Source organism: Arvicola amphibius, chromosome 1, assembly GCF_903992535.2.
Source record: "Arvicola amphibius chromosome 1, mArvAmp1.2, whole genome shotgun sequence".
In the NCBI taxonomy this organism is placed as follows: Eukaryota; Metazoa; Chordata; class Mammalia; order Rodentia; family Cricetidae; genus Arvicola; species Arvicola amphibius.
The window spans coordinates 194472112-195040534 of record NC_052047.1 but is presented as its reverse complement, the minus strand read 5'-3'; the positions used below and the strand labels follow the sequence as shown (position 1 = coordinate 195040534).

The following is a 568423-nucleotide window of genomic DNA, read 5'->3' as shown; positions in this document are numbered from 1 at the left end:
GTTCTTGTGTGTGTGCATGAGAGAGGTAGATGTATGTGTGTGTACAGATGTGTGCAGTATATGTGTGCACTTGTTTATGTATGTACACACATGCATGTAAGTGTGCACACAGAGGCCAGAGAGTCACTCTGTGTCTTCCTCTATTAATCATCCTATCTCTTACTTTTCGTAATGTGTTTATGTGTGTGTACATGTGGATGTGTGCACACGAGTACAGCCCGAGGAGGCCAGAAGAGGAACTCCTGAAGCTGGAGTTACCGGTGGCTGTGTAATACTGGGAATGGAGTTCATGTCCTCTGCGAGAGTAAGTGCTCTCAACTGCTGCACTCTCTTCTAGCCCAGTTCTGTGCTCTTTTGTATGCACATGCAACCACACACACATACATAAACACTATACACACAATCACATACACACACAATCATACACACACAGTTGTAGCTCCTAGGTTGTAAGCCTCCTAAGTACAGTGGACCGTGTTTGGTTCTGCCCAGCACCCCCTCAGTCCCTCCTCATGGACGGACATACAATAGGTCTCATGTACTTCTGTGTAGCAAAGAGAACAAGGGTGGGAGCAGGAGAGCTGGCTCACTCATGAGGATCTGGGTCTGATGTATGTGTTTATATGAACAAAATAGCACAGAACCGGGGCTAGAGAGATGGCTCAGCTGTCCAGAGTGCTTACCGTTCTGGCAGAGAACCTGGGTTCATTCTGAGCGCCTCTGTCAGGCGGCTCACACTGGCAGCGACTCTAGATTTAGGGAGCTGGCACCCTGTTCTTGGGCTCCTGCACATAAACTCACGCAAACACACACACATAATCTTTTCAAAAAAATCTTTAAAACAAGAAAGCAAAAGTCAGCTATAAGTATTATATGTGCATGCACACATAAACATATACGACATACATATATACACATATAACATACACATGTACATATAAACACGTGCACAATATACATATAAGCATAATGCAATATACACATACATATATGCACACGCACATATACACATATACAATATACACAACATATACAAACACACATATTTGCATACATATACACACATATATAATATACACATGCATGTGCACAACATATGCACACATACCCATATACATGTATACATTCAATATACATGCATACACATACAGATACACATACAGATACACCTACAACTACACATAATACACATATGCATATTTGATATACACATGTGTATACATATGATCGCATATACATACATGAAATATAGACATACATGCATGGTGTGCATATACATAAAATACACACAATATATACACCTATACAAATGCATATATAATATACACATGCATGTGCATATACACACTGCATATACACACATGTGCACACATGCATATACATGCATGCACAGTGCATATACATATACATACATGTAATGTACACACATATATAACATGTATGCTATATGCACACACATGCAACGTGCACACATGAATGCATTGTGTACATACACAAATATACATGTATACATAGATATAATATGCATATGTATATGCACACATACATATGTGCGTATACTTATAAACATACATACAATATACACATATACATATACACACATGCACATGTATAATGTGCACGTGTATATTCACACATGTGCATATACTTATATACATGCAATATACAAATATACATATATAAAACATCTTTAAGCACTGAGAGGCACTGACCTAATCGTGGAGTTGAGGGAACTCTTCACAGGTGAAATGACTCAGCTGAGAAGAGCAGAACTGGGTGAGTTCCCATCAGAGGAAGACAAGAAGGACCGTTCCAGGCAGCAGACACAGAACGTGCAAAGGACCTGTGGCCTGAGAGAGCGCTGTGTGGGGCAGAGTGCATTTTCCAAAGATGGCTGCTTTGCTTGTGAGCCATGCTTTTCTTATGGAAGTAACATTCTACTCATCCATCAAAAGGTAAGGGCACGCTTTCTTCCTTTCAAGGTGAGCAGGTCTGGACCATAGCAGGACATCATGCTAAGCACGAGTCCCTTCGATCTCGTTTTCTTGCAGTCCAGCTTCCATGCTGGGTGGCAGCCTTACTGCCACATGGAAATCCTCCAGCTAATGGCAGGCCTGACAAAGAGAGCTGCTTCGGGTGGTTCCAGCCTTTCTGCCACTACAGCAGATGCCAAGAGAACGGGCCAGGTCCAAGCTGCAGATCTGCAAACAGAATAATGCCATGTCATATTAAGCCATTAAGTGTTGGCAGGATTTGCTCCGCGGCTGCAGATAACTGCACATGGGACATGAGAGGAAGCCGGGTGGGAAATGACACAGACACTTGGAGAATGACCCCGTTGAGCTGAGGAAGGAGAGAGTCCAGGGCTGACCCGGACTGGTGCAAACCCAGCAATTGCCAGAAGGGGTCCTGCCCAGGGCACAGGGCACACCACGGTGCTCAGCGGCCCTCCCAGGACCACACGGCCTCAGACTTCATTCTGGGAGCAATGAGCCTGGCGAGGAATCAACAGAAGAGATGTCACTGTGGGTTCAGAGGCTCCCAGGCCCCTTCTGACTGCTGCTTCCCACAGGTTTCAGGTTCATTCCCAAGGCAGAGCACTGGCCAGAAAAGTCCGGCTTCTGCAATGTTTTTTCCTACCAAGGTCAAGGACAAATCCTGGCCACACACGGCTTAGCCCTGCAACCACCACACTGGCCCAGAAGAGCAACAGGCAAAGGCAGCTCCAGGCTTGGCCCACCTCCTTTCCTCCCTGCTTTCTTTCTACTTTATTATTTTCAATTGACCAAATAATTTTCTGTATATAAACCTATGCAATACAATGAGGTATTTTCAGCAGGGCCGACTGGAACCTACTTGGCATATTTCTGCTGAGCCCACCCCCAGCAGCCACCGTGTGGTCTTTTCATACATGTATTTATTGTGAAATGATCAAATGAATCTAGTCAACACGCCAAGCACATCCGGTATTTGTCATTTCCTCATGATGAGACTCTTTATAATCCTAGTAGTTATTTTGAAATACATTATACAGAGGCAAGTGAGACAGTCGGCTTAGTGGGTACACGCTTGCTGCCAGCCTGAACCTCTGAGCTCAGTTCCTGGGATTCCCGGAGGAAGGAGAGAACTGATTCCTACGAGTTATCCTCTGACGTTCACATGTACACCATAGCACGCACTCACACATCCCCCAACAAAATAAATAAAATGTAAAACTATAAAGAAGCATGCGACACATCGCCTTGAATTCCAGCCACCTAGCTGCATAGCACGCCCAGAAGCTCGGCGCCAAGACGGCCACGCCCCCTGAGCCCTGTCCCCCACCCACTCTGAGCTCCTCCCCCATTCTTCTCCCGGACTTCGTCCGCTTCAGCTTCCATATATAGCTGAGACGTTCAGCGTTATCTTTCTAGCGCCTTTCACTTCTCACCGTGTTCTCTTGCGCGTGGTGCTGGCGACAGCACCCGAGGCCTTAAGCATGCAAGATGAGGTCTCTGCTGTTGAGACACACCCCCCCCCAGCTCCCACATAACTAGCTGTATCCAGTTTTTTTCAAGTAACAGAATTTTTTCGTTTTTCTTCTCAAGGCTGAACAGTGTTCTATTACGTATATAAGCCACTTTTCGGGAATATCACTTTTCGTAGAAGAATCAGTCTGATTCTGCATCTTGGCTGTTGTGAATCATGCTTGCCGTTGTTACATTACCATGCTCAGACACCCGACTAACATCAGCTTGAGAGTGGTGTTTAGCTAACAGGCGTTGAGGGCGTGGCCCAGTGTGTTGGTGGGGGGTGGGGATGGGTAATGGTGGCAGGATGGCCTGCAGCTGGTCCCATTTGCAGTCGGGAAGCTGGGAGCTGGTGTTCCGGGCAAGTGCACTTTGGACCCTGGCCCATGGGACTGTGGTGCCTACATTTAGGTTGGGCCTTTCTACCTCAGTCATTTCTTTCTGGAAACGCCCTCACTGACACGCTCAGAGGTGTGTTTCCGTGGTGATTTCAGGTCCAGTCAAGTTGACGATGAAGAGGAATCATCCCAGTGTTCTCCATCATGGTTGTTTATTGCCAACAGAGCTGGAGATCCCTCTTTAACACACTGGCTCCAATCGCCTTCCCCTTCTAGGCTCAAAAGGGGGGTTGGCGGATCCCACATTGAATTTTTTAAGGGACTTTCATACTATCTTCCAAAATGGCTGTGTCTTTACCTTTCCAAGGTCTTAATGTGGTGGCTTGCTTTTGACCCAATGTCCAGGATATTTTGGGTGTAAATTTGTAATCGTTTTATCTTCTCCCCGACCCCATCCTGCCCCCATTCTCTGTCTCTAAGAGAACAGATTTTACTCCTGGTGCCCTCCTACACCATGAGGTTACCCAGGCAAGAGAGTGATGGACAAACAGTGGTACGAGCTGTGGTGTGGAGACCGTGTACTCCCATCAACTCCTAGATCTCCGAATAATCCTGCTCGGTTCACCTGCCTGAGTGATCACAGCTTTCCAGGAACACTGGGCTGCTCCTCACCCTCAGAAGCCTGGGATCCCACTGCCCCAACGATAGTCATGAAAGAATTGTGTGAGTACATGAAAATACCATTCTGCTTATTTCTATTTATTGTTTTAAGAAAGTACTTACTGTACAGCACGGGCCAGCCTTCCACATGCGTCTGTATGCTCCTGGCCTCCCTGTTTTCTCCCGTGGCTGCCCAGTTCCATGAAGCTGTAAAACACCACTCTCACACCACTTAAGAATTAGGGATAATAAAAAGGGTTTTTTATTTGAGGGGGAAAATTTACAGATCACCGTCCCAAACAACAGTCCTCTCGTCGCAAACAGGAAACAGAGAGTCTAGCCTCTGGAAAGAGAGCCAGAAGCAAGAGAAAGATCGCCATGTTCCCCTTGCTTTTTAAAGTATAAGAGACCACGCCCCACTGGGCTGGTATCTTAAAGGCTATTGGCTGAAGGAGCGGAATGAGCTCTTGCAGCAGTTCCACATTCTTGACTTGCTACCTAGTTTTCCAGCCCTGTTCGCCCCAGAGCCAAGCCAGAGACGTGGGGCTGGCAGCACGAGACTCTGCCCAGCTCTTGGCCCTTTTGAGATTCCTTTTGCTTCCTCTTTTGCTCTTGTCTTCCCTCTGCTCCGTGCCATCCACTGCTTGTCTTACCCTGGATTGTGTAGCCTGTGACTGGGAAGGGCTGGCCGAGGAGCTGGACCTCGGGTAGCCTCTAAACTCTGACCAGGAGGTTCCTTGAGCTCACGATTCCCTTATACCTTCCCGCACTTCTGCAAAGGACCCAGAAAGTCAAGCAACACAGACCACCTGTGCTTACAACTCCAGTTAGACCCAGGCTGCGGCCCATGAGAGCCTGGGGCACAGGATGGGAGTGAACCTCTGCCATCTCCTTCAAGCTCCATTTCTAGGTGATTTTGATCTTAGCCTTAGCTGTGAATTACCCACCAACCCCGCCATGCTGGACATCTATGTTCATGAATGGAGCTGACGCTTTGTGTGTAGTGAAAGCTCAACTGAGAACCTAGTGAACACGGTTAAAAGTAGTCGTTAAATGCTGTTGGGACAGATGCTGCCCATCAGCAAGCTCCTCCCTTGATGATTGATTGACAAGGGTGCTATGAGTCAGGGATCATGGCCCTTCCAGAAGTTCTCAGACTCTTAAGAATGATGCCTGTAGTGATGACTGGCTGGCGTCAGCGGGGGACCCTGTTGTCATACTTCTCGTGAGTGACCATCCTAACCTTCTGGTAACTGATCTAGTAAATTAGTAACGTGTCATAGAGTGGCTTACTGGAGACAGACATCTGGCCATAGTATTTCTAGCAGAAGTGGTAAAGAACTCAGACAGGCATTTGCCCGCGTGTGGCTCTGCAGTCAGAAGGGGCAGTTGCTGGGGTGGGATTCCTGAGTGTGGAGAAGGGCTGTTGGTGAGTCGAAGCTGTCTACGGCTCATTCACGCCCTCCCTGCCCACCCACAGTAAACTGGAGTGCGGGTTCACCAAGGCTTTGGGGATACCGCAGCTGGGAAATGTTGGGCCGAGGGGCTCGAGGTCAGGAATGAATAAGCTTTGATTTTCAGATGTGGTTCTGTCGCTCTAGAGACAGAGTAAGAGGAGACTACGCAATCACAATTTGGCTTGAATCCTGCCCCCCCCCCCAAGGGCAAACAGAATAAGAAATAAAGAAAAGATAGGACCTACTATCCAGTTCTCCAAATTTGGTTCACAGAGCCTGCCTGAGGATCGCCTGGGATAGCCCGAATTAACTGGTTAATCTTTTTTTGGAGTGTACCCTCTCTAAAAAAGGAAGATTGAAGTAGGCTCTCATACAGTAGCTTAAGCCAGAATCCTGAAATTCAGAATCCTCTTGTTTCAGCTTCCTGAGCGCTAAGATTATGTGTGGAATGCCATATTGATATGTGTATGTGTGTGTGTGTGTGTGTGTTGCTTTTTTAGTCCACTTTTAAAGTATAGTCGTGCTTTAGCATAATGGAATCCTATTTCTCCATTTAGAGAAGGAAAGGAGGAAGAAAAAGGGAGAAGATGACAGGGAGGGGGGAACCTCCCAGTTTTGTCTCCTTTCTTTTGTGAAGCCTGTGGACAAATCCTTTCTAGCTTCCATATTCCTTTCCCTGAATGGCAGCCATAAACAGCATCACTTAGCATTGTTACCGAAGAGTGCTAGGAGCTGAGCAAGGGTTTCTTGCGTGCTCAGCAGGTGCTCCACCCCAGAGCCCACTCCCCCAGCTCTAGTAAGTCTCTCCACCATTGAAAGGGGGTTAACATCCCCTGCCCACCTCCACCTTAAGGATGAGAAAACAATGTGAAATCACAACGGTCATTTTCCAGATGAAGGATCGCGGATTCAAAACTCCCAGCTAGTTTTTATTCCTGACACTGTGTGGGCGCCATGTTGCTGTTGTTTTGATTTTCATTCCCATGGGAGGCAGGTGCTTCTTTCTGTAACACAATGGGCCATTGAGCCCTAAGCGTAAATAAGACGACACAGATATGGCAAAAAAGCAGACGGTGGTCACGAAACTGCTTGGCACATCTGAGTTCTGTATGATTCACATCTTCAGCAACTAGGGAGGAATAAGGGAGGCAGCCCAATAGGCTCGCCAAAGCGTATTATGTCAACCCACAGCCAGGAAGCTGGGCAGGCTACAGTATTTTTGGCCACAAAGTCCACTATCTCATAACTGCTTGCCTGAGGTGCTTTTTATTTTTCCTGTCTGTTCGGGGGATGAAGAAAACATCAGGCTGTAGAACAAGATGATCTGATGCATTTCATAACAAATCTTCCCTAATATTTTAATCCCTCAGGTCCCCGACAAGGGCACTCAGAGACATGAAGACTTAGTGGATATAGAAGAGGCCTTCATTCTCCTCCTTTGGTGATCCATCTGAGGTTTGGTCTGCAAGAGGAGGCTGTCTCCTTCCAAAGATGCATTCCTTGATGTTTCCAACAGATAAATGAATTCAGTGGGCCTGTCTGCAGCCATTCATATCTAGGTACCTGGCGTATCTTCAGTGCTGTGTCTCTGGTATAATCTTGCCGGTGTCTGTTCTCCAAGCCTAGGGCAGGTAGCCACAGATGCCAGACTTATGCAGCACCCCTTCCCAGGCCCCCAGAAAGAGTGGAAAGGAGGAGCATAAAGAGAACAGGAAGAAGGAAGGAGGAGAATGAATCGGTGGTCTGGACTGACAGGGACCTCACATTCCTCCTGCTTGACTGCCATTCATTCATTCCATTCATTTGTTCCACTCCCACCGGGCTCCTTCTTGAAGGGTCCCACTCCCGTGTGCAGAATGTGGGGGCAGGCTGAGCCAGCCCCTAACCACAGGCTTGGAAAGGAAAACCCTGTTGTCATTTGACCCAGCTCTCTGGGAGCCGTTCTACCGGAAGTAGAAGTCAGGAGGCACCTTTCAGGGCATTAACCCTTTCCCTCACAAATACAATGTGTGTGACCTTCAAGTCACTAAGAGGTAAAACTCTTTGTCATTGCCTGCACTGGATATGATCAGTGGCTAACAGGCATGTTTCACCACACCCTCTGAACGGTGCGAGCTAGAACCATCTGTCCTGTGGAAGAGAAAGAAGAGTGTGAGCAACAAGAATCGCCTTCGATCACACAGCCAGTAGGTGGTAGACCTGGGTCGGTGTCTGTCTCATTCATTCATTCATTCACTTATTCATTCGTTTGGTTGGTTGGTTGTTATTTTGAGACAGGGTTTCACTGTGTGGCCCTGGCTGTTCTGGAGCTTCTCTGGAAACCAGGTGTCTCTGAGCTCACAAAGATTCACTTGCTGGGATTAAAGGGGTGTGTCACCACCGCCTGGCCTGTCTTCTTTCTCCGTGTTTTTGGTCCTGATTTGGCTCGTGAACTCATACAGTCTCACTTCTATTTAAAACAACAACAACAACAACAACAAAAAGCTTCCACAGAGTGCTGAGGAGACAGCCCAGCCAGTCACTGCTTGCTTTGCAGGCACAAGAACCTGGTTTGGTCACTATGTAGGAAAAAAAGGTGTGTGTGGGGGGGGGGCAGAGGGCTTGGGGATTGGCGCAGTGGGTGACAGTGCTACTTGCTACCAAAGATTTGAGTTCGAATTCCCAGAACCCTTGTCAAAAAAAAATAAGTCATGGGCCGGGCGGTGGTGGCGCACGCCTTTAATCTCAGCACTCGGGAGGCAGAGGCAGGCGGATCTCTGTGAGTTCGAGACCAGCCTGGTCTACAAGAGCTAGTTCCAGGACAGGCTCTAAAGCTGCAGAGAAACCCTGTCTCGAAAAACAAACAAGAAAAAAAAAAAAAAAGTCACGTGTTTTGTTTTGTTTGTTTTGAAATGCTAGGTGCAGCCGTGTTTGCCTCTCACCCTCCTCTACCACTCTCCGTCGTATTCTCTGGGGTCTCCATATTTCTGAAGGGGCATTTCCCTCCCTGTCTCGCCTCTGCTCAGCTCTCAGGTGACCGTGCAAAGGACCCTGCGCTGTGCTGTAAGCCTATGTTTCTCCGTTTACATTCCTCATAAGACTGTGTCCTCGCACACCTAGTTAGGCACCTGACTTAGACTCAACGAACATCTCTGCGTGAACTGATGGATGAGCGGCTTGATGGCGTATATAGAGACTCGGCAAACGCCGGTGAGTGGATTGGTGGATGAGCAAATAGTAGGGATGGATGAATGAATGAATGGCCATAGACTGAATTCATCGGGTGGGAACCAAAGCAACAAAAATGAGAATGTGACTAAAACGTGTAGATTTTTTAGAAAAGGAGAATGACTTAGCACATTGTGGGCTCCCGTTAGAATGTGAATGAAGACCGATGGCAAACACAACTTACGGTGTAAATATTCATGAGACCTCTGATGTCCCTAGGGGAGCAGTCAGGTTACCCACAAATTAATGGTGGCTCATGCACTATTATGAGACAACAGTCACAACAATACTACTTTGAATGGTTTGCTTGTTTTGATACATGGTCTTATGTAGCCAAGACCAGCCGTGAACTTGGTATACCGCCAGGGAAGATCTTAGACTTCTGGTCCTGCCTCCACCTCTCAATTCGTGCATTCTGCTGACGGAAGGAACTGTGCCCCAGCCCCCGCCTTGGTTTTATATAATTCTTTCCTCAAAGGGGTTAAAACACCCCGCGAAGACAAGCTCATCACTTTCCATTTAGAAGAACCTGCACAAGCAGCTGATTGTTCCACGTATCTGAAAGGAAAGAGGGCGGAGGGTAACATAAAGAGCATCTGTGCACCAAGGTCGGAAGCGCTCTCTCCCTATTGCCCCACCGTGGTCTGGACAAAGAGAGAAAGGTTTTGAAACATGGCAGGTCTTCAAGAGCAACACGGGGCATCTCAGAAAACAAAGCAAGCAGTGACATCATAACACGACCAGGCAGGCAGCCTAAGTACTGCGAAAGGGCACAGAAAGAGGACCACAGTGCCAGAAGGAAGCTCCTTGTGGCGGCTGGTCTTGGTCTAGGATGTGGGTGATTTGTATCAAAGGGGAGCCTCGTGACATGCTGACAGGCAAGTCTTCAAGAGCAACAAGAGGCAGACAGAGAGTGTTCCAAACAGGGCTGGGGCTGCAGCTTCCTTGGCAGAGTGCTTGCCTGGTGTGTACAAAGCCACGTTTGATCCCCAGCACCACCCAAACCTGGCACGGTTGGTGCTCGCCTGTAAAATCCCAGAGAGGCAGAAGCAGGATCAGAAGTTTAAGGTCATCCTTGGCTATGTTTTGAGTTTTCCATCAGGGTAGACTGCAAGAGACCCTGTCTCAGAAATGAGAAAAAAGTTCCAAACCCTTTCTGGGCACATGTATGAACATACACATACACACACACCCCACCTTCCTGTAGTCTTCAATCCCAGCTCCGTGTCCTTCACACTTCATAGTATGGTGTCTGATGTGAGACTAAACCTATTTTGAGACCAGAGTGAAGGTCAGCCCAACTCCCTTGCAAACCAGAGCATTTTTGCCTCATTAACACCTCATTAAGACACCTTAAGGTCCTTGCTATTCATGTGACCATATTGTGGGGAACAGGTCTCCTCTCCCTCAAGGAAGCATTGCTGATATTTAAGACCCACAGCGCAAGGATGTTTGATGGCTGTGTGTCTATTCAGAAAGACGCTTTTGTCTGAGGCCCAAAGTGGAAACCTTTCCTAGGTAGAACCTGAAGGGAGTTGGGCAGGTGGTGTGTGGAGGATGAAGGGGTTTGGGGAGTTTGATTAAGGAGAGACTAGGAGCCACTTTTGGGTCAACAGCTAGGTCTGGATGTCTGAATCCCTAGCAGCATCTGGAAAACGAAGAGAGGAAGAGGTGATAGGAAGCAAGAAGACCAGAGGAAGGCCAACTGCTTCCGACAGGCATGCATAACACGTAAGCGGCCTCACCTGAGTAAAGGCCGCCGTTGCCACTGAGTTGAGATGCTGAGCTTCCAAGAACCGCAGTACTTGGAGAATTAGGGCGGTGGAAAGATTCCTATCCACAGAAAAATACACTCTGGACACCAATGTCCACATTTTGGCAGTCACCTCAAACTTATCCCCCATTTTGGCTGTTGGAAGATTAGGAAAGGGATACTGATGGCTCCAAGCTAAGAGAATGCAGCGTTCAGTCGCCATTAATTTAACCCAGTTTTATTTTTAACTAATGAGTATGTATGTGTGCACCTGTGTATGTGTGTGCGCACCTCATGTGTGTGTGTGTGTGTGAGAGAGAGAGAAGGCTAGAGATTGACACCGGACATCTCCTATCTCTCTCTTGACATTATTTCCATGAGACGGGGTCTCTCACTGAACCTAGAGTTCACCAGTTGCCTCGCCTAACCTGGCTGGCAAGTGAACTCCCAGGATCCTCCTGGGCAGCGAGAGGGACAGAACAAAGATGGCTTCCAGATCTAAAAAAACAAAACAAAACAATATGATGTATATCTGTAATATATCTGTAAAGGGCAGGAATGGAAGAAAGAACCGAAGTGGGCTTTAGGGTGTGAGGTTAGGAGATGAAAAAGCTCCTGGGAGGCCAGAGCAAACCCTGCTCTGACCCTGTCACTCAGCTCAGCCTCCCCATGAAGAGAGCTGGGCAGAGCAGACTCAGCAACACAGCACAGTGACCTATGCCAGGTGCCAGCTCCCAGCCCAGGACTTTCCTTGCTTCTCAAATTGCAGCGTTTAATGAGGTAAAACATCAGATTACAGCGATTCTTTTTATTTTTTTTTTTAATGAGAATTCAAGGAAGTTTCTGGAGCAGCACAGAAGTATGAAAGTATTTAACCTCTGCTCGGTAGCCTGACCTCTCTTAGCATCTTCCCTTCTCCGATTGCCCACAGACTGCACTTTCTCAAGCGAGTTCACCATTTGGCGTTTGGATCTGGTTATAGCGAGACTGTGCGAATCGCCAGGACAGTACACAAATCAGTCTGGAGCTTGATTTAAGGACCAGAGCAGGCCAGGCAGATGTCTGTGGGAAGGAAGAAGAAATGTCACTGCTCTGAGAGCAGGAGGGCAGGTGCCAGGGAGCGGGCCCCTCGCACAATGACCACCTGCTTGATGGAGACCCTCTTTCTTCTTGTGCTGGTGCTCCAGGATGCCCTTCAAAAATGCTACTATATACCAGATCCTTTCCTTTTGTTCGTTTTTTTAGACAGGGTCTCATACATCTAGCGTGGCCTCCAGCGTTTTGCTTAGTGGAAGGTGACCTGTACTTTTGCTCTCTTGCCTTTCCCTGCAGCGCTGTGGAGATTCCAGGCCCATGCCAACATGCTCGATGCTGCTGCAATGCTGGGTACGGAAGTCAGAGTTCTGAGCATGTTAAACAATCACTCCGCCAACTGAGCTGGATCCAGGGCCTGAGAGGAGTAGGAAGCAAGAAGAACTCTGAGTTCCCAGGGTTGATCTAGATCTCAGTGGCTGTTTCTGAAACCAAGGAGATGTTGGGAACAACCGCAGGCCAGGGGGGGGGGGGGATGACAGTCTCAGAGTAACTTCCAGCATTACTCAGTTCTGGTCCTTTCGGATTTACAACATCCACATGTCCCTTGAACCCAATGTATCCCCAAGGCCTTCGAGCTGCATGGAGGAACTTATACCCCACCTAGTTCCTTCTCCAACTGGGAGGCAGGACTTGCCACCACATTAATAGTCCATTGTTGGGAAAAGGGTCGCTTGTTCTTCCCAGCCGCTCAACTAGCTTAGGCCCAAAATAATCACACAGAAACTATATTATTTAAAAAAACACTGCTTGGTCCATTAGCTCTAGCTTCTTATGGGCTAACTCTTACATATTAATTTAAACCATTTCTATTAATCTGTATATCACCATGAGGTCATGGCCTACCAGCAAAGTTTCAGCATGTCTATCTCCAGCGGTGGCTCCATGGCATCTCCCTGACTCCACCCTTCTTTCTCCCAGCATACAGCTTAGCTTTTCCCACCTAGTTCTGTTCTGCCCTTGCCATAGGCTCAAAGCAATTTTTTATTCATTAAAGAATAAAAGCAGCACATAGACAGAAGGACCTCCCACACTGGTCCATGTAGCCAGGTCTTAGAGTGCAGTGACCACTCTCTGGCTAGCTATAACTGGAATATTTTGCCATTGTCATTCAGCGTAAGAGCAAGATTCCCAACTACCCTAGAATCTCCATGAAGTAGAGTCTTGGGACTGAGTACTGAGTGGAGAAAGACAAATCTACCCAGTGGATCAAGGAGTCAGCAGAACCCAGATTTCCCAACGATGGTTGCCAGTGTCTTCTAGCCAGTGTGTCCTCTGAGGCTCTATTAGCTCTGTGCAGGGCCCCTCCCCTTCTCCTGACTTTGCAGTTCACTGGGACCTAACTCCTGACATCGTCCTGGAAGGAACTGGCTGCCAGCAGCTACCTACTGCCTCAGTTTCTCAATTTCTTACTTGGAAGAACCCACTGTGCTGTTGATTAGTCTTGAAGGTTTGTGCCTGTTTTTCCTAACCCTGTGGTACTTTAGAACACAGCTTTTCAGGAGGCCAAGTCTGACATCTGGTTTTGCTGCTTGTCTCGTGCCTTGAGGCAAGTGTGTTGTTGACCCCTCTTAGCCTCAGGTCCCCTCAGCTTTGCCTCAGTTTCCTCAGTTGTGTAAGAGATCTGTCTATGCCTCCTGCCTAGAGATCCTTGTAAGAAGCCGGCAGGCACATACTAGTGGTCTGCCCTCCAGGCTGCCCTGAGGTACTGTGTGCACTGTGGACAATGTAGTCTCAGACTGGCCCGTGCTCTCTCCGTGACTGCTTCAGGGCCCCACAGAGAAACAGTGAGTTGACCACATTCCATACCCTCCAGGGAATTAGCATTCACTCGGGAAGACAGACTATTAAATCATTAGAGAAAATGATACACATAGTTTCCTGCAATTAAGCTGTGGAGTGGGAGGCTTCTAACCTACATGCTGCAGCCTGAGAGGGTCACAGGAGAGAAGGTAAAGAGAGGGTGGCACTGGGTTCTGGGAGAAGATGAAGGGACAATTGGTTGATGAGTTGACATTAAAAATGATACTCAGCCAGTGGTCCAAGGAGAATCTCTTAGAGGAGGCCCTCACCTCCTCAAGTAGGTGTGGGTACATAGAGGTCAGAGGACGAGCCTCAGAATCTAGTCTCTTCTATCCTGTGGGTCCCAGGGATCAAACTCAGATCCTCAGGCTTGATGGCAAACACCTTTAATCACCGAGAAATCTAGAGCAGAACTTTTAAAAGATCCTAGACAGTTATGATGGTGCATGCCTTTAATCCCCAGCACTCAGGAGGCAGAGTAGGTGGACAGCTTGCTGTGAGTTGGAGGCCAGCATGATCTACATATAGTTCTAGACCCGCTGGGGCTACTTCGTGAGATCCTATCTTAAACAACATCCCAAGTGGTGGAGAGAAGAGAAGATGTGACTCTCTGTGGCGATACCTAAGGCACAGTGATGACTTTGGTCAGTTCTCTGAGCTCATGGTCCTGGGTTAGATGTCATAAGAAACACGGACAGACCAAGCTGCCATACTGCTTGGTATCTAGTCCCGCCATGACTGCTTGGTGTGGCTTCCCTTTCTTAGGCAGATCCTCTGTGGCGTTAAATCCACTCAGGTCACTTAGCAGCACATTCTTATGGTTTCCAGATGTTTCCACAGCGATTAGGACAGACCAGTATAGACCACAGTGGTTCTTCTAGCCTCTGTGCCATTCTCCCGAGCCCTATAACAGCCTGATGAGTCAGGCATGGGGAGTTTCTCACTGTCAATCCCATAAAGCCGACAGAAAACTAAGCTCAAAGCTGGGCATGGTGGCAAGCACCTGTGGCTTAGCTTTAATAATGTGTGTCTATTAATTCTCTTATGAATTTCTTACAGTGTATTTGACCCTATTTACCCCACACCCCATCCTTAACTCCTTTAGAATCCACTCCTCACCTCTTCCCTCCCCTACCACCACCACTTTGTACCATGGTCTTCCTAGTCCACCTCTTCTAGTTCCTACACCGCTCCTCCTTCTTCTCCTTTTCCTTCTTCCACAACCTACCAAGTCCATATCCTCATGGGTGTGGGGTGTCAGCTGGAGTGTGGTTGACCTATCAGGGGCTATTCCCTTAAGGAAAACTGACTCTTCCTCCCCCGCCCCAAACCATCATCTGTCAATAGTTCCTCAACCAGTGGTGGTACCTCATGATACCCTCCCCCATCCATGCTGGACGGCTCTCCAGCTTGACCATGTGCAGGTCTCACGCTGGCACCCACAGGCGCTATGAGTTCATGTGTGCACTGGTCTGGTCATGTCCAGAGCCACTACTGAAGAGAAAATTAAAGTCTTTCTCTCTCTCTCTCTCTCTCTCTCTCTCTCTCTCTCTCTCTCTCTCTCATACACACACTCACACACATTTTCCATGACCTAGGGCTCCAGCCCCCTCTTCCTTAATGGTCTCTGAGCCTTGTGGGGGCAGGTTTGATAGAAATGTAGCGTCTGTGGCTGGTCACTCTACATGTTGATCAGGTATATGCTTCTGTAAGGGATAAACACTTGTAACTCAGGAACTCAGGCTGCAGAGGTGGAAGGATCGTGGGTTTGAGACTAGCCTAGGGTACCCAAGGAAGTTTTCAGCCTCAGTGGGTTGGGAGTGGGTCAGTAGGAGTGTTGGCTGAGATACAGAGGAGAGGCGGGACCCACCCTAGGTCACTCAGGAGTCCGAACTTTTATTTCTTACTGTAGATCACTGCCAATTGGTACGCCATCATCACCCCCTGCAGTGAACCCCTTGTGGGCGGGTCTACTTCTGGAAGGCTTCCTTCTTTGGATTGTATTATCTACATTTTAGGCAGTGGTATGCTAACATTTGCTTAAAATAAATGGCTCTCGGGGGACTGTAGTGTTTACCAATTTCTGTAGTGTCAACACCCCATCAAGGCTGATTTTAACTGGTAAGTGTGACAAAAAGCCTAAATAATAAATGAACCTGATAAACCAGTACGAACCGGTTGGTTCACACCACTGTTTTCAGAGTGTCTGTCCTAAGAGTAAAACTCAGAGACAAGTTGTGAATTCGGTTGTGGTCTTATTCCTGCCTCCATCCAAGCTCACCAATTTATATTCAATGGAAGATGGGGTTTACAGGGTGTGGTGTCTCCTGGGCCTACTCTCAGGGGTCCAGTGACACTGGTCTGAGGAGCATGGTGCTGCAGGAAGGGAGGGCAAAACGATGTCAGCAGCCGGGGCTGAAAGAATATGGATGGAGGAGAGAGAGAGAGAGAGAGAGAGAGAGAGAGAGAGAGAGAGAGAGAGAGAGAGAGAGACAGAGAGACAGAGAGAGAGACAGAGAGACAGAGAGAAACAGAGAGAGACACAGAGAGAGAGACTAAGAGTAAGACAGAAAGGAAGAAAGGGAGGGAGAGAGGGAGGAAGGAGGAGAAAAGAAAGAAAAGAAGAGGGAGGGGGGAGGGAGGGAAGAAGGAAGAAGAAAGAAGAGGATAAAGAGAAGCAAAGGAGGCAGGAAGGAAGGAAGGGAGGGAAGGGGATTGTAAGATAGTACTAAGCGGGGTTGTGGTTGGCCACATGCCTTTCATTGCAGTGCTGGGAGGCAAAGGCAGACAGATCTCTGTGTTTGAGGTCAACCTGGTGCACATAACAAATTCCAGTTTATTTAGCCAAGTCTACACACAAGACTTTGTCCCATGCCAGCCCCCCATCCAAATAAATAAATAAAAGTTAAAAATGGGTACTGGTGGAGAGAGACTGACCTGAGGCCGCATATAGAAGGAACTCTATTTTCATATCCAGGAGGTGCTTAGGGAGAGAGAAAAACAGTCGTCGGTGTTGCTGGCCTGAATCCAGTTTTGGGTTTTTTGTTTGTTTGTTTGTTTGTTTTTAGACAGGGTCTTTCTACAAAGCCCTGGCTGTCCTACAACTCACTACATAGACCAGGTTAGACAGGGTCTTTCTACATAGCCCTGGCTGTCCTAGAACTCATTACATAGACCAGGCTGGCCTCGAACTCACAGAGCTCTGCCTGCCTCTGCCTCCCGGAGGCTGGGATTAAAGGCGTGCACTACTGGGCCCAGCTAAGAATATCACTTTTAATCTCACCACAGTTCTTCAGGGCAGCACACTGGTGTCTCGGCATTTTCAAGTAAACTGTTCAAACTTGCATGGCTATTAAGTGAAGGAGCCAGGATCCGAGCTCTCTCTGCTCTTCTACACAACCTTGGAAAGGGCAGGAAAGGTTTCCAAGAGACAAATAGTGATCTGGTCTTCTCACCTAGGGACCTCCATTTCCCTTGTTTTCTATGGGAGTCCTAGGGGTCCAACTGGGAGCCTAAGTCTGTGGATACCAGCATACAATGTGCATTCTCCAAGCCACCCTGTGTATATTGAAACTTAATCATAAGATATTAGCTGTGGGGCTGGAGAGATGGTTAAGAGCATTGCCTGCTCTTCCAAAGGTCCTGAGTTCAATTCCCAGCAACCACAAGGTAGCTCACAACCATCTGTAATGGGGTTTGGTGCCCTCTTCTGGCCTGCAGGCAGACACACAAACAGAATATTATATACATAATAAATAAATAAATATTTTTAAAAAGATATTAGCTGTGAAACGCTGAGATCATGGACTAGTGAGAGTCATAAATGCCCGCTCCTCCCATTGAACACTGAGTGGGCACGGCCACGCCCACCTTTTCCCATGGTGAGGTTTACATAGCGCCACTGCCAAGCAACCCTGGTAGGGGGGCATTTGCTGCCCTCTTTTAGCCAACAAGAGGCCTGAAGTTTGTTGGGGTGAAATAATCAGCTATTCAGGTTCAGTGCCAAGGACTTGGGGGAGGCAGGTGAAAAGGGAAGGGAGACTTTAAGCACTGCGTGGACACATGGGGCTTAAGGGTTCTTCAGGGGACCCAGTGAAGAACTATCATCCCAGGATCAGCATGTCACCCCAAAGGACTGAGATATTCAGCCACCAGTCACTGGTGCTCTTTGAGGAACCGCTCTCTGGAGAGTCAAATCCAGGACACTCTGGGGCCTGACTCAAGGACTGGGCAAGCTCCTTTGGTTCCAGGGGGAGTATTTATGGTCTTGAAGTAGAGATAGCATCTCAGTGCTGGACGGAGGGGAGTGTCCGCAGTTACAAAGAATTTCGGGTGAACTTGAAGGTGAACCAAGGCAATATATATATGAGCATGCTTGTCCAGGTCACGCTATATGCCCAAGGTCCTGGTAAGGCTAGGAGGAGCTTAAGTGGGATTCAAACACGTGTCTATTTCATGCCAATACCACTTCCTTCCGGGTGAGGAAGAGCAGGGTTCAGGGGTCAGGGGTCAGCACCAAGCCCTGTGCCTTGCCAAGATTGGATTTGGTGGTCAACATTCAACCCAGGTTGTTCCTGGAGGAAAGCATCCCCAACCCCCATGGCTGTGGTAACTTCATGCTTGCAGGTGTAATTTAGCTGCCCAAGGCACCTCCGTTCTAGCCACATTCGTTGCTTTTTTAAAACCCAGTCTCTTTATTTTGAAGCCTAAAACCAGAAGCTAGAACAATAAGCCAGCAGAAGCAGCAAGTCCACAAAAGCCACACACGGGACGGAAATGAACTCAGAAGACAGACCTTCCCCCAGGCCACCCAAACCTCTTTTGAAGTGTGCAGAATAACAAAATACCCAAAACAAAACAAAACAAAAAACACATGCACAAAAACCAACAGAAGCCAGGGACTGTGTTTCTCGGGGCTCCTTAGCCGGTGATGTCGCCGGTCGGTTTAAATGGCACTGTTTGCTTAAGGGCTGAGCAGGTGCTCTTCTGTGTCTTTCACAGGGAACAAAGCACAGCCCTGGCCTAGGCCACGGGGACAGCCATTAGCGGGAGAAGGAGGGAAGGAGTGTGGGCCAACCTTTCAATGTGGAAAGGGTCTTGTTTTGTTCTTTCCTTTTCTCAACGTAATTTCTTCTTGGCAGAGCTGCTGGGTTGAAATATGACTAGTCTCCAAATCCAAATTTGGGAGGGGGTGGGAGAGAGAGAAGGGGGGAGTGGGGGCAGAGAGAGAGAGAGAGAGAGAGAGAGAGAGAGAGAGAGAGAGAATTGGAATCTAAAGAAAGCAATGAACCAATGTGGCAAGGCCCTTTGGCCCCTTTGACCTCCTTGCCCTGATGACCCCTCTGTCATTGTCCTTCTCTACCCTCTCCTGTGGTTGCAAGTTGGTCCTTTGAGCTCCTAGCTGGGGAAGCCCTCCTGAAGGAGATCTCAGAATGGGCAACACTCCCTTTGTCTTGTCTGAATGAGCAGGTGACAGGCCCACAGAGCTCACCCAGGGGACTCTACAGAGCTCTTAACCCTGAGAAGACAAACACATGGAGGCAAAGAGCTGACCCTTGCACCAGCTTCTAGGCAGGGCATTTCCTAGCCGAGAACTAACATACATCTCTACCAATAGGAGCCTCAGTTTCCTCACTGTGACCTAGGTGTGACACTATCTACCTCTTGGGTTGTGAGTGGTTCCAAAAGTCAGAATGTAGAAGCAGTCAGACTTTAATGCAGAAATTAATTGAATGTAGAAAAGTCAGAATTGGAAAGCTTTTCATCTCAGGACACTTTCTGTTTATAAAAATTATGGAGCATACCAAAGACCCCAGAAAATCCTACAAAGTATATTCCATTGGCTACCAGCTATCATATAGATCCTATGAAAAATTCTATTTTATATTTAGGGTACAGGTAGAGGCTTGCCTGGCATGAATAACTTCACGGGTTCAATTCACAGAGAGAGGGAGGGAGGGAGGGATAAAAGGAGGGAGATAGGGAGGGAGAAAGGGAGAGAGGATTGGGGAAAAAAGAGACAGAGACAGAGAGAATGCTCTGTAATATGAGGTACTAAGAGAATGTTTAACCCAGTAGAATACATACTCCCATCCACTCCCACCCCATCCCTGGACTTTGGGAAACCCTGCACTAATGCACAAAGAGCCTTCACATGATAGACATCAGCTCGCAGTACCAAAAGCCAGTGTTTAGTGTCCAGAGAGCTGCCTTTCTTGCTTTTTTTTTTTAAAGAGTTATTTTAAAATTTTTATTTTTGTGTATCATCTTTTGTATGTGTGTGCAGATGTGTGCAGATGTGCATAGATGCTCTCAGTGGTCAGAAGAAGATATCGGAGCTTCTGAAACCGAAGTGAGAGGCAGTTGTGAGCCACTTAGTGTGGGTGCTGGGAACGGAACCGGATTGGTAATTCTGGCTGTGCCGCGAAACTGATGTGTGGGCACTGTGGTCTTAAAACTGATAGACAAATGCCAGGAAGAGAGTGCCTGAGACCAGGATGCCACCAGGGAGGGCAAGCAGAGGTGTGAGTAGCCAGGACTGGCTGCTCCCTTCCAGGTTCCTGTAGCTGCTTTGCACTGGAGTTCAGATGATGGAGAGCACAGGAGGCCATGCGCAGGAGGGAAGAGAGGTGGCCATCGGGTGTGGAGGCCTTCTGGGCCACTCCAGCTGCCTAGATCCAGGAACAGACATGTTCTCCCCAATTCTCTATGTAGGGAAAGAACAAGGTAAACTCCAGAGTGGCCGCATGAGTTGAGTGAGCTTCTCCTTGATGAGAACGCAAAACTGGACAATGGAAAGGACGCTATCAGCCAATGTGGTTTAAAATGTGCCTCGCCGAATTCAACAGGTCACGTTGGTCGGCTTTGGGAAACTTTACAGAGTGGAGCCACCAGTACTGTGTCCAATAAGGCAGGAGGGGAGGACTTTGAGATTTCTTACTTTTTGCTGGGAGGTTTCCCCCTTTGTCCCCTGCACAGCCTAGCTGACGGCAGTCTGGAGAAGAGAGGAGCTGGCTTCTCTCTTCAGCGTCCCTCATCCACAGGCAAAGGCTGGCTCTGAGAAGAGCTGTTTGTGGTGAGCTGAGGCCAGGGGCCTGCCTTCAGGCCTCTTCAGTTACCACTCACACCTCTGCTTGCTTCTTTCTCAAACTCAGGTTGACATCTGTCAAGTGATTTGGTGGCCACCTAGTCAGAGCCCACCTAGTCTCTCCTCCTCAGCAGCAAAGAGAGGGCTGTCCCTGAAGTCATCACTGGGGATTAAGCTGCAGGTGGAGGCAGGAGTTGTGAGCATCAGCATTACTAGTGGGGTCAACAGCACCCTTCCAAAAACCAAGGGTGAGAGTGAGAATACCTATCGTGACAGGAAATGCTTAAGCCAGCCCCACGTTATGTCTTCACTGAGCTCAGAGGTCAGTAACATCATCTGTAGCATTTATTTATTGTAGGCTTTGCTGCCCCAGGATCTCCACTGGGCAAGTCCACTACTGTAGCAGAGAAGCAGTTACAGACAGTAAGTCATTTTTAAATTAAAATATTTTCACTTGGGTAGTGATGCAGCTCAGTCCGCAGAGTTCTTGCCTGGCATGCAGAGAACCCTGGATCTGGGTCCCGTGTACCACATAACCCACGCGAGGTGGTACACACAGGAGGCAGAGGCAGGAGAATCAGAAATTAACGTGGCTTCAGGTGTTAATGTTTCCAATCGAACTTGGAGCTGTAGTTAAAAATAATAAATAAACAAACAAATAAGTAAATAAAAGAAAAACAGGTGTCAGAAAAATGTGGCCCAGGAGCCATCATATGCCATTGTGCCCCACCCCCACAGCAAGCAAACGCTACTCAGGCAACAATTCTGTTAAAGCAGTTTCAACTCTGATCAATAATGAAGCCAACTGGCTCCGACTGGGTAAGCCACTTGAGCGAGCTTACATAGCGGATAGTGACCAAAACAGTGGAGAGCCTGTATGGACTGAATTCTAAAATAAAGGTCGCAGGCCACAAGGTTCACCAGGACACTTGGTGGTTCTAAGACACCCGTCAGAGCGGGTCTTCAGCACTCAGGATGAGACTTGAGGGCCCCATCTCCTTTCCTGGGATACCCCAGAAAAGCCGATGCCTTCAGCGGCAGCCACCTAGGCTTCATATCTTACCGAGAGGGAGGTGGTCAAACCGAGTGACAGCTCCCACGCTGCCAGGATGACGGGGCAGAAGTAGGGTTTGCCCATCAGCTTCCTGGCGCCCAGTTAAACTTTTGACTTTCCAAATTAGAGAAGTTGAAAGTTCTTCTGGGTACTTTTTTTTTCCAAGGGAAACATGTTTTGCTGTTAATTATTTACCAGAAATGGCTCTCCTCTCTCATGCCCCAACCAGGTTATGTTCCCTTCAATTTCCCACCTCCCGGTCGGTTAACGCTGTGTGGAGAACTGTCAGGGGTTTCTTCCTCTCAGACCAAGGAGGGTGGGTGTGACTAGGGACAGGACTGGTGACCAAGGCCGTGCTTTACAGAGTTGCTTTCTCCCAGCTGCCGCGAATCTGATCTATAATTTAGCCACCCAGTTCCTCCCGTTCAGTTCCTCTGTTATCTGAGGTATTTTATGGGCTCTCTCACCACAGAAGCTACTCGGGTGGGGGTGGGGGTGGGATGGGGGTGGGGAAGACACCAATCCCATTGTCACAGAGGTTAAACATTAAGTTGAGCTGGCTTCCTCCCCGCCCCCACCCTGTCGCCTTTAAATCCCCTTTGGGGCGCACCTCCCAGCCAAAGCGGGAGGTGCTAATGGCCTGATTTACACCTGTGTAAAGCCAACAGCCACTTTCTAGGGCTCAAGGCTAGGGAGTTGAGGCTACCACAGAGACCTCCAGCAAGCCCCTGGACAGAGGCATCCAACACAACTCTAAACTAAACCCGCTAGCAGTTCCGGGCAGCAGAGAAGGAGTTAAGGCCCCTCCCCACCAACTCCCTGGACACAGGGGCTTATAGCCTTGGATCATGTATAATTGATAACATCAGCCTCATCTACACCCGTTTCCCCCATGCCGATAATGAGGGGACATCCCACCGGAGGCCAGAGCTCAGCATCCTAGGCTGGGTCATTCACTGAGCATCCCTTTCAGAACATGAGGAGACAGTGTCCACCGCAGGAACCAGTAGTAAAAGACAGGTAGCCATGACTGTTCTGGGCAGTGACACCCAAGCGGGTTCCCAGTAGACTACTGGGGGTCAGGCTTCTTTTTCAGAGTCTCTTGCCGTGCTGTGTGACCTTGACATAGTCACTCTACCTTCCTCCGCCCCGTGCCCAGCCTCACTGTCCTCTTCCCTGTGTTCGTGGGAGAGGGCTGTGACAGACTCATCTGTTTGGGGCGTTAGGAAGATTGTGAGCTACTACAGGAAGTACAAGGTCTTTCAGCAAAACTTGTAATTAAAGCGGTGCGGCTCAGTCCTCAGTTCTTGCCTGGCGTGCAGAGAACCCTGGGTCTGGATCCCGTGTACCATGTAAACCACACGAGGTGGTACACACAGGAGGCGGAGGCAGGAGAATCAGAAATTAACGTGGCTTCAGGGGTTAAAAGCGTTCACTGCTTTTGCAGAGGACCTGGGTCCCATTCCCAGAACCCACACGGCAGCTCACAACCACCCACAAATCCCACTTCAGGGGATCTGAAGCCCTCTTCTGACCTCTGTGGGCACCAGGCTCTCATGGGGTGTACATACATACATTCGGGCAAACACTCATACATATATGTAATGAAGCTTCAGACACAAAGGCCATCTTTGGCTTCATATCGCATTTGAGGCCAGCCCGAGCTATGATAACTCTTCCTAAAAATTAATTGATACACTATCTTACATATTTATGAGTACAATGTGATATTTTCATCCATATATGCAATGCTTTCCACAATGTCATCCAAATATTTCTAAGGGAATGCCCTAAACAGAAATAAGGATGGTAAGATCTCAGGGAGAAGAGAAATAAAATTGCAAATTCAATACACACACACACACACACACACACACACACACACACACACACACACACAAACAGGGAGTCTAGAAGCCCCTACTAGTGGTGTGGCTTGGGCTAACCCTTGGATTAAGTTCTGGATTTCTTATGCCCCTGTCCTGGGTGCTGCAGGCAAGTTTTCTGCAGCACCGGCAGAGCGGGAGAACTTTGGAACTCATAATCTCTTTATGTGAAGACTAATTCAGTTGTCAGCACCACAGGGCTAAGAGGTGCCCGGAGAGCTTTGGGTGTGTCTGAAGGTGTTTCCAGAGCAGCCTAGCGTGAGTCAGAGGATTAGGAACAACTATGGTCTCTTCCAATCTACTGAGGGCCAGAGGTCAGCGGCATGGAGGAAGGGCATAGCTGCTCCCTTCGGGGCTGTGGTGTTCTGTTTCTCCTGTGACTGAGATGGGATCTGTTGGCTCTCAGGCTTTCAAGTTTAGACCAGAAGTTAGTTACATACTTGTTCTCCAATTCTCAGGTCTTGAATGCAGACTTGATGATGTTATGATAGCCTTCCTGGCTCTCCAGTTTGCAGATGGACAGATGGGGAGATTTCTGGGCCCCTGATATCATATGGTGCAACTTCAGTCTGCTCCTTCCTCTGCCCGGCTTCTTTCCTCCCTCTCCTCCTTCCTTTGCCCTGAGCAGACCATTACATTCTACAAATGCAAGAGGCTGGTAAGGACACCCTGGTAACATAGACTTCCCTTCTTCCCTAACAAAAGTGATGATGGTGATATTCACTGTAAAGCAATTTCTCCAGGTTGGAGAACCATATCTCTTGTGATACCATCCACTCATTCCTGAGGCCAGCACAGGTACAGGGCCTGGGAATTGATTCATATCCGCATCAGATCAGAGTTTGGGTCATAGGTCAGCAACGCCTCTCCACATGGCAGGGCAGACAAAACCAAGAGCAGACCTGTGGCCCTACCAGAAAGGTCTGCTCTTCCTGGGACTATCTAGTGGCTACTACCTCTGCTGAGGGCCTAGTGCCTTGTATCTTCTCAGTGGATGGTAACTGAATGAATGAATGCCTATTTGCTGTTACTAGCTCAGTTCCTCCAGAATTATCTGTTACCCACCGTTGCCCTGTTAAACAGCCTTTTTTTTTTCTACTACAGAAGAATATTGTGGGTTTTTATTTGCCATTGTAAAGGTTTTTTAAAGAACACTATTTTGATACTCCTTCTTTCTGAGCAAGTAAAGGACTGCTTTGACTCACAGGATATGACATAAACGAAGCCTCTTGACTCCACCTCCTCGCTCTCTGGTGCTTCCTTTTGGGCCCCGCCCTCTGGGACCCAGGACCTTCAGGTGAGACTGAAACTGTGATCCCATCGCCACAGCCCCAACCTGGATGACTACAGAGCCATGTACAGCTCTAAGGAGGTCAGACGTACAGCAGGAGCTGAGATCTGCTCAGGGTGTTTCTCCAAAGGCAATGAAACAGAGCTGAGTGGTCTTCCCTTCTTGGGATGGAGTGGATCAATTAGCTGCTTCGTTTGGAAGCAGATGGATCCAGATGTGAGAGCCACCATTGTCCCTCATGTGCAAAATTCTTACCTTCTCTAAGCCCACAACAGTGATAGCATCCTACAGACTTGGTTGAAAAGCAAGGGGATGTATAGTTGTTGGTTTTCCTTTGTTGTTTTTGTTTGTTTTAGTTTTTCAAGACAGGGTTTCTCTGTGTAATAACTCTGGTTGTCCTGGAATTCGCTTCTAGACCAGGCTGGCCTTAAACTCACAAAGATCTGCCCGCCTCTGCCTCTTGAGTGCTGGGATTAAAGGTGTGTGCCACTACTGCTTGGCTTTTTTTCTGAAACATTTTTATTCTTTTTTCTTTGGGGGCCCACCACCCAGCTCCCAAATAAATCACACAGGGGCAGAGGCCTATTCTTACTTATAAATGCCCGGCCTCAACTTGGCTTGTTTCTAGCTAGCTTTTCTTAACTTAAATTATCCCTTCTACTTTTTGCATGTGGACTTTTCTCTTTCTCTATTCTATATACCTTCTTCACTCCATGGCTTACTGCTTACCTGGGTGGTTGGCCCCTAATATTCTTGCTCTTGATCCTCCTCCCAGATTTCTCCTCCTACTTATTCTCTCTGCCTGACAGTCCCACCTATCCTTTCTCCTGCCTTGCTATTGGCCATTTAGGTCTTTATTAGACCGATCAGGTGCTTTAGACAGACAAAATAACACAGCTTCACGGAGTTAAACAAATGCGACATAAAAAAATGTAACATACGTTTGTATCATTAAACAAATGTTTCACAGCATAAACAAATGTGGTTCATCTTTAACTAATATTCTACAACAGACACGGCACAGATAGCAAGGACTGGAGCATGAGTCCTCCACCCCTGTGGGTGACAATTCAGCACTTGCGCAAAGCCCCCAGTGCAGAGTTCTTTCAGAGGTTTGGAGAGTCATGCTTGGAATACCTTGGTTCTCCCCCCCCACCCCAGCAGAAAGTTTGTATTTTTTTTTCTTAGCAGAGACTCAGAATAGGATAGTAGTTGAGGTCACAGGAATCAGAGATATCTAGGTGCCAGTTAAAATCCCAGCCTCCAATCCCCACCTGATAATCTTTTTCCTGAAGTCAAATAAGCAGGTTTAGGTCTCCTCATGCAGATGAGAAGCTTAAATCTCAGCACTAACAAAGCAGAGTTCAGTTCCCAACAGGAGTCTGTAGTAGGTGGCCTTCCATGTGTCCCTACGGTCCTCCAGGACCACTGGCTGGACCCTTCACACCCACCACCACGACTGGAGAATACTGCGAGTATTGTCCGGAAGTGACAGATGTTCTCTCTATTCACTGGGCAGAAGCCAGTCACATGGTTACACCTGACTTCAAGGGTGTCTGGATGCTCGGAGGATGGAGATGAGGCATGGCAGTCTGCAGTGTATTATCAGAAGACAAAGCACATCTTAGACCCATTCCAAGAGGCTTCTGGGAGAGTTCAATAATACAGTACATTCAGGGCCGGGTGATGCTGGTCTAATCCCAGTACACGGGAGGCAGAGGCAGGCAAATCTCTGTGAGTTCGAGGCCAGCCTGGTTTACAAAGCTAGTTCCAGGACAGCCAAGGCTACACTGAGAAACCCTATCTCAAAAACCAGAACAAAAACAAAACAAAACAAGACAGTACATTCAGCCTGTAGATCCTTCCCCAGGATCTGGGCTCTCAAACAGCTGCTCTGGTCATTGCAGCCATGTGTGTCACGATGATTCTCTACCTACTGTAGAGGCCAACAGAGTATGCCAGCACAGTGTGAGGGACAGTTTCTTGAGCTAGGATTCCCCCTTCCTCCGCCATAAAACAAAACAAAACAACAACAACAACAAAACCCCTCAGACATTGAGTGGGGTTCCACAGGGGATGGAAACAAACAGGTGAACCAGATAAGGTGATACATGCCGATAACCCAGGCCCCGAAGAGGCAGAGGATTGCTGAGTTTGAGGCCTGCCTGGTCTAAGAAGTAGTTCCAGGCCAACCAGGGATATGTAGTGAGATTCTGTCTCAGAAACCAAACGAAAGACTGGGGATGTAGCTCAGTGGGCAGTGTGTGCTCGCCTAGGCCTGCACCAAAACCCTGGGCCCAGTCCCCAGCTCTGGCCTAGATGGGGCCAGAGAGGCAGAAGTCAAGGATGTTCTCAATCATCTACGACAAGCCTGGGATACATGAGTCTCTCTGAGAGAGAGAGAGAGAGAGAGAGAGAGAGAGAGAGAGAGAGAGAGAGAGAGAGAGAGAGGTCTTCATTCACACCTAGCTGGATAGCTGGATTTCCCCACCGGGAGTGGACTAGGTTCCAATGCTTCCACTGCAGGTAAAACATGATTAGCAGGCAGAAGCAGCTTTTGCTTTGAAGACCAGGAAAGCCATTTGGAGTACATGACACCTGGCTTCACTGTGATGCTTCCAAAAGGTGAGGCCGGAGGCGGGGGTGTTGGGGGGGGGGGGGGGGAAGGGGAAGGGGAAAGGGAAGGGACAGCCTGAGAGGGCAGGGCAGGGGCAGATGGGAAGGACAAATGGCTCACCCGGAGCACTGAACAAACTGGGAAGCCCAACAGGAACCAGCGAGCAAGTGTGTGTGTGATGAGCAAGGTTGGCTTCGTTCTGTGTGTACTGGGAGCCAGCACTGGCTTAGGGGCGGCGTGACTGTGGATACTGACAAACTTCCTGATGGCTGTCACTTCATCCTCATCGCAGCCTGCAGAGCTGGGGGAGACAGTGTCGGATGGCAGAAGTAAGCGGGGAACTGCTCACAGACGGCTGCCTGTCTCTGTGCAACAGACTAGATAATTCCCTCTGCCAAATCTGCGAGAAGAGTTCGAAGCCCTTTAGGGCCTCTTCAGAGTCAACTAGCTCTTCTTCAGCGTGCGCTAGCATCTCCTCACCGCCAGGGGTGAGCAACACAGGTGTAGCTTTTCTTTTCTTCTTTTTCTTTAAGATGGAGCCTCACTCTGTAACTCGGGCTACTTTGGAGCTCCTATGTAACACAGGTTGGCTTCCAACTTGTGGTAATCCTCCTGCCTCGGGAATACAGGTGAAGGCAACTCTGTTTATAGGTGGGTTGTCCTCAGGGCTGCTTATGACCTTTATGATAATTTGCAGACATGTGTGCACCCCCAAGCGCACACATACAGGAGTATAGTGTGGGCTCCTGAGTCAACCGAAATAGACACGTTAATTGAGATTATGTGTAGTTGTAGCCCAATAGCTCATGTTGGTCCCAACAGCATCCAGGAGAACGTGAATTCTGCCACCTGAAGCACTGAGCTGCTACCTTCCTCGGGAAATCAAAAGGCAAATTGCCTTGCTTTTATTAATCATCTCTTTCCTTACAAGATCCCACCTTTTGTTTTTCTGCACTTTACAAGGGAGAGGTATGTTTTTATGCCTTGTGTGGAGTTGGCAGGAAAGGGAACCCTTTGATTTTTTAAGTAAGGAGGCAAGTCCTGTGTATGCAGAGGAGGCTGTAGTAGGCTGGGGACAGTACCTTTAGGTTCAAGTCTTCCCTGAGCGCTTGGATTGGAAGGATTGGACTGAAACTTTAAACATTTTGAGCAATACCTAGAATATGTATAATTTATAAGCCACACACCGTTTGCTGTCAAATCAGCGATTGATCTGACTCGGGTCTTGTTAATTATCTTCCACATACATTACTCCTTAACAGATCTTCAGTATACTGCGTATCAATATTAATAAGATTATAAAATACTATTGATAATTAGGAACAGAAAGGGCCCCAGCCTTTGATTCTGGCTGTTACAAATGCCCCCACTCTCCCCAGATTAGAAAGCAGCCACTTTCATTTAGTAATATCAGATCAGAATGTCTGTGTCCTAAAGTGGGTTATTACGAGACAGCTAAGACTCTCACCATGCGCAAGGGGCTGCTTGAACATGGCAGCACTCCTGATGGGGAGAGACCAGCCTCTCTTGTCCACAGGAGGCCTAATGGGGTGGGTGAGGCTCAAGGGGGAGCCGAGCTCACTTTGATCAGCCAAATTCTTCATTTTCTTTGTCCAGACTAATCAGTGTGGTTTGGTTTTGCGGGATATTCACCAGCCTGGCATTTTATCTTGATTCCTTCCATTGGATGAAAGGGGCCCCGTTGGGAAGCCAGAGAAAGGGGGCTGGGGAGCTTCAAGGCAGATCTCGGGCCCATCCCATCTTGATGGCACTTTATTTTCTATTTTCCCTCTTTGCAAGAGCCTCCTCTTTTATGTTTTTGTTGGGTTCACAAACTCATTAACATCAAACAGGCAGATCTGCCACTAACTAGGAGAACGCAAGCGATTTCACATGTAAATAGACCGCGCGGAAGCCGGGTGCTAGGGCCAGGCTGCTTCCCTGAGGGCTCACCTGGCCGAGGGAGCAGAAGGGAGGCTCTGGGACCTCCTGTGACCAGACGTCCCCCCATGAGAGCAGAAATAAGTGACTGGGCTGGATGCAAGTGCATGGGAGGTACTTGTGGGTGAGGAGACCACAGGATGCCCCATTTGTGCGGAGTCTTCCTACTATTAACCCAAACTGTTTAACAAGCTCAGCTCTTGTAGTGAACAGTCCAGGAATAGCCTGACTGCCAAGGGAGGAAGTCACAACTGAGGCATTCCCACCTCCCTGTTCCCTCTTCTCTCATCAGATAGCTAGATGGCTGCCATGGTGCCCGTCAGTGGGAAAAGCAGATGCAGCATCTCCTTCAGAAGGTTCTGAGCTGGCCATCATGCCTCTTTGGTCCTGAGTTTATTACCCACCTGTGGGCCTAGGTGGTAGCTGAGCTGGACAGTTCAGGCCACTAGGCACCCCCACTCAGGCAAGGGGTGAAGCCAGCTCCCTTATGTCCACTCCATCAGGCTCAGCTCTCTGGTGCCACGGTGAGGGGTAGGGACATCTCTCCCGAGTGCTGGGAGCCTGGTCTCCCATGAGAGTCAGGGCCAGCTTTCTTGCTGCAGTTGACCCAGTGAGGGTCAGAACCAGCTTTACCATGGCCAGTGAAGGGCAGGGCCAGCTCAGCATGGCCCTCGGCCCCCTGAGGTGACACAGGTCACAGACAAAAGAACACAAACTCTAGCTGCAGCAGGACCCAGACCTGGTCCTCAGCAGCAGCTTGTGCCAGGACAATATCCTGGCTCTGTGTGGAAGCACAGATCAGGAAGACATGACCCTCAGACACCAACAAGGCTGCAGGTTGCGGCCCTGCCCCTGGGGTTCCATATAACCTCTGGTGGCAACACAGACCCACAGATCCAGACTTGGTTCTTGGCAGTAGCGGGGCTGGAATGTCACCATCGCCCCAGGTAGCGGTGCAGGCTACTCATCAGCGCATTGCCAGAGGCATGGCCCTCAGACACCAACATGGCGCCAGATTCTGGTCATCCACGTAGTCTTCGATGGCAAAAGGAACCTTGGATATCAACATAGAGCCCTACTGTAGTAGGGTCACGGACCCAGACATGGCCTTCAGCTGCACTTCTGGCCGGGACATCACCATGGCAGCACAGGACACTCAGATCTGCATGGCTCTGGCTGCAGCATGCCCCTGGGTGGCACAGTGGGCCATGGATTTTAACACATACCTGGGCTACAGCAGCACCATAGACCCAGACACGGTCCTCGGTAGCAACCTGGTCTGGGCATCAGGTCCCAGCTGTCTGCATAGGCCACCCAGACTGACATGGCCCCAGTTGTAGCACGGCCCTCAGACAACAACACAGATGCTGGTGGCAGCCCAGACCCCATGAATCCTCTTGGGTAACAGGGCCCTTGAGTGTCAGCACAGACCCTGACTGTATGAGGGCCACAGGCCTGGGGCTTGTATTAAAGATGCATAGGTCATCATTAAAAATGGCTCCTCCCTCCATATATAAAAACATAAGGTATTTGGTACTTGATTATCACAGCCACATTCTCTGCTACAGCTGGACACATTGCTTGATTGGCAATCACAGAGAGCTAGCGTGTATTTCTGAATGTTCTGTATATAAGTGAATTTGTCCGCTGGTTAAGTTTTGCTGGTTTTGTCTGAAACAGTGTCTTCTTATGCTGTCCAGTTTGGCCTGGGACCCAAGATGCGTATCTCTCAGCCCCATGCCCGCTAAGGCTCCGAGGGAGGACCACCACCGCTGGTTTCAGAGAGGGTGCAAGTTGATCTTTTAAAAAGCAAACCCAGCGTGGGGATGAGAAGGAACTGGAACACAGCAACTGAAGGATGTGGTGAGGATGGCAATGTTGCTGAGACTGCTGTCGTTCCATTTGTTACCACTGGGACTCCTCAGTTGTCAGGGAGGAGGGAACCGTGTCAAGATACAGATGAACATTCTCAGGTTAACTTAGCAGACTAGGGATGGAAGCCAGGTCCCTGCAAGGCAGGTGACCATTCTACCACAGAGCTGAGCCGGACTTCTTTTTACTCACCATGCTGCCAGCTAGAATTAGCAGGCAGGGCTAACAAAAGTGCTTCCTATACCCATGAAGTCCTGGGTTGCATACACACTGTGTGAACTGAGTGTGGTGTGCACACCTGTTGTCCACACCGTGTGAACGGAATGTGGTGCACACACCTGTGGGCCACACTGTATGAACTGAATGTGTTGTGCACACCTGTGATCCCACACTGTAAACTGAGTGTGGTGTGCACACCTGTAATCCACACTGTGAACTGAGTGTGGTGTGCACACCTGTGATCCCACACTGTAAACTGAGTGTGGAGTGCACACCTCTGATTTCACACTGTGAACTGAGTGTGGTTGTGCACACCTGCAGTCCTTACATCTTGAAAGGTTAGAGCAGGAGGGTCAGAAGTTCTAGGTCACCCTTGCCTAAGTTCTAGGTCACCCTTGCCTACATAAATGAGTACAAGCTTAGCCTGGGCTATACGACAACCTGTCTCAAATGAAGAAGCAAAAGAACAGAAAACCAGAGTAAAGCTGCAGCTGCTTTCCTGGGCCAGAGATTTTTCCTACCAGTCACCCATTTATCTGTTGCAAAGGGACGAACAGTGGCATTGCAGAGAAGGGAGCTGGCAAGCGCCACTGGCATCAAATAATCAGAGTTGACATTCCCAGTAATGACATAAATTGACATCATGCACCACTCAATCTATGCTCTGGAAAGGGCACGGCGATATTCTTTCCCGAAACATGTAACCTGAACCTAATCTTGAGGGAACATCGGACAAATTCAAGTGGAAGCTTATCCTGTGAATTGCAAACTGGCCAGTACTCCCTCTTCAAATCATCTCAAAGGAAACTAGAGATGTTGTCTAGGCCAAACTCCAGATGCCCCGTCTCTGCCTTCAGAGTTCCGGGATCACAAACGTGTGCCAGTGTACCTGCTGGCTTAGCTGTGTGTTCTCTAGGTTAACTATGTTCTGTCTCTATGTTAATTAATTAACTGATTAATTTAATTTTGAGACCAGGTCGCATGTACCCCAGGCTGGCCTTGAATTCTCTACAGAGCCCAGGATAACCTTGAACTCCTGATCCTGCTGCCTCTACCTCCCAAATGCCAGGATTGCAGGCATGAGCTGCCACACCCTGTTCGCGTGGTGTTGGGCTCGAACCTGGAGTCTTGGGCATGCTAGCCAGCATTAGCCCTACGTCTTCAGTCCAGTGTTTCCAGTCTTGGCTACTTGGTGATTATAAAAAATGCTAGTGTTTAGGTTGGGGCTTGTTGTGGGATATAAGAGGATTATTTTACAACTTTTCTATAAATGCAAATCTATTCCAAATGGAAAGTTTATGAACACCTAAGTGGGCTAGTAATAGGTGGTCCTTTGGGGTGTAATAAAGGGGGAAGCATGGAGTGTGGCTAGCTATATTCCCAGAGTAGCAGCCTGGACTTGCGCTCCTCTGGTTAATGTTGTATAGGAGTGCCAGGACGAGTGAGTGCTGGCCATAGACACCTCGGAAGTCCAAAGCCCTCACTAAAGCCAGGGCAGATATTTGTGCTTGGAAGCCAGGGCAGACACTGGAGCTTGTGGAAGGAAGGAGAGACTGAAGGGTGTCAGTGACAAGCTGATGAATGAGCCATTTCTTGAAGAAGAGAGTGCTGGGGCTGCTGGAGTTACTGGCGGGGAGTGATAGTTACTTTAGTGGGTTGGAATCCTTTACTTACTGGAAGAGACCCGGTTAAGGAAACCTGAACCCACAGAGCTTGTAAAGGGTGGAATGTTTGTGCAGCGCCCTGCCTAGGCTTCAACGCTGAGCCTACCTTCATTCTTCTTCTTAGGCAGGGTGCACACAGGTTTGTTGTTATTTTATTAAGTTTATTTGTGTGGGGGTTGCACATGTTATAGCACTCCTGTGGAGGTCAGAGGGCAACCTGTGGGAATCAGTTCTCTCTTTCCACCCTGTGGGTTCTGGGGATTGAGTTAGGATCGTTAGTGCGTGTTCATTTATCTGCTGAACCAAGAATGTGTAGGACTTTGCTCAATTGTTTCAGAAATGGGAGGCTGAGCTCAGAACCTGGCCCATTGAATCTTTTCTCCAAGGACTATGTGTCCCAGTGGCCCACCTTACCTAAGCAGGAATTGCTCAAGTAAGCAGCAGTGCGTGCCTTGGAGAGAAAAGAGCCAAACCTTGGTCTGACTGCTCCCTATGATGGAAATTTAGCTTATCCTAACCTATCCAATTGTTCCTTTTACAGTGAACAGAGAACCCACATAGGGAAAGGATTTGTAATGGGGCGTGTTTTGGTGGCTAGGGGGACAATGAGTATTTGGAATCTTAGAGAATCCCAGCTCTTTGTGAGACCAGACCTTAGAGTGGGCCCCTGAAGTACAGTCAAGCATTCATGTCTTAAAGGGGTTTTCTACCCACTTTGCTGTTCTGTAGAAGCAGATTCTCCCTGTTCTCGGGCTCCTGCGGCCAATTTTTGACTTTGCCAGGTCTTGTAGCCTCCAAATTGTTAAAGATAATGGATGCCTCTGGTCCCCTTCAGCCTTTCTTAAACTGTTCTTCTCTCACATATGGGTTGGTGTGTTTCACTGAAATAGCAGAGAGCTCAGCTCTAGCTGATTTAAACAACCATAGGTATCCATTGGCTTATGCTTCAGTCAAAAGGTCAGTGGTTGATAATCTTGGACTCTACAGTTTCCCTTCCTTGGTCTCCAGGTGGGGCTGGCTCTGTCTACATTCTGGGTTTCCAAATGGGTAAAAAGCTAGGAAGATGCTAGCAACATCAAAGCTTTTTTATGTCAGATTGGGGTGGGGGTAGGGGAAGAAAGGGTCTTTTACCTTTGCTCTCCTTGAGACATCCTAAACCAACTTATTCATTCAATTATAAACTCGCAGGCTACTGAAGTCCCCAACCTACACCAACTGCTGTGTTCGGAGCAACGTCCCAGGCAGATTGTCATAGGACTGCACTCTCAGTCAATTGATATGATAGGAAAAGATGGTCATGACGCTACACAGCTCTTTCTCGTTCCCTTTGACTTCTTATCAGTCCGTCAACTCATTTTCCAAATACCTAACCTGTGATGGAGCCTTCCACGGTGAGTGTCTGAGTTCCTCGCTTCTCCTCTGTCGAATTACTCACCATGCTTTATTAGAATTTGTCAAATGGTAGCTCTCTTCCTCCTTAGTCTAAGGTCCATGAGTACAAAGTGCACAAGTTGACTGTTCAGCATGTTCTGTATCAGAAAGACTACCGTAACCGGGATTCAGTAAACAGCCTGGCTGTGTTGACCAATAGCCTACTAAAATGTCTGTGATTTCTTTACCAGTACTGGTAACAGCCCCCACTTGTTCATACTGGATGAACAAATGGAGCTCCAGAGAAGCTGAAATGTTGTGAGGACAAGCTGATGTTTGAACCACCGGTCTCACTCCAGGAAGTGTGTTCTTCTACTCTTGCCCTGTCCATAAAGAAAGACAGGCTACACCATCCCTGGGAGAGGCTGGTTGTAGTGATGGGAACCAGAGGTTCATGTGCATGGAGAAGGGCTTCTTTCTGTCCAGGGTAGCTCTGTCCTGACTGACATTGTTCCCATCTTATAGCAGAAGATGACGGTCTATGGGATGTCCAAGGACAAAGGGTTTGGAGGTGGTACCAGCATTTTAGCAATGATAGCACCATGAAGCTAGCCTTCTCTTCTCTTCTCTTCTCTTCTCTTCTCTTCTCTTCTCTTCTCTTCTCTTCTCTTCTCTCCTCTCCTCTCCTCTCCTCTCCTCTCCTCTCCTCTCCTCTCCTCTCCTCTCCTCTCCTCCCCTCCCTCCCTTACTTCCTTTCTTTTTTTCTTTTTTCTCTTCTTCTTCCTCCTCATCTTCCTCCTTCTTCCTTTTTGTTTTCCAAGACAGGTTTTCTCTGAGTAGCCCTCGTTGTCCTGGACCTCTCTCTGAATTCCAGACTACATTCACAGAGACCTGTCTGCCTCTGCCTCCCAAGCATCAGAATTAAAGGAGCCATTATTGACCGGCAAAGCCAGGCTTTTCTACAGAAAGGGGTGGTTCATTCATTCTTCATGACAACCCAAGAGATAGCACTTTTTCCTTTTGAAGAAGGTGGGGATTAGAAAGACTACTTTATCTCAGAAAGAGTTTTTAAACATCAAAATACTGACCTGAATCCAGATGGCCTCAACTTAGAGTCCATGGTCTGGTCAAAAAGCCGTAATTCAGCCAGGTGTGGCCTTGCACACCTGCGATCCCAGTACTCAGGAGGGTGAGACAGGAGGATTTGGAGTTGAAGTTCAGCTTGAGTTATAAAACATTTAAAAAACAAAAGTGGAAAAAAAAGAGAAAGAGAAAGGGGATGGCAGCAGCTGCCACCACCACTCACCCAGGCCTGGTGATGCATAGCCATTGGCTTAGGCTGTCAGAAGGAGCGTTTAAGGTCAGTCTGAGCAACCCAGTGAGACTTCATCTCAAGATGGAGCTAGGGATGCAGCACAGGTTCTGACTGAGTGTGGGAGAGGCCCTGAGCTCACTCCCTAGATCTTTACCAGGAAATGGGGGTGGAGGATGGCAGTATGAGTGTGTGTGCAGTGTGAGTGTGTGTGGTGTGTGTGTCTGTGGTGTGTGTTTATGTGGTCTGTGTGTGGTGTGAGTATGTGTGTGGTATGTGGTGTGTAGTGTGTGTGGTATGTGTGTATGTGGTGTGTAGTGTGTGTGATATGTGTGTGGTGTGTGGTGAGTGCCTGTGTGAGTATGTATCCATGGTGTGTGTGAGTGTGTGTATGTGAGTGAGTGTGTGCATGGTGTGAGTGTGTGTGTGCATTGTGTGAGTGTGTGTGTGTGTGTGTGGTGTATGAGTGAGTGTGTGTTAGAACAGATTGGCCATAGTCCATGGGATAAGAGCAAGAAACTAGTGAGAATCATCATCCTGTCTCTTTTTCTATCCCTCTCTGACGTTTTATCACTTGGTAACAAGTGAAAAACCACTCTGGCCTCTGGCTGGGCGGTGGTGACACACACCTTTAATTTCAGCGCTTGGGAGGCAGAGGCAGGGAAATCTCTGTAAGTTCGAGGTCAGCCTGGTCTGCAAGAGCTAGTTCTAGGGCATCTAGGACTTTTACACAGAGAAACCTTATCTCAAAAAAACAAAAAATAAAAAATTAAAAAAATAAAAGAAAGAAAGAAAGAAAGAAAGTGTAGTGTGAAGCTGCCGGGCTGCGTCCCGCCACCCGCCGCTGGCTAGCTTTACCCAAAATAATTACACGGAAACTGTATTCTTTTAAAACACTGCCTGGCCCATAGTTTCAGCCTCTTATTAGTTAATTCTCACATCTTCCTTTAACCCATATTTAGTAATCTGGGTAGCACCACGAGTTGTGGCTTACCAGGAGAGATCTTAACCTGCGTCCATCTCGGAGAGGAGCAGCATGGAGACTCACTATGGCGAATGCCTGAAGCGTCTCTCCAACTCTACTTCCTTGTTCCCACAATTCTGTTCTGTCTACTCCACCTACCTAATTTTCTGTTCTTAAAGGGCCAAGGCAGTTTTCTTTATTAATTAACCAATGAAAGAAACATAGACAGATAACTCTCCTCCATCAAGAAAGAAAGAAAGAAAGAAAGAGAAAAAAGGAAAAGGAAAACCACTTTGGTTTGTGTGGGTTTTATCATAAAATAAATTATTACCTTTTGAACTGGCTGATTTAAAATATTGCTCCCATCTCAGCAATCTCTATTTATGAAGCACTTGCTATAGCTTATGCAGGAGACAACATCGCTCCTGAGGGTAGCATTAAGGTCAACCCAAAGAGCTCGGTGTGGTGAGCAGAGAACGAGGTCTTGGGAGATCCCGAAGAAGTGCATCTTTCCTCAGACACAGAGGAAGCCAGGAGCTCAGATCTGCCCATCATTCCTGGTCCTGTCATCTCACTCCGGTTCATCCCTCCCTCTGATGGCCTCGTACAGGGCCTAACTCATGGGAAAACCATCTCCCTGTGTCAGTCCTGATGGCCTTGAAGCAAACATCTGTCAGAGAAGCAGAAGACACTGATACTACGGGTCACAGACACTCTTCTATGCTAGACAGTGACCTTTCAGGAAGGTGAGCTTAACCCTAAAAGGATGGTGGGAGGCAGGAGAGAGCACAGGAGATGGCAGCAAGAGGGAAAAGGAGCAGATGGTCTGCCCCATAAAGTGTCTGCACACCATTGCCCTGTGCTGGGCAAGAAGAAAACAGAGAAAAGAACATGTCACCACGAGCAGATACCGTGTTCTCCCATTCAAAGCGGCACATCTTGAGGAGATGCAAGTGGCATTTGGGGTGAAAGCAGCTATTAAAGGGCCTCCTATAAGCCGTGAGACCGCTGGAGGCTTGAAGTAAGTACCAGCTGGATACTCAGAGAAGAGGGCTTGGACGAGCAGAGGGACAGAGAAAGTAAAGGAATGGGAAGAACAGAAATGAGGAGCATTTGTTGGTCCTTCACAAAGGGGAGAGAGTTTGGGAAACTGAGTTACCTCCATTTTTTAAAAAAAATTACTAGTATTTTGTTTTTGTTTTTTGAGACAGGGTCTCTCTATGTAGCCTAGGCTGTCCTGGAACTATGTAGGATAGGCTGGCTTTGAACTCATAAAGATCTATCTGTATCTGAGATTAAAGGCATGGACCACCATGCCTGGTCCTATTCGTATTATTTTTTAAATTGCGCGTGTGTGTGCACACGCGCGCACCACGTGTGTGTGTGTGTGTGTGTGTAGGGCAGTCTGTGCATGTGAGCACAGGTGCCCTTTGCCGTGACAGGTGCTTGTAGAAACCCAGCATGGGTGTTTGGAACCAAGCTTGGGTCCTTTGCAGGATCAGTTCTCCTAACTGCTGAGCCACCTCACCAGTCCCTGCTTCCATTGTTGAAACTCTTTGTATAATAAAAGAAAATGAAGCAATCTGGGAAAGGTGGAATGTTATGGAATATTAGTTAAAATGTGTTATGTTTTAATGCTGTGGAATATTTGTTTAATGATGTAATGATGTGCTGCATTCTTTTGTGTTGCATTTGTTTAACTCTGTGAAGCTGTGTTACTTTGCCTGTCAAAACACCTGATTAGTCTAATAAAGAGCTCAAAGACCAATAGCAAGGCAGGAGAGGAATAGGTGGGGCTTCCAGGTAGGGTGAATCAATAGGGAGAGAAATCTAGGTTCAAGAGAAGAATGAGGAGAAGGAGTAATAAAAGGAAGAGAGAGGACGCCAGGAGCTAGCTACACAGTCACACAGCCACACAGCCAGCCATGGTATAAGAAGGAAGGAAAGAAATACAGAATAGAGAAAGGGAAAAGCCCAGAGGCAAAAGGTAAAAGGAATAATTTAAGTTAAAAATGTTGGCTAGAAACAAGCCAAGCTAAGGTTAGGCATTCCCAAGTAAAAATAAGTCTCTGTGTATTTACTTGGGAGTTGGCTGGCAGACTCCCAAAGAGTAACAGCTACAGTGAAATAGTTGTTGGTCAAGTGTGGTCTATGACCACTACATAGATACACAGACGTCCCGGTACTGACTCCGCCCCCTCTCATGCCCCACTAAATCAACGTCAAGTGGTTACTAAAAATTCTTGACTTTTAAAAATCTTTACATTTCACAAACACTTAACCCTTCCCACAACCCCAGCCAAACAAGGGGGCCATTCTTTAGACATCTAGAGAATACATGCATGATACACACTGTTGCAGCCATGGCCACACGGGGAAAGTATAGAGAATGAATGTTCTCCGCCACCATGCAAAAGGCCTCTGAAACTGTCTCCAGAGATGACAGTGAAGGTTTGGCCTCACGGCTTTCTTGCTCTGCACCAACCCATTCCAGGCTTGTCAGATCTCGGCCCTGGGTGAAGGTAAGGACTTAGCAGTGGGCTCCTCAGGATGGGAGACTGTAGCACAATTAATAAAAATCCAGAGACAGATATGAGTGTTCAACCTGAAGCAAAGCAGCCAGCCACTGGTTCTTCTCTCTACCTCAGTCTGAAATGGCAACCCTGCCTCCAGAAATCCTCAGAATGAGACTATCTGAGAGCTGTCTCCTCCTGTCTTATTTCCGTGTCTAGTGCTGGAATTAAAGGCGTGCACCACTACTGCCCAGTTTCTATGGCAAACCAGTGTGGCTACTGGTATTAAAGGTGTGTGTCACCACTGCCTGGTCTGTAAGGCTGATCAGTGGGGCTGTTTTACTCTCTGACCTTCAGGCAAGCTTTCTCTTTTTTTTTTTTTTTTTTTTTGGTTTTTCAAGACAGGGTTTCTCTGTAGCTTTGAAGCCTATCCTGGAACTAGCTCTTGTAGACCAGGCTGGTCTCGAACTCACAGAGATCCGCCTGCCTCTGCCAGGCAACCTTTCTTTATTAAAATACAAATGAAGCATCACTACAGGAGACAGTGCCTCCACAGTGCTGAGATCCAGGAACCACCATCCTCACAGCATCCCTCAGGGACCACCATCCTCATGGCATCCCTCAGGGACCACCATCCTCACGGCCTCCCTGGAACAGCGCCTTGAGTCGTACCAGAGTAGAGCTGCTTGCCCAGGGCCGTGGTCCATGTAGACAGCTTTTAGTTCCCAAAGCTTGGAGAAACAGCCATCCCCAGGAGGCAGGTCCCAGAAAAACACTACCAGGGGCTGAGGATGGAGCTCAGCTGCTAAAGAGCTGCCTAGTATGCAGAAACTCTGGGTGTAAATTCCTAAATGGCATGAACCAGGCGCGATGGCATGGACGGAATCCCAGTACTTGGCTAGCAGGGACAGTGGGGTTTAGAGATCAAGGTCTCCCTCGCCTATGCATCGAGGCCAGCCTGGGCTATAGGAAGTCGTGTTTCATAGCATCTTCCAGACACGACTGAGGGGCATATGGGGCATACGAACAGTGTTTATCAACTCTACTGGGAGGCAGGCCCACGTCCAGAAGTAGCAGGCCAATACAAAACAAACTCCATGTTTTCTTTTGTTTGGTTTGTGGAGGCGGGGGTGTTGTTTCATTTTGGTATTTCTTGTCTTACTGGGTTTTTGTTTGTTTTTATTTTCGTTTTCTGAGGGCTTTTTTTGAGAGAGAGAGAGAGAGAGAGAGAGAGAGAGAGAGAGAGGAAAACATGAGGTTGGTAGGGAGGTGGGGAGGCTCTGGGGGAGTTGGGGAGGGGAAAGAATATGATCAAAACATATTTTATGAAAAAAATTTAATTAAAAATAAAATTAAAAACAATAAAAAGGGAAATCCTTTTTCAAAAAGGAAGAAAGTTCAAGGTCATTCTTGGCTGCATCACAAGCTCACGGCCAGCCAAGCAAACACACATAGCCTCCCAGGCACTGTCTCTGTCAGAGCCCCCAAACAGCAAAGCTCCACTCATGAAAACATCGAGTGTCAGAAACACAAACTGGCTGGAGTTCTCCACTAGCAGAGCCAACCTCCGGGCTGTGATATCATGACGGTAATGACAATTCTGATGCCGTCCACTGCCATAAGTAGAAACAGAACACCTTCATAGGAGAAGGCTTGTCTGCTCAGAACCGTCGCCACCAAAACAGTGTGTGCTTTGGAAGGAATTCCTAGAACCCCTTTGGTTTAAGCAAATCCAATAAGCGAAAAGCTGACTTTGTACAAAAAGGCTAATTCAGGGGAATTATCCACTTTGCAAAATAGTGCCTCACTTTGCAAACCATTCCCCTGCGGTACCCTTCCACAAGACATCCTTGTTAGCATGTTTATAACATGAGCTCCTTCTATAAGAATAGCGATGGCCTCATTGCTGTTAAGGGCACTCATGGTTTTGTGATGAGAGAAGCCTAAGGCCTCCACTGTGGTCAGTTTGGCTCCTTGGACAGGTTCTGGCCACTCCAGGTGTTTCTAGACATGTGCTTCCAAGGCCCAGGGAGATGGCTGTGAGGCAGGGCTACCATCGTGGATTTCACAAGAGGAAAGTAAACCCTAGCTCTAGGAGACTGAGTGACTCACCCAAAGTCACTGGCAAGTCAGAGGGCAGACCCAGGCCCGCCCTGCTCTAACAGCTGGGCCCAATGAACGGCAGGTTTTTAAAGGCCTGGAGGTTCCTCCCTTTCATTTTGTTTCTTTCTTCTTGAATGTGACTTAGTGACTTGCCCCTAACACAGAGAAAATGGAAATACAGTTACTTCCTCACAGGAGAGACCCACAAATAACACCTTAACTAAGATTAGTGTCGAGGTTCTTATCACAAGCGATGAAAACCGGTTTAGGGTTCGGGAGGTGGTGTGATTACAAAGGGCTTGCTTTGCAAGCCCCAGGACGGGTGTTCGAGCCCCAATACCGACCTGAAAACAAAGGTTGGCATGGTGACGTGTGCTTGTAATCACAGCATTTGGGAGGCAGAGACAGGCAGATCCCTGGGTCAGCTACCTTAACCTACTCAGGGAGTTCCAGGCAAGTGAGAGATTCTGCCTCAAAACACAAGATGAATGTCACCTGAGGGATGACACCTGTCTGGTTTGCTGTCTCTTGCTGCGATAAACACCTCATCTAAGAGCAACTTGGGAAAGGAAAGGATTTACCTGACTTACAGGTTACAGCCCAACCTGAGGGAATCTAAAGCAGGAACCTGGAAGTGGGAACCGGAGAAAGGACTGTAGAGGAACGCTGCTTACTGGCTAATCCGTCGTGGCTTGCTCTGTTTGCTTTCTCATATGACACAGGCCCACCTGCCTAGGACTGGTACCACTCACAGTGGGCTGGGCCCTCCCACACCTATCGTTAATTAAGAAGATGCCCCACAGATATGCCCACAGGTCAGTCTAGTAGAAGCAATTCCTCAGCTGAGATTTTCTCTTCCCTGGGTGAAGTTTGTATCACCATGACAAAAACTAGTCAGAGCAGAACCTGAGGATGTTCTCCAAATTCCACGCGTAATCATACTCTAATATGACATAATACTCATAGTATGACTGATTGATACCAAGTGTTAACAAAGTGCAGTATCCTAGCAGCTCCTATACCTTAGTGGAATTCTGGGAAATACCAGCCACCACAATTGACAGTCACTCTACAGAACATCTGGCAGCTACCCTACAGAAGCTATTCAGGTCATGAAGGACCAAAGCCACAGACTAGGGATACTGAGGATATGACATCTAAATGTCAATGGCATCCTGGAGGGGGACCTTGGAATAGCAGAGGGATATTCGTGGGGGGGAGGGGGCAGTGAAATTTTATTATAAAAAAAAAACTTGGAAGTAAAATATGGATCACACACCAAAATTAACCAGATCCAAAGTCGGTAAACTTCAATGAAAAACTTCAATGAACTTTTATAGTTAGAGGAGCAATATCTTCATTTTGACTGTGGCTGTAGGTGATGGACAGATGAGAACTCTTCCTACCGTCTTCATGGTGAACTCCTCTGTAAATGCTTCAGAAATATTTCCAGAAAAAAATGCTTGCTTCTGAAGCCAACACAGGTACCTCTACTCTTGTTATTTCGGGAAGTTGGGGGAGCATCATGGGTGGGGAAACATTTGGCCAGTCTGGGTAGCTTCTTTCGTGGAAGGAGCCTTCCTCGTTTCCCAGATCCCACAGAATACACCTCTCATCTCCTTTGCTGAGATTGTTAGTCCAGCTTCCCTCTAGACTGTAAGGATGCTGCCGATGGGGGTGTGTCAAGGGGGACTCAATAGACAGCTGCACTGCATATCCAGGGAGGAAGATGACCCCGGCTGTCGGGAGCTGGACATAGAGCCTGGCTAGCTCCTCAAAACTGTTCACAGAACTTTGGAAAGCTCATGATCAAAGAATATAACGTTAATCAATAATCACCCACAAATCAAACTGATACCTGGAACATACTGTGGCCAGAAGGAGAGGAGAGAACCTAGAGAGCCTGTTGTGTGGGAAGTGGCTGCTTTCCCACTGACACTGATGATCTTCAGGTGTGGCCACCAGCAGCACTTCCCCAAGTACGGAGACGCTGCCTGGCCCATCCGTGGTCACCATGCGTTGCTCCTGCATTGAAAAGTGGCCAGCTTCTTGATTTGCTTTGATCTCTCCAATGTGGCAGATGGCGATGCTCTGCCAGTTCTGCATCCAGCATTTCAGAGTTCTAGCAGCTTCTGCAATCCCTCTTAAACCCAGTTTTCACAGAAATGATCCTGCTACTCTGAGATCCGGGATGGTCATGTTGTGAGAAAGACTAAGAGCCACAAGGAGACGTCACGTAGAGAAAAGATGGAGCTTTGCGTGTGTGCCTCCCAGGCCCAGCTTAGCTACCGAGTGTCTCTGCTGTTATCAAAATGACAGGGCCAACCACAGCAGAAGCATCGTTCTGTTGATTGTGAAAGATGCACACCAGAAGTAGGGGTAGGGCTTTTGGCTGATTTGTTACACTAATGGCTAGCTGAAACAATCATTGTATATTTTTTTCTGTTACTCAACTTTTATGTATATGCTTATGAATTTCAGTTCTTTAACCTTAAATCAAAATAAGAATGAAGATGTGTCTCTTTTCTGGAAAGTAGTTATATAACATTTCAGGTGTGTATAAAATAAAAACTTGGAAATCATTCAGAATAAATGGCCTAGAACTCTACAGTGAATTCTCACCTTTTGCTTCCCTGACCTCAGTTTATGGCTCACTGACTACGTGGGCATGGGCTACTGCAGGGCCTGTGTTTCTGCTACTGTCTGTGCCTGGAATGTTCTTTTTATTTTTAAAATATTTTTTCATTCATGTACATGTATGTGTGTCTCTGTGTGCATGCCATGCGAATACAGGTGCCTGCAGAGGCCAGAAGAGGGCATTGGCTCTGTGGAGCTGTAGTTACAGGCAGCGGTGAGCCGCCTGACATGGGTGTTGAGAATTGCACTCTGGTCCTCTGGAAGAGAAGCAAGTGCACTTCCCCACTGGCTCAGCTCTCCAGTTTCTGGAATGTTCTTGTAGATATTTCTACGTTGTTCTCATCTTTATCAGCTCTACTTTGAATACTGTCTTGTCAATACACCTTTCCTGGCCCAACTTTAAATTGCTAACCTCTCCTTCCTTGGCCCTCTGTGTCTGTCTTGGTAAATTTTCCTTCTTCTCCCTTATTAATGCACATTATATGTGCATTAATCTTACTTCATTTTATTTGGGTCCATTTTCTATCTATAGAAACTCACCTCAAGGGAAGCAGAGTTGTATTTTAAAAACTTACTGCTATAGATGTAGGACTTAGAATTGGTGCCATAGATTGTCACCCTCTGACTCTGCTGGATGAAGGAATGAGGGTTCAGGCTGCTGGGGGGTGAGCGGTCCCCTCTCCAGGCAACGTGTGACATAGAGTGTACCAGCTCTGTTAGACTAGAGATCTCTGACTTCTAGACAGGAGGTCAGAACAGTACCTTAGACCACATGAGGGGCATGCTCTCTGTCACAGCCACTCAGCTCTGCCAGTGTAGCATAGCGGCAGCCGTTGGCAACCTGTGCACAGGCTTGGCTGTGCACATAAAGCCATCATTAGGCTTTGAAGTTCAAATCTCATATCACAAGTTCGCTTCTCCTTCCCATATTTTCCACCACTTACAAATAGAAAACTTAGGGGCTGGAGAGATGACTCAGTGATTAAGAGCGCTTCTTGCTATTACAGAGGACCCTGGTTTAATTCCCAGTACCCACAACTGTCCCTAACTTCAGCACAAGAGAATGTGTTGCCCTCTTCTGACCTCTGTAGGCATTGTACACACAACACACACATAGAGGTAAAACACTCTGTAAAATTAAATGAATCATTTTAAAAACAAAACGAACAAGCGAACAAAAGCCACCCATGGCTGGAGAGATGGCTCAGTGGTTAAGAGCACTTGCTGCTTTTTTTCAAGGACTCAGGTTTGACTTGTGGGCTGTAGTTGGTAGAACACTACTCTTGACAACCTCCAAGTGACTCAAAGTGTGGGAGAGGAATTCAGTTTCCAGGCAAATAGCCAGAGACTATTCATTTTTCAAAGAAGTACTATTCATAATATGACTTCATGAGTATTCATGGTTGTTTCTGCATTCTAGACACTCCAACTGCATCTAGACACAGCCAACGAGTCTCATTGTGACTGGACGAGATGGTGTCAGTCAGCAGCTAACGGAAAGGAAACATTGTAGTTCAAAATGCTAAGTGCAGTAACCAATCATTGCTTCCTTCCTGTAAGAAAGGCAATGGGTGTGGGGCGGCATGGCATCACAGCTGGCACAGGAGTCAGCCTGAACAGATGTGTCATGGCATTGCGGCTAGCACAGGAGTCAGTCTGACCAGGTGTGTCATGGCATCACAGCTGGCACAGGAGTCAGTCTGACCAGGTGTGGCAGGAGCAGCATCATGGCATTGCAGCTGGCGTAGGAGTCAGTCTGAACAGATGTGTCATGGCATCACAGCTGGCACAGGAGTCAGTCTGACCAGGTGTGGCAGGAGCAGCATCATGGCATTGCAGCTGGCGTAGGAGTCAGTCTGAACAGATGTGTCATGGCATCACAGCTGGCACAGGAGTCAGTCTGACCAGGTGTGTCATGGCATTGCAGCTGTCACAGGAGTCAGTCTGATCAGGTGTGTCATGGCATCGCAGCTGGCACAGGAGTCAGTCTGACCAGGTGTGGCAGGAGCAGCATCATGGCATTGCAGCTGGCGTAGGAGTCAGTCTGACCAGGTGTGGTATGGCATTGCAGCTGGCACAGGAATCAATCTGACCAGGTGTGGCAGGAGCAGCAGTGTGGTATCACAGCCGGCACAGGAGTCAGTCTGACCAGGTGTGTCATGGCATCTCAGCTGGCACAGGAGTCAGTCTGACCAGGTGTGTCATGGCATCGCAGCTGGCACAGGAGTCAGTCTGACCAGGTGTGGCATGGAATCACAGCTGGCACAGGAGTCAGTCTGACCAGGTGTGGCAGGAGCAGTGGCTTCGCAGCAGGCACAGAGTCAGAATGACTAAGAGCTAACACAAAATGACAGACAGACAGACATGCTCTGGACTGGACCAGTTTAGACCTAGCACCTTACTGACCACAGAGCAGGTAAGTCTCACTAGGAATGAAAATGCGGGGCAGTGCTAACACGACTAGGCACGACACTTGTGACCCTTGGCTCACACATGCAGCTCCTAGACACGCTGTGCATGCCTGTGAGCTCATACTCCCAGCTTTCTGCTTTGTTCCATTTTGTGGTGTTCATGGCCAACGTGACTGCAGTTAAATAAGAACTCATCATTTAGAGTTCTAGAACTACTCAAAACTTATTTTTAGAAAGTTAGAGTTGGGCTGGAACAATGGCTCAGCAGCTAAGAGCACTGGCCGTGCTTGCAGAGGACCTGGGTTTGGTTCCAGCACCCATAGAGCACCTCACAGCATCTGTAATACCAGTTCCAGGCAGTGTGACACCCTCTTCTGGCCTCCACAGTCACCCGACACGCACAAACACACGTGTAGGCAAAACACCCTTCTACATGGAAGAAAATTATGATAAAACACACACAAAAAAGTTAGAGTAACACAAAAACCTCCTGTCTGTATTTACCCCCATTTTTGTCTTTATATCTGACTTCTTGTTAATGGTATTAAAAAATATTTACTTATTTTTTAAAACTTAAAAGGACTCAATTCTCATTCTTTTATTGTGCTTATGTGTGACTGTCTGTGTGTATGTGCAAGTGAGTGCAGGGCCTGCAGAGGCCAGAAGAGGGCGTCAGACCCCAAGGTGGTGTTAGCAGGTAATTGAGAGATGCCTGACCTGAGTGCTGGGAACTCAACGCGGTCCTCTATAAGAGTACTAAGTGTTATTAACTACTGAGCATCCCTCTAGCCCTTTCATATTTACATATGTGTGTGTGTGTCTGTGTGTGTGTCTGTGTGAGTTGTGTGTACTGCATGCATGCAGGAGCCTGTAGAGGCCAGAGAATACCACTGGATTCCTGGGAACTGGCATTACAAACAGTTAGGACTCCACATGTGGGTGCTGACTATGACCCTGGTCCTCTGCCATAGCAACAGACACTTAGCCAGCTCTCCCATGCCCAGGTAGTGAAGCTTTTTAATTTCTCCCCCCACCTGGACCACATCCTTGGGGATGAAAGAAAAAAGAACCCCAAATTCACATGCGCAGAAGATCCCCTTTTCTCGCCACTTTGTTTCTCGTTCTCTATCCGCAGAAAAGGCACTGGAGCTGTAGAAATATGGTGTGGAAACCCAGCAGTTGTCAGAGGACATGCCATGCTCTAACCGCCAGGAAGAGCCATTGTCAAACTTTTCTCACATATTTAAAAACAAAGCGTACCCCCTTGTCAGGACAACCTCTGAAATGTGGGTTCTCCTCCTGTTCCCGCATCTCAGACACATCTTTCCAGGCTAATAAACACACACCTACATCGAAGCTCTTAATAACACTGTTCATATTCATCTGTAGACAAAGCCTTATCTTAACACAGTTTTCTAGCTGATGTGTGTTGACTTTTATTTTTATCTCCGAGTTACAAGTTATAATTTTATCAAAATGAACAGTCCTTAACTAGACATATTACATCGCTTTTTGATTACTTTTCTTTAGCTAAGTTGCCATTGGTAGAATTCTCAGGGTACTCACATACTTAAGAACTTTTCATTCATGATTCCAAGACCAACGTTTTTTCATACCATAACAAAGCCAGACCAAGACTCTATGAGTTCCTATTACTCTGGAGCACCCCAGTTCTGAGTTCAAGCAGCCACAGTCCTTGTGGGTCTGAAAGAGAAAGAAAAAAAAACACATCTTGTCATTTTCCCTTGCATTTCTCTCTCTCTCTCTCTCTCTCTCTCTCTCTCTCTCTCTCTCTCTCTCTCTCTCTCTCTCTCTCTCTCTCTCTCTTCCTTTTTGGTCCTGGGGATTGAAGTCAGGGTTCAGCCTATGCTAATCGCATCTTCTATCATGGAGCTAGGCCTCCAGTCCATGTGGTTTTCATTTTTCTTTTCTACAGCTGATGTACTTGAATTAGAATCTGCACGAAGTCCATACATTTGCCTGTGATTGCTCTATCTCTTTAGTTTCCCTTCTTCTCTTTGGCCCCTTCCCTTTCTCTTGTGATGAGGTGGAACTCACATCACTGCCATCTTCAGAGTCCTTGCTTGCTTGGGATAGGGTCTTGCTTTGTCTCCTAGGTTTGCCTGGAACTCAGGCCTCCTGCTCCCACTGGGAAACTTCTCTACTGACTACATTCTCATCTCTGAGCTTTTGGGTCAGGATTTCACTATGTAGCTCAGGCTGGTTATGAACTCTTTATGTAGCCTAGGTTAGACCAGACATTGTGATTCTCTGGCCTCAGACTCATGAGTGATGGGAGGACAGGCGTGCTTCATCACAGCCAAATGCAATAACCATTTAAAGGGTCTGGTTGGGCGAGCAGCTTATTTCTGACTCTGTGTAGACACTGCTGTTCTCTAGTCTGAAAACTGTTAGCATTCTAGAAAGTGCCTTGTAGGCACTCCGCCCTCTTGCTCTCTCCTACCACCCTGGCCACCCTTAGTCTTTTTTTGTCTTTAAGAACTTTCCTATTCTCTTTATATATACATGTACAAACAGACACACACACAGACACACACACACACAGACACACACATACACTTCTCTTCCTCCTTTTCCTTTTATTGACTTCCCTTTGTTGAGCGAATTGAGTCATCCTCCCCAGTGGGTTCCCACATCTGAATTTTGCTGAATATCTATCCTCAGTTCCTTGTACTTTTGGCTAATTAGTGATCAGGCTTGGCCACACGATCAGGTTCAGGTTTGATTCTTTTTTGTTTCAGGATCTTTCATATTTGGTCCTGTGTGTTTGATGACTTTACATGAGGGGACATTTATCTTTATGAGACCAATCAGTGACTCAGATATTATAAGCCTGGTCCATTTAGTATGAAGTCCCCCATTAGCTTTGTATATGTGTGTGTTCATTCAGGTGAGTGTACACATCTGTGCACTTATGTGCAGAAGCCAGAGGTTGATGTCGGGTATTTCGATCACTGTGATGAAACACCATGCCAAAGCAACCTGGGGAGGAAAGAGTTCATTTGGCTCACTCTTCCACATTTTTATTCATCATCAAAGGAAGTCAGAGAAGGAACCCAGAAGCAGGAGCTGATGCCATGGAGGAGAGCTGCTTACTGGCTTGCTCCCATAACTTGCTTTATAGTATCCAGGACTATCTGCACAAGGGTGGTCCCACCCACAATGGGCCGGGCCACCTTCCACCAATCACTAATTAAGAAAATGCTCTACGGGTTTGTCTACAGTCTGACCTTATGGAGGAATTTTCTCAGCTGAGGTTCCTTTCTCTCAGATGAGCATAGCCTCATCAAGTTGACATAAAATTAGCCAGCACAGGCACCTTCTTCTGCTGTGCTCGCCTCTTTTTTCTACTGCATGTTAACATTTATAATGTATTTTGTGTGCGTGTATGTGGGCACACAAATGCCATAGCATGTGTGTGAAAGTCAGAGGTTAACTTTGGGAAGGGTCCTTTCCTTCTAAGAAGTAGGTTCTGGGGACTAAAGTTGGGTCTCTGAGTCTACATGACCTTTCAACTCAACTTCCAAGTGATACCTGCCCTTGCAGGGCTCCTTTAGGAAGAGACTGCAGAAAGGGATTTGTGGTTTGGAGATGTCAGGGAATGATTGGCACTTCTAGTGCGGGCACTCAGTAGGAGCTGCTGGACACCTTTCCCCTTTGCTATTCTGTGACAGGTTCCTAACGTTATTTTATCCCAAGAATCATCTGCTTAGGTGCTGCACTCCTCCTGTCGTCCACGCTTATGCCTCTGTTTTTATACGATCAATTTTGTATCCTAAAAATTATTTATTTTTATTTTATGTGTATAGATAATTACCTGCATGTGTCATGTGTATCACATATGTGCCTGGTGCCTTTGGAGGCTAGAAAAGGGCATCAGAGACCCTGGTTCTGGAGTTACAAAAGTCCACGGGTGCTGGGAACTGAACTTGTTCTGGAACAAGTACTCAACCACTTAGCCATCTCCCTAGGCCCTGGTTTTGCATCCCTCAATAAAACTAGTGCAGGATCGCCTCCAGGATGTCTTCATTCCCTCGAGAGCAGATGAATTGATCCAGATGCTCTTCACCTGGCCCCCAAGGTCAGACTCTGAGTGTACTATGCTTGCTTCACTACAAACTCCATGAAGACGGGGCACCAGACCTACCTACCTTTCTCCACAGCGCTTTGCACAGATCTCTGTAGGGACTCAGCAGATGTGGATGTAAAGTCCTCTGACTTCTTCTGTTTTAGGAAATCCTCACTAACCTTGTAAGTTCTCTTGCACCATTTAAAAAGCAAACTGGATTTGTCTTGGCAGTAGGTTTCGAGGACCTTGGGCAGAAGAAATAAGTATTGTGCTGTTTTTCTTCCTTTTAAGGTACAAGAAGAGTCTCATTGATACTCACTTGTTTATTTTTACACTTCTATTGGATAGCATAAAGTTCTAGCAGCTCAGACAAGATATTAAAAATAACAGGGAAAGAATCTCCATGTTGTTCTAGTCTAACCATTCCGGGGTGGGGGGGTCTGTGACAGAGTCCTTTCCCACTGGGGACACAGAAGCACTGTTAACTTATTACTTCTGACTCCCTGCTGGCTAGAACTTAATACTCAACTTTGTGTAGCTGCAAGGGAGTCTAGGAAATGAAAAGCTGAGCTTCTGTGGAAGACGATGGAGAGGATGACATCAAGGAACAGATCTCAGAGTCTCTTAAGTACTGAAACAATTCTGTCAGGATCCTTTCTGAGTCTCTTCTTCCTCAATAGATTAATTTAAAAACATTTAAATTCTAAAAACATATGCTTTCATCGAAAAAATTTAGTTTCACATAAAGAACAGTATAAAAAATCTGCAGCACCATCACCTGTAGGAGAACACAAATAAATTAATACCACACTAACTCATAATTGAGTATAATAAGGGATTCTTTATTTAGGGAGACTCACAGATAACAGTCCTCTGCACAAACGGGGAACAGGAACCAAATCCAGCATTCTGGTGAGAGAAGAGGGAGAGAGAAAGCACACAGGCGCATAACATACACATTGTTGGTACCCAAGGCCACGCCCAACCTGGTTCAGCCTCTCAAAGGCCCTTGGCTTGTAGGAGATTTTCCAACAATCACCCACACTCCTTCCCAGAGATAAGGGCAAGTAGCCATTTGGTATATTCCCCTCCAGACCTTTGAATATGTTCACATGAGTGTGTGTGAGAGCACACACATATACAAAGACACATTCATATACTCTCTTGTAGATGATAGTTTACATGTTTGTATTTTCAAATAAAGCTATAATAATATACAATAGAAAAAATTTATTTTTTATTAGAAATTATATCTTTTTATTTACAATCTATCATAGATATTTAATATCAATATATAGTAGTATTTCGTGATATGTATAAATCTTTATTTAAACATTCTTTGTTGGTAGACTATTTAGAAAACTGCCATGGTATAAAATTTGACCTCTGTAGAGTTAATGATCTCTCAGCTTTCATTATACCCAGAACAGCAAGTCCAACCATTGACATATTATGTGACCAAATCACCATCTCTGCTTCTAGAAGGACTAGCTGAAATGTCTCAACTGTCTCAAAGAAGGATCTGGTTAATAATCAAATTTCTCACATTTGCTTAGTGCATTCCTTAAAACATCAGTACTGTTTACTTTTTCCTGTATTCCTGGAAGAGAACAGGGCAAGGTTCATCATCCCCAAACACCAGATGAATGGGGAAGACGACAGAAACCTGCTGGCTGTTGTTGAGAGATGATGTCAGGAAGACCCACATGCCTGGCCTCCTATTCCACATGCATGTGGTTCCTGCTCACCCTGAGCTGCTCTCCTAAGTAGCCACACTTGGTTATAAATCCTGAGGACAGGAACACAGACATTCTCATGAGCCACTCAGCTGTTGTCTCCTGGCCTTCAATCAGATTGTCTGAGTAGAGAGTACTCAGGTTAGTGACGGTCTATCTGAAGACAAATAGACCGGGGATAAAAGTCAATTAACCTAACTGCTTAGCAACTGAGTTAAAGGCCCAGGTGGGCTTACCTGAATTTACCTTATATGCTAGTGGCAGAGCCAGAACCATGGCCATGACTCTTGGTCTCTACTGTAGGCCTTTTCTCCCTCCCTCCCTCCCTCCCTCCCTCCCTCCCTCCCTCCCTCCCTCCCTCCCTCCCTCCCTCCTTCCTTTCTTCCTCCCTTTCTTTTCTTTTGAGATAGGATAGAATCTACCTATATAGTTCAGGTTATCCTTCAACTCAAAACCTTACTGCCTCAGCCCTCTGACTGCTGAGATTACAGGCATATGGCACCACAGCCAACCTACTCTTAGCTTCTTTTTTTCTGCAGCTCACAAATGCACTGATAGAGGGCATTAAGTATTAGCAGCAACAACCCCAGGAGGCACGACACCCTGGAGGCAATGCCTTGGGTAACGCAGGCGTGTGAAATGAAGCAGTACCAGAGGAAAATCATGTGTGAAGCAATCCCCATGCCTTACAATGTGAATGGGCTCTTAACAATGGGCTCCTCAACACCTAGCTGCACCTGCTGCTTCCCCTACCTCTCCTCTGAGAGGTAGATCCTGGCAGGGCTTTTGGTGCCCTTTTCCCATTGGGCTCTCTCCTAGAGAAGGTCCAGTTATCATGCTCATAGAGTCCCCAATAACCACCCTACGTACCAGGCTGCCTGAGGGCTATTATTACAGAAACCGCAGTTTCCAACCCATTGTCAAAACCTGAAAGTTGATCTGTTCTGGGAAGGAGAGAAAAGGCCTATGAAACACAGCCATGCTGGGGAGCATCAGAGATATGTTGGAGCAAATGTGGAGATTAGACACTCATTGAACTTTAGAAAAATAAGGAAAGATGCAGTTTCTTCTGCTCAGGCTACAAGCAGTGTTTCCAAATGGGCTCCTAAAAGCACCCAGAAATAAATGGCCTAGGTAGTGTGTAAGTGGGTTCTGGAACAGCTTGAGATAATGAATAGAGGAGCTGATGTTCTCATGCATTACTCAGACTTTGATCTCCTAATTATGACTCTTTACAGAGGACTATTTGTCAGGCACAGTGCAAAATCTACCATATGTCCTATACCATTGAGTTATAGCAATTGAAGTGTCAACTTATCATTACTCCATCCATCCATCATCCATCATCATCCATCACCCATCCATCAATCATCTATTAATCCATCCATTACCCATCGATTGATCATCCATCATCCATCCATCATCCATCAATCATCTATCTTTCATTCAACCATCCCCCATCTGTTCATTCATCTATCTAGCCCATCTCTCCATCCATCTACATATCAATCCATCCATACATACATGCACACATACATACATACATACATACATACATACATATATCTGAACATCCATCAATCTATTCAACTGTCTTAGGGTTTCTATTGCTGTGAAGAAACACCATGATCATGTTAACTCTTATAAAGGAAATCATTTAACTGGGGCTAGCTTACAGTTTAGAGGTTCAGTTCGTGTTTGTCATGGCTGGATGCAGGCAGACATGGTACTGGAGAGGTAGCTGAGAGTTTTACATCTGGATCAGTAGACAGTAGGAAAAGAGTTAGACACTGGGCTTGACTTGAGCATTTGAGACCTCAAAGCCCACCCCCAGTGATATATTTCCTGCAACAAATCCATGCCTATTCCAACAAGGCCACACCTCCTAATTGCACCAGCACCTATGAATCTATGAGGGCCATTTGTATTCAGGCCACCACACATCCATCCATCCATCCATCCATCCATCCATCCATTCATCCATCCATCCACCTGCACACCCACCTATTATCCATCCATGCATGCATTCATCTGTTCATCTACTCAACCATCTGGTCAAAGACACAGATATTCCCCTTCACAGCATTGGAGGAGGCACACACATAAACAAGTCTCCACTCAATGAGATAACACAGTGTAAACTGATTTTTCCCAAGAATCTGTCAAAGGCCCCCAGTCCCAACCTCACCTCCCACCTTGTGAGTCAGAAATTAAAACTCATTCATTAATCTCTCCTAAAAGTCCCAAACAGTTCTGTTTCAAGTGGTGATAAATATTTCATGCCCAATTGTGTGGTGTTCCTAGCTGTGTTTATTAAATAGTTTCTTATAATTTCAGTTATTCATTTTAATAGGTCAGGCCTTGGCTGTGATTTAAACGGACCGCTGAGGAAACAGCCGTGGTTAAACATTGTAACAATATGGATTATTAATTTAATTGGCCAGCTATTACTTGTTTGGACTCTGAGCTAACACATTTAGTTCGGTCTCTAGTGGCCCATAAACCGCAAAGGTCGTGACTTTAACATTCAGAAGAATGGGGAAAAGGCGTTCAGCCTGAGATTGGGAGGGAAATGTAAGAGCAGCGGGGAAGGCAGCGTGGGGAGGCAGCGGGCTTGCTGCAGGCAGGGCAGGGCAAAGGGGACTCATTTGTCAGTGGCTCATTAAAGCCTCTTCGGCAGCCGCTGCCCAGGTTGGCAACCGCCAGGAGCCAGCATCTCCCTGGGATTTCTGAAAGAGCCAAATCCTCTGCTATGATGATGAGCTATCCTACCCCAGTAAGGCTTGCCCTTTCCTGGCTGCCTGAACACTTGGCAGGCCTGTGCCTTGTAAAAAGCAAGTGATTGGGGCAGGGAGCTCTCAGCGTAGCCCTGCCCACAGCTTCCCAAACATTTACCAAGCAAGGAGTCCTTCCTGACCCTCTGACCTTCCCAGATACCACCTAATGCCTATTGGGTCCCCAAGATGCAGGGATACACATGACAACTCAGTCCAATGCTCCATGACCTGTGAATAGCCAAAGCTCTGCCTAGAGGGTGTATGACTGTCCACATGAGCCTGACCTCTCTCTGCTTGAGATTCCTGCTTTAGCTAAACTGATTCAATAGAGACAAACTTCAAATCCTCCTGAAGGGTCTGGGGAGAAGACTTGTGGGTTACAGTGCTTGCTACTTGCTACAAAGACCTGAGTTTGAATTTCCAGTGCCCACATAAGAGCTCGGCACAATGCCCAACGGTAATCCTAGTGCGGGGACCAGGGATGAGGAATCCACAGGGTCTTCTCGGTGGACCAGTAGACAAAACACAGGCAGCCCCAGGCTTCGTCTCAATGTTGACCTCTGGCCCCCTCATGCATGCGGACTTCCCATACATAGTTGTACACGTGCCTACTGCCCACCATCTGCCCCCCCAAATCAACAACAATGACAACAAAACACCCCGAGGTGGCCCAAACATGCCGCCCAGCCCTTTCCTCACTCACTGTGGGCATCTGAGAGTTGGGGAGACTGGAGGGGAGGTTTTGTGGAAAGCAGGGTAGAGGTTGCACCAGTGTAGTTCAAATAAATGTCAGGAAAAGGAAGTCCACGGTCTCTCCAGGTGGCTCCAGGGGCTGAGGGTATTGGGTGGCCATGCCTTTGGGATTCCCCAGGCCAATGTCATCTGCTGACTTTTGCCTCTGCTCTTGGTCTTAGTCACCTCAAACAGCTGTTCTCACTGAGGACCTCAGCGAAGGCCTAAGAGTCCTGTGGAGTCTGAGGCTGAAGGAGGAAACTAGGCCCTCGCTTTTTCATTTGCTTGCCTCCACCCGAATGTCAGTGTTTCCTTCTCATGGGAGTGTAGGAAACAAACCACAGCGGCGTCAGCTGTCCTGGGGGCTTTGTCACCAGGAGAGTCTGTTTTATATGAAGATCCTGAAATACCACGTGTTGCCCCCGGACTTACTCAGTTCTTGCTTGCCCTGGATCGCAGCATTCCTTCCTCTCTACGAGACACTTTCCAGCCTGAACTTCCCAACTCTGGAGAAACTGAGGAGTTCAGCTGCCAAATGGCAGTGCTCGGAGCAATGGAGGAAAATGCTAGAAAATGCTTGAGGATTCACGTGCTCCTCGTACAGCAAGCTGTGATTTTTAGAAATGCATTTCAATAATTCACCTTTATGACTAAGACCTCTCAACCCCAGGAACCACTAAATTAAAACTAATCCATTGAGTGGACAGCATGTTGTGTGTGTAGCACTTCCTAAAACTGACTAAGAATATCCTTCATATACATATATATATATACATACATACATATAATATATGAATATATAACTTTACTATGGGAAATCTGGGGTAGACTGGAGCTCAGTGGGAAGGAAGAGTGCTTGCCTGGCATGCAGGAAGCCCTGGATTCCTTTCTCAGCAGCACATAAACTCAGCATGGTTGCATACATCTGTAATCCCAGTATTTAAGAAGTGGAAGAATGAGGATTGGGAGTTCAAGTCATCCTCAGCTATGCAGTGAATTCAAGGCCAACCTGAAATGCATAAAATTCTGTCTCAAAAATTATTGTAAAATGAAATTTGAAATTGTAAGCTGGGCATGGTAGTACAAGCCTGATACTGATGCTGTGGGATAATGCTCTTCTGTGGGATGGTGACACTGTAAAGATTTGCCACTCCTATAAAACTCTGATTGGCCAGTAGCGAGGCAGGAAGTCTAGAAGGGACAACAAGACTGAGAGAATTCTGGGAAGAGAAGAGGTGGAGACGCCATGTAGCTGTCAAAGGAGAAAGATGCGAGAACATGTGCGGTAAGCTACAGCCTAGTGACTAAATGAATAGAAATGGCTTAATTTAACTTGTAAAAGCTAGTTAATAATAAGCTTTAGCTAATAGGCCAAACAGTTTACAATTAATATAAGCTTCTTTGGAACTGAATGGCTACAGGACTGGCCAGGACAGAAACTTCCTTCTACACTGCTATCCTAGCACTTGGGAGGTAATGGCAGGAAGTCTGGGGCCCCAAACCCAGGAATGGTGCCACATGCTGAAAGGCTGGGAACTTCAGAATCAATTAAATAAATTAAGATGATTCCAGAAAGGCACAATCCCTCTCCTCTCAGGTGTCACACCACGTCACACTGAGTGAAAACTAACCAGCAGGGGCTGGAGAAAAGGCTCAGTGACTTGTTTTCCATGGGTCTCAGGTTTGGATCCCAGCTCCCTGGTGGTGGCTCACAACTGTCTGTAAGTGTAGTCTCAGAGGATCCAGCGCCTTCTTCCAGCCCCTGAGGGTGCTGCAGCTATGTGGGACATGTGTACACACCCAGACAAAAGCACTCATATACATAAAATCTAAAACAACAACCCTAACAATTACACCAACCAACCAACCAACCAACCAACCAACCAAGACACTAAAGATATATGTATCAATTTGTTATGTAAATAAGTTTATAAATCATTATGTCACAATAATAAAACATTTGACAATGGCATTCTAATCATTGGCTTCCCTTTTGCCCTCTGCACTTGGTTTTATACATTTAAGAATATTAATCTGAGGAGTCCCTAGTCATCCCAAAGGGAGTGATTAGATTATATAGAGCAATCCAGCTTCATTCAGCTTATTTCAATGTTACCAAGCTCTTGCCTGTTTCTGAGAACTTTTCAGCTTGCAGCGTGTGGGCATTCTCTTACCAAGTCCTTCCCATCACAGTTCAATGGTCAGTCCCATGCTGATGAAGAAAGAAGGGAACCCAGAGGTGGGATAAATTAGCTTTTTGTATTTAGAAGCATCAGGCCAGCCATTCTGTAGCAGAAAGCTATGGTCACATTTTCCAAATCATGACAAAAGATGGAGGGATGGACCTGAAGCAATGGTTTCTGGATGGGTAGGATTGTGTTCATTTCCCAGCTCCCTTCCTGCCTCAAGGCTTCATGACTTTTGTAGTTCTTACTAAGCAGAGAGTAAAGCAGAGATGCCTTACTCTCAGCCCCAGAAGTGGCTGACGTGTGAGTCAAGTAGACTCGGTCATCACAACAAATGTGTGACAGGTGTTGTCTGCCATATGTTGTCTGTGGAATCAAACAAAGAATGAAGGACCAGTTAGTGGTGATTAACATTGTCTCTTCGCCCTGGCTAAGGGACCTTCAGGAAGCTAATAAAGCATTTTCAGGCATGCTTGTGAGGAAGGGATCTGCATTTGAACTGGAAGAGACAGTAAAGAAAAAGGCTCTCATCAGTGTGGTGGACATCACTGTACCGACAGCCTAGGGAGGGCAGGAAGAAGGGTAAGTCTATTCTCGGTCCTCACTGTTGAGTCAGGGAGGCAACTTACTGGGTAAAGTGCTTTCTGCGCAAAGAAGAGGTTCAGAGTTTGGGTCCCCAGTGCTACAGTGCAGCACACACGTTAATTACAGTGGAAGTTTAAGGGTCAGACAGCCTGGCAGGTGCAATGGCAAACAAGAGACTTTGTTTCAAGGTAGAGGATGAGGATGGATTCCCAAGGACCCCAGGTTGTCCTGACTTCTGTGCACACCCTGTAGAACATGAGTACCTGCACTCTCAACACACACACACACACACACACACACACATGCATAAGCACATGCACACACACATTTTTTAAAGAAAGGAAATAAAAAGAAAATCATTGCTATTGGTCTTGGGGCCCTGGGTTCAGACCAGGCCACACTCCATCTTCTCCCTGACCTCAGACCCTTGGATTTGGGTGTTCCCAACTCTCCAACTTGCAAACAATAGGTCATGAGACTTCCACAACTGTGAACCAATCCCCAATAGTCAATATCTATCTACATACATGTTGTATGTGATATATTTGGACTGTAGAGACAACCTACAAAATTGTATAGCCTGGCAACATCATTATCTTAGCTTATTCAGGAACTCTGGTGTTTACATAATCCTGAAGTTATCTAATATTGTGTTTCTCAGAACATAGCATTGTTGCTGTGACACATGACTCCACATACACATGACTGTCTGTACACACACACGACTGTCCACAACACCTGTACATGCACACACATACACACATGACTGTTCACATACATGACTGTTCACACACAGATGTATACAAACAGATGTACATACACAGATATACACAGACATGATTGTACACACATGCAATTGCACACACAGCAGTACGTATGCACAGGACTGTACACACACATAAATGTATACACACAACTCTACATACACACAACTATAGACACACACAGGCACAGGTCTATAAATACACATACAACTAACTGTCCACACACACATGACTATATACACACATGACTATACGCACACAAATGTATATACAAAAATAGCTGTCCACATACACAGACTGTCCACACACATACACATACAAGACTGTCCATATACTCACACATGTGACTGTCCATACACACATGTGACTGTCCATACACACATGGATGTACGCATACATTATTATATATACATGGCTGTATTCTCACAAGAATGTATACCCACATAATTGTACACACATATAATTGCACACACACAACTATATATACACACATGGCTGTCCATATATGCAACTCTCCACACTTATACACATAGACTGCACACATACACACACACCACTCCCATACACATACATATGTGACTGTCTACAAACACACACAAACACATACACAAACACACACATGACTGTCCACATACATATATATGTGACTGTCCACACACACATTATTGTATATACACAACTGTATATACACATGACTATCTACCATACAACTGTCCACACTCACACACAACTGGTACACACACCACACATGACTACACACACATTGATGTACACACACGATTATACACACATGGTTGTACACATACACATGAATGTACACACACAACTGTATACACATATACACATTACTATATATACACACAACTGACGATATACACATATAACTGGCCACACACATGATTGTACATACACATACAACTGCATACACACAAATATACATGCACCACTGTCCACACACACATACACAACTGTCCATACTCATACATAATTATACACACATATGATTGTATACACACGTAATTGTTCATATACACACAGAACTGTGCACACACAGAACTGTACACACACAAAACTATATACACACATACTGTGTATATATATATATATATATATATATATATATAGGCATGGCTGTACAACCATGAACATGACTATATACATACAACTGTCCACACACAATTATATACACACATACAGTTCTACACACACACACACACACACAACTTTCCATGTACATGCATGATTATACCCATGACTGTACACACACATAAACGTTTGTACACACACAGAACTGTACACATACACACATACACATGGCTGTACAACCATGCATATAACTATATACACACAGTTGTTCACACATGATTGCACACCCACAAACAGCTGTACATACACATACACAACTGTCCAAACACATGCATGATTGTACACACACACAAGTGTACACACGCCCTATTGGCTCTATTTCTCTTGAGAACCTTGACTAATACAAACAATTTACATTATTAACTAAGAAAAAGTCCATAAGCAGCTTTCACACTAAGACTTCAGAGACTCTGTCTCCCTTAACATGTATACGTAGATGAAGTATGATTTTAACAAGCACTACAGATACCGTGGGAGGAAAAAGTCACTGATATGGTGTGCACTTGTCCCATATGGGTCCTGGGGACTGAACTTGGGTCAGCAGGGTTAGCAGCAAGTACCTTTGCCCACTGAGCCATCTGGTCCAAGGAACACGGCATTTTGCAACACGGTGCTGTCTGCTAGCCCTGTGCTCTGCCCTCTGCATGCTGCCCACACACCCAGACCCATCTAAAAGGAAAAAGAGAGCTCCGACGTCAGGGCAGAGCCCCTGCACCAGTGTCTTGCCGCTCAGGTAGATGGACGGCGAGACAGGGAGGAGCTTCCAGCACAGCTGGGACTGACGCTGGAGGGGCGAGCGCGTGGAATGGAAGCTGGCTTATCTGCATCTTATATGAAAAGTTCCTTGCACTTGCTTGTGCGTGGAGACAGGTTCCAAAACACATTCTAGAAAGATGTGGGAAGTGCTCACAGCTGCCTCCGAGACAGCCAGGCGGGCCTGTCGTCTTCCCCTGCCTGCGATCCGCATCAGCACGAGGGCGACTGTGTCTCTGGGACAGCCAGTGCATTAGCTGCTTCGTGTGGCTGTGACCAAATCCTTTCCTCCTAAGGCAGTTTATTTGGGCCCACACAGTCCACCAAGGTGACCAGGCCAGCTGTGACAGTGGCAGTGGGAGCTGGCAACAAAGCTTGGAAGCAGAAAGCCCAGGGCAGAAGCAGAACTGGCAACACACTTTGGTCCCCCTCCCATAGCCCTACAACTGACGGCTGAGTCCCATGTCCAAAGGATCCCGCAACCACCCCAGACAGCATCAGCAGCCAAACACGTGCGCCAGTGGTGACGATGCACACTGAGGCTCCCACCAGGCTTCACGGGTGCTCCTCTGAGGTCCTTCACCCTTCCGGAAAGAGGTGGAGACATGTGTGAAAGATAAGCCATTCCCAAGAGCACAGCCTTACACGCGTCCCTTCAACCTTCTGGGATGGTGTGTGTGTGTGTGTGTGTGTGTGTGTGTGTGTGTGTGTATGTGTGCACGTGCACAGACACACAGCTTGCCTGGTGGTGGTGGTGAGAACGAGAGAGCAACAAATGACAAAGTTTCTTGTACACCCAGAGACGAAGGTACGAAAGCAAATAAGGTGGGAGACCCTGTGTGGACCCGAGAACCAGGGCCATTCTGCTACCTGTTGACACTCTGTCAACAAGAGCTCTTTCTCTCTGTAGGCTGCCATTTTTTGTGTGTGTGTGTATGTGGTGATTACCTGACCTCTCGGTGCAAAGAGCAATCTCCACTTGGATGGCCTGGGACTGTTGGCATGGCTTTGCCCATTCCACCAGGAACGGGCTGCAGAAAGACATGGGGTTTGGACATATCCAGGTGTTTATTTGGTTTTTCTTAGTTCTTGTTTTTTAATTGGTTTCAGATGTGAGTACCCAATAGAGGCCCTGAATAAATAAAACAGATCATAAAATATGGCCAAGCAAAATGGGCAGGAGTAATCCCAGGGTGCATGGAAATGTACTTCCAGAAAGGCTCATAAATAATGAGGTGGAAACAGTAGTCTATTTTCTCTTTAATGGAAAGCCAATTAGGAACTCTCGCTGGACTGGCGGGAAGGAGCCAGGTTCCTTTGTTCTGTAATGAGCAGGTGGGGGAAGGGAGGCCACTGAGCTTGCCAGAACGGGGCAGCAAAAAACGCACTGGTCACTGGGCCCCCATGAGGATGACAGGCAAGACAGGACTTCCCATCTCATGTCCACCCTCTGACTCCTCCCAGATGAGGCAGGGCTGTCTTCAAGGCCAAGCTGTGTGGGAACAAAGCCCTAGCAGAACTCCGAGGAAGTCCACGGCAGGAAAATTCTCTGTGAGCACACAACCTGGCTTCTGCCCCAGCCTTAGGTGGTCGTGAGGGAGCCCCCAGATGATGTCACCACTCAGCGGCCATCATGGAGCGGAAGACAGTCCATCTGTACCCGATGAGCCTTCTCCTGCCCATGGCTTCCTGTTTACTCCCCCTGTCTGCTGATTTCTTCTTACCTCAGTGATTGTTTTCTCCAAACAGGTCAGAGCCCTCATGGCACTTCCTTACAGAACCTTCTAGACCATGGCAGAGCAGCCCTGGTACCTCCCACACTACAAAGGAAGGGTTTTTCTGCAGACTCTTTCAGCAGCTGGTGACAGTCCCGGAAACCAGTTCTCTTCAATCTCAGTGACTTCTGTGGCCAGCGCCTACCTGGCGACTGTAGAGAAGGGTTATGGTGGCCTCTCCTGGCACCAGATATACCTGTAGCTTAGTAAGTGTGCAGGCTGTGGGGGCAGGGAGGCCTGGTGAGATGCTTGACCCCTGTTCTTAATAGTCATATGATTATGCTCTTAATAGCTGTGTGACCATGGTCAGTGTTTCTCTTATTTTCATCTCTGTCTCTGACTCTCTCTCTCTGCACACATGCCAATAGCATGCGTGTGAAGGGCAGAGGGCAACCATGCTGGCTTCTCTTCTTCTAACATGTCGGTTCATTGATCTCAGGTCTTCAGGCTTCCCAGCTGCTGAGCCATCTCTTCAGCCCCTTAAGTGTAACTGCTCTTCAGTTGCCGGTATCTACAGTTGTCAAGTTGGTTGGATAAACTTGGTTCCTACTTGACTGGAATCAATAAACGTCAAAGGGCTAGTTACTGTGACGGGAAGACATTGAGGCTGGTGTCACCGAATGGTGACACTGATCCAGACCTCTGGACAAGCCCGTGGGTTCCCACAAAGTCCACCAAAGACTTAAGGATGACATTGCTGGATGTCAGCTTTGGACACGGTGGGAACAGTGCTCTTTGGAGACACAGCACAGCGTGATGCTGGTGTGATTCTACCAGGCTTGGTGTGATTCTGGTGTGAGTCTACCAGTCTCAGCGTGATTCTGGTGAGATTCTACCAGGGAACTAGCTATCTGATTCAGCTGCGTCAACTCTGGGCTGGTATTACTCAGGGCGGAGAAGGAGGAGGCCTGGATTTGGACACACCTGTTGTGTGGCTTTCTGGGGGAGCTGAGAGTCCTCTGTGATTACCAGGAGAAACATAGACACCAGGGGAAATAAGGTTTTCGCATATATCCTTTTCAATTAGACTTGGTTGTGCTTTCGCAGAGACAGAAATCCACAGAGCATGCCAGCTCTGCTGTGGGAGTCTGAGAGGGCATGGAAAGGGTACAGCTGCAGAACCACCTGTACCCATTGCTCTTGAGGAGTTCCGGACAAATTCTAAGGAGAGCTGGTCTCCATCACTGACATGGATCCAGTGCTGCCATTGTCCTGGGAGACCCCCAAGAATTCTTTGCAAAGCAGAGTGATCTAGAGGAAGAGGAGGTCTCAGGAGAATTGCCTGGGGGTCTTTGCCACCTCTGGAACATGACCATGTGTTCCAAGACACTTTTCAGGTCACTTGTTCAGCAGGGCAAGGGGAAATGAGCGAGCAGTTTGTGAGACACGCCCCTCCTCCATGCACTTTGTCCCAGTTTCTCCGTTAGCTCAGGGGTAGAGCCTGGGATTCAGTGAGGTCACGTTGCAGTCAGTGCCTGTTGTGGCACCCTGCATCCTGTGCCTTTGGATGGGTGCAAGCCCCAGAAACCCATCGGTAAAGACCCAAGACAAACAAGCCGGCCAGCTGAGATCATGTGGGGCTTGGAGTCAGATCTGTGGGTCACGTGAATGAGTTTAGCCTGTCGCTCCACCCAAAATCTATTCTTAGGGTTAGGGCTGCATCTCAATTAATAGAGTACCTGCCTGGCAAGCACTGAGCCTTGGGTTGGATCCCTAGCACTGTATAAAATCTAAAGAACCCTAAGCTCGAGATCCTTGGCTACATAGTGAGTTCAAGGCCAGATGGGCCACTTTGGCAAGAGAGAGGTCCTGACTTGGTCTGGTTTGCTTGACCAGCTCATGCCCATGATGGTCGTGGTGTTTTGGGGGAGGGATCATTCCCAGAAGGATTCTGTGCTGGCAGAGCTCTAAGTAGGGTTTATGCCCATTGGTCAGATCAGCTGGGGAGCTAGAGGGCACGAATGAATTCACACAAACGACCTAAAGGCCCGTGTGGTGCTGGTCACTACGACACACCACCCTCCACCTCCAGGGCTTCTCTTCCAGGCCTGGGGCTTCCTCTTTAATGACCCCGTGATGCTGGCATCGCTTGGGAAGGGCTGGTGCCCTGCCTGAGAGGAGATCTGTGACCTGGGTAGAGAAGGGGAAGTGAAAAAGGCGTAGAGATGGTTTCAGAGCAAGCCAGCGCCATGGAGAAGTGCGGCAGGTCTGTGGCTTTCTCAGCGTGGGAAAATGACAGCTCACCAGGAAGACTTGTGGGGGAAGAGGTCAGAGATCAAATATAAAGGAGAATTAGAGCTGTAGGAACTGACAGAGCCATCTTCAGAGGCAGTCAGCTGGGGCAAAGTTCAGTGCAGACTGCTCACAAGGCAAGGCCCTGGGCTGGAGCCCAGCTATCCGTTCATTTTAATATTACTTTTTTCTCTTCATGAGAGAGAATCTCATCATTTTTTAAAAATATTTTTATCGTTTATTTAACTTTATTTTATGTGCATTGGTGTGAATGTTTCAGATCCCCTGCAACTGGATCTTCAGACAGTTGTGAGCTGCCATGTGGGTGCTGGGAATTGAACCCGGGTCCTCTGGAAGAGCAGTCAGTGCTCTTAACCACTGAGCCATATCTCCAGCCCTGAGAATCTTATCTTGTAGCCCTGATTGGCCTGGAACTCACTGTAGATGAGGCTGGCCTCGAACTCACAGAGATATGCCTGTCTTCGACTCCAACGTGCTGGGATTGAAGGCGTGTGCCATTCACCTGGAAGTCAGGGTTGTATTGCTGCATTTTAAAAAAGGATTCGTCTTGTGATTCAAATGTATTTGAGATTTAAAAAAAAGTGTTTAATCAATGGAAGGATCAAGCTGGGGATTGCATATTTAAAGGAACATAGAGGAGATGATATATAATTAAAGACCCATGTTTGGGAAGTTTGAATTTAGCTTAGAGCTTCCTGGCAGCTAAAGCAAAAAGGGAAACATGGAACAATGATAGGTTATATAATTTTCATAGTCTCATGAGAGAACGTGAATCTGCAAGTCAGAAAGCAGAAATGTTTTCCAAATTGTTTAGCTGAACCTCACATAGCTGATGGAAAGATTCCCTTCTATAACTTCCCTGAGCGTAAGGAGCATGATTTCTGTGGTTGTCATCACGTGGGTGCTGTAGAGTACTGTCAGACATTTGTGCACTGCGTGAAGATACAGCACTGTGATTGGTTTAATAAAGAGCTGACTGTCCAATACCTAGGCAAGTAGTGTAGGCGGGACTTCCGGTGAGAGAAAGAAAGGAGGAGGAGGAGGAGGAGGAGGAGGAGGAGAAGGAGGAGGAGGAGGAATCAATTGAGAGGGTAGAAGCCAGGAGATATGGAGAGGAAATGGGAGGTGCAAGATGAAAAGAGAGGTAACGCTGCATGATAGAGGGTAGATTAATATAAATGGGTTAATTTAAGTTATAAGAGATAGTTGAGACAAGCCTAAGCTAATGGCCGAGCTTTCATAAGGAATATGAGTCTCCATGCCATTATTTGGGAGCTGACTGGTAGGACAGAGAAAGACTCGTTACAGTAGAGCGTACAGAGGTTCCTGTCAAGAGCTGCTCAGACTGGGAGAGGTCCCTGGAGGTTATCAGGGTCACTGGGCCCCTTTTCATCTGTGCTGTGACACCTCTGTGTACAGTATGAGGCCTGATACCTCTGAGCCCCTCTCTGCGTCTCTCTCTCAGACTCTTTCTGAGTGTCTTCAGGCGGGTTGGTCATCATGTGGCACAACCGGGATGGGGATGGCATAGACGCGGTACAGGCCATGCTCCCTCGGCCAGCAGAATTAGCAGCGTTCTTTCTCCATGGTTCCTGCCCTTTTGGAGAGGCCCTTGGAGATACAGGTTAACCAGGGTCCTTGGCTCACTCTGGTAACACCCCATCACTTTTCCTCCGCCCCTCTACCCTGGAGCCCCAGTGGCTTCCTACATTGTCCATTGTTAGACTGTCCCCATTTGCTTTCTTAACATTTTGATTTCCTACAACACCAATTCCTACATCTGAACCCCTCAGTTTTCAGTCCCTTGGTAGCTTCTATCTCTTGGGTACATGCTACGGGATGCACCCCTAAGGGCTATGCACCCACGACCCTCACAACCCCAGGAAGGGCCCTCCCAATTCCCAGTCAGAACATGCATTCAGAATACTGAATCTGGCCCTGCAGCCTAGGACCTGAATGAAAGAGCAAACTAGGAAGGACCCTCCTAGTCCAGGTAAACAGCACTCAAAGGTTTGCCGTTTGTCTCATGTGTGGTGGAATCAGAGAATAATAAAGATACTGTCTAGTTGAAGAGAGTCTGTTTATATCCATGGCATGCAATGTTAATGCCTACCATGGCCTCTTATCATGGGGGTGCTGAGAGAAGAAGGGTGTGTGTGCCTAGACCCTCGAGGAGCCCCCTGGCACAGCTCTGCTGAAATCTCGGGGACTTCCGATTTGCCCACAGCCTCTCCTGAGGGTGTTTCATTAGAATCCCTGAATAAACAATTGGAGTTTTGCTGGGTATAGCTTCTGTCTGTTGAAAGGGGAGGGGCGGGGAGAGGAAGCTTGTCCGGCACCTGGGAGGGGCAGTCTGTGCTCAGGGGCCCAGAAGGACTAGTCTAGAAGACTCTCAGGTGGGTGGATTTATTTGACTTTCTGGTATTTCTTTGGAAAGTCACAATAACAGACGTGGGTTTTGAAGGACATGAAAGTGGGTGGGCTCCACAGCCTTGTAAGCGGAGCTGTGCACGCGGCAGTACCCTAGGAAGAGGCCTGCCTGGCTAGTGCCTTCCTCTCTTCAAGTTAAAAGTTTTAGGCACAGGGGCCAGAAAGATGGCCCAGAGAATAAAAGCCCTTACAGTGCCAATCTGATGATCCAAGTTCAAGCCCTGAATCCCATGGTGGAAGGACAGTCAAACATGTGTATACACACACACACACACACACACACACACACACACACACACACACGCACACACACACACAAATCATTTAAAAAACAAAAAGAGCCCATAGGGGGATGGAGGGACAAGTGGGTGGGTAAGATGGCTTGCTATTCTTCCAGAGGATCAGAGTTCAGTTCCCAGCATCCAATTCAGGTGGCAAAATTGTTCATATCTCTAACTCAGGGATCCCAGACTTCTGCCCTCCTCAGGTACCTACACCTTCCTCCATTTGTGTACCCATCCTCAAACTCACACATAATTAAAAACAATAAGCATAAACCTTAAGAAAAAACCCATGACATAATACATAAACAATTAGGTACCAAACCTAACTGTGGAGCCACTGAGCAGAAGGGGCCTTCCCTGCCCGAATGACATCTTCATTAGCTTTACAGAAAATCTGCCTCTGGGTTAGGAAGATGGCTCACACCGTGATGTGTGTGGTGTGTGAGCATGGGAACTCGAGTTCTATCCCGGAGTCCATGCATGGAAAGCTGGGCGGCTGTCTTGAAATCCCAATGCCAAGGAGGACGAGACAGCCCAGCCTACCTAATAAGCTCCAGATCAGCAAGAGAAAAAAACAAGTGAACAGTATCCTGCTTGAGGATTGATACCTGAAGTTAATTTCTGGATCCATGTAGACAGGAATGACTATGAAACTGTGCACGCACACACACACGTACACACATCTAGACAGGAATGACTATGAACCTGTGCGCGCGTGCGCGCACACACACACACACACACACATCTAGACAGGAATGAATATGAACCTGTGCACGCACACACACACACGTACACACGTCTAGACAGGAATGACTATGAACCTGTGTGCGCACGCACACACACACACACACACACACACACACACACACACACACAGTCTGGGGTGAGGAACAGGGTCTAACAGGGATCCATAGTGCTCCTCTGGGAATCCTGGGGCCCAGTGGATGAGGTGTTCAGTAGACCCCATCTTTGTGCCCTGGTCCCAGAATTTTGCCCTTACCCACACAATTCTTCTTTGCTTTGTATTAAGAATTGAGCTTGAGGCCTTTTTCCCCCCAAAGGGGCCTATGACTCACATAGTTTGAAAACCACTAGTTAGACAAACCACACCACCCCAGGCTTTTTGTTGTAGGGATTCAGTCTTATTTCAGAGGGCCCCAGGTGACCTGCTGACCTGGGGTGTCTCCAAAGCTAGGTAATAATAGGCCATGCTCTAATCTGAAGAGACTCCACTGTATTTGCAGAGAGCTTTGAAATGTTCTGGGAAAAAGCTGATCAGATGTGCAAGGTATTATATTCAGGCAGAGACAACCCTCCCAACTCTTTATAAAATGGATTAAGCCAGTTTCTAAGGGCTGCACTGTGTGTGATCTTAATCCTGCTCTCATTCCTGACTGGCCACCTTCCTCTTTGTTTCCTGAACCTTCCTGGCTAGGGCCAGGATGCCTTCTCAGGCAGCCTTCTCCCTGCCAGCACTTAGGGAGAGCTGAGGGCACCCCTGCCCTTGCCCCCACCTCACCCAGGGTACATTTCATCCTCACAGGCTCAGATCTGACGGCGGGGACCTGAACAAACTGTGGATGTTCCACCATGCGCTTAGGAACTCTCGCCCACTGGAGAAGCACGTGGAAAAGCTGTGGATCACAGCCCCAGAAGAGTGGTCAAGGAGAGTTCACAGACAACCACGCTCCTGCCAAAGTTCATTTAAAGAGACAGAAACAAGCTTGGCTCTCTACAAAAAGGTCATGCCTGCCATGTCTGTTCAGGCTGCCCCATCCATGGACAACAGGCAGACAGAGCTCCATTCCCTGGTGGCAAAAGAGAGGTAGGAATGATTTACAACCTGTGCTGACCAGTGCTCTACAGGGTAGGGGGTGGCCATGGCCATTGACTCCAGTAGTTCTCAGTACTGCCCCTGCCTCAGGACTCAGGAACATTGTGTGTGAAAACAAGGTGGAAGGTTCACCAGTAGGTACAGGCTCTGAGCCAGCACCAGCTCACCAGCTGCTGGGGAGGAGCTTCAGATGTGCTTATCCACTGTGTGTGTGCATTCCTGTGTGTGCATTCCTGTGTATGTGTGCATTCCTCTGTATGTGTTCCTCTGTGTGTGTGCATTCCTGTGTGTGCATTCCTGTGTATGTGTTCCTCTGTGTGTGTGCATTCCTGTGTATGTATTCCCCTGTGTGTGTGCATTCCTGTGTATGTGTGCATTCCTCTGTATGTGTTCCTCTGTGTGTGTGCATTCCTGTGTATGTATTCCTCTATGTGTGTGTGTGCATTTCTCTGTGTATATGTACATTTCTGTGTATGTGTTCCTCTGTGTGTGTGCATTTCTCTGTGCTGCATTCCTCTGTGTGTGTGCATTCCACTGTGTGTGCATTCTTCTGTGTGAGCATTCCTCTGTGTGTGCATTCCTGTGCATATGTGTGTATTCCTCTGTGTGTGTGCATTCCTGTGTGTGTGCATTCTTATGTGTGTGTGTCAATTCCACCATGTGTGCATTCCTGTGTATGTAGTCCTCTGTGTTTGTGTATTCCTCTTTCTGTGTGCATCATTCCTCAGTGTGTGCATTCCTGTGTGTGAACATTACTATATATGTGGGGGGGGGGTGTATATGTATGTGGGGGGGTGCTTAGTTGTGGAGGTAGACGTCTGAACATCTTCAACCACTGTGTATTTTATTTTTTGAGACACTCTTTCACAGAATCTGGAGCTCACTGACTTGGCTGACAGACTGACCTGAGTTTCTGGAAGCCTCCTTGCTCCGCTCGTCCAGTACTGGGCTTACAGGCACGTGTTGCTGAACCAAGCTCCTGGGATGAAAACCACATTTTTGTGTTTCCATTGTATCCACTGAACCATCTCCCCAGCCTCAAGATGTGTTGTGTCTATTTATTCTTCCTTAATTCTATTTACCTTATCAATGTGCCCACAGATTTACTCAAAACTTTATAACCTTTGGGACAGTCCATTATGCCGAGACTTGGGACTTTGAAGATTGGCTGATCCCAGCGTCAGGTGGGGACCAGAGATGATCATGAAGTCACCTCCACTTCTCGTCCACCATCACAGCTTTGTGCTTCTCTCTTTAAACGGGGGGTGGCGGGTGACAACACCCAGAGACCATGGGCTGTCAGCTATTAAAGACAGATGAGCCCGACCTTCCAGGAGCTAGTGACACACTGTTAACCTTCAAGACTCATCTCAGTGGTGTCTTCCCCGGAAGCCTTTCTGAACTCCAGAAACTGGCATTCGCTTTCTCTCCAGGGTGTTCTCTGGGCTGGGTGTGCGTCTTCATTTAGGAACTTATCACAGGGCGTCACAGCCTTCTTTCTCCTCTGATTTCCCTTGCCAGCTGTGGTCATGAAGCCTTAACAAACTTTCATGGAATTGAATAACTGAGATGTTTATTGAGTGAGGAAGTAGCCCGTGTAATATTATCCACAAAAATGTATCATATTATTGAACTACAATGATCTCCGGTCTCTGGTACCATAGATGACTATATCCATTTCTCATTTATTTCTCAGGAGATCCCCATGTATTGAAAGTCTCCTTCGGACTCTCCCTTCTCTTCATGGTCTGACCAAGGTCATTTGTGCAAATTCTTGTCTTTTTACATTTGTTTCTCCAGAACCCATGTCCTTTCCTGCATTTCCTGCTTGCTGATTTACCTTAGACCCCCAGAGACCCATGAAATGCTAGTGACCCAGATGGAAGCAGCTGTGGTCTGGGTCTGTTTTTGGAGGTTCCTTGGTCCATGAATAAATTTGCCTATGTCACCCCAGCTGTCAGCTCTGCATGGAAAGATGCAAGTGGAAGCCTTGAAGGGGCCACACAATACCTGTCTCCTTCCCTGCAGACAGGGAGTCCATGTTTGCACACACACACACACACACACACACACACACCGAAGCCTGTGGTTGGTGAGAGAGACAGAGAGAGACAGGGAGAGGGAGAGACAGAGCGAGAACCGCTGCTGTGATTCTTACCGAAGAGTAAGTCACTTCAAAAGAGCTTGCTGTGCCCCTCTGTAGTCACCCAAATGGCCGGCAAGATATGTTTCTTCCTCCGCAAACCCCACCTGAGATGAAAGCGCCCGATCACTGTCACGCAGAGCTGCTGCTCTTATCTAGGCCATCTGGCCAAATGGAAGCATCTGTTCCTTCTGCATATCCTTGCCTCGCTCATCCCTGGATACATCGAGGGATTTACTTCTCAGGTTGTACAGGCAAGTGTATGAATTTTGCCATCACTGTGACCAAATGAATACCCAACGTAAGTCGCATAAGGGAGGAAAGGTTTGCCCTGGCTTCTGGTCAGTTCTGTTGTTTCTGGACACGTGGTAAAGCAGGGTGCCATGGAGCATCATGGCAGACAGGGATGATGGAGCAGGAAGCAGATAGAGACACACTCCACCAGGAATTTACTTCTTCCAGCTCTGCCCCTTCCCCTAACGTTTTCACTCCTTCTCAAAATAGTGCCGCCAGCTGTGGTCCGTGAGCCTGTGGGGAACGCTTCATAGCTAAGTCCAAACAGACATGAAGCATGTTTGTTGTGGATGAGGAGGTCAGTTGTCATGGCAGCCATGCCTTCAGCATCTCCTGTGACTGACAGCCTGAGGTGGGGCTCTGTATCTGTGGTTGCCCCCATCACACTTGCTCAATCTTTAATGCTCCAGCTGCAAGGGTTCTTGATGAAAGCAGGGGACTGGAGATCAATGGGGATGCTTGTGTGGGGCTAATTAATTAATTACACCTGGCTACACAAAGAACTGGTTCGGTAGGTCCTCCCAGCTCTGGGCCACAGGTAGCTGACGTGGAGAGGGTGGGAGAGCTGGGCGAAGACATGGAGAAGAGCCCGAAGGGAGGGAAAACAGGCCATCTGTGTCGGGGAAGCTGGGCACGGAATGCTTCAGTTATCTCCCATTGTGTTTGAGAAAAGAAAAGGACCCATCCATAGTCACCTGGTAGACTCTTGCTGTCTGTGATTTTTCCACCTGGACCGAGCTCAGCTTCAGGTTCTTCCATGCTCCCTGGCATCTGCTACTTCAGGATGGCGGCTTTATTCCCATGTGTGGTGCCTCAGAGCACCCAGTGCAGTGCCCACCGAAGCCTGTGATTGGTCAGAGATACAGTCAGGAGACCGAGGTGCATTACCCAAGGTGTGTGTCCCTAGCCTGGTCAATAGAGTGTGTTATGAGGATTGAAAGATTCACGCGAGATTTAGCACAAAATTGGGCCGCACGCTTGCAGATCTCCAGATGATGGCTGGGACCTGATCACTGTAGTCATCCCCTCCCAGCCGCCGCCTCCTCCTCCTCCTCCTCCTCCTCCTCCTTCTTCTTCTCCTCCTTTTCCTCCTTCTTCTTCACAGAGTTTCTCTAGTAACCCTGGCTGTCCTGGAGCTCACTATGTAGACCAAACTGGCCTTGAACTCTCAGAAATCCACTTGCTTCTGCTTCCTTAATGCTGGAATCAAAGGTATGCACCACCACATTCAACTCTGCTCTCTCTCTCTCTCTCTCTCTCTCTCTCACACACACACACACACACACACACAGAGAGAGAGAAAGAGAGAGAGAGAGAGAGAGAGAGAGAGAGAGAGCCTAGAATGCAGCCTCTAGGGTCTGCTCAGACGACAAGGACTGTGGCCACAAGCATCAGTGAGAGAAAGACAGAGACAGAGAGACAGAGAGAGATACAGAGACAGAGAGACCGAGAGAGATAGAAAGGGAGAAGCCCTTTTGGGTTCTTTCTGAGTGGGAAATGGAATATGATTCCCATTCTTGCTTGCTCTTCTGGCTTTGGATGCTGGACTTTGGAGAGGGAGGAGGGAAGGGACACAGAGAAGAGTGGGGGAAGGATGGCTGGAAAGGGAGCACTGGAGGATGCATCTTCAGAGAACCCAAGGCCAAGTGCAGCAGGCACAGGGCAGTGGGAGGACGTCAGTACTCTGCAGCCTCAGGGCAAGCGGAGGCAGCTCCAGGTCGGGAGAAGGACCCACACAGCCATCAGGAACCTATTGAGCAGGACAGCCACTCAGCTCTGGCACGAAGCATACCGGAGGAAAGTGGATCTGCAGGGAAATAAACCTGGTCCTTGAACCTCTACCTGTCCTGGGAGTGGCAGGAGATGGGAGTGGCAGGAGACACCCCCGCCACACACACACACACACACACACACACACACACACACACACACACACACACACACACGGAGTACGTAAAGAGCTGTATCTACACTTAGAGAAATGACCCAAACAAAAGGCTTAGTGCAGTACACATTTATCATCTTAGAGTCCTGCTCGTCAGAGTCTAGAGCAAAGCATTGTTGGGGGCTGAATGCCTCATAGAAACCATTGGGCCCACTCGCTCTCCAGTTTCTCCAGCTGATTGCCGTCCTTGATGGTCAGTCCCTCCCTTCCATGACTGTCTCCTACCAATGACCCAGACCCTCCCATCCCCAGACCCTCCCATTCTCAGACCCTCCTGTCCCCAGACCTTCCTGTGTCCTTTTCAAGATCACCCTAGTGATTCGTATTGAGTTCACCCAAAAAACTCAGAATAGTCTCTCCCCTCCCCCAGACAGGGTTTTTCCGTGTAGCCTTGGCTGTCCTGGAACTCGCTCTGTAGACCAGGCTGGGCCTATAACTCAGAGATCTACCTGCCTCTGCCTCCTGAGTGCTGGGATTGAAGTTGTGCGGCACCATCGCCCAGAAGGAAAATCTTTTTTTCAAGATTTTAACTTAATCCTACCTTCTGAGTCCCTTTCACCATCTGAGGTCAACAGTGGCCATTAAGTTTGTCTGCCAAATCAAGAAGAGAGTGAGGTGACTGTCCCTGCTTTGAAAAACTCACACAGACTATCAGGAAACTCTGAGCCACAGGGCCTCAACAGAAACTGGAGAAGTCTTGGGCGGGGTTCTAAAGATCAGAGGCAATACAAGGTGGGGACTCACATAAAATGTCATTATCATCATCCTCACGTTCTGTGCCTAGAGGCTTATCTAACAGATTTTTCCTGATTGGTAGGGAGGACAGCAGGCCACCCCAGAGAAATCAGTGTGGCCAGGAGACCTTGCCTATCGAGTATTTGTCTCTGGGGCTTTGGGGAGGGCCAAACAAGACTTCAAAGCTTTGGTCACTTTTGATAAAAGCTAACCTGGATGGACCTTTACATAGAAGATGGGGATGAGTTTTTGCTTTTTCAAGTGAGGCAGGTCACACACTAAAACTGCAGGGACCAAATGCTACCAAGGGTCCCCTTAGGTTTCCCAGAACTGTGCTGGCCGATATGATGACCACTGGTCACCATGGCTAGTTTAATTAATTATTTAATTAAGACAAGATTTTCCATTGCCCAGGCTGGCCTCCAACTCACTATATGTAGCCAAGGATAGCCTTGAGATTCCTGGTCATTCTGGCTCCACCTCCCAAATGTGCTGATACTCCCAACTATACAACGTCATGGAATCCAAGCCCTGGGCATCCTGGATGCCAGGCAAATACTTTACCCATGGCTAAATAGTAAACACTTGGTTTCCTGGTGACGCCAACCAGAGTATAAGCATTCAAATTTCACACCACATTTCACAGTGTGAACCAGTTCAGGCACCAGCATGGAATGTTCTGGTGGACAGTACAGCTACCTTAACTGCCTGTGCTCTGCTCTCTGGCTGTCTAGCTAATGCACCCATGGCCAGGAGCAACCCATTTGGGTAAGATGTCACTTGCCAGGGCCATCCTAGGAGAGGGGAGCTTTGACAGAACTTGGATGTTTAGTTACAGGATTCATGCCTCAGTGTCTCAGACAAGACCTCAGAGGGAATAGAAGGTGCCTTCTTGTTGGAGGGTAGCCCGCAAGGCAAGTTCCCACCTTATCTGACACTGCCTGGAGCTCTTGTCTTCTCTGAATAGCTTATCATCAGGTCTGCTCAGTCCTCTGGGGAGCAGCCCCACCCTTGATGAGCCCAGGACTGGCTGGGTAGGACTACCTCTGTTTTCTACCTCCTACCCAGCGCTTTGGAGACCAAAAGTTCATATTCTAAGCAACTTATAGAAGAGGGAAACCATCCCTCCCTTGTCGGGTCACTGGGGAGAGGGACACTGAAGCTCACATTCACTTGGAAAGCATCTTGCTAGGCACTGATGACATCAGGCAGGATCTCCTGATGGAGTTGGTTTCCAGCCACAGATACTGTTCTCCCTAGCAGCTGATGTCAACCTGAACCAACCAATGGGGAAAGCCCTCTGAGCTTCATTGGCCAGTGCCAACTTACTTAGGACCTTCTTGCGAAGAGCTTGGGACAAAGACCTCAGACAAGGTCAGTTCATGCTTCAGAATCTTGACCGTGTGGGTTTTCCCAGTTGGACCTGGTGAGGTGCATGGGTGGGGGTTTCAGGTCCATTCCTCTGCAAGCTATGCCCGCTATGGCCTTGGGGGACCCCAGGGAGCATGGGAAGAATAGAGCATCCACTGAACCCACCTTCCTGGGCACTCATCAGATTTGCCCACTTCCCTCCCACAGGGATGAAAGTGAACTTGTCCTAGTTCTGAATGGACATATTTTAGAGCTGACTCAGAGCCTTCTAGAGCAAGTTCTAATGGGACCAAGTGAAATTGCAGCAGGAAGAGGAACCAAAGTGCGCTGACTTCCCAAGATGCGACTTCAGAACACAAGTTGAGCAGAAAAACTAACTTGGGTGGTTCTTCCTGCCTCAGAAAAGAGCAAAATAAAAGCCACACGGTCACTGCAATGTCATTAAAGATGGCGGCCTGTTTGTACCTCAGATGGTGCTGTGGTAAAGCCCATGTTTCTCAGTTCTGAAGTAAGAGACGAAAGAGTTTCGGGAAATGGGGGCGGGGAGATTTACACACCATCACTGTTGCCTCCTCTCCTTTGTATGGCCTCACAGCTGCTGAGGACAAGAACCATGTCTCAAGCTCAACCACGGCGGGGCAGTTCATTAAGATGGAGACCTTGCAGCTCATTGCTTTGGAAGAGGGAAGATGGAGAGACAAGGAGGAAATGGGAGGTGGGAGAGAAGAGGGGGGCTTACTTACAGAGGCAAAAAGTAGCATGAACTGTTAAATCAGGAAGTGGCTATAGGTCCTCTCTCTCTCTCTCTCTCTCTCTCTCTCTCTCTCTCTCTCTCTCTCTCTCTCTTTCTCTCTTTGGGGTAGGGAGTTGAGACAGGGTTTCTCTCTGTAGCCCTGGCCATTGTGGAACTCACTATGTAGACCAGGTTGGCTTCAAGCTCACAGAGATCCCCTGCCTCTGCCTCCTGAGTGCTAGGATTAAAGGTGTGTGCCACCGTCACCTGGCTGGTCTTGGTCTTTTGAATTTCTTTATTTATAGATGCTGTTTGACTTAGGATGGCGTCCGATGGGATGAAGCCATCAGAAGTTGACAATATCTTAGTAGCACTCACAGTGAGCACACCTAACTGTGCAAATACCCCTACTTGGCAGCAGAGCACACTGGTAAGGATGTCGAAGCTTCTTGGCATTGTGACAGGTTGGTCTCACCTACAGATGTGCCCAGCTTCATGCATAGCTATCAGGGGCTCCTACAGATGTGCTCGGCTTCATACATAGCTCTCAGGGGCTGATGCAGTCTGTAGGCCTCAGGCTGGACCACCTGCTTAGACGGTCATCCGCATAGCCTCATGGTCATACCCCATGGTGGTGGATAGTGTGGCTGTTTGGTAACAGTGGCCTGTTGTCATTACCCATGCCTCTATGCCTAGATTTCCTTCTATACATTGCCACCCTAGAAAAGGCAAAACTCAGAATTCCAAGTGTATTGTGTTCATGGCATGGTAAAGTTGAAAATGGACAAAGTTGGGCAATCATCAATCCTTGTTTCTACAGAAGCAAAATGAACTCCCTTCTTTCCAGTTGTGTCTTAGGCAACAGCACACAATCTGATGTGACTCCCAATTCTGCCTTTCCTTCTTAGGTCAAGGCTTATAGGACCAATTTCACTTGTGGATGGTTACAGTGTACGCATTCCTTATCCAAAACAGGCATTGCTAATTGATCTGCTAATCAATTGTGGCGCTTTCTCCTGCTGAGCCTAGATTGGCCTTGAAGTTATCGACAACGGCAGTGCGCCAGGCAGCCATGATCAGTTCATCACGAGCCGGTTCTCACCATGAAGTTTCTTTGTTCTTCCTGGTTTTGACTGCTGTTCCTTGGCACCAGGGCCACATGCTTCTACAGTCTGTACCTTCGAAGAGATGTCTCTCCCTGTGCAGCTTCAGGTAGCGGTCCATGGCGAGAGGCACTGCCAAGAGGACTCGGAGGTGGATGAAGAGATGGTATAGCCGTGACTATAGCTCAGTGCTTGGGCAGAGCCTGGGCTCTTGAGAATGCTTGCTGTGGTGCCTCAGTCCGCAAGGAAGAAGTCTTCGGTAACCCCTGGAATTGCTGAGTGATTTGTAGTATTCAGAGAAGGTCCTGTACAGCCTAGATCCTTCTAGATCCTCTAGAAGGTGCCGGCTGGAACCCTGTTCCCTCCCCTTCCATCCACGGCTCTTCCTACCTGGGCACCTAGAATAGCTTTCATTTCAAGATCCACCCTCTTCACCCCTGTTTACCAGTGGAACTTGGAGAGCAGGAAACATCCTTGGCTGCAAGGTAGACATCCCCACCTTATGAACTGAAGGGAGGGCTTCCAGGTCTTAGCTCTTCTGTTTGCCTATGACTGCAACAGTCCATCGCCACAGCGTGCACACACCGGACATCACAGGGTTCGGAGCTGGGGAAGCCTTTGTCAAAGCATGTGCTCCCTCCCTCCCTCCGCCCCTCCCTTCCTCCCTCTTTCCTTCTTTCCTTCCTTCCTTCCCTCCCTCCCTCTCCCCCTCCCTCCCTCCTTCCCTCTCCCCCTCTCTCTTTCTTTCTGATACAAACAGCTGAAGCCCAGAGAGGTGACTGAGGCCGGTTTGTGCTGGAGCTGGGTTCATAAGCCAGGCCTAATGACCTGGACTATTTCCTTGGAACCCCAGGGTCTCCTGGGGGAGGTAAGTAAGCCCATGACTTTGGTGGTGGTGCAGGAGTGGGGTGGGAGTTGGGGGTGGGAGTGGGGTGGTAAACATCTGGCAGCAAAGAAGTCAAGGTGAAGGGAGTGATGAGGGAGTGACGCGTGCAGGTCTCTCAACAGTAGGAGAATACGGACGTCATATCGTCAGTTCTGACCCTGTGCTGGAAACCCCTATCACTTCTCCACGTGGAAACCCCTGCCCTCAACAATTGTTTTTATATCCAGCCGCTGGTGGGGGGAAACGTCGCAGAATTAAAGTTACCAGTGTCTCTTTCTTTTTGTAAGTGTCCTCTGGTTTCCATGGTGCTGAGGTGTATGCTGCAGCCACTCTGAGTCCTGGTGGCAGGCTACTGATGCAGAGACTCACAGAAAGGATACAAGGGACAACGGGATGACCAGGGAGGGAGGAGAGGCCAGTGCAGCAGCTCTAGACACTGGCCGGGCTGCTGACATGCCTGGGGACCCACTCACACTGTGCTGTGGCTGGTGGCTGAGCCTGTCTGGAAAGTCATTTCCTGTTCCCCTTCCCCAGAGTCTGCTGTCCTGAGAGGCAGGTGACTTTTACTGTCCTGTGCTCAGCTGACCTGTCAGAGCCCAATGTTCTTCAACAGGTGGGAAGAGGGCAGGGGGTCTCTCCATAGGGAGGGAGGGAGGACACAATCTCACTAAGCACAGATTAGCTGCTAAGGCCCCTGGGAGCTGGCCATTCTGGCACTGCGGAAGTTAGATGAGGACTGACCAGCAAACAAAAGCTCCTCTCTTTATCCTGAGCTGACCGGAATCAGCCATTGTCACCTGTGTTCAGCAGAGACCAAAACACAGGAGTGATCTTTTCCATGGAGCTTTTGATGTCCCCTGACCAAAGGCCACTGGCCAGGGAAGCCTTGGGAGGATCTGGCGTGCACTGGTTATCCTAAACTGGAACTATTGACAAAAATTAGGAATACTTAGAGATTAATCAAGGGCTGCGTATATGGGGCCCATTGTCAGGGAGGTTTTTGTTTGGCTTCCGGGATTGTCACTAGAGATGACTATCTGGCCTCCTGCGGGTCCTATTTCCTAGGTTGTTTATTGTAGATAAGAGATTGCTGTAGGTTGTGAGTCAGAGTCTGTTTGGAGGTGAGATGGCAGGGAAGAGGCTTGCCTCAGACCCCCACTAGTGAGGGCTCAGTAGGAGCTGCATACACCTGACTGCCTCCAGCACACAGCACCTCTGTTAACAACAAGTGGCCCAGTGTGTTCCCAGAGCTAAGGCCCGCTCCATTCTGTGTCCCCTGCCCCAGCATTACTGTGTCCTCTCTCATCCTTCTCCAGGTGTCCCCGCCCCCCCCCCCCGTACCCACAGTTAGGCAGCAACAATGGAGAGTCTTGGGGTCCCCACCGCCCTTCCTTCCCTTGTTATTACGGAAGCAACTGGGCTCCAAGGTGGGCCTCAACTTAATTTCTGACACACTACATAGAAATGAGTCATGGAGGAAAACTCTAGATTCAGGGTCATTCCCGATGGCAATTTTTCCTGTGTTCTGAGTACATCCCTAATGATTTGCCCAGGTTGTATGGTGTATAGCTCCCACTCCTGCTCTGCACCTCCACGCTGTGCTCCCCACAAACCTCTCTCCCAGGGACATGACTATCTGATGACCCGCGGAGATTAATCAGAGCTGTGTGTGTGCAGTGAGTTTGGGGCTAGCTCTGCAGTGGGGAACACAACTAAAGACAGTAGCTCCCCCTTTCCCAGGGGCTGTCAATAGCCAATAGTTCGGAGATAAAGATAGGCCTCCCTTTCCTTGACTTGGTCTTGTGTGGGCCGAGTCCAGGTAGCCAGAGTTCTGAAGCGATGCTGAGAACCCTTGTGTTCAGTGTAGAAACTAGCACGACATTGCTGACCTCAAGCTTGTAACCTGACCTCTACCTCTCAGATGCTGAGGTGGCAGGCAGGAGTCACCTTGATTGTTTATTTGTCTAATACAGGGTTTTTCATGAAGCCCATGCCAAGCACAAACCTGACATTCTCCTACCTTAGCCTCCTAAGTACTTGGCTCACACATATGTGTCCAGGCGCGGCACACTGCAGTTCTTTGCAGTGCTTGGCCCGCAGGTGTGTGTCCAGGTGCGGCACACTGCAGTTCTTTGCAGTGCTTGGCCGGCAGGTGTGTGTCCAGGTGCGGCGCACTGCAGTTCTTTGCAGTGCTTGGCCCGCAGGTGTGTGTCCAGCATGGCACCCTGCAGTTCTTTGGCATTTACAACAGTCCCATAACTCGATTTTGCTTTGAACAGGAAATGGGTCCTGGCAGTTGTTTCTCTATGCAGAAGGCTCTACCCTCAGGTCCTCAAGACTCCCTAACAGCCATCAGAAGGACTACAGGTCCTGTTTCAGGGCCTTTCTGGGTGTCAGCTCCCCCTGTGCAGCCTGCCTTGGGAGTAGACTAGGAAGGCATGGAGGGGTCTGGCTTTGTAGCTTTGCCCTGGACTTCTTTGGGGTCTGTCTTTACTCTGGGTCAGGGCTGAGGGTAGCTGAAGCATGCTGGGCAGAGCGGCACTGCCAGGACCTTAGGGATGTGGTCAGCAAGTACTTTAGCATCTCTGAGGCAAGAACTCAGACCCTTACAACTAACTGAGGCTAGGATCCTGGCCTCAGTTTCCCTGAGAACAGGGGTCAGACTCAGACTTCTGGCCCTGACCTGGATGGACACCCTTTCCCACCCGCCCCATTCCTCTACCAGGTGATCCCTTTCTTTCTTCCCTACCATCCCGTCTCAGGTGGCTGTAATTTGTCAGGATGCGGAGGCAATTCGAAAGCAGATGGTTGATATCTACCCCTGCTGTTGTAAAGATCGCCAAGGCAGGAGAATGGTGAGTTCAAAGCCAGTCTGGGCGCCACAGTGAGCCCCTGCTTTTATGAAGAGAGCGAAGTAGGGAGACAGCTCAGTCAGTAAAGAGCTTGCTGTATATGCAGGAGAACCCCAGTTTATATTCCTGGTACTGGGGAGACAGACAGGCAAATCCCTGGGACTCAATGGCAGCAAGCCTTGCCGAATTGGCAATTTCGGGTCAGTGAGAGATCTTGTCTTAAAATTCAAGGCGGAGGGCTGGAGAGATAGCTCAGCCATCAGGAGTGCTCGTTGCTTTTGTAGAGGAAGCCAGGTTCAGATTGCAGCACCCACACGGTGGTTCACAAACACCAGTTCTAAAGGATCTTCTGACCTCTGTGGGCACCAGGCATACATGCGGTGCACAGATATACATGCAGGCAAAATAGTCAATCACACAGAAATAACACAGATACAACTAAAAATCAAAGTGGCGAACCGTTCAAGAAGACAGCCAATGCTGACCTCTGGCCCATGCGCTCACGTGCACACTGTGATGAACACACACCTATGTACAACACACACACACACACACACACACACACACAAGTGTAAAATGCAAATATATGTAGAGTCCCCAATTCCCCAAGTTAGGCTTCAATGTTGTCTGTGATGACTGGGAATTTTCTACTTGTTCCCAAGGACAGAGCTGAGACAACACTGCTTGCCCTGTGTCCCCAGTACTCGGCAGCCGTGTCCCCCCCCCTTGCCCCACTGCCCCCCCGCCCCCCCAGCAATGCTGACTGCAGCTTTCCGAGCAGACCAGCAAACCAAGGTTCAGAGAGAAACCTTACTTAAGTACTCAACGTCAGGTGGCTGAGATCAGAAGCCCAGAGTCCCAAGGCGGGGGCGCTCTCTTAGGGGACTGTGCTTCTGGCCCAGCCAGCCTATCTAGGAATCAGGTCGCCGAGGGCCACTCAGGACTGCTTGAGGGAGACAGGAGGAGGCCATCACCTGTCCGTAGACTTTCCCTCCTGTAGCAACTTTTCTGTACGGTTTACTCAACTGGAGATGCCAACAGCTGAGAACATCTTGGATTCAAGGAATTTACCTGAGCATAGTGGCACCCACACAGCGGTCTAACACCACAGGTCCCCTACCCGCTTTGACGTCCCATCTGCCCAGAGTCAACTGCATTTCCTGTGTGAGTGAGTGTGTGTGTGCATGCGTGTGCGTGCGCACACGTGTGTGTGTGTGTGTGACTGTGGGTGCACCTGCCAGCCAGCTCAGGGACCTACTTGTCTCTGCTCCCCTCCCCAGCACAGCTTCCTATCCTGTGTGAGTGAGTGTGTGTGTGTGTGTGTGCATGTGTGTGTGCACGTGTGTGTACGTGTGACTGTGGGTGCACTTGCCAGCTAGCTCAGGGACCTACTTGGCTCCGCCTCCCCAGTGCTGGGATTACTGTGCCACCACATGGTTTTTTGCTCTGCTCTGGTTCACATGGGCTCTGGGGACTGAAGTCTGTCCTGATGCTTGCACAGCAGACTTCGCACTGAGAAGCCAGCTCCCTCCCCGGCCTCCACAGTTCATTTTGCAGATGAGGCCTGACTCCCGTTTTCAGTTACTAGATGGAGAGACAGGTTCAAGTCTTACGACCTACCCAGGGCCTGATTCCAACCCTGAGCCTTGTGCTTATGTCACCAACTGAGAGGGGATGCGGTGTCACAACAGGGAGCCGGGAGTATGGAGGGGGGGGGGGCTGCCCAAATTCTGTTGTATCACAGAGGGGAGGGAAGGACCTGAGGCACGAGACCGAGAGGGAGTCAGGAGGTTGCCTTTCTATTCTTGGTTCTGCAATGAGTTCGCTGTGTGCCCTTGGGCAGATCAGTTCCTCTCTTTTACCCTCAGTTTCTTCCTTTTCTACAACCAAATGCAGAATCTTCAAGGCTTTCCCTTTCAGTTCTAAGGAGCCCACAGCTCTATCCAGGATGCGGGCTGCATGTGAAGAAATCCGACTCTTGGTTTCATTTCGTAACTTGGTCCCCTCAGCACTTCCCAGCTGGGGCTGGGAACGGGCCCGACATTCATTGACAAACGAAGGTGAGTTTCAGGGAGGTGGCTGGCGGCATGGGCTGTCACAAACCTCTGACAGAAGAAGGACAGTGGTGGGGAAACCCCAGTTTTCCTACCCGAGGCTCTCATTGGTACACGGCCTTGATGTTGCCTTCACACCGAGGCCTCCAGCCTCTGCCGGCTCCCATGTCATCCGCTGCTGGTTTCAATCAATGGCAGCGGCATAAGCAACAAATAAGAAACCCATTTACTGGCAATTCCAGTCATTTGTGGCATTTAATTAGCATAATTGACCCAAATGGGAACTTTTCTTTCCACCTGAATTTAAAAACACATCCCCACTGACCCCCAGTACATCTGAGAAACTTTCTTTTTTTCAAAAATGAGGTTTTAACGAAAGCCCAATATCAAAACACCATATAATACTTTTATCTCATCGAAGACATTTGATGCTTATTAAAATATTACTGCTTTAAGGCTTATTTTGATTTTTTCTTTTGCCCAAGAGTGTGTGTGCAGAGTCTCGATACTTAGATAATAACAAAGAAACCTTAAACATGAAAAAGCACACGAAAGGTAATATGTTCCCCATTAGTCCCAGTATCATTTCCCCAGGATTACTGCTTTCCAAATATAGCATTAGCTTAAAATAAAAGCCCGTTTACAGTAACGGGACACTCGGTACTACGCTGGAGCATGTGGGCTCTCCAAGGGCCTTGTACAACGGCTTCATTAAGTGGGAACTGCAGGGGAGAAAGGCTGGCTTAAAAAAAAATCCCAGCATGCCTCCTCAAAGGCCCCCCAGATAGGCCACCTACCCTGACCCAAGGCCCGTGTCTAACAAGCTCTTAATTCCGCTTTCAGAACTGCTTTTTCACGCGTTGTTTCTTCCAGAGATGAAAACATTTTCGAAGCTGACAAGCCATCAATCCGGTGCCACCCGGGAAGAGAAGCCTTGGTCCCGAGCTCTGCATTCTGGCCTCACAGGCGGGAGAATATGGGACTGTCATCCATACCCAATGGGTTGCCCTAGGTTTGGGGGGGTCTCTTTTTATCCTGAGAGCCGGCATGCTTAGGAGAAGCTATGAGGGCAGAGAGCCCCAAGGGCCGTGCCTTCCAGCTTGTCTGAGTGGACATGGACCAGCAACTGTGTAGATTGTTGGGTATGGCTGAAGCCCGTTATACAGCTGGATGAGCTAATTTATCGAGGGACAGAGTCATCATATACGCAGAAGGGCCCTCTTAAGTGGCACCGAGGACCATTCTAATTTTCTTTCGTGGGCTGGCCCATGTCAAGCCCCAACTGGAAACCGCCAGTTGGCTGAGGACGCCTGAAGAGGACTCACATTGTCTGTTTGCTGTTTTGATCTAACCATGCAGGCCCCTTCTGATGTGGGAAGCCAGCCACCTAAAGGCCCAGTTTGGAGAGGTTCCATAGAGTGAGGGAGCAAGTGTGTAGCCTGAAGAAAGAGATGTGCTCCCTCTGGTTTCAAATCCCCAACCGGATGCCAGCCACACCTCAGTTGTCAGCAGGGAGAGGGACAACCCAGAGGGCGCAGAGGCGAACGGCAGGGTAACAAGAGCACACACTGGGTGGGGGTCACTTCACTAGTCCCGCCTGAGTCCCAGGGGGCAGTTCCTTGCTTGGAGCAGGGATGGTGTCACTATGTTTATTTGAGGAAGCAACTCACCCGGCTGTTCCCAGCTTTGAGCTTTACTGGCTGTGCTCTGTTACCGTCCATCACTCTTATCCTTGAAGCCATGATGGCTAATGTCTTGTTCCTGGCTCTGTGGTGGGCACCAAGCAGGCACATCCCTCCCAAGGTGAGAGAAAAAGGTAACCACTCCCATGTACGGAATAGTCCCTGCTGTCCAGGTCCTGGCCAGTGCCATGTGGATTTATGCTCTCACGGGTCCTCATGGGACCACCGAGTCACAGCAATCCATGTGTGAGGGCCTTGCAGAGGCTTCAGCGGGTGGTTAGCCTGCCAGAGCCCCCGCCCTGCGTGCTGGACCTCAGCATTGTCCAGAAGTCACAGTTCTGTGGTGTCCACAGCATCCAAGTCTCTCGTAAGGTAGATGGAGCTGGCCCTTGGCCACAGTTACTACTTCTCGGTGAGGAGAAGATTGACATTCAGGGACCACTCATGGCACAGGTTTGGGCTGAGCCCTCTGCCCTAGAGGACCCACCGTGCCACCCTGGACGAGATTCCTGTCCTTCCAGGGCTCACACAGTTTAAATGATTTGGAGTGGGATAAAAGGAATTTGCTCCCACAGAAGGAAAAATGAGAGGCAGGGAGAGAAAGCTACACCCGAGGTTCAGACACAGGGCTGCATGCAGCCCTGAGTTCCAAAGTCTCTACCCCCCAGCTTTCTTTCCATTCCCCAAAGCTCTACCAGTTGTCAAGTGCACAGATTAATTTTTTTTGTCAACTTGACAGAGTTAAAAAAAAAAAAAAAGGAAATGTCAGTTGAGAAAATGCCTCCATCAGATTGGCCTGTAGGCAAATGCGAGCAGCATTTTCTTGATTTAGGTGGGATGGCTCAGTCCTCTGAGTGATGCACCCTGGGTTGTAGGAGAAAGCTGAGCAAGCCATGACAAGGAAGCCAGCAGGCAGGATTCTTCTATAATCTCTGTTCCAGTTCCTGCCTTGAGTTCCTGCCTTGGCTTCCCTAACTGATGTGCTCTAAGCCAAATCAACACTCCTCTGCACATGGCCGCTTTGGGCCACGATGCTTATCGCTGCAGTAAAAAGCAAAGGAGGAAAGTGAGACCCAGAGGAATGTGGGAGCTGGAAGTGGAGTGGCTTTGGAGGAGCAGACAGGGCTGGGAAAGAGTGGGCAGAGCCTGCAGGGGCTGAGTAGTCAGCCCGCAGATGACATGGGTGAGAACTCAGGTAGGAAGAAGACAGCATCTCCAAGGTGTTTCCCCAAGACGAGAGGCTGTGGAGGACCCAGAGGGGAAGAGGATCGTGGGGTGGTAGGAAAGCTGGGCTTGATGGCTGGTGTCTGTTAGGAGCAGGGAGAGAGAGGTGGCTTCCTGCCGTACGCGTGTCACTGCTGGCGTCATGCTTGCTTAAAGGACAGCGACACGCTACCTCCGCTACTCGTGTTACACCCAGACACTCTTGCTCTCAGACTCGCTGCTGCTGATCCTGTAGAACTGGCATCTGTTCCTTGGGACCCATCACCTGCCAAGGTATCACTGACACTGAGAGGGGAGGACTGGCCTGTCTGTGTCAAACCAGAAGCAACAGAATGGCGAAGATCCTGGCCTCTGTCATTTGAAGCAGCACCTCCCCCACCCAAGCCCTGAAGTCTCTACAACTCTCACTAAAGTCACGCTAATTCCAACTGTGCACGAGGAAGAAGAGTGCAGGACTCTAACCACGCTGAGCAGAGGCAGGGAGACCAAGACAGTAAGAGCCAGAAGCTGTAACTTTACAATGGGAGTGCTGGTCTTGAAATATTTCTAAAGCCCCAGAACCAACATGGCTCAGTGTGGTCCTCCATTCTTCTAACAGGCAACAAGTTGGGCCTGCCCTTGCTGCTCCTCTGTGTCCCGGTGAGCAGAAAGGTCATGGGCCCCCTGGAAGCTGTGGCTAGGGTGGGTGGGGTAGCTGTGCTGAGTACAGATGGGGTAACCATGGTGAGGGTACGTGGGTAACTGTAGTTAAGGTGGGTAACTGTGGTTAGGATGGGTGGGTAACTATGGTTAAGGTGGGTAACTGTGGTTATGGTGGGTGGGTAACTGGTTAAGATGGGTAACTGTGGTTATGGTGGGTGGGTAACTGGTTAAGATGGGTAACTGTGGTTACGGTGGGTGGGTAACTGGTTAAGATGGGTAACTGTGGTTACGGTGGGTGGGTAACTGGTTAAGGTGGGTAACTGTGGTTACGGTGGGTGGGTAACTGGTTAAGGTGGGTAACTGTGGTTACGGTGGGTGGGTAACTATGGTTAAGGTGAGTAACTGTGGGAGGGTGGGTAACCACAGTGAGGGCAGGTGGGTAACCGTGGCAAGGGTGGGTATGCACAAGGCTGAAGGAGCCTAGACAGAAGAGACCCTGTCTAAATTCCTCCGGGACCCTTTCTAGCACAGCTAGCCTTAAAACCAGGGGTCCTGGGCAGCTACCCGGTGGCAGGAGCAGCCTTCCCAGCAGAGGCTCTTCCTAGATTTACAGATTGTGCCCCCCCCCCCACCTGTGTGTGCTCTGGTCTATCAGTGTGAAGGCCTTGGGGTTTTTTAAATGTGCCCTACATCAAATACACCCCCTCTCCACCAGGGAGGAATCCCCAGCCTCTGTGCGGTGGACTCATGAGACATTTGATTGTCTAGAATACATCAAACAGCCCAGGTCTCCCTTGTAAAAGTTTTACAAGAAAATCGTTGAAGATCAGCCGAACCTGCCTTTTTCTCTCCTCCTTAGATTCTGACGCTGAGCTGATATAGCCTCACCACACTTTGGTGCTGGCCTGTGTGAGCGCTGGGCTGTTGAGGCAGCAGCAGCAGGAGCCTCAGCCCCCGGATCGTTAGTTAGACTTGCAGGCCACGGCTGTGGGATCTAGTGAGTTGGACATATTTTATTTAACCAGCTTAGTAAAAGGTAATATTCAGCAGCTGTGATCTATAGCAGAATTACAATTTTCAGGTCAAGGAGGGATTTTGATATTAGGAGGTTGGGCAGAATTGCTATGAAATCTCATGAGCTGTCTTTAAAAATAAATGAGAAAATAGGTTATCCAAGAGTCATTGTAAGGGGAAAATCAATAGTCGGTGTCTATTCACTTGGGCTATCAAAATCCTTGAAATTTGAACAAAAGTTTCACGTTTAGTGTACTGGAGGTTTTGAAATATCAGCTGCGGAGCTCCATGGCTACACATCTGTGGTGCTGCCCATCCAAATGAGGCGAGCCCTTGTGAAGCCGCTCGGCTCCCTCTTAAGATGGGGAACGAGCCTGGTGATCGAAGGGACCTGCAGAGACTCCTGCAGGGCACACTGTCACCCTCCACCACAGGCTGCCACCAGCACTTGCAGGGGGAGCACTGAGGTCAGAGCCGCGGTGCAGAGTGCCAGGTAGAAGGGCGGAGTCTGCACATCTCACCCCACGCTAATAATCCACTACGCACACCTTGGGATGGAAACCACCTCCTTGCGGTGGGCTTTTACCTGCTTGGGCTGTCCGAAATGACAGAAGGTGTCTACCGCCCAAATACACCCCCTCTGCACCAGGGCCAGGTTCTGGTGTTAAGGTGGGTAACCTCTTAACCACGCAGAGTTGATCTCTCCCCATACTATGTGCCATGCTCAATTAGGGAGCAAACATGGAGGACTAAACCAGGCTGCAAGAAGGAAAGAGGCTCTGAAAGATGATCAGGGAGACCTCCTTAGACGGGGGAGGGAGGGCTCTCAGACGGTCACTCATCCTGGACAGACAGCACAGGTAAGACTTAGCCAGGGAGAAGACCGATGGGCTAGGAAGCTCCAGGATAGAGGCTCCAAGTTGGGAAAGAGCCTGAAATGTGGGAGAAAGAAAGGAGGTGGGATGGGGCTGGTGTCTGGCCTTGCAGGGCTGGCCGGGGCAGGCCAGAACGTGGAAAGAATTGTGACTAGAAACCTTAGACCAGATGAGATTTTGAACCATAACCTTCTAAGATTCGATTTCCAAACGATCACTCTAGCTGCTGGGAATGGAAACAAGCCACTAATGCTAAGTGGGGACACCAAAGACTGTGGCCCTGGGGAGAAATGGTGGCAGGGAATGGGGTGTGTGGAGGTGACTTCCTTAGTGCCCTGGGAGAGCCTGCAGTCTTCCGTTAACTGGCAATAAAGAAGGACACTGGGCATAGCTTTCGCTTTGGTGAGCCTGTTCGGATCTCTGCTCTACAGATTCTGTGCCTTCATCTGTGGAGGTGGGTTTTTCAGAGATGACTCTGCTATCCAGGGGTTCATGGAGCCGAGCATCGTGTGTAGACGGGCTCCTGTATCATATACATCCCAGTTTCCAAATTCCTGTGCATATTATTCTTACGCATTCGCTCAAGAATATGACTCAACAACATTGTATCTTAGCAGTAATCATTTTATAGCCTCTATTTTCTTAATTCATATATTTTAAAGAGTTGTTTTAAATGCCCTTGAATTTTTTTGTTGCTTTTTTCTCTTTAAAAAATTTAAATTTCTGGTTTTCATTTGCATATATAATGTGTTTTTGTAGTATCCACCCCCAGAACACTCTCTACTTTCTCCAGCCCCTTCCTACTTTGATGTCATGTGTGTGCATGAGTGTTTTTGTGTCCCAACGAGTTTAATTAGGGCTTCTTGCATGAGCATTGGCCGGGGTTATTTACTGGGGCCCTGGCAGCTCCCCAGTGGGAAGTTAGAAATTTCTTTTTCAATACATTTGGCAACGGGTATACTCAAACAAGTCACCCAACCCAGACTGCACTTTGCCCTGCCCCTGAGCTGAACTCCAAGACAGGAAATTCCCAGGTTGCTGTTGGGAGACCTGGGAAGGCAGAGATGATGTTATATGGCTTGTGTTGTGTTCCTGATCCCGGATTCACGCTGCCATTTAGTATAAAAAGAAGTTTTCAAGAATTCTTAGAAAGATTTACTTTATGTGTGTGTATGAGTGTATAAGTGTGTGTGTGTGTGTGTGTGTGTGAGAGAGAGAGAGAGAGAGAGAGAGAGAGAGAGAGCGGGAGGGAGGGAGAGAGAGAGAAGAAAGGAAAGAGGGAGAGGGGGAGAGGGAGAGGGAGAGGGAGAGAGAGAGAACGTGGGGGGGGGCAGATGCTCACAGGGGGAGCTGGAGTTACAGAGGGTTGTAAGCTTCCAGTACGCTGGGTACTGAATTCCAGGCCTCTGCGGGAACAGTATATTCTCTTAGCCATTGAGTCATCTCTAACCCCTAGAAAAGCTATTTTGTAATTGATACATTTTGGTGCTGGGAAGTGAAGCCAGAGCCTTGAGCTTGGCCCATGTTCTGTCACAGAGGTATGTGCTCAGCCCCTGGTCCTGTAAGACAGAGTCCCCTTGCAAAGATCATGATAGTGTCCTGCTTGTCTCTGTCTCCTCAGGTGCATGCCTGACCCAGTGTTTCCAACAGTTTCCTCCTATAAAGTTCTTTCCCCCATGACATAGGGTCTCTCAAGCTCCCTCTGCCTCAACCTCCTTGGTGTGGGATCGTAGGATCACATGGAGTTCTTGAAGTATTTTAAACCCTTGGTCATGAAGAATCTGTGTAGGAAATACCAAAACCCGAACAGCTGTAAACACGAACAGATCCGCAAACAGTTTTTCTCTACCGTGCTACAGACCTCCACCCTCACATTTACTCGTGATGCACGTGACAGGGTTGGTAGGTAGGTCCCAATGGGGCATCTAATGGGATCTTCATAGCTAGCTTCCCTTTGAGTGCAGTTCTCTCAGAGTTTCAGTGGGGAGATGAGTTGATTACCCAAGGTCATCACCACAAGAAGCAGAACTCAGAGCCAGGCCTGGCATTTCTCTGGGAGACCAAGGAAGGAAGAGCCCAGGGATGCCAAAAGCCTGCCTGTACAACATGGGGAGACCCTGCCTCCTAATCTTAGAACAGGGCTGGCTGTGATTGTGAGAGTCCCGCTGGTAAAACGCTTGCCTTGCAAACATGAGGACTTTGGTTTGATTTCCCACAACCTATTCAGAAAAAAAAAAAAAATACTACCATGGTGGCATGTACCTATAATTCTAGTTCTGGGGAGGGAGAGGCAGGCAGATCCCTGGGACTCACTGGCCATCCAGGGTGGCATGCTTGGTGAGCTCCAGGCCAATGAGAGACCCTGGCTCAATAAGGTGGATGGCGCCTGAGGAATGGCAGCTGAGGTTGACCTCTGCCCTCCACATGCACCAGTACACAGGAGCATGCCGGGAAGACATCAAGACACCAAACAAACGGAAACAAGACATCACCTCAAAGATGAACCTCCCGAGTGCCACTGTTTTCAAACAGTGACAGTGTACGATATTCACACTGCAGGATGCCGAGTGAAGACTTCGCCTACCTATCCGTCGCAAAGGGTGCAAAGACACAAAGCTGCAGGCTTTGGCACTGTGCATTTTATTTTACTCACCCAATGAGACAAGTTAGCTCAGGAAACAACCATCAGATGTATCACTTGTAGTAATGACAGAACCACATTTCAAAGAAATCTAATAAAAATAAACACTGAAATAAATTACTTTGTGGCATACAGCAAATAAACAGACTTTTCTAAATAACCACTCTGTAAATATTAGAGATAAAACACGAAGGTTTGGGGAAAAGAGGCGCCGTGGAGCTGGGAGTCTACGGGACTCGGAACTAATTCCTGAATGAGATGTAGAAACAGTGGTGAATTAATAAGCACAGGCCAACCTACCTCCCCTCCTCCACCTGCTTCGTTTCTCTGTGATTTCTCCCCGTCCCCAAGATAGGCTCTGAGCACTGCTCCCGACACCCCCAGCATAAGTGATGCAGATAATGTAATCGTGGCATCATTAGGAACCATGAAATTGCAATTCCTTGGGGAAGGAGCACTATCGCTCAGTAACACAAGAAGAGCGATTAATTAGCGGATCTCAGTTTAACAGACTATGTACTACATGGGTTCTAATCCCACTCTGGAGTGGCTCTCAGGCCTAATGAATTATGTTAGGAAAGTTGAGCTGCAGCCAAAGACATCAATCCAACTGTAACACAGGGAATCATCCAAACCCACCCAATGCTAGCCTGAGAGGACCATCATCCGGCACAGTTGGGAAAAGCCCAACAGCTGTTAACTAATCCCACCTAGCCCGCAGATGATGGTGCTGGGTGGCCACTCCATAAGCGTCATTTTAAAGTGGTGGCACTTTTTCAGAGGGACTTGATGCTACTTTGAGTCTGTCAAACCTTTGGACAACTGCATCCTCAATACAAAGCAGATGGCAAGGCTGCCCTGGACCCTGCACGGTGGTGCCATAGAAAACAGGTCTCTGTTGGGTATCTTTTCCTGGAAAGCAGCTATAGAGTCAGGGCTTTTGCCATTCCCAGGAGGACAACATCAGTTGCTTTGAACCTGGCAGGTACTCTCTGCCCTTGGTGCTGGGACTTTGGATAGACCCCAGCATCCTAGGCCTGGCCTGAAAATCCAGTGACTAGGTGGGCAGTCAAGGCTGGGTCTGTGCACAGTGTTAGGGCCTCAGCTTCTGGACCAGATGAAATCTTACTACATAACTTGTTTGGATTCCAAATGCATGGCTGGTACTTGAAGCCTCTGTGTGGTGTCTGGGTGGGGTTCCCAGTTTCAGGACGTGACAGCCAAGGCCTGGGGCAAAAGCATGCTCAGTCAGTGGTGGCTAGACCCTCATGAGGGCCTGAGCCTTCTCTGGGTGCCACTGAAGATCTCCTCTGAGGAAGGGTGACTTGTGTTAAGGCCTGCTGGGCCACATAGTGTGAGCCTGTCTCAAAATGCAAAACAACCCCAGAACCACGAAACAAAAGCAGTCAAACACTGAAAGCAAAAACCAACCAAAATAACAACCAAATGAAACTTGGGCCCCAAGGCTAAAGGCTGGCACTCCACACTGGCTTTTAAATCTCGTTCAAACCCCGTACTTGATTCTTTTTTATCTGTATACCTGTCTGGTTTCAAATTCATGGTCATCCTGGGTGCGGGGACTTGGAGATGAATAAACACCTCTACACTCACTCAGCTTCTCGCCTAGATCTTATCCATCCTCACAGGCCTAAAGGGCCCAGGACTTTTGAGGGGCGAGCTCAATGCCATGTCAGGTTTTCTGATAGGGCCATGGCTGCACAAGACAGAAATTCACTCATTTGGTTGGTATGGTGACAAAATTTGAGAGACCCAGGGCAAAATGAAAATGCGGGATCCCTTCTTAATTAAAGCAGGCAGGAGCAGGAGAGAGAACTCAGGGGTTCAGAGAACATGTTGCTTTTTCAGGGGACCAGAGTTCAGTTCCCCGTACTCATGTCTGGGGACTCACAACTACCTGTAAGTTCAGCTCCAGGGGGAGGCAACACTTACTTAAGTATCTGCACACACACACACACACACACACACACACTCACAACTAAAAATAAAAATAAATCTTTAAAACACAGACATTTCCAGCTTGTCACAATGCCTTTAATCTGATAATGTTCTAAATCCAAATTTATTATTACATAATGCTGGATTTAGCTGGGAATGGGATACTTAACATGTACATGGAGCTATCCAAATTTCACACTGCTTCTCATAGCTCATCTTAGCAGGGTCCGGGGTTGGCCTGAAGAGATTGATGGACTCAAGAGGAACAGAAGAGAAGACCCTTGGGCTGGGAGCTGGCTGCTGTGGTATTCCCTCAGACCCTTCTAAGCACTAACCTGGGACACACACAGCATTTCCAGCCACTGGACCAGCAAGCTACACTACCCTCCCAGGTCAGGTAGCCAAGCCTAGGACTTTGTATCTGAACCCACAGTATGCGGACGACCCTCAGGTGCTCTAGAGACATGTCAGGTACCTGGTTGGGGTGAGCAACAGACTCATCCACATGGAGTTCTCTCAGTGAATGAGCAATGACATCACAGCATGGGTGGCAACTGCTACCACCAAGCTCCACTCCAACATGTTGGGTTATATGTGCTTGATGACACTACCCTCTCTGTATCTATCTCTATGTTGGGGGCAGGTTGGAAGAAGTTTGGGGGCCTAGAAAGCTGTGGCTGAGTGGAGACAGGCTCCTGGGGGTGGAGGAATGAGTCACTGAGAGACGGACCAACATCTGGTAGGATGTCCCAAGTCCTCAGGTCCCATCACTTCTCCTAGAAAACACACCTACAAAGAATTGTTAAGACTTTCTGTACAGCCACAGAGCTTTACTCCACAAGTATGACCCTGTGTGACACTAACTGTATCCAAGACCCTTCAGAAGTGTAGTATGCCACAGGCCCTAGTCTTCTAGAAGGTTCTACACATAAGAGGATGCCCTCTTGCTCAAACCACAGCCCTTATTTGGGAACATCCCCTTTGCATTGCTGTGGATAGCCAGAGATCTTCCTTCCTAGAGAAATCTAGCCCCATTTCCCATTTGCTGGCTGAAGAAATCAGGGAAGGTAGAGCATGGCTTCCAGAGTCCACCGCCAGGCCAGTGCATGGCAGGGTCAGAAACCTAAGATCTGGTCTCAGACTGATCCAGACATTGGGATGGAAAAAGACCAGTCTCATCAGTCTTCCTCCCCCGTTGACCTTGGCTATGAATGTTCATTAGCCACAACCACCAGCTCTCAGGACCATGCCAGAGAAGCAGCACCCCTTGGCATTAGCAGCAGAGAAGTTTCCAGAAGCCTGTCCTGTCTTCACAGTGGTGCCCCTAATGACATGAATGGTTTCTCGCAAGTATTTGGTGGAGAGGGTGGCTGAGAAGACGCCACGTGGGACAAAGGCTAGAGATCCCTTCCTCAGGAGGAGACCTTAGGTGCACCACTGAGATGCCAGTTGGGGCATCTCCCTGCTAGCTCCCTGGGAGCAAGGACCTGACACGCAAGGAAAAAGGAATCTTGTCAACAAGGACTAGTCAATGTCCCTGCACCCAGTGGGGACTTCAGCACCAGTGGTGCGAAGGTGAACTCCACCCAGATCACTAGCTCTGTGGATTCTGAGTCAAGGGTCAGGAAAGTCTTAGGCTGTGGCTCCTGGGGTCAGGGAATGAGAGTGGCAGTAGAGGGTCACAAAGACAAAATCTCCAGCATGTGCCACTACAAGTGACACCTGTGTGTGGGGGGGCACTGAAGGCCTAGAGCCTACCCTGGGCTCTGCTGCCAACTTACTAGGTCTTCAGTAACCATGTTCTCCCACTAAGACCCATTTCTTCACCTGAAAACAAGAGCGGGGTGGCCAGCTTGACCCTGCAGCATGCACAGCTCCAAAGGTTGCGAACTGGAGCTCACCTGAACATTCAAGGTGTTGCCAAGGTGGCCAGCGCTGAGCTTGGAGGATGCAGATCCATAGCCGTTCACTGTTTTAACCCCTTCCCCCACTGCCTACCACATACACTGTGCCCGGTTCTGTGGGTCTCCTTTTTCTTCACCTAGGAGCTCAGAGAGGGCCGACACAGGCTGGAACGCGTGGGAGCATTTGCTGGGGTGCCTGGGCTCCTCCTGCCCCTGAATTAGACACCCCAACACCAGTTTCTTCACTAGGAGAAGGGGCAGGTATGGAGTTGATACAAATTCTGTTTCACTCTCCCCTTTCTGCGTGGCTGCATGGGGAGAGGGGGGAGGACACAGCCCCCTTTGGAAGCCTCTTGCTCCATCTCCCCCCTGCTCACTGTTCTTCACTCAGCACCTCTTAGAGCCCAGAAACATTCCCGCCGTGCACCTCTTAGCCACTTGGCAACTTTTTTCTCTTTTATGATATTTTGGGCTTCTGTTGCCCGCCAAGTCAAATCAAAAAAAAAAAAAAAAAAATCCACCCTCCAAATCAGTCCTCATCTAACTAACACTCCCTATTCCCGTCTCCCGCTCAAGGGCAGGTCCTGGCTGTTGAAACAGTGGTGGTAGGGACCTACCCACCTGCAGGACTCCTACCTGCTTTTTCATAGATCTTTGCAAATGCGGTTACGGAAACTGCAAGGAAGAACAGCCGACGTTGCATCTTGAATGTTCTTTGCCATGCATGGGGTCTGGATATTGGGTGCACTGACAAGGGCAGCAATGGCAGAGGTCTCTCCATGACAGTTTGGAATCCTGAGAATGATCTCTCCGCCATCAGCAGGCAAACTGGGATGCTGGGAGTGCAGTTTTCAGACCCTGCCTGGCACATCAAGGCTCTGTGACTTTTCCCTTTCAGTGTGGGTCTTTGGGGCCTGGCACATAGTAGGCGCTCATGGATTAATATTCATGGACCAGATGAATAAATCTGGGTACGCTTCTCTTTTAAACCGGGAGAGGTTGGATTATAACGGGCTCATTGGCACCACAGGCTTCTCCTCACTCCAATGCCTCCTTCTCTTCACAAATGCTGCCTCAGGAGGGTGGGTCTGGTCAACAAGACATGCAAACTGAGCATGGCCAAGTCTCCCAGGGACAAGACTCCTGGGCAGCCTAGGAATCCACTAAGGCACAAGCAACCCATTTGCGATGCTTGTCCCTATGTCGAATCGCACAGTGCAGAGGTCTGGGACTTCTCTGACGCTGAGCTGGGATGAAATGGGCTGGAAATGCTGATGGACGGAAACAAAGGCAGACCCCAGGGCCAGTCGTCCTAACTCCGGAGCTCACCTTACACCTTTCTTCATAAGGACCGCCAGGGGATCCTCACCCCTCATTCCTCCTTATCCTCAGACTTCATGTCTGCCTGGCAACCTTGTTGAGGGTGCAGGTTTGTGTGGGTCTCTAGGGCAAGACAGTGCTAGCGACTTTACTACTCAGAGGGACCAAGACAGGAGAAACTTCAGGGTGTTGACTTATATACCTGACCCCATGAACGTCCAAAATGGGGCCTCAGAAGACAGGCAGACATCTCAACCAGAGCAATAGGTGCCAGTGCAACTGAGGCCACCTGGGGAGGTTGGATCTGCATTTCCCCAGCATCCTGAGTCAGAAGCCAAAAGGGAGCCGCGGTGGGATTTCAGAACGTTCCTGTACAAGTGCCTAGCTGACGTCACAGTAGTGTCTCTGTCCAGGGAGAAAGTCTTGGGACTTCCTGGATGGAGGAGAGCTATCACTGGGGCAGGAAAAGGCAGAGGGTCACGAGGGAGACTCACTAAGGTATGCCAGGCACTTACTCCAATGCAGGGCCTTCTTCAGTCGGCCAAGGAAACCGCTGTGGCTTGGGCCCTTGGCAGAACCTGGTGTAGAGAGGCTGGAGCCTGAGGTTGTGCTGGTTCTCAGCTCTGTGGGGGCTCGTCATAAAAAGCCCTGTATCTTTCTAACAAGGGCATTTTGTGGCAAAACAAGTTGAAAACAAAAACTTTAGGGCACTGAAGCTGTGCTGAGCCGTGGAGAAGCGCCTGGGCTCCCCGCGCCCCACCTTCCTGGCACTGCTTCCTCCAGAACACACCTGGGGGAGGCCCCGGGAGGAGCCAGGCTGCAGCGTGGGCCCCGGTGTGGGCCTGCCCGCAGGAAAGGCCCAGGCAGTCCTTGGCGGATGAGCGGGCTGCAGATCAATACTAGTGGAGAGGCAGCTTCGCTCCTTCCCAGCCTCCCCAGCTATTATTCATGCCAAAGGGCCTTGTTTGGATGAAGGAAAGGCGGGGTGGGAGTTGGCAGAATTACAGGCCTGTGCTCTGCCTGTAGCCGGCTCCCCCTCACCTGGATGCCCCCCTTGTTTATGTAACATAAGGAGGTGATTCAGAGGATGGCATGGGTGACTTGGGTGGGGGTCCCTGTTATCCCTTCACTGGCTCCTCTTGAGAAAGGGCACCATGGGCTCAGGATGCCCCCTGCCAGGATCTCTCTTGCTCCCAGCTCACTCTCTGGTCCTTTGCTCCCAGGTCCCTCCCGTTGCCTCTGGTAATGGGGCCCTGACTGGAGTCACAGGCTCCACAGTGGGAAGTTTGCCCCTGGCTGCCTCGGCTCCAGTCACACATCTGTTTCTGTCTGGGTTGGCCGCCCCCCCCCCCCCCCCCCGGCCACCTTTAAACATTGTCCATCTTCGTGTGGTTCCTGCTGGTTCCAAGACCGTCATGGAGCCGTTTGCCTCGTCACCTCCTTGGTGGCAATCACTACATGGACTGCCTGGCAGATGCCGCTAGGCCGGGCCGGATGCATCACAGGCGAGGGAGAGAAACAAGAGTATTTATTTAAGCTCAGGGTCAGGTTTGAAGTCAGCAGGTCACAGTATCATGTGAGAGCAGGACAGAAACTATCTTGTCTCAATAGGGTTTGGCTTACCACACACTCTTCCTTCCCACTGGAAAAATGGTTTGAGCTTGTCTTCTGCTGGGGTGTGGAGGTCACTCGACAGGATGGTGAGTTGTCATGTGACTAACATGGACTCTCATCACCAGAGCCTGGTGGCCCTCCAGACCCAGGTGTGGACACTGTTTCTACATGCACGGTGATCAAGAAGACCTGAATGAGGCCTGATGCCTCCTGGCTGGCTCATGACTACTGCAGGACCATCTGGGGTTTGCCCGTTACTAGGGACAGGATGGAGAAAAGGTACTATTGTCCCTGGTCTTTACCAGAGTACCCGGCCCTGAGGCTGTGGTTTCCATAGTTTCATAAGCTAAACGGAGTGATGATCAGATACAACAAGGGGACATGGCAGGAGGAGTCCCACCGACTTCTGATTTCAGATGACCATGATTGGGCTCTGTCCTCTCTGGTCCCTTGAGGTTGCAGTCATGGAAAGGCCGATCAATTCACCAATGGCATGTCAAAGAAAGGAAAAGGGAGGAGGCTGAGTCCCTGTACGGGGCTGCTCCTGTCACCCATTAGGGAAGCAGGGGTGGTAATGAGCTTCAGTTGGTGACACAGAGTCCCGAGACACTGCAGCACACCTTCCTGTGCCAGCCAGCCAGGCGCACACAGCTTTCCTTAAGCCTGCTTGCCCTTACTGCAGACCAGTCTCCCAAGTACACACTCAGCCGAAGGGGAAGGTAAGTGGCCCTTGGGCTGGGGACTCAGTGTGGGCCACAGTCACCCACAGTCCCTGGCTGTGGGCCTTCTCCTCCAGACACCTTTGGCCACTTCTACTCCCGAGCATGGAGTGCCTGGAGAGGCTGCAGTTCACACTCAAGTGATGAGGAAATCGTCACTGCGCTTAATTCCCAGCTACGTAGACAAACGACGATAAATATTTATGACGAGAAATTTCATTATTTAAAAATTCCCTTCTAAATTTCCAGCGAGCCCACTGAAGAATGCCTGCCAAACAGGTTGCAAATTAAGAACAATTATTTTTCTCTTCTGCATTTAAATATAACTTATAGCTGAAGTCATTTAAAGGGGCTAACATCAACCTTAATTAAATATTAAAGTGTGCCTGTACCTGCTGCTATTGCTGCCCCTTCGAATAAGATATAACCTATTTTTGACAAGTTTTCATCTTTCTCTGTGGAAGACACTACATGAAACCAAATCAGCGGCAAAGAGGAGTGTAATGAATAATCTATTTCATATTCCAGCAGTACCCAGGGCTCGGAGTGGAAAAGATTCAGTCAGATGATGGCAAGAGGCTGCTGGGTACCGCATGACACAGCTAATGTTTAAATAATAATAATAGAAAAAAAGCGATAAACAAATCATTAGCCCTTAACAGTTGTTTAATGCAATTTGTTAATGAACGTAATGGCGGGGACTGATAATGAAAGACAATAAAACCGTCTAAACAGGCGCCAAGTCGCTGGCCATGCGCAATTATTTCCTTGTCAAGTTTTTATGATTTAATGAGCCCCTCTGGGACTGACGGCTGTCAGTCAGTCGTGACTTTTTGACACCATTACAACTTCAAATACAGCAGCAGGCAGGCTGTTTTCCTCGGATTTGAAATACTGAAATGATCTGACAGTTTTAAAGAAAAGATGTGCAAAGAGAGAGAGAGAGACAGAGAGAGAGAGAGACAGAGAGAGAGAGAAAGGCAGTGCTTGCTTCTTCCTTTCTTTCCCTCCTCCCTTCTTCCACGAGTTGATAATCTCTGGATGCTGTTTGGTAATGAAAACCCAATCACTGAGGTCATTATCTGATGAGGTTTTTGGAGCAGGCAGGCTTTTTCTCCTCTTTATTTCTTTACTTAATGATAACCCTCAATGGGCTTGCCCCGCATGGGACGGCCAGAGCCGCACAATTTTGTTCGCCATTAATTTCAGCCTTTGAAGCTCAGGGCTCAGAAGCAGTAGCAAAGCAAACCCCCCACCAAGCTGGTTCCAAAATAAGACAATCCAGCCTGCCTGAAACAGAATAGCAAATAGCCTTGCAGCCCAGGCCTGGCCACTGACGTCAGGCCCAGTGCATCTGCAGGCATCTGCCTTCGACACGGAACATTTAAAACTCTTTACAACTTAAGAGACTTTAATTAAATTGCTTTTGATTCTGGAGCGAGGTTGCATCCGCTTTATTTATACTGTCCCAGAAACTGTTTAGTCTGCATGAATTTTATATGGTGAGGGCTTCCTCCTCCTCTTCCTCTGTGCTGTCAGCCATCCTCCCCACCTCCCCCACACTCAGAAACAAAGGCTCCCAACTTCAGAAATAGTCAACAACCAAAGTCTACAGAATATGAACCTAGAACCTTCCACACAGGCACCTGTTCCAGGTTCGCACACTCTTCCTGCCCTGGAGGGGTAGGGAGCGAGGGGAGTATAGCCCCAGCCTCAGTTCTTCCCATGGCGCCAGGAGGACAGAGCTGGTGAGGATGTGGTGGAGCTGCTGGGTCCAAGGTTCTATGTTCACAGCTTTCCACTCCCAAATCACTGGCAGCAGCCACGCCAGCGAGAGGTGAGCAGCAAATGCCTCCTTCTCGGGTCTTCTGCTTCTGCACAAACAAGGCAGGCTTCAGTGAAATGCTTCGGGGCCAGCAAGTACCCGTGCTGGGCTCCACCCTGCTTGTTAGGTGGCCTTGGGAAGAAGGGGACTGGAAGGTGGGGGCAGGTGGGAGAGACAGCTTAGAACTCGGAATACCCTTATTCCTCCAGGATCCCCGTTTCTGGAGGCCACCAGAGCCGTCACTCTTACTTCACCAGCATCAGCGGAGGCTGGTGGGTTGTCTCCGTGCTTTTAATGGTTGGTTTCTTTCTTACATTTAGGCTGCCCAGAATTCAGTAATCAGAATCAAAGGTTCTTGATTCTGAGCTGGTCCCTTTAGCTGGCAGAAGAGTCAGCACAGCTTCCGGCCCTTCTCCTCGGCTGTACCACTTTGGTTGCCCAAAATCCCACCCTTCCTACACAGACACTACACCTTTATTTACACAATAATAAATGATTTATCTGAGCACATACAGGCCCCAGCCTGTTTACACAAGCACAATTTCTCTGGTGGATTTTGTATTTCCTGTCTACTCTATAATGGTTCTCTTTGGAGTATGTGTGTGTGTGTGTGTGCTTGCAAGTGTGTGTGTGTGTGTGTGTGTGTGTGTATGTGTGTGTGTGTGTGCGTGTGTGTGGTGGGAGATCAAGTATAGTATATAATCTTGCTCCATGAAGGTGGTTAGCATCTTTTATGAAGAGAAAAGGCTTGCTTTTCAAAAATTCAAAGCTTCCAATTATATTAAAAACAATAGTACAGACATGTAAATGCCTATGAAGTCTTAAGAAAAACACATTTTGCTCATGACTGGAGGGAAAATGACCTCAGCTTGGGCAACTTTTAGGCCTGATCACAAATGGATTCATCTTGGACACAATTCCTGTTACCTCAGGCAGAAAGAGAGGGAAGAAAGTCACAAAGTGAGACAGAGGTCTGAATGTAGAGAGAACCCAGGCGGGCTTTGCTGATGGTCGCTGGGAAAACCTGAGCAGTTCTCTGTGCTGCGGGAGGAGGTGAGGGGACACTTCCCACCAAGCTTTCCCTAGTGGACTGAGTCCTACAGGACTCTCCCATTTCATCACCACAGACTGAATGCCCACCAGCAGAGGAGCCCTGCTCACGCTCTCTGAAATCTTCACGCTGGAAAGGAGGTGGACAGAACCTTTTCAGACCGTCTGCATGAACGAGGGAGAACAGCTGCTGACTGAGCTCATATTAAAGCAGAGAAGATACAGAAATGCCTACACAGGCAGGGAAGAGGAGGTCACAATTAAATACTGTGCCACTTCTCACATTGCCGGCAAAGTCTGGGGACTACGGCATTTGGGGAAGGTGAATACATATTTCTTCCTTGTGAATACACACACACACACACACACACACACACACACACACACACACACGTATACACACACAGATACTAAAAAGCCACAGAGAATACTAAGTCAATTTCCTGTGCAAGTGACAGTGAATCTTTTCCTTTGCAATAAAGTTGTCTGGGCAAGATGGCTGTGTTCACTATGCCGGGAAGGACGGGGCTGACCTCTGGAACTGCTCACGGGCACTGGCCTCTGATTTTTCTGGCATGTTATCCATGGACATCTCAGAAACCTTTCTGGTAAAGAGAGGTACGTGACACAGAGAGGCTCCTGTGACTGAGTCATCACGTCCTCTCTCCAGCCGTGACCCCAGGCATGTCCACAAGGCAAGGAAGAATGTTACCAAAGCTATTTTGGACAGCAGATGAAGTTACCTAAAGGCAAATAAGTATTTACCTTTACCTATTAAAAACCCCGACAAATCTGGGCAAAGACCAACCTCAGAAAGGAAATCAGCCCACATGCAGATGGGGACAGAAACATCTTTACACTCTGCGTTCCAGCTCAACAGTGGCAAGGGAGGGACAGTGGGTCACCCGGGGCCTGTCAGCACAACAGAATGATTCATGTGACCATTTTGTCTTAATTACTCCGAACAAGACAAGATCACTGTTTATCAAGGGAGAGCAGACGTATCAGTGCCCTTTGACAAAGAAAGTGATGGCCGTCAGGATGGTGATGACCACGATGATCCCCAAGATGACGAGCAGGATGCGGTTCTGGATGATTCTGTGGCAAAGAGAGAAGAAAAATGCACACAGATAAATGAACAGCATTTTGACAAACACTGCCCAAGCCAAGCTGGCTAAAGGAACTACAGCCTGGCAGGTAGACACACACACACACACACACACACACACACACGCACGCACACACACAGAGAGAGCTTCCAGGTCTGTGAACAACTTCCACATAGAATGCTTGCCCAAAGCTAAGGGGAACCACGGGCTTTCCAAGATTTGGGCACCACGTAGCCTCTTTAAGGGATCAAGGGCCCTATGCGAGTACCTCTTTCTAATTAAGCATGTCAGACAAGCCTCACTTTTTTTTTCTTCAGTGTTTCCCGTGAAAGGAAAAGACTCCAAAGAAATATATGTCAGTGAGGTACTTACCTGAACAAAAATACCTCAGGAAAAGTGAGAGAGACTTAGCGGGGAGAGGAGAGGATTAAGAAGCAAGTGTCAAACTTGCAGCTTAGGTTGTGAAGCCGTCACCTGTCAGTGTGGCTCATGGCTTCGTCAGGCTAGGAGGAAATGTTACATATGCTCCCTGGCGCCAAAGGATGGGAATAAGAGGAACAGAAAGTCCTCCAGGTGCCTGGCAAGTGGCTGTGGGTGGGCCCTCTGGGGGAAGCTGGTCCCTTGGTCCAGCCCAGCCTTGCCGATGCTGACCTCAGAAAGACAAGCAAAGGAGACACGCGCTCTGGATGCCTGCAGCGCGCTTCCGCTGAAGTGATTTCATAATTTGTTACCTCATTCGGAGAAAAGAGGTCGCACACCACAATGCTTTGTTGAGCCGTTCAAAGGGAACCTGGGTCACACAGCCTCGCCCACGCTCGCTGCTCTCACAGAGTGCACCGAAATAGAAACTCAGAGAGGCTGGCCGTCTAGCTGGCTGCCCACCCGGCTTCCAGCCTGCAGCAATTCCGCCCCACCTGCTCAGAGGCCCATGCCGAGTCCTGTCCTCATATGCACACGGGACCCCTGGACAGGGTCTTCCCTGGGGAGGGGCATGTGGGGATGAATCGGGCCTCCACTGAGCAGGGAGCAGTTCTGTGCATCTTGCAGGAGAACCTTCGCAGGGTCCCTGCCGGTGGGATGGAGGATGACACCAGGTTGCGGTTTGGGTGGCATACTCCTCACCCACCCTTCCCTCTTCACAGACGGGTGGGCACCATCCCATTAGAGTGACTCCCCTGTGTTCCCTAACAGGATAGCTCCCTGTCTTCCTGACAGGTTACAAAATGATGGCCATTTGCTGACACGTCTTCCGCAAAGCTGCTTTAGTGTACACGTCCACTGTTCTCGCGGGAGATGAATGGTGTGCTCTGTCCTCATTCATCACACGAGGCTCGGTGAAGATCCATCTTGTTTATTTCTTCTTGTCCCACCAGAAAGCCTGTGCCCCACATTAATTCTTCTGTGATGACAGCTAATTCAGACTCAACAGGCCCTATTTACCCAGGAGGCAGGACAGAGTCTCTGTCCCACCCCATAAACAAATAAGAACGGGACGGCACACTTACTAAAGTGCAGCTAATTAGGAACACTGACTGGTACTACTTAGGCTTCATTTAAAACTCAAGTTGGTTTTTACTCCTTTTCCCTGGAAGGGAGGAGGCAAGTCCTCAGAATGGTCCCAACAGCTCTGTTTGCTGAAGCCATTGTTCAAATCTCTAGTTACCACAGTCACCCAGTCAGATTTACAAAGGAAATCAGCAGAACTGAATCTTGGCAGTAACACACATTCAAAGCATGAAAATTGAACAGATTCTGTTGTGGGTAACCTGTGGTAATGTGTCTCTTGTACAGCGTGGGCTGGGTGGCAGTATGTCTCTTATGCAGCGTGGGTGACAACTGTCTGTCTTCTCTGTGGGATGAGAGCCCCAAGCATCCAAGATGGACACAGAGGAAGCGTACCTATGGGATTACTAGTTTCATCTGGAACATGTTAACAAAATATGCACACAGGTATCTCCAAGTCTTAGCTGTTCTTAGCTGGGCTTTCCCTGTGTCCAGCGTGTCCCTGACACCAGCTCTCCGCTGCTCTGGTGTGTCTGCCTTGTACACCAGTGCCCACAGGTATCCCTGTCACCAGCTCTCCGCTGCTCCGGTGCATCTGCCTGTAAAGAGCGTGTGGAATTCACCTCTAGAGCTTGTGGCCAGAGCTTGGGAGCAGGACAGAGAACTAACTCTCTCAGGAATGTAATGACAGATTGTGGCCCTTGGGGACTGTAATCATCCCCTTCTAAGGAGGATGTAGGAGATATCTGGGCAAATTCAGCTGACAGGAAAATATCAGGGTAGGAAAGGATGAAGGTGAAGGTTGAAACAGGCCCCTAAAGATGGAGCTATCACAGGGCCCTCTCAGACAGCTGGAGGAAGAGAAAATGATGCACCTGAGTGGACAGGACTGAGCCGGCAGGGAGATGGGGAGAGGCTGGCAGTGGCAGACTCCAGCTACGAAGAACCCTGGAGAAGAGTCCCTGGCCATTGCTGCTGGGCAATCCCTATGGCTCTGGCCAGCGGAGTCGGGTGCAGGGTTGTGGAGCTGGGAGGAGTCAGGAAAGTCAGTGAGGTCAAGGAGGGCTGCTAGCTAGCAAGCCAGGAAAGAAGTTTGGGGGCAGCCCCAATAACTTGCTCTTTACTCTGGGAAAGGGGCCCTGATGTTCCAGCAGGCCTGGAGCAAGCAGTCTTAATCTCCCTTTTGAAAATGCAAAGTGTGTTTACCCAGTAAATAATTTAAGAAAGAGTATACACTTGAAAGACGCCTACTGAAGCAGCCAGGCTAAATCGCCTCTGGGCAGAAACCCGGATTTGCATGCTGCATTCACCGGGTGAGCATACTGTGGCTTTAAAAGAATGCAGAGGCAAATTAAAAGGAATGTGGGCCCGAAACATCAAAAATTCTCCAAGTTTACATTATGAATCACAGTGCTGTTGATATAAGATGAATTAACCATTTACTTTGAGGTTAAACTCACACAGTATTATTGAAAATGCTGATCCCTGTGTGGAATCCAGGGAGCAGTTAATCTTCCATTGCCAGTCTCCTCCCCTTCTGGAAACGGCTCTGGTGTGTGGCATGCAGAATCATAGAAGGCTGGTCCAAGTGAAGGAGGCAGGCAGCCACCTGATCGGAGTGAGGGGGCTCGGAGACTGCACTGCAGCGGCGCTCCCTATGGCTCTTCCTCAGATGCTTGCATCTTCCTCTGCATCCAGCCCCTGCCACCCTGACCTGGTCCTCCATGCTGTGTATTAGCATGGGATTTGCTTTACCACTGGAATTCATGAAAAAAAAAAAAAAAAAAAGGCAGCAAGCTGTTGCTCCCACGAGTTAGACGCTGACTCTCAGCATTCCATCCTCTAGCTGGACGGACTCCTGTCTCACTGTTTCAATGGACAGCCCGAGTATTCCAGAGACGGCAGTGACAGGACACAGGACCTGCACCAGGGCTATCATCCAGAGGATCACTGCTCGTGGCCTCTCCTGGGTTCTAAGGTGATGAGGTCTGGGGATTGCCTGTTACTTCAGCATAACTACTGCCTTCTCAGTCAAGGGAAGGAGCCGCCCAAACACATCCCGGAAGTCAGGGTTGGACGACAGCTCATAATTCCTCCCTTGAAGATTAATTTTGGTCTCTTTATCTTGAAAAGTTGTTTTTTTAAAAAAATAAAGTTTAAATAGAGTTTAAAGTTACATTTCTCTCTCTCTCTCTCTTTCTCTCTCTCTCTCTCTCTCTCTCTGTGTGTGTGTGTGTGTGTGTGTGAGTGTGTGTGTGCGCGCGCGCGCGCGCGCTACGGTGTTCATGTGGAGGTCAGAGGACAACTTAGAGGAGTGGATTCTTTCCTTCCATCATGCAGCTCGAGACAGAACTCAGCTCCGCAGGTCTGGCAGTGCCATCACCGCTCAGTCTTCTTGCCAGTTTAGAGCCCGGCTCTTTCCGCGTCCAATTGACCAGAAGCTTCTCACTGAAAACCAGGGGCTTCTTCAGCTGGGCTGAGGCTGCTGAGGGCTCCCGAGCAATGGTGTCCTTGTGTGCTCTCCTCTGCATCCCGAGAGTCACAGGTAAGGACTGCCGGCCACACCTCATGCCATCCTTGGCTCCACAGGAGCCAGCCCAGCAGAGGGAATCTCCGCCATTGCTGTGAAGGCTGGTCACCCGGACAGCTTGGGACGCTCATGCCAGGCCTCGATCTGTGGCAGCCATTTTATTTTCATGAGGAAGTCAGCTGAAGAAACACGCTGGCCCATGAAAGGGAGACAACCAGGACCCCACCCTGAAGGTAAGATAAACTTCTATAGCAAGCCACCCTTCCTTTGAACTTTGATTAATATGAAAAAATAAATTAACTTCATTTGGGTCTTCTATTATTTGTAACCAAAAGGCACATTAGGTTGAGTCACTGCTCCTCACCGAGGCTTTGATCCATGGCACCTTCTAATAAGGGCTTCTGGCCCGTGCGGTCTCCAGCTTGGATTTCCCTGCACTTTGCTTCCCACATCGCTAGCCACACAGGCATCTGCTTTTCTGTCTCTGTGAAGTTTTCTCTGGTAAAAAGTGGCCCTTCGGCAGCCTGAATCTCTTTCATCTTCTGTATTCCTCTGACACAGAGCTTGGAAGAGATGTTTAAGGTGTGTGTGGGGGGGAGAGAGCTTGAGAAGGGTGTGGCAATACAGGCGCACAAAGTTCTAGCTACTTGTGAAACTGAGGGGGGGGGTCATGTGAGCCTAGGAGACTGAGGATTGAGGCCACCCGGGAGACGTACTGTGACCCCTAAGGGTTTCTTGCACACAAGCACAGAGTAAGGATCAGCTGCTGGCCACTGTCAAGTAAGGATGCCCACAGTGCCTCACCTGCTGGGGTGCATGGGGCTTGGCATACCCAGTACCAGCCCTTGGACCTGCCTTGGGTGGGCTTCATCTTGGCTCCACAGGTGGAATATGACCTAGGCAAACCTTACCAACTATAACTCTCCATTTCTTGCACAAACATGTATTCGAAAACTGGTCTGACACCCAAACCACACTGCTGTGATTTGTATTATTAAAAATAATAATTTAATAATATTAAACAATATTAATAAATTAAATAATAATATTATTAAAAATAACACAAACCTGTCACTTGTATTATTTTTACTAAAGTGCTAATTGGCCAGTAGCTAGGCAGGAAGTATAGGCAGGGCTACGGTGACCAGGCAGGAAGTAGAGGCGTGGCAACGAGAATTATGGGAAGAGGAAAGTTTCAGTTTGCGGTCATTACCTAGAGAGGAGCCAGACACAGAGCAAGTGATATGTGACTGACTCGCCGAAAAAGGTACCAAACCACATGGCTAACACAGACTAGAATTATGGGTTAATATAAGTTATAAAAATTAATAAAAAGCCTGAGCTATTAGGCCAATTAGTTTGTAATTTATGTAGGCCTTTGTATGATTCTTTGGAGCTAAATGGTTGTGTGGCAGGGTGGGACAGAAACCTCAGTCAACACCACACAGTCCGCTGGGGATCCCCTAGAGAACCAAGAGAGAAGCACAGTCCCCCTTTACTGGGTCTGATTGCAGGGCCAATGGTAGCCTGGGGCTACTGAAGACGATTCCAATCATGGTTGTAGAGAGAAGCATGTCTCCTGCCAGTGGACAAAGAAAAAGAGATGAAATGCTAAAGACATCATGCCAATCCCTGGATCTGTCTGAGAGCCTGACCTGAAGGGTCATATTTAAACATCTCAGTTATAACCAGCAATTCCCTTTTGATGTGGGCAACATCAGTTGGGAATTGCGGCTTTCAGTCATAACCATACGGACTTTACTGAATGGTATTCCCCCAACCCCCAAAGCCATCCCACCTGGAAGCTCACAACGTCACCTCATTTGGAAGAAGGATCTTCATTAAGATTCTTGAAAAAGAAATAATCTGGTTTTAAGGTGGTCATGTGTCCTTGAATCAATAGAGGCAGACACGAGCAATAAAGCCATGGAGGTGCAGACAGAAACTGGAGCTATGCTACCACAATCAAGGAATGCCTGTACCACCAGAAGCTAGGAGAGCCACGGAAGACTGTATTCTTTGAAGAGAGCATAGCCCAGGAAACTTCTTGGCTTCTGACTTGAAGGCTCTGAAACTATTCAAGAAACCATTTCTGGTGCTTGAAGTCACTTAGTTTAAGGCCCATTGCTTTGGCAGCCCTGGACATTATAAAGCCGCCACATGGACACATGACCTTGATTTTGACATCATGATGTTCTCCATGGCACCATTCCTTCCCTGCACCCTACAGTGGATTTATCTCAGGTCCTTCCCTAAAGGACAGGCAGTGCTGAGAGAATTCTCTGAAAGCTTTACGTGCAGCCTGAGCACTCAAGAACTCAAGACTAAGCATTCTTCCTCTCTGAATGAAAATTTCTACTCATAAGCAGAGTGAGCAGTTTCCCAAAGCCACAGAGAGGTGGAGCTGGGGGTACGCGATCTGGAACCCACTTCACCCGGCCCAGTACTAGTTTAGGATGCCTGATACAGCTCGGGTGGGCCAGCCATTCAAGCCATCAACAGCAGTTAATAGTTCTCATGTGCTGACATCAATTTTGACATAGTCTATGATCTAAGAGCCCAGAGGAGGGACAGGTTTTGATAGCTGGAGACATAAATAAGTTCCGCAGCAAGGAATCCAAGAGACAGGAGCTAGGACCAGAGTCCTGGCCCAACTGGGCTCAGACTCCATTCCCAAATTCTATGAAGCTTATTGGGGACCTGCAGACTTGTTCTGCAGAGGGCCAGACAGTAACCATAATAATTTGATAGAGCAGTCCCAAGATAACATTCCTCAGACTTGCTAGAAATCTTTATGTTGTGGCTCTGAAAGTCATACACCCAGAGTCCGGGTGCTATCAGTGCTGGCCCCTGAGTCTCTGGGGAGACTGTTCTGAGTACACTCTTCTCTTCTGGTGGTTTGTTATCAATCTTTGAGGGTCTTTGGTTAATAGCTACACCCTCTGCTCCCCACACTGCTCCTTGTGTGGTGTTCTTTGTGTGTGCACAATTTCTATTTTTTATAACACAGCTACATTGGATTAGGGGAACAACTCTATTCTTGCATGGCCTCAGCAGATGTCACAAGGAAGAGTCAAGGAAGGTCACCGTCTAGGGTACTAGAAGTTCAAAGTTCCACATATGAACTTAGATGCTCTCAGCCATGCGAATGATACAGTCTCTGTCACAACTACTCAACTTTGCTCTTGCAGAGAGTAGTCATGACATAAATGAAAACGGACTGCATTACAATAGAATTTTAGGAATATACGAGTTTGAATTCCATATGATCTTCCAGTAACAAAAATTATTCATTTTGAACTTTTTCAATCACATAAGAATGTAAAACCATATCAGTCTGTGGGACAGAGAATGGGCAGTGTGCTGTGCCCCATTGCTTTACTTCGCCCACCCCAAGCCGCAAAGCACAAGCTACTGAGACTTGCCCCCTCTCACTAGAGAACAGAGCCATTCCTGGATGTCACAGAAGCCACACTGAAAGCTGTGGCAAGTGTGACCAAGTACCTGTGAAGAAGACAGGGAACCCAGAGTTCCTACCGCATGTGAGCTTTGGGCACTACAATGAGCAATCAGTGACACAGGGCTAACAACAAAGGTAGTAATTAGAACCATGCCAGGGCTAGGGCAATCTATCATGTGCCCATAATCCTGGCTTTGCCTGGAGTGACCTGAAGCAAGTTACTCCATGACACTTGACTTTGTTTCTTCCCAAACAATGCTAATCAACTCCTCAGCCATCGGGGACGAAGGTTTTTAAAGCACTGAGGGGTAAAGCCTTTTAATGCGTGTGCAGTTGGCAAACAGTTCTGTAAAAGGCAGTACCATTTTAGGGCAAATGAGAGGTTCCAGTTGCCAGAGACTGGAAAGCTGCCTGGGAAACTTCCAGGGGCTGGTGGGGAAGCAGGGACAGGTGAGGAGTGTGTGCCTGCTCTGCTCACCAGGCTGCTGTTCCCACAGGTTGCTGTCTAGTGGGGCCTCATGTTGACAGTCTCCCCAGCAGGGCTGAGCCTTGTCGCCAAGGTGGGAGCATCAACATCAAAAGGGAAAGGAGGATGTCCCATTGGCTGGCTCGGGGATCCCTCCCCAGCCCGGGAAGGCAGCCAACGAGTACCTGTCAGACACACTGATAAGTCCGAGGGGTTTTGATCAGTGATGTGTAGCTACATCAAGCCCTGCATTGCCAAATGTGTACATCAGACCGCAGCCTGGGTGCCACGGCCACTGCCATTCTTAAATATGGACTTGGTGACAGCAGGAGGCTGGGAGAGCAGCTTTGCTGGCTACCAGTTCCACACAGGATCAAGGCAGCTTGCTCCCATCAAAGGATTTGGAAGGGACTCGAAGAGAATTAAATAATGACGCTCCAGAAAGGCAAGGTGTGTGCAGCCCCTTCCAGGCTTGCAGATTGTTGGAGTTGGCAAAGGTCTTTGGGTCTAGGCCTAGATTCTTCACGTTGAGGAGAGAACAGTGGAGCCCTGAGAGGTTGGTGGATGTGTCCAAGGTAAACTCCTCAGAGGCCAGGGACCAGTCTTGTGTAATGAGGACACTCCTCCTCCCCAGACAACCCTACATGTTAGTCACTTATAGAGGAGTTAACCTGGGCTTTCAGCTCCAGAGGGCTGGAGTCCACGGAGGCAGAGCAGACGCAGAGGTGTGGCGGCTGGAACCGCAGCTAGAAGCTCGCATTGTGAACCACAAGCAAGCAGCAGAGACAGTGGGCAGGGATGGTGAAAGGCTCCTGAAACCTCAAAGTTCCAGTGATGTCCTTCCTCCAGCAGGGCTACACATCCTAGATCTCCCCAAACAGTGCCCCCAACTGAGAACCAAGGGTTCGATTGCCAGAGCCTATGGGGATGTTCTCATTCAAACCCCACAGGCATGTCTACAGATAATGGCAAACTGAATCTTTTTTTTTTTTAAATATTTATTTATTACTTATTATGTATACAATATTCTGTCTGTGTATATGCCTGCAGGCCAGAAGAGGGCACCAGACCCCATTACAGATGGTTGTGAGCCACCATGTGGTTGCTGGGAATTGAACTCAGGACCTTTGGAAGAACAGGTGATGCTCTTAACCTCTGAGCCATCTCTCCAGCCCGGCAAACTGAATCTTGTCCACAGTCCCCACCTCCACATAATAGGAAGAACGCCATCGGGTACCTGGTCTCACAGTCCAGGCTGAGGCTGCGAGAGAAAAGCAGAAGAACACGGACGGTATCTTTTTCATGAAACACAGACTGCTCAGTTTAGAAGACATCCTGCCTCTGAGACAGATTCTCCATGCAGACCAGGCTGGTCTTGAACTCAGAGAGCTTTGCCTGCCTCTGTCCCTCAAGTGCTGGAATTAAAGGTATGTGCCATCACACAAGGAGCTCTTGTGCTCTTTCCCAATCTGCTCTCTCCTTAGTTCTTTAAAGGATGAGGCCTGAGGTCTGTCTTCCCAATTTCTACTAAAGTATTCTTACATGACATGCTTGCAGCAAGAAGTGTTCCAGATTTTGGAATATTTATACAGCCCTTACCAGTTGAATATCTTTAATGTGAAAATCTGAAATGTTGTGGAATCTGAACCTTTCTGAGTATTGACATTTAAGTTTCTGATAGATGATTTTGGATCATGAACTCTTAGCCTATAATACACACAGTATGGCCATTAACCAAAGTCAACCAGTTCTTTCCTCAATGTCTAACGTAAATACATAGTATATTAAGATGCTATCCTGGTTTTATGCCATAGTGTGCTCTTTTTTTTATTTTTTTTCACTCAGTAGCACACCGGTGTGTCCTCTGAGCCTCACAAGGAAGGTCACTCATCTATTCCAGTTCTGAACACGAACACCCGAGAGATGAACATGGAGGAATGGCAGCTGTCTTCTGAGGCAGCTCTCTAATGTCTTCTCACAAGGGTGAATGTTTAAAATTACTTCTGCCTAGCTTTTATAGGTGAGCATCTGCAGCACAGAAAGGCTTCGGGTCTGCTGGAGATGCAACTCAGCCTGAGTGCTGGAACTGGAGGAAGAAGAAGCCAGTTGGGGAACAGGCTGTCCTCACTGTGCCATGGGAAAGGATGGCAGGTCTGGGGAAATCTTCAGGGACTGTCCTCAAAGAGGCCTCTTCTGATTTGGGATGCATTCATGACATCGTTCATTTTCCCAGTGACTCGCCTTTTATTAGCCACCTCCCACTGGATGACTCAGGACCACCAAGGGAGAAGGTGACACCCACTCTTGGGGTGACCCTGGCCCTCCACACCGGCAGGTTTGGTGCTTCTCAACCTTCCAGATCCTGCTGAGTACCCTGCAAGGGAGTGCCTGAGGGGTGTCCCACCCACACTTGGTCCCTGAGAAGCAACCTTCCTTCCCTCCTGGGTAGCAACCCTCAGCTCCTGTTATGACCGCCCCCAGGCTCAGACTCCAGAGAGGTCAGGACCACATCTGTTTTGGAGAGTGGGCATTGCTCTTACCTTGGGAGCCACATTACCTAATCTACAAAATCTCACATTTTAAATATTGGTAACTAAGTCAACACTTTCTTGAACTGAGTGGCCAAACAGAGCACCCCTGCAGGGCAGACAGACGGTGTGGGCCTTCTGTGAGACTCCTAATGACGACTGAGAACAAACTGAGAAAAGGTGGGGAGGCTGTGTAGCAGCCCCGGCTTCCCCTCTAGGAGCCCGGAGGCCCAGCCCTCCTGACCCTGGGGCAACCTGTGTATGAGCATCAGTAACCCGGTCAAGGACTGAAAGTAGCCAAACTTAGCCCATAAGCAGTTTTTAACTGCATGCCAGAAGCTGGGGAGAGGTCTCTAGTATTCACAAACTGACTTGTGGAGCCTTTGCAGGCCCTCACAAGGTCAGGAGAGGCACAGGCCGATGTCAGGCCTAGATGGTACATCAGCAGCCCCTTTGACCTTCACATAGTCTTGGCTTGGAGAAAGCCAGCTGGTGATTTCCAACAGCAGGCTGTTCACCTATGAAATGTGTTAAAAGGGTCTCTACTGACGCTGCGTGGCAAAGAAAGTTTGCAAGACTGCCTCTACCTGTGCCCCTGTTTCTCCATCTCTAAGGTAACAAAGAGACCCAGGCTTCTCTGAGGACCGGCACCTAGGATTGAGACTTGACAAACCTGAAGAGGACGAGCTGACAGGAGCTGCTTCTGCACACTCTGAGGCCCCATGTCTGCTGTATTAAAGTAGGAGCACCAGGGATCAATTCTAAGGAAAACATCCTGCTAGGTGCAAAAGCCAACCCTTTTGGTGTTCTTTGGGGACTCTTCCCTCCAGCACCCTAGTTTTCATCTTCACAATGGAGGGGGAACTCTGCACCCCACTGGCTAGCAGATGACAAGCTGGGCTCTAACAAATGCTGGCAGACCTGTCCAAGGTCCAGCTGACAGAAAAGACTAGCCGAGAAGCCTGAGGACCGGGGTGTGGGGTGTGGGGCGGGGGCAAGGGACCATCTAGAGTCTCCTTAGGAGCAGTCAAGACAGCTCTGGGTATTCATACCAGGTACACACACGTGCTCTCGTTTGACTGGGTCAACAGAGGAGCCAAGAGCAGAAGAAGCTACCAGTGGGACTCACTGTATCTCCTCTAAGGACACTCGCGGACACCATTTATTACCCAACTCAGCATGTGTCCTATGGAGAAAGATCTGGGTTTTATCTGACAGATACTGATTCAAGGAGCTGAATCCATCTCTCTTTGAGTTAGCTGCCTGGGGATAGATTTGTGGTCCATTACTTACACATGAACAGTGTAGGTACTGGCCTCAGTCCTGGCTTCATTTTCTATATCCATGCTTTCATTATGTTATAAACACACACACACACATACACACACACACACACACACACACACACAAATATATAGCTATTTACCTAAACACACACATACACACACACACACACACACACACACACACACACACACACACACACACACACACATATATATTTGGCAAATAGCTATATATTCTTTTAGGGCCCAGATACTATAAAGATAACAAATGGGATACCCATCATTGTAGGCTGTCTGCCTTAATGCAGCAGGTCTCAGTTTCTCTCATATACTCAACAGTTCTGCACCATGGGTTACATGGAAAGCCAGCATTCTCGCTCAGCAAGACAGTAAGGGCTGCCTACCTTTTTCTTGAAAATCCTTTGGAGTTCAGCATGGGGCAAGTTCTAGAATGTACTCAAAACCTGAGACTACTGGGTAGGGGTGCGAGGTCCTGGGTTCATGTCACAGCCAACAGTAGTCGATGTGGAGTCCCCTTTCTTTGGGGTTGTTGACAGCAGTGTGGACCCTGTTAGTGAAAGCTGAAGGCATCCCTAGCCCATGCTGGCTGCAAAGACACTACCTGAAATGCTGGCACATTGTGGCCCTTCCTTGAACAATCTGAAGTGTATGTCTCTCTGTATAGACACTTCTGCGGATGCTTTAAAACCCGGGAAACAATCAAGCTGAGGCCATCTCTGAGATGCCTCTAAAAGAACCCACTCGGAGACAGATAAAAATAATGAGAGGCTTTCTGTCAGGAAAGATTTAGAAAATATCATGGGCATTATTAAAATTTAATTTTTTCCTCGGCTTTTCGGCTCCCCTTCCCAGTGATAATGAGCAGGATGGCACACCTCCGCCTTGCGAGCTCTTGTTTGGTGCAATAAACTCAGCCTTGCAGTCTGAAGGCATTTCAGACAACAGTTTTGACTGCTACCGGCTTGGTTTGCACCCTGTGCTGTGCTTTGAGTCTGCCCATAAAAACTGGTTCAGGAGATAATTTTCCACAAGGCCGGGGAACTAATAAAAATCAATTTTGCCCATCTGGTTCAGAGAAATCTTGGGTCTAGCTGAGGCAGAACCGCAAAGTGGGAAGGAAAATACAAAAAGATCAATGTATTCACTGACGGTTTAGCTCATTGAGAATGAGCAAATTAGCTGGCGAGAGAAGCCTGGCTGCAGGAACTTTCCCCTCAGTCCCAAAGAGACATCTTTAAGGGTCTGTTGGTGGTGGGCGGTACTCAGAGTAACCATTTTTCCAAGGAGTCACCCATGCCCGCCAAGGGACCTATGTCCTGGCAGCAAGGATGACTTTGTAAGAAGCGGGACTGTTTTACTTGAAGTGGTCCCAGGTCACAAGAACAGCGGTGAGCCAAGGTTCTGCTACTGCGCCTGACACCTGCGGGTCTGAGCGCGCCTGTGCCCTGTATTTGGGGATGCCTTTCTTCTGCCCTGAGCACTTCACACGAGCTCATCAGTTGTTATAATGGCGCTGATGAAAGCATGCGGTTTGGGGAGCTAGCAAGTCCAACACCACTCAGCCAGTCAGTGCCAGAGTTGCTGGACATCTAAAACCAGATCTGACTGCACAGGCCACATCCTGCTCTCAACTGCATTTATGAATAAAGTCCGGAATAACGCTGTCTGTCCTTGCCCCCACCTCAAGGCTTCCAAGGATGTCTGGATGAGAACACGCACGTAAGAACAGAGAAAGGCAACTGTTGTTCCATTTGGTGATAATGATGATGTGCTGTCAGTGCCTTGAGAACCGCGGCAAAGGCCACTCAGGTGCTGATGACTGTCAAAAAACAGTGTGCAAGACCACTACACAAACCGAGCAAGTTCATTCTTGATGATTCCGAGAGCACACAAGGTTTATACCCCAATCACAGAGCAAAGAGTCAAGGTTCCACTTGTTGGAGTGTATTCTAAGACCCCAATTTTAGCACAAGAAAACACATGCATAAATGTGAAACATTAGTTGGAAAGACATACTTGAGATGCGCGATGATTATGTCTAGGTGATAGGAGCATAGAGATTCTACAGTTCATTGCAGTTTGCAATTGCAAAAAAAAAAAAAGTATTTGCCTTGCATGCAAGAAGGCAGGCCCCAGGACTGCCAGTAAACGAACATAGTAAATACATAAAAAAAAAAAAATAAAATAAAAACACTACAAAGTAGATTCTTGCTGTAGCTGTTTGAAATCTAGGAAAATAAAACCTCATTTGAAATACATTTTATGTCTTAAAAAAATAAGAATGACAATATCAGGTCTTCTCAGCAGAGTTTGGCAGGGTCTCTGCTCAGGGCTTTCACCCCACATTCCTTGACTGCAAACAGCAGAGGTCAAGAAGCAAGAGAGAACAGAGAGGACCTGGCAGAAGAACAGCAGTTCTGTGGCCATTGTGGAGGGCATGGATGGTCTGGTCACCGGCACGGAGGCCTCAGAAGCAAAGTCTTGCCTCCTGTTGGAGAACAGCCAACAGTTTAGCAGACGACCGTCACCCTGCTTGCGAGCACACGGCTGGGTGCCGATTTCCAGTATGCAACCAAGGGAGAGATTTTTCAGTTTCTGATTATCTTTGCAGTATCTGGCATTTTGCGAGCTTCATTTTCAGGACTTCTGCACGACACTGGTTCCCCGAGACAAACAAGGGAGATTAAGTGTGGAGTGTTGGAATCATGTCGAATACCCCCAGCACAGAAACATTATAATATGCCCTAGAGATTATTCTAGGGCCAAGGAGGAACACGGCCCAATCTATAGCGCCTGAGAATGGGGAGCAGTCAGCAGCAAGAGCAGGGATTTACTTCATTTGTGAGGCTGTACACAGCCTCAGATGCTAACATACGCTGATAGGAAATGCCAACATTTCAACTCAAATCAAGACTGCAGCCCGTAACATGGACACTTTGCCTTTCAGCCGAAGATCATAAACAGCACAAACCCGGGTCTCTTCTCCTAATTGGGGAGCTTTTCTAATTTGCTTATGATAGCTGCCTCATGTTGAACTAATCTTCCTCCGGTTACCTCCTAACGCTGTCGGAAATAATCTGCTTACCCCTGCTCTGTCTGCAGCACTTTGTGTCAAACTGAACTCCCTTCCTTAACACAGCCACAGCAGAATGGCAGCCACAGCTCAGCCAGGACCCCTGCATCACTGAGATATTGTGACGTACACTCTAGACGGAAACCAGTCAAGGGAAGGATGCCACATAGGCTCTGGCTAGGTTCAAATGCTGGGGTGTGTGCTAGAGAGCATGAATTCTCAACTGCAGGCCTTGTATAGTAACCACTTTGGATGGATAAACCCAGGTTAGCACTATAAGCACTACTGTTAACACCGGATTCATTCCAGAGACACCTCTGTCTAGATAGAGGCCCCTCTTCCAATTTTAGAGACTCGGAAACATTCCCAAGTTAGCCAGGAGGCTTAATTGGTACCCATGGGCAACACCATCTCAGTAGTAGTCACTGATGTATTCTGATTCAGTTTTAATGTGTTAGATTTTTTGCAGTTTTAGAAAAACAAATGTTACAGTTTCAGAAAGAGCCAGGAATTCCAATTCTCATAAAATATGCCATGAGAGTTATGACTCTCTCTCTCTCTCTCTCTCTCTCTCTCTCTCTCTCTCTCTCTGTGTGTGTGTGTGTGTGTGTGTGTGTGTGTGCGCAATACCAACAAACAGAACTAATAATGAGTTGCGAAGTTAGAGGTACCCTGTACCCAGATGAGAGCCAGGCTTTAGTCCAGAAGGACTGCAGCGTGTGACTGTGACCTTGCGGATAATACTTCTGTTCCTTGGCCCCCTCATTCCTTATGCGTGAAGATGTTGTGGTTTGCATGGTTCAAAACATGCTAGGGTTCACTGTACTGAGAAGAGCCTTCTTGCTAACAGAGGGGGTTCTTACTCCATTTTGTGGATGTGTTTATTCTAAAGAAGCAGCCACTGCACTGACTTCCCCCTTCTCTGCACCACGTTCCATTGGAAGGCTGCTTCCTCACTTTCAGAGGTTACTGAAGGGGAAGAAAGTTATATTGTTTAATCCTACTTTATAAGAGTTTGCTCTTTTATTGGAGAACAGGCTCAGAAGAGTGATCAGTAAGGTTTACGTACCCGAAGCGTATATGGAGGACTTAGGGGGGAAGGAAAAAAGAGACTGCCTTCAAATGCCTCGTGGAAATATAGAAAACAAGCAGCAAGATCGTCCTTTGCCAAACACTGTCATAAATTTTTTATTTGGCAGCTAACATTCTCACTAGTTTTCTTGGCAGCAATTGGGACCTTTAGCAAGAAAGGTGCAGAAGAAAAATACCTTGTTTAGAGATGTTTTCAGCACTTTCTGGGATTTTCAGAACTTCTGCCTGCAGCACATTTCTACAGCTAGAGTCTCCAGTCACCTGATGAGTGGGTGGTGGGGCTTAAACCTTTTTCTTTTCTTCATATATATGGAGAAATGAATGAGCAGTACTAACCCCTCTGGCTTTCCAGCAAGCACATCTTTCTTGTTTTTCATGGAAGGTATTTTTGATATCCAAGCTCTTAGTCTTCTCTGTCTAGACAAAAATCTGAAAATAATATCAGAATGGACCTTTTGTTGGGCCTGATACTATCTCTTATGTTCTCTTATGTATTCCCAGATGGTAGAGGTAAATGAAAGGGAAGCAAGCTGATGACGGAGTCTTTTTTTCCTTAAGGAATTCTACTCAAATCAGGTCCTGTCTGTTGCTGTTGGGTGAGTCTCATGGACTGGAAGCTGAAGGGTGCAGATGGGCATAGGACAACAGCAGGCAAACTCTGGAAGGTGGAGGAATGTGCCAAGGGCTGTGCAGCAGGCCATTACTCATGGGGCACTTGAGGAAGTTCTTGAGCTGATGAGTAGGGAGGTTGCCTTGGAAGTCTGGAAAACAAGGACCCCAGATCCATAAGAAGCCAAGGATGAGGTCTTTCATATCCTAAACACTTTCTACAGATCCTGTCTACACAGTGGCAAGAGTCTCTCTAGCAAGGAGACTTTCAGTCATAACTGAAGACGCAGGTTGGCAAACACTCCCCTAATAACAAACAGGAACTGGCCACTTGTGAAGATCATTCCTGCAGGTCTCTGGAGAAAGACAGGAGGTGAAAACCAAGCTGGAAATGTAAGAGCGCATATTCAGAAGCTCTTGGCAGGACTTTGGGTGAGGACGCCCATCTTGTGCTCCAGCTTGTGCGCTAGCACGATCATTGTCTGGCACGGAGACTCCATGGGCGGATCTGATGAGGAAAAACCCATAGCCAGCAGCAGCATCACTGCAAGTGGCAAATTCTGTGAACAGGGGAGCCCACAGCCCTGCTAGCCTGAGGCTGCAGTGTTAGTTGCTGTGAGTGACGGACCAACCAAAACCGAGGGAGATGCTGGGGATAAGAGCCTGTGCAAGGGCAGGGAAGGCTCTCCACACAGCCAGTGACGAAGATAGAGGATGCATGTGGGGGAGCAGAGAGAGGTGGTGAGAAGCCACAGTCACAGCAGGCTGGGGGACTGGCTCTACATTACATGTGTTCCGCAGCCCACATGAAGGTCATTTACCAGACAAGAGGTGCTGAGCATGACTCCTGCCTAATCACTGCCTAACCACTAACTATGTACACAAAGGAGGTGACCCCTAGGAATACAGGCTCAAAACTAAAGAAGGGAAACAATGGCTGGAGAGATGCCTCAGTGGCCACGCTTGCTGTTCTCGCACAAAACCAGGATTCAGTTCCCAGGACCCACATCATAACCAACGACTGTTTGCTAGTCCAGCTCCAGGGGATCCAGCACCCTCTCTGGCCTTCTTGGGAACGTGCACACATGTGTCTGGGTAAGTCACTTAACAGTATGAGTCCAGAGAAACATGAAGAGCGGTGGTGGAAGCTCCAATGCTGGAGACAACAGAGACAAAAGCACATGTCTACAACTTGGCACAAGTGAAGAGGAAAAGGGAGGTACCTGGGGCTCACTGGCAGCTGGCCTGGCCAAACTGATGAGCTCCAGGTTCCATGAAAGACCCCGTCTTAAACAAACAGACAAACAAACAAGTCGGAGCAATAGAGGCATCCAGTGACAACTTTTGGCCTCCACACACACACACACACACACACACACACACACACATACACACACTGTGTAAATACAGACTGTGATGTCTGGAGCAAAGTCTGCAAATTCCAACAAAAACAACAGTTAAGGAAACGATAGATCAATTAAAATGGTAACACACACGTTTAAGAAGGAGAGAGTGGGAAAGGAGAAACAAAAGAAATAAGAAAGCCATGAGGCATATAGAGAACAAATAGCAAAATGGCAGCCTTAAATCTAACAACAACAACAAAAATACCACACTAAATCTTACTGGATGAAATGCGCCAATCAAACAGTGGGGGACTGGGGTATGGCTCAGAGTTGGGTGTTTGCCCAGGGTAGAGGAGCTATCTGCAGCACTATAAAAATAACAGCAGCAAATCATAACTCAACAGTGTTTGATGGGAAAAGTATATCTGACAAGTGGCCTGTGACTGCCAGGGGTCCCGGCTCCAGGGGAGCTGATACCCTTTTCTGTCTTCATGGGCACTCATGTGCACACACACCACTGTCATACATACACATTTAGAAGACGAAAATGAATCTTCGAAAAAAGCACACGAGGTAAGAAAGAACCCTGGAAACAGGAAACGTGTGTGTGTGTGTGTGTGTGTGTGTGTGTGTGTGTGTGTGTATGTCAGGGCATGTCAGGAAGACATGACAACTATGAAAATATACATACCTAACATAACTAACAAACAAGTCTCAACATTTATAAAGCAAAAACTGCCAGTTGAAAAGAGAAATAAAGTTCAACAATTACAATCTTATTCTCAATAACTGGCTTAACAAGGCAGAAACCTAGCAACAGCGCGACAGACTGCTCAATCCTCTCAGTTAACTTGAATCAAGTCATATTTGTAGAAGTCACACTGAAAGCAGAGCACAGGGGCACATGCTCAGTACAGATTACTTCCGGGACAGAAAAGACATCTCAATAAATAAACGAAAAATCAGAAATATATATATATATATATATATATATATATATATATATATATATATTTCTAATCACAACAGGACTAAATTAGAAAGCAATATTATAGAAAAATTAGAAAAATCCCCAAATATTAGAAATCCAAGTAATCCATTTCTAAAGAATCCATTATTATAAAAATTCACAATGCAAGTTAGGAAAATCCTTTGAAATGAATGAAATCATAATTACAAATATTTGTGGGCTGTAATAAGAGCAGAGCTTAGAGGGAAACTTACTGGCTAATTAGCAAGTTTCTAATCAGTAATTTAAACTGTCACTTTAAATTAGAAAAAGAGAAGACTAAGCCAAACAGAAGTACGGAAAAATAAAACGAGTAAACATTGAAGCAGAAATCAATTAAATGGAAAGCAGAAGGCAACAGAGGGAAAGGTATAATGATGCTTAACATGGGGTTTTTGAAAATATGAAGAAAATCTATGAAGTGTTGGCTAGAGCAGGTGGCTGACTTTGGGGCGAGAGGGACAGATGCACTGACCTAAACACTGAAATTACTGGGTGACATTCTGAACAACTGCATGAAGAAATCAGGAAATTTCAGTGAAAAAGATGAACTTCTAAAATATACACATTACCAAAACTTATTCAAGTAACAAAAAATTTGAACAGACTTATAAAATAAGCAAATAAATCAGATTAGTAATTGAACCTCTTCCCACAGTGAAAAGGCTAGGATCGTGTGGCATGAACACAGAATCCCATTGTCCTGTATCTAAAGACTGAAACCCACAGGGTCAGCTAAACTGGTGCTGGTGCACACCTTTAATCCCAGCACTCCAAAGGCAGAGGCAAGCAGGTCTCTGAGTTCAAGGCCAGCCTGGTCTAACTAATGAACCGCTTATTATAGGACTGGGGACATAGCTTAGAGGTACAGCAGTTCCCTTGTATGTGGACGCTCCCCTGGTTTGATTTCCCCAGTACTGAAAACAAACAACCTCACATCACACTCAGTGGTGAAAGCCTGACATGTGGGAGAATTGTCTATATTCTGTCAATTATGTTTTAAATAAACGCTGATTGGCCAGTAGCTAGGCAGGAAGTATAGGCGGGACAGCCAGACAGGAAGTAGAGGCAGGTCAATGAGAACAGGAGAATTCTGGGAAAGAAGAAGCCCATTCTTCCACAGTCCTGTCCAGACACTGAAGAAGGAAGATGTGACCTGTCCCGCTGTAAAAGGTACCAAGCCATGTGGCTAACATATACTAGAATAATGGGCTAATATAAGTTATAAGAGCTAATAAGAAGCCTGGGCTAATGGGCCAATCAGTTTATCATTAATATAGACCTCTATGTGATTCTTTGGAACTAATGACTGTGGGAACCGGGCAGGACAGAAACTCAGACAACACTGACAGGCTTAGGTCAGGAATTAGTAAAGATGCCTGTTCTTGCTGCTTCTAGCAACGCTGTACTTGAGGTTCTAGCCGCTGCGACGTGGCATGAAAAGAAAAGGCACTGCATCTGCAAAGTAGGAAACAGAACTGCATCATTCTGGGGGACAGAATCCTGTGTAGATAAAGTCCTACAGTTCCTAGGGCTAATCAGTGACTTTAACTAAGTCAAAGGATACAGTAACATACAGAAATCAATTGTATTTTTGTATATTAGCAAGAACTATCCTGTAAATTAATATAAAGACAATTCACAGTAGCAACAAAAAGAATCAGAACTTAGGAAGGACTTCGATGAAATAAGCGTAAGGCCCAAATGCTTAATCTATGATATATTTCTTAGAAAAGTTAAAGATTCAAACAAGTAAAAAGCAATTCTATGTCAATGGCTTTGAGGGATTCAATATTGCAAGGATGGCAACTAAATGCAACCGTCATCAAAATTGCAGGAGCTGTTTTAGAGGTGGGAAGTGAAAAGTGAGTCCATAAATTAATAAGTAAATGCAAAAACTATTAGCAAGACCAAGGTTTGAAAAGTTACGATGCTAGAAGACTTACGAGGCTGTATTGGTGCCAGGGCAGAAACAAAGCTACGTAGAGCGGGATATTTATAGTCGGGTCTCCACAGCCCCCTTCCTTCCTGACCTCTATCCTTCCTGCTCTGTCTTTTCTGCTGTTGAGGGATGAAGCCTCCTGCATACTAAGCAGATGTTCTACCACCAGTAATTTGTAAGAGTTGGATGGAGGAGAGGATCCATGAGTCTCCTTCCTTAGGAGCTAGAGGCAGTGAAGTTAGGAGGGGAGTCACATCCCCTAGTGGTATGGCCACCTTAAGTGGCCTGTGATAAAGAAAACAACCCAGATCCATTCTCCTGCAAGTTAGCACTAATTAAATGTGTACAAACACGTATGTGCACATGCACAACACTCCCAAAATAAGACAGGAACAAGGGGAGTGGGAGAGGCATAAGAAGATAGTGGGGCAGGGGGTGAATATGAGCAAAGTGTTTTGTATATTAGCATGAAGTTGTGAGATAATAACAACAAGGAGCTCAACATTACTTTGAGATGTACAAATGTGGTATTTGTCCATTGTTCTAGAGGGAGGCAGAGAGTGGTATTTAAAACCGGAGGATATTGACTCACAATAACCAAGCAGCACCCGGGTCCACAGACACAATCACAGGCCTCAGGATGAGTCAAGTGGGTGACTCTAAGACCTAGGATGTTGAGACCTCACCATGCAACAGGCGCGATTTCATGCGGAAACGCCAGCTGAGTTGTCTACTGACCCCAAGGGCTGCTGCTGCACCATGAACTATAGGCACAACTGCTTTGCAAGTTATGAGCAAAACAGATGGGAAGAGCAGTGAGTTTCTTGACGTCAGTAATTACTAAGGCACGCTTAGACTCGCTGTTAAGTTAATGATAGTAGAAGGGACTGGGTGACAAGAGAAAGAATTCCGATTAGGTTACAATAGGAGTCCAGAGTAGACCTAGCAAAGCATGAGTCTTGTCTGAAGCCTCCCAATAGGCAGAGCTAGGGCTGAACCTACTTTTGTAATCTTGGGCAAACTGCAACCTCTGTCAGCCTCAGACAATGATGTTACCAGGTGAGGGTGGAGTGAGATGAAGCCTTAAGCAGCCGTGGGCACTGCAGCAGGAAATGCCACGTTGGGCTAGGAGCATACCTTGCAAGGCTCTGAAGCAGGGGTCTCTGCTTCTACAGCTGCCTTTGTAGGGAAGGGTCCTCTGGGAAAGGATCCCCCTCCTATCCCGGGGTCCCCTGCTCGTCTCTTCCTTTCCCCTTGCTAGCACCTTGCTGAGTCACAGTGCAGGCCTTTGTGGGGAAACACGACTGGCTGTGCTTACGTTCAGGGGCACAGAGGGCTTTTTCTGTCTAAGTTTACAGGAGAGAACAATGAAAAGAGTGACGGCTAAAGCCAACGGGGCCGAGGGAGCTGCCTACATGTCGGGCTTTGCCATGACGTGTAAACACATGGCTGCAGAGTGTAACGTGAGCAGTGCTAAGATCTCTCCAGGGTGGAATCTAGGCTTTCAGCTTTGCAGAAATACTTACCATGCACCTTTAAACAAGTCAGCGGGAGGGTGTGTTAACTGAAAACCAAGATAACCTCTCTTCGGCATGTTTGCCCCAAACACTCTCAAACTTTTTGTGACAAGGAGGGCAAGCGCTGAAGAAACGCCTGACAACGTGTGTGTGTGAGTGTGTGTGTGTATGAGTGTGTGTGAGTGTGTGTGAGAGTGTGTGTGAGTGTGTGTGAGTGTGTGTGTGAGTGTGTGTGAGTGTGTGTGTGTATGAGTGTGTGTGTGCGAGTGTGTGTGTGAGTGTGCGTGAGTGTGTGTGAGTGTGTGTGCACGTGCGCGCTTCTGCAGCCTCACTGGAGCTGGGCGCTCCGGCGATGAAGGGGAGGCCTGCCATGTGGAGACAAGAATGAAGCCTTTTGTGAGCAGTTTAAGCACACTAGCAACTCTCTTTAAAAGTGTGAAAAAGCTATTTTTGGAGAACATTTGGTTGGCTGCCACATGGATGGACACGGCCCAACGACATTAAAAAAAAAAATCACAACTTTGAATGAAGGCTACTTCGCTGACTCCAAATGAGTTTGTCGACACATTCAAATATATCCATGCGATGATAGGAAAAGCAAGAAATACAAGTGGTTGGGAGTGGTTCCTCAGCAAGGCCAGCCGCACAGGCTGAAATCTGAGCCGCTCCACCATCTAGGCAATTCCCCCCCATGTGCCCCCTCTTGCTGAAGCTGGGCTTGTGTATAAGGCATTTATTCTCATTCGTAGAACAGGAATGATTTCATGGCTTCAGAGAGAACTAGGCTAAGAAACCCACTGGCAGATTGCTACAAATGTGGTCTCTGACACGTGTGCGTGGGGGATCAGCTATTAATCATGCTAAGACTGGGGTATTAGAAAGCACAAGGCAGACGAGCCTTAAGTTCAAGGTCTGAACTGATAAGAATGAGGAGAAAAACATTTATTTTTGCCTCGTGTGCCTGCGTCTCTGCCATTGTATTTCAATGCGTTTCTTTAAGATATCACTGATCCTTTTCCCGGCTTCGCCCATCTTATTTCAAGGCTGGTCGGCCTTTTGTTTGGACCTTTCACTGTGACACGAAGGACTCTCGGGGGAAGGGCAGCCCCTAGGCAGTGCTGCTGGCTCACTGGACTGGGACAGGAATGTGCTTGTTCGGCATTTGTGGCATTTGTTCCAGGGCACCCAGACTTGGGGGACCCCGGGGAACAGGGGAGCGAGGGCTGTGTGCTGGGACTACATACACTCTACCTAGACCCTGCAGGCCTTCGTCAGCGCCGCCTCCAGGGTTTAGGCGGCCGCAGTAATTATGCCAAGGCCATGCATTCCTCTGACAAAGTAATCTATCAAATTATTTCTCACAATTTCAATTCGTCCCCTGAATTCCCTTTCCTTCCAGAGCCAGCTGGATATTGTATTACCAGAGCTGCTGAAAAGGTGGAAGACTAGCCACGAAGCCAAAGGCCACGGCGGCCATGCAAAACATCAACTTTTATTGTTTGCTTAGTGCTGAAATCTCATTAGGGTCCATAACTCATCTGCGCACTATGGACGCTTACATCTGCTGATCACAAGAACCTAGAAGGAATGCACACCTTCGGACAATGTGTTTTCAGAGGAGATACTGAGTGTGAGTGCTTGTGTGCGTGCGTGTGTGCGTGCGTGCGTGTGTGCTGCGTGCGTGTGTGGGTGCGTGTGTGTGTGCGTGCATGTGTGTGTGTGCGTGCGTGTGTGTGTGTGCAAGCGCACATATTCTCATATGTTTTTAGCCCTCGAACAGCTGTGGTTTAACTATCCCTTACACAAGCCAATTTCCAACCTGAGTTTAAATACCCCAAAGTTGTTTTCATTAGGCAGTTTTCAGACAAAGGCCCCACTTCTCTTCGAGTCCAGCTTAATCAATGTCGGAAAATTCCACTCATTGCGTGTTGGCCTTAATGCAGCTCGGCTGTGCTAATTACCTCAGAATTATCTCAGAGATTACACGCCTTTCATTCAACCTATATGTGTTTTGTCTTCCCTTGATTATGGCTTTGGAGTCTACTTGAGAGAGGAAATGCAGCCATGACTGCTTCTCCGTCCTGGGGATATCTAGACTTGAGTGTGGTTTGTTGTCTTTGCTGCTCTCTGCTTCTCTCTCTGTCTCTCTGTGTATTTCATGATCGTTCCTACTATGTGTGCATTTTATCGTCATTCTCATTGTGCTCTATCCATTGGACCCTTGACAGCATCTTAATTTACAGGATTTTTAGCCATTTTGTGACAGATGCATCTGGAGGGAGACAAGCAGGGATTCACAGAAGCAGAGGAGCCTTAGGGAGCGTCTTGCAGTTCCCGTTGCGAGCAGGAGTCCTCCATACAGAGGCCCCCCAACACGTGGCGCCTCAGGAACGCACCCATTTCTGGAATGAGCCATGGCAGCAGCTGAAAGGCCCTTTGCGGACACTTGCTAGCAGTTCAGGGCAGACATGAAGAGAACTGGATCTGATGGGGGGTCCAGAGGGAATTTAAGTAGACCGGATGTAATCCCCCTACTGGCATCTGGCTGGGGCAGAGGCTCTAAGAGCCCTGCCATAATCGTGGCTGATGGCAGTGACACCTGCTGATGAGAGTGTTGTCAACTCTAAGCTGCTCTTCATTGGGACTCTGCTACCTCACTGCGACGGAACAGCAGACTCAGACTTTTCTACTCAGAAGCCTCAGATAGGGTAAAGAGCTGTCTGCCTCTCAAGGAGAAAGGGCAGGCAAAAGGGCATGCAGTGCCCATGCAGGAAAAGGAGGCCACAGGCCCTTCCTTCACACGGGCCACCTCAGCTGGACAGCAACTGTCCAGCCTGTCCTCCACATTCACGTGGCCTCAATGCTGAATTTACAACGTAGTTCTGAAGATCTCAGCATGCAAGTGATGAAAGACCCACAGGGTCAGGAAAGCCTTAGGGCTGGGTGGAAAGGGGAATGGGTTGCTTCTAGTCGGGAATACAGTGACAGGCAGAACCAGACGGGACCCCACCCTGGTGGAACGTTCAACTTCAGAGAAAGCTGGCTGTACACACAGCGCAGAGCTTCTCATTCTCTCAGAGTCCAGAAGAGAGATTGGAAGATCAGGCCTCATCCTTTAAGGCTACACTCGATACAGCATGTTCAGGGCTTCCCGCGTGCTGGTGTTGACCTAAGACCTGACATGGGCCCAGAGTCATTAAGGAGGAAGATGGCCAGTAAGGACTAGGTAGGTGGCCCAGCACATGCCAAGACCCTCTGTCTGGAGTGGCATTGGTGGAAAGGAAAGAAAATAGACTTAGAAAAATAATGGGGCAGTCAGAGTAGGGGAAGGGGGCAGAGGAAGTAGAGATCAGGTGGAGCCTTGTGGGCCACCATAGTGATTTCGTCTTCTACTTATCAGCCATGAGGCTTTGAGTAAATCATCCACTTTACTGATATTTGCCTTCCCAATCTATAAAATGGGAACCACAATGCATGTCTGATAAGGAGGTCGGTACAGGGACTAAGGAGACAGCCCGCATGGAGCTACCACCCTGCTACCTGGGAGGTGAGCGACACTGGGAGATGACCAGGTTTCATGCCTCCATGGGATCTATGCTGTCCCCAGGAGAAGGTCACAGGAGGGAGGGGGAAAAGCAAAGGAGAGGAATGGGCTGACATTTAAATTTGCTTTCAACCCCTCACAAGTTTGATTCTGATATAACACACACCATTTAAGGAAGCTCCTTACAAAATTGCTAAGCTCCTTTCCCAAGAGCACTTCAGTGCCCAAACTCCCAATTATCAACATTCCAGAATCCAGGTAAGTGTAGAATTAAACAGCTAACATGGACAACTCAGACCTGAGCGGTGATAAGTAGCTTGGAATGGAAAGCTAGTCTACAAGGCCTCTAGAGATCAGGATGACAGCAGCAACAACGGAAGACTGTGGGGGTGCAGCCCTGCAGAGCGGTAGGCTCCTGCACACCAGCCATGGTGTAGGGGTGCAGCCCTGCAGAGCAGTAGGCTCCTGCACACCAGCCATGGTGTAGGAGTGCAGTCCTGCAGAGCGGTAGGCTCCTGCACACCAGCCATGGTGTAGGGGTGCAGCCCTGCAGAGCGGTAGGCTCCTGCACACCAGCCATGGTGTAGGGGTGTAGTCCCGCAGAGCGGTAGGCTCCTGCACACCAACCATGGTGTAGGGGTGCAGCCCTGCAGAGAATAGGGTCCCACACACCAGCCATGGTGTAGGAGGGGAGTGTGGCCTTACTCTCCAATCTCATCTGCTAAAGGAAAGCAATCATCTGTCTGCTTCAGAACAACCCAGTCCAGATAGTCATAGTCTCCCCCCTCCCCCCCACGCACAAACACACACGCCTGCACATGGGAAAACACCTTATAAAATACTGAAAACCACCTGCTGGCTGGAATGGCCGATTCAGTTGTTAAAGCCAATGTTTAATGCACTGGTCATTTTTGTGAACTGTATGTGAGCACAGGCCAATGGACTAAAGGGACATTCTCAGGCTCCTGGTGATTCTGAAATAGCGGGAAACAGGTCTGGCTCCCATGCGCCGGCCTCGTGAGTGTGAGTGTGTTCAGGTTGTGAGGGGACGGGAGGCCTCTGCTTTGGAGACTGCTGCCATTTTCCCCCCTTAAGTCGCTGATTAATCCTGCTGAGTTTATCTGTGTGTCAAATCTGCTGTCCACAGAAAGATCATCCTGGTGGCCACTGTTTCACAAGCTCAAGTGCCACTTCCTTTGACTTCTCAGCACCTGGTAAACAAAGCTATTTTCCACCGCTTCTGCCCTTGTTTACCCCACTAAACAGATCCCGGCTCTCACTAGGTTGCATAATGGACAAGGAGCTGGCCCCGCTGCGGACATCTCTGGGAGAGCAACCAGGCTGCCGGTACTGGTGCTGCTGTTTCTCTCATCTGGTTGTGACAAACACAAGCGAGGGGCCCGTGGCCACGAAAATGAACGTCTTTGCAAACTGGGTTGTGCTCCATGCTCGACTGGGAGATTATTTTTTACTTATTTTTCTTTTGAGATGATTATTAATGGATTCTTTTAGGGAAATGTGCCACTCACTTCCTGAACCGCTCTTGCAAGGTTCTTCCTTCTGCCAAAGCCTGCTCATCTTGATAGGTCACAAATGGCCGGAGCATGGAGATGAGCTTTAGCAGACAAGTTAGGAATTCCTTCATTCAACAAAACAACAAACAAAAAAAACCCCAAAGCCGAAACAAAACTCCGACAGGAAGGTGCTCCCGTCTCCCTGCAGCAGCCCACTGGACACAAATATTGGATGGCAGCACTGACTATGTTATTATTTACTTAAAAATTTAATTACATGTACTTTATGACTGTGTGTGTATACATTTTCTGGCATGCATGGAGAGGTCAGAAGATAACTTCCGGGAGCTGGGTCTTTATTTCTACCACGTGAGTCCTAGGGACAAAACTTGTCTTGGCGGTAGGCACCTTCACCCACTCTGCATCATTCACTGGAGTCTGGCTATCTGTGGATAGCAGCTCACGTGTACACATTTGGGTCCAGCTCACTATAGCAATGTCTGCATCACTGGTGAGTCGGGTTATCTGTAGACATTTGGGTCCAGCTCGCTATGGCAATGCCACTCACAGGAAGACATGGAAGGCAGACAGCAGCTGTGAGTCATTCTCTCTGCTCACACCACTTTGGTTCAGGGACACGCAGCAGAACAGACCATCCAGTGTTGAGGCACGAGAGCCTGCCCTCCCTCACACCAGCCCTGCTCCTGAACTCCCCGAGGCTGCAGCAGATGTTAAAGCCTAAAGTTGAAACCTTTAAGCTGCGATGAAGGAGTTCACAGGGTTCGTAATCCCAGTACCCCACCCCGATCCTCCAGCGATCCTGCTGAAAGCCTTCAAATGGTCCTCAGCACTAACACGGCGCAGCGCGTGTTGAACACACTGATCTGCCCGTGATTACCCTCGGCTGCTGTAAAACAATCTCACTCCTCCAGCGAGTGCGGGCTGCAGCAACAATGCGGTTATTGACTTGTTGCTCCGGCTCTATTTAGTTATTACCCTCGGGGCCACAATCAATAGACTTTGCACCAAGTCCGCCTAATAAATCCCAGGCTCTCACTGGAGGTTTGCCAAGGAATGGCAAGGAAAATCTATGGCAGGGAAACGCTTAGAGAGCAGAGACAGGGAGAGCCGCACTGACAGCTGTATAAATTAATTAACAAGGCACTGTTTATTCTCCTGGAAGATCACATGGCACATTTGCCACCAGTGAAGAAGGCACGGAGAGACTCACCAAGTTATCCGGTGGTATTTAAAACCCATGCATTGGCATGCATGCACAGGACCCGCTCTGTGATGCTGCTTCTACCTTTATCAGGTTTTAATTACTCACTGTTCAAGTTCCCTTCCTCTGCACTAGTTCTGACCAGCCTATTGTTCCCAGTTTATCTGGACTAATGTGGTTTGCCTTGATAACTCCCTAAGCTTAGGGCCGAAACAGTCAACAAGGTGAAAATAAAATGTTGATTATTAACACTGCTAGGCTCCGAGAGTCTCTCCCCTCCCAGACTCCGAGAGTCCCCGTCATCGCCCCCACCATCATAGGTTGAATCCTGCTTGCAATGCAGCGATGGAGAGAAGCGGTTTGCAGAATGAGGTCCTAAGGGATGGCAGTGAGCTGAGATCACTGCAGAGTATGCGAGGAAGCTCTTTATTGAAGCAAACGGTAAACAGATCTGGTGGCAAGGGGCCCAGGACCCACTGTCTTATGACACAGCCAGCATTGCTCCCAGTTGTGGAAAGCTCATTTCCTTGTTTTGGTCTAGCCTGGGATATGTCAGTCTTTCTGTATGAGAATGCACTCCTGTGAATACAGACGGGCACCACCATCCCCGTAAATACATCCACTTCTACTTGATGGGCTCTCAGGGTCAGGGGGCTGGGGAGAGGTTCCTACACACACAACACATGAAACTCATTTGCTTGTGGGACTTCTAATTGTGTTGTTCCAATAATTTATTACCTCTTGTAAATGGTTTCCAGGCAATGAGAGTTAATTGACTCAAGACACTTTCATGCATTGTAATGACCTCCTAATATTCTGCACTAGTCCCAGGTACTTCCTACGAATCAGGCCAAATTTGTCCCCTCAAAAACAGTAGATCTTAGCATGATTACCCCAAGCTTCTTTCTGAATGTGCTCACTGCAAGTGTTTGCCCTCAGATGGACTTGCGCTTGCAGGCACAGCGTGGCCCTCTGCTTGGCAGTCCTGTTAACCACAGGAGCTGGCCTTTACTGTGTTGTTCTCATTCTGGGGACTGGAACTACTTGGCAGATGCCACCAGGCCCTGTCTTAGTCTTCTGCAACAGAGTCAATTCTCTCTTCTAGCCACTTCTGCCCAAAGGCCAGGAGATGGAAGGGAGGTCAGGACAGACAACTTAGAGCTAAATGGTTATCAGTTTATCTACTGACCACATTTGGGAGTTTAGAATCACATGCCGTGAGCTCCCAACACGTGGAAATCATTAACGCTGGAAGAGGTGGAGTGCTTACTGCCCTGACTTCATTGTTACACATTGTACACATGTAATGAATGATCATACCACACCCCATCGAGATGCCCAAATGTTATGCCTCGGCTGAGAAAGAGAAAAAGCCTTTCCCTCCACAGATTACATCTGGGAGCCTCTGTGAACGCAAGGCCCAGCCAGTACTGCTCTTGCATTCCTTAGGGGCATGGTGTACGAGGTTTTGATAGACAATGACCACAACAACCCATAGTTCTCTTTCTTCTATCAAAACAATGGCTTGACAGTAGGTATTTGTATGAACCATCACCTCACACCATATCCAAGCACTAACTCTAATGTATCAAAGGCAGGCAAGAGTGATCCACAAGTCTGAACCTCAGGAGAAAACAAAGGAATAGATCTTTGTGACACTGGCTTAGAAGTGGGTCCTCCACAGGATGCCCCAGAGCAGCCGGTCCTCCCACAGAGCAGTGAGTCCTCCACAGGATGCCCCAGAGCAGCAGGTCCTCCACAGGATACCCCAGAGCAGCGGGTCCTCCACAGGATACCCCAGAGCAGAAGCATCCAGAGGAAATAAGTTGGTCTTCACCAATAGAAAACCCTTCATGCTTCACAGTGTAACTACCACTATGAATAAAAGAGAGACGCTGCATGGGAGAGTATGTGCCAACTACACATACTCATCTGGTACATCTAGATAATAACACAGCTTAGTTATATTCTCCAGGGTCACAGAGATGAGAGGTGGCAGTGCCAATTTCAACTGTAGTCCACCTGAACCTACAGTCCGGACAGGTGGGTACTTTCTTATATGTGCCACCTTGTGGGATGAGGAACCTTCTGCCTCCCGGTCTTGGATTCCTGGAAAAGCTAGACATGTTCAGAGAGAAAGAGCCCGGAAACTTCCCTGTAGCCACATTCCATCTTTCTGATTAGTTTTAATCATTTTAAACTGGGAGTGGTCAGCGTCCCCACTCCCCTGCTGACACTCTGAGGCCTACCAAAGACAATCTGTGGCTGGATGGGGGCTTGACAAGGGCAGAAATCCAGCACTGATGGTAGTTAACCATGGCATCACATCTCTCTTAACAGCGCTCCAGGTTAGTTCTTCCTGCACAGAAAGCTGCTAGCTTTTAGCCAGATTTTTGTTTATATGTCAAACCAAACACTAGCTGAGGCTGAAATTTTTCTTTAAAAGTATTACCTTTTATTTTTGTGCTCACGAGTGTGTTTCTGTGTGGGCATGTGCACGTGCATGTAGGATCTGAAGAAGCCAGAAGACTTACTGGATCCTTAGGACTGGAGTAATCGAGAGTTGTGGGGACTACGTGGGAGCTGGGAACTGAACTAGAGTCCTCTGCAGGAGCAGAAAGTGCTCTTAACCGCTGAGCCATCTCTCCATCTACCCCTTTGGGTAGATATTCTGATGTGGTTAATATGCAGGCTTCTGTCACTAATTTGCAGTGTGATTTTAGGCCAGCCCTTGCCCTCTCCATGTGCCAGCACCTTATTGAAATTCAGTACTGTTTCTAGAATAGAAGTGCCAGCTGCATAACATGGGCAGGCTGGGTTAGAAGAGGAGTTGCCAGCTGGCAGGCCAGGGCCGGATATTGCCTATAGATAGACATTGCTTTGGCCCGCTCAGTTTAAAATCATAATACAAAATTGGCAGCTTTGGTAATCAGGGAGATTTGTCACACAATACAGGCTTTCTGTAAAACCTGGAAGCCCTGACCTTATCTGGCCCATGCTACCCAGGGTGGCAATGGGGCTTCTGAGAGACCGCTTCAAGAAGCCCCAGTGCCTACCTCTTTGCCTTCTTACTTTGGGCCTCTTTCACTCACTCCGGTTCCTCCCTGGGTCCCATCTGAGAATGCGGCATGCACAGGTCACCGCTTGCTCCCTCTGCAGAAGAGCACAGCCTGGACTCACCCGCAGCAACATGCATCTGCATCACACAGGAATCAGGAGCGCAACACTGTTCTGCCGGCTCTCTCTACCATCAGCCCGCTCCAGGATCACACACCACATGTCATTTTCTGCTTTGTCATCTCCTCAGTGCCTTTTACTGGAAAATTCAAACTAATCTGGAAAAGATGCTTTCGGACCACCAGGACAAGCAGAAGCAGAAACACGGGTGTAGAGGGCAGTGGGGTGAACCCGTGCACGGCCATTAGACACCAATCCTCCTGGGCTCTGCAGTTGCTCCAGGCATCGCGTCCTATGTGGAAGTTGAGGATCGGGCCACTGCCATTCTTCCGCTTTGGCCTGGTGCTCTCCTCAGATCCTGCTACTGTCTTCTCCAAGCCAGGGAAGCAGAGCTTTGTGGAGCCCTGATTACATCTCTAGTGGACAGACCTGCTTCCCCAGCTGGAAGCCATTTCTCTGTTTCCTAACAATGGGTTGTCACACTGGGCAAGCAATTTGTTTTAATTATGTAAATCACTTCATTCTCTTTGCAAATATCTATGAGGAAGCGTCAAGACATTACAGGTCAAAATAGAATACAGAATATGTCTGAGTTGTAGCAGTGCCTCTCAGAGAGGTCTGGCTTGTCCTTGCAGGGTTGGGATGAAGGAAGACACGGGGCCACAGAAATCCTTTGAGGGGAAAGGCTACAAGAAGGAAGTCACTTGGAGCCGTGGCGCTGTGACACAAATGTCCCCATCGTGGTACAGAGCCGAGAACGGTGCTAGCACACCACCAGACGCTACCGTGCCCTCACGGTACTTAATCTCTGCAGATGCCCTACGCTCAGGAAAGGAGACACCAAAGCCACACCACCTCTGTGAGTCACCTCGTCTGTGACAGGACAGGCTGCGAGTGGGGTTTGTGTTTAAGATCATGTGGTTAGAGACCCCAAGTTTTAAAATCACCACTGTCTTCACTGCCACCGCTGGGCAATCTTCCCTCCATTGCACTGTATGAGCCACACTGAGATTAAGGATAGGACAAACAGAGTTCAGCACTAGATTGGTTTCTCTACTGTGCTCCCCCATATTTCTGCGGGGTGGGGGGATGCTTGAGATATGACACAAGGCTTCGCACATGCTAGGCTATTTGCCGACTGCTGTGATGTTTGAGGTAGGTTCTTAGTAGGTAGCCCAGGCTGACCTTGAACTCACAATCCTCTTGGCTCGTTCGTGCTGGGATTACGAGTGTGTTTCACCATGGCCAGGCCTGTTTATGCTTCTAATCTCTCAGACTTTACTTCATTTTAAGATGAACAGGTCATTAATTTCTTTTATGTATTATGCTTGCAATTACCTGCTACCCCTGGGGGAAGAAGGGACCCTCGGGGAGCAAAATGGCTAGATGATGAAGGTGAGGATTAAAAAAAAGGTACTAATAGGCTCAGAGCCCAGCACTGAGGAAGTGCTAGCTACCTACAGCTGCTCGTGTTATTACTTTACCCGAGGCTGAAAAGCCAAGTTTGAGCCAGGACCAGAAGCTGATGGACGCCACTTCTCTTCTAGGAAGATTTCATGGCTAAGAAATCAGTGGCTTTTAGATTCCACTTTGGAATATTTAAAATATATGGGGCAAGACTAAAGACCACACAATTAGGTAAAATACTGTTAGAGCTTCCTCATTAAATGCAACTGTGAGGATCCTGTCTTCTATTCCTTCCATTCTCTACAGGAAGTGCGTCCTTGGCTTCCGCTTTGTCCAGTTCACACGCTGCTTCACCAACCACGAGGCTCCCACCTCGTCCAGTTCACACGCCGCTACACCACCCACGAGGCTCCCACCTCGTCCAGTTCACACGCCGCTACACCACCCACGAGGCCCCCACCTCGTCCAGCTCACATGCCGCTTCACCAACCACGAGGCCCCCACCTCGTCCAGCTCACACGCCGCTTCACCAACCACGAGGCTCCCACATTGTCCAGCTCACACACCGCTACACCACCCATGAGGCCCCCTACAGCACTGACATAATCAGTGCATGTGCACACCACATGTGTGAAGCCTGGCATGTCTGTGTGTCTCCTGGTGTGTGCATATATCCCGATGTGTGTATGTGAGGCCCTCCTTCAGGAGCAGCTAGCAGGCAAGCATCAGATACCAAGTTCTTCCAAGTTCTTTGGGCCGCAGCTCTGTACAAAATGATATTTGAGCCTATTTGTGGCATTTAGGGAAGTTTGTAAACAGGCATTTAAAGTTAGCTTGTCATAACTGACTGCCACCTGTGAGGTCCTTCATTATTCATGAGCCGCCCCCACACCCAGGCTTCATCTTTACGGCAGTTTAAAATCTCTGCTCTTGTTTTCTCCACAAAAGCTTTTCTTCATTGCCTAAGTTTTCCTTCATGCCAGACCTCGGTAAGATGTCTTAGCGATTTTCTGCACATCACAGCGGCCCTCCTCCAGGTCTTCCCCTCTGTCTCCTGCTTCTCCAGTGCGGGCCTAGTGCTCTCTGTCCTCCCACATGCTCCCTCCTACAGCAGGGCTCTCAGTCAAACTCCACCAGGGTTTCTTCAACCTCAGCCAAAGCAACCCCGTCTCTCCTACTGTGTTGAGGTCAGAAACCACAGTGCATCCTTCACACCACTGCGAACCACAGTGCATCCTTCACACCACTGCGTCGTCGTCAACATCATGAAGAGTTAACCACACAGCAAATGCTCAATATACATTGTTTCAATAAGTTAAAACTAAACAATTATAACACTTAAAAAGACATGTAATAGAATAAACGGGTTAAAACAGAGCTGGCAATTAGAGAGAGTTAGCTGTTGAAGAGGTGTTTTGGCAAGTCCAGCCTCAGCCAGTGAGTAACAACACCCTGACACATGCATGCACACACGTGTTCATATGTGCAGACATATGTGTTCATACGTGCACACACATGTACCAGCTGAGGTAAGGGGTGGTTTTCTCCTCACTCTCGGGTCGGTGGCAGTGAGCCCAGCGAGGACACTGGGGCAGCCGCTGCTGCAGGACAAGGCAAGTGCAGCTCTTCTGGAACACAGCTTGGCATCAGCAGGAAAATTTAAAATGACCCAGCAAATGTCAACCAAAGAAGTAAGGATTCTGTTAGTACACGTGTGCACAGGAATATGTAAACACACGCGTGTACAGCACACTGTCACTAGCTACAATCTCAAAATAATGCAAATATTAATCATAAGGTGAATTATGTACAAAAACACTGAGTATTACATAGCCAACCAAAAATGATGTGAAGATGAGTCAGCAGATGTGGCACGATAATTACAGTATTTAATAACATAAAAATCAAGTTAATTCAATTATACATATATAAGTCCACAGAGCGATGTTTTTACATGCATTCAGTTCAAGGACTAGTGTTCTAATTTCTTATACACTAGTCTGTATAATACAAAAATCTGAGATAACATTTTAAACACTGAGTTCAGCTTAAGCAAAACATGAGTAGGAAGGCAAAGCACTTTTGTGAAAACAAAAGCCACTGACGATAACTCTCAGACGTGAGCCTTGCACTATGCACGATCTTGCACGGGCTGTGCTGTAAGTCACCTCCATTCCCAGACAGTCAGGAACTGCCCGCAGCTGGCTGCAGCAACACATCAAGCTCCGCAGACCCTGATTGGGATTAAGTAGCTGGCTCCCGAGAGTACACATGCAAAAGGCATCCAAGAATTCCTGGCCCAGCTAAGAATCCCAGAGGGCTCCCTTTGGGCGGGTGGGAAGCGGGCTCCCCAGGGTGTGGGCTGGCGCACCTGTGGAATCCTGGGACATGTCATTGCCCATACAGTCATGTCCCTCCACTCCCTTTCCCTCCCTCTGAGACCTTCCATGTGGGGTGTCAGAGAAGACAGTTGTGGCACCTAGCAAATGGATCAACTTACAGAGATTAGCAAGGCACTAGCAACTGACTGGTGCCCAGGTCATCACCTGGTCTTGGGGTCACATGGCAGAGGCTGGAGGTCATAGTGCTTTCATGCCCTGGGTATATAGGAACAAAACAATAACTGGGAACTATATACCTAAAGTAGATTCTAAACAAAGGGACTGAAAACATGAAAATAATGATAATAATATTAAAAAAAGTCCAAGACTCCTGAACACAGGGTTGTAAAACCTTACAATGGGAAGAAGCAGGTCTCAGTACTGGTGTGGCTGTGCTCCCAGCACACACAGCGGAGGAAGGAAAGCTGGGCACAGCACCTCAGCATGGTGGAGCGCAAAGTTACGCCTGGCACAAGGCTTGTGACAAAGGCCAGGGGGCATATCCTCAGTTTACCAAGAGGCCGCACGCTCAGCCGTTCACTCTCTGCCCACCAAAGTGGCAATGCTAATAGGGGCCAAATGGAGGGGGCTGTTTGGGTGGTGAGTTTCCAGAGCCTAAATTACGTGTAGGGGTTTGTGTGTGTAGGTGTGTAGGTCTGTGCATGTGCGTGTGTGTGTCCACGGCGGGGGGATGTCAGAGGATCCCTGGAGTGAGGATTACAGACAGCTGTAACATGGACGCAGATGCTAGGAATCAAACTCAGTTTCTCTGGAAGAAAAGTGCTCTTAACTCTGAGCCATCTCTCCAGCTCATTGTTAACATTACTAATTATCATCACCATCATCACCATCATCACCATCACCACCATCACCATCATCACCATCATCACCATCAGCAGCATCACCATCAGCATCATCACCATTATCAGAACCATCATCATTATCATCGTCATCATCACCATTATCACGGACTAACCTTGCCACAGATCTTTCAGTGGGGCTGAGCTGGATCATTGGGATTAAAATGCTTTGATTCCTCATACATGGGGGAGACATTCATGGCCCTGACACCTAGGTGAACTGCTGTCTGGAACCCAGCATTTACTTCAATTCAAGAGGCAGCAAGGACAGAATACGAGCTTCAATTTTAAGTAAAAAACAAAACAAAACAAAACAAAAAACCCACCCCAAACCATTCATTTTCAGGCAACGGTGACAGAGTCCCCTTCATGCAACTCTCTTCTGGGTAGATATTAATGAGAACTTGGAATGCTGAGGCTAATGACTACGTGTCCCTTGCATAATTACAATGACCTGCAGTCCTTTCTAAATGCCAAATTAGCTGATTAAAATGAATCCTGTTGAAGTTATAATATCCTAATTCAAATCGCCTGCCCATTGGAACTTGGAGAAACTAACTACATTTAAAGTGAGATTTGGCAAACTCAAAGAGCACTCAGTGCCCAGTGCAGGGAAAGTAATTTCAGATTTGCTGCAAGTCTTAACTATAGCTCTAGTACAACTGAAGGGACCTCACATTATCTTCCTGTTTCTGGATGTTCCTTGTTTTCCATTCAAGAAAAAAACCACATAAACAAACAAGTGCCCTGCCTAATGTCACCCCTTTCCCCTCAGGAGTCACTCTCCTTGAATCCTGTGGCTGTGACCCCTGAAGCAGCAGCAGCTGCAGGACCAGGGCTGCAACTGCTCACCTGGAACGCTCTTACCCACCAGCACAGAAACCTCCCAATCCATTTGATTTAACAGACTTAGGAAGAAAGGGCCCAGTGGGTGACACCTGCCACCAAGTCCTGGGACACACATGATGGAAGGAGAGAACCAACGCTTGCAAGTTGTCCCCTGACTCCAAATGCATGTCTTAGCAACTCCCCCCATAAATAATGAAATGGAATAAACTGGGAATCTAGGAAATAACATTATAACATGCCTAGTGCAACAGTCACTGAAGAACCCCATTGGCCTTCTCTGGAGAAAATGGAAAGGGACAGTATAATTCCGCTATGCTGTGAGAGTCTGTCATGAGTTTACTGCACTTACAGGGGAGATGCTCAGAAAACAAAGACAATCCTTGCAGCAACAAACCAGTCCGTGTGTGTGTGTGTGTGTGTGTGTGTGTTTATACATATAGTTATCCTTTATTCCATCTGTCGGTCGATCCACCATCCATCCATCCATCCACCCACCCATCCATCCATCCATCCATCCATCCATCCATCCATCCATCCGCCTATCATATGTCTATTTACCTATCTAATATCTGTCCCTATCCAGGTGAAGGAAAAAGTACTCACTGGTCAGAAATACTACAGAGTTGGAAACTCAGTTCTGTGGAATTGAATTTATTTGTCTAGCTCGTAGGATTAAAAATGCGTTTCAACTAGAGGCAGCGCACTGCAGTGACAGTAAGAATGTCAGGCTGTGTAAATATTGTTTTAAGAGAAAATGAGGCATTATTAGTGAGAGTGAGACATAACTGTTATGCTTAAGAAAGAAAGCCTTTATTTGTTCCCCACACAATAATAACTCAATCAACCAAACAGCCACCCCCCCCACCCCAGGCACCATTATAATGGGAGTTTTGTGTAAAGCTCCTTGTCTGCACAAAAGCCTGGTGACAGAGCCTTGAAGGGGAATCCCAGAGCTGTTAGGCTGAAGTTAAAACACATCTGACCAGTAGGTCTGTGTTTTGAAGACAGCTCTGGGTAAGAGGGCCCAGCTGATCACCCCGGAGATAAGCCTCACACAATCTCCGCCGATCACTTTGGCAAACATGGTCATCACACTGCAATTTCCTAGCTTTTCACCTCACAGAAAAGCAAAGATCTCATAATCACTGGTAAAATCCAGCAGATTTGTCAATTCTGACAACTATGGCATGCAGGTCCAAGGAAATGGTCGACTTTATTTTTTTTGAACATAAAATTTAAAAGTAAAACCCCAATGTTCACATGCACAATTGGCTCATTTATCACTAAAACAGAACAGGGTTGATGTCCTAATTTTTGTATTTATACATAAAATAGAAGCTTAATATCATGTCTGGTTTGTTTCCAACTTTTGGTTTTTCTTAAAATAAAACTTCACCTCTACCTTGCTCTAACACACACACACACACACACACACACACACGCACACACACACACAGAGGCAAATTATCGCACCACAAACATCACCCTGTGTGTTGAGTCTCAACACTGGCTTTTAAAAGTTTGGAATAGAACAGGATAGACTGAACTCATTCAAAAGTTTATTTTTTTATCTACTTAAGGCTGTGATTGCTTTCTTTTTCTTTTCCTCCCTCCCCCTCCCTCCCTTCCTTTCTTCTTTCCTTCCTTTTTTCTCAAGATAGGGCCCAGCATAGCACAGACTGACTTCAAACTTGCCACGTACTGATCTTGCTCTGTAGACAAAGTGCGGGGTGACAGACAAGCACCACCCCAGGCAGATTCTATTTCTTCATATGGATCCTAGTATTTTCTAGTTTATGTCTTTTCTATACCCCCTCTTTGTCTATGGCTTCTTTGTGTGACCTGGGATGAGGTGGCTCAAGCTTGGTTATGTTGTTTTCTGCGTCCAGGGCATCCTGGCCTGCCATATTTCAGAGGCCCAGTTTTGTGTGTTGTTGGATTCTGGCACCCGCTCAGTCCCTCAGCACCCTGAGACTTCTGCAGCTGGTTAGATGGTGTGCGCAGTCAGTCTTGATGTGGAAATGCTGGCAGTGAAGGGACGGTGAAGACATGAGGAGACTGCCACTTTTGTCATGGGGGCCTGGGGGTCTTGGGCTGGGCAGGGACAGGATGGAGCATGGGGGTGTGGTGTGGGCTTGATTCTGCTTCCTGAACCAATCAAAGACAATTCCTCCACACTTCAAGCAGATGATATGGTTGACTGGGAGGATACCCTGAATGCATGCTTATCACAAGACTGAGACTGACCAAAAATGGAGCCCTTGGGACGTATTTTGCAGCTGAACCGCCTGTCGTGTGTTTCTAACAAAACCAGTTTCTATTCAGTGCCACCAAGCACTGGCCCAGCATTGTTTGTGAGCAGACTTCACTCACTAGGGGAATGAGCAATGGATTTGACAAAGTTTATTAGCAGTTCAAAATAGCTGGGACTAATAAGTGAAACCTAAAACCCACGTTGCCATCTGAAGATCTCTGGGGTCCATTTTTACATGACCTTCATCAAAGCAGGAACGCAAGTTCGAGTGGCTTCCTCGGGCCCTCAGGGTCCTGGGCTTTCTCCAGGCCCTCTTCTCCACATCAGTCAGACTCTTCCTGCCACTTTACCTGAAGTTGACCCCCAACCAAGGACGCAGTTCTACCTCTGAGATGCTAGCCCCGAAGCTTCGTGCTGGAGCCAGCCAGGACCAGGAACAGGGAGGTCCCAGGCAGGAGCCGCCTCTTGGAAGCTACTGTCTACACGCCAGGTGGCAGCCATGATGCTGCTCCAGGCTCTGGTGTTACGGAGAAAAATGACATGGGTGAGTGGCAGAACTGTCCAGAGCATGGAACTAGTAGGGAGCAGCACTTTGTTCTGCCCTACAGCCACTCTCTGGAGAGCTCTTCTGCTATCAGTCTTTAGAGAAGCAGACTCAACAAGGCCACACAGGAGTGGCTGGCCAGGGTGTGGGCCACACCTCTGCAGGTGCTTCACACCACCACAAGCTCAGCTTCAAGGCTGAGGCGCCCTGCCCTCCCGCCAGGCTAGTCTAGCACCCCTGGCCCTGGAATTGCCTTGAGGTATGTCTTTAAAATGCAGATTGCTGGGTTCCGCCCCACAGGTTCTGACCCAGTCTGGGACAGGGGCCAGGAGCCTGCCTTTTCAACCTGCACGCAGGGCAGGTGAAACCTCTGTGGGTCACTGAACTTGAACTTGAGATGTACAGTAGGAAGGAGTGAGGGCAGTTGCCGGGGCTGAGCTGCTGGAGGAACAGTGGCTCCTAAGGGACATATACTCAGGGGAAGTGACAAGCAGGATGTCTGGGGCAATCTATGGTAAGACTGGACTACTTGGCTCATGTCCCACCTCATCTGCTAGACTCGCACTCCGCTAGTTCCCAGGGAAGTACTTATCTCCAGATTCGTTCAGCTATAATATAGTGATCCAGGTATATTCTGCCCTGAACCAGGCATTTTTTTCCTTTTGCTTTACAGGTAGATATCACAGACACATGGTTTGCAAATAACTTAGGGGTGTGAATAAGTGACCATTCTTGTATACGCAGAGGCTCAGGGCCACATTGTTTTTCTAGTGAAAACTGTAAACAGGGAAGGTTAAACCCAGGCTGGTGGTGTTGCTCAGTGGCAGGGCACATGCCTGAGCACGTGGAGCCCTAGGCGTCCATTCTTGGTGCCAGAACATGGCGACTGGCTAAACTGTGCAGACATTCCAAACAATGGTTGACATGTATTTAATGATATGGAAATTCTCACATTACAGGAACAAGTAAATAGTAATTTTATTTATATAGGTTTACAAAAGCAAAAGAACAAAAGACGAGAATAAAACTCAGCTAAATGTAGTGGGTTTGGGTGTCAACCAGGTCACAAGATTTTTCTTCTTTTCTACTCTTTTGTATGTGACTAATTTTCAGCAAGAAACACAGATTTCATGTTAAAAAAATCTCCCCCCCGGGGGGGGAGGGGCAGGGCAGAAAATCAGAGTAAAAGTGGACACCACAGGGAGACAATGCTTTCCCTTGCTCCATGAGCAGACTGGAAACTGGGCATGTGATGCTGGACTTTCTCCTCCCTCTGCACCTTGACCTCCCTGGGGAGCATTCAGCATGGAGCAATCCTGCAAGAGGGAAAGCATGCCTGATCATGGTCTCCCTGCTCGATGGTTTCAGTGGAGGCTGTGCTCCTATCGGTCATCCTTGTACCCACAGTACCGAGTAGGATACCTACATTGGGATGTCTCTTAGGAAACATCTGTGGGGCTAGAGATGTGGCTCAGGCAATAAAGGACTTGCTGAGCAAGCATGAGGACCAGAGTTCAGATTCCCAGGACCCACAGAAAAAGCCAGACATGGAGGCATGGTAACCCCAGTACAGTATAGACAGAGACAGGGGAGCTTGGGCCCTATAAGCCAGCTAGCTAGTCTTGAAGAATTTGTGAGATCAGGGTTAGAGCATGATACTGTCTCTAAAAACAAGGTAGAGATGCCCACACTGACTTCTGGCCTCCACATGTCCATTCATACATGCAAGAACACAAACACAAACCACATACATCACACACTCCAAACATGCCACACACACACACCATACACCACATATATACTACATACACACACAAACCACACATCACACACCCCATATATACCACACACGCACAAACCACACACATCACACACCCTATTCATACCACACACACATACACAAACCACAGACAACACACACACACATACATGCACGTACACACCATTTGCTTAACTGAGAATTAATGTCTAGGTTCCACCTTCTCAACTTAGATAATGGTGTGGAGCAGGCTGAATTCCGGCTATATAGAAGATTTCAGAATTTCCTTGTATACCCGTGTTGAGCAGATCTGGGGTGTTCTATAAAAGCTTGCTTTTCTGATGGGGATCCCATCAAAAGGAAGTGTGCCTGTACAGAGTAGAGCTAGGCTCCTGGATGCTTCTTGAGTTCAGGCATGCCCCTCTTCGTCAGTGCCAGCCTGCCTAACTGTAAATGCTGTATGGAACTGAATGGCTGATTTTGTTTGCTGAGAGAAGCAACCAAGTTCCCCTGGATCTTTATCTGCAGAAGCCGTCATGCGGTGACACACTGCTCCACCCCACCTCTTTTGGAGAAAGATTGATAAGCATAATGATGATGTTTTAATGAGCTTAATTGCACATTCCTTATGTTCTTGCCGAGTTGCCAGCCAGCTCCTTCAACATCCAGCAGTTTTACCTAGAAGAACTCCCCCTTCTGTGGGCCAGGGAGTGTAATTATTGTGGTAACCCCGTAGCTCAGCTATTTCTCCCTCCCCTCCCCTCCTTCTCTCTCTTTTTCTAGCTGTTTTTCCCTTTCTGGGAATTACTCTAAATGGGTATCTTTGAAAGCAGGGTGGCAGGCTGCTTTTGGTACAGTACTTAACCAAGAACCCTTTCATCAAAGAGGCCCTTGTGAGCATGCTCTGGATGCCAGCCAATCAGATCATCCGGCTGTCTGTCTCTGAAGAAACTCAGGCCCTGGTATGCAAGGCAAACCAGTCTGCAGACAGGCTGACTGCGCTCCCAGCCCAACCTGTCTTAGCTGACTGAAAAAAGGCTGAGGGGAAAATTACCTGTTTGGCTCCAGACAGAATTAGCATTTTTTTTTAATATACACACACAAGGATGTTTATTTTTTTTTTTTGTTTAAAAGCGTTTGTCTATCTAATATAGTCATTAATGTTATCTGGTCAGTACTTGAAACATTTTGAAATATGTGCAAATGCAATAAGGCTACAGGGCCTGGAGGCAAAATAAGATGAATTTTCTAATTAAACATCAGAAAACGGTTTGGGAGTAACGGATGGCAGTTCTGTAATTCGTTTATGGGCGCTGCTTGGTGCAGGGGCATTTGGTCCATGTGCAGGCCTGGTGGGCTAGAAGGATCAGTACTGAGTACTTGTGGGCCTCCTTAGCCTCCCGAGTCAAGTCCACAAGGTGGACATCGTGGGCCTGCCTTGGCGGGCAGTGGGTTCTCCTCAAGACAAGTAGGGTCACCTTCTAGCACATTCTGGTTAACTTCTTGGAGTCCCAGGCCCCAGATTTTATGAACACATAGCTTTTTGGCATTTCAAGTAAAAGGTCATGTTGAGAAATGTATTGCATAGTTTCTATGTGAGAAAACCGCAATGGACTTCCTTTCCCTAAAGCCAATCTAAACTGCCGCCTCCCTCTGGTGCAGTCCCGCGTTTGTGAATACTGCACACACAGGTGTCTTCCGGAGGCCCGGAGCCACGCCAACTGTCAGGGACTAGACCAAGCCGTAGCTGTGGGAGAAGGGAGGGGTCTGGACACTTGAGTCACTTTCCTGCTGCTCTTGGTGTCTTCTAGATGACTTTGGATACGTGGTGAATAGGCACAGCCTGACAGCACACAGCATGCAGCAGACGGAATTGTTCGTGCCACGTATTTTATTTTCAATATACCTTTTGTAACTCTCAAAACTAACTCCTTTCTTCCTTCCTTCCTTCCTCCCCTCCCCCCCCCCCCCCCGAGACAGTTTCTCTGTGTAGCCCTGGCTGTCCTGGAACTAGCTCTGTAGACCACGTTGGCTTCAAACTCACAGAGATCCGCCTGCCTCTTCCCTACCCACCCCCACTCCCCAGTGCTGGGATTAACGATTAACAGTGTACACCACCATCACTAGGCGCCTTAAAATTTCTAAGATGAACTTTTACTTTTGTAGATAAATAATCTGCTGTTACAGAAGAGTCTTCAGGAGCCAGGCACGATGGCTCATGCCCACAAGCCCAGCACTCAGGAAGCAGAGACAGGAAGACTGTCACAAATTCAAGGCCAGCCTGGTCTACATAGCAAGTTCCAGGCCACTCAGGGCTATGACATACCGAGACCTTATCCAAAGGAGAGAAAAACGGCGTCTTTGTGGAGGACTGAACAGGCACATTCCAGAATTACACAGACAATTGAGGGACAATAGGCAGGCGACAGTCAGTAATGGCAGAAAGGGGCCGGATGGAAAGAGGAGAATTTTAATGAGCAGGGGGCCCTGAGAGTCACAGCTGGCGTGGGCTAAATTCCTGGAGTGTTAAATCAAGTAATAACAAAAATATGACTATGCTTTCCATAGGAGATTTCATGACTTCCTGAGAGGCCAACAGTCCCTCCCCACTTGTTTGTTCCTCCCTAGGAATGTCTGTGGCTCTTGCCTCAACATTTTCCCAGCTTGTCCTTGTTTATGCAGAAGCCCAGAGCCCTAAACAGAATGTCACCCCAGCTGTGGTGGTCCTACTGACATGTTCCTGTGGAATCAGGGGCCACGCCCAGTTGCAGGAAGGTGTGTGTGTGTGTGTGCGTGTGTGTGTGTCTGTCTGTCTGTCTGTGTGCACATGCGTACATGCACGCACCCGGACCAGGCTTTTCCTGCCTCCTAGATCCTACCTATGCCTTTAGAGTTCTTATGGTTTTAGACTTGACCCTGGAGAAGATGCTTGGAAATTCTCTGATGGTTTGCTTTGCTCTGACCTAGAATGTTTCTTCCTACAAAGTTAGGGATATGGTCTGAAATCAAGGCTTTTCCATCTGTGGAGAAAAAGAAATATAAAATTCTTTTCATATAAACATAGTCACAGAGAACAATCTCATTGTGCTCCTGGCTACCTCTACTCTGGATGGCAGAACATAAATCTGAGTGTGTGGGGGTCTGTTTGCCTTCACAAGGTCTCTTTTCCCAGACTTGGAGAAAATAGCTAATTTTCATCACCAAATTGATTTGTGAATAGCCACTGGGAAAATGATGGGAAAATTCTTATCAAATACTGCAGAGCATGCTATCGGACCCTCGATTAGATTGCAGATAGTGCAGGTTTTGTCTCAAGAGTAAAAGTTTATCCTAGTGGGAAACTGCTTGCTGTTTTATTACTGTCGTTGTTCTGAGATGAGTCTCTGCTGCCCGGGCTGGTCTTGAACTCACCCCTGCCTTCACCTCCTAAGCAGCTGGTCCACAGGCATGTGGCCCACGGCTCCTGGCTGGCATGCTCACATCCCAGCGTTTGCTTACAGTCTCCCCATCTGTGAGCAGCAGCTTTGAGGGGGAAAATCTCATAAGACAGAATGAGACAAAACTAACCCTAAACTCTGTCCCTTCAGAGCTGAGGGCAGTGACATGGTGACAGCTCTTCTTGCTGGCTGGGAATTGTGGGTTCTGTTACCATAATATTCAAAACAGACAGGTTTCTTGGCTATTTCTTTAAGATATTAAAACTTAGCAAATGATTTTTTCCCAAAGAGTGTTAAGTCTTACAGTTGCTAAATTTCTGCACACAGACTCTATGACTGCATGTCACAGGGAGAGCGTCCACCTGCATCAGTTTATGTAAGCTACACATGAGGTCATGTCTTACTTGATTTGTAAAATACGTTTTCAGAATGTATAAATGATAGATCTTTCTATCATTATAAAAAAAGATAATTAGAAAAGAAAGTTCAGGCAAATGAGTTTAAGGCTCTAAAGGACTAAGCTGAACACCCAAAGGGAGGAAGTTGAGTTGTACTAGCCCTACTGAAATGGCTCTGAAGAGGGAAGAGGGACATGGAGGTGGACAGTCTGCCTCAGCACCTCAGCATCTCCATTGCCCAGCACGAAGGCCAGAAAGTGACAGAACCACGTGGAGACATGCAGCCGGCGAGAGCTGTGGCTTCTCCCTTCACAGCTCCGGCTGCTGAGATGGAGACTGCCTGAGACCGTCGGGTCGGCTCAGCTCCCACGCCATCAATAGTTCACCAGCATAGTGGAGCTCGGGTAGGGACTGGAGCATGAGAGGCCAAAACGGCCAGAGACAAAGAGGGGAGGTCTGGCTGGAGCTTGGCTGGCTCAGTGCTGATGAGTGGGGCTCCCCAGAGCCCAGCAGGAAGGAACTAGGACTGACACCCTCAGGCCTGCTGGTTCCCGGGGCTCCTCTCCATCTCTGTTTATAGTTCCTGGTCACCAATGTGTAGCTGTGGTGACACTCTGACTCTGCTGTTCTTAAGAAGAGACACTCGCCTTCTCTGAATTCCGAGTTTTAAAAACTCCATTGTTTTAAACAGAGATAGACCCGAACATTTGTAACTTCTTCTGGGCACCTGACTGGATAAGACCAGGTAAGTGTGAGCCATTGGAGAACGCTTCCACCACGGTGGGAGACTTCCTGAGCAAAGAGGCTGCCATGTGCTGGGATGTACGCCCCTCCAAGTGATTATGTTAGCATGAACAGGTGGAGATCCATGCTATTCCTTTCTGGGAACATGATATGAAACCTATGCTTGCTAGTGTTTTGTGTTTTGCTGTGGGACAATGGTCTGCACCCTGTCACTTATATTTTAAATAAATGCTGATTGACCAGTAGCCAGGCAGGAAGTAGAGGCTGGGCAATGAGAATTCTGGGAAGAAGGAAGCGCATTTGGCAGTTGAGACCCAGACACAAAACAAGCAAGATGTGACTGCCTTGCCGAAAAAGGTACCAAGCCATGTGGCTAACATAGACAAGAATTATGGGCTAACATAAGTTATAAGAATTAGTTAATTAGAAGCCTGAGCTAATGGGCCAATCAGTTTATAACTAATGTAGACCTCTGTGTGATTCGCTGGGACTTAATGGCTGATGGCTATAGGATCTGGCAGGACAGACACCTCTGGCAACAGCTTTTTGGAAGTTCTACAGTGCATAGTCTCTAGTATCTACAAGGAGCCTAAGACTCCTGCTCCATCTCTTTGCTTCTGCACAGAGATGGACAGTGTCCACGTTTTTGCTGGTCCTATGCAAAAATACAATTACAACTCTAAAGAAACTACCTGTTTTACAAGAATCAGACATTTTACAGGTCTCACAGAGTGCTTGCTGGGTAGCTTGGTTTGGCACATGGTTGTCCCTTCTTATCTAGTGAGGGCCACATGTCAATAGATAAGACAGCGGCTCCAATTGCCTCTCAAGTGATTTAGAAGAAAATGTTCTATGGATCTGAGGAATGGTGCAGCTTCTGTGCGTCTACGAGGACACTCACAGCAGCTCAGGCGTGAGCAGCCTGTGTCGCCGCCTCCCTACCACACATCAGCATTTTCCTCCCCCTTTAAAGTGCTTTTTAATATTCTCTCAAGGTGCACACCTTACTGCCGCATAAAAAATTGCCTAATGCTATTAAAATGGCAATGCTGTGCCTAACAATTGCAATCATACTATTAAGTGTAATTAACGGAATGAGTAAGATGCTGTTTCCCTAGTTCAGCCTCAGTGAATTCTGGGCAGAGCATCCACAAGTATCCCATGCATTCCATTGGGAGGTCCCTGGCCTGCAGTTCTTAGAGCCACAACCTGTGGACAAAAGGCTATCTGAGAAACCATTCTGTACCACGGATCGGACTGGCTCTGGGTGGAACAGCTGGGGTTCCAGGGAGGCAGCGGTGGAGAGAACGAGGTGGCTGATGGTCTTCTGCTTTTAAACAAGATGAGTTCTAAGAGTCCAAACCTCTCGGCAGGCCACAGGCCCACAGGCTTGTCTTCATCAAGTGTGGGCTACATGGCTAGGTCTTCTTTTCCCTTCCCAGGCTACCTTTGGGGAACACTGTGAGTGACTCCAACCAGAGACCACTCTTTTGAGATGTGGAGTATGATGCTTTCAGGGTCCCACAGAGTAAACAGAAATTCCCCTGCACAGGGCCCAGCTTAAAACTGGTACTTGGTAGGACTAGTTCTTCATCTGCTTGGGACTGGGCCCTCTCTCATTGGAAAACAACAACAACAACAACAACAACCACAACTACCACCACCACCACAACAACGTATTTTTCAATTAGCCTTCCTGGTGGGCTAAGCAGAAATGCAGACTAATGGGCTGTTTGGCTTATCTAGTCTTTCTGAAAAGCTTGGGCTAAATACTTGGACTAGATAGGCCATGTACAGTCTGGTTCAATGAAAGTCCTCTACTTCCTGCCGTGTGACATCTGGCTAGCCTTGTCCCTGCATGTTTCTATGTCCTGTCTACTTCTGCAGGCATTTGGCTTCTGATCTAGAAACAAAGGTACCCTCTGCAGGGTCTTTTCATAGCTAATTATTAGGCATTGGCATTCCTTTCGGCTAATAGCAGGGAATTATGAGCACTTACTGTTTGCTTTGCAATAGGAGATGTGGAATCTCAGAGATGACCAAGGCCACCCTATACCCTTTAGAGGCTTATTTACTGACTATACTAGGGCACATTTGTGCCCTCTGAAGAGACACAGTCCACACTCTGAGAAAAATCCCTCCTCAGCTCCTGAACAGAAGGTCCCCATGACACTAATACTTCCTCAGATGACAAGCATTTCCCAGCAAACTCCAGCTACAGCACCAGCATTAATGCACAGGGCCACAGAGCCCCCGATGCCCGCATTTACACCATTTCCCAGACCAGAGAGGAAAGCCAAGGAAAACATGGGAGGTCGTAGTAAAGAAGAGAATAGAGTGGAACATGCGTTTAAAAACCTGCCCTTAGCGAAAAGGAAAGCCAACCTGGAAATGTTCATTCTCTTCTTGGAGGTGTATATACGCAAACCCACATGACACACCACATGACACGCGTGTCTATGGAAACCTCTGCTGTCTCAAAGACAGCAAGGATCTAAAGCTCATTGTTGCCACAGAATGGGCAGTGCTCATTCTTCATCCCATTGCACAATATCTAATTACAAGGATGTTGATAAAATTATGCATTCCTAAGCACAAATTAAGGCCATTCTACAGGAGCCTTCATGTGTACACTTGGTCAGATTTCATTAAAAGCCAAACAACTGCAAATGATTTCGCCAAGTTGGGGGTAGCCAGATGCAGTATTTCCTACACCGGAATTCTCTCAAACCTTGGGTTAGGACTGATGAAGCATCCTTGGTGAAAGGAGTGTCCCCTTACTTTATCCCTGGCCAGGCTGTAGAGGGGAACTCTTGACCCGTTTCTCCATCGGGCTGCTGCTCAAGACCTATGTATAAAGTCTGTCTTTTTCCTTCCAAGACGCCATAAGCAGTTTGACGGTGAAGGCTGAGCTGCCTTTGGAAAAGAGGAGGTGTCACCAATGCGGTTGATCCCTCCTCTCTGTCTCCAGGTAACCACCAGCTGGAAATGAAGTGTTTCTGGTCCTGTTTTAAACTCTGTTTTACTAAACATTTATTAATCTAGAAACATGCATCGAACCCTACATGCAGAATGTTGAGTGATCTGGAATCAGTGGGAAGTTTTAGGATGGACCTATTTGTTTTGACTGGTCTATAGTATTCTAGTAGATGAGTGTTACAGTGGATGAATGTTTCGGTTACTCTAAATTTCTGTTATTGCGGCATTGCTAAGAACATCCTGATGTCCAGCCTTCTGTCAGTTCCGCCAAGGATCTTCCTGAGGCCTGAAGTGAGTATATGAGCATCAGGACCCAGGTCCTTCACTTCCTAGTGGATTATTAGTGGATTATTGGCTCTGATGTATCTTTGTTTGTTTGTTTATTTATTTATTTATTATGTATACAATATTCTGTCTGTGTGTATGCCTGCAGGCCAGAAGAGGGCACCAGACCCCATTACAGATGGTTGTAAGCCACCATGTGGTTGCTGGGAATTGAACTCAGGACCTTTGGAAGAGCAGGCAATGCTCTTAACCTCTGAGCCATCTCTCCAGCCCCTCTGATGTATCTTTGGGGAGCACTCTGGGAGCCAGGCTTTGTGTGGTGCTCCACCACTGCCTTCCTACTCAACTATGTCCTCAGCCCGAGGTACAGAAACACCCATAGAGCGAAATCAAGACCTATGCTGGGAGCTGTTTAGAAATACAGGGTCCACCTCCTACATGAGTCACTCTCCAACGACTCCTCATCAGCCCACCAAGGGGCAAGCTGAGCTCAGTGGGGGTGGGAGGGCTGCGTTCAGAAGCACAGGTGGTCCTTGCCTTGGGATGTGACAATGGGAAGAAAGTGACTGGGCCACCAAAGTGGGACCTGGTCTTCTCTCAGCCGTCAGCTGAGTCAGCACTGTATCCAGAAGGAAACTCAGAGTGCGTCATGTCCCCAGGCGAGGAGGCTCCCTAGGCAGGCTTGTGGCCATATTTTCAGTTTAGGACGGGCTCAGCTGAGAAGCACTTATGCTGTGGAATGTGGTGTGCGAGTTTTGACAGGCTCTGTCTGCACCGTCCTCAACTTCTCTTTTCAAAGAATGAAGCTTTTCTGAGTCATGTGACTAAAGGGCCAAGTGAGGATCTGTGGATATGGCTATACCTTGTGTCCCTGTGACAAATCTGCAGACAGGTCTGTGGATCTGTATGTCTGTATGTCTTACTGCCTGTAAGCCTTCTTTGCTTGCTTCTTCCCCACCTTAGAACGGGAACAGAAGTGACACGCTGTTCTCTTAGGCCGTCAATTAGCATTATTTAATAAGAAACGAGGCCAGACTTACCCCTTCAGAAAACGAGTCTACTTGGGCTGTTTTATGCGACAGTGAAGACTGGTCACACGGTGGCTGCTTCCATAAGTTGAATGAGTTAACTCTATCTCCAAGGCTAGTGATATGTTTAAAGCACATAAGATAAAAGCATTTCCTAAAATATATTCTTCTGGCAAAGATGGACTGATGTGAATAATAGTTCAGTTTTTCCAGTCCTCCCCAAGGACATTTACTTCAACAAGGTACCTTGAAGTGGAGGGAAAGGAACAGCCGGGTCCTCTGTGGGCAAAGGATCTGCATGTGCACAGCCACCCAGGGCACTGCTTTCAGGACAAGAAACAAAGGGCTTGCTCAACAATGAGAACTCCCCTGCATCTCTGCTGTGGACCATGAGTCTGAAGAAGCCCAGGATGGCTCAGGGAACACATTAGTTAACCAGGGCTACTGTAGGTGAGTCACCAACCATACAAATGGAACATAATTAATTTGAACAGCTTTTATTGCTCTCCACTGAGAAACTAACCACCTGAGACAAAAGGGTTCAGCCTCTCTGGCAGTCAGTCCTGTCCATGCAATGTTCTACACAACCCTGAAGGGAATTGCAGGGTGACTAAGCAGACAGGGTGCATGAGGATGTTCCATGGGTAGGACCTGTGTGGCGCGTGTCAGCTGTCTACAGTGGAAGAGTGTCTTGGAAGGGACCCTAGCGCAGGTCCCACCACAGTCAGCTGGGTGCCTTCGGTAAGTGACTTCTCCCCAGGCCTTAGTTTCTCAACATAGGAAATAAGGAGTAGAGGCCTACATTCTCCTGAAATCCCCTCCCAATGTCTTGGCCTATTGCCTCCTCTACATATGAAGGGGTTGTCCTTGAACCTATGGTCTGGGTACTGGACAGCCACTCTGCCGGCACTGGATCATGGAAGTGTGTCTGTTCCTCTCGGAACTTTTGAAAGACAGTCCGGTAAAACTGTTAGTTATCAAAGGGCAACACACAGGGAACCCGTATATAACTGTCAAGGCCACAGGGCCTGACCTCAGCTACTTTGTGGAAACCCAAGTTTCCATGTTTTCTTCTCCAGGGACTTTCTTTCAGCTAGCCCAAGACTCTAAGGAGGAACAAAGAAAAACTGAGCCCAGTCTGAGGCTGTGATGACCAATATTTATTTTGATCCCTTACTAACAGTCTTACACTTTATTCTAGGTGTCCCAAGAGGAAAGGAGAAGCAAGCATCTATAGCGAGGAGCAGCTTTTGTGGTAAATGGCACAACGTAGCCCTTAGGTGCTTCACACACAACACAGAGGACCAATCTGAGAGCACTTCTGAGCATTCTTCCTTTTAGGAATCTTTTGGAGGCAAGGTAGGGTGACCAGGCAGGATGCGGAGGGATTTTTTTGTATTACGGGGTCAAGTGCAAACTGTCTTAATTCAAGTCTAGACTCTGTCCCTTGGTGGCTGAGGGGCCAAGCGGGACAAATGACTATGAAACTCTCTGAGTCTTACTGATGGTGTGTGTGTGTGTGTGTCCACGTGCGTGCGTGCTCATGCACACATGTGAAACGAGATAAGCAATGCAAACATACTTGGCCCAGGACTCAGCCTTGCTAAGAACGGGACTATTATGATTAATGTATTTTTATCATACAACCTTCTATTTTAGGCCTATGAGAAAGTGATGCCCTTGATTCTTTAGAAGGAAAGTCAAGCAGATCAGAAGTCAGATCCATCATTTATGATAGCAGTAATAGCTGACTTTTCTTCTTCCCCGGGACATGTTTCCATTATAACATGAGATGCCAAGTCACTTTTGCTCAATAACTTTGGCCGGGAGGTGCTCTGATGACCCCGTGAGGGTTGGGCTTATCAGTTGACGCTTGTTAGCGTGAAAAACTCCTTTCCTGTCACAGCTTCTGCCACTTCCCTTGTCCTGTCTTTCTTATGGAACAAGGGGCCTTGCAAGATGCTTGCGCCCTGTCTGGCAAACATACGTGCTCTGAAAGAAAGAGTTCTGCCCGTGTGCACAGCAGGGGCTTCCAGACATGGAGGCTTTATCAGCTAGGAAGCCATTCTTCTGCAGGTGCCAGTGTCCAGAAAGCAGAGCCTGGCCATTTCCAAACCATGGCTCTGAGCCATTCCAGGATAAAGCTAGGAGGCCTTGACTGTATTTGCTAGTTGCTGGAGACAGACAGAGACCAATTTCAAAGCACAGGAAGCACAGAAAGATGTCCAGGACAGGGTGAGTGGAAGCCCCGAGTTCCATTCACTATAGTCATCTGAGATGTGTGCCACATTAAATGGATTTTAAATAGAAGTTAAATCCTGGTCTCCAGCTTGGCTACAGGTGTCTAGGAACACGGGACGTTCACTTTGAGACTGTTTGTGTGTGCATGTGTGCCTGCGAGCAACTGTTGGCATGCATGTGCAGCTACAGTGAGTGCTGACCGGCAGCCACAGGCTGGCAGGTAGGAAATGGCACACAGTGGCGTTGTAAAGGCATAAGGTCTTACAAACAGTCAGCATAACAACAGGTAAAAGTGAGCCCATTCCGACTCTTGTCACTCGCTGAGTGGTCTTCCACGAGTCGTCTCTAATGTGAATGCAGCCTCTCCCACCATCTATGCCCCAGGGTTGGTCCCTCACGTGTCCTGGTCCCAGCGAGAGGCTCTGGCACTATGCTCATTTGGTCTTATATTTTTGTAGACCTTGTGAAAATAAAACCCGTCAGCGCAAGGCACTGTCAGGATGATCTTCCCTTCCCTTTTGTTTCCCGGGGTGGCTCTGCTCTGTGTCGTGAGGACTGTGGTCTTTCTGGGACCAGCTAAGGGGAAACTGAGTCAGACTAGTGAGCACTGGGTAGAGTGGGACACAGCTACACCTGGCTTTGGATAAAACACCGCTCACCATCTGGGGCTGGAAATGTCACCTCTGGTATTGTGGGCTCCAGAGGTGCAGAGACGGATGGAGACCTGGCGCTGGAGGTATGTGTGTGGTACAGTCCCAACCTCTGTGCTTACTGAGGGAAAGGAAGTCCAAGAGGCTTCCCTTGATATCAGAACCACAGCAGTTCCCTCTTTAGAGTTTCAGTTATGACAGTCTGAAAATATTAGATGGATGATTCCAGAAATAAACAATTTGCAACCTTTAAATACTACAATAATGTAATGCAATTTTAGAACTGCCTGATTTTTTTTAAATCATGCTGCTAATATCCTACTGTGTCTGGTTTATAAACTAAGCTTTGTCATAGGATTACAGAAAAAAGTACAGAGTACATGGGGTTGGTCTTACTGGGATCTTGGGACATTTTTCATGATCGACCCGGAGAGAGTCTTCTTCTATTACTTGGGAGTACTTATGTGAAAGAAGCCTTTAGAAACTTTATGTGACTGTGTGTGTGTGTGTGTTTGTGACTGTGTGTATCTATATAGGAATGTATATGTTGTGAGTGTGCATGCCAGAGAAAAAAGTGAAGTATTACCCTTTTCTGTTCATGAACAATATTGCACAAGAATTATATTATAAATATGTCTACGACAGTTGTGGTTTTCTTGAATCTGTAGTGTTTGCAACATTTATTTCTTCACAGAACTTTATTTCTTGACCTAAACTAACACTGATCTCTATAACTGACTTCTATAACTGACTGGCTCCCTACTTGTGGCTGGTTTATGGGTAGAATCCTGTGGGGATGGGGTTAGTGCACAGGCGTGTGACCATACTGAAGCTACAGTCACACAGATGAGAGTGGCCGAGGCACAGGGCAGGCACAAGATAGGAGGAGCAGGAGGCCCAACAAGGAGGGTGGTTTCTCGAGAAGGACAAAGTGAATGCAGGTGTCCTAGTCTCCCTGCCTTTCCAGAGGGCTGATACTGTGGCTCCACCATTCCTGCCTTAGACTTGGGAGGGATCTCTTCCTTCCCTCCCTTTCTCCTTCCTTTCTCCACCCTTAGCCCAGACTGGCCTGGAACTTACTATGTAGCCCAGGCTAGCTTTGAACTCATGGCAAGCCTGTTTCTTCAGCCTTCAGCAGTGCAGGGATGCAGGTGTGAACAACCGCAGCCAACAATGAACTGTTGGGATTGTCAGAAGGGAACACAATGCATACATACGTCATGCATTTCATACTGACAGAGGGAATCTGGATGACTCTGTCCCCAAACACAAATGTTTCTATAGGAAACAGACATGTAACCATTTTAAAATTGTTACTCAGATTTATCTGACTTATTTGGCTGTAGTGAGAGGGTGAAGGCTAGGAAGACAATGCTGAGGCTAAACGAATGGCCTGGATGGAAGCCTGACTTCAGTTCTTCTAATGGGCAAGGGCCATTAGTCTCTCCAGTGTGAGGCTGGATCGCACACTCCGCCATTTTGTATTTGGACTGGGGAAAAGAACATTGTCTCACCCAAGAGCACCAGCCTTCTGCCCCCTCTCCTCACATAGAGTGGCCTCAGCCTTGGTTCTGGGTTTCCTCAGGATGTGCACAGTTAGCCTTTTGAATGTCTACAGGTTGGACCAGGGGCTTCATGCGGTGTGTGAAATATTAATTCTTAAGCTTTTGGTGGGAAAGGGGTTGTCTTTATGTAAAATCTGAAGGTTTTACTTCTGACATACTTTATTCGGAAACACCTCGGTTAAGAAATCCTTATAAAAAGGAAAATTAAGAGGCAGCAGAAACTTATCTGATTATTCCACAGGGGCAGGAAGTTCAGAAAACTTGAGTTTTTGTGTAGAGTTAAATCTAAACCTTGGGGACCCTATCTCCTCCCAAGTAAGAGGGTGGACATGAAGAGTCCCCTTCACCCACACATGTCTAGCAGGGCGCTGCTGAGCACACAAAGCAGCCAAGGGAGTGGGAATGCTGTTAATGATTAATGGTCCCGACTTCAGGAGAAGCCACCTGCAGGAGGCTCGGCTCCTGCCCTCCCCAAGCCCACAGCCAGCCAGGGAGTGAAAGGCAACAGACCTGAGGGAAATAATGAAATCAAGAGGAAGATTACTTCATGACTCATTGCTGGAGAGCAGTAAACATTTTAGGCGAGCCAGCTTCATCTTATGTAAGGGTTAGTGAATGAAGACGATTTGTGAAGCCTCTGCACACTGTTTCAGGCTGGATGGAATCGGGTAGCGAGGTACAGTTAAGCTCTGTGCCCTGACAGCAAGTCGCTTTCCAGGCAAGCTCAGGGCTTGTCATACTCTAGACCTGGAAAGCATAAACGGTATTATCTTTGTACATACACAGAAAAATCTATTCATTTACCAGCTGGTTAACTCACTCAGGAAGAGATGCACACAGATAGATCCCAGCTACATCAATAGTGTTAGCAAATCTCTTTCTGCTTATCAAATCAGGACATATCAGGCTCAGGAAAGGTGCTCCACTTATCAAGACACAAACAGCTGTTTACTGAAACAGCAGCTTGATTTATTACCTGAGGCTGCATTTCCTGCTCATTTATAACAGTGCCTTGTAACTCCCCTTTAAGTACAAGCAACCAGCATCTCTAAAACAAAAATTCCTCCAATGATACTCTTCGGACCACCTAAGGACACGATCCAATGACACTCTCTAGACCACCTCAGGGACATAATCCAAATGGCACTCTCTAGACCACCTAAGGGGCATGATCCAAATGGCACTCTCTAGACCACCCAAGGGACATGATCCAAATGGCACTCTCTAGACCATCTAAGGGACATGATCCAATGACACTCTCTAGACCACCTAAGGGACATGATCCAATGACACTCTCTAAGGACACAATCCAATGACACTCTCTAGACCACCTAAGGACACGATCCAATGATACTCTCTAGACCACCTAAGGACACGATCCAATAACACTCTCTAGACTACCAAAGAACACAGTCCAAGGTGCTCTCTAGACCACTTAAGGGACATGATCTTCCCAGGCAAATGCTCGCAGCACAGAAATGCTCCCTAGAAATTTTTCTCCAATTTACTTAGGAAGAAAAATGAAAAGCATGTGTGTGTGTGAATGTATGTGTGTGTGTGTTTTATATATATATATATATATATATATATATATATATATATATATATATATATATATATAGAGAGAGAGAGAGAGAGAGAGAGAGTGCTGCAAGAAACACCAGGTTAAACCTAGTTGTCATTTACTGCAAACCATTTAGTTGCCTCTACTCCTGGACCATCTCAAGCAGTTTATGGAATATGTTTCCAATTCACTCTACTGGAGCAGGGAAAACACTGTGGGGCTTGATGTTCCATGTGAATCCAGCCACCTCAGAGCCTTCTAGTGACTGCGATAGCCTGACCTGGCTGCTGGGGTTGCATATCAGGCTGTTTACTCAACACATGCCACATCTAAAATAAGGATGGCTTTGGCTCAAAAAGCAAGCCATTCATAAATGCACATTTATAAGGGCAAAGGTCAAGGCAACTGTGCAAACCAGTTGTCAACATATTTAGAGGAAATTGTGTAATCAACTTAACATATCAGTTAGCCTTTACCTGCGAGGTCAAGCTCAGAGTTCCTGTATGTCACCACACCAGCCAATTAATCACTCTGCAGGAAATACCATGCTTTTCTTTAGATTAAACTCTGCAAAGTGGAGTGCAGACAGCATCTGGAAAGGGTTTCCTATCTGTCTTTGTTTCCTGTGACTGGCCTGATGCTTCACTATTTAGTTTTTTAAAACTTGCCTGATACAGAATTGAAAATAGGTTCAAAATGACATATTCCGATACATGCTGCTAATGGGCATGTTACCACACAATGGGAAATGTAGCTATGCAATGGCTGGGTGCAGCTCACTACTGTAGATTCCAACAAGACAGACAAGTGTTGCTGCCATTAGATGACAGATCTTTCCAGAGAAAGAAGAAGAAGCAGAGATAAGCTACTAAATTCAAAACCATTTCTTCTCAAGCTGCCAAAAAGTTCAGTTACATGATTTTTGAAGAGATTCCCATTTTAGGTACAGTTTTTTTAAGTCTCTTTCCCATACATTAATTTTTTTGCCTGAAAATGTCTTCGTTTTGCTTTCGTTTTTCAGCAGCGTTATTGGGGTACAATTCACGTACCATGTCATCTATGCAGCCTCGAGGTTGAAAACTCAAAAGGCTTAGGTGTGTTTACTACACGACTGGCATCAGGGCCTATTTCAGAACATTGCCTTCACTCCAGGATGAACCCCAGAGCTGGGAGCTCCTCAGAGGCATGGTACATGTTTACCATGTGTGAGGCTTGGGTTTGGTTCCCAGCTACACCACAGCCGAAGGAGGCCCACATCCACCTCCTCTCCCGAAGCCACTGAGCTGCTTTGTCGCTGCGCTCTGCCTGTTCTGGGTATGTCTGCAAATGCACACGCAATGTGTGGACTTTGGTGTCTGTCTGATTTCACTGGCCACATTTCCAGGGTTCACTCATTCTGGATCAGCTGTCCACACTGTTACAGCTGTGTACTTTGCCACATCTGTCCTTTCAACAGTTGGTGGACGTTTTATGTACCATGCGTACAGATGCTATGATTATTCAAGCACAAGTTTTTGTGGGGACAAAAGTTTTCCTTTGTCTTAGGTTCAGATAACTAGGCATAAGAATGCTGGGTCCGTGTTTTATATTTTAAGCAAATGCTCATTTCCCAAAACAGTTATCCCAATCTTGCATTCTTTTCTATCTTTATGTGTGAGTACTGTGTGTGTACAGGGGTCAGAGGACAACTTCAGGACTCAGTCTTCACCTTCCATCTTGTTTGAGTCAGGATCTGCACTGTTGTTCACTGTGCACACCCAGGCTACCTGGCTCAAAAGCTCTGGAAAATTCTCATTCCATGTGTCACAGGGGTTGTGAGATCACAGATGTGAGCTATAACATCTGACTTTACACATGCACCCAGAATTTGAACTCAGGTCCTTACAATTGTTCAGGAAGCACCTTCCCCACTAAGCCATCTCCGCAGCCCTCCTTCTTTATTCTTCCTAGTTACTAAGAGCCTCTAATTCTCTAGGTCCTTAACAGCACTTGATGCCTGGCTTTCCCATTTTTGCCACCTCAATATACAAGGCATCATAATGTGATTCAAATATTTTTTCAGGCAGTGTGCACAGGAGGGGTACTGCTTTCCTATGCCCAGGACTGTGATCACGTGGTGGTCACGTGCAGCAGGAAGGATGGTAGTGAAGGAGACACACGGCCCAGCAGAGAAGCCACTGACTACTGGATTCTTATCTCAAATCCAGAGTCCTCTTGACTTCTAGATATTTAAAACATGGAACCCAAAACATTCAATTTCATACATTTGCTGCTTTTTAGCATTTTCTTTATATGAATGACTTTTAGGAGAACAAACTCATTCTTAATTGGAATGATTATTTTTTTAAACAAGGATTAATTTTCCTTCTGAAAAGTCATTCGGAACGACTGTGCTGGACTGTGCTGCATAGCGTCTACGCACATGTCTCCACTCTCTGGGGCACTGGCCCCAGCAACAAGAAAGATAATCCTCCTCTGTGGACATTCCCACAGTTAAGTCCACACACATCTGGATGGCAGTTCAATAGTCCACTGTTAGTCAAACAATTTGTAATCACTTGTTCTGTGTGTCAACTAACAAGCCGGGGTGTGTGGCTTCTCCGTACTCCGTAGTATGCAGCACACACAATTTAGAAATAAAATAAAAATCTACAGTAGAGACAATGGCACATTCTTCCCTGAATAACTGAGTGAAAAGCCTGTCTCTATTGAGATACAAGACGCTGCTTGTTATTTTGACGGTCAATGAAAAGAGGCTCGGAAAACTATTTCATCTGCTAAGTCCTGTAGCATAAAGAGAACCTTCTCTGAGGCATTGAAGAATCTGGGGCCATATGTTTCTTTAAACTGAGCTTGAAGCAGAGATGGCACAGCCAAAAGTCTGAACCACAGAAGACAAAATTCCAAAGTCCCGTGCCTGCCGTGCTGAGAAGGAGCCCATAGCCCGCCCTCCCTCTTTTCTCTTACTGCTTTTAACTTGAAGGGTGGAGGGATAGACAGGCAGAGCTAAAATCTCCTCTGCCCCGTGGCTGTTTAACAATTTTGGAAACAAAGAGTTTGATAAGGCCAGAGGAAGTGAAGTTGAGCTTGTCCTGAGAAAAGGGGCTGGGACAGGATCTCGATACGTGCGACTGCTGAGTCCCAAGACAAGCATGACAAGGTGATGGGCAGTGTGCTGATGAGCAGTCACCACGGGACAGGAGGTGTCAGGAAATATAACCAGGGCCCAGCTGCATGGCATTTCACCCGGCTTGTCCAACTGGTGGCTCGGCAGCTGCTGACCCTGAGGGCCACGTGCATCACAGGGCGCCTGGAACCCACTCCAGTCCACTGCTGAATTCTGGAAAATTCTGGGCCCAGATAATGTAGCACGTCTCTGGGAGGGATTCCCCAGGTTGTTCTTGCTGGCTGCTGCCACAGCACAAAACTGACTCTGGCCTTGCTGGAAAGCGAAGGCAGGACAGCTCCCAGTCCAAGGTAAACAGAGCTCTGTCTTACTGCAAATGCAACAGCCTTGTAAGAAAACAACCATTAAGATTCAGGTGGCTGTGAGAGGAGGAAGCCAAGGCTTTCTCGTCAGGGGGACAGGACCAGGTTCACCCACATCTCCAGGTCTTACTTTCTCACCACACCTTACAAGACGTCACAGTAACCGTGGAAGCAAGCAGTCCCATTTCCCCCCTTTGCTTTCCCTTTCTTTGAGGGTTGTGAGGAAGGGTTTCATGCAGGCTCAGTTAGCTTCCCTCCATTGTGTAGAAAGGACAGCTCCTGACTCTTCTGCCTCTGTCTCCTGAGGATTAGGGCTAGGTACCACCTGCCCTGATAGTTTTGCAATTCCTCAGGCACTCCACTCTGTGCCAAGCGCTGTGCTAAGACTTGGGGATAAAAAGGAAAGAGGAAGGGCAATCCCTGTCCTCAGGGCTCACAGTCTTATTAGAGGACAGCCAAGTCTGCACGGAATGATCTAGAGCATAAGTTGATGAGTAGGACAGAGATGAGAGTGAAGAGTACAGAGGAAGAATTGCTATTTTCCCCAGATCATCACAAAAGCAGTGGGCTCTACCCCAGGGCAAGACTCGGTGTTCAGACCAAAAGCAGAGCAGCACCCTCGACACAGTCTCCCCAGGAAAACTATGATCCTGGTTGACAGGAACCCAGGAGAGGAATCCAAACTCCCATTTCCCCTCTGCTGAATCGGTCTCTAGTGTTGACAAGGGTAATAACTAGACAAAACATGACTTGTGGACCTGTGTGGATTTGCTAGCCATGTACTGCCAGGCTAGGAGCTGCCTACAGGGGCCAGATCCCCACGTGAGCTCCAGTCTCTCCCGCATAACCACTGGAAGGTACCAAGTCTATGGCTCAGGCAGAAAAACCCACCACAACAGGAGAAGTAGAAGGCATTATAAGAAAGCCATGCAGCTGCAGCAGGAGCAGGAGCAGCAGGAGCAGGAACAGCAGCAGCAGCAGGCCATTCACTTAGAAATATATTTTTGATCTCCAGAAGTATGTCCTGAAAAGAAAGGTGGCCTCAGCCAGCTATGACTTGCCGAGATCACTGTGGGCCTCAGTGAACCTGACAGCCATCTTCTCACGGATGGAATGCTCTTGTTTTATTTTTGGGGAACCACTGCATTTCATACACAGAGGCTTTGCCTTGCGATCAGAGGGCTGCATCACGACCTTCTGTGCCATCCTGCCACCCCCTGGAAAAGCAGGCTCCTTCCCCACAGTGTACCTAAAATACTACAGACCCCTAACAAAGGCTTCCCAGGGAACAGACAACAGGAAAAAGCCTTTAAAAATTCTGCCTGGATATCCCGCTAGGACGTCTGTCAACCTGACTGTCTTCTGAAAGACACCGTGGCTCATGGGGATCTCCAAGTACCCAGAGAGGGTCTCGCCCGCTCAATCACTGCAGACTCGTAGGGTTTGGGAACAAAAAGAGACCATGATGTCATCTGGAACCACAGCCCACTTGATGCCCACATAAGCATCTTTGCAGGCACTCGGTATTTATGAAAATGTCTACCAGTATCATCCTGCTGCCTGCTGTCTAGCTGGGGCAGTTCTGTCAGTGATGAGGTGCCTTACTGTGGGCCTAGTATGTGACAGGTGATTTACAGCCACTAGCCCGGAGTCAAGCTTTGGGGGGCACAAAAGAGGGTATCATTCTCCTCCTCCTACAAGAGCACTCTTCGTGACGCCAAGGAGAACTTACGAGGCGCTGCTCACATCTCTTGGGATGCTCCAAGTAGATACAGATCTCTTCAGCTTTGCAACGCAGATCAGATTTTGGTTTCTTATCAGACCCATACCCTTTTTCCCAGGTTTTGGTTTTTGCCTTAGCTCTACTACTTGTCCCAACCAACACACCTTGTTCGTTGTGCTGAACCTTCATCTATCCACTCGACCACCAATGCATCAACCACCCAACAGGCTCTGAAATCTAGTATACAGGCACAGGACTGCTCGGGGGGCAGGCTTAGAGCAGAGACCAAGACTTTGGTAAGGTGTCTGTTTGTCCGACTTACAGCCCAGTTACAGGAACCCAAAGTGATCAAATCACCACTCAGCCAGAGAAGGAGACAAACACTGAGAAAGGTAGAGAAAGTTTTCCTTCGGAGAGGCACTGAGGTGAAAACTGAAGGAAAAGAAAAAAGTCAGAAAACGAAGATGAGGAGGGAACAGCATGCCAGGAAAAGCCACGCCACAGCTTTTGAGGCTTCAATTACGTATACTTTAAGCATGACTGTCACAAATAAAAGCATTTGTAAATTACGTGTCTCCCACTTGTAGCACCTCAAAGCTACTTCCTGATCCCATGTCTCTGTGATCCACCAAAGGGCCGCTTTTCGCCGGAATTTTAATTAAGGAAGGTCTGGTAGCCCTTGGAGTGCCATAGGGAACTCAGTGGCCAGACCAACAGAATATTAATTTTACTAAGTCAAGGAGGGGAAGAACGGGATATTTAAAGGGAAAGCCAATCCACAGATTCCATGAACAGGCTTTGTGTATTCTGACCAATTACACCTCCTCTCAATTTAACAGCTTTGTTTATGAAACCCATATTGAAAATGAAATGTTTATGACGGTTTTGGGGAGGTGAGGTCCAGGGCTGGCAGGGCACCGATTAATAACTTGTGGACGGCTGGTGGGAGGCACCTCTCTGAACCCCGCTGTAAACAACGCATCAGTAGAGGCTCAGCTATTTGCAGGCTTGGGCTTGCCAATCTGTAATTAGTTGCAGATTTTCAATTTTGTCTCCGCGAGAAAAATAGTTTTATTTGCATTGTTTACTTGGCATTTAATTTAAGAAGAATGCAGCGGATTGTTTTTAAAGACATGGCTTTGGAGGGTTAGGAGACAATAAGCAGGGACAGTTCCAGGAGGCCACACATCTGTATCTCTGTGCAGCTGGGGCAAGTGCACAGATCACGGCCCGGATTCCATCGACTTTATCATCCAATCTCAAAATGCCTCCCGTGCAATTTGTCACAGAGAAGAGTTCTGGCAACTGAGTATAAAACTCTTGAGGTTTGTAATGAGTATAATCGGGTGGTCCATATAGTTGAAACTGGTGAATCACTGTTGTAACTTAAATTCAATAAAAGGCAAAAGAAATCAGGATTTGGAAAGTTAGCCCTTGTTCCTGTAACTTAGAGTAGCTCCTCCCATCTAGGACTCGGGCTCCTTAGGAGCCATAGTTTTTCCTTTGGAGAAGAAAAATTGAAATCTTACAACTGAGTATTTATTGAAGGCCTACACAGCAGTTAGTGCTAGAGACACGAAGGTGAGGAAGATCTAACAGGTGGTGGGCAGAAATCTATAAAGACCCTCTTCTAGCGCAACACTGACTTAGACACTGGGTTGTAGGGAACTCATTCTGACTGGCAGCCAGGAGGGAGCCGCAAAGGCAGAGCAGATTCTTGCAGGAAAAGCATTGCTGGAAAGGAGACAGGCTGCATAAATGGATGCAGGAGCAAGTGATCATCGTGTGTCTGTCAGAGACCTGTGAGCAGTCGACGGTGCTTAGACCAGAGTGCCTGAGGAGGGCTGTGAGGCCAAGGAGAGCATGAGCCACTGGAGAGAGCCCGGCAGGGCAGTGACGTAGTTAGTGGACGGGTCTTTGCTTGAGAAAGGCCAGCTAGAGAAGGCATGGTGTCTGAAAAAGGGCAGCAGCAGGCAGAATGTAAATCTGAACTGACTGGAGCTATTTCAGAGCTGGACTCCACAGACCTTAAGGAAAAATTAGACAACAGAAGAGGAAGGAGCCTGGTGATGACATTACCTGAGCCGGAGAACAGAAGAAGAGGAAGAGCTGACTGCAGGATAAACACATGCAAACACACACACCATGTGCGCACCGCCCCTAAAGCAACAACAACAACAAGAACAACAACAAAAACTCCACTGCATTAAGCAAAAGAAGCAAAGGTCACACACTGTTATGACTTCAGCTTATGCATTATCCAGAATAGGGAAATCCACAGAGACAACAGCTGGTAGGGATGGAGGGAGGCCACGGTGGGGCAGGGTCTCCTTCTAGAGAGAGGAATGTCTGGGGCTAAAGAGAAGCAATGGTTGTCTAACACTGCAAATGCACTAAATAGCTCATTTTAAATTGCTAATTAATTTTTTTATTTAACTTTTTTCATATATAACATTTTGATCATTCTTTTCCCTTCTTCAACTCCTCCCAGGTCCTCCCCACCTTCTTATTTCTCTCTCTCTCTCTCTCTCTCTCTCTCTCTCTCTCTCAGAAAGAAAAGCAACCCATAAAGCAAACAAATAAACAAACAGTCGAAACAAACAAAAACCCCAAGAAACCAGTAAGACAAAGATAAAAAGATCAATTGCATGTAGTTTTACTTAATTTATGAAGTTTAAAAAGATAAAAGCAAAATCAAATTACAACAAAATAAAACTGAAAGAAAAACCCACCATGACAACCTGTAGCACTTTGCAGTCCAAGGTTGCACAGACTTAGAAGCTTCCCTTATATCCAGAGGGGACGTATACACCAACACAAAGACCAGCGAGAAGGTAGGCTAGTGCCCGATGTGGTGCCCACTCAGTGAGCTTAGAGAAGGCAGGCTAGTGCCCGATGCGGTGCCCACTCAGTGAGCTTAGAGAAGGCAGGCTAGTGCCCGATGTGGTGCCCACTCAGTGAGCTTAGAGAAGGCAGGCTAGTGCCCGATGCGGTGCCCACTCAGTGAGCTTAATGTCTGTGGTCCACAGTGAGCATGGCTTTCTCCCTGTTACGACCCACACTTTCGTTGGGAGACAGCGTTGGGAAAGGTAAACTGGCAATAGCCTTGTCTCTCGTGGCGCACCCTCTACTTGGTGACCTTCACCTTTGCTGTGTCACACTCTGGCTGACCTGGTACTGTGAGTAGACCATCTGTCATGTGGAGAGACCTTCACCTTTGCTGTGTCACACTCTGGCTGACCTGGTAATGCGAGTAGACCATCTGTCATGTGTAGAGACACTGGGGTGGGAAAAGCACAGGAGCACACAGAGCGGGTGCAGGGTCAGGAAACAGCAAGCAAAACTTTCTGGCATTCATATTGGTCAGCAGCAGCCCAGGGAGAATAAAGGGCTCCCTGGTGCTCAGTGCATCATTGGGAAGATTAATTAACATGTGTAAAGGCCACACACAACGTGAAAGGCCCAGTAATGGATCTCCAAACGCCGGAGTCCCTGTTTTCTAGAAGGGTCATGAAACAAGGAGTGGAAAATATTCCCTAGAAGACAGAGCTGGATGACCCCGGCCATGAAGAACACAGCAAAGAAAGGGCTGGGCTTGTCTGGGGTTCTCTTCATTCTCAAGCTGAATCTGATCTGACAGATGTGGTGAGTGATTAGAGCCTTGTCCATTCATAGTCTGAATGCTTGCACTGCACAGAGAATGGGGCAGGAATAATGAGAGGCACAGCCCCTGTGGGACTATTCAGGAGTGCTCAAATTTGCATGGTCACATGAACCCCAAGGAAGTGGATTATGCTGGCCTGGCCAGGAAGTGGAGACCGCCAAAGCGTTCTCATTTGCATAAATCACAGGGGCTAGAAAGCACAGGGGCTTAAGCTCCCCCAAAGGAGCCCAGCTGCAGAGGCCTGTCTGTGCGTCCTGCCTGTCCCAGAGTCCTGCACAGCTCCGTGGCTTCATGTGTCACTCACGTGGTACATCACTCTGTCGGAAGTTCTGTCAATATCTACCCTTACATCTACTGAAAGGTGAAATTTTTCTTTTTGCAAACAAGTGAGGTTGTTGCACAGTCTCTTAGTGAAGGGGTTTCTTTAACCTCTCTGGGAAAAAGGTGATTTGCGATGGGTAATGCCTTTCATTATGACTGCTGCTGTCAACACATTCCTAATTGTGCAACAAGGTACTTAAGGAAGAATTGTTTGTGGCTTTAAAGGTAGTTAATGCCCCTCAAAAAGGATTACTTTTATTTTAAGCTTCAAATGGAGGCTACCAATTAATTAGTCCATTTACATAAAAATGTCTTGGATCGCTTACCTGCAAAGATAAAGGGTGAAATCTATCCTCTAATTGGGGAAAAAAAAAGCCACGTGGAGTAAACACATAGGAGTCCTGGGCCAAAAGCAAGGGGGAAGTTATTAATTAAAAACAAATGTCAGAAACTTATTTTATTCTATGTGACATGGGTGATATCAATATGTTAATTGAATAACCCTTCCTTCTGTGTTTTCCCTCTATGCTGTGTCACACAATGTCCCCACTGATGACACACCCCTGCAGTCTAAGCAGCAGGCAGGCCGAGGCAGAAGGACCTCACGTCTGAGGCTAGCCTGGGCTATAAATCAGGTTCTAGACCAGATGGGCTTACATAGTGAGGCTCACACCAACAAAAAGCCACTCAGAGCTTCAGGATGGCTCAAGGTGAGATGGAAATCTCCCTCAGGCCTCCAATCCCAAGACACACAGCTCGCTGCAGCTACCTCCTATCGTCACGGGCCCCAGGTCACCATTCTTGGCTATAGATACAACTTTCATTCCCTTCAGTATTGTGTGGGTTCTAAATGAATTTCAACATGGACACAGTCATGACAGACTTCGAGAGACCTCAAGTACAATAAGGAAGGCAGAGATTTACCACTGAAAAACTAAGCTTCTTATTCACTTTAAAAGATACAACTGAATGGAAAGTATATATTACCCAGACTAATTATATGCAATTTCTTAGTATTAGTCCTAAATTATTCAGACTATCCCAAGGGTGAAAAATTAAAGATTCTTCTTCCCAGCAGAATTTTCACTGTAAAGCACACCTCACTGCAAGCCCACTTTTCTAAGAGCCTGTCTTGTCTTTAATGACTTAAGTTTGCTTCTACAGGTTGGGGTGGAGATGCAGGGGAGGCTGTGGTTTCCTCACTGGGTTCACTGACAGGTGATCAAGTAAAATGCAGAGGAGAGGAATGGAAAGAGGGAGAGAAGAGGAGATAAAAATGAGATGGAAAAGGAAAGAAAAACAGATGAGGAGCCCCTGTCGAGGGGCTCTGTGTGTCAGTCACCTGGCAGCAGGTGTCGCTCAGGGATGCTGGTCCCTCAGCATCCGTCACTCTGTATGGAGAGGCGGAGTAGGGCACAGCTCCTTTCAGAACAGGCTTAGGCACAGGGCGCCTATCAACAGACAGGAGGCCATATGACAACTCTCATAGCAGTTATGAGAACCTCCGAGAACCGGGACATCTATGCGTGGATCTCTCTTTCCTAAAGAGCCCACTCTACCTTTGAAACCACCCAGAGCGCTCCCATTTTCCTCCATGAGCCCCTTGTCATCCGATCCTCCGGTTGAGGAGTGGGCCCTCCGGAGACCCAGCTACAGAGACATCAGAGCGCTTACAAAGGTGATGCTGCTGGGTGAGAGGAAGGATCTGAGGTTGGGATGCTCAGTCCTTGGCCTCGGAACTCTGTGGGGCGGGTGGTGGTGTGACGTTCTTATCTGCAGAGGCAGACACACGGACTCATCTGTTTCTGTATGAATGCTCCAGTGCCACAGTGTGTGTGTAGGTCAGAGAACAACCTGAGTTTGACTTCTTCCACCTATGAGTCCTGGGGGCACAACTCAGATGGTCAGGCTTGGCAACAAGCCCCCCCCCCAGCACTCCGCTAAGCTGACCCCTGTGCTCTCTCTGCTGCTCTTGTGTCAGTGCCAATGGGTCACAGCACAGGAGGGGCTCCTTCTAAGCTGCTGTGTCCGGAGAAGGTGCCGAGGTAGCCCTCAGTCCATTTTTCTGCGTACTTTGAATGTGGTGTGATGCTGGGAAGGGAAGCCCTCCTCAACTTCCACATGGAGATGGAACTTCTTACCCTCAGAGTTTCAGATTTTTCAACGGCGAATGGGGACATATGGCAATTTCTGTCTTTTGGGGACTACTGACAATTACTGGTGGGCTAATTACTGCAATTACTGACACGGGAAAAAGTAGAAGTGTTTAAGGCTATGAGAACTGGTTTCTTTTCTTATTTTTCTCCCCTGAGGTTTCAACTATTGAGGTCTGTTTGCACTTCTTCATCTCTGCTGATACTAATGCAATATTTACAGTGTGTCAGAAACGCTAATCCATGAGACATGCAGGCCCTGTGTCATGACCTTTCTAAGTGACACCTTCTTGTTAATTATTACCTTTTGGTGAGTGTATGGTGGCATTTCTGTCCTGCACATGACTTCTCTGAGTTCGGGGTAAAAGGTGGCTCGGACCTTTCTCATCAAGGTTGTGTGAACTCTTTTTGAACCATTAAGAAGGAACAAAAACTCCAAACCAAGAAATCCCACAAGGGGCCCCACGATTGTTAAGGCTGAGAATTCAGACCTGCATGGGAGCAACATGGCCACCTAAGGGGACATAAGTGGAGCCTCTGTTTCCTTGCTTCCTGAGGGGGACAGTAAAGACATCTCTCACTTAGGGCCACTGTGAAGACTTTAAAAACATCAACAACATCAAGTGCCAGCTGCCATGATCAAGAGGCTGCCCCTATGGAGCTCTCATTCGGAGTCAGGATACTGATTCAAGGTGAAGTCACTGTTAGACACTGCTGGGAAGCACTGGGGTACCCGAGTCCCAACTCACCCCTCAATGTGACTCTCTTTTCTCCTGCTCCAGAAAGATTGTGCTGGAAATTATCACTGAGCTGAGTCCTTTGTGCTGCCTGGTTGTCAGGCTTTGTTTGCAAAGACAAAGGTCACCACAGACCAGTGCCCGTCCACGCTCTGACCTATGGCTCGAGTGGCAATCGGGGCACCTCTCTTCCTTCTTCCCATGAGCTAGAAAAGCTGCCTGGGTGGCTCACACAGGGCGCTAGGAAGCAAAGACAGTTCTAGAAATTTCGTGCTCAGTTACTAGCTGTTGACTACAAACCGCAGTCTGACACACCCACAGAACCTACTGACAGCTTCACTGGTTGGGTGACAGCCTCAAGTGTTCCTTCTCTTTTAGCTCATGTTCCTGCTTCTATTTAATAAAAGGAAAATAAGAAGAAACACACACAGGGAAGCTTGGCTTTCCATGAAGGAACAGCCTTCCAGGCTGTGAGAAGCTGGGGGCTGGACAGATGGCTTGACAGACGGCTGAAGGTGCTTAAGAGTGGATCTGGGTTCTCTTCCTGGCACCCACCTCGGGAGGCCTGTAACTGCCCATGAGTCCGCTCCAGGAGGGCTCTGACACCCGGGCCTCTGCGGGCACCTGCACTCACATGCACACCTTCGGTCTCTCCCTACACATAATATGAAAAATGAGACAAATGTTGAAGTATGTGAGAAGTCCTGAGGTAAAACTCCCTTCTGTGGAATGTGAGGCAGCTGGTGACTTTACCGTTTCCCCTGCAGTCTTCTGTGTCCAGGGTGTTCTGCATACACTCAGCCTCACCTGCCTCCAGAAGCAGGGCATGCTGGGAGTACAGAAAGAACCTTACTGGGGTTGTAGGAAGGAGCTGGGGAAGGCAAGGCTCAGATCCAGTTCCTTACATTAGCTGGCCCTCAGCCAGTCACGAGTCATGTGAGCTAAGGGGACTTTTCACAAGCCTGGCTTTTAATGACAGATTTTGGATTCCTTCATAGGACAGGTTTTGCTAATCTCAAGTCTTCAGAGAAGAAAGAAGGGGATGCCACAACCCGAGTGAGGGTAAAGAACACACAGCCAAGACACAGCCAATCAGTTTCCCTCTATTCATAGTCTTACTGTGAACACTGAATACATTGTTTTCTTCCAGCGGTCACTGTTATTAGGTCTGCAGTTGCTGTAGCTTTCCTGCCCTGGAAATGGGTCACATTGGTTGCTATGTGCTATTATTTCATACAATGCGAACATAGATCGATACCCACAGGAACCCAGTGAGGTTCAGCTGAAGGCACTGAGTGCACGCTCTTTGGGAATCTTTAGTGGTAAAGAACAGCATACAATTAATCTCTTGTTGGAATTTCTTTGTGAGGCATTTCAATTTCCTACGAATGATCAGGTCCCCTCTCCAATCCTTCCCCTTATAGACAGCAATCTTGTTCTGCTCAGCTAAGGTCTACAGATGCCACACAGCAGGGGTTGGGTGGAAGAGCCCCCTGGATTCACTGATATTGCTCTTCAGACCTCTGAGATGAGCGTCCGAATCCTGCTTCCGTTTATAATTTCCAGCTGCTAAGCACCTGGAGTCTTAGTCCTACCTGCATGCGGGCGAGTAGAATCTTTAGCCTAGCGGTTCTCAGCCTTCCTAATGCTGTGACCTTTTAATATGTTTCTTTGTGTTATGGTGACTTCCCAACCATAATTATTTTCATTGCTACCTCATAACTGTAATTTTTCTACTGTATGTATCATAATGTAAAATATTCAGGATATCTGGTATGTGATCCCCAAAGGGGTAAAGACGTAACGGTTGACAACTGCTGTTTTAAAGGTGACAAGTGGTGACCAGAAAGGGCCCCACTGATCAAAGCAGGCATTGAGGATCAAAAGGAGTAATGGACCCCACCACCTAAGAAATGGAGAAAACATAAGGATTTATAAAGATAGGCAAAACCAAGTAGCCTCACTGGCTATTTTAGAGATTGCTGGTTTAATTCAGTGATTCCGTGTCCTAAAAATCGTTAGATGAGCAGAAAGGCACTGCGCAGGGTACTCAAGAAGCTGATCACATGGTCTTCAATAAAGGAGAATAATAGCCAAAAAATGAGGAAGAAGCAGAACCCAAGCCTGCCCATCTGGCACTATACTGTACTACTATAGTGAAGTGTACTACTGGACTATACTATACAGCTTTAACTGTCCAGACATCACCAACAATGGTGGCCTGATAAAGGATAGCACCAGAGACCAGTTCAGGGGGCATAATCGAACCCAGTGATTAATCTTGAAATCAGTACAAGTGGTGCAGCCAGAGATCAGGTGCCTCCTAGAATGATGAAACCTGTATTTTATTACGCCTTTAGTGTGCACTACTTGTTTACACACAATACAGAGGAAAGAGAAATGTGTTAACAAGCACCATGGAGAAGCTGTAGGCCAAACCTACATTGTAGACATTTTATAAAGCACCCGTCTGATTCATTCACCAAGTAAACGCAAGGGAAGAGGAAGACAACCTGCACACAGTAACACGGACTTGGGTGTGCCAACCAAATGTGAAGGGGATGCTCTGTCTGGATCTTGATTTAAACTGCCCGACTGCGGACAGTTTTGAAGCAGAATTTGAATCTAATATTGAAGCTGCTAGGTGTGAACAGGGCACACTTGAGCTCCTGAGCAGTTTGGCTGCGTGTGCACTGAAACACCTACAGGCAATGCCTGAGAAACAAACAAAAACAAGAATGAAATGCAAGGAGGGAAGGAGAGAATGAAGAGGGTGGGAGGAGGGACAGGTGCGGCAAGAGCAGCCAGGTGGTGCACACATGTAACCCCGGCACTCAGAGATGACAAGCAGGGCTGTGAGGCGAAAGCCGGTCTTAGCCTGCCATAAAAACCGAAGTGAAGCTCAATCCATGTTGGTAATACTAGCAGCTAATGGAGATGGGTATTGGAAAGACGGGCATTTGCCTCTTCACACACGAATTTCTGAAGTAAAGATTTAAAGGAAGTGAGACAGAGTCTAAGGCAAGGCAGACACACTGGGCGAGAACAGAAACTGCAGCCCTGATCTACTGGGCCGAAGAGTTCAGGGGCACATGCGACCAGGCTTGCACTGGAGGGAATGCAAGCACAGATCACACAGCGGGACTCAATCCTGCCACCTTCTCTAGCACAGGACAGCTAGGAACCTGGGGACCAACAGGAGGAAGCAATCCTCAAGAAGGGATGGAGGCTTCCAGAATCTAACTGGGACAGGCAAGCCTTAAGATCTAACTATGGGCTACTGTTCTCTTTAACCTCGTCCTCAGGCCAGCACAACCGTCCTGTCCCCAGATCTATGATTTACAGTTGGCAGTTTGCTGTGGACGGGATCTTCAGACGGGCGAGGGCCAGTGGATTTCAAAGCCACACATCTTTTCTTCAGCCCTGTCTTCTTGCACTATGATGCAATCCTGAATGAAACTGTAAGCAACTTGGTCTTTGAAGGAGTTGGGTCAAAAGCAGAATCACCATACTTGACACAAAAAATTTGACTTACTGGGACCTTTAATATCCACATGCCAGATTTTTTCAATTAAGTGACCACAGCTAGCAAACAGCTATTACCGTGGGTACTGTGTGTGGCACTAAGATATGCAGCGTCCGCAACAGTGAACCACAAAATGCTTGGATGAGCAGGGGAAAGAGAGATTCTCATGGAAGCTCCTAAAGTATTAGTCAGATTGACCATCCTTCACGGTCTTGCTAGGAACGGCCCACAGGCTTCTGCAGCTGCACTCAGAGGCTGTCCTGATACAAGCTTGGGCTGCCATACCCGTGTAATGGCCACACTGCCCCAGACTCCTGAGAAGCAGGGACGCTAGTTACTGCTGCGCTCTCGGTGGTCACAGGAGCTTCCTCTCACTCCTTCATTAACTGAGAACTAAACTGAAACTCTAGCTAATTGTGCTCTTTAATTTTCTCTGAGGTTATCCCACACATTCAGACTGTATTTACTTTTTGCATAATTAGCCACTGATTCCTAATCAACAGCAACCATGTTTTGGGAAACATGGGTCAAATCATGCAGCAGGGTGGGCCATGTGAACTGGAGAGTGTCCCAGGGCTCCAGAAAGTCAATCTGCCACACGCACACACAGTGTGTGCCTTCCTGGTTAGTAAGCAGAAAACCAGCACAAGTCTTTTGTCCAGGCACCCTGGCAAACTACAGCCAATCTTACTGAAGAATGACGTGCTGGGTGTGATGTCAAGTTGCCAAGCTCAGGATTCGGTTGTGGTTCCACCTGCACCCCCACCCCATCCAAAGCATTCAGCTCATTGTGAAGCTGTAGACACAAGGAAGACTGTAGTTTTCAGTTAAGGGAAGATCCCATTTGTCTCCCACACTGTTTTTTTTTTTTCTTTTTGTGATGCTGTAATCGAACAGGATATTTTCCCCATCTACCTGTAAATGGTTCTTGTAGACCAGCTTTCCCCATGCCTCCTGGTCTTGTGTGCCCTGGCGTCTGGTAACCAACCCCTTCTCTTACCTTCTGCAAGACAAAGCTTTCTGTTTGTATAAATATTGTATGTTGTATTGGCTGACCATATATATGTGTACCACGTGTGGGCCTGGTGGCCATGGAGGCTAGGAGATGTTTGGATTTACTGGAACTGGGGACACACATGGTTGTGAGCCGCCATGTTGTGGTAGAAAGAAACCTGGGTCCCCTGCAGAAGCAATGGGTGCTTCTAACTGTTGAGCCATCTCTTTGGCCACGTGTGCATTTTAAATCACTTTATTTTTCTATATGGAACTGTTTGAATTCCGTATTTACTTCCCAATATCCAGTCTACAAATACTTTCTCCCATTCAGCAGGTTGTCTCTTCGCACTCTTGATTATCGACTTTGCTGTGGGAAAGCTTTTTTCTTTTACTTAATCCCATTTATCTACTTTTGCTTGTGTTTTCTGTGATTTGGGGGTCACATCTATCAAATCCTCGCATACTCCACAACATTAAGCCACTCTCTTATTTTCTTCTAATGGCTCACGGTTTTCTTTTGTATTAAGCATTCTCCATTGATTTTTGGGTATGGTGAAAAATAGGGTCTAGTTTCATTCTCTTGCATATGAATACCCAGTTTCCCCAGAATTACTTGCTGAAGAGACTCCCCTTTCCTAAGTGAATGGTCTTAGAACCCTGACTGAAATTAACACCGGTATTCTTCGAAAGCTCCTCTGGTGTTTCTGACCAGCAACCAAAGCTGTGTGAAATAGCCACCATGTGAAACTGTGTGTTTCAGAAGGACTCCACAAAAATCAAAGGAAACCTGGGACTGCTCTATGTTTCCTCTTGCTGTCAGTCTCAAGAGACATGGCACCTTGAAGCATTCCTATTCAAATTTATCTGAACAAGCATATATTAACATGGATGGAAACAGTGTTTGCACCTCCATGGGAACTAGTAATGAAGGCTGATAACCTTGGCCACACTTACAAGCAGGAAGCCCACACTGTTAACTGTGAAGGATAAAGATTAAGCCTTTCCTCAGGAAGGATAAAGAAGACCTCTAGTTAGCCAGGCTCTTAACTAGAAACAAAGATATATAACCTCATAGTCAGAAGAGATCTTACATGCCACCTAACACACACACACACACACACACACACACACACACACACACACACACACACACATAAACCACACACACCACACACAAACCACACACCACACACACACACATACACACACACACACAGGAACCCATCCCTGAGTGTCTTCTCAGATGGTTGTTCAGCCACAGGGATCTCATTCCTTCACAGAACAACACAGTCCACTGTCGGGCAGACCAAGTGTTCTTTACCCTGGCTCAGAAGTAGCCTCCTTTGGACTACTGTTCACAGCTCGGCTGTTGTCTGACATAGCAGAAAGTCTACTTTCCTCTTGACTAGCATTCTTCAGCACTCCATTAAGGTGGAATATGGTACACCACTGTAAACACAGGACTCTAAGAGGAGCCAAGCGACCCAGATTTGAGTCACAGCTCTGCCACAGACCCCCAGGCTTGACTTTCATCATGAGTTTAGAAGCTGCATTAAAAACAGACAGTAGAAAACTGGCATACTTGTGAGCCCCGAATTAAAAGTGCAAGTCAGATGCTTTGTAATCTCCAAGCACTGTGCAAAACAAGCTTCTGTGTTTGTAGTACTTTAAGGTACAATATTTTTATGTTTGAACAGTTTTTGGTTAGTTGATTCCTATGTTATCCTTGTCTTCCGAGCTAGGTACATTCAGTTGTTAACCAAGAATGATAACGATGCCCATGAGAGCTCCACAGCGCCCTCTATCTGCCACTTGCTCCACCGAGTCAGTGAATCCCAAGCACGCACACTTGCCAGACGGCACATGCTGATACTACCTGCTAATTTGTGAACAGACTAAAAAAAAAAAAAAAAAAAAAGAACAATGGCCTCAGAACTAGACGCGGGTCTAGACTGTGTCATTCACTGTGTAAGTGGCCTTGGGAAAATTTGCTTACCTCAGTTTCCCCACACATACAAGGAGAGAAGCAAGATATTTTATGTGGTACTATTAACACAAAATAAAACGTGTCAAGCCCCCAGCAGAAAATTTTGTTCATTTGATTGCAGGATATTTCAGCCAGGACAGTTTTTAAAAATCAGTGAAAACTTCTTTGAAAAGTCTACATATCATCTAAAGCAAGTGGAATTTGAGGGCCTTTGACTGCATAGGGACAGAGTTCCAACTTGCTGTCAGTTCTCTGTGGGACTCACATCCGGTCAGGAAGCCCTTCCCTGTGAAGGGTGCATTTGTTTCTAACTTAGTTCTGCTAACTGCATTCAGGGAACAGAATTTGTAAAAACTCATAGAAACAGATATTTCTCCAAAGAAGAAATACGAACAGCAGTAAACCCAAGAAAAGATGTTCTCCATCATTGGCCATTAGGGGAATGACACTGGGAACCACAGGCCTCCCTGTGACCACCGAAGAACTCTAACAAAAAAGGTAGACAGTAACACGTGATGGAAGAAGAAAGGAAACCAGACCCTGACATAGAGCTGGAGGGTGTGAGCCGTCCTTCTCCTCACCACAAGGCTGGACAGGGAGTTACGGCACTGCTTATGATTCTACTCTTGGGTACACAGGAAGGGGAGAAGGAAAGGTATATCCACAGGAAAGCTTCTCGTCAACATTAGTCATACTGCTCAAAAGGCAGAAACAACCCAAACATCCATCACTTGATAGACAAGCAGATGAAGAAAATTTGTATGTGTATGTATATATGCATACATATGTATAGCAGAAGGTTATTTGTCAACCAAAAGATACCAGTATTAGCACATGCCTGTAGTGATGAGCTGCGGGCCGCTTCCCACTACCTGGCTCCTGGCCGCCAGGCTCCTGCACGGCTAGCTTTACACCCGAAATAATTACATGGAAACTGTATTCTTTTAAATACTGCCTGGCCCATTATTTTCAGCCTCTTACTCACATCTTGACTAACCCATATCGAATAATCTGTGTAACACCATGAATGGTGTCTTACCCGGAAAGATTCAGCATGTCTGGCCTGGTGGCTGGCTCCATCACATCTGGCATCTCTCTGAGGAAAGGCATGGCGGTCTGACTAACTTAGGAGAGGCGTGGCATCTGACTGAGCTATCTACCTCACTTCCTTCTTCCTGTTCTGTCTACTCCACCCACCTAAGGGCTGGCCAAGGCAGTTTCTTTATTAAAACAGAAGACCCTCCCACATCACATGCCTCAACATGGATGGGCCTTGAACAAATCATGCTAAGTGAAAGAAGTTAGACACAAAGACCACAGGACATATGGCTCCATTTGTGTGAAATGTCTAAAACTGTCACCTCTGCAGGGTCAGCACGAAGATTAGCAGCTGTCAGGAAATGGGTGTGTCGACTAGTGGGCGCCAGAGTTCTCCTGGGAGGTAACTGTGGTGAGGCCGCGTGACTGAGTGGGCATGCCAAGCGCCAGCGAGCCACACATTTTCAATGGATGAACACATGGTATGCAAACCATATCTCAATAAAGGCTATTAAAAACTCAGTGGAGGCACACAATCATTAAACCGGAAGGCTCAAGGATCAATTAAATTTGAATCAGAGTGAAAAGAACATGTATGTTTCCATAAGGGCATTTTATGAGGATAATTGCTTTATATGTTCAATTGCTTTAAATCCATTTTTGCATTTGGATTTTTTTTTCAGGAACAGCTGAATTTTAAGGAAGTAAATAATAAACAAGGCTATTGTGGCTCAAGGAACGACTTTCTTTTATTTTACTGCCTAGGACTGACTCAATGGTGTAAAATGCTATTAGGAAAAAGAATGGTGAAGTTTGAATGAGAAAATGTATTTCATCGTGAAAGATAAAAGTCTTTCTTCTCTCTAGTGAATACAGGTAATTTCAGAAGCAGCGACTCCTAATTATTCAGTGTTGAAAAGCTAAAAAAAAGGTTCACATTGAAAACAGTGACCTCCAGTTTGCTCTGTGAATGAAGACAGACACAAATTCTCATTTTCCTGGAATCCTGGTTGATAAGTGAGTAGTGGAAGTGCATGCATTTCTTCATTACAGTGCAGGCGACTGCTCATTTAAATAACAATCACTGGCATAAAAGCCACAGAAGCATTATCTAGCAATTCTACTGTGTTGAAACGCATTATGAGGGCGAACAATGGCAAGTACAGTAAATAAATGACTGCCCCTCATTTCCAGCATTATTCCCGCTTACTTAGCTTTGTGAGGGGGGTCTGTTCATTAGGACTGGTGCACTCAGCGCTGTGGCCAACACTATTTGCCTGGTAACTCTTGAACTGGAAGGGGTCTTTTCTAGCTCATGGAAGGAGAGGGAAAAGTCATCCAATCCAGTACTTATGCATCAGGTATTTTCAACAGAAAATAGTTGAAGAAACCAATGTCTATTCACTGTGTCCCTGTAAACACTAAAGCCTCCATTAAGGACAACACACACACACACACACACACACACACACACACACACACACTAGACTGAATTAAAACTGGAATTTGCACCAGTGGTTTAACTTGGAACCAGATGCTTAATAACCTGCTAATAGTTCTGCCTTTGAGGTTTCTTGTGCTCCAAGTAGATTCCTTTCTTTATTTTTTCTTTTAATACCTGAACTGTCTAGCGACCCACCGGAAGCTCCTAGCAAACTCGGCTCTGAGTGTATCTTCTACCTCCCAAATGTAGGGCAAATAAAAGAAACTATCTGAAATCATTTGTTCTTGAATCTCCATTTGGTCCTGAGTGATTTGGTATACAGTGCACGACAAAGGAAGGGGAGGAGGAGAGCCCTGAGTGGGAGATGCCACTCATGAACCACACAGAGGCCTTGGAAAGTCTGAAGCCAAGTCTTTCCACCCATGTGCTCCAGACATGCGCATAAAGTCATAGACAAGACTTTATCATAAATCATTTAACAAGACTTTAACATAAATCAACAAGCAACATCCTAATCCATTCATGATTCAGAGTTTACAATTGTTTATCAGTGAGTTACTTTCTCCCCCAACCTCTTGGAGCCTCTAGACTTTCTAAACAGCAAAGCTCAGGGCAAGAAGAGGTGCAGGGGCATCGTTCTGAAGCTGTGTTTGGGTAGCAAGCCCAGACCTGTCATTCCACTGTGTTTACACAGTGTGCCAACCCATAGCCCCTGCTTTGCTTTTCTGGGCTCCAGTTTGTAGCCATGAGCACTGTGATGCATTAGTGCTCCCATGTCCAGCTCCTTCCCGTCCGGCCAGGCATCAGACTAACACAAGCGCGACACAGCTAAGAGCACCTTGTGTGTGTCTGTTGTTGCGCCGCACCAAGACTTACGGTATTATCTAGGACTGTTTCTCACTAAAGATGACATGAATTTTCTTTACCATATCTTTACCACGCCATGTCTGGAGGTCAGTGAAGGTGACTGAAGGTGCAGGGAGCACTGCAACAAGATGGCTGCCAAGGAGGAATGGGCAAGAGTGCCCCATGTCTTCAAATGGCTCCTGCTCTTTCCTGATCCCAAATGGAATCTCTCTTGATGCTGTGGACTCTTAGATAAATGGTGCATCCATTTCTCCCCTTGGGTAGCACCTTAGGGACCTATAACTTCTTCAATTTGGATCCCTAGGTGCTCTGCTCCCAGCTGGCGGGTTCCTGTACCGATTCCCACCCTTACTGTCGAGACTACCTCTTCACAAGTTTGCAGTATGCTTGACAAAGCAGCGTGCCTTTCCATGCTCAGCATCCTTACAAAGTAGTTAGCGGTTCAGAAATCTCTTCCCTGGGGTTAGCAGTCTGCCTCCAACAAGTCTGTAACACACTGGCCTTAGATATGTGCAACAGGTGACATCAAAATGCCCTGGAATGAGGCAGGGTAACCTGCCAAAACCTTCAGAAGCTCACTGCACCCTTGAAGTGGGTCATCCTCAGGAGCTGTTGCTTTTCATGTAGCCAGCAGGTGTGTGTCATCAAATAAATATCATAAACTGTCTTCTAGCCTGGAACAAATATCTGGTAAGGAAAAAAAAAAAAGCACACAGGCTTGCTGCCTACCGCGCCTGGTGGAGGGATGCCTCCTGGGATGCCCTTCCTTAACCACGTGAACAGCAGTATTTTGATGAACACAAGGTTTGCCATCCCTATTATTTCGGTCTTCTCTCCCATTTGTCTCTTCTCCTCATCCTCCCAGCTAAGATGTTTCCAAAAGAAAGCAGTCTCAGCTCCATAGCTCCCTACTAAGTGTTTAACCAAGAGGACCCTTCAAGTATGGTACCCCATAATTCCCCTCAAATTCTGTGAGGTTAAAAGACAATAATAGCGATAAGCAGGCTAACTGGTTTCCGTGGAACCTCCTGTCTCATCACCCTGGTTTACTGTTTAAATTATTGATGCCTCCTCCTTTATGTTGGAAGCATTCGGAGATGGTAAAATGTAACAGCTTACAGTTTGCATAGTTGTGTAATATCAGGCAGGAAGCTAGGAAATAACACATCCCAGTTCTCTTTGGATATACCTAAGCTTACCTCATTATTTTGTGGCCAAATACCAGATATCATCAAGCCCAAAATATTTTTAAAAAGCAGTTAACCCTGACTTCAAAGTTATGAGAAGAACTTACAATGGAGAACACATTTGCATCCTAATGTACTTGTCTTGTTTTCAAATTCATGTACATAACTTCCAACAACCCCTGAACCCCAGATGATTCCCAAGCATGGGCACTAAGTGCATCACGGGAGAAGGAAGTGAAGCTCACAGCAACCTCGGGAAAGGCGTGTGAATTACTATGATGCATGAAGGTTGTCTACCATGTCCATATGGTTCTCTGTGTTATTTTTCTGGTCGAATGCTGTTCCCCAAACTCTCAGATCACAATCAGTAGTGAGCTGTCACTGACTCAACCGCTTCCTTCCTGTCAACTAAACAATGGTCACCTCTTCCTGGATAGTATTATCAATAAGTTCATAGGTTTGAGGACTTCTTAAAGTTGCTCTCTTAGAAAATACTGGGCTACAAAAGCTACATAGCTCAGAAAGGGAATGAGAACAGGCTGACACTTGCGTAGGTACCAGACCTTGTAGATGGTGGGCTTTTTATTAAGTACTGAGAATTTGTAGACACTGGGCTTGCAGCACAAAAGGGAAAATAATTCCTTCTCCTAAGGACCCATATTTTAAACACAAGGTGTCAGTAAGCAGATAACCATCCACTGGCTTCGTATCCCTTGTTTGTCCAAAGAGCTTAGAACTAGAAGTGTTTCAGACTGTGGAATTAGGAGTTACCTTGGGAACAGGATTTACTGACATGTGTAATACATTTGTTTTATATGTTACATATATGTTCTATACACATAGTGTATCATACACTGTATACCCGTGGTAAGATGGCAATTTTACATAGAATGTTAATTTAGTGAATAAGCAGTTTCATGATATGGATGACTGGAAGTTTCCAAGTTTAAAGCATACTGGGTTTTAGTTTTGCTGGTCTGGGGTGCTCAAGCTATAACGTAATTTCAGACAGTGAGATGTGCAGGGGGAAGGTGTTGAGAAGGGAGAAGGGCACTGAGCATAAATGCATGCAGCACAGAGAACAGCAAACTGCTCAAAGCAGAGACAAACTGTCTATTGAGCTCCCAGAGGCCCTGTGTCCTTTTGAGCAATTCCTATAAAACTTAGTTAAGGTCAGGATTAAGTCTTCACGCGGCTGGGCTTCCTCAGATGGCAGTCTCTCATAGACTAGAGTTCTCAATGGAGGGATGCATTTCTGGGGCACAGCAACTAACAGGAAGAATGGAAGGAAGAAGAGACTCAAAGGTCTGGGAAGGACCTCTCAGTGATGTCACCACCTTGTGCCATGAGAAAGTGCATCTAGACCCAGCACTGACTTGCCCACGGGACACTTGCAGCAATCTTCCCCTTACTGAAGGTCAGGCCTGGTGAATGTGTTCCTGACAGTTTAAAAACCAAGGCACAGACAGAAACTATAACTGGTAATCTAAAGGAAACACACGCCTGGGGCACAGTCTGGCTTCTAAACACTTGTGCTTTGACTACATGTAGATGCGCACACGTTTCTGGAGGCTGACTGCATGGGAACGCAGCTGAGCCCCCAAGGCTGATGCACAGCAGGACGTGAAGCTGACTCTGACACTCAGTGCTTTGTCACTTGGAGCCAAGTTACGAACTCTTCTAATCCTTGTCCATAAAGCAAAACAGTAACACATCCCTTATGAGTCTGTTCTGAGTGTTAAAGGAAACCAAAGGAGACCATGATTACATAGCAATTAGTGCTTAAGTGCTCTTTAAAAAAAGGCAATTATGAGGAAAATAATCAATGATAATGATGATTCAGAAATGATTTACTTGGTTCTTCAGTTAGAAAACCGAGGAGGAGAGCCTTGGTACCAGAGAGCTAAGTGCAGAGGAACGAGCAATCTTTTCACAGTAAAGTCTGTGTGCAGCATGGTGGGGAGGCACAGGAATCAGGTAGGACGGAGGAACTCCTCCCTGAACCACTCCAGCAGTCTCAGTACACACAGAAGCAGACAGGGGCTCCCTGACCTGTGACAGCAATTGCAGATCTACGAGGAATCCAGAGCAGGGTATCATTGGCATGTGTGGCGTATGGGGGCTCTGCTTGGAGGCTTTCCCACACTTGGAACAGCTTTTGCTCCTCCTAGTTTAAAGCTGTGCAGCATCTGCCACCCTGAATTTAAAAACAACAACAGCAGAGCACACCTTGACAGTCCGCATCCATTACATCTGCATACAGCACAATGAGGTGTCATGCCTTCAAAACCCCCAGACTTGCACCCGTCTCCACTGGCATCAGAGGCAGACAAGTTCACGGGTTTTGAAGGAGTGGTGGAGAGAGAGGTGGAAGTGGAAAATTGGGGTGGGCATGGATGTCCTGATGCATGATTTTCTTAATCAGACCCATGCTGCATGTCAACACATGCATGTCACTGCAGGTTCTCTAGGGAGGAAAAGCCCCTCTGTACCCTATCCTATTCATTCTGTCATTTTTTCCCTTTCCTACTCTTAGGAGTATACCTTTGGCTGGATCTATGGAGAGGAAGAGAGAGGGAGAAAGAAGGAGAGAGAGAGAGAGAGAGAGAGAGAGAGAGGGTCTATATCATTTAGCCACATAGAGTCTTAAGTATAATGTGGTTGAGTGGAGGAGCCCTTCAAGTGAGATGTAGATTTTTCCTATCCACAACCATGAGGTTTTACTGAATACACATGCAAGGTATCGACCTTTGTTCTGCTTTTGCTGTAGGAATTCCTACTGCCAGTAGACTTGAAGTTACCTGCCCACTTGGGCTTGACTCTTAATACTATTTATGCCTATATAAAGCGCACTTCGGGCCTCTTTTCCAGCTGCAGGATTCGGTTGCTGTTCCCCGTTCCAGCAGAGGATTGTGATCTGTGAGTCTACCCCTAAATAAAAAACCCTCTATTATTCTCAATTCTGAGCTAGTGTGGAATTTCTTTTAAGCATCCTTCTTCATGCTTTGGTCTAATAAATAGAAATTCCAGAAGTAAAACTTTGGGTTGATATCTGGCCAGTCCAGTACAAAGTGACTCTTACAACATTTTTTGTAGGAACAGGAGAAGAATGAAGACAGCCAAAGAGAAAGATCACACCTAAATAAGACAGAGCTGTGCACAGGGCATGAAAGAAAAGCAACCTGGGAATGAGGAGCCCTTGGTTTCATAGGAAACCCAGGTACCCTTCTAAGTACTGGAAGAGTTTCAAGGCCAGAAGATCTGGGCTCTCTTCCTGGGCCGCAGCAGGGAGCCATCACACAATGTTTCCCAGTTCTCGACCCTAGAGAAGACAAATGAGACAGGTTTGGCTGGAGGGAAGGAGATGATGAGGATGAAGTTGCATGAAGAATAAAACCACACAGAGGTGAGTAACTGTGGGAAGACCCAAATGGTGCTGTGTGTGTCTCTCCTAAACTGTATCCTTCATCTGGTGAGAGCTTGTTTTACGCTGTTGTCCAGGGAGACAGCGTAAGCGATGGACCACAGAGCGCGAGGTGAGGGACTTGTACACTCGTCACTCTGTTGGCATCGTCTCTCTCCATCTTGTTCCTCACAGCATTCAAAACGGTTTACATGAGCACACACCAGTCATGTGTGAAAGGTCACCGTATTAGCCCCCTCTGCTTCCTCGGCTGGCGTTGCCCTTAACTTTACTGCATGACTAGCCTGTGACCCTGAAGCTCACCAGACCTGGGGACGTGATAGAGGAAGAGTTTTCCGTGAGAATTTGATATGCAAATACCAAGGATGTCTATTAGTAGTGGGAATGCTTTGTGCTCAATGCGTTAAACAAACACATTAACAAACACACTATGATTAAGGTATGAAGTCCAAGCTACATGGATGGGGCCCCTAAACCTTAACAGCAGGAAGTTCTTGGCCTAGTGAGCAAGGCTGCGCTCCGGTCCTAGAAACAGTAAGTAAACTTGTTAAACTGCCAATGTTCCAAATGACTCCCAGAAAGGGCCATTTTGCACAATTTGATGATTTGGGATTTTGTCAAATTACTGTCACCAGATATGCCCTATAATTAGGATAAACTATTTTAAAAGTTTAAAAATGAGGCTATTCATTAACTCATTGATTTTCTACAGATTGGGAACCTGAATTTAAATGATACCCAAAAATATAACTAGGTACACTCACAAAGAGAAGAATGGGCTATGAGTCTTGAAATGGAACACAGAAGTTAAAAATGCCATTACAGCTCAGATTCTCTGAGAACATTAAAACTGCCCATTAAATAAAAATCTAATAATTGGCCCACAGAATTGTGACATTTTGTAACCTGTACAGGAATGTAGGAAACTGTGGGAGAGAAGTTCTTTTGAGGTGGAATTTGATTTGCGGTGTAATATTATTCTAGAAGCCCCGGTCTCATACACACACTCACAAAAGGACAACAATGTGGACTGGCTAATGAAGCCACAGAAGCCTCAGAGAATCAGAGCACAGGCATATGACTCATGACTCCCCAAGGTGAGTTAGATTACTGCCTAATAGAAAAATCAGGCAAATACACAAACTCAGAGTAAACCCCAACCAGAAACTGGTTTCTTACTAGACATTGCTTAGAGACATGAGCAAGTCAGAATGACCTACCATTAACAGGCTTACTCTGCAGTACCACTAAATTAGCATGACATAGAAACGACAGGCAGGACAGAAACCTGAGGTCACCCAGCGCCCTCTATGTGTGGGGGATCATGTCATGTACTTTACAAGCATTAAAGGCATACTCCCTGTTCTCGAAGGACTGGGCATGGTGACAGTACACGAGACAGGCAGTTCTGATGTGGTCAACAGGAGCTGTAAGTCAAGGTACCCCGAGTCCAGCTTGTTAGCCTCATCTAGACACTTGAAGGCTCTGGAGCTGCTGTGGGTGAGTTTTTGATGGGGAAGAAAAAGAGGACAGCAAATGTTTAGCCCAGACAACCAGCAGAGTGAGATAAGAGCCAGAGGCACATCTCAGGAGTAAGATGGAGTTCAGTCTGGGTAGGGCTTACGAGAAGCAGGCAAGTGGTAGGAGAGACCACACAGGGGGCTAGGAGGGCAGCAGGGCCTGCTCACAGCACGTCACCACAGGCACTGCTGGGGGTTCTGTGAATAGGCAGAGAAACTTTCATCTCCACTTCTTTTTTTTTTTTTTAAATTCCCCAAGACAGAGAGTTTTGCTTTATAGCCCAGAATGGCCTGGAAGTCATGACCCTTCCACCTCAGCCTTCCGAGTGGTTGGGTTCATAGATATATACCGGCACACCTGACTCCTGCACAAGCGCATCAGTTAAAAGCACTAGCTGCTTTTCCAAAGGATCTGGCTCAATCTCTAGCACCCACATGGTGGCTAACAACCATCTACAGCTCCAGTTCCAGAGACCACCACCCTCTTCTGTCTTCTGTGTGCACCGTATGCATGTAATGTACAGACACACATACAGGCATAGCACCAATACTCAATATAATATGGATCCAGCTCTCTAGTCCTTTCAGCAAACCCATTGGCAGAAGAGGGGACACGCAAGAAAGGCCAATGACACTAGGGCCTGATGGAAAAGGAAATGAAGACAAGGAGTAACCAGGATTAGAGGAAGCCAGGGGAGAGGAGGTGACTGAGAAGGAGGAAGGAACACTCTGGAGAGATGGTGAAGGCTCCTTTCTCACCTTCCTAGTTTGAGTTCTAGGAAAGTTCCTATAGAGATCGACCACTGGCCACCATGGTGACTACACAAGCCTTGTCCCCATGAACTACCATGGACCCATGTAATAATCATGCAGCTTTGTAGCAGAGTATTGAATGCCAACGGGAAAGCTCACAGCAAACCAGCGGGGAGGCATGTGCAATGTGATCCGTCTTTCTTCAGTTCTCACTTGGAATATTTGGTGACTCTTCTGTTAAAAATATTGCTTAGTACTTCGAAGAAAGCATAGGATGCATTTCTTTGGAAACATCTCTGATAGCAATGAAACGAAGACAGGAGGAAGTTGGCAAGGCACAAAATATTCAAGCAGATGTTTCCATTTGGAGGACAGTCTTCTATGTAAGGATATATAAGACCTCAAGTGATAAAACAACAAAACCCCAGACCCCCCAACAATGAGACTACCCACAGACATCCTAAGTATATGCTGGCATTTGTCATCAAGACAACCTGCGCACATAAACCTGACATTCAACTTCTGACGGAATGCCAGGTACAGACTCTGGGCAAGGCATATCCATGGATGGTGGAAGCCCATTCCCTGCCACCCCCATGGAAACTCTTGAAACTTATTTTATATTTCAACCAATCCACAGTAACACAAATACCCAATATAACTTCCTACAATTATTCCATTTTGCTTGCAAGACTTTGCAAACCCTTTGTAACCCTGGCTAGTCCACTGGAAGGGCTGTAAACCCTGGCTAGCCCACCGGGACAGGGCTGTAACCCTGGCTAGCCCACCGGCAGGGCTGTAACCCTGGCTAGCCCACCGGCAGGGCTGTAACCTTGGCTAGCCCACTGGTAGGACCTTTGCAACGAATGAAGCCTTGAGACTTCATGGCTCACTTCCTGAGTATTATCACAGTAAAACTGACAGAAGACAAGGTAAACTCTTTGTACTGAAGGATGTTTCAACTCTTTTACTTAAATAACCTTCACCAGAGAAAAAGGGTGAAAAAGTTGAAGGCCAGGCATGGTTGTGCACACCTTTAATCCCAGTACTTGGGAGGCAGAGGCAGGCAGATCTCTCTGAGTTCGAGGCCAGCCTTGATTCAGGACAATCAGGGTTACATGGAAAACCCTGAATAGAGGGAAAAAAGTTTGGCTCCATAGTCTGAAGAGAGCAACCAAGAATATGGTCATAATTCTGCTCTAATCTGCCGCAGCTGCGAGTAGTGAACAAGGAAAATGCAGTTCTGTGGACTGGGCACACTTTCGTGGCCAATCTCAAACAAATCCGGAATTAAGATGTATCCCTTGCCATACTAGGACAATTCCAAAATTATCATTCAAAGCAATAGTAAATTATAGACGGGTTGTTTCACAACTTGAAAGTCAATAAAATGTCCAATTGTTTACATGCAAAATATACATAGAAAAGAGGGAAAGTCTAAATAAAAATGTTGATGGTGATTCAACAGGCTGAGTCAGAAAGGCTGATTGTATTGTATTGTATTTTCTTTTTATGGCTTTCTGTATTTTCAAGATAGACAATATGAAGAGGGTCAGAGGTTTTCAATTGTTCTTAAATTTCTCTTTTGTTACAAGTACTTCAACATGCTTGTCACATTCTGAATAAGACTATGACAGAGAGGTGGGACAGCGTCTCCTGGGAAGAGGTCAGCTTGCCCTACACCAGTCCTTACGTTGTCCCTGTGCTGTGAAAACCCAACAGCATCAAGGACAAAGCAAAACCCAACTCACCCCGCCCACTACAACACAACAAGCAAACACACAACCCTCCCAAAACCTAATGTAAATAAAGGGCTCTGAAGTTGAATCATGGAAGGACATGGTAGACTCGACTCCATGGGGAGAGCTTACAGTGCTTTGAGGGGACAGCCTTGTGCTGCTGGACTATTTCTGAGATGACAGAACAGGCCTAGGGTTGATATGTGACACATGGAGAGAAGACAGGACATTCCAGGAGCTGATAAAGTGCCAGAGTGAGAGTAAAAGCCCAAGTCTCCTCAGTGCAGGTAAGACTGGAGCACCTAGTCAGGCTTCAGACAGGACTGGAGCACCTAGTCAGGCTTCAGACAGGACTGGAGCACCTAGTCAGGCTTCAGGCAGAACTGAAACACCTAGTCAGGCTTCAGACAGGACTGGAGCACCTAGTCAGGCTTCAGACAGGACTGGAGCACCTAGTCAGGCTTCAGACAGGACTGGAGCACCTAGTCAGGCTTCAGGCAGAACTGAAACACCTAGTCAGGCTTCAGACAGGACTGGAGCACCTAGTCAGGCTTCAGGCAGAACTGAAGCACCTAGTCAGACTTCAGGCAGGTCTGGAGCACCTAGTCAGACTTCAGGTATGTCTGGATACTTAGTCAGGGTTCAGGCTGCAGTAATACAATAGGTGGCATGCCACAGAGTCTGTGAGAAAAGCCACCCAAATATTTACAAGAATCAAGATGTGTGCAGGTGTGGCTGAGTGTTCCTTAACAAAAAATGCTTGGGGGCTGGAGAGATGGCTCAGTGGTTAAGAGCGCTGCCTGCTCTTCCAAAGGTCCTGAGTTCAATTCCCAGCAACCACATGGTGGCTCACAACCATCTGTAATGGGGTCTGGTGCCCTCTGCTGGCCTGCAGGCATACATGCAGACAGAATATTGTATACATAATAAATAAATGAATTTAAAAAATGCTTGGGACCAGAGGTGTTTTAGAATTTGAGACTTTTGGGTCTTCTAATGTTTGCGTAAACTTACTGGATGAACAATTATAATCTGAAAGTAAAAAATCTGAGACCTTTAGAAGAATATCATATTCATGTTCAAGGTATCTGGATTTCAGGACATTCTAGAGTGTGTGTGGGGGAGCGGGAGATACATGCGTGTAACATGGGAAAGCCAGAGGACAACCTTAGTGTCATCCTTAGGAGCTGTCCACCTTAATTTTTGAGACAGGATCTCTCATGGACGTACAGTTCACCAAATAGGTGAGGTTGACCAATGAGCCTTAGGGATCTGCTTATCTCTGTCTGCCCAATGCTGGACACAAGTGCCTGCCACTGCCCTGACATTGAACTCGGATTCTGAGGATTGAACTCGGGCCCCCATCCTCAGCAGCAAGCGCTTTACTGAGCCGCTTCCCCAGGCGAGACTCTGGGATTTTCGAGATGCTCAACTTTGTCTTTCTCCTTAGTTAGAGACTGGGTTCACGGAGAAACCCAAGGGAGGTGGGATAGTCTGAGAGCTCCGTGCTACTGAAACAGGCCTAACGCAAAGGCACAACAGCTACTTAACCAGCACCCACTGGTTAACAGCCCTGTGCAACCACTGTCTTCTGCTACTGTTAATTTTGTTTTTGAAGTCAAATGAAATAAAGTAGCTGCAGAGTAATTAATGTGTCCAGTTCTTTATCCCACGGCTACGATGACTTGGTTGCCCTCCATGGTGCAGGATTCCTGAGAAGATGCTGGGAGAGCTTTGAAGCTACTCAAAGGCATGCTCTCAGGGGGTGGGGACTCCACATTAAAAACCCTAACCTGAATAGGCCTCTTAGCAGCACATCCGTTCACGATGATGTGAGAGATGAGATTAATTTGTAGTCTTTGCAATGATTGGCTAGGGAAGTGGAGTTCTATTAAAAAGCCTGTTACAGAAACAAATACTCGTCTTTATTTCTGATAGACTACCTAGCAGGAAAAGCAGCAGTTAGGAAACACACACACAGCTCCCCCAAGCACATCACAAACAGAAAGCAAAGAATGCTTTTCCTCAACAATTACAACACACTCATCGGATGGCCAGATTAATGTGGAGCTGCCCTCAATGAAGTCCAGTCTGTTGGTCCTGCTCATTTCCTTCACAACCCTTATGTGGGTGGGACAACTTTAGGGTTCTCTGGAACACAACTTGAGAATCACTATTTTATGTTCCTCTGAGGTTTGTGCACTGACTTCTTCCGTGGGAAATTTGATTGGTTTTTGCAGCATTCTTTGACAAACTAGAACGCGAAGGACTGCAGTCCTAGTTCTCCTGGAACTTCATTCTACATCGCAGCCGAGGATCTACCAAGTAGATAACGTGTAAACTGGGAAAGGGGATGTGATCAGCATGACCCCGCTACGTGGAAGAGAATGCGAGTGTGTGTTCCTCTGGGACAGTTCTATAAACATCATGGTGTCTAGATCCTAATGTCATGGGTACCACATAGGCAGGACTGAGGCAGTGAGTTCTCCCAGAGCAGTCTGACTAGACTCTTTTCAGGATGCATCCATTCATAGAATTATTATATCCATAAGGCATCACTGAATTTCCCATAGAAGACTTTAACCAGCCTCCTTCTTTATGAGTCTATCCTCTTAGACCTAAGAGCCTTGGCCAACATAAGCAGCTCTTAATGACCTCATGATCTCATCTTCATGTCCCGTAGGACTAGAAACTATTTGTATGCACACCACCAATGCCCTTGTGTTCTCTTGGACCAGCACACCTGCATCCACACCACCAATGTCCTTGTGTCCTCCTGGACCAGAAACATCTTTGTCCACACCACCAATGTCCTTGTGTCCTACAGTAAGTTGTGTGACCATTTGTCACACAGACACTAAACAGATACAAGTTAAGCCATACTGCTAGAACCACATCATCATGCAGGTTTAGTTTTAAGGCGATCCAAACTGCCTGCTAGCTAGTGAGACAAAGCTGAGATAATGGGGGAAAATGCTGAGAGTAACCACGGGGTGGTGTCACTGTCATTTTGACTATGTCCATTTATCTGGGCAAAGCAAGACACTAAAAAGAATACTCTCAACTTGTCATCACTTTGGAAGGGAAGACAGAAACAAATCAGAAGTTGTTTTTAAAGAACCAGCAGAAAGGATAGGAATGTAGAATTATTATGAATCTGAGTTTGACTACTGTAAATCACATGCTTAAATTTTTGTTTTGGTGAAAACAAAAAAAAAGGTTGAAAATAGACTATTTAAGTAATATTCTATCACCATGAGCATATCCACATCTCTACATAACTAAGGATTTGATTATTTGATTATTCCTATTGGATGCTTTCCTTGCTTAGAAAAGACTATTTGAAACATTTCTTCCTCCTGTTTTGTACACAAGATTATTTTCATTTTCTGTGAATGCTTACACAGAGGGTCAGATGGTCACTTTAAATATTTAAACTGGTCAATGACAGTCAAGTAGCTAAGGATCTCTCTAGTTTATTGTTAAGGATGGATTGCCTTAGAGGTAACCTCGAGTACATGGAACAGCTTCCTAATGAGTTATTAGTTATGAGCTAAGTAGTAATTCTGAATTTTAAAATGGCTGAAGAACAGATCTTGGTATAACAAACTAAAAGCAGCACAATTATACAACATCATGTGATGCATTAGACAGGCACATGATGCATATATAGAATATGTTAATAAACCTAGCATATTAAAAAAGATCTAGAGCTGGACCTTTAAGATCTCTACACTAATTGGCAGGGTTTTGGACAGAATATCCGGACTAACTTTCATTATCAGTTTCGGCGAGCTATTTTTGAGCTACCTAAATAATAATTACTTCTGTACTCCATAGTGTGTCCATCAAAACCCCAAATCTGAAAAATACCATCAGAGAGGAGGGAGGCAGCAAAGTTTAGACGCCATGGCCTGACTCTCAATTTACTGATGTGATATATAACATTATGTATACATATATGATTTAATTTACCTGTATTTTACTTCTAAGTTGCCCATTCAAAATACAGCATACACCCACAATTATATACACATATAAATACATACCCTGTATATTGATTATATATATTAGATACCACATCCCAAATTTCAGCAATACTTTTAAGACCATACATTCTGGTCACCTTAAAAATACTTCAAAATAGAAAGGCTTAGTGCGTTTCTTTCCTGAGGAGAACATTTCCCAACCATCCAGGGGGTAGTTTGAGCTCACAGCGAAGTCATATACACTGAACAACAGGACTATGGCGGAGAAGTGGAAAGCGTACAGTTTTGTCTGTCATAGGTCACTTCTGGGAGCAACACAGATTTATCCAACAGCTCTCTGCTGTTGGAAGTAAAGGTTGGATTATGAAGAAGACGAAGAAAAACGAGGCTATCTCTTGTGCAATGCCTCTGGTCTTTTCTTTGTACTTGCCTATGAGAGCCATGTTTGTTGGTGGATATCGTGTTATAAAGACTTAGGCTTTAGTTTTCCTCGAAGTAGAAGCTACTCCACTTATAGAAACAACCTGCCCAGGTCATGAGGTCAAACACCAGAAGAGCGGTAAGACAGCACAGCCCAACTTGGACTACTGCAGGGTCCTCACCCAAGTCCCCTGGAAAATGAGACCTTGGCTTCCTTGCTCTTCTAGCTGTGCATGTGACTTCAGTCTTTCCTGTCTTCCCTGAGAGGAACGCCCTCCCGGCATATTCACACTGCGCTGCAATGACACAGACTCGGCTCATAAATGGTGGCTTTCACTTACTGCCCCTTTCTCTCATCCAGTGATATCTGCAACCCACGAGCTGTAGGATTTCCAAAGCTGAGTGATTTGTAATGTAATACTTTTAGGATCTCCAGAGTAATTTCAGCATTAGTTACTAATAAAAGTTGGCTCTCTGCATTTCTTAACCTTGGGAACACGAACCTTTAAGACTGAGAGATCAAATACCAACATCCCCGAAGGACTGCTGTGCACATCTGCATTTCTGGATGTAGGATATTTTTTGTTCCTAATCAAGTATAATCTCACTTCATAAGTTCAGATTTTGGCTCGGTGCTACCTAGATTTCCAGGCAGGAAAAGAAGTGAAGGTTGAGGAGTTTGTGCTTAGAGGTTTGGAAATATGGCAAAGAATATATTAAAATGCACTGATTTGATCTTGAACTTCAGTAAAATGCAGCTAAAACACAACAAAACCAAAGGAAGACTTCCTGCATTCCAGAACTGCACCTGCTTTTGGACGTTGCCAGGTAGTGGTGCTAACAATTCTATTTCCCGGGCAAAACAGAATGAAGAGCGCCCTAAATTTCCCTTTGGGTCTTCCAGCCATTCCAAGTAATCACTAATCCCTGTTTACTTTTACAAGTCGGACATCCACAGGCGGCTCCTTCTGGCTGATCTTGCTATGAATAAATGTCTGTCTGCCAGTCTCTGCTGGTCACCGCATCCAGAGCCAAACCAATTTAACATGGGAAGTGAGTGCAAGCATTCCAGTCACCTTCAAATTATCTTTAAAGCCACTTGTGAAATTGGGCCGGGTAATTACTATACAATTAAGAAAAATGCCATCCTGACTGGCCAAACTCAAGGGCATCAATCTTTACACAATTTGCTTAATTTTGACCTTTCAGAGTCCTGTCAATAAGGTAGAATTCGTTTTTAAGCAACTTAATTTAGAAGCCATTAGTACTCCTGGAAACTCAAAGTCTCAAAAATATATACGATTCTTATGTCCAATAACTGGAAGTACAAGTTAACCTACAAAACCGAGCTTGTGTGGATCCCAGCCAGGATAGGGCATGCATGCTATGGCTCCACCTGGAAGAGGCACAGGCTCCTGGCAAGTGCTTTCCCCAGTATCCAAAGTTTACCTTTTGTCACATTGCTCCACTTTCTAATGTTAAAATGGGAAATCCAATCACAAACTTCCATAACTAGGAATGATCAGGGAAACAGTATACCCCTCCCCACGCTGCCTTCTGAAATCACTGTGGTTGTCCATGAGCTCATTTATTGTTGTTGGTTGGAAGCCAATATGAGTAATGGTTAAGGGGCTGGGTTTTATTTTGAATCAGGCTTGCGTTCAAACCATAGCTCCGCTACTTATTAGTTATGTGACTTGAGTGAGTTTATTATGATTTAAGGACTTCGTTTCCACACCTGTCAAATGGGATGTTGGGATGATTAAGCAAGAGGATCCAATATAAGTTCCTTGACTTAGATTGACTCAAAGGCTCTCACGAATGTAAAAGGCATTACTTCTGACCACACCTTTCTTGCTCTGCACACTCCATGATAGGAGGGGCTATTCCAGGCATCTTCTTAAAGCTTTACAAGAGTTGGCCTTGTTACATAGCAGAAAACATTTTGATTTAGATGTGAGGGGACCTGAATTCAGTATCTAACCTCATTGCCTACTGTCTTTATGATTTTTAGCAGAGTTCTAATGCCGTCTTCATATGCCATTTGATGAAATGGAATTTGTGGAGGTCTGAATAGGAATACCCCACCCCCCAAACTCATGTGTTTGAATGCTTGGCCCATAGGGAGTGGCACTCTTAGGAGGTGTGGCTTTGCTGGAGCAGGCTGGAGGAAGTGTATCACTGTGGGAGTGGGCTTTGAGATCTCCTAAGTTCAAGCTACACCTTGTACCCAGTTTTCCCTTCTGCTGTCTGTGGATCAAGATGCGGGCTCACTCTCAGTTCTTTCTCCAGCACCACGTCTGTCTGTATGCCACCACGTTCGGCCATGGTGGAAATGGACTAAATCTCTGAAACTGCAAGCCAGTCCCAATGAAATGAGTTGCTGAAGTCATGATGTCTCTTCACAGAAACAAAAACCCTAACTAAGAGAGGATTCATGAGTTCCTTCCCACTCTAGTAGGGATCAAAAAAGAAACATCTGACATGTTGTAGGCCATAAAGCTCTGTTAAACGTAGGCAGCTACAATCCTGTTACTTACGACTGTTCAGAGCTACAATCTACTCTGCTGTCTGCTGTGTGAGGATTCATTAAGAACGTCACCTGTCAACTAGGAAGTAGACCCTCACTAGACACTGCATCTGCCCGCACCTTAATGGTGGACTTTTCTGACTCCACAACTGTGCAAATCAGGGTTTGTTTTGTTCTTTTCAGGTACCAAATCTACTGTATGCTGCCAAGGCAAGCCAGACGTCGCAGGTGGTGAGTCTATGTGGTGAGAGTAAGGACACACTCCCTCGTGCTAAGTGATGGTGGCTGCCATCTGCATGAAACTGTCAAGACAGACAGAGAATTTGAGCCAGTGGCTGAGATGGAAGCCTTGTTTTTAACTCTGCAGCTGGCCTGAGTTAGGCTGAATAGCTTGAGTCTTTGGAAAAATTAAGTGGACTAGCCAGAGCGCAAAACAATACTGTGAGACAAAATGCAGCCACCTGTCGAAGGCGCCGAGGAGGTTGGCGATCAGCAGGGCACTGACAGCGGTCCAGGGCTGTGCCCATCTCCAGATGGACTGAAAGTGCACACTTGTCTGTGCCATCTAGCCAAAAGGACTGCGACTCCATTAATAAAGCACCGATCTTTGACTGAAGGCCACTAACAGACGAGCCTTTGGAAAAGGAGACCCCAGACAGTACCCTGCTCGCCCTCCTCCCCCAGAGCACAGGGGTATCAGAGCACATGGTCTAGCATATATGGACAAAGAGCATAAAGTTGTGGGGGGCGGGTGTTAAAACACCAGTTCAAACATGTGCTTAACCGTGTGAGAGCAGAAGGGTGCTAAGCCGTGTGGTAAAGCAAGTGTTAGGGCATATTACATTACAAGTGTTTCTCATTTGGGACCGTCAATTATTTTATGCCTAATCCAGGGTTGCTAAGCAATAGCTCTGTTTTCCCAATTTAGCACAATAAACTGAAAAACTTCACGAAACTGGAGCTAGGCGTTTGTCTTCATGTCTTGAGTCGATCATGGAGAATTTATGTGCATGTTATTGAATAAATGCAGAGGCACTCAGACTTGAGTATGGTTCCTTATGCAGGATGGCAGCAGAGACCAGGGACAAACTGCAGTTAGATGGTGAGAACACCAAGTGTCGCCCTGCAACACTAGGTGACTAATGCAACTTGAGTCTAGAACTGACAGTTGGTTTTGTTTTCCATTTTAAAATGGGCATATATATATATATATATAATAGGCAGATCACTAAACAACAGGGATATTTGGCAGTTCTTATTAATAGTAAGATGTCATCGAGATTAGCTTTGAGGTGTGTCTGACAATATTATTAAATAGTATAGTTTATGAAGCAACACTGCTTTTGGAAGCTTTCATTCCAAAAGAAATGAGACATCTGAGTCTAAAAAATAAACACACAACTTTGGTGAAACTTTGAGAAAGAATGAGAACAGGCAGGAATAAGGGCATTTAGATGCCTTCCTACAACGTGAGGAAGAGTACAAAATAAGTGTACATGAAGAGAGAAAATACCTCAGGTTATCTATTTTATTTTCTGGCTATGAAATAAAGCTACAAAATAAACCAACACACCCATTTGAGTCCATACATTTCTCTTCTGAAGGATACACACAATCAAGTATTGTTTTAAAAATGTAAAGCACAGAGCTGGGGAGATGGCTCAGTCAGTAGAGTGGAAACGTGTGCACTGGAGCTTGGGTCCTCAACAACAGTGTAAAAGCCAGGCATAGTGGTGTGTTCTGTAACACAGTACTGGGGGAGCAGAGCAGGAGGATGCTGGGGTTCACTGCCCAGCCAGTCTAGCAGTATCAGTGAGCACCAGGTGAGCAGTTCTATCTCTAAACAAAGGGGAGAGACTGAAAAAGACCTGCCATCGGCCTTGTATGTGCATATGCACGTGCATACACACTCACAAACATACATACATACAGACATGCACACACATGTGCACACATACTTGAGGCACAAGTACACACACAAGGCACATGTTTGCACACATATGCAAGGCACATTTACGCACACACACATGAACATGCCCATATACCTATACATACATGCATACTCACAAAGGAAAATAAAAACTTCAAAGAATAAATAAAAGGAGAGGATCCACAAGTTTGTATTTAAATTCCATATCCCAGACAGTGCTAGTTAATGAGGCCAGTTCTCCTTAACCAGTGATGTGTATAAACAATATTTAATCATAACTAGAAAAAGTATTTGGCTAGTCCGGATTTAAAAAAAAAAAAACAACCTGATCAGCCATTAAAATGCATACCCTGCCTTCCCCATCACCTGCTTGGAGATCACAAAATGAAATCCACAGAGAAAGAAACAAACAAATCTGTGGCCCTGCCAGGCACTCTACAGCAGAGCTCAGTGGGTCCCTGGACAGTGTCTTCCTTTTGCTTTGCCACTTAATGACTTGTGCCCTCCACACTCCAGATGCACGGACAGGGCAGGCCAGAGACACACAGACACAATAGACGAGAGACACACGGACAGGGCAGACCAGAGACACACGGACAGGGCAGGCCAGAGACACACGGACAGGGCAGGCCAGAGACACACGGACAGGGCAGGCCAGAGACACACGGACAGGGCAGGCCAGAGACACACGGACAGGGCAGGCCAGAGACACATGGACAGGGCAGATTAGAGACACACGGACAGGGCAGACCAGAGACACACGGACAGGGCAGACCAGAGACACACAGACAAAGCTCTGCTTATTGTTTTCATTGCTTAGGAAGACACAGCCCAAGTTAAGAGAAGAGAATCTGATCAGAAAGAAAGCAAGAGGAAGTTGCCAATGAGTTCATATTTAACAACAAGTTCATATTTATATTAACATGAACAACCCAGTCGGTTCCATGAATACACTGTTTCTTCAGTGTTAAGCCATTTCACTTAGAACTGTAAAACCCAAATACAGAATGCAACAAGTTTCTTCTCTGTTAACACTGAGCTGAAATCTGAGAGTGTTTTATAGAGATGTATCCCCAAAAGCATGCCAACTAGGCTCAGGAATAATGTCTCTACTGTAAAATTATAAACGACCTTGGAACAGAACCTGTGGCATCTGTTAGTCAGTCCAGCACACAGAAAGGCTCAAAGCCCAAGTAGCAAAGTATCCGCAGTAGAGGCACAGACGCCGAGATAACTCCTCAATTCCCCATGCTGTGCCCACTGACTCACGCAGTCTCCGCTCCAGGCTCCTCAGTGAGCACACCCTACTGGAGGCACGGGGAGTGGAGGGGCTCTTGCTGGACTCTCCCCAGAGCACGCTGTACAGCTACATACAGTACATGGTACTTCATGGGGAGAAGGGGCTCTTGCTGGACTCTTCCCCAGGGCACACCCTACAGTTACATACAGTACATGACACTTCGAAATTTGTACTTTCAATCAAACTTTCCTGAGGACGGCTGCAAACAACCAACAAACAAATGAACGAATCCAATCAGAGGCAGAGTTTACCTCTTCGTTATCACTGCTAGCTTCACGGGCAGGGTCACATGTGGAGTCTTATCTAGAGACTCAGCTTTCCCACTTCCACAGCCTTGGGCATTTCATGCCCGGCTGTTGGGTGATGGGGACTTGAGGGCAGTGCCTTCCTGGGGGCACACTGTTGATGGAGGAGTGTCTATGTGTTACTTTCATTGGTTAATAAAGAAACTGCCTTGGCCCCTTTAGGAAATTTAATAGAAATTTAACAGAGTAGGAAATTTAACAGAAAATTAGGTAGGCGGAGTAAATAGAAAAGGATGCTGGGAATGAGGCAGACGCTTCAGGCAGTCACGATAGGCAGTCGCCATGCTTCTCTCCAAGACAGTCTCAGGTTAAGACCTTTCCTGGTAAGCGACCACCTCGTGGTGCTACACAGATTACTAAATATGGGTTAAATCAAGATATGAGAATTAGCCAATAAGAAGTTGAAACTAATGGGCCAGGCAATGTTTAAATGAATACAGTTTCCGTGTATTATTCCGTGTATTATTAGTATTTCCGTAATTATTTTGGGTAAAGCTAGCCGGCGGCCGGGAGCTGGGAAGCGGCCTGCAGCTCCATCTAAACACTGTGCTCCTTCAGAGTGCCCCCCCCAGCTTTGTGTTCTTCTTAGAATGATCCAGTTAAAGATTCCACTGTGAGATGGAACTGTACATAATAATCTGGCATCATATTTAAACCTGAGCATGTTTAGAATCTGCCAGAGAATAGCACCAATTTGAATGTCCCAAACTGAGGTTGAAACTTTGCCTTGGGTTTGGCCTTGCCTATGGTTTTATGAACAAAATAACCATACCTATTATGGGAAAAAGCAAAATAAATGTGAGCAACAGCAATAATTTGAAAGAATAGAATCCCCCTCTCCCAAGAAGCAGACCCTTCTGTCCTCTTACCTTCATCATATATTTTTTTTGAGAAAGGGTCTCAAGTATTCCAGGTGGGCCTCCAACTGGCTATGCAGCAGAGGACCCTCCTGCCTCCCCCTCCCAAGTGCTGGTATTACAGGGGTGCAGCTCCATGCCTGGTTTGTGTAGCACTGCGCATGGTAGGCAAGCGCTGTGCCAACAGAGCAACAGCCCCAACCTCCCTTGTCCTGGCAGTGCCATTTAGAGACTCAAGAAAATGAGGTGAATGTTATGTATTTAGATGTTCCTGTTCCCTTCCTCCTATTGGACATTTTTCCTTAGCAGCGCTTTACAGAATCAATCAACACCCACATTAGAAATCCTTAGCTCTTAAAGTGTTTTCTGTAATTAAATGCAAATGCTTCAACGTGGAGTAAAAACTGCAAACACCATGTGAAGAGGGTCAAGGCACGCACAATGTTAAGTATTTTTCTAAATTTAGAATTTTCATTTATGAAAATCATGGAAAGGTAGATCTCCAAACCTTGTACAGAGATAGACATATACATATCTCATATATGTATGTATACACACACATATGTACACACACACACATACACACATTTATGTGGTGGTGGCTCTCAAGTCAGTGAGACTTGGGAAATGAGGCTGACCCATGGAGTAGACGACAGGGCCATGATGCTACACGGCTGAAATCTCCACTGTGTTCCTTGAAGCCACAGGAGGAAAGGCTCCAACATGCCTGGGGTGTTTGCAAACTTCCCATCAGGTGGAGTCCAAGGGACACAAAGTTCTGACAACTCAGCACATTGGACCTTCATATGAAGAACTGGTGCGTGTCACCGCAATTATCCTCAGAAGTATTTCTGTTAGAGAGTGCCTGTGCATTCATTAGTTTTAACCTGCACCCCAGGGTGCTGAGTGTTTGACTGGAGTGACCGAAGGCAACTACATCCTCCTGCAGGTATTTAGAGAATGTTTGAAAGACTAATTGAAGAGAAGAATTCCAGAGGCAGCTGAGACTGTGTGGCAGCTTTCTTTATCTTATTAATTAGTTACTCTTAATTAGCGTGGTTAATAATGATGAATTAATGCATTAGAAATGGGACTGAAATATAAGGACTGGCTTGAAATAGCGTCATTAACGTGCTCACCACATGAGTAGAAAGGTTACCAGCATCTCGGGGGACCTGTTGCGTCTCTATGAAATGCTGTCCTTGACTGGATGGCTTAGTCCATCCAGTCTATTTATCAGGAAGACTTTATCACTAACTTTAGCTGACTTCTGTTGCTAGAATATTCTCACAGCAGTCTCAGTGGAATCTCTTATGTAGGTTGCTGTCATTCTTCCGTCCTTTAGGAAGGGGGACTTTGATGGGCCTAGAAGGCAAGGTGAGCACAGTGGTTTGGAGCCCACTTGCATGGTAAAATTCAGCTAAGATCTGTTTCATTGTAACACTTCTCTCAGGAACAGGTATAATCCCCAACCATCTCCACATCTACTCAGGAAGAATGTAACAGCTGTGGGAACCAAATGTGCTAGTGTTGGCTGTTTGATAAATTAGCTCCCAGAGAGGTTGAGTGGTCTATCCAAAGTTACATTGCCTTTAGGTAATGTACATCTTGGTGTCCAGCCCTAGTGACTGGGTTTCACAGGCAAGCTGCGGTAGACTCTGATACATACATATTATGGAGACTCACTGGGCTATTTCCAGACCCTGTACTGTGTGTTCTGTGGGCCTTGGCATGGTCTATATAATTTTATTTTTACCACAAACTGCTGAATGACACCTTGAATCTGACAGGTGAACATACTGAGTGCACAGAACTCTACTTGGACAGGGCATCACTGGCAAGAGACCGCCATTGAAACTACAACTTTCTCACCCCCATGGACCCAGCTCTTAAGCGCAGCTCCCTGCAGTGCATACTGGGGATGTGAAATTGCGGCTGCTAACTCGTGAGGCCGAGGCCATGACCATAAAGAAAGCGGTGGGCAGCACGCCAGCAGAATGAACCAGTCTTGTAGTTTGAATGTGAAATGCCTCCCAGTGCTGTTTTGGAAAGTTGTGGAAACTTTAGGAGGTGGAGTCTCTTTGGAGGAAGTAGGTCACTGGGAGTGGGCCTTGACACCAAAATGTATAGCCTTACTTCCATCTGTTCATGGCTACGTGAACACAGGTGCCATGTGATCAGCTGCCTCCTACTCTTGCCCACTCCCTGTTGGGATGGGCTGGATCCTCTCTGACCATAAGCCAAAGCAAAGCCTTCCTCCCTTACGCTTCAGGTCGGGGATTTTGTCATGGCAACAAGTAAGGAAAGCAGAACAGGAGTTATGGGGATCGGGAGGCCATGTACCATTTCAGAGATTCCGAGCTGCTGAATCTACTTGGATAATGAGTTAAGTGTGAAGGGCAGCTACTCTCCTATATTGGCACAGAAATGCAAACTTTGTTGTCCTTGTGAAACTAACCATGTATTTACCTATGACACACTAACCCTATTCCTAGACATTTACACAAGAGACGAGAAACTCATGTCTGCACAAAGGTATGCACACAAATCTTCACAGTGGCGTTGTTCACACTAGCTCCAAGCAAAGGCAGTCTGTAGTACCCATCACTTAGCAGTAAGTAAATAAATTTAGCACACACTATTTTGGAATATTGCTCAGTAATTAAAAGGCATGAAATGTTAACACATGTGACAAAACAGGTGGATTTAAAAGTTCTACAGAATGAAAGAAGTCATAGCCAAGACTGCGCGCTGTTTAATTCCATCCGTACGAGACTCTGCCGTTAGAAAGCAGCTGCCTGGGTCAGGATGAGGACAGAACTGAATGCGATGGAGTTGGGGGGGTGCAGCAGAATGAGGGACTATTCTATATCTCCCTGGCTCACGGTAGTTTTACAACTGTACCTAATTTCCAACATTCATTTAACAGAAAACTAAAGTTGGGCAAATTTTATTGTATGTAAATAAGTTGAAAATTATGCAGATGCTATGAATTAAAACAAAACAACAAACTGCAGCTGCTGAGAAAATAAACTATAACAAGGATCCATCTGTTATCTTCCCCAGGGCTAGGTTCAGGAAGACTCAAGTTTGCATCAGAGCAAAATGCTCCGGCACTGCCCCCTGGCTGCCCAACATCCCCTATCACACACCCCTTCCCATCACATCCTTGAGTCCTCGTCTGGACCCCTTCCTTCAAGGGCCTTCTCACTGCCCTTGAGGTGCAGACCAGTTTTGCTTGGCTAGCCCCAGACCCAGTAGGTGGTCATGACCTGCAATGGCAATGCACTCTGCCACCTGGCAAGCACACACCAGATCCTTCAACCAAATCTAGTTACAACTTCCAGCGAGATGGTGCTGACCACTGACATTCTCAGCACAGTGTCGTCCAAGGTATCACCAAACACTTAACACTGGTAAATGCAAGAGGCCTGATGGATGGTCTAGGTCAGGACAGGCCTGTCTTACAACCCAAACTAAAAGAGGGTCTTCTTACACACACGCTGCGGATCTCTGAGACACGCTCAACAGCCCTGTGTTTTCCGAAAAAGCCAACCAATACCAAGCACATGCAGCCGGGCTTTCCTGAGCCCCTATGAATGTCATAATCATTTTATGTCAAAGTCTCCACTAACTACAATATCAAAGTAGTGTTAGCAGTGCAAGCTATAATGTTGACTTAAAAAGAAAAAGCCAGAATGTAAAATTCTGTTTACACTGGAATTAGAAGCACATAAAGAAAAATGTCAACATATGCATCAATGGTTAAAAAAACAGTAAGTGGATAACTGCAGCCATACTAGGTTATAGCAGGATTTTTCTTTCTTTCCTTTTTAAAAATATTCCCTTTTGCATTGACATTGCTATATGTGTAAAAAGTAAAAATGAGAAGAGAAAAGGATGCCAAGGGATCCTAGCCAGGACTCCGTGCTGCATGCTGCTCCCCAATTAGGGGTGTGGACAGCGTTCAGACTTCCTCCTCACAGAGCTGAAAGGTCTGGGCCTGTGGGTTCTGCCAGGTGCATGCAAGTATTCCATCAATGCTTTAAACATGCTGATGGGTGCTGGGGGCTGGTGGGGGCTGGGGGCTGGTGGGGGCTGGGGGCCGATGGGGCCTGGGGGCTGGGTTCTTCCAGGCCATCTGTGGGCCATTTGCAGCTAGGGACAATAAAAGCCAGAGAACTTGGTTAACAGGCAGGTGAGCATGGAGAAAAAACCAATATGACTTTCATTCTGAAAACCTGTCAAAAAGCTGAGGCCTTGACAAGACCAATATTTAACATGCTTTCCCTCACAATAAGCTGGGTTGGAATTTCATGTCTAATTAAAGCAACTCTGGCTTCAAAACAACAGCAGTTGCAGCCTGACTATGCTGCTTCCGTCAAAATGGAGGACTCAGACATCAGCCTGCCCAGGCTCTCTACTGTTTAGACCCTTGGAGTCTTTCCGACTGAAGCCTTGGATCTCCTCCCCATACATTGACCCAGACTTAGCGAGCAGGCTAAGGATTCAGGCTGAGGAAGCATGCCACACCAGCACCAGGCAAGGCCAGCATTGCAGTGGAGCCTAAGGATACAGCTGCTTGGGACCTTAGCTCAGGATGACGTGGTATCACTTACAAGAAACCCATGCTGCCTACATACACGGCCTCTCGTACTGTTTATAATTCTCTGAAGAACAGCGTGACTAGTGATGGACAGACAAGAACATGTGAAAGAGAAATGGATGGGCTATGCAAAACCATGAAAGTATTTAGTGCTTCCACACTGTCCAGAACACTGAGTACATGCTCAGTAAACACTGATGGTGATATGAACTGACATGATTCTACAGTAACACGGGGAAGCCAAACATGAAAGGCAAAGATCTGAGAGTGTACAGTAATCAGCCAATCAGAATTGCTTGCCGTGGCCTCCTTATAAGGATTATCTCCCTATCTTTGTTCAAAGTGTTTGGCTGGCCTGGTGTCCCTTCTAATTGTGACTATTCAAAGCATAGCCCTCCAGTTCAAGAGCCATTGCAAATGCTACCCTTTCTTTATGCTTTTTTTTTAAAACAAGTATTTTAAGTTTTACATTTAATTTTATTGTTATTGTCATCATTACTATTATTTCTGTGTGTTTATGTGCACATGTGCCTGTGACATGGTGGGCTAATGGAGGCCTTGCAAAAGTTGAATCTCTCCTTTCACCATGTAAATTCTATAGAGAAAACTCAGGCCATCAAACTTAGAGACAAGCACCTTCAACAGCACCTTGCCCCCAAATACCATGTTTTCTATAAAACTCACCTGGCTGCTCTAGGCTGGCAGTAAGCCCCCAAGTCTGGAACTCACTCACTGAGAAGCTCTCACCATTCATTCTGAGTGATCTTTCTCTGATCAGGAACCAAGTTCCTGGAGGGCAAGGATCTCTTCTGCCTCCATACCCAGCAAGGCATTCTCAGAAATGTTCTGACTCACCAGGACAGCAGGGGCAATCAGTTCCTGTAGGCAAGTCTTCTTTATTGTTGGAGGAGTCTTGTTCCCAGGAAGGCCTGTGGGGCTGCTATTATGGAACACAGCAGACATGCCTCAGCTTCACCAGGCATCGGCAGACTCCAACCAGGAATGCTGTGGCTGACTTGGCCAGGCAGAAGTAGAACGGTCCCCTAACTCCTGCTTCTCTCTGTCACTGAAAGGTACACTTAAACCTCAAAGAAGACTCATCTGAAGACACTGCCACGTGGGATTTCATTTTCCCCAAGGCTTCTACGTCTTGTGTCAGTAAACCATCAATAATTAAACAGCAACAGTTAAAACAAGACCACCCAGGCATACAGCCCAAGGGGTGGGCTGCAGAGTGGTTTGTATGGCCCCTTTATTGAGGGCAGCTTTAAAGGTCCCTCACAGTCTCCAGTTTAAAGCAGTGCCTGGCCCATTTATCAAAGTATTCCATTAAATTTGAATGAAAAAAGAAAAAGCGAACACACTATTAAAGTCTATATCACTAATGGTCAGAATCTGGGAGGGTTTTCTACTGCATACAAGAAAGGAACTGTGTTCTTTGTATATTTTGGAGATCAGTCCCCTGTCTGATGTGGGGTTAGTGAAGATCTTTTCCCATTCTGTAGGCTGCTGTTTTGTCTTGCTGATCATGTCCTTTGTTTTACAGAAGCTTTTCAGTTTCAGGAGGTCCCATTTTATTAATTATTTCTCTCAGTGTCTGTGCTACTGGGGTTATATTTAGGAAGTGGTCTCCTGTGCCAATGCATTCAAGTGTACTTCCCACTCTCTCTTCTATGAGGTTCAGTGTGGCTGGCTTTATGTTGAGGTCTTTGATACATTTGGACTTGAATTTTGTGCAAGGTGATAGATATGGACCTGTCTTCATTCTTCTACATGTTGATATCCAGTTATGCCGGCACCATTTATTAAATATGCTTTCTTTTTTTCCATTTGATATTTTTTGCTTCTTTGTCAAAAATCAGGTGTTCGTAGGTGTGTGGATTAATATTTGAGTCTTCGATTTGGTTCCAGTGGTCCTCTTGTCTGTTTTTATGACAATACCAGGCTGTTTTCAGTACTGTAGCTCTGTAGTAGAATTTGAAGTCAGGGATTGTGATGCCTCCAGAAGTTCTTTTATTGTATAGGATTGTTTTTGTCTATCCTGGGTTTTTTGCTTTTCCATATGAAGTTGAGTACTGTTCTTTCAAGGTCTGTGAAGAATTTTGCTGGGATTTTGAAGGGCACTGCATTGAATCTGTAGATTGCTATGGGTAAGATTGCCATTTTTACTATGTTAATTCTACCTACCCAAGAGTATGGGAGATCTTTCCACTTTCTGGTGTCTTCTTCAATTTCTTTCTTCAAAGATTTAAAGTTCTTGTCATACAAGTCTTCCACTTGTTTGGAAAGAACTCAAATTGGTTACCAAAAGAACAAATAATTCAATAAAAAATGAAGTACATTTTTTTAGAACTCTCAACAGAGGGATCTAAAATGGCTGAATGACACTTGAGGAAATGCTCAACATCCTTAGTCATCAGAGAAATACAAATCAAAACAACTCTTGAGATTCCATTTTACACCTGCAAGAATGGCCAAGATCAAAAACACTGATGACAACTTATGCTGGAGAGGATGAGGTAAAGAGAACATGCCAGCATTGCTGGTGGAAGTGCAAGTTGGTACAGCCCCTTTGGATGTCACTATGGCGATTTCTCAGAAAATTAGAAAACAACCTTCTTCAAGATCCAGCAATACCACTTTTGAATATATATCCAAAGGATGCTAAACTGTGCCACAAGTACATGTGCTCAACTATGTTCCTAGCAGCATTGTTTGTCATAGCCAGAACCTGGAAACAACCTAAATGTCCCTTGACTGAAGAATCGATAAGGAAAATGTGTTACATTTACACAATGAAGTAGTACACAGCACAAAAAAATAACGACACCTTGAAATTTATAGGCAAATGGATGGAGCTAGAAAACATCATTTTGAGTGAGGTAACCCAGACCTAGAAACACAAGTATCATATGTACTCACTCATAAGTGGTTTTTAAACATAAAGCAAAGAAAACCAGCCTACAAATCACAATCCCAGATAACCTACGTAACAATGAGGACCCTAAGAGAGACATACATGGATCAAATCTACATGGGAAGTAAAAAAAGACAGATATCCTGAGTAAATTGGGAGCATGGGAACCATGGGAGATGGCTGGAGGGGAGGGGAGAGTCAGGTAGAGGAGCAGAGAAAAATGTAGAGCTCAATAAAACCAATAGAAAAAAAGAAATGCAAAAAAAATTAACTGTGTTGAGAAATGTAAGTCAAGGCTCGTATCTCCCAAAGTCTCCATTAGATAACAGAAAGCTCCACATGGTTTGTAAGAGCCAGAAGTTGCTAGGCTTTCACATGGATGCTTCAGCTTAAGATGTATTTAGGATGTTGCCTTTATTTCTTTTTCTTCACGCCTCCTAATTTGTTTCTTTCCTGTGTGCAATAATAAACTAGAATTCGCAATAAAACAATAAACCGGTATTGAGGAGAAGCAGGGAAAATGTGGCGCGAGGCACTGGACCCGGGAAGTATGGTTCTCTAAGTGAAGTGAGGGAGATGACAGTGTTTACACAAGGTGAGCACGTCCCCTCACTGAGAGGATGCCTCACTCATTCCAATGAAGACATGGCGAGAGACAAAGGTAATTAGAACCAAGCCAGATACAAATATATATCCATCACCCATTTGAAGATCCAAGAAGAGGTTCTGCAGAACAACGAAGCAAGAAACTTCAAACAGCATGAACACAACGGAAGAGAGAGAACACAGATATGAACACAATGGAAGAGAGAGAGAAGACAAATATGAACACAGTGGAAGAGAGAGAGAGAGAGAGAGAGAGCGCACATATATGAACACAGTGGAAGAGAGAGAGAGCACAGATATGAACACAATGGGACAGGGAGAACACAGATATTATGAATACAATAGAAGAGAGAGAGAGAGAGAGAGAGAGAGAGAGAGAGAGAGAGAGAGAGAGAGAGAGAGAGAGAGAGAGAGAGAGCAGATATCATGAACACAAAGGGGGGAGCGAATGCACAGATACCATGAACACAATGAAAAAGAGAGAGCACTGATATCATGAACAATGGGGGAGGGGGAGAGTGAGCGCACAGATGTTTCAGTGATGTCAGAGTGAACAGCGCAGCAAGGGTGCACTCAGTGATGTCGGAGTGAAGAGCACTGCAAGGGTGCACTCAGTGATGATGGAGTGAACAGCGCAGCAAGGGTGCACTCAGTGATGTCGGAGTGAAGAGCACTGCAAGGGTGCACTCAGTGATGATGGAGTGAACAGCGCAGCAAGGGTGCACTCAGTGATGTTAGAGTAGATTAGAAGAAAATGCCAATGTGATTGAAGTGAGGGATAAACACTGAAGATAGGAAACACCAGGCCTGTGTGAGAATCACAAATGTTCCTTAAACCACACATTTAGAAGTTGAAGAAATAATGCAAGACAAAATGAAAGAAACTGAAGTTTCCTACGGTCCATGCAAAGTGAGAGAAAGACCTGACATCAGAAGGCCAAGGGAGGGCTGACTTCGGTTCCCTAAGGTGACAAAACTAGAAACAAACTTACAAACTCACGCTTGAGAGCCATAGCCTGGGCTATCCTTCAGCTAAAATACTCAAGGCCAGAATAAAATAGCTCATCATCTACAGAGTCCTAGAAAGGCAGTAGGGCAGTGGTGGCACACGCCTTTAATCCGAGCACTCGGGAGGCAGAGGCAGGGAGATCTCTAGGAGTCTGATGCCAGCCTGGTCTACAGAATGAGTTCCAAGATAGGCTCCAAAGCTACACAGAGAAACCCTGTCTCGAAAAACAAAATAATAAACAAATGTATAGACATGTCTGTTACGTGTGTGCAAATGCTGGCCACTCCTACATATGAATCACTATATCCCAATCACCTATCTTCACTTGAAGTAGACGACAAAGTCCTAGGAGTTAAGCTGTCGAGGGTAAGGGAATCATAAACCAGATGAGCAATTCTCTCTTCACAGATGCCACACTAAGAAGATAATATAACCTATGGATAGAGATACACAGCATCGATGTATTGCTGTGAGCTAGAAACTTTGAGATGGTTTAACATGCGGAAATATTCTAGTGAGGGAATATTATGTAAATCATTGTGAGCAATGATTACAGCTGTTACTGACTTGGGAATACATTTTCAACATAATGAGTGCAGAAATCAGAATATAAAGTTATATGTTGTTTTTAAGTAAAACGCTTGGAAAAACGCTGTAATGAAGGGTGCCAAAGCTTCATCAGCTGTGATCTCGGGCCAGTGTGAGTACAAAGGACTTTAGCCCAGTTTCCTTTTATCTTAAAAAGTGTGTACTACCATGTTCCACTTAAATTAATTTTTTTGACTGATACATAAAGATATTAAAATGGACTCCAGCCACAGAAGTAGATCAGTGCCTTGCTCAGCCATCACCAAGAGAAGCTTCCTCCTGCCACAGATGGGAACAAATACAGAGACCCACAGCCAGACATTCTGCACAGAGCAAGGGACCCTGGAGCACTCAGCCCGACACAGATGTCACCACCAAATGCTCAGGGAACTGTAGAAGAGGAACAGAAAGAATAAAAGATACCTCGCCTACAATCAAGGAAACTTCTCTTTGCCATAGACAGAGAGGACCAAAACCAATCAAAATGCAGAGTTGTGAACTAAGTCTTCTACAATACACGTCAGCACCTCAGCCAGCACCTATGGCCGGGGGGGGGGCATTACTGAAGAGTGGGTGGAAAGACTGTAAGAGTGAGAGGATCATCTCCCGTTAGACTGTCACCAGGAATGTCAGAAGCCAACATGATTGCCTATACATGAGGTGAACAAGGACACCAGTCGATGTGTCAAGAGGCGTCAGCCCACACAAAGAACTATACACAACTAAGGAACACCGAGAGTGGGAGAAGAACATACCAACTGTGTATCAATGCCAAACAGTCAGTCCCGAAAACATGCACGTGTAACGTCACACAGACTGAGCAGGCTGTAGTTATGTATTTATAAATGTACTCACCACTCCCATATATGTATATAATAACAACAATTAAAAAAGAGACAATGAATTTGAAAGTGAACATAGGGGGTTATATGAGAGGGTTTGTGTTTGGAGGGAAGAAAGGGATAGGAAAATTACGTTATTATATTATAATCTCAAAATTAAAAAAAAATTACAAAAAGAGAAATGTACATATTTATAGGGTGCTATATGATGTTTTGGTAGTTTCGTGTTTCTTGATAATTTTTTCTAAGAAGTAACATGTTTGTTTAAAAAAATCCTTATTAGAACTTTAATAATTATGAAAAATTATAACAACAACAAGTAGAAAAAGACACACTATTGAGAACCTATAATATAGCTCTAGATTCATGGCTAGAAGGGATATTTAAAATCAATCGAACAGTTTGTTTCAAGAAAGAGGAATTAGAAAAAATTTTAAAGTATTACGTAACTTATGATTTTATACTTTGTTGGAGAAGTGTGATTTTAAAAGTTCCAAATAAAACCCGTGGGGGCTGGAGAGATGGCTCAGAGGTTAAGAGCATTGCCTGCTCTTCCAAAGGTCCTGAATTCAATTCCCAGCAACCACATGGTGGCTCACAAGCATCTGTAATGGGGTATGGTGCCTTCTTCTGGCCTGCAGGCATACACACATATATAGAATATTGTATACCTAATAAATAAATAAATATTAAAAAAAATAAAAATAAAACCCGTGGCTTGTATCTTTATGTGCTTCTACTACAAAAAGGCAATGGTTCTGATGTCAGCAACTGCCTCCTGCCCAGTCTCCCCAGACTCTCAGGTTGGCTTTCACGTCTGAACCAAGTATGAGGGGCAGAACTCAGCCTGAGCATCTGGGGGGCAGGCCCTTGCTATGCTCTGAGCAGACTCAGCCCAGGCATCTGGAGGGCAGGCCCTTGCTATGCCCTGAGCAGACTCAGCCCAGGCATCTGGAGGGCAGGCCCTTCCTATGCCCTCCATTGTTTCCAGCACTTAGCTTCAGGATTCAGAAAGATCAAGAAATAATGGCGAGCAAAGAGAGGAGCAATGTGAGGAAAGACTATTAGGTACATCCTGGAGGTACATCTACGATGCAGAAGGTCTTTGCATTCACCCGTCATGCCTGCATCTCTACGATGCATGATAGAAACCCAGGCGGAGCCAAAACCTGATGCCCTAGTTTTATTTCTCTTTCCCCATTTCAAAAACAAGAGCCGTATTTAATTCTAATTTTCCTGCAGAAGGGAAGGGGAACTTTCATGTGAGAAAGAATGGCACCCCCAGCCATCTGAGAACGCTTCTTCCCAGGAACACCTGTTTGCTCCAACTGAAGCCTGTCCAAACCGAGTCCCCCGGATCTGGAGCTTCTCTTCAAATGCTCCACTATTCTACAATATTTATTCCCCACCTGTCTAATGGCTATGATAGCTTGTGAATGCTCCAGCCAGGGAAAGCTGGCCCTGGCATGGCAAAGCTAACAGTAGCTAATGCTCACCCAGAATCTCATTTGGCTCCGGAGGCCCTTGAGTTCAAACATACCCTTCCTTTCAGGCTTCTGGGCTTAGCAAAGGCCTCTAAGAGGAAGAAGCAAATACTTTTCATCTTCACAGTAATATGTTATGAAACCAGGTAATGCCTTTCACTCTGTGTTTATTAAGACTGGTTAATCAGCTTCGCACTCCTGCTTAATATTCAGTATTCTAGTCATTAAATAGTTGCCTGGCAGTAAAAGTGAGGCTTGGTAAATCAATTTGTCCAACGATGGAGCTGTTGAGATGCAGAGGGTAAAATGTAGTTAAAAAAACCTTAAATGCATAATTTAACATGTAATTCAAGGTAGGAAAAAAATGCCTACATTAGACTCTGGTTTATAATAGTGAAATAATGTTTTATTTTAAAATTCTAGCCATGAGAAAACTGTGCATTCGAAAGGCTTACATAAAGCCTTATAAAATAAGAGACCTTTTATCTTCCCCAGATCCACGCGCTTGACAATACTTTATCTATGCAATTCCGAGGCACATAAAAAACCCCGGTGAATAAATAAAATATTCTTTTCTCCCTTTTATACAGGAGCTTTAAACATTGCCCATATAAATAGCCTGGCCTTGAACACACAGATTAAAAGACCAAACGGGCTGTCGCTTCAGATCATGTGTACAGGATAGAAACTGAGCGCTTTCTTTATGGGCTGGGCGAGTTTTCAACAGACTTACTTTCTATACGGCCATTCAGCGAGAAATATGGAAAAATTCAGCATTTTAAGTGATATACTTATCAGAGTAATCCACGTACTCTGCTAATGTTCTTTGCTTTTCCTTGTGAATCACATGCATACTCCATATAGTCAATGTGCAATATTATTTCACATACACACCCATTCTTTATAAAATTACCTAGTTTTCTAAATATGTAACTTTAGTGAGGCATGTGAAAATTCCTAATAGTTTTCTAACACATAAAAAGGGGTTTCTTTCCATAATTGCTTACAATTAGAATTACTTAAGTGATTGCAAGCTGTCTGGACTCTTGGAAGGAACTTTAAGTTCCATCACAATTAAAAAGCTTTCTTAGCAAGTTAAGTTTAAGGTGAGGGCCAACCTGAAGTTGGTTCATTAACTTTGTGAGCAGATTAATAGTGTTCTGTGTGCCCTCAGCAAGGTTGCTGTCAAAACAGAGCTGGCTAACACCACCCTGGTGACCAAGGTCTGCGGCTAGGAGCCACTAACCTGAAGCTGCCCTACCAGGGCCTGGTGTGCTCCACGTGGGTGAAGAATTCGGCTGTGGTTAAGTCAGGTAGCTATCTGCTGTCTCCTTCATGGCGTCTCATTTGCCTCCTCAGGGACAAGGGACACTCTTTTCCTCATCTTCCATGACATCTGCCTTCCCCTTGATCTCTCATTCACCGGGTAACCAAGTTACTGTGAACTTAGCCACCCAAGGCCACAGTTGTAAGCGAATATCAGGTAAAACACTGAAGAAGATGCTGACACTATTACAGCTGACACAGCACATGCTAAACCCAAGCTGATTGGCCCACATTTTGCCCTATCTTGGTGGGAGGACATGGATCAGACATAATTTCTACAGGTGATGTCTGTTACAGCTATGGTTGGAACGTGTTTCCCCAAAGTCTATGAGTTGGAAGCCTGTCTTCATGTTGCTGGTGTTTGTAGGTGAGGCTCTTGGGAGTTAGCCAGAATTAGGAATCTAGAAGATGGGGCTGCCATGAGGAGTGAGCGGCAGGGAGGAACAAGAGACTAAAGCTAGCACACATGCTCTGCCATGCCACGTGGAGCCCTCTGCCTGTTTTGGTGAAGCTGGGTCACACACACACAGACTGAACAGGTGCTGATGTCATGTGCTCTTGTAGTCTCAGCTTCAGGAACTGTGAGCCACATACACGCCCATTCTTTATAAAATTACCCAGCCTGCAGTTCTTTGTCTATGAATATAAAGACCATAATGGTATCAGTTTAGTTTTACGAAGATCACCTTAGATGAGACCACACATAGCCCCAGCTAACTACAGTCCTGTTGTATTTTAACTGTCATGACACAGCATTAGGGACGTCTTCCTGACAGTGATCTGATTTACCAAGCAAGGCCTCCTTGCATCTGCAGAAAAACGGTGAACTTTTGGGTCAGAGTCAATACCGGTGCTGCTTTTACGCCAGCACACTTCAGAAGAATGAGGGCAATCGAATTGCAATGGTATCTAGCTAGGATGTGGGCACCATTCACAGCTGCCTCATCCCTCAATACTTTAGGACATGGTGTGGGACTATTTGAAAATATTATGGAAGTTCAGAAGAAAATTACCAGAGATGCATATGGACATGTACACACACACACACACACACACGCACGCACGCACGCACGCACGCACGCACGCACGCACGCACGCACGCGCGCGCACACACGCACGCACGCACGCACATACACATTCAGAAAAGTGCAGTGCTTCAGAAACTTAGGGGAGCCAGCCCAGAAAAGGAACTAGTTTTTAAAGCTTGAGACAGAGTGTGGTTTCTGCAGGGCATGTGGGGCGTTCCTCTAATGCCTTAACTGGCTGGGGATGAAAATGTCAGCAGAATTTCCCTCATCATAAAACCATGAGGGGTCAGAACACAGAGCACCCAACGGCTTTGTTCAACTCTCCTTCTCAAACTCACCTCAAATTTATCATCCTGGCGTTTCCCAAAGATATTCACATGCCAGATCTAAAGTTCTTTACATAACTTTGCCAAAGAAGACTCTCTTTTTTTTTTTTTTTTTGAGTTTTACAAATTCTTTTATAAAGACGATTGGGGTAAAAAAAAAAAAAAAAGATTATTTCTCCTTTCACGTCAGTTGCGATATTGTCAAGGAATGTCAGAGACAATTTAAAATGAAAAATTACAACCTCAAAATTCATAATTAAGGAACATTTTAGTTTCATTTTTGGATATCAAATGTGTTTCTGAACCAGCAGTTTTGTTGATTTTTTTCCCCTAGAAAAGTAACGAATTCTTTCTTAATACCTAGATGACAGAGTCTCCAGTGCTCCACAGTTGTTTCTTATTATGGCTTCCCTGGAAACCATTTCTGGGAAGGCACAATTCCCAGCACTTAACTTTGTTTACAACAGACAAACCTGCTTGTGTGGTATAAATAGGAATCTGTCTTTAAATTCTGCTGAAAAAATAAAAGGCAGCCATGAAACAGAGCATTTCCTGCCCTAACGGTGGCTTTAAAAGATTCTTCGCTACTTTAGGAATGGCGGTGAAGCATAAATAATAATTATCAATTGCCGCACAGTAAGATACTAATTTTATAGAAAGAATTATAGAAAGAGAAAACAAAAACACGCCAGCGACGCCCTGTCAGTGTTAGGCTCCTTTACGCTGAGGTTATGAAGCCCGGCTTTGTGCTCGAGTTTGTGATGTATATCTATAACTTGCTCTTGTCGTGCAGATAAACGTCGCCTTGTCTCCCTAACTGCACTTTGAAAAGCAGCTTCACAGTCGTTTGACTTTTGATCTGGGTGGCAGCAAGGCTTGACCACCTGCGCTGTGCACGAGCTGTTACTGAGCTGGCTTTGTGCGGTCTCATAACACAGAAATCCTTTTAGAACTGATGTGTGAATACGCTAATCTACAACGTGAGTGTTCAAACAAAAAACCATGGTGGTGGTCGGGGAGGGAGGGGTGTTGGCAGCAGAGAAGGGGTGCACGGGAGACACTCTCACCCTGGATTTACTAAGTCGGGCTATTGTCCTCACCTCTAGCATTGAGTCAAACAGGTGTGAAAGGCCTCCCACAACCCACAATGGAGCAGGCAGCCGCGGGGTGGCAGGGCCTGGAACTGTAAAATGCTGTTGTTCAGTGATGGTATATGTTAATAAATAGCTATTTACAAGGGGGGGAGGGCGAAGACTCCATTACTTGTTTATAAGGAAGGCCTTGGGCGTCTTGCTTTGAGTTAACAGCTCAAGGCTGCGTTCAAAGAAGGCATTGATGGTGAAGGCGAAGAGTTCCCGCCACTCAGCCGCAGTAAGTATGGCATGCATGTAGGAAGAAAGGACAGCAGAAGAGAAAGGCAATCCAAGAATTCGGTCAAATTGTGGCTCACAATGGAGAAAAAGTGTAAGCTGCCTCTCTATTGAGATGAGATGATGGGCAGAAATCTCGGTGCACAGGTGCAGAGCGTACCTCTGGACGGACATGCTTACGTGTGGCCCAAGTGCCGGAAGTAAAAGCTTGTATGGTTTCAACTAAAGTGTACCATGGGAACTGGGACAGAGCCTTGCAACTATTCTCCCTCATTCCTCCAAGGGTGACTACCCAAGCCTTGTCATGAAAAGTCCCCCAAAAGGCTGACAGCATGTCCTCGCTCCCCAGTAGGCTACTGGCTACCAGCGGCCCACTTCTGTCCTCTTTCTGAGCAGGGATTTCTCGACCCGTGTGTGGGTCTGTGCTGGTGTCCAGTGGAAACTCACACCTCGCTGTGTGCTGTCTTCCTGGGGGGCTGGTTCTCTCTCAGTCTTACTTCCCCCCTGGCTTGTTTCAGCTGGCTGTCCTATACTGTGGGGAGGGTGCAGTGAAAAGTTCTGACAGAGAGCTGAGACACAGCTGTTAATGACAGGCCTGGAGCTCACGGAATGAAGGGAGTTCATGCTAGTCTATGGGAATGCCACGTTATGACTAAGACCTGGGCCTGGGGAGGAGAGATGGATGCTCCACTGGAACAGGATGAAGGTGAGAGCTGTATGTTGTCAGCTGGTTCTCTTGGATTCCCACATTCCCAGCCATGTGTCTGTACTTAGAACAGGACATCAGATCATGGATATGACGTTTTCTGACCAGAACCAGTCAGGACCAAATCAGCTCCATGCTGTTACCTCTGATGAAAAGGAGGAGGAGGAAGAAACAACCCCCAAATCTCATGCACAGTTCTTTCCATTGAGTCTCACAGAGAAGATAGAGAAGGTGGCAAGACTTAGTCCCTGCAGAGGGACAGGCCCCTCCTAGGAGAGTTGAAAGTAGTCAGGATCAAGGTCCAGTACTAATGGTGGCGTTTGAACCCTAGACTTCAGGTCAAAGCTGTCCTTGGTCTGTTAAGTTATACACGAGGTAGCATTTATCCCTTCCTTTGTGTCTGGCCAGTTTGGTCTCCGTTTCTGTCACTTACACCCAGAACATTCTGTCCAGGATGGACGGCAAAGGAGTGACCAACCAAGCAAATACTCAAACCAGGGAGGAGTCTAACTAGTGCTAGGGGGAAGAAATCATCTGCTGTCGTGGGGATCTGGTGTTTGTCCACAGGCCAGAGCTGCCAACAAGGCCAGTCCACCGGCAGATCTTGGAGATGAAGCTAAGTGGGCCCGATGCTGAGGGCAGCAGTGGCTGCAGCAGTTGGGGTGGGGTTTCTCCCAGGAAAATGCTCATTTTGCTTTGTAGTAGATAAAGCAGCCAATCACATATTAACATATAAAGGAGGAGGGTAAGAGTCACAGAGAACAAGCAGAGGACTTCCCCCTCAGAACAGTCAGAATGAGCGGGAATCAGTAGAGTACCACCAATTTGTAATTATCTAAAAATCCTTTGGGAAGCTCGGAAGTGAAAAGAAGGAAAATTTTAAATGCCAAGTTAAAATGTACACACCTAAAAAACGTCTTAATCAACTCTGATTTTAGCTAACGCTCTCACGTTTGCTTGCTTTCAAAGCACTGAAGAGAAGGGGATACCAAACCCTGCTGAAGCCTTCCAAGCCCGGGGCACCGTTACATGCACTGTCTCGGGGAACTTGCGTCAGCGTCTGTGAGGGAGAAACTGAGGCGAGGAGAAGAGCCTTGCAAAGGTTAACAACAGGAAGCAGCCAGCTGCGCACACAGCTACTCTTACCACGCGCCTCTCTCCGGGCCCACGCAGAATGTCATTCTTAATAATTAAACAAAACTGCAACTGTTTTCTCCAGTGAGGATAAGGCCCCGGGTGATATAGCACTAGACACAAAAATAACATTTTCTTACCATGGTATTTGCCAAACACTGGCAGGAAGAGGGAGAACAGGCATTCCTACAACACACTGTTGGTTTTTATTGGCTCCAATTGATGCTCAAAAATAACAACCCTAAAGGCTCCCCAGGAGCACAGTTGCAAGAGACTCCTTTGGCACACGGGGCTAGAGCATGTCCCCAAAAGCAGGGCCTAGCAGGGCTCACTCTATGCTTTCAGCGCCATTGCCAAACACTGGTAATGGTCGTCTGCCTGTGAGGACACTGGTGCTCTGCAGAGGGGCATGATTAGAAGTGAAATGTGATTTCAAGGAAAGGTGCTGCCGCTCCCCAGACTGAAGGAGCTGCAAAACCAGCACACACGCCAACGTATTCTAGCCAGTGCTGAGGGCCCTGCGTTTGCAGCTGTCTGCTTCCTTCACTCACGGCGAAGTTGCAGGAGACACACTGGAAAGGGCCCCTGTGAATGGACTCACTACTGAACCACGGTACAGCGTGGGACACCGAGCTCGTCACACGGAAACTGTTTTGCTGTGATGCTGGCATCGGCATGGGTAATAGGGAACCCTGGCATATATGCTTGTAACATGTCTCTCAACTTCATGCCAAGGGAGCTCCCAGACTCTACCTTTGCTACATTCTATGGGAATTTGGTATTTCTTGAAAAGAAGCTAGTAATGACAAATGAGGAGTTATTGTTTCCTTCTTGGGAGGTGAAAGGAACACAATTATAATTTCCTTTCATTCTGAATAAAAATCTTGAAAATCTCTAATTTCATTTTTATTGATTCTCATCACTATTTGATATAATAAGAATCACAGTTTTTAAAAAAGAGAGAAAAAATAGAATTCCCAGTGAAAAGGCTCGTGGTCACTAACACACAGACACACAGACATACACACATGGGAAGAGACACTTGAGCCCAAGTGATAGCCACCACACCTGAGCACAACCAATGACAGTAATCACGTTTTGTGAGAGCAATGAGAAATCCATTCCGGGTCTCCAGTTACCACATGAATGGCTATTTGTTTTGTAACTATCTTCACTATTATCTGAATCCCACTTCTTTATTTAAAGTATCTGAATCCCACTTTATTTAAAGTCTGTCTAGAGAGTCAGGAAATGAACAATCTGTTCGAGGTAGCTCTCCATCTATGTCAAGAGAAAAGAAAAATGACTTTCCAGGAATCAGCTATGGCTTCATTCTGATGTCATGTTTTCCTATTATAAATCCGAACAGACCAATCTTCTCCTTTGTTTTCTTTCTTTGGCAAGATGGTGTAGCTACATGAAAGAGAATTTCTGCTTGACTGGATCAGTTGTCTCACTAACAGACATGTCAATATTTTCTGTATAACTTAATTTCTTGTGAAACATTTTTCAGTTTATGATTAAACAAACCACATTTTATTTCCCTGTTTTCTCCCATCATAATATTTTTATAAGCCATTTAAACAATAGTGTGTGTGCCCCTCTCCCCCCCCCCCCCCCCCCCCCCCCCCGCCGCTGTCTGTGCTTCTGGAGTCCTTCTAGAGGAGCTACAGGAGGAGCCGGAGGAGGAGGAGCCGGAGCAGCCTCCTCAGGAGTCAGGGGATCCCTGTGCTACATTTGTGAGCACACATCTCTACATGAAGCACTGCGAAAGCAAAGAAAGGTGTGCTTGTATTATTTCTGGATCCCTGGGCTGTGCACACAGACATTAAATATTTACTGAAGACATGAATAAGCAGTGAAAAATGGAAAGAAAAGATAGGCACATAGAGGGAAGGAAGGAAGCTAATAAAAAATTAAGAGGCATGGGTGCTGGGTGGTTTAGAGGCTGCTGGGTCCTGCAAACTTTGCTGCTTACTGATGTTGGCCAGTCTCATAGATGGCTAAGTAGACCCAGGTACAGACTCTGTGCAGATGAATGCGGGTCCCTGTCTTTGCAATAGACTAGTCACCATTAGGTGACATGATATATATTATGGATTATATCTTATCATTTCTGTTTATTGTACAGATTTGAAAACAAAAATTAAAACAACTAGTAATCTTTCTTTATAAGAATTCTCCAGTTTGTACTTATTCATATGAAAACCAGTGGACTTATCTGTTCCAAGGCAGATGTGCCATCCACACACACTCTTTTTTCCACCCTATGAAGATGAAGTGTGAGCAAAGGTTCAACACTACACTCTTCCTTTAGCCACAGCGCCTGTTGCCACACAATGTGGCTATGCAGTCTCAGTGGGAGCCAGGAGTGGAGAATGTGGCTGCTTCTGCAATCCACCTCCTCAGAGCTTGGAAGCAAATGCCATAGGAACCGGGAATGGAATGGGGCAAAGCATCAGCCAGAGAGCATTGTGCAAAAGTCTGTGGCACACGAAAAAGCACTGGTCCCAATTTAAGAGACTTACTTTTCAGGAATTAAGTCTCAAATAACGAAGTCATTGGCAAAAATGTTTGCGTTTTCCCATACAGAAAATCATCTGCCCAACATGTTGGAGAGTAATGAGAAACAAAACCCTAAACCACCATTCTGTATTTGGTTTCCGAAGTCTGAGTTATAGCCCCGATTGAAAGTGCCTTACTAGCTGTCTTGTAGACACCCACATGACAGCTGTGTCTAGCAAAACAAACTGTCCTACATGGAACACCAAAGAACCCTGTAACAAGGTGATGGGCACAGCAAGGTGATGCCCAGCTGGGGATTCTTATTTCCATCCATCCTCTTACACATCCTGAAAGGAGGGAAGATGGTGGAGGCTGAGCTGGCCTACAAAAGGAAGCCCAAGTAGACTGACCGCATTGGAGTCACCATCCCCAGCAATCATGTAGAGTCCTCTCCAGAGTGTGACTTCCCTCCAGAAAGCCCAAAGGCTGCACAAGTTGTTTGCGTTTTCACCCTCTCTAAATGACTTGCAAATTTATTCAAACACAATATGAAAGGATGCTCTATTTGTTGAGATAACTGTCGGCAGTGTCCTGTACTAAGGGATGAGGTACATCAAGCAGAAATGTGGGCAGAAGCACATTGGCTTAGAAAGCCATAAATCCTTATTTGAATCTGCCAACCTGAAAGCCATGAAGAGCTGGAATAAACTATTTTTCCTAAATGCTACATCTGATTAAGCCATACCATCAAGTGACAGCTGAACTTTAACATTAATATGATATTATTTAAATAACCACATGATTTTTTTTACACTAAAAATGATGAATGATTTCTGGACAGCTCGATCGACAGAATGCGGGGGACTCTTTAATGGGATGTGACAGAATGGAGGCGTATGCAGAATGCTTGCTACAGCTCGTGTGGCAGGCGCTCCCCGGGAAGAGGCCGCTCTCCTTCCTCTGTGCTGTCTTTAGGCACGGAAACATCTCTCTCTGTGAACTTTCAGTTTCTCTTAGGTCATTTACCTACAGCTCTTATGCAGAGAATCCATAGACTTTGGTTCATGGTTGGGATGGCGCCTCCAGGGAAAAGAAGGGTGGAGAAAAACTTGGTTGGCGATGCCCTAGGAACTTGGGGCTACCACTGGAACTTGGGGCTACCACTGATGGAGTCACAGAGAAATTATATCAGCTCCCGACATGTCACAATTATACATTTACTTGATTCTTACAAAACTGATGTTCAGCACACGACACAGCTGTAGGAAAGTACTGTACAGGGTGCATGGTCAGAGGGCGCTGGCGTGTCAGTGCAGCTGTCTCAAGAGAAGAGTTCTTTTTCTAGGGTCACTCTCAACACTCATCACCCATCTCACGCCACACCAACATGACCATGTTGGAGAAGGGGTCAGTTGTTTGTTCCCAGCTGCCCATACTCCCGAAATAATCACACAGAAACTGTATTAATTAAATCACTGCTTGGCCCATTAGGTCTAGCTTCTTATTGGCTAACTCTTATATTAATTTAACCCATTTCTATTAATCTGTATATCACCACATGGCAGTGGCTTACCAGCAAAGATTCAGCATGTCTGACTCTGGCAGCTCGACAGCATCTCTCTGATTTCGCCTTCTTCTTCCCAGCATTTGGTTTAGTTTTCCCTGCCTAGTTCTGGTCCCCTATAGCTCTGCTATAGGCCCAAAGCAGTTCTTTTATTCATTAACCAATAAAAGCAACACATAGACAGAAGGACCTCCCACACCAGAGGACCTTTTCACTTCGTAGAGTACTAGTGGAAAATAATTAAGTTCAGAATAGACTTAGAATATTACCCATCTTTATTTACCTTTTTATATTTTTCTGAATATTTTCCATCAGTCAAAGTTTAGTCACACACAGTACTTTAAAAGATTATTCTGATAACTGTGACAGTCCTATAAATCATCTTGAAGCATGTGTGTGAAGTCACAATGCTTCCCTACGCAGTCTTTTTCTCAGCAACAAAACAAGACGACAAGCAAAGCTGGTACCCAGAGTTCTCCGGATAATGGAAGGCCTGCATTTCCTTAGTCAGAATTGAGAGGAAAGTCAGTGTGCTCCTGCCATGGGCCTTCCTCAGGCTACGAAAAAAAAAACGTTTCTTGTCTAACCCTAATTTTTTCTATAGCTTGAGGTAAGCCCTCCAGCTCAAGCCTTGTCTCTAATCTGAGTTAGCCATGTGTGTAACCTACAAAAGGGTTAAAAACAGTGCCTCGTTATTTCAAAAGGGTGTTGACACAGCCTAGGAGGGAAGAGAAGAACCCAGGAGCTTGTAAAATGCTCCATCCCAGTGGGACAGAAACAGTTAAAAAGAGAGAAACAGAAGACCAGTCCCTACCTGGCTCTTACCTTCGCAACATCCCCGTCAGGATTCTGGAGCTTTTCCCCAAGTTTGCATCTGTTTCCCGGAGCTAAAGGGAAGGCGTGGTGGGAACAAAAGAAAGCAGAATGAAGCATCAGCACTCAGAGGGGTCTAAAGCACCTGCTGAATGACAGCTGAGTTTCCCAGGAGACAACAGTAAGAGGCATTTGTGACGCTCACAGACTCAGTTCCTAGATTGAGAAGACGACCCGAGAAGATTTAAAGTGGATACTTGAACAGGATATAAAAGCAAAGGCCTCACACATAGTTTAAAGTTTAACATTCCTTTGGGAATTACTCATTAATATATGAACATGCAAAGTCCTAAAACTACAAACACACAAAAAAAAGGAAACTGAGGAAGAGTGAGGGTATTTTCACAGTCTTTGTTCTGAAAGACTGATGCATCCCAAACCTCCCTCAGCGGCCTGTTTCTTACCACAGAGGGCGCTCTGAGATGAGCAGAACCGGCTACCTCGTCCGCCATCTCAAGCTCCTGTTTTCTCTTCCTATATGTGGTCCTTGTTCACCCTCATCTTTCTTAGATCCCTGTCCTTACAGCTACGCCGTCACTGTTTGGTGTCCATCCCAATGAATTCAGGAACACGTAATTGATGGCATGATTCATACTCACTCGCTCACGTGCCCGCTGTATCTTTTCTCTGTCATGACTGAGGTTTTCCAACATCTCTTGGCCGATTTGCTCTATGGAAAAGAAAGAAAATGTCAGGAATGGTAGCATAGGGTACATATAGACACTCAACATACCCCCACAAGGTCCAGAGTGATCATGGATACAGAATCAAGATGAAAGCAGTGTCCCTTACGTACCAGATACATTTCAATTAATGTATTTGAAATATGTAAACAGCTTTTGGTAAATTTACCTATCTTGAGGATGACTGGGTACAATTTAAAATCCAAAAAGCAGGCTGTGGACAATATGGCATCAATGAGTCAGCAGTGAAGTGACTTTCAAGGCCACTCAAACAAGTTCCCAGCAAGATGGAGGAGAGCCCAGGTTTTTACGTCATCACTGTACAGTGTTTGATTTTACAAACGGAGAGTGGCATGGAGGAGTCCTGTCCCCCTCTACGGCACTGCTCACCTATGTGAGCCAACATCCATTTATAAAAGTTGTGCTTTTAATGCATGTAGTTCTCAGAGTCCGCAGCCACTGCATCTGGTGGTAGCGAGACTATTCCTTTGCCTCCACTCTCCTGGAGGCAAGAGTGTGTTTGTGTGTTATCAGCTGCTGCAGATTCCCAGTCAAATCAAATTCCTGGACCACTCCACACCACTTAGCAAGCCACACTCTGACTGCGGTGAGGACTTCCCTGACACAATGATCGCGTTCGCCTGTCCCCTGGCAGTCTGTCCTCTGACCAGGCACTAGGTATGGCCTGACCTTGCAAGACACAGCTGCTTTGAATGTTTTTTTTATTTTCAGTCCCATTCACCATCACCAGACTCATAACAAAAGTCTGCAATATGGAGGACCACAAAGCCATTGTTTCAGGAAAACACTATTCAATACTACTTCCTATCAAAATGGACCATATTATAATACCTGAGTTCAAACAAATGGAAAGAGATTATTGATGCTGTGTCTAACACCCCAATTAGTACTTATGGGAAGAATCAAGAACCAAAAGAATGTGGTAGAGAGAAAAAAACCCAACAAGTGTTAAACTACTCTTCTTCCAAGCCCTTGGAGCACAGCCCCGGAGAAGGCAGCCCTGGAAAGCAAACCCAGGAGCCTCAAGTCTGTCAGGTTTGCCAGGAAAACTCCACTCTGAACCTATCTAGAATCCTCTACTTAAGGAATCAATGATACTAGGTCAAGAGTTGAGCTATTTTTGAAATCCTAGCCACACCCACAAACTCCTTATTTCCCAGACAGGACCCAGCAGCACAAGTATTAAGCCCATCTGGCAAGAGAGGAGAAACTTGCAAAAATGTGGCCCTGGTCATCTTTGATGGAAAGAAAATCATTCATTTCTTAGCTACTTATATTTTAATATGTCAAAAAAGAAAATCCCAGGCAGACACATTAAAGATGGTCGGTCTTATGGACAAAAAATAGACAAAGAAAGTGAGAGACTAATTTTGATACAATCATTTGTCAGATAGTATTAGTTATTTAGGGATTATTTAAGTTAAAAGTTACAACATCGTTAGTTTGGTCTTTCTTGAATTATTTAAGTTAAAGACACTCATCGAAAAGACCAGTAAAGCATTCAGAAGGCTGCAGAGCTGGCTCGGGGGTTACATAGTGCTGCCTGCTCTTCCAGATGGTCAGTTCCCAGCACCCACACAGCAGCTTACACCGTCTCTGCCACCCCAGTCCTAGATATCTGAGGACAGTCATGTGCAGGGCATAGACACACATACAGGCAAAATACTCACACACAGAAAATCAAACTAATAAATAGTACTTGAAAAAAAGGGGCTGGAGAGATGGCTCAGCGGTTAAGAGCACTGGCTGCTCTTTCAGAGGCCCTGAGTTCAATTCCCAGCAACCACATGGTGGCTCACAACCATCTGTGATGAGATCTGATGCCTTTTTCTAGCATGTAGGCATACATACAGATAGAGTACTCCTACATATAAAGTAAATAATTTTAAAAAAAAGGAAAAAGAAATTCAAGCTCATAGACTTGAAACAACGGCAAATGTGACATGCCACATCTACATTTTTTTTAGTTCCCTAAATTTTCCTGTGGTCATTGGCAGGAACAGCTACCATGCACCTATGATACAGTTAGAGACGCACGCTTTATAAATAGTGTCTTTGCTGACCATTAAGCATCTTCCTGGGCTTAGGAAACAACGGGAAGCAGAAAATAATACTGATTTTTGCATGTTGCAGCTCTACATGTCAGTGTGACATGATGAATGAATTCCTGGAAGGAAGACTTCCTTCCTGTCCTTCCATTTTCCCCACAGAGGTCCTGGGAATCATCCTGGGGATACAGCACTCAAACACATAAAATGAATTGCTTTTACAATTACACAGAATCAATCATAGTGTCCGTCCTCAGCCCTTTTATTTATAGGGCACACACTTGCAAGGGTCTCTAGGTAACACTGCATCTCCTCTTCAGCCTTTTGCATGGTGTATACAATAGTCATTCAATGCTTTCCTGTCTCTGAGTGAGCAAAACTGAGAAGGAAACAGGTACCCACAAATCTAGCAGGACACTTCCTGCAGGACCTGCCTGGCATCTCCAGTGTAGATAAGATCTAGGCTGAGGAGTGCATATCTTGGACAGCATCATGCCTTTTCATTCATGAAAGAATATTTGACAAATTGCATACACTCATCATGAGGCAAACATGAGTGAATCTTTAAAAGAAATTGGATCGGTACTTCAGCAAGGAATGGTTTAAAATATTCCCTATGAAAAGTCATATGTGACCGAAGCTTACATCGTTACAAATATAGCTGGAAGAAAAAGGTGCCTCAAATCTAATTCAGCACAAAATGTTCCATTTGATAAATATATATTTTTAAATTTTCGCCACCATGCTAAGAGCAGTATACTCTCCAGAGGGTACTCATTATTCCTCAGCACAACTGTACTTAACTCTCTTTTTACAACCCTTGTTAAGGATGTGGTTTTCAAAAAATTATTTTTAAAAGTGAAGGACACCAGTTAAGTCTTTTTTAAATTGCCAAGAGGAGACAGGGTTATTTCCCAACATTTGAAAACCCCATTATCAGTCCAGAAGCAGGGGGAAGGTATCCACAACAACCCAGTAGTTAGTATACATCTGGGGCATGTGTGAAGTGCAGAAGTCACACATCTGGGGCACATGTGAGGTGAAGCAGTACACATCTGGGGCACGTGTGAGGTGCAGAAATACACATCTGGGGTGTGTGTGAATGCAGAAGCACACAGTGGAGTCACCTAAGGGCGATTCTGAACCACGAGCTTCATGGACTGCAGGGCAGCGGCTGCACAGGGGATGGGCATGTGCTATTTACCAACAACCTGAATTTTAGATGTGGTGACTGGAACTTTTGGCCACTGAACCTAACATAAGGGAGAAAGCTGAGGGGAGATGGGTGAACATAGACTTCCCAGATCAGTCACTGTCATTTGGACTGTGTTCTTGAGCAATGGGTCTGGTCTTGCACTCTAGACTTAAATGTTGAACTCAGCACTGAAGAATCTTTAGAGTTCCTGACACAGGGAAGGTAGCATGCCACAAAAGACAGTTTTTGCCATTTCTCTTCACTTGAAACTCAAGACGTGAAGGGTTTCTGCTTCCACTATGATGTAGAAAGTGCACAAAGGCACACTTCCCCAGAAACAAGGAAACAGACAAAATAATGGGTGAAGTCTTGGAGGACGGGCAAGAGCAGGAGGTGCAAGAAGCTCCGGTGAATTCTAGAGAGGTTCATGCACTGCCTACAGGAGGGAGTGTGAGTAGGTTTCCTGTGCAGAGTGAGCACTTAGTCTGAGTACTGCCTGTACAGTCAGGAGGGAAAGCAGGCAGGTCACATGACCACGTTGGCTTCTGGGGTGCAGTGCAGTCTAGCTGAGCACTACACTTCAGTCCAAGCTGTATAATCTGATCATTTCCCCTCCAGATCCACATGCACTCAGGAAGAGGCAATGGTGGAAGGCCTGATTACAGGAGCATTCCCACATATTTTCACACATCCTTACAGTGCTTGTGTTCAACACACTATTGGAGGAAGTCTGTCTCAGTGGGGCACACACACATCTGAAGCTGCAGATTGACCCATGCTCAGATTGAAGACTAAGATTTTTGGTTTGTTAGTTTTTAATTTTGAGGCAGAGGCAGGGTATGCAGCTTAAGGCGGCCTCAGACTAAGACATACCCGTTCTCCTCAGTCAGCTCCCGAGGGCTGTGGTTACAGGTTTGCACTGCTATGTGTGGAGAGAGTTTCCACTCTTCCAGTAACATCAGCATAGGCTGGGAGCACAGTGGCCACAGATAAAGCCAGTCCGCTTATCAGATACAGCTCAGCAGCACCCCAGGCTGACTCCCTGCAGACGCTGACTGCACTATAGTCCTAGCACAGCAAGATGTTGTCAGAGCCAAACAAACCCAGCAGTTTATACCTTAGGACCCACACTGCTTCATGTACAAGACACAAATGGCAGGAAAAAAAAAGACAACAATCAAGAGAAAACATCACAGATATAAGCAGACCAAGTGACCCGAGATGGAGGGATTATCCACAGACATACGGGGGAACCAGTGAAAAGACAGGTTTTCAAGACATAACAGAAAACTCTAAGGAGCAAAATACAATTCCAGAATGCAAAGAAATAGTTTCTGAGATGAGTCAAGTATTGATCAAACAGAAGAGCCTTGAGTAGGAAGGAAGAATCTTGAAGATAGGTTAACAGAAATGATCCAAATCAGTGACAGAAGTTAAGAAAAGCACACAGCATCATGTCAATATTGGTTAGATGGTTAGAAGGGGCCTCTAACTACATCATTAGAGATCTCTCCCAAAGAAGAGATTAGAGAAAAAGGAAGGAATAAGAAATACTTGAAAAACAGCCCAAACTTCCCAACTGGGATAGTAAAGGTCAAGGAAATGGAACTAATCAGACAAAGGTGTATTCTATAAAATCAAAACTAGTCCTGGTCAAGTTTCTCAAAACCAAAGGGAAATAAAGGTAGCTAGAGGAAACACACACACACACACACACACACACACACACACACACACACACACACCCTGGAGGTCACCCAGAAGAATGGAGGTTAAATTTTTGTCATAAAAATTGAAGACACTAGACCATTCCAAAGTGTTGAAAGGAAAAAAGTCACCTTAGCAGTCTTCATCTACCAGAAATGTCCTTTAAAAGAAATGTGAGGTGTGTGTGATTTGTGTACATGTATGTGTGTGCATCTGTGTACGTGTGTGTACGTGGCAAGAGCTTTACTTCAATGTCTTCCTCACTTGTTCTCCATCTTATTTTTGACACAAGGTATCTCATTGATCCTGGTATAGTGATATTTTATTTATGTTTTAATAAATAAAGCTTGTCTGAAGATCAGAAGGTAAAACTAAGCCACTAGAGGTCAGGCAGTAGTGGCTCACACCTTTAATCCCAGGATTTGGGAGACAGAGACAGATGGATTTCTGTGAGTTCAAGACCACTCTGAGCTACACAAGATCAATGCAGAAACAGATCCAGGTCGTGGTGGCTCACACCTTTAATCCCAGTACTAGGGAGTCACATGTCTTTAATCCCAGCACTAAAGGAGAATATGAAACAGGAGGAGACAGAGGTCCAGCTCTCAGTCTGCAGTCGCCCAGTATTGGTAGAAGTGAGACTTTTCTAGTGGCTTGGCTGTTTTGCTTTTCTGATCTTCAGCTTGAACCCCAATATCTGTCTCTGGATTTTTATTATTTGTGCTATGCCCTGGGGCTTGCCAGACTAGCTGGCCAGCAAATCCCCGGATCCTCCTGTCTTCAGCTCCCCAGAAGCAAAATGCCCATCTTACCTGGGTGCTGGGGTCTGAACTCAGTCCTTATGTGTATACAGTAAATGCTTCACTACCTGAGACATCTCCCTAGCTCTTAAACAGATTTTTCTCACCTCACCAGAACCTCTCTTCCTTTTTGGAGACAGGGTCATTGTGTAGACCAGTCTGGCCTTGAATTCATAGAGATCTGCCTGCTTCTGCCTTCTCAAATAAACCAATTTTCTGACAACTAAATGAGTAAGAAAATTATCCCCCAGAAGTAAGTTATGGTAATTGTTAGAGAAAGTTCTTTCGGCTGAACACAAGTGGTACCAGACAGAAACAAGGATGTGCAGAAAGAAAGATGAGCTCCAGAGATGGTCCACTGAGACACAAGAATAAAATGCTTTTCCCTTCTAGTCTTCAAAAACAATGGACTGTTGAAAATAAAAATGATAGCATAAAAGCATGTGCAGAGGCAATACATACAAACCCAAACACATGAGATAGAGAAGCAACGAGAAGCACGCAGGTTCTGAACCTGCAGATCTAAAGGACGTGAAACGAAGCTCTATTTGTGCGGATCTCTCTGTCAGCCACTTTCCAGTCACCATCCCCCAGACGGAACAGTATGGTCACACCCAGAGCATACACACCCACGCTGTACCAAGGGTTATAAGCAACACAGAGATGACCCGAAGGAGAGGCGAGGCATATGCAGGTCACATGTGAGCACTGAACCAAAATGAGCATCCATAGGTTGGGTATCTTTTTTTTTTTTTTTTTTTTTTTTTGGTTTTTCGAGACAGGGTTTCTCTGTAGCTTTGGAGCCTGTCCTGGAACTAGTTCTTGTAGACCAGGCTGGTCTCAAACTCACAGAGATCCGCCTGCCTCTGCCTCCCGAGTGCTGGGATTAAAGGCGTGTGCCACCACCGCCCGGCTCTAGGTTGGGTATCCTTGAGAGGTCCTGGAACAAATGTCCATGGATCCCAGAAGCCAAGGGATGCTGCACTGCCTGCTAGCTCTTCGGTTCTGTGTGAAGTCTAACTCAGGGATGGAAGCTGTGGTCCTTATACTTTCTGGTCTAAGACAGAACTGAACAGGCAGACGGGACAATAGCAATTGACGAAGTTAAATAAAGAATTCAGTTTCTCGGTAGCATTAGCCATGTTTCAAGGGTTCAATAGCTACCGGCGCTATCTGAGCTCTCACTGTCCAAAGGAAAGAAGAATTTCACTTCGGGTTAACTTTAGGGAAAACACTTCTCTGAGTCTTAGTTTCCTTTTAAGTAAACTGAGAGTCAGACTGGTTGATGTGGCTCTGAGGACACAACAGCTCTGAACACAAGGCCTGTTTCTTGGTAGAGTATAAAACCACAATACAAGAGTCAAGTCACTGATGCAGAGCGTAGGATGAGGGATGCAGGATGCAAGTCTAGAGAAACAGCCAACCAACCGGTGTGTATGCTCTAGGCTTATGGGTGCCTGTGTGTGTGTGTGTGTGTGTGTGTGTGTGCATGTGTGTATTTTAAGGGAAGTTTGTTTGAACACTCCCTCCACAGCAGCTGAGTGTATGTTCTATTTTGCTTTAGGATGATCACATCTATCATTGAGCAATTAAAAAAAATCATTAGTGTTACTTTTATCAAAGTCATAGTAGCAGAACTTCCCCTTAGTTACTGGTTTCCTGCAGATAATTAACAGACACTATTCCCAGGGCCCAGAGACATCAGTCAGTGGAGCTGTGCTCCCAATAACTATGCACTGGAATGAGCAGGTACTATGTAAATTGAGGTTGTTAAACAAAAGCAACAATGTTAATTACAGCTCCATTCAGAACTAAGAGTGAATGGGCTCTATTCTGTGAGCCCCGACCAGGACAGCAGGAAGGACGCTCCTTCTTCTTGCAATTCAATAAAGAACATAAAAGGCAGGAGATGAGGGCAGAAAACCTGAATGGGAAGCTGTCAAAACATTCCAAAGGCTCACATGTGGAATTCACCCAACGTGTGTTTGCTTAGCGTGTTCAGTGTCATCCAGCTTCCCAGGGTGAATGAGTTACTCATTCTAAAAACAAAAAGAAAAAAAAAAAACCTAACAGAACAAAAAACCCTAAAGTGCTGCAAAAGAACTGACAATTGACTGCAAAGTAATTAGAAAGCCTTTTGAGGAGTCATGATGGGCTGAGTCAATCACTTCCTGGACTCCAGTGAACCCTGAATACATTTCTGCCACTGCTAATATCCTATTCTAACCATCTGCTTGTCCAGGCTAGCAAACATTATCAAACACCACTTTAAGCATTTTTCAACTGATTGGAAACAACAATGAATTAAAAATAAATTTGTCTGTCTGTCTGTCTGTGTGTATGTGTGAGTTTATGTGCGTGAATAGGAATGCACGTCTGAGAAAAGGATGTAGAGATCAGAGGTCAGCCTCCAGAATTAATTCCCGCCTTTCACTTCCTTTGGGGCAGGGTCTCTTCTTTTTGCCAGTGTGTATGGTAGGCTAGTTGGCCCGTGAGCTTGGGGATTTTCCTCATGCCTCCCATCTCACTGAAGGAATGCAGGGATTACAGATGTACACAGCCATTCCTGGCTTTACGTGGATCCTGGAGATGAGTGATTTCCCCACTGAGCTGTCTCCCCAAGTCCTGAGATTTATTTTTTAATGGTAGACTTCACAGCAAAAGACAGACTTTCAGCTACTTTGGAAATGTGCACTACCAGGCAACGTCGAGTCTCCATGTTAACTGGCGGACACGAGCAAGGGCAGAGTAGTAGAAGCTACCACTTCTTCCCTAGCCTACCTGACTCTTTTTTGCTCCCTGTTTGGCTAGAAGGAATTGGAGATTGCGTATCCTGGCTTCTATGTTATTTCCCATCACGTCAGCAAACTCCTCTAGAGACAATGCCATGTATTACCCTTCTTGGTAGGTGTGGTAGGCAATGTAAGGCAGGCCACAGAAGGCAGGCAATATAAGGCGGGCCACAGAGGGTGGGCCACAGAAGGCGGGCCATGGCAGGTGTTCAGGAAATATTTGTTTGCCATATATTGTTCAGGAAATATTGTATGTTGAATATATCCAAGTTGTCTTCTACACACTTATAACAGAATCACAGATATTTTAGAAAAAAAATGTACATTTTAACGTAACTGCAAAGATGAGCACAGGAGGTGCAGATATGGGTGTGTGTGTGTGTGTGTGTGTGTGTGTATGTGTGTGTGTGTGTGTGTGTGTGTGTGTGTGGTGGGGTGGAGATTGCCCTCACAGAGCTACAGCAACAACACAACTCTCTGAGTGCTGGGTTAGTGAGATTTGCAGTTAAAAATAAGGGAAAACATTAAAAGCCTTCTATTCAAAACACATTACAGCATGTGTAGCAAGGCAGTCTGACACAGACAACAAAAGTATTATCAGTGTCCTAAACAAGGCTTTTGCAATGACTTTGGCAACAGAGGGATGGGTCCAGCCACATCTACCCCATCATTCCTATGATTACAGCATGCTATTGATAAATACTAACTTTCTGTCTCCTGAAAAATACAATGAACAGAACATCCTGGAAAAAAATGATTCCTACTTTAACTTTTTGAGGTGAACGTATTTTTGTTCTTTTAAAAAACAAGGAGTGGAATTCAGGTTCTGGCTATGACAAACAATGCAGCTACAAACATAGCTGAGCACATGTCCTTATGGTATGATTAAGCATCCTTTGGATATATACCCAAAAGTGATACTGCTTGGTCTTGAGGAAGGTTGTTTCCTAACTTTCTGAGTAATCGCCACACTGACATCCAAAGGCGCTGTACCAGCTTGCACACCCACCAGCAATGCAGGAATGTTCCCTTTATTCCATAACCTCTCCGGCATAAGTTGTCATCAGCGTTTTTGATCTTGGCCATTCTTACAGGTGTAAGATGGAACTTCAGGGTTGTTTTAATTTGCATTTCTCTGATGACTAAGGATGCTGAACACTTCCTTAAGTTTAGATTCCTCTGTTGAGAGTTCTCTGTTTAGGTCTGTACTCAATTTTTTTTTTATTGGATTATTTGTTCTTTTGATGACCAATTTCTTGAGTTCTTTGTATATTTTGGAGATCAGCCCTCTGTCTGATGTGGGGTTGGTGACGATCTTTTCCCATTCTGTAGGCTGCCGTTTTGCCTCGTTGACCGTGTCCTTTGCTTTACAGAAGCTTTTCAGTTTCAGGAGGCCCCATTTATTAACTGTTTCTCTCAGTGTCTGTGCTGCTGGGGTTATATTTGGGAAGTGGTCTTGTATAGGCAAAAATAACTACAGTTTAGGTTCTTCAGGCTATTCATCACAGCAGGAGAAGGAGCAGGGGTTGGGGGGATGGTTCAGTAAGAAAAGCACTCGTTCTGCAAACACGAGGATGTGTTGTAGCCTCCCAAGAGTGGTGTAAAAAGCTGAGTGTGTGTGTAAGCATACAGCGATTACCCTAACACAGGGAACTGGAGGAAAAAGGAGAAGCCCAGGGGTTTGCTGACAGCCAGTATAGTTAAAATGACAAGTTCCAGGTTCCTTGAGAAATCCTGTCTCAAAAGCTAAGACAAACTAAAAGGAATTGAGGAAAATGGTTTACACGGACCAACCACATATGTCCACGTGTATTGGTGAATGTCTGTCTGAGTATTTGTTCGGCCATCCATGTGTATCTATGTGTATTCGTAAGTATTTGCCTGAGTATTTGCTTCCAGGCCTTCCAGCTATAGGTCTAGTTGAGAACTGCTGGATTAAGTGACTGTAAAATTGTTTACGTAACAGCTATATTATTTTATGTTGTGACAAGCAACACACAGGAGCTCCAGTTTCTCCTGGGCCTCAGCACAGGTTTGGTTACATTCCCAGCCTGAGAAGGTCTGGTAATTCACTGTGGTCACCCTGAGTGCTCCTGACTGACAGCAGCCAAGCACCTTCTCCTGTGATTATTGGCCATTTGCAGGTCTGTGGACAAATGCACAGTAAGGTATTTGTCTACTAAGAAGCTGTGTTGTCGTTTTAGGCTTGAATGGTGAGAATCACACACACACACACGTATTCATTCTAGAGATTAGAGCCTTATCAAACATGTGAGCTGTGAACACTTGCCTTTTGCTGCCTCTTCAGTTTTGCTTTTTTGATATGCAAAAAATCTTTAAGTTAGACAAAGTCCGATTTGTCTAGATTTCCTTTTGCTGTCTGTATTTTTGGTGTCATATGTAAGAACTCACTGCCACCACCAGGCTTCAAAGATTTCTCATTCTGTGTTCTCCTGAGAGTTTTAAAGTTTATTCTTATGCCTTATGTTTCGATCCATGTTGATGTTGCATGTTTTGACCCAAGTTGACATTATGCTGTGGGAAGTCCTTCCGTATATGTGTTGCTTTTATTGGCTAATGAATAAAGCTGTTTCGGCCAGTGGCTTAGCAGAATAAAGCAAGGCGGGAATTCCAAGCAGACAGAGGAGGAAAGAAGGTAGAGTCAGAGAGATGCCATGAAGCCGCCACCGGAGAAGAAAGACACCTGAGCGCTGGTACTGGTAAACCATAAGCCTTGTGGTAAAATATAATAGAAATGGGTTAACTTAAGATGTATGAACTAGCTGGAAATATGCTTGAACTATTGGCCAAACAATATTGCAATTGATATAGTTTCCATGTGATTATTTTGGGTCTGGGTGGCTGGGAAATTAATGAACAGTTTCCGCCTACAACATTACATGTTTTTACCCATATTGATGCTACATAGTTTGATTCATGTGACGTTACATGTTTTGATCCATGTGACATTACATGTTTTGACTCATGTTGACATTACATAATTTGACCCATGTTGATGTTACATGGTTTGAGCTACAGGGCCACAGGTATATTTTTGACCATACAAAGCATTTACAACTCAACTGGGAGTTACCTTTGTATAACATATTATATGTATATATATATACACACTTAAAAACATGTATCCATATTTATCATGCCAAATAATGAGTTGTTAATATTTTCAAAATATACTCTTTACTTTTTACTTCAACTGGACAAATGTTTATATTGATTTAGAAATTAAAATATCACAGAAAGTAAGCAGATATTCAGACAGAAGGAAGAGGAAGAAGCATGTGTATACTAAACAAATGGGAAAGGGTTATCAAGCCTGAAGAAATACAAGACAATGGATATTACAGATAATCCACCTTATGTATTACTGTTGCTGAATTCCAGCACTAAGAAACAAAGCACTGCCGGGCAGTGGTGGCACACGTCTTTAATCCTGGCACTCAGGAGGCAGAGGCAGGCATGGATCTCTGTAAGTTTGAGGCCAGCCTGGTGTACAAGAGCTAGCTTCAGGATAGGCATCAAAGGTACACAGAGAAACCATGTCTCAAAACAACAACAACGAACTACAAAATGAACAAACAAACAAAAAACAAAAGAAGGAAGGAAGGAAGAAAGAAAAAGCGCTGACCTACAGGATGACAAACACTGAAGAACTACCAGCCAGGACATCATGTCAGACAGGAGGAGAGAAAGCTAAAGTGAGAAGACTGACATTGAAGGTGGCTTAGAAATCAGACAAATTATTAGTACTTGAAAATTATAGGGATGCATCACTTTCTTTAGCATCCCAACAAGGTACTATTTCTTCTGAGCACAAGGTAAACAAACACCATACAAGCTATCTCCCCTTAATACTAAATGTCTGCCAGACATCAGCAATCAATCTCAGTGCCCCGGAACTGACTTCCCCTGAGCACAGACGTCCCAGGAACAGGACCTGTTTATTATCCTGGATCTATGGCACCTGGTATCTCTCCTCAGCTGACAACAGGAACTGGGTAATTGCTAAGTTTGTCAGCTCTTCACTCCTTAGCTTCCAAGGAAGATCCTGCTCTTGGATTTCCTGCATCTAAGGCTTCAAAGGTCTGAGAAGGTGAAGTTTGAGGATCACAGTCAAGGGCCTGCTGCTGCGCAGGAGACTCGCCTGTGAGACCTGCAGTTACGAGACATTACTGTAGGTTGACTGAGTCAGGAATCCACAGCAGTGGGAGAACTTTTCATAAATCACATTAAATTCTGAACTGGGCCTCCATTTCTCATCAGTCTTTCGCTCAGGACTCTAATGCAGACATCTCTCCGAGGTTTTGGTACTGTGATACTCAAGAAATCAAGAAATGGGCTGGGAGACAGCTTGGTCAGAAACGTGCCTGCCGTACAAGCACAAGAAGTCGAGTACAGAACGCATGTAAGAGCGCTGTGTAGCACATGCCTGGTAAGCCAGTGCTGGTGCAGCTGCAGAGGTGGAGACAAGCAGGTCCCTAGAGCTCACTTCCCAGCCGTTCTTTCAATCAGTGATTTCTGGGTTCAGACTCAACAAACAGTGCAGGGCAACTGAGGAAGGCACCCAAATCGACTGCTGAGCTTCAGTGTCCATAACATACTGGCAATATATGCACAGAGACAGACACTCAACCCACACACAGACACCCACACATGAAAAATAAATAAAAAAGAAACTAGGAAGCAAGAAATGATTCCATATTGTTTTATTCAAGTTAATTTTCAGAACGAGATTCACGATTCTTAGGTTATCTCATTCAAGGCTACAACCATCTCCCCATCTTCCTAATTAAAAACAGCTTTAGATGGTGTAGGGAATTATTCAGTTTTTATTATTGAACAATGCAAGCCACATAATCCAACACACATTCTTCTTTGGCGCGAGTTCTCAGAAATCTGGATTAGTTTAGTCCTTAGCTGTCCAATGTTCTTCTCTAGGAGTCCTTCCTGCAACCAGCCCACCATCACTCCTGCTACATAACACACACGGTGCTGCACACAGCCAAATCCACACTAACTCCCTTGTACTTACTACGTCACTTCTGTCCATTGTCCTGGATTATTTGTTTGTTTGTTTATGTCTGTGCTGGATATACCCATTGGATTTGTATTATAGGACACTTATTTTGAAGACTACACATCATGCAAAAATCCATCCAAAAAAAAATCAAAATGGCCAGATGGGGGGAAAAAGGAAAAAAAAATACCCTGGGTCCCATCAGTAGGTTTAGAGTGAGACTCAAGAATTTGCATTTTGGGGGCTGAGAAAAATATCAGAGAAACATCACCCTTCACACTAGCCACAAACAGCATAAAATATCTCAGAGTAACTCTAACCAAACAAGTGGAAGGCTTGAATGACAAGAACTTTAAATCTTTGAAGAAAGAAATTGAAGAAGACACCAGAAAGTGGAAAGATCTCCCATGCTCTTGGGTAGGTAGAATTAACATACTAAAAATGGCAATCTTACCAAAAACATCTACTGATTCAATGTAATGCCCACCAAAATCCCAGCAAAATTCTTCAGACCTCAAAAGAACAGTACTGAACTTCATATGGAAAAGCAAAAAACCCAGGATAGCCAAAACAATACTATACAATAAAAGAATTTCTGGAAGCATCACCATCCTTGACTTCAAACTCTACTACAGAGCTATAGTACTGAAAACTGCCTGGTACTGGCATCAAAACAGACAGGAGGACCAATGGAACCAAATCGAAGACCTGGATATTAATCCACACACCTACAAACACCTGATTTTTGACAAAGAAGCAAAAATTATCAAATGAAAAAAGCATATTTAACAAATGGTGCTGGCATAATTGGATATCAACATGTAGAAGAATGAAAATAGATCCATATCTATCACCATGCACAAACTAAAGTCCAAATGGATCAAAGACTTCAACATAAAGCCAGTCACACTCAATCTCACAGAAGAGAAAGTGAGAAATACACTTGAATGCATTGGCACAGGAGACCACTTCCTAAATATAACCCCAGTAGCAAGACACTGAGAGAAACAATTAATAAATGGGACCTCCTGAAACTGAAAAGCTTCTGTAAAGCAAAGGACACGGTCAACAAGACAAAACGACAGCCTACAGAATGGGAAAAGATCTTCACCAACCCCACATCAGACAGAGGCTGATCTCCAAAATATACAAAGAACTCAAGAAATTGGTCATCAAAAGAACAAATAATCCAATAAAAAATGGAGTACAGACCTAAACAAAGAACTCTCAACAGAGGAATCTAAAATGGCTGAAAGACACTTAAGGAAATGTTCAGCATCCTTAGTCATCAGAGAAATGCAAATCAAAACAACTCTGAAGTTCCATCTTACACCTGTAAGAATGGCCAAGATCAAAAACACTGATGACAACTTATGCTGGAGAGGTTGTGGGGTAAAGGGAACACTTCTGCATTGCTGGTGGGAGTGCAAGCTGGTACAGCCCCTTTGGATATCAGTGTGGCAGTTTCTCAGAAAATTAGGAAACAACCTTCCTCAAAACCCAGCAATACCACTTTTGGGTGTGTATCCAAAGGATGTTCAATTGTGCCACAAGGACATGTGCTCAACTATGTTCATAGCAGCATTGTTTGTCATAGCCAGAACCTGGAAACAACCTAAATGCCCCTCAGCCAAAGAATGGATAAGGAAAATGTGGTACATTTACACAATGGAGTACTACAGAGCAGAAAAAAAATAATGACATCTTGAAATTTTCAGTCAAATGGATGGAGCTAGAAAACGTCATTTTGAGTGAGGTAACCCTGACTCAGAAAGACAATTATCATATATACCCACTCTTAAGTGGTTTTTAAACATAAAGCAAAAAAGAAAAGACAAAACAAAACAAAACAAACAAACAAAAGCCTATAAATCACAATCCCAGAGAATCCAGACAACAATGAGGACCCTAAGAGAGGCATATATAGATCTATATGGGAAGTAGAAAAAGACAAGATCTCCTAAGTAAATTTGGAGCATGGGGAACTTGGGAGAGGGTTGAAGGGGAGAGGAGAGGCAGGGAGGAAAGCAGAGAAAAATGTAGAGTTTAATACAAATCAGTAAAACTACACACACACACACACACACACACACACACACACACATATATATTGTCACTGTTTGGGTTGATAAGCTAAGGCTATGAAGCCTGACATGTGTAGTATATTTGCACAAATAAAGTTTTACACACACACGCACGCGGACTGAATAACACTATATGGCAGAATAGTCTTATATTTTAGGCACTGAAAGTCTGGAAAGTTTTTGAGAGTTAAAATTAACAAAATTCCGGCAAGCGAGAAGGCTCAGTGGGAAAAGGCAGTAATGCTAACCCTGACGCCCACATGGTGGGCGAAGAGAACTACCTCCCACAAGCTGTCCTCTGATCTCCTCTCACGCACAGTGCATGGAGGCCGCCTTAACTAGAAATTATTAACAAATTCAAGACAAAGGAAGTAGTGAAAGGGGACAGTGACTTCATGGTCCATGTCTGTGGAATTTAAAGGTTATGTGATCTCAGCATTATGTCTCAAGTTCAGATGTGTGGATGCCAAGAGACCACTGTCCTCTCGACCCTACTCCAGAACGAGACAGAGAACTCGGATTCCCCACAGTTACGCTGCCCTATGACATTAAAGAAGGCCAAGTGAGACTCTATCTGGTTAGAAGCCAGGAGATACAGGCTACAGGGTTCTGTGGCTGGAGAACGTGAGCATCAGCTGACCTCAGAAGGACCGTCACAGGCAGCACAGCTGGAGGCTCTTGGTAAAACCCTAAAGTTTGCTCTCCTTTTGCTTTTTTAGCAAACACTGGGACGCAGGGAGTTTCTAGAACACAGAGCGAAACAACATCACTATTGTTTCTAAATACAACAGAGAGTTTATTAGACTTCATCAGCAAGGCTCCACAGTGAACTTATGGGCATAGTTCTAGGAAGAATTTTTAATTATATTTGACTGGGCTCCATTAGGAGCCACTAAAATCAAGTCTTTTACTGAACTTCTACACAAAAATCTGAACAAGTTGAGATGGGACTTTCAGGGGGAAGAGAAAAAGCCCCCAGCTTTAAATAAGCCCTTGTGGGTAAAAATGAGTTCACTCATTGAACACACATGCAACAGAAGTTTACTGCTGACGGGCTGCCACAAAACACGGTGAGACGCATTTTGCTCTGGGGTTATTTTTACTTAAGTTCTGATGTCTGTTTATTGTCTGTGTCGCTTCTCTGAACCCACAGGAAGGAGATTACTATTAACCTTCCTACAGCCAAGGCACTCAAAGGAGGAGAAGAGGCCAGTGACTCACGCCAGACGGCTGCAGATGGTTGGGGGCCAGTGGCGAACACTACGCTCTCATCACCCGCCAGGGGCTCGAGCACAGGCAGAATTCTGACCTGGCGACCTAGAACTGCATACTGCAAAAACAAAGAAGAGATCAGGAAGCTCAAGAAAGCCTGGGTAACTTCATGCTATAAACCAAATGGACCGAGTACAAGGTACTGTGGGAAAAAGTCCCTTCTACTTGAAAGAAAGAAAAGCAAGGTGGGTTTTCTAAGCACGCCAGCCCCTTGTGCAGCCTGCCCTCAGGCCCAACTGGCCCATTTCCCTAACTTTCTCCTAGTATCAATGCACAAGCCCCAGGCCCCTTTTCGGGATTTTGTGTGTTTGGCTTTAGTGCACACTGACAGGAAGAACACAAGATTCTGAGGCAGAGTGGGTCACTGCTGGCACCACCTTGGGTAAATCCAGGGGGTGGCAGGTTTTGATTTCACCGTTCCAAGTAAACACCACCCAGGCCTACTCTCTGTGTAAATGTCACATCATGGTGATGATTTCCACTTCGTAAGACACAGGCTGCGGCTTTGTGGACCAAAGCCTTCCTTGGACGAAGCAGTTTTGGTTGAGAGAGTTGTTGAGGCAGGTTTGGCTGCACAGCCCAGGGTAGCCTCAAACTCACGTTCTTCACAAGTGCTAGGGTTACAGGTGCTTATTTTAACTCTTTGTTCCTTCGAAAAGAGAAGACAAACTGCCGTTTAAAGCCCATGTGGTTCCCCCATGTTGGACAGCTCCCCTCACTGTATTCAAGCCCTGGACACAGCTAACTTATGCCTTGAAAGGGTGTGATGTGGCTGTGTTGGCATTCCCAGACCGTGACCAGGTAGACCCGAACTCTTGTCTCCCAGGTGAAGAATATATACAGAGCAAGCTGCTCACCTCTTGGGTAGAATGCAGAGAAGAAGGTGCGGGGTCCTGCCACACTCTTTTAGAGCATGCATCCAAGGCTCCTAGCAAGTCCTCCTTCATAAAAATTCCACTTCCTCCCAATAGTGCCACCCTGGAAATCAACCCATCAGCCTTTGGTCATAGGACTTCAACATCCAAGCTGTGGCATCCTTGAGAGACCGATAGCATATACCCAATTTCAAAAGTTATATTATCATTCTCATTTTTATTGTGGAAATCCTTAGTCTCATTCAAAGGGACTGGGATTAACCCTCAGTAGTGTGGCTGTTCCTTTAAGAGAGATGAGGACTGTATCCTTTCCGACCAGTTTAAGACATCAGGATGCTCTATATCAGGGTATGTAGCTAAAACGTCATCTCTAATTGCCCAATAGTCATTAAAGCATCAAGGAAACCAGTGAGAGGACTGCCTGCCCCATCTGACCTTCTGCAGCCCGGGACACAGCCCAGACCCCAGTTGAGAGTGTGAGCTCAGCTAGCCTCGAGTGTTGGCTCAACCGTACAGCAGGACCTAAAACTGCTCAACTCTAAGAAGAGAAACAGTGACCTCATCACATTAAAGAAAAAGACTGGAAAAGCGACCCATTCAGTCCATCAAAGCATTGCCATAGAAACACGTCAGAATAACATGAACTGTAGGTTAGAAGGTTGAGCCTCAAAGACACATAAGAAATATCATCTATGTATCTAACATAAGTCAAACTTCAGTAAACAATAAGTTATTTTAACATGAGAATTCCTCCTGTAAAGGCAGAGAGTATTTCCGTTTGCAGCCCAATTCATAGAGGCATTACTTGAATTTTCTTCATGTGAAATCTCTTGTAGGAGAGTGGGTCTCAAGGTTTTGCACCCTACCACCATTTCCAGAGGGTCAATGAGCCTACAGCAGTCACTAAACTAATAATATACAAGAAATAACACCATGACCCACTTCAAATTAGGGGTACCAGTTCAAATTTGGGGTTGTCTCACCTTGAGAACTCAGAGAATAACACAGAGAATGAAAACTTCCTTTTCTTTATTTTAAATTTTCCACAAACAGAAGCTGGGGAATCTGGCGCGCAGCTCGGCAGTCTAGAGACTGGCTGTGTGTAGCACTCTTTGAATACGAATTAGCAGTGGGTAATGGCAGCATATTTATGAGGCCTCTTGCCGGGTCCTTTCCTCCTGTGAATGCTGTATAATTCATTGCCTGCGCCCTGACCCCAGTGCGCTCCTGTTCTGACAAATCATACTTGATTAAGACAAATCTTTATTAGTTAGCTAGTCAACTTCCCCATTTATCACTGGCAAATCCCATTCTCCTCTTCAGGAGCAAGAAAAGTGATTGAAACCTTCACAAACAACAGCAAAACCACCCCAAACAGCTACATAAGAATGATATATTTCTCACAGACACTGCAGATAAAACTAAAGTTTCAGAGTCTTCGATAGCAATTCAGGAGGTATACAGTATGCACACAGACACAAACCCCTACACATCTCACCCAAGCCAAGAAACTGTTAATTATGTAATCTATTTCGGGGCTTTTATCACGATTAAGCTTTTTGAAAAGCAAAATGTGATGTTCTTAAAAACTGTGTTGCAAAGCCTCAGGGTCAAAGTGCTGAGACCATAAAAGGAAAAAGGCTTCTTAGCACACAGAAAGTTTATGGTCTCCACCAAAAAAGTAATAACAACAACCACAATGTCTAAACCGTAGAATCGAATGTGGTAGACTGAACTCAAGATTATCGTCGGTTCTTTCACCAGGGTGGGGAATGTGCAATCTCAACTGTCTGCTACACCCGCCAATTCCAGTATGGCTCACTCTGAATAACTGGGTGTTTTTATAACAGCTGATTCTCACTTGGGTGTCTAGTGACCCTAGGACTACTCTCAGACCCTAACAAGGAAGCCATCGCTTACAAAGCCATACACCATGCACCGGGACTGCAGCTCAGCATGGAAAATAGTGTCCTGCCAACAAGTTTCAGAAACTCCCCGTCTCACAAAGGTACACTCAGCAAAGGCCATCACCTTAAACACTGCTCAGTGAGAAGGAATGAAATGCTCACGTCAGACTTTCAGTTCTCAAAAGTTTACTCTTGTGCCTCACTCGTAGGAGAAACTTCATTTTTGGCTTTTTCATGTTGTGGGTGTGCAATCTCAAAATCCCTTAAGAACAATGCAGAGACAACATGCCAATATTTCGTAGCATTTCCATGTGCGCTCCTCTATGTTCTACGTTGTTAATAAACAAATCTATTTATTACCGATGGGGGAAGCCCATCTTTGCTCTCAGATTCATCAGTGAACTGCTGGTTACACGCTATGGCACGGATATAGCATTTCACCTTTCTCATGCTCTTATATGTTACATGGGAAGCGTCACTCAAAACATTTTGCATGTGGGTGCTGTCTTCTGTTTGCCAAAACTTCCCATTTAGGAAATGTGGATACACCTTGAGAAATGAGGTCAGAGCTTGGTAGGAGAGACTTCAAAAGAACACCTAGTGCAGTGGGGAATAGTGTGTTGATGGTTTAGAAGCAGGCAGGCTCTGATTAGATCTACGGGCTCAGAAGAGATCGCCTGTGAACCACCCCTCCCCTGCCCACCCGGTCTTTCATCAGGATCTGAGAGCACTGAACAACTTCTGCAAAAGTGCAAATTGCCATGGTCTTTGTGGAAAACTTTTATTTTAGTTGGAGGGTGGGGGTGGGCTGGAGAGTTATCCTCTTTAGAATGGGCCCACAGAAATATGGGAAACATTTTGAGATTGCCTTTAATTTATCCCATGGATTCACTGCCCATTTATTTTGATTTTTTTTCATTTAGAAAAGTTGGTAAGAATAAACTCTTCTAGACAGGCTATGCTACTTGTGTATTGGCAATTCATTTGTATTTTAATAAATAAAGCTTGCCTGAAGATCAGAAAGATAAAGCAGTCAGCTACTTGTCCATGGAAGCCAAACTTAGGTCATAGGAAAAGTTAGCAATCCAAGCCAACAACATGGAGGCATTGTAGAACACTAAGAAGGACAAAGCAAGGTCCACGCACCCAGCAGCTCACGACCAGATGAGATGAAGTGACATGAAACCCACCATTTAAGCAAAGTGTAAACAAGATGCACGTGCTAAGTGGGAGAATGTGTCAAAGCGTTGAATCAGCTAACATGATGGTCCTCTCCATAGATCCGTTCAGCATCCTTGTCCTCAGAACCCACGTCTTGACTCCCTCTCAAGGCTTCTTGCCACACTGAACTAATCTGACTGACAATGATGTTGACATCTTTTGATAGAACTTAGAATTGGAGTGTGACTTATACTCCTCACCACGCCCATCCCCGAAATGAAGGAACCATTGCTCATTCTTTCTTTTGGGAAGCTGTATCACGCTGACCTGAAAGCATAGCCTATGATGGTTTTTTGGATAATATATAGGAGAGGTCACATTTCTAGCAACATTTGCCAGTACAGATGTTGAAAGGCACTTGGGACATACCGATCAAGTGAGATACAAGCCAAAGTGAATGATAAGGATGGTAAGATGTTCTCCAATTATGGAGGTCAACCCCTAAAAACATCTGTTTGTCCATATGTATCCATTCACTTATACATGTATTTATTTATTATTGGTTTTATGTGTGTGTCTATGAGAGTTTATATGTACTGTGTGTATCCAGGTATCCACAGAGGTCAAAAGTGGGCACTAGGTCCCCTGGAATTGTGGCTATAGACACCTGAGTTGCCATGGAGGTGGTGGGAACTGAACTTTAGTCGTCAGCACTTGGCTGCTGAGCCATCTCTCTCTTATTTGTTAATGGTTAATCTTAACTGCCAACCTGAGGAGAATTAGAATCACATGGACCCGGTCACATCCATGCAGGTCTGTCTAGGTTAGTTTGATGGAGAAAGGTAGGACGACTCCAAACATGGGCAGCATCATTCCCAGGGCTGGGGTCTCAGACTAAGGAAGAGAAAAAGCTGGGCCGCATCATCAGTTCCTTTCTGCTTCTTAACCCTGGGTGCAATGACCAGCTGCCTCAGGCTCCTGCTCTCATCATGTCCCTGCCATGATGGCTCATCGCCTGGAACTACAAGTCAGAGTAGACCTTCCAGCTTAAGTTTACTTTTTATGTCTGGGATACTGGCAACATACTGGCAACAAGGGTGGCAGGGTACGGCTATGTGTCTTTCCTTTCTTCATACAGTCTAGCATATAATACACCACACACTTCTCTCAGATGAATGGATAAATACATGAATGGTGGGAGAAAGAGCAAAAGGAATAGAGGAAAGTGGAGAAAAGTGGAAGAAGAGAAACCGACAGTAAAAACTTCCTTGGCTCCAGAGGTTATGGCAGTCAGGATAATTCCAGAACTGGGAGGGATTTGGATGCTCTTTAGTCCGTGAGAACTGGATTAGATCATCTAAAGAAAAGTGATTTTTATAATTGGCCTATCTTATCTTAACTCCTTATTTTATGTCCCATGTCACACATGACACAGAGACAGGAAGTTCAAGATCGTGTAACTGCCGTGGCTACTGCTTACCAGAGTTCACACACGGCCCTGGGGCATGGCTTCTAACAGACCAATCACTTTGCGATGGTGGATAAAATCCTGAAAGGCCAGTGTCTACCAGAGCCTTGGTCTGGACTCTCCATGCTGGCGATGCTCTCTGAAGCTGGCCAGAGACATCAGCTATGTGGCCATGCATGCCCTATGATGAGGGTCGGGGTTAAACCAGGTGGCAGGCAGGGAGGGAATGCACTTTCTCCTCACAGTTCACTTATTTATGACCTTACTGAATTCTGGGAAAGAATTTAAGCAGTGTATATACTTAGCTATGGTAAACCGATCCCTCATTCATTGAAAATATATTAATTGAATGCTTATTACAAACCAGGCATGGGACTATAAAGGAAACGTGACATCAGGTGATCATTTGTGAGCTAATAGGCAAACAATGATTCTTTGAAAAGTGGAGGTTAAAAAAATTTATTGAATAATTTGAGGTCCTTTTCTTATTATGCATTTTTTAACAGAACAGGTTCATGGGCATGTATGTGAATGTATACATCCCTATAAAGACCAACAAATGTCAAATGATTGCAGTGTTTTGCTGTACCACTAAATGAGAGGAAACAAAACTATTCCTTAGTGTAGTATAATTTTGTCATTGTACCAGTATAATCTGATATTCTATTGCAAACACTTAGTAGAGAAACCTAATTCTGCTGCAAATTTTCAGAATGTGTTAAAATTGATGTCAATGTCTCAGTAATTTCGCAGTTTAAAAAACAGTTAGAATGTAATGACTACACTCCACTTGATTAAAGCATTTACAGCTCTAATCAAAAACTGACAGCAAGATCAAAGATGTTAACTTAAATCTCTCCTCTAATTATGTTTAAAATGCCACACCTCAGGCCTGTCTCTCCTCTTCTTTTTCAAACCAAATTCTGCTTAAGAAAGATCTAACACTTCTTAACAGTTCATTACCCAATAAAACTATTCAAAGCTTAAAAGCAATCTACACAATTAGTCAGGACCTCAGGGAGTCCACCGGTAGTCTTTATTACAGGACTTCATATTAAAACACCTTAATTATATTTGTCAAATGGATTTCATTAAAACCCATCGTCACTTTAATTTTCATATTTTGACAGTGCTGGCATAGGCATTATTACCACCTGCCAGGCTAGGAACTACAACAAAATCGTCAAATTCCTTCAAATCCTAAGCAGTTGCTTTTATACCTGACTGATGGTTTTCCTCATGTGGGGGAAGCTGTTGCAATTAGGAGAATTAAAATTTCCCTATGTAAATTCCACCCAGAATACACACACACGTATATGCACACACACACACACACTATATTCATATATATGTATGTATTTATGTTTCTCGCAGGTGCAGGGAAAACAAACCACGCCGTGCCGGGTTGCCAGTGTGCTCTTCACAGAGGATGATGCGCACACTTTGCCGTGCATCTGAATAGCAAAGCCGAAACATCAAACAGAATGTACTATGATTCAATCACATCACAACCATCAGGACTTGAAAGCCAGGACATTTTTTTTACCTCCTATTCATTATGCTGCCATATTTCATAAGATATACGGTGTTCTTGGCCATTCACTTGAGATTTCGATTGTATTTTCATTTGCCACCGCGACATACACCATTGAAATAGCAAATGGAAAAAAGAGTGCATGCATCCTTTCTCTAGCTGTGCAGTGTTTCATGTCAACAGAGATGCAATGTTTACAAGCATTTCCTAATTCAGCTGGTTATGCAACTTTGGAAAAATGGAGGCATGCACGATAAAACGCAAAACATTCCTGTGTTTTTCTCTGAATTTTCTAAGTGTTTGGCAGCATATGAAACACTGGAAAATAATTTTATAATCATCTGCTTTTCAAAATTTTTATGTTCTTTAAGCATTGAACAAAGAATAAGCACAGCAAAAAAAAAATTAAAAGAAAACACAGAACCGACTTGCAAGCTCTAACAAAGGAGATGGCTTCTGGCTTATGTCAACACATGGGGCTCTGTCCAGTGGTCTCCCAAATAATCCTCACCTTGCATTATGAGTACTTTAAGTCACAGTTAACAAATTCAGAAGACATTAAAAAATCATAAATTATCACTGACTTACATGTCTCAAAATTTAATATAAATGAATTAAAAATCATGCTCTAAGAATTAGGTGTACAGAAAATGCATTTAAACACAGCTCCAATGTTACTGTTGCCTGGAAGCCTTCTTTCATGATGAACTCTGATGGCAATTCTTCCCCTTTGGTCACTGATCGATTCATTATCTGGGCCACTGTTGTAGCACATATCCTCAGGCATGGTGTTTCCTCCTTCCCTCTGCACCCAGAGCCTAGCAGAGTGCCCAGTTCTCATGCGCAATGCCTGTCTGTAAAAGAATCACTGCCTGTGTTCCCTAACCTCGCCATAGTATGGGATGTCTCATTAGTCTTCTTCCATATAATGTTTCGTAAATAGTAGGCAATGGAAGTACATGAATGTACACACACACACACACACACACACACACACACACACACGCACGCACGCATTTATATGGTATGTTTGAGTGTACACATATATCTGAAGACACACGAAATTCTATGGATAAAAAATAAAGACCATGAATGAAAGAATGTAAAAATCAGCAACTCCTTAAACTTTTAAAATAAAATGTTACTACAATCTATTTTTGCATGTGTTTTTGTATGTGGATATATGTGTTTGTATGTAAGCACACCCGTGGAGGCCAGAGATCAATGCTACATGATTTTTCAATTGCTCTCCACTTTATTTTTTGGCACAGTGTCTCTCACTGGCTGTCTGATGAGTACAAGGGACCCTCCTGGCTCCACATCTCATGTGCCACAGTGCCTAGCTTTTACTTGAGCTGCGGGCCTGACTCAATCCTCATGCTCTCTACTGCTGAGCCAAACCCCAGGCCCATAAACAATACTACATATAGCCTTGAAACAGATCTTCCCATCTGCCCCACCCTTCGCTGGTTGGCCCTTTAGCAATTCTGCCTTGGAGCAGACATGACACAGGAGAAACTCAAACCCTGTCCAGAAAGTGCCACAGGTGCTAAGAAGCACCTTCCATTACAACTGGTCAACAATATATTTGAAGATATTATTATTAATAATAACACAACACAGGGGTATTTCCCATTAGGAATGTTTGGAATGTTCCTGGAAGATCATTTCAGAAATGAGGCCAGCTGCAGAAACAGAGGCTACAAAACCCTGCTCACACAGAAAGCACCAGGCACATACACGCTCATGAAGACTGCGACACATACCAACTTAGTGCTCAAAGCCTAGGGGGCAATGTTGAGAATTCTTCTGCATTAGTATAGCATACTGGATCAGATTTTGTTCAGTGACACCTGGTTCTGAAGGCCACTCACAAAGATACACAGTTCTTGTTGCTCATTTGTGTGCTTGAGCAAGAGTTGACTGCACACTCAACATGGTGTGTATAACAGATAAAGAACTGTTTATCTGGCTAATCTAGTGTTTCACTCAACCTGAGTGACGAGGGACAGGCGGTGTGTCTGAAGTGACGGGCAGACAGTAGATACTGGAGACCATGTAAGAGTGCTATTTTGCACTATTATGATATTTGCGTGGCAGTGAGGCTGGGGTCATCAGCAGTTGCTTCTGGGAATTTCTTTTGTGTGTCTGTGAGTGCATGCTTGTGCAGATGGTGCAGGTATGCATGTGTGTGCTTGTGGAGGCCAGCGGTCAGTCTCTAATGTTAGTTCTCAGGTGCTGTCCACCTTGTTTCTGAGACTGGCTCTCTCATTGTCCTGGGGCTTGCCCAGTAAGCTAAGTTTGCTGGGCAAAAAGTCCTAGGGTTCAACCTGTCTTAGCTTTCCCAGAGCTGGGATCACAAAAGCACGCCACCCTGCTTGGTTGAAGAACACAACCCCTATATTTTTATTTATTCTTTGAGAACTCATCTATGTATATAATGTGTTTTGATAAGATACACACACACCTCCCAACCCCTTCAGACCTTCCCACCATGTCCCTCCCGTTTCAAGTCTTCTCCTTCCCTTTCCCACTTCCTCTTCCTCCTCTTCATTGATAACCAAATAAGTACAAACCAGTGCTGGAAGAGCAGGGCCACTGGGGCATGGGCCACTTACCAGGGGCCACATCGCAGAGGGGAACTGACTTTACCACCATGGCCTTCAGCTACTGAAAGCCATGTAAGAGCAGGGCTTTGTGAGCCCTAAGGCCCATGACCTCCTTACCCAAAGGTTCTTGGTCAGGCATAGAGTACCAGCCACGATTTCCATCTTTTGGAGTGGAATCCAATGAGTAAAATCCAATGAGAGAGTAGCTGTTTATTCCCATAACACTTGTGACACTATTGTACCAGGCTGTTGATGTCCTCTCTACCCCCGCAACCTGTACAACAGCTTCGGGTACTCTTGGAGATAGCCATTCAGGGAAGAGGCTTCCAGGGTAGTATTAGCCTGGTTTCTCCATGTCCCGTGACCCAAGTGTGTGGTATCTTCAGCAAAAGGATGTTACCAATAGGTTTTCATGGTAACCAAGAGAAATGTTAATTGTCTGTACGGCTTTGGGTGTTTAAGGGATCCCCCAACCAACAATTTGAATGAAAGTATACCACACCTGGTACAGGCACAGGTTATTTTAGAACAAGGGTTCTAGGGAACAAACTCAGGTTTTGCAGATTAAGCAGCAAGCATACCTAACTATAGTCCATTGGTGGGAATTTTTGCTTAGGACCATGCTCATACTACCTGAACTGCCACTTCTGTTCCTTAGGTCATCTGTCCTCTTGGGCTCATATGGTCATAAAAATCTCTCCTAGGACCTTTGCTTTGGTCTCTGCAAAGTATTTCCAGAACTCTCAGTTTTGGAACCATGATGACATTTTCAACCTTTCTAGAGTGGGCAAATAAGGAGAGTGGCTATTCTGGTTTGCTTCTCTGAGCATCAAACTTGGCGTTGGAGGGATGGGGTACTGGGGGGTTTTGAGACATAAGGGGTTCCAGGAGCCTGCAGCACTGATGGAAGGTGCAACAGCTTTCGGCTTTCGAAGCAGATGCCCAGGGAAAAAGCTTCAAGTGCCCAATACACAGCTCCATGAGGCTGTTTAGATACTGCTTGCCCAACAGGAGGGAAGCTATGGCTTCTGTGGCTTCCCACACCCCTCTAGAATAACTACCTTGGAAAGAGATTGTTTTTCTATACTGGTCTAAGACAGTGGAATGATATTTACTAGACTTCCTAAGTTGGATGAATACAGCTGATCAGAAGATGCCTGATTTCACGGTTAGCTAGAACAGAGCACTACCCTGCGTGCCGAGTAATATGGATGATAAACCATATTTATATGATTTGCCAGCATCTTTCTAGAGTCTAGACTGCGGACAACTCTGAGGTCTGCATCTGGACGGAGCCTGACGACCCTCGGGGTTATAGCACTCTTCTCCCCAGGAGAACTGACTCGCTTTACATGAAACAGTAGCCTAGTTCGACAGCTGCCCAGTGATAGGCTGATACTAACAAGCTTTAGCTCCTTGTTTCTCTGGTTATCAGCTCCGGGGCCTTTACCACAGCACACATCTATACAGCCTCAGTTACTAACCAAGTCATTTACAAAGTGGGGCAGCCAACCCTCTAAAATATTTATCTAAAGAAGCTGGTTTTTTTTATTGTTTGTTTCTTACTTGGAGTGCCAAGATCCTCCTTATCCACCTCTAGGCTCTGCAGAGCCCGGTCCCCAGATGAGTGGATCTGCTCATTCTCCATCAGAAGTGGGAGACGGGCAAGGGGAGGATGGGAAAGCTATAGGCAAGATAAGCCTTTGGTCAGCTCAGTGTGATTGCTCTAGTTTCTGGTTATTTTCTGCTTCTTAGGTAGATAGGATTTTAATAACTGACAAATACTGCTGCTTAGAAAACATCCTAATGCTGCTTCAGCACCTCTGCTGTAGTATTTATGCAGACTTTAACATACTGATGTGTGTGTGTGTTCGTGCACGTGCATGCACAAGTGTGTGTGTTATTAGGGTTCGAACCCCAGGGCCTTGCACATGCTAACCAAATACATTACCACTCAGCTCTATCTGTTGAATTTTGGAATGAGCACTCAAAAAAATAAACTATTTAGGACATATTCTCATAGTCTGTGAACTTTTGGCTAAGAAAAATAATTTCATCTTTTAATTTTAACTTCAAGAGGCCCTTGGGTCATTACTTTTCAAAGTCCCCAGCAGAGGGTAAAAAGCAATGATTGGTCCTAATTGCCTGGCGAGGGAAATCTGCAACAAGAATTGAGTTGCTTTCCTCCTGCTATGAGCCGCCGCATCGTGGAAGGATACTGTGTCTTCTGGTCTACATGTTAGTCTCAGCCGACAACTAGCACCAGCCACACTGGGACTAGGGAGGACTGGGGAGCCTCAGGTGACAGCTGACTCCACACTGACCCGATTTTCAGACTCCCAAAGCCCATGTACTCCTTTGCAATGACAGCAGGCTTCTTACATGTGACAACTGAACTGTTGCCAGGCCTGCAGACATGCAGCGAGCCGGAGGTTTTAGGTTGTTCTGGGTTTTAGATTTGGACCTGAGCACTCATTCTTCGCTGACTCAATCCAGGGCAGCTCTTTGCAGACTCACTCCTGGATCCGAGCTGAACTGCTGAGGGGCGAGGCTCACTGCAGAGGGAAACACACGCCCTCAAGAACTGCAGCTGAGGACTTAGAGGTCAACACTGCTACAGAAAACTGGAGTCCTCTAGGAGATCCACTGGGAAGAGTAAACACCGGAAAAATCAAAGACCCCAGCAAATCTAAAAGCGCACTATTTAAGCAATATTTTGCTTTTTTCTGTTTTGTCAACTTTGATTATACATTTTATACTGCCAATGAAATTTGGTAATAAAAGAGGAAAGCCTTAACTGCAATGCTTGTAGAGTCCTCTAACTCGGAGGGTTTGTGCACTGGTTGACTAAGAGACTTCCACAGTTTCCATAGTGATTGCCTTTGTGTTTCTGGACTTCCTGTCTGCTGCTCAGTACAGAGCAAGAGTAAGAAGCCAAGGATGTAGCAAGATGTGCGATTTCTCACACAGACGTCCACTGTGATATACAGGCCTTTTCCTCCCGCTTGGACCATTGCTCGGTTCTCGCATGTTGGTGGAAGAAACTGTATCTTCAAAGCTAGTATTTTTTTTGGTCTCAATGTCCTAATTTCACTAAATGTTTCGAGAAAATAAAATCTGTCATGATTGCATCTCTACTTTGTTTAGGAATTTCCCCTGTACCAAGACAAGACCTGTCTCTCTTCTTTTGAGCATTTCAGCACATTTGTCCAGCATTATTTTTTCATTCTCTTTTATCCCCGGGGCTCTCAATGTTTAAATAGCTCCCTCCCACGTAAAGCTTTGCACCGATATCGATCAGCTGAGGCTAGAAGCTACTATGAGGCATTTTCAATAATCAGCCCAGCTGTTCAGAGAGTTGCCTGAATAAAACCCTTAGGTAAACAGCACAGTGCTCCGAGAACGCTCTGCCAGCAACCAAGGATGGCTGCTAATGCTTCGCCAAACAAAGGACTAATTCTGACTTCAACAATGAAGGCTACAGGGCAATTCTAATAAATCCCATCTTTGATTCACATATGTGGAGACCATGAAGGGGCCTTCCCCCACACATGCTTGCGCAGCTGATTAATTCCAAGGCATTATACGTCAAGTAACTGTTTTTACAAGCTCAAAAACCAACTCCATGCAAGGTATTTGCAGGGTTACCATTTCATCATCTACTCCTTAGGCCTCACAATCCGATTTACGTCTATTTACTTAGATCTTTGGGTCAACTTTATTATGTGTCTCCCTGTGTATGGGCCGCACAGCACAGGAGTAAAGGAGCAAGTGTGCGGCTGTAATTTTACTCAATGTAATTTCATTTCTCCTGACAAGTCAGCCACTAAGAAATGAGACCCTAACGTGGAGTCCTGACTTTCTGCTGCTATGCGGAAGTCTGGAGAGAGGCTCCAGAAATCTGACACGGCACAAAGGACAAGAAAAAAGCAGAGCCCTATTCCCTTACAGAGTGGCCCTCATGTCTACACCCTCCAAGAAGGTGTGAGCACAAATATACAGCACCCCAAAGAGATGATCCTGAAATATCTTTTGATGCCCCAGACCGTATGCTTTTAGAGCAAGAAAATAAAGCCAAACAAAAGTCAGAACACACAATTTCTAATGTTCACAGAGGAAACACTGCAAAGGCTTCCGGGTTGTTTTTAACACGGAACGCATCTTCTGGTCAAGGCTATCCCTCGACATGACGTGTGAAATGTCTGAGAAATTAAGAAAGCAGAGCTGTTTCATCTCATTTATCATCTAATTTATCACAAATTCTATATCCACAAACATAAATCTGAATAATCCTTTCTTGTCTTCCTATTATTCCTCCAACCATTCATTTTATTCACTGACAGAGACTGACTATGTAGCTTAGTCTAGTCTCAAACTCATTATTCTCCTGCCTCAGCCCTCTCAGACATATGCACTACCAAGTATGGGATCTTTTTATTTTGCTTTGCAATGACGGGTTGCTTTATTCCCTTTAGTTTGAGAGCAAAGAATTAGCTCTAGCATTTAGTTTCTAGTAAACACTGTATGTAGCAATGTACCAAAGAACTGTAGGCAATCTATGACAGATTCCATAGTGTGTTTAGTAGATAGGATGCCGTGACCCGCCTTCAACACGCTGCTCAGAGACAGTAGAAAACAATTGAACAATTATGATAGGTTTAGTTAAAAAACGGTAATCACAAGTTGTGCCCTTATATAAATTTCTGGCACTAAGATAGTGAACACACAAGTTAGTTCAACAGTCTTGTTCTACAAAACCCCAGACATAAAGCATCATCATACTGCAGAGAGAACCATGGTGGAGACTGCTTGGTGCTGGCCCCGACATCCATCCATGTGTAAGGAGTCCATGCGGTGGCCGCTAGGGGAGAAGCGGCCTCTGCCCTGCAAATCTTTCTTCACTGAGGGCGCCTCCCCGTACTTCAACCTGTTGAGACGTCTGCTCGCACCGTGTGTTTCTTCCCTACATTTTCCAGGTTTTTTTTGAGCCTCATTCACTGGTTTGGTTTCAATATGATCACACTTGTATTCTTGAGCCATTACCCGAGGCTGAGTGCTGTGCCCTGTTTCCCGTTAGACACGGTGTGCTTCGCCCAGCTGGTCTCAGCAGTACCTTAAAGTCAGCAGGCACCAAATGCAAGCCATACTTCCTGTCATGTGCTCTTTCTACTGCCCAGGGTAGGCAAATTAAGAGGTCCCCTGAGATGGACACATACCAGTTTGCTCTGAGTCCTCCTTTATTCTGTTTCTTATTTTGGACCAGCCATCAAGTGTTCTCAAATGTGCCTTACGAGTAAGTGGTGATGTATAGAGCAGGGGAAATGTCTCCTGACTGGTCTCTCCACCTTCACAACTATGGCTACGTCTTTATCACATAATCTTCCTAGCACAGTGCCTTGGTCATTCTTACCAAGAAAGACTTACCTGCAACCTAACATTTAGAGGTATTTAGAATTGTTCTTACATCTATCGTAGGCTTTCCCCTGCTAATTTTCCTTGGCATCTACTTTAGAATCCAAGCTCAACATTTCTCATTTCTTTTTGTCTATGGATGTTTTGGGCTCAATATGGTTTGCACAGTTCAGGGCAAGAGGCTGTTCTGTGCACAGAGGGATAGTTTATAGTATTCCTGGACCCTACACAGATGCCAGCAGCAAACTCTTCTCCACTAGACGTGATGACCCTCAAAGTATCCAGATATACTAACACTCATCTCCAGTGGAACAGGGGGCAGCTCTAAATGTGGATTTTCTGATTATACTAAAATTAGCTATCTCTGAACCTCGCTCTGCCTGCACAGTCTATGCAAACAGCACTAACACTCGACCTCTTCATGGGTCTACTCACTGTTCACAGTTCAGATAAAACGTTGCATCTGCCTCAGATCCCTCCAAGTATGTCCCTCACAAAATGAATCCTCTCTTCTTCTGTCCCCGTCCTCTCCTATCTGGAGGTGTGAACCTAGGCTCTCACATCTGCCAGACAAGCACTGTACCAATGAACTTCATCCTACCACCCCTTGCCACACCTGCAAAGCTTTCCCCCGAATCTTCTAAGCATCCCGTCTTGTTTAGTAAGATCATGCACACCAATGCACACAATGCAAGCTTCTTGAAAGCAGGAACCGTGTCTCCTCCCTTCTCTTCTAAAAATATTAAAAACTCATATGCATGTATCAATTTCAGTGCTGGACACTGGTGTGTGGATACCTCCACAGGTCAGAAGAGGCTGTCAGATGCTGTGGAGCTGGAGATATGAACTGCTATGAGCCACCCAATGTGAACATTGGGAACTGAAGCCAGCTCCCCTGAAAGGGCACTGGGCACTCTCTGCCTGCTAAGTCACCTCTCCTGGACCAGCATTCTGTATTCATGTAAAGCCAGTAGCATGTCCATACCCAGAAGGAAGGTACTCCTAGACGCCCCACCCCGTGTTTCCAGTCTTCAGTTACAAATGACAAGAGGCCAGGAGTCAGCAAGTGTCCTTAAGACACGCCTGGACGTAACTTCTCTGCTTGCCAACTGGGAAGGCGAAGGGTGACCAGAACAAGTGGTGGCAGTGCAATCTAGGGTTCGCTCTCATAAGCAAGCAGTGAGGCTGTGAAGGAGACAATGGGACAATGGGCAGGGGCTGAGTCGACAGCAACTTGATGAAAAGTAGAAAACGCAGCACTGGAAGCTGAAATGTGCTCGGATGATGGCAGGGACAGCACTGGAAGGCTGAAATGCGCTCGGATGATGGCAGGGATATAGAAAAGTCCTAAGAAAGTTTATAATAAAGAAAAAGAATGCGGAAGAGTGAGAGTCAAAAAAGATAATTACACCGAAGGCTTTTAAACAGCTCGCCTAATGGAGACGTTGAGTGACCAAGACAAACAGCTTGTCAAGCTACCTGGTCACAGGGACAGAAATCTAAAAAAAGGGGGGGGGCAGATTCTCCACACTCATCACACATTTAATTTTTTATAAAAGAAATCATGGTGCATATTTGTGTGCTGGGGGGACAGAGGGAGGGAGAGAAGGGGGAGAAGGAAAGGGGGAAAGGAGGGAAGGAGAGAAGAAGAGAGAGAGAGAGAGAGAGAGAGAGAGAGAGAGAGAGAGAGAGAGAGACAGGGAGAGAGAAAGAGAAGGGGGGAGGTGAGAGGGAGGAAGGACGGGAGGAAGGGAGGGAGGAGCACTAGCAGGCCTGGGATGGTAGGATGTTGATAATCTTGGGAGAAAGAAACCATCTGTGTTATCAAACGGTTGAGACTTGAGGCACAATCCAAAGCGAGAGCTGGACAATGCGGCCCACTGTAGTCAGCCCCGTATGAGGGTGCCTTCAGGGCAACACATACCGCTGCTATAACACTGACCAAAACTGGACAGTCAGTATCTCAACAGAGATGAGCCACCCAGAGGGCCTCTGTGGGACTACTCCAGTTCCTCGGCCTTGAACTGAAGTGGTCTTGCTGCAGGCAAGGAAAACGCTGCCGCTCCACCAGTCGATCGAGGTACACAAGCCACAGAAGCCTTCTCTCACCAGCAGAGACGGAGGAGAGATGAAGGTTGAACAGGGAGAGCAAAGCCCAGTGCAATTGCTTAAGTGGACAATCTTGCATTAATTACCTCCAACAAGCAGGGAAGAAAGTCACATCAGTCTGGAAAAAAGAACACACCACAGAAAAAGAAAACCTGGCCGAGGGAACCACTTTGTCTGTTTCTGAGTTAAATGTGATTTAATTTTTTTCTTTTGCTAATTGAGGGTGTATTCTGGAGTGAGTCTGAGCTTTTTATCCTTTTGGATTTCTAGCTTTGTGTCGATGTAATAAGGCTTGTCAAACGAAGTAACTGACAAACATCAGGCTTACAGCCACAAACGAGAGAAGGACTGAGAGGCTCAGGAGCAGGGATAAAACGGGAAGGGCTTAGAGTGCAGCAATGCTAGTGCCACAGCTATGTGACAGCCTGAGGCTTCTCTGGGTGGGGACCATCCTTTGTGCTGCAATATCTGTTCCCTCCAATCTTGTGACTTCCTATTAGGCTCCTTGGTACCCTGGGGTGCTGTGCCACAAACCTCTGCATTTCCTTCTGTTTTTATTATCCTCTCACAACTAGTGGTGTGGGCTCCTACCTCATATGCATGCTGGCAGAGGGTGGTCTGGAGTGTGCGCCAAGCATCTCCACCATGCTTAAATGAGGAGAGCAGCTTTCAGGCGACAGTGGGCATCCCAAGCTTTCCTCAGAGGCTTTGGCTGCACCGCACAGCAAGGCCAGTGTCCAGGCTGAGCACAGTCCCTGGTACATGGGGAAGACTCAATAAATGCAAGCCCATCTTCCTAGCACGTAAGTTCTTTGACTCTCTAGATCCACCGTCTGCTCTTGATGATGCTTCAGTTACAAAATAGATCTTATCTGCTTGGACTCCTTTCAATAATAAGGATTTCTCAATGTTGTATCACTACACTGAAATGATATTAAAGCCAATATAATCTGTAGATAACTGTGGTTTAAAAAGTTTATATAATATTCTGATTGTAATATAAAAAACAGACTAGTTTATAATAAAACAAAATGTGCTTCCATGTATAAATGTATGGGTATCCCCAGGCATATGCCTGAATCCAAATATGAAATCAGCACTAAGGCCACACACACGTTTCAATACTCGAGCATGGGTATGCAAACACAAGCACCACGTAGCACCCCATCTGCTCACGTCTCAACCCGCTCCTCCTCCTCAGGACCCGATGGTGACACAACTAGTCCTGATCCTTGGTCTGCACTCGCAAGGGCAGTTCTTGGTTCTCAAGCCAAAGCCTTGAAAACATGGTGTGCAAACACTTGAACCCCACAGAAGCATCAGGCGATACCCCATGGGGGGTGGGGGAGAAGGAGAGGCCAACACTCACAGGGAAGCCTGTTAGTCAGGGTTCTTCAGGGGTAGAGCAAAGGAGGCCTTTGCTCATGGTAGGTGGATAAAAGTATTGCTTTGCAAGATTTACTACACACACGCACTCATGCACACACGTGCACACACAAACACACGCACACAGAGAACAGGATCTGCAGGTTAACTTGTCACTGCGGTTGTAGTCCACTGATATTCCACAGCCAACCACTCTTTCATCACACAGACTGATTTCATGCAAGTGGAAAAATCAGCATGTATTAAAACTATACAACATATTCTATGCTCACGGAGACAACTATGTTTAGCTATAAACATGGTGTTTACCTACACAATGCCCACAGAGTTTTACCCACATAAGTACCACAGGGCATCTGCGAGTTTATATAGAACTAGGAAGCACCTGTGTGGGGAGACCGTCTTATACACTGTAGGATATCTGCAGCTCTCAGTTATGAAGAGGACAATCAAATGTTTAAGTAGGCTCACAGACTACCACCAAGCCAAGTTCTACTACCAGCATGGCCATGGCTCACCAAACTCCAAGGTTTCATCAGCAGGTCACAGTGCCTCACTAGATGTAAAAGAAAGAGGAGAACCAAGTGCTCCCTGGTCGCAGACTGGGAAGGGATGGCAAAAGAGTGAGACTTTGGTACACGGGGCAGGAGTCTCAGCAGAGGGGCAGGGTGGCGCTCCACTGAGCTGAGTCAGAATCCTTTATTCAGAGCCTCCTGTAGAATCTCCCTTCCAGAGTGCACCTGCCCTTTATGGTTACAGAGAGGGTAAGAGGCTGGTGCCACACTGCCCCATGTAAGTGGCGTAGCTGCCTCAGAACCTTTGGTTACAAAACCACAAATAATAAAGAGAATTGCTGCTGCAATATGGGCACACCTCAAAAACATCCTGTCAGATGGAGGGGCGGCTGGGAGGTCTCAAGTGGGTCCACGTGCAGGGAGCATCAGAACAGAGAAATCCAGAGCGCAAGGGAGACGGAGATGCGGAGAGAGCGCTGGCGTCACCTCACAGACGTGAGCAGTCACAAGGAGAAGAACTTACTGTTAACAGCCATTGCGTTTCATTTTCAGGTGATGAGAATGTTTTGGAACTAGAAAGAGGTGGCATTAAACACTGTACCAAATAGCACTGGTTTGTACTTCGACTTGGTTAATTTTATATGTGACTTTTACTTCATTAGAAGTAAATAAGCAATAGTTCCTCTATCCTACACCCTCGTCAGCTTTCCAACATGTGGTATTTTCTTTTCACGGCGCTCTCTCCTGGTACTGTCACAGTGACATTTTAATACTTTCCATTTCCTAGGTATCAGGGGAGGAGGCGGAAGCCTGCATCCACCCACAATGACTAGAATTCTCGGGAATGACGACAGGCTGGAAGGACCGGAGCCCTGTGATGGGTAAGTGGTCCTGCCTGTCCGGTGCTAAAAGCTTGAGTCTATTCTGCTAAGCAGAAATGTCAGGGCACAGGGTTCAGATGAGCAGAGGTTCAAATCTCGAATCTACCACTTCATAGCTGTACGGTTATAGCAAGTCATTAGCATTCTCTGAGCTTTGAATTCCTGTGTAAAACATGGAGCAGTGATACCCACAACACTGGGTCACCAGGGGAATTAAATGCAATGAAGTAGACAAAATGTCTGGGAGAAACCCTGATTCTCTAACAGAAGAATTATCCCAAGCTCCAGTCACACCAAATGCGTTATTTCCCTGGCGAGCATACCAGTGCCACCAGCCATCCCCTTCAGAGGGCCAGAGAGGTTGCCCAGTCCAGCTTGGGCTTTTCCTTCTGGAGCCAGGGGCACATTGGCTCAAGGAAAGGATTTCAGAGAAAATTTTTCTTTGTTCTGTGACTCCATGGGACAGATGCTCCGTTGTACTGTGCAGATCAGAAAATGGAAGTGTTGGACAGAATATATTATGCACATGCATATGTTTATAAAATAACAAGTTCTTTAGAAGGAACTCCTACATAATCAAGTCTGTCAGAAGAAAGGCTCCCTGGGACAGTCATCCTTTGATCAACTGGGAAGGAAGTGGGCATTTCAAGAAAAAAGTAAATACGTTTAGGCACAATTAATGTGTTTCCTAATACACTCTGACCATTCTTACCTCTAGTCCCAGGTGTAATAGTATGAAATAGTACGGCATTTTGGAAAAAATACAAAATTGTCTTCAGACACCAGCATCCAGGAGTCACAAACTGTGTGTGGTACCACAGAGAAGGGTTCAGAGCCACGTGCAGTGTTTGTGGGACTCAGCTCGTGTGCATGGCATCACATGGGGAGCAACCACATCTCAAGCTGCAAAGCAGAGAATTACCCAGGTAAAGGCGGTAGGCAGACCCACCTACTGCAGCTACCTGGAACCTAGCATGCTCAGCACAGGGCTGTTCATGTCGTCCCTGGACACTGGAGAGGAAGCTAACAGATTTCACCCCAATGGCTATTGTCCAGGCTCACCATTTTTTTTTTAATTGATTTTCGTTGAGCTCTACATTTTTCTGTGTTTCCCTCTCTGTCTCTCCCCACCCTTACAACCCTCTCCCAAGGTCCCCATGCTTTCAATTTACTCAGGAGATCTTGTCTTTTTATACTTCCCATGTAGATTAGATCCATGTAAGTCTCTCTTAGGGTTCTCACTGCTATCTAGGTTCTCTGGGATGGTGATTTGTGGGCTGGTTTTATTTGCTTTATGTTTAAAAACCACTTATGAGTGAGTACATGTGATAACTATCTTTCTAGGTCTGGATTACCTCACTCAAAATAATGTTTTCTAGCTCCACACCCTCACCTGTGAGTAACAATTTTCCCACATCAATATGCATTTATCCAAACTGGAGTCTTTTCATGGCACCATCTTGGTTTGGAAGGGTCCCCAGGGGAAGAAGTTCTTCCTGAGGGACTCTCACTGGGCAGCAGGTCCTTTGTTTTAAATGCTTCTTACCAAAGAGTATAAGATGGGGACAACAGAGGGAGGCTTCCAATTAAAAGCCAGTTCCCGTCTCAGGAGCTTTTGGGAGTAAAACAGGCAATGAGAAGGATGAAGGGGATATGAGAGGAAACAAAATTTTCTGTGAAAAATCTGAAGATGTCCCCCAGTGGGCCTAGTGACAAGAGAATGTCCTGTACCTGTTCCCCAGGGAGAGATATGAACCCTGGCAGACATCCCACAAGGGGTTGAGGGCTGTGCTGAGCAGGATGAGAGCCAATGGGCAAATACTCGAGAGATCTGAGAGTTGCGACAATTTCACCTGTTACCTCAAAAGCCATTCATTTGACAAGACACCACAAAATAATATCTATTAGATCAACATGGATGAGTGTGATATGCTGCTCAGCAAAACATGAACAACTGGAAATCAAAAGGAGATGTGAGAGTCAGTGGGTCTACTCTTAGTCAAGTATACCAGAGAAGGCTGGTAGAACTGGGTAACCCCAAAGAAAAATGTGACTAATAACAATACATTGAAAACATGGCTAGACTACACACTGAAGAACACCTAGGAGGATATACCCCTAAAAGGCCAACAGTGACTGTATGATATGGATTTGCATGCATTTCTTAACTCGTAAAAATTTTAACAAGAAAATATTATATTTAAAAGAAAAATTGGATCAAATGTGTTTAGAGAATAACATAAGGCACCAATACTAAAGCCCACGTGGATGGTCCAGATCAGTGGCATAGAGTGTTTGCCGAGCATGTCCCAGGCCCAGGTTCTGTAAAGCAAAGGAAATAGTCAACAAGACAAAGGCAGCCTACAGAATGGGAAAAGATCAGTAGAGGACTGATCTCCAAAATATACAAAGAACTCAAGAAACCTGACATCAAAAGAACAAATAATCCAATAAAAATGAGGGGTACAGACCTAAACAGAGAACTCTCAACAGAAAAATCTCAAGAGGCTAAAAGACACCTATGGAATTGCTCAGCATCCTGAGCCATCAGAGAAATGCATCAAAACCACGCTGAGATTCCATATTACACCTGTCAGAATGGCCAAGATCAAAAACACTGATGGCAGCTTATGCTGGAGAGGATGCGGAGTAAGGGGAACACTCCTGCATTGCTTGAGGGACTACAAACTTGTACAGCTACTTTAGAAATCAGTATGGTGATTTCCTAGAAAATTAGGAAACAATCTACCTCAAGACCCAGCAATACCACTTTTGGATATACACACAAAGGAAGCTCATTCATACCACAAGGACATGTGCTCAGCCATGTTCATGGCAGCATTATTTGTAAAAGCAAAAACCTGGAAACAACCTACAAGCCCAAAACCTGGAAACAATCTAGGTGCCCCTCAACTGAAGAATGGATTAAGAAAATGTGGTTCATTTATACAATGGAGTACTACACAGCAGTAAAAAAAAATGACATCTTGCAATTTTCGGGCAAATGGTTATATCTAGGAAAAAATATATTGAGTGAGGTAACCCAGATCCAGAAAGATGAATATAATATGTTCTCACTCATAAGTGGCTTTCAGACATAAAGCAAAGAAAAATCAGCTTACAATCTTCAACCCAAGAACCTAGACAATAAAGAGGACTCTAAGAGATACATACAAGGATCTAAGTAGGAAGGAGAAAAAGACAAGATCTCCTGAGTAAATTGGGAGCCTGGGGGGGTGGGTCACAGGAGCAGGTAGAAGGGAAGAGGGGGGAAGGGAGGGGAATGGAGAAAAATGTGTAGTGCAATAAAAACAAAACAAACAAAAAGAACACATCAGAACTTCAAGTGGCCACTGTGAGCCTGTGAATGAGCCAATCAGTGTCCAGAAGTTGCTGAACACCTTTAAAAGACAGTTTGGTTTTAATGATAAAGACTTGATCTAGCATTCTTCAAAGTCTCAAGATGAAAAATTATTATGTAAATCTTAGTCTATTTATAAAATGAATATTATATGCTGAAGTTGGCTTGTTTTGTTTTGTTTTTGAGAAAATGTCTTATTATGCAGCACAGACTGGCCTTGAATCCACAGCTACTTTCCTGTCTCAGTCACCTAAGTGCTGGGATTACAGGTACAAGCCACTACACCCCGCTAGCTCATGCATTTCTGAATAGTAACTCTGTGTTTTACTAAGAAGATCCAAAACCTTAAACATTGAACAAAACTACAATATTAATCCATTAATACCTATGTAAATATTATAACCATGGATTTTTACTCTAGTATGTATGAATATCAAACATAAAGAAAATGCCTAGAAATGTGTGACTAGCCATGTCATGGCCCAGAGGTACTGTGATATATAAAGGGGTCACTAAACAAGGATGATTTGAATCCACATGTACAGACACTGACCCCTGTACATGTATGAACACAGAAGGATGTACTCAGCAAGATGTAGGACTGGTGTTTGTTCTGGCATGAGAATGTGATTTATACACATATTCTAAGGTGCCCTCAACTTGCCTCTTTTAAAGGAACTCCAGCACACATTTCCTTGGATGAGTACAGACATGTCCCCAATCAGATTGACTCTGGCCACTGTGTCTTCATTGTGCATTGTCTGGCTGCTTTTGTGTGCCAACTTGACACAAGTTAGAGTTCAACATAGGAAGGAGCCTCAGCTGAGGAAATGCCTCCATGAGATCCTGCTCTAAGGCACTTTCTCATTTAGTGACCAATGGGGGAGGACCCAGCCCATTGTGGGATATCCCAACCCTGGGCTGGTGGTCCTGGGTTCTATAAGAAGGTGGGCTAAGCAAGCTGTGTGAGGCAAGCCAGTAAACATCATCCCTCCATGGTCTCTGCATCAGCTCCTGCCTCCAGGATCCTGTCCTGTTTGAATTCCTGCCCTGACTTCCTTCAATAGTGAACAATAATGTGGAAGTGTGAGCCAAATAAATCCTTTCAGCCCCAACTTGCTTTTTGGTCATAGTGTTTCATCGAAGCAATAGAAACCCTAAGACAGTGCATATCAGTAGCTCATTTTATATTACATCTTATTGATTTTTTTGGTTTAATATTAGAGTCTAGATCTCACGTAGAGAATCCATTCATTTGGCCATTGTATGTTGCAGACAGACATATATATGTGCATACATATAAACTGTGTATAAATGGTCTCACATATAAATAGCTCACACTTATTCCATTTCAGCTTCCCCAGTCTGGGATTACAGGGTTGTGTAACCATACCCAGCTAGTATCTTGTTTCTTAACTGGACTGACCCACTGAAGACATTTTATTAATAATCAAATATGACAGTAAGCCTCTTTACTTAGGTAAGAGTTCGGAATCAGTGCTATGGGATAACCCTTCTGTACGCTGTGAATATGGACTCCTCTCATTGGTTCATCAAGAAGCTACTTTAGCCTACAGCATGGCAGAATAAGGCCAGGCGGGAAAGCCAAACTGAAAAGTACAGAGAGAAGGGCGGAGAGAAGAGAGATGAGCCAGCTGCTGGGAAAACAAGACGCTAGAAAACAAGTCCATGAAACCCATGGCAAATGTAGATGAATAGAAATGGGTTAACTTAAGTTGTAAGAGCCACTTAGCAATAAGCCTGAACTATACAGGCCAAACATTCTGTAATTAATATAAGGTTTTGTGGGTTTATTTGGGACCAGGCAGATGGGACAAAAGAAAATCTGTCTCCATTTATACATCAGTGTGAACGCGGCACTCCCCCAGTCTGTGAGGCCCTGACAAGGGGTGGGGGAATCTGTTTACATGGAAAGGAGAACGCTCATCAGTGCTTTTTTTTATTCTGATTGTTTGCTTTATGTGTATGGCTGTTCTCCTGCATGCACACATATGTGCACGACATGTATGTCTGGTGCCCACAGAGGACAGTAGAAGGTGCGGATTCTCTGGAACTAGAGTTAGAAGATGGTGGTGAGCTGCCACCTGGGTGCTAGGAAACAAACCCAGGTCTTCTGTAAGAGCACTAAGTGCTCTGAAATACTGAGCCATGTTTTCCAGTCCCATATAATTTATAAATAATAAAAATTATTAAAAACAAAACCAATTGTTATGTAAGGAGCAAAGTTTATTGAATTTACACAGTAAGTTCAAAAATATTTGGGGACAATATTTATATAACTTCCTTCTTTCCTTCGTTCCTCCCTCCTGCCCCAGGGTCTCACTATGTTTCCCAAACTGTCCTTGAATTTATACTCATTCCCTTTCAGCTACCCAGTCTCGGATTACGGGTGTAGGTCAGCACACCCAGCTAGTATCTCGGGTTTCCTAACCAGACTGATCCACTTAAGCATTATTAATCCATATTAATATTCAATTATGATTTCAAGCCTATTAATTTAGATAACAGTTTTCTGTTGGTATAAATGAAGTACTTGCCAGTTTGGTAAAATCTCAACAACTACTCCAGGGCACACACACACACACACATACACACAAACACACACAAAAAAACCAAACCACCCCAAGAGACTCAAAGCCCGCCATTTCAGAAACTTGCTCAAGAAAGAAGATTGTATCAACAGCTATTTAATGAGGACCAACTGTCTGGGAGGCAACTGTGGTGATAAACATTAGATAAGGTTAATTAATTAGCTATTAGCAGATGAATATTTCAGTTAGCTGTATTGCAATTAAGTTTTAAGTGGTTACACACCATAATAGTTTGAACAAAGCAAAATATTTGAAAGTGAAATGTTATGGTAAAGATATTTGCAGTCCCATTTGCGAGAATTTTTATAAACTTTTCCTTAATAAAATTCTTGCATTACGCCTTTATCCATTTGTATGGAGAGAGCAAGTGTGAAAACAAAGGCCAGAATACAGCCTGGGTGTGCACAGAGACAGGTGCACTTCAGCAAATATATCTCTAACGTGTATTAAGAACTCCTTGGGTCTAGATATTCCTAATGTATATTAAGAACTCCTTGGGTCTAGATATTCCTAACGTGTATTAAGAACTCCTTGGGTCTAGATATTCCTAATGTATATTAAGAACTCCTTGGGTCTAGATATTCCTAACGTGTATTAAGAACTCCTTGGGTCTAGATATTCCTAACGTGTATTAAGAACTCCTTGGGTCTAGATATTCCTAATGTATATTAAGAACTCCTTGGGTCTAGATATTCCTAATGTATATTAAGAACGCCTTGGGTCTGGTTTCATGTGGTCATCATTTATCTGTTCCTTGGCTAGGCCTCAGATTTCTCCTTAGGAAACATGAGGGCTAGTTTTAGGTTTTCCTGACTCTGTCAGACTTTGCATTGCCCATGATCCTTGCAATATGCTGTTTCCATATGTGGTGGTGGCTGATGTGCTTTCAGTCTCACACACACACACACACACACACACACACAAACACACACAGACACACACACACACTTTGCATCCAAGTCAAACACATTCAGTGCTTGTTATAAACTAATAGTCATTATGACAAACAGTACCTGAGAGTAAATGAGAAATAACTGGGGATTATTAGGTTGAAAGTGTCAGGAACCTGCTGGCTCACAGAGTGGAAACAACAGTACCTGGTGGTAAAAGGCCCCGGCCTGAGCTGTTTCAAAGACCCTCACATGTGTCTAGGACTTTTTGCTAACATACTCGTGACTCATTCTGCTTTTTTCCCTCACAAGAACAACTTTTTAAAGGGGGAAAAAACTGAAAGGTATTAATAAAAAGGAAGGCTTCTCAGAAATCCTACAAGTCTGTAGTCAAATGAATCACCAATGAATACATCCCCAGGACTTCAGAACACTATCTCAACAGCCAGGAGACACAGGGCTTGTCTCAAACACTTTCCCCTTCGTGTTTTATTCTCAATTAATCAGGGGCTAAATTGCCCTGTTGCCTGAATAGCCCATATGCCATTTAGTGCGGCTGAGGCTGCAGAGGAAGGAGATGAAATGGATGCTTCAGGAAGTCGACTTGGGAAGATCATAAGGACAGTTACTGCTAATTAGCAGCAGATAATAACTATGGGGAAAGGCACACATCCTTCAATTCTCGAGACCTTCAAGTTCAGATTCCAGGCAGAAGTGAAAATGCGTCTGTCAGAACCATGCTGGTGTCCTTCTTGAAAGATGATGGACAACTGAGCGCTGAGGCTGAGGGCCTGAGTGTCTGCGGCTGAAGGGGCTTCACGGCGCGGCAGCCAAGAGCCTGGGACCTGTGCAGCTCCCTTCTCCTGTCAACTCAGCATCATGAGATCTCAAAAATCTTAAAACCACCTCTTCTTTCAGCAGAAGCCGTCCCCTCACCCTGCTGAGCCATGCACACAGCCCCAGACTGTGAGTCACAGGTGGGGAGCTCTCTCCAGCAGTGTCCCCAGCCTCCCCTGAAGCACAGCAGAGGAGTCCTACAGGAATGGATTATAAAACACCTCCAGGCTCGAAGCATTCGTTCAATTCATAGCCCCAATCTCTTGTTCTAAGACAGTTGGGGAGAGCAGCCTCCTGGCCACCTGGGAGCCAGCTCTGCATCTGCTTAAGACTAAGAGGGGCCACAAGGAGAATTCCTAGCCTAGGCTGTGGGTAACAGTGAGGCAGGAGGGCCAGCTGAAACAAGATTCAGAGTGTTCTTGGGGGGGGGGGGAAGTTATTTTAATGCTATTTAGAAGAAAGAAACTCTCTCTCTCTCTCTCTCTCTCTCTCTCTCTCTCTCTCTCTCTCTCTCTCTCTCTCTCTCCCTCTCTCTCCCGCTCTAATAAAATGGGAACATGGTGTTTTTAGTTTTCTCTTAAAAGCCTCTAGCTTGTCTCTTTCCTGCTGGATTTACAATGCTAAAAAGCAAAATCCCAGAAACCTATTTCTGTTTACTTAAGAAGGATAAAGTGTTACCCCAACAGAGGGGCCTTTTACACAGACTGGAAAACAAATGGTTTAAGGGCATTACCATCTACATATCTCTCATGCCAGCACATTTAAAGTCATCAATCATGCATAATCCCGAACATACGAGGTGTAAAAGTGCTAAAAAGGCCCCATTAAAATCCGAGCTTTTTCAGGTGTACCACCCAACCCTGAGAATTAGACCAAGGCTGAAGGAGCTCTAGTTTATACACACAATACCATTAGGGACAATTTATCATGTCTTTAAAAGTGATGTATTGTACATTGTGAAATTGCTTATTAACTCGAGAAATAACAAACCCAGCTTGTCTAAATGCACTTGAACACCCATAATTGGAATTTTGAAAACTCAAGTTAGAATTTATTCTTATTCACACAGCTTAAATTTTTTACTAATCTTCCTTCTCATTTTCACTCAGATGGTTTTAAATTCACATTTTTAAGCCAGCATAAGAAGCTCCTGCTCTTTCCACAAAAAGTTTTGAGGTGTTTGAAACAGGTTTGCTATGCCTAAGACTTAAAACGAACAAAGAAAATGATAAGAACAAATTGACTTTGGGTAAAAATCTAAGAGTAAGTTTTTTTTTTTTTCATTCAAATCCACCTTTTAAATTTTTTTTTTTCAAAACATGACGAGTCTGTACTTACTTCCTGATGTTTCCTTAGTCTATTATAGAGACACTTTTATGTGGCTGTTAAAGTCTTGACTCCTCTACCTGAATTCATTACACTTATTTTTCTTAGGGACTGTTTGTTCTTATAAATATGAAATTTCATACAAAATAGTGTTCTTGATTTGCTTTAAAGACTGAGAAAAGCCAAAGCTAAAAAGTGTAGAAAGGCAAGGAAGCCAACTCCAAGAACAGACTTCTGGGAAAAGAGTTCCATTCTGAGGTCTCTTTCAGAAGCAGGGCTAGGTTTCCAATTTGGATGTTGGATATATTGACTGGCTTGCTGCTTCACGTAGGGACATTTCTATGTTTACATTTAGGCGGCATTCTTCCTCATGCGAGGTTGTCTACTTCTATCAGCTTCACCTAGGACACACCACCTTCTGTGTTTCTGACCAAGGTGGCCCAGCGACATGGTTAAGGCCAGAACCAGAAGTGCCAGGCCTCTTTCTCAATTTCCAGTGCTATGGAATACTCTCATTTATGTGTTCATCCTAATACTGGCTAACACTGACAGACACAACGGGCCAAGAGCTGCAGCTACCAAATGTGCAGTGTTTACGGAGCACAGAGGCTGGAAAGAGAAGACAAGAAAAGCTACCAAAGACTCGGGAGTGGTCAGTATTTTGTGAGAGAGCTGTCATAAATTTAGGGTGACAGTCATGAAGACTGCAACAGTCGGGACAGATGTAATGGATGTACTGCATCCTAGAGGCAAAACCAAGAACCATGGAGAGGAGTACACAATCTTGTTCCTGAAAAAGCAACATCTGTGCATGACATGAACTCTGATCCAGCATGCCATCATCGTGTTTTGAGAGATATTAACAAGACAAGCAGAATCCATATATATGGTTATGGATCTAAATCTTCATGAATTGGACACATTGGATACAGTGCTGTGGGATAATCCCTCTGCAGATGTGAATATGGACTCCTCTCAGTGGTTCATAAAGAAACTGCTGTGGCCTATAGCAAGGCAGAATAAGCCCAGGTGGGAAAGCCAAACTGAAAATCCAGAGAGGAGAAGGGAGGAATAGGGGAGATGTGAGCCAGCACTGGGGAAGCAAGATGTGCTAGAGTTCAGGGAAAGCCACCAAGCCACTTGGCAAAATGTAGATTAATAGAAATGGGTTAAGTTGTAAGAGCTGGTTTGTAATAAGCCTGAACTATAGGCCAAACATTCTGTAATTAATTTAAGCTTTTGTGTGATTATTTGAAATCGGGTGGATGGGACAAAAGAAAGCTCCACCTTCATTTACAATCCATTGTTAAAAAGGACTTTACTTCTGAATACCTTAGCGAGGGGAGCACTATGCAGCCGTGCATATGGAAACTTGACTGTGAAGCCCTCCTTTGGGTGTAGGAAGCACCTTTTGGCATTAGTGTCATATCTATTCATCAGTAAGCAAAGGGACAGATGCCACCTGGTGAAAATGACCAAAGAATGGGAGTCAAGGCCATTTTCTAACAGATTTCATCTTTGATCAACAGACATAAATCAATAAGGTCTCTGATGTTTCTGCTCACAAACCAGGGAAAATGCATAGCGCCCTAAAGAGCCACAGGTCCAGGACCATGACAAAAACTTCCGCTGCTGGTTTCAGTCCTTCACACTGTACCACTGAAGATGGAGCCTTAATATCCTTCCAAGGTGTAGCACATTCCCAGACCCCAGCTTTCTAAGGAGCTGCGAATTCTACCTTGCGGCTGTGGCTTCAAACAGTCCAAAACTGACTCCCAGCCAGAGTCCTCCCATTCTTTTCCCAATTGACTATCCTTCCTCTCCTATTGACAAATAAATACTTTATACTAGGTTACAGCTCTTGGCCTATCCAGCAAGGCTTCCCCAGAGCTGTTCTTTTATAACAGTTTCCACTAAACTAAACTCCTCAGAACAGGGATGGTGCCCTTCCTTTTTATATCTCTACTGGGCCTTGTATTGCACATAAATGAAAAATAAAATGCTTGTTGGATCAAACTGCCTCAGCGACCAGGAACAGTAATACCGCAGTAAGTTAAGAGTCCAATAACGAAATGCAAATTCCAGTACAGCGCAATGACACTTAAGTGGGAAGAACGACATGCACTGCTTACATTACATGGAGTTGTAAGACCTAAAAACAGCGTGTTCTTCCCATCACGAAGATGCCCACACTGTTGCCAGAATGACTTTAGTGAAGACTTTAAAAATCCTGTGAACACTTCCAGATTGCTGCTGAATAGTTTCAAAAGTAAAAATGCAACCCAGTGGTTGTGACCTTCCCCAACTATCTGCATGGCTGGGTTCTCGGTTTCCAGAGCCTCTCACTCTCACCCCCAAGCAGATGGAGTCTCCTCGTTCACCTTGCCTTACACCCACCCAACCGGTCCCACCACTCACTAGCTCACAAATGCCTTCCACTGTCAGGAACACTTCATGCAAGCCTTACTCGCAGGGAGGGACCTGACTGAAGTCGCAGGCATTCTTGCCCCAGCTGGGTCTAGTCAGCAGCAAAATGATGACGGTGCAACTCTGGGCCAAACATTAAAGAGGGAAGCTCTGTGAAAATTAGGTATGGTTTGGAAATGAGAAACAATGGTCTGTTGATTCTGCAGAAACAGCAGCAAAGAAACTCCAGGCCAGCCCTGGAGTTCAGGGCCTCCAGTGTGTGTGTGGAGGGGGGGCAGTAAGGGGTTCAGAGGAGAGCTGCTGGAACGTCACACAGCTCCTCAAGAGTGACCGTCAGACCTTTGAACACAGGACTGAGGCCTTCTTCCACCCTCCACCTCGTGTCTTAGACACAGGCACACACACAGAAGGCTGCATCTCTATTTGCAGTGCACTGGCTCAGCGTACATACGCTTATCATTCAACCACGGGAATCAGCCGTAAAACCCCTTAGGTTAGTGTGGCATACACAACATGGTCAATATGAGAACCTTCTGAACTCACAACTCTACATACTTATCATTTCTTTAAAAAGGAGACACTGTGACTGTTCCCGAGGAAGCATTTACCTTTCCTGAGACTCTTTCAAGCATCTCCTTGTTATTTGCAATGTGCTGTGTAGACAAGGCTCACGTGTATGATCCTATTTCCTCTGAGCTATCCTTCAAATCCTGCTTTCTTTCAGCCAGTCAACTGAACTGCCCCCAGGAAGGCACTGTGCCTCCTAGCTCACGGTGTTCACTTTGCATGTCCTGAGAGAATCTGTGCAAGACGGAAGGTATAGGAAACAAGCCTGCACCTCAGTGTCCACAGCGGGCGTCTTGCTCCACCTTTATTTTAGGTGACCTTCAAGGCCATCTGTTTCTTAAAGTCCCTGCTGAGGGCTCATATTTCCCTAGACCTAAATTTATTTTCCCTGCCTCCTGACATTTATCCACTTTACAGTGACTATCTGCCTGTTGTGTTACCACTGTTGGGCCGAGATCCTGGACAGCTGGAGCATCACCCTCACAGCTTCTAGCAAGGTGTCTGATGATGATGACGATGGAGCACGGTCTTACATGTCCCTTACCACCATGATTATTACAGGTAAGAAATGTGGTCCCACAGTGGTGGTGCACGCCTTTGATCCTAGCACTTATGAGGTAGAGGCAGAGACAGAGGCAGAGGCAGAGGCAGGTGGATCTCTGAGTTCAAGAGGCCAGCCTGGTCTACAGAGTGAGTTCCAGGACAGGTAGAGCTACACAGAGAAACCCTGTCTCAGAAAAAACAACCACCAAAAAAAAAAAAAAAAAAAAAAAAAAAGTCAGAAAAGCAATTGAGGTTCAGAGATGAACTTGCCCATGATCACAGCTTGTTAAATAAAGAACCCATTCTTACAGCTTCATTCTATGTCACTTCCATGACAGCCATAATTTTTTTAAATTCATTTCAACTATTAAATAGAACTCTAAGAGCTTTTATTAAAGATAAGTTTTAAAATCTGACAATGTAGCTTAGAGCCCCCTCCCTTGTGCTGCCTCTGGGACGGAACCCTAGGCAAGTGCTGGACTACTGGGCCATCTGAGGTGCTGGGAGTGGAACTCAGGGCCTCGCACATGCCAGACAAGCGCTGTGTCACTGCGTGGTAAATCTAAGCTACCGATGGAGACCGTACAGTGCTTGTTCAATTTCACTTAAGTCATCAGTTTCTTGGTTGTTTTTCATTCTTACATCATCCACCGTCTATCTTCAGTATTTTGTGACTTTCTTTTTTCTTTTTATCATTTTCTTTTTGGGGGAGGAGGGGCTTATATGGAGTACAGAGTGGTCCAGAACTCACTATCATGGCTGGCTGGCCTTGAACTCATGACCCTGTTCCTGTTTCAGCCTCCTGAGTGCTGCTGTCCTGACAGGTGTGAGTCGTTAGGCTCAGTGATTTCTGTGCCTTCTGCGGATGTGCTGGAGTTTCTTAGTGCGGAGTCCTGGTCCTGGCTTCTGAGCCTCTGTCCATTTGGATCTGCCGTGTTGAAAGGCAATTTGCTTAGAAGATGGTTCTAGGCTGGAAAGGATCCTGGGAGAAATTACTTATCTTGAGAATAATCTCCTCAAGTCTCGTTGAGATTCCACTTTCCATCTAATTTATCGTTTCTAGGTATTGTCTGTGTACTCTATTTTTAACTTCTCCTTGGCTTTGGCATTATACAGTTTTGAAACAATCTGTCTAGATGTGAAATTCTCTGTTTTGCTTGCTCTATTTCATATATCTGTTAATTTTTATCTTTTGCCATTGGGGAATTCTCAGCTATTAATTTTTCCAAACAGTACTGCAACATTACCTGCTGGAAGGCAATAGTGAGGTCTTTTTATTGCTGTTTGTTATATGACAGCCACACATCACAGGCGGCTTTGGACTCAAGACACTCGCCTTAGCCTCCTCAGTATAGGGACTGCAGGCAAGGACCTCCGGGTTCAACTTTCAAACTAATGCCTTTTGGGGTTCCACTGTCTCCACCCATCTCAACACCTCTGATGTCTTGTATATAATACTGCATCACTGCCAAGTTCTTTGCAACTTCTTGTGGAAGATTTCCTAATTCACTAATTGTCTTTTCTCCTCTAATTTATTTTTCAACCTATTCATCCAGATTTGAATTCTTGGCTTCCCTGATGTTGCAAACATCCTTTAAAACTCCTTGTGTACACTCACTCCTCCTGTGATCTCTGCTGACATGTGGCATCGGAAGACCTGAGAAATGAAAGCATGCAGTTTGCTGCTGGAACTGATCCCATCTACGCTTTGTTGTATGGTTACGTTGGGAATACTTTCTTACAAAAACGTGTTCACTTTTGTTGGACTTTGCCGATCAGGACATGCTTAGTATGATTTTTGTCCTCTTGGTGTGCACCCCTGCTAAGTAGGATTTAAAGCTTAGCTGTCCATGGTGTGTGCACAGACATGCACATGATTCCCTTGTGACAATAAATGTATTTCTATATCTTAGATTCCCAAGGCAGTATGCCTGAGGGTCTGCTTGTGCCCCAAACACTTAGGTTTCCTTATTCACTTTCAGCTCACTGTTCTCTACTATGGTTTCTACTCTGTTTCTCTCTTAATTCGTTTTGGATATTTTCCTCATTTCCTTGTGAAGTCTTCCACATATTATTGATCTATCCAATGGCCAGCTATGTTTAGAGAGAGATAATGCCTAAGTCTCAAGCAATAGAGTTAGGTTATCCTGTCAGAAGGAGGGTTCTCAGATGGTATAGTAACCATTTCCTGCCACCTTCCTTTTCCTGGAGACCTGAGTCTTCCTTTCCTGTGGAAACAGTTGGCTAGACTAGAAATGTACTGCTTGATTTTTGATTTCAGTATTTTCCACTATAGATAATATTAGTACTTGGGCCAAACAATTCTTTGTCCCATAGGGCTTTTAAAAATATTGTAAGCGATCTACTTTCCCTGGCCTCTACATGCTAAAGTCAGGTAAATGAGAAGATAAAAGACCTCTCATGGTCAGTGACCTACATGGAGAATTTTGATGCTTAAGCCTTTGGGGTTTTTTGTTTTGCTTTGTTTTTCTCAAGATGGAATTGTCATTCAAATTAATAGCAAAACCCAGACAAGGCCCACAAAATTTAAATATGATCAAGCTTATCTCGGCTCCTTGATGAAGACCAGAACATTCTATCACACTGGCACATGGCCCATGAGTCCGTGGTATGTCGTGCTCCTTCAACTTGGCTCTTTCTGGTTCTTGAACTATCACATCCCCATCTACCTCACTTCTGATACCACCCAGCTATCACACTTTGATCATGCACCAATATATAAAGAAATCTTTTCCTGGCTCTCAGACTAGAAATATGACTCTGTTATAGAGTCTAACAATGATCTCTCTGTGATCTACTTAATTAATATAAGTGAAAGTTTTTATATTTTAATGACTATTTGCACTACTGAACGATAAAATCCACTAAGGATGGGGGTGTTTGACTTGTTCACCACTGACACATAGCTAACAAGAATCTGCCATGTAAGGACTCATAAATATTCAGTGAACTAAGGAGTTAAGAACTGATAGAGGACTCATCCAAATGGTGTTCTCTAGGAAAAGTTACCCTGAAGACCTCAAAGAGGTGCATCTCAGAGGTACAAACGGTAATAGTCCGCAGGCTAGGGAGATGTAGTAGTTGGTAAAGTGCTTTACAACCGTTAGGACCTGAGTCTGAATTTCCAGAACCCACCTAAAAATGTGTGGTGCATGTGCCTGTGACTTCAACAACGGTGAGGTGAACCCAGAGATAGGAGGTTCCTGGAAGTTTGATGGCCAGCTAGCCTGGCCTATGCTGGCCTATGTAGGGAAGCTTCAAGTCCAGAGAGAATGGGACTCAAACGAAAGGTGGGAAAGGCACCAGCACTGCCACCTGAGGTTGCCCTCTGATCTCTACACGTGTGTCACATGTACTTGTACAAACACACAAATTAAAAAAACAAAACAGCATATCCATGTAAACCAGTGTGCATGCAGGTGCCATACAATATGAAGAAAGACAAGGAGAAAGGCTAAGTGTGAGGGTGAGCAAGGCCTGAGAGCAGGTGATGGACACAAGGTGCAAAAGCATATACATAGCCCATTGTGTTTCTGGCTCTAATTCTGTCGTGGAATCCTTTGCTGGCGGTGAATATGCACATAAAATACATTAGATGCTGAAAGTGCAAAGCTGAATGTAAAGTTTCACAGCTTGCATTCTGAATATAGGTATTCAGAATGTCTGGTTAATGTTGATGTGTGGTGTCTTTATTTATTAAGAAGTTTTTAAAAGACAATGAAGTTTATATAATTAAAAAAGGAAATAGTACTAAATATTGATTTACACAGCCTCTCTGCTGCCATCTGCATTTCCAATGCAAACTTCTCAATCTTGGACTATCTTGGACTATAGCATCTTGGACTATAGTATCTTGGACTATAGCATCTTGGACTATAGTATCTTGGACTATAGCATCTTGGACTATAGTAACTTGGACTATAGTATCTTGGACTATAGCATCTTGCCCTTGCCAAGCTACTGTGATACTTGCTTCTTGCAAACACCTTTCTTTCTTTTTTAAATTTAAGGCATTCAATAAGTGTACATTTGATGCTAAAATACCTCCCATACAGTCAATATCATGGATCACCATAGCACCTTATCAGAAATCCTTAACCCATTACCAGTATGAACATGGGGAAATATAGATATTTAAGTTTTGAGCTAATAACCCCAACCATGACCCAACTGCCCCAGAGTCTGGAACTCTGAATTCTATTATCTGTATACTCCATCTGTTTCATTGGACTGGTCTGTCAATGCGATTCTATTTAAAAGTCTCTTACCTACAGTGGTGGCATGCTTATGAAAAACAAAACCGCAGCACACATTCCCCTTCTCCTCTGTGAACTGACCTTGCTCTCTGCCGAGAACCTTGTCTGCTGCCGTGGACCTCACAGGATTTAGAGTGTTGTGATTTATTTCATGCTGTGACTTGTCACCAACAGCCGACAATAGCCTTGTGGGTTAGCCAGACTTTACAAAATGGCCAGGTCCATAAAATCTCCATAAACCCTTCAAAAGGCCCAACTGTCTGGATGGCTCACTGTCCATTAAAGTGCACAGGGGGTCCTCTGAGGGTTTGATAGTTATCAAGAGAAAGAAAAGAAAATTCTCTGAAAGCTGCCTCTTTAAGTTTTTGAGAATTCCCTTAAAAAGACAATTCTATCTGAAGAGACTCCCTTGGCTGGTCAGCCACCCAGCATGAAGAAGCCATGGGTGGTCTTGTTGCTTTCCCTGAAACTGATGGCAAACCACAAAACAGCGAACCCGAAGATAAACTGGTGCTGTCTACCCTTTTCCCTCTGCTCAAATGCAGTAAGATTTCATTTCCCTCTTGAAATAAGAAAGCTATCCTCCCTCCCAATGGCAGGGGTTTATGAGTTCAGCTAGGCGAGCTCTTAAGCAGCTGACAGGGCTCCTTGCCTGCTGCTCCTCACTCGAGAGGCCAATGGGAAGTTGCTACATGGGACTCAAAACCAACTCTGGCACGGACACAAACTGTCAACCTGGGCTACCCAGCACTGCCTCCTGAAAATAACAAACTCAGTGCTGTGCTTTTGTGCAAACTTGTGCATATTTTTGGTGTAAAGTCAGTATCGTGGAACCTGCATGAACTGCTTCCTGAGAAACCCATTTCTTTTTGTAAAACCTCAAAATACCACGAACATACAATTACCAAATGAAGCGTGGGTTTCCGGAGACAGTCTAATGAGAATAATTTAAAAAAAAAAAAAGAAAGAAACAAGAGGAAAATTTAAAAAAAGGAACAAGAACCCAAACAATGGTTAACAGGAGGCCATTGAATTTCCCAAGCACGGTGATATGAGCTTAATTGAGGCTGACGCATGACAGACTCGCAAGTGCAGTATCGCCTACTCTGACTGAAGCTGCTGACAGAGAGGGTAAGTGGTGCGCGGCAGCGGGGCTTGCCCTGGCCTGGCATGGCTGCGTAGGAGCACGGAGCCTGTCAGGAGATAGCACGAGGGCTAATGAAGGGCAGCCCTTGTTTTTAAAATTCCTCTCACTTAGTTTTGGATCAGACTTTATACCATGAAGCCTCCTCAACCTTTAGTGCTCAGTTAAGGATTTGTGACACTTATTTAAAAATTAATGCATTCTAATCAATTTAAAGTTAGAAAGCCCAGAGCCTGCAAAAGAGGGAAGACAAAAAGAAAAGGGCAGAGGAGGAAAAGTAAGTTTGGGAGGTAATGGGGCCAGGAGAAAGAAAAAATACCTAGCTCTGGGTATCGTGGAGAAAGAATTTCAGGAAGGCAACCGCACCAAGCCAAGAAGTTGGAGGACGACAAAATGTATATTTCTATATATTCTAGCAAAGGTATAAGCATCTAGGAGCCTGCTGACATTTCTACATTGAAGAGGACCAGTTAAGTCTCTCACCGTTACAGGGCTGGGCACCCCACTTAGAACACTCATTTTTCCAAGATGGGCTGACTTTCAAAGGGAGGGACTAAGTAAGCTGTGCACACACTCTAACAGACGAGACACATTTCTTGCTCTGTTGCATAGCATTGGTAACAAGGGAAAAGTTCCCCATCTTAGGCACCAAGATTCACATATGAAACAGGAGGAAGAACACGGCATGTTTCCTACCTCTGGCATATCTGTGAAATAAACAGCAAAACTGTGCATTGGCTGAGGGTCCAAACACAGAAGCACACGTGAACTTTCATCTCTCCCTGCTGTTGACACAGGAGAGGACTTCACTGCAAATGTTGCTCATGTTTTACATAATGGAAACCAGAGTTCTGAGATCTACAAATTTAACCTTTTAAATAATAAAGGCTCCTCTCAGAGTTGCATGATTTTTAGTAAAACTAGTGGAATAGAGGAAGAAATCACGTGGGGTGAGATGTAGAAAAGACCAGCTTTATACTGTGCAACGGGCAGTCTGAACAGACCCATCCCGACGGACCACACTATGTCCACTCCCCACACCGATCCAAGGACAATTTCTCTGACTACTGCAGTAGTGCAACGGGCAGTCTGAACAGACCCATCCCGATGGACCACACTATGTCCACTCCCCACACCGATCCAAGGACAATTTCTCTGACTACTGCAGTACATGGCAATAGAATGTGAAAGCAGCCACAACTTTAATCACATCAAGACTGCAATGTCTCCCTGTTCGTACTTTTTGATTTTAGAAGTTGATAATCACAGAGGCTTGATCAGAAGGGCACTCCCAACAATACCCTTTCTTACAAGCATGCTCTATCACAGACAAATATTAGGAGAATCTTCTTTCTATATTTAGATTTTATAGAACAGTTTAGGATACTGATATTAAAAATAAAATGTGTGTCCGGCGTTAGATGCATGTGTTTGCGCAGGTGTGCGTCTCTGTGGTGGCCCAGTGGCATCAGATGTGCCACCCTATGACGCTCCACTTGTGGCTCGAGAATGGGTTTCTCACTGAACTTGAAGCTCTGCTGGTGGCCAGAAAGCGCCAGTGGTCCTTCTGTCTCTGGACTGCACAGTACTTGGCTCACAGGCAGGCATCTAAGATGCCCAGCTTCTTTTTGGGTCCTGAGATGTGAACTCGGGTCATCATGCTTGTGCAGTAAGTGCTGTTACCTATGTGGGCATTTCCCCAGCCCCCAGTCCAATGTTTCTTTATGAAATAAATTTGATTGCTTCTAAATGACTCGAAAATCACTCTCCTGAATCTAACATTCATTTTTACAACATGTACCAGGAAAGATAACAATAGATTTCATAAAAAGGACAAAACAGTTTGTTTAAATTTCCAGGGCTCTTTCTGGATGGATGCAGGGGCCATCCATCGGCATGTGCAATCCTTTCTCAGGTTACAGCTCAACAACAGAAGCTGGAAGGTGCACACCCCACTGCTCCTCCTCGGTGTGACTTCTATGTGCCCTTCAGTCTAAGGCAGCAACACCCTCTACACCGTGCTCAGGTTAAGTGTTTACCAGCACTGTGCTGAAACAGCTCCCACTACAAACTCCCAGGATCCCACGTTTGTGACAGGCAACACAGAGAAATGTAGGAAAAGGGTGGAATACACTCTTCTAGGACAACACCAAACATCACTCTGACAACCCACATTTTCACTTCATACTGCACAGTGCGTGCAGTCTGGATCTATCTCAAAACTTACAGGAAGAGAAACCCCAAAGCAGGCATTTTCCACAAGTGCTTAATGACGAGCTATCAAATGCAACAAAAGGACAAATGTATTTTCTCTTTGGTTAAAATTACTTTATTTCTGTGCTATAAAATAAGAATCAGTTATCTTCACCAATGTAGGTAGGAGGTAGAATTCAAACCAGATGGTGTCAAGGAGCATGTCCAAACCAAGGGGTCTGATCTGTGCCATGTTTTGCTTGGTTTGAGGCCGGGAAATGATTCCAAGGAGGCTCATGCTGTGGAAGCCTCTGCCCAGAGGAAGAGCTGTTGATCCCAGCTCTTACCATTTGTATAGATGCTACCAAGGATGCCCGGGTCTTCCACAGATCTGGTCACAGTGGAGGACCCTAAATGGGCAAGAATGGGGGAAGCCCAAACATGGGAAGTAGAAAAGTATACTTTCCATGATTCCGCCATTGCACAAATGTTGAGTTTAACAGGCATACAGCCAGTTAAGTGCACTTCATGCAAAACTGATATGTCTGTGCACAGTAAGCACTCTGTCAGGCAATGTCCAAGTTTATGCATGTGCCTCAATTCTGTATTTCTGTGAAGCGTTAGCCTTTACTTTGCCTTCCTGTGTTTACTTTTTTTTTTTTCCTCCTGCAAATATTTCGCTTAAAGGCCAGGGCTGAGGCCTCTAAAAATGTCATGAATAAACTGGTCTAGTTTGTGACAATAAGGCTAAACTTTGCTGTCCTTTCACAGGTGAGATTCCAGAGTGGGGTGATTTGCTTATGGGTGCAGTAACTTCACCGAAAGTCTGCTATAGAGTTTTGGGGTGACTGTTCCTGCCAGGCACCACTGAGACATGATGCAGTTCATGTAGTAGTATGGCTTTAGTTCTCTCCAACTGAGGGGAGATAGTGCAGGAGGGAGGGGTGCATACCACATAGACACCTACAATAGCTTTCTGATAAAACGGAAGAAAGTTTCTCAGCTGGCCAGCCCGCCCATCCATCCATCCATCCATCCACCCACCCACCCACCCACCCATCCATCCACCCTCCACCCACCCACCCATTCATCCATCATCCACCCACCCATTCATCCACCTATCCATCGTAGCAAAGGTTGGCCTTAAACTATGACTCCTCCTGCTTTAACCTCATGAATGCTGGAAATACAGATGAGATTCATCACACCCCCAGTTAAGGGTGTTTCTTCAAACAAGGGATATGACTTCTGTGCAGAAATAAAACTATAAAATTACTAAAGCCCATCATAGTATGTATCTGTCTATGAAATGTTTATTATTGCTTCACTATCCCCAAGTATTTGATTCAAAAAGTCTTTAAAAATCAATAAGGAATGAGGCAGGACAGATGGCTCAGCAGTTAAGAGCACTGCCTTGTAATGAACCTGGGTTCAGCACCTGCCTGGGTGAGCACCTAGATGGTGGCTCACACCCATCCTTAATTTCAGTTAGATCTGATGTCCTCTTTTGAGCTTCATGGGCACCACATATGCACATGGTGCACATACAAGCAAGCAGGCAAACACTCAACACATAAAATAATAAATATATTTTAAAACTTAATAAGGTATGATCCCTGTTTCCACAGACTTTGTACTCAAAGCATTTGAATTTTTCTCTCATTACTTTTAAAGATATCTACTTATTTTTAGATGTATAGGTGTTTAGCCTGCATGTATGTCTGTGCCCTACATGCATGCCTGGTACCTGCGGAGGTCAAAAGAGAGTGTTGGATCCCCTGGAACTGGAGTCACAGACGGTTGTAAACCATGAGCTAGGTGCTGGGAATCAAACCTGGGTCTTCTTCAGAGCAGTCAGTGCTCTTTACCCGTGAACCATCTCTCAAGCTCCTTCACCATTGCCATATGTATAGTTATTTCTAAGACAACTTTAACCACTCCTATAGAAATTTTTCTAATGATCTTGTGCCATACCTGAGTAGTTCAGTGAATTTAATTTAAATTTAGGTTTTAATTTTATTTTTGTTCTGTAGATCACAAAGGCCTTGCACAAGGGAGACAAGCAATAACTTAATCATTTAAATATTTGTTTACTGCTAACTCCTTTTCTTAGAGAAGGTTTTTACTTTAAGGAGCTTTCTTTCAGGGGGATGCACCCCACTGCTTACTTTTCCTCTGTAGCACATTTGTGGTTTGCAGTAGGATGAAGCAGCAGAGCATACAAGGAACTTCTTATTTAACAATACTTAAGTAGGATTCAGTAAATCTTATTACTAACTACATGTGCCATTTATTTCCCAAAATGAGGATTCTTTCTACAGAGTCTTACCTCCAGAGCCCCTTTTTTGGAAGGGAAGGTCTTTGCCTTGTTGCCAGGCTGGCTTGAACTCCTGGGCTACACAGTCCCCCTGCCTCAGTCTTTGGAGTAGCTGCAAACAGGGTGCGTGCCACCACACCCATGTCAACCCCACTTCTACTATGTGAGTACTTCCTCCAAACAACTTCCCAAGCACAAAGAGCTGATTGATGTTGCCAGGACAGCAGAAGGGTCTCATGTTCCACAGGGCAATGTTAATAAAGAGACTAAGGAGCAGGAATATTTCCTGCTCATCTAACATGGAGCCGTGTGAAAAAAAAATCAGACTAAGAAACAAGGGGGTTGGTGTTTATTCTCCTGACCAAGAAAGGTCAGATACAGGGGGGTAGAATGCCACATCTTAAGAAAGTCATTATTTTAAATGCTGAGAATCCACTGAATAGAAGAGTTTTCAAATATTAAAATCTCTGTGGTAGGCTTTGACCTCAGAATAACAAGAAAATGGCAGGCGCTTATTTTTCACATATAAAAATGACACTTATTGTAAGGCCATTACATAAAAGGGCTATTTTTCTTTATAAAATAAATAATTGTAATGATGATTCAATATATCTGCCAGCATGTGTACACATGGCTTGAGTGATTATTTCAATCACTTAAGTATAAAAAAGAGCTAATACCTATAAACTTAAAGCCCATGGTACAAGTGGCCTATGGTCCATGTATTAGGAAACCATTCACTCAGCTTATTGAAGAGTCTTTTAAATGTTCTATTATATACATGGTGCCTTCCTCATTGCAGAGGACTGAGCACAATGCTTAAAAATTAAAGTGATTATATACACATGCAAATAGATCTATACATTGCCTATATGTATACCTGTGCATTGCATGTGGACAGTACACATGGGGGCCAAAAGAGGGCTTCAGACCTCTAGGAAACTGTTACAGATGGGTGTGAACCACCATATGGGCGCTGGGAATCAAACCTGGGTCCTCTGGAAGGGCAGTCAGTGCTCTTAGACACTGAGCCATCTCTCTAACTCCCTAGTGTAGGGTAAGTGCTTAAGTATATTCTTTCTCTCTGAATTAAGAAAAAGATGTAATAACGAACAAACATTTTAAATATATTATTGTTTCCCAGTTGGGATTGTAGGTACCACTGTAACACTCGATGTGAGAGAGTATCTACACTACAGAAAGGTTTGCTGGACTGTGCTGTGTTAAGCAGCCTGTAAGACAGCCTCAACAGATACCCATCCATTGGGTGTATCTACCTTGATGTCGTCTCCTTCCACGCTGAATAATGGTTGGACTATCAAATCAATGAAGTGCTGCAGAAATATGCCTAAAAGCACCCTGCATACAGGAATTTGCCCAAACTTTCCCTGAGAAAGAGAGTGAGGTACAGACACAAACACAGGTCTTGAAGGAAAACACTTGACAATAGCGGTGGGTAGGGAAAAACACACACACTTGGCAACATATTTATTCAAAGGCTGGGCTGGGGAGGCAGTTTATTGAGTAAAACGCTTTCTGTGCGAGTATGAGGAGCCGAGTGCAGATCCCCAGAAGCCAGGCCAGGAGGTGTGCATCTTTAACATCAACGCTGGAGGCAGAGGTGGGCAGGGCCTAGAGCATACTAGCCAGTCAGTAAAACCAACAAGAAAGCCCTGGTTCAAAAATTAAGAAGTGATTTAGAAAGACACCCAAGCTCAACCTCTGGTCTCCATATGCACACACACACACACACACACACACACACACACACACACACACACACACACACTTTCTCTTTGCTCAAACTTTCCAGTTATTTAACATGTTGATACTCAGAGGCAATTCCAAACTGCAAAGTACAGCATCTAGTGTGATTCAGAGATATTCGGGCAAGAAAGGACTTGTGAGCCAAATACAGGAGCACTGACCCCATATTTACTTGAACTCGAGAAAAGTATCAGTCTGTGGGAGTCATTTTCTAGCTCTTCCAATGCTATCCCTCTGTGAGGTCTGCCAGGGGAATGTACTAAACCTGGGCTTGGGAAAGCTGTTATTTTCTAAACCATCTGGCATGTTTCTCGGCCTGGCACTTTGCTACTTATAATTGATCAGATTTTCCTCTCTGGCCAATAAAAGTTTGCTGTGGTATAATGCTCTTATACACTGTAAAGATTTGTCATTCATATTGATTTAATAAAAATGCTTATTGGCTAATAGCCAGGTTGGAAGTGTAGGCGGGGCAACCAGACTAGGGGAATTCTGGGATTAGGAAGGGCAGAGATGCACACAGAGGAAGCAAGATGAGAATGCCACACTGAGAAAAGGCACCAAGCAATGTGGCTAAACATAGACAAGAATTATGGGCTAATTTAAGTCTTACTTTAAGTCATAAGAGCTAGTTAGTAATACGCCTGAGTGAAAGGCCAAATAGCTTATAATTAATATAAGCATCTGTGTGTTTATTTGGGATTGAACAACTACGGGACTGGGCAGGACAGAAACGTCCATCTACAAAAGTTTAGAGGCATATTTACAATCCACTCCTACTTAACACATAAAGTACTAATAATTTATTTCTTACCATAGTTTTTCTATTTGATCCTATCTTATCACTAATATAAATATTATTATCTCAAATATATATGAACACACACCTGAGATTCTTTTGAGAACTAAAAGGAAGCAAAACTAGATAGAGGAAGAACAGTGAGTCAGAGAAAGCAGAAAAGAAAGGGAGAGAAAAACAGAGACTGTTGTGACCACTCTAGGTCACAGAAAGCTTACTTTGTGTTGGGTTTAACCCACGCATGTACAATACTTCACAGTGTCTTCTTAATTACCTATGATTTTGCTAACGTCCATATTATAAATGAGAACAAGTCAAGCATACAAAGGCTGGATAACCTACCCAAACTTACCCAGCTAGTTTGAAGGAATGCTGGGATTCTAATTCCAGGTATCCCTGCAGCACTCACTAAGTAAATAATCAGATCATATGATTTGTCTCTGAGACAATGGGTACTTATTGTTCAACTGTTGGCTGACCCCAAGACCAAACCCACTGTGAGTTCATTACTGACTCATGCAGGTGTGGCAATGACAGTCTCCACCCAAAATGCATTGTTTGAAGCTTTGTGATTGTTACTAAGCTCTGTTATTTACCAACACAAAGGCTTTCCCCACAGGTAACTAACTAGCCAGTGTTGAGCACTGGTTCAGTTGGGTTGGGGAGATGAGGGTTGAGTTGGGAGGCGGGGTTGGTGAGAGGGTGAATAAAAGGGCTAGTCTTTACCATTTACCAGCCTGGTTTAAAGGTAGATGCCCTTTTAACTGCGATGCATTCTGTTAGTATGTGTCATGGAGAGAATGGTGGAAAGGCCCGGGGTATATTTTGATCCCAAATGAGAAGAAAATAGCTTAAAGTCAAATAATACTTAAATTCTGCAGAGGAAAAAACACCATAATGAGAAAAGTCCCAATAAAAGTATTATGACTAGGGAAATAATAACTGAGGCAAATATAAAACAATAAATTAATTAATGATTTCTTACACTGTGGAAAAGAATAAGCAATATCTTCCACTAGAAAGTTAGACAAAGTCCTCTAGATCTGTGTTACTCAGTGCCCAATAGCAGCTTTTTGGGGCAAGTGTCAGAGTTTCAGGATTCGGGCAACAGGCTGGGACTATGAGTGGACTATTCATAAGTTCCCGTTTAATCAATGTCCGAATGTATTTGCATCAAGCCTGATTGGCTTTCAACTCAATACCTCAAGGTACAAGTCACCTGAGTGCGTCCGACACAAGCATGGAGAGTTGTACGACAAGAGGACGTGAGAGATGTAGGCCACGGTTAATGGGCAGAAGTCTAAGAGAAGACAGACGGCCAACAGACCTTCACAACTTCTCTACTGGATTAAAAGTTGTTTAAATCTATTAACAAAAAAGACTTTGGACCTTCGATAATGATGTTGCTGATACCAGCAATGTTTTAATCATGAACTATACTTAGAGGTGAAGCAGCCTTCCTTAGCAGGCTATTTGGACAATACTGTCAGGTAGTTTCATGTAACCAAACGATTTGTAAAATATTGATCTTCAATAAGTTTCCATAAAGGTTTTCTCCAAAGCTCATGCTGTCATGAAAAATCATCCAAATAAGTGTTTACAAAATGAACATAAATATTGATGTCAACTAGCTTGAACTCCACTGTTTACTGTTTGACATTTTGACCACAATTTGCCAGTGTATGCATCCATTATGAACATATGTGAGTAGCTGCTTCATAAAGGCTGAATTAGAGATGCTAACCGTCAGTCAACCGGAATGCTTCAGAAACCCATTAGTGTCAGTATGTCTGTACTAAAACAACGGTAGCTTCATATTTCCTTGACACATTTTAGAGTTATTAGAAGTATTTGTAGGTTTAAAGGTTTAGAGGAACATTTCAGGGTTGACGGATCAGCCTAGACAAACTGGGTTAGGTTTCATCTGCCTTAATTTTTAAAGCCCTTACTATTTAAGCCCTAAGTGACCTTAGCTCAAGTTTGTCAAAATTCTGCATATCAATTGCTAATTTTTGAAGCCATGTCCAGGGTATGAACTCTGCCATTAGGGACCTGCCTAAGCATAAGACTTGAGAAAGGAAATCCATTCCTGGAATGAGATCAGGTACTGGGCAAGGGTGGAATCAAAGGATGACTGCGCCCTGGCCCCACTCTTAATTACGACAGGAATATGCTAGAGTGGTGACTTGGCTTTCACTCGCTATTCTGCTGCTCATACTAACTGTAGAGTGCTCCTGTCTGAGTGTTCCGGGGAAGTCTTCCATTCGGTGTCACTAGAGTGAACGCCTGCATCTTCCTGTTCTCACTTTTATAAAATCTTTATTTCATCTTTGTGTTTGTGCACATGCACACATGTGCATGTGCTCAGTGTACACAAAGACCAGAAAGGGGCATCGGATTCCCTGGAACTGGAGTTGCAGGTGGCTGTGAGCTGCCCACCATGAGCGCTGGGAAAGGACAACTATTATCTGTAGCGTTAAAAAGCAGCAAGCACCCTTAGTTACTGAGCCACCTCCACAGCCCCAGTTTCCCATTCTCAATAGCTTTTAATACAGGCACTCAGACAAATAAGGTCCAGGGCCCATCCCTGTGTTTCTTTAAAGATGTTGGGAACATGAAACTACTTTATCCGTATTTGAGCAGTACCAGGCTTAAGTACTAGTACTACCAAGAGATGGTAGCTGTGATAACTTAGGTACTCTCAAAATGGAAACCCAATTTTAAATGTGTCTATTTAGTTTTCTAAAATCCTTCAGGAAAGTCACTGCTTAGGGAGAGAAAAACCAAAACTAAAACATTTGATGCGTAAAATCCTTGTTTTGTGATGAATAAGAAGTGAATTCTTTGGTTTACTATCTTGAAGTATCAAGGGTTACACTGGTCAATCAGGAGTATAAACACAAGCAAGCCAGTCTTACCTCCTTGGATGAGGCTCAGAGTAACTAATAACTGCATTCAAGAGAAACAGCAAATATTACCAGTAACTATAAAAGTCCCACATAAATAGATATTTAAGTTAAAAAGAAAGTAAATGACCTCCATGTCAGAATGTTAGCCTAGGACCTTGTAAATGTTATTGCAATTGTTTACGCTGTGATGGAGGACTCTCATTGGTTAATAAAGAAACTGCCTTGGCTTTTTGATAGGGCAGGATTTAGGTGGGTGGAGTAGACAGAACAGGAAGAAGGAAGTGAGGCAGATGGCTCAGTCAGATGCCATGCCTCTCCTCTGAGAGAGCCAGATGCGATGAAGCCAGCCGCCAGGTCAGACATGCTGAATCTTTCCCGGTAAGACACCACTCGTGGTGTTCCACAGATTAATAGATATGGGTTAAAGCAAGATATGTGAGAATTAGCTAATAAGAGGCTGAAACTAATGGGCCAGGCAGTATTGAAATGAATACAGTTTGTGTATTGTTATTTTGGAGCATAAGCTAGCCAGGCGGCCGGGAGCCGGGCGGGATGAAAAGCAGGCCTGCCTGCGGCTCATCACTACAGTGCTGAGCAGACACGCAGAATGGTCTTCACTGAGATTCAGTACCTACTGTGTCACCGGACATCATTGACTCTGGTTTCTCTTTGCTCACTATTTCCCCTTTTAAAGCATCCTGGCTATTCTGTGTTTGTGCATTTGTCTAAGAAGAACACCTTTTCCTTACGTTCACAAGCCTACATACTACTGAGTGCCCCTAACCTCGGCTCACTTTTCCCTCCTCTCTTCCTCCACAGTGGTTTCCCAAACCTTGCCCCCGGAGGTGATGGCTACACCAGTCAGGGTGTGCTACATGATTCACCTGTCAGCTCACGCTGACTACATTTCACTGTCTTTATTAGATTACGTACGTCTTGAGAGCAGGCAAAGGATTCTACTTTGTCAAGTTTTCAGTTTTCAGAATGCAGGAGGAATGCACATGACAGAATGTATCTATGTTCTACAACTGGCTGAAAATCACAGTCAGAAAATGAGTCACATCAAATGCTAATTTTCCAACCTTGTCAAAACTCACTCACTCACTGGTGGTAACTTATGGGACGTTTCCCCTTAGTAGGACACTAGGTTAGGAGCTGGGACACATGGGAGAAGAAAACAGATCTCTCCTGAGGACACCATTTTCTGATGCAAAAGGCAGTAAGTAAATAAATGGCAGGGCACAAGGTCAAGGATGAGTGACAAGTGCAGGGTTAGGAGAGACTGAAGCCGCTCTAGCAGGGCAGTCAGGAAAGAGCTCACTGAAGATGCCCTCTCTGCACAGGGAGAGCCAGCCATGTGTGTACCCAGGAAGAGAGCACTGCATACAGCCACAGCAAGTGCAGAGCCCTGGGACAAAGCCCTCCAGACCATTTTCAGGAAGCAGGAAAAGGAAGTGTCACAAATAAGGACTAGAAGAATAAGTGGCCAGATAACCAATGCCCTTGTGGACCGTGGAAGCTAGGCTAATCAATGGGAAATCGCTGCACAGTTCAGATCAGAGAGTTGTTGCTTTGTCTATATCCTGAAAGCATCATGTTGGCTACTACTCAGGACGAAAGGATGGCACTGCGAGGCACTCAGAGGAAGAGAGAACCACCAGAGGCTGGCAGAGCCGCCCAAGGTGGATCACAGCAGTCACAGCAATGGCGGGCTGCCAAGGTCCAATCTGAATGACTTTCCCATGGGGATTTTATTTGTCCTTGTGCGAGAAAGTCAAGGTGGCACCAAGGTTTGGATGTGAGGAAGTAGATGAGAAGGTAACCTGATGATGGTAAGGAAAGAATTAGATTGCACTGAGCAGTTGCACCCGACTTCACACAGTGAGTAAGAGCCTGACCTGTGTTGCCGAGCTCTAGCCTCAGCAGAATGGCCATTTTCTTCTCCACAGCAGCTGCGATCTGTAAGAGACTCTCAAGGTCGGGCCTGTTGACCACTGATGTTTACTCATGGAAGAAGCAGGTAAGGAAATTCCATGTAGCTTCAACTGAGGTCAACAAAATCATAGAAAAAAACTTTCCCAACTTAAAGAAAGATATGCATATGAAGATACAAGAAGCTTACAGAAAACCAAATAGACTGGAACAAAAAAAAGTTCCCTTGCCACATAATAATCAAAACACTAAACATAGAGATTAAAGAAATAATATTAAGAGCTCCAAAGAAAAAAGGCCAAGTAACATATAAAGGCAGACCTATCAGAATTACACTTGACTTCTCAACGGAAACAATGAAAACCAGAAGGTCCTGGTCAAGCATTATATAGATATTAAGAGACCACGGACGCCAGCCCAGACTACTATTCCTACCAAAACTTTCGATCACCATAGATGGACAAAACAAGATATTCCATGACAAAACCAGACTTCACTAATACCTAGCCACAAACCCAGCCCTATACAAAGTACTAGAAGGAAAACTCCAAGCCAAGGAAGTTGGCTGCACCCACAAAAACAGACAATATAGATGATCTCACAGCAGCAAATCCCAAAGAAGGGAAAAACACACAAATTAACATCACCAACAATGAAAACTAAATTAACAGGAGATAGCAATCACTGGTCATTAATATCCCTTAATTAAATGGACCCAACCCACCTATAAAAAGACGCAGGCTAACAGATTGGATACAAAAACAAAATCCATCCTTCTGCTGCATACAGGAAACACACCTCAACCTCAAAGACAGACCGCCTCAGAGTAAAGGGTTGGGAAAAAAATTCCAACCAAATGGACCTAAGAAACAAGCTGGTGTAGCTATCCTAATATCTAACAAAATAGACTTCAAACTAAAATCAATCAAAAGAGACAAAGAAGGACATTTCATATTAGTCACAGGAAAAACCTATCAAGAGGAAATTTCAATACTGAACACAAGGGCACCCTCATATGTAAAAGAAGCACTTCTAAAGCTTAAATCACACATTAAATCCCACGCACTAACAGTGGGATACTTCAAAAAGAAGTGCTGAACATGGTGGGAGACACACATTTATACACACGCAGTCTCCAGAGTCTATGGCGTTAAAGTTAAGTGTTTCACCTTCTTTCCTTGCCATTTCTGGCTATCAGAGTTCGTTCCCTTCATCAGCAGAGCGATCAGCACCTTCGAATCTCTCTGCCTGACTGCCCTTTGACTGCTACCTGTCACCCTCTACTGACACTGCCCTTGTGATCACCCTGGGCACTGGCCCTTGTGATCACCCTGGGGCCACTGGACAATGCAGGATAAACTTCCACTTACAGTTTCCAGAGTTTATGCGGTTTAAGATATGATTATCTCAGAGAGAGGAGAGAGAGAGAGAGAGAGAGAGAGAGAGATAGAGAGAGAGAGAGAGAGAGAGAGAGACAGAGACATTATCTATGGACCACAAGCCATTTTCAAGGGTTTCATCCTCAGAAATGGTTTGCAATACTGTAGCTGATGACCAGAGCTTTGAGGACAGCCAGCTCCGGACATAAAGCCTACTTCATTGCCCACAGACTCTGTGCCCTTGAACACACTTTTAAAATTTCTCTAAATGTTAGTTTGTAACTATATAAAATTATATAAAATACCTGTTAGACAATGAACAAAAAGCATGAAGTATAATTTATTCAAGAATATTTATAGGGTTGCCATTTGCATGCCAGCCTTGCATGTGGTTATTGTGAGTTATTATATTATTATTATTATTATTACCAGTAGTACTAGTAGTATTTTCCTTTTGTGAGACAAGTTCTCTCCTTGTAACCCTGACTGCCCTCAAACTTGCAATTTCTTGGTCTCAGCTGCTGGAATTACAGAGGAGCACCATGCCAGACCTGCTCCAAACTATCACCAAGACCCTTCTACCAGAGCCCTGTGCGGTGCCCTCACCGAGAGTCTTCTACCAGAGCCCTGTGCGGTGCCCTCACCGAGAGCCTTCTACCAGAGCCCTGTGCGGCGCCCTCACCGAGAGCCTTCTACCAGAGCCCTGTGCGGCGCCCTCACCGAGAGCCTTCTACCAGAGCCCTGTGCGGCGCCCTCACCGAGAGCCTTCTACCAGAGCCCTGAGCAGGACTGGCTATGCGCTCACTTGCCATTCACAATACGTCATTGTCTCAGTCTCAACTGTCTCACTTTCGCTGCACTAGCAGCCCTTGCTGAGAACGAGTGCAAGCGCGTTTGTCTGGCCCACCCGCACCCTTTCTGTCCAGTCTGCACACAGCAAATGGCTGGCTGCTTCCTCTGCCCACTGCCCTCTTAGCACAGCCTTCTCGGCAGTTTTCCTACAACGTTCCAGCTAAAGAGACCTCTAGATCGCATTCTGTCAACTGCTTCCCGTTTCAGCCTTTTCAGGCAACCAAACCATGGCTTTCCGCAGTGGCCCTGGCCTCTTATCTCTCTCTTCTGTTTGCCAGACAAGTTTGTGGACCCTTGAAACACAGTCAAAGAGTAACCTGTCGTTCCCGAGGAGACAGCGGGCAGGACTGAGCGAGGGTAGGAGTGGCGCAGATTTTACTGCCATCTGGCTCCTGGGACCACAGACACATGGGAAGGAGAATGAATTGCTCCTCTTTAAAATGAAATCACATAGCTAGGCACAGTGGTGCACACCTGTAATCACATCACTTTGGAGCTGAGGCAGGAGGATCATGAGTTAAGCCACATAGCAAGAACTGTCATAAACAGGCAATCTGTCACAATAGCAAAGTCTAGGAAAAGCAGAACACACAGAAGGCCTCTACATTTCGGCACACTATGGGGGACTCTGGTATCCAGGACACCAATCAGAGCCCAGCTTAGCTAAAAGAAAGAGGTCTACGTGACAACTAATGGTGGCAGCAATAACACAGACACCAGCTTTGTGAAGCCGTCTCCCAATTGTTCTCCAGTGTTTGCATCTTTGATGTCTCCTGCATTATGAGCTATCAAAGCAGAAACAGCGCTAATGAAGGAGACCTGAAAGGGTTAGGCTTTCCCTAGTACTGTTGTCTTCCTTGCAAATGGTTTTAAAGGTCACTTTAAAAATAGCTCATAGAGCCACAAAAGCCTGTAAATATTTAAATAACACACTTGGGTTTATTTTTACACAGTGTTGTAAATGTGCATCACAAAATCCTTCAGAGAAATGTCAGCCAAAGGCTAGGAGAGCAGAAAGATGGGTCTGAAAACCAAGCAGGAGGAAACGTTGATCCAGAACGAGCAGGAGACATTCAGTATGGGGGCATCCTCTATCTGCACACACTCCAGAGGAGAGAACCTGAGAGGGAAGGCTATACCAATCAAGTTGCTGGAATTTGCTGAAGGAAGCTCAGAGGACCCAGAAAGAGTGCTGGACCTTCAAATGCTACTCTGATAATTACACTATGAAGGAAACTCTGGAGAAAGTGACTGTGTTCCTTTTTGAGTATTTACCATGTGCTACACCCCATGTTCTCTACTTTCTATGCCTCCTACTTAAGCGCACACAGGTCCCAATTTACAGCTCATACGTCTACACAGCCTAAGAGCGGTGCCCTGAGTTCCCTAAGAAGCATGTGAGTGCAAAGTCTAGATTCTCAGACTTCTTCAAGTTCACTTAAAAGGGAAACAGTTCAATAGGCAAAATTTACTAACTATCATGGAATTTAAAGGGAAGTGTGAGCATGTTTCTGATATTATTTAGGCTGGAGGGTTCTCCCAAGCACAGATTCCAAGGGAAACCCATAAGAATTAGCTGTGTTAAATTGGAAACTCTACAAGAGAAGAAAGCCAACCTCCTCATACATCTGAAAGAGGTTGCCTGCAAAGACCGTGTGCAACATGCGTATTCAGTAAAAGTTTTCAGGAAACCAAGAAGAAAGTGAATCGCTCAATAGAGAAAGGTAACCCATGGAAGGTAAGTGAAGGAACCCCAGCGATGAACAAACAGTAGAGGAAGCATCAGGGAAGAGGAACACAGCGCAGACTGAAGCGTTCCTCTGCTCAGTGTGAGTGGAGACTCAGGGGAAGAGAGATGTCATCTTTAGAAGGTTTAGGCTCTTTGGCACAGCAATTCCTCTTTTCAGAATTTGTCATTAAGAGGCCATCATGATTCTATAAATGGACATAGCATTAAACCAATTTCTAATGATTTGTGTTTATACCCACAGATTAACTCAACACTCAACCCTCATGAGAGAAGCTTCTATATGCAGTAGATGGCGAATAACGGGTGAAGGTGCAAAGAGCAAAAGACTGAAGACTGAAGAACGCTCAGCCATAAATGCAACACATGTAATGCACTTCTTCTTCCCAAGGTTCAGGGATCGCTGCAGAAAAAGAGGGCAGAAAGAACCTAAGAGTCAGAGGACACAGTAGAGCAGAGGCACATATACGCACACAGTGGTTCTAAAGCATGCATTGCAACGTCATTGCAAGCCCGAGCCAGACCAAACCCCAGCAAGCAGGGTGGCAGTGGCATGAAGTCTCACTTGGGCTGAGGAACTATTGGCAATTGCCAGTTTCTGTGAAGGGAAGGGTCAGTTTCTGAGTAAGACTGTAGTCCCTGGAGAGCTGGCTATGCTCCAGCAGATCACACACCCAAGAATATCTAAGCAGCACAAATTGCTCTAATAGGTTAAAACTTAAAAACATAAAAGGAAGGATAGGAAGGCAGGAGGCATGACTATAATCAAAACTGTACGAAATTCTCAAATAACTAATGGGGGGAGGAAGGGGAAAGACAGAGACAGACAGACACACATACAGAGAGACAGAAACAGAAAGACACACACACACACACACACACACACAGACAGGCAGACACACACATACAGAGAGAAAGAGACAGAGGGATTTAATTATTAAAAGTGAAACAGACCCTCTTTACAAAGAACTCCGGACAGACACCTGCACTGCCCTAGTATAATTAACACAAAAATGAGGAAGACCTGGGAAAAGGCTCAGTAGATGAAGAGCTTCTCATGCAAGCCCGAAGACCAGAGTTCAGATGTCCAACACACATATAAAAGCCCGTGGGGCTCTGGAGCCCACCTGAAATCTCTAGGGTCAAGAGGCAGAAAGTAGGGCTATTTAGACTTGACAAATTCGTGAGATCCAGGTTTCTTGAGGGACCCTGCCTAAGTAGATAAGGCAGAAAATGATTAAGGTAGGCAGAGAAACTGCTGTCAACCTCTGGCCTCAACTTGCATGGCCCATACATATGTGAACATGACCCTCCTCCCCTCAACACATCAAAATAAGAACAATATCAAACAAACAAACCTTAGAAGTAGAATGTACAAAATGAGGAAGTAAAATAGTTAAATCAGTGAGGAATCCCCATTCTATGAATTAATTGGTAGATAGTGATTAATTATTTTGCCCCAGGCAGACTATTTGACGGTAGGGAAGAGCATTGGCATCCACACAGTGTGTGCTGGTTTCAATGAGATGTCCCCACAGTCTTTGGCATTTGAACACTTGATCCCCAGTTGGTGGTGCCATTTGGGGAGTCTAAAAGGTACCTGGCTGGAAGAATACGTCACTGGAGGCAGGTTTTCAGAGTAAAAAAGCCTCACCTACTTCCAGTTCTCTCTCTCTGCTTTATACTTGGGGTTCTCAGCTTCCTGCTCCAGCAGTCATGCCTGCAGTCTGTTGCCTGCGGTTTCCTCTCCAGCACTTAGGACTTTTGACCCTCTGGAGCCACACGCCTCAAATAAACTCTTTCTTCTCTAAGTTACCTGGGTCATGGTTCTGTCAGAGCGATGGAAATTAACCAACACACTGGAGTCACTTCTGAAACTCAGGTGTAATAAAGGAGCATACATTTCAGAGACTAACTAAGGTGACCAAGCTGAAGATGAGACTAGATATCCTTTATAAACTGTCCGTTCGTCTGTCCATCCATCCATCCATCCATCCATCCATCCATCCATCCATCCATCTATCCATCCATCCCCTCATGAGTTTGCAGACCCGAGTAACTGTGAAATTATTTAGAGTTAAAGATGTGTTTATGAGTAGCTTTTGTTTTCTTCTGTATACATTTGTACTTTCCCATATTAAGGAAGTTACCTTTATCATAAAAAGCTTCCAGTCAGTGTTGTAAGATGGTGTCACATTCCAGTCTGCATGGAGGTGGGACCACTGGCACAAGCACACCCAGAAGAGGCTCCTTCCAATCTGTTTGTGGAGCTCTCCGAAGGAAGGGACAAGGGTCTTCATGTCACAGCTGCCTGCCTTTGACTGCTAATCGTGACAATACACTAAGATGCTAAAGGCAGTGCTTCTTAGTTGTTATCATCTGCTAAGATGCCCAACGGCCTTGGAGCCTCAGATGGAGCGGGACCAAACTCATCTGGAAACTTTTTGTTGGTTCTAATGTTGAGCCAAGTGCACAGCTACTGGTCGACCACTGGCTCCTGTAGAGCAGTATAGTATAATTTAACATTCTTACAGTGTATCCTTAGGGGGATGGAAGAGATCCTCTTATTGCATCCCGTGTTCACAGTCGGAGTTCAAAAATATTGCTTCATGAAGCCTAGAATCTGCACTTAAATAGCACCTGGTAATTAAGGTTTGGCTCTTCAGTCACTGGACACACTAGGTCTATAAGAAAGACCTACAGCCTGCACCTCAAAGAACACACAACTGCAGATCTCACAACTACAGTCCAGGCTTCTGTAACTGAAACTTTTCTCTTTTGTGGCTTGATATTTGTGTGGAGTGCTGATTTTCACATCACGAACTTAAGACTCTGATGTCACACTGCTGGTTCACATTCCTGTTCTAGCATAGGCTCTGATGTCACACTGCTGGTTCACATTCCTGTTCTAGACTCTGATGTCACACTGCTGGTTCACATTCCTGTCCTAGACTCTGATGTCACACTGCTGGTTCACATTCCTGTCCTAGACTCTGATGTCACACTGCTGGTTCACATTCCTGTCCTAGACTCTGATGTCACACTGCTGGTTCACATTCCTGTCCTAGACTCTGATGTCACACTGCTGGTTCACATTCCTGTCCTAGACTCTGATGTCACACTGCTGGTTCACATTCCTGTTCCAGCAGTCTCACCTTTAGCAAGGACTTCACCAAAGTAGGCTCCTTGCTTTAAATGGGGAAAAGGCTAACACCACCGGGGCGGAGTGAGGACGAACGCAGGCTCAGCCTGTCGGACAAGGCACAGGTGTCACCTGTTTCCATAGCCATTACTTTAGATCCAGACATCGCTTTGCTCTATAAACAATCCGCTTCTCTTTCCTAATTCCATCCCCCTACTTACTAACAAGACAAATGTTTGCCTGAGGAGATGACTCAATTAGGTAAAGTGTTTGCCTTGTAAAAATGGGGACCCACGCTTAATGCCCAGAGCCTACACAACCAAAACAAAGAACAACCACTACCTCTAGGAGAATCCCTGGGGCTTGGTGTCCAGCTGGACCGGCCTAGCCAGCAAGCTTCTGATCCCATGAAAATCCAGTCTGAAAAGACAAGCTGGATGGCTCCTGAGAAACTACTCCAAGGTTGACTTTACCACCACGCTCATGCATATGAACATATATGTGAACCATTCTCAATTGTGTGATGTGTGTGCGCGCACACACACACACCCTTCCCAAGTAGGTTTTAGTTCTATGGAGATAAACCCATTCCTAGGTACATGCAAACCAAACAGTTCTCTTTGGAGACAGATATGCTTCCTCTTTTCTCTTTTGCTATGGAAAAGAGCACAGAGATACAAGCAAATCAAACAAGGACTCAACTGTGCTAGGAACGGAATCCTGCAGGTGAGTGAAGGTGCTGGGAGAGGTAAGAATGGCGGACAGGCCTGAAGAGGCAACGGTGTGACTCAGCACACTCAGGGCAGTGACAGCTTGCACAGGTGTTAATGCCACCAGTGATGGCATAAAAAACATAACATGCACAGTGAGTGTCTACACATGGGATGTGACCATGGGATGTGGCCTTAAAATGCTGAAGAAGTTCACATGACTCCAGCAACCTTTTCTTCAAGATCGACTTACTCCTTGCAGGTCTAAGGTTTAGGAGAGACCCCACTCACTCAGAGTGAAGGGAGGTCTTCATGCCTCACTCTGTAAGAGGGCATTATGGTTCCTTTTAAAGGAAGGCTCATGTAGCTGAAACTGGACATGTAACACTAACTTCCAAAGTGCTGCCCTACACCTCCACTCCATACTGAGGAATGTCTAATCCTCATCAAGTAGTCCCTCTTGTGAATGCCTGAATGTGCAGTGACACTGAAAACCCATGCAAATTAGTGACCGGGAGACCTTTCTTCAAAAGGGGATGATAAGGCCTAAATAGTACAGCTATTTAAGAGGAGCTAGAAAAATCTTTTCCATTGTTTTTTGCGTCTGGCTACTCATTTTTCCTTATCTATTTCTGTTGCTTGTCAATCATTTATTTCCTTTTCATAGGCCGTGTTCCATATGGAGACACACAGCACACTGCCTTTAGAACCCCATCAACATTCTAGCACACATTCCCCAAACTCCAGTCTACTTCACGTTCCTTCCTGACACCCCATTTTACTGTGAAGGATCTTTGAAACCACATTTTATGAAAACTAACTAATAAAGGGCAGCAATCTCTCCACTAACATGATCCATGTAATTGGAGACTGCACGTTCATTCTCGGCTGCCCAGACCTGAATAAACACACAGAAACTATATTAATTATAACACTGTTTGGCCTATTAGCTTAGGCATATTCCTACCTAGCTCTTACATCTTAAATTAACTTATTTCTGTTAACCTGTGTATCGCCACAAGGCTGTGGCTTACTGGGAAGGTTCTGGCTACATCTTCCTCCTTCGGCAGCTACATGTCAATTTTCTGACTCTGCCTAATCCCTCTCTATATATCTTTTCCAGCCTGACTATATTCTGCCCTGCCATGGGCCAAAGCAGCTTTATCCATTAGCCAATAAAAGCAACACATATACTGAAGGACACCTTATATCAGATGCATTCAGAGTGGAGAAAACAGCTAGGATCATTTTTTTCCCTGTAACAATGAGTAGAAAAACATTCTACTGGTTTTTGTACCATTAAAAGCAATTCCAGTTATATCATCTGGAACCTCATTGTGCATACTCCCTTCACTTAGCCATCCATGCCTAATGTGGTCATCCCACTCATTGCTCTAGGAAGTGTTTCTTTAGTAAGCCATCCATGCTTACTGCAAAGGTCCCTTTGATATGAGAGCAGGGGAGTCTATCCAACACCCACCCCCTTTGCTATTCTTATCTCCTCCCCCACATCCATTAACGTACAACAGACAGCAGGCAGTCTTCCTATCAGTATTTTTCTGAAGCCTTTTGTTGATTTGTTATGTTTATTACTCTTTGTCCCAAACTCCACCTCAGCTTCTTATCTGATATTTGACACTTTTCTTCTTGTATGTTATAAGCTCCTTTTTATTAATCTATCCATTTTCTTGTATTTTTGAGTTTTTGCTGGCATATGTATACATGCACCACCATGTGTGTGCTTGGTGCCAATGGAGGTCAGAAGAAAGCATGGGAGACCGTGTCAGGGATGCTGTGAACTACAATGTGGGTGCTCTCAACTGCTGGGCTATCTTTCCACCCCATGCCACAAGGTCCTAAAGGGCATAACATATACAGATTACATGCCTTGAAAGTTTCCATGCGGGGGCTGGAGAGATGGCTCAATGGTTAAGAGTATTGCCTGCTCTTCCAAAGGTCCTGAGTTCAATTCCCAGCAACCACATGGTGGCTCACAACCATCTGCAATGAGGTCTGGTGCCCTCTTCTGGCCTTCAGGCATACACACAGACAGAATATTGTATACATAATAAATAAATAAATATTTAAAAAAAAAAAGAAAGTTTCCATGGTGCCTGATGAGTACAAGGGCAGGGGGCACATTAAGTATTACATTTGCTAGGTGAATTTTTGGAAAACTGTGTTTACTCAGAATATTTATAGAGCTACAGAACCTTAAAGACATTTTGGGATGCACCACAAATAGAAAAACAATAATTTCCCACAAATTTTATTTGAGCATTTTCAAAACAACTGATTTTTATTCCTTTGAAAAGGAGTAAGTATTCCACAAATAGCATCAGCGCATACTGACACACAGAATGCCAGCCCGCTCCCAGCCCGAGCAGCTCAGAACGTCAGACAAACAAGTGGAAATGCTAACCTACACAACTATGCACAAACAAGCTAAGTTTATGGATGTGGAGCTTCTGAGTTTGAGGGCCAAGGTCTGTGAAAGAATAAGACATGTTTGCTGCCGAAAACCACAGGCCATTTTTAGCCAACAAAATCACCAGTGGTTACTCTGAAACTAAGTGCTGTAATCGCAGGATGTGCACAGCGGAGATGCTGGAGATGCGACACTGGGCGTGTGCTTACTTTGGTCCTGTGAGCGCGTGCGCATGTGAGAGCCACTGGCTCAGGTCAGCTTCTGATTCGGCCAAACTGTTGCAAGGTGACAGGCTGAGGAGGAAGAGGACACAGAGCAAAGGAAGGAGTAACAGTGGACAAGGTACGAGGAAGCCGGTGCCAGGGACTAGGGAGGAAATCATCCTTTGCTTCTGGGTCTAAGGTCTCGCACAATCTCAAGATCAGCCTTTATTTTATTTGGTTGGAAAAGCCACTGTTTCTGTTAGAAGTCGGTCTCATTCAGAGCCAAATAGAAAAACGGAATGCTCATTTATTCTTACTCATTTAAAACAATTATTTAACAACCTCGATTTCCCATTATTAAGTATTTTTGGCCCTATTAGCCGTCCTAGAAATAATTCAAAGTAGGTTTTTTTTTTTAATTTTAAAATGAAACAAGTTCACACCAGTAATACAAAGAGTCTGGAATAAACATCAGCCTAGGAGGGGATGTAGAGCTTCCTTGGATGATTTTTTGGCTGTAAAAAAGAATGTTGCCTCAAAAATCTGTTTTGCATCATCTGAATGCTTGAAACAAGAACACATAATTTTGAAGGAAGGAAAAAAAAGGAAAGAAAGAAAGGAACCAGTGACTGCACTCGGCCAGAAAGAGCAAAGTTGTATTGTGTTCGAAATAGCTTCCTGTGATATTTTAGTAGGCTTCTGGTTTTTTTCAGCAATCGACGTAATTATGTGGTGTGAAGGGCAGTGTTTATCCACATTACCATTTATACACCACACACAACAGGGCTGATGAACACGTAGGTCTGTGGCCACATCCCTGACCTCAGTCCCAGGAAGCCCAGCCGAGCTGCTGAGAAGCAGTGCAATCTTTAGCTGTAGAGCACTGGTCCCGGAGTGCCTCTGTCTGTGTCCGACATGCAGCACTTTTTCAGGGCCACAGACACTGTTTTGTGCAGGAAGGTCAACATGCTGATTCTTTCCCAAGTTACTGTCATGATGCAGAGGTGAAGGGTTCTCCCTCCCTTCTCCCCAACACCCTCTGCATCTTTCCCCAGGGCTACTCTGTAAAACTTGGAGTCCTTTCTGGGAAGTAGAGAATAGACATTATACCTGTAAGAATATTCCAGCTTGGCAAACCACTGCATATATTGAGGAAATTCTAAATCCTCACTTTATACAGAAAGTTCTTTCATGAAAGCGACATATTCTGTTTTGTTTTGTTTTGTTTTTGAGAAGAACGTCCAAATGCTCAGAGCGAGGTATCAAGCGGCAGTGCTGCTCATGTCAGTCAAAGCACACACCACACTTTCACTTCCACACAAGTGCTCTACTCGGCTGGCATCCTTGCAGACTGCACGCCTGCTCCAGTGGGCTGATGACCAAAGTCCTGTTCTGTGATTGGAGTAACAGCGCACCTCACTCATTCAGGCTGAGGACTTTGGCAGTGCCACTTACAGTAACAAGGCAAAAGATGTGAATCAGCATTTTGTGGCATGCGTTTTTCTCTGTGCGGCCTTTTATTAAAGCTGCGCTGGCTCCCAGCAACATTATGTAGTCTATATAAGCTGATACACTCATAATGAAAAGAACAAGCCAAGCAGTCTCTTAGGAACATGACTGGTAGGAAGAAATGTAGATACTAGCCTATGACAGCATTTTAGAATCTTGGACTATTTTGTATAAGTCTGCTTTCAAAACTGATCAAATATAAGTTTATTATGGCCACTTTAACCAAAACTCTATAGAATTAAACGTAGCGCTGCTGCAGACATTTCTTTCCGTATGTTACCCTCACCTATAGCAAATTCTCTAAACAAACAGAAACTGTGAAGATGTCAGTCCAGCTTGCCGGACATGAGCTACAGACTCCACAAAGCTGTTCCCTCCTGGCAAAAAGGGCAGTGATTCTGCCATAGCCCACAGGTCGATGCAGAAGTTAGAGGAAGAAATGCTTGGCCCATGAGATGTGGTCAACACACTGCCTGAGTGGCTCGTTTTACTGTTTCTCACAACTGAAACGCAGAAAAGAAGCAAGGCGAGCAAGCCGGCATCCGGCAAGGGACCTGCCACTCTAGTGGGCACACCCTATACTTTCTAGGCACAGCAGCCATGGCCAGGGGATGATGCTTGGGGCTCAGTCCGACATTCTTTCATAAGTGAACCCAGGCCATACATTACCTTGGAAATGAAAGTCATTTTGGTGCATTTGGTTTTCTCTTTTCCTCTCCTGTTCTTCCCCACTCTACTCTTAAGTATGAAGTCATAAGCGGACTAGGAAAAATATCTAAATGTGTTCTCACTACTACGTTCTATCACCCAGCACCTGATTCTCCGGTTGACCTTCAGGTACAATAGCCGACAGTGTGATAGCATTTTGGTAGCAGCAGCAAAACCGTGTATGATAGTAAAGTAATAATAACGAGATCGATGATGATGATGGCGATGATGATGAGGCAAGCAGGACCAATCAGGGCAAGGATATATGCGCTTCCGTCTGCTCTGAGCCCATGCTGACCTGAACTCTCTTTAGATAGACTGCGAACGGTGGGCGAGTGGTTTTCTCACACTTTAGTGCACCTGCCTCCCTACAGCTCAATGAGAACTCTGATACGGCATGCTTTACAAGACGGGAGAAGACAGGAAGACAAGAGTACATTATATGTGACTGCCATATGACAAGGCAACTTTGGGTATGCTGAAAGGGAAAAAGAAGCTGTTTTGGCAGCAGGAGAAAGTACCGCCAGAATGCACCCATAACGCTCGCCTGTCACTTTAAGAGCCGAAATAGGAAAACCTGTACCTTTTTTGTACTTCTGTTCATTCTTTTCAACTCATTCTAAGTTGCCCCCTGGGAGTTAGCCCTCCACCAAAGTCTCTTTCAGTACACAACTGGCTCTCTCTATGGAGCATGCCCACCCCTGCTCTGCTCTAACACTGCCTTCTTTGTGCTAGCCTGGTGAACTGACCAGCCAGACAGCACAATGGCCACAATTACTAAATTACACTGCCTGTCACTGCCTTTTGTGTCACACCTATAACAGGTGCCATTACCATGGTAGGCAAATTGTGATAATCCATTCACAGCATCCACAGCCCTAATAATGTATTTTTTTATTTTACATAATCTGTGTGAATGCCACTAGGCATCTGAATAGTTAGTAAACACACAGGCCTGAAAGACTGAGCCCCATGGAATGCAGCCACCAACAAAGGCGCACAGGACAACAGACCTGAATGCAACCGTGGTCCTGATAAAGCGGATATACACACAAATATATCCAGTGGAGAAATGGCCTACAGACTTCAGAGTTTCCTAAAACAAACCTAGGAACCCGAGAGAGTACACACCAATCTGGTATTATCAATCTGAAATTGGTCTCTGTGCTTAAAACTGCACACGGCAGGTAGGTAGGGGAGTAAAGCCATACCATCTCTGCTATTATCAATGAGCAGTGCCACAAAGCACAAGAGAATGCCGAGACCCGAGATGGCCACTGACCATGCTCCTGCCAGCCCTGCAGATCCTTTAGCGCTTCCCTTTTGGTCTTTATCTCCGGAAGATGTGCATGCAGGCTCAGCTCCACTTCTCAAAGCTTCCTACTTGCCAAAGCCACTGTTTTCCCTGCTAGAATATTCTCCAGTCTTCTGTAGCAGTTAGTTACTCTAACTGCCTTCTTTCTCTTTGACTTTTATGACGGGACAACTCTGGGTTGTCCTTCACATCCTGCAGCACTTCCTTCAACTCCTCGGCCTCCAAAATGCAAAGTCCCTGGGCTCAGCAGCTCTCTCCTCCTGCATTAACACCTCCCGAAGGTCTCCTAAAGGGAGTATGAGTACAGCACGCCTCCACAAGGCGGCCCGGAAGCCCCACTTTCCATGCGGTATGACTAGTTTTCTTTCCTTGTCTGCTTTGTTTAATCTAACCTTGACAGTGACTAGGTGCTTTCCCCCTTTTTATTCCACACTACATTGAAACTGGCTGCCAATTAATTTATGGCACAATACTTTCTCACTACTTAAACTTTTAATCCTAAACATGCAAAGATCTCTTCCAACTCAACTCACTTTGAGAGATTTTATCCTGGCACATGCAAGAAAGGGAAGGCATAGCAAAACAAACAACTGAGTCACTCATGAAATACTCGCACACGTCAGTGGTCTACACGGTGGAACTTGTGTTCTTCATCAACGTCCCCGCTCCTCAACCACATCGCTCATATCCCGACAAGCTGTCACCACTACGGTATAGCCATCATGGTCCGCCAGAGGCCAGTGAGTAAAACACACCTTAATTTCACAAATGTTAAATTGTGAAAGGAATCTATCTCAAGTCACAAACACAGCAATTACGCAATTCTTTTATTGGGTACATAAAACCTATATGCACCATATTAAACTCAAGATTTCATAGACATTATTTAGAAAGAGATTATACTGTTAAAAACTGATATTTAGCATAGTTTAAAACATTAATTCAATAAGAAAAAAGTTTCATTCAGATATGGCAAAAAGCAGTCAAGTGATTAATATTAGATCCATTCATTCCTACTGCTGTGGATTAAACCCAGGCTCTTGGCTATGTTAGGGAAGTGCTCTGCCCCCAAGCCGCACGCATAGTCCAGAATGCATATGTTTAAATCATCATCACTGAAATAATGATTTATATCTGTGGATCCAGGCACCACCTCATTCTCACAGCTCAGTCGCAAACTTCTACTCTGCCTGCTCAGTGACATTGCATGGCCACTCTGTTGGTGTCTTAAATGAGACACCTTTTCCAAAACTATTCCTTTAATACCTGCCAATCACATCCTTTTCTCAACAAGAAACTCTGAAGCACCCCGTCTCCCTACCTACACTGTGCATGCCCCCATCTCTTTCTCATGATGAGGCAGAAAATCTTTGTTCATTTTCCTCAGTGGTGTCCCTGATGACTGTCTCTTTCCTTCATTCCTGCTTTCACAACCCTAATGTAAACTTTACTTCTTTTCAGTGTTTTAAACATTATCTATTTCATTTTTATGTCTGTGAGTGTGTGCATGGATGCATGTATGAGTACCACATGTGTGGTTGGTGCCTGTGGAGGTCAGAAGGGTGTGTTGGATTACCTAAAACTAGACTTATAGATGGCTGTGAATCACTGTGTACACGATTGGTATTGAACCCAGGTCCTCTGCAAGAACAAGTATCTTAACAGCTGAGCTATCTCTCCATGCCAAGCCTCATTTCAATGATCTGCTGCCAGTGTCCTGACAGACTTTCCTTAGACTTGTCTTTTCTGAGTGACCTAGGGTTAGCACCTTGACTCTTCCGAAGGCAAGCCATCAGCTGGTCAAGCCCTTGGCTTAAAAGGCTCAAATATAACAATAAGAAAGATATACTTATGCCAGACCTAGAGGCACAGGCCTATAATCATAGCTACGTAAGAGGCTGAGGCAGGACATCATAAATTCAAGGGCAACCTGGGCAACTTAGTGAGACCCAGATCCAAAATAAACAGAAGGAGCTGCAGGTGTGGCAAGGTAAGGGTGGCACAGTGCTTGCCCGTGCAAAGCTCTGGGTCCAATCTCTAGTAAAACACACACGTACCACACAGACACCACACACACACACACACACACACACACACACCACATGCACCAGATACCAGACACCATACACACACATCACACATACACCAGACAGACACCACACATGCACACACATACACACCACACATGCAGACACCACACACGCACCAGACACTACACATGCACCAGATACCAGACCCCATACACACAGACACCACACGCACACACACACACACCACACGCACCAGACACCACACATGCACCAGATACCAGACACCATACACACACACACACACACACACACACACACAAACATGCACCACACAGACACCACCCCATACACACTACATTTTCTTGCCAACTTTTTCTGTATGTCTGTGATATCTATGAGGAAACACAGATTCCAGACTCCTCATCTAAATGCAGAAGGAGAAAGAACAGAATGAAAAGGCAAGTGGATTATGTGATCTGGTGGTCTTTCCCCAGCTTAGGGCTCTCTTGCCATGCTGGCTGCCTGGAGGGTAGTGTGGCTGATTCAGCTACCAACATATTACCATCCTCCATCTAACTTTAAAACACAGTTCTTACAAAACTGTAATCAAAATCTATCGTTCCCCCACTTCCGCGGGCCGCTGCTCTAGAGTGCAGGCTGTCGTAACACTCTGTCCACGCACCTTCAGTTAAATATGACGATGATTTCCACTCGCTGTGCACGTGAGGCACCTTTTCTTAAATCCAGACTAGCTCACAATACTTGTTAGCTCCTGCTTACCAGTGACCATCTGGTGCCACGGAAGCCTGTTCATGCTAATGCTGTGCAGTGACTCTATAGTTAGGTACTTGGGGAACTGAAATGGCTTTCGTCACTCGTGTTTTCAAACAGGTCAAGAATACATCCTAACATTCTATTCATCTCAAAGCTGGGAGAAACACTGCGATGGTTTGAGTTGTCTACGACCTCCCTCAATCCTCCAGGTAAATGGTCATGGGGTCATTCAATTGTGGCTCCATTTAGATAGAGTCAAGAAAGTGAGGGTTTTTAAATGAGGTTGTGATGAGGAGGAGAGATTGAATCTTGCCCCTCATCATAGGGACATGGGGAAAGGCAGTGATCTGCAGGCCGAGGAAGGGATCATTCAATTGAACTGAATCTTCCAGTACCTTGGACCTTGGACTTTAGCAAGCTCTGGAACTGTGGAACGTGTGTTCTTTCGGCCACGCAGACCATACTTTGTTCTCATAGCCACGCGGAGGCACGGACTGTACAACCTCACCTGCAGTATTCACAGCATGTTGTAATTCAGTAACATTCTCAGCATCCATCTCTTCCCTGCCAGAAAACACATGCTATGAACTGAGCTAAAGCTAACACAAACTACATACAGACCGGGACCTTGTGGACAGATTGTAAAGTGAATTCAGAAATTGAGACTAGTTAAAAAAAAAAATATGTGATTAGAACATATGTGATTCAGAAATTGAGACTAGTTAAAAAATATGTGATTAGAACATATTAGCATAACTGGAAAGAGTAAATGCTGTCTTAGGAAATTTTTCCCTTCGTCACTGTGCCCTTATTTACATTTTGACAAGGGCTCTCCGTGCGCATAGTCTAGTGTCCTGTGTGTAGACGAGAGAAAATTTCCTCATTCAGGGACCTAAAAACACCCTAAGTTTTAACTTTCTGATTATGAAAATCATAGTTCAGTCATTTTATTGCCCAGTACAAATGATATGGAGTAGTACCTTGTAATCAACATTTATCCTACAATAACTATCTTGACACTTTAGCACTTATTCCAAGAAGATATAAGCATAAATTTAAATGCAATTTCAACCTCTATTCTGGAATTGTAAAGATTTACTTCAGAGTCTAACATATTAACTTGGGAATTTCACAGTTCCAAGGCGCTGCACAGAGCGCTGTTCTCGTGGTGCACTTCAGACTGATGTGAAGACTGAGGACAGGAGCCAGGAAGGGCGAGAGCCTCAGACCAGCCTGGACTAATCACCACCCTGTCTCAAACAGCAAAGGGAGGCAGAGGGGCGTGGGGGTGCCGGTAGGGGGTGGGGCAGCAAAACAATGAGTGCTCCCTCACCTACAAAAGAATGTGTCTGAGGCCATGGTGGCTTCATGGTAGAGCGCTTCTCCGGCCAAACACACAACTGAGTGTTGTCCTCCAGCTTTATCATAAAGACGAGTAGTTAACTTCTGTAATTAATACTAATATAAATGAAGATCGTATGGATTCAACTGGGCCATAGGACAAAGGTGACGTGTTTCCTTACATGGCACACACAGCAGGGACTGACAGCAAATACACCTTTTTGTAGGCAGAAGAGGGCTAGGAACAAACATTCCCTAAGGAAGCAGAAAACTGCTGTGCATGCGGCCAGCACCAAATGCACTCTGGCAAGAAGGACAGATACCGTGACATTTAAACACACATGGAGGAAACCGGGATTCGTATGTCCACGAAGACATCAGCAAGATTATAATAAAGAGACCCATAAATTAGCTCCATCTATTAGGAAGTCAGAAATGCAAAAGGAGTTGCAGGAACACAACCTAACTTCCACTGCCTCTCAGTCCCAGGGAAAGATACCGTCAGGTGAGAAAAAGCAGAGATTCAATCATTTACTCTACAGACATTTCTGTAGTGCCGATCTCAGCGCCAGGGTGGGATCCAGTGGTGGGCAAAGCACACAAGGCCCATGCTGAAGCCAGAACATCGTGACTTAGGGTCTCCATCCTCCACGGCTACTGACTGGCTGTGTGACCACAGATAAGTCACATGATACACTGGCCTCTATTATATTATCTGCGAGAATGGCATGGCTGAAACTAACCATTTCAAAGAGAAAATGCAGACACCAAGGTTCAGTAGTAGGAACCGTCCTTCAGCTGACCCAAGCAGCTCAGGCAGAGTCTTCTACTAGCCAAGTGGAGCTCACTTAGGATTCTCCTCCATATGCTGGAGAATTTATATGATTATTAGGTCAGGAGGCTGAAGTTTTATCTAACCCAATACAATTCTTTTCTTTCCTTTTAAAAGAGATTTATTTATTTATTTATTTTATTTACAGCTATTTTGCCTGCATGTACAGATATGTGTACTACATGCAGGCCTGGTGAGATGGATCCCTCGGAAAAGGAATTACAGACGTCGTGAGCCGCCATGTGGGTGCTGAAACTGAACCTGGGTCCTCTAGAGGAGCAGCCAGTGATCTTAATCACTGAGTCATCTTTCCGGCCCACCCCTAGTATAATTCTTAATATGATACTGATTTAATTCTGAATTCTTCATTGGATTCTATGTATTGCTGTGTAATAAGTATAGTACTTGCAACTTAACAAATTCCACCTATCACGTAGAATGCAACACATGCTTTAAACAATAACCACACAGACAAGGTCTTATTGGATTAATGTCACTGATGAGGAAAAAGGAAAAGTTCAAAATGGTTATGTGACTACCCCAAAGGTACAGAGCTCTTGATGGTAAAACGTGGAAAGCTAAGCTAAGCTCTATTTGACTGCAACCCCTAGCCTTCACTAGGTTTCTGACAACTTGTTGCTGAACTAGGAAAGAATGACCAAGATTGCTATGGCTTTCGAGTGGCTCTCAAAATATGGTCTATAGACAGACGTGTGACAATATTTGAAAACAAAACAGCAATTATTCTGGGGCTGTGCCTCACTTGACTGCTTGCCTAGCATCCATGAAGTCCTAAATTCAATCCCCAGAACCACATAAAGCAGGCATGCTGGGAAGCAAGTCTGTATCCCACCACTCAGGAGGAGACGCTGGAAGGTCAGACGTTCCAGGTCACTACAGTGTCTGAGGGCGGCCTGGAACACACGAGATATTGTCCCATCACACACACACACACACACACACACACTCCCTATAATATGTTTTCTTATTAAAAGTTAATCACTTCTTCTGACATATGAATGTTGCTCAATTTGTAGCACTGAAATACTCTTTCCTTTATAAATGGCAAGACTTATGCACTCCTTTAATCCCAGAACTCGGAAGGCAGAGGCAGCAGGTCTCTGTGAGTTGCAGGCCAGTCAGGGATACTAAGTAAGATCTTGTCTCAAAAACAAACAAAGAAACAAAGAGCCCCCAAGCAGAGCACAGGAGTTAGGAGATGGGGTCTCCCTGTGCTTACAGGAGCAATAAACAGCTAAGCGCCAGGTGCCACTCCTCAGATTTATCTCACATGACGTTTTTTAACTTGTTTTTGAAACTCAAATATCTGCAACAAATGATTTAGAGTGTAAAATGATACTATAATTTACTTAGAGAAACATAATTAAAAGTACAGCACTTGCCGGGAACCTGCAGAGATTCATAGGAATGAATGCGTACATGCAGGAAAAGAAGCCAACCAGTCAAGCATGGATGTTATCACACTCCCAAGGGCCCAGTGACCACTATAAACATGGAGAACACTCTTCACAGAAGCCAAGGGCAGCAGATGGCATTTGTCTATCCCTTCATCCCTTTCCTTTCTTTCCTCTTTTCTCTCTTTTTTGTTTCTTTTAAAATTTCTGAGCCAGGGTCTTCCTACACTGCTTGGGTGACCTTGCAATCACACCGCATTAACCTCCTCAGTGATGGGACAAGGACACACTGCCCACCTGTTCTCTACTTCATTTTTAAGTGACGGAAATCTATTCCAAATTAGTGAAAGAAAAACTAAAGTGGGGGTAGGGATATAGATTATTGGTTAATAATATGTAATATGACTGACTGGTCAGTTGGTATAAAGGGCCTTTTAGCCACTAGATTTTGGATACATTCTACCTGACATCCAGATTCTATTTTATTACTGAACTGGCTTGAAAATATGGGGAATCTTCAGGAAAACTAGAGAAAGCCACATAGATGGCACGGTGAGAAATGCACCCTGATCAGTCTGTACCTCCCCAAGTTAAGAAGCACAGAGCTCCATAAATCTCTTCTGCAATCTGTGTTACCTTTCTTTGGGGGTAGGGAAGGAGAGGACAAAATCCTCACCCATTGTGCAAATATCAAGTTCTCTGATGTCTAATACTGAAAGCTAGCAGGAGGCCATTGTTTGGTGTTTTCCCAGTGACACACCCCAGGTAGCATCCAGTATTGCAGGGCCATGGAGTGTAGGGAACTCAGGAGGAAAAAAAGAGATGGAGGCAATCCAAGGTGCCTGGGCTACTGTGTGTTACAGGACAGACTGCACACAAGAACATACACACAGGTACAGAGCACGAAGCTAGGCCCATGGGCATGATTCGCTCTTGGGGCCATGAGCTTTGCGCTGAATGTGGGTTCCAATCATACCTGTTGGGCTAGTACACTTGTCTAAAACATCAGCACCTTTGGCAAGGGACATGTTCCTTCAGGCCTAGGGTCATTTCTACCATTTGTGTGGCTCTTGTACCACTGGGATCTGTCATCCCTGAATAAATCAGAAGCACTATTGGTGTTGAAAAGCAAGTCACTGGTCTCATATCATGGTGAAACGGAGTATTTTAATTTAAAAATCAAATATTCATTTATGTGCTACCAAAATACATTTTTTGCCTCCTTAAATAATGGATACCATTTCCATTTTTTTTTATTGACATAAAGTTACTTTGACAAATGGACATCACTGTGTTGTTTACAATTAGTAGCTCTTCCTTTAATGACAATTTTCTTTTTGGGAAATCATCTCCTTTACCTCTTCTGCTCAAGATTGAGAGATAAAATTAGCAAACAAGTACAAGACTGCAGAAACAAAACCCTTTCAGGGATTTAAACGTGGAGATACTATCAACAGCACCCACCACCATTTCCACTCTTCATTCTGAGCTTATCAGGGTCACAACAATTCCGGCACTATCTTCCTTTTGTTAACAATGGCTGGAGAAACAGGAGCTTTCCTGGAGCCACACAGGCAGTGACCCAGACAGCTAATTCCAACCCTTCCCCCGAGCCAGCCTTCTTACACTGCAGGGTTTCCTTATGAGCACTTTTAGGGCATCCGTGGATATCTGTCCAGGACTGATTCTGTCTGTCATAGGGAAACAAGCTGCTTATGATAGATGCTGACCGCATCGAATACTCCTAGTTTTTCCTTTAAAGTTTAAATTTGGAGGGAAGAAGCGGGGTGAGAAGACAGTTTTATGACGAACAAAGCAGAACTGGACCTGAGAAGCCGAGTCTCTCCTATCTACCCATTATGGGATTTTGAATAAGCCACTTGGTCTCTCAACTCCAATTTCCTCATTGTGAAATAAAGATAAATATCCAGATAACTCAAATAGAACAGCAGGTATCAGCTCAGAGAAGTGCCCAGCAAACACTTGCTGAATCTGTCCTGTGTTGTTTTACCTGGAAAGGTGAGGATAACAATACTCAAAAGGTTGTTTCGAGCAGGAAATGATATGTGTGAATTTCTTTTAAATTTATTAATATTTAATTTATTTATCGTGTTGTGAGAGTGTAGTATATGTGCATGTGTGTGTGCATTCATGTATGTGTATGCATGCAATGCTAGAGGAAGAAGTCAGGTGTCCTGCACTCTCCCTCCTTTGAGACGAGGTCTCCCAATGAAACTGGGTCTCCACTGGTGTCCAGCAAGTCAAGACTGCCTCTGCTCTCCTAGCAAGTCCAGAGATCCTCCTGCCTTTGCTCCCCCAGCAAGTCCAGAGATCCTCCTGCCTTTGCTCCCCCAGCAAGTCCAGAGATCCTCCTGCCTCTACTCTCCCAGCCCTGGCACTGGCCATGCCTGCCTTCCGTATAGGTGCTGGGGATTTGAAATCAGTTTCTCATGTTTGCATAGCAAATGCTCTTATGTGATGAGCTACCTCCCAGCTCTAATGTGTTAGTTCCCACCACACAGGACCCACTCAGTGCACACTGTTACGACTGTTAGAATTGTTCTTACCAGAGTTGTTCTAGGGCGAATGTGCAAAAATAGAACAGTGATAAAAAGCTGAAAAAATAGATGATTTCTTTTGACCCAGAAAGTAGATATGAATGTCCTAGACAGTGAACCTCAGTGTTGAAGTACCTGTCTGGTGTGCCCAATGCCACTTGGTTCTAACCGCAGCACTCAAAACATGGATCCAGCTAACAACAGACTGTGCAACTAGCATCTCAGTCTTCTTTGACGTTTAAGCACCGTATTTAAATACTTGGTTTTCCCTCATTAAAGAAACAACTTTAAAAACTGTCCTGTGTCAAAATGTGGCCAATATCCATCGAGCTTCAGTGGATCACATTTTATACTAATCCACCAACTGAAAATCAGAATTTTCAGGTCCCAGGCTCGGTCCTTTCCCACCTGGATGCCAACAGGAAGTTTCCTTCCTTAAGTTTTCCATAGGAAGCCTTACTTTGGCTTTTGCTTTTGCTTATGCAATGAGGGGAAAAATAAAGCTTTTTAAATGTGCAACCTTCAGGCAGCCGTTGATGTCTGAACAAGTTTCTCCAGTCCTGAGTCAGCATACCCCAAGTCAGCATACTACTCTGCTAAGGTCCCAGGCAGAAGTCCTGCTTTCAGTCTTCACAAAAGGTGATTATGTATTTGAATACGAGGCTCTTGGGGGCAACATTTCTGTTTACATTTGAAAGGGGACCAACAAATTTAAGACAATAAGCCATCTAACTGTGTGGGATACCACACTGTGGGTATCTACAGAAGTGACCCCCTTATGTTGAGTGTCTGAGACACTCTACAGAGTAGATATTTCTCAACAAATAAACAGAGAGGCACATCGGGTTTCAGAATGTGGGTTCTTCCAGGTCCCACTGCTTCAGAGGTAAAAGCAAAATCACCCTTTCCCACAAGTCACTGCTTCGAGAGGAAAAGACCCAGACTGCTCAGCCAGAGAGACCGATCCGGTCCCCTTGAGTTGGGACACAGAAGCTAAGTTTGCAGTAACCCAGCATGCACAGGCTTTCATCTTCTCTCAGGGCCACGCTCTCAGCAGCATCACCGTGCGGCCTTCCCAGCTCTCCCCAAACACCTGCTATGTTTGGGAGTCTCATTCTCAAGAATGTACAGAGATCTGGCAACAGTGGTAAAGATGGCTCCTGTCTTTCCAGCCCACTCTGTGGAGAGGCAAACACACCTCAGTCTTTTAAAAGGAGGCAGAGCTTAACTTTCAACTCTGCTTACCAAGTAGACGCCAAGTAGGATAATGAAACACTCTGGCACGGTGAAGATGAGGAGGTGTGACTTCAGACAGTCCTTTGAGACTGAGAATTTGACCTCCACTGGCCTTGATGTTCCGATTCCTCAAAATGGGGATAGCAGCAGCGACCCTTGAAGATAATTAATTATGAGGGCCAAATGAGGTATATGAGTCAACCACAGAAGCCAACAAACGGCTGTTCCCTTTCATAGTAATCTATTTGAGTTTCTAGAAAATACATAGGCAGTCATTGGGTTGCACATCTTGAGTGAGTCTGTTCTACGGAAGAGAGGCACAGAGACGGACAAGGGAGAGATAGGATGTCCGAGGCAAAATACGAAGCCTTCAAAACCCCAAACTAAGTGAACAGTGTAAGTAGGTACAGAGTGATCATTTCCATGACTTCTCAGAGGAAGAGCATAAACCCAGAGCAGAGAACTTTTAACTGTTGGGTGACTGCTATAGGCCACAAGTGGCAATCGTGTTTGAAACTCTCCGACCTCTCCAAGGGGAATCACTTGTCATCCGTTCCAGAAAACACCCTTTCGCTGCACACACGGAACGCAGTTCAGCTATAAGAAAAGCAGACCGAATCACATCTTGGCGTACATAATTCCCTGTGGGGCTTGTCAATGTGGCGCTCATATTTGAGAGCACACACTTCCCCCTCTGTACCCACAGCATAGGTAGACGGCATACTTCTCTACATGTATTTTCAGCATCTATGAAAAATACCCTGGGCTTTGAAATGGATTCTAAGTTCATTTTAAGAAAGATGATTAAAAACATTATTTTCAAATATTGAAAATCCACCTATTCATTTTGAAATTCAGTAACATATAAATATCAACCTGGCACTGCCTACAATAGATTATTGCCCATACAAACACCAATTCTTTTCTGTATATTTCTCTTTAATCAAAGCAGTCTCTCCTTTCACAAAGTTCCACATAATCAAGGGTCATTTCCAGAGACAGTCCACCAGTCCTTGGGGAAAACCTGCGCTATAAATCAGTGATGACTATTGAATTGGGCTAAGTGATTAACACAGATACTTTTTACAGAGTCTACCATATCATATATGAAGACAGACTCCAAAGATTTAATAAATCATAGTCTGACAGTGTCTATTATCCAAGTTGGTAGAGTCTTAGATAATAGTTTTGAGTACAAGAAAAAAATCACCGTGTCTCCCTCAAAGTAACAGTATTGGTGCTCTGGTATCAATTCCTTAATAACAAAAAAGATTTGATTATAAAATATACCAAAAAGAATTATTAGCCTACAATCTATATTGCAAACTGCCCTGCTCTAATATGGTTGTTTGAAATCATAGACACAAACATCATGAACAATACATTTCCACATATTATTTTTGTAGTAAAACAAGACCTGCCATCATTTACATGAATTCATAAAAAAATTAGATTCTCTCCCAACAGCTCACACTTTATGTAGCAAATTGTGCTACAACATTTGAAGAGACACTACAAGCTATAAAATGGAGCTATGTCTACTATGATCTACTACACGGAATGACTTTATTGGTTCTTAGGAACATTTAAAAATGATAAATTGAGGTATATTCCAAGCAAGGGCGAATCAGCCTCCATCTAAGCACCGGAGAAAACGTTCCTATCATGTTTCCACCTGACAGACACTCTCTACAGCCTGTCCCCCAAGGAGCTGCACAGGCAATGACAGGTGCTCAGGAGGTGCATTGCAGGACTGAGGCAAGCAAAGGCTGGCACACAGGAGTCCAGGCACAGCCACATGTTCCAGCAGTACTTGTGGAATGTTTGCCATGAGGTAATTGTCAACCTCATGATCACATTTTCAAGCACGACTTCCACCAGCACCACACAGACACGGCTCACACTTCACAGTGAACAACACAAAAGTGTACAAAGTTTATTTATACAAAGGAACGACTCAAGAGCACTGTGTTCAGAATCTGCCAGTTTACAAGACGTACGGATCAAAGAATAGCATTTAAATCTACACACACACTTGAATTTGCTTTTACATTTGACAAAAATATATAGTACTCTTAAAATTTGCTTTCCAAAATATAAAACCCAAGAAACATTAGAAGTGAAATTTAGTTGAAATGTTACTTATATCTATTCTTTTCACTGATGCTTGAATCAACAAATGCAATACAAATATTATTACAGATTTCCCTGTTAGCTGCACTTACAGAAATAAAAGAAGAAAATATAATATGTAATAGCAATAGAAAACCAGTTCTTCCTAATATTTATTTCAGATTTTGCATTAGGAATGAAAAAATATTTGACCTCAGAAAATTTTTGTGGAGATATGTTAAGTAGATTTTAATATAAAATTTCTAAGTATATATTTATGTTAATTATATTTGAAATTTTAAAGTTATTGTACTATTATACTTTAAAGTTAAATAATCTTCAAAAATAAAAATAACTTCAGAAATTTAAATTACACTTTTTAAGAGCTAAGTTTTTAAAACACTTTTACTGATATCTTTAGAAAATAATAATGAAAATGTAATGTGTTCTTGAAAGTATGAATTTAAAATTCTTAAAAGGTATCTCAAAATATACTCTCTTGCTATAGTAATTAGAATAATACACATTAGAAATGACAGTCACCGTCCCTCCATGTGCCACAGCCCGCACGGGGACTACTTTGTTGACTGGTGGCTCAATGGCGCAGCCTACGTGTGGAGAAGTGTAACAGCACGAACAGCGAACACTGGGCCCCCAGCTCCAACTGGGGGCTGGAAAGGAGACTGTGGCTTTGGACACCTCCCAGCGACTGCACCGTGACTCCCGCTGCTAGTTCTAGAACTATTTGAAATGAGTGAGAGTAAAGATTAATAAAAATCTAGAAATAAAAAATTACTTCCTTTTCTGGATGGCCTCTGAATAAAATGGACATTCTTTGCCCTCCACTTCAACAGAGACACACAGAAAAACAAACAAACAAACAAACAAACACTAAAGAAGCCTGATGTGGTCTGGCTGGCATTCTTCATGTGTGTGAGGTCAGCACGACATCGGCGCTTGTGATTTCCTTCAGGTTGTAGTTTCCTCAAAAGTGCCCATCTTACAGCACCTCCCAATCTAGTCAGGAACTCGCTCGACTTAACAACTTACTTGGCTGATTAAGCAGGCAGCCCCTGCTGGTTTACGGTACAGGTGACAGGAGGGCTACCCAGAATCCGTTCTGCTATCTCAGGCATGAACTCGGTAAGTCCGTTAGCTTTCCTGAGCTCTCCTCATTTCTATACAGCATGGCTCTCCAATTAAGTATATTGGGCTGTTTCAGTCTCAGGCAGTATGGACTTTCACCTCCCACAACCTTCTCAAATATATAAATATACGCGTTTGAAATACTAAACAAGCCAATTTTGACAAAATATATTTACAGACACCCACTATTAATATTATAGTACGGAAAACAAAACAACTCAATGAAACAAGTTTTTAAGTGTGCACTGAAAGCCAGCACTCTAGAGTATGCAATTTTCTTTCTTTTCGTTTATTTATTTTGATCTCTTTTAAAAAGCTAGGAGCCACCAGGAAGACTTCACCACGGAGCCCCAGCTTTTCTCCTGTTGTGCAGTGCTGACTGCTAATTCTAACATGGAAAAGAGCCCTGTGATTAAGATTTGAGCTCATTCCTCTTCACCGTCATTATAAAAAGGGGTGACCCTGTAAATTTACTCAAGCTGTTTAAACACAGAAGCCGCACAACCACTCAGACAGGCTATGTTACAGAGCGAGGGCAATCAGGAAAGCAGCCTTAAGACGCTACAGCTTAACGGTTTCAACCTCCCAGTACGAAGGTTTTTTAAAACTGCTTCAATCATGCAGTAGAGGTCTCCTCGATGTGACACCGACTCCGGAAAACAAACTCGCGGAGGAAACAAGTCTAACGTGCCGAGCAGCCAGGCTCCGCAGCTCACCACCACTGCATGCATCTCCTCTGCTGCTTTGCTAGGAATCCGTGAATGCTGAATAAAACTGAAACCAAAGCGACCGAAATGCTTGGCTACTTCTTCGTGGTTTAATTCTAGAAGCTCTTTTCACTCTGGAGAGCCGTGGCTACACCTGGTTATTCTCTCTTCTCGTGAGGTCAGATTTGTGATTAAGAATGTTCGTGAACTACTCTCACGATGAAGTTGGGATTTATTCTATTACTTCATGAACCACAGTTTTAATTTTTCTCAACATTTCAGTCGGCATTTTAACCTCCTTGGTATTTCAAAATAAACCTGATGCTCTCGTGTTCTTTAAAAAATATCATGAAAGATTCCAGACTCCCAAAGCTCCATGCTTATGTGGGAGTTGAGCTGACCCTGCACGCGCACGGAAAGCAGTCCTGCTGGCCTAAACCGCTCACTCTCAGGTAGAACGGTCAGCCCAAGTCTGAAGATCATGCTGCTTTGAAACAGAGCTATGGGTTTGCTAAGAACAACCCCTTGGAACAAATTAAAATTAAATTTACTAGTAAGTCAGCCTTCAGTAATTTCTCAACTTAACTGTGTAAAAACATATGGGGGCTAATTTGACATTAATAAATTAAGACCATTAGAGACAGTCTTTCATTGTTGGTCTCCAACACAATTGTCAATGACACTATTTTCTGTTTGTATTTCCTCAGGCGTGTTAATGTATCTTTGTTTAGGCTCACAAGTGAACGGCTAATGTAAACATAGCCAATGAAAAACAAGTGCAATGAGCGGACCTACGGAAAGGCCATTTGGTCTATTGCCAAGTATGCAATGAGGCTACAGCCCTGAGAGGCTAGAGATTTTTTATATATATGATAAATCAATTACTCTTTTAAAAAAATTCTCAAAATTCTTTGTTTTACACACAAAGCCCATACAGGGGGAAGGCCGTGTGGAAGCTGAACTTCGAGCTACATGGCTTTAGTCTTTCTTTGTGGCCTTGACTAGGGATTGTACCTTAGCTACCGTAGTTCAAGCGTAAAAATACTTTGTCTGCAATACTATATACCGTTGCTAGTGACCCTCTAAATCCTTGAACCAACTGTGTCTTCTGGTGTCACAGAAGATAATGCCAATTTATTGCAATGTGTGGCTTTTTTTTTAACTGATTAAAATTAAGCCGTAAGCACGTGACAATGGAATTAGCACATTTAGAGAATCTGCTTTCCCACATCCCATTTTGCGCCAGTGCGGCTGGTCCCTGCACGTCTACGCGGGTGCAATTTTAATGACTTTACTGTGTTTTGATGTTCTTAGGAAAAAAGCACGGCTTGGTGTTTGTGGAGAAGGTAGATACGGCGGCTGAAGAGCTGTGATGGGGGACATGGTGACATCGGTTCTGCTCTCCGATAGGATCGGTGTCATTTTCCTCTCAGCGATAAGACGCCTCCACTGACAGTGGCTGATTAGGGGAAATTTTATTATAAAATTCACTTTTATCGAATAAGGATAGAGTGATAATGGTTCAGCCTCGGGGAAGGAACAGGGACACATTTCCCTCTCTTCAAATCCCACCTTTCCCCTCTTCTCGCTTTCTCTCTTTAGAAGAAGGATGATTCCATTTTAGTTATTATTAATGGCATAAGAGAAGCCCCAACAACATGTGATTGTTAGGATAAAACTACCCGAATCAAGAGGCGCTTAGATGTTGTTATAAAAGAAAATCTATTTTATATAGTTACAAATCCTCTCCTCTCTCCTTCTCTAAAAGATAAGGTTGCTTTTTAAGCCTTTTCTCTATTTTCTGGAAGTTACCTGATATTTGTTACTTATGAAAATGCAACACCCTAAAAAAAAATCAAACTGAAGTAATCTTGGCTCAGTTATCCTAAATACACTCAATATCCTCAGAAACAAATATTTGCCAAGCATAGCTGTGTATGATACAAACAAAAGAAGCAGAGGATTGGGGCTGCTTAGTTCTTGCTTGCATTCTAATGTTCCAAGGAAGGGAGACACAGATGTCTCTGGGGTCACCAGGCAGGTGATGACACTTGAGTCCTAGGGGCAGAAGTGACTCATTTACTCCTGGGAAACCTGACCTAACTCTGCAACACTGTCTGAAAACTACCAGAAATCACTGAAGGAAAATACGAGATTCATGCTTTGTTTTCCAAGACTTTCTCCAGATGAAGAGTTCATGGATCCTCAGTCATCATTTGACCACCGTGCACAAACATGCAGCGTCACATGGCCAAGGAACCCAGGGCACTGGGAATTTGAAACATTAAAAACAGTTTCATGTCAGATTTCTAAATTGGGGGTGTGTGTGGATATTAATGATAAAAAAAAACAATTCAGAAAAACATCTCTGTTGAAGGAGTCTGCCTTGAAGACAAGGGCCTCCAGTTTTAACGGCCTCTACATGTTTCTGGGCCTCTCGATACTTTCTTTAAGGACTTCTTTCTAGAATTTTCTCAAGTACTGATTCTAGTATGATGCATTTTGGTATGCAATTCCATAATCTATCCCAATGGAGTATTTCAGGGGTCAGCGAGCAAGATCATGTTAAAACATCTCATGTCATTTGAGCTGAGTGAGATGAAAAAGGTGTCCGATTTTTCAGAATCAAGCACCACCAAAATGGTGCTTACACCTTACCGTTGGTTGATTTTAATATTTGTTGTGACTTTCCTAAGGAACAAACATGAACGGATCCAACAACGAAGGGGCAGTTAGCTAGTGTCCCTAGTAAAGCTTTTCTCTCCATATTCCTTGTGCCCGGGTTTCTGAGAGACAAACATTTTACTGAAATTTATGATGGAGCCACAGTTTCTCACACCCCAACTTCCTCTGCTAACTTTATATCCTAAAAACAACTACCAAAGTAAGCTTAGAAAATCAAAACTGGGAAACAGTGAACAAGAAATACAGCTCAACAGCCAGAAGCAGCACATTGAAAAGGGAGTCCAGACTCATTATGGGTTTAAAACAGATCACCAAATGCCTATTAATAAGCACAGGCAAACACCTGGTGGGCCGACTTCAGAACTCTTCTCTCAGTTATAAATTTGCTGAGTAAGAAGTAATGGCCTTTGAAACAACAACAATAGTATTTTTGAGAGAACCTTTGAAATGCATTAAAAATTCCATCGCAATGAGAGGCAGATAAAAATTCAAAACTGCCAAAAGACCACAACATGCCTTCTTAAAGGTGGTCTGCAAAGGACTCTGACCAGTGTGATGCTGGCGACAGGCGGGGACCCACAGCAACAAGCGCCTCACTCTGTCTGCAGCAAAGGAACGCAGCTGTCTATCTCTTTCAACCGTCCAATCAAAGGCCCCTCAGGAAGCTTATGTTCTTTGGAGCAGACAAGCAAAGGTGAGCACTGGATTAATGGTACTTACTAAAGAAGGAGCCTGATAGAGTGCAGCCAGCTCTGGATAGGACGGTCTTCGCTGACAGGCAAGAGTAAGACAGAAACCCCAACAATAAGAAGGCTTTCTGTCCAGAGTCTCACACAGAGCAGAGGTGCACACACTCAATGTGTGTGTGAAGCATATTTCCTTTGAAACTTATTCCTGGCATGTTACACGCTAACTTCTAATTATTAAAAAAAAAAAAAACCAGCAAGACTGTAGAGACTTTATCACTATTAAGACAAATCCAATAACAAAATGTCCTAAAAGAAAAGAATTCTGAATAAAAAAAAAATTCTCCATATTAAAGACCACCAATTACTAAGGAGCGCTGACTTAGAAAGGGGAGGCCAAGGTGTCCAATGAGTTACAATCATAATGGGTATGCCCCCGTCAGGGACAATAAGAAATACGTCTGACCAACTAGCTTTGCACATCTCACATGCCTGTAGGTCCTCATGAGTACAGTCATACACACGTGTCTGTTATGCCTGATCAGGACTAGATAAAATGAAGTATCTTCTCCAGTTCAGAAAATGTTACTGCCTTTCCACTAGTTTCTCACAGGATACCTAAAACGGTGCTGTCTTTCGGGGGACACACACAAATGAAGGTGTTGTCTTTTGGGGGGACACACACAAAAGAAGGTGCATGTCCCAAAAGAGGCTTTCTGCTCCGTCACAGCATCATCTAGAGGGGCCATGCGCATCTGTGTGCACAGGGCGAATGTCTCCCTGATTGGCTAGTGGCGAGAGGCTGGGGCAAAGCGGGAAGAGCTGATGAAGAGATCATCCGCTGTGGAAAGGTGGCTGAGCAGGACCGCAGCACCGGGGGTGCACAGGGGGTGAGGCAGGAAGAGGGAAGCCCCTTTCTGTGGCTGCATTGAAGTGGGGAGGAGGCCTGCGGCGAGCAAACTTCAGTTGTGAAGAACAAAAGGCCAGGCTTTCCCTGCACCATCTCTCTACCTTTTCCTCAGCTGACCAGACGGTGCGGTCTCCAGCTGAAGCCCTGAGGAATTACCCTGGACAGCCTATATTTATCAGTTAGCTTTGTCTTCCAGGTATACAGGGTAAGGTGCTCATCACTTTGTGTAAAACAATTAAATGGAACAGATTTAGAAGTGCCTCTCTTCTTTATAATGAAATCTGTATATCCACATAACTAGTAAACAAAACATGAAGTCATTTAATAAAATTTTTTAAATTGTGCTCAATAATCATCAAATTGGCTTAGGTCAATTTACAGTCCCCCTCCATTCCTTTAAATGAATAATTTGGAGGATGGTAGTTCCTAAGCTGATGGTGGATCTGAGGTTGCCAGTTACAGGAGTACTTAGGCGCCCATTGGCACAGCAAGATTCAAAGCCCTGGTAGGCTTCAAAGAGACACTTTTTCCCCCTCCTTCTAGAACTCTTTGCTTTCTAGTAAAGCTGCAGCCACAATGTTCTCTCTCTTAATGCCACCATAAAAAATCAAAACACTTTAAAACAAATTGATGTACTCTTTAATACAGTCATCTCATCATCACAGGACCCTTGCGCCCTGCCTGGTGACAACCGTGGGGATGCATACCACACATCTCTTTCTTTCTTGCCTGCTTCAATGCTTAAAGAAAAATTGAGGGAGTGTGTGTCTCTCAATCGAGATATGGGCACTTTTGAGTGACAAGACCTAATCAGCTTATCTCGACACTAATAAAGTTGGGGCCTGTGGTGAGGGTCTATGCCCACCACCAAGTGAACTTTTAGTAGCCAGAGCCTCACGGGTCAGGCCTTAGCCTCTGCTTCTCTAAGCTGGTTGAAATCAATTCTTAATGGGGTATTTTCATCTTGATAAATCTCTATAGTCTTCATTCATGATGGCTGTGGAGGCAATTTAGCTGGATGAATTGCCTAAAGTAATGGCTACACAATCAGTCTATGATAAGTATTTGTGTACATGGAATCAATAAGCTATCTTTTCCAAGCTCTCTGTATGAAGCAGAAAGTGACTTCTTCTGAAATACCAGTTTTCTTTTAAGTGACTTTATTAATGGGATTTTTTTTTCAATTAAAGGATGAGAAGATCCTCTGCACGTTAGGAAACAAACAGATCTGTTTAATAATTTCTGTTGTGCACCAGTGTCAGCCTGTCAGGTCATTGGGATGGAGCTCCACAGCTGACAGCCCACACTGTGCTCTCCCTGTCTCTGCTGGGACATAAGCCTCTTCACCCTAGACATTCGCTGACGTCCCAGCTGACTGATGGGAACTGAGAGCACAACGCTGAGCAATGCACACAGGTTGGAGGGAGGGAGGATTAGACAGACACACAGCATTTTCTTCTTTGAGATGACTTGTGGATGGCCCTCTCAAACCAATGACTTTGCACCTGATCCAAGAACAATGTGGTTTTCATTATTGCTTTGTGATTGCTATATAAAATCAAAACTTTGCTCGTGAGGCATCAACATGTGATGGAGCCCTGAGATAGACGGTTGATCTCCAATGTGCAGGGAGATCAATGTGCAGGGCCACAGCCACAGCGGGCATCGTCACTCTCCCTCTTCCACACACAGTTACCTGAGGAAAGAGCTGCACTCTCTTAGTGATGCAGCCCATGGAGGGAGAGGCCAGTGCTGGGAAGCACTTTGAAGTGATAACTACTGTCTAAATAGGACCACATATTTGGATATGTATGGACAAATACATGCTAGACACAAACTGTCACAGGAAAGTGGTCATTGGAGCATTCAGAATGCTATTTTCAAACTGTAATGTATCTGAAGTGTTATAATCACCTGCATAAAATGTACCAATTGTCGACACATTCCCAAATGAAGTCTTCTACAGATTACAGGAAACCTTGAGCGCACTTTCCACTCTGACTTACTCTCCACGCTATAATTGCTTTACACAAAATCCTCTCCAGCCTTATCACTCTATATCATCTCTACTGCTGAATACTGGAAGATAATTTTGCAATAAAATTTAATTTTCAGAGCTTATTTTCCACTAATCTCCTAGCAGAGGAAAAATGAAACTGGCTCAGCTACACACTCCATGCAGTGTCCTGGGTGGTGATGATTACTTCTTGAGTAGTGAGACCCCAAACATATCAATTTTATCATATTGGAAGGCTGAAATATTGTAATTGTCAAAACTTTATATCCTAGGGGAGCAAGTAAAATAGGCTATTAATAACATGTATAAAATAAGACACTTTGAGTATCAGGGCCCTTTGCGGAAAGATTTCTTCTAAAAGTTATGAAACAAAACACTTAATATAAAAATTTGTGACAAAGGTATTTTATTCAAATCATAAATATCTCAGTATGGTGAATATCTGAAAGATTTTCAGTAAAAATGAAAGCAATAATGGTGAATGGGATGACGTATCAGGACAGTTTCCTGTGTAAACTGCCTGCAGGCTTGCGGCCCACCGGCCTGGCTGCTGCTCTCACCTTACCACGTGTGGGCGACGCAAACGGGGGAAGAACAAGTTCACAGCAGTCCTGTCCCAACAGGCCATCTGGCCCTATGGATGCTATGTTTTATAAACCATTCACTTTTCAAAGGGAACTTTTTTTTAAAAAGTATGCTCTCCATGACAATGAACTAATTTTATACAGTAACAAACAAAGCTGGAGTGATGCTTTATTTGTGTTTTAATAAATAAATCTTGTCTGAAAATCAGAGTGCAAAGCTAAGGCACTAGAGGCCAGGAAGTGGCGGCACACACCTTTAATCCCAGGACTCGGGAGACAGAGGCAAGTGGATTTCTGTGAGTTTAAGGCTACCATGAGCTACACAAGATAGATCTGGAAACAGAACTAGGTGGTGGTGGCTCACACCTTTAATCCCAGCACTAGGGAGATGGAGACAGGAGTGATATGGCTGGGCAGAGAGAGGAACATAAAGGGAGAGAGACAGGAGCTCGGTGCAGTCTGGAGTCTGATGTTTGGTGGAGACAGTACAGTCTAGGCAGTCTGAGGATCAACCCTTTGGTCTGAGCACTGGTAGAGGTAAAAGGTCTCTCTAGTGGTTGGTTGCTTTGCTTTTCTGGTCTTTGGCTTGAACCCCAAAATCTGTCTCTGGGTTTTTACTATTAGTGTTACGAAAAGAATTCTATTGCTCAAGACTGAAACTGCACTGGTTTTTAATGTTGCAAATACCTGAAGAATTTCTTTGAAAATTCAAATTCTTTACCAAAATCATTATATAATTTTTTTTTTTAAAAAAAAGCAAAACAGCATGGTGCTTAATGAATTGTGATGTCAGTGCTTTCTACGAGACTGTCTGGGCCAGACTTAGACCCTCGCCTTCTCTCAGAGCTGTTCCTCAGTAAGGCCAAACTGACACCGCATCACTGATGCGGCCTTCAGAGCTCAAACAGCAGTCACACATCAGCAGACTTTGGGTCTGAGATTTGAATTTCGGCAATAGGCAATTCTAAGACATTTCAAGTTATGTGAAATGTGACACAAAAGGAGGATTATTTGAAAAGCAACCACAATATACAACTTAGATACTTAATGAAACTTGACGCATAAGCCCCTAGGACACCACCACAAGAACTATTAGAGTGTTTATTCACATGGAGAGTGTGTGCTAAGCATTTGTTTATATTGCTGTAGCATTTGTAAAGGAAGAACAAGGCAGCACTTAGCCCTCTTCAGATCATATGTTGAAAATAATGTAATTTCTCACATATAGTTGGAATGCCTTAAATGGTTTCTAGAATGTTAATTCCTAAATTAAATAACATGCAACAAAGTATATTTCATTTTCACGAATAGCATGAATTTTGGCCAGCTACTATTCTCTAAGACAATAAAATGAATGACCTCCTCGGAAAACAATCATTCTTTACACCCCCAAAACTAAAACGTTGACCTAGAGAGGGTGAGCTCCAACAGAAACAGAAAACAATTTGTAAAAGATGTTGAAATAATTAGGACAATAATTAAGAAAAAATGAGGGACATTTTACAAGCCTCCAATTGATGAGCAGGCACTGGCTTTTGTTTGAGGCCAATAACAGCTCTTTATTGATCACAAAGTTAATACCTAGCAAGGTCAATACAAAATCTCAACTGTTAACACTTCTGCTATGGAGCGTCTCTGCTTCTCCACAGAAACACTGTGGAGACAGGCACACTGTGTTTGCAGAAACCGGTAAGTCATTATCATCATGACAGAAAGCTCAGAAGAAACAGGGCAAAGAAGTTACGTGTATAGTGGAAGTTTGTAGGAATCTGGTCCTGGCGTTTGAGACACTCTTCTTCAGCTGCAGCGCCTAGAACTGTGAGGTGGGCAGTTCACCAAAGGGAACCAGAATAATAACTCATACTGACAAATAGAATCTCTACGCAGTGTGTATATCTGAAAAACTAGGATGTGCAATAATTCTCCCCGAGTAGGCTTTTGGCACTATTCCAGTCCGTGTGTGCACGCGTGCATGTGTGCATGCATGCATCTATGGATATGGTATATCATCCATGTGGCAGCCAGAGACATCCTCAGGTCATCCCCAGAAATATCATCACTTTTTCTTCTTTTTTTTAAAAGACAGATTTCTTACTGCAAAGACCTCTCAGACTGGGCTAGGCTGGCAGGCCGGAGAATCACCAGGGCCTGTGTGTCTCTGCTTTCTAGTGCTAGTATTACAAAGGCATGCCATCACACTTGGATTTGGTGAGAGTTCTATTTACTGGATTCAGGACTTTCTTCTTGTGCAATAAACACTTTGCCAATTGTCCTATCTCTGCAGCCCCTGGTACGTTTTTTATTACCTAAAATTGGAATGGTATAGTGGTTTCCTTAGTTTTTAACTAAGGACCCCGTCAAGGGTGATGGTTACTCTTAGCTATCTTGTCTCATGCTCCTTCCGTTTCAGGTTGCGATGGACCACACACACACGCTTTAGACATGGAACGTAAATTTGCAGTTTATCTATTGCCAAGAGTTAGACAAAAAAATGCATGCAGAAGAACTATCTTTTGTTACAGACCTAAGGAATATAAACAAATGTGAGCAGAGAATAAATAGAAGTGACTGGTAAAAAGAAAAGCAAACGAGACTGGAAGCCTTAATGCAGCCAGTAATGTCATCTAGACACCAAGTGTTAAAGCCTTGTTTGTCACAAGTGCTAGAAAACTTTCAACCACAAATATGGGCTGGCATCTATCTACATCCCTCTGCCCTGCACTAAACTGCTCATAAGGCAGTGAATTAAGTAAGAAATAAATAGCATGGCTGGGGTGGGTCAACTCCATCTAAATTTTTCTTCCTCTTACTATGTAATAATAATAGCAGGTAAGAACATACCCTCCTTTCCTACCCTCCTTGTTGCTTTGGGCACCATTATGCCAGGCAACCATTGCCAGAGAGCTATGGGATAGAGTCCATGTGCCTTCTTCATTCTCTTGCCTTTGTTGCTGGTTTGCTGAGGCAGGGCAGAGCCATAGGTAGGAGAAACTTGGGTTCTGAACCACTATAAAGAAGGCTGTCTGCTCACTTGGAACAACTACAATGGATTTCTCCGAGAAAGAGAAATAAATAGCACCGTATCAAGGGACTGGGAAGACTCCAGTCTGTCTGTCACGGCCCTTAGAGCTACGCTGAAGGTGGCACAACTGAAAATGTTTACTGAGCACCTGTGCTGGCAGTCTAGCGTTTACCTTCTCCGCCTCCCAGCAGCCTCCACACAGGGCCTGGAAAGCTGTTTCCTATACTAAGGAAAGAACCAGAAAAGGCTAAAGAAATTGTTCCGTCTCAGCTATTAAGACGCAAGGCTGCAGCTGCAAAGTTCAGTGCACACTGCACCTTGTTCTCCTCTAGGGAAGGCAGGCCATGTGACCTCACATGGAAGGAAGTCCCACGCGTCCTACATGCACAACTTTAGTCCTCAAAGGAGAATGAAAACAGTCCATGGTATCTGCCCCACTTCTCATGTGAAGACATAGAGCTCCCAATTTACAAGAGGCAGGCGTGAGGCGATTAGCTTGTCTGATTTTGTTAGCATTTTTCAGATCAAGACAACGCTATACAAAACTTTGGAAGAGAGAGATCCTCGCACCTTTGTAACCTGCTGATAATCTTACAGTGTTTAATTTGAGCAGAGTCTGGCAACTTGCGGAGGGCACGAAAGAGCTGCTGCTCCACAAGGTTTACAGCTAACAAAGGGGAGAACAGAAAGACGTGCTTGTTCTCGCAACAGTAGGAATGTAAAGAACTATATGGGGTGTTCATTCTACAGGAAGTCCAAGTAGGAAGAAAAATGAAACACCGTACCATGCACACAGCAATAAAGATGAGGGGATTCATTGTCACAGCTGGCAGGCAATGCCAGTGAGGCAGTAAGACATTTGGTCCATCTTCACACTAACTTCTAGAGACGGTGTTGTGGCTTTTTTAAAGGTATCCTTTTCATATTAACAAAGTCATTCCAGTCAGTTTCTTTAACTTGCCCACATGAAAAATCAGAATGACTTTCTAAGAGTCTGCTGCTAACATCCCCCACCCCATCAGAAAAACTAGTGTGTCCTCTATACTGTGAGACCTCTCGTTACTAGTGTGTCCTCTATACTGTGAGAACTCTCATTACTAGTGTGTACTCTATACTGTACAGACCTCTCGTTACTAGTGTGTACTCTATACTGTGAGACCTCTCGTTACTAGTGTGTATTCTATACCGTGAGTCCTCTCGTTACTAGTGTGTCCTCTATACTGTGCACACCTCTCGTTACTAGTGTGTCCTCTATACTGTGAGTTCTCTCGTTACTATGTGTACTCTATACTGTGAGATCTCTCGTTACTAGTGTGTCCTCTATACTGTGAGACCTCTCGTTACTAGTGTGTACCCTATACTGTACAGACCTCTCGTAACTAGTGTGTACTCTATACTGTGGGAACTCTTGTTACTAGTGTGTACTCTATACTGTACACACCTCTCATTACTAGTGTGTACCCTATACTGTGAGACCTCTCGTTACTAGTGTGTATTTTATACTGTATAGAACACTGAAAATTACAGATCATTCAAAGACAAGCTGATGGGAAAGAGGAACAGAATGTCATTTCCTCATAAAGCCCAGTTAAAACTTAATATCCCTTCCAGTTGGCAAAAGGGATGGCTGCTGGGGAAGCAGTTAGGAACCAGTATACTCAACCTGATCCAATAATTTCCACATTAGGTAAGTTAATCTGTTGACTGATATCATGAAATAACAGGTGTAAACGCTTGCTGAATGAGGCTTGCTGCTATTTGTATCCCAATAGCTACTTCAGGAGTTTACTAATGGACTTTGTATCCTCAGTCCCCAAGCAGAGCTGGCGCCTGCTCCTTCGTAGAAGACAAATCAACTTCTCCTTTACAGTAGGTTAAGTTCCTCCTCTATTTCACTTCCAAGTGCAAATGCGGCTAATAGCATTAACTTAACCAGCACTTTCCTTGCTATATCAGAGATGAACCAAAACCCAGTGGGTGTCTAACAAACTCCATTAAAATATCTTAGGGGTCCCAATCTGCTAAATAAGTGTTAAGATCCTACTGTGGTCTGTTTAAGTGTCAGTGCTGTCTGTGTGTTGCCAGTGAGTAACTTTCGAAATGGAAAAGAGAAAGATCTGCTATACTGTAGAGATGTTTTCTGAATGTAGATCTGGAAGTTTCTACCATCGCTCAAAACACGGGGAGTGTGGAGGGAGGTGGCAGGGTTACCCAGCAACAACAGCAGTTCCTAAGGCTTCCTCCTTGTCTGGCTGTAGAGCAGTTTCTTCCTTTCTTTAAATAAACAGGTATTTATTTAACTATGACTTAGAATTTATATCTTAAGACACAAAAGGGCAACGCAGTGCCGTGCATGAATGTGGGCCCACCACGACTGCCTCTTTGATAAGGACTTTACTTGGAAAGATGTATCCTTCAATAAAAAAAATTTTTTTTTTTTTAAAAAAATGTTAACTTTGTTCTCTTGTGGCAACGCTGGAAAACACTGTATCCCAACAGGAAATGCAGACGAAAGCTTCAAATGTGGAGCACACACACAAAGCCGTTTTGAAAGCTCGGGCCCATCGAGCCATGGAAGTTGTACATAAAGTCGTAGACCAATGCCAGCCCACGCTGTGAAAACTCTGAAGCAGCCACCTCAGAAAATTCTGTTAAACACATAAACACAGTGGAAAAGGAAACTTCTGGGGTACTAGAGCTGGACGCAGAGAGAAAATAAACCTGATGAAAAGAGAAACCTAAAGAAACTTTTGTACGAAAATTGCACAACAAGGTCATAAGCTTAACCACCCTTGGCGTTCTATCCGAAAGCAAACTGGCACTGTCACCATCTACTTTGGTTTTTCTCGGGTCACAGACACATGGAATAAGGATGGTTTCATGTGTATCTTAAAACCAACAGGAAAAGTGAGAGACATTATGAGACAGGGTACCTTTAAAAATGAGCACAGTGCTTTTGAATGGATCACAAATGGATGCTATGAATTTGCCTGGACCACCTAAGGAGAAGATTGTCCAAACGGGGTTCAAATGACATCCGTTTTCTGCCATTACGGAGCTCTCCAATATCTCAGAGAATCTTTGGAAAATAAATTTAAGTACAGCTTAGCAATACTCTTTCAGGGCACTGCTCCAAATGACAGCCTCCTCTGTCCTTCCCTGAGCTAGTCCCAGCCTGTGGATGTGGGAGACTTTAACAGTTGGTAATTATAAAGTCCCTGATTAATATAAATTTTAAAATAACTTTTTTGGTTGTTTGGTTTTACAACTGGGTAGACTTTTAAAAACTTACAATATAGCAAAAAGCAATATGCTTCTCAGCATTAAGGAATAAAACAACCAATTTCAGCAGCAATGTTCTTAGGGTTCTGAAAACACTCTTTCCTCCATGGTAACAAAACTGAGGACCTTTCTCAACAGACAACTCTCTTCACCAGGAGTTTCTTTTCCTGTCTATTGAAAATGATTTTCCCTAAAACATGCATAGTTGGCTAGAACAAATGGCGAATAACAACCTAGCTGCAGAATCCTATTCTCTGTTCTCACCTACAGAACAGCATTAATTATTAATGTGTTATTTCTGCAATAATTTGGGCATGACAGATAGCTTTCTGCTTTACAACCTGTGCTTAAATCAAGTGACCTAGGCCAATACTTGGTCCCGGATGTAATACCCTCTACTCAGACAAGCCAGGACTGGGATGCTGGACATGCCTTGTGCTCTATAAGTCTCAAGGACAGTTTGACGAATAAGAAATACAGCATTTGCCTTTCACATCTTACATTCTTACCAACACTAGAGAATCAGAGATCACCCCTTTCCCTACTGGCAGCAGTGCTGAGGCAGGACCACAGGTGATGTACCTCTGGCTCTAAATTCCTAGGGCTTATCAAGTACCTGATCAGTATGATGGGGGGCGGGGTCCACATTCTGAACTTCCTGCAGGAGGTACTGGCTTTGCTGCTAACTAATTTAAAATAGTCTATTAAAATGGTTTCATGAATTGTTTTCTATCATTACGCTTTATTTATCAATTAACCTTTTCTGTAGATAGTAAGTGGGTATATTTGATGATTTACTAAACATTTCTTTACATTTACTTATTGGGAGAGTACATGCCACAGCAAGCATTTTGAGGACAAAAGTTAATTGGTGAGAGCTAGTTCTTACCCTCTACTATGTGGGTTCTGGGATGTAACTCAGATCCCAAAGTGGTGAGATGTGCCCTTATCCACTGAAAGAGTTCATTGGCCTACATGTGAAGATTTATGTGTCTGAGTGAAAACACTGCATTGTAAATATACATCTCAGTAAACAATTCAAAAATATTTCCGTTGTAGAGTATTATTTTAAGGTGTTTTGCTTTTGTTTATGCTGCATTTGCTTAACTCTGTGAAGCTGTGACTCTTTGCCTGACTAAACACCTGATGGTCCCAATAAAGGGATGAGCAGACAATAGCAAGGCAGGAGCAAAGATAGGTGAGGCTTTAGGCAGAGAGGACAAACTGAAGGAGAAATGAAGAAGAAAAGGAGCAAGAGAACAAGGAGAGGAGGACAGCAGGGGCAGCCACCCAGACAGTCATGGAGTAAGAAGGAAAGAAACGTATACAGAAATAGAGAAAGATAAAAGCCCAGAGGCAAAAGGTAATCGGGATAATTTAAGAAAAGCTGGCAAGAAACAAGCCGAGCTAAGACAGGACACACATAGCTGAGAAGACACCCCCACACGGGATTTATTTGGGAGTAAAACATCACACAACATATTTCTCAAGGGGGAGAATGAGATGGAAGAAGACAAGAATGAGAACATGTGGAAGAGGTGGGGGAAATTTTAGTAAATATGGAGGCAAATATTTAAATGGCAAGGAAAGTGGCTTTAAGTATGGTAAACATTTTGTCTCAATCAATGCTTCTTAAATTGGCTAAAATTGCTGATGGGTTTGCAGTGGGTGGATCAGAGCAGTCACAACAGAGCAAGTTCAAACCCAAGAAGGCAGAAGGGTTGCAGTGGACCCTCTCATCTTCTCTGCAGAACCCCACGAAAGTCTGAGGGAGCAACTGTCAGATCCTTAGCTACAGCTTCCAGGTGCTATTCGCAAATAATGCTGGCTTGTCGTCACTGCTGCAAAATGCCCACAATAATCAGCTTGTAAAGAGATAAAGTTAATCCCGGCACACGGCTTCATCCAAGCGCCTGTGGCCAGGAAGGGTATCATAGCAGGGGTGTGGGGCAGGAGAGACAGGGATTATGGTCTCAAATCCACCCCACAAGACACACCCCCATGAACCCAACTTCCCTTTATTTGATTCTCTTCCCAAAGAAGTAGTTCTTAGACAGGCTGTGGTGGCAAAAGCCTTTAATCCCGGCACTCAGGAGGCAGAAGCAGGCAGATGTCTGTGAGTTCAAGGCTAGCCTGGTCAATAGAGCAAGCCAGAGTTGTTACACAGAGAAATCTGTCTTGGAAAAAAAAAAAAAAAGAAGAAGTTCTCAAGCTTCCTAATGCTATGACCCCTTAATACAGTTCCTCATGTTGTGGTGACAGCAACCATAAAATTACTTTTGTTGCTACTTCATGACTGTAATTTTGCTACTGCTTGAATTCTAAGGTAAATCTGTGGTTTCCAATAGTCCTAGGCGACCCCCTTGAAAGGGCCATTTGACCTGCAAAGGGGTGGTGACCCACAGGTTGAGAACCAATGCCCTAGAGATTACAGTCCCTCCCAGTAGCGTTATACCTGGTGGCCAGGGCATTAACATGAGGTATTTCAGGGACATGTAAAAGCCAAGATATTAAAAATAAAATAAAATGGGCTAAGGTATAAGTGAAAGTAATTTCAAACTTTAAATGAATGTGCTCAAATTCCTTAGATATGTTCTGAACATAAAACATGTTTTGTTTGATTAAAAAAAATATATGTGGACACCACTACACTGCTTCTGTGAACTTTCTTTAAAGTGAGATAGGTAAGAAATTACCTTTAAAAAAAACCCATAGAAAGGGGCTGGAGAGATAGCTCAGTGGTTAAAAGCACTGACTGCTCTTCCTGAGGACCCAGGTTCAATTCCCAGCACCCACATGGCAGCTCACAACTGTCTGAAAATCCAGTTCCAGGGGATCTGACACCTTTACACCAATGCACATAAAATGAAGTTAAATAAATCATAAAAAATTTAAAAAAAAACCCATAGAATATATAAACTAGCTCACCTCGTTCTCACTAAGATGCTATAAGAACTGTCTCCAGAAGGAACATAACCCAGATGTTTATACATATAGCCAAGTCTATCAAGATAAATGAACTCAAGTTTGGAAGACATAAGTGATGTGGTTTTCCCCTCTGTATTCTGTGAATATGTTTTTATTACCATTGGTTAATAAAGAATCTGCTTTGGCCTATGGCAGGGCAGAACATAGCTAGGCAGAAAAGCCAAACTGAATAACAGGGGAAAAGAAGGCAGAGTTGAGATAGACGCCAGCAGCCACTGGGGAAGCAAGATGTGAGGTAAAAAGCCCCGAGCCTCATGGTAAAATATAGAATAATAGAAATGAGTTAATTTAAATTATAAGAGCTAGTTAATAATAATTCTTAGCCATCGGCCAAACTTTTATGATTAATTTAAGCCTCAGAGTGTTTATTCAGGAACTGGTGGAGAGGAGAGAAACCTCCAGCTACATATAAGAATAAAAATAATCTAATCACTCGCACCATATAAATCAGGCCAATAGAAGCAGATTTTGGAGGGTACCTGATGTTTAAAGTCAGATAAGTCTAATAAAAGTACCAAGATGGCTGGGCAGCCGTGACACACACCTTTAATCCCAGCACTCAGGAGGCAGAGACAGGTGGAATCTCTGTGAGTTCAAGGCCAGTCTGGTCTACAGAACTAATTCTAGAACAGTTAGGGCTGTTACACAGAGAAACCCAACCATGAAAAAAAAAGAAAGAAAAGAAAAAAGGTACCAAGACCTGAAAACCGAAACAATGCCACAGTTCCCCTCCCTTTTTTGATGTTTGTTTGTTTTGCTTTTTCATGACAGGATTTCCCTTTGTAGCTCTGGCTGTCCTGGAACTAACTATGTAGACTAGATTGGCCTCAAACTCACAGAGATCTGCCCGTCTCGGCCTCCTGAGTACTGAGATTAAAGACATGTGCCACCACCACCACCCAGCTGGGTTTCCTTTTTCTTTTCTTTCTTTTTCTTGGTTTTTATTTGTTTGTTTGTTTTTATTTTTTGAGAAAGGGTTTCTCTGTAGCTTTGGAGCCTGTCCTGGAACTCGCTCTGTAAACTAGACTGGCCTCACACTCACAGAGATCCACCTGTCTTTGCCTCCCAAGTGCTGGGATTAAAGGTGTGCGTTGCCACCGCCCAGCTGGTTTTCCCTTTTTCTAAGGAGGCCAAGGAAAGCCTCAGTCAGAAGTACGACAAATCTGCTAGGTCAATTCTATAACAAAACTTGGGCAGAAAAATACCTTCTTTTATAACCAAGTTTCCAGTGTGCAGCACTGAATGGCCAGTCATTTCATTTCTTATTGAATTAGCATATAAGAAATTCTGAAGTGTGCTTTAATGGAAATTAAGTAAAGTGGTGCTGAGCACAGGGAAGCGTGTCTGACGAAGGCAGTGTGGTAGAAGGAAGACTTGGGGCGACTAGAATTATGGAGCAATCTGACAGATGCCACAAAATAAACAGCTTCTAAACAAGAGCATTATCCTATTCCACACCAGCAAGGTCAGATCACCACACGCTGGGACATTTATCATCCCATATAGCGTGCATGTGTCAACTCTACAATCCTTGTTCTTCACAGAGGAGGCACTTGCCTGCCGACAGCCCTCCATGGATGTCGCCTTCGACTGAGAGTAAAGTCCAGACACCCTCCATCCCTATGCCCCTCCCTGTCTGCACCTCGGCCTCTACTGCTCACTCCCAACAGCACAGTTAAGAGTCCTTGTGCTCACTGTCCCTTGCCCCTCCAGCCATCTGCCCCAGACTGTCATATGCTATTTAACAGTCAGCATACATACAAGGCTGCCTTTCTGGAAGGCACGCTCTGCTCGACACCAACAGTCTTCATCAGGATCTGCACTCTTTGTCACTTAGCTTGTGTCAGTTGGCCTTCATAGCTTACCTCACCTGAATACTATTCCATTTATTTATTCATCTTTAGAATGTCTTGTTTTACTTGACCTCCACCTTATTTATAAACTATCTAAGAATAAGTACCTTTCACTACTGTATCTGTACTATATGGCACACAGTTTCAATGGATATTATTAAAATAAATTATAATAAAAGAAAATTAACAGATGTGAGAACAACCATGTATTTTGATACAGCAAATCAGTTTGGAAAATCTAGGCAAGTGAAACCATCCATACCTGATTGTGGAATAAAATGATCTGGTTACGGTGCCTAGCTTTACAGCTGTGGAAAAAAACGAGTCACCTGAAGGCGTTTTTTTTAAAGAGAGAGACCACGCCCCAATGGGCTGGTATCTCAGCGGCTATTGGCTGAAGGAGCGGAAGGAGCTCGTCTCTGTAACTTCCTTTCTCTTCTACAAAAAGGAGTGAGTGTGGACAAAGAACCAATGGCTATAGAATAACCAAGGTATCACGGGGCCCATGTGACATGTTTATCAGGCATTGTGTCCCCCGCCCACATAAGGCCCCGACTGAAGGTCTAGAGCACTCGTTCTCAGGCAAAGGCTGGCAGACGTACATCCTTGTCGAGAGGTCAGCAGCTATCCCTTCTCAGCCTCTTGGCTACCATCAAGTGAAAAGACGAGAGAGCGAATGAGAGGCCAATACACAAGTAGGCAGTCTTGGCAACTACAGAAAGTGTCAACACACGGGATCTGGGAATCCAAGAGGGGATGAAAGCAAGGTCAGCAAATAGATTATAATCTAAGAAATAAGCCAATGAACACCCAAAACTTACAGCTTCAGGATGCTCTGAAGGTGGCCTGTGCCCATGCAGAAATCAGGATGGAAGAGTCACCGGTCCTTAAAAGACCTATTAACATAAGGCCTGCATCTCTGTCACTGATCCCACGGCTTCTGACAGTTTCATGCTGACTGTAGTCAGGGAATATTTAATTTAAGGGGGGAGGAGAATTACAACTTCAGAGTAAAAGGCAGGTGACCCAGCACTGAAGTACTGACCACTAACAAACGGCCATCACCACAGCTGGAAATCATACCTGTAGTAACTGGAGAAAGGGAGAGCCATTTTCACCTCAAAGGTTCTGGATGAGAACTCAGAAGTCACCCCAAACTGGATCAACCCAATGCTTCATGCAATCAGAACCATATCTAGTCCATGAGGACAACTTCCAGAGAAGTTTATGAACGTGTCTGCTAATTGTCTTCCTTGATGTCAGATCAGCAAGCCCCATGGATCCACCTCTCTCCACCACTCCAATACTCGGATTAAAAGTATGTGCCACTTTGCCCGTTTTTGTTTTATTTTCAAACACAGATTGAGGGTTTTGAATTTAGGTCCTTTTCAAGGCAACCATTTAATCCAGGGAAGCAGAATGATGGGTATTAAATTCAATGCTTATGGGGTGTAAACAGTACTTAAAATAATTACATATTATGGACATATGCTCTCTGCTTGGTGGCTGTTTTAGAAGACACAATATCTGCCCATTTCAGGAGATAACTTTAAAATGTCAACAGCGATAAAAGATGAATTTTGTAATTTGTTAGGAAGCAACCAGTGATTAACGTAACACACACCCTAATCTAGCAAATTCCATCCTAGATGTTATTCTCTTGAGGATCCTGTCAAGTTCATGAACAGAAATGTTACAAATTTCTTTTAAAACTTTGGCCAAATATCTTTAAAGTTAACTGTGTTTTAACTGATGGTCATCTATTAATGATAAAATTTTATAGCGTTCTCTTGTTTCTATGCACTTAAATAAAGAGGATCTTATTTTATCTCCTAATATCTTATGTAATAGGAAGAGTCTGGTGTCAAGTGTCCATCTGGCAAGCACAAGAACACACACAACAGAATGGGTACCTAGTTCTAAGGGCTACACAGCTAAACAATGAAGGCAACAACAAAGGTGATCTCCCAGGTCATACAGAACATTGGGCAATAGATCCTAGATTATTGTGGTCAAGTAAATTTTAAAAGTATGATGGAGAGGATCAGAGCAATGGTTCTGTAGTTATGAGCACTGGCCGCTCTCCCAGAGGACATGGATTCATTTCTAGCACAGTGTGGTAGCTCACAACCACCTGCAACTCTGGTTCCCGGGAATTCAGTGCCCTCTCCTGGCTTTCAAAGATACCAGCATGCACTCGATGCACAGGCATACATGCAGGGAAAACGTCAAGCACATAAAATAAAAACAATGAAAAATATTTCAGAACGTCCCAAAGAGGGTTGCCATATTTAGAATTTTTCACGTAAAGGAACACATCAAACTTCTCCCTCCTGGATGCCATCATTACACTGTCCTTGTTTGCTCAACTTCACAATGCAGAACTACAATTGTAGACAAAATGTCATTCTTAAATTTAGCTTCTTAAATAAAATATGATTTATGGGAAGCCATTATATTCTACTTATAATCTCATTTTTTTTAAAACCCTCTGAGTCTGGCGCCAGCTCCAGGCTACAACAGTTCTTGGAAAGCACGTCCTCCCAGGTGCGATTTTAATAGTCAAACAAACAACAGTTTGACATTTTCCCTGCATGCATGTCTGTGCATTGAGTGCATGCTGGTGTCTCTGAAAGCCAGGAGAGGGCACTGAATTCCCTGGAACCAGAGTTGCAGATGGCTGTAGGCTACCACGTGGGTGCTAGGAAATGAATCCAGGTCCTCTGGAAGCGCCGGTGTTCATAACAAGCACAGTCGTCCTTGTCCTTGTCTTCTTGCATCTCAGCACTTTGGAACCCAGTGCTAAGTTTTAGGGAGAGATATAGCTCAGTGGTAGAGTATCTGCCTGCCATTCATGACAGCTTGAGCTGGTAAGAGTGTTTGTCTAGGATGCACAATGCTTTGGTTTCAATCTCAAGTACCAGATAAACCAGGTTTGGTGAGATGTACCTAGAACCCCAACCCTTGAGAAGTGGAGGCAGGAAGGGCTGTAAGTTCAAGGCTATTTTTAGCTGTATAGTGAGTTTTAGGCCAGTCTAAGCTATATGAGACCCTTTTTATTAAAAAAAAAAAAACTGTTTTATTTCTTCGCAAGTGCTGCTCTTCTACTGCCTACAGTGAAATGATGAACTTACCTATGGGCAGGGCGCAGAGCTATTGGCATCACCACAGTGAGGCTGGCAGTGGTACCTATCGCAGTGCACTGTAAAGAGCGGAAGTTATTTCTCCTTCCCACTGCACTTTCAAACTTATCCAAATAAACGAACTAGAGAGTTGATGCTTGTCCAAGCACAGGTTAGGGTGCATCTGTCCCAATTTTTATTTATGTTTCTCCTTCCAGACTTAATTCTATAGTATTTCCCAAGTTCCCAAGCTTTATGTGAGATATACTCATGTAATTTTATAGCCTACTATACTGCTTGTACATCAAAAGAAGTAACCATCAACTCCCATACTGTCTTGCAATCATGATCAATGCATGCCTTCTATGGGCCACCCTCTTTGATGACCTTTTGGCTTTGGGAAAGAGCCACATGGACAGTAATGTGAGAGGCTGAAAAATCCACGGAGGGCCCAGTCATCCAAGACCCTGAGATCATTGATACTGCAAGACAATCTGCATGCTTAAGCCCAAGCGAAATCAATGGATGCTTGGCAAGGAAGGCCCTTCTCTAATGAATGTAGAGTCCAATAGAAACAGTGCCACAGTTCCCAAGAATAGCAGACCCGCTTCTATTCCTTTAACATATACAAATTTTCACAAACAAAAATGTTTTTCATAATTCTGTATCACCAAATGGCCACACAATAATCTATGCATTTATATATGTATTTTATAGCACATCAAATACTCTAAAGTAATACATGTTACTAAGTGAAGAATTTTCAGATGTGCAATTTACTTCTATTTTATTGAAGAATGAACAGGTTTGGGGAAATGAGATAATTCATTCAGAGTCATAGAAACAGAAGTAAGGATTGGAACGTGGCTCCTTCCGCTCTTCATATTCCCCCCAAGCGTCTGCTCCCTTGAGCCTCAAACCAAGGGAGCCATCAGGGCAGAGAGTCAGCTGACAGTAACCTGAGGAAAGCAGTAGCCCACACTGTTAAAAGTTGGGAGGTAGATGGTTTTCTTCTGCTTCCTCATCATTAATAAACGTACAATCTCCTTATTTGGTTCTTTAGAATGCAGCACATAAACCAATCGAGGATAGCCACAAAGCCAGGGCAAGCACACTGGCCATTCATAAAAGAGATACTTAGAACACTTTCTTTATACCTACTCTTCAAAAAAAAAAAATTGGTATTTTGGTAACACTAAATTAATTTTTTCAGGAAAATCTGTTAATCACATATTTTTGTTGTTTATAGGGTGTTCAAGAACAGTTCAAACTATACAAGATACATTATTTATAATTTATAGATCAGAGAAAAAAAGGTGTGGCTAAGATAATAAGAAACTAGGAAATGCCAGGGTATTAATAATGCTGCTGTTTACAAAACACTCACTACATGAAATATTCACACACAAAAGACCTTCTATTTTAAACAGACTAGCCTTAGAAAAATTAGGACGGTTTCCTTTGAAATATGACTACTGCCAATTCAAACCAAAATTTGAACAGTATAAATCAATGGTAATAAGATCATTGTGAATATTAGCTTTGTTGTTCTTTAGATATTTTTCACACCTTGTTAGAGGTTCTGTTTGTGGCTTTTATAAAACAGAGTCATTGAAGAAAGCCACTTCCCACACAGAGTAAAACAAGCAAGCAGGTATCATTAGTCTTTGTTCCTAGTTCCTACTACTGAGACTGATTAAAATGTTAATTTTTACATGTGTGACTAAAACCCACGTCGCAAACAAGCGAGGCTCCGCAGTGCACTCGCCGTCATTGCGGGTGGGTAAACTGACAATGTGTAACTGCACATTAAGACAAATGTAGAATTTAGACAAAGTATCCCGTCTGCTCTCGGATGTAGACTTTCAAACCTCAGGAAGGTTTTCGGTAGATGTCATGCCTTTTAACTTGAAAAAAGATAAGCGCAAATAAGCTCCCAATTGTCTCCCCAATATGTAAACCACATCTCGGGCTGCTGTCTCTGCTGCTCCTTTGAAGTCTCGCTGAAATGTCATGTGTTGTGAAGACCGCTGTGCATAAGCAAGACAATTTGCTCCCTTTCCGAATTCTTACCGGTCTCCACCGCTATCTGGTATCCAGCCTCTAGTCTCCGCGATGACCTTTCCAGCCTCTCCGTGTTATCCAGCAGATGTGCCCTCTGAAAGGAAGGGGGAGTCAGACGATGGCTACAAGGTTCTTTTTTGCCTTTTTAAAAATAATGCCTTTGTATGTCCTAACATGGGGTGTTGCGGGGGGGGGGGGGGTATCCACAATCCATTATAGTTAAATTTTAGCAGACAGTTCAGAGGACAGACAACAATGGATAGTTTCCAATCAAACATGCACGGACCATCCACTTATTTGTTTTTGTTTTTAAAGGAGCCCCTTGTTGTGAGTGGACACAGCAAATCTTCCTCCACACCACTGAGAAGCGCATGAAGAGCAGGGCCAACTGGATCTTTCCTGTTTTAACACAGATGAGACACAGTGCTGTGATTCCTATTTGTGTTTAGTTTTATAAAATGCAGTCATTTCCAGCGCTCACTGGTCCTTTGATTTCTGCAATCATAATTTTTTTAAACAAGAACTTCTTTATTTTGAAGACATTGTTTCTTTGTTTGGAAATGTAGAAGATAGCACATAGAATGAGGATACTAACCAGCACTTCCAGCTCAAAGGGAACACACGACAACACCAAAAACCAGGAGACACACGGGATCTGTGTGTTATCCCCAAACATATGACACTAAGTTAAAGTCGACTGCTAACACATAGTGCTTTGGACTGTGCACTAAAGCCACAATCTACTCTATAGAATAAAATTATATACAACTTTTTCATATAACATCTTACGAGCAAATTAGAGAACTCCAATATTCTAAAATTTCCCTTCTACATTGAGACCTTATGTTTTTGATCCCACAGCAGATATGTTCATGTTACCAAAAATAGATTCACAGGCTAGACATGTCTATGAATGAATTGGTATATGCATGTGGTATATACATGTCAATATGTTTAGATACCTAGAAATGTATGATTATGTGTGCCTGCACATTTGGTTGTGGGCAGCATTTATACACACATATATACACATATATACATATATATATATACACATATATATACATCTATGTATGTATATATGTATTTGTATAAATTAGTTTCTCTTGCCCTATAATCAATTTTGGTGTCTGGTCAAAGAAAAAGAAAAACATGCAACCATAACTATACAACTTTGTGTTGTTGACAGATGTCACTTAAAATTGAAGCAATGCTTTCTGATAATAATAAAAAAGGAGGTGCCACATGCATTATCTGAGTGGCTGTCGAGTGAAATGATCCACCTTGCTCTAATGAGCCCCCATGGATCTTGGAGATGCAAGCTGTATTGACATGCACACTTAAGCTAATACACCTAGACCAGTGCCTGCAAGCTCTAGCAGCCAGGGATGCTGACAGAATATCTCGCTTCCATCTTCAAAGAAAGGAAGTGATTAGTATGTTATCATTACCATTCAAAACGTGATTTCCTTATTCCCTCCCGGCATAGGTGACACATCTGAGATGCGGCCAGACGTTAGAGGCAGCTAAAGCCACATCAAAGCTTTCCTTGAAAATTTTTTTGGGGGAAGGGTTGGGGGGAAGAATCATTAAAACAATGCTTTTAGAACAGACAGACAGGACCTGATGTGAAGGTCAGGAAGCGGCAAGAGCAGTCTATAATAATTAATAGAGTTGTCTGATACACAGTGCAGAAATTAAGAGAAATGCTGCCCCTCCTTTTGGAACACAAACAAAATAAAATGGAGGAAGGGAGAAAAGAGCTTCTTATACCACAAACAGCAAAACTGCTGAAGGCTGCAACTGAGAAAAGGAAGCGCACGGGTGCTCTCTGTGTTCGGCATGACTATTTCTAAATAAAACTTCCTATTACTAAAGCGTGCCAAAAATGTGCCTTTAATTCTGATTCTCCTCATATACAGATTCTGGCAGTATCTTTTCCCTCCTCTGTATACTGTTTTCTACCCAAACAAAGAACTTCAAACTGGTGATCCTCTAAAGATATATCAATCTGATCTGAGAAGCAAGAGTAACTTTGAATTTTAGTCCAGAGGAAGACAATTTGGGGCTTATTTTCATATTGTATAAAATCCTAAATTCAAAGAAGACATTTAGCCTAATAGAAATAAAAAAAAATCATAGACTGTACTGGAGTTGGCTCTTCCTCAATGCTTATATATGATGGATGAACAAAAGCTAGACATGCGTGGAATAAAGTGTTTAAATGTGGGACAATTTGGGAGGCTCCAGAGCTACATGGGAAGCAGAACGCCCAAACGAACATTAAACACTGCACATGCTGAAGTAATGGAAGTGATGGCTTCTTTTGGAGAGTTTCTCCCCACGCCCCCAGAGAAAATCTGCACCCATGAGGATGATCAGTTTATGGGTAGCTTCCCAGCAGGGTTTCCCTTCATTTTTTGAAACTTCTTCACTGAAGTCAAAATAAAATCAAATTCTTTTAACAGCTGCACCATTTACATCATCCCCTCAGCTGTGCAATGCCCCAGTCATTTAAAGGAAAGGAGACACAGTACAGTGGCACAGAGGCTGTCATGTGCCCCACACTCCATCCCAGACTCATACTCTCAGCCTCTTCTTGGACCTTTTCAGAGCAGGTGAGGGAAGCTGTGCAGGAACCTTCAGAAGGAGCTCAGTTTGTGTGAGGAGCTGTGAAAGGGGAAATACTGGGGACGCAGGGTTCCAACAGCTCGGTGTACACAGCCAACGCCAGACCAGCTCCCTCTCCGCTAAGATCCTGCCTCCCAGCATACCCTGAAAAGAGCATCACGAAGAAGGACGGGCACTTTGTGCTCCCAAACACAACAAAACACGGTGTTTTGGAACAGATAGGTGCTTGTCTTCTTAGAAGAGATGCAAGTGAAAAATTGGGGTAACATTCACTGCATGAGCACAAGCAACTCCTGACTGGGAGAAGAGCCCCTCTGCGCAATCTCCATTTAAGCTCAGCATCACCTAATCCATAAGTATTTGTACTGCACCCAAATCAAAGACACAGACAACACTATTCCTCAGATTGTCATTCCATCGCCCGGATGATCTCATTCTACTGACACTAATTCCATCACAGAACAGCTTCAGAAATATCAACCACGGTACTAACACACACACACAACTGTTGACAGAGAAAAACAAGAAAAATTATCAAGCAATAATATATTACAAAAGAGATGGGGACATAATTTTCAGCTTTTAAAATTAAGAATTCCTCTGATCCTGCACTACAATGTAACAAAAACCTGGCCAAAATTATACTTGTTATTGTAAAGCACAGGAATTTTAGCCATCAGATCATTGTTGGTTCAGGGACAAGAGCTTTGTGGAGTTTCTTGGCATGTGTGTGTGTGTGGGGGGGTGTATGTGCGTTCAAGTCATTGTTCACTTCATCAACCTTTGAACATTCAGATTCCTCAGCAAAGGGTAAGGACCTCTAGATACACAGAACAGTCCGCCTCCCGGGGGTCATGTTTATGCCATCACTCATTGAGAGCGTAATCAATGGTGTAACTAATTATACTGATTTAGTACATACATACATACACATACTTCTGTGTTGGAAAGGAAAAAGCAAACCCAAAGTATAAGGCTACTGGTATACTTTCTCCCTTCAGCTCCCATGCCATTGTCACTTTAGCTAAGCCAGGAGCTCACTCACGCATTTCAATCAAGCACTGCTCCCAAGCTTAGGACACATCTCTGACACCCACACAACAGCAGCTCACCATCAGAACCACCCAGGACAGCTGCACTCAGTGTGCTCAGCCAAACTACTGAGACTGCTGGGAGCAAGGGGACTATTCTATGTCCTTGTGGGAAAACAAAACTCAGCGTTACTAAATAAAAAGCGATTGTCTCCAAAAAGTTGAATCGAAGCCTTGGTGGGTTTGGCCTTAGTGGAAGACAACAGCAGCACCCTGAATCATTTGGCCACAGTGACAGGCACTGTTGCAGCGACTTATGAGGCCCCTGAAGAGGCTGGAGCAGCAGGTAGAAAAAGGAGAACTCCTTTGGGGGCTGTTTCCTACAGAAAGGAAGGTGCTTAACAGTGGAGCAAGATTATTGCTCTCAGGTGTCCTGGACAAGGGCAAGGCCATTTACAGAGCACAAGTTCCCCGTGGTACCTTATGTGGGACCCTGGAGTCCAGGGGCGGGTGGTGTCTCAGTAAAGTAAACCAGGATCAGAAAAGAAAAATAAAGTCATAATAACTTCCCTGAGAAACTGACACAAATAAACAAATCTGAAACACCCACAAACAATGACACTCTGCATAGTTTTAAGATATGCCTCTATTATCCCTCTCTTTTTTGTTTTTTGGCTTTAAAATATTAACTTTCTCTCAATGTCAGCAAAGACAAGTGAGGGTCTTGCAACACGCACGGAGCACAGTTGCTCTGAGGAGATGGTCAGAGATTTCTCACGTCGTCAGGCCAATAGTTTTGTCAAGTGAACACTTCCCTGGAAAAATGAATACAAGATCCACTTCGGATTTAAAAAACAAATTTTATAAGAAAAAGCAGAACTAAGGAGAAAAAAAGGAACTGGAAAATACTTACCTCTTCACGTAATTTTATCAACTGCAACATGAATGCACCAAAAAAAAGATAAAAAGGGAAGACACGGCAGAAAGAAGGATCAGCTGTGTGACAGGATACAGAATTAACATTGACAATTCATCTGTTTACATGTTTAGCATTTAGAAATCACAGACAAACACATTAAAGGAGCCTAAGCACAGACTACATGCAGAGGGTTTGAACAAATAAAGATCACTTTCTCACACTGTCACATTAAACAAAGAGACTAGTGTGAATTTCTCTTTTAAAGTACATCTAAGAACCATCATGAAATAAAGGGGAGAGACTTCATAGAAGTCTATATTATAAAAAAGAAAACAAGTTTACCGCGTCTCTTTTCTAAGAATGCACCATTAGAGAGGCTGTGTATATACACGATTTCAGGATGTTTCTCTATTTGGAGACTTGACAACTGACTTCAGATTTTACCAACAAATGAAAATGACCAGTAGTTCATGCTTTGGCTCCGTTAAGTATTTAAAACAACAACAAAGATAACCTACTATTATTTTCTTGTTCAATGCCATACTTGCATCCATTGTAATGATAGGCTGCATTGGATTAACGCTATTTCAGCTGAGAATCAACAAAGCATGTATAAAGTAGCTATCAGAGGAGTTAATGTCAAGATTCGTGCTTTTTCTTAAATCGTACAGCACTTACTGGGTGTGTTTTTATTTGACTTTTTGTTTCTTATTTTCTAGTAATCTTTATCTTCCAAACTGGGCCACATCAAAACAAGGAACCCTTTTCTGTGTTTGTTCTGTGGTTCGTTTTCACTAAAGTCAAATCTAAAGCCACTCTTTTATTTGTTAGTCAATTCTCCTACTGTGGCATTTTAATCCCCTACTTTTTCTTATTTTCCTAACAGTAACAGATGTAGAAAGCCCCTAGAAACCAAGAATCTATGAAATCATACATCTGGCCCATTCTGGGTATGTTTGACATCATTCTAAAACACAAGCATTACTTCACTGGTAAAATTACTACCACGGTTTCTACGATCAACGGAATAGGATCCCGGGCCACAACAGACTGAGTCACATTCTAGGTCTGAGCCCTGCATCCGCAGCCATTCAGGACGATAACTGATCATCTCTAAATATCCAGTGTCTGTAACATTGGTTACCACACTTGACACACGCAGGCCAATGTGCTATGAATGGTTCAGTGTAATTCTCTCTAAAAGTATGATGTTTAGTTTAGCACAGCTAAATGCTGATTTAGTGTCAAATTCAAGGCGGGCAGGGATGATTTCAGCTCATTCTGTCATTTCATTTTTTTCCTGAAAAGTACTTAAAATCTACAAGGAGGAGATTCAAATCGTCATAAACCCTTTATAGAAAGGGTTTAGAATTAATTGTATGGCATCTCAATCTGCACTTAGCAAAATTTTAAATGTCAAACTTTAAAAGTCCTAGTTTACACCAGACAAAAGTTACTGTTTTTAAATATACTCATTCCTTTCCCCACAACCATACAGGGTAGCGTCTAGTTTTTCCATGTGGAAAAGCAACAAATCTGTTCTACAGATGAAGTTAAAACCTAAACTAGGATACCTGGCCTATCACACATCAGAGTCTTTTCTCTTTGCCATTTGAACATCACAGCAGAAAACCCGCAGACACTAAGTCTCGGAGACAGGCGATGTGGGAACTGACCGCACAGCTCTTTCCTTCTGGGGCACTATTCTTCAGCTGACTATGATACTTAAAGGGCCAAAGTTTAAAACCCCTCTCCAGCAATGGAGTCCATTGGGGCATGCCACCCTGCCGTAAGCAAGGGTGTTTAAAAATGCTGCCCATTTGTGTTTTCAATGGGTTTCGAACAAAAAAAAAAGTTCTATCTTGTTTGTGCTGCATGGCTGCATTCAAACTCCACACCGGATTTGTAGCTAAGCTAAGTAAAGGGACGTTACTAATCTTCATCTTTCTCCCCTTTCCTTTTTTTTTTTGTTATGCTGAGAGTTATGCATAGAAATAAACAAAGATGGTGGCTTTTTGCAAATTAACAATGCTTAGACGCCATGAGAGGTAGTGATCTGGACACTTTGCGAGTTACTGGCTCCATCATAGACGCCATGAAAGTGTGCAAAACCATCATGCTGGCTTATGGTAATCCACATCTCTTTTTTTGAAACAAAGATTTCTCCCCACAACCCCACCCGGAATGCAGGATTTGATACAAGAGGTAATCTGTTCCTTTGTGGGCTGAAAAAAAATCTGGTTTACGCTGGTTTGAACCAGTGGAATCTCTTGTGGTTAAGCCTTCTGCTGTGACTAAAATCAAAACTGCACTGTGGAGTATGCAAGGGTGGGTGGGTGCGCATGCGCGCACTTCTGTGTGTGTGTGTGTGTGTGTGTGTGTGTGTGTGTGTGTATGTGCGAGGCGCATCACGTGACTCCCAGAACTCCCGAATTTTTTTTTTTAAAGCTGATAACGCCACTGCCGTCTCTGTCCGCATACAGATAACGAATAAATGCTGAACTCTATTAAACGCCCTTTACACATTATCGTGGGTCGAACACACAATTTTCTGAACTTATGATGACAGTCTATTTATTTTGCTAGAAACCCCCAGCACGAACGAGCAGATTTGTGCCTGGTAATGATCTGCTCTGCCGGGGCTATATGAAATGATACCGACCTTCTTCAGATCTTGCGGAATTAAATTGACCGACTTCACCCCCTGGTCTGTAGCTGAAGTTTGACACACTTTACGCACAGCAAGCCCAAATCGGAACTTAAGAGAACCTTGTATTAAAAAATTAAGCAATCATTATCTGTTAAATATTGCTTTACCACAAAAACTTCATATAGTGGGAACTCTTCCACCCTTTATACAGCTAAAAAAAATCTTCCTTGTAGGATTTTCTCTGGCATTGGATCAATATAATTTTGCATATGGCAACAGAGAGTCTATTAACGTCCAAACAAGAGCTCTGTGCATTTTGTTTTTGCCATTGCCACACCCTACTCTGAAAGTCTATGGCTTTATTCTATAATCTATTTTTTGTTCGAGAATGGCTCTCGTGAAAGGAAATCAAGTTAAGAACTGTTAAGCTGTCCACTCTGGGTAAATGCTGCGGCACTGCATCCAGTAGCTCAACTCTTGAAGAAATTACACTGCACACTAGAGGACAGACAAGAAAGCGTGGGACACTCACTCTTGGGAAGACAGGGACCAGATCCTCCGCACTTACAGGCGCAGAGCAGATTTTGGCACCCCCCCCCCCTTGGTAAATCCAGGATGAGGTATATTTAATCAAATGAAACAGATATGAGTAAGAAACTGTGCAGGAGTTGATCTGGAATGCAATTAAATGTATACTGTACTGAGGACATTAAAGATACTCTTGAAAAATCCTTAATTGTACAAACAGTGGCATTCCCAATCATGGCAGATGTATAAATACACCCCTAAAGTAAATTACTGTTATTGATAGTCAGCTAGAAGATCGTAGCTACGTGCATCAACAGTCAGCTGTAGATGTCTAACAGAGACGGAGCTGATTGCTACTGTGTTCGTGCCTGTCCAAAGCGTCACAAGGAGCCACTGTATGGAGTTGTGCACAAAACACTAGGAATGAAGTCGGCACTTTTTATGCTTGCAGTCACAGTTACTGGCTGTTATTTTGTTTTTACCCTTTCAATCACTCTAGATTTTTAGTTGACAGACAGATGCTAATTTAAGTGACTAATTCTGTTTATACCCAAGCTTTATGTGTATATTAAAAGTGTATCTTAGAAATACAACAAAAAGGCCTGAAAGCCAGTGCTTCAACAGTCAGCATGAACATAAACTTCTCTCTGGGCAGAAGAGAGTTTCTTATATAGATCGTGGCTAGTCCTTCCATCCAGAACACACACCTTCTTAGCTTCTGCTCTATACAAATGTATATGAAGAGCCCTTTAAAACCTTTTCTGTAGAGACATTCTGCTTTGACTGCTGAGTCAAGGCAACACTGATAGAGAATAAAAGTTATTTTCAAGTGACATCTGAAGCCAGTGGTTAAGGGCGTGCTCATTTAAATTCCTATATTATGACAAAGAGCCTCAACACAGGACTTAATGACTTTATCGTGGCACGGAGATTCTGCTCTGCAAGGTAACGAATTATCCAAAAAGCTTAGCATGATCTCTGTGAACGTTCACAGCTCATTCACATGTGAGGCTGAAAAGTCCACGGGAGCCGTAGCCGACCAGCTCCAGACCCTCAGGACAGCGATCCGCCCAGCCGTGTTTACCGGACTGGCAGCTCCTTACCAGCTTCAGGTCCAGCACTTTCAGAAGCTGTGAGTTTCATTCAGATCAGTCTAGGGGAAATCTTTGCATGATCACTTTAAAGTGACAGAATGTAACTTGAAAAATCCAAAAATTATGAGCTCAAATCTATTTTTGTGGAATATTTTTCTTTAGGCATAAAAATCATACTTACATGTACGTAAGGCTAATATTTTAGGTGCATTAAATGTCCCTTAAGAGAAGTGAACAAGGTGTAAGAAGGATCCTGTCAGAGAACCACAGCATCATCAGAACACGCAGCCTGGGGTAGGCAGGAGCCCCTCCCTTCTGTCCATTCTCCGCCAGCAGCTGCTCAGACAAGGGAAGTCTACAGCTCCCAAAAGAACTGACGGGGAAGCGGCACATACACTTTTTTGTTTGTTGTTTTTTTTTTTCTTTTGCAAAGAAGATAATGCTTTTTCTTTTTTACAGTAGTTAGAGAAGAAAATTGTGGTTCATTCCAAGAGTCATGCATAGTCCAAACCCCACTTTAAGAAGGCAGAAATATTTTCCTCTCATTCTCCCGTTTTTTAATCTCTTCTGAGTAAACCCCCTCCCAACATTACCGTTCACTTCTGTTCTGTACCACCCCCGTTAGCTGTCCTCACATTTCAGTCAGGGAAGCTGACACTGCACGTCAAGGCTGAGTGCTGTCTGAACTCAGGCTGCTCCATCCACACAGAGGAGGAGGCAACCCAAACAAATGGCCTGCTCAGTGATTCTTCCCCCACTTTTCGGGTGGGTGGACGGGTGCCTTTGTCACACCATCCTCCGCCCAGGTTACAGTGCTCTCGTTCTGTGCTGCATCGTTTAGTATCAGTAAATATAAACTCTTCAAGTGGGAGGTGCGTGCTGCAAACTCTGTTGGATGGATGGGCTGCATCTTCCTCCCAGTCACAGCTGTGTTTTAGCCAGGGAGTGTTTCATTCATGGGGGCAGAGAAGCAACCCTTGGAAGAAGATCTTACCTATGGCGCTCCCCGCTACCCAGCAGTCCCCAGGGCTGTGAGAGACAAAGTCGGCTCTACAGCAAGAGCCTGAGACACGCTTTTAAAGAGTTGCACATGCCATACCTATGTGAACTTACGGTGTCTGCAGCATTAATTCAAAGAAAGTAGCAGGGTGCTAATTAGACTCATGACATGACTGTGCCGCCGTCCAATGAGGAATGGCGGACAAGCCGTAAGATCAGGAATGTTTTTTCTGTATGCAGATCCTAAGGTGCACGCAGGGCTTATCCTATTGCTATTGCCACCACTGTCACCACAGAAGCAGGACAGGCCTCTGCCTGGGCATGCACACAGCTCCACACTGGCGCTGGGCATTTGCATCTGGTGAATGTATTTTTAAGAAGCCACACAATAGGAGCCAGGGCTGTGAGGCTGGATTTTGAAAGCTTACTTTCATTTGTTTGGCTGCGAGTGTTGACTTAATTGTGCTGCATTCCTATCAAAGCTGCATTATGTACTTTTTTATTCCTCTTACATGTGTTTGAGGTGAAGACCTTGGCTTTGTCTGCAAACAGCGTGTTTCAAGTTATTCCTTAAGTACTAAATAATAAAGAAAAGAGAAGAAAAGAGTTTTTTAAAAGATGGCAGACAGTGATCACGAGGTAAAGGGTTAAATGTAAGATCTCCGAGAAACATTTTGAAGTTGATTAAGACTCCAGCTTTGCATTAAACAGTATCGCTTCCACATGAGTTGCTGCTAATACTGTCAGGGAGCAGCTTGAGAGCCCAGTGTGCCTGTGACCTCCTTCACCCTCCAGCCACCCACCGGGCCTTCCTCATTAGCATTCTACCTGGTTCTCTGAGGAATTCCCGTCATCCCCGAGGAGCTCATTCCGGACTTCGTCACTGTAGGCGATCCGTGACCTTTTCTATAAAACAAAACAAAAGGGAAAGAGCGAGGTGAGCTTTAGAAAGTAAACACGTCCAAGCATTCCCAGTATCAAGGCGGCCATCGCAGACCCTGGTGAGCCCCCTAATGGAAGCCTACCGGTAGAGCTGTGCAGCCAACTCCAAGTTCCCCAACACCGGAGCTTAATGGAAATCACAAGTTTGTTTTAAAAAGAAATACCAATAACGAAAGAAATTTCTGCTTTGTGTTAATGTTCTATTATTTTTCATAAGTAGATTAGAATTAATTTATTCTTCTGCATGTTGTTTGAATAAAACCACTAAACTGGAAGAAACACAGTTATATAGCTATAGAGTTTTAAAACTCAGACTGTAATTAAAACAGGAGTGTATGGGAGTCTCAGGAGGAAATACACTGTGCAATCTAGAACAATCTCTGAAAGTCTCTACTGTACACTGGGATGTCTGGACAAGCACATCTACAGTTCACCACTGTGATGTCACTATCCTGGAAGAGAAGGGACTGTAAAGCCATTCCCTAGCTAGCAGTATTCAAATGTCTCCAACTCCTCTCTAAGGAATAGCCTAAGGAAGAGCAAAGCTGGTGAGGGAAGGGAGAGAAAGCTGGGGAGGGAGCAGAGAGACAGACACTGGTAAAGCAAAGAAAGTTCCCAGTTCCCGTAACTAAAGGCCGTGAGTCACTATCTTCAGTGCAATCGTGCTTTGGACCATCCATCCCCTCACCTGGACGGTACACTGTCCATTCTGTACACTGCAGTCAGAGGGACATGGCTCCAAGCCATTCATGCCTTGTCCAAATACACTCATGTGAGAGGAGGCTCCAAAAATCAGTTGTGAAACTTGAGTCTGGTTATCAGTCCCTACTTCATCTTCACCATGTCAGGGTCAAAAGTCATTTGCTGCTGACTCTGCTTCTCAACGAATTAAGTAAAAACGGTCAATTAGAAAACGGAGGGCGGGAAGCTGTCGTGTCTTTCCTGGACTCCAACGACCTAGGACTTAAAGTTCTTATTTGTTCATCTATGGTCTGAAAAAAAGTACTAGAGTTTCAAAGAACTACCTGTAATCCATAAGCAAAAGGCAACTGGAAGATTATGATTCTATTTTTATAGTAGTCAATGAGTAATGCTGCTTGGTCTCAATCGGCTCATTATACCTTCAAATCGTATTATTTAAAGGAACCTCAGACAAGAACCACCGAGTTACAGATCATTTAAAAAGCTTGTATTTCTCAAGTGGGTACCTTATCTGAAGCACAACACACAGAAAATATTCTTTCTTTACTATTTTCTCAATTCTCCCAAGTGTGGCACATAACAGAGAATTTGGTTTATTGCATATAATTCAATTTATTGCTTTTCTGGATGTAATTAAGCAAATGATATGCTGGATCTAGGAGAACCCAGTTTTAAAAGGCTTACTGGAATATAAATAAACACACACACCACCCAGATACTTGTTTGAGGAGAACAATGCAGTGTCGTGGAATTCTAAAGGTAACACTTCTTCCACTGTGCCCTGAATCTCAGAGTCATGCTGCTCAGCTGAGTTTCTTCTACCTTATAAGCCAGCTCTGGAGAGACTCAGGGAAACAACACAGAGCTACACAACACTTAGGGATAAAGGAGACAGATGTGCCCACCCCTGCCTGCCCAGAGTCTCCCTCTTCAACGGGGCTTTCTTGCCACAAACATCTGTCTTAAAATTTAGCAGCTGCAATGGGTCTCTGTGAGGAGATAAGAAAGACCACAGTTGCACTGCAGTGAGAAGAAACAGTCAGAGACATAAGGCCTCGTGTGTGGTCAGTACGGACAGCAACATGCAACCTCTTCAAAGTTCAGGTGTGGCCCAACCAATGTGTCTGTGAACTCGCCAGATATTTTCTCACCACAGAGAGCACATGCTTAATCTGGTTCTCCTGTGGAAGCTACTGTGGACTTCCCATTTCTACTGACTTCATACAGAACATTTTAAAATATAAGTTACAAGGTCGGCCCACCTAGATCATGCCAAACCTCTTTGCCCACTTGAAGACTCCACCATCACAGTCTCAAACCAGCTAGGCAAAAGTATTTTACAGCATTAAAGGAAATGAAAACCTTTAAGACAGGCTGATGTATCAGAGCTGCCTTTTGCATTATTCATTTCATCACGATGGGGGACTAAAACATTCCACAGGATGCAAAAATATCATATGGAGATTGTTTTCTGTTTCCCCCCTTTTACCAAAATACCAACAAATTGGCATAGATTGTGCAATTCCATTATGTTCTTATTTAGATTTATCATACTTCAAACAAAGACGACATTGCAAATGTAGAGCCCTGGTTATCTAATCTTGCTCTGGTCAGGAGGCGTAGCTTTGACAGCAGCAATGAAGAGAATAGTGGCTCACACAGAGGAGGATGCAGCCACAGTTGTAGGGTGGTCTCTGTGGAAGGCATGCCTCACCATTGGGACAAGAGGTAGGTCTTGGAGGACTTTTCTGGCTGTAATTAAGCAAATGATATGCTGAGCGTAACAAAGTGTTTCCTGGCAGGCCCGACTTAAAGAATGAAGACATTTCATTGCAAATAGGAATAACTCCCCATGAGAACGGTACAATGCCATTCTAGTCTGCACTACAGTTTTATTTTCCAAAAATAAAACAAATTCAGGCTGTTCTTTATTAAGAATTATATTTGGACGCCCAACATTTTCTCATAATTTCTTAGCATTTGAATTTTTAAGTAAGCTGACTGTACGTCATAACCACAACTCACTCTTTGAAATCCTAGCTGTGCTGCTTGAAAACAGCAGCAACCATGAAGATGAAATTCTTTCCAACGACAAATGGCTTGTTTTAAGGAAAATCAATAAATCATGTTATCTTTTGTGGAATTTTAAAAACTCATGCTGGATTACTAATTACCTACATAATACTTTAGTTTAGAAGATTCTAAATTAATGAACTGAAATGTTTATTGTATCCTGATAAACCTAAAACATTTTTACTTTATTATTAAGACTATAAAATCTGTACTTTAGCTAAATGCAAGCATGAGAATTTGAGCTGGAAATGTCACACATTCAGCTACAGCTTGAAGGAACCCAATTCATAATGCATTTTATAAATAGTTAATGACTTCTATACATAAGCTAACCAGGCAAATCAAGAAATTGTCAACATTTTTAGTCCTGGTTGTCAGTTACCACTGTCTGCTGGTGTTTTATATGTGGCTGCAGGAGAAGTCCCCTGTCTGCTGGTCCTTATGTGTGGCTGCAGGAGAAGTCCCCTGTCTGCTCAGTCTGTAATCTACTGTAATGCCTGGCCTATACCATAAAGGTGGAAAAGCTCACGTTACAAGTGCACACACACTTGTTTAAGAGCAGGCCTAACTTTAGTTGTGTAAAACTTACTTTCTATGAATTGTACTTCATACTTCAAATGGACTAGATAAATGCTGGAAAACTACAGAACAGACACAAGGAAACTGTGACAGATTAACAAGACGTTTGTGCCCCCCTGTGCAGCTAGAGGGACCAGGTTTCTCTGACTACTCTAAAATGATGATAAAAGTGAGTCTGTAGTTATAAAAATAAAAATTTCACATGTAAAGAGATCCTGGTTAATAGGAACAGGATGCTTGTGTACTGATTGCCTGGTTTTCTTAAAGCCAAATTCAGAGACACTTTTTCAGTTTGGTCTAGAAATTTGGTCTGAAATAATCTAGCTACTTGACCTACACTTTGACATTTCCCAATTGAGCTCACTGTGTCTGTGGGCACACACTGCAAAACTGGGAACAACATGAGTTAACTTAGTTTAAATTAATTAAAACTTGTCATCTCTGGTACTACCTGCTATATGACTCTATACGGGACAGACTGTATCTGCAAGCAGAATGAGGTTCTACGGCCTACCACAAGCAAAAACATAACAATGAGGTTGGTTTATTACTAAAGCATATATGAGAATTTAATTTCCATGTCGTGCACATGGCAAAGCAATTGCTTAAATTGCCTCACCTGGGAATTTAATGCAATGTTATCATCAGACCAGCCACATTGTAAGTAGATTTATAATGCTTTCCATGTGCTGTGCTCGGTTGCATATGAATTAAGTAATGATCTGGTATTACAATAAAATCAGCTAGTTCCCACACCTGGCAAACAGGATATTTCACTAAATTAATAGCCATACAGCTATATCACAAGGCAAAGAAGAGGAAACCATCTCCAAGGCATTTGACTTGAATCTTACATGGGAAGCAAATAACACCATGGATATGTACAATGTCACTATACTGAATGAGCTGTTCAAGACAATCTGTTTCTAACATCTGTATTACTGAATTAAGACCTTCTCATTCCCATTCAATCTTGGCCTAATTTCCTTCATTCAGTACTCTAATTACTAATCAGCAATCCGCAAAATTCACAAACACTGAGAAAGCCCTTTATTCTAATCTACATGCTGCAGACAGCCAAATAATTGATACAAAGTGCAGTGTGGGTTTGGTGTAATGAAAGGAACAGCTTGTCCCACTTCCTAATCAAATTGGTCTATAGCGGCAATAGTTAATAGATTTCTCTATAGTTCTAAAACAAACTAAGCATGCTGGCCAGACTTTTCGGGTTGCTTCTACCATGTTTTTCAGTCTCCTTATATTTAATAATGCCACAGTTACTAGGTGATACGCCTATTAAAACCTGCTATGCTTTCAGAGCCAAAAAATTTTACTGCTCCAAAGAAATGAACCGCTTCTGTTATAGTTAACACTTTGGGATATCTACAAAATGCCATGAAATTATATTTGTTAGCAAGCCATATGACTGTTGGCCATCACTACTACCTAATTTTATCTGGTTCTAATTAAATGACGTCTCTGCACTATAATGTCCAGCTTCTATGTTTGAAAATACATACACCTTTGGCACCAAGCATTCAATCTCTAATCACACTTCTGTTTGTCCACAGCTAAGTTCATCCTTTCAGCCAGAGTAATTTCTGTGACAACATCTCACGCTACACAGTTCAGATAAAGGCAAAGTTAACTCATATGCAAGGATCTGATCACTGGCAACTTGCTCAGATGAAAAGGAACAGAGAGCTGAATGAAAAAAAAAAACACAGAGAGCACCCAGCAAGTGATCTTGGTCATATTAGGTCTTCTGAATATCTTCATCTCTAAAATAGTGATCTTAATGCTCACTTCTTGTGGTTACTACATGAATTAAATATTATAAACAGACATATATCTTTCTTAATACTTTGGCTATGATAACCTCAGGAAGCAAGTTCCTCGGAATAGCAGCTGATAGGACACACAGGATGCAATGAAGCTGATATCCACATGAATAAGAATACAAATTAGTGCATTCTCCCTATGGATGCTTTCTCAACACACCAAAAGTAGCTTGAGAAAGTCCACATACTTCGACCAATTCAGATACAAAGGGTGCTGCATTTTCAGGTGGTTTGCAAAACACACAAACAAAACAAAACAAAAACCAACTGACTGTCATTCTTCAGTATTAAAGTATTAAAGAAAATCAGTTCCAATCTGATTCCTTTAAAGAATGAATAAACTAAGAATAACTGTCCTTTTTCAACTGGTTAGACACTAAACAGTCCTTAAAACTTTAGAGCTAAACATCAAGTGCCCAGTACACATGTTGCCAGCACTTAGTACCAGTGATGGTAAAGTATATTCTCTTATTTTTATTACATATTTATTTACTTAGTGTGTGTACATATGTGTGTGCATGTGTGTGCCCATACCCACATGCATGCCATCCTTAATATAGGGAGGTCAGAAAACCACTTGCAGGTGTCAGTCCTTTCCTCCTAACGTACGAATTCTAAGCTGAGCTACTTCAGTGATCTGGGAATTTATACTTCCTCTCCAGCACAAACTCAAGGCTAAGGGACCACACTCATACCACCAGAGAGGAAATACTAACACACCCTGCCACTAGGCATCACCAAGTGGGAAAAGCAATTTAGCATGAGATCAGCAGGTAATTCTTCATTCTTCAGGATGGAATACTAAAAAAACAGACTTAAATTTCTACAATTTTTTAAAAAGTCATAATCACTCATAATTTTCACTTGTACTTTCAAGTATATTTGACATGTTTAAGACGGGTGTGTATGTTTTAGCTGTACATTATGAGATAAAATACACCACATTTCTTAATTACTTTCTTGCAGTGAGCTATAATACACATGTGAATATTTCTGTGCATATCATGAGATTCTGTGTGTATGTATAAACAAAGAGACTCACACACACCCATATGTGATCCATATGGAAAAAGAATTCTTTGTGCTGTGCAGTGCTAAATAGATTTTTATTTAGACTAGGAATTCCGACTGCATCACTGCTGCATCATTTAATAATTTGCAAAGCGGGCAGCTCCGCAACTCAGGTAACTGCACCTCTTATTTCCTCTTCCAGCATTTCCAAACTTGGTCTTCTGCCTAGCACTGGTATTTCAAGCCTGAGTCAGCTGGGATCACGGCCCCACTTGCCTGCACACACTTGTAGCTTATAACTTTTGACACTGACACAATATGGTGTGACCATGTCTTAGATAATGTTAGCTTCTCAACCAGCAATTAAGGTACCTCATTCAGAAAATCAGCTTATATTAGAATGTCCAGATGTTGGTATCAGCATCTGGAACTGGGTGAGTATTCAGTAAAAGAAATCCAATTATTTAAAGTCTTTCTGAGTACAAAATAAAATAATTCCACAGACTTAACCTGAAACACCACCCACCCTTAAAATGATACTCTGATAAGTAAGAGCCATGCAGCAGATGTTTTGCTTGTATTAAACTCATCTACTAGAGCAAGGTATATAAAATTACTGTAATTAACTCACACAACTATAATTTCTCATTGTAATATGCCTAGCTTCCCTTCAAAAGCTGTCAACAGCCATAATTTGGGTCATTTACTTATCCAAGAAGAAGTGATGCTGGGGGATCCGTACAAGTGACACCAAGGAAACATTTTGAGCACCCAGGCATCCTGTAGACCATAACAGAACTCAAAAGTGGTTGGTCCTCAACCAGAGATGAGTGTTCTACCATGCCACAGGACTTGGACCTCACAAGGAGAACCACTCTCCCAATAGTGGCATTCCTCCCAACACTGTTCTATTGCACACACAACTCTGAGACAAGCTCTGGTCTTTTGATGGAGGAGAGTCATCTGTCTATGTGTTACTTTCATTGGTTAATAAAGAAACTGCCTTGGCCCTTTAATAGGACAGAAAATTAGAAGGGAAGTTAGTCAATCGCCATGCCTCTCCTCTCTGAGACAGACGCCATGGAGCCAGCCGCCAGGTCAAACATGCTGAATCTTTCCCGGTAAGACACCACCTTGTGGTGCTACACACATTACTAAATATGGGTTAAAGCAAGATGTGAGAATTAGCTAATAAGAGGCTACAGATAACGGGCCAGGCAGTGTTTAAAAGAATACAATTTGTGTGTTGTTATTTCGGGTGTAAAGCTAGCCAGGTGGCGGGAAGCGGCCCGTCGTTTCCTCACTATAGTCTTTGGGCCCCAAAGACAAGGCTGGCTACACTATTCTCCTTGTTATATGAATTTATCATCAGGTCATCCTGAAACAAAACACCCTCTTCCAGAAACAAATAATAATCATAAGCCTTACAATACACACTGGTATCAACACCTGAAATATTGACAACAATAACTCTAAGGGTTGGGAGAGGATAAATACTTAAATATCTTATTTGATGGAATAAAGTCTCTGATGTAAGAAGATGAGTCACAACCACATCGGTGGATGTTAGTTAAATATGTTTCAAGATTAATCTCCAAAGGCTGCACCATAAGGCAACCATGATCTACACATAAGGCTGCAAGGAAAGCTATGCCAGTTATAAAGAAGAACCCACAATGCCTAAAGACACACGGCACAGTTACTCTGAAATTCCAAAATGGAGTCAGCCACCTCATAGATAACAATTCTATACCCATTTCCTCTTGTTTATTTTTAGACCATGTCAACAGATTTCATACTTAAAAATATGCTGCTACAATGAGGTAATGGTACTCAAAGGTCAAAGCTGCATGACACTGTAAATGCTTTATGGATACAGCCAATAAATCTGCACCACACGAGCAACACCTGAAAGTCACTACTGGAAATAATTCTTCTGTACACTGGGAAGCTGTGTTGTTCTCACTGTTAATGAAAAGCTGGTTGGCTGATAGCCAGGCAGAATTTGGGAGCAGAGAGAATGATGGGAAGAAGGGTGGAGTCAGAGAAGCCACCAGCCAGATGGAAACTCTTTGCAGGAGGGGTAAAAGCCATGGGCCTCAGAGTAGCATCTCAAAATTCTGTTTTAGTTTCCTCAAAATTCTGCATCCAAAACAGCTTCAAGGCTGCTGGCTCATGTGGTCCAGCCTCACAAACTACTCCAGCAAAGGCCTAATAATCATCCTGATTTTCTAAGCTTCCCCCAAAGATATTAGTGCACAAAGACAACAGGAAGTAGTACAGAGAATGATGCCCACATTCACAAGAGATGGTGTATGGTAGGTTTTGGTTATTCAATAAATTATGGATATTTGTCATTGTTTTAGGCAGGTACAAGATGTTATTAGTCTCCATTTTAAAAAAAGCTAACAAAAGAGTTAAATTCAAAGATCTCTTTTGGGATATGATATAGGAATGATAGGAAAAAAGCGTAGATTAATGAATCTACTTTAATCCAAAAAACAACTGTTAATCTCAAAATACTTTGCATTGGTATGGATTTTGGTTTACTGATACCAATTTAAAGTTACTTTTTATACTGTATGTATGTTTCTACTCTTGTTTGGAATATTGTGTCTACACAGCTCATTAAAAATAAAATGTAAATTAAGAAATATGAATTAGTAGTTAGTCATTTATAATAATCAAACTTGTACTCAGATTAGGTATATTTTCAAGGTTAAAGAGATATATTTAGATAGATGGTCTTCAAAAACTTCAAAGACCTACAGAATATTTTATTTAAAATGTCTCATAACATAAGACTTCTTTACAATGAGACACATCTGCTACTGGCAGTATTAATGTATTTCAGAGAAGATAATGGGCATCGAAGAACCTCCATATGGAGTTTGCTTCCCTTATGGCAAAAGCTAGCCATTTGGGCAAAGAAACTGCCCTTGTCCCAATTGCTAACAGTATACTGTCCAAACTGGACCAGCAGAACAAAAAAGAAAGAAACCACCAAACTTTATCAAGACAAAGTAGGACAGTCCTTCAAAATTCTCAGCATCTCAGAAAAGTCTGTGAGATATATTAGGCCTGTAGGCCAGAGTTGGATACTCCAACATTACAGAAGGACTTTCGGTGAGTATCCAGGCAGTCAGACATTCCTGTCATTAGGTAACATTTTACCCTTCTGGAGTCTTTGATTGAGCTAAAGACTAAATAATTAGACTTAAAGGTTTTTTTAGTAATGATAAAAGGTAAATTAGATATAAAACTTTAGACTCACAAAGATAATAGACTATTTTCTCTAAATTTGCCAGAGACAAATGGACTAGATATTGTAACTGTAATTCTTACTTGATAACTGTTTTTGTTCTATAAAGTTTTACTATATTAAAGTTAAAATCTTCCTTTTTAATTAGACAAAAAGAGGAAAATGTTATGTAATAACCTTTTACATACTGTGACAATGTGTCTTTGCCAAGGCACTTTCTTGTTGGGAAATAAAGAGTTGACAGGCCTATAGCTGGGCAGAAAAGCCAAACAGAGAGAATGCTGGGAAGAAGGGTGGAGTCACAGGAGTCATCTGAGGAGACACCATGAGATGCAGAGCAAGCAGGATGGAAATACTACATATATGAGGCAAACAAGCCTCGGTGCGGTACATAGATTAATAGAAATGAGTTATAATCACTAAGTAAAAACAAGCCTAAGCTGTCAGTCAAGAATTTATAATTAATAATAAATGTCTGTGGGGTTATTTGGGGAGCATCTGGCAAAACTGATTGGAGGTCTAGACGGGAAACTCCACCCACACACTGTAGTCCAAATTTTCCTTGAAAACACTTCAAAAGTTACTTCTGCACTAGGATGATCCAAAACAAAGCTTAATGAAGTACAAACATTCATATCGGATTCATAAGCAAAACATTCTTTCTAAAGCCTTTTCCATTTTAAACAAATTAAAATCCTGTCTACTCAGAGGCTTTGCTTTAGCAATCAAGGGCTACTTTTTTCTTCTCTAATATTTTATTCTCTACTTGTTCCTTCCTTCAAGCTTACATATACTTCTAAACGTACCCCAGTTGTGTATATCTTACAAACATGTCACCCTGTACCACTCTTCCTAGCTAGCGCCCAGTCTCCTGTTGTCCTCTTCTTCTCATTCAAGCTGCTCCAATGCCAGACCAACTGCAACCATCTGCAGATGCCCCTTCACCCCTCACCTTGCTATAAACAGCCCTGCCCTACCACTCCTCAGGTGTCCCCAGGATGCCCACTGACTTACTATTTGTCAAAGGTACTGACCTTATTTAAATAACCTTTATTTACTGTTTATTTAAATAACTTTTTAGATTTATATAAATGTTGCAATGAAAAGAGAAAGTTCTCATTCAAGCCACATCTGGTTTGTCTCAGTTGCGGAGGAGTCCCATGTCCACTCTTCTCTCATATTAGATTGCATGTTTCCTTGGCCTCTTTGACTTGTGATAGTTTCTTGGTCTTCTTTTGATGACTCTCAAATTTTGAGTGGTTTCCTCAATTTGGACTTGTCAGATTTTTTTTTCCATAAATAATCTGGAGTTCTATGCTTCTAAGAGAAAGAATACAGAGGGAATATGCTATCTACCATATCAAATCAAAGCTGTTTCCTATCAACAGGTTGTCACTGTTGATATTAATCTCGATCTCTTGGTGGAAGCAGCACATGCCAGTCTTCTCTATGGTGGGGTTAGTTATTCAGCTCCCCTTAAGCTGCTACACTCACAATACAAGGACACTGAACTCCATCTCTCTCAGGATAGTGGATCTGTAGAAACTGCTTGGTATTCTTCTGTGTAGGAGATCTGACTACTTAACCACTTGCCAGTATGAACTTGTATTTGTTTGTCCTTCACACTATCATCTAATACTACAAATACTGAATTTGTTGCTTAATTTGAAAGAGCTTTGCTTCAGTCTCCGTGATTTGACTTTTTTTAATTTTAGAGACAGGGTTTCTCTGTCTAGCATTGAAGTCTGTCCTGGAACTCACTCTGTAGACCAGGCTGGTCTTGAACTCACAGAAATCCGTCTGTTTCTGGCTTCCGAGTGTGTCACCTCCACCTGGCCTTGATTTGCCCTCTTGATGCAGCTTTGATATCATCCACCAGTTTGCTCCTTGGCAGCCTCAGCAGCAAACTCTGTAAGAATTCCAGGCACTGTCCAGGTCTCTGCCCAATTCCCCCTTCATCATCACTTCCTTCTCAATCTAACCAGGAAATGCTGTCTCCATCCTTAGGCCACATCTTACTCCTCTGAAGAGTCTTATCTGTACCCACCATCAACCTAGTATTTAAAACTGCTAAACCACAAATCCAATTCCTACTGGCATCTAAACCTAAGGTAGTGTTTCTCAGCCTTCTAATGCTGAGACCCTTTGGTATAGTTCCTATGTTGTAGTGCTCCCAACCACAAAATTATTTTGTTGCTACTTCATAACTGTAATTTTGCTACTATTATCGGATATGCAGGATATCTGGCATGTGACCAAAGGGATCACAACCCACAGTTGAGAACTGCTGACCTAAAAGTAACTGTCTCCAGCTCAAGACAGCCCTGGAGCATTATCTTTCTTCCATGCACACTCCTCTTGTTTCCTTTACTCAATAGGTGGTGTTACTCTGCACATGATAGTCTAAGATAAACACATGAAAATCATCTTATATTCTCCTTTATTTCTCTAATCTGTCAATCAGCAGGCTCTAGCAATTAAACCATTATTTTGTAAGAGTATCTCCACCTGGGGCTCTTTAACATATTTCAAGAATGTCTGTTACCTTTTGCAGTCAATCAATTCCTTCTTCATAATTGTGGCTACCACACATTTCATCCATTTTTTTAAAAAACGATATGAATTATATTGGGGAGATAATTCTACAGAAAGACTCACATGTTTTTAGATAGAGGTAAGCCAATAGGGACCAAGTTTTACTTCTTTATCTTGTGAAGAAACGAAGACCCCTTCACCCCATCTCTAGCAAAACATCAGAGCTGAAGAAGAATCACAGCCTAAAGCTTTAACTTACATCAAAATAACTGTGTTAAACAGACAGAAAATTCATTCAGCAAAAGCCAGTGTGCTGTGGGGAAATGCTAAGCCACTACACTCCTCCAGCTTCAGAAGCCAATACCACATTCCTCTTCAAGTCTAGGTCCATCTCATATCAACTGCTCTCATGAGGTAGCCGGTCCTGTTTGGATTATGAAGGAGCAGTGCACATGCACATTTCTCTCTCTGTGATTTCAGACCCCAGGAATATGGATCGCCTCTGTTATCTACATGAAGAAGCTCTGCTACAAGCCTAGCATTCAGGTTGCTTTTATCTCCGAGACCCCAAAGTGTACTGTTAGGCAACAGAGGGCACTTATCTAGATTGAGCTGTCAGACAAATAGATGTTTGTCAGCCATTCAATCTGTATTGGGGAATATGCCAACAAAAACAAAACCCAGCAATTTGAAACAACAAACCCATCCTCTACTGACAAGAATAAATTGCTGTATATCAAATGAGTAAGAATTACAGTAGATCGCATATCCTGACTGTAGGTGCTTCAGAAAAATATTCTTAGAACTAATATTGTCTGGGTTTTTTTTTTTTCTGGCAGTAGTGAACATCAAGCAAGCATGCAGCATGTTTAAAACTAATAACTGCAAGAGAAAAACAAACAGGAATTAGCTGTCATCAGAGAAGAGTGCGGCTCTTGGGTAGTTTCAAAGGCAGCGCTCAGCGGCTGCTGAAGGTGACACAGTCTGCCCTCTATCTGAGCTCGCTCCAGGCCTGTGGTCCTTCCAGGGAGGCGGTGCATCTTCAAGGAAATCATGAGGAGTAAGACTGTCATTCTTGAGCCTGAACTGATTCTGGCTCTGTTTTTTTTGTTGTTGTTGTTGTTGTTTTGTTTGTTTGTTTTTGTTTTTTGAGATAGGGTTTCTCTGTGTAGCCCTGGCTTTCTGGGAACCTGCTTTGTAGACTAGGATGGCCTTGAACTCACAGAGATCCACCTACCTCAGCCTCCCAAGCGCTGGGGTTTAAGGTGGCCACCACCGACTGGCTGGCTCTATATTTTCAATGTCCACAGAAACAACGCTTTAATGACCTCACAATTTAACAATGTGCAGTGGTGATTTAGTCAAAGTTGGTGTTAATCTTAAATACTAAAGTTGTTAATAAGTCAATTACATACAGCAAGAAAGCTTTAGGAATAAAAATAGCATCAATTTCCCCATCAATCTTCTGAACATCTTGCTCTATGGTGTTTCTTTCTTTCTTTTTTTTTTTTGTTTTTTTTTCGAGACAAGGTTTCTCTGCAGCTTTAGAGCCTGTCCTGGAACTAGCTCTTGTAGACCAGGCTGGTCTCGAACTCACAGAGATCCGCCTGCCTCTGCCTCCTGAGTACTGGGATTAAAGGTTTGCGCCACCACCGCCCGGCTTCTATGGTGTTTCTTACACCACATCTTCATTCTGGAACTTGAATAGCTGCTCCTTTATTCAGAATCTAACATACCCTTCTCTTTCATCCTGGGTCTAATGCAGCTGCCACTTCATTCAGGATCTAATGCAGCTGCCCCTCCAGTCTAGATCTAATGCAGCTGCCCCTCCAGTCTGGATCTAATGCAGCTGCCCCTCCAGTGAGTCTCAGTTTGGGAACTGAAGAGAAGAAACTACCAGGAATGATTTCCATCAACGCGAGAATTCAGTCCTGTGATCAGTACTCACTTCAAACAGAAAATGAGTTTCCATCACAAAAACTTCAACTGAGTCTGTGTAGTTTTATTCCATAGAAATCTTAATACTTACATTCTGAAAATGAGTTTTCTTCTACTGAAATCATCTAGCAACACTATGAAACTTTTAAAGTCATGGAATAGACCTTACGTGTTGTAGCGGCACCTTATTTCAAGACTTAGAACTTGTCTAAAGAACAACAGAAGAATAATAAGGTCCAGACAATAAAACATATGAAAAGGACCTCCTACAGGCAGTTAAGATGACAACAGAAAGGCCAGGTAATATGAAGTCTCAAGGGGCCTGCATGTTTAGTAAATGACTGAGCTGTGGGGGCTGGGCAGACAGCTCAACAGTTAGGAACACCAGCTGCTCTTCCAGAGAACCTGGGTTCGATTCCCAGAACCCGCATGGCAGCTCACAACTGTCTGTAACTCTAGTTCCAGGGGATATAACACCCTCTTCTGGTCTCCATAGATACCAGGCATGAATGTGGTGCACAGCCATACATGCAGGCAAAACAACCATAAACAAAAAAAAATAATTACTTAAAAAATAACCGAGACACAGAGCAAAAGTTATTTTTACTTTGAAGAGTTAGAAAATTACTTTTAAAATAAAACAATAAGTTGGGCATGATGGTGCATTCCTGTAATCCCAGGACTGGGGAGGATGAGGCAGGAGGCTCAAGTGCTAGAAGCCAGTGTAGACTAAATTGTGAGTTCCAGCCAACCTGACCTACACAGTCAGACCATTCTTCCAAACCAGAAGTAACAGGAAGAACTGACACCTTCCCCAGAGGACAATGACAGGAAATGCGCGACACATACAGCTTACTCAATGGACTCACACACACACTGTGCACACACACGCAGCACACTGCACACATGCGCAGCACACTGCGCGCACACACGCAGCACACATGCAGATTTTAAAAAGATTTAAGTGTTGGTAAAGCACGTATCTGTGTTCTTTGTATCATATTCCAAACCTTTTTGAATATCTAAAATCAGCAGCAAATACAGTTTTGGTACTAAAAAGAAGTTTGAGAACATTATTGGTAAAAGTAGGCTGCAGGTTAGCTAATTATTAAATGAATCCTTAATTAGGTAAGAAAGTGTTAAACAAAAATATAAAACAATCTTTTTTAAATTCAGGCAATTTAAACTGTAGTTTTTCCTATATATTTTCTTCCTTCCTAGTGCCAGTTTGGGGGTTTGTTCAGACAGCTGTAAACAGCACCACAAGTTTGTTGCCTTAGTTTACTTACTAGGATAGATTCTAAAACCATGTCTGAGGCACTGAAAGTTGTCATTTTGAAATAAAAGAATATTATATATTGTATGAAATAGCTTGGCAATGAAACAATTTTTTTCCATTTTATTTCAGGTTACAAGTTCTGAAGGCAGAATTCTAAATCACATTGACTAGCACAGAATACATAATTTGTTTATTTATTTTATAGACGTTCCCAGAGGAAAGCAATACAGTCTCACTGAAATGTTATAGCACGAACCTAAAATCCTTTGCCATGCTCTCAGGCCACCTCTACTGTCCTCAACAAAAGACACACTTCCAGGCACTTTGCCTGGTGAACAAACGCCCAAAGAACCTGGACCTGACTTGGCGAGGAACACACTGCTGATTTGTCTAATTCTGACTGTGATAGTACTGGACAGGGAGTGAATGCAATTCTGGTCTCTGAAAAGAACAGAGCCAAGTTTGGCACTCTATAAATATGCAATAATAATAGGACCTCAGGGCTAGAAGGGATCTTGAGAGTCCTCTAATGCTCCTCACTGCCTCACGTCACCCTACACTGAACAGATCACATGAAGACCTCAGAGAGGACACCCTGTGAATTCCACAAAGAAGCTCACTGACAGTCACTGGTTGCTGTCGGGGTTGCTTTCTGAAATCTCACTAACCAGCGGATCTTAGTTACACACACAGCAAAGACCAGCAAACAGCTGCACACCATACTTGGCTCGAGAGTTCTGCACAGACTGAAGACATTTGGCAACTACAGCCTTCCATTCAGGGAAAATGAGCCCAGGATCTTCATTCATCTTCCTAATTTTCCAACCCTTTAATCATCTGAGGGCACAGCACAGAGTTTTCTCTGAATTATCTTTAGGCACAGTTGTCCCAATTGTATGCAAAGATGGAAGAAGATTCTTCCAGAAACTAACATGAGCCCAAGGACACTCAGTCTAACTCGAATATGTAGACTTGGGAGGGCAATTTATTTTTCTGTTTTCTTTTTAATCTCTGCCTCATATCAGAAGTACACTTTTTTTTTTCTTTTTGTTGTGCTGGGAATCAAACTCAGGACTTAGAACTTGTAAGGCAAATACCACTAAGCTATAACACTGGCTCCGTATTTCAATTTGGTTTGTAGAGTTATTTGCTATCACTTATTAAGTTTGCTTTCTTGCCCTTTGATAAAAACATTATCAAGCAGACAAACCTCAGATTCAGATTTAAAGAGTCTGAGTTCAGATTCTAGCTTTGATTAAGAACTCGTGTACTTCAGCGAACTTGCAAGGAAGCTTTAGAACAATGAGTCTACCACTTGCCGCAGGAGAGAAGCCTCACCTCTGGCAGCCGCCACCGAGAAAGCTGGTGAGCTTGCTCCTCTGGCCACCACACTGGACTTGTCTGCGCACGGCCACCCCTTCCTGACAGCAGATAAGGCCCAAGCCCTCCTGGCTGTGAGGACCAGACAGCGATTCACCTCCTCTTGGCTCCTGGAACTCAGTTTGGCCTCTCATTTTTGGCCTTTTAGCTTTGACTCTATGTTGATGTGTGATCTCAACCTTCTCTGCTTTGAACCTCAGAATTTTCTAAGGACTTAGGTTCTCTTTTGCTCTGTCTCTTGAAGAGAAAATACTTTATCCCAAGCTCTAAAAGATTCACAGTCATACCCCATGAAAGCGTCAAAGACAATGCCCTTCATTATCAGAGCACCGCTTCCTCGGCATAGCTAAATTAACTACAATTCAAATCCCAGCCCTGCTCTGTCTGTGTGAGGATGCAGTCAGTGTCTCTATGCCTCAGTCAACGAGTCAAATGCAAAGGCATTCTGTGGCCACAGTCTCCTTAGGTTCCCCTAGCCACTGTTCTTAGTGGTAGATGAGGAATAAGGAAAAATACACTCTGACATCTCCACTTTGGACAAACTAGAACTAGATATTGTTCATAGTCCCAAATTTATGGAGAAGTGTCCCAAAGCTAATGAAATCACACAGAAGCCATTGAGGAAGATGACAAGGCATGAAGGATCACAAGAGTACTCAGCAACAGCCTGATTCAAAAAGCACCAGCCAGAGCTGATCATTCCGAAGCACAAAACCTCAACTTGGGGCTTTGCAATAATGAGTGTAGAAATAGGAAAAATCCAGATGTTGTAGAAGTACCCCCAGACAGGAACTGTTCAAACCAGCAAAAGGTGCAGGGTTATATATCAGGAAGAAGTCTGCTTCCCAGAATATAGGAAGAAGGCACAAGAAGCCACTGGTTCCCATGAGCTGGAGAAACTACACAATCATAGTTTTGAACACTTACCAGAGAGTCAACAATACAAGGTAAGTAAACAAACGAAAAAACCCAAAGACACATGAGGGGTCTTTAAAGCCCAGGATGGAAGAGGGCGCTGTCCATACTAAATTTAACACACCAAGGCTAAACCATTAAAATGGCAGTGACATAAATAAAATGACCTTTTACCTAGGTGAGAGCTAAAAGGATTCATCTCTAACAGAACAGCCCCAGGAGATGTTGCCTGCCATGCAGAAGGCCCTTTCTTTGTAGGCAGGCAAAGAAAAAGGTTATGTACATTGAAGACTCTTTGAGAATTTACACACACACACACACACACACACACACACACACACACCACCATCACCACCACCACCACCACCACCACCACCAACAACAACAACAACAACAACAACTCCAATTAGAGCAAATTAGGAGCAAGCATTTTTTCTAATCATGTCATGAGGTTCATAGCCTGTGTGAAGGTAGAATAAATAAAACAGCCAAAGTAAAATGTTTGGAAGACAAACAAATGGAACTCTACTGGATAAATCTCGTGCTGTCCATGAAGGAACATGGCGCTGTTTGAAAGCAGGCTCAATAACCTAAGAGCTCACACTGTAATTTCTATGCGTTGTCAAAAAATTAACACCAAGAAGTATAATATAACTAAAATTTAAATAGCGTAAACAGAACCAAATACTTAAAATTGTGCCTTTTACCTCAAAGCAAACATGAAATAAGGAGCTATTGGACCGTGACTGATCACATACATTGATGAATTCATATGACAGACTCTCTAAAGCTATCCAAACAAAAGAAAGCCCAAAGCTCTTCCCCAAGACCCATCCAACAATTGAAAAGCAACATGTGGAATCACACATGCAATACATGCTGCTTTTGCAAAGTCCACCATTTTGTTATTATTTAAAAAGGGGGATGCACACTTGTATTTGCTTGCAGACAGATAAGAATCTGGAAAAATGCACAAGAAGTCACTAACCATAGATACCTGTCTTGGAAATCTGGGAGGAGACAGAATGAGGAACTGTGATAGGAAACAGATGTGTGTTGCAGGTAGGGGGCCGCTTGTTCCTCCCGGCCTCCTGGCTAGCTTACACCCCAAATAAACACACAGAAACTGTATTCATTAAATCACTGCTTGGGCAGTAGCTCTAACTTCTTATTAGCTAACTCTTACATCTTAATTTAACCCATCTCCATTAATCTGTGTATTGCCACATGTCTGTGGCTTCCCGGCCAGATTCTAACCGGCATCCATCTCAGGTGGAGGATCCATGGCTTCTCCCTCTGCCTCTTCTTTCCACCATTCCATTTAGTTTTCCCTGCCTAGCTCTGTTCCCCTATAGCTCTGCTATAGGCCCAAAGCAGTTCCTTTATTAACCAATGAAAGCAACACATAGACAGAAGGACCTCCTACACCAGATGTGTAAGGGAGAATTCCCATGAACATCTTTACAATAACCATGACCACCTTCACCAGGCCAGTGCCACCACCTCCAGCGCCACCCGAGTAAGACTCTGGCACAGTGACAGTAAGTTTACCACAACTTGTCAGCACTTGCCTTTGGACATTTTACTGGATAGCTGACACAGCAAGGAAATTTCAAGGTTACAGAATTTTTCAAAACAAGTGTGATCTTTTGGATCACTGAATCATTTCCCAAGGGAAAAAGATTGGCCAGATGTAGATCGAGACACCACAGGGCACAATCACATTCAAGACCCTGTAAAACAGAGGGACAGGAATTTAATGAATTCCTTTCACCCCAGTTTCTGTAGTCTGTGACAGTAGTTGTATGTGCAGATCTGTGCACAGGCAAAATAAGAGGCAAATAGTGGCCTCTGGTCAATGGTAGGGACTACTATTTTACATGCTTAAAAAATAAAACCTCCAAAACTGGGTGAGTAAATGGTAAACAGGGGTCTCACCCAGGAATTAAGCACCAGTGGAACACTACCCCTTCAGAAGTCTCCCACAGCCATGTGAAGAACACTTAACAACAGTAGGTAAAAAGGACAAGACATCCCTTTAGTCCCAGTGCTCAGGAGGCAGAAGCAAGCAATCTCTACAAGCTTGAGGTCAGCCTGGTTTACATAAAGTTCCAAGCCAGCTGAGGATAAATACTGATACCTTATCTAAAAGCAAACAAAGAAAAATTAGATACAGAAAATATTGTACACATACTGTGGTGATGTGAGATTCCCCTCTGTATGCTGTGATTACTACTGATTAATAAAGAAACTGCTTAGGCCTATGATAGGGCAGAACAGAGCTAGGTGGGGAAAATTAAACTGAATGCTGGGAGAAAGAAGGCAAAATCCAGAGAAGCCATGTAGCCACCACTGGGAACAGACGTGCCGTGTCGGAACCTTGCCCGTAAGCCACAGCCACATAGTAATACACAGACGAATAGAAATGAGTTCATTCAAGATGTAAGAGTTATCTAGAAATTTGCATAAGCTAATAGGCCAAGCAGTGATTTGATTAATACAGCTTCTCAGTGATTATTTCAGGTCTGGGAAACTGGAAATGAACAAGCAGCTCCTGCCAACACTGTGGTACATATACATACACACAAAATAAATAAGTAAATAAGTTATTTAATAAAAACATTAAAATAAATGTGATCATTAATACAGTGCTCTTAAAAAAATCAAAACAAATCAAACTATTGATCAGAAGGGAGGTCTTAAAAATAATAACACATTTCTTGCTTTTGAGCTCTAAGCTAGAACCTGTCTTTAGAAAGAATGGAGAGACAGTTATTAAAAGAACTTAATCATAAAAGGCTAAAAACATATGAATTAGTTATAAAATTAAAAAGTGTTGGAAAAATTTTAAAAGACATAAAAGTTATTGTTAATTTGAAGAAAATTTCTGGGAATAGAGTCACAAAGTTTTATGGAACATCTTGTCCTCTGGGTAACGAGAAATAAAACTGATAGTGAGGATGAGGAGGCGGCCTGGGACTCCAGTGCACAGCGCCTAAGGGACCGGGACTCCAGTGCACAGCGCCTAAGGGACCGGGACTCCGGTGCACAGCGCCTAAGGGACCGGGACTCCGGTGCACAGCGCCTAAGGGACCGGGACTCCGGTGCACAGCGCCTAAGGGACCGGGACTCCGGTGCACAGCGCCTAAGGGACCGGGACTCCGGTGCACAGCGCCTAAGGGACCGGGACTCCGGTGCACAGCGCCTAAGGGACCGGGACTCCGGTGCACAGCGCCTAAGGGACCGGGACTCCGGTGCACAGCGCCTAAGGGACCGGGACTCCAGTGCACAGCATCTAAGGGGCCACAGCATCACCTTCCAGGTTACCTGAGAGGGAACTGGGACGCAAGTGGAAACGGGGCCTACATGGCTCATTGCTGAGGTGTGATGTCTACTTCAGCACGAAGAATATTATACAAAGAAGTAAACACTTGAAGTTTTCCTCATCCATGTTTTAGAATGTGCTATCTTGCTTCCTCTACACAGAAAGACACCAGAAAAGGCCACAAAACCTGGGGATTTCTTCAATTTCTTTAAGCCTGTGCTGACACCCAGCAGACAAGTGATCGATAGCACCATCCTGCCAGCTTTCTCTTTGGATAGAGCGCTGCTGGGTAACATTTCAGTCCCTGTGGTGAGAAAGGATAACTTGGGTAGAGAGGTCTCGGAAGAAGAAATTTATTAAAGTGACAGGCGTCCTGAACAATGCACCCCCACCTGAGGCTTTTCTAAGACTGCTCATCTGAATATGCTAACCTTCAAAGTCACATGAGGCACAAAGACAAACAGCCAAAGGGGCCAAACTCCAGTCATGCTCACTCAATACTTCTTCCACTTAAAGCCCACAGGAACTGTCAATACCAGGCACTCTAGGGGCCTCGTGTGTGGTGTGAGCAAGTGTGCACTCTAGGAGCTTCATGTGTGGTATGAGTGTGCACACTAGGAGCCTCATGTGTGGTGTGAGTGAGCGTGCACACTAGGAGCCTCATGTGTGGTGTGAGTGAGCGTGCACACTAGGAGCCTCACATGTGGTGTGAGTGCACTCTAGGAGCCTCATGTGTGGTGTGAGTGAGTGTGCACACTAGGAGCCTCATGTGTGGTATGAGTGTGCACACCAGGAGCCTCATGTGTGGTGTGAATGAGTGTGCACTCTAGGAACTTCATGTGTGGTGTGAGAGTGTGCACTCTAGGAGCTTCATGTGTGGTGTGAGAGTGTACACACTAGGAGCCTCATGTGTGGTATGAGTATGCACACTAGGAGCTTCATGTGTGGTGTGAGTGTGCACACTTGGAGCCTCATGTGTGGTATGGGTGTGCACACTAGGAGCCTCATGTGTGGTGTGAGTGAGTGTGCACACCAGGAGTCTCATGTGTGGTATGAGTGTGCACACCAGGAGCCTCATGTGTAGTGTGCCCCTGACTTGAGTTTACTCTTCAGTTATAAACATTTTGCTCTTCTAAATGGTCATAACATCTTAACTTAAAAAACTTTTTTTGCAAATAAAAAAAAATAATTTTTTTTACAAATGTGTCTAGGAACTCTAAGAAGCGTTGACTTTATCTGTTGTTGGCAGTGGGAAAGCAGGTGAAGCCTCCCATGAGTCCAGAGAGGTGGATCAATCAGTAAGAGGGAAACTTTCCATGTTTAAGCATAATAAATCACCTTTCATGGTCTTATAAGGTAAAACATCAATATTTATTGACTTCTATAAATCATACAATAATTGCACTTCAGAATTATAAGACTCCTTAAGAAGAACTTAACCTAACCTGATCTCCTCATAGAGGAAGGAAACACCAATTATGGTCTAATCTACCGAATGATTCTCTGGCCAGTATAAACTGGCTGCTCTGCTGATAAAGGCCAATTTAGCCAAAAACTCATTTACACCAAACACTGGCCAGGAAGCATTTTATGAAGTAGATAATTCAGTGAACAGTGGAGGGGGCATAACAAGGACTGCAAACACCCCGAATCGTATCGGATCGTATAGGTGTGGTCTGGTGGGGACGTTACAATACCCAGCATAAGCAGTGGGGAGCTGACGGAGGCGAGGTGTGGCTTCTGGTCCATATCTCACCTTAAGAGCTATGATTTTAGGACAAGTTAGGCACTTTCCATCCTCCTTACGTGCAAATCTGCTTCTCACTCATGTGGGGCCCTGTGTAGGACTCATCTAGATCTATCTTTTGGACACAGGAAAAACAATGCTGCTCACCTACGGAGTGTCAGTCATTAACAGTGTCACTGCAGAGTAGGCAAGGTGGCTGTGGCCTTACATCAGAGAAATCTCAGGCCAGAGAGGCTTTCTCTCCTGGGGAATTTGGCCGAATTTAGATAGCGCCTTCTTCTGGCAGAGTTCTGTCTTTAGTTATAAGCTCTCCATTGACTACGGTTGAGTGATCAAGTTAGTCTTTAAAGTAACAAAACAAAATTTAGTCCCTGCCACTCAGCCTACAGGTTCTTGCCCAGGTCAACAGTGGCTGACACACTAACAAATGAAGACACTTCATGTGCACATGTTATTCAGCTGCCCAATAGTAAATGACTTGGTCACAATTCTCTCTCTCTCTCTCTCTCTCTCTCTCTCTCTCTCTCTCTCTCTCTCTCTCTCTCTCTCTCTCTCTAAAATACTCTCTCTTGTGATGACTTCACTAGTAGCTTTCTTCCTAGGTCAATTCAAATGATTTCTCACTTAAGGTTTAATACTATACTTTCTGTAAGCTTGCTCAAGAACCCACTTTTCAAAAAAATACTTGTCTATTTCTAAAGGTTTAAGTAGTACTATATGCTGCTATCAATCTTGATTAAACTAAAAAACTGCTCTGAACTCAAACATAATAAATTCCATTGGTTGTGTAACTTCTCCACAGGAAGAATGTCACATAGGTAACTAAAATCTGAAATAATTAGTCACCTCCAACACACACATGAATGAGCAAGCAGATTAGTAGCTAATTAAATGAGTAACCCTGATCTTCTTCCTAATCTTCAAACTTAATAGGTCAGCTGTTCCTCTCTGAAAGACAGAGAGTGAGAGGTAGACGCATACCAATTGCTACTACATACTATTCACATACTAATTGCTACTACATACTACTCACATACCAATTGCTACTACATACTACTCACATACCAATTACTTCTGAATACTACACACATACCAATTACTTCTACATACTACTCACATACCAATTACTTCTGAATACTACACACATACCAATTACTACTACATACTACTCACATACCAATTACTACTATATACTACTTACATATCAATTACTTCTGCATACTAATTACACTCAAGTAATTAGTAATTACTTCAAGTACAGAGCTGACTCTTGGACTCTTTTGAGCATTCTATTTTCCATTCTAAGGTATGGAGAAACTTTTAAAATAAATTAAAAAACAAAGACTTTGCTGAACTCTTTTCTGGTGGGCTGGCACCAGTACACAGCCCCTGCTTTGAGACAACGCTTATAAGCAAAGCAAGGTGACAGAACAGAAGGTCTCCTTGCTGCATCAGGAAACAAGTCTCTATCAGCTTCTGCAGGGCATAGCCCCCTCCCCAAATTAGTGGGGCCACAGGAGCATTTGTTTCAGTATTGATGATGACAACAAAAAACCTCTTAGCTAGCCAAGCCCATGTTCCAGTCCTGCTCCAGTCCAGCAGTACTAATCCAGAGAGCAACCTGGAAAACAACCACAGGTTTGAATTTAAAAAACAAATGGTGGAGGAACTTAGCTTAAAAAGGATAAAGAAAAATCAGTCATCTAAGATTCTATGTCAAGACACCAGACAAAATGAAACCAGTTAAGTAAAGGGAGGGGACCAAAACATTGTAGCATAAATAAGTAGCAGAGAAAAACAACAAGGAAAACCAAAGTCAAAAATTCTTTTTCTTAATGAGGAAAAAAAAAACCTTTTTGCTAGACTGAGTAAGAAAGGGGAGCCACATTATTACAAGACTCAGAAATGAAAGAAGTGCTATCCCAAGACACTGCAGAAACTGAAAGGACCACGGAGGAATGTGAAAACTTTACTGCTGATAAATTATAGAGCTTAATGAAAGGGACATACATACATACATGGTTGACAAAAATCATCTCAAAGGAAATATAGAGGCTGGGGACAGACCTCAGTGATAGAACACGTTTTTCACACGTGCAAGGACCTGGTTTCAATCCCTAGAACTTTGCGGAGGGAAACAGAAACAGAATAGACATACAAAAAGTAAATAAAATAGCCAAATAGTCTTTCTACCAAATGACAACAAAACAAACCCAGAGTCACATGGCTTAGTGACAAAACGTATCAAACACTTGAGAAGAGGAAAGCCCTCTACACAGGCCACTCAGAAAGCAGAGGAAGAGCCTGCCATCTCCCTCTGTGGGACCAGTTCTCTGAAGCACACGCAAGATGGAGACTTGATGGGAAAGGCAGAGACCAATATTCCTTGTAAACCCAGATGTGAAGCTCCTGGCACAACACTGTCAGGCAAACAAAGTCATGTATGAAAGGGTTATACACGACAACAAAGTGGGCTGCGGCTTAGGATGCGACTTGGTCAGGCAAGGCTGACAACCTAAAACTCAACCAACACATGCTGACACATAACACATAAGCCCACACTGAGCATCACAACTGACAGAAGTAACGTTGAGGAGATCAAAATATTTACGACATTAATTAAAATCTGAGTGTTGCCTTTTAATGCTGCAATAAGACGAACCAATTTGTGTAACCAATACAAACAGTCTCAGTTTGAAATCATAAATGGAAGAAAAATATATTAAAAAGAATCCACTGCTTTTACTAACAAATAACAGAATATTTTAGATAGAAAACACAAGGAATCTATGAAAACTAAAATGAGTTCTGCAAAGTGGCAGGATACAAGCTCTATGTACAAAGATCACTTGCATTTCTGTGTAACAACAATAATAAAAACAAAACTAAAATTACAATAAAGTTCACTCAGAATAAATAAAATAATTGAAATAAATTTCCCCCAAGGAGGTCCAAGATCTATATATTGAAAACTAGTAGACACTGCTGAGAGGAACCAAATCTATAAACAAATTGATTGGGAAACACTACTGTTAAAATGGCAACTTCTTCCATAGTCAATCTATACTGCTCCTGGTGAACATCTCTACTAGAGGCTCAGCAGACATTTTCATAGACATGGGTGAACCATACTAAAAGCTATGTGGGAATGCAAAGAATACAGAATTAGAAAGCCAGTTTTGAAAATCAAAGCTAGAAGACTCATATTTTGTTATTTCACAACTATAAAGATCAACATGTATGGATCGGGCAGGCATAAGGTAGCTATAGTCATATGCAAACAGAGCTGCCAGTCCAGAAATGAGCTCTAGATGCCTGCCACGTCAGTGTGTGCAGGTGCACCAAGGGACACAAACAGAAGAAAGGACGGCCTCTCCAACAAAGAGCTCTGTGTGGGCTAACACATTGAGAAAATGAAAGGACAAGCTGGGTGCAGTGGTGCATGGTATGGGAGGTCCTTCTGTCTATATGTTGATGTGGGACTCCCCTCTATATGCTGTGAATATCATTGGTTAATAAAGGAACTGCTTTGGGCCTATAGCAGAGCTATAGGAGAACAAAGCTAGGTGGGGAAAACTAGACAGAATGCTGGGAGAAAGAAGGTGGAGTACAGGAGAAACCATGTAGCCCTGCCAGAGACAGACGCCGGAACTTTAGCTGGTAAGCCACAGCCACATAGCAATACACAGATTAGTAGAAATGGGTTAAATTAAGATGTAAGAGTTAGCCAATAAGAAGCAAGAGCTAATAGGCCAAGCAGTGCTTTTTAATTAATACAGTTTCTGTGTAATCATTTCGGGGCTAAGCAGCTGGGATAAACAAGCAGCCCCTCCAACAAATTCTCTTCCTACTACAATGTGTTACTTTCATTGGCTAATGAATAAAGAAACTGCCTTGGTCTGTTGATAGGGCAGAACTTAGGTAGGCAGGGAAAACAGAACTGAATTCTGGGAGGAAGAAGGCGGAGTCAGAGAGAAGTTGTGGAGCCATCGCTGGAGACAGATGTACTGGAAATTTGCTGGTAGGCCATGACCTCATGGTAATGTACAGATTAATGGAGGTGGGTTAAATTAAGATGTAAGAGTTGGCCAATAAGAAGCTAGAGCTAATGGGCCAAGCAGTGATTTAAATAATACAGTTTCTATGTGATTTCTTTTGGGGCTAAGTGGCCAGGAACTAATTAGCAGCCTCCTTACTACAGGTACATAACTGCTATCCGGGCACTCTGGAGCCAAAGGCAGAAAAGAGTCTCAAGTACGCAAGTATACTGGAGTTCTCGGCCACCCTGGGCTGCTAAGTGAGAGTCTATCAAAAAAGAAAAGGGAGAGTGTTGAAGGGAGTGGAAAGGATGGCAGAGGGGAAGGGAATGTGTGGAAAGGGTGGGGAAAGCTACACAAGAGAACATTTGCATGTCATATCTGATTTACTCAGAATATGAAGAAGATAGCAATCTAACAAAAAGGAGCAGAAAATCTGAATAGACATTTCACTAATGCAGACATGGCTTTAAAAGTACAGGAGTAGAAAGATGCTCAACACCATAAGTCAATGCAAAAATGCAAATTAAACTTACAAGATGTCACCATATGATCCAGCAATCCAACCATGGGCTTTATAGCCAGAGAAAATGACCTGAACTCTGAAGAGACATTTCCATTTCCATGCTTAGTGCAATACTGTTGACAAGTCAAGAACAGAAAACAACCTAGGTGTCCATCAACTGATGAATAAAAAAATGATACATTTATACAGTGCAACCATAAAATCCTATCATTTGAAAGAGCATGTATCAAACTGATGAATCATTATGTTAAATGAGTAAGTCAGACACCGAGATAAGACCTGACTTGCACACATAATCTGAAAAAGTTGATCTCATAGAACCAAGAGGAGAATGCTAGTTCTGAGAGGTCAGGCAGAATGGGAGACAGGTTGGGGAGATTGGGAAGAGTTCATCAATGACTACCAAGTTAGAGTAAGACAGGAGGGATGTTCTGACACACTGTTGACTAACAGAGACTATAAACAACAACAATGTACTGCATAACTGGCATACTGTTGCACTAACAGAAGATTATAAACAACAATGTACTGTAGATCTGAAACACTGTTGCACTAGCACAGAGGATTATGAACAACAACAATGTACTGTATATGTTTTTAAAGCCGCAGCAGAGATGTTAAAATATTTTACCATAAAGAAATAATAAATGTTTGAAGAGGCAAACATGTTCATCCAGGTCTAAACATTCTACAATGTACATATGCACAAAAGACACATAGTATTGTATAAATAGGCACAATTTTTATATATCTATCAACAATTTTAGAAGGAACGCAAGAATATCACATGAGAGGAGGAAATAAACTGCTGCTTCCACTCCACACGCTACATGGCTATAAAGGGGAAGACGAGACCAGGAATCTCTGGTTGTTCCACTGTTAGTGGGAACATGGGATGGCAGAGCCTCTAGACAAACTCAGCAGATTCCTTAACCACAGTGCATGTAGGAGAACCTTACTCCTGGGTAGTAACTTTCTACAAGAAACACTGTTTCTCTCAAACATTTCTTCACTGACACAGAAATAGATGCTCCCAGCAGAATGAGTCATAATACTTAAGAAAACAAAGCAAAAACTGGCATGAATGCAAATGCCATCAACTCACAGAGAGATCAAATGTGGGGCATGGCATGCTCATCCACCAAAACTGAGCTCCTGCATAAATAAGATGTGGAAATACTACAGGAAATGAAAGAAGTGCTACCAAGTTATATGTTTCCAATTTAAAGAAGGGACAAACATACATAAATGTAAACAGAGAGAGAATAGGAACAGAGATGGCCACACTGGACTGCTCAGGGCTGCAAATGAAGCCCTAAGCCATGCTTGTGTTGGACAGTTTTTATTTTAAAATTCTCGGTTGGCTGTCTACTGTGCAGTGTGCTACAGCATGGAAACGACATTCCCCAAAAGCAGGGTTTTAGAGAAAAATATCAAATAATACCAAAAGGCAATACTGATTGTGGAAATTGCCTTTACAAAAGGCATAGACTTTCAGAGATTATATGACTCTTGAGACCAACATCAATGGCTCCTGTTCCTGCATATTTTTGATGTTCCCATTCTGAAAACACATCAGTCAGTGTTCACAGTCTCTTAGGTACCACATTCCATTTTTTAGTGAAGAAAAAACCCACAGAAGTCCTTTACTTCATGATTTTTACTAAATGACAACATTTTGGATTTGACTTAAGGAAACTGTGTATATCACATTAACAAGAAAGAGTGTCAGACAAGGGGTGGTTGGAGGTTACGGAAGCTGCCTCAATAATGGGGGTCCTGTATTACAAAACACGGCTGTCTTTAAAAAAAATTTGTCTGGTGTAGAAGTACTTCGATCCTACTGGATACTGAATCACCTAGGGTACTGGGTTACAGGGGTACTGGATCACCTGAGGTACTGGGTCACCTGGGGTACTGGGTCACTTGGGGAGGCCTCACATCTATTAGGAGTAGTGTTCTGGCTAAACTCGGACTATTTACTTTAAGATTTCCAGGCAGAGAGTCTGGGCAGGAGCAGAGATCCAATCTCACTAGTGATTATGCCATGCTGCAGATGAGAACCTCCGAATTAGGGGGAGAGGCTGACATTAAAGAGACTGTCTTCACGCCTGGAAATGTGGTGTGGAGGTACTTACAGTATGGAAGTCACCAGCCATGTGCGATTATGAGCTCAAAATAAGGAAATCAGAATGGAAATATGCTAGGGGTGGGCAGGATAAGGCACACACCAGATTTTAAAGACTCGGTAAGAAAAACATGCTAAGTATTTCCTTAATATTTTTAATACTTGGTATATTCTTAGGTTCTGTTTAGATCTATTGAGCTAAATAAAATAAGTACTAAAACTATCTAGACATGCTATTTTTACATTCCTTTATGTAGTTATACAGTTTAAAATTACATGTATGACTATCGTCACCCCCCACCTTACCCCTCAATACTGCTAGACCTACAGGGTAGAACTAATCAGTGTTGTCAAGAGGATAAAGCGAAACCACATGCAGTGCAGAAGAGAAAAGGTGACCATGATGCTCTGAGGCTTGATGCTGCAGATGAAAGGCAGCGGACACCCAGACTCAGTGCATGGAGTGTCGGGCTGCTCATCCCAGGGGAAAGGAAACGGCAGTCCACACGGCATGTCAACTACTGAACTACTGTGGACAGGTCAGCCTGGCCAGTGCTGCTGCCCACAGGTTTCTCGGTAGGACTGGCATGGGCAAAGTCTCTCCAGGTCAAGTAAAGGTGACTAGAAATGAACACAGGTAGAAAAAGTGCCATTGCCTTCACCTATAACTAGGAAGATGCCTTTCCAGAACTACAATCAGCAAAGACATTCTCGAGGCTCTCGGAGAGCTGTGGATCACCAAGGGATTCCCTGGTCCTGATGATAAAGTGAGGTGACCATAGGAGCACATGGGCTACATCACAGGAGAATGCGGGAGACTCTGCTGTTCCCACAGCAAGAGAAAGGGTCTTCTAGGAAACCATTCCTTCAGCATGAAAGCTCCACAGAACTCCAGACAAACAGAAACAAGCTACAGGGAAGCTCAGGCTGCCCTGTGAGAGAATCAGTTCAGAGGCAAAGCATCCTCAACTGTCCCTCGCCTCCAAAGTCTGGGGAACTCAAACCAACAAGATTCTTCAGAGCTCAGGGCCGAGCTGCTGCATGCTGAAGTAAATAGTCTCCATGAAGACAGTCTCAAAGACAGTATCTTACTGAATCAAACAGCAAGGGGGAGAGGGAATGGAGGGAGGGGAGGAGAGAGGAAGGAAGAAAGAGAGGGGCAGAGGGAGGAACAGAGGCTAGTTTCTATCATAGCTTTATTGGGGAGTGTTGACCTTCAGTTTAAAAATAATCAAGTGGTCTTTGGAAATACCCAACTCAAACTCTTCATTGTACAGATGGGGAAACCAAGGCCAGAGAGTGGCCTGCCTTGGTTAATAGGGCTCCGGATTTCTGCTGTCTAGGGTGATTTCCACCACACTCCCCAAAATTATCAAAACAAAGAGGCCCAATCATCTCTCAAGTCTAAGGAAATATGCTAGTTACTTCCAAGTGTACTTTTCTCCTTCTAGGATGTTCTGGGTGAGTCTGATGCCTCAGGCTTTCTGGGGTTCCATGCCTTGCATTCAATGCGTATACACCTGGTGTCAGAAAATCAATCTGGAAACAGGATCAAGTCACATACCCTACTTTGTATTAGAAGAGGTTACATGTCAAAGGGTGCTTGTAGAAACACCACAAAAATAAACTTCAGGGAAAGAAATGGGGACAGGAGGGGGTAGAAACACAATGAAAACAATACTTTGTGTCCCTATTTTGAGTGCCTTTCTCAATGCTATATGCATAGCAGCTAGAGGCAAGCTGGAAAGCAGCCAGGTCCTGGCTGCCAGCAAAAATTTTGTCACCTCCTTTGAACATCTGAAGTATGTTTACCCAATAGATTTCATTAAATTACACTTCCATTAGGAAGCATACAATGTTGATACTCATCTCAGAGATCAAAGGGATCGCTAAGAGGCATGCCATCCTGCTCCCCAGCTGATTGCTATTTCTGGGCCAATCAAGGAAAGGAGCCAGAACAATACTTAGTTAGGAAAAAAATTGTAGCATCTCCCCAAGGACTATGGACTAAGAATCTGCAGCCCCATTATCAAAATGAGCTTATCATTAATGACAACGCACACACAGAGAGTTATTTTAATACGACTCCTACACAACAAACACGCTGGATTTGGGTCATTAGCTGAATTTGCAAAACAGTGTTTCAGAGGGCTGAGAAACTCTTCAGTGAGAATGCAAAGCTTAAAGATGGAGAAAGAGAACTATTTATAAAACTGGGGGGTCTGCTTTTTATTAATTTCACTGTGACTTTAAATAAACCAACAGGTGAACCAAATTGGCAACGGTGAATCTGGCTGCTGCGGGTTGTAAGAGGTTTTCGGTTTTTTTGTTTTCCTCATGTCATTAATTTTTTGATGGATAAAAAAAAAAAACACCATTAATATATTTATTTTAAATGGCAACAAGTGATTCTGCCTTGGGAGTCAGTAATTTATGATGGAAATACCTAGCTTTCCAGGAACCAAGTACATGAAGGCTAGAGGAACTATGAAAATTATGAAATAAAAGTAGGTTATTCGATCGAAAGGAAAACAGGCTCAATGGAGACTTGTGTGTAAGTACCAGTGAAGGCTGCATACACATCCTTTACTTAACATTAGAACGGTAGTCTGGGCAACAGCCCAATTTTCAGAGCCTGATTTGAAGCAGGGCGAACTTTATGGAAAGGAGTTGGCTGGGGATGGGATGGAAATGGCGAGCACCCTTCTGGAAACAGGGGTAGGGGTGGGGGTGGTAAATCCTCCACCTTTGCCACAACCACAACCAAGTTCCAGTCCCTCACTTCCACCGAGCAGCCAACCTCCTGCTTTCCCGCATTTGACACAGGACATGAACTCTAATTATCTACCTTTTGCAATTAATCATCTGACAATTACATTTCCTGCACTTATAAGCATCCAGCTGGGAACTGAGTTTTAATCTAAGAGAGAAAAACTATGGCATTCAGGTTTCTAACCAATTACTTCTAATTATCACAACCTTTTCTTAGTCATCCCAATGTAAAGATGCCTAAAGCTAATCAAGGAAGTTTTATTATTGGCATTCTTGCTAGTATTTTAAATTTTCATTTAAATTTCCCTGAAGAGCAGTCCTGGAAATGTATTTTGCTAACATTCCTTACACAAACATCCTGTTTGGCAGTACACAAAGAAGGAGCGGTGGGGGGTGGGGACTTCTAAGGGCAAGGAACTTATACTGTGCTTTGAAAAAGCACCAAGCAAAATCAGACATGAGAAGTCCAAGGACCTGTATCAGAACCTTTCTGCTGCTGAGATAAAACACGACCTTAGAAGGAAATGTTATTTGGCCTTTGGTTTCAGATAGGGAGTCAATAATGGCAAGGAAGGTGTGACAGCTGGCAGCCAGAGGAGGTGGGAAGATCACAAACACAAACATGCAGTAGAGAGAGAGAGAACTGGCAGCAGAGGGAAGCTATGAGCTCTCAGCTCCCACCCCCATGACATACTCCTCCAGCAAGGCTCCTCCCCTAAAGGTTCCACAGCCCAAACAGTGTGCCACCAGCTGGAGAACCAGTGTTCACACACATCAGCCGGTGGGGGACATTTCTCAAACTCCCACAGATGGAGTATTCAAAGCGAGGACACCAAGACACGTTCTGAGGAGCCCTTCAGGAGACTGGCTCAGGCAAGTCATAAACCATCAGAACTCAGAGAACCTGGGGATCCTCTACTCTAGGGGTCCTCAAAGCATGGTGCTGGGACAGGGGCTTCAGCACCCACCTGGAACCCTTCAAAACTTTGCGATCCAAGTCCTTCCTGGGACCCTCCAGGTCTTTCCAAATTGGAAACTCTGGGGTAGGCCCAGGTCCGTGTGTTAATTAATAGACCCCTCCGGGGATTCTGATAGCCACCCAAGCCTAAGAGCTAGTGGTCTAGGCTGACCACCCAACACTCAATAGATGAGGGACCAGCTGAGACAGGGAGGTCAAAACTCAGTAGGGAACAATGACACCTGAGAATTGGCCATTACCCTTTTATACCTCCAACTAAAAAGAAGCTTTGTTTAGAGATGAAATCTAGCACTGTGGTGAATGAGGTAACCTCTGAGATGACTGAGTCTTGGGTTGCCCAAAGTTCTTTCCTTTCATGATATACTTGGGCTCAGGAAGTAAAACATATAGTCCGTCTTAAGTTCTTGGTTGTAAGATTTTTCTATAACTTAATATTCCACAGGTCTTGAACCAATAAAAGGTGAAGACTGGAGAAATGAGTAGAAGCCAGAGTTTCAGCTGGGTTTCAATCCCTGTGAGAAGTAAACAGTACAGACAATGTAATAGTGTGGTAGGAAGAACAGTGCAGTCAGGTCAGTCAAACGTCAGTTTCAAATGCTTGCTCAGCTAGAGGCCAGCTCAGTGAGACATCCACATGCCACAGCAAAAGCCTACAACTCTGGTTCTAGTTAATAATGGCTAGAGCAAAGTCCTGTGTGGTACCAAGAATCAAGATGCTTACTCACAACTCAGGAAACCTTTACATTGGTTTCATAAGCTAGCCCAACTTGACTCTCCGCATTTACTACCAACCAATAGCTAATTTGTACACTTTCAAATCTGGAGAATGTCAGATTTGGTACCCTACTCACTTACAAAAATTCACATGATTTGTTTTGATTGTTTGTATAGTGAGGGAGTATTCTTGGGGCATAACCTTGGGTCTCCTATATATCAAACAAGAACTCTACCACAGAGCTATATATCCTGCCCTTTATTATTATACATTAATTTTTCATTGTGAGACATGGTCTTGCCTTGAACTCAATCTGTAGGCCAAGCAGGACTTGAACTTGGGATTCTCCTATCTTAGTCTCAAGAGAAGCTGGGACTCAGACTTGATCTGCTCCACAAGGCCTGGCTCTCTGGGGAGTGCATACTTGTTTACAGAGCACAATGGCCTGGTGTTCTTGCTCTAACGAGAGGTGATACAGTGGGACCAGCACAACTAATCTTACATGAAAATAAAGCAAATTGTAGATCAGCATAAAGACTAGAATCTACTAAAGGCCCCGGGGTGATAGAGATAAAACATGCAAAGCAGGTCAGGATGAAACCAGGGATGTGTAGTCTGACAGACTCACAATGTTCTTTTGGTTTATTTTTTGTGGCATGACAAAATGTGATCCAGTAAACAAACCATCCTTCAAATAGATCAGTGAACATTTCTTCCTATAATTATCTATTTCTCTTCTCTAATAATGGACATTAGCAGGAAAAGTAAAGTCTTTATCTGTTAACTATTACCAGAATGTTTATAAAAACAAAACAAATTTTAAGATGACAATTTTGAAAACAAATTATGTAGGTAAAAACATGTTCTTCCTTTCAGGTAACTACATTATAAAAGATGTTCAGAGTAGAGATGATGTTATCGGTAACAAAGACTAGTTAAGGAATGATGTCCAGATGGTACACTGAAGGTCATTAGGTTATAAGCAGAAGGTGAGAACTTCAGACAGGATAGCATGAATAACAGAAAAAAAAAATCACCTATCATATATGACAACGACTTAAGGGACGTAGATAAGGGCAACTAAACATTTCAAGTGATGTCTCTTGTGCATTCTGAAGTATCAAACATGAAGTAGATGCTGGGATGTTACAGATTTGATCCGACTGGCAACATTAGCACTACCTGGGACTCTAAATGCAGCACTGTAGAGCCCTCCCCACTCACAACTCCCTTTCTTAGCGTTCATTAATTGTAGTGAATGCTTTTTCAACCCAAGCACAGAACATCTGGAAGACATGCATTCCTGCATAATTCCTAACCTGAGATCACTTTGCCCTTAGAAAGTGGTACTATTTCTAGCTGAGACCCCACTGTTTCAATAGACACACACAAATGCCTTGATATCAGGGAATTTAAGATGGCAAAGTCAAGGATATGTTGTGAACAGAAAAATGTAGACGCGGGAATGCAATGATTATGGCGAGATGGTATGCAACTGAGTTTGTAGAGTGCTTTCCTAGCATGCACAAAGAACTGGGTTCAGCATCCACCATGGTATAAACCAAGCATGGAAGCACACACCTACAGCAGTCCTAGCGCTGGGACAGTAGAAGTAGAAAGTTCATAGGTTAAGGTCAATGAGCTCAAAACAGGTCTTGACCAGACAACAACAACAAAAAACAAATAAAAGGGGAGGGAGGAAGGGAGAGGAGAAGGAGGAAAGGAGGGAACTGTGGACTAGGAGTGGCTTGAAGGTAACAGAAAAAGGGTCTGTCCAAATGTAGAAGCTATGGTTTGGGGGCTTTATCCTATGACAGGAACCAGTGTGTGTTCCTTGCTTATATGAAACATGATGAAAAATTTCTGCACCCCAATAAGTCTCTCCACCAACACAATAATCCCAACCAGAACAAATCAAAACAAATTAGAAAAAGCCCAGGTTTAATGGACACTAATGCTCCCAGGTGGTCTTCCAGCTCCCCCAGGAATGGGGACACAGAAGGAAGACCGGAAAACCATGTGTTTGTTGTCTGGGGGGCAATTTAAATACCTTGTGGGAGTGGTCTTGAGCCTCAGAATGACCTCAATGTGAAGCAGGTGGGTTCCCCTCTACTACTGCAAGTGAAATGAGGATGGGGATCCCTGTCAAATGTGAAAATTCTCAAAGATGACTGGTGGCTAAGGCAAGAATTCCATCCGGGCTTCAAACTCGTAACCAGGTGCTCTTTCCAGCTCACGCTACTGTCTCTATGAACCTCTCTGAAGGGGTTTCTTGTTTGTTTCTACAATGTAACTCTCACCTAGCACAAACGCCCCAGAGAATGTGTCTTCATAAAGTGGGAGGAGGGGGACCATCAGGAGAAAGGTGCACACCCCCATCTCCCTTAGTCTCAGTAACCCAAAGGACTCTGTATAGGTAAAAAAGGTGGATGCCACAATCAAGGGATAGGAAATGAATGAACATGAACACAACACACATACACGCGCACACACACACATGCACACACACAGGCACACACACATGCACGCACACAGGTACACACACACATGCACATACACAGGTACACACACACATGCACACACACATCTTCACAGTGGCAATGTTGTAAGTAGAAAAGCCACAGGAGGCTCTGAAGCAGGAATCTCACTGCAACAGCTGCTTTTTGGGTACATGAAATGGTAATGATAACAAACTAGGAGAGTATACAAATAATATATAAAATTGTCAACTATACACTTATACGGAAAGAGACCTGTTGTGCATTTTAACACTCTCCCCAAACATCACTTTTATTAGCTAGAAATACAACATGTTTAATTTATTAGTTTGTCTTAATATAAAATTTTGATAATCATATGTCATTATAAGTACTGCTAAGGTAAATAAGGACCACAGAGAAATGGAAGACTACTTTGAATCTTACTTATCAGCTCTTCTCTGGCAACAGACATGTCATATTTCCTACGTGTGACTATTTCTGAGAAGATGGAGTTGAGGGAGCATTACTGATCATTCTTTTTAAGTTTTTTTAAAGACTTATTCACTCTATTGTTTATGTTGTAAACATTTTTGTCTGCTCTGTGTGTATACCATGTGAATGCTTGATGCCCACAGTGGTCAGAAGAGGGCACTAGATTCCCTGGAACTGGAACTCTGGATGGCTGGGAGCCACCACGTAACTGCTGGGACTAGAACCTGAGTCCTCTTCAAGAGCAACAAGTGCTCTTGAGTTATTGTCTCTGGCCCCAGGCATCATAAGCCCCTGGTCTGAGAGCTCTGAAGGCAGTCACAGGGAGGAAAGGCTCCCTGTAACAGACACACTCCAGTGCTGGTTAGTAGAAACAACTCAAACTACACATGACTTCCTCACTGGAATCTTAGAGGGCACCTTGCACCCGCCACTGCCATATGTGTTTCTATTTAAACATGGTTTCCCTTAAGATGATAACGTCTTTCTGGGTCGCAGGCATCCACTAAACATCCACCATCCACTTATGAAATGCCTGCTAGACAAAGAGCAGACACACTCTCTCCTTGTGATCTGTCACTGTTTGCAGTACTAAAACAGAAGCCAATGGATTCAGGAATTGTGTGTGAGTTAGCACAGGTTACAGATACAAGAACCAAGGTGAGTTAAGAGGAAAGAAAATCTATCCTGACAGGAAAGAGAATTAGAAACGACTCCACAAAGGAGGTGAATAATGGTCTAGGGATTGTGAAAATGGAGACATATCAATATGAGATTAATAGATTAAGTTGAGTCAAAGGTTCCAAAGCATACTAGTTATCTAAACAGTCTGCAGAACAATGGTAAAGTTACAGGAAAACGACCAGTATTCTTAAAGACTAAGCACTCCACCATCGGCACCAGTAGACAAGGAGCTCGTTGCCTTACAGAGCAAGGAGATTGGCCTTGCATTCTGAGCGGAACACATTGAGGCACAGTGACTGGCCCAACAGCACTCAGCCGGTTAGCATCAGAGCTGGTGCTCACAGCCACAACCCCAGTGTCCATCAGCTGCCTCTCATGGCTCAGCTGGAGTTTTATTTCACAGCTGGAGTGAAATAAACACATGTGATATGGGAGAGTCTTCTGTTTGTGTTGATTTCATTGGTTAATAAAGAAACTGCCTTGGCCCATTTGATAGGCCAGCCCTTAGGTGGGTAGAGTAGACAGAACAGGATGCTGGGAGTGAGGCAGATGCCTCGGGCAATCGCCCTGCCTCTCCTCTCTGGGTCAGACACAATGGAGCCAGCCGCCAGGTCATACATGCTAAATCTTTCCCGGTAAGACACCACTCGTTACACAGATTATTAAATATGGGTTAAAGCAAGATGTGAGAATTATCCAATAAGAGACTGAAACTAATGGGCCAGGCAGTGTTTAAATGAATACAGTTTGTGTGTTGTTATTTCGGGGCATACGCTAGCCAGGCGGCCGGGAGCCGGGCTGGAACGCAGCCCGCAGCTCCTCACTACACACATGCTGTTAATGGACCAACCATCTTTCAACTCTATATCCTGGCTCTAAAAGATTACAGAATTCTTTAGAGACAGATACTACACAGAAGTAGAACTTCATAGCTTTAAAGTCCAGTAGCCTTGGATCCAGATTGTTAATAACTTAGGAAACACCTCTTAGTTTTCATATGTCTTATGTCTGAATTATAAATGGCTGAAGAATAAATGGCACAAATCTAGTCTATCTGGGCCCTATAATCGTTAATTCACAAGTTCTCACCCTTTGGAAACCATCAGAAACCATTTAGACTGACTAGCTTTTAAATGTGGATAAAATTCTACTCAAAGAAACACTGGAATATCCATAGACCTTCTTTTGATGATCGTAACTGAAGAACAGGGGGTGGCTGCTGGTAGAAGCTCATGTGTTGATAAATACCCTACATGGCACAGTATTCTCCAGCGAAGAATGGTCCATTCAAAATTTCAACAGTACCTGAGGCTAAGGGTCCTATTCTAGACCCAGGAGAATGCCTATTACTACTATTATTTAATCAAAAGAGATCTTAACCTCCTTCTGCCATAAAAGAGAACCATCCTATTCCTATCAAAGTCTTAGAATCCAGACAGGAATGCACACAATCTCCCAGTTTACAACACAGAGTACAGGAAAATGGCTGAGTTAGTCTTCCCTGCCCGATAGGCCTGTGAGTATCTGCACATGACAGCAATGTGGAAGTGGAGGAAATCTTTATACTAACTGATAAAATTCTATAGGTACATTTTCCCTTACTGACAACATCCACATATACTTGGAGATAGTTCTTGAAACTGCTCAGATTCCACGAGGTCCTGGGAAACACGAGACACAGCAGGTGCAGGCAGGCTGCCAAACAAACACACTAGCAGTGGGGCCTGGGTCCACAGCACCCTCACTCTGAAGGAACGCGTGTCCCCCTTTCCCCAAGACTGGTGTACACCTACTCCCACTCTGCTCCTCAAGTCTTCTGCCTACGGTTAGCACCTCTTGTCACTCACCTGTTACTTGGTCATGACAGAACTCCAAAAGACAAAATGCTTTCATTTCGTGGCTAGGTCTTGGTGATAGTTTTGGAGAGATAAGAAGGGAGGGGTGCCACACTTTAACTTTTGCAATTGAAGTGTTACCCCTGCAGAAAGAGGTTTTGCACAGACGTGTGAAAACACACCCAATTTCCAAAGACATTGTCAAGAGCAGAAGACTGATAGTTTTTACTAGTATGTTACCTGGCAGTGTTTACTAACGCTTTTTGAAACGTAGAGAGAGCATCTAATTGTGCTGGGCTTAAATAAACCGTTAACAATGGAAAGTAAACTCTTAACGCAGAGATTAAGTAATGCAAAATTTTAATGCAAAAATTTTAATCTTAAAGCAAAAATTTAAGTACACTTTAAATGAATTTGGTCTTGGAAATTCCTATATCAAAATGCCTCAACATGGCACATTTTAAACATCGGTGTGAGCCACACTGCCATCTATGGTCATTTTCCGCTCGAGTCAGAAGGCCCAGTTTTATTGTGTTGAGAGTCTCTGAACACTGTTAGAAGACAGAAAATCCTTTCAGGTAGGAAACGCACTGGCAACGACTTCCCCCCCAAGCATGTCTTTCTGACACACAGGCACACTTCTGTGGGATCCACCTGAGGGTATAACAAATAACTCAAAAGAGGTCAATTTAATGATAAAGAATACTTTGGAATTATATACTTTCTGGAAGATATCTCTATGACAACAAAGTAAGGCAAAATGCTTCAGCAAATATACTACATTTAAAAAACTAGGAAAATAATTAATTTGGTGTAAAATTATAGTTGATTTTAAAATAGCACTTTTTAAAACTATAAATGGCAGTATTTTTCCAACCTCAGTATTTTTGACTAAATTCTAGTCAGGACTAGTTTTCAATTTTTTTATAGTTTAAAATTCTAACTATTATATCAACAGTTTTCAACCTGTGGGTCATCAACTCCTATGGGGTCGAATGACCCTTTCATACAAGTCACCCAAGACTACAGGAAAATACAGACACTTACATTGCAATTCAGCAGCAAAATTACAGTAATGAAGTAGGAGCAAAAATAATTGTATGGTTTGGGATCAGCACAATATGAGAAGCTGCATTAAAAGGTTGCAGCATTAGGATTGCTGAAAACCACTGTTTTGTGACATTTGATGATTTAAATTGCAATCATAAGCTCTGGGTAGTATAAAATTAAAAATTTTCCAACCTGGCTGTATAAGGAACTTCCAGTTTCTTCCTAAACAAGAGGCAAGAACTCTTCTAGTAATTCTGCTACTAGGTTGCAAGCAACTTTCCCCAGACTCGTGCACACTATCATCATTTGGACCAAGGAGTTTTCACTTTCCTTCTATTCCAAATTCCTCTGGCTTTCTGCCAAGAGAAAACAAAGACACCGGGGAAGCAAAGAGCAGTTCTGTGAGGATCAGTGAAGACATTGGCCATAACAGAACCCCATTTATCCATCACGTCTGCACTTCCTTGTCTCTGATTAGAGGTTTCTAGCAATTTCTTGACAATTCTTGTACAAAATTAAGTTAGAATCTATTGTTCAAAAGTTCAGAGTAGAAAAAGTGTGTGTGAGTGTACGTTCTCAAGAATGCACCTGTGTACAATATGCGGTTTGTCCTACTAAACCCAGAAACAGCACAAATATACATACATAAACACAGACTCTTGTATTTCATCTTAAGAAACTTTATGCCTGATTCGATACTTTTGAAATAGCAACTTTTACAATGAAAACACTCTCATGGAGATGCTCTACTGGCATTTGCCTTAAGGTTGAAGGTCAATGCCACAATCAGTAGTAACTAAAGCTCACAGCTTGCTTTTGTTCAAGTGAGAATTTAAAATATTAGTTTTCCACCTACATAAAAAAAATATGTATGCGTATCGTCTGTTTCCTCCAAGTAAAGATTATCATAAAACCTAAGTATATTGTGGAGGCCCAAAAATGTGAGCCTATTTCCACCTTGTCTGATAGAGAGTTTGGAGGTTGCTCAAAATTGTTGACAACAACCAGGGCTACACATCCTGATTCAGGATGTGGTTTCTGGTTCCTTTGACAGTAAGATGGTCCATACAGGTAGATCCACTCCATCCTGACAGATGGTCAGGATATACAAGCATACTTCTGCTCCTTCCTTCGTAACAGGAGGTTTGTCCTAGGGAATGGCTGCCTTCAGGATATTTGGTCTAGGATGGCTTCAAGGCCTAAACAACAGAATGCTAATGACTTTATGTCTCAAAGTGCTGAAGCAATTAACTGTTCAGTTGTCCTTTGTACCGTGTTGAAGAGTCTATTGTTGCCTCCTTCCCCCTTTTGTATTGGGGTATAAAAGAGTACGGAAAATTAAATGCATTTCAGTATGCACTGGAACTCCTTCCTGATCCTATCCTATGTTTCTGTTTTATTATTTTTACTCGCATCTTAGTATCCTTTACTAACTTTTCTGACACCCATGCCCCTACCCTGATAAATGGTACTTTTATCAAGCCTGGCCTCTGACAGTATAAAAAAATGAAATTAGTGTTTAGGCAAATTTGATAGACATGTTATTGTAAGATAACAAATTTTTCTGAATTAAAATTTTTCATTTAAAATCATTTTAGGGATTTGAAAGCATAAAAATAAATAAAATTAACCAGAACTCCAACCCTCAAGGAAGAAAGAACTGCACTGTGTTCAGTGCAGAGCTGCTTGTCAGTCACCAGCCATTAGCAGTTCCTAATCAAGCTGGGGTCAGGGCTGTGCTCTTCCGCTTACCCAGTGGGGCTTTGCCCACCTGTCTGGCTTAGTTTCCCACACCAGCTACTAATTTCCAAATTCAAATGTACACAGAGAGAATCACTTGTGCACTAAAAGCACCACTGTGACGCCCAATAAAGTTCTAAGTGTGTGAGAGCAAGTCCATCTGGCGTCAGGAGTGTTTAAAGGTACTCAGATTCTGGTGCGCAGCAAAGGTTGGAGACCAAAGTCTGGCTTCATATTTTGTGCCTGGAAAATTTTCAGCCTGCTCCAAACTCACATCACCCTCACCGACAGCCCTGCGGTTTCCCACCTGCATTTACTCTGGCCATTCAATCTGCCTATGCGCTTCTCTGAAACCCCTCCTCATTTCCAGTCTGAATGTGGACATCAGCTCCTACAAGGCACGTCACTCAAAGCCCTTGTACTGCCATCTGCAGTATTTACACTGAGGCAGGATGGCTCTCCCCATTTTCACACACTACTCTAATGACCCTCCATAATTCTACTTACCACAGTATTACAATTACTACGGTTATGGTTAATATGAATAGCAAATTTGGGGTTGATGATATAGATCAGTGACTAAGTGCTTTTCCTAGTAAGGTCCTAGATTCAGTTCCCAGGATCATGCATCCAAATCAACAACAGCAAACTATTAGAAATTACCAAATCTAAAACCAAGTTCCTCGAAGCAACAGAAACATCACCACCTTGAAGTTTTCTTCTGTGGCTTCCAGGTTTGTTCTTTCCTTAGAAATATGTGTTTTACTGATAGGAACTGGACACAAGTCATCCAGTTTCCACCACGTTATGTCTGTGTTCCAAACCAAATCCTCAATAGAAGGGAAATTTTGGAGCTCTTAAACCACTGGGCTATTTGGTTGTTGGCTTGGGCATGCTACCATGAACTCTCCTCACGATAATGACAACGTAAGGAGAAACTACATGCTTTCTCTGCCTCCAGTCACAATGGCGACTTCTAATAGTTTCAGGGCTAGAAACTGGAGAAAGTATATGAAAGAAAGACAAAGCCACTGCATGTGTATTTTGAACTCCAGATGAAAACTTGGTACAAAGACGACTCTAAATAGTAATAAATGCATATGATAAAATGACAGAATATATAATATCATAATCCCTCTACCTTTATTTCTGTCTCTACTCCCACAAGGTCAAGGAGAAAGCTTGCTTTCTGTTACCATGGATTAATTTCTAAGATGTCTTTTACAAAACAAAATGGACTGGCACACAAAAGCAAGGCGAGAATGAAGGTCGGGTCTGAGAATGCAATGGAAGACTCCACATTTCAGCCCTGGGTGCACGCTCCTGCAGCTCGCCTGCTGGAGCCCTAAGGAAGATGCTTTACGTGTTTCAGGATTCTTAAGGATCTTCTGACCTTGAGATACTTTAACCTCTTAATTCTTTAATTACAGGATTACTGTCTATACACAGCAAAGTTGCCAACTAAAACTTAATACAGCTCTCCAAGTGTTTTCATATTTATGATCCTATGGACCTTCCTCCTTCCTCCTTGTGTAGGCAGAATTCAAAGGTTCATACCAGAAAACAAAAGCACAGGACAGACCGACCACATGCAGGAGGGCTCGGGACCATAGGGCCTGGATTTTCTCAGTATTTCCCACTTCTGTCCTAGAAACGTGGTCCATAACCAAACTTAGCTCACACACAATTAAAAAAAAAAAGGGGGGGGGAGAATACTAACTACTTCTAGCAAACCTGCAACAATATTTACTTGATATTTTTGAAGTGTAAATAAGTCTTCTAATAGAATCCCTGGATCAGACAGTATTTGCAGTGACTGACCCTGAGCCACAGTCCTTCAACAAGGAAAAGGAGGAAAGTTTAATAGCGACTATAAACCTGTAGGTATCTAACTGTGAAGTGAAAACTTTCTTCTTCCTGTTTAGTCTCAGTATCATGTGACCAAGAAGAAGCCAGCTGCCCCCTGTTCAGTTCAATGTACCTGTAAGTTCGGTAAGAGCACAGTGAGCAAAGTAGAGGAGTGTGGGGCTGTGCTCACACACACAATGTAGGTGTGGGGCTGTGCTCACACACAATGGGGAGGAGTGTGGGGCTGTGCTCACACACAATGTAGGAGTGTGGGGCTGTGCTCACACACAATGGAGAGGAGTGTGGGGCTGTGCTCACACACAATGGAGAGGAGTGTGGGGCTGTGCTCACACACAATGGAGAGGAGTGTGGGGCTGTGCTCACACACAATGGAGAGGAGTGTGGGGCTGTGCTCACACACACAATGTAGCGGTGTGGGGCTGTGCTCACACAGATGTGCACCTGGGCTAAAAGTTCAGTGAGCATAAACAGCGCAAACATCGGAAGAGGAGGAAGACTGAAACTGCGAGCTGGTAGGCGCATAAAGAAGCAAGGGCCAGCCACAAAAGTCCAGCAAGTGACCGAGGAAAACTGCAAAGCTGACAAAAATCAAGAAAGGGTATCGGTGTTTTGACTCACAGTAAATTAATTTAAGAAACTTGTTTAATTTTATAAATTAGATGCTTTTTTAGCAAAGCTAAGGTTGGGCAAAGTGACTTTTCAAAGGATAAAACTGGATCCCCACTCCCCATCATAGGGATGAATTACAGGTCAGTTCTGCCATTGTCCATAGGAGAGAAGTCCGTTTTCAGTAGGGTTCCAGCTCTGAGTGAGAAGGTGCTTCCAGCAACGGTCAACGGAGTGAGTGGGGGTGAGGAATGGGCTGTTCCCTTAGTCTTCAGGGTCAAGCATGCTCTAGTAGCTTTGGTGTCTGATAGGACTGGGGAATGAGTCCTGGTGTCCTGTGGTGGCAACACTTGGGCACTTCAGAGACACTTGAGCACAGGTACTGACTCCGTTATCTAATTTCTTAAAAGCAAGGCAAAATGTTTTTTAAAGCAATTTGACTCCCTATTTTAAATTTTCTTATACCCTTAAATGGCTTTTTCAGCCTTGGAAGGGCACAAATACAAGCAAAATAACAGACAAAAATGAAACTATTTGTACACGTGGCCTATGGCCTGCCAGGTTTATACTAACTTGAGATCAATAGCAAATTCTGGCAAAGTCCATCCAAGCCCTACTTTAACTTCTTGTACAAGAAACCTTAAAATAGTTGAGAGAGACATCTTCAACTACGATCACACAGCTTGAAACCCTCACCCTGGAGATGAGCTCTGGCACAGTCCCATCAGCACCAGCCGAATGCCCTGAAAAGCTTTCAGTGTGCAAAGTCAAAAGTGCCTAGCCCACTTTGAGCCTTGCTCTGAACCTCACCAATGCAGAAGTGGATAAAAGACAGTAAGAATAGAACAAAACGCGGCTGAGGATTCGTGGAAAAGAAACGAGACGTCAGAACCATTATATATCATTTCAAGTTACCAACTTATTTTAGTTTGGCAAAGCACAAAATTGACGTGTTTTATTCAAATATTGTTGTAGCCCTAGGGCCTACGTATGAACTATCTAGTTCAGTTGGGAGTGCTCTATTATACGGCCAGGAATTCCCCTTGAGCACAAGCTCGAAGAGGGCAAGGAACAGATGGGACTGGTTTGTCGCGAAGTCACCACCTTGAGGTTTTTGGTTCCTTCAGCGAATGTCACTCCCTCGTTGTCATCTTCTCCCCTTTAATGCTTGATGTACACCAGGAAAGCACATTCATAAAAGACGTTCCACTTAGAAATAAATTAGCTACTGTTATGTCCAAGGAATTGTGGGTCGTACCTGAGAAATGAGCAGGACGCCATGGGGAAACCCGGTGAGAAGCACACAAGACTGATGCCAGGGAGACTGAGGGTGGCATCAGCCGTCTCTGGCCATCCGCTCGCAAAATATCAGATGGCTTCTGACCAGGACACAGTGCGTGAGCTACCAGTGAAAAGTTTACTATTCAGGAGCAAACAACTTAGCATTAGAACAGAGATGGCTTTCTCACTACAGCAATTAACTTCCTCGTGTTCCAAACACCAAATAACATTTTCCCATTAATTTTTAAACCGATGTGGCTTTAACTTAAAATAAACTGTACATCAAAAGAATGTAAAATAAACAGCCAGGAACACAATTTGACGAATTGGATTTATTTAGTTTATTTATCTAAACAGGGACCATTGGATCTCTTTAATAGGCTGACAGTTGCACTGGGCTGGTTAATAAAACATTCAACACAGTGTCTTCAGCCAATATAGAAATGCAAATCCCATCAGAAATATTTTATTCATGAGGCAGTAATTTCTGTTGCTTCCCTCTTTTCTTCTTTTTTTAATGGCACTCTGCAAACAGACAGCGCCATCTAGTGACTGATGGGAAAGCGGAATCTATCACAGGCTACAGCTAAACAAAACACAAACAAAAACAAAAATTTTCCTACTGAGATCAGGAGTACAAGTAAACATCGGAGCAGTTAAAAGTAGCTTGTCGTTAAGGAGTATAGCTGAGAAAACTTCTAAAACCAATAGACCATACATACATACACCCACATGCACACATATCGATTTAGCATTTTCTCTGGAAAATACTTACTTCAGCTACATAAAAAGATCAAAACGATATAAAGCCTAAATAGAAACCCTGTCTCGAAAAAAAACCTGGTTTCTTTAATAATAAATGGCACCATACCTATAAATATGTCTTAAAGAAACTATTGTTACATAAGAAAAATTTTCAACTAAACAGCAAAACCCATCTCAGTCAGACTCTAGCAGCACAGAAATATGAGTTTCCACAGGACACATATGTGGATGGACATCTATCTGTACCAGGGCACACCTGACCTGTGCCTTGGCTGCAGTAAATATGGAAGTCGTTTTCACAGGTCACACAAGTCTCCAGCACCTACAGTCAATAGTCTTGAGATTCAGCAGCCAGCATAAAGTCAGTCACTCTGGAAAAATACTAAAGTTTCGTAGGCCAAGAAAATTCAATAAGGCCAGCCTCAAAGTTAGCAGCACAAAAAAATGCTGAGAATTCTCAGATCATAACAGCACTTCACTCTGGTACACACAACAGGGCAGGGTGAGGGGCATGAACTTCTCCTACTCTTGGTGGGGAGACCAGAGCTGCACAGCATGGCCTGCCCACAGAGAGCAGGGATTACAGCCGAACACGGGCTTTTGGTATCTTCCTACCAGCTTGGTCCACTTCCTGTGTTCATCTTTGAAATCAACAACGCCCAATAAGTAGAGTTAAAGAGTCTAAAACAAGACTCTCACAAGCAAAGAGCCAGCTGCATGGCAGCTTTCTTAACCATTTACCCTGGCAGAACTGACTAAATCCTCTTCTTAAGGAGAAGCATATGTGCACACAGGTGCGTGACACTGCAATAGACTGCTGCCTTTCCCCTGAAAGGTCACAAGTGTGTGCAAATGCCTAAAAGAAACAGTCTACAGTCTCTGATTAAGAAATATTGAAAATGTAAAATGAGTTCAAAGTTCAACCAGCTATGGGGGAACCACACACGCCTGCTGTCCTTGTCAAGGCTGTGCGTCTCCCAAAAGGGAGTACCTTAGAAAAGAATCCAGCGATATTCCTCCTTGGAGCTTGAAAAACCCCAGTCACAGTATCTTGCTCCCGCCACTTTTGAGAGTTAAGTGAGCGATACATATTAGATGCTCAGCCCCAGTCTACCGACAGCTGGTCTTTCCGGAGGATGTTTCACCATGGAGGAGAAACAGAGCAGAAATGATCTGATGATCCACAATTACAGCGTGGAAAGGGCCCAGAACACAAGCCTGCTGAGCGGTATGAGAACTGCAGAACTGGGTTCTCTTTACTAATTTGCCTTCTTAGAAACGATCCTGATTAAAAACCTATTTGAAGATATTCACTGCAACACAGTAAGTGGTGAAGGAAATAAATTGAAGCATACATTCAACAAAAAGCTAACATAACTGAAAAGTAACATGCTCCTGTTAAAAAAAACCTAAAATTTACATAAATCAAAAACATAAATATTACAACATACATTTTTAAAATGTGGATGGTATGACATCATTGTTACAGAAAGATATGCAAGGGAAAGAAGAGAGGGGAAAACAACCATCCAAAATGAAAACCTGACCTCCCAGAGCATATGAATTTTGTTTACGTGTCGGCAGGGTCTTATTTTAACATATATCTTGCAATTGTCTTAGTCTTTTTTTTTTAAGCAGAGTGAGCAAGTTTGATTACAAAAGCAAAAATAGCAATCTTATGACCTACTATCTTGCTAAAGCAGCAAAACTGAAAAGATCAGTCAATTTAAGAAGAGTCTTCAATGTCTGGGAAAAATAGGAAGTGGGCTATTAGGGTACAGCCTGTACACGTTAGAGGCCTACATGTTACAGCAGGCATGTTTTGCTGTTTGGTATCTCAACTTTAACTGTAATATGAAGTTCCCGTATCTCTTGTTAGAATACAGGTATGTTCCTGAAAGAAGGTTCAAGTATGTGATAATTGCTACATATTAAAGCTGAGACCAGCTGCATTTCTAAACATGCTTCAACTGTTCCCTACAGTCCCCACAAAGACAGAAATATCTCAGGCAGCCTCAAGTACAAGGGAGATACAATGTAAACAGAGGCATCAAGTTCTTAACCTTTTGCCAAAAAAAAAGCAAAATGTAAATTTCTCTTTCCCATTCACACTTTAGTCTCAGACTTAAAAAAAAAATAGAAGATGCGCACAGGCTGCCCGCAGATACTCAGGTTGTCTGTCACCTGTGAAAAGAGACAGTGTGGGTAACAGCTGCAAAAGCTTCAAGCTGTTTCACACGGTCCTTTGAGCCCTGACCTAAGGGACGACTCCAGCAGTCTGCAGGCAGCTGGATTTCCGGAGCATTCAGCCTCACTGGAGACTGTCAATAGAAGTGCCCTTCTCTGATGTAGGCGGCTCCGCTCTGGCCTAACAATCACATCACATGGCCTGCCAGACAGGAGAGGACAGCATTCGGGCACCCTGACCTGGGAGAGGAGTGGACTTCGACCGGGGACAGAGTGCTACTTCCAACTCCCACCACAGCCCAATCCTCCTTTCCATGGGAGTGAGCTGTCTTAAAGGAAGCTCAGCTCTGTAACAGGAAAAAATGCAACTACACAAATTAACCACAAGATGGTGCTAGCATCACAATGCAGTATCAGCTGTCCCAGGCACTCGGCAGACCTTGGGAGTCACATCCTGGTTCACCACACACTATTCCAATTCCTTGCTATTTACTGAGACAGACATCTTACACGTGTTTGTAACAAAAAGACAACTTCAGTGGGGTTTGTTTGTGTCTTGTTTAAGTTTGAAGGGGAAGAAACACCGTCAGCTCACTGCTTTCTCCTTTCTGACATCATGGCCTTTCTGTGCTTACCTCATGTGCTCTCGCCTGAACCGACTACTTCAGTTTGTTTCTCAAGGCCTAGGCACACTCACACCAATACTGAAAACAAATTTAAAAAGCAACATAATAACCTGTGTTTTTATCTTCTCAGGAGTTCCCCCTCCAAGGTCCATATTAGAGATTCAGTTCCACAAGAACAATAACATTATGCTGATTCAGATTCAGGCTACATTTCGGGACTTAGGACAGGGCCTTGCACACAGCAGGATTAAGAAGACTTGATCCATCTAAGCCGCCTTGGTTCTACAGTGCTGCATGTTGAAACCGGCAGTGCACAACCATTCTGTCTACAGATCTTACCATGAGATTAAATAATGTTATGTTAAAGAACTTCACAAAGGGCCAGTCACTATAAGCCACTGTGGCAGAGGGGCAGAAAGACAAATGTCACACATTCTCACACTTATGGAAAGAGATGTCAACCTGTAGAAACACAAGTAGAAAGTCGTCACCAGAGACAGGGAAGGGGAGAGGGAGGCAAAAAGAAATTAAGAAGGGCTTTTAGGTATAAGAAAAGCACTGGGGGAGGGGAGAATAGGAGTCATGGGCAGAGAGTGGACAGATATGATCTATTCAGTGGGCATATGCATGCATGGAAATGCTCCAGTGTACCTTACTAATATGCAAAACTCATGTACATTAATTAGACCATATTTTAATTTTAAAAATAAAAAGGACAGGTGAGGGGTTCAGCTCCATGGTGAAGAGCACTGGCTGCTCTTCCAGAGGACGCAGGTTCTCAGCACCACGTGGTGGATCACTATTGTCTGTAACTCCAGGTCTAGGGTAGTCAACGCCTTCTTCTTTCTCTGCTGGCACCAGACATGCACGTGGTACACAGACATACATGCAAGGAAAATTCTAGTGTGCAATTTTTTAAAAAAATGTTTTAATGCTAAGCATGACAGAGCACACCTTTAATCCTAGCACTTGGGAGGCTGAGGCAGGGATATCTCTGTGAACTCAAGACTAGCCTGGTCTATATAGTAAGTTCCAGGCCAGCCAGAGGTAAATAGTGAGACCAACCTTTTCTCAGAAAAAGAAAAAGTATAAGTAAATACAACATAAAAGCACTGGAGAAAGAAAGGTGTCTGCAGACACAGCACAAGAAAGCTGGGGCAGTGAGCACACACAGAAACGTGAATACTCAGTGACGTCACAAAACAAGAAGCTTAGGCTCACGGTTGCTGGTTCTTTTTATCCTCATAATAGAAAATGTAACCGAGAAAGGAGCACTCATCCAAAACTACAATTACTAGATACCTAAAGGAAGATTAAACATTGGGTCAGGTGATACAGAAGCTATGGAAGCAAAGTAATGTGACATCTAACATGAAAACATTAAAATGGAACTCAGTGTTCTGGGCTGAGCTGCATCTCCAGGTTTACATGCTGAAGCCCTCACCCCCATTACACAGCATGTAGATGGATTTAGGGAACAGGTCTTCTAAGAGGTGATTAAATTCCAAAGCGGCCACTAGTGCGCGCAGGAGATCCTGTAAGGACAGAAAGAGGCCACCCACAAGTAAGAGAGAAGCCTTGCAATGGAGTGACCTTGCCACACCTTTTCTGGTCTCCAAGACTGTGGCCTTCTGTTAAGACAGCTCTCCTAAAGGGCACACTTGTTGCTGGGTCTGAGGGTGTTTGGGGGTACTCAAGAGAACAATGGGTCTGCAGAAGGAGTCTGTGGAAATAAGATGAGCAAATGGAACGAATCCGGACAGACGGTTCCTGCTCTCATCGCTCTTCACTCGGCAGTAATCCGAGGATTTTCTAAGTATAAACTTGAGTTGACAAATTCTGTTTTGTAATCCACCACACAGGGCACAAATTATTAAATCGGTATAATTTTCTTCCTACCTCAAATTCCTTCTACAAGAGAAATCAGCATCTCATCGAGCAGCTGGAGATCTGACCCAGGGGAGCACAGGAACCAAGCAGTGACACTGAGACCCATCATAGACACCCCCCCCCTCCATGCCACTGCCACAACCCCCTGCTTGGGCCTTTTTAAAAATAGGAACACAGTGGCATTTATATCAGAGGGACTGATGGCCCCTCCCAAAGCTCACATGCTAAGGCTTAGTGGCTTGTCCGCCAGTGGCCCTCTGAAAGGAAGTCAGTAAGCGTGGAATATCCTGCACGGGACAGGGACAGTGGCCACCACAAAGAGCATCGCTTTGCTTCAGCACGATGTTTGTTCTGACAGCCATGACGGAGCCCTCTGACACTCTGAGGCAGATCTGCCTTTCCTCCTTACCCGCCAGCTTCCTCAGCAGCTCTCGCCATCTCTCCCTATGGCTGACGTCACAGTGGCTAATGCAGCGGTCTTACTTCTCAGGGTCCCCGCTAAGATGTAAAGTCAGATGTGCCCTCGGGAGCGGGAGCGTTTCCTTAACCCCCTGCCGCTGGTGGGGAGGGACAGTGCAGTCTGGAGTATACTTTCCAAACAAGTAACTAAGGGACAGCCAGACTCAGAAACACAGCAGATCTGTGTGACAAACCATAACTGTGTCACTCACAGGTAAGGGACAATTCTTTCTTCACCTGCATGTTCTTTTACTTTAAATGCGAAGAGTATGAAATGTGATTTGTTTATGGAAATCCTAGCTTGCTGTGCCCTGTACACAGGAGCAGCTTCGCACTCATGACTCTGTGTCATTCACGGTGATTTTATCAATGCTTTCATCAGAACCGACAATTGTGCTAAAATCCAAATGACACAAATTCATGACTTTAGGTCCTTTTAGGTGCCTGGCCAACTGGTGCTAGACAAATTCACAGTACTGAGCTGGAGAACTCTGCTTCTTTTTTTTTTTTTTTTGGTTTTTCGAGACAGGGTTTCTCTGCAGCTTTTTTAGAGCCTGTCCTGGAACTAGCTCTTGTAGACCAGGCTGGCCTCGAACTCACAGAGATCCGCCTGCCTCTGCCTCCCGAGTGCTGGGATTAAAGGCGTGCGCCACCACCGCCCGGCGAGAACTCTGCTTCTTGTAGAATGGAAAGTCTACACAGACAACAGCGCTAGGTTCTCCTTGTCCCATCCCCAGCAAGTTCCATTTTACTTTCTGTTTCTGGGTCTGACCATTCTCGAAATCTCGTGCAAGGGAACGTGCACCTTGTTTGTCTTCTGGGAGTGACTTGCTTGACTTTGTCTAATGTCCTCAAGGCCCCACTGTGTTGTAGCATATTCAGAAGGCTGACATATGCCACCCAGCCCAGTTGCTTACATGACCGCTGGGTTTGCAGATTCGGGTCCTCATGCACTGAGCCATCTACTTAGCCTGGGACACTGGAGCTTGAAATTCTGACCAAGGCTAAATACTAGTAGGAACCATACAGACTCAAGGCTGCGCCACTTGGATCTAGCTGTGAGCCATGTCCTCCTTCTTACACCATTGCCACCTCTAGTCCCTGTGATCTCCAGTCCTAAACAAACCCATCTTTTGCAGGAGCTCTGAGACTGTGCACTTAATGATGACTAAAGCATGGGGAGGAAACACCAAAGAAATGAGAAGAAAGTGCAACCTAACACTCTGAGGACAACAGAGGGCAGATGTGAACTCACAAAGTCTGTCTCCAGCTTTCCCATTTCTTGCTTGTAGCTTCTCATTCTGTTGCTGTACATTCCTCGACTTTGCGGTGGAATTTCTCGGACTTCCAAATCCATCTGTTCAAGCTGAAGTGGGAGAAAAAAATGTGAACCACATGCATATTCTTTATTTGCCCAAATGGTTAGTGCTAAAAGGACTGGCTTCTAAGTCCTGGCTTTGCAGCTGAGGAAGCAGAGCTATGGCACCGGGGCTCATGCAACACTGGAATGCTTTAGCGTTTACTTCCTGATTGGTTCAGTAAGCAGCTAGACAATGACACTGGGTGCTAAGCTGCTTGCTTTGTTGAGAATTTGTGTTGGAAAACATGTGCATTAATCAAAACATTCTCATTAATTTGTTATCAGCATCCTTGGAGCAGTCCATTGTTCCATGCAACCTGATCTGGTCATCTGACTGTGAATCTCCAGGATGATGGGAGACTGTTTCCTGTGGCTCACCCGTGAAACAGCAGCCTGGCTTAGATATGTGCTAAATTTTTCCTAGTTAAGAAAATCACATACAACCAACATGTGACCTCGGCCACCAGCCTAACTCTTACACATTAGAACCACACTGATGAGCTAATGTATGTAGCTATGTTAGTTATGACGTGCTCACTGAAATCATCGCAGGGCATGCTTTAGCCATCTGCCATCCTGTAACGCTCTGCACACAGCACATGAGAGTTTAATGGGTGCAGAGAGAGAAATGCACTAACGGTTCAGAGCCCAGGCTCTGTGGGGAGACTCTGTGTTCTCATTGTAGGCACCGCTACTCACCAGGCATGGGGGATTGAACAGAGGTCTTAATGACCCTCAGGACCTGGACAATGCCTATAATGTATTTAAGGCACTGTATCATTAGATTGACAGTAACTACAGTAATAGTTACAAAGAAATAGAGCAAGTACTCTATAAGGTTGCAAAGGGGGCTAATTTGTACAATCACCTAAAAGAGGAAAAACCAGGAACAAGAGCAAATTGGCCCAGACTATGTCAATAACTTCCATGGAAAAAGACAGCAATGCATTTGCTTCTGAGAGCATTTTATTGCATTCGTGACTAATGTAAGTCTGTCACCGCTGTCTACTTATGAAGACTGAATAGCTATAGTAAAATACAGAAAGACCAAACAAGCAACTGTAAATAAGATATGTCCTTTTATAAGAAAATCAGATACTTTTAATTAGCCCTTTGCAAACAGTGATCATGTAAGTCATTGCTATAGCTCATCGTAAATGTGGAGGTTGAACATCCCTTCCCAAGCAGACACATTTAGTATTTCTATTTGCCCAGCAGTGGCACATCAGCTGTTCATGAAAAGACACATTTAGTATATCTATTTGCCCGGCAGTGGCATATCAGCTGCTCATGAAAAAGCATGAATGTTTCGAGACTCTGCTTTCCATTCTATCAGTGTATAACCAGAAGCAGGATTTGTTTAACATCTTTTCCACGGTCAATATTAATCATTTTAACATTATGCTTTTATATTTGTTTTACTAAATTTCCTAAAAAGCAAATGGAATGTCTCGCTGAACCCAGTGCTCACCAATGGGCTAGGATATCTGGCCAGCTCAAGGATCTATTTCCCTCCTCTACCTCCCAGGGCCAGGCTTAAAGACATCACAACCTTGCCCGGTAGTTTACATGCAAACTTGGGTTCCCATGCTTGTGTGGCAATAAATGAAATCACCACGTATCAAGGCATTAAGCCTGACAGCGTCACCGTTCACGTTTTGTAAGTTAGCACACACACTGGTGGGTTCCCACAGCATTTTCACACTTTGTTCTTACTTGTCTCCCACCCCTTGGCTCCCTCTTGCCGGTTGGCTTCCTCCCCCTTTATTCTGTCTTCTCTTCTCACAAGCATTCAATTACCCTTTTTTCTCTCTCCTTCCCTTAAGAACTTTCCACTGTCATCTCCCTAGTTTACTGGGTCCCCTCCCCCATACCTTCTCTTTCAAATCTAGGATGTGTGTATTAAAAACAAATCTCGTTTTTCTGAGTCTGGCTTATTCCACTTAACATAATGGTTCCCAGCTCCATCCATTTTCCTGTAAATGTTCATGATTCCATTTTCTTTACAGCAGAATCTAATTCCATGATGTATGCACCACATTTCTCTATCATTCGTTGGTTGGTGGACATTCAGGTTGCTCCCGTGTCTTGGCTCTTGGGGACACACGGATATGAAGTGTCTCTCTGTGACAGGATGTAAAAGTCCCTTGGCTACACAACAGCGGTATGTCTGTATCATTCGGCGTTTCCACCTCTAGCGGTTAAGAACACTGACTTCCACACTGCCATTATTCATTCATTCACATCAACAGTGGACGTGGCTCCTTTCTCCAGTATCCTTGCCTGTATTGGCTACCTTTTCTGAGACAGTGTTTAATATAGCCCAGACTACCCCTGAAATCACCATGCACCGCTAAACGTCTGCTCCTCCTGTACAGATTCACCGTCACTCTGTCCCTGCTATCCTTTGACGTCAGCCACTCTGACCAAACAGATGGAACCTCCAGGGGTTTTCACTTACATTTCCCTGACGGGTAAGGATGTGAAACTTTTGTTTGTTTGTTTTTGGTTTTTGTTTGTTTGTTTTGTTTTTACTAGCTTGTTTCTTTGACTGGAAGATTTGCTTTTCTTGCATCTAGTGTTGGCAGTTCTTTGTATTTCCTACAAATCAATCCCCCCCATCTGAAGTGTAATTGGCAGATTTTCTCCTATCCCATAGGTTGTCTCTTCACTTTGGTAGTTATTTCCTTTGCTGTGTGAAGCTTTTCAATTTTATGTAATCTTATCTGTCAGTTTTTTAGAGTCCTTTTAGGAAAGGTCCTGCTTCTGCCTGTATCTTAAAGTGTTTTTCAGAGCTGGAGAGATAGTTTAGGGTGGAGAATACTTGCTGCCTTGCCAAGCACCTGAGTTGGATGGTTAGACTCTCTGCAGGTGACTTGCAGCCTCTTATAACTCTGGCTTCAGGGAATGTGACACCATCTTCTGGCCTCTGTGATCACCCACACATGTGTGTACGCATACATACACAGAAGGAAAGATAAACAGGCCTGCCATAGCACTTTCAAGCTTTACATAAAGGTCTTCGGTTCATTTTCAACTGAATTTTTTTTTTTTTTTTTGCGCAGGACAAGAGGTAAGGATCTGGTTTCACTCTTCTGCATGTCCAATGCGGTTTTCACAGCGCCATTTGTTGTGAAGCTGCCTACTGTGCAATGTATGTTCTTAATACCTACGGGGGAAAACAGGCGGCTGAAGCCATGTGCGTTTGTTTCTGGGTTCAGGGCTGTTTCTGTGCCAGTGCCCATACTGCTTTAGTTACTATGGCTCTGAGTAGAATTTGAGACTGGGTATCAGGTGCTTCTGGCATTGTTGCTTCTGCTTAGGATTCCTTTGGCTATGTGGGATCCTTTGTGCTTCCATATGAATTTTAGGTTCCTTTCTCTGGTTTTGTGAAGAATGACACTGGGGTTTTGAAGGAGAGTATACTAAACCTAAAGATAATTTGCAATAATATAGCCATTTTTATAATACTGATTTGCCAACCCATAAGCATGGAAGGGCCTGTCATCTTCTGTTTCTCTTTTTAACACCTTTGGTGTTATAAAGTTTATATTACAGAGGTCTCATCTCCTTGATAGGTTTGTTCCTATTTCTTCTCTTTTTTTTCTTTTTTTTGTTTTTATTGAGTTATACATTTTAATCTGCTCCCCTCTTTCCCACCCCCTCCCATTCTACCCTCTCCTGTGATTCCCACACTCCCAATTTGCTCAGGAGATCTTGTCTTTTTCTCCTTCCTATGTCTTCCATGCATGTCTCTCTAGGCTATCCAGGGTTTTGGATTGTAGGTGGGTTTTTCTCCTTTTTGAAGAACTGTGCATGGGAATTTGCTTCCTGGCCCCTTTCTCGATAAGCTCATGACTTGACTGCTGACCCGTGCACAGTGAGCTTGTACCATACTGCTCGGCTGAAAGTGCATACCGGATCTCAGCGCTGTCTGCTGCAGTCGTTAGAGCTTTAAAAACAGGGCCGCTCTTCCGTCCCTGGTTGTATTCCTTTCCTTTCTTTCCCATCACTCTAGCTAGGACTCCCAGCACTGTATGAATGAGACTGGAGAGCGCGGACCTTTGTGTATTTACTTCTAGCAAGGTGAGATATGTCTTATTAGGATCAAGAATAAGGACCATATACTCATTCTGTTTTCACAACACCCGTGCAGCCACTGAAGAGTAGAGGACATGTAAATACAGTAAGTCCAGTGTCCATAGATTACTACAAACCACGATGGGCAGAAACAACCATCCGAGCAGTCAAATCAAAATCAAGCTTTTCTAACAGTTTCTTCATCAAAAGAACAGTTTATATAACCTAAGATACCAGTAAAAGTAAGTAATCCAGCTTTCTGAACATTTTAAACAAACAGAAATGCTTATTTTAGGTTCACATTGTCATCTTACTACTAATAAAGTATTGCCAGCTCCATGAGGACCTGGTTATGACGGAACCTGCTCAGTCATGAGGAGAGCAGGTTTCCCTCATCATCAAGTAAGCAAAATGTCTCTAGAGGCTTAAAAAAATAAAAACAGCAGTCCCGAAGAGGAAAAAGTTGCCACAGAAACTTAACAGTAGGAAAAGTCATCCCAATCACTTCTTAGCCCGAAGATGTGAAAAACAAAAACAAAACAAAACAAAACAAAAAAAAAATGTGTATACAACTCAAGATCCAAAAAACTGACCAGTTAGTTTTATCTTTAGTTATCCCACCAAGCAGAAGGAAGAAATGTACGATTGCCTGCTCTGGCATCTAAAGTCTTCACGTGATAGGGAAGAAATGTGAAAGAAACAGTTAATATAAAAAGAAAAGATAAGAAGGACAGGCACTAGAAGATGCAGAAACAGAGATGGAGACAGTGGCAGCAGCCCGAGGCCCCTGCAAGCCATATGGTACAGAAGACAGTTGGTCATTCTGACCACAAGGAGGACAGACAGTGAAAACCGAGAAGCAACTCTGCAGGTCCCAGTCATGTCGATCTTAGACCCCAGGACAAGTGTGCTGTGCTATGGAGAACATCTTCCTTCTTGAAACCTCCAATCTGCTGCCTCTGGTGCACGGCTCCACTGACAACTACAGTCCATCAAAGCAAGGCCGAGGAACGCCAGGCCTTCCAATCACCCTTAGAGAAGTCTCTGCCTTCCCAGAGGCTCAAAATGCCCTTGAGCTGCCTAAGGGTCCGAGGAGGTTCTGAAGAACAGCAGTAGTCAAGAACTTGCATCCCTGGGCACGTCTAAGGTAGGGCTGCAAAAGTTTTGGGTACATAACAGCAGTAAATGGAACCCTTCAGAAAACCAGCCTGAGTCTACCAACACAAGTACTGAAGGGACACAAAAGAAAAGCCACCACTCGCTTGCCCCATGATGCACAGCAACAATCTAATAGTTTCCACAATGGGGGCAAAACACCTTTCCTTCTTTTTCTCCCTAGGATTTGTTGTCAGGAAAAAGCAGTGTGTGAGCCAGGGCTCTAGGTGTAGACACCCCATCACAAAGCCTACAGAGCGCATAGGAGAGTGTGGGACCTCAGACACATGTCCCAGCTTTTCTAAGCTCCAGTCCTCATCTAGGGTGGTGGCAACAACCCATGCATCACTCTAGCAGGATTCTCTGAGGCTCCTACAGGGCTCTCTGAGCATGAATGTGGTGTTCTCACAAGTCTTCCACACTGTATCTCCACATCTGTGCACACAGAGCCACTGAAGAATGAAACAATATGTCTCTCTGGGACAAAGAACAGGCTTACTTCCAGGCTGCTCTATGTGGCTTATTGCTCAGGCTTTTCGATCCTGGTGGAAGCAAGTGTTTGCATCTCTTCTGTGGAAACTGGGGCTCGGGGGACTAAAGCTACCAAGCTGACATCCTGGCGGCTGCTTCTTTGTAACAGGAGGCTTCGGTGTCTGACTGGGGAGTCTCCTTTCTTGGGAGCAAAGCGTCTGCAGCACAAGCACAAGGACCCGAGCTCTATCACCAGCACCCACACAGAAGCTGGCTGTGGCACGATGCATGCCTGCAACTTCAGTCCTTGGAAAGTGGGCACGGGATCCCTGGAGCTTGATGAACATTCTACCTGAGTCAGTGAGCCTGGGGTCCAGGGAGAGACCCATTTTGTTTGTGCTTCAGCAAATAAAGCTTGCCTGAAGATCTGAGTGCAGAGGAAGCCACACTAGTTAGCCTTAGAGGCCAGGTGGTGGTGGCACACACCTTTAATCCCAGAAATCAGGAGACAGAAGCAACAAATCTCTGAGTTCAAGGCCACCTTCGGCTACACAAGACTGATTCAGTCTAAAGGTGAAACAGAGCCAGTGATTCATGATGGTTTACACCTTCAATCCCAGCACTAGGGAGGGGGAGACTAGAGAGGACTATAAGGCGGGAGGAGACAGGAGCTGAAGGCATTCAGCCTGAGGATTCATAGAGGCAGATTCTTAGAGGCAGGATCTTGCCCCCTGTTGGATTTAAGGTAAGAACTTTTGCGGTAGAGGTAAGAATTTCAGTGGCTGGATGCTCTGCTTCTCTGATCTTTCAGCTTTTCAGCTTTCACCCCCTAATATCTGACTCCAGGTTTTTACTACTAAGACCAATTAGAAATTGTGCTACACCTGTGAGGAAAAAAAAGGTGGAGAGGTGGAGAGAAACTGGAGAAACTGAAGACACCTGATATCAACTTCTGGCCTCTACACCCATATATATTTATGTGCACACATACACATGCAAATGAACATGTACATACACACAGATACAGAAGAAATCTCATATCTTCTGTGGGCATCCATAGAGACTGGCAAGCTTTATCAGCTTCCAAGCTGGTGGAAATCTCAGACCTCTGTCAGTTTTGAAAGACAAGTTATCCCACAGGGGGTTTGTGAGAGTTAACAATTATCACACAAGCAATGCATTTACCCTAGTGTATGCTGTGACTTTGTCAAACATCAGCAACTAAGATTATGTACTAAGAGACTGGTTCTTAGGAGTTAATTCTGAAGGAATATAAATTAAAGGCTGGCATTTAGCGAACCATGTTTATTAGAAAGAATAAATTCTAGAAGTGATTAAATCCCCTTTAATCTGAAAAGCAATGGACTGTGAAGGGGAGCCTGAGTGCATACTGTTCCATGCATGCCCTAACACACACAGCGGACTCCAGGGTTCAGCTCAAGGGGCTTCGTTCAACACACCCCTAAGGCTACGCACCAATTCTCTGGCCTCTTCAAGCTCTTTCTCCACGCTGGCAACCATTTGCTTCTTCTCATCTAAAACAAGCAATAATATCAAAGAAATAATAATTATACAACATAATTTGAATATGCAGTGGTTTTCAACTTTCTTAATGCTGCAACCCTTTAATCTAGTTCCTCATGTTGAGGTGACACCCAAGCATAAAATTAATTTCATTGCTACTTCATAACTGCTACTATTATGAATCACAATATAAACAACTCTATTTTCCTATTGTCTTAGGTAACCCCTCTAAAAGGGTCATTTGACCACCTACGGGGTTACAACCCACAGGTTTAGACCCAATGCTCTAAAGTCTCTTATTTTTATACAGCCATCTCCTTTTTGATCAACCAGATCAGAAAATATAAAGCAAGCAGATCATTCTTAGGGGGCTGAAGGCTCAGCATTTAAGAGCACTGGCTGCTCTCCCAGAGGTCCTGAGTTCAGTTCCCAACACCCACATGGTGGCTCACTGTCAACTATTTTTTCTTAACTCAACTGGTAGGGAGGCTTGAGAAATAATGAAACACAGTTCACACAGCCATCTCAGAAGGGCATCTCAGGCTTCCTCCATTCCTGAAGATCTACCCACGTTTATTACACAAAATACCTTTTATCCCCCAGGTAAACCAAGGTGGATACTCATTAATATTCTCTTTCTGGGGGACGCGGGGCTAGCAAAACACCTACAGCTTAAGTCACCAGCTTTGGAAAACGCCTCTCCCCAGATGATCTATATTTTTAACAAATGGCCTTTGTTAGATGGCTAGCTTGCTTGTTTGACAGGATTACAGCTGCCTAATGGCCAATGAGCCTGTTTGTAAATATTTTGTATAAAATATGGGCCCACAGCTCACAACCATCTATATAGAATATGATGCCTTCTTCTGGTATGGAATATACATACAACAAAACACCCATATTCATAAAGTACATAAATTACTCTTTAAAAAAATACTCTTCAGTGGGTCACAAACTACATTGAACATTGACTCTGCAATATGTAGAAATACATAATCCAAGGAAGGGCCTAATTTTTAAGAGGTCATATGTTTGTAAGAGAGACTACAAAGAACCTTGTTTCCTGGTAGAGATTATGCAAATAGCAGATACAGTGGTGACCTGAGAAATCTGCTAATCACCATTGCAATAAATTGAAATCACTGATTTGTGACTATAATTTAAAACTCGTATATAAAACACTTCCACAAACTGGTACAAGGCTTGTAACTCTTTACTATTATGATTTCAATAGTGCTAAGAAGAAGGTATGAGGCTGGAGAGAGAGGGCTCAGCTGTGCAGAACACTGGTGCTCCTGCAGTGACTCAGAGACAGTTCTTAGAACTTACATGGTGACTCACAACTGCCTGCAACTCTAGATCCAATGGGAGCTGGAAGGGGACCTCCTCCAGCACTGCATGCATGTGGTGCACATACATGCAAGCAAACTTTTATGTACAGAAAACAAAATTTTAGAAAACTTTTTTTTAAAAGGAGTAACTTTATGATAAAAGAAACAGATACCTAAAATCTTGGCTTCTGATTCCAAACCCAAACCCAACTGATTTACTCACTGGTTTGGGATCCTGGACAATAAGTACTTTCTTCCTAAAACTTGGCCTGTGTTTTCTAAACGGAGTTTTAAAATATACATGTACGTGTGTATGTGTATGTGTGTGTGTGTGTATGTGTGTGTGTGTGTATGTGTGTGTGTGTCCCAATGAATGACTTTTAAACTGAGGTACTGAGTCTCAATGGTTTAGATACTGTAACAACAAGCCATTATGGAACCATGGCTACCTTCTCTAGGAAGTCATCAAGTTCATTCACAGACACCACCTACATTTCCTGTTGACCACTTTTAGTTTTCTCTCAGCACCCTCTTCTTCAAGAAAGACAAAGAAATGATGCTTTCTTATGTAATTCTGCCTTCCAGTAGTCAACAGCTGGACTCAATCCCTTGCTCACACTGGTAGTGTCAAACACTACCTCAGCAGGTGATCAAAATTAACATCAGCAGTGAAAAGGCATATTGAGCATGTCTTTTTGACATTGTGGGAAGAAAATAACCAATGTGGGTCTGTCTTCGCTAAAACCCATTATCCCAGGCTAATAATAAGAGGTAAAAGAAACAAAAAAGTGGGAAAACCCTAATCAAAGAGTGTTCTGCCAGTGTCTGTTACTCCAGTAAAAACCATCTGCTCATTCAAAGCAGGGCATTCTGAACTTACAGCCCATAGAAGTCTAAGGAGCCATGACTACTTCATCTTTTGTAGGATCCATGCTTGGATCCTGGAGCAGCAAAAGGGCATTTGGTTTAAAAAGGAAAAGAATTCTTTCTAGTTTTAACTAAGATGATGTGAATAAAGTATGAATTTTAGTCTGATGTAGGAGGGTCTTCTATATATCTGTTGCTTTCATTGGTTAATTAATAAAGAAAATTGCTTGGCCTGATAGGTCAGAACATAGATAAGCAGGGGATACAGAACAGAATTGTGGGAGGAAGAAAGCAGAGACAGACAGACACCATGAATCTCCAGCCCGAGACGGACATGGGTTAGGATCCTTCCTGGTAAGCTACAGCCTCGTGGTGCTACACAGATTTAATGGAAATGGGTTAGATCAATCTGTGAGAGTTAGCTAATAAGGGGCTGGAGATAATGGGCCAGGCAGTATTTAAATGAATACAGTTTCTGTGCTGTTATTTCCGGGGCTAAGCTAGTCATGCGGACCCCGGACGAGATTAAAAGCAGGCCTGCTCGTCTCATCACTACAACATCAGTCAACACCAAATAATACGGATTCAGGACCTATAGCAAATGTATCAAGGTGCGGTGTTAACAGAGGCCACTGGCATGGGTAAATGGAGTTATTTTTGTGATTTTTATATTTCAACTATTCTAAAAAATATAAAGTTTAGGGCCAGGAGGACAGCTGGCTAAGTGTGTGTTTAACAAGAGATAAGGCCTTGAGTCCAACCCCCCAGATCACAAATATAAAATGGAGCCATGACTTAACTAAACTGCCCAAGGGTGCAAGATCCCTTTAGATTTTGAGTATAGCCGATGTGTGTAAATTTAAACACGAAAACGTGCATATACACATACACGACACAAATTTCTATGTGTCTACTATCCAAAGATAACTAAAATCCCAAACACTTGTTCATAAAGCATAACTGTCATAGGTGACAACTGACGGCTGTTCTCCCAATATACTCAACTGAAAAGTATCCTATCTGCCAGCTTCCATGGTCTCCTACACCTTCTAGGGTGACACAGTTCCTCATTAGATACAAGCATCTTCTAAAAGACACCTGCTTTGCCCCATCATTGTTACTCCCCTTCCTCGATTCCCTTCCTTCTTGATATCCTGAATTCAAAACCATTTCCATGCCCACATCCAAAGCTCTCGGCACCTACTTCTCTTGAAATGCAGGTTTTCATCAAGAGTCTTTAACCTCACTTTACTTCAGGCACAGAAAGGAGGTGAGGATCTAAAGTCAAGGTTCTCTTTAAAGTAGTTGAGAGGACAAAGTCTGAGCTGGAGCCTGGCCAAGCCTGCCCACTGCTGAAGGAAGCACAGATGAAAGGATATCCCCTAGGGTCAGTCTGCTATGCTTTCTCTTGTTTGTGTTGCATGCCTCATTTGCATTCTAAGATTAAAATGACCACCCTTTCCTTCCCATTCTTCAGGTGGAAGAGGCAAGATTACAGAGGCCAAGACATCTGATCACAACTACATTTGTAGTAAGTTTAGGCAGGCGAGGGATCCTAACAGGTCTGACAGCAACAGCCCAAGCCTTAATCACTTTGCCAAAATACATTCTTGGTACATTCTAACTGTAACCCTTACATCTCTGTGAATGGGGAGAAAAGCAAAATGAAATTCTGGTGAGGGTCCTCCAAGATGCCTGACGTAATGGAAGTTCTGCCCTGTGGAGAACTGTTGTGCTAAGCAATTCACCACTACCCCCATACCACAAAATCAGGAATTTTTAAAATCAAGAGTTATGATCCCAGCTCATTGATTTTCCTGACTTTTGAACATAACAGTAATCATTAAAAATCAATCTTTAAATTCAGTAACCGCAGAGTATTCATTAAAGGGTCCACCATCTAAAAATCACAGCTATTAAAATTAGTTAAGATTCAAACACTTCAAAGAGCAAAGTTTTTTTTTATTGAAAAAGTATTACAGAGTAATCAAGTTTCTTTTTAAAATAAAATTTCAGAATTTTTTTCTATTCTATTTGGAAGTCACCGTAATAAGTATACATGTACAATAGAGCAGTTCATTTCCATTGACTCTGGGTACTCCAACCTACATAAGTTACCTTGACGTTAAGGTTTGTTCCAATTTTTTTTATCTTCTTATTCCAAGTAAATAATAGCTCATCTTTTGGTCTACTTCAGCTGAGTGACAGAACCATTATGATATTGTGGGCTTTATAATTACTAGTTATAATATGGATAAAAAATAGAGAAATAAAAAGCAGTATGTTGCTGAGTATACTGCTTTTGCTATGGTTACATTATTAATTCCTGTTAGTTCATAAACTCGAAAATTTTTTTCTATTAATTAGGAGCAGATTTAAAAGGGAGCAAGCACAAATCATTATTAAGAGGAAAACCACTGTATTTTAAAGAGTCATTTAATTATTCAAGTACACATTTTTCCCCCACAATACCAGCAATACAATCTCCTTTCAAATGAAATATGGTTAGTCTGTTTGGGCCTCATGTTACATTTACATATAAGAAGAGGCATGACAATATCTTTATTTTTTAAGACACTTAATTCAACTGTTTCCTTCTATGTGGTAAGAATTTTAAACACAAAGGCAAGAAAACTCAGTTGTAACAAAATCTAGTTTCTCAGAAAAGGTCAACACAATTCTGTACCTTGGATGACATTACTTTGCAAAACAGTCTCTTATACTAAAATATTTGGCCCAGAAATATTTCTATTGCTAAAAACAAACAAAAGGCACATTAAAATTCAACACGAGCAAACTCCAACTGCAGCTACAAGTCCTGGTGCTCTGAGGTTCTGGGGCTCAAGTCAACGGCGGAAGTCTCAGACAACAGTGACAAAAAAATCAAGATGGTCCCAGGCAACGGAGAAAAGTGGGACTGAAGAGAGGAGGCAGGCGAGAGGCCATCATCCACTTTGTCCACCAAAAACCTCTGAGGCAACACAGCTCCGTGGTACATGCTACCTTGGTTTTCTCCTCTTGCTCCCTCCCTTGGACTCTAACCTCTTTAAGACATCATCCACCTCCTTCAGAACTAAATGGGACTTCGGGATGGAGAGGGATGTAAGGTCAGAGGTCCTGGCTTCAAGCAAATATCCCTAGTAACAGAAAACAGGTGAGAGGGGGGACAAAGAAATAAAGGAAGAAAATTATTTATAAAACAAGGATTGGGGGAAATTCTGGAATGGGGATGAGGAACAAGTTAGATCCAAGAGAAGTTACAATTGGCATCTTGGATTGTCTGGGTAAGAAAGCAATATTACCCACAATTCTGGAGGTCAATGGGAATCATCTTTTCTAGACAGTGTGCTCCAAGGCTGAAGTAGAGACAAGTTCAGAGGCCCAACGATCGTTCGATTCCCCTAATGAAACTGAGCCAAAATTTAATAAGAAAACTCATACTTTGTTCCTAACTACTTAAGCTAAATCTGTACTTAAAGAAAAATCAACCCTAAAACACTATCTTACAAGTCACAAGATGCCATATTATAATCACCTGCTTGTCCACAAAAGCATTCTTTTGAGCCCTTGGAAAAGAAATGCCAAGTAGATCAGCCATGACACCCACCTTCACACTGCTGACAACCTAGCAGAGAGTGATACCTGGGGGATGCGGAATTTTAGACGGGAACAAAATTACCCTGTACCAAGTTTTACATAAAACTGAGTTATAAAACCCAATAAGGATGAAAAACACACATTTGGGACAGAGGTCTGAAAACTATGAATCCTAACAAGAGCTACTCAAAGGGCTTCACAGATGTGTGGCCATTTATCTTGAATGAGGTACGAGTCTCTCTAACCAAGAAGGAAGTTTTCAAAGAGTAGAAACACTTGCCTAGGAGACAACTTCTAAGTGTCAAGAGTAAGGCTGGAATCCAGGCCACAAATAAGGATAACAGCATTATTTAATAAACAACACTGCTGCATTTGGACATCTACTATCTTGACACTTTCATACATTTTCTTTTAATACTCTTAATTTATAATGTACGGGGGAGTGGGGAATCAAGATGCAGAGCAGTATTTCCAAGCTTTCAGAGCCATTGGGTAGGAATCCAACACCCCATGGTTCCCATGCGGGGGGGGGGGGGGGGCTCTGTGCATTGGAAGCACGTTCGGAGTCGAGACATCCCCCCTCCCGGGGACGCCAGCACCGCCCACAGCAGCCCCCGCCAGGAAGACCAGCTTGCCCAGGCGGCGCTCCGTCTCTCCCGGCTCTCCAGGCCGCCCCCGCCCGGCCGGGCAGGGTACTCACCGGGAGGGAGCCGAGGGACCCTGGAAATCTTGCTGGTGATCTCAGCAGTGAGCACTGCAAAGTCCTGCTCGTAGCCTTCGAAGTCGGAAGACATGGCAGCTCGGAAATGATCGGCCGGAGCCGGGGTCTAGCTCCGAGAGGACTCACGAAGGGGGCCTGGCCTCAGCGCAGAGACCCTAGGAAGAAACCTCCACAGCACAGCGGGGACCGGGGACGCCTCCCAGCCCAGTCGCTTCCTGATTGTTCTTCGCAATCCTTGTCCCCCGGAAACTGCGGGGGATGCGTCTTTTCTATTCCACTCAGTCGTCGAGAGTGAAACTAAAGAAAAACGTCACTTTCACTGTCCCCTAAAGAACTACGAAAACCTGCATGCTCTCGGGGATCACCGAAAACACTTCCCCACACTGCACGTTCAGGGAAGCAGCTGGGGTTCCCCCGAGCTGTAAGCAGCTGCAGGCGCCTGCTTTCAGAGGGAAGACTGACGCGGCGGACCTGCCGGAAGTGGCTGTGGCGGACCTTGCGCCAAGGTCCATGGCGGGAGCCTGGCGGCGGCCCCGTGAACCTAAGACTCGGCGGCTCGGAGCTGGTCGCGCACTCCTCACCTTCAGGGTTCGCGTTCGGCTTGCGCAGAACTGAAGAGCTCGTGACGGAGCTTTGAGGAGGAGAAAATGTTCCGGGTGAACCCAGGCCGTCCCGGAAATGCAATGGTCGTGGAGCGGGCGCCGGAGACCAGACTGAGGTGGGAGTCACCGCGGGGGTTGCAACCTGCGTGTGGGGCGGTCTTCGCCCCGACCTAGTCGGTTCAGGATCTCCAAAATGTTGAGCCCAACCTCACTTAGTAAGACGATTTGTCTCACGAGTGAAGATCCCAGAGGGTCCCGCACCACGGCACGGGCGGGAAACTGAGGCACCCACAGGCGCAACAGCTGCGTGGGAATCCGTTAGGCATACGTCATACCCATTTGTCATAGGTCGTTTCCCGACTCATTCCACTCCATCCAGAACTCACTTCTCCAGCTGTTCCCATGCGTGTTCTTCCCTTTTCCCTCCCTCGTCCCCGGAGGGAATTCATTTTTCCTTAAATACACATATTTGTGCCTTTTCTCGTGCACTGCTTTAGTTGTGATTTTCCGCGTGCGGGCACGCACACAAGCCACACGCGCGCGCGCCGCTTTCTTTGCTTTCACCCTTGTTCCTGTACCTTTAATCCCGATCGATTGTTAATATTGGCGCTTGCGGGTACAACTGCGGGTTATTAATACACAAAGTACTATATGCGTAGAGCATTAATTCACAACTCTGAGGCAGTTTAGAACGACTTAAAAGAAGCTTGGTGCCTTGGTTTCTATTCTGGACTCCGCCATTTCTCGTGACCTTGACCTAATCACTCAGCCTCTCTAAGCCAGTTTCTGTTGTAGGAAGAATTAGGTAAGACCCTGCTTCTTAGCTCTCTAAGGCTTTGTTCTCTCTAACTATCCACTTAGTATGGGATAGTTAATCCTTCCTGACAGTTTGCACACAGGAGTAAAACTGTTTAATGTGACCAGTTTCCATGCAATTCAAGATTGGGCTGTATTTTGGATCGGTCCAAAGGTAATTCTTTTTGGCGTCGATAAGATGTCAACCACACACTAGTGTGCTTTTGGGGTGCTGTTGCACTGCTTCTTGGCGTTAAATAAATGGCATATGGAATTTTTAAACGGAATTTTCCCGTTTTGATTTCTTTAGGTTGAGTTTCACACCAATCTAGATTCTTCTTGATGTAAAGGAGTCTGGATGTCAGCAGTGAAAATGGCATACTCCAGATTAACACTCTGTCAGCCAAAGGCATGACAGTTCAGGAACACGTGGACTTGATGCACACAGAAATGTGTACACAGAAAAAGAGAATCTCTAATTCTTCGAAAGAAAGAAGGCACCCAAAATGGGCACATTCTGCTCAGTAATCAGGTTTGAAAATCTTCAAGAATTAAAGAGACTGTGTCACTGGGGCCCCATTATAGCCCTTGGTGTGATAGCAATATGTTCCACGATGGCCATGATCGACTCCGTCCTGTGGTATTGGCCTTTACACACAACTGGAGGAAGTGTGAACTTTATCATGTTGATAAACTGGACTGTCATGATTCTTTACAATTACTTCAATGCCATGTTTGCTGGTCCTGGCTTTGTCCCTCGGGGGTGGAAACCGGTAAGAAAATGATCTGCTTTGATATTGAACATTAGATAATTTTATGTTTAATTGGCCATGATAATTACATTTTGTTTTTGCCTTATCAACGTTTGTCCTAGGAGACCCTGGTGTGCTACTCCAGTCGCTGATTGTCACTTCTGATGAGAATTGATGTCTATTTGAAATATTGATTTACATTAGCTAGTCCAAAGCAATTGGTACTTGTTCTTTGTTTAAATAATAATTCAAAAAAAGAGGCTGTGTGTGGTAGTTCATGCCTTTAATCTCCACACCAGGGAGGCAGAGGCATGTCATCCTATGAGCTGACGTGCCTGGTCTAAATAGCAAGTTTCCAGAGAAGGGAAGAGGATGCCTCGGTCTGAGAACAGGTGGAAACAGTTATCCAAAGAGTGGACAGCGTTGTGTGACTGAAGGGGGAAAGCAGAGTAGTGCAAACAAAGGCCAGCAGGTGAGAGTGTGTGCAAGGGGGCTGCCTGGACCAGAGGGGATATGTAGAGGTTTCAGGCAAAGCTCTGGCAGAGCTGGATAGGAATGTTATTTTGTAATACACAGATCTGGGTGAGAGAAACAACCAGTTAGGAGAGATGACAAGGGAGATTAGAGAAAGTGTCAACTCATAGCTTTACTCTGAAATACTAGTCAAGTTATCTAAAACTCACACTCAGATTTGGGTGAGTAGAACCTTGACACTAGATTTGGGCTGAGAGTGGAGAAAAGGAAATAAAAATGACCCCAGAGTCATCTGAATAATGAAGCCCTTCTTACAGTTTGCCAATTAAAAATATTTTAGCATAAGTAAAGGCATTAGAAATGCGAGTTAATGACCTCCTTCCCCCATCACCCATAATAGAAATTTATCCCACTGTAAGGTCCTTTATAAATCTTGACTTGTTACTGTTTTGAATCAAGTAAACTAACATGCCTTTTTTTCTATCAAGGAAAATCCTCAGGATAGCATGTATCTCCAGTACTGTAAAGTCTGCCAAGCATACAAAGCACCACGCTCACACCATTGCAGGAAGTGTAACAGGTCTGTGGCTTCTCTGTTCACCGGGAGCTGATCCTCTTGGTCTCTATGCTTTTTGTTATATCTTCCGTCATGACAATAGAACCATTTTTGTTCTCTGCAAGTGTCCTGGTTTACTTTTCTACTGCTGTGGTAAAGCACTGAGCACAGCATTTGGGGGAAGGAAAGGGTTTATTTGGCATGCAGGTTACAGTCTGTCAGTAAAGAAAGCCGAAGCAAGAGCTTGAACCAGAAACTGAGGGACACAGCCCACTGACCTGCTCTTCCTTGTAGTTAGTATTTTTTTTCTCTTTGCTCTTTTTGGGGCCTGCCTCCCAGCTCCCAAATAATTATACATAGAGACATATTCTTACTTACACCCACCCTTAGCTTGGCTTGTTTCTATCCAGCTTTTCTTAAATTATTCCATCTATCTTTTGCCTTTGGGCTTTTAACTTTTGCTATTTCTGTGTACCTTTCTTTACTTCTTACTCTGTGGCTCACTGTGTAGCTAACTGGGGTCCCTGGAGTCCTCCTCTCCTCTTTCTCCATCCTAAATCTTTTTTTCTCTTTTTCTCCTTCTATTTATTCTCTCTGTCAGTCCCGCCTATCCTTTCTCCTGCCTAGCTATTGGCCGTTCAGCTCTTTATTAGACCAATCGGGTGTAACACAGCTTCACAGAGTTCAACAAATGCATGTTGAATAGCTTCACAATTTTTTGAGTTGGAATTAAACTGGTTTTCTCAGATTCGTTCATACATATTATCAAAAAATTAATGAGAAGAAAACTGAATTACTATAAAAATTGCAAAATATGCCAGGACCTGGCTATCAGCAGCATCTGTTCCTTAATATGAAATTTAGGAAATATTGAGATACACATAAAATCTGGTTTGCTAGGAAGTCCTCCTTTAGCAAAGAGACAGCACAAGCACTGGCATCGTGTGTGCTAAGGTTGTTTTCGGTCAGAAGCTCCATGTCTAACACATTGTGAGAAAGGAAGAAAGTTGCATCTGTGTTAGGAGAGCTTTATAATCATTCTCCGGAGTCACATGGGAACTGTATGTCAGTTATGACATTTATGAACGTAAAGAGACTGACAGCCGAGCTTCCTCCTTTATAATGAGATTCTTGCAGAGCCTCCCAGCTTGTGTAAGAAATTATTTTATTGTTGGTTTTTCAAGACAGGGTTTCTCTTACTTGCCCTAGCTGTCCTGAAACTCACTTTGTAGACCAGGCCTTGACCTTGGAGATCTGCCTGTCTCAGACACATTTACTTGAGACACTACTGTGATGTCTGACTGCTGTTTAAAATTTTAAAGAAGTCATATGTAGCTTCAAAAAGCCGTAAAGATGTATGTTTTATCAGAATTAACCCCTGTGACTCCTGTGCATACTGCATTCCAATGTGCTTGGTCTTTTGAAAGCCAGAGCTAAAGGAGACAGGAGTTTGCTCTATGCTTCATGAACGTGTTCTTCTTAGATGTATAATGAAGATGGACCACCACTGTCCCTGGATCAACAACTGCTGTGGTCACCAGAACCACGCTTCGTTCACAATGTTCCTCCTGCTGGCGCCCCTGGGCTGCATCCATGCTGCTTTTATTTTTGTGATGACTATGTATACACAGCTTTATAATCGGGTGAGTGGACGTCGTGATACACTACCATTCCTGTCAGACTCAGTGGTGTCTCCAAGGGTATTGGAGGAGTCCCTTTTGGAAATACACTTTTTGTGATTTAGCTAGTACAGCAGCTTGCTTGATTATCTCTATCAGTTCCTCCTTTTAGAAAGCTCTTCATCTTGGAAATGAGGAAAGATTGTTTTATTCTGGAAATTCACCTTTTATAATTTTTTCCCTTATTCATGGTTTATTACATTTCTAACTTGGTGGTTGTGCTACTTTCTTTCTGTTCCCTTCAGTTTCTGTAACAGATTGTCATTCCTTTGTTCATTTGGTCCATGGCGCAAGCGTGCTCCTAAAACAAACACATTAAACCAGAAATAGTTTGAGTTGACTTTTGGACATTCAGCCATGAGAGAAAGTTCAGAAATTGTACACATTTAAAAAAAAATCCATAAATAGACTTGGGATCAAAAGAGGGACACAGGCCCAGTAGGTATACAACAAGCTGGGGAGCACATTTCCTTCAGTCAGGACAATCCATGTGTGACTGTAGCCCATCTGTGGGCTAATCTTCCACTATTAAGGAATTGGAATTTCCAGAGTTTAGATGTTAGCTCCTAACTTCCGTGTGGGGCCCAGCCATGAAATTGTTTTGTTACTACTTCAGAACTGTAATTTTGCTACTATTGTATATTGTAATGTAAATATCTGATATGTCTGATATCTGATAGGAAATCCCCAAAGGGGTTTGAGATACACAGTAATGTGGGATTCTCCTCTGTAGGTTGTGAATGCCATTGGTTGATAGTGAAACTGCTTGAGCATGTGATAGGATAGAATAGAGCTGGGGGGGGGGGACTAAAGTGAATGCTGGGAGAAAGAGGGCGGAGTCAAGAGAAGCTATGTAGCACTGCCACAGACGCCAGAACTTTACCTGGTAAGCCACAGCCACATGGTGATACACAGATAAATAGAAATGGGTTAAATTAAGATGTAAGAGTTAGCCAATAAGAAGCTAGAGCTAATGGGCCAAGCAGTGATTTAAATTATATAGTTTCTGTGTGGTTATTTTGGGGCTGAGCAGGCAAGAACAAACAAGTGGCCTCCCTATAGCAACACAGGTTGAGAGCCACTGATTTAGAACTTCATACAGGCCCCGCACTACCCATCTGCAGGCTCTGTTTATCAGCATCCTACTAGCTCTTGAGCACTGGCTGTGGAATGTGCTGTGTCTGCTGCTGTCGAAGAATACTGTCATTTTAGAATAGGAAGAAGATAGTGGAGACTTGGTGTTGCCTTGTTCATAATTACTCATTTTGTAGGGTCAGTCTCCCTCTTCTGAGAAAACAGCAGTAACTAATATTGAAGAATGACTGATGATGGAGCTGTGGATGTATAAACCTCTTGCCCAGCATAACTGTGGCCCTGGGTTTGATTCCTTGCACTTAAAAAGAAAAATTAAAAAAGAAGATACTGTACATGTCAGTAGGAGCCAAGTATTCATCAGAAACTTCTGTTTACTGCAGTTGCCTTGGCAACATATTGTGGTTATCTTTTAGGTCACATTGGGGTTTTACTGTTGATGTTATTTTTTTCTCATGGGTAGTGTACCTGTGTGTATGCATATTCACAAGTGAGGGGCCTTGGGACCCACATGTACGAGGACGTCCAAGGCTAATGCCAAGTGTCTGTCTTGATGACTGTACGTTGTATACATTGAGGTAGGTGCTCTCAGTTGAACCTAGAGGTTGAGGTAAGATGAGTGTGCTAACCAACTTTCCCTGGGGATGCCCTGTGTTGGCCTTGCAGACACTGGACGTGTAGGAGGGCCACCGTGGCCGTGGAGCATTTATGTGGATGCTGGGGATCTGAACTCAGCCTTCACACTTAGGCAGCCGACTCCCTAGCTCTGGTTGTGTGGTTGCCAGTCACTCTTTCAGCAGCGCTTGCCTCAGCCGCATTTCCCGTGTGCACTGTGATTGCTTGCAGCTCTCCTTTGGGTGGAACACAGTCAAGATTGACATGAGTGCGGCCCGGAGAGACCCTCTTCCAATTGTTCCCTTCGGTTTGGCTGCATTTGCTGCCACCTTGTTTGCCTTGGGATTAGCATTGGGGACAACCATAGCTGTTGGGATGCTGTTTTTCATACAGGTAAAGTTCTTGGTCGCCTCTGTCTGAATGTTGCATGTCATTGGGCTGATGGCTATAAAAAAAAAGAGAGAGAGAGAGAAAGTTTCAGTATGTGAGAGAATTACTTATTTATAAACAACTAATCACCTGTGTCCAGTAGTTAATTTTAATTTTGCCAGAATAGCTAGCCACTATTTCTTGTGATGTGAAAGTACACATCTTTATAATTGAGAAGGCTGCTCTCACCCTACAATTTCTTGTGGTCTTCACTTCCATGCAAAATACGAGTGATTGTCAAAAAGGTTAGGAGATTCAGCCATGGTCACCCATTCATGTGTTCAGTAAACGTAATTATTAATGAAAAGGAAGAGGTTTCTAAGGGAGTGCACAGAGATTGCTCTTTTTTTTTTCTATAATGCTTATAAACTAAGAATCCTAATAAAAGCAAATTAAGATCTTGGTGTAACCTTACATGGACCATACTTTGCATGGATTTAGTCACAGTAAAGAAACTAGGTAGGGCAGGTGTAAGCTGTTAGTTACTTTCGTGTCACTGTGGCGGAGACTTGACACTACTAAGGAAAGGGGGCTTATTTGGGCTTCACTGCTTCAGAAATTCAGGCTTTTATCCTTGGCTCCACAGTGAGGCGGAGCATCATAGCAACGAGCAGGTAGAAGAGAGAGCTGTTCACAGCATGGTGGACAGGAAGTGCAATGGCTTGGGGAGGGACCCAGTAAAGATCAACTATCCAAGGATACCCCCAGTGCCCACATCATCCAGCAAGGCCGCAGCTAGTTTCCAGAGCCTCCTAAGTTAGTGCTGCCACCTAGGGACCAAGCATTCCAGATGAGCCTCTGCAGGACACTTCTTATTCAAACCATAGTGTAATGAAGATGTGTAGGTTGACTGAAATGAGACACTGCTGTGTTGTGAACAGATTAATCATAAATTTAAAGTTGGGTCCTACCACCCATGTAAAAGAGCTGTGTGTGCCTATAACTTGAGCACCAGTGTCGAGCGGGCAGACACAGGAGGCTTACTGGACTTTGGAAGCTACCAGCCTAGCTAAAAAATGTTGAACTCCAGGTTTGGGAAATAAAGCAGAGGCTACCACACAGGTACATACCCCCTACACACACGTACTCACACACACACACACACACACACGTATATACACATACACTGCATATACATACGTGCACTGTATACACACTCATAAACTATGCATACACATACATAATGGTAATAAATTTTAATAACAATTACATTTAAGTACTGTTTCAACTACTTAGATTACTGTTTTTTTAATAACCTGAAAATTTTGATACTTCAGGCATGAATTATAATCAGAGTATTGGACTTAGCTCTGCTCTGGGTGGGCGTGCTGAGTTTGGCGTGGAGGTGCTGCAGTGCAGTAAATTAGAGTTGCACGGGCTCCATGCCAGCTGCTACTTAACCTCTGCCATCTTTGTTGTCTTTATCTCTGGGGCAGAACAATAAAGCTGTTTTGGAATTTACTAGAATGGTAATGATCCAAAGTAAACCAAAGTCACCTTGTTAAATTTCACGGTCATTTCCTTTCCAGATAAAAATTATTCTCAGAAACAAAACTTCTATTGAATCATGGATTGAAGAGAAGGTAAACTTTAATAATTGTTTCTTCTTTCTAAACTACTGATTACTAATTGAGTGCTGGGCTATGAAAGTGGGTCATTGGCATGCCACACCAAAGGTGGGCAAGGAGAGTGTTTAGCCTTCTTTCCACTCCAGTGAACTCCCACAGAAATGCTTCCTTCACACTCCTGAGCTGTCGTTCTCTCTCGGGAAGAGAGACAGCCCATTTGGAAAAGCACCAAAAACATGAGACATTAACTTGGACCGGTAACGATCGGCTTGTCAGAGCTCTCCCATGTTCATCTGTTCTCAGAAGCTAAGCCAGGCCAGGTGTGGGTAGTACTTGGATGGGCAAAACAATGGAGTAGTGAGCACCCGCATACAGACCTGTCCATCCCGTCCCTGCCGTCCCAGCTGTGCATCGTACAGTAGCGGTCCTCGGTCCTGTGGGAGCAAAGCTAGTTCACAGTCACCCCAGTGCCAGGTGTCACTGATAATTGCCATATTTTCTAAGTGAAAAAAATCATAAAAATTCTGAAGACAATCCATTCTGTTAATACAACATTTTATAAAAAAGTAATTATATTTGACAACTAAAAATGGAAGAAGTGGCCTTGTTTTAAAGATTTACAAATCTCTTTAATATCTGACTTAACAGAAGACAGTTGGGATCTGACAACCACTTCTGCATTCAGTCTGTTGAGATATTACTTTCTTTGACGTTTATGAAGAAAGTCCAGCTTCATACAGTTGAGTGTGTAGAAAAGATTGGAGTGTTTTGATGGGCACTTTAGACTATAATGGATAGCCTTTGATTTTACATGAAAACTTGACAAATGATTGCCTCTCACACATCTCGGTGCTGTGATGGAAACTCAGTCTCATGCTGACTTAGCAAGCGGTCTGCCACTAAGCTCCCCCGGCCCGACAGGGAACATTTCTTGTCAGGAACTTTTTGTACTCTTTGATATTAAAATTCATAGCATTCGTATTTAATTATTTATAAGTAACATAAATATTTTATATTAAAATTGAAGTATGTTTAAATATGGGTAAGCTGTCAGAATCATAATAGGGAATACAAGTTTTCCGAAAATTCTCATTTTCTCTTGGAAGCCTGAGTTTCCTTCATCTGTCTGCAAATGCCTACAGTTGTGTACCTGCCATGGTGCTAGTTTGATTTTGCCTTTGAAAACAGTTTCACCAAACAAGTTCTGCTCCTCTAGAAATCCTGCCTAATGCACTGTCTAAATAGTTATTAGGCTTTCAGGAATAGAGACAAGAAAAAGATGTGTACATGTCTGTGGACATGCAATTTTTATTTTAATTTTTTTTGTGTGTTTTTGAGATATGGTCACTCTACAGTTCAGACCTGCTTCAACCTCCAGAGTTCAGGAGTCATAGGCGCAGACCCTCGTGTCCGCCTCAGGGGTCATAGCTACAAATCCTTGTATCTGTCTCAGGGATCGTAGGTGCACATCCTCGTGTCTGTCTCAGGTATAGTCTCCCCATCCGTGATTGGTTGGATCCAGAATTATAGAATTCTGAAGAAAGGCTGAGTACGTTTGCAAGCAATATGATAACTGTCACAGGATTGTGCCAGTTTTTTCCTAAGATACTGGCAGTTTTACCTACCACTGCAAATATAAGGAGAGCGAAAAGGTAGATAGTCTGTTCTGAGAAGTTTGTCCTTCCTGAACCCTGAGAAAGGCTTTGGACCACTATGGACCTGAGTTCAGCCCCATAGCTTATTTGCAACATGAGACTGTCTGCGTTGCCCCTTATTCACTTATCCAGTCTCTTCTCCTACCCACTGCCTCATCTCCTTCTCATAGCTTGTGTATCTTAAACTTTTCTATCTTTTCCATATTTTTTTCTTTGCCTAAAATACTCTTTACCTCTTTTTTTTTGCCTGATTTTCTGCCCCTCAAGATATAGTTTAGGTATCATTTCTTCCAGAATTTTTCCTTTACTCTCTAAGCTTGGTCAAGTCCACTTTCCTTCCTCTCCTCTGAGCACACCATGTGTCTGTGTTCCCTTTTCATGTATGGCATCCTTTCCTTTCCTTTCCTTTCCTTTCCTTTCCTCTCCTCTCCTCTCCTCTCCTCTCCTCTCCTCTCCTCTCCTCTCCTCTCCTCTCCTCTCCTCTCCTCTCCTCTCCTTTCCTCTCCTCTCCTCTCTCTTTTTTAAGTAGCCTATATTTTGGTTTTGAAATTCAGTCCATGTTAAAGAGTCTATGTCATTTTCAGATGATTTATCACTGAGCAGGACTGCAGACACCTGAAGCTTCTGTTTATTAAAAAGGGGGGGGGAGTTAACCCTCTGTTATTTGGGTAAATGTTGAGTTATAAAATTCAGTAAATTTGTATCATAGTTCCAACTGTTTCAATAAATAGCTAACACCCATATTACATTATAAATAACTACAAGAAACTTTTACATAAAAATACTGTCCCTTAACAGACAAAGCTTCAAATAAGGAAATAAAACTTATCAAAAATGTATATGATTACCAGATACTTATGTTGAGTGTTTGCAGAGGAGCTCCACTTGCTTTAGAGTTAAATACTGCATGTTTGTACCACTAGGTGGCAGTAGACTTTAACAAATTTAAAGCTAGTTTATTTCTAGAGAAAGCTAACCATTTAAATGCCTAGAATATGAGCTGTGCCATCAGAATATGCATGTGTAAATGAAGATAAAGTATATGTGTATTTCATGATGCAAAACCATGAAATCTCCTTCACCAGCATTGCACAGTGTTTTTTGTAAAATAGTGCCTCCCTATTAGCCCTTCCTAGCCATTGGCTAACCATAACCCACACTTTCTCCTGCATCAGTTAACCTTTACTCTCTTGTGCTGCTAAGAAACTAGAGGCATTGAGGGTGTTCTGCTTAGGATACATGCAGTTAGCTACTTCTTTTATTTACAAATTTTTTGAATGCTTGTTCCTAAGACACACCCAGTCACATGCTTTATCAGGTATCACAAACAAGTTTTCAGTCAAATCCCCCTCTATACTATGATGAAACTATATTCTCTGTCACCACTGATAATATTCCAGCAATAAGAAAATATTTTTATCAATAATACAAATCTCACATGTGAGTATTCTCAGTTACATATTAGTAACCACTGCAGGCAGAAGCAGCTGTCATTTTACACCTTTGTTTTTCACAGGCTAAAGATCGAATTCAGTATTACCAACTGGATGAAGTCTTTGTTTTTCCTTATGATATGGGAAGTAAATGGACGAACTTTAAGCAGGTATTTACGTGGTCAGGAGTCCCTGAAGGAGATGGACTGGAGTGGCCAGTGAGAGAAGGCTGTGACCAGTATAGCCTAACAGTGAGTAGCTTGTTCAGAAGGCCTTCCTCTTTCCTGGAGGCCCCAGCTTGCTGGGCTGCCCCATCTCTCTGAGCCTTTGAGCCCATCCTTCTCGGACACCAGCCACATGCCACAGTCTTGTGTGTAGCTCAGGAATCATCTTTCATTCTTTTCCCTGTATCTTTAATGTGATTCTAGAAGAGAGACCGTGTTTCCCTGGCCATGTCTAACACAGTTCTACTTAGTAGTTGCTGATTAAAGAGGGAAAGGAGCAAGAATTATTTAGTTGAGAATCATTAATAATGAGTTTTCTAGTTTGTCCATTAGAAACTCAGTAAGACTCAGTGTAACATGAGGGGGTCTGATTGTTGGGGTTTCTGTCCCATCCGGTACCCCACAGCCGGCAAGCCCCAAAGAAATAACACAGAGCTCTCTATAAGTTATAAAGCTGATTGGCCCATTAGCTCTCGCCTCTTACTGGCTAACTCACATAGTGATTAACCCATTTTTCTGATCTATTTTAGCCATGTGGCTCAGTACCTTTTTCAGTGGGGCAGATCACATCCTGCTGCTTTGGTGATCTTAGCAGGGGTGGAAGTAATCAACTTTCTCCTTCCCAGAATTCTCTTGTTCTCATTGTATCATTTCTACTTCCTGTCTGGTTTTCCCACCTATATTCCTGTCTGGCCAATCAGCGTTTATTTAAAACATGATTGACAGAATACAGACAATTCTCCTGCACCAACTCAGCCTAGAAGCTTTGCAGGAACACATTTGTTGAGCCACAGTCTGGAATGAGCATCTTCTCAGAATCCGCTCACTGGACTCTTCTCCACGTACTCCTCAGGTGCTCAGCTGGCACCAGAATTAGGGAGCAGTATGCAGAGGAGAATATAAAAGCTAGAAATTGGGGTTACCCTTCTGGAGGGGAGAGACTGTTCAACACTGAGACAGACTGCTTAACCTTTTTCTTGTCTTTCAAACAGAGAGAACAGCTGAAACAAAAAGCAGACAAAAGAGTCAGAAGTGTAAGTATTTGTTTGCAGTGGTGTTGACTCGTGTTTTCTCTAGTTGAGTACTGTGTTTCTACCTGTCTTATGACAGTTGGCTTTTATTAAATAGTATTTCTTTTTATTGTGTTTATTTTTATGTGTATATTTTTTTAAATATTTATTTATTTTGTATACAATATTCTGTCTGTGTATCTGCCTGCAGGCCAGAAGAGGGCATCAGATCTCATTACAGATGGTTGTGAGCCACCATGTGGTTGCTGGGAATTGAACTCAGAACCTTTGGAAGAGTAGGCAATGCTCTTAACCGCTGAGCCATCTCTCCAGCCCCCTATGTGTTTATTTTATGTGTATGCGTGTTCAGCACAATCGCTCATGGGAGTCTCCTTTTACCATGTGGGCTGCAGTGATAAATATTTCCTTATATTTGTTGAAATCTGATACAGTTCACTGTTTTTGAGACAGTCTCACTGCATATCCCTGACTGGTCTTAAACTCAGACCTACCTTCCTGTGCTTCTGGAGAGCTGGTTTCAAAGGCATATGGCACCATGACCGGCACATACTGTTGACTTGTTTTCTTTAAAATACTTCATTTTAGCAGGAGGTTTCCAAAGAAGTTAGGCATTGTGCATTGCCAACCTAGAAAAGTAACCTTTAGTACAGCTGATGAAACCACTTAGCAAGCACACTGACAGGTAGAGGTGAAGCCACCTATAGCTGAAGGAAGTCTAAATTAAAAATAAATACAGTTAAAGTTAAGTTCCTGTTTATACTGGCCACACTATGAGCACTCTCTAGCTGCAAGTCTCTAGCTAGCAACCATTCTAGATCACACCTAGCGTCATGCAGACACTCCGTCATTGCAGAAAGTGCTCCTGGACATGGCACTCTGCAGATGATATTTTTAGCAGGTGTGTGCTTGAAATGATGGATCAGACAGCCTGAGAACAAGGATCATCATCCCTTCCCAGAAATGGGAAACGGTGGGAAAGACATTTTAATCACTGGATAGTTTGAATGTGACCTTCAATTTTTTTTTGTTTAAGCTTGAAAAAGCTCAGATATGGTAAATATTGAGATTGTTCTTCTGACCACTGATGGCAGGTTCGCTATAAAGTCATAGAAGATTATAATGGTGCCTGTTGTCCTTTGAACAGAGGAATTAAAACCTTCTTCACAAGCCCCTGCACAGAGGAGCCTCGGATACAGCTACAGAAAGGGGAGCTCATTTTAGCAACAAGAGGGTTGCGGTAAGAGATGGGAATGTTGCAGGTCTTTAATGTGAAACGTGACATGAATTTCAAAAGTATTTAATTTAATCTTTTAAATATTTCAGGTACTGGTTGTATGGAGACAAAATTCTCGATGATTCCTTCATAGAAGGTATGGAAGTGGAAGGATATGTTTAAAGTATGTGACTATTCGCAACAGCTCCAAATTCTGTAAGAATAACTTTTATGTGTAATTACACGTAAAACACATTAGGGAACTGTGTATATATATAAGAATACTTCTTAGATGTCTCTCTGTAGTACTTATGTCTATCCAGTCTTTATGTTAATAGCTAGCATACAAGTTCTTATGTGACTATGTGGCAGATACTTACAAAGTCCCCAGTAAGCACCTATGGGTACTGTAGCAGATTAGATGGCACCTGGGCATGACCTCATGAAAAGACTCAATATTAAAACACTAGATCCTATTCCCAGAAGAGAAACAGCTGGAGAAAGAGTAAGCCGAGGTCTGGTCTTCTCTGTGGAGGCAGCCAAGGCAGCACCATGCTGCTTATACTGGGCCTAGCCAACAACTTCCATGAAGGTGCTGTCCCCTCTTAAGCATGGGTACTGTGCACAGAATGAGCTGGAGGAGGTCCCGGCTGTGGACATGCAACCGGGGTCTGTGGAGAGAGAACCAGGATATGGCAGGCTATGGAGACAGAAGTCTGAACTTGAAGCTGCAAGTCTTCGTGGACACCCAGAGCTACTGAATGAGAAGCATAGCCCTGCCCCTGCATTGTGAACCACAAGTCTTCTGGCCGGCATGTTGAGAAAAAGAACTCCACATTTGGCTCAGAGCCTCATCACAGAAAGCCTTGCACGTGGAATCCAAAATCCACAGATGTAATTGGGGGGGTGTAGGGGAGTTGTCTCAGACCTGGAACTTGAAGCAGGAAGTGAGCAAATGCCTCTCATCAGGAAGAAAACACCAACTGAGTTGTTTGAAGTTTGGAGACTAGCAACCCGCCCATACATACATAGACCCTATAAAAGACAGCTAGGAACAACCTTGGCCAAGGCTGGAGCGCCGTGTTTCCATCTATTTAGTTTTATTTCTTCTACTTCTGAGCTGTGTTGTTCCTTTGTGTCTGGCAGCTGTGTCTTGCCTGAATAGGCTTTTCGGGTGCTTCCTTTCTGTGTACCTACTCCTCGGGGTCCCTGTTATTTCTTTCACCTTTAGAGCAAGCACTTTCTGTCTCATTCCTATTCCCCCACCCCATCCCCTGCTCATTTCCCTATTTACTGACTCTTACTCTAAAACCGGAAGTTCCATTCCCCACTCAGAACCCCAGCGCTGCTGACTCGGGCCTCATCAAGGACACAGTTGAAGTCAGCTTGTGCTTCTCCATTGTATATCTCCACCAGCACTGCCGCAAGGTAAGACCTGAACCAGGAAAACAGAGGCAAAGGGAAAATAAACACCAGGATGCCATAGTCCCAACCAATACACGGATGAATAAAAATATAAAACCATCAGACAACAACCACTAGGATGCCTGCCCAAGCTTGCAACTTCTCACTACCTGCAGCCAGGACTGAGGAGACAAGTGAGACGCTGGGTGATAGCAGAGTTCTGCTTCCTGAGGGGTCGCTGCCTTCAGGAGACAGCAGGACGGGAGTGAAGGGACCAGCTCAGAACCTACCACGAAAGTACCAAAGTGATACTTGGTCATTGGCAGACAAATTTCAAAGTTCCTGAAAAAATCAGTAAGTGGTTGAGACTGACAAAGAGAGCAACAGAAATGCTTTAGATGAAAGATCCAATCAAAAGACCAACCAACAAGCAAAAAGTCACGAACAAACCAAAGCATTGGAAAGGAAGCATAGCAGAGGCCAGGCAGAACAGCTGTTGGGGACATCTGACTTGAGACAGTAACACACTCAAACATAAAAAAGAAAACAGCAAGGCAAAAACTTCTAAAAACTCTGGGATACATTCAAGAAACTAAACTTAAGAATCACAGGCTAGGAGGAGATATTCTAATTTTATAGGCAATGTAGTTAATGAGGTTAGAAAGATTCACAACTGAGAGGAAGAAATGGACAGCCAAGCACAAGATGTCTTGTAGAACTGTAGAACCCAAGTCATGGCCAGAGAAGAACTCAATCAAGACGTCATAATGCAAAGAAAACAGCTGCAAGGGAATGGCAAAGGCAAACCTGTAGAATAACATCAGACCTCTTGTCAGTAACCCATAAAAGCTGAGGGTTCGAATGGCATAGTCCAAGCAGTGGAAGTAAACAACTGCCAACCGGAGAACAGCAGATGAGCACATCTGGGGAGGTGTGGAGGCGAGGAACCCTTGTGCACTGCTGCTGGGAGTGTAGTCTGCTACAGCACCTAGAAAGTCAGTGGAGAGCTTCCTGAAGAAAACAAAAAATAGAACTGCCGTATTCCTCAGGTGTGCCGTTCTATAGTATTTATTTAAATAACTTGGGGCCCTACCACATAAACACTTACACACCGTTATTGCTGAATTGTTCAGAGTAGCTAAAGAACAGAACCAGCCTAGAGTCCACTCACAGACAGGTGGGTAGAGAAAATACAGTATATACACAGGGTTGAATTTTATTCATCTGTAAAGAAACGTGAAATGCCATTTCCAAGAAAATAGATGCAAGTGAAATTCATTATGTTAATGAAATAAGTCAGAGCCACACACGTAATTGCAACTTTTATTTGAATATGTAGATTTTAGAGGGCGGGTTGGGCTATGTTTAAACTTGAAATAGAAAAGCAATTTTTAATAATTTATTTTTATTTTCTATGCATTGGTGTTTTGTCTGCATGTGTGTCTCTGTAAGGGTATCGGGTCCTCTAGAACTGGAGTTACAGACAGTTATGAGCTGCCATGTGGGTGCTGAGAATCGACCCAGGACCTCTAGAAGAGAAGTCAGTACTCTTAACTGCTGTGTCTTCTCTCTAGCCACCAAAAGTGATTTTTAAAAGAGGTGATTAGATACACATTTGTGTAACATGGAAACAAAAGGGGTATTACTAGGAAGAGTACCAGTAGTGGGGATTATGAGGAAGATGGCAGAGGGGGTGGAAGAAAAGAACCACTAAAAATAAAGTTTATAAAGTTGCCATGAAGAAACTCATTACTTTGTATGCTCATTTTAAAAATTAATCCAATAAATCCTGGCAGCGTCTTGGACAGGAACTGCCCTTTAGTTGTCCAAGGGAGAAGTGAAGCACAAGCAGCTGTTCACAGTCAACTATAAGCCAGACCTGAGGGGTCAGGCTCAGCTACCTTGTGCTTGGCCACATCCCCTTTAAGGGAGCATTCCTTTTATAAAGCTACGGCTGACATCTGGTTGATTTTCAGAATTCTTCCTTTTTAAAGTAAAGATGAACTTAGGATCTTCTTAGAGAAAATAAATACTTTGGATTAACATAAATTAACCATAAATGACAGTTTAGGGGATTTTGATATAGAAATTGATATGCTGGGAACACATGCCTGTAATCCCAATATTCAAGAGGATCATAGGTTCAAGTCTAGCCTGAACTGCATAGCAAAACTTCTCATGAAAAAGAAGTTAATGCATAAAAGCTGTAGGACAGTCATCCTGGGGACACAATGTAATGGTATGCCAGAACAGTCACCCATATATTACAGTTGTGTACTTTGTACACCACACTGGCTGCTTTCCCGGTGGACGGGGTCCTGGCTTGTTAGAAGTGTTTGGAGATCAGGCTCTCCCTGACTCGTGTCTGGGAACTGATGAGGGACAGCAGGGCGTCTCACTGAGCGCATCTTCATTTGAAGTAGTAGACTTGCTCCCAGGAGTGTCACCCAGTCCTGCTTGCCTGCTTCACCACAGCATAACTTTCTCCCTCAGGTTCTTCGAGGATAAGAGGGTGGTTCCCTAGAAACTGTGTGGAGAAGTGTCCCTGTGATGGCGAATCCGACCCAGCGGGGGGGAGCGAGAAGAAGAACAGATAGCCTCTGCGAGAGTGCTGTCGTTCCGTCTCCTTACTTGAAATTCACACATATTACAAAGAGTTACGCAGCGAGTCTACTCTGCTTAAGGTATTCTTTTCCTCAAAGATGCTCTAGTGCCATGATTTAAGTATTTTTATTACCATTTTGAAACAGAAGCCATTCTGCATATGCCTTCGAGTTCCTGCCGTCTTGCCACGTCTCCCTACCAAAGGAAAGTCGTTCAAGCCAAGTGAGCAAACTGCACTTTCTGTAGGATTTCTTTGTGCTGTACCCGACTTCACCTGCAGATCTAGTTCCCCTTGGCCAGGAGCATCTGCATGTGGTTATTCTGTTTCTTCCTTGGTGACATTTCTTTCATAATCTAGAGACTATAAAACTTCAATATGAACTCAAATTTTGTTACTTTTAATAATGCAGATTTTGTCAAATCCAATAAAAGTCAATGGGTGTTCTGTAAAAATTATAGTTTTCACTCAAAAACATGTTTTCTTTTTTTTCTCTTTTTTTTTTCTCTGCTACCGTGTGCCGAGTTGGCATCATGACTCATGAGTTCTGAGACATAACATATTCTGTTCAAGCATATGAGCCCTGTTTTGGTAGATTGGCAGCTTTCTATCTACTGAAAGTCACTGGACATTGCTTGTGTCTACTTTAATATCAAACCCTGACATTTGTGCAAACACTAGGATCTAAACTTAAAGGTGGGCTTGTCAAAACAGCAAGTAGAATTACAGGAGAAGGCCTGCTACTCTGCACTTAAGTAAACTAACCGAGCTTTCCTTATTTCTTTGTATTTGGGGAACTTGAGGCTTCCGGGGCCGCCAGACTTGTAGTAGGTAAGAGTAAGAAACAGGTGCCTGGGGCCTCGGCACTGAAGGAAGCATGACTTATTCCATTGCAGGTGCAGCAGGTGACAGATACAGTCATTTTGAAAGCAGAGAAGGGGACAAGTCATATGCCTGTGGAAGTGTCTGCATTTTAGACAGAAATAGCAACACACTGCAGTGTGCCTTGCATGTTTGAGGTCATCTGGAGTGAGGGGTACATAGGAAGGGAAGTCAGAGCTGAGAAGTCTGGACCACCAGGGCCCTAGAAGTCTCCTGCCCTTAATTTCAAGTACAGACATTGGTTCAGCTTTGCTGAGCTTAAGGTGTGGAAAAACCATGAATATTCTAAATTTTAGTTGGAAGCCAGAAAGGAGTACAAGTTAAGATTATAGTACAACAGCCAGGCCTGGTGGCACACACCTTTAATCTCAGCACTCCAGAGGCAGAGGCAGGAGGATCTCTAAGTTGTAAGCCATCCTGGTCTACATAGAAAGTTCTATGCCAGTCAGGGCTGTAATGAGACCCTATCTTTAAAGGAGAGAGAGAAAAAGAGTGGGAGAGAGCACATACAAGAAAGGTAGTAAAGGGGAAAACGTTAGCATGCTTAGAGCATGGGCCTGGCTTACAGGTTTCTTACTCAGAACTGTGCAGTAGGGTTAGAGAAGCTAAGCCTAACAGTTTACCCCAGCAGTTACCCAAGTTTGCTGCATGCTAGAATCATCTGAGGACCTTGTAACAATCCTGGGCAGTGTTTATTTAATGTTGAGCCTGCCTTGACCTCCTGAATGTTGTCATTATGGGTATATGTCACCACACCTGTCCACAAAGTGTGTACCTCAGGGACCCCTGAGTAGTGCTGAGTCATTGTATCATCTCACGTCAAGTGAGTCCAGTCACAGCCACAGTGTAAGCACCACCCGACTTTCCCCGGCTCTCGTCATCCACAGCCACAGTATAAGAAAGACTCGACTTTCTGTAGCTCTCGTCATAATCCACACGGTAGCAGGCACAGCATAAATATCTGCAATAGTTTATTTCAAAGATTTGACATTTACAAGTAGAGGCACCACATGCTTTCTGACAGTAAGACACTGCAGGAATTGAAGTCCAGGGAGAAAGATCCAGAAGTTCCTTCACAGAAGACAGGCCTGCAGTGCAAGCATCGCGCTTGCCCACAGACCTTTGCTCCCAGTGCAGGAGAGTAGCTCAATGCTTGCCTCATTTACTGGAAAAGTTCACTGAACGTAAGTTTCCGCTTCTTCCTCCAGTTTCCAGCTCAGCAAACTGTAGGGAATAAACAGTGTCAAAACTGCCACTGCGGATAACGCTGTAGAACAACGTTCGCTTTCAGCGCTATCTACCATGCGGCCGTTCCCCACTCAGAAGGCTGTCTAGGGGCCTGAAGCAGCGCTTTTGTAGACTAGTCCCTTCGTTGCATAGACTTCAAGGTACACAGAAGTATGTAGAAGTCTGTCTCATAAATATGATTAGTGTGGATGATAGGTTAAAACTCGAATAAGCAGTTTCATGTGGTACCTGAAAACCATGAATTACAACTTCAAACCTCGAGCTGTATGAGCAGTTCTCAACCTGTGGGTCATGACTCCCTTGGGGGGTGAAAATCAGGCATTTACATTACAGTTCCTAGCAGTAGCAAGATTATAATTAGGAAGCAGCAATGAAATAATTTTATGGTCGGGGGGGGGGGGGGGCACCAAAACATGAACTGTTTGAACGGATCACAGCAGTAGGAAAGTTGGGAACCACTGTCAGTGCTTAGCGCTGGCAAGCAGGGTTTTTTTTTTTTTTTTTTTTTTGGTTTTTCGAGACAGGGTTTCCCTGTAGTTTCTAGAGCCTGTCCTGGAACTAGCTCTTGTAGACCAGGCTGGCCTCGAACTCAGAGATTCGCCTCCCGAGTGCTGGGATTAAAGGTGTGTGCCACCACCGCCCGGCACAAGCAGGGTTTTATAAAACAGAAGGCACTTACCTAGAGGATCCCCATGACCCTAGGGCTAGTGTAATCAAGATGGCACTGGGATGACAATTATGGGAAGTGACACAACACAAACTGGGGCCCTAAAGAACAGCATGCTGATACAGTAGCCCTAAGGCCTAAAAGGTCAGCATAATCTAAGCTGCCAGGAGATTCTCACATTCTAAGAACTTAGAGTTTGATAGTGCAGTAGCTAAACATCAGGTGTGAGGACAGGACGAAGGGAGGGCGGTTTTGAATGCATCCTTTGGCAGGAAGTACCTTCAGCTACTCCGGGATGCTCTCATAGAGGCTCCTGATTTGGGTCTGGAAGAATCTGGCGAGCTCCACACGTTTTGCTTTTAGTGTCGGTGTCAAAAGCCCATTTTCAATGGAGAATGGCTCTGGGTGGACAAAGATGCTTTTGACCTGGAAGGTGCGCACATGTTGATGGTTGGCATTTCATCTGCAAAGTGCCCCAACTACTCCAGGATAAACTGCCAGGTTTATTTCACCTTATGAAAGTAAAGACCCATGTTCCTTCTGAGACAGGGCCGTGTGCATTCCAGGCTGCCCTCAGACTCGCTGTATAGCAGAGATCAATCTTGAACTTGTGATCCTCCTCCCCCTACCCGAACAGTGCTGAGGTGACTAGCGTGCCCTTCCAATGTCAGGTTAATGCAGCTCCAGAAACTGAACCCATGCATGCTAGGCAAGCATTCTAGCAGCCCAGCTATACTGGGCATTTGGATGAATGGAGTAGGAAGAATGACAGACAGCAGCGATGGGGGGAGGGTGTCAGAATACATAGCTAGAAATCTAAAATAAGTTCCATGAAAGTTAAAGGCTTGAAACCAGTAGAAGTGGGAGCTTTAAACTCAGACCAGGATGGCATCAGCAGTACAGACCTGTTCAAAGGATTTCAGGCCACCTTCTCTCCCAATTTTCTTCAAGTCTTCTAAAATGGCTTCCTTTACACTCTAAAATGAAAAATACCACTCAAATCATGTGTGTTTGAGGTTTCAATGGAAGGCTAAGCAAGAACAAACGTGTGCTGAAGCATTCCGTCATGAACTTTGCCTTCCTTTCGCAGAGAGGGGAGAGGAGAGGTGAACCAGAGCCGACCAGGCTCTGTCTGCACGGCTCTTTTCATTCTCTTCTGTTTCATTTTCTCTCCCAAGCAGCACATTACTGCTTCAAAAGAAAACAAAACAGCATTCTCTGTTCTCAGTGCTCCATTCTATGATTCGGTCTGTAAAACTGCTAGGTCCACCTAGGATACAGAGTTACCTGTCTCCGAAGCAGGAAAAATACCATCCAGAGAGGAGGCTCAGAGAACCCAGAGATGCCACAGCCTCTAGGGCCTTCTCTCTGCCACAGCAGGACTTTCTCAGGCATGCTTATGGGAGAACATTCTCGGTCACGCTTAACGTATGTGGAGAACATTTTGAGGCTTACTTAGTGAACGTTCTCAGTCATGTTTGCATAGAAAACATTTTGAGCCGTGCTTATGTGGAGAACATTTTGGCCCATGCTTACTTGGTTTTGGCACAGTTCTTCAAAGGATCCCTTCACCCCAATCTTAGCTGCGAATGAGGGGAGCGAGTCTGGGTCGGGAACCACTACTCCTATCAGGAACGACTGTGGGAAGGAGCATGGGTTATCAGAATAGGTCAGACTGTCCGACTCACCCGGCACTCAGCTTTCTTCCCCACACAGTCTCCCTCTCAGCACTTAGCTACGAAGATGTCCTAGTCAAGCCTGGTTGTGCAAAAAGCAGTTGTCATTACGCTTAGAGAGAATTCCCAACCAATGGGTATTGAAACTCACCATTCCCAGCCCCCTAAGAAATTGTTTTGTGTCAGAGGAGCTCCTCAGAGCCGATAAGTCATGTGAGACAAAAGCTACCCCTTAAAATACTTGTTTTAATAATCCCAATAAATTAATTCATGGACATTTATGACTCAGAATGTAGTTCTATAGTAGTAAGCTGGGGTATCTTATCTGGACCCAGCTATGCAAATGTCCTATGGCTATGAGAACCCACAGAGGCCATCCCTAATGGCTTGTTACCCGTAAGCTCTCCCCATGGACAAAAACTTGCAATACTGGTCTGCTCCTGATGTAAACATTTTCTATCTTCTCTGGAGCAATGTATTCTCCTTGTGCCAACTTGAAAATATTCTTCTTCCGGTCAATGATTTTCAGCGTTCCATTCTGTATGAGGCAGATAAAAGCATCTGTGTTGAAGCCTTAGAGATGGTATCAGAGGAAGGTGGGAAAGCCACAGATAATGTCCTATTTAAAATACTTTCTCCGAAGATTTCTGTTGTTTCTCTTTCTTGGCTTTGGAGAAGTAAGAAGTGGCTTCCACAAAGCCTGTCTATAGAAAGCCAACCAGCAGGCCTCAGGGAAAGTCCCAGAGACCCGCTGGGTTCTGCAAACGGATGCCTCCGTCAATGAAGACGTTGTGCAGCTCTCAGTTTCTAGTAACGTATTTCCAACTACTCCATCTCAAGAACTCTGAGAAATGAGCCAGTATCTTACTAAAACTGTGTAATGATTTTGCTCTCCCTGTCATGTTTACTTCCTGTTAAATCTGGGCGCAGGCTGAAACAGCTGCATGCACTAATCAAGCCAGCCAGTAACTGGGCTTGTTAGGACAGAAGTAGGGCCGGCAGTGCTCTGACCACCGTCACGGGTCATTTGCCGCTTCATTTCCCTGAACTTAATTTCTCTGAGGAGCTTATCTTCTTAGGGATTTGAATTGTAGAATTGGAACAAGGGGCAAACACAATCCACAGGACCATACCATAAATAGGGCTCTATACTGAACTAACCCTGGGACAATCAGAGTCAGATTCTTCATTCATACTGAAAGTGATCAGTAATGAACAGCCTTTTATCACCCATGTGGAGAGCCAGATCTATTGCTTGCATCCTATACTTAGAACAGGGGGCACTGACTCAGCAGAAACACGTTAAACTCAATCAATAAAGTACATCATGAGGACTGTGTGTTCTTGGGAGTGTTCATAGTCAAGTATTCTTTGTAGTCAAGCATTCTGAATCTCTCTTAAATCTTGAATAATGAGCAAGAAAGGAGTTTGAAGAGATAGGTATAGTCCCATTCCCCTGACTTAGTAGATAAAACCTGAGGAAGGAGACCCTTGGGAAATTCCCCTGTGGGGTTTTAAGGAAACAGATGAGATTGATAGTTGCCAATTGTTGACAGGCAGGCTGTAAAGCAGTGTCTGTGTCTCCACAGAGAGAGACTGAAGGTCAATGAGAGGCAGACATGAGCCTCTGGAAACACATGCTCTGGAAATCTCATTTCTTTGTTTTGATACGTTCCCATGAATTAATTAGACAGAAAACACTCCTCTGAAACTCACAATAGAAAAAGTTGTAGGCACATGAAGCTATCAAACAGGAATTTCTACCTTGAGATAAGTAGAAGTCACCTAACTTCTCCCTGGTCATGAGCCAGCCTTTTCCACTGCAGGAAAACCATGCCAACTCTGAGGTCCAGGGCGATCTAACTCTAAAGCATCCCACTTTAGGGTTGTGTCTAGATACCGCATCAGTACCACTACCTATAGTATACACATTGTATTTGACGAGAAATATAGAAAGAAGAAAGCCTTCCAGTTGGTTCATTCTGGTGTCTTCTGTAAGGACGAGCGTTGGCAGCTTCTCATCACACACTAGCCACTTCATCCACTCAGCCCGTAAGGGCTGGTACCAGAACACTGATCTCCCAGTTGCCGAGCTAGGGTCTTTCAGTTGGTACTCTCCTCTCTGTACTCAGAAAATCCCACAAAGGCAGGCTGCAGACCTATGGCCCTGCAGCTATTCCAGCTGACTAAGCTCACATTCCTACCCCTCTTGCAACAAGTAGATTATTCTCCCCAGTCCCACAGCAGAGATAGAAGTAATGGGGAAATACCCACTGGAAGCCAGCGACCAATGTCTCCAGTGTGAAGCCAGCCATCCTGGTCCAGTGCTTCCTGTGTCTTCTCCGTGTCCTTTAGGTAGCCTTTGAACACATTATTGCCTTTGATGCAGATCTGTGTGCCAGATAGTAAGAGGGGGACGACAATAAAAATGACTACTACTTCTACTTATTAAACATCTGCTCCAAACAAACACATTTGGTGGTTTCCACTACAGTGTGGAGCCCCTTTCATCCCCACTATAGGAAAACGCAGTGCCCTATCTTGTGTTCCTTCCTAGAAGCTGAGGCCAAGCCAGATGGCAGCTCTAAGTTCCTTTTGGACTAAGCCTCCCCACTGTGACTGACTGAGTGCTGGGCATGAGCTACCCACCTCGCCTTCGTTGTTTACTGAAAAGTAGTTCATGTCAGCCACGTCTTCCAGCTTTACAAAATTGCAAGCCACTGGAGTCCCAACATGACCTAAAACATACCAGATAGTATGAGCTAAAGCAAGGGTGTTTCTAAGATGTTTATGGGATTGACTGGAAGGATGGGAACAGGACTTGAGTTTGCCATTCATCATATTTATCCATAACCAAAATTATCTAAACCCCAGACCATGGTTCAGTTAGAAGCCTTCTCCCAGCCAACAGATAGAAAACCCACCTGCTGTCCAGTCGCCGGGCGATGTAATTGTACATCCAGCTGTGCATTCTGTTTGGCCGTAAGCTTCAAACACCTGGGAAACCAAAGAACTTTGAGGCTTAAGGTAAGTACGACTGGCTGTGCCGTCTGCAGGAAAATGGGTAATGGTGACAAGAGCTGGAGATGTTTTTGTGACATCTTGAAACCATGTCCAGCTGCTAACTCTTCACAACTGGGAGCTCATTACAAAACAAAAGCATTCAGAAACAGTACAGAAACCTACATTAAAAATATGGCCTATCAAGTAGGTGAGGAATGCAAATCATCCAGTAGGTGATAGCTAGTGGTCATTGGACTTAGCCTGGGCGGTAGAGCAGCTCTGAAGGACATGGGAAACACAGTAGCGGTAGCGTGATTCTTGAGGAAAGAGCTCCAGCTTTGATAAAGACCAAGGGTTGGCAAACTTTCTGCACAGGACAAGACTGAAGATTCTGTGCTTTGTGAGACATCTGGTCTCTCCCTCAACCACCTAACCCTGCCAATGTGGCATAAAAGCTGCCACAGACCTTGTAGAAATGAACGGGGTCAGCTGAGTTCTGTATCTTTTCAACTCTACAGGAGGCAGTGGGGTAGTGCTATCATTGCCAGCCCTCACATAGAGAAGACAGTCTTGACCAAAGAAAGGCTGGTGGCTGGAAGCAAGTTGATAGGGCCACTGCAGTCAGAGGTGTGGCCTGCAGTTGGAGGGTTGGTAGAAAGAGAGATGCTGACAGGAGATATTGCAGGGAAGGAGTTGGAAACAGAACTTTATATTAGTCTTTGGGGCTGAAGGAAAGAAGGATGGCAGTTTGAAAACCCCAAAGACCCATCACTGACTGGTACCAGACTTTTAATAACGGGCACATGCATGGGGAACGTTGTCTGTAAAGGTAAGCTACATCTATTTTCTATTTTGATTGTGATGTGTGGCTGACTGAATCAGCAAGATAGGCACCTGTTTGGAATGGGAGTGAGGCCAGGTCTATACATTATAGATGGGTGAGGTATAAATTTTTTAAAAAACAAAAAGTAAATCCATAAAACTACCAGAAAATGTGGGCACAGATAGTCTTACAAATTCCCAGGGATTAGAAAGGTTTATCAGGGCTGGGGAGATGGCTGACATTAAGAGCTTTGGCTAGCTACTCCGCAGGAGATCTAGATCAGTTCTCAGCAGCTCAAAGTCATCTTTAACTCCAGTCTGAGAGGATGCAGCAGTCAGCCTCTGGGGGCAACAGGCATGCATGTGGAAGAATACCCACATACATGAAATTTAAAAAGTATTTAAACAAAAAGCAACAACAAAAAAATTTAAAAGGATAACTAAAAAAAAAAAAAAAAAAAAAACATGAGAGAAAAACATACGTCAATTGGCCTGCATCTCGATTCAGTTTTCATATTGCTATGAGCAAGGCAAAAGAAAAAAGATGGACCAGGAAAAAGTCTAGCATAGCAGAAATTAGTTTTAAGTATATGAAGAACTCTTAGAAATCAGCAAGGAAACTAAGTCTCCCTTTGCCTGCTTCCTGTAAGGGACTTGTAGAGAAGAACTGCAAGTGCCAGTGGACAGGGAGGTTTGCTATTAATGAAAGAAGCAGCATGAAATGAAGCATCTCATTTAGAGGCAACTAACTGATGAAAACCTATGGGGAATGATGGTACTTCAGGTACTACCTGAATGTACGAAAAAGACAAGACCTGCCTGGAAGCTGGTGATATACATTACCATGTAATAGGCAAGGCTGGCAAGGTAGGTAAAGGCACTTATTGCCAAACCTGAGGTCCTAGGTTGTACCCTGGGAACCCACATGGTGAAAGAAGAAAAGCAAAGCTCGTAAAGCGTCCTCTGACCACCACCTCGTGCTATGGCTGTGGGCAGAAGTGTCCACCAGTGGTGGCTCAGCATCTTGTGATCTCAGCAAGCTGTCGTGAAAGCATCCGGTGACACTAACGGCCCTCTGCTTAGTAAGGATTGCCGTGGCTGGAGCATGAGGCAAGGGGTGTTTGGGAATACCAATTCCATTTGTGTGAAGATTCCCGTTGTCTAAGATTTGGGGTGACCCTCTCTTTAATACTTTTCACTAACAATTTCACGTTTATTTAAACAGTGAGCAGCATTGATGTAAACACGAAGTCTTACCGAGCACCCCATTGCAGCCCGGAAGAACGTCAGGACTGGGGTGGAGATGGGGGCGGCTCCAGTGATCATGATGCGAACCTTCCCACCCAGGCCATCCTGTTCGGTGGAAACAAAAGGAGCTGTTGAGCTTCTGTTCTTGGCTTCATTTTCCGCTACTGTGGGATGGGTGAAATCGCATGCCAGCTAGCTGTCTGACCTGATTGGTTTATAAACACTTAGACTTCAGCCTGACACTAGAAAGTCACTTTGAATGCCGTGCCGCCTATTAGAGTCGTGCCTGGGAGAACTTCTGTGTGTTTTTGTTAAGTTCTTCAATCACTTATCAACTCAACAAAACAGGTTACGACAATTATACAGAGTGCTAATACCTACATACAAACTGCTGTGCTTTCTCACGTCTCCTTAGTAGCAAAGTTACACAAGTGTGATCTTCTCAAAAGGTAACAGCAGAGCTTAGGAGGTGGCTCTGTGGGTAAGGCACCCGCTGTTCAAGCATGAAAACCAGAGTTCACACACTCAGAACTCAAATAAAGCCAGGTGTCATGGCGCATACCTGTAACTCCAACCCTCTCCTCTGATGAGATGGGAAATAAATTCAAGCGTAACCCTAGAAGCTATTAGACTAACTTGCAGCAGTGAACAAGAGAGACCCTGTCTTAGACAAGGTGGCCATGAGGCTTGACATCTACACACTACACATACACCATGGCACATGCTTTCCCTAGCACCACCATACCCCCCTACACACACACATCTGCATACAAAGGGAAAGAGGTACAAAGAAAAAAAGGTGTGAATGGGCATAGAAGATGATCTCCAGTTAGGGCGTCCCTGAAACCGGAGACAAGAGGACGGTGGATCCATTCAACTTACTTGGATCTTTGAAAAGACCAGCTTGTCCCACAAACTGTTGCGACGAATGATGCCATTTTTCACTTCGTTGAATTTACTCATGATAGCCAGGTTCAACAAGAACCTCTTCAAGGGTGTCTTGGCTTCATTTTGTACCTGGGGACGGGGGGTGATAAGACCATGTGTGAGTAGCCAAGATGCTGACGTCACGCTTCAGAAGGAAGCAGCCCACACTCATGAACTAGGTTGCTTACTAATAAGCCCACAGAACCATGGCCACACTCTGAAACAAATGAAGTTGCTACATTATGTAGAGCCCCAGCCCTTGCAGACTGCTAGCCCTGGGAAACACCTCGCAACTGAGGCAAACAAACACAATGGCCACAAGCACCACTGGTTAAAAAGTCAGAGAGGAAATCATTCCATGGGCACGATCCCCCTTTGATTTAAAAGTCAGAGAGGAAATCATTCCATGGGCACGATCCCCCTTTGATTTAAAAGTCAGAGAGGAAATCATTCCATGGGCACGACCCCCCTTTGATTTAAAAGCCCAGAGAAAGGTTTAGGAATCCTCTGCCTCAGTGACGTTTTCACATCCTCCAAATCTGGAGAATTTATTATCTTTATAACAAATGTCCTTTAGCCACATCATACACAATCCAACAGAAATCCCTAATGACATCTTTCTCCTCTTTGGGCTTACACCCTTAGTATCATTTCCCCGCATCCATGTTATCTTCCTGTTTTCATGACCCTGGCATTGTAACTCTGATCTATCAGCCACAATCCCCTATGAGAAGAGCACCCCCATTCGTGGCTCACAGGAACCTCTGTATTTTCTAAATGAAAGCCTATCCTCTACTCCAAGCTCAGGACCTTTCTATATTGATAGTTGCACTCATGGACATTGGCGCTCTTTCCAGTCCAGGATGTGCAGGATGCTGCTCCCCACTCGGGCTTCTGTTCACAGGCCTTGTTTGTTCATGCTCACTCCCCAGTTCAGGCTGCGAGCATCTGCTCAGGCTGTGACATCATTTAGCCCCGTCTCCCCATCTGATTCTGAGGTACAATAGATGCTGCCGAAAACATGCTGGTCCGATGCCCCTTAACCACAGACTGCTTGCCTCTAGCAGCCCCAGGACCAGCTCTCCTGACATCACTGGCAGAAAGCTATGACCAGAAATTCATCTAATAAAAATCTCCATCTTACTAAATAAGCTCCAGATTCAAGTTATTTATTATGTTTTAATATTTCCAAATATTTTCTCTCAAAAACAAAAAAGCTCAGTAACACAAACAAAAACCCTAACAACCCAACCTAATGGTTCCATAGTCTGATGAGGAATTGGAAGAATTATTAACAGTGCTTCCCATGTCTACACATCATCCGTGTTCTAGAACACTCCATTCTTGCTATGGCTCAGTTTGGCCTCTGGTAAGACTGAATGGCAATATCAGAATCAGAAGTAGGGCCCAAAGCATATGAGTAATGGCGTCACTTCCTCAGACTCCAGGTCTGTGGAATAACAGGTACTCTAGTGTAACTAGAGGTTTCTCTCCTGCCTGCTAGTTCCCAAATAACAACTCTGAGGCTTAATATTATTACAAACTGGCTTATGGCTTAGGCTTCTTAGTGGTTAGCTCTACGTATAAGTCAACCCACTTCTAATAATCTGTGTATCGACACGTGCCCTGTGATTTCCCAGCAATGCTCTGGCATCTTACTCCTTTGGTAACTTCTGGTGTCTCCCCTGACTCTGCCTTCTTTCTCCCTTTATCTCTGCTTGGATTTCCTGCCTGGCTCTATTCTGCCTGGCTATTGGTTAAATCAGCTTCTTTAATTAGCCAATAGTAATAAAAAGTATTCACAGCATACATAAGGGCATCCCACAACAATATTATATTGCCTGGCTTCAGATCCAAGCTCTCAATGACCAGTTGTGGAAATTAGCCAATCTAAGACTTAGGTGAAAAATTAAGCTTAGAATATCTTGTATCAAAAAGCAAGGAACCCATCATAGACTACTGAAGTCATGTCAAAAGGACTTGATGTGCAAATAATTTGATGCGCAAACTTGGAACATCAAAATGAATAACTAAAAGGGGTGGAAAAATAGAAATAAGATAATGAGTTCACTATAATACAAAAAAGATTCTCACTGGCTACTTTTGAGAATTTCTGGGGCTTGAATTTATTATACTTATGAGTGATAAATTAAGGAGAGAATCAAATATTTGTTGGGCCTTTATGACAGAATGTCAGATAAGGATTATAATAGAAACGAGAATTAGAATTAGGAAAGCCATCATTTTGCAACCTCAGCGAGCAATGCTCTATGATAACTGAAACTATTAAGTGATAGTTTATTCTGCTACTTTTCCCTATTCGTTATGACTGGGGAAATTCTTTAACATCCAAATCTGTTTCTGTTTTTCCTAGAAGGGTTAAATAAGTGAACACATTTGAAATGTTTACCTCGATCTGGTACCTCAGCACAATGTTACATCACCAGCTCATACACATCGGGGTAAGAATTTTCCAGGGTGTTGCTTAAAAACTGAGGCACTCCCCTAAGTCTGAGTGTAGTTATTCCTCAGATAAGCAATATTATCCAGACTAAGGGGGGATATTTCTTATGACTTTTCATGGTTACAGATGTAACTTGGCTTCTGACAATACTTGTTGGGGCTGGGATAGAGGTGGAATTAATGGTTGTCAGGATACAGTCCCTCAGAGCCTCTCAGCATAATCCCAACAGAACAGGGCTCATACCTTATCATAGACCCTGTTAAGGAGTCGAGGCACTGTGGGAAACACTGTGGGTTTCAAAGCCTTCATGTCGTCAGGCAGCAACCGGATATCTCCTTGGAAGAACCCAACTCTGCCTCCACAGGAAAATAAGACAGCCTGGAACAAGATGGAAGACAAGGCTCAGAGCCATGGATCACTGTAGGCAGGGCCAGGGATCACTCCAGGTGGGACCTATCTCCAATGGGACTAAGAAAGTAAGCTATATCCCACAGGCTCTTTCCTCTGCCTAACACCTGCTTCCTCCCAACCCAGATACCCAGGTATTTCTGAGAGACTCCTCCCAAGAAAGGACGAAAACGTATTACTGTTGAGGTGGCAAGACAGATAACAAACTGTGAGACTGTGGGTCCCGCCCTAAGATGCTACCCCAGCTCTGTGTGCCAGTCTAAGATACCACCCTTCCTAAGAAACACTCATCTGTGGCACTAAGAAAACCCGCCACCAGTTAAAAGAGAAAAACGTGCCTTCAGTTAAGACCATCGCAATCTGAGAAATGCTAAAATATATGTGAAGTTGTATTAGAATCGATGTGGCATCGTATACATCAACTAATTGTATACTGGGTAAAGAGCTGCCCAGGGAAGAGTGAGTCAAGAGGCTTCCACCACAGCTCTGGAGGCTATGGAAGGCCACTGCTTCTTTACTCATCCATCTGCTTTAGTATGGCTGGAAACTTTGGGGACCTTTCCCAGAAGGGACGCACACTATGCCTGGGGATACCACCTTACTCAAGTGAGGGATAAAAATGTCCCTTGGGGATTGCTGGCCCTTGATCTGGATCAATGTGCCTTCCCTGGCTGGGAACACCTTTTTCTCTAACCCTCAATCGTCTCAAAATGCTCACCCACACCGCAGTAAAAAAGAAGGCTCAGTGTCTGGTGAGTCACCGCAGGGTTAAGGAAAGACGAACAGACAGCATGCACCCTGAGAAGTCAGAAGTATTACCCTCCTTAGGCATGCGGAGTTCTACATGAATGACCTCGGGAAGTCAGGCTGCTACCATGATTAGGATGCAGGGTCCAATGGCATTGCCTGTGCTTGGTTCACTAGAGGAAGGACCGGGACTGGACTGCAACTCCGGCTTTTGAATAAATGTGGAACCAACAAATCAGGAATCCCCTTTCCTACCCACTAGGCACACAGGACACTCACCTGAACAACCCTCTCAAACATGTGGGCCAAGGGAAGGTAGGATATGCTCACATCCTCAGGAGTGGGGTAGAAGATAGGCTATAGATGAGGGAACAAAGAAACAGGATCGATGTTAAGTTTCTCTTCCAATAGAGATTTTAAAACTACCATTCTCACACTTCTCTGAGAAAACCTGGCTGACTCTAACCATCCCGTCTAATTGAGAGAATGTTAGGGTAGAGAAAAAACTTGACATTTTGGCATCATCTTTAGGATTCTTAAAATTCATAGCACATAAACACCTCTGTGTGTACTCAGTGTATCCCACTCCTGATATGGTCTGTAACCATCAATTGCTTGGAACTATATGGAACACGAGGACTTACAGGGACTCTGAAAGACTGAGGCTTGACATATAGTCCTGGAGACGATGTCAGTGTTTTCCATGCTTGGTTATTATCGTGGCTTACATGCCAAATGCTCATGTGTTTAAACACTTGGTCCTCAGATGGCGCTAGCGTTTCCTAAGACTGTGGAACTTTTAGGAGGTGGAGCCTCACTGGAGGAAGTAGCCCAGCCCTACTTCCTGTCTACTGGTTCTCCATCCACCAAGATAGGACGTATCCCAGCTGTGCATGCCTCACAAACGATGCCGCCTGGCATCACGCCTTCTCCTTCACGTTAGACTATAACTCATAAACGTTAAGCCAAAATAAGCCCTTCTCCCTCAAGTAACTTAGGGTGGGTATTTAGTCACAGTGAGAAGAAAAACACAGGACAGACTCCTAATGATATTTTCCTCCCTCTGCTCCATCTATATTCCATAACTAAAAATCTTACAGCTGATTTACATTTTAGTGAGGGCCTCATTTTTGACAAAACACTGACCTCTAGCAACTTGAGGAAAGCAGACATGTTTGAAACAACATTTTGATGGGTTATCATAGCTCCTTTGGGGTCACCTGTAGTAAATCAGAGATGAAGAGAAAGATCCTTAGTGTGGCTAATTGGAAAGCTTTAGCCTTGAAAGAAGCTAAATTCAGTTTTGTTCTAGAGACCCAACAATACTGCTAATAAATTTTATAAATCAGGCACACTAGAACAAACCACAATAAATACAATTAAACCTTCTACCAAATGTTGTTGAGTAAGGACACAACCATCTGTGGAGAACCATCACTAAGTCACCCTGGCTGAATGAAACCATCTCAGGGGTATGTTCTATGAAACCATCCTACTGAAATGTCGAACTCAAACAGTGAAAGGGTAGAGGGGGATGCTGACATTTCAACACCATCTTTAAGACCCCTGAAACTCATAGCATGTGAATATAGCCATGTGTATTCAATGGAACCTATTTCTTATGCTTCTGTTTTTCTGTCTGGAAATCCCTTCATAAATACCTCAGGTTTTAAGCACCTGAGGACAGGGCTAATGGCAGGGTATGCTTCAGGAACCTGAGCCTTTTTTTCCTGTTCCCTGGGAGCTCTGTCAAGGTCTCATGGGCACTGACCTGTAGTTCCACTGGTAAAGCAGACGACACTTAGGCTGTCTGGGCTTGGAGGCTGGAGGAGAAGCACAAGGGTGTTAGTCTACTGCAAACTGAGAGTGGGCTATTGCCAAACTCAAATTCAGGAAGAATACTTACCACTGGCTTTTTGAAGTTTTCTTTGCCTATATTCTACATGCAGGGGAAATCAAGAAGAAGAAAGAGTTGTTGAGGATGGGAAAACTCATGACAAACTCAGCTCTCTCTTTTCCTGTCCCTAACTTCCTTCCCAGTTTCCAACCTGGATTGGGTCCATAAGCCAGTGTTGACAAATAATGGAAGCTCCGGTGAAAAGCAGGTTTCTTAAGAATGCTAATCTAAAGAAGGCAATCTCACCTTCTCACCATTCTTTTAAGGGCCAGTCATCTAAGACCATAATTAAACCTCTTTTGGTTGACATAAATCGTGAACATGCCAGGATTTACACTATGCCAATCACTTTGCTCAGCAATTCATTAATTCATTTATCTGTTGCTAGCATGTCTGTAAGATTAGGACCACTTTAATACTCCATTTATAGCAAGGGAGGGATGTTCTTCCTAACAGATGAAGAAGTAGAATATGAACCAGGCAACCTACATCAAGGGCCAGGTTTATAACCATCCTTGAGTTCTTTCTAGCCATACATTCTCTACTTAGAATTATATATAGCCAGCCAAGGAATCATGTCCACCTCTGTCAGGAGTACTGTAGTCACCTTGAAGAAACTGTTCTTCGAGCTTCTGAGTCTGATTTTTGGCTTGTATACCATTCCTGGTCAACAACAGCCCATATGCCTTTGGGTAGATGCCCTGCAAGCTGCTCATAATGATAAACCAGCTATAGGTGCAAGCCATTTGTGACTCATACCTCAGCTTCAGACAAGGCTAATATCTCAACCCCACTCCTCTCTCCTCTTCTTGTCAGTTCATCATCAAAGGGGTCCATGAGGATGACTGTCTTCAGGCCTGGTGTAAGGCTCTTTTCTACGTTTTCTATCAGCATTGTTGCCTTTTGGGGTGTATCACAGATGACCACAGAGATATCAGCTAAAAACAAAAACCAAGTCAGAGGTCACAATGTACTCTGTCAAACACATGACTTCTTTGCAAAGGGGGGTGGGATTTCTTTAACAGTCAAACCCAGTAGGTCCCCAAATGAGATTATATCTGCAAACAAGATTTACAGAGTTCAAGCATACTCTATTAATTATAAAAAAGAAAAAGAAGAAAATGAGTTTAACTGAAGTACAAGCCACACCCTTTCAATGTTGCTGACACAGTTTAGTTTCTAGAACTATGTGAATCCTTTTGTCTAAGAAAACTCATTCAAACACTTTTTGTCGGGGCTCATTCCTGTTGATGGGCTTTGCAGAGCAGACAACCAACAAGGAAGCAGAGTAAAGATGGAATGTTTAGTAGACAAATACTTTATGATTCTAAATGTCATCATTTCCTCTGATTCTTATCCTCACAAATAGGAGATTTCTAAAGTATGTATTATTCAAACAAATCTACTCAGTCTACTAATGCAGAGACAAAAAATACTCCCATGAGTATATGAAAGGGATGCTGCTTGCCAGTTGAACTTAGACATGTTTCTCTAACAATGCCAGTTTTCATTTATATATTCACATACACATTGGTGCATATTGCTTAGATAGATTGACTTAAGTTTTCAAAGGAAAAAAAAACCCTATAGTTGTACTGTGACTTAGGCAAGTCTATTGCATGCAGACTTTTATTCCATGTGTTTAATGTAGTCTTGTCTCTAAACATGTTACTATCCTATACCATCTTTAATAATTGTGCTGAACCTCTTACCTAAGCATACCTTGGTCTCATAGGAATTTTTGTAGTTCCCATGTAAATGATATCCTAAGTACTATAACATCAGAAAAAATAAGAAAAGAGAAAGAAAAAAAACCAAATTGAAGAATTACTCCACATTAAGAAAGAATTAACTTATAATGTAATATCAAAGTTTTACCCTTGTTGATAACATAGATGATGGCTTCTGCTCCCAAAGTGTCATACAGAGGGACAGCTACCATGGAATATGTGTAACAGGCCAACTCAGAGATGACCCACTGCAGAGAAAAAGTTTAAGTTTAGACCTAGAAGATGACTTTAAAAAACATTGATTCAGACATTCAATTAACCAATACTTATTTGATATATTTATGTTTTTAAAACTTTAGGAATGGCTATAGGGACTGTCTCTGATGCTGCTATCATGGACATTTAAATAAATGAGCTAAGGTATGCACAGAAATAACCAGAAAACTAAGGTAGGCCAGTAGACAAATAAGGAGAGTGGCCATTCCACCCATAAGAGATGTGAATAGCATTATGGAGATTATGGGAGGCAGAGATCACTTTCAAGAGTGGGGGTCAGGATTGTCTGGGATTGCCCCAGCACCTAGGGAAATTGGACAGAATTTCAAAGGACTGATAGCATTGGGTTATGAACAGAGAGGTAAAAAATGCATCTAAATACAGTGGTTAAACAATACATCTAAATGCAGTGGAAACAAAGAGAAAGCCATGCCACTTAGGTCATACATTTACAAGCCTGAAGAATGTCACAGAGAATACTGACATAGAGATGAATATTTAACATTGGTTTGGATTTGGGTTTATTGATACAGATTTAAGTATATAGTTATTATATATACATATTTCTACTCTTGTTTAAAGTATTAAGTTTATGCCGCTCAATTAAAAATGTATAGTTAAAAATAAAAATTTATAGTCAACTATAATAGTCAAACTTATAGTCATGTTAGGTTTTCTAGATATGCAGAGATATATTTCAAATAGATACACAGTCTTCAAACATTTCAAAGACTTACAGAATTTATCATTTAAATGTTTTAAGAACTTAAACTTTTCTCAACAGTGAAACACATCTGCTCCTGTCAGTACCAATTACTTAAAGAGGATGATAATCATTGAAAAAACTCTTATGGAGTTTGCTCTCAATGTGGTAAGACTAGCCATTTGGGCAAGAAACTGTTCTTGCCTAGACTGCTTGACAATATGTTGTATGAACTGGACACACAGGACCCACAGAAAACTGACTGCTGAACTTGCCAAAGCAAGATGGGACAATCCTTCAGGTTTCCTATTTCATGAATGAGTCTGCCACATATTCTACGGGACACAGAAGAAAGCAACTAATGAATTTTGTCAAAATTGGTGGGACAGTCCTTCAAATTTCCTGCTTCACTGAAAAATCTGCCAGACACTGTGGGTCTGTAGGTTAAAGATAGATGCTCCAACATAACAAAAGAACTTTGGGTGACTATTCACTCAGCCAAATGTCTCTGTCATTTCTAGAATTTTAAAAGTTGCTTACAAACATTCCTGCTTACTAAGATAATATTATATCCTTCTGGGGTCTTTGATGGGAGTTGAAGATTAGATAGTTATATAGTTTCCTTAGTCTATGATAAAGATAAATTATATATGAAACTTAGACTCACAAAGATTAACTAGATGATAGAGTATTTTCTTTAATTTTGCCATATATAAATAGACTAAATACTGTAACTGTAATTCTTGCTTGGTACCTGTTTTATATATGCAATTTTACTATGTTAAAGTTAAAACCTTCCTTTTGATTTAAACAGAGAAGGGGGGATGATGTGGGATACCCCTCTGTATGCTATAAATATGTTTTATTTCCATTGGTTAATAACAAAGTTGATTTGGCCAACAGCCAGACAGAATAGAACTAGGCAGGAAATCCAAACAAAGATACAGGGAGAAAGAAGAGAAGGGGAGATGCCAGCAGCCACTGGAAAAGCAAGATATGAGGTAACAAGCCACAGCCTCGTGGTAAAATATAACTAATAGAAATGGGTTAATTTAAGTTGTAAGAGCTAGTTAGTAATAAGCCTTAGCAAACAGACCAAACAGTTGGAAATTAATATTAAGTCTTAGAGTGGATCTTCAAAAACTGGCAGGAGAGCGAAACCCTCAGTTACAGAGTAGTACCATTACCTTCTAGTCGTTGGCCTTAAATAGCAGCCTAGGTCTTATAGGCTGATATATGTCCCTATTCCCTTCACCCAAATTCATGTTCAAACCCTAACTATCAGAATGACTGTGCAGTTAAATATGGACATAAGGATATGATCATAATCTAGAGATGAATAAGATACCCCAGGGATACATGTGCACAGAGAAAAGAAAGACTGAGAGCATAATGAGAAGATGTTCAGCCACCTGCACATCAATGGAGATGCATTAGGAAAAACTCAACTGCAGGTACCTTAATCTCATGCTTCAGTATGGCAGTCCTGGAAGACTGATACACCAGGTTTGATGTTAAGTTCTCAAATTAGAATAACGTCACATGTTCTTACTAGAGCTCCCAAACTGGGGTACACAATGTTTTTCATGATTAAATTAAAAATCAAACTAATGCAACTGGCTCTAGTAAATGCATGCACCCCCCCCCCAATTCTCCTCCTGAGGATATTGAGGCTAATGATTTTATTGTAACATGAGAGTACGATTATTTCCAATGATCTTAGTGTGTAGCATCTGCTTCCAGCCCACTGTGGAAAGATGGTAATGGCCAGATGCCATATATGCCTTGGTTTACCAGGTGAAGAGCAAAGCACAAACTCTGGTTCTAACATTGATTATCCTCTTCTTCAACACCTTCAAGACTGTGTTTAGTCACAACTCATACTGTCTTTCCTCATATGAAAATCAGACTGACTTAAAATGACCCACACAGAAATAGGAAATGCAAGTCCAACCACTCAGACTAGAGCAGCAGACATTCAGCAGGGATTTAATGACACTCTCAAGCCCAATTCTTTCTCACTGGAATAGTATGGAATCTTTAAATAGCTTTGGTAAATCATCAACAAGTGTTAGAATGCTGTATTGGGGAATATCATTTCATTTGGTTAGCATCAACATGGTACCTCTGGTCTATTTTGAGCAAAGATGCCAACAAATTGGTCCTGTGATGGTTTGTATCCTATATGCACAAGACAGGAGCCCAGGTACTCTGCTCGATCAGACACCTAGGAGAGAGAATAAAACTTCAGGGAGGCCAAGATAAAAAGAGATCAAATTAGTTTATGGTACAGCAGCAAAGGCATTTTCCTAAAGCTTGACCTTTACTTGCCTGTTTGTAGGATATCCATCTGTAGGGCTGGTTTGGTTTTCTGTATCCCAGGCAAGGTCCATTGTCTAAAACATACAACATCGAAAGCAAATCAGTTTTAGTCTAACTGCAAATTGTTTGAACCAGACAAGATAAGAGTACCCAGAAGAGGCAAAGACACAAAGGGTAAATCTAGCAAGAATCTGAATTTCTGTGCTGTCCTGGAAATTTAAGGCCAAGCATTTAGGAAATATTACAAAACAGGGTTGTTCAATACTGATTCCATGGCTATCAAAATAAGACAGGCATCCAGGTCACCAATACGCATCAGCCCATGGAACATGAACAAATAGATACAGCCTGTATTAAATGAGAGAAAAAAATTGAGCATCTCTAAATAAAATTATGCTAATAACAAAAATCAAAATATCATCATTCTTATTATCCCATTATTAATACTATTTCCTTCTATTGTTTTTATACATGGTTCTACACAGATGTGCTCTCCACATTTTTGGAATGAACGGAGAAATTTGGTTCTGTGCTTCCTTCCCCAATTTGGTATAAACATTTCCATGCTATTTTTTTTCTCTGTAGAGATTCCAATAGCCATCTGATGGAGGACTCCCCAGTAGCTGACTTTATTTCATTATGGATTTGTATAATGGTTCCAAATTCCTGAGTCCCTCTAAATAATGCTATGGTAAATATTGTCAAATTTATCATTTCAATTTAGAATATTCCCTTAAACAGTGTTTCCTAATATGAAATAAAAGAGTTGGTCAATTTTCTGTCAACTTGACACAAGCTAGAATCATCTGAGAAGAGGGAAACTCAACTGAGAAACCGCCTCGTGGGCAAGTCTGGGGCATCTTCTTGATTAATGATTGGTGTGGGAGGGCCCAGTGCGCTGTGGTTGGTGCCTTCCCTGGGCAGGTGGTCTGGACTGTACTAAAATGCAAGCAGGTAAGCAGCACCCCCTCCCCTGACTCTTACCTCTGCTCCTGTTTGGGTGACTGAGAAGAGGTTACTTTTGGTGACGTCATTTTAATCACAGCAATCGGAAGGAAGGAAACTAAGGCAGAGGGGCTGGGACTTCGGGCGACTAGCTCTGCGCTACTTGGCAGGACTGTTGTCAACATTTACTTCTGTCCAACCAATCGGGTTTTAGCACACTCTCGTAAATGTAAATAGTGCTACTTAAAATTAATTCTGGCTTTTTAGATTTGGTGAGTAATTACTTTCATCTGTTCTAATGGATAATAAGATTGGTTCTTTCCCAATATTTTTCTATTTTGATCTATTCTCATGAATCAGCTCTTCACATACTGTTCATCTGAGAATGTCCTCTAAGATGGGGAGTCTTACAGACCTGTAAGAACGCATGCTTGCCTTCAGCATTTCCACAATTCGGGTCTTACATTAGGCAGTAGGATAATTCAAGGTACAAACATCTAAACCACTCAGGCTGCCTTAAAATCAGAACAAGTCTGGGGGACTCTGGGGGTGTATCTGAGTGAGAGAGTATGGGCCTGTCATGCACAAGGCCCTGGGTTCAATCCCCAGCACCACCAAAATAAATAGAAAAGAATGAGGAGTGACAGCCTAGGAACTCAGCCAGATCGCCGAGGGGAATTCAGGTCTTGCCCAGGGAATCATCACTGAGAATTGAAGGGCAAATATGTGAGTGTCTCAACGGAGTGATGAAGGATAAAAGGAAGAGAAGCAGGAGAAAGATAGCTATTCTGATTAAAGAGATAGGAACAATGAATGAGGTGACTGAGGGAAACACTTTCACTTACAGCTGCTGGAAAGTTCCAGAAGGAAAAACTCAAGCCAAAACATTCCCTGGAGTGTAGCAAGTCCTGATATGCCCACTGACCACAGTCAATGACCCCTAAAAGCTGTGTCTCTGAGCCCACCAATGAGATCCTTTGTCCTGCTGTTAGTCACTAAGGACAGCTACTGTTGATTGCCCGCATATGCTACAGCAGGCACATTAACGCTTGTCTACATGACTATTGCCATCCCACTAGAGTAAGAATTATGAGGGACTGGGCCAACTTGCAGCTCACCTAAGAAGAGTGGGAGTCCATGCATGTGGAGGAGACTCGCTCACACCTTCTCAATACTTCCTGATTAGCCAACGCTGCTAGCAGAGACCGCTAGCAGGTCAGCTAATTGGCCCAAAGGGGCAACAGCTCAAATCTTGTTAAATTCTGTGCCTGTCAGCTTTTGCTTGCAAACTCATGACCTCCTAGTTTAACTCAACTTGGACTTGGGTGGGTTCTAAGGTGTGGCTAACTTTACAGAGTACAGCTGAGAACAATGTCATGGCCAGGTGAATGGACACCCAAAGCTAAGCTGAGTTTTCCCAGAACTCCTTCCTTTAAGTCTTCCTAAGGTTTCATTTCCTGAAATTTTGATTCAATGGAAAAAAGCTTGAACCTTGGAGCACACATTTTAACCAATATTCTCAGATGTGTCTGGAAGTTAAAAGGACTGACTGAATCACTCAACTCCAGATAACATCAGAACTATCATTTTCTTCTACGCATTAGCCAAGCCAGTCCATAAGCCTGCTTGTATAATATGGTATATTAGCCCTACCACTTGAATTGTAATTTAAAATTTTCAAAAGGTCCTGAGTGAAATGTCTCCTCGGTCACATATAACGTGCAGAATGACTGGTTTTTCGGTGGAAAACATCGTATAGCCTGGTCGCTTAATACAAATTCTAAAGACAGAAACTCAAAAGGGAATTTTGATGGCTTTGCCATCTTTATCTGAAGTCCCCAGAGAAGGAAAGCCTTGACCATTTGATTTGCTTTTTGTTCTCTGCATGGAATCCAAACAAAGGCTGATTTAGACGCAGAAGTGTTGAGTACAGGCTCTTGGGGAGACATCTTAAGGCAAGTTTCCTTAAACCTTTCATATTATAGGCACATGATTTCATATCTCCAAAACCTAGGTACCACGATTGAGAGAAAACATGACATTTGCTTACGGAGACTTATTTGACTCACTTAATATGATTATTTCCAGTTGTGCTCTTTTTTTTCTGCAAACAACACAACTTCATTCTTTTCTAAGGCTAAAATAATCAATGTTTGATAAACTGTATTTGTACAGTGCATTGTTCACTTTAAAAGTCATAGCATGGGATCTGCTCTAAGTTTAAAGCTAATAGGTATGTCTTTCTGTAGACAGTGGGCAATATGTGCTTATCGAAATATAGTCTTGTATATATATATATATGCTGTGCAAAAAAAGAAAATTATGGTGAAAATAGGAAAGTAAGTTTAGCAAGTTGTCTTAGGAAGGATCTCCATTGCTGTGATGAAACACCATGACCAGAAGCAACTTTGGGATGAAAGAGCTTCTTTCACTTACATTTCCATCTCCGAGGGAAGTCAGGGTCCAAACTCAAACAGGGCAGGAACCTGGAGGCAGGAGCTGATGCAGAGGCCACACAGGGGTGCTGCTTATTGGCTTGTTTCCCCTGGCTTGCTCAGCCTGCTTTCTTATAGAGCCCAGAACCACCAGCCCAGGGAGCCCATCATGAGCTGGGCTCTCCCGCATCACTAAGAAAGTGGCCTACAGGCTTGCCTACAGCCCAATCTTACAAAGGCATTTTCTCAAGTGAGGGTCTGCCTCTCAGACAGCTCCAGCTTATGCCAAGTTGACATTAGCGACACAAGTGCACTATTATCTTCAATTCTCAGTTTAATTTTTTATTACTGTTTTATTGACTCTCTGTCTTCGTCATTACACACAATAAACTTGAATTGACATATATATATTTTCCATAAATATTGCAGTGCTTATGGTGCAGAATGTCTTTTGCACTAAAATCTTTGGTAAAAGGAAATACTCATCTTAGTTACTTGCATCTCATAAAATAATATTTAAGAATTCACCTGTGAGCATACTTTTGTGTTCTTCCCATACAAATTATTCCTTTATGGAAAGTTGGTATAAATGCTCATGTAAATGCCTGTATAGCATGCATTGAATGATGTAGGAGTGTTTCTATCTATCTGTTGTTTCATTGTTTAATTAATAAAGAAACTGCTTGGCCTGACAGGTCAGAACATAGATGGGTGGAGTAGACAGAACAGAATGCTGGGAAGAAGGGAAGTGAGGCAGTCGCCATGATCGACCCGAGACAGATGCCATGGAGCCAGCCACCAGGTCAGACATGCTGAATCTTTCCCGGTAAACCACGATCTCGTGGTGGCATACAGATTATTAGATATGAGTTAGTCAAGATGTGAGAGTTAGCCAATAAGAGGCTGAAACTAATGGGCCAGGCAGTGTTTAAATGAATACAGTTTGTGTGTTGTTATTTCGGGTGTAAAGCTAGCCGTGCAGGAGCAGGGCGGGACGAAAAGCAGACCTGCTTGCATCCTCACTACAATTAAAAATATGCCAAGTCTACATTTCAAATAATATCTAAAGTCATTTTAGAAGTTTACTGTCACAAAAAAGTGTATACATATTGTGTGTGTATTTATGTATGAATGTATACCACATTTTCTTAATTTTCCTTAATCCATTCTTCATTCTTCTATTCTTAGACACCTAGGTTGGTTCCACACCTTAGCTATTGCAATGCTATTGCAATAAATATTGGCATAAAGGAGTTTCTGTGATGTGCTCACTTGGAGCCCTCTGGGTAAATACTCAGGAATACTATAGCTGAGTCATGTAGTCATTTTATTTTTATTTTACAAGAAACTGAACTTTTTACTTTATTCTAGGGAGAAGGAAGGGGTGTTCTTTTACATTATATACTTAAGTGAAAGTGCCCTTATGTAACAGTATCATGTACAGTGAATATATACAATGAAAATTAAAAACAAGTAAATAATTTTTAAAGGGCTAAAAGATAAAAGAAATCTTTCCTATGGAGGAGTAACTATTTTTGTTAAAATATTGACCTATCTATCTAATAGAATCTAACTGCAACCTAACAGACATAAGCTTAAGTATCAACCTCAAACTTTTCTACTTCTATGACCTTGTGAATGTCCTTGAACCCTGGAGCCTCCATTTCCTAATCTTGAAGATGCACAGTAGCAGTAATTAGCTAGTAATTAGCTGTTGCATAGATAAAGTACATGCGGTAGCTATTGCATAGTTAGTTCATCTTGGGGGTTGGCTACTGCCTTGGTCACTGATACATGGAAAGGGAGGGAGAGATAACTGCCACACAGGCAGACTGATGCCAGGCAAAATGCTGCTCATGAAAAGAAAGAGAGCAAGCTATAAGACAGGCAATTTTGAAAGGAAGCAATGCTGTGGAATAATTCTTCTGTACACTGTGAATATGTATTACTCTCATTGGTTAGTAAAGAATCTGACTGGCCTATAGCAAGTCAGGATAAAGTTAGGCGGGACAACCAAACTGAGGATGAAGAAGGGTGCTGTGGGACAATGGTCTTGTACCCTGTAAGGATTTGTCACTTGTATTGATTTAATAAAACACTGATTAGCCAGTAGCCAGACAGGAACAGGAAGTATAGGCAGGGTGACTAGGCAGGAAGTAGAGGTGGAGTGACCAGAACAGGAGAATTCTGGGAAGAGGAAAGGCTCAACCTGCAGTTATCACCCAGACTCAGAGAAAGCAAGATGAGAATGCCTCACTGACAAAGGTATCAAGGCACATGGCAAACACAGACAAAAATTATGGACTAATGTAAGATATAAGAGTTAATAAGAAGCCTGAGCTAATAGTTTATAATTAATGTAGGCCTCTGTGTGTTTCTTTGGGACTGAATGGCTGTAGGACCGGGCGGGACAGAAACTTCTGTCAACAGAAGGGTGGAGTGAGAGAGTCGCCAGCAGACACAAAGAGAACAAAATGGGCCTGCGGTATTGAGAAAAGGTACCAAACCACATGGCAAAGCACAGATAAGAAATATGGTTAGTCTAAGTATAAGAGTTAGCTAGTAACAAGCCTGAGCTATTGGCTGAGCATTTGTAATTAATATTAAGTCTCTGAGCAATTATTTGAGAGCAACTGTGGGAAAGAAATGACTGCCTATATATGGCATTCCAAAGTGGTACAACTACATCCACATAAAACCTGAGAGAGCTTGGGAAAGGATTCTAAACACACAAAAATGGAGTCAAGTTCAGCTTGTAACCACCTTTTCTCAGGTGGGCTGTTTGCTGGTTGTGAGCATAGGCACATTTCCTTTAAGAGACTGCTTCCTGACTCAGTACCAGCAGCTGGGTGGCTCTTTCAAGAGGTCCTGCTGCAAAACACTTGAATGGGATCTATGAGCAATGGGCAACATGATGCTCGGTGACAGTATAGACTCAGAAACTTCCTTGAGTTGGAGTGGCTAGACCTGGTGATAAAGTTACCTCTGCCATGAGACTAGCCTCTCAAGGAACTGAGGGGGAGTAGCCAGCACCAGCATACCATGATCTACCTTACATAGTAGTTTAAACTTTGCCTATGCAGACAGAACAGGATTACAGATACACAATAAAGACAGTCAGATGAAAAAAAAATCTAAACAGGCTACAGTGTGTTTAAAAATATGTGCAGTCTTGGGAAAGAAAAGAAAAAGGGTAGATAGAGAAAGTCCTTAAAAACAGAGTAATAAAAAAATCTAACAAGCCAAATAAAGATGGGAAATTCACTGAGAGTCTAGATCATGTATGTTATTGTATCGTCTTTCAATTTCTTAGCTACAAAGACATACTGGGTTGTGAAAACTGCTAGATTCAGCTAACCTATATACTTCAAAAATATCTTGACTTCAAAATTTAAGTCAGAACATTTATACTTTTATTTCCACAGGTAATGAGAGGCTAAGGGCTCATTTTAGACTAATATGCATCAACTTTGATCAAGAAAGACTCCCTGAAAACTCTAACTACATACATAAAGAAATAAACCTAAAAGAACTACAAAACATGGATATTTATTTTACTTGCTTAAACATAAAACAAAAAAATCATCTTTGGCTGACTTGTGTACAATGTTCAGTGTATACTTGTATTAATGCAGATATGTTACCTTTAAAAATTATGTATATTCAGAACAGGGGACCAGACAGCAATAAAAATGGGTGGCCCAGATGATCTAGCATATAGGACAGCTTTAAGGATGCTGGCTGAGATGATCCAGCCTCATAGAATACTACAGCCAAGACTTAATCATTAAACTAAATTTTCCCAGGATCCAAAGATTACCAGCACCCTCAAACAACAGGAGGCAGTCTAGAGCTATTCCCACATTCTAAAAAGACAGTTATGCTTATTTATCATCATTTAAGGGGTTATTTATCATCATTAAGAGGCTTACATGTTGTTATTGGTAATGGTAAGAAAAAAGCTAAACAAAGAAAATTATATTTAGGAATCTCAATCTAAAAAGAAAAAGGGGATATAGAAATGATAGGATAAAAGGGTAGATTATTGATTGAATCTACTTTAACCCCAAAAACAATCAATCTTAAATATTTTACATTGGTATGGATTTTGGTTTATTGATACAAACTTAAAGTTTTATATATATATATATATATATATATATATATATGTTTCTGCTCTTGTTTAAGGTATTATGTTTATACAGTTAATTTAAAAATGTAATGTATAATTAAGTCCAGGCAATGTGGCAGACGCCATTAATCCCAACACTCAGGAGGCATGGGCAGGTTGATCTCTGTGAGTTTGAAGCCAACCTGTCTATAAAAACTAGTTCCAGGACAGGTTCCAAAGATACAGAGAAACCCTGTCTTGAAAAAAGCCACAAAAATGGAATGTATAATTAAGAAATACAGATTAATCTATAATAATCAAAATTATAGTCATGTTAGGTATGTTTTCAAGGTCATACACGGATATATATTCAGAGAGTCTTCAAACATTTCAAAGACCTACAGAATATGTCATTTAATAATGTTTAATAGCCTAAGGCTTTTTATGACAGTGAGACACATATGCTCCTGGCAGCACCATTCTATTTCAACAAAGATGATGTTTGTTTTCTTTGTGGCATAAGGAGTTTGTTTTCTTTATGGTAAAAACTACCAATGTGGGTAAAGAAATTGTCCTTGGCTCAATCGCTGATAGATACTGTCTAAATTGGACCAGTTTTGCCAAAACAAGGTAGGACAGTCCTTCAGAATTCTCTGCAACACAGGAAAGTCTGTAAGATATACTAGGCCTGTAGGCCAGAGTTGGATGCCCTAAGATTGCATAGAGGGACTTAGGGTGATTGTCTAGATAGCCTGAAGTCCTGACATTAGGTAACATTACACCCTTCTGGGATCTTTGATGGAGTTGAAGACTAGACAGTTACAGTTTTCCTTAGTTATGATAAAAGCTAAATTAGATATAAAACTTTAGACTCAAAAAGGTAAGACAGATAATAGTATTTTCCCTAATTTTGCAAAAATGAAAGTAGATTAGATAGTGTAACTATAATTCTTACTTGATAACTGTTTTGTTGTATATAATTTTACTATGTTAAAGTTAAAACCTTCCCTTTTAATTAGACAAAAGGGGGAAATGCTGTGGAATAATCCTGTACACTATGTGAATATATGTCACTATGATTGGTTTAATAAACAAGCTGGCTGGCCAATAGCTGAACAGAATGAAGTTAGGTGGGAAAGCCAAGCTGAGAATGATGGGATGAGGAAGGGCAGGGTCAGAGAAGACACCAGCTAGCCACTTAGGAAGCAGGATACGTAGAAAAAGAGGTAGCAAGCCATGAGCCACATGTTAAAGCATAGATAAGAAATATGGGTTATTTTAAATGTAAGAGTTAGCTAATAACAAGCCCGTGCTGTCGGCCAAGCAGTTATAACTTATATTATTAGCCTCTGAGTCAGTCATCTGGGAAGCAGCTGTTGGTTATTTATTAGGGAGCAGGAGGTAGGGACAGGATAACTCTGCCTGCACTGCTGCCTTGGTCATTGATACATGGAAAGGGAGGGAGAGATAACTGCCACACAGGCAGACTGATGCCAGGCAAAATACTGCTGGAGGGAGAGAGAGAGAGAGAGAGAGAGAGAGAGAGAGAGGGGAGAGGGAGAGGGAGAGGGAGAGAGAGAGAGAGAGATCGCTGTAAGACAGGAAGTTCAGAAAGGAAACGTGGGTGCCTAGCCCTGGGTTCAACAGCATGAGACATTATCAAGACTTCATTTGTTCCAAACAAACTTAACAAAGCCTATTTGATTCTTTTTTCAAGGCCCAGGGATAACATGATGGCAGGACCAAAAGCATAATGCAGACATCAAGAAAGAGCTGAAAACATTTCTAAATCTCAGTTGTTAATCCTGGCTCGGGTTGTTTATGTGTATTGACATAAAAATGTGCCAGGAAAGACATTATAAAACGTTCTTAAACAAAGGCAATGTATAGTGAGCCCCTCCAAACACCTGTGTACACAGTACTGGTCCATGCCTGGGTGGGGAGGCTTCTTCTTGTGTTGGTACAGAGTGTGTTGAAACCTGATGTGGAAGAACGGAGTTCTGTATGCCTTCCAGCAGCCCTCATTCAGATAGGGTGCTTTATGCCGCTAGGTACACAGTAGATCTCTGTGGGCTACAGCCTTCACTTTGCTGGAGCTTTAGAAGGCAGACAGGGAGGAGCAGGGTGACCTGCTGGGGTTTCTTACAGACAAGGCCAGGCTTACCAGACACAGTGAGTCCTCTTTGGAAAATTTCATACACCGTTGTGGCATCAGAGAAGTAATTATGGATTAGGTCATTGTTCTTCTGGAATGCACCTCTCCGTGCTCCTCCCTAGGACACAGGACCAAGTTTAGGCAAAGTCTGGGCTCCTCTCTGTTCTCTTTGAAACTTTACAGCAGATATCCTGATTGCTGATTTCTGAAGTCACAGGGATATTTCCTTCTTCAGTCAACTTTTAAAATTAAATTTGTTCATTGAAACATTCATACATGTATGCCCCCTCACCCGCTCTGGCCCTTCCCACTCCCACCTCTCCCCCTTCTCCCAACAATCCCCCCTCCCACTTTCATAGGGGCTGGGAATCTGTATCATGGTAAGGTTAAGGTGAATGGTTTTATTGTAGATGAGAAAGAGAGAGAGAGAGGAGTCCAGAGTGGAGAGAGAAAGAAGTAGATGAACACAGCTAGCAGACTGGAGCTGGCCGTGAGAGGAGAGGCTTTCTAGAGAGGAGAGAGCCGGAGGGAATATACCAGAAGAAGCAGGGTTATAAGGAACATGGGGGAATGGGAGCCTGTGAGACAGAGGGAGCTTAGGGTAAGGAGGACTGAGAGCCCAGTGCACTGGACAGTGAGAGAGCCTGGAGGCCAGCATGGGCTTTGGCATGCTAATAGGCATCGCAGATAACCATCTGTCCTTTCTGCCAGTGCTAGGGGAAAGTTAGGCCTTTGACAGAAGGGAACTGGTTTCACAAGTCTGCTATAGTCCACGACAGCCTTTTGGAGTCTGGGAAATTGGAGTTTCCTTTGGACCTGACAGAGTCCACTTGAGTATGAATGAAGAACAATCCAGTGGGTTGTAGGGAACTTGCCAGTGGCTACATCATTGGATATTCCAAGTTCAATACAACAGCTGCTTCCAACAATGATACTTCTCCAAGGGGAGGCCCCCATGAGCCCTTCCTTCCAAGCTCAGACAATGAAAAAATTAATGTTTTATTTATTTATTGCATGCATGTGTATATATGTTGGCATGTGTACCATAGCACACTGTGGAGTTCAGAAGGCAACTTGGAGTAGGTTCTCACTTTCTACCTGATGTGGGCCCTGCTAGGTCTCAAACCTGGGACGAATGGGTGAAGTGCCTGTTTAACAAATCAAATCAGACCTGGCCGCAGGTACTCCCCAAATCCCTCGGTGTTACATGGTATGGTTGGCATAACCTGGCCCCTAACCTAAACTTCTCCAGCCAAGAAGCTGGGCTGTCCTTTCCTATACAATCCAGGCATTTTGATTACTGAGCCCTTTTTTGTCTACCCTTTACCCCTGCTCCCCCGCCTTTCCCAACCCCCCATTCATCTGGCGCCAAAACCCAGGACTGGCACATATGAGCTCCCTTCTGAGGACTTCGGCCTCCCCAAACCTAGCTGCTGACCGGACTAAGGATCATTTGTTTCTGCTGGTTCCTACCATCCATTAAATTTGACCCCAAATTCTAGGGCCTGTCTTCTCAGCTTCTTCTCCCTCCACATGCTCCAATAATTCTTCCCCTTGTCTATGCCATGTGTGTTGGTGTCTCTCCGGATCCTAGAGCCTGCTACACCCTCCCAGGGCACCAGCCTGGGCACCGGTCTCACATATTTCTCTCAGCCCTGGCCTGGTGGCCTGGAGCACTCTTCCGCGTCTCCCCCACTGCCACTCCCACAGCTCTGCTTTCAGCTCCCTCCTTCCTTTTTCTTTCCCCTTCCTTCTCTTTTCCTTTTTTTTTTTTCAATTCAGGCCCCAGGGGATTGGACTCAGAGAGTAAGCACCTCTACCGACTGAGCATCTCAGCAGCCCCTCAGTCAATGTCCTAAACCTCAGTGTTGCAGTATGGTCATATATCTTACATGTATGTGAGCATATACATGTGAGTATGTGTGTTTGTGTGTGCGTTTGCATGTGTACATGTGAGTACATGTATGTGTGTGTATGTATGTGTGTGTACACATGAGCACATGGATACAAGTACTTTGTTGGAATAATGTCTAGGTGTGTGTTCCACGGCACATGTATGGGGGCATTCTTTCACGGGATGAGCTCAGACCACCAGCCGGCTTAACAACATCTCCATCCACTGAGCATTTCACTAGCAAAAGCAGATGTCTTCTCAGAGTTGGCAGACAACTGTCTGAATCTGGCCTGCCTTCGTTTTTATGAATAAAGTTTTATTGAACACAGTCCAGCTGCTCATTATTTACATGTTGCTGTTGCTTTCAGTTTATCCCAGCATGAAGTGGTTGTAACAGACACATACAACCCATAAAACCTACACAATTTGTGCCTTCTTCTTCCAGAAGTGTCCTTGCTGTAGGGGAATCGAAAGGTGAAAGCAAACCCTACTAAGAAGAGGCGGAGGAACCTAGAAGGGCAAGGTTGATCCCTGGGCATAAAGAGGAGCTTCACTGAAGGGCATTAAGAGGATGGAGGCGTTTCAAGACAGAAGTGTCAAATCCATGAGAAATGGGGCAGGGGAAGGGAAACTATGCGAAGGCCAGGAGGGGCCCCTGGCCATGGGGAAGGATTCTCTTTACTCTGAAGGGGAATAGGATGAAAATGGATGGTGGCCCCCTTGCGGGGCGAAGGAAAAAAAGCTAGGGAAGACATCCTTGGAACTTTCTCTCAGAGGGCAGGAGGGAGCTGAACATCCGTGTATAAAACAGAGGAATGAACCTGTTCAACTTGCGCCAGTGTTGGTGACGATTAATGAAAACTTAGAACTCAAGAAAACAACTTCTTTCCCATTGCCAAACCCTGGATGTTTCCATGCTGCTGGTCCTAGCAAAGTGTCTCTCCAAACAGTTAGACAGTAATTATTTTAGGCTTCATAGGACATATATAAACTTCCCTTTATGAATAATTGATCCATCTAAAGATATGAGTACTATCCTCAGCTTCCCATCTGCGAAGAAAGGGAGTAGTTTGAACCTGTGATCTAAACCACTGTCACCTTAAGGCTCTAGTACTTTCTAAAATTTTGTTTCAAGGGAATTTGCTAGAAGAAGAAATTTACATTTGAAGAGTGGAGGTTCACTTTCTCACAGTCTTCCCAGTCATGTGCTATGCCCAGGTTTTGAATTGCAGTTTGAGTTCAGTCAAACTGACAAGCTGAAGATGGTGGGAACATTACCTCAATCCCCACAGACTGATTGTCCAGGTCAATGAGAGGTAAGACCGGCTGAGGCCTGTTGATCAGCCACAGGAAGATGGCCGTTCCAAACGTCAGGAGACAGATCAGGGCCGGAGTCGGAAGTGGGGAAAACAAGAAGTTAAAAATAAAAAGCATCTTTGTGAACAGCAACAGGAAATTCAGACCTTAAAAAAAAGAGAAAGAAAGAAAAAGTTAAAGGAAGTGGGCATATTTTTCTTTACTCAGTAGTCCTGTTTACAGAGGTGCACACATGTACACATAGACACACACACACTCTCTCTCTCTCTCTCTCTCTCACACACACACACACACACTCAGACTCTCCAATAGAGCGGGGCCTCTCTAGGATTTCTTGCACTGTTTACCTTAGCAATGTCGAAAATAATGGAAGCGTTCTCCACCCTGGCCACTTGACCGTCCTCACACAAGGCAAAAAGGATCAAAGAAGACAAGTTAATCATTTCCCAACTGTGAGAACCAACTGCCTCTTTTTTTGTGGCCCAAAGAGCCTAGAAGGCTGCCTTGGCACTCAGTATATGCTAGCAGGGTAGAGTGTGCCAGGCAGCTTTCCCTGCTCAGGCAGAGTCCAGCTCTTCCGTCTGGACTTCCCTTGGCATACACTAAACAGAAGGAACCTCTGCAGAGGTGACGTCACAGGTCTCACAAGTCAATCTTTGTGCACGGAAGACATTTCCTGCTGGCCAGATAGGCTCTGCCTGCTACTTTCTGTTTTGAAGCACCAAGAGGGTCATCAAAATTAATGGCAGTACAACCTCCTGTGTCCAGTATCCCACCCCACCCCCATCTTAGAAGCCCCAAGGAAGCATTTTTCCCCTAAGATAAACATTTGAAGTACAGAAAAAGGCTGTCCAGAATGTACTCGACACACGATGGACAGATAAGAATTAGTGGGTCAGGAAAGGCTCTTAAAGGGACTGAAGCAACCCAGGTTTCCTCTTTCCCAGCTTTCCCTACCATTTCCAGCCACATTCTGCTCCCATCTACTAGAAAGTGCCAAGAGCATCCCCATAAAGGAGCCATCCTTATGCCTGTCCCCTCATAACTTTCAGACGTGGTTAGGCTAATAGTAGCCGATACTGACTATACCTAGCGATGAGCCAAGGTGGACACCAATTCACAAACCACAACATAGAAGCTTCTAAGGGTGCAGCGGCTTCTGCAAACCCCCTCCCTGGTTTCCACTGTGCCTTCTCTAGCAAGAGCTAGACGCATATACCTTGCTGTTTTCTTATCATTTCTAGGTTCAGGACTCAAGATCAAATATCTGGGGCCTTACAGATCACAGCAAAGGAAGTCCCAGATCTCCATGCTTCCAACTTGACCGCAACACATGACAGCAGCATTTCAGAGTCCAGGCCAAATTGATCCTACTCAAAACCAAAGGGGCGAAACAAGCCCAGTAAGTTCTATCAGATTATGGTCTTAGCTATTTTTAGTTAGAGTTTTTAAGGCAGTTGCCGTTATTTGACATCTGGAACCTTCTTCATCGAAGGCGACTCTTCATTCTAATCCATGAAAAGTCATAAAACTTGGGGCGGGGGCAAGAACAAATGCAAGAGAGAATTCTGGGTCACTGTTCTCCTGGGTCGGTCCGTTGCTTGACTGTGGAGTGGTTTCTTTCCATTTTCTGGAGGAAAACCAACGCCCAGAGGCTGAGCAGCAGCCCTCAGGCTCTGTGTTCTCTACATTGAGGTCGGGGTAGAAAATAAAATCAAAGAGAAACAGGAGCCAGAGATCAGCTAGTCGAGTTGTGAAACAATAAGGAACTATTGTGATTCCCTGGCAGGGTTCTGACAGCTGGGGCTTAGAAATGCAACTCTGCCTGTTGTACAGCCATGCGCCACTCCAGGAATCAAAGTGTGTCAGAGCAGCCAGGTAAGTCACCATTTTTAGGACAGCCATTCCAACACAGGATGAAAAGGAGATGACCCCGGGAAAACTGTGGCTTTGGCAGCATGTAGCAGAGCCAATAAGAAATCTACTTAGTGCTTGTCCCCACCTGGCCCCCCAGTCTTCTTGTAGGGCTTGGGCACTGCTGTTAGCCAAGCTGGATCTTATCACTTGGGCTTTCTCCGTCTGCCCCAAGTCCTTACCTGACCTCCTTCAACTGTGGGGACAGGCTTGTGACTCTGATAATGTTGCCATCTCTTCTCAATGGCAAGCTGGCCTTAAATGGGAGACTTACAAACACTGTCTTCAAAGTATGGTCTAAAGATAAAGTTTCTGTCCAGTGGTGGTGGGGTGGGGTGAGGGTGGAAAGGGGGAGGGAGGGCCAATGGCCTGTAGGTAAACCACTGGGAGAAAGGAGACTGGGAATCCTTGACTTGTCTCAAGAGGGGCAGATGCTGTCAATTACAGCTAATTGTTACCACATAGTCACATGGGCCCAGAGTCACTAGGTTGTTAAATTTCTCCTCCTTAGATAACCCAGAAGACTAAGATATCATAAAACCTCAGTTTTAATGAGTGGGGAGTTTTAAAAGAGATCAGTAAGAACAGGTCTCCTCTTAAATGCTGCCCTGACCCCACAGAGGGCAAAATCCAAAGCTGAAAATAGAGTGGCGTTAACCTCGGCAGCAGCATTGGCCCAGGAAACTTGTGAGGAGCAGCAGGAGGAGCGTTTCACAACGTCCCAGACGTGAACCCAGTCGGGACGGGGGAAATGAATGGCTTACAGCACAGGAGGCCAGAGCCCTGACAAATGGCAGTGCTGGGTACGGGGAGAGTCATACTGATGCCCCTGGGTCGAAAATGAGCTGTCCGGTTGGGGTGTGCTCATGTACAATGTGGCTCTCTCTCTCTCTCTCTCTCTCTCTCTCTCTCTCTCTCTCTCCTCTCCCCCCCTCCTCTTCCTCCTCCTCTTCTTCCTCCTCCTCTTCTTCCTCCTCCTCCTCCTCTCTCTCTCCTCCTCTCTCTCTCTCTCTCTCTCCCCCCTTCCTCCTCCTCTTCCTCCTCCTCTTCCTCCTCCTCCCCCTCTCTCTCCTCTCCTCTCTCTCTCTCTCCTCTTCCTCCTCCTCTCTCTCTCTCTCTCTCTCTCTCTCTCTCTCTCTCTCTCTTCCAAGTTCTGATAGGACTGTGCACTACTCAGAGGTCTGGAGTCACCTTAGCCACCCCCTGCTGTCCTGTTTAATGCTGCTTCTCCTCTTGAGCACAGGCCACCCTTCCTTCTAGTGCTGGTCACCACGTGGAACAGGCCCAGCCCTGTTACCCACCGTCCTCCCGAGATAACCTCCTTCTTCAAGCAGGGGCTTGGTTTCATTCCTGCTGTGCCTCCTGTGTCTATACCGTGCTGAGCTTCTGGTAAACTCTAAGCTGAATAACTAGCTAGTCTTCCAGTTAAGGATAATATGTTCTAAATCATTTCAGTTAACCCACTTTCTCAGATCTTAGACCACAGAAAAGTCAGTCACTGTGGCATACAGCTGTAATAATCCAAGCATTTAGAAAACCAGGACAAGGGGGTTATAAATTCCAGACATGCCTGACTGTGTAGTGAGACACTTGTCTTGTTTTTACAGCAGCTGGGCTGGAGGGACAGCTGGGTTGCTACAGTACTTACTATACAAGCCTAAGGGCCTGAGTCAAATCCCAGACCCTACATTAAAAAAATAAAGTAGGCATGACTGCATCCTAGTATCAAAAAGGCAAAAGGGAGAGACGGGTAGATCTCTGCAGTTCATGTGCAAGCCAGCCTACCCTCGTTGGTGAGTTTTAGGTCAGTGAAGGACTGGGTCTCAAAAATAAATAAAGCAGGGCAGTGGTGGCACATGCCCTTAATTTAAAAAAAAAGATAGATAGATAGATCCCTAGAAAGACAGATAGATACATAGATAGATAGATGATAGATATATAATAGATAGATAGATAGATGATAGATAGATGATAGATCTATCGATAGATAGATAGATGCTAGATAGATATAGATAGATAGATAGATAGATAGATAGATAGATAGATAGATAGATAGATAGATGATAGATAGATCCCTAGAGAGACAGACAGACAGACCAAACCCAGTGGCTCAGGGGGACATTCTCCTATGAAAACCCAGTACTTGGTATTCCTTCATTTAAGTCTTTCCCTTAACTCTGGGGCTGAAAATCTGCACACCAACTCTTCTTCCTGATGGAAAAAAAGTGAAACAAAAAAAGAAACAAGGTAGATGATGCTCAAGGAATGACACCTGAGGTTGTCTTCTGGCTTTCACACACGTGCGCGCGCACACACACACACACACACACACACACACACACCGAGGTTGTCTTCTGTATTTCACACACATACACACACACACACACACACACACACACACACCGAGGTTGTCTTCTAGATTTCACACACATACACACACACACACACACACACACACACACCCGAGGTTGTCTTCTGGCTTTCACACACGTGCACACACACAAGGTTGTCTTCTGGCTTTCACACCCATGCGCGCACACACCCTCTCACATCAATATTTTGGTAAAATACTGAATTAGAAATGGAAGACGGTGGAAAGGGTGGGTCCATAATATACATCAAACCAGGCTCAGAGAACTGGACTGAAGAGATCATGTTTTTCACATCTGTAGGAAGTCCAGCCAACAATTACTATGCTACTTGGAGGAACTGTAGATGATAAGGCAGGATTTCTTTGTTTTCTATTCCTGGAGAACTAATTATTTCCCATGCAATAATGACATCTAAGTCAGCAACTATAAATTTAAAAAAAAAAAATCTGCCTTCTAGAAAGTGGCCAGGCTCATTTAGACTTAATTGGTTTCTCTGTTTTCTTGTTGCATATATGGACTTCTGTAATAGGTAAAAAGCTCATTAAAATGGAGACCAGGGTCTCCCAAGTCTTCACACCCATTAGTTAACAGATTATTCCATACTTTGGTGTACTTTTTGTCTCCTAGAGACTATGTCACAAGTCTAAAACTCCCAGGATTCCCGAGGTGTCATTAGGATGCCGAGTAGGAAAGCTCTGGCCTGGGCGCCGTATTTCTAACTCAGCCTTAATGACCCCTCCTCAGTTATCAACCACAGAGCCTATATGGCCAGGAAAAGCAATAGCCAAAGGTCAAAGGGGCATTGCGAGCCAATAGGATCATTAGTATACCTGGAAGAATGGGGCAGCCTCTCCACTACTGTGTAAGGAAGGTCAGTTAGGTCAGTTAGATGTGTCCTCCTTGTCCAGGCAAGGGACAGTGTTGTCTCAAGGAAAAACAAACAAAAACCAGGTTGCACACGCCTGTAATCTCAGAGCTGGAGAAGCAGAGAATGGAGGATCCTGGGGGTTGACTAACCACAATCTAGCTGAATTAGTAAGGTCTAGTTTCAGTGAGAGACACTATTTCAAACACAGAAACAAGGTGGAAAGATGGAAGACACTTGTTGGCCTCTACATGCACCCATGGGGATGCCCATATATGCACATATATGACCAGGTACATGCACATACAACAGACAAAGTGTGGCATCAGTTCTCACTAAAGGACAAGACAAAAAGGTCATGTATTCTCATGAAGCAGAACAGGAAGAATCTCCGAGTCCAGGAGCTGGAGACCAGCCCTGGCAATATAGTGATACACTATCTCAAACCAGACAAAAGCAGAGAGGAGATCACAACAGCAGAAACAGGAGCTCTCTCTGACTCTCTTACTGATTTTTGAGACCCTAATTCTCATACTGGGTCACCTTGCCCAGCCTTAATACATGGGAAAGTGCTTAGTCTTGCTGCAACTTGATATGCCATGTTTTATTGATACCTGCCCTTTCCTGGATGCAGACAGAAGAGGAGGGGGTTGTGGGGTGCAGGAGAAGGACTGGGAGGGGAGGATGGGTGAGGGGAGACTGCAGCCAGAATGAAAAAAAAAAGCTGAGAAGAAAGAAAAAAAGAAAAAAGCCTTCTTAGGAAATAGAGGCAGTTAGTACTTTTTTACTTTTTAATTGCTGACACAATCCAGTAAGGTAGTTAGGAAAAACTCAGCACACAAGGAAGTCAAAGCTTCCCATACTTCTTATAAATAACTAATTTAAAAATCATGGAAAAGACACCATTACAGGGAAAACGTAAATGTTGAGGGCTGGCGGGATGGCTCAAGGGTAATGGTACTCACCATGAAAGCAGACAACTTGCGGGCCACCCCTACTAACCCCACAATGGGAGGAGAGAGCTGGCTCCCAGAAATTGTCACCTGGCCTCCATGCATGCACGGTGGCATGTGTGAGTACATGGAAGAACATGCCTGAAACAGTTGAGATTTGTCTCCTCGAATCTATGCTTCTGTCGCAACTCTAAAACCAACATGATTTTTCCGGTAACCTGACGCTATCTTGTAAAAACACCCAGAAAAATAAAAATCACAAGAAGAGTCAAAAAAAGTTCTGAAAAATAATGGAACTGGGCAAACATTATCACATTTGAATTTCACTAGTGAGCTATGAAAGTTTTTGAGTAGTTACTGAGTATACACGTTTATTTAGTAAAATATGCATGAAACACACTCATTAGGCATTATAAACATATACCAACTAGCAGTTAAGATCAAAATAGATTCTCTTTACTTACAATAAATACACTGGAATAACAAGGTAGCCACTTAGAGTGAAAACATATAAAACTGATTATTGACTTACTCCAGCAAAGTAAGTTGGAGATGGATCAATGTCTTCAAATATAGCACAATGAAAAGTATAAGAACATCTGGGAGAGAGTATTACAGAAACATGGTTTAAATGTTGGTGGGAAAGACTCAAGAAAGATGTGTAAACTGAAATCCAGAAATAGAAACAATGACAAGCTCAATTACCCAAAACTTTTAAAAGTGAGTGTCTCATTGGAAGGTACCACGAGGAAAGCATCACATACCATACAGAGGCCAAGAGCTGATTCCCTGCACCAAACACTCAGAAGCCAGAGAGAGACAAAATCTAACCCAGTGAAACAAGGGCAGGAATATCAGTTGCACATGTGTGGGAAAATAGAGTCCTTGGATTGAGGACAAGACATTCAACTTCAGTTACCTTTTTTCAAAAAATACAAACATAAAAGTGCCTGCCTGTCTCCCCCATTCCTTGTTAAACCAGCAGAAATGGAGTACAACACGCAATGTTAATTGTGGAATATAAATTTGGTACAATCTCTTAAGAGGGGGAGTTGCCCTCTGCTACAGTTTAAATGTTTGCCCTTTGCCCCAGTGATTCTACCATCAATTTATCCAGTAGAAAACCATCAGCTCAACAAAGGGCTTAGAAACACTGTAGGAAGTACAGCCTGAGGATCTGGACCAGAGTCAGCCCGAGAGTTTAAATCCTCTCCATGGCTTCTGTCTATAAAATGGCAACAGTATCTCCCTAGTCAGGCTGGTGATGTGCACATATGTATAGATGGTTAGAGCTATGTTGGTCCACTCTTCGCTATTACAGTCAACATCATATTAGCTAGAGGATTGTTTCAAATACAAAGGCCCAGAGAAGTCTACCCGCTTAGGTTGGTAACCTAGCGATAGCATTTCTCTGCAATGGAAGTCTTCATGAGCACACACAGATTCCAATGTGTTGATCCGAGAGCAGCTCCAGCATCTACTGCTAACTAAAGTGTATGTGATTCGGGTAACTGGGACGGACTGCTTAGGGACTGGTGCTTCTGAAGGGTGGGACACTCTTCACAGGAAAGACAGGTGGAGGGGGAATAATTAGATTTTCCCAGAAAGTCTTAGCTTCCTAATCATTCAACCAAAGGCTTTTAAAGGATGCAAAACAAATCAGGTAATCATTATGGATCCTGAGATACAGCTGTGAAGTCCCATCTGCATAGCTGATATTTTTGTGGGGGGGGGGTGTTGAGAAAAGGTCTCATTCATCTAGTCCAGGCTAGCCTTAAGCTCACAACTCTGCTTCAGCCTTCTGAGAGCTAAGATTACAAGCTCAGTCCAGCCAGGTGTTGGTGGCACACACCTTTAACCCCAGCACTCGGGAGGCAGAGGCAGGTGGATCTTTGTGTGTTCCAGGTCAGCCTGGTCTATAGAGCAAGTTCCAGGACAGCTAAAGCTGCTACAAGCCCTGTCTCAAAAAAAAAAAAAAAAAAAAAAAGAAAGAAAGAAAGAAAGAAAGAAAGAAAGAAAGAAAGAAAGAAAACGAGACAACCAAACAAGTGCTAAGTGGGATCGTTGTCCACTGGAGAATGTGACAATCAATACGGTGTGGTGGGACACCGAGAATGAAACCGCACGGGCAAAAGAGACCGGGTTCTACAAGAAGGACTGAGTTTTGGTTAGGGAAGCTCTAACCGGGAAGGAAATGTTTAATGGTACATATTGCTTAATCTGAAATGCGTATTTTGTTTTATCTCCAAGCTAATATACACAGCTATTATCCTGCCTCTGACTCAGGCGGCTGGTGTAGAATGTCCCGCCCCCAGTTCAGTACAGCATCTGTGAACACACCTGGGAACACCACCACCGCCGCCTCCCCGCCTTGTTTCCCTCTGTGCTGGTCTCTCCTCACGAAACAGCATTCCACAGGGGCCTTTTCCAGGGCTTCCAGTGTGTAAAGATGTCTCGGCCCCTGTGCAAGCCAGCCTGCACTGCAGCTCTGAGGGTGGAAACGTTTCCATTCAGCTCCCCAGCAGATAAGAATCCAGAACAAAGGTGGAGTCTGAGTCACAGTGCCAAAGGAGTCATGAATAAGCAACTTTCAACATCTACTCCAGGTAGCTAAGGAAGGCTGTGAGATCCTGATGCATGAGCTGGTAGGTAACTTCCCAGCCACTCAGCTGCACCTGGGCTCTCAGGCCATCACCTCACATCAGCCACGTGACCGGGCACAGACCTGCTCCTCCTTGGGTGTTCTGAAACTCTCTCTCTCCTCTCTCTCTCTCTCTCTCTCTCTCTCTCTCTCTCTCTCTCTCTCTCCTTTCCCTCTCTCCTCTCTCTTTGTCTCTATCTCCTCTCTCTTCCTCTTTCTCTCTCCCCCTCTCTCCTCTTTCCCTCTCTCCTCTATCTCCCTCTGTCTCTCCTCTTTCTCTCCTTTCTCCTCTCTCTCTCTCCTCTCTCTCCTCTTTTTCTCTTTGTCACTCGCTCTCCCCCGCCTCTCTCTCTCTCTCTCTCTCTCTCTCTCTCTCTCTCTCTCTCTCTCCCTCTCTCCTCTCTGTCTCTATCTCTTCTCTTTTCCTCTCTCTCCTCTCTGCCTCTCTCCTCTCTCTCCCCCTCTCTCCTCTCTCCCTCTCTCCCTCTCTCCTCTATCTCTATCTCTCCTCTCTTTCTCTCCTTTATCCTCTCTCTCTCCTCTCTCTCTCCTCTTTTTCTCTTTATCTCTCCCTTTCCCCCTTCCTCTCCCACTCGTCTCTCTCTCTCTCTCTCTCTCTCTCTCTCTCTCATCTCTCATCCCCCTGCCTCTCTCCTCTCCCCCTTCCTCTTCCCTCTTTCCCTCTCTTTCTGGCACACGCATGCACAGTCACTCAGGAAGTCAGACAAATGGCATCTTGCGCTCTTCATAAAGATTAGTGAGCAGAGCATGATAACAATATCTTAAGAGGGAACCCTATTAAAGACCCAGGAGGTGGATGGGGAGTGCTTTCCAAAGCATGGAAAGATTGACCGCTATTGTTTACATGATTAAAGGTGGGGGTAGAGTAACAACAAGAACCAAGTAAGAAGCACCTCCCACCACCCTCTCCCTCCTTAGCCCAACTGCTAAAATGATTCCCACAGCTGAAAGAGGTAAGACACCTCCCATAAGCAAGCACATTGTAAATGAATCAGAAGAGCTGTCAGAAGAAGATCCATTGCACACACAGGGCCTGGAATCCGGGAGAGCCGTGGGCATCTTCTTCTGGTTTGCTTCTTGTTGAGGTTTCTGTGACTCAGTGAATACCTCTGGAATGTGCCATGAGCACCCCATGTGAAGGCCATCCTAGCCTTTAGATTCTAGTACACCCAGCACAGACCCCAAGGCAAAGTGGGAACCCCCCGAGACTGTGTCACCTCTTTCTTTTGCTTGTCACTGGCACAGGCTTGGAGAAGGACAACCAGGGGGAGGGGATCTGTTGAAGGACACTCACTGCAGAATTCAGTCTCAGAAGAACCACAGTGTATGCCTGGACTGGAGTCTACTTGATCTTCCTTGGGAATACCATGGCTGGGACTTCACACCAGCAGGGTAATAGCTGCCCAATGTAAATGAGATCAAGGCAGAGTCCCGAGCATGTCATGTATGCCGTCGGATATTTAGACCCACTACGTCCAGGCAGCTAATATACTCAACACGAAGGAAATGCCCTTGGAATTACTCAGCGAGTAGGGGATGACGCCATTTTCTCAGGGAGCTCATGTGCTCTGTTGGAGTGTGTCCAAATGTTGGCTGATTGGGGCAGACAAAAGTATGTGTGGTGAAAAATGTGTTTATTTTCCCCGTGGCCCTTTTATTTCCGTGTTCTCTTTGAGTGGAGCTGAGAATACAGCAAGGTGGCAGAGTTGGGGCCAGCCTGCACAGAGCCCTGGGTTTGATCCCCAACATCAAATAAACCAGGGGTAGCAGCACACCCCTGTCACCCCAGTATTCTAAAGGTCAGATTCAAGGACATCCTCTGTTACATAGTGAGTTTGGGGACAGCCTGCAATACATGGGAGCCTATCTCAAAAACACAATGCCAAAATAAAATAAAACCAAAACCGAAAGACCCCCGCAAAACAGAAAAGAACAAGATGAAGATGAAAAGAGAAAGGAAGAACAGAAGAGAAGAGAAAAGGGAAGAGAAGGCAAACAAGGACCTCGGGCCGGTGGGCCCAGTTGTACGTCCAGTGTTGATTAAGAACATTAGAATGCATAGCTCCTCCCTGCTACTTGAAAGAAACAAAGGTGTGGATTGAGCATGCGAGTCTGAGGGAGAGCAGGCTTGGTGGATGGGAGCAGCTAGGCAGCCCTGCGAATCATTACAGGCCCAGAGGTGTGATCCTTGAGCACTTGCCTGCCTGCTAACAGTCTCTTTGCCGGGGTCCATCGAAGATGGAGATCCAACCAGTGAGGACCACAGACAGAAAGACACTCCCACACACTCTGCTTCCAACCAAACCTGCGGGCATCAAACCCAGCAGAGCATCTTCCTCAGCTCTTGTCTGTGCCTTACCAGCCGTCTTCCAGAATAAATCCCATCACTGTAGGTTGGCTAGACCTAAGTGGAAGGGGAGGGGGCTGGAGATAAGAGTGGAAAGAGCAGCACTTAGAGGAGGGAAATGAGGGGAGGGTTGCTTTTAAATAATATTGATGGCATATCACAACTGGGTTTGTTAGGGCAGTTCCATGCGCATCTAAGGTCTTCTGGCTCACATTCACGCCCACTACCCTTCCTCCTTCCAATCTCTCTGACCCCTGGGAAGTGGTATTTCTGATGAAGGTGGAAGGTTTGTTTTTAGTTAAGGAGAAAGAAAGGCTCCAAGACTGTCTCAGTGAGACAGTGATGGGTGCATAGCACAAACACTGCACCCCCTGGAGTCGGACACAGTCACTGGGGGTATGGTGGCAGTGGCCATAGGCCTAGGCCAGGGGAGTCAAGTGATACTTAATAGGACACCCTTGCTAATTCAAATCCCAACAGCCTATTAACTCAGTCCCTTAGGATATTTGTGGAGCCACCCACAGGGTGGTGACAGGAAGTGACAAATCCCCCCCGGCACTCAGGTTGATAAAATTAACCTTGATGTACTATTATGCTTCAAAGGAATCACAGTCCAAAGGCCCCACCCTACAGGAAAAAAACTTCTGATAGATGAACACCCCCAAAGGGCAGCCCCAGCTTCTTGCTGACCAGTGAGTTTTGAGAGAACGCGGAGAGCAAAGCCAGTACCACAAGTTTCCCAGGTTTGATAAGAGGGTCTGTAAAATGATAGGACGGACAAAGTGCTCGGTCCTCATCATTCCTTCATGATAAAGAGGAGGTGATGCAAGCAAGCGGTTGTGAAAGAGACCTTCCTGCCTGGGTTCTCTGCAGAGTCAGGTCTCACACTACCTGGCTAGACCAATGGTCAAGCATCACCAGATCTGAAGTGGAGGCAATAAGCCTGATGCCAGGACTAGCCTGTCCAGAGGCAAACCTCCAAGGTCATTGCTTTTCTGACTCTGGAACAGCAGATCTCTCATTTCCGAGATGAGCAGACCTGGGAACAGTTACTCAACATCCCTGCAAACCCACGCTTTCAACAGCACACAGCAAAAGTGCTGTGGTACCTGGTGCACTAGTGGGCACGTGGCAAGTCCTGAGGGAAAAAAAGCTCTTGTCAGGGCTGGGATATGGTTCAGTCAGCACAGTTCTTGCTGCGTAAGCCTGAGGACCTAAGTTAGGTTCTCAGACGAGGTCCGGTGTGGTGGCATGTGTTTATCGTCCCAGTTCCGGAAAAAAAATGGAGACGGTAGATTTCTGGGACTAGCTTAGTCTACTTGTTGAGTTCCAAGCCGATGACAACCTCTGTCTCACAATGAATATGGCAAGAAGCTGAGGAAGAATTTCAAAGGTTGGCCTCTGGCACCAGGTGCACTTACATATGTCTACACGCCCCTGCACACATGTGTAGTGTGCCTGTATGCACACCAACAGAACAAGTTTCTCTTTTCTTGCCTCCATTTTCACAGCCTTTCTCTGATCACATCATCTGTTATGAACTGTCCCAAAAGATACAATCGTCATCTTGGTTCCTCCAGCAGACAAATGTCTTAACAAGTCCTTGTTCCTATTTAAAGGCAGCACTTCTAATTGGAGGAGACAGGGCTATCTCTGACCCAGCCCCACCCCCTTCAAGTCCTCCCACAAGCCACTCACAAACCCTGGCCCCCAGCTTAGAGTAGGATTGACCCAGGAAGACCGAGAGATCTGTGGTAGCAGTTCGTGGACTGGATGACCTTCCAAACCCTATGAAGTCATTTATTTATGCACTTCCCGAGAATGGGGAAGTGAGGAGGAATCCTGCCCTGGGCCTGTGGGAAGGCCGCTGAGAGACTGCATCTCCTTCTGACAGACCCAGAAGTACCAACCGACCACAGAACTGCGGTGTGAGCTGTGAAGGCTGAGGTCACTGCTGGGACCATACCACACTTGCAGAGCGCTGCCAGGCTCAAATGTCACCTCTGGCTGCACCCAGCCAAGAGTCACTGCACCTGCTAGGCACGAGTATGAGACATAGCAGGCAGGCAATATACTCCTGCTTTATAAAAATGATGTCAAATCTGGGACTGGGAGCTCATCTGCCTGGAAGACAGAAGATGCTTCTTCCTCTTCTTTTTCTTTTGTTTTTTCAGGTAAATTCACTTTTTAAAACTTAAACTTTCTTAAATGGACCCTCTAGCATATTCACAATGCTATGCCATCAATACTTCTATTTAATTTCAAACCATTTTTCATCATCCCAAAAGGGAACCCCGTACTTGTGAACCACTTACCCCTCACTCCTTCCCCCAGCCCCGACTAGTCTGTCTCCATCCTGTCTCTATGGATTTGAGATGGGAAGGTTTGCTAAAGATTAACTATCTTCCAGTCTCTTATTCTTTGGCCTATGCGTTAAGCCCGACTCATCAGTGTTAAAGTACGTATTACCATCGGAACTAAATGAGCCCAGGTTCAGATTCCAGGTCCAATCATCCGCGATCTGAGTGTCTCACTTTTAACCCTATTCCATGGGTTTCTGCTTAGAATCAAAAGAAACGGATCCATAGGGCTCTAAGTGCTTCCCCAATGATGGCAGTAGTGATATTCATGGTTCCAGAAAAATCTCAAATAGGGGCTGGCCATATAAACTCAATACTTGGTATCAAGAGTGTCACACATGAAACTTTTAGGCTATCCAAAGGAAGGTTAACCCGACAAGTGAACAAAGAGCAAGTTTTCAAAATAGAACTGTAAATATTTTACTTTTGAAAGCATCAGACTGACTAAAGTTCCAATACAATTGACAACCTGCTTGCTCTGTGGCCTTGGGGAAGCAGCTGCACTTTTCTGATGCTATTCTCTTAGCCAGCAAAGAGTAAAGCCATCCACCTCAAGGTTTGCCTTGACCAAACATAATATCTGCTGTGTGTGTTGGCACGCAACTGAGTTCTCTGTTCTTTCGTAGTGCCCCCCCCCCCCCCCGCAAGCCCTGAGGTGCAAAGAGGCACACTGACCTTGTGGAATGTGTTTGTGCCCTAAGGAAGTGTCATATAGCTCAGTGTGGTGCATACACCTATGATCCCAGCACTTAGACACTTGAGGCAGGCAGATCACCAGCCTCCTCTACTAAGGAGTTCCCAGCAAATTTTTCTAGTGTTCCCATCACCAAGATCCCATTAGACACAGCAACTTCACCTGCCTGTGTTACCTGCCCTCCTCCTGCTGCCTGCCTGCACAGCTGTTGCTCTATTTAGGCCTTGGTGCCTTTCACCAGCTAAGACAGGCACATGAGTGATGCTCACACACTTTTATACTGTGCTTCTTCCAAGGGGAATTCAAAAGTTCCCCGAGACAGCTGCTCCGTGGACATAGAGGGCAGGCTCAGAGTCCGTGGCTTCCATCTCCAGTTTCCCAACCTGACCAATGCTCTATTTAATTTAGACCCTGCCTCTTACAGGGCACCCATCCACTTTAAGTACAAAGTTTAGATTCAGTCCTGCCATTCAGACTAGACTGTCAAAGGGGGGCGGGGGAGGTGTGTTATACCACATGGGGTTATCAAAACCCAGCCATGGAGCCCCTTCTCCATACTCACTCCCTCAAATCCCTTCAAGAGCATCTTAGATTCAATCCTGCCATTCAGACTGAACTGTCAAAGGAAGGCAGCGCGGGGGGGAGGGGGGGAGGGGTGGTGTTATATACCACATGGGGTATCAAAACCCAGCCATGGAGCCCCTCGTCCATGCTCACTCCCTCAAAGCCCCTCAAGAGCATCTTAGATCTAGCCCGTGCATAAGCCCTGAAAAGAGACCTGACTTCATTCGGGAGCCATTCAGTTTCTGCATCTCCTCACTTTCATTCCTCAGTTCCTACCCTCAGAGGGGGTTAAAGTTCAGTGAAAATCAAGGTTAAACCCCCAGCCCACCCTAGGGAGCCATGCCACGTGCGCAGGCCCGGAAAAAGAAAAAAAAAAAAAAACCGGTCGCCCTAATCTACCTCGGAAAAGAGAAGGAGAAAATCCCCTCCCATTGTCCCTTCCTCCTTTCCCTCACCTCCCGGTGCACGGAGCGCAGGTATCCCTGGAAGCCCCCACCCCCACCCCCGGGGCAGAAAGAGCATGGCGCACACGTGGGGCCGTGAATTGCAAGCAGCTTCCTGAAGCTGGGCAGGGAGGAGGGGAACCGGGATGCCTCTGCCACACGCCCCGGAGCCCGCCCTTGGATCACACCCGGCTCCAGATCCCTTACCCTGTGAGGGGCCGAATGCCTGGGAGCTTCTGAGTGGGGCTTCCTGGATCCGGCTTCTGGCTGGCAGGAGAGCCCCTATCCTTCCTTTCTCAGCCCGGGCTTCTCCAGGGGCAGGGTGGCTTCAGAGCGTCCATGCAGGCAGGCAAGTAGGCAGACAGGCAGGCAGGCAGACTGGCTAGTGTCCCCCCTTCTGCCCTGCCCTCAGCTGTCCCAGGCAGGCCATTGCCGGGCTTTCTGACATACTGGTGCTGGGGACTTCACTTCCTGGTTTGGGTTTTTTTTTTTTTTTTTTTTTCCTCTTTCACAACTGAAAGTGGAAGCGCTTCTGACCAGGAGGAGGGAGCCAGGCAGCCAAAGCTACCCCGGCTCGTTTTTTAAAGCCTTCAGCCCCAGCTCCTAAGGGCTGAAACAAAAGCCACCTTGCATCCACACAGTTCACCTGCTCCCGCTTTTCCCACTAGCTCTCCTAAGACGAAAATCCAAATGAAACCGAGTTGAGGTGCCCCTGGATTCACTGCCAGAGAGACGGAGGTGACGTTGTTCCCCGCTGCGTTTGCAGGACAGGAAAGTCCAGCTAGAAGGACCTCCGCCCTTGGGTCGGTCTCAACACAGCTGTCTTCACGTAGCCCCTCTCCCCTTCCCCAGAGCTGCCGACTCAGGAACACAGGCGGTCCTCACAGAGACAACAGAAGAAACAAAATAAGCCAGGAACCACTGGGGCAGCGAGCCACTAAATTGACGTGGCTCTTTTTCCTCTGACACACCAGATCGGCCTTCCAGTCAGCCAAGTTTAACGTAAAATTGTGTTCTGTGACCCCTCTCACACCTCAGCATTACCTGGGGTTCGCGACTGCCTTATTTGATCACCCTTTAAGGCTTTGTCTGGTCTCCCAGGGGTACCAGGAGATCCCGTTCTAGAATGACAGGTTCTGCACGCCCCCCCTCCCCCCCCAGCAGCAACACTACAGACAGGCAGAATTACACAGCACTTTCCTAGCCTAGATCCCTCCAAAAGGGATCAGCAGTAAGCTCAAGATGAGCCTGGCTCTTCCTGAGAGCACCAGCTACCTTAAGGAATTCCTTCTCTCTGCAGAGAGCACCCACTCCTGCAGGAAAGGCCAGGAAAATAGAGCCATATCTCAGAGAACAGCAGGTCTGTCCTCTTTGGAAGGATAGAAGGAGGTGCCTCTGGCTTTTGTTTAGTTTCAGAGCTTCCCCAGAAACAATTTTCTTCAGAGGAGACCTTTAGATGGCAGAGTGGACGCCAAGCCTCCATGCCTGGGATGCCCCTGGCATCTCTCTAAGGCCCGTCTTAGCTGTTGCAGGTTCAGAGGAGAACAACTAATATTGTGGCTACTGGTCTCCTCTAGAACTGAATGTCGAGTTCAGCGAGATTTTAATCCAAAGGTTTTTTCTTTTGGGTTTTTCGAGACAAGGTTTCCCTGTAGGTTCTAGAGCCTGTCCTGGAACTAGCTCTTGTAGACCAGGCTGACCTCGAACTCAGAGATCCGCCTGCCTCTGCCTCCCAAGTGCTGGGACTAAAGGCGTGCGCCACCACCGCCCGGCTAATCCAAAGATTTTTAATGGGAGGATTCTGACATCACCCAAGACTTCTGTCTTGGATGACTGGAGCAGGCCATGGAAAGACTGACCACCATGTCTTATCTAAAGCCAAGCCACACGGTCCAACAACTCAGAGATGTATTGAAAATATGAGGCCAGTGCTACTTCCCGAGCAGTAGATGCCCCCTGAGCCAACACTTATCATATCTGTAGGATGCTTGCCAGCCCCTAATAGCATCCCTGCTACTCCCTTCCTCCCAATAGGAGTCTCAATCTCCAGCAGTTAAGAGGCACCTTTAACTAAGAAGTTCTGAATGGCAGGTGAAGGAAACCTATATCCTGACTCAGTCTTTAACTTTCCAAAGCTTTATGCCTTTTAAAAAGTGAGAATATTCTCTTCCAATCCCCCCTCCCCTCGAGAACTCAAGTGGCTCAAATGTTTCCCTTCCCAATCGATTTTTTTCTTTTGCCTCCCACACAAGTCGGCTGAGATTACCACCCATGTTATGAAAGAACTGGAAGCAGGTTGAATACGCATCCCACTGCCCCCCAGAACCCCTATTCCCCTAGACAAGAGAAGGCAACTCACCTTGTAAGAGCAGTCACCGTTGCTGGGTCGAGGAATGGCTCCTCTTGCAGCTGGCTTGCTGGTTCAGCACCACATGCAGTGGCCTCCGACTTTCCACGCTCTGCGACTAGGCACATCTGAAGTCACTGGATCCTGTCCTGAGAGTGTCCTGCCAGCTCTTCTGGAACCTTTGGACCTGTTGCAATAGAGGTGCAAAGGTAGAAGTTACCTGCTCAAACACTTTTAGTCACCTCTGACAGAAGTGGAGAATTTGGCAAAAGGTTAAACAAGAGATTGTTAGGCAATGGATTTAAGAGGAAAAAAAAACAAAGAGCAATTGGCTCAGAAAGTGCTATTGAGTGGGGTGAAACTTATAAAGCTCAGACTTCGGGGGAAGGAGTAGGCAATAAATAGGGGCTTTGCACATGAGTTTTTTTCTTTGCCCCCATCTTTGGGACTGACTAGAGACCAGACTAGAATAATAAGGCAGAGAAAGTGCACCTTAATTTTAGGGTGACAGGATGTGGGGGAGTGGGGGGAGTCACTTGCACTGACCCAGGCTATGGCTTCAAGATCTGGCCAGAGTAAGTTTGTGTTTGGAGATGAGCTTCCTAGGAAAGCCGGGATAATCCAGGATATTCCAAAGCAAACCAACAAGCAGAGTTGGCCTGAAGTCTGGAATGTGAACCAAAAGACGAACCCAAGTGTGCTGTCTTCAGAGAGAGCAGGTTCACGGGCAGAGCCTGTCCTCCTCAACCCTGGAAAGGCACCAGAAGCAGCAGCATGGCTATTACCTCACAGCTTCTTTTTACCGCCTGCCTTCCATTCATGCAGAAGATGCTCGTGACCAGGCTGGTCCTCAAGCATCAAGACTGCAAGGATATCACTAATCAGAAAGAATACAGACAGAGAGATTTAAAAAAAAAAAAAAAGAGGATCTGCAGAACCAGCCCAACCTCTACTCATCCGGTGAGGCCAATGAACCCTTGTCAAGAAGCTACTAAAATCTTAGAACCAGGCAGTAGCCAGCCCAGGCCTGAGACAGGGCCACGGATGTGCATCTTATGCTTCGGCCCTCTGTGATGCTCCCTCACTGATCTATGCCACCAGTGACCCTGCAATGCTTGAGTGCTTTCTGGGCAACAGCCCTTTAGGAATGCAGAGCAAGGTTTATTTTGTTAAGGTACCTGGCCAGGTGTTCAATATCAAAGTGAGGCACCACTGCCACTTCCTGCTCAATTTGTGTGCGGTGGTTAGCATGCTAACAACATAGATTCTTCTCAGACCAAATGCTCATTCAGGTCTCTGAGGCATAGACCTCAAAGGTCCTCTCTCCCTGAAGGGCCTTAGCCCTTGCTTAGTACCACGAAGAAAAAAGACTTCTGAGAGGCTCTGAAGAGAGTGATCTGATGAGAACTTCAGGCGTCAGTGCTACTGGGCTGGACCAGCGCCAAGGTATGCTGGTCAGCAAACTACTGCCTGAACACCTGCCGATGCCCACTCTCCAGAGAGTGAGATGCGCCAAGCTAAACTGTGGTTTCCAAACTTTCGTAAATGTCACAGTCCCCCAGAGGGAATGTTACAACACAGTTGTCTGGGCCCATGCCATAGCTTTGGTTCAGTAAGCAGGAGCTGGGGCCTGGAAATCTGCGTTAATGTCAGTTTCCAGTAATAGGGGTGCTATTGTTCTGGAGACACCCTAGATGAATGTTTGCATTAAACATCTACCCTGACTTCAGTAGAACCAGATACAGAAATATCTCAGGGGTTGCATTAGAGATGGCCTTGGTTATGACCAAGTTTGACCTACAAGGGTTGTATTAGGGGTAGCATTGGTTATGACCAAAGTTTGACCCACAAGATTGCTTTAGGGGTAGCCTTGGTTATAACCGAGTTTGACCCAGACCTGAACTGGTGTTTTTGGAGAACCTGGCCAGCTGGCTGAGTCCCAGACAAAGATGTTGCTGATTAGGAGGTCCTGCGGCTGACTGTCACATCCCTTCCACAGCTCTAACTCAAAGTCAAGCAGAGCCAAAATGGACAACCCAAGTGGGTGGAGGGTGAGTATGAATGAGCCATCAGTGACATAGTAACCTTGACTTTACTCTCAGGGGCGTTGGAGATGCCAAAAGGTGGTGTACTGACTTATGGTATAAAGCCCAGAGTCCAGGTTCCTGATGCTCTAACAGGCCGCACCGTCTTTCTCTCTCCAAAAATCAAAAACAATAAAATAAAAATAAAATAAAATAAATTTCACACATGCTCATGTGATATGTGTCCCTGTTGAGTGTGTTTGCAGGTGTGTGTTTACACACATGTGGAAGCCACAAGCTAACACTGGTGTTTTCTTTGGTTGCTCTCCACCTTATAGAGTGAGGCAGGGTCTCTCACTTGAACCCAGAACTCTCTGACTAGTCCACCTTCTCAGCTGCTTGTCTGTAAATCCCCCGTCAATCTCCCAAGAGCTGGGAAGATAGGCAGGTCTCCATGTCCACGTGGCAGATACGTGTCTGCTGTGTATCTGAGAAAGCAAGTGATTTTCCCACTGAGCCGTCCCCGCAGCACCCACACAATCTCTTGATGAATCACTATCTCTGGTGTGTTTGACAGGTTTCTTCATAGTGCCCACAGCCATATTCTTTAGAATATAATGATTTTTTTAATCAATCAGGCATCCAGTAGCCCCTAAAGTGTACAAACCTTCATTCTTTTAGCTCATTCACACTCAAGGTTCTTGAGATGTGTGTTGTCTAACCAATAGCCTTGATTCTGACACACTCCTCCACATGATGCTCTGGTGAGCTTTGTACAGCTTCTCTCCCTTTACTTAGGGACAAAGGAAACACACTTTCAATACACCATAGTTCTGGAATCCCAGACATGAACATTCCAGAATCCTGTAACACAGCCTGGGAGCAACTATGCTACCTGTTAGGCTAGGGGCTGGGAGTATTTCACAGATAGAAACCAGCTTTTCCAACAGCCTGAAAGCAGGGTAAGGCAGGCATGTTCATACAACACTTCCGAGTCTGAACATCTTCCAGGCCGCCACCTCATATCTATGAAGTGTGAGTGTCAACAGACTTTCAAACATCCAAAACCAGTAGTGAGGGGTGGGAGTCAGACCCTAAGAATGAATACTTATTTGGTTCTTGAAATCAGCTGGATGAAAGATACAGTTTGCCTGAACATGAAAGTAAAAATAGATAGGACATGTCACCTTCTGAGGTCCTATACCTTGGAGATTCGGCCCTGATAGTGCAGGGAAGGAAGGCACACATATTTCTTAAATAACTTTAGGGTATTTTGTAGCATCTAGTAATTTACCTATTGTCCTTTAAGAGTCTGGCATGGTATCAAATGCTATTTTAAAATTTTATTCACTTTCAGCACTACACCAAAAAATAAAATAAACTTATAATAAAGGTTATTTCAATATTCTATACAATGTTGAATCTAATAAGTCATAGAGGAAAACTGAAATTTCTTCTTTTAATAATATTCTGGGCTCTGGATCTAGAAGCATCTTCTTAAGCTTTTGGAGTCTCTGCTTCAGAATCCACTTTTGGTTCAGATTGTAGAATGTACACAAAATAATGGTTCCCCCAGGTTTAGGCAAGAGCAAAATGAGTGGTGGCATATGAGAGGGGGAAGGTGTGGGCTGGGGAGCAAGTCCAATGGCAAGAGCTCCCTGGGATGTGCAAGGCTCTGGGTCTGAGTCCCAGCACAGAAGGACTAGGAGGGAGGAAGGAAGGAGAGGAAAGAGAAGAGGAGGAGGGGGAGGACGATGTATACACAAGATGCCTGTAGTGACAAGAGATGTAGAGATGTGGAACTCGTAGATAGGAAAGATATCAGGCTGTCTGATTGCTTGTCCTAGTCGGGCAGGATGGCCCAAGAGCAAACACCAGAGCAGTAGATGAAACAACCTATGTCAACTTAGCAATGATGAACCAGGAAAAGGGAGCTGGGATGTCATGACCCAGGGTTCACTGGGTGCTGGTAGACGTGTCATACAGATTACAATGTTCGGCTGAACTTTAGCTTCCCACATGGTAGAGTTGGCACTGAAGTTTGTCCTCGACTGTGATATGGAAAGGAAGGGGCAAAGTGCTCTAAAAACCTTCTTCCAGCACGGCTCTCTTAACTGACTGCTGGAATTCTATGACATTCTGCTTATCTGCTACTTCAAAAGGCTAATGATACTCAAAGTACATTTCCAAGGCAGCGATTGATGATCCTCAGCAAGTTCCTCAGCTTCAGTTCAGATGCTCACAGAGGCCTTCTGTAATCAGGGCCCACAGTGGAGAACATTACAGATCACCTGCCAAGTGGCCGCCACGCTCTAAGAGGTTTTCAGCATCTCGTCTAATCTCACAGCAACCCTAGAAAGATCTTATTGCCCTTACTGGAGGAAAATGCAGGGGTCTTCTTGGAGGAGGAGGCTAATAAATGTGTTCAAAGCACATGGCTAGCATCGCATGGCTAAACTTTGAGCTCAGGTGGTTTTGGTCCAGAGTGCAAACATATCTCTGTAGTTCAGTGCCATCAGTTCTACAACTCCCTTATTCTCTTGTGTGTGTATACACATTTCTCTTGAGAACTGTCATTGATTTCTTGATAAACATTAAGAATTCTTCCTCTAAGTCAGCAGGACCCAATAAGCCATTGAAAACAGACATCAAGCTGGCCACCACCTTTTCCTCTTTCAAAGAGATGGACAGCCTTTCTGCTCCTGAGTTCATTTCCCACAAAAGCCTCACTCTATACACCTGCAGGTGCTGATGAACTACGCATTCTACCTAAGGACTCTCTCCACCAGCAGGTCTTCCTTCTTAGTAATCGGTGAATGCAATGAAGTGCTACAGCTCTATGCTAGGGGCTGTCACCCTGCATTATTGGGGGCTTTACAGAAGAAAAGAGGAAACCTGAACCCACAGCACCAATGACTGTAGCTGCTAATTTCTCTCAGTTCCAGCCACTGACAGCAATTGCTTGGGCATGCATTGTCTTGAGGCCACTTGTTCGTTCTTTCTGGAAAGAAAGTGTTACCCAGAAATGTGCTTGGGGTTGACAAGAATGGTGTTAGCACAATAGCAAGAAGAAGCATCCCCCAGACAAGGCTCATGAACCCCCACTCTTAAATGGGGAGTTATGGACAATTAATTGCTTTTAGGGGAGGGACAGTCTGTTTTCTTTAAGTCTGTAGTCTCTGGTAGGTTGACCATACTCTAGTGGATGGCTCTATACCCAGGAATACATGGGAAGAACAATTTGAACTTGGTGGGTTACTAAAAAAAATAGGACATAAAGTTGGGGTTTAAGAAGATGAAGTGGGTCTAGAGAGAAATTAGAGGTTAAAAGGGAGATAGATATGATCAAAATGCATTATATGAAATTACCAAGCAATATAAGAAAGAAATCTCACCAGTCTCTAGCTCTTCATCCATCCTTCCCCAAACCACAGAGAACAAACTGACTTACAACCTTGGAACTGGGCCTCCCAGGTGGTGATCCATGGCACACTAGTGGGCCAAGATAAACCAATTAACTCTTTACTCAGAGTGGCTGTTGTGCTGATGGACAGCTGTATTCTAGGGGTTCTATTGTGCCATACAGATACCATCATTATCAGTGACAAGGAGTGAGCGAAATCAGGACATGGGAATATGAACTCTCTGCTCCTTTATCAGCAAGAGCTTTTAAAAGGCATAAACATCCAGACAGAGATCCAACGCTTCCCCTTCTGGGTTTATATACAAGGAAAAGTAAAGCAGTGGGCTGAAAGGGCATCTGAGCTCCTCTCTGCATTGTGGAATTATTCACAAGAGACCATATATAAAACTAACCAAGGTGTCAACAAGTGAACAAAGAAAATACGATGTATAACTCCAATAAGCGGGGGGGGGGGGGGACTAAAACCATAACTCAGCTAGAACTGAGTACAACCTTTTGTGTTCAGTCCCCGCACTGCACAAAGCTGTATGTTGGTGAGACTTGCCCACAGTCTCAGCCTTCAGGAGGTGGAGGCAGGAGGATCAGAAGCCAAAAGCCAAAGTCTGCCTTTCTTCATGATGAGACTGAGACCAGCTTGGGCTATATGAAACAGTCTCAAATAACTAAAGCGGCATACACACATAAAAAAAAATCTTGTCATTTGTGACACCGTGGATGGACCTGGAAGGCATCATGTTAAATGAAAAAAGCAGACACAAAAAAAATTTAAAGCCGCATGAGCTCATTCATAAGTGCAAGGTACGAAAGAGGATTTCTCCAGGGAAAGGAGACAATGGTTACCACAGGTGAGAGGTGACGGGGAGTGGATGGTGAGAGACAACTGTCAAAGGGGTATAATGACAGTTAACAGGAAGGGCAAGCTCAGGCGTTCTGCTGTGTAACAGAGATTGTAGTTGGTGGTGACTGTGTCGGTTAGGGTTTCTATTGCTGGGTAGAGTTGTTACAAGGCAACTCTTATCAAGGAAAGCTTTCGTTGAGGCTGGCTTACGTGTTCAGAGGTTTAGTCCATCATCATGGTGGGAAGCATGTGGCATGCAGGCAGACATGGTGCTGGAAAAGTAGCTGAGAGTTCTACATCTGGATCAGCAGAAGTAGGAGGAGAGAGTGACACTGGGCCTGGCTTGAGCATCTGAAACTTCAAAGCCCACCCCCAGTGACAGTGACATACATCCTCCAACAAGGCCACACATCCTGATCCTTTCCAATAGTACCACTTCCTGGGAGCCTATGGGGCCATTTTCATTTAAGCCACCACAGTGTTCTCTTAAAATTATTTATTTATTTATTATTGTGTGTGTGTGCATGTGTGCACATGTGTGCACACACACTCAAGTGCCTGTGTAGAGATAAGAGGACAACTTTTGGGTTCTCTCCTTGTATTATGGACTCTGGCGATTGAACTTATGTCATCAGGCTTACATGACAAGTGCTTTTACACACTGAGACATCTTACTGGACTGATATATCATTCTTATTGGACTGGTACATCATATTCTTGAAAAATACAAGAAAACAGATGTGTTCTCATCACAAAGCAATAACTATGTTATGCAACAGGGTGAGTTTGTTCATTATTAATAGCTGGATTTAACTACTCTACAATGTTTACATGCTTCAAAACATCCGATTGAACAGGATAAATTCACATTATTTGCACTTGTGTGTTCATGTGTGTGTTCATGTGTGTTCATGTAGTACATGTGTGTTCAAGTGGGTGCATGTGTGTGTGCGGGTGTGTTCATGTAGTACATGTGTGTGTGCAGGTGTGTTCATGTGGGTGCATGTGCGTGTGCAGGTGTGTTCATGTTTATGCAGGTGTGTGCAGGTGTGTTCATTTGGGTGTTTTTGTGCATGCAGGTGCACTTTCATGTGCATGTACATCTGTGTGGAAGTCAGATGTCAGCCTCAGGTGTTTTTCTCAGGGTTTTCACTTTGTTTTTGAGGAAGGGTCTGCCATTGGCCTGTAGTTCACTAATTAGGTGAGGCTGCTTGTCCAGCAAATTCAGGATCCTCCTATTTCTGCCTCCTCGAACTAGGACAAAAAGTATATAACAATATGGCTTTTTATGTGGGTTCTTGGGGATCAAATTCAGTTTCTCATGTTTGCACAGAAAATACTTTTCCCACCAATCCATCTCCTCACCTCTAAATGCATTTAATTCTCTGAATTAAAAAAAAAAAACAAGATTCAGATGGAAATGACCATTGTCCCTCAGAGATGTCAAGACCTAAACTCCAGGAACTCCAACACACACAAAGTGTGGCCGTCACCCAGGGACCAGGAAAGATGGTTCATAGGGAAGACTTATACCTTTACTGTCTAGGACTATGGTCTCAAGCTACAGGTGGCTCCCAGGCACTTGAAATGAGGTGAGCCCAAATTGAGATGTAAGGACAAAATATACCCTGAATTTTCGGAGTCTGGTATGAAAAAAAATAAAAGTTTTCAAATGCCAATTACCTGTTGAAATGATAATATCGGGGATATAAGTTAACGTTTCCACTGCTCTCACGCTTTGTGTGTGTGTGCTGGGGTTTGTCTGCATGTGTGTGCACCCATGTGGAGGCCAGAGGTTGTTCTAGGGTGTGCTTCCTCAGGAAGACTTCAGGCTCCCCAGGTGGGCTAGGGTGGCCAGGGAGCAAGCTTCAGCGATTCCCTATTGCAGCCTCCCCTCACTAGGATTGTAAACACCCATCAAAGCATAAGCCCTTTTCCCCCACGGGTAATAGGGATCAAACTCGAGCCTCATGCTTATGTGGCCCGCTGAGCCACATCCCCATTCCGCTTTTACTTTTCAAATACATCAGCTAGGAAGATGGTAAAGACAAGCATGTCTTGCATTGCATAGTTTTGGGATAATGCCGATTGCTGGAAGTCAAAGGTCCTTTGACTCAGTGCACACAGAACAGTCACACAGGCTGATGTTTGGAACATATGGAAACTTGCCTACGTGAGCTTTCTTTTTCCTTCTGGTGACCAACCCAAGCTTTGTTACTCCATTTGGTTCATCAGCACTCTATATGTACAAACATTAAAAGATGTGCTGGTGGTGTCCTTTACCTGCTCCTCTGGCTTCTGCAGGGGTGGCAGCTTCTCCCCGAGGATAACACAGTCTCCATTCAACAGTTTATGATCTGAACAGTAGCCACAGTCCTTTGTCGAACCGTGTGGTTTATTGGCTATTGTCCTGTGTCAGGCATGATGCTGGGTGTTTTATGTTTATTAATCCTTTTACTGGTCACATAAAGTCATCCTGGCTAATTATAGATAAGGAAATTGAGGGTTTAGACAACCTTAACTTGTCCAAGCCACCCTGTGTCTCCTCCCACAGCCTGTACTCACGAATGTCGGCGGCAGTGCCTCCTGTAGGAGGTAGGCACTGAGGAGCACAGCTTCCGTGTGTCACAGGCAGGGTACTGATACGTAGAGCAGAAGTGTGTTTCTGCACCTCCCTCCTCCCCGGGTCCTTAAGGATACCTTCTGCTTCTCAACTGTGGTTTCCTGAACTCAGACTACAGAGTAAGCCACTCCATGGCCTGACTGGCTAACTGGAATTGAGAGGAAATGCCAGGAAGTGGAAGAGCCTCTGTTATCTACAGACAAGAGGCTGCCGAGGGTGGGGGAGTCAGGAGGGACATCCTGCCTGGCTCTCTGTGACAGTCAGCGTGGCAGAGAGCTAAGGGCCAGATGCCAAAGGCAGGATACACAGTTCTGTCAATTGGCACAGATGGGAAACATTTTCTTCCGAGTCAAAAGCATGCTAATACCAGAGAATGATGAGCTGGGATCCAGTGGACTCACCCAGCATTTGGAATCTGTGATAATAAAGAAGTTTGTGGGGGATAAGGAGACGGCTCGGTAGATAGGAGTGTTTACTGTGTAAGTATAAACATAGGAGTTCAAAACCCCAAGCTCCCATCTAAAAAAGCTGGGCATGGCCACATGTGCTTGCAATCCTAATGTTGGGCAACAGAGACAGGCAGATTCTTAGAGCTCACTGAGCAACAAATCCAGCTGCTTCAGAACTTCTGGTTTAGTGGGAAACCCTGTATCAGGGGCGTCAGGTGAAGAGTGACCAACAAGGACACCTGACATCCTGTTCTTCCTCCCCTGACATCTGTATACTGTGTGCACAGCATAAACACACAAACATGTATGTATGCACATCCCACGCATGTACACACATGCATACATGCACATACACACACAAACGCGCAAGGCCTTGGAGGCCTGGCCTGGGACGTAGATCAAGGGTAGAGTACTTGCCTATCACACAGAAAGCCCTAGGTTCAATTTCTACTAGCCAAGAAAAAGTAGAAAACACGGGTGAGTTGCCCTGAAAACGTGCGCATGGGAAATATGGCTGCACCCCTCATCTGCCATATAGTGGTGTGGTTGAGGGAGAGATGCCCTCCCAGACTCCAACCCTCACTGCCTGTGGCAGGTGGGAGAGCTGACCCTGAGGTCCTAATTGCGGGAGAGCTGTCCCTGCCCCTCAGCTGCAGTATTCTGGAGAGTGGCTCCCCCTGCACCTTGTCTAGACAGATGGTTTTGCTTAGTGGTGTCCCTGTGGTGAACTGGCTTTGAGGGAGTGAAAGCAGGACAACCGGCCCCGCCCCTTGCTCCTTGCTGCCTTGGGTGAGCTGGCCAGGGCAGTGCTGGAGAGCTCACCCTGGTGGTAAGGATGAGGGGAAAGCTGACCAACCCAGCTACTACCCAGGCCCAGAAGCAGAGCTATGAGTTGGTCCACTCCAACATCTACCCGATTTACCATCTGCTGGTGCATATGAAGGGGCTGGTCCTGAAGATCCAAAGCTGCAGAATCTCTATGACACAGGAAAACAACAGGATTTCCAAGAAGAGTCTCAGTGAGGGCCCAGCATTGATAGCATAGCAGAAACCAGAGGACTAGAAGCAGACCAATGACAACATTAGCAAGTAAAGACATACGAACAAAACGGTTCACTGTGACTCACTGTATCACACTACAGTGTCCACAATGAGATTTTTCTTTTCTTTTTTCTCTTTATTTCTTTTCTATTAAACTTTATTTTATTTTATTGGGGGGGGGACGTTGCAAGGGCAGAGGGTGGATACAAAGCAACAGGGAGATGAATGGGATCGAGATGCATGATGTGAAAGACACAAGAATCCATAAAAAGTTTTAAAAAAAGAAAAAGAAAACATTTTTGGAGGTGGCAGTTGTATGTTCAATGTATAATATATACTTGAATAAAAAGACATTTTTAAAAGTATCTTAAAAAATCTAAAATCACAAGAGTAATTTGCAATTAATAACCTCTGCTTATTGACTCTGTGAATACCACACACTCCGGGAGTACTCAGCTTCCTCTCCCCTTTGCTAACTTCTGACAGATTTTATTCTTCATGCCATGGCTTCAGGGTCCGTCATCCTGAAAGTAGAACCAAAGACTATGACATAACATTGACGACTCTGGACTTTCGGCCAGCCCAACTGGCTAAGCGTGGCTTCTGATGAGAGCTGGGAGAAACTTAGCTGTTGAAACCATTGGCCTTCAGAAGGCCCAGATCTTCAAAGGTGGGCTTGGGTGTCACAGACTCATTCCTTGTAGAAAGAAGTGTGGGAGGTATCAGAGGAGTTGAATATTGGTGATGGGGGAGAGAGGGCGGCAGAGCCCTAGCGAGGGAGGAAAGGATTCTTTTCCTCTTGTATGGGGGCCCTTTGATATGGGAGGGTCTTCTGCTTTAATAAAGAAACTGCCTTGGCCAGCCCTTAGGTGGGTGGAGTAGACAGAACAGGAAGAAGGAAGTGAGGTAGATGGCTCAGTCAGATGCCACGCCTCTCCTAAGTGAGATAGACCGCCATGCCTCTCCTCAGGGAGAGAGATGCGATGAAGCTCCAGCCCAAGATGGACGTACGCTAGAAACTTCCCGGTAAGACACAGCTCATGGTGTTACATATATTATTAGATATGGGTTGGTCAAGATGTGAATAAGAGGCTGAAAATAATGGGCCAGGCAGTGTTTAAAAGAATATAATTTGTGTATTGTTATTTCGGGTAAAGCTAGCCGGTGGCTGGGAGCCGGGAGGTGGGAAGCCGCCCGCAGCTCCACACTACAGCCCTTCAGGAGCACCACCGTTCTGTCATTACCAGTCACCCGGAGCCAGCCATCGAGCCTCCAGGAGCATTGGACACTGTTTCTAAAGCAGTGGTCTTTGAATTCTAAGGAAGTTATTCCATTGCTGACCTAAGATACAGGATCCCCCAGTTTGGTCTTAGCTCTTCTGGCTCCCCAAACCCTTGCTCAGTAGAAGCCTCATCTCAGACCCTGGGTCCCCTCAGCTGTGAGCAAGGCCTAAGGACACAGTGAGAGGTTGGAGGTCCCCGCCCAGACAGGTGACAGCTGCTTTCCTTCGCTCCAGGGATGGAACCTGGGAGCCAGATCTGAAAGAGAACTTTCACCTGTCATTCTGTTGTTATCCCATCCACCTGAGACCTTACGGCAAGAAACTGGCAAGCCCATAGGTCTCTCTCCTCTCCTCCCACCTCACAGAAGCAGACAGGCTTTCCCACCATAGGCCAGGATATGGACTTACATGCGCTACTTACTCCCCCATCCCCATGTCTTGCTTCTCCCACATGCCGTCTTGAACTGGTCTCATTCCAGGGAAATTAAATTCTCTTTTTTGTCTCTCATCCTCCTGGAGGGAAAGTTTGAGTGAATTTGCTCCGAACTCTCACCCATTAAATTTTACTGAGTTCCTGCAAAAGAGGTCTTAGGTTATGTAGATAGGCTGGAGGCACCCACACGTCAATCTGAGAGGGTTGGTGTCACCCTCATTGTGAAATTGAGGAAACCAAATCATAGTGCTATCTAACTTGGATGGAGCTTACAAGAAAGGGTTTGATTCAAGACTTCCCATATCAACTCTAAGAGGAGATAAATAGTATCTATGCATTCTGTAGTCTATACATTTTGTGGTCTCCTTCTGGGCCGGGGCTGAGCTAAGGCTTGTTTAAGGGTGTGCATCTGAAGGAAGTGCAGCAGTAACTGGCATTCTTTCCTTCCTCTTCAGACTCTTGGGACTTCACAAATCTTAGTAACTAAGACTTAGTGCATCTAAGATGGCTCCCTATATGAGACAGAAACTCTGAATGTTTCTTTTAACAACAAGCTTGGATTTAGAGCAGTACAGAGCCATTGTCCAACTCCAAAACCAGCTGAATATGTGTGTGTGTGTGTGTGTGTGTGTGTGTGTGTGTGTGTGTGTGTGTGTGTGTTTGTAAATGTAAGTGTAACCCATTCCTGGATTCATAAACCATATTCTGTTTTCTAGAATAGTTATTTTTTTCTTCTATCAACATTCAAACACCCAAGGTCTCTTGAATTTTTGATGATGTGTATTTTCCTGTAAAGATAAGAGCAGAACCCTGCCCTAACCCTTATGAGCTTTACTTACCACCTGTTTGATTGTCACCATTGCCGATGAGCTGTCATTTCTCTTTTTCAAGAGGTTGCTTATTTTCAATGCAAATCTTTATTAATTTTGATGGTATCCATAATTTTTTTCTCCTGTGGAAACAAGAGTTAAACCCCTTCTCCAACATAATACATCTCTTGGTTTCCATTGTGAGGTCAACACATTCTTGAAATATACTTGTTGATTCAATTCAGAAGATTTTTCCATTATCCAATGCCTCTCTGCTGCTGTTGTTCTTTTCTCATTAGCATTAAGAAAAATTAAGGTTAATAAAGCATTATGCAGTCTATTTCTCAGGGTATTTTCCATCCCTTTCTGTTTGTTCAGCATATCCTTTATAGTACTATTTGACCTTTCTATAACTGCCTGACCTGTAGGATTATTTGGTATAACTGTAATGTGCTTTATATTATAATAAGCAAAAAAACTGCTTCATTTTCTTAGATACATATGCCAGACCATTGTCTGTCTTTATTTGTGCAGGTATACCCATGATGGCCATAACTTCCAATAAATGTGTGATTACTGAATCAGCCTTTTCTGAGCTGAAGGCAATTGCCCATTGAAAACCTGAATACATGTCTATGGTGTGGTATACATATTTTAATTTACCAAATTCTGTAAAGTGGAACACATCCATCTGCCAGATCTCATTCTTCTGAGTACCCTTTAGGTTACTCCCTTCAGGGAATGGTCTTTGATTATAGAAAGAGCAAGTAGGACATCTCTTTATAATTTCCTTAGCTTGTTTCTATGTAATAGAAAACTCTTTCTTTAAACTTTTGCTATTGACATGATGTTTTTTATGAAATTCAGAGGCCTGCAACACACTTCTAATCAATAATTGATCGATTTCTGCATTACTTTGTGCTAGAGGATGTGTGTTATGTATATAGGACAAAGCCTATTCCTGACTATGTCTTGCACCTGGATGAATCAAAAAGTCAATTCTGTATCATTTAGTATAAATTTAGCAGTTGTAATATGCAAGACAACTCTTTCTGCATATTGTGAATCAGTAACTATATTGAGAGGTTCTTTAAAATACCTTAATACTATAAGAATAGCATATAATTCTGCCTTCTAAACAGAATTATAAGGGCTTTTTTCCAGCTTACTTAATTCTTCTGATTTGTAACCTGCCTTCCCTGATTTATTTGCACCAGTATAAAATTTACGAGCTCCAATTATTGGTGCATCATGTACAATTCAAGGAAGAATCCAAAAAGTTCTCTTTATAAGATTAAGTCTATCACTTTTGAGATAATTGCTATTAATTTCTCCCAAAATATTAGCACAACTCTTTGCCAGGGTTCATTGTCTTCCCATAACTTTTTTATTTCATCAGCAGTAAAAGGCACTATAATCTCTGCTGGGTCTATACCTGCTAACTGACAAAGTCTCAATTTACCTTTTATAATTAATTCAAAGACTTTTTCCACATAAGTTTTTAATTTTTTACTTGGTTTATGTGGTAAAAAGATCCATCCCTCTGCATTAAAATTCTTGTAGGAGAAATTCTCAAAGTCAATACAACTGGAATACAATGAAAATTAGGATTCACCCCACCCACATGTGCCTCTTGTAATTTCTCCTCAACAATTGTCAATTCCTTTTCTGCTTTAGCTGTTAATTCTCTGAGACTATTCAAGTCTTTATCACCATCTAAAATTTTTTTAAATAAATTATTAGATCAGGTGTTATCCCAACAGCCTGTCATAAACTGGAAATGTCTCCTAATAATCTTTGAAAGTCATTAACAATCCACAACTGGTTTCTCCTAATTTGTGCCTTTTGTGTTCTAATTTTCTGTAAGCCTATTCTGTAATCTAGGTAATTGACAGAATCTGCTCTTTGAATCTTTTCAGGAGCAATTTGTAAGCCCCATTTAGGCAAGACTTTCTTTACTTCTTCAAACATCCTTTCTAAAGTATCTGTATTTGAATCAAATAACAAAATGTCATCCATGTAATGGTAGACTATAAACTTAGGAAATTGCTTACATATTATTTACAATTGCTGGCTGATAAAGTATTGGCATAGGGTGGGGCTATTGAGCATTCCCTGTGGGAGGATGGTACATTGATATTTCCTAGTAGGCTGAGAATTATTATAAGTAGGCACTGTGAAGGCAAACTTTTCTTTGTACTTTTCTTATAAAGGTATAGTGAAGAAACAATCCTTTAAATCAATAACTATTAGAGGCCATCCCTTTGGTAACCAAGAATGCAGAGGAATTCCAGACTGTAGAGGGGCAAAAGGTTGAATTACCTTGTTGACAGCTCTCAGATTTGTCACCATTCTCCATTTTGTAGATTTCTTTTTAACAAAAAATTACAGGTGGATTCTTCTATATGTCAAGCATCTAGTTGCTCTTGTAACAGAGGTTCTAAAGCCTGCAACTTTTCCTCAGCTAGAGGCCACTGCTTAACCCATATTAGTTTCTCAGTTAACCATTTTAAAGGTAGGGCTGTTGGTACCTCTGAAAATTTATCAATTGCTTTGTGTTTTTGTACAGCCCGAATGACTGGTATACATCGTCTATGATATCTTCTAATATTTTCCTCAGAAACATAAGTTTTGGGGGCTGCAAGAATGTTAATCTGGGTATTCCATTACTGCAACAGGTCACAACCCCACAAATTCCTTGCAATATTGGCTATATATGGCCTTAATCTTCCTATTTGCCCTTCTGTCCCTATGCATTCAACCCATCTCATGCTTTGTTTTACCCTAGATAGGGTTCCAATCCCCAGGAACTGAACATCTACCTCTTGAAGAGGCCAATTCAGAGGCCAATACCCTGGAGGAATGATACTTACATCTGCACCCATGTCTAATAAGCCTTCAATGAAAATGCCATTTATACAAACTCTTAGCTTTGGTCTTTGATAATTTATAGAAGTCTGCCAAATACACGTTTCCACTGTCCTACTGGAGTTTTTTGACTCATCCTCCACATTTAACCCATCATTCAGACCACTATTGCTTTTTACAGCAGGCACTGGATTTTTAAATTTTCCTGAAGAGACACATTCTCCACAGTAACTTGGAATGACTGGACCACATTCGTCATGGGGGCCTGCAAGAGGCTCTCCCCCCGTGGTGTTTCCCAATGGCATCGGGTTCCCTTGTCTATCTTTCATTGACCTACATTCATTGGTCCAATGTCAGCCTTTGCCATACCTCCTACATAAACCTTAAGACTGAGTCCTCCTATTTCTGCCATTCCCAGAGAAGGCATTATTCCTAAAAATCCATTGTCTACAATCCCTTCTCGGATGTTCCACTCTAACACAATGAAGACATTTGGTATTTTGATGTCTTCTCTTACCATTACAAATTGCTTTTCCTACCTACATTTCAGTACCTTAGTCAAGTGTCTCAACATTCATTGTATGCAAGACACATTCATCCATGGGTGCTGACCTGATCTTTAAAGGCCTAAGGATCTGTTTGCACTCAATTTTGGCATTCTCATAAGCCAAATATTCAATTATTATACATCTAGTTTCTGGGTCAGTCACCCCTATTTGTACAGCCCTAGTTAGTCTTTGCAAAAAGTCACTAAAAGTTTCTCTCTGACCCTGTTTAACCCTAAGATACAATTCAACTCTCTTTCCTAGTTACTGAATCCTGTCCCAAGCCTTTAAAGCTGCTGTGCTACATAGGAATAAGGCGTGGTCATCATAAAGAGCTTGATCCTGAGGATCAGAGTAATGTCCTTCACCTAGAATTTGATCTAGGGAAATCTCAAGTCCTTTTGTTTTTTTCTTGTTGTTCTAAAATTTTCACTTCCTCTTTTAAAAAGTGCCTCCAAAGCAATTGCAGTCCATTTTCTAGGACTGCTGAGATTAACTGAGCCCAATCTTGAGTCGTGGCTTTGCTACTGAAAGCCCATGTTTTGACCATTTCCCTAACAAAGGACGAATGTAGTCTGTAAGCTACAACTGCTTGTTTAATTTCTTTTAGATCAGTCATATGTATGGGCTCACATGTATATTCCTTGACAATCTTAGGATACTTGGAGCCAGATACTTTTTCTGATGTTATTACTAGAAAGATGGGCGGAACTTGCGGGAAGCTATCCTTTTTTAGTACCGAAAAGGTTAAATTTTGCCTTTTTACCTTTTGTTCCTTGTCATCAGATACAATAATTTCCTTAATCTTTTCAAATCTGTTTACCACTTCCTTTTGTAATGTCTGGATCTCCTGTCCAGTGTTCTGCTCTAATTCCCTCATTAAGGATTCCAAGGTATGAAGTCTGTCCAGTAGAGATAATGTCTCATCCTTGGACATAATCTTTACAGCATGCATATTACTTTCCTCGAGAGACATTGGGCTGTCTGGAGGCTCGTTGGGGGCTTCCTCCAGCGATGGAGTGGATGAGTTGTGGGGGGGGTGCTGTTGAGGATGGACTCCAGCTGCATTTTGTCATCACTGAATTAAGTACAGCAACAGCAGCCCAGACCTTCTGCAAGACGACCTCAGAAGAATGGCATCAGTAGCCAGAAGTAAGTCAGCAAGAACTTCCTTTGCTTATGTTTGAACATTGTTTATAAATAGCTTTGGTCTTTGTCTTTATACTTATTTTTCTATAAGTAAAAAGCAGGTAGAGACAAGGTACAAACATAATGATACATTAGTGTAATTTCTTTATATATATATATAATATGTATGTTTTATGTGGTATGAATTTTCAGCTCTAATAGTCCTGTGCTCTGCAGTGTAAGTAGAAGCATATTTCTGGTCATCTGGGTCTCGGACTTTGTTACAGAGAACATGGGCTATGGAGGCAGAGATGGTTAGTTTTCATTCAAGCCTCTCAACTTTCTAGCTGTGTGTCTGTGGAGAAGTATCCTAACCTCTCTGTGCCTTAGACACCTTCTCTACTCAACAGAGTCTTCCTGGGAAAGGCTGGGACTAAATAGGGTTATATGTAAGAAGGGCTTAGCGCCATGTCTGAATGGGTAGTTGGCCGACAGACGGCAACAATCGCTCTAGTGGTACTGCTGAGAATGCCTTGATTAGTCACTGGCTCTTCTGTGTTCTCAAGGAACTCATTCTTCATGACCTTGGGATATTGGGATTTGCCAAATCTTTGTACTCAGAGTGTCACCCATGGCCACCCTCAGGGGCTTTCTCTCAGTGTTCACGGCTCAGCCCCACGTCCCCCTCCTCAGGGAGGCCTTCTCTCTGGTGAGAGTATTCAGTCTTCTCTGATCTCTCCACTCCACTCTTCTTGGAACTCCAAAAATAGCTAGTGCTTGGTCCCCAACTGTTGACTATTTTGTAAGGTTCTGGAATCTTTAAGGCAGTGGTTCTCAACCTTCCTGATGCTACCACCCTTTAATACAATTCCTCAGGCTGTTGTGACCTCCAGCCACAAAATTATTTTTACTGCTACTTTCTAACCATAATTTTGTTAGTGTTATGAACTGTAACATTTTCCAGTGGTCTTAAGTGATCCTTGTGAAAGGTTGTTTGACCCACAAAGGGGTTGAGATCCACAGGTTTAGAGCCACTGCTTTAGGAGATGGTGCCTGGCTTCAGAAAGTAGGTCACTGGGAGCTGGTTCCATGTCCTCAAACAAAAATGATCTCAAACTTCTTGGACTTGTACATTGTGATGGCAGAAGACTGTGCTAAAGATTATCTTCTGAAGAGCAAAGGCTGGCCGCTTGTATTTCATAGACTTAGTTTAAATACACTGTCTTGCAATAGCATAGACATCTCTATTTCCTGAAGTATGTTCAAAGAAAGAAAGAGGCTGTGTTTTGTTTGGAGTGGTTTTATTTTAGACATGAAAAAGAGTGTGTACGGGGCGGGGGGGAGTATGACACACACACGCATATGCGAGCGTGCATAGCTCGCTAACTCTGTCTCTCCTTCATTTAGTTATCATCCTAATCTGCAGCTTGGAAGATACAAAAAGCATTCTGCAGGCTGCAGAGAACCTGGAACTTCACACTGGAGAATTTGCTTTTATCCTGTAGCAGCTGGAGGCAGGGGTCTATCTACTGGTCAGTGGTTCGGTAGTGAGAGGTGACAAGAAGGACCGTGTAACAGGATGTGAATGGGAGCCAGGTACTCAGTACAGCTCCGGAGGTCAGTACTCTTGAAGGTTTGTCTTAACACCAGGGATGAGGACCCAGGGGTACAGCTCAGTCAGTGGTACTTGACATACAGATATGAGCTCCACTTTGGTCCCCAGAACCGACTTTAAAAGGCTTGGCATCCCACACTTAGAATCCCTGTTCTGGGGAAGTAGGGAATAGATTACTTCCCAGGGCTTTATTGCTACCTGACCTAGCCTAGTTGGTGAGCTTCAGGCCAGTGAAAGGCTCTACTCAAAAATACAAGAGGATGGAATAGAAAATAACACTCAAGGTTGACCTCTGACATGCACTTGCACACACATACACACCATTATATGAGCATGAATGTGTATACACACACACACACACAGACACACACACACACACACACACACACACACACACACACACACACATAAGTAGACCAAGACCGAACTGAAAGCATTTACCCAGAGTTCCTCTGCACAGTTAGTGAGGGACTAGGCCTGGACTAGGCTCCGGAGTCCATCCTCTGCCCTCCAGGTAAGCATACACCAGCTAAACTCTCATTTCCGCCAGGTACAAAAGCCTATCCGAAGGACTCTCAGATGGCTGTCATTTCTGCTCTTCCATAGATATCCCTATGTCTGTGTTGAACCTAACAAAGACCTGTAGAGGCCATTACACTGGCCCAAGGAGGCGGTTCTCAGGTGGTCTGCTTCTTTGGTAGTGGTGGAATAGGCTGAAGAGCCACACACTTGCCACAGTGCTGCTAGATATTTGATCAATGTTGCTGCAAGGCAAACGTGATTATCTTGTGTGGGAAGTCCTACTGTACATGTGTTGCTTTGGTTAATGAATAAAGAAACTGTCTTGGCCTGTGATAGGGCAGAGTAAAGCTGGGCGGGGTGGGAGGGAACTAAACGAAATGCTGGTAGGAAGAAGGTGGAGTCAGGGAAAAGCCGTGTAGCCCCATTGGGGACAGATGGTGGAAGCCAGAAGCTGGAAGGAATCTTGCTGGTAAACCACAGCCACGTGGCGATACACAGATTAATAGAAATGGGTTAACCAAGGATATAAGAGCTAGCTAGCAATATGCTTAAGTGATTGGCCAACTATATTTAAATAATATAGTTTCTGTGTGATTATTTTGGGAGTCTGGGCAGTCAGGAAACTAGTCTAAGCACCCGAGAATGAACAAGTGGCCTCCTCCAACAATTATCCACTTATCTTTAAAAACCAGATCCATTTGATAAAACCACCTAGGCTTATGTTTCAAAAAATAAACTGCAGAGCAACAATCTTAGTTGTATAAAAATACATTCTTTGTATGTATATGTAGACACATACCTGTGCATGTGTGCTTCTATATATGCTTATACTAGGGAATTTGAGACACATGCAGTAAGAGGTATTTGTCAGGGATAATAACAGACATGATAGCAATGGTACTAAACCCTGAAACCACAAGGCAAAATGGAGACCTGACTGTCCTAAACGTGTTCAGCTTAGCAATCTTTGCTGTTACATAAGCTTTCTGTGTCTTAGGTCCTTGGTGCACCACTATCTTCTTCCTTCTTTACTCTTTGACTTACTTCCTGCTGCTTGTGTGCCCAGCCAGCAATCATGGATCCAGGATTACAGCACCTTCTGGGTTTATTCCATTTCCAAGAATCAGCATCTAACAGCAATTAGAGTTCTGTACTGCCTTGAATGTACTTGGGACCCACGGATCATTTCCTAAGGCACGGTGAAATTTACTGTTACTTTTTAGGACAGTTTTTTGACAGAAGCGCTGAGAAATGACAAGGTGAAGGGCTTCCCCCAAAGTCTGTGAGTCGGTGTTTCTCATCGCCCCCTGCTCCTATGGAGATGACACTGGAGATGGCAGCTCCCACAAACAGAGGGGCAGAGGGGGCTGCCCTTCCAAAGCCCCAATGCCTCCAAGAAGCAGGTCTGGTAGTGGTTTGTGTACAGTCAATTGTGCTTTTATTTTTCTTAATTCTGCCTCACCTGACCCCACAACACACACACCATTGTCTTCCTTAGCCTAAATTAAATAGTGGTTTTATAATCTTTTGTGAAGTCCATGCCCATGACCACAGAGTTATGGGATGGGAAGCTACAGTGGAGCTTTGTACTAAATTACTGTATTGCCTCATAGCTGGGTCTCCTCAGACAATGAACAAGAACCATTAATGACATCAGCCTTCCAGGCTGGCCCTGAGTGTCTGTCAATACACTATGTTGATGTAGCAGATGAGTTGCCATTGGGTCCTCAGGCTGTTCCGATTGCCTTTGTCAAGAGGATAACAGGATGAATAGCCAGGGAGGAACAGTCAAATATGGAACAGGCACAGTTCAATCAAGCAGATTGGCTTTGTCAGAGCAGTCATGAGGGAATAACAGAGAAATATGAGTGTGTTCAGAAGAACATGAGGAATGTTTTACAGAGAACACTGGCAAGAGAGGAAGCTCCTCCCACTCTGGGGCCATGCTGAGACACTGAAGGCAGGGTTTGATGAGGAGTGAGGGTTGGACTGTGGACCCTATCAGGGTGAAAAGATGGCTCATTTCTTGGTATCTCTCTTTTCCAGCTGTTGTAGAGGTGTTGGAGGGAGTGAGCCACTTGTTGGTTCTCGGCTGCTCAGCCCTGAAATAATCACACAGAAACTGTATTAATTAATCACTACTTGGCCCATTAGCTCTAGCTTCTTATTGACTAACTCTTACATATTAATTTAACCCATCTTTATTAATCTGTGTATTACCATGTGGCTGTGACCTACTAGCTAAAGTTTCCAGCATCTATCTCTGTCAGCTCCATGGCTTTTCTCTACTCCGCCCTTCTTTTCTCCAGCATTCAGTCTACCTGCTTACCTAAGTCCTGCCTTGTTATAGGTCCAAAGAAGTCTTTATTCATTAAGGTAATCACAGCACACAGAGGGGACTTCCACAACACCTTCCCCTTTCTGTTTAAAAAGAAGGTTTTTAACTTTAACATAGAAAATTACATAGGGGGAAGCACCTAGCATTGAGTAGGCACCTATGAAAGCAGACCAATACAGTACTGTAAACACATGTAAAACACTAGACATTTTTTGATATAAACATACACATATACACACAATCAGTTCTTTGCTTTTGTCTGTGTTATTCAAGACAGTGTCTCTCAGTGAAACTCTGGCTTTCCTGGAACTAGCTCTGGAGACCAGACTAGTCTCGAACTCACAGAGATCCACCTACCTCTCCCTTCTGAGAGCTAGGATTAAAGGCATGGATCACCACTGCCCAGTCAAAATCAGTTCTTCCCCATGGACCTTGTAGATAACAACATCTTATTATGACGTCAGAGCTTTCTGAGCTCACAAAGATCCACTATGGGCTTTAAGGGGGTTTTGCAGAGATTATGGGTATGACCCTCTTCAGGATTCCAGGGCAGAATACAGAAACACAATATCCCAACTGTGGCTCCTTATCTCATTTATCATGAGAGTCCCAGGGTCTCAGCTAGGTCATTAGACTTCACAGCAGGTACCAGTGTGGCCCACAGAGACACCTCTCTCCAGTCCCTGGTTTGTTTTTTAATGTATGCCTCAGGTGCTCTTGCTGCGTGAAGTTGCTCTTCTGAGGTGGAGACTGGTGGCATAAATGCACTAAACACGGACCTTTGTCTTTTCTGCTTTAAAGGCATTGGAGGAATGCCTCTAATATCTCTTGGCTTCATGGCTCCCTTCCTGGAGACAGATCCGGCTTGGATTTCATGCCGAGCTTTGCAAAACTGAGCCTTCTACTGTAGCAGGCAAGCATGACTCAAGCTCAGAGGAGGTAGCAGGGATGGTTTCTCAACAACGCTGTCTTTGGGGCCAGAAAACCTTCCTGTGTGAGGCTGTCCTGTGCTTGTGGACAGTGAGAAGTAGCACCCTCTAACTAGAAATGAGTGTTTTCCAATGCCATCACTATCTCCCAGGGGTACCATTGCTCACCTTCCCTGTTTAGAGCCATCTCTCTAGGGAACCTTGGCTCCTGAGATTTGAGTCTTAGAGATTCCTTCAAGTAGGCAGAAATAATCTGGGAAGGAGGATATAGCTGAATGACTGGTTAGGAGTCTGACTTTTGAATTAGATATACCATGCCTGGAGAATGCATAGTTCATGTTCAACCCAAGTGTTGGAAGTTGTTCCTATGTTCTTACTATAGAAGTTTCTGTTAACAAAAAATGAAGCGACTATACTGGCCATGCTAGCACGGTAGGATCCCAGAGACATGCTTACCTCTACTCATAGGTGGGCCTGCGTAATGGCTGTCTCTACCTCTAGGTATGGCTGCACCTGCTGTGGTTCTCACAGGGACCATCCTGGTTCTTGCCACAGTGGCTGCCATTGCTGGTCTGGTGTTATGGATCTGAGAGGAAAAGCGCAGTCGTCATGGAAACACTTTGCGGCAGATCCGTTATGACAACATCACTCTTCTGCCCCAGCACAAGGGGAGGCCACACACTTCCCTGGTGACTTGAAGGGACCTCCGTAGGAACTTATGAGGGCTAGGGGGTGGCTCACTGATCAAGTGAACAATCAGAAGAGTCTCAAGACCTGAGCTAAGTTTCTAGGTTATATTTGTCTGAGAATGCTTCCCTGCCTTCAAAAACTCAAATTTTAACATCAAACTACATCTGTTTCTATCGTAATCTGTACAATGCACCCACATCCCCATTCCTCCTTCCACCTCTCTCCCCCAAAACATCTTCATTTCTCTCCTGACTTCACGCCCCCCCCAACACTAAGACAATACACAAATGCGTGAAGGGTCACCCACTGGGGCATGGGCAGCCTACTGATGGCCACCCACTCTACTCTGAAAGTGACTCTTTCTTCCTCAGCAACCAAAACTTCCCAGAGCTCATCCATGCTCCATGTTGGACTTTTAAAGAAACTCTATCTCATGTTGAGTCTGTGCTGGTAAGCAACCATGTGTCCTTGAATTCCCCAAGGCCAGCCTTCCACTTACCCAGAGCTTACAGTCTTTCAGTCCCCTCTTCCACAACACTCCCTGAGCCTTGTTGGGGTGGTTGATATATGGTTCCATCTGTGGCCGAGACTTGGCTTTTGACTCTTTAGAAATGACTGGTAGTTTTCTAAAGCTCAGCACTTCTGTGGGGGTGTTCCTGTGGAGCCTCTAGTTCTATTGGAAACATTAACCCCTTTAACCTACCAATGTGTGCCACAAATAGTCCATTTGCATAACATTCATAGCAGTCTCCCATCGGGGTAGCCCAAGCACAGTTCAAGGCTTCAAGATGCCCCAGAAGGTTGCAGAGGGGTGTCTCCATGGTGAGGTGGAAGCCCTGAAATGGAAAGAAACTTGAAGGTTTCTTAAAGGAGGTGCCATTCAGGATGAATGAATTGCTAGCAATGACAAGGAGAGAAGTCACATAGAATGTCAGAACATCAGGATATTAGAACATGTCATGCTGAAGGATAGGAAGATTGGCTGGTACCAAGTCTTGGAGATTTTGGTGTCCTAAAACCAAGAGATGTGTTTCTACTAGTCAAGCTACTTCCAAATGTCCCCAGGGATTTGGGTTTCCTCTTCAATCTCCACACCCAGAGCTGTAATCTGATTTGCTTGGTTTTGTACATTAGGGTTCCATCAATATTCACTATAAACAGGATTAGGCTCCTATGTTCTGAAGCTGTACAAAAGTGCTGGAAATATTAAACACAGAGGTAACCAAGCCTTACTCTGGAAATTGACTCCCTCCCATTTCTCCTTGAGTACCATAGCTAGAACATGAATGTAGGCAGTCTGGCCTTAGAGGCTTCTTACCCGTGGTGGTGCTGATGCCAAGAATGAGGCATGTAGCAAGTAGATACATTTTGGATCAGAAAGATCAGAGTTCTAAGCACTGGCTTTTCTAGGTATTGACTATGTGATCTTGTAATTTATCCTCCTTTGTAAACGGAGGTTTCCCTGTCCTGCCTCATCCTGCAGCTACTTCTAAATAATCACTCAGAAGGTTAATATTAATTACAAACTGCTGGGTCTATAGTTCAGACTTATTACTGTCTCTTACATTTACGTTAACCCATCTCTATTAATCTACACATTGCCTCTTGGCCTGGCTTTATTGGTCCTTTGGCATCTTGTTTCTTGGACAGCTGGCTTGTGCCTCTCTCGACTCTGTCCTTCTTTTTCCATGTATTCAGTTTGGCTTTCTAAGGGAGCTATGCACCGCTTTTCTATAGGTCAAAGTAGCTTTTATTATCAACTGATGGAGAGCAACATATATTCACAGCATAGAGAAGGGTTATCCTGTAGCATTTCCTCCTTTCTGTCTAATCAAAAAGGAAGGTTTTAACTTTAACATAGTAAAATTATAAACAATAAAACAATTATCAAGTAAGACTTACAGTTATAATATCTTTTCTATTTGTATTTGAAGAAATTAAAAATATTTAATTATCTATCCTATCTTGGTGAGTTTAAAGTATTATCTAATTTATATTTTTATCATAACAAAGAAAAATTATAATTATATATATATCTAGTCTTCAACTCCATCCAAGATTTGAGAAGGAAATAATATTATTACCTGAGTAAGGAGGAAATGCAGGCAAGTAACTTCAAAGAGTATAAGAAATGATCAAAACAGCTGGCTGCCTGATAGTCACCCAAGTTTCTTCTGTAATGTTGAAGCATCATCTTTGACCTACAGGTCCAGCATATGTGATGGACTTTTCTGTGAATCAGGATTTCTTTTTAAAACAATCCATGCATTTATTTATTTTATTTAAGTTTTTTGTTGTTTTTAATTGACATATATTTTTCTCCACTCCCCTCCCTTCCTCTCCAGTCCCCTTCTACTCTCTTCCATGGTCCCCATGCTCCTAATTTACACAGGAAATATTGTCTTTTTCTACTTTCTATGTAGATTTGATCCATTTATGTCTCTTTAGGGTCCTCATTGTTGTCTAGGTTCTCTGGGATTATGAATTGTAGGTTGATTTTTCTTTGCTTTATTTCTAAAAGCCACTTATGGGTGAGTACATATGATATTTGTTTTTCTGGGTCTGGGTTACCTCACTCAATATTATGTTTTCTAGATCCATCCATTTGTCTGCAAATTTCAAGATGTCGTTATTTTTTTCTGCTGTGTAGTACTCTATTGTGTAAATTTTTCATATCCATTCTTTGGTTGAGGGGCATTTAGGTTGTTTACAGGTTCTGGCTATGATGAACAATGCTGCTATGAACATAGTTGAGCACATGTCCTTGTGGTATGATTGAGCATCCTTTGGGTATATAGAATTAGGGAAATTTGAATGACTGTTTTACCTTGTTTTGGCAAAGTTTGGCATTCACCTTTCTTGTGTCTGACTGACCCGGTTTGGAGAGTAACTGTCAGCAATTGAAGCAAGGGCACATTCTGTGCCCACATGGCAAGCTTTTACCATGAAGAAAATAAATTCCATATAGAGTTTCTGCAATGCCCATAATGTTTTCTGGAGTACATTGGTGCTATCAGGAGCTGACATGTCTCACTGTCATGGAAATTCTAAGTTATTAAAAGATTTTAAATGCCATATTATGTAGGTCTTCGAAATGTTTGAAGAATACCTATCTATCTGAAGTATATCTTTGTATATGTAGAAAACCTTACTAATAAGACTATAAGTTTGACTATTATAGATGATTAACTGCATTTTTATAAATTGGTATTTTTAATTATGCCTTACATTTTTGATTGAGCTATAAAGATATAATACCTTAAATAAGAGTAAAAATATAGAGTGAGCATAACAAAATTATCCTTAAATTTATATCAATAATCTAAAATCCATACCAATGTAAAATATTTTGAGATTAACAGTTGTTTTATGTATTAAGGTAGATTCAATAATCTACCCGTTTATCCTATTTCTGTATCATTCTTGAGAGCAATCAAGCTGTGTCTTGTTTTCCAGCCATTCCAACGAGGCACACCTGTGTCAGGTACAATGTTAGCAGCATGTCTACTGTGAAGGTTTCTGCAGATTGTAGATCCTTTGTCAGGAGCCCACGGGGTGAAGAGATGTTTATGTCCCTGTGTGATTTTACCAGGTACTTCTGTGCATATGAAAGTTAATGTGAATGTCTGTCCTGTTCTCCAATTGAATTTGGTCAGGCCAGGCATTATGAATACAAGGGCATCCTCCAAGCAAAATCCCAGGAGCTTTGTGTCTCTAGACTGGTGTTTCTCTAACTTTGAGAACTGAAACACAATAATTTTTTTTAAAAAATGCAGAAAAGGTATGTACAAATATTACATCTTACTTTAAAAAGAACTTAAGAAATGTTTCTAGAGTAAAGATTTGGGGTCCGCAGGGTGGAGACTGGGATTCTGCATTCTGACAAGCTCCCCTGTGATTCCTATACTCGTGATTTGATCAGACATAGAACTCCCAGTAGAACCCCTTCCGTGGTGATGGCACTACCCCAAAGCTACCATCACCAATAGCCACAGGCGACTGAACACTCCAGGGGAACTGAATGTTAGCAATAATTACATTTAAATAGCTAGGGAACTGCAGCGCTGACTTGGCCAATACAGCTCTCACTGCGTAAGCACCGGAGCTTGAGTTTCAGTCCCCAGGACCCACATAGGACAGCAACCAGGAGTGGCAACACATGCCTACGACCCCAGTGCTGGAGAAGCAGAGATGGGCTTGCTGGCCAGTCAGTCTGGCTGACCTGACGAGCTTCAGGTTCAGCAAAAGAGCCTGTCTCAAAAGTAAGGTGGAAACCAATATAAGAAAGCCCCCAACCCTGACCTCTGGTACCATATGCGTGCCCAGCTATAGACACACAATTTAAGTAGTCCCATGTGGCCAGTGGCAAACTAAGTAGGTAGCACAGTCTCAGAGTGTGGATTTCTGTATCCCAGACTTTAATGACTCTGTGGTGGCTACTGGTACCTCTGCAGTGCGAAACTGGCCTGCTATGGAAGCTCAGGCATTACTTCCCCCATCCTTTTTCAGTTGGCCTTGAGTGCCCCAGCGCACATGCTGAGTCACCCTCTAAAAGCTCAGCTGCCTTTGGGGAAGGTTGAATAGGTCCTGGGAAATGGAGGCAGAAAATGCCAAGCAAAGCAATCACCGACTGTTGCTCTAAAGTGCGGTTTCAACTTCTGGCAGTGTCAAGTCCACTTTGTCTTCCCCACCCTAGCTGGAGCCTTCTCCTCATCCTCCAGGGTTCAGCACAGGCATCACTTCTTCCAGGAATCTTTTCCCCAGTCCCCACAGACATCCCTTCCTCCGTAGAAGTCCTGTCTCTGTCCCGAACCCTTCACCCTTGCTTCTGCACTGAAAGTGGCAGATCTGGGATGATACTGAGCTGATCTGAGTCTTGCCTTCCCTGGGGTTTGCAGACCACATCGTTCCTTCTGATCAGCTCCTCCCTCATCATTAATACATTTTTGTGCTTAGGGATTGAGTGACTCTAAAAGCAGACACAATAGCTAACAAAAGTAAAATGTGCGATTTCCCACAAGATTTATGTGCCAAGTGTTGCTTTAACTCATCCCATCCTTCCCCAAACCATACAAATTTGGTGGTGGTGGTCCCTGACATTTTGCAGGGTGAGAAAGAGAGGCTTGGAGAAGCTAAACTGAACTGTAACAATAGACTTGAACTAGGCACCTGACTCCGGATGTAGGGTGTCAACTTACTATTTTCTTGGATGATGATGAGACATAGAAGAGAGAGTTGGTCTTGGAATCAGATATTCAGATCTGGCTGATGACCACACATGTGCCTTCCTGGGCAAGCTACCCAGCCTCGGTGATCCTGTCTAGAACGGGTCTAACCACAGCTACCTTGAAGGGCTGTGATGGCAGTTGAAGGAGACCTACTGCTGAACAGTTCGAGTCCTAGACCTTCCACAGTGTCACCAAGGGGGTTGACTGGTCAGTGAGGAGCTGGATGCTATCTCCCATAGATGGCTTTCTCCTCAGTTTTCTCATTCCCCTTTCTCACCTTTTCTGGATCATTCTGAGTTAAGAACATTCTACTTTGAGACTGGAGAGATGACTCAGTGTTTAAGAACACTGGTTGCTTTTCCAGAGAACCTGAGTTTGATTCTTAACACACCCCTGGCAGCTCACAACCACCTGTAACTCCCATCCCAGGGGATCTAACGCCCTCTTCTGTTCTCTTCAGGCACTGCACACATGTGGTGTACAGACATACATGCAGGCAAAAGTGCCTATTCATTTAAAGTACTAAAAGGAAAAAATAATTTTCTACTTTGTTTCTTATTCCAGGGAAAATGCGTGGCCCTCTGCTATATTGATGAGGAAGCAGAAGCATGGCTTAAGAAGCCAAGTGTGCTGCAGGAAGTCTGGCTGGTGAGGCCCTCGGTTCCCACTGTAAGAAGTGGCCTTCTTCCCAAAGGTTCAAAGGTGGAAGGATGTTTCCTAGTTTGACACATTGTTCTTTCTCTGCTGCAGGGACTTGGGACTTGGACCTCAGACTCTTTGCTCTTAGACAGGAATGTGAAGCCTGTCTCCCTCCTACCTCTACCTGCCCCCTTACCTTTTCCTTCAGGGCCCTAATTCTGACCCTTCATCCTGTGTCTGTAATGGTTGCCCGCTTCCTTTTGCACTTGGATCTTGGAGAGGGTTTGACACTTTGTATTGGGTCAGTGACCCGGTGTCACGTACTGGCATTAACAGCCACAACCAGGGGTGCAGTGGAGGATCCGTCTGTGACGATGAGGTTTAATTACTACCCATGGCTTGGATTGGACTTTGATAACCCCCTGTTTGTTTGCCAGACTCCCTGGGTTTTCTTCCTGTTGTGCCATTTGTCATTTGTATCCCCTTCAACGAGTTACTCCACCGTTCAGGCACCTGCCCCTTTGCCTGTAAAATGGAAGGAGTTCTCTCATAGCACCTTAAAAGGGATAAAGCACACAGTATGGTCACATAATGATATTGCCACTATGATGTCCAGATGTGTGAATTAAAGCATGAAAACATTGTTCCCTTCTTTGGTGTGTGCACTGAACCGCCTAACATCTGCATTGTCACACAGTATTGCAATCAAGGAAGTCTGAAGGTAAGCAAAAGTATTAACTCTTCTGTCGGTCTTCACTAGTCAGAGAGTGGAAACCCTTACCCGTCTCTCTCCCATTCATCCATGCACGGTTCCGTTCTGGTCTCATTGAAATTCCTGAACTATCTTAGGCTTCTTCATGGGATCAGAGTAAGGCGAATCTGCCAACTCTCATTTTCCTTTGTTCTGGGTGGAAACCGCATGCACTTGGCTTGTTCTACAATGTCACTCCTCTTCTTGAAACCCGCCCCTTCTCTGGCACATGACCATCAGGTTTGCATCAGGGAAAAGACAACTTGGTGGAATTCCAGACTGTATCCTTTCTCCGCACTGGGCGAGACTATGCGATCTTCTGTGAAGATTTCCACTTAGGCCCCACATGCCCCGCCTCCCCTTAGCTCCAGCTGAAAAGGCATGACCTACATGATCGTCTGCCCCGCTCGATGGAGGGAGTTCACTGTGTGTCAACTTCAGTCCGGGTGATATTTGGAATAACTGTGTTTTCTCGGATGTTTTGAGAAACTCAGATCACAAGAGGGACTGGATATTCAAGCTCTCATGTGCATATGAGAGTCAACGTGAGTATCACAGAAACTAATGTAAAGAATACATGTCATAGTACTGCTGAGTTTTCCTCCATTGTTGTTGGCTCTCCTTAAGTGTCTTTAAACGGATTGACCCCCGGTTTAAATCTGATCATGTCAATCAGATGTTCCATGGTTTTCTCATTCTCTAATCACATGTCCGTTTGGAGGGACAAAAGTGCTTGAAAAACCAAAGGCGGACTGGATGCTAGACTTGTCCAGTCAGGAGAGAGCAGGGGAGAACTTCTTGTCTCAGAGAGAATTCCATCAGTGGTCTGCAAGTTGAGCAAGGGAGGATATGCCTTTCTTCTCTCCAGCCCTTGCGTCCTTCCCCAGAAACTGGGGATTAGTACTGCAAAGCTAAAGATGTGGGCTGGAGGTGTAAATCTGAGAGGGTGTGAAAGACATAGCTTTGATTTGGGGCACAAGGAGCTATGATGGCGGTAGATAAGAAGAGGATGATGAAGCCGGGCGGTGGTGGCGCACGCCTTTAATCCCAGCACTCGGGAGGCAGAGGCAGGCGGATCTCTCTGAGTTCGAGGCCAGCCTGGTCTACAAGAGCTAGTTCCAGGACAGGCTCTAAAAAAAAGCTGCAGAGAAACCCTGTCTCGAAAAACCAAAAAGAAAAAAGAAGATGAAAGCCAATGGTGGCATGCACCTTTAAGCCCAGCACTTGGGAGGCAGAGACAGGCGGATCTCTCTGAGTTCGAGGCCAGCCTGGTCTACAAGAGCTAGTTCCAGGACAGGCTCTAGAAACTACAGGGAAACCCTGTCTCGAAAAACCAAAAAAAAAAAAAAAAAAAAGAAGAGGATGATGATTATGCTGTGATTACCATTAATGAAGAAACTGCCTTGGCCTGTTGATAGGGCAAAACTTAGGTAGGCAGGGAAAACTGGACTGAATGCTGGGAGAAGGAAGGTGGAGAGAAACGCCATGATCCGTTGCTGGAGATAGATGTGCTGAAACTTTGCTGGTAGGCCACGACCTCATAATAATAAAAATGGGTTAAATTAAGATGTAAAAGTTAGCCAATAAGAAGCTAGAGCTAATGGGTCAGCAGTGATTTAACTAATACAGTTTCTGTGTGGTTATTTCAGCGCTAAGCTAGCCAGGCGGCGGGTCAAAACAAGTGGCCTCCTCCTACAAACCAGTCTCCTATATAGGTGCACATCAGGGTCTGGCGAGGGCCATTCAGAGTTTGGTAGAGAGACACTCATTCCTTCCATGAAGCTAGTGGGTAGGCAGGGAGTGGGTGGCTGAATCCAAAAGCCCAGATGGCTCATTGTAGGTGTACAGACAGATGGTGGTGAAGGATAGGAGGGCAGATGTGCAGTTGAAAAGACCAGCTCTAGAGTGTGCCACAACCCGTAAATATGATCCAGCAACTTGAGGCTGCCTCCTCAGACAGGACTAGCATGTAGCTGTCCTTAGCCTGCTGTGTACGCTTCTGCTATTTAAACGGACCAAGAAAAGCACCAGGAAGTCGATCCTAGAGAGAAAGGTACTCTGGCTTCCCCGTGGTAGAAACATTAATGCAATCTCCAGTCAGCACTGCACTCATCAATAAACAAGCCCCTTAGAGGACACCCTGCTGGGTGCTGGGTGGGCACAAGCAAGAAAGCTCAGCCCTGTCCTTATTGAGGCTCGGGACACTGACGCGCTGGATGACCGTGTAGTCGATTCCTATCTGTGCTTTCGTAGAAGGGGACTGAAGGTTGGCCTGTGGCTTCAGAACCTTTCCTTTCTCAAGAGTTGCACTGCCCTTTGTTCCTGAGGAACCAGGTTGGTCTGGTGAGACTCTGGCTTTCTGGCTCTAGTGAAAAGCTGGCATCTTGTTGCCCAGCAAGGCAGGCAAACACAGCCTTCTCCATGACTGTGTCTCCAAGGGCAGTCCCGGAAAACCACCGTTATTACGGCTGTAAACCTTTAATGAGTAGCTGTTAAAGTTTTGCTTTACTCTGGGGCTTTTTGAGGGCAGATGAGGACTTCTGACCATCACACATCAATGACAAACAGATGTATATTAGCCATCGTTTCCTCTATATCAGGCACCGGAGAGACTACCAAGGAGCCAAGGAGCCGAATTAGAGAGCTGAGTATTTACTTTGGATCTGACTGTAGGAAGCATAGGGGATCAAGGCTCATATCCTGCCCAATAGGGATCCCAATCAGTGATATGATCTTGCAAAAGGCTTTGGAAAGCACAATAAAGTCTGCTAGCATTACAGATGGCTCTTCCTTTCTGGGTAAATGGAGCATTGATGAAGTCTGAGGATGAGGGACGATTTAAACTTTGAGTCTGTCATGTACTGGTCACATGACCTTCACTACCCTGAGACTCAGAAATAAAGATAATATCAGAATTCATCTCTGAAAGTTGATTTGAGAGTTAAGTATATAAAGTATTTAGTTCCATGGCTACCCCATAGCAGATATGTAACAAATGTTAATTTTTAGTGCTAACATAATTCTTCATACTTATTAATAACTACACAATGAGTCTTAAAAACTACACTCTGTTATTGAAATCTCCTAAGAATTCTATGGAATAACATTGCTCTGTCTGAAAATGGTACCTTGAACTACACGTGCTAATGAAAAACACTGGAAATGTAGCTAGTCCAACCTGAGATATGTCTCAAGTATAAAAGCAATCCATGAGCAATGTTTTCATGTTGGCTGTATTTTGAAAAAAAGATCTTTAAGTGCACCAAATTAAATTCACAGTATTGTTAAAATGATTTTCACTTGTTTAGCTTTTCTTAAGATGGCTGCTGAAAAAATTAGAAACACGCCTATGACTTGCATTGTGCTTGGTCAGATGTGATCTCACTAATTAACTACTAGCAGTAATTGCTCCATTTTCAGGAGGGAGTAAAACGAGGCCTCATCAGGTGACATCAGCGACCCAACAGGTCAGCGTCAGCTTGGAGGTGTGGCTAGTTTGTCTTTAAAGGCTGTGTTTTCTCTCAGGCTTCCTGCTAAGCACCAGCGAACACAAACATGAGAGTCAGGTGTAAGAGCCCTGGGGACCTTCCAGAAATTTCCAGTCGAGCGAGTGGTACAAGTCACGGTCAGGTGGTAGACTGCCCGAGTGTGTGATATCTACCTGATGGATCACGGACACGCTCGTAGTTCTGATTATTCTCTGACGGTATGCATTTTCATGCTGTTTCGTTAGGAAGAAAAATAAAAACGAAAGCTTGCATGCCACCTTGTGGAGATGACTGCATTCCCAGAACCCCACCGTCCCTCAGCATGTTGATTTTATACATGTGAGCTCCATGAAAGCCCCTGCCATTCACTGGGCATTAAACTGCTCTTTCCTTACTGTGAGGCAAGGAACGAGAACCCATGTGACACTCTGATAAGTCTCCTGCCTGGGGCTGGACCGTCAAGGGCAGAAAAAAAAAACATTGTGTGTCTGCAGGGCCACGGAGAACTCTGGCTTGCACTCAGGTCTCACTAGATCACACACTTGGATCTTAGCCTGCTTGATATAAATAGGGGTTCAGTTTTGCCATCTCAACAGCAAGCATGCTGCCAAGATAAAGCAACCCTGTCCCCTGATATAGTGATATATCCATTCTCTTAGTCACATCCTTGTTGCTGTCTGTATTGGTCCACATTTCCAAAGCAATATTGACCCTAGAGTGCTTAGCTTGTCAGCATCACTTGAGGTGGTATCTAAGAGTCTCAAGGCTTAGGGGTCCCAAGCTTTAAGAATGTCCCCCTCAGTCATTCCTTACTGTGCCATCCAATGCCTCCTGAGTCAGCCTGCCTGATCACTTCATCCTTCCCAGTTGGCTCATTGCCTAATGGGACCTAGTTTGCTCTTGTGTAAGGGTGTTGGAGGCATGCGGTCTGCCCTCCCTTCTATCCCACTGACCTTAGCAACACCCAGAGCACCAGAAACAGAGTGGTGCTCAGGGCTCGAGAAAAGGCTGGGCTTTGAAGACTGTGAAGCCTGAGGTTGTCTCAGATCCATCCCCGCCTACATGTGAGCCTTCAAATGGCTGTTTCCTTATGTGAAGAATGAGAATAGTCGCCTGCCTCAGAAAAGGTTACATATGACATGGGTAAAGCACACAGTATGAAGAGCTCGTGAATGTTTATTGCTGTCTAGTTGTCTATCACAAATCAGTCCCATAGTGTGAGTTTCCACAGAAGCCTGTGGCTAGCAGCCATGTCTGTCTGCCTGTCATTGGCCTCTTTCCTCAGCAGAGGGAGCTGGAGCTGGTGAAGGCCATGGTTGGAATCTGATCTCAGGGTGCCCAGCCTACTTCCATCACTGCTACTGTACTGCCCAGCAAATTACTTCTCTACCTCCGTTTACTGACCCTTAAGAAGAGGCTCATGATGATGCTACCCTCCTCTCTAGGATCATTCAGGAGTATGGCAAGAGTTACTTTACTTAAGGAGCTTGTAGTCACACCTTACAGTATTCACACCTGACAGAAGTCACACCTGATAGTAGTTACACATGACAGTCATACCTGACAGTAGTCTCACCCAACAGTAATCACACCCGACAGTAGTCATGTCTGACACTATTCATACCTGACAGAAAGTCACACATGACAGTAGTCATACCTGACAGTAGTCACACCTGATAGTAGTTATACCTGACAGTAGTCACACCTGACAGTTATCCTTAGAAAGAAAAATAAAATCCTATAGGACCCTGTAGTAAGGAGGCCATGCCATTTGTTGTCAGAAGTTTCTGTCCCACCAGGTCCGGCAGCCGTTCAGTCCCAAAGAAACACACAGAGGTCTACATTAATTATAAACTGGTTGGCCTAGTAGCTCAGGCTTCTTATTAATTAATTCTTATATCTTAGATTAGCCCATTATTCTTGTCTATGTTAGCCACATGGCTTGGTACCTTTATCAGTGAGGCATTCTCATCTTGCTTCCTCTGGGCTGAGTGACAACTGCAGACTGACTCTTTCCTCTTCCCAGAATTCTCCTGTTCTGGTTGCCCTGCCTCTACTTCCTGCCTGGTCATCCCACCTCTACTTCCTGCCTGGCTACTAACCAATCAGCATTTTAGTAAAATACAAATAAATCTTTACAGAGTATATACCATTGTCCCACAGCACTCCCCCCATTTCTTTCTTTCTTTTTTTTTTTTTTTACAAAACAAGAACTCTGAATCTAATCTCCTTTGTTTAGTTTTTCTCCTGACCATTATCCTTAACAACTTCTAACCAACACTCTAAACAAAGGAAAATATCCATAGTCCATTTTTTGGGAATGTGGGCATAGTTTTCCAGGCTACTTCCTGCTGATTGGGGGCACTGATAATCTTATGGAAACCTAAAGAAAATTTAAATTATGGTCAAGTCCTGACTGGAGTATCCTGTGAATCTTGATCATCTCAGCCAGCAGTCTTGAATCTGTTCTGGATGTAGAACTCAGACATCTGGGCCATCTGCTCCTACTGGAGATTTCCCAGGGAGTGTTCCTTGGTCAGACCTGATTTTTCTTAACTCAGAATGAATCCACAGCCTCTCATTTCCTGAGACTCCACACCTGCATCAGCGTTCCTGCTAAGGCACATTGGAGAAGAGCTGATCATGGTCGTCTTTGTCTTTGGACCAGCAATGAGAATAGTACCTGGAAATAAGGGCTGTTTAGAGCCACTCTCTAAACCTGTTCTGGAAATATAGGAAGAGGCCCAGAAGTATTTCCTCAACATCTCCACCCCAGGCCAGTCAGTGTCCTGTCTATTTGCAGAAGACAAAGAATGACTGCTTCAAAGTAGCTAATATACTGTAGAAATGATGGGATGGAAATGCCAGGCTGTGTGTTGCTAGGTAACAAGCCCACATCTCAGAGGCACTCTCAGTTTTCATTATCAACTGATGGACTCTCGAGGAACTCCTCAGATAAATTCAGGGAAGCAAGACACATAGTACTGTCTCCTTCTCAACTCCAACGGCCATTGCTGTCCCTCAGTTTTGGTTACCTGAATGCGATAGTCCTGTTGATATCTCCACTGATGAGTTCTTGACCTCATCCTTCCATATAGGAAGAGAGTCACTGTGTATAAATCAAGCTTCAAAGCTACAGAGAAACTCTGTCTCAAAAAAATCACCTCCCTAACAAATATTGGTGGAAGACAATGAAGAAGTAAAATGAATCAGGTTTGCAAACTTGGGCAGTCAGGGAAACTGTAGTATTTATTCCTTAAAATCACTTTCATGAAGCATGGGATACAAAATTGTATGGAGCAAACTGGGCGAGCTAGGTACCAAATGCCTCTCCATTTGAAGATCACCCAGAGAAGCTGTACTTTAAACAGCCTTGGTTTGGAAGGCAGTAGATCAGGGGTGTCTACATTTCCATTGGACTGTTTAATTTTCTAGAAGGATCTAGAACACGTAGGCACATATCTAGACTGTCCTGGAATTCAAATACATTGTTTTAAACTTTGTTTTCACACTGGTGTGTACCATCGCCACTCTGACAGGCAGGTGTTGAGTGACAAAGCCATGTAGCTTGTTCATTTAAGCCCCAAACAGATTTCAGAAATCATCAGTCACATCAAAGACCCCAGGGGTCCAGTTCCACTTCGACCACCCTGTCTGGGTACAAAGGTGAGGAGAAGATCGTTGTTCTGGTGAAGGCCTCCTGAGATGAGTCTCCAGAACAAAAGCCCACCTTCCCTTCCATCAAGAAGATGCTTCAAGAAACCAGTCCCAGGGGGTAATTAACTACATAATGGGTTCTTCCTTCTAGTCTTTTAGCTATTGGGAATTGAAAAAAATGCATGGCTGTCATGTGGATCTTCTCTCTTTCCTTCACTCTCCTCCCATCTCCTCTTCCCCCTCTCCTTCTCTACCCCTCCTCTCCTGCCTCTCCTACCCATCTTCCCTCCTGCTCCTCCTTCCTTCTGTCATGCAGCTACTTAATGTCCACCATACACAAGGTGTGTTCTACATGGTAGTTAAAGTGGAGTCATGGAATCTTCATTTGTTCTGTGAACATGGATCAGGCATTAGTAATGTTTCTGCCCACTTGGCCCATTCAGACATCTCTCATCTAATCTTAATAGGTTCTCTTTCCCAGGGATTTTTGTCACTGCCTTAGTATCCTTTTCAATTGTTATTTCAAGGGTTGTAACTAATATTTGAGGTTGGACTACAGGGTAGAAATCATCCACCCACTCTAGATTATCACTCGTTTGTTTTACAGAGCAGAGTGTCAAATCCAGCGCTAGGCAAGAGAATTAACCCCCAGTCTTATAGCTGACAACTGACTTTGTGTTAAGCTTATCTCTCAAATCCATCTTTCAATAGCAGCTTACTGATAGTATCATTTCTAAAATAGTATTTTCTCTCTCTCTGTGTGTGTGCCTTAAGTATGTGAACCAAGTGACTGTAAGTGCAGTAGGTGACAGAGGTTGGTGTCTAGTTCCCCAGCAGTGGAGCTATAGGCAGTTGTGAGCTGTCCTGTGGATACTGGAAGCCAAACCTGGGTCCTCTGCAAACCACTGAGCCAGCTCTCCACCCCTTGATAGTATCTCCTCCCTCCCTCCCTCTCTCCCTCCCCCCTCCCTCCCCCTCCCTCCCCCTTCCCCTTCCTCCCCCCTCCCTCCCTCCTTCTCTCTCTGGCTCCCTCCCTCTCTTTCTCCCTTCCTCCTTCCCTTCTTCCCTCCCTTCCTCCCTCCCTCCCTCCCTCCCTCCCTCCCTCCCTCCCTCCCTCCCTCCCTTCCTTTTTTTGAGACAAGTTCTTACTATGTAACCCTGCCTGACTTGGAACTTTCCAGGTAGACCAAGCTGGTTTTAAACTCACAGAAGTTTGCCTGCATTTGCTTTCCAGTTCTGGAATTAATAGTGTACACTACCACTCCTGGCTTGATGGTATAAATTTTAATACAGTGAATGTTTATTTCCCCAGAGGTAGCTTGAGGAGGTAGAAAGAGTCCTGGCCTGAAAGTGTCTACTTCTAATTTAATTTGACATTTAACTTGATAGTTTTTTTCTTTTTGTATTTATTTTTTTATTTTGTTTTTCAAGGTAGGGTTTCTCTGTGTAACAGTCCTGGTTGTCCTGTAGACCAGACTGGCCTCGAACTCACAGAGATCCTCCTGCCTCTGCCTTCCAAGTGCTAGGATTAAAGGAGTGAACCACTTGGTATTCTTAACATAACAGCTTGTGTTCTTCACAGGTTACAACAATATTTTTCATTTCTAATTTTTATATTATTTTAATTGTGATATGAAATATTGATGCTAATCATATAAAATATGATGTTTCAAAATATGTATTCTTTGTCTTATGGGCCCAACATTAAGACAATCTTATTTCCTACTTGCGACTTGGTCTTCTCATCTGAAAGAGGAAGGATTTAGGTGACCTTTAGGGACATTCTGAAATGGAATCTAGACATGATCCTTGCTGAGCAATCTGATAATTACCCCATTCTGCAATCTGTACTTTTTCACTTCATTTTATCTGTGACAAGGAGCATGCTAGGAAATGAGGAAGAACCATCAGCGGCCACTGTTGATTGTTGGCGGGCCACAGGATTTTCCTCTAGGCGTTTTTACACATTAGTTCCTGGAATCTGCTGCCTGCCAGATTCACCCCCTTTGTCATTTTATATGCATTAGTCCCCCGAATCCCTGAAAATCACACACAAGGTCCATTTTTCAGACGAGTAAGTTGAAACAAAAGGTACCGCTTCGACGTAGGGGCAGGCACAGTACAGCCTTGCTGGAGACTTGGGCACTGTTGTCAGTAGCACACCTCAAGGACAGGAAGTGCTTTCCTGGGACCTGTGTTTGGGAGTTGCGTCTCCACTGCGGTCCTATGGTTCCTGGAAGGGGATGCTAAACGTCTGTATCCCTTTCCAGCCGTGTGATCCTCTTGGATAGCAGGATGGGCAAGCTGGAAATGTATGCCCATTGCCTGGAGGAGGTGGTGGAAGCACGGATCTGCTGGCTGGTGGCAGAGAAGAGGAAGTGGAGAAACTCCTGTCCGCCATGTTGCCAAGGTATTCGGGAGCAATAGTGGATACAGCAAAACCAGCCGGAGGAAGGAGACATTCGCTGTCTTTGCAGCTCTACACAAGGAGGGATATTTCCATTGTTCTTTTTCTAAGAGAATACCAAGCTTTGTAAAAGGGGACCAAGAAACAGGGGGAGAAGTCCTGGGTCACCAGTGAGGTGGGGAGGGAGGGAGCAAGAGAGGAGAGAGAAGGAAGGAGGGACAGGGAAGGAAAGATGGAGAGAGGGGAAGAAGGAGGGATAATTGTGTATGCATGCAAAAACTGGCAAATTGGCCCACCTTATTAATGAAAATACGGGCAAACCTCCCAGTCCTGGGTGATGGAAGATACAGTGTGGGTTATATGGACGGTGACGGATGCAGCAATAGGATACAGCCACTAGATGGCAGACTAGCTTTATGTCCAACCACTAAGGCACCACCATTGCGCTCCTGTGCCTCTGAATTCAGTAAGTGCCTGTGGCATCAAGTTCAAAAATTGCTTCGACTTTGGTTCTTTTTCCACCTGAACATTTTATGAACACTAGGGAAAATCATCTGCTTTTAGAATCCTTGTTTGTTTGAACGTCAACCAAGAAGTGGAAGCAGGGATTGAGATAGGGTCTCACAGAGAGACCTTAGCTTGGAACTCACAGAAATCCACCTGCCTCTGCCTCCCGAGTGCTGGGACTAAAAGCATGGTCCATCGTAACTGTCTAGAGTAGTGGTCCTCAACCTGTGGGTTGTGACTCCCTTGGCAAACCTCTAGCTCCAAAAATATTTACTTTATTATTCATAACAGTAACTGCAAGCTTGCAGTTATGAAGTAGCAAAGAAAATAATTGTTTGATTGGGGGTCACCACAACATGAGGAACTGTATTAAAAGGTTTCAGTCTTAGGAGAGTTGAGAACCATTGTTCTTGAGCATAGGGGATTTGGACACACTCATAATGGGAGAACAGTTGATTGAAGTAAGAATATTGGTTTATGGATTGGTGGGTGATCACACTCACTTTCACATCTGCACACCAAGTCTTTAGCACCAAATTCCATAAGCAATAGAAAGGACTAAGATGTTTTCAGTGAGAAAATGTTTTTAATGAAGCCATTTGTGTGACCTGTCCCTGACCTTCACCCTCTCCTGCAATTCATAGCCACCACTTACAATCTCTCGCTAGAGAAAATGCAAGTGAATAAGTACACATCACGAGAATCCCTCTAGGTGGTAAATTTAACAAGAACCGAGCCCACGCAAGCCAGAGGGTCCGTGGGGGTGGAGACGAGCAGGAGCTCCCTAAGAACTCTCCTTTCACGTACTGCAGCTTCGTCAGAGAGCAGCTCGTAGCCAGGAAGTCTGTAGACCCAGAACATTTTGAGTCTGTCACCGTCTTTTTCTCTGACATTGTGGGATTCACAAAGCTGTGCTCTCTCAGCTCCTCCTTGCAAGTGATCAGTCTCTTCAACTACGGGTACAGTTTGTTCGGCCACACAGTAGAAACCCACAATGCGCACAAGGTGAGCTATGATCTACATAGACTCCTTACCCGTCGTCTCCAGGCTCACGGGGACAGACCACATCTCAGCTCGTCTCTGTTCATGGCAGAAACTCCATACTTCATTGGTTTGTCTTCTTGAAGGGGTTTGATTGGTCCCAGGTGTACATGTGTGTCCAGAGGCACTGTGTGGGGGAAGCAGAAGACTGTCACTGAAGGGATTGTCTTGCAAGCTGGAAGACTTGAATTTGATCCCCAGAACCCATGTAAAAATACCCAGGGCTTTGTGGTACAAGGTTTTCAGTGCTGGGGAGACAGAGTCAGGGAGATTGCTGGGATTCACTGGCCAACCATCTTAATTGGTGAGTTCCAGGCTAACGAGAGACCTTGGCGTCTCAAAAACACGTGTCCTTCAGATTCCAGGAAGCAGATAGCTGCTCCCTTTGGATCCTCTGTGAGCCTTGACTTCTGTTGGTATGATCCTTAGCAATCCAGGGTGAAGATAGACTCTTCAAATTTAGACTGTCAGGTTGAAGCTAAAGGGGAGTGGCAGCTATGTCCCACATGGTGCTACTCAAGGGGGCATATAAACATGGTCCCCTGGAGAGAGAAGAAGATGGACAGCAAAGCAGAGATGGTGTGACTTGTAGTGGTGCTGATGCTGCTCTTCAGTTGTTAGACCTCTTTGGAGGGAGAATCAGAGCCCAGTAATTCTGACATCCAGTTTGTGTTTGGGAAGGTTGTTCTCAGGAGGGAGAATGTGGCCTAGAACAGGGTTAAACCTTGCATAATTTGAGGGGTCACAAAGAGAGAAGTGTTCCCCCAGGTGGAGGCATTCCTACTGCTTGACTAATATAGAGGCCTTCCACACCATTTTTCGGTTCTACTGGATGTAACTGTGCCTGCGAAAGGCTGAAGCCTTGGGCTTTTAGGCTTCAGTTACTTCCATACCAATAGGACTCTAGACTCTGGTTTTATTAGAAGGACTGGTTGAGGAGGGCACAGATCAGTGATACAAATGTTCAGATGTGTGTGTGTGTGTGTGTGTGTGTGTGTAGGTGGCTGCATTGAGAATGGTGTGTAAGCACTTCTAAGTCCTTGTATGTCATGAGAACATTTTGGGTTAGCTAATATGGACTCTGCTTGATAGATCCATTTGATCCTTCGGGATATACCCAACTTGCACTTGGCTGCTTGTCTAGTGGGTTCTGACCTTGGACTAACTAGGGAACTATGGCACCATGGTTATCAGCTCTAGAGATGCGAGCACTAGCTATGGGAAAGAGGAATGGTGTGTGGAGGGACCAGGGCAAGAACGACTCTGAAAAAATGCTGGACCTAGGCAGAGTGCAGATCAATGAGAGTCGAACTTTGGAGTATGGGGTTTCAGGGGAGGGGCTGGGAATAGGGGGTCTTGTTGTCTCACCCCATCTTCTCTTGGAAAACTAAGGGCTTTTCGTTGTGTCCTTTTCAGGTTGAAGCCAGTGGAGAGGCATACATGGTGGCCAGCCGGCTTCCCATCTGCAATGGAGCTCAACATGCAAATGAGATTGCCACCACCCACTTTCAGATTGGGCATGTGCCTCAGGAAAGACTCCAGCTCCGGACAGGCCTCCACACAGGTAGACGGAACTGAAGGCAGGCGGCAGACCATCCCTGCGTGTCCACAGGTGGCTCTGGAATTGAGCCCTGTGTCTGAAGCTTTTAGGAATACAGTCCTTAAATGGCTCCAGTGCCGGGGACCACATATGGATTTCCAGTGAGTTGAACTGATTCATGAGAATAAGGACACACAGAAAGTCCGAGATGTTTGGAAGGCCGAGGCAGACTGAGCGTCTTCAGGCCTCCCTTTTACCATTGCTTTGATACATTCTCTTTTTGTCAAGCCCATGGGCCTGTGACCTAGAGGTGGGTGATCCCTACTTGGTTTCACATTCTTTCGTTATGCTTTTGGAATAAAAAAATTGAGGAATCTTGCAGCTGGGAGTCACAGCTGAAGTTGGTCTCAAATTCGGGATCTTCCTGCCTCAACCTCCCCAAAGATACAGGCAGACACGAATCGATGCCCCTCTGAGCAAATGCTTCATCTTCTCCCTTTGCATGAGTCCTCCCCACACATTGTGTAGCCATGGTCCTAGTATACAACTGAAAACAAACCCGATCTCCAGCCAGAATCCATTCCTCGAGTTCATGCTGCTGTGGGCTTCGTTTACATCTGTTTAAATCAGCTCGCCTGTTGATTTCTGCAAGAAGTGTGTTCACCCTATAGAAGCGCTCCGGGTGCTCTGCGACACATATTTTCAAGCACTGCTCCGAGAGGGCATTAAATAAATACTTGCTGAATTAATATTCTCTATGGACTTGATGGCCTATGTGGAGCCCAGCCTTGGGTAAGGCAGGCAGTTAAACCTCTCTATTGTTCCCGCCTCAGGTCCTGCGGTGGCCGGTGTGGTGGGAATCACCATGTCTGTTTGGGGCCACTGTGAACATGGCATCCAGAATGGAAAGCAGTAGTTTACGTGGGCATCATTTGCAGCGCAGAGTCCCTGTCCCCTTTATCTTTAACCAATGGGTATTTTTAGAAACTCATTTGCATTTGTCTCCTGTTTTCCATCTGGAAGATAAGCTCATTATTCCCAGGAGACAGCCTGAGCCACCAGCTGTGTAGACAGCATTGTTTTTCCCTGTGTGCTCAGTGGAGCTACATGAAAGCATATGGCTTCCTCCTTTTAAATCCCCCCACCTGTGTGTGTGTGTGTGTGTGTGTGGTGTGTGTGTGTGTGTGGTGTGTGTGTGTGGTGTGTGTGTGTGTGTGTGTGTGTGGTGTGTGCGTGTGTGTGTGTGTGTGTGTGTGGTGTGTGTGTGTGTGTGTGTGTGTGTGTGTGTGTGTGTGTAGGGCAGATCAGGTATTCTCTCTTCTGCCATCCACCTTATTTTTGGGGACAGAGTCCTTACCGAAGCTTAAGTTCACTGACTAGGCTGGGTGGCCAGTGAGCTCTCAGAATTCACCCATCTCCACTTCACAACGCTGGGGTTATAGACACGCACCACGCCCAGATCTATTTTTAAACATTTTTTTTTTTGAGACAGAGTTTCTCCATGTAGCTTTGGAGCCTGTCCTGGAACTTGCTCTGTAGACCAGGCTGGCCTCAAACTCACAGAGATCCACCTGCCTCTGCCTACCGAGTATTGGGATTAATGGTATGAGCCGCCGCCACCACCTGGCATCTCATTTTTTAGAAATTTATTGATTGTATCTTTATGTCTAAGTGTGTGTATATGTACCATGTGTGCATGAGCAGAGGTCAGAAGATGACAGATCTCCTGGAGCTAGAGTTACTTTGTAGGTGCTCAGAACCAAATCCAGATCCCCTACAAGAACAGTAAGTGCTCTTACCCCTGAGCCATCTTTCTAACACCTGCCCAACTCTTATGTGTGTGCTGGGGTGTTGTAAGGAGGCTACTTGGTTGTTTCCTGGTTGCTCAGCCCCGAAATAATCACACAGAAACTATATTATTTAAAACACTGTTTGGCCCATTAGCTCTAGCTTTTTATTGGCTGACACTTATATCTTAATTTAACCTATTTCTATTAATCTGTGTATCACCACATAGTTGTGGCTTACCAGGTAAAGTTCTAGCATCTGCCTCTGGCAGGGCTACATGGCTTCTCTGACTCTACTTCCTTTCTCCCAGCATTCAGTTTAGTACCCCCCCCCCCACCTATCTAAGTTCTGCCCTATCAACGGGCAAAGGCAGTTTCTTTAATCAGCAATGGTATTCACATATAGAGGGGAATCTACATCACTGGAGATTCGAACTCAGGTCCTCATGTTTGCATAGCAAGCACTTTTCCCATTAAGCTCTTCCCTCAGCCTTTTTTCCTGTTCTTAAGAGACTACACATAATGAAAGCATATGAGAACACAGCACAAATTAGAAAACGTTCTTTTCTGTAGGGCTAACCTGAATATTTTAGTTTTAGGAGCCATATAGAGTCAGTTGCAGCTCCTTCATTCTGATGCTGTAGTTCAAGAGTAGCTTTAGACACAGACATGTGCATGGATAGCAAGACCCTGTTGCAATCAAGCTTTATTTGCAAGCACAAAGCGTGGACAGATTGGCCTGTGAGTAGTAATGGTTCCATGTCTGATGGAGAGTATGTTCCTGGTGGGGCAGAGGAGATCTATGACCCAGACCCTAGGAAGCATCATACTCTTGTAACTTTATTGAATCAACCATGACTTGAGATGTGTGTGTATGTGTGTGTGTGTGTGTGTGTGTGTGTGTATGTGTGTGTGTGTGTGTGTGTGTGTGTGTGTCTGTGTGTATGTGTATGATATTTTTCAGTTGAAACATGAAACAAAATTCTCCATGGATCAAGTTTCAAAGAATGTAGGCTTCCATTATTGAACACACTAATTTCTCACCCTGCATAAACACTCACAGTCATGTCACGGCCCGGGGTAATCAACCCACTTTAAAACACAGATTTGGCCTGTTAGCTAGTGAGGAAAGGGGTAGAGTGAGCGTGGAAGCCAACTGTTTGGGCCGGCTCCAAAACTGCTTCTGCGTGCACCTCTGGTTATGGGGACATGTTCACTAGTATGTCTTCATCCCGGGAAGTTTTGAGCCTCCATTCATGGGGACTGTCAACTTGCAGAATAAGTCTGCGTTCCTAAACCAAACACTAACAAGCATCCCTCAGTATCCAATGCCTGGGTGGTCGACAGTTCTAACCTATGTGTCCCAGCAGTGGGTAATTTTTGTGTTTTACATTTATCTACCTGTGTGTGTATATGTATGTATGTGTATATATATATATATGTGTTATCTATCTATCTATCTATCTATCTATCTATCTATCTATCTATCATCTATCTATCTATCTATCTATCATCTATCTATCTATCTATCATCTCTCTCTCTCTATCTTCTATCTATCATCTATCTATCTATCATCTATCTATCTATCTATCATCTATCTATCTATCTATCTATCTATCTATCTATCATTTATCTATCTATCATCTATCTATCATCTATCTATCATCTATCTATCTATCTATCAATCATCTATCATCTATCTATCTATCTATCTATCTATCTATCAATCATCTATCATCTATCAATCATCTTCATCATCATCTACCTACACCTACCTACCTATCTATCTGAAAAGTGTCTTACTGTATCCCAGTGATTAAGGTATTGTGATTGTGTAGTTCATTTAAGAATGTAATGTATAATTAGGAAATATAGGTTGTTAATGGATAGTCATCAATAATAGTAAAGCTTATAGTCATGTTAGTTAGATTTTCTAGATATATAGAGATATGTTTAAGTTAAATAGGCATTCTTCATATCTTTCAAAGACTACAGAATATCGCATTTTGAATGTTTTAATAACTTAGGACTGTTCATGACAGTGAGACATGTCTGCTCCTGGCAGCACCAATCTACTTCAAGAGGAAGATGGGCATCGAAGAGGCTACTTATGGAGTTTGATAGCCATTTGGGCAAGAAACTGCTCTTGCCTGGACTATTGCATAAACTGGACACAAAGAACCCACAGAGAGAGGACTGCTGAACTTGCCTAAAGGTGAGATGGTCTTTCAGGGTTCCTGATTCGTGAAAGAGTCTGCGAGACATTCTGCAGGACACAGCAGATAGTGACTGAACTGTCTTTGAAATTTCCTGCTTCATGGGAAAGTCTGCTGGATACTGTGGGCCTATAGGCCGAAGATAGATGCCCCAACAATACAAAAGAACTTTGGGTGACTGTCCAGGAAGTGAGATGTCTCTATCATTTCTAGAGTTTGGAAATATACATATTTCTTATTTACTTAGGTAATATTGTTTCCTTCTGGAGTCTTTGATGGAGCTGAAGAAGAATAGATAGTTATAGTTGTTTTCCTTTGTTATGATAAAAGATAAAGTAGATATAAATATTGTAACTGTAATTCTTGCATGATAACTGTTTTGCTATATGTAATTTTACTATGTTAGAGTTAAAGCCTTTCCTTTTTGTTTAAACAGAAAAAGGGGAAATGTTGGAGGCGGGTCTTCTATCAATCTGTTGATTTCATTGGTTAATTAATAAAGAAAACTGCTTGGCCTAATAGGTTAGAAAAGAGGTGGGCAGAGTAGACAGAACAGGAAGAAGGAAGTGAGGTAGATGGCTCAGACAATTGCCCTGCCTCTACAACGAGATGCGATGAAGCCAGCCACCAGGTCAGATGTGCTGAATCTTTCCCGGTAAGACACCACTCATGGTGTTACGAAGATTATTAGATATGGGTTAGTCAAGATGTGAGAAAGAGGCTGAAAATAATGGGCCAGGCAGTATTTAAAAGAATACAGTTTCCGTGTAATTATTTCGGGTGAAAAGCTAACCATGCAGGAGCCAGGCAGGATGAAAAGCAGGCCCATAGCTCCGCACTATATCCCAGTACTTCCAAAGGCAGGGTATTGATAGGTGACAGAGCAGAGAGTGACATCAGCTCCCTGGTGCCAGTGCACTGTCCCTCAGTAGGTGGAGAGAGGACCTTGTGTTGTAGAGCCTTCTTGGGATGATGTCCCCTCCTTGCTGGTGATCTGATTGAAGGACTTGGTTGTTCATGTGGGAAATGGGCATGGTGGTAACGCTGAACATGCAGATTCTATGCACACATGATGTGAGAGGCTTTCCTTGGCACCCAAGTCATGCTGAGAATTCAGATTATATTTTTAAGGTTGGAGAGTGGGGCAATGAACTTTATTCTCTGCTTTCCACAGAAGAGCATGGCAGTCCACGTAGTCGTCAGGATTTTATACATAAAGAAGTATTTCTTTCAAAGAGATGGCTCCTGCTGTCTAGCTGAGCAAGCCAGACGCTGTCAGTCTTCCATGTCAGCTGCTCACCAGACCCTCCTTCACTTCCCACAGGGCAAGGGAGAACAGATGACCTTCTGGTTGAAAGTCAAAGGCAGCTTCACTGTTCCGCTCCCTGAGTTTACCGAGGAGGAAGACGGTCTGGAGATCTTGTGAGGTAGGTAAGTTCTTTTAAGATGTTTGTAGAGCCCCACTAGTGTCCGTGGGGACCCTCTTAGGGGGAATGCATCCAATATCCATCCTTCTGAAAAGGTGTATAGAATCGATCTCCCACTAGGGGGCACTGTCTGACTGCTGTCACCTCCTGCTTCAAACTTTGCTCCCAGACTGCCGCCTAGAAGAGGTGGTTGTAGGGTACTCATTCCTGGGATGGCAGGCCATGGAGACTCATGAATTTGCCTAAAATCTATTTCCTCCTGAAAGAAGGAAAGATGAAGATAAGGCCTGAACAAAAACGCACCCTACCTTTCTCTTGTGAGGCAACTAACCAGCTTCGAAGGAACTAGGAGACCCAACTGGAAAATCCCCCCTCCCAGCATGAGCTCAAGACAGGAGTGTTCCTGGGCCTCGTAGATACAGGAAGACAGACTCACTGGGGAGCTAGATGGCCTGCTTCTCAACTCTGGGAGTGCAAACGGTAACAACCGTTCACAATTTAGTGCCTATTTTATTGATGATTACCTTATTCAACCCCATCTCTGGAAATGAATGGGGTTTTCTAATGCCCTTTTACTATAATGATATTAGATTATTTGGTTACTTCATCTTTTTTATTTGTAGGTCTACTAGTCCCTAATGTTGCATTACTCTTTTTAAAAAATGTGTCCTTTCAACTACACTGTAAGAGAGAAATGAAAATTTCTTCTTCTCTTATGATCCCAGCACAGCAGATAGCAGAGTAAAAACTTAACACATGGTCCTTGCACTTATGGAATTCTCAGATGGATGGATGGAATTCCAAAAATAAAATAATTCCAAAATTCCAAAAATAAAATCAAGCAAAATCTCTTGAAGCCAAGACCTGAATTTTAACTGAAATTTTCCATTCATCCATGAATGGTGAGCATAGTTTAACAGATCTAGCTGAGAAAGATGAACCTGTCTGGTCCTGTGGTGACTATTTCATACACACGAGAGAGAGAGAGAGAGAGAGAGAGAGAGAGAGAGAGAGAGAGAGAGAGAGAGAGAGAGAGTAGGAGAGGGGGGAGAGGGGGAGAGAGGAGAGAGGAGAGAGAGAGAGAGAGAGAGAGAGAGAGAGAGAGAGAGAGAGAGAGAGAGAGAGAGAGGAGATCTGCATTGAATTCTTTGGGGATGATTTTAATGGATCTATGGATCAACTCTTTCTTATAACACTTCTTTATTTGCACCTTATACCTCTCCAGCCCACATGGTTGGTAGGGAATGCATAGAAAATTTGGCTAAAATGCTGTTTTTGAGAACTTTTTTTTTCTGTTGAAGTTCCCAAGAATGAAGAAGTGAGACCAGATAGATTTTCTTTGTGGCTAGTGCATGCTGTGGACATATTCTTGAGTACTGTATTGGGAAATAAACTGCATTTTGATTTATTGGGGGAGGTTTCATGCCAATATTTACAAAAATGCTCCGTATGATGCTTGCCCTTCTTCACACCAAGGAAAGCCTTCCCCGTGTTAGTTCACCCCCTCCAATGTTCCCATCTGCTGTGCTTTGCTTCTTTCCAGAGAGACATTACTGATTTCTCTGACCTTCAGAGACTTCCTCTTCTTGGTAGAGTTCTGCGGAGAGGCTCTGCTTCCTCCCAAGCCCTCAGCAGCAAGGGCTGATTGACTTAGACTGCTGCTTAGGAGGAGGGAAGGCAGAAGGCATGTATGCTGGGGAGTGTCTCCCTTCTAGTCCAGGATGGAAACAATGGACCAGAGCCATCTTCTAAGGCTTCCTTCCTTCTACCCTTGTTGAGTGTCATGGCTTCTTGTCCTAAACACTTTGCTCCATCATGAAAGAAAACAAATCATAATCTCTTGTATAGTCCTTAGATTGATAGGGCAGGTTCTTTTCAACCATCCATCCATGTATTCACCCACCCATCCACCCATCCATCCATCCATGTATCCATCCATCCACCAACCCATCTACCTGTTCAACATCTATCCCTATGTCTACTCATCCATCCATTCACCCACCCATCCGCCATCTCATCCATCCATCTATCCATTCATCCATTCGTTCATCTGTCCATCTGTCCACCTAGTCAACCATCTGTCCATTTGTCCACACATCCATCCATCCACTCACCCACCCACCAACTCATCCATCCATCCATCTGAGAATTCCATAAGTGCAAGGACCATGTGTTAAGTTTTTACTCTGCTATCTGCTGTGCTGGGATCATAAGAGAAGAAGAAATTTTCATTTCTCTCTTACAGTGTAGTTGAAAGGACACATTTTTAAAAAAGAGTAATGTAACATTAGGGACTAGTAGACCTACAAATAAAAAAATGAAGTAATCAAATAATCTAATATCATTATAGTAAAAGGGCATTAGAAAACCCCATTCATTTCCAGAGATGGGGTTGAATAAGGTAATCATCAATTATTATTCCATCTTTGTAGGTGTATCAGTGAGGTTCATTTGCTTCTAGCCTAGCCCATCTGCTTACCTAATCATATTCAGAAAATAAAGACTTTGTTAAATCTGTCTTCACTTGATTTATAACATAAACATTTGATGCTCATACCTGTTCATGTATACAAAACACATATACATATACAAACACAGACATCCACATGCATACATATATTCATATACACACACCCATATACATACATACTCTAGGTATATATGTGTATATATACACATGGAGAGAGAGAAGAGAGGGAGGGGGAAGGAGGGAGACAGAAAGGGGATGAATATAGATATCACAGTTAGAAATTTTTATAAGGGCAGTTTCCACAAATCTGTATCTAGTGGTGTATGCACGTGTGTGTGTGTGTGTGTGTGTGTGTGTGTGTGTGTACTAAGGATATCTACTGGAATGTGTATCTTTCTTTGGATATCTGTGTTGTGTTTAGTGTGAGTTAGAATTTGCAGCAGACATTACAGTGAGAGTCTTTCTCTTAATCCCTTGTAGAGAAGTCCTAAGGCAGAAAGGGCAACCAAACACTGTGTGGGGATGCCAGTTAAACCTGAGCCAAACAATCTAACAACTGGTGAGAGACACTGGCCTTTCACAGGCAGAGAAGGCCCAGGTGATTCTGCCTCTCTAATGTTAGTCACACAAGCTGGCTTTGCTTCCTCGCCTCTTGGTCTGTACACTCCTGTACTGGAGTGTTTGAAGTACAAATGATTGAAAGTTGGTAGAATATTTGGATTCTATAAAGTCTAGAAGCCCTTGGAAAAGTTGTGAGATTGGCTTCTACCATAATTCATGAACATGCAAATAAACTGCAGTCATGGGTTGTTTATTCCAGGCATTTTATTTAGTCCACAGCACCAGGTAGAGATACAAGATCACATAGATCATGGTGAGAAAATTAAACATTGTTTTAGCCTGATATCCAAAGACATGAACTTGGCAATATGTCTGCTATGTAAGAGTTTCTGACCAGAACCAAGGAGGTTTTCTGTATTTTCTGAACACAATGAATTCCGACTTTACATTAGGAAAAGATTCCACCCTGATTGGTGCACCAGCTAGATACCAAGTTTAGACTGCATGGAACCATAATCCCCCAGCCTATGGCTAGACAAACACGACTTGGTAAGTGGTTTAATATCTAGGTTCATTTATGAACGCTGTAAAACGATCAGCAAACTGCAGCCCTCAAACCTCTCAAGGGCATTAAACACAGAGGGACAAACTGACACGTGATTTCAAATGTTAAGTATGAATGTGACAAAGAAAAGAATGTAGATCGTGGGCCTGTCCTGTCTCACCAGAGCGGGTGCCCTGGCAGGGTTGGTTTATGCAGTTTGCTGGCTACTGTGAGTCACCGGCACTGGCAATTTTAGATCACAGGTGTGACCCATCATGGGAGTGCGCTGTCCCGTGATGCCGTAGGCTGTGTTTGCATGGCATTTCTGGTTTTATTGGTTCCATTCCCACAATCCTAAGTGGACGAGATGGAAACAGACACGGGCGTGAATGTTTCTGGTGAAGATGAACGGTGTTAGGCATCCCAGACAGGAAGACTTCCCCGAGCAAACGAGGCGTGAGTACGCTGAGCATCACAAGCTGTGTGGGAGGATGGGCCCTCAAATCTCAGGAAACCTAGACTCAGGCGGCCTTCCCACTGCCTTTCACTTCCTGCAGGCAATGCTGTGTTACTCTATGAATTTTACTCCTTCCATAGTCTAGTCACTATTTACTTTTCATTACAGAAATATAATCAGTTATAAGGATAAGGCACTGTAATACCTACCTAATGTTAATATGTTTAAGAAACCCTAAAATATAAACACATTAGTCCTAGAGGCTCTTAAGAACCTACTTCTTGTCTATTACACAAGTTTGAGTAAATATATTGTATTTAACTTGGGTTTCCACATTGACACTTGAAGATTGGAACTTCCTGCCTAGGGGCTCAATTCTAGTCTTCAGAATTCTACCGTCTCAGTGACAGAGGGCCTGTTGGGTAAAGTTGGCTACCCCTGTGGATTCTGTATTTGGCATTGATTTTTGTGGTTATGGTCTCCAGATGCTAAGCTGCATGTGGTGTGTGTGTGTGTATGTGTGTGTGTGAGAGACAGAGAGAGATCTTTCATGATGAAAGTAGCTTTCAAATGCTGCCCGAGTGTGAGTAGAGAGAGATGACTCCTCCACACCTTCATGGAGGGATTGGCAGGGTCTAATGGCCACAGGAAGGAGTGAGAGGAAGCGTGGCTCTAACAAGAGTGGATCACCAAATTCACACACACAAATCATGGGGAACACATATTTGGCAAAGCGCTATTCTCGGCTCCCCAGCAATGAAGTCTTCTGTTCGTTCTTTTTGGCAGTACGATAAACAAGTGTGTTGTAGTTGGGGTGACCTTGGAGAGAGTCCTATAGCACAGCGCAGATCCCCAGCATCAGGACGAGGTGATAAAGAACACCTGTGAACCAGAGGGGGCAGAGACAGCACTGAGAAACAGCTGTGTGAGGTCAGGGAGCATTCAGCCAGAGTTAGTGCAACGGGGCTGCTGTAGAGCTTCCAAACTTTACACACAGTCATTCCTGCTCATTCCCTGGGACCTGCATGCTCCACTTCTATCAACACAGAGGCCCTAACACATAAGCCTAGGTCGTGGACCTTCGGCAAACAGACGTCTGGACTCGGACTGCACAGTGCTGGCACACGCCTTTCCCTGTAGGATGCTCTCTGGAGCACTTCCCTTTAGAATGAGAAGTGGGCATCGAACTCGATTTACATGATTTTCTTATACTGACTAACTGACTCCCATCTGGAAGTCAGCAAATCAGTGCAACAGCCCCACCCCACCCTATGTCCTTGTCATCTTTCCACTGAGACCCTGGCTGCAGCTGAAACGGCTCTTGCTCTCAGAAGCTTCTCCGGCTGCTTGCTCTGTCGCTTCCCCCCAGCCTTCACCCCATGACCTTGTCTCGTCCACTGTCTCGGTTAAGGCTGAACTATAATTAATTCATAGCATACCATGTATGCCAGGGACAATCAATGCCCAGTTCCCAGAGCAAAGCCGAGTGGTGAGGGCTGAGGCTCTTTCTTATCCAAGTTGCCCTGTTAATGAACCACAGAGTCAAAGCAGGGACTCAAATATTTGCTAATGAGAAGACGATCTGATCCAAGATTATGTTCTCCAAATGCAGGAACCTTAGGAAAGCCACCTGGTGATAGATTTGTTCAGATTCTGTGGCCTCTGATGGTTTTCCACCCATTTGAAACAGCTCGTCTCTCGGGTCACAGGCTGGTTGGCGTGAGACCTCTTACCTCTGTCCCCCTCTGCCCCATTCAGGTGTACTTTAAGATGTATATTTTCGATGACAGATTTTGCTGGGGCCATAGCAAACATCCCTAACAGTGCAACCACTCACAAACCATTGCCCCATGACACGGAAGTGTCTCTTATCCTTACCTGAGAAGTCACAGAGATTGGAGAGTCCCCTGCCTGGAGTAAGCAAAGAGAGAGAATGCAGGCTGAAGAAAGCCATGGAAGGAGTATCAGGGCTGCTTCTGAGCCACAAACCTGACCACATCCAAGCCCCACTAAATCATGAGCTTTCAGAGGAAGCATACTGAGGTTTTTTTTTTGTTTGTTTGTTTGTTTGTTTTGTTTTGGAGACAGGGTTTCCTCTATGAAAGGGCCCTGGCTGTCCTTGAACTCACTTTGTAGACCAGGTTGGCCTTGAACCTACAGAGATCTACCCGCTTCTACCTCCCAAATGCTGCATACTGAGGTTGACAAAGGCTTCCTCTCACGGCATTGCCACTCTGGCTGTCTAAAGCAGGGGCCATTAAATATTTTTGGAAAACACAAGATATTAAATATTTTTTAGCTTTGCAGGGGGCCGTGAAGTATTTTCTTTCTTTACACCTTTGGGCAGTCTTACTGTGTATCCCAGATGGGTCACAGATTCACTATCCTCCTGCCTCAGCCTCCTGAGGACTGAGGTTACAGGTGTGCACCACTGCACCAAGCATGGCCTTATTGCACTGTCTTTGTGTGAATGTACTGTAGACAATGCCTTCTGTGTTCTAACTTTATAAACTTTATAAACACCGAGATTTTAATTTTATTGAATTTTTATGCACCATGTTTTCCTTTTCTTTTTAATTTTTGGGACCACATGAAAGTGTACAAAACCTGTTTTATTTGTAGGCCCCATAAAAATCAAGAGGATGTCTGGGGACTTAGCCCTGGTCTGTGGTTTGGTGATTATGCTTTGAGGGACAACTCCAAAGTCTGACTCACCCTCTGCTCACAGCATCCTCCAGGTCACAGTGACATTTTCCAACAGTCTATAAGGCCTGTACTGGGTCAGTTCTTGTGGCTGCACACTCCTGCATCACCCTACCCATCCCCCGCCCTTCAACATTCCCTCACGCCTCAGTGTGTACCATTTCTTTCCTGGCTAGAAGGTAAACTCTGTGAGTCCTGTTCACTTCTGGAACTTGGTGTCCAGGCCAGGTTTGGGCAGCGAAGGCTCACTGACATTCCCAGGACACCTGCATTCCCATTCCTGTCATTCATGGCATGACCAGTGTGGAAGCTCAGGTCAGTACTTCCTAATTCCTTAGGAGCATTTGGATTTGGGTCCCCAAAAGGCCTTCAGGTTAGTCAACAAACCTCACCTCCTTGGGCCCACATGATCAGACCCCCGCCACTCGAGGAGCAGGTGAGTGTTGTGTCCACAGGCACGCCTGGTTTGACAATTCAATCAAAATGCTCAAACCTGCCGTGCCTGTGGTCACAGCCCAGAGTGCACATGACTATGGGGGAAATCAGCTTACTCCGCAAGGACAGTTCCACCACCAGGACACCTCCTGTCTGCTCACGCAGCATCCGCTTCCGTTTGTCGCAGTTCTGAAGACGGGGAGGAGAAATGAACAAAGGAAACAAGAGACAAACCAAAAAAAATCAAAGTGAAAGTTCATGGAACGCCAAGTCCCCACCAAGCCACTACTTTCATAAAGTGTACAAACGCACGCACGCACGCACGCACGCACGCACTCACGCACGCACGCACTCACTCACGCACGGCACGCACGCGCGCACGCAGCTAGCGTTCATTGACTCTCCAGGCTGGGAGTACCTGCTGGACTAGGTCATCATTATTCCAGCAGAGGATGGCTCTGCGCATTTTAATAGGAAACAAGACTTGACTTTCCCTTAACTCAGTGATAGGAGAAGAGGACACTCGCAAAATGTGTTCTGCTTCCTTTCCTTCTGTTAAAACTGCAACTCTGCTGCTGCCCTTTGATCAAGTACTAACCTGTTCTCCTCCACCCCCAGCCCTCAGCCCCTGACTCTTTTTTCTTTTCCTCCCTGTGTTCAGAAGCAACTGTTTTCTAGCCACAGGAGTGGATGGAAGGAGAGCTCCAACCTCCTTTCTGCTGGTTGCTCCAGGCCATGTAGGCTGGCTGTCTCTTTAGATGCTCGGGCCTCCAAGGCCTCCAGTCTACATGGAGGACGGGACAGTTCGGCGCTCAGCACTTTTACGTTTCTGAGGAGGTGTTCTGCACTCTGCAAACCCCGGAGCCGCAGGGCCCTGGCCCTTCTGCCCACTGTGCTGTCCGCACTGACCTAGATTTTCAGCATTTCTCTGAAGACAGTCCAGTCAGGACTGCAAGCTCCCACCTTTAGACTTCTGTCTAGATCTTGGATTCTTTGACGCTTTTAATTTTTTCGAAGCCTTTTCATGCGTATTGCTACCTTCATTTTTATCTTACATTGCTCTCTGAGAAGGGAACAGCCATCAGAACCGAGCACCTCTATTCCAAGATGATGAAACCAGCCATACGTACCAAACTGGTAAGTTTTGGTAGCAAGGTAGACAGGCCCTGACCTTCTGCCTCTGCACCCAGGCCCCACCTCTCCCAGGTCAATCCAGCTTCTCCAATCCCAGCCCCTTGGGGTCATATCTTCCTTCCAGAGCCAGGGCCCTCACCACTGGGCAGGAGAGCTTCTCGCTGTCACAGATGAATGTCTCACAGTGTAACCAAACCTTGGAGAGTTTGGGTATGTTCTGGAACCGGAAGGCATTGAATTGGAATGTTGCCCTGTGATCCTTGCCGTTTTCATGCACGAAGACCGTTTCATCAGTGGGGCAGCTGGTGTACACCGGGGAAGGGAGAATGAAACAAACATCAAACCAGAGACCGCCAGAAAGGCTCCAAGGCAACATTTCACACAGCACTCTGGTAGACCTGGGCACAGCTGCCTGTCCTTTCAAAGAACTCTGATCCCTGAGTGTGAGGTCAAATTGAAGGGCTATGGGGGTATACCTGATTGTCTCCAATTCTAAAATAGGGGGTGACTGATGAGAACCCATACATCTGGTAGGTTGAACCCCTGTCCTAAAGAAGTGACATCTCCAGAAGATAAAGGCCTCTGTAGGACTGGCCTCTGGAGGACCTCAGTGTAACACAAGGTAAAGACCGCCATGATGGATGGGAGTGGTGTGTTTCCTGTTGCCGTAGACACCCAAACTCAAGTCACACCCACTTCTTAGCTCTGTGTGTGCTCTTAGGTTTTGCCTGAAAGTGGAAAAGTGAATTTATGTTCAATTAATTGTAGGTATATTATATAATAACCTTTATTAAAACATAGTCATATTTTCCACATATTATCTAAATAATGGGGAGAAAAACTGTTTGCTGAGACAGAGGCAGGAACTGACTGGAAATATCATCTGAGAATTCTCTCTGAGGAGTCATGAGTGAGAAACAAAGGTTGTACCTTCTGATCTGGGTCAAGGGTCAGAGCTATTTCTGTTTGTTGTAGCCTTGGCATTGATGGGGATGTGTGAGAATTTTCCAGCTTATGATATGAGGATCTAGCAGGATTGTTTGGTCAATAAACCTGAGATCTTTGTCTGAACTCAAGATGTGGAGCCTTAAAATAGCTCTTTGTAGCCAGAGTGCCCTAGACTGGTGTCAGCCAATGGAAAGTAACATAAGAGGAGCTTTGTGGTGGGGGAAGGGATGGTAAAGAATGGGCAAGCCTAGATGTCTTGGCGCCACCATCTCTTGGCACAGGTTGTGGCACCTGCCTCTTAGTGACAGCTCACTCTGGTTGGTTGGGTGGTGGCAGCCTGAGCGAGTTCCCTGCCCTACATGGAATCTCCCCTTGAGGGGAGTGTGCTGCTGCTGCTGTGCTCATGTGTACAGGAAAATACCTGATAATATATAAATAGATATGTGTCTGTCTATCTATCTGTCTATCTATCTATCTGTCTGTCTGTCTGTCTATCTATCTTTCTATCTATCTATCTACATATATAGACGTATTTCCACACTGTAATATCACTAAGGACTCTTGAAACTGGAGCTCCACCCGAAGGATCTAGTATGAACAGGAAGTTTCCTCCCAAGCTATTCCAAGCCATAGCAGAAGAGACCAGCGCACACTGGACCCACTGCTCTGCCCTGACTCCCGAAAGTAGACCTACCCCTTATTGATCAGCTGCCACTGCAAGGGGTACATGAAGTCAGCCGAGGGGGTGGCCCAGCAGCTATTCAGGACTACTTTAAACCTGGAAATAAAATAGGGAGGCATCACTAAACCAGTCTTGTGTAGACAAACATCGGAAGACTAGAATCTGTTGGTCTTTTTTTTCCTTTGTCCTTAAAAATACACAGTGTATAAAGGACTTACCGAGTGCTTAGCCCTTTGGCCTCTACTCCTGCGAACAGGTCTGAACCAATTTCGGATGTTTCCAGAATGAAAGGAGCTTCTTTCTTGGTGGAAAACTTGGCGTTCTTGGGGAGGAAATGGGAACACTAGGCACTGTGACCTCTCAGAATGAACAGTCAGTTTGGCGGGAGTAGACACTTTAGGGAAGGGTTAGAGATGGAAGCCACCAGCCCAAAACAAGCACATGAGATTATAGAGAAACTCGAGAGCCAGAGAAACTGTCCATCTGAGGATGCAGATGTCATCTTAGATGGGGTAAGGACATTTGCTGGTCGTCGTTTGACGCACATCATCTCAGTGATGCCAACAGAACCGATTGACGGAATAATAGTGCAGTTCAAGGACAGCAAGCCATGACTTCACAAACACCCAGGGAAAGAACAACCGAATGCTTACAGCCCCTTCATGGTCCCTGTTCCCTGCGCTCCGAGCAAATGGCTCGCCTGAGTTCTAACCAGTGTGATTATCCACAGACATAAGCCACTGATTGCCTGCAATGTAGTTAGGTATTGTTCTACATATTTGGGTAGTTTCTATGTCAAGATACTCTGCTTTGAGATATAATATTTGTTAATGAAGCAAGATCTATCTCCAAATGATTCGATTTTCTAGCAGGAGAGAAAGGCAATAGAAAAGAAGTAAATTACACAGTACATTAGACTGATATATGGTGAGTAATATTGGAAGCCACAAAAAGAGCAAAATGGACTGAGAACATGAGGAAGGGTAAGTTGCATTTTGTGTGTGTGTGTGTGTGTGTGTGTGTATTCATATGAATGTTTCTGTGGGTGTGGGTACATGAGTGCATAAAGGTATGAGTGTAGAGGTCAGAGGTCAACCTCTGGTTTCTTTCCTCAGGCACTGTCTACCTTGAGTTTAAGAAAGGGTCACTCATTGGCCCAGAATTCACCAAGTGGACTAGGCCGGCTAGCTGGTGAGCCACAGGGATCACCTGTCTCTGCCTCCCCACACTGGGATTACAAGTGCCATTGCTTCAGCTTGGTTTTTCAAATGCAGGCTCTAGAAATTGTACTGAGATCCTCAGCAAGTGCTTTTCCAATGGAGCCATCTCCCCAACCCCATGTTACATGTTTGAAGAGGGCCGTTAGGGAGGCCTCCTTGAGGAGGCAGCATTTGAGCAAGGAGTAGGGATGGAATTACAGGGCTGTGAGGTTTGTCAAGGAGAGCATACTGAAGGGTCACTGCCGTGACAAGCTCAGGAGTGTCAGGATCTGCTCCTAGACATCATCTTCAGATAATGCTCGGTGAGTTAGTAGGAATTACAGCTGTGATTGACCTCCTCAAAGGCGGCTCCTTCTCCAATCTGTGAGTCTCCTGTTCAATTTGCCTGAATAAGAATCTGGACTACTCTCTGGCATTAGCCATGGGAAACAGGGGCATTGGCCAGACAGGCTAGGATCCCAGGATAATCCTGCTCCCTATGGGCTAACTTTAGACCCATTTCTTCAGTCCTGTGAGGTGGGGATAGCCTTGTGACATTGTAGCATAGAAACATAAAGCTTAGACTAGTGTCTTTCAAAACCTGAATTTACAAGCTTAGACACTTGCAACTTGGTAGGCAGCAGCAGACAGAACTGACATTTGGTCAACGTGGACTTGGCCTCCTATGGGTCCAGCACTCGAGACTTTGTGAGAGGGCCTCAAATCTCTCTCTTAGGATGACTCACGTTATTCTTCGGAAGCAGATCCAGCCAAGGCTCCCACAATAAGCCACCTAGAAGCTGGCTCCCCTCTTTTCGTTCATCAGGCCTCTGCACCACGTTACTGGCGGCCACAATTTAGCAATAATGGTCTCAGGCATAAGTGATTTCCTTGCATAGCATACAGCTGAAAGTAATACCTTTTTTAGTAGTTTTTAAAGTATTTTTGGTATTGTCTAAAAATGTATGAGATTTTAGGGGACATTTCCAAACATGGCAACTAACTTGGGAATAGCAGTTAGTCCCCAGGTCTCCAAAGACACCTCTGTGGAGTCTTTCTCCTGGAAATCAGCTGGTAGAGTGTGATATCGCTGCTGATGGAGCTGTTGTCTGGTTCTGCAGCAAAGCAAAGAGCAGAAGCTGCCGTCTTTGTTTCTGATAACTTCAGTAATGCTTGGCATGATTCTTCCCTTCCTTCTTCCCTCATCACTCTCCCTTCCATTCTTCCTTTTTGGGGTCTTTTTATACTACTCTGACTAGCCTGAAACTCACGGTGTAGACTAGGCTGCCTTCCAGTTCCCGGCATCCCTGCTTCTGCCTCTCGTGCTGGGATTACAAATAAGAGCCATCACATCTGGTGACCCCTTCTTTCTTTTTAACATGAAATTCAGAGACTTGTCTTCAGATAACTTTACCATGGTAACCTATTTATATGCCAGGGATGTTTATCTTGACATTCCTGAAAACAAAAAGATGACAGAGACTACTTTTCTGCCCTATAGGATGGACAAGTCTGCTGAGAAACTGTGCTCCAGCATTCCTTCCCTTGACCAAAGGTTGACTCACAGCTAGCTAGTTGCCCAAGTTAAGGATAGGTAGGCCTCACTGAGCAGAAGTTCATACGGGAAATCTAACTGCTTTTATTCATAGGTGAGACAGACAGCAAAGAAAGAAAACCAACCTAAAGTCAATACTTTAGGACATACCCCTAGAGTTTTCCAGAACCTAGACAGTCACCAGTGGCCTACTATGTCTCATCTGGACTCAGCAGAGGACAGGAATGGAACACTTCAGCTCTGGTCTCACTTTGTAGAGGATACTGGCCAGCTGGCATGGGCTCAAAGGGAAGTGACCAGGATGGCAGCAAACCAGTGAAAAGATGTTTTGTTTACAGAAGACAGGGGCCTTTGGAGAGCTGTGACCGATGTAATTCCACAGAATTACTTCAGCAGTCAGAACCAATACAAATAGGAGTTTGGGGTCAGATTTTACCTGATAATCGAAAACACAAGGCCAGCTCACCTGTGTCACTGGAAGAGGTGGAGTGGCCGCCCTCAGCAGTGGAAGCTCTGTGGGCTTCAGGTGGGAAATCAAGGGTGGTCTCTGCAGTTTATTCTGATTCTGGAAGGATCTTTAGTCTTTGTTTGCCTGTGTCCACCACAAGCCTTTCTGTTTCTTTTTGTATCACCATTAAGAATGGGCAGTACTGTTTTGATGCTAAGACATTAAACTACTCTCACATCAACACTGATGTTCATCTTTATAAAGGCAACAATTGTCAGAACGCTCCAAGCATCCATGTTAAATGAGGCCAGAGTTTCCACTCACAAAACAGCTGACTTCCTGGGTACTTACCAAGTCCACGCACCATGCTGAGTACTTACACATGGTTTCACCGAGCCTCCTAAAATCTAAGGGATACATGTCACTAAGTTCTTAGTTTATGGTTGCAGAGAGGGAGGTGCAGGGAGGCTCCCTAACTTTTCCAAAGTTGTCTAACTAGTAAATAGTAAAACCAGGCTTTGTAGCATAGCCCATTTTCTTTTGAACCCACAGTCCCAGGCTTTAACTGTAAACCAACAACCTTCCTTTGTCTTTGAATGAGAGTCATAACTTTGCCCTGGGAATATCAACTACGGGTCCTTGGGCAAAGTGAGTGGGAAGGGATGGAGAGAAAGGAGAGAGGACTTATGCAGGAGGAGTGTATCTGGGGCCCAGGCTCTGGATTTCCCAGAATCCTAAGCCATTAACAGTGTGTTGGTTCCTTTGTGCTATGTAGGGCATGGCTCTGTTTCTGGTAATCGGATGGAAATATATGCAAGGGAGCAGTTGTTGCTTTAGAAACACCCAAGAATGCCCTCCAAGTGGGGAAAAAAACATGGGTTAGGCATAGGGAACTGAGCCCACAGCAGAATCTAAACCAGAACAAAAGTGTCTGGACAGCGGAAGCTGCTCTTTGCTAAAGTCCATTTGTTCTGGAGGGACTTTGACGGTGGAGTTTGGGGGACACCTTGGCTTCATATCTAGATAATTCGAGAAGTAGTTTGTCCATCTATTTTTGCAGCTTGGGAGATGGCTGGTAAAGATGGATTGACTGAAGGAATATGTTCCTTCTACTTCTGAGGTTATGTCTGTGTCTGAAACTCCACCTTGTGTGGTTGACCGTGAGAGATGAATTTAAAAACCCTGAGCTCTGTAGCCCACTATTGTAAACTTCATAGATCATATCTTCAACCTATTTTATTAGAATATCAACTACTAGCTTCTAGTTAGGCCTTCATAGTAAAGATTGCAGTCCCATGTGGGAAGCTGTTCACAGTCGTTCCATCACTCCTGCTGACTTACGGTGCATTGATCCCTGGGCACTGACAAGGTATTTCTTTCTCTGGTTCAGCCACTGATGATGTGAAGCCAGGGCTAGTCTGGATTTTAAGGAAACTTGAAGCATATACATTTTAGAGATCCTTCTCTAACAATAATCTTAAAAAAGATTTAAAAATTGAACCCTGCCTTACACACGGGCTTTGTGGGTGAAGGGCCATGAGGCTCTCTCTACCTCTCACCCTTTGCAGATAGCACCTCAGCTGGGGACTTTCTGTTCTCACCAGAGGCTTCTCCACGGCCCCTGTGTGGTCTTGGGCAAACACCTTCCTTCTTTTGGATTTCATGTCCTCGTCCACAAGACAGACTAGGCTGTTTAGGCTCCTCCCAGCACTCACCGACGAGCTTGGGGGGCTAATGGCTGCCGGAGCATAGGTGAAGAATGTTCATTGTTAGTGAGGTTTCAGACAGGATGGTGTTTGCTCTTGGAAACGAAACGGGTCAGATGAGCTGCCCTCTAAGGACACTTCCAACGCTTGACACAAACGTTTGTGTTTCTGCTGGGTCTTCCTCTAGCCAGCCAGGCCAGTGTGCCCTCTGTGTGCCTGTGTCCTCGCTGGAAGCTGCAGCTTGAAAACAAAGTGCCTTCTCTATTGGGAGAGCAGCCGGGCTAATGGCCAGTGCATATTTAGTTTCTCTGCAGCACTTAATTTTGAGAGAGACCGGAGTGTGCCTTTAATTTTCCAAGTCAACACAGGCAGCAGATCCAATCAGAACAGCGAGGGGATCTTACGGGAAGGCTTGTGGGGTGAAAGGAGTAAACAGTGGAGGCTTAGGGAGGGTAGCCCTAAACCGTGGCTTCAGCTCTGAGAACTAAACAGTGGAAGCTAGCCCTGAGCCTTGGTTTCAGCTCTGGCCTGGGCAGGGAGTACAACGCTCTTGACTAATGTTTTTGAGATCCTAATGGCAAATAAATCTCTGGAGAGAAAAGAGATAGATACTAATCTTGATTAAGGGTCAGACATGGGTGTTCTATTGTCTGTCCAGCGACCCTGCCTTCATTTTGGTACCAGTGAAGTGGGGAGGTCTGCCACATCTGTGCCATTTAGCTCATCTGTTGGCCTGTAAACTGTAAAGTGGACCTTCCGTTGCACCTCAGCTTTAAAGTCAAGCTAAGGTCATATGCCACCATCGGAGTTCCCGAGTGGAACTTTGCTGCCATCGGAGTTCCTGAATGGGGCTCTGCCCAGAGGCCGGGAGAGAGTGACTCCCATGGAAGGAAGTTCCCTAAGGAAAGACAACCTGGACTTACAGTGTAGAAGTTGAGGGACAACTGGCTTTCAAATGTGCCCATGCTCCCATTCTTGACATGAACAGTGGCCACTCTGAAAAGGGGAGAGAATTTTGCATAAGGACTGAAACATGCCTGATTGACAGGGACTGCAGCATCCTCGCGGTGGCCGGCCCTCCACCCCCAGCGCAGCTTACCTCTGGTCAAAAGCAGCTTGGTTCACCAGGTAGGTAGCGTGGTAGGTGCAGGAGAAGGAGTAGTTGACAGGCTGGTTCTTCACAACCACTGTGCTGTCGTTGGACACGATGTGGCTGTAGAAGTGGTAGATCGGGGGCTTGTACTGGAGGAAGGAAGAAGGCAGTTAGGGTGCACACTGTCCCCCGATGGGGCTGAGGACTCTGGGAAAAGTGGCTGCAGATGACTTAGGAAAAGGCCTAGGAAAAGGCTGGGCATTAGTGGTGCGTGCCTGTCATCCTGGCACTTGGGAGGTGGGGGTTGGATGGTGAGGGGTTCCAGGCAAGCTTCAGCTACATAGTGAGTTTCAAGCCAAGAATAATGTTGAAGAATAAAACAAAACAAAGCAAAAAGCCCAAACAAGGGAACAGAAATGTTTATCAGGAAGAGTAGAATCTGTTCTTTGTGGCAAAATTATTTGCAGAATTCTGGAATCCCTTCACCGAGGTCGATAGTATGTATGTAGGAAAAGTCCTACTCGGCTTCTGACAGGGACTGGATCAGAGTCTCTACTTCAAGCCTCAACGTTTTATCCCTTTGTCCAATGTCCCGTGGATATCTTTGTTCACCCTCTGCTCTAGACTGTAAGTCTGTAGTGAAAACATCTATTAACCAGAAAGCACCACTTGTAAAATTCTTCCTTCTGTCAAGATGGTCTCAAAACTCAACAACATTAGAACGGTGAGCACCTGTCTTTAAAGGAAATGGTCTGAAAGCATGGAGATGTTCTCGGCTCAGGTTGCCAGGATGCACTCATGGATGTGATGCCGTGTGATGCACTCACAGATGTGATGCTGTGCTCACCTTGCTCATGGGTCTTCCCATCGCATCTGAACCCTTCTGGCACTCGAGGAAGAAGAGTTGGCTTCTTTGTTCTGAGGTGTTCAAGCACATGCCCTTCTGGCAGTCAGGTCAGGAGGAATTATGGCCCATGGTGGCAGGAACCATGTTCTTGTTACTTCTGAGAACTGATACTATGGGAGAGGCCTCACATTTTTCCTGTCAAGAGGCTGTGGTTCCTTGTGATTCCTGGTCCCCTGCCATGGATGCTTTGCCCTGCTTAGGATTCTGTTTGTGCTTTCCCAATGCACTTAACTGCCACTTCCAATTCTTGGGGAAAGGATGACTGAGGAGGTCCAGAGAAGTGGCTCCACTCTGTCTTGACAGAAGGTCAGAGAGTTTGAGCCTATTATTGCTCTTACAAGGTCAAACAACAGGAAGTTTGGCCCAAGGTGAAGCTGCTGAATGTCTTGCCTAGATAACAGGATGTTTGACTTAAGGTGTAGTTACTGGGTGTTTTGAATATTAAGGAAGTAATCACTCTTGTTTGTTTCTTGTATCACCATTTTAAAAAAGTCCCTCTGTCCTCCCCTTTGGCTTGGGGTATAAAAGGGCTATGAAAAATAAACTTGGGGTGGGTTCAGTAGTCACTGGAATGCCCTTCCAACTCTATCTCCAGTTTCTTGTCTATTTTTTCTGTATTCCACAAGCTCCTTCTCAAGAGTGTCTGGACAATTCAGCTGGATGGAGACAGACAGATGACCCACTGATTCAGGCATCCAAGTCAGGGACCAAAGCACTCAATTTAAATGAGCAATGCAGTTTGTTCTATCACAGAGGGAAGCTTTGCTGCTCTCTGCATGCCCTAGTGAGCTAGGAGAATGTGGAAGTCAAGTTCAAAGAGCCATCTAGGGCTGTGGAGGGGGCTCAGTGGGGAAAGCGCTTGCAGCATAGACACAAAGACCTGAGTTCAGATCTCTAACACAGTTATAAAATATTGGGCATGGGGGGCCGGGTGGTCAGATGCGAGTTTGTAATCCCAGCACTGGGAAATGGAGAGGGGAACTTTCAGGGTCTCGCTGACCAGCCAGTCTTATGGAATCAGCAAGAGACCCATCTCAAGAGAGAAGGAGCGCATGGCAGAAGAGAACCCAAGATTAATGCGACATCTGCACATCTGTACAGGGGCACAAACAGCAGCACAAGAGAAGAGTTTAATCTGAACAACAGGACTGACTTTTAAAAGGAATTTGGAACATTGTGAATCCTCTTAAGAACAGCACCAAACATCTTGCTCTCGTATCTCGTAAAATTTGCTTCAGCCCCTCTGCCTTGGGTGGGCTTAGCCTTACCTCTGACTGAGTTCCGCAGTAGGACCTGTTCTTGGGTGATAGGTCTGGGATGACGAACTGGTAGTAGCCCCCTTCATGAACCCCGTTGTAACACACCCCCCGAGTGCAGCCTGGTGTACTTCCCATCCGTAGGGACACTCGGGGATTTTAGCGATGATGGTTTTGGGGTGGTAACTAAAAACACAAGGATGACATCTGGGAGGAGTACACACATTGGTTTGAATCAGACATGGTCAGCAAATGTCATGCAGGCAGTTAAAACCATGTTCTCGCTGTTTCACCAGCTGTTGCTGGGTTTCCCCAAATAGCCACTGAAATGCTTCGTTCCTAATTTATACCACATATAACAACATCGCTATTTACTATTTATTTAATTGGATCCATTTTAAAAACTGTCATTTTATTTTAGAGCCAATGATCAATGATTTTTTTTCTCATTCCACTTCCTTCCTTACGCTCATTACTTGCCTTCCTTCCTTCCTTCCCTTCCTTCCTTCCCATCACATCCTTCTTCCCCTCACTCCCCTCACTCTCTCCCTCCCTTCTGTCCTTCCTCTTTTTCTTCTTTTCAGCAAATACCGGGTATATTAACACACAGGGCCTCATGTTTGCTAGGCAAGAGCTTTACTACCAAGCCATAGCCCCAGCCCTAACACGTTTACTTCAGAATATACCTGGGGAAACACAGACTGCTACATATATTCCCATGAAAATGAGAAGATTTCTTATAATTTAAAAATGTCCACTGCACTGTTTCATGCTCAGTGTTGCAAAACTTTGTTTAAAGTCTCACACGGCATGCGTTGAATAGTCGAACACATAAAACAAAGTGGACCCATCACATCAAAGAGGATGGAAACATCCTCTAAGTTGTAAAACAAAAATTGGTTCATTCAGAGCGTCTTTGCTTCCTGTGGGGAAAGGTCTGATTGGCCCTGGGGGCTTCTGTGCCCCCACCCGGTGGTGTTTACACTTTCCTAACTGTGCTGTCATGTCAATCACAGTGAGGTGGAGACAAGAGGTTCCCTGTCTGGGAAAGCAGTGTGGCACTGGGGTACCTGCTTTATTTGGAATGCATGATTTCGCTGAGGCTTCTGCAAAGAATGCCAACAGGATGAAGGCCCGCGCCACCATTGCGTCTCGGGCTGATCTCTGCCAGGGTGACTGCACGAACCTGCCCGAGTGCTCACGTTCCCTCCAGGCCCCAGGTCTCGATTGTTCTGCATCAGAAACATGAACAGAAAGTTAAAGTCAAGGGTAAGAACAAATTATCACTCAATCTTGTGGGGGAGTTTCCAAGGGAGATCACTGATGCTGTCCCTGGCTCGTACCACTGGGAAGGTTAATGCCATAGACGGTTGCTCAAGTTCCTGCCTTTCTCATTCTCTCTGGAGTGTCGGTGCTGCCTCCCGGATGCTCCCCAAATCTCCAGCCCCCTGTCCTACTTCCCCCTTATATATCCAGAGGTGTAAAAGAAACCAAGTCAAGATAAGTCACAATGAGCAACACATTATCCACTGCAGGGTGAATAAAGGGGAACTTGGGACAATAATCCTGTAGCAGCTCAGTTACCTCCTGCATCTCATTTCTTCTCTTTGCGGAGGTTAGAAATCCCGACCCCACCCATCCCTTTTACTGCTGCAACCAGGGAATCTAAAGTTTTTTTCCTTCTGCAAAATATCAAAGTAAAAAACAAACAAACAACCCTCTGATGGAGACAACACTTTCTGTACTGTTTCAGGTAGAAATTTGTTCATTTGCATCTTTTCTCACTCTATTTCTTGCTATCTTATTTTTACATAGGAGAATGAAATTTTGAATCTAAAAGGATTCTAGTCTGGCATAATTACATCTTGGAGTCAAACAAAACATGAGTTGTGTTAGTGTTAAAAGAAGGTGATTTTTCTCCACCGTTTCTTGATGTCTATAGCTTCATCCTGAAATACAACTTTAAACTGCAAAGCCTTTAGGCTTCCAAGCGTTATTAGTCTCCTGGAACAATGACATTGAAAAAAGAATTTTGAAAGACTCTCCTATAAATCCTTCTTTAACTCAGCACTGGGGATGCTGCTCTGGTGGGTGTTCAGACACATCCTGGGAGTACAGGTAATTTCATGTTTTGCTGATACCTGGTTGCACTTAACTGTCTGGAGAGAAGTCTATAATAGTGCTGTCTTAGGATGGCGTGTAAGGATTGTGGGAAGAGCTCCATGGGAAGCCATTAAAAATTCCTGGGACTCAGCTTCCTTCTCTGCAAAATGGATGCCATCACCCTGTTCATACCCCAGGGCAGGAGCAGAGCCATGAAATGAAGGCTCTTGCCAAAGGACCAGACAGGAGACACACAGGTTCATGTGAAAAGCAAACCCCTAGTTGTGCCGCTTTCTCTTAAAACAGTTGTGCCTTGTCTCGTTGTAGACTTCAGGTTCCTGCAACAGAAAGCATGTCTGTACTAACAACACACGAGCAGTGGAGCTCATAGACATGAGCCCAATGGGTGGAAGACGGAAGGATTAGTTAAACTGTTTCAACACTGGGATGGATTTAGTGCTGCCTGGAACAAGCAGCATCGACCTGCACGTGCCAATGCCACTCCTGAGCAAAAGGAAAGCTCTGGATGCCGGATTTCACATGTGTAGATTTTGAGTTGCTCTCCCCCAGGGCCTTAGCATCGTTTTCTCTATGTTTCTTCTAGCTCCTTTTTATTAAACACCAGTGTTTGCCCATATGGTAATTGCCAGCTTCTGTACTTGGCCCTGGCTGACACGGTTAGCATAGAAGTTTCTTCCTTCCCTCTCTAGGATCTGGTGGGAAGAGGCGGGCAGGAGCAAGATGAGTTGGTGCTTGGAGTGTAGGGAGGGAAGACAGGGAGAAGAAAGAAGAGCTCCCGAGTGCTCCGGTGAGGAAAGGAACCTTAGGAAAACCAAGGCCAGAAGCCCAAGGCAGCCTGGCTGCATAGCACGGGGGCCTATCTTTTGGATAATTATCCATCGCTGACAGTTTCAATCACTTCTCTGCTTGTGCTGGGACGCATGTCCCCATTGCAAGAGGATGCTGTTATTTTTCAAGAGTCACTTCTTTACAGCCAGCTCTGACCCAGCCAGGTCAGCAGTAGCTCCAGAATCTGGAGACAGCTAGGCATGAGGTCGCTCACAGAGAGGGTAGAGGTGGAAAGGCTGCTTCCCTGTCTCTAGTGGAAAGGTAGGACGGAGCCCGAGAAGATGCTGCAAGGCAATAGGGTGAGGCTAAGCCATAGACAGCTGCCTGGAGCCCAAAGACCACTTTGACCATTTATTGTCTTGTATTGTTTGTTATTGGGCAGGGGTGCTAGATTCTGTGAGCCTAAATTCCTTTCTCTTTTGGAAGGGAATACTAATGTTTGAATACAGTGTTATTCAGAACAATAAATGAGTAATTCTAATGTTTATGTTACATGCACAGACATGTAGTCATGGAAGTCAAAGCACCCAGAGAGCCTTCTGTGCCTGTGTGTAGGTTCTATTTGGGAAATGTGAAATCAGCTAGGATTGGGTCCAGTATGGGGAAGATATTAGTTTTATCGATACCAGGTGTTGTCACAGGCCACCGTGAGTACCGGCTCTATAAATTAAACCTTATGGCTCTGTCAGATTTCCAATGATGTGTTCTTGGGCAAGCAACTTGACCTCTTTAAGCCTTTGTTTTCAATCAGTAAAATGAGGCTTCTCATCTCCCGCTTGCTGATCCAAGTACTGTAAAAAAACAACAAACAAAAAAACCAGTCCATAGAAATTGCTTAGCATGGCATGTGGCATGAACTCGACGGTAAAGACAACGTGCTGGAAGCATGAGCAGTCAAGGATGGTATCCGCAAGCTGGGACAACATGTCCCCAGTGCTCCTGGATGAACCCTGAGTGTTTCTATGGTAACAGCTGTCTCTTTGGAAGCCCACCCTCACAAAAGAGCAGGTGCTTTTGATTTCTAGAAAGGTCTCATCAGGATAAAATTTGAGGACAGAGAAAGAGATCTCTCCCATGATTTCAGAGAATCAGCTAACAATCAGGTACACGATACTGCTTTCAAGGGGCAGAGGAGTGGGTGGGGCAGGGCAGTGATTCCACTTTTGTGGCAGGCTGGTCTCTAGATGTTTAATTTGCATAAGAGACAGAAGGGGACCAAATGAGCTTGGGCCAAACAGTATTTGATACTGGTCTTGCTAAAAGGCAGGAGGCATCTATTTTCTGTGGTAATTACCATCCACTTCTCAGGCCCCCACTCAGCCTCCCCCCACTTTTCAACACTCCTCCACCCCAGATGCCCCTGAAGTGAGAGGAGGCACCCTGCAGATGGAATCCAAAAGACCTCTGGCTAAGACCCATTGCCTGTTTTTTCAAACAGAAAAAAATGGGTTGGAATGTTTTACCAGTCCTAGGATTTTGAAAGAGCCCATCAAAAGAGAGTTTTATGGAAGACTCGCCAGAAAGATGAGCTCATCTTCCTGCATCTTTGTTTTTATGAATTGCTAGGCAACAAAGGGTACCTTTTCTGTCTGGAGGTCCTGAGTGTTTTGGGACAGTCAGCCCAGGCACCAAAAGGCATGCTTTTACCAATCAACATTTTGAAATGGAATCAGATGCAATGGTCGAGAAGCGAGGAGCTGCAGTGGGATCCTGCTGAGGCAGAGATGGGGCTCGCAAGCCAAGACTAATAAGCGTGCACTGGCAGTTAAAAACTGCTTTATTAGATTGGACTATTTTTTTTTTAGAGAACACTGTTTTGAGTTCATTAAATGTTGGGTTTGTTATATTGACCCTGTTGTTCCTTATAAAGTCTGGATTAAACCTTCTTCCACTTTGTGGGAGGTTCTTTGCCAATTTGCAAATGAAATGGCAGTTCCATTCTAGACTCCACTGGCTCTAGCCTCCCAGAAGTCCCTGGGAAAGTCCAGAGAAAATAGCACTTAGGAATTGGAACTGGAGGATGAGGAAGAGCCTTCTGCTGGTTAGGAGTATTATGGAGTCAGAGCCTGAAGCCCCTCCTCCCCAATCCCACACCTGACCTTGTTGCTCCTCAGGTGCACAGAGGCCTAGGTGTGAACTCACACCTGGAACTAGTGCCCAGGAAGTGCCCAGGAAAAACTCACACCTGGAACTAGCCCCCAAGGCCAACTGAGTTTAAAACTGTGATTAGTCATAACTGTGGTGCTCCAGGGGTAAATTGTTCTTGAGTTGCTAGTCCCTTAAATAGCCATGAATTACTCATCTCTGTGTGTGACCCAACAACCCCTTTGACTACTAAGTACAACTTTCAGAAGGTATAAGCAGATTCTGGCCTTCTACCAGTGTAAAGGCTAAGAAGTCATCGGACAGCACAGATTTTCCCCACTGGGTTATGGTCGGTCTGCCCATTGTGTCCACTCATACACTTGAGAAGTATCCTGAGTGATACCTTTCTTTGCTCTGCTACTATAAAACTGTATGGACTGTTGCCTCATTGGGACATCACATTTGGGGTACAAAGCAGAAGGGAAAAAATGTGAAGACTAGCACTCAATGACCACGGAGTCATAGCCCTGCTTCCCTCTCTTCTCAAATGCCTACAAGGTCCAGATGGACTCTAGTCAAATGAGTACACAGAACACATTTTGCCATGCTCCCCTTTTGCATCCATGCAAGGCATCACTAGTCAAAACATTCTTTCCCTCTGGTCTCTAACATGACCCCAGGAACATTCCCAACACTGTGTGCCGACAGACATTAGCAATCTACTGGAAATAACAGGAATAGAAACTCAGTACTTGCTTCCCAAACTAACAAATGTACTGGGGTCAAACGATTCACCTTAGAGGGCCATCCATGTTCCCTTTATAGACCTTGTTAGGGCTGAGATAGGTGTTGCCTTTTTGTATACGGCCCCTCCCACCAGACTGAACACTGCAAGGGGTGTGGCTGGGCTTTTGCTCTACACCAGAGCTTTAGCTCTGACTCAGGCCACTGGACGTAGCTGATTTAGTAAATGGTTTACTTAATGAGTGGCACAAAGTACTTTGGAACAAGTCTAATTAGTCTGTGTGTGGGGCGGGGGAGGTGTATGTGCCCATCAACAAGTCTAATTACTCAGTTTGTGATGTGTGTGTGCCCATTTATGTGAGAGAGAGAAAAGAGAGAGAGAGAGAGAGAGAGAGAGGAGAGAGAGAGAGAGAGAGAGAGAGGTGAGAGAGAGAGGAGAGAGAGAGAGGATGAGGAGGAGAGGGAGGGAGAGAGAGAGAGAGAGAGAGAGAGAGCAAGCTAGGATGGCTCCCTGCACTGGGGCTCATTGAGGGGTTCTGCTAACCGGGCTGTGAGTACCAGGGAACTACTTAACTCTGCTTCCCCAGCACTGGGATTATGTATGCCAGCCCCCATTTTCTTCTTTGGCTTGGGCTGTGGATGGCAAACTCTGGTCTTCCTGCTTGCAAGGCAAGCACTTTACCAACTGAGCCATCTTTCCAGTTTCAGAGTACTTGGTGAACTGCAATGTCCCTGCCCCCAGTGTTAGCTCCCAATGGAAGGGGATTTAGTATACGACCTATGGAAGCCGCCAGTGATCAAAATCAGTACGGGAAGCCTGGTTGTCTGCAAAGACAGACTGAAGGAAATGAGATGTTTTTGTGACTCTGAGTCGCTACCAAGTCCAAGTGCAAGAAACATGAATACATGGACATTGGAGAATTACAATGCCTGTGCTAAAACATTTTTTTTGAAAACTTGAAAACTTGGAAAATTACAAAGGTAGTTTTCAAATGTTCATAACGAATAAACTCCATTTTAACAACTAAGAGATAATTTTTATTATTATAAAAACCAGGTTATAGATAAAAGTAGACGTTCTAACACATAATCTCTAAGTCATTATTTGGCAGAGGGAAATAGGAGCATTAGGTTTACATGGCAACAATTAAAGAGCTCTTTATGGATCAGGCCTTCAGTTTGGGAATGCAGTTCTCTGCCTTGAGGATTAGCTACAGGGACATGCTAATGAAATGGGTTTGTCTGATCAGCAGTCACAAGATAAGAGAACTATAACACAAACTTGACATCTTATTTATCAGCCATGTTCTTAAAGACATAGAGCCAGAGCTGCGATGAACCCAAGGGACGGGCTATAAAATTCCCATGCTGTAGGAAGCTTCTGGGAGCAGGGCTCCTTGGAATGAAGTTAGAAGTATTAGAGCAGAAGTTCTCAACCTGTGGGTCACGACCCCTTTCACGGGTGGGGCCACCTAAGACCATTGGAAAATACAAATGTTTACATTGCGGTTCATAAGAGTAGCAAAATTACAGTTATGAAGTAGCAATGAACATCAGCCGGGCAGTGGTGGCGCACGCCTTTAATTCCAGCACTCAGGGAGGCAGAGGCAGGCGGATCTCTGTGAGTTTGAGGCCAGTCTGGTTTAGTGAGTTCCAGGACAGCCAGAGCTACACAGAGAAACCCTGTCTTGAAAAACAAAACAAAACAAAAAAACCAACAAAAAAATATGTATGGCTGGGATGAACACAAGAAACGGTGTAAAAGGACCGCAGCCATGAGAAAGGCTGAGAAGCACTGCAGTAGAGGGTCTGCGGAGTCAACAGTTGAAATGAAGAATGAGGTAAAACGCTAACCAAGAGCTGAAGCAGCCGAGAGGCTTTAGGGCAGATACTGTATGGTAAGGGCTTTCTTGTTGATGTTTTTAATATGAGTGAATCAGCGGCATCTCCATGGTCCCCACGGGTCATTCTCTTTCAAAGACAAGCTCAAGACTACCTCTGATTTGAAGTCTTCTCAGATCCTTGTTCTGGAGGTTTTGAACTTTTTAAAATGCTTGTTGTTTAGGCCATGTATATGGCTACTTTGTATGTCTTGCTTTCTTAATTAAACCAAGAATATGTATACCTTTGAATTTTTTCTACTGAAAATTGATATAAGGGTTATTTATGGAGTAAATTTTATGTTATGTTCTATGCAAGGATCTATCTATCTATCTATCTATCTATCTATCTATCTATCATCTATCTACCTGTCTGTCTGTGTATCATCTATTATTTATCTATTTCTGTTGACCAGAGAGTAGACTTTATCTTTCCCCTTTTACAGACAAGAAAATGGCAACCTGGAAGTCACTGTCTCATTGAATTTGACCCATGGTTTTCCGATACTAAAGTCACCATACTGCATTTACTTTTTAAACGTGGTTTCTCGTCCTAGCCCATGTTTTCTGTTTTCTCATCACTATCCATATACAGGCCTTACAGTAGGCTAATGACCTGTTTGCAATAACCCCGGTCTGATCTTCTTGGTAGCATAAAACTTGGTGGTGGACGATATCTTGTTGGGACTTTGCCTCCCACATTATCTGGTGATTCCATTTACAATCCTTTCTTATATGTATATATTTTAAGAAGCTCCTACTGTAGCAGGTTTCCATATGACCCCTCAAATGACCCTGAGAGTTTTCCCTCCCACATCCTTCCCTTACCCCCTTTTCCCCCCCAGCCCCCATTCTAATCCCCCCAACTACATATTCTATTTTCCATTCCTTGGGAGATCCTCCCTCTCCCCCTGCTCTACACCTAACCTCTGCGCTTATTCAGATAATGGCATGCTTATCAAAGGTTTAAAAGCTAACACCATGAATAAGAGAACATATACCCCACTGGTCTTTTGGGGAACAGACAAATCTTAAAAGACAACTCTGATAGTCAATTCACAGTCTGAAAATCTTCAATAAATGTTACCAATCATTTCTTAACTGACTTTCTAATGACTACAAAATAAAGGCCCGGATCTGGATTCAAGTCCCCAGATAGAGCTATCTGGAAATGATATAGCAGTCTATGCTGACCTCCAGAAAGTTCTCACAAACTCAAAAACCAAGGAAGGTCAGGGTAAAATGTCTGCACCTTGCTCTGGCATAGTAGCATACACCTTTAAACCCATCACTTGGGAGGCAGAGGTAGGTAAATCCCTGTGACTTCCAGGTTAGCTGGTATACATAGTAAATTCCAGGCCATCTGGAGCTACATAGTGAGATCCTATCTCAAAAACAACAAAACAAAACAAAACAAAACAAAACAAAAACCCTAGTATGCTGTGTTAAAGAATGACTTCTTGACTGACCCTGCTCTCTGAGGCTTACTCCTAAACTCTTTAGACCATGTAGGCCTCTCTTTTCATCAGGAAAGAACAACCTTGCAATAGGATATGTGGTAGTTGGAGAAACATGTTCCTAAGCCTCAATACTGACTGTGGACAAGGACAGGGTCCCGCAGCATTCCTGAGCTGGTAGAGGGGCGGACAATTCATTAATTTGGTGATTTAGCTTGACAAACTGGTTTACACACAATGGTGGCAGCAGGTTTTTCAGTACGAAAGGGTTTTAAGGGAGCAGTCCAGCTGGAAAATGGGGCACCTGGGGGATTAAGAGGACCTTATGTAAGACTAAAAGTAATCTTCCTTGTTCGTATCAAAGATTGAAACGGTCCAAGTAGATTACAGTAAGCTGGGGTTTTCCAACCCTCCCTGCCTTCTTTTGCTCAGCTGTTCAGGAAACCAGTACTGAGATCTCTGCCTTGTAACTTTCAAAATCAGCTAAGCCTGTTGTGTCTGGGAGGACCCTCCTGGGACAAGGCTGCAGCCCCAGCTGCATCAGGAGTATTTCTGGAAGCTACCTGCTGTTCTAGAATATTATTTTAACGATGTAAAGAGGTGTTACATTTGTTTTTGCTGCAGAATATTATGTTAACTGTGTAAAGGTGTGTTTTTGCTTATACTGCATTGTTTAATGATGTAAGGATGTGTGTTTAATTATGGAAAGGTGTGTTGCATTTGTTTCACTTTGCCTGCTTAAGGCATCTGATTGGTCTAATAAAGAACTGAACAGCCAATAGCTAGGCAGAGAAAGGATAGGCAGGGTTGTCAGGGAGAGAATACATAGGAGGAGAAATCTAGGCTCAAAAAAGAATGAGAAAGAAGGGAAAGGGGCGTGCCTGGGGCCAGAAGCCCAGCAGCTGCCATCCAGCAGACATGGGAAACAGTGAAAATAAGATAAACACAAGGAGAGGAAAGGAAAAATCCCCAAGGCAAAAGGTAAAGAGAAACAGGTTACTAAGTTAAAAGAACTAGCCAGAAATGAACCTAAGCTAGGCTGAGCACTCATAACTAATAAGAAGCCTCCATGTCAAGCCGGGCGGTGGTGGCGCACGCCTTTAATCCCAGCACTCAGGAGGCAGAGGCAGGTGGATCTCTGTGAGTTCGAGACCAGCCTGGTCTACAAGAGCTAGTTCCAGGACAGGCTCCAAAGCCACAGAGAAACCCTGTCTCGAAAAAAAAAAAAAAAAGAAGTCTCCATGTCATGATTGGGAGCTGGATGGTGGCCCTAAAAGAAGAAGCCTGGTTGAGCCTGCTGTAGGCCTCTGGCCCTGCAGAAGGACTACAGACAACGTGGCAGTTTCTTCAATGGCAGCTGACACCCCTCAAATGCGAGGGAAAAATGTCCAACAGTTGGAGCAAGGGTCCTTCCCACCTTCTGTTCTCGGCTCTGCCCCCCCTCCCCTGTCCTCATAAGGGATGGAGCAATTAAGATAGCGAGCTTCCAACGCAGCTTGGACTCAGACATGCAACCCTCAAACTCTGCGTTCCAGCTTCAGGCTTGAATGGGGGGGAAGAGCACAGATGTGTTTGGGCTGGCACAACCTTGGGTCTGTTCAGAAAAAGCCGGTCTTGGCCCAGTGCTGATGCAACCCCCTCTCTTTCCCAAAGCAGACACTACCAACCATGCTGCCTGCTGACTGACGCCATCTGTCAAGTCCTGGTGTAGCTACAT

The 568423-nt window shown here is 44.7% G+C and overlaps 4 protein-coding genes, 4 long non-coding RNA genes and 1 pseudogene across 14 annotated transcripts; 5 read left to right on the top strand and 4 right to left on the bottom strand.

The window, feature by feature from the left end:
- Nucleotides 1–21229: 21229 nt before the first annotated feature.
- Nucleotides 21230–22084, bottom strand: LOC119823063. The gene is made up of 2 exons (XR_005286893.1): nucleotides 21970–22084; nucleotides 21230–21533 (listed from the first exon to the last, which is right to left on the bottom strand). It is a non-coding gene; the product is annotated as an uncharacterized LOC119823063 (long non-coding RNA).
- Nucleotides 22085–75711: 53627 nt separating this feature from the next.
- Nucleotides 75712–77309, top strand: LOC119804929. The gene is made up of 3 exons (XR_005283858.1): nucleotides 75712–76597; nucleotides 76802–77102; nucleotides 77190–77309. It is a non-coding gene; the product is annotated as an uncharacterized LOC119804929 (long non-coding RNA).
- A 23897-nt stretch (nucleotides 77310–101206) lies between these two features.
- On the bottom strand, nucleotides 101207–422870 carry Vti1a (vesicle transport through interaction with t-SNAREs 1A). Of its 5 annotated transcripts, XR_005282957.2 has the most exons (9): nucleotides 421701–422866; nucleotides 415158–415216; nucleotides 407871–407981; nucleotides 354797–354874; nucleotides 344126–344210; nucleotides 225964–226034; nucleotides 225317–225378; nucleotides 103497–103786; nucleotides 101207–101687 (listed from the first exon to the last, which is right to left on the bottom strand). XR_005282957.2 is itself a non-coding variant. In XM_038309871.2 (8 exons), the coding sequence occupies exons 1-8, from the start codon at nucleotides 421792–421794 to the stop codon at nucleotides 103693–103695; spliced, it is 654 nt and encodes a 217-aa protein (XP_038165799.1). In that variant the 5' UTR covers nucleotides 421795–422866; the 3' UTR covers nucleotides 101207–103692. The 5 variants fall into 5 exon arrangements, 4 of the variants coding, with proteins under 4 accessions (XP_038165799.1, XP_038165813.1, XP_038165793.1 ...); XM_038309871.2 differs by having other exon boundaries at nucleotides 101207–103786; XM_038309885.2 differs by lacking the exon at nucleotides 101207–101687 and having other exon boundaries at nucleotides 103621–103786; nucleotides 225306–225378.
- LOC119799976 lies at nucleotides 169162–181188 on the top strand. The gene is made up of 3 exons (XR_005282963.1): nucleotides 169162–169438; nucleotides 180547–180697; nucleotides 181083–181188. It is a non-coding gene; the product is annotated as an uncharacterized LOC119799976 (long non-coding RNA).
- Nucleotides 186586–192683, top strand: LOC119799969. Its single transcript, XR_005282959.1, has 4 exons — nucleotides 186586–186632; nucleotides 186810–187119; nucleotides 188510–188637; nucleotides 188921–192683. It is a non-coding gene; the product is annotated as an uncharacterized LOC119799969 (long non-coding RNA).
- Zdhhc6 (zinc finger DHHC-type palmitoyltransferase 6) lies at nucleotides 422045–440322 on the top strand. Of its 2 annotated transcripts, none has more exons than XM_038309854.1 (11): nucleotides 422045–422439; nucleotides 423429–423891; nucleotides 424833–424924; nucleotides 426384–426543; nucleotides 428518–428679; nucleotides 430245–430298; nucleotides 433455–433622; nucleotides 434588–434629; nucleotides 435718–435863; nucleotides 435950–436055; nucleotides 439737–440322. In XM_038309854.1, exons 2-10 carry the CDS (start codon nucleotides 423625–423627, stop codon nucleotides 436020–436022), a joined length of 1164 nt encoding a protein of 387 aa, XP_038165782.1. In that variant the 5' UTR covers nucleotides 422045–422439; nucleotides 423429–423624; the 3' UTR covers nucleotides 436023–436055; nucleotides 439737–440322. The 2 variants fall into 2 exon arrangements, with proteins under 2 accessions (XP_038165782.1, XP_038165772.1); XM_038309844.1 differs by having other exon boundaries at nucleotides 422098–422439; nucleotides 435950–435996.
- A 1359-nt stretch (nucleotides 440323–441681) lies between these two features.
- Nucleotides 441682–491411, bottom strand: Acsl5 (acyl-CoA synthetase long chain family member 5). Of its 2 annotated transcripts, none has more exons than XM_038342922.1 (22): nucleotides 491256–491411; nucleotides 473684–473868; nucleotides 470521–470629; nucleotides 460875–460939; nucleotides 460669–460770; nucleotides 457713–457812; nucleotides 456594–456772; nucleotides 455844–455876; nucleotides 455709–455760; nucleotides 455084–455157; nucleotides 454217–454294; nucleotides 453026–453160; nucleotides 450274–450408; nucleotides 449401–449496; nucleotides 447243–447315; nucleotides 446968–447056; nucleotides 446593–446709; nucleotides 444713–444856; nucleotides 444179–444280; nucleotides 443548–443619; nucleotides 442922–443068; nucleotides 441682–441951 (listed from the first exon to the last, which is right to left on the bottom strand). In XM_038342922.1, the coding sequence occupies exons 2-21, from the start codon at nucleotides 473837–473839 to the stop codon at nucleotides 442928–442930; spliced, it is 2052 nt and encodes a 683-aa protein (XP_038198850.1). In that variant the 5' UTR covers nucleotides 473840–473868; nucleotides 491256–491411; the 3' UTR covers nucleotides 441682–441951; nucleotides 442922–442927. The 2 variants fall into 2 exon arrangements, with proteins under 2 accessions (XP_038198850.1, XP_038198857.1); XM_038342929.1 differs by lacking the exon at nucleotides 491256–491411 and adding an exon at nucleotides 489104–489369.
- Nucleotides 491412–507516: 16105 nt separating this feature from the next.
- Nucleotides 507517–539489, top strand: LOC119806369 (annotated as a pseudogene).
- Nucleotides 539490–544354: 4865 nt separating this feature from the next.
- Tectb (tectorin beta) lies at nucleotides 544355–558734 on the bottom strand. The gene is given in 12 exon segments (XM_038316505.1): nucleotides 544355–544404; nucleotides 545401–545433; nucleotides 546777–546849; nucleotides 547934–548096; nucleotides 549437–549520; nucleotides 549643–549746; nucleotides 555256–555328; nucleotides 555432–555574; nucleotides 557601–557695; nucleotides 557698–557773; nucleotides 557776–557795; nucleotides 558659–558734. Coding segments are annotated over 12 exon segments (990 nt in total).
- Between the last annotated feature and the right edge of the window lie 9689 nt (nucleotides 558735–568423).

Coding starts and splice junctions, on each gene's coding strand:
- Vti1a (XM_038309865.1), bottom strand. CDS start 421,794: ATGTCTTCCGACTTCGAAGGCTACGAGCAGGACTTTGCAGTGCTCACT. Junction 415,217..421,700: donor GGTCCCTCGGCTCCCTCCCG/GTGAGTACCCTG, acceptor TGCTTGTTTTAG/ATGAGAAGAAGCAAATGGTT. Junction 344,211..354,796: donor GGAATTCCTCAGAGAACCAG/GTAGAATGCTAA, acceptor CCTTCCTTTCAG/AGGGCACATCTGCTGGATAA.
- Acsl5 (XM_038342922.1), bottom strand. CDS start 473,839: ATGCTTTTTATTTTTAACTTCTTGTTTTCCCCACTTCCGACTCCGGCC. Junction 457,813..460,668: donor TTGCTCAAAATAGACCAGAG/GTACCATGTTGA, acceptor TTTTCTCTGCAG/TGGGTCATCTCTGAGTTGGC. Junction 443,069..443,547: donor GCCTGAAATCCTTTGAACAG/GTCTGTACTGCT, acceptor CGCACCTTCCAG/GTCAAAAGCATCTTTGTCCA.
- Zdhhc6 (XM_038309844.1), top strand. CDS start 423,625: ATGGGCACATTCTGCTCAGTAATCAGGTTTGAAAATCTTCAAGAATTA. Junction 428,680..430,244: donor GGATGCTGTTTTTCATACAG/GTAAAGTTCTTG, acceptor TTTCCTTTCCAG/ATAAAAATTATTCTCAGAAA. Junction 435,864..435,949: donor TTAGCAACAAGAGGGTTGCG/GTAAGAGATGGG, acceptor TAAATATTTCAG/GTACTGGTTGTATGGAGACA.